Consider the following 576,716-nt stretch of genomic DNA (forward strand, 5'->3'; position numbering starts at 1 on the left):
ACTTTTGGGGTGTGATGTATAGCCTGTGTAACCAATTATATTGTATCATGCGTAACCTCGTGTTTATTGTATTTCTCATAGTTCCGGAGCATAGCTTTTCCCATGTTTCATTCTTTATCTTTATGTTTAGATCTTGTTCCCATTTTTGTTTAGGTTTACGGTTTGTTTCCTCGTTCTCCTTTTCTTGCAGTTTGATGTACATTTTTGTTATAAATTTTTAAATTATCATTGTGTCTATAATTACATATTTAAAATTGCTTCCTTCTGGTAACCTCAGACTGTTTCCCAATTTGTCCTTCAGTTGGTGGTATCGTGAGTTATATCATATTTGTCCTTCATTTGTTCAAAAGATAATAATTTAGTTCCTGAAAAACAATTTTCTATTCTTTTGATCCCTTTGCTCTCCCATTCTCTGAAGGAAAGGTTATTTATTGTGAAAGGGATTAGTTGATTTTGTGTCAATATTAATTTTAGTAGTTGATAATTTATTTTATTCCTTTCTACGTGCATCTTCTTCCAAATGTTGAGCAGAGGGTGCAAAACTGGTGAATTCCTACGTTGCACCAATATTTCATCCCACTTATATAGTATATGTTCAGGTATCTTCTCTCCTATTTTATCTAGCTCTAATCTGGTCCAATCTGGTTTTTCCCTTGTTTTATAAAAATCTGATAGGTATCTTAAAGGTGCTGCTCTATAAAAATTCTTAAAGTTTGGTAGTTGTAAGCCTCCTTGTTTGTACCATTCTGTTAATTTATCTAGTGCTATCCTCGGTTTCCCCACTTTCCATAAGAATTTCCTTATTACTTTCTTTAGCTCCTTGAAGAATTTCTCTGTTAGGTGAATTGGTAATGATTGAAAGAGGTATTGTATCCTTGGGAAGATTTTCATTTCAATACAGTTTCTCTTTCCTATCAGTGTTAGTGTTAAGTCTTTCCAGTGCTCTAAGTCGTCTTGTAATTTTTTCATTAATGGCTGATAATTTAGTTTATATAGATGGCCGAGATTATTATTTAGTTATTATTTAGGTATCGAATTGCTTGTGTTTGCCATCTAAATGGTGATTCTTTCTTAAACTTTGTGAAATCCACATTATTCATTGACATTGCTTCACTTTTGTTTGTGTTGATCATGTACCCCGATACTTCTCCATATTCCTTCAATTTCTTATGTAATTCTTTTATTGATATTTCTGGTTCTGTTAAGTATATTATAACGTCATCTGCAAATAGACTGATTTTATATTCCTTCTCTTTTATTTTTATCCCTCTTATTTTATTTTCTGTTCTTATCAGTTCTGCTAGTGGTTCTATAGCTAACGCGAACAGTGAGGGAGATAGTGGACATCCCTGCCTTGTTGATCTGCTTAATTTAAATTGGTTTGATATATATCCATTTACTGTCACTTTCGCCAATGGTCCTTTATATTATGCTTTAATCCAATTAATATATTTCTCTGGTAGGTTGAATTTTTGTAGTACTTTGAATAAATAATTCCATTCTACTCTGTCAAATGCTTTCTCTGCGTCTAAAGCAACCGCTACTGTTGGAGTTTTGTTTCCTTGTACTGCATAGATTAAGTTAATGAATTTACAGATATTGTCCGTTGTTCGTCTTTTTTTAATAAATCCAGTTTGGTCTAGTTTTACTATTTTTGGAACACAGTCGGCCAATCTGTTTGCTAATAGTTTAGCTATTATCTTATAATCTGTGTTAAGTAGAGATATTGGTCTATACGATGCTGGTGTTAGTGGATCTTTCCACGTCTTCGGTATTACTGTAATTATTGCTGTTTTGCATGAATCTGGTATGTTTTGTGTTTTTTCAATCTGGTTCATTACTTCCAGGAGAGGAGGAATTAATAAGTCTTTAAATGTTTTATAGAGTTCTATTGGGAGTCCATCCTCTCCCGGTGTTTTATTTTTCTGCAGTTTTTTTTAATATCTCCTGTATTTCTTCTATTTCAAATGGTTGTATTAATTTATTTTGCTCCTCTGTTTGTAATTTCGGTAGTTCAATTTTAGTTAGAAATTCATCTATTTTGTCTTCTTTCCCTTCATTTTCAGTTTGATATAGTTGTTCATAGAATTCCCTGAAGTTTTCGTTGATCTCCATTGGATTATATGTAATTTGTTTGTCCTTTTTCCTTGATGCCAATACCAATCTTTTAGTTTGTTCTGTCTGAAGCTGCCTCGCTAGTATTTTGTGTGTTTTTCTCCTAGCTCATAATACTTCTGTTTTGTCTTCATTATGTTCTTCTCCACCTTATATGTTTGTAATGTTTCATATTTCATTTTCTTGTCTGTCAATTCTCTTCTTTTAATTGTATCTTCCTTTATTGCTAATTCTTTTTCTGTATGTGTTATTTCCCTTTCCAACTGTTCTATTTCTCAATTGTAGTTCTTCTTCATCTTAGTTACATAATTTATTATCTGTCCTCTGATGAATGCTTTCATTGCGTCCCATAGTATAAACTTATCTTTCACTGATTCCGTATTTATTTCAAAGTACATTTTAATTTGTCGCTCAATTAATTTTCTAAAATCCTGTCTTTTAAGTAGCATGGAGTTTAATCTTCATCTATACATTCTTGGTGGGATGTCCTCTAGCTCTATTGCCAATAACAGGGATGAGTGATCCGATAACAATCTAGCTTTATATTCCGTTTTCTTAACTCTTCCTTGAATGTGGGCTGATAACAGGAATAGGTCTATCCTTGAGTATGTTTTATGTCTACCCAAATAATATGAATATTCCTTTTCCTTTAGGTGTTGTTTCCTCCATGTATCCAAAAGTTGTATTTCCTGCACCGATTTAATTATAAATTTGGTTACTTTGTTCTTTCTGTTAGTCTTTTTTTCTGGTTTTATCCATGTTTGAGTCCAAATTAAGGTTAAAATCCCCTCCTATTAGTATATTCCCTTGCGTATCTGCGATCTTCAAAAAGATATCTTGCATAAATTTTTGATCTTCTTCATTAGGTGCGCATACATGGAGTAAATTCCAAAATTCTGAATATATCTGACATTTTATCATTACATACCTCCCTGCTGGATCTATTATTTCTTCTTCTATTTTGATTGGTACATTTTTATTGATTAATATAGCTACTCCTCTGGCTTTTGAATGATATGATGCTGCTGTTACATGTCCTATTCAATCTCTCTTTAATTTCTGTGTTCCACTTCAGTTAGATGTGTTTCTTGCATGAATGCTATATCAATTTTTTCTTTCTTCAGTAAATTTAACAGCTTCTTCCTTTTGATTTGGTTATGTATTCTGTTAATATTTAAAGTCATATAGTTCAACATGGCCATTTCATACTTTGTTTATCTTTCCTTTCCATTTCCTCATCACCACCTTCCCTTCTTATCGATTTCTGTTTTCTTTTTTTGAACACATTATAAGACAACATTTCTAAAACATAAAATATTTCCACTATTCCCAAATCTAAAATTCCTTTAACCTCAATAGTCCTTCCCCTTTCTGAGTTGTCCTTTGTCCCTTGTCGGGCAACCACATCTCCCCTCTCCATTTGGATTTGCGAACCCGCTCGCAAGCGTCAACTGATTTCGCAGTGACTGTTATTCTTCCCCACCCAGCCCCCCAGAAAAGATTTTAAATTTCATATATAACAAAGCTCACTCTCTTAATTCCCTCATTTCCTTTCTTCCCTTTCTTTTCCTTCTTAGTTCTTACTTATACTTTATTCTTCTTCTTTATATATAGTTTGTTGTCATTTTTGTTCTTGTTACATCTCTTCATCTCTCTGTCTGTTTTGTAGTTGTTCTGCAAATTTTCGTGCTTTTTCCGGATCCGAGAAAAGTTTGCTTTGCTGCCCCAGGATAATTATTTTAAGCACCGCTGGATATTTTAACATAAATTTATAAACTTTTTTCCATAGGGTCGATTTTGCTGCATTAAACTCCTTCCTCTTCTTCAGGGTAGAAATAAAAATTTTGACCTTTGTATTCCAGTGGTTTTTTGTCTTTTATTTTTTTCATTGCCTTCTCCAATATATTTTCTCTTGCTGTATATCTTAGGAATTTTACTAGAATGGATCTTAGTTTTTGTTGTGGTTGTGGATTAGGGGCTAATGTTCTTTGTGCCCTTTCTATTTCCATTCCTTCCTGTAATTCTGGCATTCCTAGGACCCTGGGGATCCATTCTTTTATAAATTCTTTCATATCTTTGCCTTCTTCATCTTCCTTAAGGCCCACTATCTTTATATTGTTTCTCCTATTATAATTTTCCATTATATCTATCTTCTGAGCTAACAGCTCCTGTGTTTCTTTAACTTTTTTATCAGATTCTTCTAATTTCTTTTTTAAGTCATCTACCTCCATTTCTATGGCTGTTTCTCGTTCTTCCACCTTGTCTACTCTTTTCCCTATTTCTGTCATGACCATCTCTAATCTATTCACTTTTTCTTCTGTACCTTTTATTCTTCTTTTTATTTCACTGAATTCTTGTGTCAGCCTTTCTTTTAATGTTTCCATATATTCTTGAAATATTTTTTAATCCATGTACTGTCCCTTCCCTTCATCTTCCATTTCTCTGTGTAGAGTTTGATGTTCTCCCTCCTCTTCTTTTGAGTCCACTCCAGGATCTGTGTCTTTTACCTCTGTCTCTTCTGATTTTCTTGTTGGGTTGCTTATTTTATTTTGTTGGGTATTTTTGTTTTTATTATTTTTATTAAAGGTGTCTTGGTGTTGGTCGTCTTCCTCTGGGTTGGTCATCTGTTGTTTCTCTGATTTCCTATTTTTATTCTCTTCCTTCTTGTTCCCATTATTTTCTATGTTTTCCTGTTGGGAGTCTTGCTGTTGTGTTATTCTTGTCTGTTTCAGCTGTGGAGATTTACTCCTCAGCTGGTCCCCCCTCCTGTCGGTGTGGTTTTTGTCTTGTGCATCACGCATGCGCGGTTGCGCACTTTTATTTAGCTCTGTGAGCCATCTTTGTAGTCCTGAGTTCGGGGTTTTTACTGACCTCAGGGAGCGGGCTTCTCTCTCCACGGCGGGCCTCCTCGTACAGGTAAGGCCTTCACCTTTCTCTTCTGACATCTTTCCTTCTTTTCTTTCCGTTGTTTTTGGTTTTTCTTTCTTTGCTGCCATTTTCTCCACACTTTTATTTTTAATTTGTTATGGTTTCTGTGTTTGTGGCTTTGCTTTTTCTTTACTTTTTTAAACTTTTCTGGAGAGGGCTGGTATTTTCTTACCGGTCACTACTCCATCTCGTGACCCCCCCCCCCCTCCCCCACCCCGTGTAAGAAGCTTGATAGCGATTTGAGGTCCTGACTCAACAATTTTTCCTGAGTTTTTCTTTCAGGCCTCATTGACAAGCGGATTTAGGGAAACCATCCATGACACACATACAACAAAATAAATAATGAAGAACCCTGCAGTTCAGGAGTGGAAGAGATATGGATAAGCAATCCAATGCTTCTGATTAACAAGGTTATTGCTATTGATGATTGGATTCACAACTAGTGCAAGGTCCATGGCTCTGTATATATTTTTGGATTTTGCCAATTAATTTTGCTATCATCCATCAGGGTCACTGGAACCATTTGCCTTTTGTCAGAGGTTTTCTTCTTTTCTCCTTCTCTGCTTTTATTTTATCACCATGTCTTGTGAACATCTATTCTTTCTGTTTATTCATTTAAAAGATGTGGGTTTCACAGGCTGAGCCAACAACTAATTGTCTGTCCCCTGGGAAGGTGGTGGTGAGCTGCCTTCTTGAACCACTGTAGTCCTTGAGGTAACAGCATGCCCACAATACTGTAAAGGAGGACGTTCCAGGATTTAGACTCAAAGATGGTGAAGAGACATGATATATTTCCAAGACAGGGCAGTGTGGCCTGGAGACAACTTGCAGGTGCTGGTATTCCCATGATTTTGCTGTCCTTGTCATTCTGGCTGGTAGAGATTGTGGATTTGGAAGGTTCCATCTCAGGAATTTTGGTGAGTTGCTGTAGTGCATTCTGTAGATAGTAGAAACTGATGCAATTGTGCACTAGTGATACAGTGAGTGAATGATTGTGGATGGGGTGCTTATGAAGTGGACTGCTATGTCCTGTATGATGTTAAGCTTCATTAGTATTGTTGAAGCTGTGGGAATCCAGGCAAGTGGAGAGTGTTCCATCCAAAACACTTAATCAGGACTCTCCCTCCCATTGATGCTGTTTGGCCCACTGAGTTTCTACAGCAGATTGTGTTTGGCTATGGAAACCATCAGCAAGGCCATGGCTTAAATAGGTGTGGAGTTCTGGAAAGGAAGGATGTGATGGCTGGAAGGGGAGCAGAGAAGATTCACAGGATGAGGATAACTGAAGAAGCTAGGTCTTTTTTCACTGGAAGAGAGCAAGTGGTGGGGTGAACTGATTAAGATCTACAAAATGATGAGGGGCATAGATAGGATAGATTGTGAGAAACTTCAGCCCAACATAGATACCCATAACCAGAGCTCATATTTTTAAGGTAAGAAATTTGAAAGAGGCAATGAAGAATTGTTTAAGCCAGAGTATAGCTGAAATCTGTAATGCACTGGTAGAGAGGCCAAAGGCTGTGGACAAAATGCTGGGAAATGGGATTGGAATAGATAGGATGAACACAGGAGTAAGGTGTGGGAATGTTCAGGAATTAGAGGTGGTTAGAACTTGACTGTTGTTAGTCACATGGTATATGAATTTTGGCCATTGGCAAAAGGGGCTGAAGTAGGTTGGCAAGACATGTCCAATGAGGCAGTGGAGGGGTTGTTAGGGCTTGCATTTGATGATTTAAAGGGGTGCTGAGCTGAGGGGCTGATAGCTTGTGAGGATGTAGTATCACGAGTCAATACAGAGGGTAATGAGGAATCTTTCATGAAGTCAAGTTGGGTGTTGGTTTCAAGGTGAGCTTCAGAAAACTGAACAAGAGGAGACATGCATCAGAACTAGGCTAAGCCAGATTCTCCCTCTGTCCATATTTGGGGAGCCCAAATACAGGCCCACATCAGAATCACATGCACTCGTTTCTCCCAGCAACACTTTAAAGAAGCTTCTTGAGGAATCAATAGCATTTTGTGGGGTTTTTTTTGTCATCGCCTGCACCTGATTGAGTGTCTGTCATGCTGTGATTTGACATGCCCATCATCATAATCTCATTCCAGTCAGGAAAATGATCAATCTTCATTCATCAAACATTGACAATGACCCTGCTACTTGACTGCATTTCTAGGCTTCCTGTGAGTGAATATTTGTAAACTGATTGAGCTTCAGGTTGGTGAATGTGAGTTGTAGATGCAAGTATTTCAAAGACTAACAAGGAAATAATGCTGTTGATTAACACAAGAGCCACATAAAGGTTTTACATATAACACATTCAACAGTGAGCAAACATGAGTAAAATATCTATTGCATCACATTATATTACCAACAGTAATTAAATGAAGTACCTGTAGCATAACAACATTTCAAACAATATTTTGTCCTTACTGTTGCTTCTCATGAGACAAACCAAAGGCCACACTTGATTTTCTATGCAAGGAAGAGAACCAGCTGGTGAAACAGACTATGTGCTCCTCTGACCACATAAAGTAGAAATACTTAAACAATAATAAGCATGTTGGAAGAGTGGATGGGGAAATAAAAGCAGAACAGAGCAGATAAACGCCAAGGTTGGAAGCAAAAGCCTCTTAACTTGAGATTTTAAGAATTTATATGATGAGCTCACATACTTAACACAGACTTTACTGCTTCTGTGTATGCCATACCGACTGGAATAAGGAATTTTTGTTTTGCTGCATCAAACCAAAGAACTAAAACAGATATGTTTTCCAACTTAATCTAATTACCATGACTAGTGCCTGTGCTTTAATTTCACTGTGCACTCAACATATCTCTCAGGGATTGCTTACCACGCAGTAGTGGCATAATGTTACTTTGACTTTATAAGACTGTTTATTTTTCAGCAAATTATAACTCTCAAGAGGCAGAGGACATGTACACCCAATGCTCTCTCCAAAATGGAAACTTATTGTAAGCCTTCATTAGAAAATATGATTGGAGTTTTGCCTGGCAGTGATGCTCTTCGCTGTATCAATACTTTTGGAATTCAAACAATACTTTCATGGGAATCCAGGAGAGCTTAATTTAAAATAAGTACCAGCCATGCTAAACCGATTTAATGAACTCTGGATAGTGGGAAGGGAGTGCTGTTTGATGATCGATTTAAACATGTCTTACTTCTTTACAATCATAACTTCTGCAGATTATTATTGGATGTGCTGGGAAATGCTGCCAAGGCTTGGGAAATGTAAAATGATACTATTACAGGTATGTTCTGATTGGCCAGCCTACTTTCATTAATATTAATAAACCTGTTTACCACAAATCCTAATGCTAGAAAATCAACCACTATCACTTTGACATGGGAAATTCACACAAGGCACATCAAAAGGCAATTTGTTTAAAAAAAGGTTTTGACTCCATTTAACACCAAGCCTTGTAAGGAGATATCAGGGCATAAAAACAATGCTTGATCAACAAGGTGTTTAAAAGTTGAAAGAAAGTCAGAGAGAAAGAGATATATGGATGAAAATTCAGAACTTAGCTCAAGAGAACAAAAAAGACCAGTACTTAGAGGACTTTTGAGCCAGAAGGGTTTGACAGAGAAAGGGGGTGAGGTGGTTAAGAGCAAAGAAGAATTTTAAGATAAAGGTGTTGTTTATCTGGGAGCCAACACAAGTTAGTGGACCTAAGTATAATGGCAGATCACTGAGCAATTGTCTTTGGGGACAAGCAAGGAACAAAACTTGTGGGTGAAGGATGGGTGATGTGGGTGCATTTGGCTAATATTGCAAATATAGGAATAACAACATTGTATTTGGGAAAATGTTGGGGCTCAGTAAGAGTGGGGTTTCCATTGGTTGAGAGGTTGGTGCTCTTGATGGACATCTGTGGGGTTCATCTGCAGCCTCAGGGCTCCCATTGGGGCCTGCTCTATAGCTTAGAAACTGGACATAGACTGGAAGATCATTTCATTGAGCACCTTTGTTCAGTCTGTTGAAATAGTGGGGACCTCCCAGTGGCTAACCATTTCAATTCTGCATCCCACTCTTACACCAACATCTGTCTATGGGCTCAAGCACTGGCAAACCGAGGCCACCTGCAAATTGGAGGCACAACACCTCATATTCCATCTGGGCACCTCTAACCAGATGGCATTAATATCAACGTCTCTAGTTTCTATTGGGTCCTTCTTCCCTCTCTCTCTCTCTCTCTCTCTCTCTCTCTCTCTCACTCTCTCTCTTTCGTTATTCCTCTTGTCTCCCTTTCTCCAGCTCCCCACCTCCTTGCTGCTCCATTTGAGTGCTACCCCTCCCCATATTACTTCCCAGTTTTTTTTCTTCTGCTCTCCAACTCATATCCACCTATGAACTCTTGCCTGTTCTCCTTCACCTGACCCTCCCCCACAATTTTATTTAGGCTTCTGCCCGAAACATTAGTTGCATATCTTTGCTACATAAAGAATGCTGGGTGACTAGCTGAGTTTCTCCAGCACTTTTGTGTATTGAAAGCCCACTTCACTGTTGCTTCAACATGGCTGGCTCCAGGTGAAGTCCCCTGTTGATGTTTTAAATTTTTTTTAAATGGAGGAAAAAATCATGGAAAACATGTTCATGTTAGTTTGAAGGACAAGGCTGGGTATTCTGGAAAACCAGAGATCTAATCCAGAAAAAAATATCAGTCAAGGACTGTTGAAATCCTTTGAGTGGTAGAGACATAGTAATTCACTAAGAATGAAATAAGGAGGTCAAGCACATGATGGGTCTGGCAGATAAGGTTTAAATTTATGATTTATTGTGAGCACATACACAACAACAAATACAACCCTGAGATTTTTTTTCTAGCGGGCCAGGCAGAATTAACACTTATTGGTAGTGAAAAAAAAACTGTACTCAATGTACACATGAAAACAATAGTTGCAGTCTTTTTCCCAGGCTAGGGAATCTAAAACTAAAGAGCAGAGATTTAAAATGAGAGGGGAAACATAAGTGAACTGGGTATATGGAACAAGCTGCCAGAGGAGGTGGTAGAAGAAGAGACAATTGTAATGTTCAAAAGACATTTAGACAAGACATTGATAGGAAAGGTTTAGAAAAATATGGGACAAATGCAGTCAAATGGGAGAATCTTGGTCAGCATTGACAAGTTATGCTGAACAGGATGTTTCCATGCTATGACTCAATGGCTGAATGGTCCTCCCATCAAATACCAAGGTTGATCAACATTGAGAATGGTGTTAAGAAACTAGGTAGTTCGTATGAGATTCTTTTCTGAAATAACATTAAAGCATGACAAATGTAAAATATGCTCCCAATGGACCCAAATGATGCTTTTTAAGTTCTATTTATTAATGTTCATTCTGGAAAGTTTTGCGTTTTTTAAGAAAAGCTATATAGTAACTTGCTCATGGAATGGGGATGGCATATTACCCCACTGGATTTGACAATAGAAACACATTGACATGTACACACATATATAGTAAAAGTCCAAAAATCTGGATGCCTGAAATCTGGACAACCTGCGATTCCAAATTTCTTGAAATCTCTCACCTGAGCCACTGGAGAATCTGGACCTCTTGAAAACTCTTGGGCTTTTCCGTGTGTGCATGCGCAAGTGCCATAGATGCACAGCGCCAACCAGTGACCACACACAAGTTGCAGAAATGTAATAAATAATAATAATATTTAACGGTATTTGTCTTTTGTACTTTGTATTTTATATGAAAATATGTTTTGTTAATAAACTATCAAAATTTACCTGTTTATTCTCCATAAATCAGAACATGTATTTTCTAGTTGCTTAAGGTTGCACGTGGTGTGATTGGTGAACCTATCAGTGTGCCGCTGCATTGATTTTAAATTTACTATTTTTTGCCTATTTATTTTCCTCAATTTTTTTGCCAATTGATTTTTAAAATTTTTAAAAAATATTTTATTTTGATTTTTTTCAAAAATATACATAGTAAAATCTCCAATATCACAATATATTAAATTTTTTCTTAGAAGCAGCAACAAACAACAGTCCCTCCCTCCTGCCCCCTTTCCATACATACAGATCCACACACCTTCAGAGCTTACAAATCGTGGTCCTCACCCTGCTTCCTTCATCACCAAATTTCTTTCTTTCCATAGCTCTCCGTGTATATTTACAATGATTTTTCTTTTAGCAGCATAAACAAGATGGCTCAATACGACAAAATAGAAAAAAAGATACATTCCAAAATGGTCACTTCGATCTTATTATATAGAAGCTCAAATCTCTTCACAACTTTCATAAAAACTCTTCCATTTCTTCTTTATTCTTAAAAAATTGTCAATTACCTTCTAGGACATCAACCCTCAGCATCATTGGGTAAATTATTGAACATTTTAAGTTTTTGGATCACAATTGTCTCTTTACCTCATTAAATTCTTTTCTTTGTTTGACCAAAGCAGGGCTAAATTCCTGAAAAAAATTACTTTTTCGTTGTCTTCACTAATGGGCCATTGTTATTTTTTGTATTTTTGTGTGTTGCTCTGAAGATTGCATCCACTCACAGTAACTCAAAAGTCCTACCAAGACTGATTGTGATAATTGATCACCATTTATTCAGGATCTGAGGGTCTGGTGAGCCCTTTCAATTTGCAGGTTTGTGTTCAACCTGTTTTAACCCAGTATTTGTGGGATCCATGTTTCGAAAAAGTCCACTGGGTCTTTTCCCTCGATTTCTTCTCAATGATTCTTGCATTGTTGTATCTGCTGAAATTTTCCATATGGTCGATCTTGTCCACCAGTCCTTTTCTGTGTCCTATGTTCTCGGTTTTTCTTCTACAGCCTTTAGCCTGTCTTCTGTTTTGTCCAGCTCAGCTCCACTTGAGTCATTTCTGATATCAGTTCCAACATGTTTCTTATCGCTGATTCAATGCTCATAAAACGAGTGGACAAAGTTTCCATCTTGCTCAGGATGTTGGCTATATCTTAGGCCGACCCTCCCCCCCCACCCCAGTTCTGCTGGGCTCAGCCGGTTCATCATTGCTGATCATCATTGTGCTTTCACTCGATGTTCTTGACTGAGGTGTTGCTTCTTCAGTTTTTGTTTTTCGTTGCCTTGGTCATTTAGTATTAGTTTTATCCATTTTTGATGATGAAATTCTGATTTTGGAGCTTTCAAACCGTCTTTTAATACTATTTATGGAGAGTTCTTTAAAAACACATCTGCTCAGACCCTCTGCACGGCCATGCCCCTTTTTGGAAGTTGCTTGAGGCTGCCTGTTGCTTGAATTCCAGATAACAGGGGTTTTACTATCTATGAATTATTTTTAGAAGTGCATAACATTGAATTACTGTTAATATTTCTTTTTGGAAAAGTGATACACTTTTTCCTCACATTTTTTCTGGAATTGGATGCGAGAATATCCGAAGCTTTGCATTAAACTGTAATAGAACCCCATTTTAAATTAATGCAATGATCCATTTTCTTTCAAACTCATCTCTTTGGCCTTGATGCTCAAATCACCTTCTTCACAGCTGAATACATTTGTGATCATTTTTTTTGGTGTTATTAAGACATTCAACTAAAAATTCTGCACAGAACCTACTTAACTCCACACAGGCTGTTCAAAATGGGACATTTTCCAAATGATAATTGTGGGAGATGCGAAGGGGGAGGAGGGACATTAATACATTTCTTGGCAGTGGACTGAATCATCTTACTCCGGAGAGAAGTTTTAGAATCTCTAATTGAAGTGGCCAATATTTTCATGATGCCCAGCACTGACATTTATGTTGAAGAATGAATGACACATCTTGTAGTTTCTGGTACGATGAGACAAACGATGCTCTACACAGTACTGATGTCACTCATCCCATGATGAAAATTGAATGCTTCCCCCCACAAAACAGAATGGCACAGTGCCATTTTGATAATATTTAGTTGGAGTGTTTGGTCTACAGGTCAAGAAAGAAATTGGATCGACTCCAATAAACGGGAGAATGTTTGAACGCTGCACAGAAGTGATAGAGAGCACAAGCATAGATTCAGATTGGCAGACCTCATAATCCACATGCATACAGTTTGGTTTAGCATCACAGGGAATTACTGCATTGTAATGATCGCATAAATATTGAATTACATGGATTGGAAACCTTTTTTTCAGTAGATAACAGGTCCTGCCAATCCAACGGGCCATACCCTGGAGAGATTCATTCAATTGCAAATCCCCAGAGAGTCTTACACTGAGTTATTTTACCACTTTCAATATGTTTGCTATCACAATGCTAGCCAGCTAAGTAGAGTAAGCATACTGCATGTGGAGGTCAGAAAGAAAGAAGAGGTCTAAGTTTCATACCCATTAAAGACATATCTGGAATAAATTTGACTAAATTGACTTTAAAATCGACATGCAGGATTCAGTAAAAACATTTACATTGAACAGAATATATCCTCAGGGTTATAGTGATGGCAAGTGCAAAAATACAAATGTAAAACTAATTTTTGTTTGCAACTTTAAAAGTGTGCTTTGAGCTAAAGTACCATATTGCAGGTGATATTTTTACTTGTAAATTAATGTCTTTCTTTAACTAAAACAGTGACCACTTGCCAGAAAACAAAATACACAAGGGAAGAGCAGGGACATTATATCTCAATGCTTGAAAACAGGATGAATGACCTTTGTTTAAAGTATAATTTACGAACCGTCTTACAAAACATTGGGTGCAGATGGTCAATTTTGAGAAATGTGCAATAATGATGGTTAAGCCATTTGTGAATCTCTGAATAGACATAACTGTTAGAAAGCTCATAAATCCAGCAATAGGGTCCAAAACATCTCAGTAACTTGCGTGACCAGTGAAATTAAGATTCAGTCGCATGGCTGCATTCCTACATGCTGGTTGTACAGCTGAATTTGGAGTAATGTAAGAGACAATTGCAGGATATGTATGGAGAGCATACGAAGCAGAGAGTGAAGCTTAAGTTGGCTGAATAATCTGGCAAGGCTGGGGATGTAGAGGTCCTACTGATCCTAATGGCAGGACATCTTTAACACCATCATAAGGCCATTTGGCGCATGGTGCCTGTGCCAGCTCCTTGATCGAGCTGTCCAATTTTCCTCATTTCTCTGTTCTTTGCACTACACTGTGTAATTTTCTTCCATTTAATTCTCTTTTGAACATTACTGTTGAATCTGCTTCTGTCATCTCTTCAGGCAGCACATTTTAGATCATTTCAACTCTCTCAACAGGGGTTTTATGAGCACAACTTCCCTGCTTTGTGCTCTCTATCTCTGGTAATAAAAACAAGGATCCCATATGCTTTTTTAACAGCCTTTTCAACTTGTCCTTGATTGGTACGCAATGACTGGTATATGTACACTTCCAAGGTCTGAATATTTTTGCACCTACTTTAAAATTGCATCCATTAGTTTATGTTTGCTTCTCTCCTAATTTCTAATAAGATATGTCATTTCACATTCCTGAGTTAAATCTGCCATGTGAATGCCCATTCCTCCAATTTGTTTATGTCTTAATGAAGTGTATTAGTATCTTATATCCATGTGGCAGCACTTACCATAGCTGTTAGCACCACGCTATTGCTGTCTGGGTTTGAATCTGGTATTGTCACGAGAAGTTTATACATTCTTCCTGTGACCTGCGTGGGGTTTCCCTGGGTGTTCCGGTTTCCTCTCACTCTCTAAAAACATATGGTGCTTGTAAATTAATTGGGCAGCATGGATTACAATGGCTAAAATCGGTTTATAGTGTGCTGCAAATAAATTGAAAATTTAAATTAAAAATACTTCATTATTCCTTGTGGCTTGTGCCAGGGACCTCATAAATCACAGTCACCTCTCATCTTGCAGATTTGGGCTTGGAAAACCCTTGCTAGTTATGGATTTCTGCTGAGGGCCCTTCCTCCCTTACCTTCCTCTCTGTTCCACCACATTATCTTTCTCTTTGTGCCCACTGTTCAATCTCCTTGTCACATTTCTCATGCTCCCTGTCTAAGAGTAATATCTTCCAAAGCACCCATGTCCATGAACAAGTGGCAGTACGACCAAGGTGAGCATGGCAACTGGTCAAGTGGGTACCAGAACCAGGCCAGTTACTGCAGCTAAAGAGGTTGTTCTTATTGGAACTATTATTGATGGCTGGGGGTGGGGTGGGGGGTGGGGTTGTTGTGAGGGGAATATCCAATGTGGGAGCTGGGAAGTGATCAAAACAGTGGGAGCCCATGACAATATTTATTGATAATAAATATTAGGGTTAAGAGGTTTCAAGATAAGGATCATGGAGATTGTAGTCAACAGACTACAGTGGGGAGGGGGGTGGGTAGGTGGATGCAGTGACATGGAGATCAAGGGAGGTGAATGTTTTGGCATGTTGTAGGGAGAATGAAGAATGAAAGGGACAGAATGACTCATCTGGTTCATTTCCCAGTCTGGTGGTATTCAAAGAAGAGCATATTGTGCCAGGGATGTCCTCAGTGTGACATTTAGCAGTGAAAAGGTGACCAACAGCCTGGGGTTGTCTTCTGCGCATGTCATTTATTTACTAATCAGCACCAGCCTTTTCTACCCCACCATCTTCACCTCTCTCATCCAACAAGTTGGGGAGAGGTGTGGGGCATTTTGTGGAGGGAGAGGTGGTGTGGGCGTATTATTGACAGCAGCAATAATATACTTCTCTCTGCCAATTATATTTTCCAAAATTCTACATTGGAAAAAAATGTCAAATAAGAAACAAATTGGTGACGGATGATTTTATTTTTTAAACATAGTAAACATATTGTTGGCTCTCCACTCGGCTCTGGATCCTTCGAAAAGAGCAATTTATACAATGGCTGATCTTCATCGACTACGGCTCAGCCATCAGTACCATTATTCTCTCAGTGCTGGTCAAGAAACTACAAACTCTAGGCCTCTGTACCCACCTCTGCAACTAGATCTTTGACTTACTCATTGGAAGACCACAGTCAGTATGAATTGGAAGCAATGTCACCTCCCCACTGATTACAAACACAGGTGGACCCTAAGGATGCGTGCTTAGCCCTCTGCTCTACTCATTATACACCTACAACTGTGTGACCAGGTGCAATTCCAATGCTATAAATAAGTTTGTCGATGACACCGTAGTTGTCAGCAGAATAACTAACAGCAATGAAGAAGCGTCCAGGAGTGAGATAGATCAGCTTGTTGAATGGTGCAACGACAATAACCTTGTGCTCAACGTCAGCAAATCCAAGGAGATGATTGTGCACTTCAGGAGGAAGTCAGGGGAACATGACCCAGTCCTCATCGAGGGCTCAGTAGTGGAGAGGGTCAAGAACTTCAAATTCCTGGGTGTTAATATCTCTACACTTTTTTTCTTGGAGCTGTCTGAGGGCAAAGACCATGTCAGTGGTTCCTCTGTTTGCGCGAAAGCCGCACTGTGATTCTGGGAGAATATTCTCAGCGACACTAGGTATTATTCTATTTAGTAGAATCCTAGCGAAGATTTTGCCTGCAATGGAGAGCAACGTGATTCCCCTGTAGTTTCTAAGAATCTGTCATGGAGCCTCCATGTTGATGCAATCACAAAGAAGGCTTGCCAGCAGCTATACTTTGTGAGGGGTCTGAAAAGATTTGGTATGGCACCGAAAACTCTTGTAAACTTCTACAGGTGTACTGTACAGAGCATTCTGGCTGGTTGCCTCACTGCTTGGTATGGAGGCACCAATTCTCAGGACAAGAATAAACTCCAGAGGGTTGTTAACTTGGCCTGTGACATCACAGGCACCCGACTTCACTCCATCGAGGACATTGACATGAGATGGTGTCTTAAAAAAACAACCTCTATCTTCAGTCTTCTACCATTGTGAAAAAGGTACAGAAACCTAAAGACAAGGATTCAACGGCACAAGGACAACTTCTTCCCCGCTGCCATCATAAATGAACCAAAGACACTGCCTTACTTTTCAAGCACTATTTTTTTTATATAGTTATATTGTAAGATGGCTATAATATGAATGTTTGCACCATGATGGGATCATAAAACACCGAATTTCATGACTTGTTCATGACAATAAGTTCTGATTCCTGATGTTCATTAAGGCTTCCACCCTTTCATTCTCCTTGACCCTGCCATTCTCCAAAAATGCATTTACATTGGTATCCATTGTATGAATCCAAAGTGAAACATATAACCACTGAGTAAGATTATGAATTTCTTTTAATTACTGCTTAATAAGCTATAAAATATTAGCATCAATCCAGTGTTGTAACATACAATTCCTCTCAGGAACACTTTTGGAAATGTGGGTAAAGGTTAGTGCCCACTCGATTAATACTAACAAAATTACTACACCTTAACATACAATTAGTGTATGCAATAGCTTTAACACTCACAATAAAGAGACGTCCTATGAGTGAAATAAGATCCCTTAATAGTCAAATGAAATTAAGATTCATTATAATAAACTTGTTATTTGACAGATCAATCTTAATCTCCTTTGCTTTTGGTTACCCTATTTCATGCACATACCATAGAGCAAGTTTATTTCGACACCACAAGTCAGATTTTCATGTTAGAAAAATAATCAGATATGAAAATAATAAAGCAAGATTTACATATCTTTTTCTTTCCACTCACATACCACCTTAAGCAATCCCTTACTCATCACAGAGCATCTATGGTATAGGGAATACTTAAAGTGGTATGTGAGTGGAAAGAAAAAGGTTGACAAGCACTGATTCAGATGAAGTTTGTTCTGTAAATGCCACGTGATTCATTAATTGACAGGGGGATATGGAAGAGGATAAATGTTGATGTTCCTTATGTTAAATTGATTGTTTGTTATCCTGCTTGTGACTTAAGTATTTAGTTTCTGTTCACCATGAAAAATGTTAGCCCTGGAATTATGCCTTATCATGGGTTGAATTAGAACATAAAACGTGCAGCACAGTACAGGCCCTTTAGTCCACAATTTCTACACTTCAATCTGAGATTGATATCCTTTTGTTAAACAAATATAGTATAGAAAAATCTCTTTGTGAGGCGACAATAGTATCAGAAAAAATGGAATGGAGAAGCATGGTTAGGGTAATCACAGTTAGACAGCATGGTAACAGACCATTTAGCCTAGCATAACCATACAAACCAAGATATCTTCCTGAGCCAGCTTCATTTGCCTCCAGTGGCCCATATCACTCTAATCATTTCTTATCTAAGTACCTGTCCAAATGGCTTTTGAACATTGTAATTATACACTCCTCTCAATTTTTCTGCAGCTCATTGCACATACTCACCACTCTCTGTGTGTCAAACATACCTCTCAGGTGCCCTTTTAATCCCTCCTCTCTTACCTTAAAGCTATGACCACTAGTTTTAGAACCATCTATGTGAGGAAAAAGACTGTGACAATTTCATTTTTCATGATTTTATGAGCCTTGATTAGGTCACCCTCAGCCATCTTCATTCCAGGGTAAACAGTCCTAGTCTATCCACACTCTTCTTGTAACTCATCCCTCCAGTCCCATTGGGAATCTTCTTTTGTATAATCACCTCCTTCCTGTAGCATTACAACAAAAATGCACATAATATTCCACCTCTGGCCTCACTCAAGGCTTGTACAGCTGTAACGTGATGTCCCAAATTTTGTACTAATTGCCTCATCCATTGAAGGAAAATATGCCACATAAGTTGCCATTTAAAAAAAAACTAATTATGTATATCTCTTGGTTTCTCTGCTCTGCAACCCCAGGGCCCGGTCATAAATTTTGTTCGTCCTATTCTAGTTAACTTCCCAAAATGCATTACTTTGCACTTGTTCTAGTTAAATTCTATCTGCCATTCCATGGCCCATTTTCCAATTTATTAGTTCCTAATGTTGCCTTTTTCACTGTCCACTATACCACCAATTTTGGTGTCATCTGGAAACTTACTGATCATGTTACCTATATTCTCATTCAACTTGCAAATAATAGTGGACCCAGCATCAATCCCTCGGGCACACCATTGGTCACAGGCCTCCAATCTGAAAAGTAGCCCTTCCTTCCTCCAAACCAACTTTATATCCAATCAGTGAGGTCTCTCTGGATCCCATGTTTGATCTCATCTTCCAGACCAACCTAACATGTTGAAATCCTCTTGGTCACCTCTTCAAAGAACTTAATCGAATCTGTGTGATGCAATATTCAGACCTCACCTTTCCAGTTGTTGATAGAACCTGACTCTTGGAGTCCTTACCAGTAACTTTCCTATGATTGTTTGGATTGTCCTGGAAGCATTTCTGAAAGTAAAGCAGAATATTAGCCACCCTCCAGTTTTTCAGTACCTCAAAGAAGATACAAAAATTTCTGCCAATGCCTTCCCATGGTCTTTCTTTCTTTTGCAATGCTAATATTGTTCAGGAAGTCAGCATTCTCTTTCCCAAATTCCCCAGTGCCCATGACATTCTCCACAATAAAACAAATGAGGTATTAATTTGGACCTTGTCTCTCCCTATTTACCCTTTTGCTTGCGATATGCTTTTCAAATCTCTTAGGATTCTCCTTTATCTGACATACCAAGGTCATTTTATGTCTCCTAGTTGCCTATTTTTGTGAATGATGGAGTGGGTGGGATGTGGGCATAGTGGGAAATGGGACTATCTCACTTCCTGAGTGTGGCTGTATATTGGAGCAGAATTGAGTCTACAGTGCATCATGGGTAGAATTTTAAATGGTGGCTCAGCCTTGTGCCACTTTTCTTCAGTTCTTCAATTCAGTGCAATGTATCATGTTCAGCCTATAACCAATCCAAGATTAAACACAAAAATATTTGGATGTATACATCACTGAAAGATGTTAAATGCCTTGAGAAGTTATTAGGAACTCTTTAATTGGCCCCCTCTCCCAATCTTCCCCAATCACTTTGGCTCCTCGTTTCTGTTATGCTGTTTCAGAGTCTATTGTATGTATTTCTCATGATTATGTGGGATGTCTAACTTATAATTGGCTGCATCATTTTATGCTTTTCCAGCAGGCTATAAGAGTGCCGATCATCACAACTCATCAGTTAGTGACCCCACCCCTGGCCAATGTGTGTACTTAGGGAGCTGACCACTCATTTTAAGAAGGAAGTGGTGGAACATATTTTCAGACCAGAAGCATTGCCTGCTCAGTCTGCAATGGTTGGATTAATAAACAACACCTCTTTTCCTGTAACTATGTTCCCCTTCCTCCAGTTGTTCATTATGACATTTTATTTTCCTTCCTCTTTCTTTCTTCATATAATTGCCTCAAAAGCTTCTCACAGTGATGAATTCTATACTTGAAATGAATGTTCCCATGTAAAACATGACATCGCTCCTTGTACAATTGACATATTTAAAATTAGCCACAGCATCAAGTGCCTCATTTTTATCTATGATTTGTACAGTGGAAATTTTGCATCAGGCTTTATAATATGATATTTTTCACACAAATTTACTGTTTGGTTGTTCAACCTTGCTGGGCAGAAATGTTTTCGGTGGGGTGATTTTGAGAGATAACTCCTATGATAACATTTGAAATTCCTTTCCTCTTATCCAGTGCAGCTCATGACAGCTCCTTAAATTCAAAGGATACCACTGGAGAAAAGAATCCTCTAATACTGTAATTTAAATATGCCTTCATTTGTAATTAAGAGACAAAAATCATGTGGGTTTTCTAGAAATTCCCAAGTGAATGAATACTGATAATTTAATTGTTCTATCAGAACTAAGCTGTTACAACTGCCAGCTTGACTTTCTTGTGTATTTGGCCAGAATGATTTATTCTTCAACAATTTATTTTCCATTTAAAATTAAAAAGACGTCAGTATATCTGGAAGAAAATGTTATTTGCGATTATAGTCATCACCCCAATTCCACAATGATTACAAAAACTTGAATGCTGTTTTTTTTTTATTTTCCATGGACCTAGTTTCCATTTTGATTTCATACTTAATTTGGAACATTATGCAGCTCTGTCCCAGAAAGTTTCACCATTCTCCAAACCATGAATGAACTATGTCGAAATAGCAATAATCTTCCCATGTTACTCATAGCTTTCATGGTAATTTTAATTGAAGTGGCCATGTGAAAAAAATACAATGAGATTTTACCCTTTTTTGGTCTGCTAAATCATCATGTTAACTGGACTTATGTTTATCTTACTCCCCCCACCCCCACCCCCACCCAAATCACTCACCCCAATTAAAAGCAATGAAACTGGCCAAAGAAATGTTTTCATGATTGACAAAGAAAAACGTGCATTAAAAAAGGATGCATGTGGTTCCCTGTGGGCCACACTCAGTTGAGCTGCAGAAGCTTTTCTGCATTCCAGTGATAGGAGGTCTTAAAGGCACACTCCCCATGGGCAAAAGGATTCTCAGGCTTTTCTCTAAGCTCCTCTTCTGATATATTAATGGATACATTAGTCTTTCTTCTGCATTCACACAGAACTCTTTTGCAGTCCATTCAGCTGCGAAATCTCCCCTTCCCTCTTTGTCACCCTCTCAGGAAACAGGCTGGCAACAAACATCCATTGCATTCAATTATGTCAACTACAGGCAATCCCCGTGTTATGAATGTCTGATTTACGAACGACTCGGACTTACAAATGGACTACACGTGGTTTCCAGTGCATTGGCTTGAGTAAGGAGAACGCCGTCCACAATTTGAGTGTGCCGATTTCAAGAAATTGACTCAAGTAGTATAATATGAATAGAAAGGTAAAATATATACTATATACTTACCGATACTAAATAAGAACCATATGTACCTGTTTCAACTTACCTACAAATTCGACAAAGACAAACAAAGGAACGGATCTCATTCGTAACCTGGGGACTGCCTGTATACTTCATCCTACGTGACTTAAGCACCATCCCATTTTCTATCTCCATCCAATCTGCTCTGATGTTAAGACCTTCCTTGATGGTATCCCTCAGATATCTTTCTTTCTCTTTGTGGTTTCTTGCTGCACAGTTAGTGTATCAATCAGCACAATTAGAGCAATTAATGTATCAATTAGAGCATCAGCGACACAGATTCAAATCTGGCCCTGTCTTCAAGGAGTTTATATGTTCTCCCTGTGTCTGCATGAGTTTATTTTGGGTGCTTTGGTTTCCTCCCATGTTCCAAAAACAAATTGGGGAGGTAGGTTAATTAGTCACGTGGGTGGATTTGCACCACCTACGGCTCCTAGAACGCTTCCACCAGCGTTGTCTCCGCTCCATCCTCAACATCCATTGGAGCGCTTACACCCCTAACGTCGAAGTACTCGAGATGGCAGAGGTCGACAGCATCGAGTCCACGCTGCTGAAGATCCAGCTGCGCTGGATGGGTCACGTCTCCAGAATGGAGGACCATCGCCTTCCCAAGATCGTGTTATATGGTGAGCTCTCCACTGGCCACCGTGACAGAGGTGCACCAAAGAAAAGGTACAAGGACTGCCTAAAGAAATCTCTTGGTGCCTGCCACATTGACCACCGCCAGTGGGCTGATAACGCCTCAAACCGTGCATCTTGGCGCCTCACAGTTTGGCAGGCAGCAACCTCCTTTGAAGAAGACCGCAGAGCCCACCTCACTGACAAAAGGCAAAGGAGGAAAAACCCAACACCCAACCCCAACCAACCAATTTTCCCCTGCAACCGCTGCAACCGTGTCTGCCTGTCCCGCATCGGACTTGTCAGCCACAAACGAGCCTGCAGCTGACGTGGACTTTTTACCCCCTCCATAAATCTTCATCCGCGAAGCCAAGCCAAAGAAAAGAAGAAAAAGGGTGGATTTGGGCAGCACAGACATGTGGGGCGGTGGTTACCATGCTGTATCTCGAAATTTTTAAAAAACTTAACCATAGTTGAGTATTTCATCTCAGTGACCTGCTCTCACCCCATCACTCCCAGTTAGAGCAAGGTTCTGCTGGTCTTCATTTTTACCTCCACCATTCTGCATTTAGTTGATCGAGCTTCATACTTCCAAGCATCTTCAAAGAGATTCCACCAGTCAACCCATTCTCTCCACCTCTCCCCTTTCGGAATTTCAATCAGAACATTTCCTTCTTAAATTCTGGCCCTGCTCTTCTATTTTTCCATTTCTACCAAACACTTGTCTTCCAACATTATTTTTGCAATAGACTACAAGACATAATGGATAAAATGGATAGATGATTGACTAGCTGGCAGGAGGAAGATGGGGATAAAAGGAGCCTTTTCTGTTTGGCTACCAGTGACCAATTAGTGTTCCACAGGGCTTGAATTTGAGACTGTTTCTCTTCACATTATAATATCAATGATTTGGATGATGGAATTGACGGCTTTGTGGCCAAGTTTGTGGATGATACAAACCTAGAAGGGGCAGATAGTGTTAAGAAAGCACTGAGTCTACAAAAGTACTGAGACAGTTTGAAAACCTGTTTTAATCGTACCTAATGGACTCGTTATGTGCACGGTTTCATAACTCCAAAGGAAATGCGCCAATGACAATTTTCATCAAGCAAAATATTTCAGTAATAATTGGGTCTAGAGCAGTGATTCTCAACCTTCCCTTCCCATCTACATACCACCTTAAGCAATGCCTTATGAATCACAGAGCACTGATAGCATAGGGATTACTTAAAGTGGTATGTGATTGGAAAGAAAAAGGTTGAGAACCACTGCTGTAGACTATTTTCTAAATGGTGATGAGTTCATAAATCAGAGGTGCCAAAGAATTTGGGAGTCTTCTTGCAAGATTCCCTGAGGTTAACTTGTATGTAGAGCCGGTGGTAAGGAAGGCAAATGAAATTATAGCATCCCTTCCATTAGCATAGAACCATCGAACCATAGAACATTACAGCACAGAAACAGCTGTTCGGCCTTTCTAGTCTGTGCTGAGCTATTATTCTGCCTATTATTAGTCCCACTGTCTTACCCCCAGTCTATAGCCCTCCATGCCCATCCCATCTATGTACCTGTCCAAATTCTTCTTAAATATTAAAATAGAGCCCATATTTTCCACTTCAGCTGGCAGCTCGATCCACACTCCCACCACTCCCTGTGTGAAGAAGTTCTTCCTAATGTTTCCCCCAAACTTTTACCTTTCACTATTAGCCCATGTCCTCTGGTTTGTATCTCACCTAACCTTAGTGGTAAAAGGCTACTTACATTTACTCTGTCTCTATCCCTCATAATTTTAAATACTTTTCTATCAAATCTCCCCTCATTCTCCTATGGTCCAGGAATAAAGTTCTAACCTTTTTAACCTTTCCCTGTAACTCATTTCATGAAGTCTGGGCAACATCCTAGTAAATCTTCTCTGCACCTCTTTTACGCCAAAAACTCTCTTTACAACCCTGTCTACCTGTGACGCCACTTTCAGCGAATTATGTATTGGTATTCCCACATCCCTCTGTTCTTTCACAATCCTCAGTGCCCTACCATTTACTGTGAATGTCCTTTCTTGGTTTGTCCTTCCAAAATGCAACACCACATACTTATCTGCATTAAATTCCATTTGCCATTTTTCAGACCATTTTTTCCAGCAGGTCCAAAACATTTTGCAAGCTTTAAAACTGTTCCTCACTGTCCATAACACCTCCACTCTTTGTGTCATCTGAAAACTTGCTTATCCAATTTACCACCACTAGTCACAGGTTTCCAGTCTGAGAAGCAATCATCCACCACTACTCTCTGGCTTCTACCATATGGCTAATGTCGAATCCAGCTAACAACCTCACCATGAATACCAAGCCTCTGAACTTTCTTAATTAACTTCCCATGTGGAACCTTGTCAAAGGCTTTATTAAAGTCCATATACTCAACATCCACAGTCTTTCCTTTATAAACTTTCCAGCTAACCTCCTTGTAAAACTCTGGTTAAGCTCGACTTACCACGCACAAAACCATGCTGACTAACCCTAATCAGTCCCTGGCTATCCAAATACTTGTATATCCGATCTCTTGGAACACTTTCTAATAATTTACCTACTAATGACGTCAAGCTCACTGGCCTATAATTTCCAGGGAGACTTTTTTTAAACAATGGAATAACATGAGCTACCCTCCAAACCTCTGGCACCAACCTATGGCTAAGGACATTTTAAATATGTCTTCCAGAGCCCCTGCAAGTTAACATAAAATTGCAAGGATGTAATATTGATGCATTATAAGGCATTGGTCTACCCACACATAGAATACTGTGAGCAGTTTTGGGCTCCTTATCTATGAATGTGCTGGCATTGGAGAGGGTCGAGAGGAAATTCAGAAGAATGATCCCAGAATGAAAGGGGTAACATATGAGGTGTTTGAAGGCTTTGGGATTGTACTTGCTGGTGTTTAGAAGAATAAGGGAGAGAGAGTCCTCATTTAAGTAAAAACACACCAAAATGCTGTAGGAACTCAGCTGGCCTTTTCAGTGTCCATAAAAAGCAAAGATATATTCCCAATATTTCAGGCTTGTACCTTACTTCAAGGAATAAACAGAATGAGCCAGAAGCAGGAAATCACAGAAAATTTCAGTATTCAGACAATGGTGGTTGTGGGGGGAATCCAGACCAGCAAAAGGTGTCAATTGGATATGATAAAGGACAAGGAGAGAATTTATCATGTTAGTGCAAAAGGAGACAGGGAAAAGGGAGAGAGACAGAGCTGGAGGAGGGCGGAGGAAGAATTGGGGCGGAGAGGGTGAGTTTTAACGAACGTGAGAGAAGTTGATATTAATGCCATCCAGTTGGAGGGTGCCCAGTCAGAAGATGAGGTGTTGTTCCTCTGATTTGTAGGTGGTCTCAGTCTGGTAGTGCATGAGACCATGGACAGACATGTCAGCAAGGGAATGGAATGGGCAATTGAAATGGGTGGCCACTGGGAGATCCATGCTATTGTGGCAGACAGAGCCAAGGTGCTCAACAAAGTGATCTCCCAGTCTGTGTCTGGTCTCTCCAATGTAAAGGAGACCACAATGGGAGCACCAGATGCAGATTCACAGTGAAATGTTGTTTCACTTTGAAGGACCATCAACTCAGCGTTCACCCGCATATCCTCCATTACCTACACATCTGCCCTGTCCTCTCTCCCCTTATACATAACAAGGACAGGATTCCTCTTGACCCTACTTACCACCCCACCAGCCTCTGCATCCAACACATTCTTCTCAGCCATCACTAGACACATATACCCCTCTCCACCTTCCACAAGGACAGTTCCTTCCATGACTCACTTGTCCACTCTTCCTCCCCCTTGGGTCCTATCCCTGTGACTGCAGGAGATGCTCCACTTGTGCTCATACCTCCTTCCTCACCACCATTCAAGGACCCACACATTCCTTCCAACTGAAGCAACATTTCACTTTTGAATCTACAGGGGTTATCTCCCAGTGGCCACGCACTTCAATTCCCCATCCCAATCCCTTGCTGACATGTTTCTCCATGGTCCCATGCACTGCCAGACTAAGACCACCGACAAATTGGAGGAACAACATCCCTCCAAATGGATGGATTAATATTAAAACCCTATCCTGCCTCACTTCTTCACTTGTTACCCTCTCCCAGCTCTATCTCTATCCCTTTTCCCTGTCTCCTTTTGCACAAACATGCTCAATTCTGACCTCACCTCTTATCATAGCCAATTAACACCATTTGTTTGTCTAGATTCCTTCCTCATCAGTATCATCTGAATTCTGAGACTTTCTGAGATTTCTTGCTTCTGGCTCATTCTGCTTATTCCTTGAAGAAGGGCTCAGGCCTGAAACGTCAGCGATATATCTTTGCTTTTTATGGATGCTGAAAAGACTGGCTGAGTTCCTCCAGGATTTTAGTGTGTTTTTTACTGCAATTACAGCATCTGCAGGCCTTTATGCTTCACCCAGATCTCATTTAAATCTATTGAATACTGAAAGGCCTGGATAAAGTTGATGTGGAGAGGATGTTTCCTATGTGGGTTAGGAGGGGGGTGGTGGAGGAGGGGGACAGGGACTAAGTGCACAGCCTACTAACACAAAAATCTCTCTTTAAAATAGAGAGGAGGAGGGATTTCTTTATCCAGAGGATGGTAAATCTATGGAATGTGTTGCTGCAGAATGCTGCTAGGTTAATTCAATGGTCATATTTAAAGGAGAGGTAGATAAGTTCTTGATTTGGAAGGAAATTGAGATTTATGGGGAAAAGGCAGGAGAATAGGATTGAAAAGGATAATAAAATCAGCCTTGCTGGAAGGAGCTGATGGGCCAAGTGGCCTAATTCTGCTCCTATGTCTTATGGTCTTATGTATCATCTGCTCTTTTGCTTCACCCTCACTTTATCTCATGCTCCAAACAAGGCGAAGCAGTAATTCATAAACTTCTTCCAATCTGATGATGTGCATTCAATGTTTACAATGTGGTTTCCTCTACATTGGAGAAACCACATGCAGATGGGGTGACTGCTTTCGGACTTTACTGTGTATGGGTGACCCTGAGTTATCTTTCTCTTCCCACTTTCCACCCCACTCATACTCTAATCTATCCGACAGTAGCTTCAGCGATGAAGTCCAGCATAAGCTTAAGGAACAGTCTCCTGGACTCTGAATTCAACAATTCAGGGAACTCATGACTTTGCAATAGAACCAACCAATAAGGCTATCCATCTGCAATAATAACAAAGGTTTCATCCTTTCACAGAGACTGCTTGATCGGCTGAGCAGTCCTCAAGTCAGGACCAAGCCGCCTCTCTAACCTTGACAGCGCAGTTTTAAATGCCATTTTGTTTGTTTTCTCTCTATCATCCTTCCAGAATCTATCAACCAGTAGTGTTTGTGAGAAGAAATCCAATCAGTGTTGCTCCCTTTGTCTCATCCATTGCATCCCTCCATCCCGGCACCTCACAAAAATGTCTTCAATGGCCAGGAAGTCAGAACCCATGATGACCTGGCAAATGAATGTGGATAAAAGAATGTAGGAGTTGTAAAATGTATATTGGGAAGACATGCCGAGCAGATCAGGTTGGGTCTTGTATTCATTTCCAGAGGGAAAACTGTAAAGAAAAAGAGAGGGGAAAAAAAGCAAGCATACTAAGCCAGAATCACATAATGATGACTGATAGAGACAGAGAAATGGAGTCACCCAAAGTTGTAGAATTTAAGATTGAATCCAAAGGCTGCACACATTCTGACAAAAGATGTGATTGTTTAACATTGCATTGGACCTTATAGTGACAGTACAGGAGGCCACATATCACAGACTAGGAGTGGAATGGAGATTCAAAGTACAGGTAAGCTTTGGAACTTCTTCAGTTCTACTGCAGGGCTTTCAACCTGTTCCTCTTTCCACAGATGCTGCCTGACTTACTGAGTGTTTTCAGAAATTTTAGTTTATAAGACGTAAGAACAGTTTATTTTGAATGCAGTCTTATGATGATCCAGCTGGAGGTCTGGTTTCCAACACATGGGAGTAGCTTGAAGTGAGCCCCTCTCATCCCCTGGTGTGGCTTTTTCTCAAGCCCCACCCGATTGGGTGCTGCTAGCCAGCTCATCGGAGTGGGGCGCTGCAGCCGCATGCTGCTGAAGTGGGTGCTGACTTCGAAGCGTGTAGCCTGTCTCGGCCGACTGTGTAGGCTGTGGGCTCCTGGTGTCGGATTGCCGCTTCAGGCATGGCATGTTCGGCGGCCTGCTACATGCTAATGTCTGGGATTTAGGTCTGTTGGCTGGGTCACCTCTGGGTCTGGAGAGTGCAAATGTGATTAAGGTGGTTTGTGTACTAGTGGAATCAGGTCAGAAGGGAGGGGGTGGGGGGAGGCGTTGGTGGGCCAATTGGCATGGGCCTATGATTTTGAGGGGGGTCTACTCCCCCTGGTAGAGGAAAAGGGGGTACCCTTTTCCTTAGTAAAGAATATTGATATTGTAAAGAGAGTCAAGGATCCTTTAGCACAAATATTAATATTTTAAAGAAAATTCATAAAAGAGTAATACAGATAAAATATAGGTAAATAAATGCAGATAACTGAAACTAACTTATGTTCCAAATTTATTATATGCATCATGTCATGGTGGTGACCATACATACAAATAAAAATATATCTATTCCTACTTTTCTCACCACTGCCACAATGCTCGTCATGCAATCATATGTTAGAGTCTGCCTTACCATCAGTTTCTTTGTGCTCATATATTGTTATGTTGTGTAATTAGTTTATCAATATATATCTGCATTGAGCCTTCACAGTACCCACACATACACACTCATGACAGACACAACATATGTCTTCATTAAATTTCTGGAAATTTGGATTTGATAGCAGATAAATGCTATCACTTTGAGTCATCAGGCCTGTGAGTAGATTTAATGCTGGTTGATAAAAGATGTATTATTATGTTTTAAATTAATTGTGTCATTTATTCACTTTGTTGTTTTGTGCTGTCTTTTGCATTTTATACCCTCTTGTTTTTATTTTTTGTTAATGCAAAATAATATAAAATAGATTGGCATAAAAATCATATTAAATACAATAGAGCTGCAAAGTTTGTGAAAATAATGACCAATAGATTTTACAATATTGGTCATAATATTTTATTTTTCGCCAATGTTAAACCAGTAAAGCAACAAAAAAAATACATAGTTACATTGATTATTGTTTTATTGGTTAATATCAAAATATTACGCCCAATATTATATAATCTATTGGTCAGTGGGTGGAAGCAAAATTACTGACCTAGAAGATTTTCGCAATGAAAAAATATGAAAATGGTGCAGCAAAGAGGAAGCGGGCCAAATTGCAAGAAGAAGCTGTCAAATCAATTACTGACTTCCTTGCTAGACATATCACCAGCAATGTGAATCGGAGAATGACCACGCCGATCTTGATAACCAGCCTCTTAGACCAGGACACAGGTACAGAAGGGAATACTCCCAAATAAACGGATGATGAACTGATAGAACAAACAGTGGAACCACAATTGCCAACGTAAACTGATGCTGATAATAATGACAAAAGATCTGCAGCTGGAAAAGCCTCCACCTCACAAATTGACAATGGGCTCATTGATAATAAAAGGGATAGAAATGATGCTGAATCATTTCTTCAAATTTCAAGACTTTGAAATACCAACTGATGTTCCGAAGGATAATCACTCATTTCCAACTCACCTTTTTAGAGTAACGCTGACAAATGGAGAGAAATATAAACAAGTCTGGCTGTGTTGGATCAAGTGAAGCCATCACTTTGCTTTTTGTTTACCAAGGAGTGAGTGTATTAACCAGTCATCCAGGATGGAGTATTGAGAAAGGGCGGAGAAAATTTAAGCATCACATTCCAAGGCGTGAAAATTCTGACCTACAAAAGGAAAACTATATTGCATGGAAAGATACAAGTAAGGCAGCAAGGAGCAGTGCTTCAACTTCAATTGATAATTATATTGTTGACCAGCTCAAGGCTAAAAGTAATAAGTGGAAGAAAATTTTGCATCCATCGCATTCTTGATATCATCCTATTTTTGTCAGAGAGGGGGCTTGCTTTCCATGGTTTTTCTGAACAAATTGGCAATAGCCATAATGGAAACTTTTTGGGGGGCATTGTTAAGCTTCTGAGCGAATGTGATTCGGTATTAGCAAAACATGTTTCACATATACGAAATGCACCGGAGAATGAAACATGGCTCCAAGTACTCTACCTATCAAATAACATATAAAATTAGTTCATTGAAATCTGTAGATCATCTGTGCAAAAGAGCATTATTGAAGAAATAAAAGGAGCAAAGTATTTTGAAATTACTGTAGATGGAACGCCTGATTGTTCTCAACAAGAACAGCTATCATTCATCATCAGATATGTGAAGAGGGAAGATGCTTGTTTTTCCAATTGAAGAACACTTTCTTGCATTTCATGAATTTTCCAAAAAAGATGGGTGAAGAAATTGGAGAGAAAATCTTAAGACTTCTTAGTAAGTCTCAATCTGAACTTTGAAGGCTGTGTGGGTCAAGCTTATGACAATGACTTCAATATAGCACAGAAGTATAGTTTGAGCAGACTATCTTAAAGGAGATGAATTAGTCCTGCATTTTCTTAATTGTGCAATACTCTGAATCTCGTTGGTACGTATTGTGCTGAAGCTTGCAGTAAAGCAATAACAATCTTTGGAATCAGTTCAAGTCCCCAGTGGTGGGAAATACTGAAAGAACATCTTCCTGTCTCACTACATAAAATGTCAAAGACAAGGTGGTCTGGGAGAATTGACTATGTAAGGCCAGTGTGCACGGCATTTGGATGGTGTTATAAATGCAGTGGCAGAGCTGAGTGAAGTTACTAATTTGACAGCAGAGTGTAAGTTTGATCTTCAGGGTATCAAAAGGTATTTGGATACCTTTGAATGTGTCATGATGTCAGCCATTTGGGTTAAAATTCCTCACAATGATCCATGAGGTCAACTTGGTAATAGAATCTCGTGATGCCACATTAGATGTGGAAAGGGACAACATTGATCATCTACGGGCTGATATCCTGAAACTGAGTGAGAAGTGGAATGATATACTTGAAGAAACATGGCATGTGTCAATCAAAACGGGTGTGCCAGATAGTCTTGCTACTCGCAGGGGGTAGCCAACTCAAAAGGAGGCTGAAAATTACTTCAGGGTGAATGTGTTCTTCAACATAAATGACTTTGTTATCATTTATAAACCTTTCACGTTGCTTTTCTGCAGTCAGGGACATTTCTGGACCTTTTGATTTTTTTTGTGGTACTTTAAGCAGTTAGATGAGAATGAGTAGTTACAAAAAGCTAATCAGTTTCAGCTGCGATGCCCAAGTCGTATTTCAAGTGACATTCAGAGAGTAAATGCTTCTTCTTAAAAGAATTTTTGATGTGAATTTCAAACTCGATGCTCTGTTACCAAAGAAAATTTATGGTCAAATATTGAACTTGAGATTGGGAAATATTTTCCCAAATGTCCTCATCACGTTGTGCGTTTTTCTGCCATTGCGAGCACAGTGCCCTCTAATCAGAGGAGCTTCAGTATCCTAAAATGAATTAAATCATACTTTCAGTCCACAACGGTGCAAGAATGTTTGAATGGATTAGCAATTTTGAACATCAATAATGACAAGGCAAAGTTGCTTGATTTTTCTGGTTTCATTGATGAATTTCCTCAAAGAAAAGCACTTAAAAGCATTTCTGAATGTGAAGAAGTGATGACCATTTCTGATCAGAAACTTCAATACAGAATAAACGTGAATGTATTATTGTATTTATTGCTTCTTTTTAACAGTACTGTACTCTATTGTCTTATACACATTTTGATTAAAATTGCTTGCCATTACTAGCGTTTAAAAATTGTCCTCGTTCTTTTATTCTGTTCTGTTACTTGTACGTAGATCATGTACACTATGTATACATGAATATCCCCAAACACTGATTACAGAAATACTCAATGAGCAGTTTGAAATGGGGCCTACATTCCCCACCTGGCCTGGGCCTGTTACCAGCTTTGCATGGGCCTGAGTGGAATGCTTTATTACTGTCCACCCGTTGTGATTGCTTGATATACCCCGTCAAAGGGGCACCAAATCACCTTTGCCTGCAATTGCTCAAGCAGGACATTCACAAACTTCTGAAAGGTAAAGACTATATAAACATGCTCAAATCCTCAGGTTTCTACAGGTTAATGATTACAACAAATCCTGCAACTTCTCATTTGATCAATTTAAACCAGCAGTCTGTTGCATATCATTCAATCCTTTAAAATTCTTCTAGCTTCATTGTTGCTAGGGATATACTGTATTTACTTGCTGAATGCTAGCATTACAAAATAAACTTGAAGGATGGAATTCGCTGGATTTCACTGTAGGTTCCTACTTCCTAATTTATTTATTTAAAATGACCAATAATTCAAATGATTTTAAAATGAATCCTTGTTGCTGTGTTCAAAAATAACACTACCATCAATAGCAAACTTGCATTGTGCAGCCATTTCTCACTGGCTCTGTTGCTCCATTGATAATAGTGTTAGGAAAGAAACAAAGCCGATTATTTAGCGTTAGCCATTAGTAAGAAGATTTTCTTCTCCCCAAATGAACAGAAGGAGGCTTTAAAACCTCTTTTTTTCCCCACTCACATACCACTATGCCATCGGTGCTCTGTGATTAGTAAGGGAATGCTTAAGGTGGAATGTGAGTGAGAAGGGAAGGTTGAGAATCTCTGCTCAAGACCTAATTGTTACTGGAATATTTTGCTTGAGAAAAATTGTCATTGTCCCATTTCCTTTGGAGTTATGAAACCGTGCACATAATGAGTCAATTAGGCACAATTAAAAGAGTGGTTTTCAAACTTTTTCTTTCCACCCATATCTTCTTTCTTTGGCTTGGCTTCGCGGACGAAGATTTATGGAGGGGTAATGTCCACGTCAGCTGCAGGCTCGTTTGTGGCTGACAAGTCTGATGCGGGACAGGCAGACACGGTTGCAGCGGTTGCAAGGGAAAATTGGTTGGTTAGGGTTGGGTGTTGGGTTTTTCCTCCTTTGTCTTTTGACAGTGGGGTGGGCTCTGCGGTCTTCTTCAAAGGAGGTTGCTGCCCACCGAACTGTGAGGCGCCAAGATGCACGGTTTGAGGCGATATCAGCCCACTGGCGGTGGTCAATGTGGCAGTCACCAAGAGATTTCTTTAGGCAGTCCTTGTACCTCTTCTTTGGTGCACCGCTGTCACGGTGGCCAATGGAGAGCTCGCCATATAACACGATCTTGGGAAGGCGATGGTCCTCCATTCTGGAGACGTGACCTACCCAGCGCAGTTTGATCTTCAGTAGCGTGGATTCGATGCTGTCGGCCTCTGCCATCTCGACTACTTCGATGTTGGAGATGAAGTCGCTCCAATGAATGTTGAGGATGGAGCGGAGACAACGCTGGTGGAAGCATTCTAGGAGCCGTAGGTGATGCCGGTAGAGGACCCATGATTCGGAGCCGAACAGGAGTGTGGGTATGACAACGGCTCTGTATACGCTAATCTTTGAGAGGTTTTTCAGTTGGTTGTTTTTCCAGACTCTTTTGTGTAGTCTTCCAAAGGCGTTATTTGCCTTGGCGAGTCTGTTGACTATCTCGTTGTCGATCCTTGCATCCGATGAAATGGTGCAGCCGAGATAGGTAAACTGGTTGACCGTTTTGAGTTTTGTGTGCCCGATGGAGATGTGGGGGGGCTGGTAGTCATGGTGGGGAGCTGGCTGATGGAGGACCTCAGTTTTCTTCAGGTTGAATTCCAGGCCAAACATATACCACCTTAAGTAATCCCTTTACTAATCACAGAGCACCTATGGCATAGGGAATACTTAAAGTAGTATTTGAGTGATGTGACTGTATATAGATATGTTTTTGGGAGATAAATTGGGGCAGGTTTTTTTTGTGTAGGTCACATACAAACACTTTAAAACAGATTTTATTCAAAATACTGAAGCTCTGCTAATGCTAGACATTCCTGCCCCACAACCTTTGCAAAAGCTTTGGAGAGTGTCCAAGAGATGTCACTAATGATTGTTGCTTACAAAAAGGCAACAGATGAAAGAACTTGTCAGAGCCGCAGACTGTTTGGAGTGGAACTTGTCATTTGGTTTTGCAAGTAAAACAGGTTTTTCTCTGAGAGAGAGGGGGAGATCAGTTCTACAGTTTTACAGTCAGCAGCAGTAGCTGGGACTGGAACAGGACAAGCTGGCAAGCTTGTGGAAAACCCCATTTGGAAGACAGGTTGTGAGTGCTTAGTTCAGCCTGGTCAAAGCCCTTGTGATTCATGCAAGGGGAGAGAACTGGCTGTCTAATGTTTCATTTGAAATAAGAGAAACAAAAACAAATTCTGTGGTGACCTGAAATAAAGAGATTATCATCTGGAAAACCCTGATGGGCAAGTTTCTTCAGCAAGACACTGAAGTGGCTGATTGAAAAGGAATCAGTTGTGGGTGTCCAGCATACAACAAATCTCTCTCTGAATACCGACAAGAACCTTTCTGAGTGGTAATCATTTACCAAACACCAAAGCCTGGTGAACTTTATAAATGTTAAATTCTGTGCACAGTATAAGAATTGTCTGCAACCAGTGAACTTGGAGGAATGAGAAGTGAGATTGGACTGTGAACCAAAGAACTTTTCTGAACTTACACACACATTACATACATGTGTGCTTAGAATTAGACTAAGTTAAGTTAGTTAAGTTAATAGTGATAAGTTAAAGTGTGATTCTGTTTTCATGTTTAAAGATAATTAAAAGCAACTTTTGTTGAAGTAACCATTTGTCTTGGTGAATATCTATTGCTGCTGGGTTTTGGGGTCCTCTGGGCTGGTAACAGTGGAAAGAAAAAGATTGAGAACCACTGCTTTAAATTGAAACTAAATCTAAACTTAGTATTTAGGATCAGTGGAAGCAGTAGAGTTTTAGCTTGATTTGGACATCATATTCATCACAGCCACATGGTCAAATACAACGATAAATGATAGAAAACATGCCTGGATGAACAATTCTATCAATCAGCTCTGTAATTATTCTGTTCATTCACACTAAAACTTATCTATTAGATTGTTAGTAGGTGGTGATTTTGAAACAATTTATCAAGCAGACTAAGGCTTTGCCCCTCAAGATTTAAGATATTCAAAAATGTAGCATTACTGAAGTCAATAGAAACAGAGAGTAGGGTTAATATAAACAATTTGTTTAATTCTAAGCAAAACAAGAAAGTCTGCAGTCGCTGTGATTGTAGTAAATACACAGAAGTGCTGGAGAAACCCAGCAGGTCCCACAGTGTCCATAGGATGTAAAGATATACAACAACCATAGAACATTACAGTACAGAGGCAGGCCTTTTGGCCCTTCTAGTCTATGCCAAACTATTTTTCTGCCTAGTCCCATTGACCTGCACCTAGTCCATTGCCCTCCATACCCCACCCATTCATGTACCTGTCCAAATTTTTTTTTAGATGTTAAAATTGAGCCCCACATTCACTACTTCAGCTAGCAACTCATTCCAAACTCCTATCATTTTCTGTGTGGAGAATTTCCCCCTCATGTTCCCCCTAAACTTTTCCCCTTTCACTCTTAACCCATGTCCTCTGGTTGGTATCTCACCTTTCATCAGTGGAAAATGTCTACCTACATTTACTCTGTCTATCCCCCTCATAATTTAAAATACCTCTGTCAAATCTCCCCTCATTCTTCTGCACTCCTGGTAATAAAGTCCAAACCTGCTTAATCTTTCCCGTAACTCAGTTCCAGGCAACATCTTAGTAAATCTTTGTTGCAGTCTTTCAATCTTACTGATATCTTTCCTGTAGTTAGGTGAAAAATAAAAGTGCACACAATAATCCAAATTTGGCCTCACATATGATTCATACGACTTTTCCATAACTCCTATACTCAATACTTTGATTTATGAAGGCCAATATGACAAAAGCTCTCTTTACCATCCTGTCTACCACGGGTTCTGGACCCAAGATGGTGGTGCCTATGATTGGCAGCAGCCACGAGGGGTTCCAGACTCTTCTGAAAGGTAGAACCTGAGGAAATGACCCATGGGATGGTGACCATGTTGATCCACCACTAAGGTGTTCTGCACTGAAGGAACCACACGGGTGGTGGGCTGGTGGTGACTCGTGAGGAACCCATGGAGGCTGTGGGCTGCTGGAGACTGCATTTAAGAGACTTGTATCTGGCTGCGGACTGCTAGAGACTGGGTTGAAATTGGCTGAAAGGGTACCAGGTATCGGAACCAGAGGGTGCCAAGAGCACTGAAGGGCTTCTAATTGTATCGGAGGTTTGGATCTGGAGTTCGGGTTGCCAATGGTTTGGATTGTGCGTGGCTGCAGGAACACCGGGGAAAATCCATGGACACTTAATGACTCTGGTGTGGGGGGGGGCTCTGTTTTTCTTCTCTTTCTCAGCCTTAAGAGGCACTTTAGGCAATTTCTGCCGATGGCGAATCCGTCTGCCTTACAGCAGTCAAAAGAAATCTTGTCTCACATGACACTTTTTATTACATGACAATGACATATGATGTACATATGCACCACTATTTTCTTACTCTATAATAATTAATATTTATTATCTATCTTCTTTGTATTGTCTCTCGTCAATTCAATTCAAGCATACAATTCCAATTGTTCTTTTTTATGAAATATCTGTACAGCAGAAACAAGTGGTGCATATGTACGTGCATTACTTACTACTATCTCATTATTATATGTACTTTTTGAAAGGTAGGGGCTGATCAGTGATGGTCAGCATGGTTCTGAATGGGGGAATTCCTACTTCAAGAACTTGATTGAGGTGGTTAAAAAATTATTGATAGAGGCAGTTGGTTGATGTTGATTATACGGACAAGGTTTTGCATGTTCGGCTGGTACAGAAGGTTGATACACATGGTATCCAATAAGAGCTAGCTAAATGGATCCAAAATTGGCTGGTGATAGGAGGCTGATGCTCATGGTGGAATGATTTTATTATAAATTGGAAGTATGAGTCGAGTGGTGTACCAGAGGATCAGTGATGGGACTTTTGCTGTTTATGATATTCAGTATATTAACGACTTGAATGTGAATGCAGGGGATATGATTGGTAAATCTGCGGATGACATGAAAATTGGTCGTGCAGTGGATAGCAAGGAAGATTGAATTCACTACAGCAGGATCTAGATCTGAATGAAAGCTGAGCAGATGGAATATAATCCTGACAAGTGCAAATCATGGGAATTCAAATAAAGGCAGTACATACACCGTAAGGCACTAAGAAAAGTTGATGAACAGAGGGAACTAAGTCTATAATTCCCTAAAATTGGCAACAAAGTTGATAGAGTGGTGAAGAAGGCTTGCTTACCTTTACAGATCATGGCATTAAATAAGAGTTGGGGTGTTATGTCATAATTTTAAAACACTGATTAGGCCACACTTGACTACTGTGCGCAGGAATGTAAGAAGGATGTGGTTGTGTGGCACAGAGGAGTTCATGACATAGAGGGTGGCACTGTTGTGGTCTGGCACACTGACCTCTATCTGGCTAAAGCCAGATAACAACTCTCCAACAGGACCCCAACAAAACTCATCTAACCACTGTATCACGCACCATCTCTGAACTAATCACTTCCGGTCAGCTCCCTGGCATGATCTCCAACCTTATTGTTTCCCAACCCCACAATGCCCCTTTCTACCTCCTACTCAAGATCCACAAACCTCATTGTCCCGGTTAACCCATTATGTCCATGTGCTCCTGCCCCACTAAATGGGTCTCCATTTACTTCGATTCTGTTTTGTCACCCCCCAGTCCAGTCCCTCCTCACCTACATCTGGGACACTTCACATGCCCTCCATCACTTCAATTTCCAGTTCCTTGAACTCGATCACTTCATGTTTACAATGGATATTCAATACCTGAAGGCCTCAAAGCCCTTAGTTTCTTTCTGGTCAATAGACCCAAACAGATCCCCTCCACCACAACCCTCCTCCAGTTGGCAGAACTTGTCCTCACCCTCAATAATTTCTCCTTTGACTCATCCCACTTTGTCCAGGACAAAGGGGTAGCCATGGTTAACTGCATGGGCTCCAGTTATGCCTGCCTTTTTGTTGGGTATGTGAGGCACTCCATCGATTGACTATTTTACTGCTGCCTCATGTACCCATGATGAACTCATTGATTTCATCCATTTTGCTGCCAACTTCAACCCTGCCCTCAAATTCATTTGGTCCATCTCTAGAAGCACTCTCCCTTTCCTTGATCTCTCTGTCTCCATCTTGGGAGACAAACTCTTGAAACGTCTTCTACAAACCAACCATTTCCCACAGTTACCTCGACTACCCCTCTTCCCACCCTGTCCCCTACAAGGATTTCATTCCATTTGCTCAATTACTCCAGCTTCATTGCATCTGGACCCAGCATGAGGATTTCCATGCCAGACCAACAGAAGATGTCCTTCTTCTTTACACAACATGGCTTTTCCTCTACCACCATCAACTCGGCCCTCACCTGCATATCCTCCATTACCCGCACATCTGCCCACCCTTCCCAACCATCGTCCCCTTGCGACGTACCCCTTGCACCTACACCTCCTCCCTCAGCACCATTTGAGGTCCTGAACAGTCCTACCAAGTGAAGCCACATTTCACTTGTGAATTTTCAGGGATGACCTACTACATCTGGTGCTCCTGTTGTGGTCTCCTCTATATCGAAGAGACTGGGAGCAGTCTGGGATTGCTTTGATGAGCACCTTGGCTCTGTTAATCGCAATAGCATGGATCACCTAGTGGCTACCCATTTTGATTTGCCATCCTATTCCCTTGCTGACATGTCTGTCCAATGTCTCGTACTGCCAGGCTGAGACCATCCGCTAATGGTGGAACAGCAACTCATCTTATGACTAACACCCTCGAACCAGATGGTATTAATATAATCTTCTCCGTTTTTCATTAAATTCTGCATCCTCCTTCCCCCCACTTCACTTCTTCCCCTATCACCTTCCCCCAGCTCTGTCTCTCCCTTTTCCCTGATTCCTTTTGCACAGACATAATAAATTCTCACCTCACCTCTTATCATATCCAATTAACACCTTTTGTTGGTCTGGATTTCTCCCCCAGCCAGCATTGTCTTAATTTTGATATGTCCTGCTTTTGATTTATTTCTTGAATAAATCAGGCCCGAAACGTCACCAATATACCTTTTGTCAAATCCTATGGACAATGCAAGACCAGCTGAGTTCCTCCATCATTTTGGTGTGTTCTTCCTTCATGACCATGTTGCCTGGACTAAAGGACTTCAGTTCTGGGGAGAGAATGGATTGAATGAGTTTTTTTTTGCCCTAGAGAAAAGACTGAGAGGTAAACTGACAGAACTATACAAGATTATCAGAAGCATAGATCAGGAGATAGTCAAGATCTTTTTCCCATGGTAAGTGTATCAAAAGCAAGAGGGCACAAATCTAAAGTGAAGAGGTAGTTTTAAAAGGAATCTGAGGGCTGTGCTATTTTACACGGGAATCATTAATTTGTGAACCATGCTAACAAAGGAAGTGGTGGAATTTGAAACAATCACCGTTTAATAGGAATTCAGTCAAACATTTAAAGAGGCAAGGCAAGATTCTAATCAAATGGGATCAGTGTAGTGAGGTAAAAAGGATATGGTGTTTGGTTCAGTCATTCATTCAACCATTCGCATCTTTAGCTGATTCTAAATAACATTCTTTTTTTATATTTAACACAAAGTCATAGCTATGAATACTCAGCTTGAAAGTTTAAATTTCAATGGGAATGTACAATTTGTCCAATGAAAGGTGTTTATTTAATATAGTTTAAATTTAGACATAACAGCACGGTAACAGGCCATTTCGGCCTACAAGTCTGTGCCGCCCAATTTACACTCCATTAACCTATACCCCAGTACGTTTTGAATGGTGGGAGGAAACTGGAGTACCCGGGGAAAACCCACGCAGAACCGGAGAGAATGTACAAACTCCTTACAGACAGTGCGGGATTCGAACCCCGGTCACGATTGCTGACGCTGTAAAGGTATTCGCTAACCACTATGCCAATCCTGTTGCCCAACCATGTGCATGCATCTGCCTTCATTTGCAGTTAAAAATGATTACACTCACAGTAAAATTGGTTATGCTCAACTGGTGCCCATGGGGATGAGCCCACAATCTATATTTCCTCTTATCTTGGACTGATCATTACAGGTGCTCCCCAACTTACAATTTTTCGAAGTTACGATGTTTTGGATCCGTACTTTCAATTTCGAATTCCGATCTATTCCTGTGCTTGTGATACGTGGTACGCTACTCCCTCGCAATGCTTCAAACATTCTTCATGCCCAGTGTGCTTTCAGCTGTATACGTTAATGGGTTTTTTCAGTGTGGAATAAAGGTTTTCAAAATGTAATCATATAAAATAATAGGTGAGGTATTCTCTTTCGACTTACATTTGCTGTATGACATTATTTTAAGGTGAGATTATTCTTTCATTTTGGTAGTTGGTAGTTTAAAAACAATGAAAACACACAGATTAAATGCAGAACAAATGTAAACAAACAATTATACTTAAAACATAAACAATAACAAAGAAAGAAGTAACAAATGTTTTATTATACAAAGATAGTTTAATTGTGCGATTAACAATTAATAACCATCCCCATCTGAACATTTTTGCATAAAGAAAAAACGTGATATGCTTTAAAAAAAAATGACCAGATTTAACAAAATAATTTGTGATCTTATAGTTCCACATAGCAAGATAATTCAGAGAAACAGATACACATCATCTTCTTGCAGAAATTTATACATAAAAGCTTCAATCCATTGTAAACTGAAGGAAGACACATTGCAAAACATCTATTTTTGTGTTAATTTTATAAGTTATCCAAGGTAATTATTTTTTTATTGACCTATGTTCATTTGCATGATGGTTTAACATTAATATAGAAAATTGCATACACCATTAAGAGTGAAGCCCATGGTATGAATTGCTTTGATAACATACAGCAGTTTTAGGCAAATTTTAAAGCACAATTTTTCAATTGAAACTTTTAAGACACTTTGTATCAACTGCCCATCAAAATACATTTATAAATAGAAAAAGTCAGTATGAAAAAGCACAATGTTACTTGAAACATAAACTTCAAAAAGTAATTACATCATGAGGCTAAGTTTTCTGAAAATAAATAGTCTAAGTTACACAATTTTTTTAAAAAAAGTTGTGTTTCACATTTTAAAATCAGGTAATGACAAGACTCAAAGTTACAGTGATTGCTCTCTTGCAGAATAATTGAATGATGGCAGTGCCATATTACACAAGGCAATTGTTGGCATATTTTCCATAACACTGCATTTTGCAGTGAACATTTTTTTTCCTTTTTGCAACTTTTATAATATATAGCTAAGCACAAAGTATCTTCATTCACAAATTTGTTAATTACCAAAGGTCAAATATTTCTTTTAAGTTGCAAGACAGGCTGATTTAATGGAGAACTGAAACTGGAGTGGTTTGTCCATTCAGAACCAGGTCATCTGTGGTTATTGGTGGAAAGCTCCTGAATCAGCAATTTATGTCTGACAGCCAAATACAGTTACAGACAAACATGACAGTACCAATTTCCCTTGTTGGTACTTTGTACAGAAACTGCCATTAATCAGTAAACAGCAGTTACAAAAATGTTCAAGGCAATTCCAAGTGCTTCATATGTAGCTACTTTGCTTGAACAAAATGAAAACTTCTAGTGCAGTCTGCATTATCCCCAGGAGAATTGTTCCGTCTTTCACTGAAATTCTTTATCAGGTTTTTGTGCAAGTTTGTAAAGACAAATTGGTCTTTCTGCTGAATAATGCAGGAAACAAGATGCTTTTTTTTCTCCAAATAATTATACATTGGTGGCACAGTTTCAAAACGAAGGTTTTGTGATATCAGTCTTTTGGTTCTGATCGGAATTTAAGTTGTTTGTAGTTCCCTCTCCTGGTAAGGTCTCTTCTAATTTAACAGAATATATTTCTTTTGAACTTTTGCCTCCCTCACTTTCTTCTGAGTCCTCAGAGTCCTCCAGCAACTCTTCTTTTTCATACTCTGCCACATCTACCTCCAAGCCTGCATGGTCTTTCAGTTTGCCATGATGCTTTAGGTGGTAACGTTGGTTTTGAAAGAACTTTATAATTGTGTACTTGGGCAAATCAAGTTGTGCTGACAATGTCTGAATTGCTTCTTCATCTGGATACAAACCCACATCCTGTATAAAGCTCTGTAGGATGCCCAGGGCTTCTACAGAAATCTTAGTACGAGGTCTGGGCTTATGGCGACTCTCGTCTTCTGCCTCCGCTGGTGTTGATGTTGTCTGTTTCGGTGCAAGTCGGGGTGGTGCTGGTTGTGGCTGTAAGTATAAAATAACCAATAATCCAACTCTCATGGCATGTTACTGCATTGTTATAGTTTAAATAATAACTCACCAAGTTTGCTATGGATAAAATTAATACTCCTGAATACGGCAATGATAGTTTTTAAAGATTTGTACAGTAAATAGCAATTCAGCAAAATGTCATCAATTTCGATGCAAAGACATCTGGCCCAAATAAAAGATCCTCAGAAAAATACATGTGGCCTTCATGAAAAAAAAATCCTCTCCTAAGCGAGCCCAGCCAGCTAATCTAACTTGATGATGCAGTTTGACAAGGTAATACCAACCTGAATTGGGTCAGCAGAAACATGCAAGATGTGAGATGGTCGGTCTCCATGATGATGGATCACATTGCTTTCTTGTTCATAAATGGTATCTCTCTCAGCCTGAGGAAGACTCAAGAACCTCCTAATCATAGATAAGTTTTCCCAAAGAGTCCGATTGTCAGGCGAAGGGTCTTCCTTCCAACGCAAAAGTTCACATAACCATCCCTTGTGAATGAAGTGCAAATACATTAGTTTCCAGCTTCATTCAGAAATATCAATTAAAATACACTACAGAATAAGTAATCACATCAGCGTTGCGGATAAGTAAGGGACTTGTGTTTATACGGAACCTTTCAGTTTCTCAGAATTTTCTGAACATTTAGAAAATGGCGTAGTTTTTTTCTGAGGTGTAGCCATGATTGTTAGGTAAAAAAAATGTGCTGGGTGATATGCTAAAATCTGGTTCCTACAAATGTCAAATACTATCATATAAAAACATAAAATGCTGGAAGCCAGGAAGCATCTCATTTATTTATCATCCAACTGTACAAGTACAACCTGATGAAACAACATTCTCTGGTCCTCAGTGCAACATGAAGCAAACATACAGACATAACACATATACAGATGGTCTCTGATTCACGACGGTCCAACTTAAGAATTTTCAAAGTTACGATGGTTTGAATCCGTACTTTTGATTTCAAATTCTGATGTGACCCCGTGCTTACAATATGTGGCACTCTATACTGGACAAAGGCAGCATCGCATGAGTGTAGTGTACAGAATACTCTCTCACAATTCTGACTCAACATGCTGCAGTCTCTGTATTCAACATTCAGCATTTAATTATAAAAATGGTAGGTGTGGTATTCTTTAACTTTCGACATGATGGGTGTGGCAGAAGACAACCCTATTGCAGGTTGAGGAGCATCTGTACAGACAAATGATACTCTTGCACAGAATGTATATACAAATAATAAAATAAATAAATATTGTTGTTATATAAATAAAGATATGGAAGGTTTGTTTGAGCTCTTCATTATTTGTTCAGCCATCTCACTGCCCATGGATACTCCTGCATCTCTTTTCTGACAGGAGAACTTGGAAGATGGTGTGTGTGATGTGGCAGCGGGTCCTCACTGATATTGCGAGCCCTCTTTATGATCCCGATACATCCCATCAATGGGCAGTAGAGAGACCCCAGTGATCTTCTCTCCTGCTTTTTGGTCCTGTGGATTGATGTCTGATCTGATGATTGACAACAACCATATCAACTGTGATTCAGCCAGCCAGGATGCTCTTGACAGAGCTTCTGAAGAAAGTTGAAAGGATGGAGGCTGGTAGCCTTGCCCTCCTCAGCCTTCTCAGGATGTGCAGTCGCTGTTGTGCCTTCCTGACAAGTGAGGAGATATTTTGTGTTCTGGATAGATCACTTCTTAAGTGGATTCTGAAGAGCTTGTAAAAACACAAAGCTGGGTAAACTCAGCAGGTCAAACAGTATCCTTTTTATACAGAAGGTAAAAATACATAACTGATATTTCGGGCTTGAGCCCTTCATCAAGGTATGGAAAAATATTTTTGGGATAACAGATGGGGAGCATGAGAGGGAATCCCACAGAATTCCCTTGGGAGAACAAAACAGAACTACTTCAGGGTAGGCATCCCTCAAAAAGATTTCACGGAGTTGTGCAGTAGTCGGAAGTAAAACATGACAATTTGCAGATACCTTTGCTATATAAAGGTCACTGTTTGACTTGCTGAATTTCTCCAGCTTTGTGTTTTTACTTCAACCACGGTGCCTGCAGATTTTCGTGTTTTACTTCTGAGGAACTTGGTGCTCTCTACTCTCTCCACCACTGAGCATCATCAGTGGAATGGTTCCATCTGCTAGAGAATTAAAATAGGTCCAGTGTCTTCGGGATGCACTCTTTGATGCATCACCAGAAGCTTGAAGCATTTCATTATTGTGGAGGTTAGTGCCAGTAGAAAGTAGTTATTGTGGTCTGTTACTGCCGCTCCCTTTGGTAGTGGGATGATGGTAGCTGTCTTGAAATCCACGGGGAGAATGGACTCCTGCAGTGACATGTTGTTTATAAGGATCTCCATCAGTTGGTCTGTGCAGTCCTTCAGTAACTAACCAGGGGTATGTTGCCTGGTCCCGCTGCCTTATGTGGGTTCACCCTGGATAGAATTCTTATCACCACGACCGTGGTTGAGCAGGGGAGACAGAGCTTTATTTGGTGTGACCTGTTCTTCTCATTGAACCATGTGTGGAAGGTGTTCAGTCTGTCCAGAAGGGAGGCATTGTTGTCTTTGACTTGCTAGATTGCCTTGTGGTCTGTTATGGTTTTGATCCTTTGGCACATGCACCTTGTTTGTCCAGTATCGGACAGCTGATTATGGATCCTCTCAGTGTACTCTCACTTTATCTTTCACAAGGCATGGGAGAGTACAGCCCTGGCTGATCTTAGTGCCAACTTGTCTCCTGTCTTGAAGACAGCATCACAAACTCTGAGAAGTGCACTAACTTCTGTATCGAACCATGGGTTCTGGTTAGCCCAGGTTGTGAAGCATTTAATCTCCATGATATCCCCAATGCACAGGGTAATATAGGCAGTCACTGAGCTCATATACTCCTTGATGTTTACATGGCTGTTGTAAGTGGCCACCTTCCTGAAACCGCTGCAGTCTGTAGTCTCAAAGAAATTCTGTAGCACTGCTGTGCCTCCCACGCACCCTTCTCTGGAACATCCTGATCTCTCTGCAAACTGGCTTTGTTCCTTTTGCTAGTGGTTAGCAGGATGGATATGTGTTTCAAGTAACCAAGGTGGGGTCGAGGTGCAGCTTTGAACACATCAAGGTTGTTGGTGTACACCCAATCTAGGGTGTCCTCTCCTCTGGGGGTGAAGTGGAGATAGAAACCAAGTTATCATTTGAGCTCTGACATCCTTTTTCAGACCTACTCTTTTAATCTCAAACTTTTAGCACCCTTAGTTAGCCCCAAGAAGCAATTCGGGCTCACAATGTTGCTTCATGTTCCACGTTTATTTGCAAGATTTTTGTCTGCAGCCATAATTGGCTATGGAATTCAATGGTTACATACTTCAGGAGCATGACAAAGTTGTGATTAAATAGTACTAGTTAAAGTTAGCTTGCATTAAGTCAGATTGCAGCTTTTAAAATGAAGTATATTGTTGGACACAGCTTTCCTAGATCTCACAAAATTTAAGAACATTTATGACAGGATGATAGATATGTTTGGGTCCTCTTTAGCTGAAGGTGAGATACCAGATGACTGGAGCAGAGCAATGTTGTTCCACTGTTTGGGAATGGCAATACGGATAATCCACCAATTTATGAATCTTGCATTAATGGAAGGGAGAAGATACTTGATGAGAGTAGAGCAGTGGATGTTGTCTACATGGTCTTTAGTGAAGTATTGAACTAGATCTATCAAGCTAGGCTGATCTAGAAGGTTTAGAAATCCTGATGTGGTTGATGGAATTCAAAATTGGCTTGAGCATAGATGGAAGAGGGTAGTGTTGAAAGGGTATTTATCTGACTGGAGGCCTGTGATATCTGGTGTTCTGCAGGGATTAGTACAATTTGGAGACAAATGTTGGTGGGCAAGTTTGCAGATCACATAAAAATTGGAAGAGTTGTGGAGAGTGAGGGAGAGTGTCAAAGGACACTGCTTGGAGATATGGGGAGAGAAATGGAAGATAGGGTTTGATCCAGACAAGTATGTGGTGTTGCAATTGAAAGATCAAATGTAAGGGGAGAGAATAGGGCAGGACCCTAATGAGTTCTGCTGTACAGAGGGATCTTGGGGCACAAGTTCAGAGCTCCATGAGAATTGGGTGGCAAAGAAGGCTAATGGCATGCTTGCCTTCTTTAGTTGGGGCATTGAGTATAAAAAATCAGAAAGTCATGTTGTAAATGTATAAATCTTTCGTAATGCCACATTTGGAGAATTGTGTACAGTTTTGATTGTCACATTACAGGAAGGATGTGGAAGCTCTGGAGAGGGTGCAGAAGAGATTCATTGGAATGTTGCCTGGATTAGAGAGTATTTGCTAGGTGGAGCAGTTGGACAAACTTAGATGGTTTTCTCTGAGTATTAGAGGTTGAAGAGAAACACGATTGAAGTTTATAAAGTAATGAGTCAAAAATAGGATAAATATGCAGAGTGGTTTCCTCAGAGTTGAAATGTGGAGACAGATAGGATTAACTTTAATTTAGTATAAGCATCATGGGCTGAAGGGCCCATTCTAGTGTTGTCTTGTTCAATGTTCCATGTTCCTAAATGGATGTCAACTCCCAGCACCACCTCAATAGTCACACTGTTCATCACCATGCAGTTTTGAAGTTATTGCCTCCACCATTCTTTCAGGCAGTGAGTTCTTGGCCCCCACCAATCTAGGTGTAAACACTTTAACTCATTTCCCCTCCAATTCTGCCGCCAATTAGTTGAAATTCTTGTCTCCTAGATTCGACTCTGCTGAGAGACATTGGCCCTTTCTATTTCCTTCACTTAAGCTCTCACCATGATTCACAATTAAGTCACCCCTCAGCCACCTTTATTCAAAATAGCCACAGCTTATCCAATCTTCCCTCATCATTAAGATCGCCAAGTCCTTATAAATCTGTACTGCACCATCTCCAGTGCAATCACACGATTTCACTGGGAGATCCTGAGGAATGACTACACTGGCGAGAACAGGCTCCACAAATTTCTGAATAACTTCTGATCAAAGAAATAATGTAGCACATGTTGGAAATTTGAAACAATACAGCAAGTGCTTTAATTACTCAATTGATCAATGGTTTTATCTGTTGTGAAATGGGATTAGCATTTAAGTTAAAAACATGGAACATTGCAGCACAGTACAGGCCCTAGAATCAAAAGGATCATGTTTTCCAGCACATGTACCTTTTGCCTGATGGAAAGGGGAGAAGTGGGTGCTTGGGGTGGGATCGGTCTTTTAATATGTTGACATTGGGACGTACAGACAGAATCAATAGCGAGTTTTAAGGGAGTGATAATATATAGAAAAAGGTGGTAAAAGGATTAGGAAATATCAAATGATAGTTCTGAAAGAGGTGTAAATTGGCGAAGCCAAATAATTATCTAAAATCATTATGAACACTGGAAATGTAAAATGCAATTGCTGATTATCCTCAATGAGAATCAGTGTTGAGCTGGAAAGGCTGTTATGTGCCCAATTTAAAGAGGAGATGTTTGAGCTATATTCTGTTATTTGTCGAGTGGTAAATAAACTCCTTTTGTACTACACTGCAGAATCAACCCAGACTTTTTGATGGTTTCACATTTAAACACTGTGGTTCTTTTTTATATCACCTATTTTACTGCATATTGAAATTATTGGTGACTTTTACAGTAAGTGGAGCAAATCGGAAAACTTAAATATTCCATTCAATGTTACAGTTTGTTGTGATTAGAATTTTGAAAAAAGTTCCTAATAAAGGTCTATATTTTCATATAGTATTTCATTATTTAATTTCAAGATGTAATAAATAAAATGAAATACAGCAAGGAATTAACATTCAGCTCAATAAACATTGAACGAAAAACGAGACTATTTTAGGGCAATACACCAAAGTGCTGGAGAAATTCAGCAGGTCACACAGTATCTGTAGCAAGTAAAGAGTTTCAGGCCTGAAAAGAGATGATCCTATTGATGCTTCATGACCTGCTGAGTTTCTCCAGCATCTGCAGTTCTTCCTGTTTCTCTAGATTAGTTCAGAATCTGTCTGGACAACCTAATTTCCTCAGGAATGACCTTGATGAGATTAAACGTATCCCAAAGTGAAATTTTAGAATGTAGATTCTTAGGCCATTTGTACTCTGTTTCCATTACAGAAAAACTTGAGGAACCAACCAACTCTGCATCACATTTGACCTTCACTATCAACAGATTCTCTTCCCAATCCCTGCAATATTTCCTCCAAAGTCCTTTTTGCGTGATTTTTGGACGTGAACGGAATCTGTGGTTGAATTGGTTTCAAATAAAACCAGGCAAGTTGGGGAAATCCCTTCATGTTGAGGGCTTCAGCTGGAAGACTACACCCAGTTCCAATCATAGGTTGTCAAGATCTTATAAAATATGATATTCTAGTAAAACTTTTCTATACTCTCTTCAGTTTTACAATCTAGCCTCAGACATCACAGAGCAGAAATATAACCCGTATTTAAATGTCAGATGTACCAAAGTTAAGCTTGAATATAGAGAAGTAAAAAAAAAACAAGCATAGAAGTGTAAAGGTGACACATTCTCAATTTATGTTCCCACACAATTACATTCCCTTGACATGCATACTTGTTTTTAAGGTTCTCATTACCTGAACTTGACACAATTAAATTTGTCATTTGATATCTGGTAACACAGGTGGAAAAGGATGTTCATTTCTGGACACTAGATTGAGAAGGACAGCAAGGTAGTGGAGAGAGCACCAAAAAGATTTAGATGAATGGGATTTACTGTATGATCTTGATCACCTTCTGGTGTGCACTGCCCAGAACTGTGCAATCTTCCAGATGAAGCCAGCTGCACAATGTAATTTCAAGCAATGATATTTAAACAAAAGCATTCCAAAATCAGAAAAAAAAAACATTTAAAAATAGTGTGTAATAAACAACATTATAAAATGTGAAGTGGAAGAATAAACTTAATATGCAAGGTCAAAGAGAAGTGGATGTTTTCAAATTAGCATTCCTGTTTTAAATGTTTATAAAATGGATGACATTCTGAGAATTATTCAGGAGGGATCAATGCCCCCAGTTTGAATTACTCTCTCAGATGCATATAGTCCAGCTGAGTTTTCTCTCTCTCCCAATACTTTGTTAAGTTGCATCATACAGTTCTACTAAATAATTGTCTTTCAGGGTCACGAGGAGAACAAATAGCACATTGTAGGAAAAATAAACTTTAATGTAGCAGAACAACCCAGTGCTTCTCTGATGAAAAAGGAACAATTCTGCAATGATCAAAAGGAATAACTTTGCAGAGGATGGTTTCAAGGGTGCCAAAAGAGGGGAAGAAGAATGGGCAAGAGCAATATTTATGAAATGAATTCTAGAGAGGGGAGCATAAAAAAGCTGTAGGTGTAGATGTGGTGATGGAGGCTTGAAGGAGGAGAAGCCAGAGAGTGGTAGTGGATGATTACCTTTTTGACTGGAAGCCTGTGACTAATAGTGTGCCTCTAGGATCAGTGCTGGGTTCATTGTTGTGTGTCATTTTTATCAATGATCTGGATGATAATGTGGTAAATTAGATCAGCAAGATGTGGCGATGGAGGGTTGAAGGGGGGTATATATATCAGGAGAGTGTATGCAGTCAGATGTTTGGGGTGGGATTACTGATGGGGACAGAGCTGATGCCAGATTGTTGTAAATCTTAAAAGATTACAAAGTTGGGATAGAATAGTTCAAAGATCAGATCTATTGTCAGAGCACAGATATGACATCACATACAACCCTGAGATTCTTTATCCTGTGGAACAGGTAGAATTTCTTCTTATCGCTGCTGCAAAAAAACATTCTCAAGAAAAAAAGAGAGAAATGTAAACAAAGAATGAAATGTAAACAAATTGACTGTTCAATACAGAAGAAAAAAATATTTAATAATAAATAATATGCCAAGTAAAAGTCCTTAAAAAAATCTCTGATGGAGTTGGTTGTTTTGGAGTCTGATGGCAGAGGAGTAGCGACTGTTCCTGTACCTGGTGGTATGAGTTTTGTGGCTCCTATTCCTCTTTCAAGATGGTAGAACAAAGCAGTGAGTGATGAGTAGAGTGGTGGACCATAAATGTTCATGTTACATTGGCTATATTAACAATTTGGAAGATAGGACTGAGGGTAGTGTATCTAAATGTTCATCAAAATTGATGAAAACATAATTGTATAGAGGACGTGGAGAGTTTGAAGAGAGAAAACACTAAGGGAGAAGTCAGGTGGGCTAAAAGTAGACATGAGCTCCTTTGCTAGACAATGTGAAGGAAAATCCTAAGGATTTCTACAGGCATATTCAGAGCAAAAGTAAGGAACAAAATTGGTCTTCTTGAAGATCAGAGTGGTCAACTATGTATGGAGCTAGAAGAGATGGGGAAGAACTTAAATAGTTTTTTTTTCATCGACATTACTCAGGAAATTGGCACAGAGTCTAGGGAAGTGAGGCACAGAAGCAGGAAGGTCATGGGACCTATACAGATGATCGAGGAGGAGGTGTTTGCTGTCTTTGAGTGAATAAAGGTGAATAAATCCCAGGGATCTGACAGATATTCCCTTGGACCATCAGAGAGGATAGAGTAGGAATTGCAGGAGCTCTGGCAGATATTTTTAAAATGTTCTCAGCCACAGGTGAGATGCTGGAGGATTGGAGGGTAGTTCATACTGTTCAGTTGTTTATAAAAGGCTCCAAAAATAACCCAGTAAATTATAGGCCAGTGAGCTTGACATCAGTAATAGGTAAATTATTGGAATTTGTTCTAAGAGATCTAATATAGAAATATTTGAAGAGTCAGGGATTGATTAGGGATAATCAATGTGTGGTAGTTCGTGTTTAACAAACCTTATAGTTTTTCAAGGAGATTACCAGCAACGTTGCTGAAGGAAAGGCAGTGGTTGTTGTCCACATAGACTTTAGTAAGGGCTTTGACAAGGACCTACATGAGAGGTTAGTCAGGAAGGCTCAATCACTTTGTATTCCTGGAGAGGAAGTAAACTGGATTTAACATTGGCTTTATGGGAGAAGCCAGAGAGTGGTAGTGGATGATTACCTCTTTGACTGGAAGCCTGTGACTAATGGTGTGCCTCTAGGATCAGTGCTGGGTTCATTGTTGTGTGTCATTTTTATCAGTGATCTGGATGATAATGCGATAAATTAGATCAGCAAGTTTGCAGATGACACTAAGAGTGGAGGCGTTGTGGACAGTGAGGAAGGCTTTCAAAGCTTGCAGAGGGATCTGGACCAGCTGGAAGAATGGGCTGAAAAATGGCAGGTGGAATTTAATGCAGACAAGTGTAAGGTGTTGGATTTTGGAAGGACAAACCAATAAAGGACATATGGTAGGGCACTGAGGAGTGCAATAGAGCAGAGGGATCTGGGAATACAGATGCACAATTCCCTAAAGGTGGCTTCACAGGTAGATAGGAACATAAGAGAGCTTTTGGCATATTGGCCTTCATAAATTAAATTATTGAGTATAAGAGTTGGGATGTTATGGTAAAGTTGTATATTTCTGAAGCCAAATTTGGAGTATTGTGTGTAGATTTGATCACCAACCTACAGGAAAGATATCAATAAAATTGAAAGAGTGCAGAGAAGATTGAAAAGTATATGGCTGAGACTTGAGAATCTGAGTTAACAGGAAAGGTTAAACAGTTTAGGACTTTATTCCCTGGTGTATGGAAGAATGAAGATTTGATAGATGTATACAAAATTGTGATAGGTATAGATGGAGTGAGTGGAAGTGGGCTTTTTCCATTGAGAGAAGGTGAGATACAAACCAGAGAACTGGGTTAATGGTGAAAGGGAAGGTCTAGGAGGAACATTAGGGGGAACTTGTTCACACAGAGAGTGGTGTGAGCCTGAAACAAGCTGCCAGTCGAAGTGGAGAATGCGGGGTCAACTTTAACATTTAAGAAAAATTTGGACATAGATTGGAGCTGAATGGAGGGATATGGAATAGTTGTAGGTCAGTGGGACTAGCAGAATAATAGTTCAATACAGACTAGAAGGGCTGAAGAGTCTGTTTTCTATTCTGGAATGTTCTGTGGTTCGAAAGTTAAGTGAATAGGCAAGATTTCAACCGATTGTATACTGTGGTGGTAAAGGCGAGGTTGGAAGGAAAATAGTAGATTAGTTTATTGTAAAATGTTGAAAGATTGCAGTATGCTGTTGTGCAGAGTGCTTGTGCAGGCATCATAAGTGGTTGGTTTGCAGGTGCAACAGATAATCAAGAGAGCAAATGGCATGTTGGTCTTAATTGCTGGAGGGATTGAAGTTAAGGTAGAGACGTTCTACTGCAACTAGCAGGATTCTGGTGAGGCTGCACCTGGAGTACTCTGTGCAGTTCTGGTCTCTTTAAATGGAAAGGATAATACTGGCTCTAGAGATGGTGCAGAGGAGGTTCACCAGATTGATTCCAGAGATGAGAAATTTAGCCTATTAGAAGACTTGGGACTAGACACACTGGAGTTCAGAAGAATGAGAGTGGATCTTAAAGAAACATAAGAAAATGAAAGGGATAAATGGGGCAGGAAAATTGGTTCCACTGGTAAGTGAGACTAAAACTAAGGTACATAGCCTCATGATTTGTGGAACAAATTGAAGATAGAGTTGAGGAGGAAATGCTGTGGTATTCTCTGCCCAAGCAAGCAGTAGGTTCTGCCTCATGTGTATTTAAGGCACAGTTAGATAGATTATTGCAATGTAGGGGTTTTGTGGAAAAGGCAGATACTGTGTATTACTGTATCTTGTTAAAGTCAAACCCATGTAAAAATGTCGACCCTCCCCCCCCCCACCTTTTATGGCCCAAAAATTGCATATTTTCTGGATATTTTGTGTAAAAGTCAACCCCTCTATTTTTGGACCCTATTGCCTGCCCATCTGAGCTCCCAATGCCTGACCACGAACCCTCGCCTCAGCCTCCTGCTCATTTAGCTCCTGACACCCCAATTGCAGATGCTTGTCCCCGCTGCCTGTGTAACTGAGTTCCTGACGGTGAACCCTCGCCTCGGGCACCCATCCTTCCAAGCTTCCTACGCCTCGACCATGGATCCTTGCCTCGGTCACTTGCCTATCAAGCTCCTGATGCCCTGACCACAGATGCTTGCCCCAGCCATCCGCCCAACCGACCCCTGACTGCGAACCCTCACCTCATTTACCTGTCCATCCAAGTTTCCCACGCCTCGACCACTGATCATTGACCCAGCCGCCACCCTTCTGAGCTTGCAACAGCCCTCGCAAACCCTCGCTTCAGCCATCCGCCATCTGAGCTCTCTTCGCCTTGACCATGGATCCTCATCTCAGCTACCCACCCACCAGAGCTGCTGATGCCTGACTGCGGATTTACTACCTGGACCCGGCCATTCAATCTTCTGGCATCTTGAACGGTGCAAAGACTTACAATGGTCAAAAGTTGATCCCGCCCCCCCCCCCCCCCAAATTTGACCTGAAAAATCGGTCTCCAAAACTCGAATATTATAAACATACATATGGAAGTGGAGCTGAGTCCTCAACCATTTCAGCCACGATCTTAGTAAATGGCAGAGCAGTTCAACAGACCAGATGGCCTGCTCCAAGTTGCATTTCTTAGGTTCTTAATTGTAGAAAGCCTGAGACAATGGCTGAGAAAGGTGGTGCTACAGAGTTAAAAGTAAGGCTCCTTTCAGAAAAGGGAGGCAATGAAGACAAAGCATCATCCTCGGTTTGAAGAGAATTTCAAGTTTTCAATGAGACTTTTCCAGCTGAAGCAAGGGCTGGGGGTAGGATAGAAAGAGTGAAGGTTTGACATCAGGGCTGAAGATGATGGTTCAGTTTTCCCAATGTTCAGCATAAAATTTATTATTATCATCCAAATTGTATAAATACAACTGCATGAAACAGCTTTCTTCGGTCCTCAAGCAACCGACAAAAAAATCCCAGAAAATAAATCGGTAAAAAGTACGAAAGTTTAAAATTGGCATGCCTAGCCTTTAGTTCACCAATCATGCGGCACACAATCTAAATCAACCGGATAATTCACTGATCCACCATCTACAAATCCCCATGGGTAATGGCTACCAGGGGTTTATATATATTGCATGCAAATTATATGCAATTACATATATAAAAATAAATAAATATTGTTAAATAAATAAGAGTCTCAGAGGGTTTGTATGAGCAGCTCATCAGTCATTCAGCATTCACTGCCCATGGGAAGAAGCAGTTTCTCAGCCTGGCCGTTCTGGCTTTGATACTCTTTCCCAATGGGAGTAGCTGGAAGATGCAGCAAGCGGGTTGGTAGGGATCCTTAAGGATTTTGTGAGTCCTCTTCAGAAAATTATCCCAGTAGATCATGGAGGGGGGGAGGGGGCGAGGGGAGAGACCCCAATTTTCCTCTCTGCCATTTATGCTTCTGTGGATTGATTTCCAAATCATTTCTCTACAGCAACCATACCATTCTGTGATGCGATGGAGCTCCTGTAGAAAATTGACAGGATAGTGACTGTTAGCCTTGCCCATTTCATTCTTGTCAGGAAGTGCAGTTGCTGTCACACCTTCCAGACAAGTGACGAGGTATTGCGTGTCCAAGATAGGACACTACTAAAGTGGACTCTGAGGAACTTTGTGTTCTCTACTCTCTCCACTACCGATCTAGTAATGTTTAGTTGAGGTTGGTCGTCCCTAGTGCATAATTATATCCTTTGCCTCGTCCACTTCTCTGTAGTGTGACACTGCTGTTGTATCATCTGGCAACTTGGTGACTCTGTTGGTGCTGGATCGGGCATTGCACTTGTGGATCAGTAGCATGAACAGGAAGGAGCGAGTGAGCATACAGCCCTGAGTGTGTCAGTGCTCAGCGTAACAATGCTCGATATTTTGCTATCAACTAAGACACACGGTGGCCTTTCTGATAGGAAGTCCAGAATCCAGATACAGAGATGGGTGTTGAGTCCCAGTCAGGACAGCATCTCCACCAGCCTCTGGGGAATGATCATATTAAACAATGAGTTGAAGTCAATGAACAGCAGTGCAGAGGATGAGGTGTAATTTTCCAGGTGTGTCAGGACAGAGTGGAGAAACAAGGCTATGGCATCATCAGTGGAATGGTTTCTTCTATAGGTGAATTGAAATGGATCTAGTATCTCTGGGAGGTGTATGCTTGAATCATTTCATATTGATGGAAGTGAGTGCCACGGGGCGGTCTTGAAATCGACGGGGACAATGGACTGTTGCAATGACGTGTTGAAGATGTCTGGAAGGACCGCCGTCAGTTGGTCTGTGTAGTCTTTCAGTACCCAACCAGGTATGCTGTCTGCTCCCAATCCCTGTGTGGGTTAACCTTGGATAGGGTTCTCCTCACCTCGGCCATGGCGATGCAATGGACTCGTTCATCAGGGGGACACAGATGTCAGCATGTTCTTCTTGTCGAACTGTGCATAGAAAATGTTCAGTCTGTCCAGAAGGGAGGCATCGTTTTTTTTTAACTCACAAGGTTGTTTTGTGGTCTGTTATAGTTTTGATCCCTTGACACATGTGCCTTGTGTTGCCAGTGTTGCACAACCGTCGATGTATCTTCTGTATCTACCAACGCTTTGCTTTCTGGATTGTACAGGAGGGTTCAGCCCTGGCTAATCTTGTCCCCAGTCCTGAAGGAAGCATCAAGAGCTTTGAGAAGTGCCCGGACCTCTGCGACCAACCATGGTTTCTGGTTAGCCCAGGTTGTGAAGCATTTGATCTCAGTGACATCCTCAATGCACTTGCTGATGTAGCCAGTCACTGAGCTTGTGTACACCTCTATGTTTAACATGACTGTTGTAGATAGCCACCTCTCTAAAACAGATCCAGTCCGTGATCTCAAAGCTGTCCTGTAGCGCACTGGCCACATCCTGATCTCCGAGAATTGGCTTCATTCATTTAGCCAGTGGACAGTATACTAGAGTTAGCAAGATTGATGTATGTTCTGAGTATCCAAGGTGGAAGCGAGGGGCAGCCTTGTACGCACCACAGACATTGGTGAACACCTAATCCAGAGTGTTCTCTGGTGGTGAAACTAACAGTAGTAGAACTTCTTTCAGGTTATCGTGGTGAAAGTTGCCAACAACAATAATGGCACCATTAGGATGGGATTTTTGGGCTTCACAGATGGCACCATAAAGCTCCTTCATTGCAATAGCCTCATTAGCCAAAAGCAGAACATAGGCTGCATTAATCAGCGTGGCTGTGAATTCCCTGAGCAGGTAGAAGGGTCTACATTTCACCATCAGGTACTCTATCTCTGCTGAGCAGAAAGTCTTTATAATAGAGACTTGTGCACCAGTTCTCATTGATGTTAATGCAAAACCCCCTCCTCGAGTCTTGCCAGAAGCAGCAGGTGTCTCTGACTGTCCTGAGGGAAATAAGGCTGGATTCCAGACTCAGAATGAAGTCCTGGTAATCATCAAAGCACAGCAACCCTGGGTTCATGTGCAGTCTCAGACAAATTTCTCTGGCAATCTTACATTTGGAAATAAGATGGTTGGAAGTGTAGGTCTGAAGGGGTTCATTCTTTGTCTAAATCTGATGCTGGCCCTCCTGCCACACTTCTGCCTTCTTTAACAACGCTTCCGATGACCTCCCTCACATCTCCATCGGCCTTTTTTGCGTCTCTAATGGTCTGCTCCACAGTTTACTACAGACCGGCTCTCTTGCTTCAGCAAGTTAAACTGCTTAGCATCATAGTCCGATCCTCTACTTTAAAATTCCATGACGTGTTACTAATTTCCTTGAGTTTTTGACAATCATAAACAAAACTTGTTGAGTTGGGGATTTTGCCGTGAACTAGAACTGAGGTGATTTAACTAGAACTGAAGTGTCCGCTGCAGCCTCATACACCACCATTTTCAAAAAAATGGGGGGAAAACGGGGAAGGTGGTGATGGTGGTGGTGGGGGGGGGGGAATGGTGTCTCTGTGAATGGAGAAGGAAAGGGTGAAGCTCTAACCGATCCCCCTGTTTTCTGTTATACCCTCCCTCCCTCCCTCATCCACCTATTACCTCCTGTCTGTGGGACTGTGCTTCTCCCCCTACTCCTCTCTCCCACTATTTTATTCAGGCACTTGCCTACATTTTGCTTACACCTTGATGAATGGCTCAAGTCTGAAATGTTGTTTATGTATCATTTGCCTTTGCTATATAAAGTACGCTCTTTAACCTGCTGAGTTTTTCTAGCATTGCCTTTTTACTTCAATAACTACATCTGCAGGCTTCCATGTTTTACTATATTCTGGATGTCAGTTTTGCAGCTTGACAGCACAAAGATGGTGGCAAAGTTAATGCAGTTCTGATGGGATGAAGCTCAACAAAACCAGCATCCAGTATTTAAAGGTCCGCTAATAATATTGTAGAGTTATTGAACACAGCAACAGGTCCTTCAGTCCACCATTTTCAAGGAAAACATCAAGCACCTATTTATACTAATCCTTCTTTACCATCATTGGTCCATAGCTTATTATACTTTGGTGATTCAAATACTTCATAAATGCCTTCAGTACCTTCCTGGGCAGTATGTTCTAGATTGTACCCACAATGTATATGAAAATACTCTTCCTCTGATCAGCTTTGGAGATTAATCTAGACAAGTGTGAGGCCTGGCACTTTAGGAACATTGATGTACAGAGAAATCTTGGGATGCAAGTCCAAAGCCCCTGGAAAATGGCCACATAAGTTGATGGGATTATCTAGTCTTTATCAGTCAGGTTGCTGAGTCTAAAAATCAGGAAGTTGTTGCCATTGTATAACACTTTGGTTAGGTCTCGTTTGCAGCACTGTGTGTAGTTATGATTTCTGAAGGATGCCGGGGTAATGAGTGCAGAAAATGTTCAACAAATTGATGCCTGAATTAGACAGTATTTACTGGGAATAAAAGTTGAACAAACTTGGATTGTTTTCTCTAGGATATCGGAGGACTGAGGGGACACCTGATAGAAGTTCATGAAAGTGTGAAAGGCATAGATACAGTAGATAGAATGTTTTTCCCAGGGTTGAAATGTTTAATACTAGAAGCATAACTTATTTTGCATTGAAAGTTGTAAGTGCCTTAAAGCTTGGAGCCAGGTCATGTGGTTGAAGTAAATATGTTTGCATTGTTTAAGAGACATATAGACAGGTGCATAAATAGGTAGGAACAGAGAGATATACACCGTGTGAGTTTATTTGACATCATGGGCCAAAGGTTGTTCCTGTGTTCTACCTTATTCTTCACCTTAAACTGTAGTTTAAAACTCACTTCATTAAAAGAAAAGTGGGACGCAGCGTCAATGCCAGAACGAATGTTAGTGGGAGCCATTAGCGTGTTGGGGCGGGCACAGTGCAAAGCTCAAAAACTCATTCGGGGGTGGGGGGGGAGCTTTTATCATCTTCCGTCCCTCCGATGTAGGTGCTTTTATGGTGTAAAGCGTCACTTGCCGCTAGTGACGCATGACGCATGCTAGTCACACGGGGGGTGGGTGGGTCTGACGACAAGCGATGGCTGCAACCGTATGGAGGGAATAGCACCTCACTGGGGGGGGGGCAATGCTTGCGGATGCCCCTCCCCTCCCCCTTGGTGCCGACCCTGGACGTGACTGAAGGTTTAAAGAAGAGAATCGGTGAAAATCAATGGCAAACTGAAGTTCATGAAATGTCTCAGAAAAGTAATTGAAACTTTTCTTTAGAAAGATAAAACATCTGGAAAAGAGGTAAAAATTTGCTGATAACATCAGGTCCATGTTAAACTGTTGGAGCTAATGTAAGATATTGTGGAAGAATTCTGATAATTTTGCCAAGAAACAGACATTAGTTAATAATAAAGGAATATATCATTCAGCCTTTCAAGCCATTTTAATAGGTCACAACTAATCTATACCTCAGTCTATTCTTTGTTCCTTATACTGGATTCATCGTGGCCAAGATATGGATGAGGACACTTTGACTGAGGATAAAAATTAATGGCCAATTTCTCAGAGATAGAAAAGAATCAAACAGATCCAAAAATAATTAAAAACTGTGACATTTTAACAGAAAAATAGGCCAGTGAATAGATAATGAAGAAACTGGTCAGACCTGTTTATGACTGGTGTTCTGAGCACTTCTACACAGAAAAATTACATGCAATGTGTGGAAAGTGTCAAGTAACTTTGTTGATACAGTGTTATGGATGAGCAAATATGATTACAATAACATTCCTGAAATGCTAAGAAGAGTTTGGAGTAAAATAAGAAAATATTTAAGATAAAAGACCAATGTATTGAAAGGGATTGAACAGTGAATGGTAACAGTAGGTGAATTAACAAGTATCAAAGGGATTGCGTGATTAAGTACATTGTTATTACCATAGATGAGGAGAAGGTAGTATTTTATGAGAAGGGTTAAATAGTAAATATTCAGAATAATCACTTTACAGAGAAAACAATCAATTACAGTTGAAAGCATTGAAATAGCAAAGTGATGTAATTTATACTAAAATATCAATGATTCTATAAATATCAAATGCTACTTCCTGCTGAATTATTTGCATTTTAAAAAAATCTACCAACTTTTCAACGTTAACAATAGATCATATTACTTAATTCAATAATTAATTCTATAACCATTTAATTTCAAATCCTTGTTCCACTGCAAGATACATTTGACAGAGGCACAGAGCTACAAATGAAAACATCACACAAAGCTTATACGTCTTAATGAAAGGAGTTCACAGGACAATTGTGAGACCATTAATAACGATAATTATTTATATAATGAGGGTTCAATAATTCCTTTCAGGAAACCTGACAACAGAAGAGCACAGTTCAACGGATTATATAATTACTACATCTCCTCAAAGGAGAATTATCATCCTCTTTGGAAAATATCTTGTGTGCACAATGTACAATCTGCCCTTAACAACAGTTAGTGGAATAGAGTAATCAAAGTCAAAATGGCAGATGTAATGGTTTACAATTCATTTTTTTCTTTTTTTGTGTGCACGGGGGGGGGGGGGGGGGGCATTAACATCATGACATTTGAAATGTGCAATATAAATATTAAGCCTACCAAGTTTAACGTAGTTTGAAAGGTGTCAGTCCAAATATGAAGCTGATTGACCCCCAGAAAAATTAACATGATTGCTGGCTGGCCAGGCATTCAAAGGTATCTAATCTTTCAGCTAAGTCTTAGGCAGGGACTTAACACCTCCCTTTAAGTGAAGTTGACTTAAGTGCACACTCTGATCCATAAGCAGAAGAGGTATCACCCTCCAACCCTACAACTTCAACTCTCAAGTCTATTTTGACAATCATTCAGAAAATAGGTAACTTAGTTCTGTTCCCTTGCATCTACTACAGGAGCATTGACACAGATATGTGGACAAATCAAAAGATACGAGTTCAGAACCCAGAAAAGCAGCAGGAAATGTTTTAATTAATTAATTATATGCTGAATTTAAGAGAGATTTAACAACATTAATGATGAATATGAGTCATTCAGATTCCAGTAAAAATCTAACCACACTAAAACTTCATTAATTGGACCCACTCAGAACTTTGTTGATTATAGACAGATGTCTTTGCCAGTCACTGGATGTAATTCCAGTTAATCCTCCAACATACTTTAAATTTTCTTTTTTTATATATTCCTTACGTAAGGGTATGGCACATTTTCTATCAATCACAGCAAGTTTAAAGGGAGTACGGGGTCTATGGAGAATGGATCCAGTGTCTCAGCATGCCATATGGAGCATGGGAACTAGGACCACAGTATTGTTTAAAGCAGTGCAGAAACCAGAGCTCAAGGTGTTACAGGTAAACTAGGAATAAGCACCTGGCAAGCCACATGCTGAATTCTTGTGACTTCCAATTAATTGGTTCACGATTATTGGAGTATTACTTTATCTCACTATTGTCTTTTTGGGAATAAAAATTGTCTTACTCTCAAAACCTGGCTTGCATTTGACTTAAAATCTGGAGCCATATGTTGATGCTCTACTGCCTTCTGAAATTGCCCACCAAACAACATTTGTACCAATATGAACAAGTGTGTGGTAATTGGGTCTGGATTCATTGACGATTAAATTCCACAAAATAAAACCAGGCTTAGAAACATATCAACCCTTAGATAAATACTTAGGCCAGTTCATAAATATCAGCAAGTCCCAGACTCCTCTTACCCCCATCATTGGTTCTTCATACTCTATTGACTTGACATCTGTCAGCAGAGCTGATACTGTCATTGGATTTGCAGGAAAAAAATAGGTCTTGCGAGTCCTCAACAAATGATTCAGGACCACATGAAGTCTCATGCCAATGAGTCAAATACAAGTAAAAAAATGTTCTTCCCATGATTACCGTTGCTCAGCAGATAACTAAATCTTCAACGCTGCACAAACTTGAGCACAGAGGATGTACTGGTGGAAAACGCTCAGCAAGTGCAACCTTTCAACATCTCTCCTGACTGTCACTATCTCCAACACCATCTTCAACCTCATCACCTCTGGTTACCTCCCTCCCATGGCTGCCAACCTCATCATCTTCCATCACTGCACTACCCATTTCTACCTTTTACCCAAGCTACACTAACCTAACCAACTGGGTAGACCCATTACTTCCATTTGCTTTTGCTTCACCGAATTAGTTTAATCTTAGCTTGACTCTATCTTTTCTCCCCGGACCAATCCCTCCTCACCTACATACCTCTCATGCCCTCCATCTCTTCAATAACTTCAGATTCCCCGAACTGGACCACCTCATTTTCACGAAGGATGTCTAATCCCTTTATACCTCCATTCCCTTTACAGAAAGTCTTAAAGGTCTTCACTTCTTTCTTTGTGCTTTCTTTGTGGCCTTCTCTACATCGGACAGACTGGGTGCAGATTGGGAGATTGCTTCACTGAACACCTTTGCTCTGTCCACACCAGTGACAGGGACCTCCCAGTGGCCAACCATTTCAGTTCTGCACACCACTCCTGTGCTCCCATGTCTATCCATAGCCTCAAGTACTATCCCACCAAGACCATCTGTAAGTTGTAGGAACAACAGTTAATTTTCCATCTGGGCACTCTCCAGCCAGATGGCATTAACATTGACTTTTCCAGTTTCTGCTAACCTGTTCTCTATTCTCCCCCCCCCCACCCCTTCCCTTCCCCCTGTCTTGTTTCCATCAGCTCTGCACCCTTTCCCTCTCTATTCACTTAGCCATACCTCCTCCGTCTATTATCTCCTGCCTCTTTGACCATGTTCCTCCCCTAGGCCTCCCCCTTACCTTTTTATTTGGATCCCTGCTGACATTATTCCATACCTTGATGAAGGGTTCAAGTCCAAAATGTCGGTTATGTATCTTTATCTTTGCTTATATAAAGGACGTTGTTTGACCTGCTGCTCTTCTCCAGCATTCAACCGTGGTGTCCGCAGACTTCAAAGTTTAGTTCTTCCCCTGACTGAGTCAAACAATTCCTGAAGGTCACTGCTGTCAGATTTCACTGCGAGAAGCCAATATGGGAGAAACCTAACTTGGCCTTTCACTAATCAATCTACTGACTCAGATGCATCTGAACATAAAATTTCTGGCAAATTAAAGTAAAACATTTGCATTTACCTTCACAAAGAAGTGAATCAAGAAACAGCTCAACACACTGGGTGCAGCAAAGGCTCTGGGCCTCAGAACATCCCATGTGTAGCCCTAGAACTGAAACTTTAGCCAATCAGTTATAGCACTGACACCTATTCAACGATGCTGAAAACTATCTAATTGGTCAAGGCCTTGCTCCTTCTTAGAGTGGAGCCAGGGAATATTTTTTTACATCTAAATTGGAAAGGGTCTTGATTTAACCTTTTTAATTCTTATTTTTAAATGTAGACATACAGCATGGTAAGAGGTGCTTTCAACTCACGTGCCCATGACACCCAATTACACCCAATTTACCTACAACCCTGGTGGGAGGAAACCAGAGCACCCAGAGGAAACCCAGTCAGACACAGGGAGAACGTACAAACTTCTTACTAGAATGATGATTGTTGGCCCTGTAACAATGTTGTGCTAACCACTACACTAACCGTACCACCCATGTTTCATTATATATGAGAGAGAATAGCTCCTTAGTGTTGCAGAGTCAGCCTGGGAATTTGTACCTAAATTGCTGCAATGGCAAAGCAGGAATCATACTCAGGGGTGAGAATATTACCAGCTGAATCATTGCTGATTCATCATCGAAGTAAAGACATGGCTCACCAAATTAATACATGGCTCAGCAAATTAATGTCATTAGTCTCCCCTCAGTGATCAGCAAAGAGCTGAGAAGTGGTAAGATACCCAAAGGTGAAAATGACAGCAAGCAGCACTTAGTCAACTATAATTTGCTCTGTTTAGATATGACCCATCAAGTCATGTCACATACAACTAACTAAAGGCATTTAGTGATGATTGCACGTTGTTCAGTTGTTTTCATATTTCCACAGACAACGTGCCCACATCCAGCAAAAGCTGAAGAAAATCCATGACTGCACTAAGACATGACATAAACGTTGTTTACTGATGAAGTGCCACCAAATGACTGCCTCCACCAATGCCACTCAACATTCAATGCCAATTCCAAGTTATCATCAATTCCAAGTTATCAACAGACCAGAAACAATTGGAAAACCCATGAATAAAAAAGCAAGCCAATGGCCAATTAAAAACTCACCTCTAATATCTACAAACTCAAGTTTAAGAGTATGATAGAATGCTTCCAAACACCTAGCTAAATGTATTTCTAAAACATTTTCTATGTTTAATATCTTCGGCGACACATACTTCACAGATAAGGGGATGCAATTTCAAATTCCATCATAGCATTAAATGCAGTAATAAAATAAATAATGGATTGAAAATCCTAGTATCAACAATGTTGGGATGGAATTATGGAGTTTTGATAAAGCACCATCAGGTTCATGTGATTATGAGGAAAGAATATTTGCCCAGGAGATCTACATCTGACTTGAGTCCCATTATTGTGATTCATTGTTCAGTCATTTCCAGTTTTAGCCTTACTTGGATAGCCCAAGTGCCCATTCAATTTGCATGCAATAAAGGGTGGACAATAAATGGAAGTCCAGCCACACTGTGAATAAATTGGCACAGAATAATACCTTCACTTGATTGGCATCCCAAAAATATACTTTCACCACTAATGCTCAAGTATCTGCTATTTCCCCAGCCTCTGAGAAAGACAAGGATCAATCATATGGGTAAATAGTCTGCTAAATGTTCTGCTCTAATTCTATTTATCAGCAACTCTTTAACAAGACTGGGTCAACAACCTGGAACCCCAGATCTAAATCTGGGGAATGTGCTCATTACATGGATTATAGAAGTTCAAGAATACATCTTGTCCTACTATCCTCTCAAGTCAACGAGGGATGGCTAATAAATGCTGGCCTTGCCCACAAAGCTCATATTACAGTAAATAAATCAAAGACCCAGAATATCTATCCCCAATAGAAAGTGAAAAATCTCAAGCTTGAAATGCTTTAGTCTTTGAAGACAAGTTTTAAATCTCTATCATCTTTTATGTGAAGAACATATGTCTCAAATTCATTCTTGAATGGGCGAGCACTAAATATGCTCTCTTGCATTGGATCCCTGCACCAGACAAAATAGTTCCACCATGTCACTGATATTGCTCATTAGAACTTTTAAATAGTTTGTTTAAATCACTCCTTAACTACCTAAGTTTAAGTGAATATAATGGAGTTTAGGCAACCTGGCCCTTATTGATGTATCCTTTTCCTTAAATATCCTACCAGTTCAGCCTTCACAATAGAAAACAATTCAAATAATTATGATTCTTCAAAATTCCCTGGAGTCAGGTAACTAAGAACACAAAAAGTCCTGAGGAACTCAGCAGGTCTTGCAGCATCTATAGGAGGTAAAGATGCATAACCAATGTTATAGACTGAGCACTTCTTCAAGGTATGAGCAAAAACTAGACAGACATCTGAATAAAAAGGCTGGAGAGAAGTGCAGAAAGGGCAGGGGGAGGAACACAGGCCATGGACATGGATAGGAGGACAGGACAAAGGTGAGAATTGATGGGGTAGGGGGTGGATCTGTGATGTCAGAGCTGGAGGAAAGGAGATGGGGAAAGGGAAAGAGAGAGAGATAGAGGAAAGGAGAAATAGGGAGAAGAGATGGAGGGGGATTACAGAAAGTCAATGTTAATGCCATCCAGTTGGAAGGTGTCCAGATGAAATATGAGGTGTCGTTCCTCCAATTTGCAGGTGATCTCAGTCTGAGAGTGAGTGAGACCAAGAACAAATGTGTCGGCATAGGAATGTGGTGGGAAATTGAAATGGGTTGCCACTGGGAGATCCCCGCTATAGCGGCAGAAAGACCTAATGTGTTGAAAGAAGCAATCTCCCAGTCTGCATTGAGTCTCTCCAATGTAGGAGACCACAACAGAAGCACCAAATGCTGTAGATTCATAAGTGAAATGTTGCTTCACTTGGAAGGACTGTTGGTGCGTCAAATGGTGGTGAGAGAGGATGTGTGAGCACGTGTAGCACATCCTGTGGTCACAGTAGTAGGTGCCAAGGGGGTGATTGTTTGGAAGAGAGGAATGGATGAGGGAGTCACAGAGGGAGCAGTCCCTGCCAAAGGCAGAGAGGGGAGGAGAGCAGAAGATGTGTCTAGTGGTGGGATCACGCAGTAAGTGGTGGAAATGGTGGAGGATAATGTGTTTTAATGTGGAGGCTGGTGGGAGAAAGGACCTTAATAAAACATTTAACAACTGGATGCACATGGAGACAATGTTCCTTTGTTGGATAAACTAGAATGAGGAGCCAGTCTTTTAAAATAAACAGTCACCTGTTTCAGTCTGAGATGAAGTGAACTTGTTTTCTCTCAGAGGTTTATGAATTATCAGAATTCTTTTTCTCAGAGGGGAAGTAAAAAAGGCATCTTTCAATACTTATAAGGTAGACATGAAGTTAACTTGATAAGCCAGATGTTGAAAGGTGATTATGGGTACAGAAATAATGTTGATGTTAGAATCAGATTGGCCTAGATCTTATTATATGGCAGAGTTTGCTTAAGGAGCCAATTCCTGTTCATAATTCAAGTATTCACTTGTATATTTGCAACTGAATGTCCCCTTAAATATTGAAAAACCAATCTAGGCAGGATTGGTGCAATAATTTTGCCTTAAACAGCATTAGGATTTTAATATCTCACAAGCACCTACTTGAACACGTTCATATTGTAACCAGTTTCTGAATGTCAAACATTATTGTGAAAAATAATTTGCATTCTCAATTAATCACCTGTCTACCACATTCTCATTGGGCAGGCAGAGCTAAAAATCACAATTTTAAGTAAAACATTTGGGTTAATACTGTTGTTGAAAATGGCAAAATAATTGCAAAATTCTGTTATGCCATGAAATGTTAAGGGCTATAAATTTCTTGATTGTAGTTGGTCAAGATTAATTTGATAATATTATAGAGTTTGCATCACTCCAGCTAATGATAATTTCTTAATATTGTTAACTAAACCATCTGACAATGTGAAATTCAGAATTAAACCAATGCAGAAATAACATGTATAGAAGAAAAACCCTGCACAGACTACCAAGCAAATTCCAAAGCTTATGGATGATGATGACATAAAATGAGGAGAGCATTTGGGAGTATTGACTTGCAAAATGTCAGATTCAGCCAACAAAACAATTTCAGAAGAAAGATTTGTTTTAGAGTATAATTATCATTATTTATGAATGCAGTATGATGGAAAAGCAACATCTGGAACTTCCTAGTCGATAGCACTAAACACATTGTATGGTGTTATCAGCACACTGTGCTATATTTCCAAAAATCAGCTCATTCGAGTGAAAGGAATTAAATTTTCATCAACTTGCAGCCATTTTTACATTGCACTTTTAGTTCTATTGGTTGATAATGAATTTCACAAGTGGGGGAGTTCTGAATACATTAATATGTGAAGTACATGGCGACAAGACAAAAATCACAAACTTTGTTCAACATGCTTGCCATTTTTGTTTATCTTTCAGCTAAATAGTACTGGACAATAAACAAAATATTACATTATATGATTCAATTGATGCATGTCATGGCTGATTGAAAGCAGGAAAGCTGCTTCTGGAAGAGAAGTGCAGCTGGCTTAAGGGTCCGGATGCCTGAAGATATTCTAAAATTTCATGATATTTTTCAGTGCACTTATAAATGAGGCTGATTGAATTTCTTGCACTTGAAATGGGAGAGCACATTAAATGTCTCATTGTAACAGATCCAGTTATTCAAAATATTTCTAAAGGTGGTGCCCATCCTAAAGGTCATTGCTAGACAGATTCTAACACATATATTGGAAATGGAAGCATATCGACAAATGGGCCGAGATCTGTAAGAATAACTGAAAAGTTGGAGCAAGTTGACTACTCTTCTTGCTTTGTTTGAAGAATATGTAAATTACCAGCTAAATAAGGAAATCTGTTACTCATAATTAACACAGTGTGAAATGAAAAAATACAATTTTGAAATCAAACAAATTTTATGTTGCTGGATGAACATCTTTTTTTAAATATCCTAATCCACAAGAATTCCCAGGTGAACTATGCCTCAATAAAATTAATACCCGAGTTACCTTGCCCTGGTACTGATAGAGTACTACCACCAGGAGTAGTCGGAGATGGTGTGTGTGACATCTGGGGAATGTTGGATCTTGGGCAGATTCAAGATGGATGCCTCCACATGAGGACGTGCCTGTGTGTATCCTGTTCTTGGTGCTGTTTGCTTAGTTAAATCAAGTTTTTTAAAAAGAACCCAAGCTTCTTTATTGTAATGAAAGAAGCATCACGTGGTACTAGGAGTGGAAGAAACACCGCAGTGTGCATCATGAGTAACAGTCGATAAAAGCAGAGAATATATGGAGAGTTTAAAAACTCCTGACACTGTAAAATGGATGCATCCCAGGGCTTCTGGTAAATTAAACTACATGATGATAGCACAAAATACTCAGTGGTTTTCAATGTTTTTCTTTCCACTCACATACCTCTTTAAGTATTCCCTATGCCATTGGTACTCTGTAATTAGTAAGGTATGTGAAAGGGAAGGGAAGGTTGTGAATCACTGCTCTAGACCCAATTGTTACTGAAATATTTTGCTTGAGAAAAATTATCAATGGCCCATTTCCTTTGGAGTTATGAAACCATGCCCATAATGAGTCAATTAGGTACGATTAAAAGATTGGTTTTCAAACTTATAATGGTATGTGAGTGGAAAGAAAAGGGTTGAGAACTACTGCTCTACATTTAATACACTTTGACTGATACTCATGTCTGAGGTTCCCTTTTGGAATATCTTCAGCTCCAGAAGCACATCATAGAAGGCATAAATGGAGTATGTGGCTACATGGGTGACATGCTTCTATGGGGATCCACAGAAAAATAACACGAGAGGCTCATAAAACTACTACAACGCATCCAGAAGTATGGATTAAAGTTATACAGAGAAATATATTAGTTTGGTGTGAAGGAAATCACCTTTCTGGGAGATGAACTGTCAGAGGCAAGTGTGGAGCTGGCAAGAGCAAGGTGGAAGCAGTTTTAGAGATGCCCAGACTCACTGACAAAAAGTCATATTGAGAGTGCTGGGAATGATCAATTTCATTGATAAATTCATACCAAACCTGTCTTCCAAAACAATGTACCTAATGAAGTTGTTACAGGACAAATGTGAATTCAAGTGGGAAGACAACTACAAGGAAGAATGGGGATGACTGAAGATCATTCTAACTACAGAACCAGTACTTTTGACATTTTTTTGACCCATCCAGAAGGACGAAAATATCTACAGATGATTCAAAAGATAGAATAAATGCCGTAAACAAAGACGATGGCAACATCTGAATGTCAATATGTGCAGATTGAGAAAGAGTGCCTAGGTCTGGTCTATGGACTCGAGAAATTCCACAGTTATGTATTGGGCCTACCAACATTCATGGCGGATACAGACCACAAGCCATTAATAGCGATAATCAAGAAAAATCTCAGTGAAATTTCATTGAGAATCCAAATACTGATGATGAAGCTACAACGATATGACTTTGAATTGGTGTAAACACCAGGGAAACTTATTGTTTTATCTGAAGCATTATCCAGGGCAACAACACAGAGTGAAGCACACAATGAGAGTTACACAGGGACAGATGTGAATCTCCATGTGAATCTGATCTCTGAATCACTTCCTATATCTCACATCAAATCCAAGCAGATCACAACTAAAACAGAAACAGACACAATTCTATAGAAGGTCATCAAGAATCTGAATGAAGGATGGCCGAAAGGCGAATGTCAGCCATACTACAACATCAGAGCTGAGCTGAGTGTTGTCAACGGGCTTTAACTCAGACAGAGCAGAATTGTCCTTCCTCAATCACTGCGACAAGAGTGATAAAAAGGGTGAATGAGGGGCACCTTGGAATGTAAAAATGCAAGAGGAGGGCCAGAACTCTTGTTTATTGGCCAGGGATAAATGCTGACATTGAGAGGATGGTTTCTAGCTATGAGACCTGTTTGAAAAATTATGCACAGCAGGAAAAGGAACCCATGATAATAACTCATGTGCTAGCATTACCATGGCAGAAAGTTAGGAATGATCTGTTCCATATGCATGGAAAGAATTACTTGCTGATTATTGATTAAACATCTCAAGGAAAGGGGATGTTGTGATAGAGTGCAAGTGTGTAGCATCTGGGGAATGTTGCATCTTGGAAATGTTGTTAAATCTTGGGCAGATTCAAGATGGATGCCTCCACACGAGGACAGGCCTGTGTGTGTTTTGTTCTTTGTGCTGTTTGCTTGGTTAATAAATCTAGTTGTTTTAAAAGAATCCATTTTTTTATTGTAATAAAATAAACAACACAGCCCTCTACCAACATTTATCATGGTTCAGCTTTTGGGTCATACTGCTTTTGTTCCTTGTTAATGTTATTGTGTTTAGCACAATGCAACACAGGATCAAAGACAGAACAGACACAAATGTCATGAAATTGAAAGTAAATAACCAATTGGGTGAATTGATGTTAATTTTTAGTTTATTTGGCCTTTCTATCACATTGGTTTACCATTTACCTTAGGATCCAATGAATTTCAGTGTTTTTACATATTTTTATTCATAAAATTAACACTGAAGTTGGAAATTTTCGAATAACCCTACATGGAAGGATATACTGGCTTTGGTCCAGAGGAGGTTTATTTGAGGAAGGATATACTGGCTTTGGAGACGGTCCAGAGGAGGGTTACTAGGTTGATCCCTGGGATGAAGGGGTTGACTTATGATGAAAGATTAAATTGTCTAGGATTGTATTCACTCGAGTTCAGAAGAATGAGAGGAGATCTTATAGAAACATATAGGATTATGAAGGGTATGGATAGGATAGATGTAGGAAGGTTTTTTGAGCTGGCTGGGGAAACTAAAACGAGAGGACACAGTCTCAAGATTCGGGGGGGTAGATTTAGGACAGAGATGAGGAAAAATAGTTTTTCCCAGAGAGTAGTGAATGTTTGGAATTCTCTAACCAGGGAAGTGGTTGAGGCTGCCTCATTAAACATATTTAAAATTCGGTTAGATAAATTTTTACATGATAGAGGAATTAGGGGATATGGGGAGAAGGCAGGTAGGAGGAGTTAGGTCATAAATTAGATCAGCCATGATCGTATTGAATGGCGGAGCAGGCTCGATGGGCCATTTTTGGCCTACCCCTGTTCCTACTTCCTATGTTCCTATGTAAATCATATGGTCTATGATCATTTTAATCATATACGTAATGCGTCTACAATTCTCACCATTAAAATATACAAAAGCACAATTTTAGCATCAATATTTGCTCAAAAATGCTCAGTAAATAAAGTCAATCAGGTAGACCTTAATCTTTTTTTTTCTACTTGTAGACTGGCTCATCAGGATATCTCACTGATCATGCAAATCAAGTTATGAAGGCTTTAAACTGGAATCTGATGGAGAAGAAATGCACTTTTCTTGGTAGTGTGGCCAAAAATCAATACCAAGATTATGTACTCCTGTCATTTACTGTCCTGTTGTTAGTAGGGTTTTGCTGTGGTAGAAATAACTGCTGTGCTTCAGGCTTTACAATAATGACTACACTTTGAAAATGCTTCATAAATGATTTTGGAACTCCTGAAGACATGATAAATGCTATATGAATGCAAATTATTACTTTTTCTTTCTTACACAAAGATAAAAAAGACACAATGATTCTCATTAGATATATATGAGCTTTCACGTCTTGAGATGCATTTTCTTTAAACTATTTTTTTTGTGAGTTTCAAGATTTTTTTTAGCATGTCATTACTATTATATAAGAACATTTATTAGCATTCTATTAGATCATAATAAATAGGAGCAGGAATTGGTCACCTCCCCTTGAACCAGCTCTGCCTTGGATGAGGTAATGGCTGATTTAATCATTCGTCTTATCCCCAAATCTTGATCTCCATATTGTCAAAAAACCTATTCCAGCCTTGAAAATATTTAATGACCCACATCTTTCTGTGGTATAGAACCCAAATATTCACAACATTTTTAAGAAAATAATTTTGGTCTGGTTGACCTTATCCCTATTGTGACCCTATGTTCCTTACTCTAGTCACCAATGCCAGGGTGTGTATTTACCTATCATGTCCTTGGAAGATTGAAAGATTCAATCAGACTGCTTCTTCTGAACTTCAAAATGCATAACCCATCTCTTTTCAATGATTCCTCATGAAAAAAAAATCTTCCATACTCTAGAAATCAACCTACACCACCTCCAAGGTAAATATGTCCTTTTTTTAGCTAAGAGAGAACTGAATCTAAGCAGATATGTTGACATTGAAGAGGATCCAAAGAAAGTTTATGAGATGATCCAGGGTTTGAGAGGATAATCTATGAGGAGGATTTGATAGCTCTGGGCCTGAAGTGGGCAAGGCTACCAACCACAGTTAGGTCAACCTTCAACAGGAGCTCTATCGAGAACATCCTGGCCCGCTGTATCACAGTGTGGTACATTTGCTGCAGAGAAATAGATTGGAGGACAATTCACAGGTTCACTAGAAGATCACTGGAGTCTCTCTCTTCCCCCACAAAGTGATCTACCAGGATTGCTGTCTGAAGAGGGCAGCAAAATCATTAAGGACACTTTCTACCATCCACATAGCATCTTTTAGCTGATCTCATTTTAAAAGAAATACAGGAGCATCAAAGCCAGCACTCCAGGCTGAGGAACAGTTCCTTCCCATGGGCAGTGAGAATGCTGAATAAGCTGCTCTCACTAACCATCGGAGATTATCAAATTCATGAAACAAAATCTATTTATTTATTTGTATCTACGAATACTTGTCCTGCATATGTATTGTCTGTCCGTGTGTGTGTTATCCTGTGTGTATTATGTCGGGTTGTGTGTCTGCATTTTGCACTGAGGACTGGAGAACACTAATTCGTCAGGTTGTACTTGTGTAATCAAATGACAATAAACTGGACTAGACTACTCGCTGGATTTTGGAAGGATGGGGTGGGGGAAGGGAACACAATGAAACCTACCAAATATGAAAGCCCTGGATAGAATAGACAAGGAAAAAATGTTTCTAGTAGGAGGACACTGCCTCAGGCTTGAAGGACATCCCTTTAGAATAGAGTTGAGGAAAAATCTATTCAGCCAGAGGGAGATGAATCAATTGAATTAATTCCCACAGATGGCTATGGAGGCTAGCTCATTGGATATATTTAAAACAGGTTCTTGATTAATAATGATGTCAAAGGTTAAAAAGAGTACGAGTTTGAGAGGGGAAAAGTAAAGTAGCAATGATCAACTGGCTCAGCAGACTCGATAGAAGCATAAATAAACCATTCGGCCTATGTCTTATGGTCTAATTAAATGCCATCCACCAAGTGTTGTTTTGCAAAGTCCCGTAACTTCATTTTGCTTTGCTATCTGGTAAATCTGAATGGTATCTCAGTTTTACTTGCCAAATTAAAACTCACTGAAATTAGCATTTATGCGACAAACTACAAGTAGATTATTTAGTCTATAATCACTTTAATTTGATAAATGATACAAATTCACTGTCTGCTCCATATCCTTGTGATAAAGGTCAATATTACATTTGCCCTCTCAATTACCTGATGTTCCTGGATGCTAACTTTGTTATATTATTAACGGTCTGAAACCCAACATTTAATAATATTAAAACAATAAGCTGTTTTTGCTTTCACAATGCTCTCATATATCATTTACACCAGTACCTGGATTCCTCTTATGCATTAGCATATAATACCTACAGTATTTTAAATTGGAAGTGAAGATACCAAACTAGTTTTTTTTGTGTAGTAGACATAATACAAGACAATTCTGTAAAGGCCGTCTTTGCAATTCCTTCAGTACAGCACCTTAATGAATTACCTGACTGAGAATGTGAATAAAATATTTTAGCATTTTAATGGAAGCTAAAGGCTAACTTTAGTGATCAGCTTTTTGGATTATCAACCTTTATCTGCATCGATTTTTGAATGTTCAGTGTAAGTGTGTATGCATGCATCAGGATTCACACTGAATGATAGCAGAGTTTTGGGAACTGGTAGAAAAGCACTGCTCTGTTCTATGACTGCATTTCAGTCTTCGTTCTGTTTTACAAAATGACCACAATCTATGCAATTATGTTGTTGCTTTCAATCAGCACTCTATTTAATTTAATTTTGAGATGCAAATGCAGCATGGTAACAGGCCCTTCTGGCCTACAGGTCCACATCATTGTGACCAATTAATCTACAAACTCCATATGTCTTTGGAATGTGGGAGGAACCGTATTTAAACCAAGTTAAAAACATTTTAATGTCTCCAATATCCCACTCAGACTCCTGCTTATATTTTGGTCACACCTTGATGAAATGCTCAAGCCCAAATTAATGGTCATGTATCTTTATTGCTGCTATATAAAGGACATTGTTTGACCTGTTGAGTTTCTCCAGCATTGTATTTTTAAAAACTATTTCAATTTCGCTGAAGCTTATGCTACAAATGATCAGATTCTAATTTCCAGATACAGTAATATATAAAGAAAAGCCAAGGAGCAACAGATTGCCACCATTTTTCAATAGTTACATGATTTCTTACTGAGTAAACATTTGTGGTTTGATGGTGGGATAACTTTGTTCCACCTTTTCTACATGGACACAAGAAATGGCTTGTAGGCTTGACAGAGTGAAGACTAAAAACATTATCCCAGAAATATATCGGTGTCAGAATGCCATGTGACAGTTTTTGCTACTTTAATGCTTAGAAGATGTATTTCGCTAAGATGGAAGGACTCTAATCCTCCCAGTTATGCTCAATGGATGACCCAAACCTGATCATGTTTGAGATTAGATATAATGTTTTGAAAACTGAAGTTTGATAAAATGTGGCACACCTATATGGAATATTTTAATGTTTAATGAATAATACAGTGGTTTACTATTTTGTATGGAACATACGAAACGTTTGTCGTCTCTTCCTGAACTTATTTACATATAAGGCAATTCACCAACGTACTGTTACCGTTACCCTTTTATTGGTTTAAGGCGTCCCAGTGGCTTTTTCTTTATAGCTTAGGGAGTATAGATTTAGGATAAGTTTATTTTTCTTTTGTTTTTTTTTTCTGCAGGAACTAGAGATATAATTAATTGAATTCTGTCTCTCAGTTTATCATTAGTTGCGAAGTTCAATTTTACTCTAGGATACACTGTTATTACTTTGTACCTGTACAGTATATTTTTCGTGTTTTTACACCTCTTATTTTATTATATATAATATAAAAACTTCAATAACAATTAAAAAAATATACATGAACCTCCAACCAAGCTGCTCCACTTGTCTGGGAAACTGCAGAGCAAAAACAATCTGGACATTACAGTCTGATTAATCTGCATTCAATGTAAGTAAAGAAAGGTGGAATGAAAAGAGCTATTGTGCAGCAATTACACACAAATAACCTGCTTGGTAATGTTTGGTTTGGGTCTGCCACGACTACTTGTCTCCAGTCCTCATTAGAACTTTAATACAAACATAGACCAAATGAGATTTCTTGAGATCATGATTACATTTGACTTGAGTATGACATCAAGGAGTCCCATAAATTTAGAAATTAATGGGAAACAGGCAAATGTCCAATCCCTGATAGCATAATTAGAAGAAAAGAAGGTGTACATCTTTGGAATGAAGCACAGAAGTCTCCAGATGCTGCGACTGTAGTTAAAAACACAGAAGTGTTGGAGGAACTCAGCAGGACTCGAAGCATCCGGAGGAAGTAAAGATATATTACTGAGGTTTTCAGACCTGAGGCCCTTCTTCAAGGTAGGTCTTTGGAAGCCAATCACCTCAGTTTTAAGACATTTCTACAACAATTTTTCAGAGTCGTGACCTCAGTCCAGTCAATTTATGTTGCTTTATTACTGTATTCATTCCATCAGAAAGTCAGATGTGGGGACAGTTGTTGTAATTGGATTCTGGACTCTCTATCAGAAAGACCAAATCTATCTGGGCTGTTAGCAAATTGTCGAGCAATGTCCTGCTGATCATTGTCACACCTTAGGGCTGTATGCTCAGCTCACTCCTGTTCATGCTACTGATCCATGTCTGCATTGCCATATCCAGCTCCAACAGTGTCATCAAGTTTGCAGATGACACAGCAATAGTTGTCCTCATCAGCATCAACAATGAGTCGCACTACAGAGAAGAGGTGGAAAAGCTCATTCTGTGTTGCGAGAGTAACAACCTGAGTCTCAATGTGGACTTCAGGAAGACCAGAGACGACCACCCTCCTCTACACATCAATAAATCTGTAGTGGAGTGAGTGGAGAGCACCATGTTCCTTGGAGTTCACTTAACTAGTGACCATCTCCTCACTTGTCAAGAAGGCACAACAGCAACTGCACCTCCTGAGAAGACGGAAATGTGCAAGGTTAACCTTCCAAAGGAACTCCATTGAGAGCTTTATGGTTGCTGCAGAGAAATAGATCCGAGGTCAATCCACAGGACACTAGGAGTGGCAGAGAGGATCACTGGAGTCTCCCTCTCTCCCACTGATGTGATCAACCGGCATCATTGGCTGAAGAGGGCACACAAAATCATTGTGGACCCCTTCCACTCTATACCTGGCATCTTTTAGTTACTTCCATCAGGAAAGAGTTACAGGAGGATCAGAGCCAGCAGTATATCAAGCTAAGGAATAGCTTGTTCCCACAGCCAGAGAGAATGCTGAATGATCAAAGGAACTGCTCTCATTAACCATACAAGACCTTCATATTCATGAAAGAATATTTATTTATTTGTTTGTATATACGAATGCTTGTCCTGCACATGTATTGTTTGTCTGTGTGTGTGTGTGTGTGTGTGTGTGTGTCTGCATGTTTTGCACAGAGGACCGAAGAAGGCTGTTTCATTGTGTTGTACTTGTACAATCAGATGACAATACACTTGACTTTTCTTGAGTTGCTGAATATTATAAATTTGCAAAGTTGCAGGCAAAAAAGCAGTCTGTACTGGTTTGCAACAAGATATGAAAGTCATTCAGGCTTGGGTAGGTGAATGGCACATAACATTTAAGTCACACAAGTGTTAGGCAATGATTAAAGCTGCAAGGAGAATTGTACCAACTCCCCTTGATAGGCAATAACATCATAAAATTGTCCACTATTGCCATGCTGAAGATCATCATTAACAAACACAGTGGGTACAGGATCAGTTCAGAGGCTTGGTATTCTTCGTGTTGCAGTGGGGACGCTGCAGCCTTAGCTCGAGGTATAATGTGGGTATAGCTTAAGGTTAAAAAAAGAAGATTCTCACACGAAGAGAGTGTAATCGACATTGACTTTATTGGGCTGCAGCTCTGCCTTTTATAGCCAGCTGGCCTCATCACCACTGGGGCGTGGCTTGAGCGGGGCTGGCTGCCAATTGGTTGTCCCAGATCCGTGGGCCTCGATTGGACCCCCCTGCGATCCGCTGGCAGTGATTGGTCGACTCACACGCTATTACCGTGGCCTACAGGATGTGTCTCATTCTGTGTGCTGTTTGTTCGATCGCCATGTTCGACAGCTGTTTCCTGTGTCGGCCCATGGAGCAGGCCGTGGGCCGCAACAGTGTGACTGATTACTTGCATCTTTGTTCATCAAGATATTTCCAGTAGCATGGCACAAGTCAGGAAATGTGATGGAATACTGACAAGCTGCTGGATAAATGTATGTCTAATGATAATCAAGAAGTTTGACACCATCAAAGCAAAGCAACCTAATTTCCCTTGATCCCTTAATTGTGCTCATTTTCCAACACTGGAGAACTGCAGATAAAGTCTCATACATAATTTACACAATGTGCTATAGTGGCCTGCCAAATCTTCTTCAAATCTGTAATATCTTAGAAGGATAAAGACTGCAAGTACATAGGAATATTTGAATCTATATAGCACCATGGCTTGGAAATTTATCAGCAATCCTTCAATGTTGCTGTGTCAAAATCATGGAGAAAGAATGGTGGTATCCACAATGTCACTTTGGAACTGCCTTCATCATTTTAAGGTAGGTAAGATGCAAAGTGTTTGTAAATGGACAATTTAAAATCCGCCTATGACCTATAATTCAGTTTTAATTTCTTATCGACATACAAATGTGGATGAAATACACCCCGCATCACTTTTAGAATCACTAATATGGAAGATTTCTTTCCAGGTTTTTGATCCTCTGGGATATCCTCATGGATAGAAACCCCGAATGTGTGTATATCTATATATTATTGTTTCTGCCAGACTCCGAACCACCAAGCTCAGAAAAGCAACTACAAGGTATAAGAGACTCTGCAATTTCAATCTCTGATATGAAGGACTTTCTGGAATTTAGCAGAACACCTACACCAGATTATGGAACATTAGGCTACACATTTCAATTTAATTTTCAAACTTCCATCTCCAGTCTGTTGGATCATCTCAAGTTCCTCATCTTTTTCCTTTCCTTTTTGAACCCTCAAGGATGTCTATATGGGTTGTTTATAGGGAGCATTAGACTTGGTTAGTAGGTGATTCTGAAGAAGGTTCTTTTCAAAAAAAAAATCAAAAATGACCTTATTAATTCAAAGAAAGTAATTTAAAATTATGTTGGTGCAGCTGCAGACCCTTGCAATAAACACATTCTACTTCATCTCCTTAGTAATCTATCCAGCCCTGTAGCCCGCTCTCTCATAACCTATCCCAATGGCAGCTTGATCATTCAGAGGATTCAAGAGCTGCTACCCACCCATCTGCGGTTACTTATGCGGCATTCTGCTCATTTATCAGATTTTGATTGTTGTACAATTTCTTCAGATTTTAAAAAAATTAGGAAAAATGGAAGTAGAATTAACAATAATAATTCATTTTATCAATATATATATAAAAAAAACCAAAGTTTGCAAAACTCCATTTTTTTGAGGAACACTAAAGGTTTTTAAAAGCATAAAACTTAAAGCACAATGCAGTGTGTTTTTGCCAGCTCTTTGGAAAAGGCATCTGATTAATATCATTGCTCCAGTCTTTCACCCACATCCTTTTACATTTTTCTTTTTAAAATATTTATTCGCTTCCCTTTTAAAATCTATTATGAGTGCTGCTACCATCACTATTTTTGGCAGAACATTTCATGTCTTCACAACTCAGTGTGTAAAAAAAGATTTCTCTTTTGTTCTATTGGTAATAGTTTATGCTCTCATGTTCAAAGGAGTTCATTAAAAATCTGCATAATTTTATATAACTTTCTCAGATCATCTTTTTTTCCTTTTCTAATGAAGTAAACTCTTGTGTATTTTGTCTGTTCTCAGAACCATAACTCCACAACTGTGTTATAAACCTACTTCGTTACCTGATTATTGTACTTGCTAAGTACACTAATCAATAAGATACAATAATCTAACTGTAGCTAAACTAGTAAGTCATAAGGGTTTAGCAGCATCTCTTCCTTTTTGCATTTAATAATCTAATTTTTACAAACCTAGCCAACAAAATTAGGATATCTGCAGTTGCCGAGGAGTCCTGAAAATTGAAGATAATTGTGAGTGGGCAACTTCCACCAAAACAAAAGGCCAGCAAAATGTGGGCCAGTCATTTCTGAAAATGTACGTCATGACTGTAACATGCTCAGTGAGATTGTGAGGTAATTTTTTCCCCCCAAAATTTATATGTTCTTGGGATGTGGAACTCTGACAAGGTCAGCATTCAATGCCCATCAGGTTGGCCTGATTTCTCAGCAGCTCAATGGGCCTGGAGCTAGTTGAGTACTAGTGGAGCAGCTATTTGAAGTTTACTGTCTGACTTGATGCAAATGATGGTCTCCCTTCAACAGAGATTAGGTTCATTGTTTGAAAGGCTAACTTGTTGACCCAGTTGCTCCAATACTTAACTACTAAAATTAAAATACAGTAAAATCCCTGTTATCTGGAATTCAAGCAATTGGCAACTGCAATCAACCTGCAAAAAAAATGTCGAGGAAAATAATTAAATAAATAAAATTAACTAAGAATTAATTTTAAATTAAAAAAAAGAAATAAGAACTATAATGAATATATAAACAATATACACAGTGTAACTCTGTTTATCCAATATAGTCGGGACCAGCTTATGTTGGATAAACGATTTTTTCCGATAACTGGTCATATTTTAAAAACAGCTCAGTAGCAACAGCAAATCACTATAACGGTGTTTAAACAACAACAAACAACAAGGGAAGGCTTTTCTAAGCATGAAATAATGCTTAATTCTCATCAAAAAACTGCTGGCGGCCGCTAGTAACCGAGAGTTCCCAACCACTGCTACTGATCACCGACACAAACCCAACCCCCACCATGGATCCCCCACGACATGTTTCCACCACTGCCACTGATCCCCAGGGAGGCTTGACGGGCAGGTGGAACACTCACTGATGAGTCAGTGGGCTCCTGTCTCCCTGGTCACCAGAGCTCCTGACTTTGAATCCTTCCCTAGGACTACCGCACACACACACTGGGGAGGGTTTGGAGTTGGCATCGGTGTCCAGTGTGCCGAGGAGGGAGTGAGGGAAGGGGAGAGGAGGGAAGAGTAGGGAAGGGAAGGGGAGGGAATGCCACTGAGCCCGAGGTCCTTTTCTTGCCCAGGAGTCCACTCTCCTTGATAAGACGCTGGGTCAAGGGATTCTTCCGACCGCTTACGGTTGGGAGATAGCAACATGCAGTTTGAGAGAGAAAGTTGGAGAGAAAAGCCAATAGGTGAAGGTAAAGAAAAAATGGAAAGAAAGAAACAAGGACAATCATTCTAACTTCGTGTCAAGTGAATTTTTATTTCAACCTGTGAGGTTAGTTCGGCTCCAAAAAAATTTTAGATAAATGAAGATTTCTGATTTGTTTTATATATCTTCATTTATCTGAATTTTAAAAAAATTCAGATAAATGAGGATTTAGGAGAATCTGATTTCGGATAATTGGACTTGTACTGTACATGTAATATTTCTCTCTATCAAATTAATAAAAATGGATTAAATAAATAAATTAGAACAAATAAAAATGTAAATAAAAGTTAAAAATTGTAAAAGTTAATGTTCTCCAAAGCAACATACAAACCCTTGGTGAAGATGGGAGCAAACATTCAGCCAGTAGAGCGCCAGTCCTGCCCTGGCCGCAGCAGCTGTCTGAATAAGGTTTGAATGAAATTGTGTTTGAATAACATGGTGTAACCCAGGATGAAGATCTGATCAATGCTGCTCACCGCTGGGGCGACTCTCCCAAAGTGTCTCCATATCCCTGCCTTGTAAGACTCTTTATTAGTATATTATTAAGTATATTAGCAATGCTTTATCTGTAAACTTAGGGGAAGGGAGGTTAGCATAATGGTTAGCACAGTGCTGTTACAGCACCAGCGACTTGGGCTCGAATTTAAATATAATTTTGTAAGTTGCCTGATTAAAGTGAACTTTACATAATTAAGGACAAAAATACTGATACATTTTCAAATGACTACATTTTCTACTGTCTTTTAAACTGTTTATTCTTAATGCTGGTGTATTAATTAGACATTGTAAGAATGAGTCTCAAGCAACTGGAAAATTTCCATATCTGGCATCTACCAATCCCCATAGGAAGCAGATATTGGGGGTTGTACTTAACTGGGATTTGGGTTCTCATAATTTCTTGTAATATATAGCCCCTTTTCCACTGGCATTCCAGTTAATTGGCTGTGCAGTGTCCTGGTTTAGGAAGCCATTTGTGCCGTTTCCACTGGGCCACCCTTAATTGCTTTTCCACTGAACACAATTCATCCCCGGGGATCGGAATGTTCTACTTTAATTGGAAATGGGTGACTTTCTGCCATCTCTTTTCCACTGGATTTTATCAACACTCTGGTGTCAATAAATACTGGGGATATGAGTAGGGGTCGAGGTAGTTAATCCCCGGCATGAAGTTACATCATTTGATGTTAGCATTGAGACAGGGTTCTTTTTCCACTGGACCCAGCCCAATAAATTCCCAGTTAATTCCTGGGACAGGGTGCTAGTGGAAAAGGGGGTTTTGTTTCTCCTTACGCGTAGTAAGAGGATATGCTGATAATATTTTATCTCTAGTAATATAGCAGAACGATTTACAGAGCTCTTCCAGGTGCTGCTAATTAGACTAATGATCATGCAACTTTTATGCTTGATAAGATGAGCATCACACCATTTGCTTCTGGAAAATTAGAAACAGCTTAAATACCAGAAACTGTTGGCAATTATAGAACTTTAACTGTTACAGTACTTAAGTAGTTAAATATAGATTTGGCTAGTTAACTGATAAAACTGGTGAACAAAATATTTTTTAGTGGGAGAAAGATGAATAATATGTTATCCAGCGAATGGTGTTAGGTATTTAAAATCGATATTAATGATGAAGATTTAGGGTCAAATCACAAATTCTATATTTGTGAATGATGCAAAAGCTGGGAGTATTGAGTGATGAGGGTAGTGCGAGATTACAGTGGAATGTAAACAGGGACAAGGACAGCCACATAGCAATGAGGTTTGATGTTCGAATGAAGAAAGGCGGTACAAAATGAAAATCATTCTTGGACCTTTTTTTTTGGCCTACACAATGAGTAGAGCTGCTGCATCAAAAGTTCAATTCTCACCCCAGTGTTTTCTGTGTGGAGTTAGCCCAGTTCACCTGTGACTGACTGGGTCTGCTCCAGTTTTGTTGCACATCCCAAAGACTTGTGGGTTGGAAGGTTAATTGGTCAATGTGTATTTCGCCTAATGAGGTGGGTGAGCAGTCTTTATTGGGTATGCTCAAGAGCATCTGAAGAGAAGAAAGTGGAATCAATGTAGGATTGGAATAAGAGGCAACTAATGGTCAATGCAGACGCAATGGGTCAAAGGGCTTCTTTCCGTGCTGCGACACTTTGACTGAGAGAGGGTTGTGGGAATATTTGATAAATTGTATAAAATGATCAGGGAGTTGGATGGAAAATATAGAGAGAAACTGTATCCTTTGGTGAAGGGATTGAAGCTTTGAGCTTATAGGTATAAAATGTAGGGAAAAAAGGACTGAGAGAGACCGAGGAATAAACATTTTTATGAAGTGTAGTTTGAATCTGATATACATTGTTTGCAGATGTAGTGAAAGGAGATTATTTTGTGGCATTGAAGAAATTAATAAACATATGAAAGAGAAATTTATAAGGCTGCAAAGAAAGGGCCGGTGGGTGGAAATAGAGAGTTGATCTGGTAGAAGCAAGTGCATGTGAATAATTTCCTGTGTAGTAACCATTTATGGCTCTATAGTTATATGAATTGCATGAGGCTGAATATCTAGTCTTTTACCTACAATCCAGGTATAATAGGGTGGGAATTCATTGGTAGGACCCTAAAATTAGGATTGGTCCTTTTAAGAAAACAGTAGCTTATATGTATTTCATTGCCTGGATAAGCTAAATTTCAATTTTTTTAAAACTTTCAGTACATAAATATTTTAATAATGCTTCCTATTTATAGACTATCTCTCCCTATTTTATGTCACCGCCAAAGCCATTCCTCCTCCTTCGACTGGGAGACCTTTTCTATTTTCTATCAAAGTTAATTCACAAACAGGTAACTAAGTCATAAAATAGAAAAATATCCTTTATCTTTGGAGATCATTCTCCATAACTACAGGGTCTGGTATATATATTTTTTTTAAATGGCACAGAACTACTGAAATCAATTTGAAGTTTTCAAATGTGTAAGAACAATTGTCACTGATTCTTAAGCACCATTATTCCTTTGGTGTTCCGCAATCAATTGTTTATCATGGATAAACAAAGAGGTGGATCATCATTTGAATGCCTTATCTGAAAATTTGAAAGATACAAAACATGTCTGACATTTTGATGTTAATGCTTCAGAGCATTCCAGCAAAACATTATTTTTTTTTTATTGATTCATTATTCATGATTAGGACATCTCTAATTGCTCTTGAAAAGGTGGTGGTGAACCACTGCAGCTATTAAATCATAGAGCTACCCACCACAGAAGCAGGCCCTTTGAACCAATACATCCATGTCTACCATCTGAACTAATCCTGTTTGTGTTTGGCCCATATATCTCCAAATCTTTCTAATCCAAGTAACTGACTAAAGCATTTTAAACATTTCAATTGTACCCGCATCTACAAATTTTCCTCTGGCAGCTCATTCCATATACCCATCAGCCTCTGTGTGAAAATGTTGACTCTTAGCTCGCTTTTAAAACTTTCTGCTCTCACTTTAAACCTACCTCCCCTAATTTAAGACTCCCCTACTTGGAGGAAAAGACCATCACCTTATCTATGATCTTAGGATTTTATAAGCTTGTTACCAGGTCACCCCTCAGCTTCTTATATTCAAGGGGGAAATCTCCCAACCTATCCAGTTCTAGTCCCAGTAACATTGTTATGAATCCTTTATGCACCCTTTCCACATTCTGGCAAAAGTAACACCACTTCTTCTGGAAAAGGGTATTTCCATAGAGTTATTGCACAAGGAGTTTCAGGACTTAAACCCAGCAATTATAAAGGACCTGCAATACATTTCTCAGTCATGATGGTGGATATCTTGGAGAGGGTTTCCAATTGAAAGACAGGCTTAGTTCAGGTAGAGAGACACAGTAATGAGGGAGTTACCTGATGCCTCAGACTATGCTTGATTAAATATGTAGTCCATATCTAAAACCTATTAGAAAATTTTTATTTGTGTTTCAAAGATTGGGTAAAGTTGTTTGGCTAATAAAAAATGGTGTTGTATTTATATTTCTGACAAACAAATCTTGCACATTTAATAAAAATCATTTGGATCATCTACTAAGTGTACTTGTGTCAATATAAGTTTGGATAAAACCAAGATAATGTTTTTTTTCTCATCTACAATTTATTTACATTTACCTTGCATTTTATAATGTCAGTAACAGATTTTGATATAATTCATTTGATCGACTTTTCCTGAATGCCCTAACTATAATTGTACAGATAAAAAGACAACCTTTATTGTAACAGTAGCATGGGTGTGTAAGCAAGGGACAGATCCTACAAAAACAATACTTCCAAATGAAGTCACTTCAGGGAAAAATCTTGTTAAAAAATATTAAAGGTTCTTTGCCTAAAAGTACACAATATTTATTGCTCGAAGATGAATGATGACAGGAGAGACAAGCCAAAATATATGGGGCCATTGATAATTTGGAAGGACATTAACAAAAAGAAGTGATTATTACTTTAATAAAAGTTGAGATTAGTACAGTCACAAAACATTATCTTGGTTTGCAGATCAAGAGGTAGAATTGCCTTGTGGAGAGAAAAGAGGTAGAGAGGCTGTTTGAACGAATATTCCATAGGCTCCCTAACACTAGCTTTACTGTGGAACAAAATGTAAATCATGAAATACTGCGAACTTGTGAGAAAGGTACTGCAATAACCATAAGCAATGTTGAATACATCTGAAGTCACTCAAACACCTCCAGTCTTTTTATACAATGTGGAAATCGCATTCATGAGTGTTTATTCAAAGAGTATGTTTGGGACAGGTAAATGTGTTGTGGAACCAATGAAGAAACAGTCTAATTCAAATCCAGATGTACATAATGAGACAGAATTGATCAATTGACATACAATGTTAAAAAACGAGGGTTTTGGCTCATCAGGTCCATGCCAGCTCCCAACAAAGCAATCCTATCAGTCATATTCTTACCATCCTTACTTCTCTTGAGCCCTGCCACTTATCCACTCTTATATGCCAAACAACTCCTTTGGGTTCCTTTGTTACTTGCTCACACCAATGACTAATGTACATCAGCCAGTAAACCCAACCAGCACATTTTTGGATGTGGGAAGAAACCATGTGGTGAACCTTCGCAGTGTGCGAACTCCACTAAGACAATGTTCAAAATCAGGACTGACCATCGATCCCTGGAGCAATGCAGGATCGTATGGTAAAAATCTTGGGGAGGTGAAAGAAATCAACATTGAATTTGAAGCTGCTATCTTAAACACCAGGAAAAACAATTACAATAAGAAGATGGAGCTGTGGCTGGGAAACAAATTTAAAGGTACGATTGTAGAATAGGCAGTGGCAAAAAATAAAATCGAAATAAATATTTAGTAATTCCCAAGGAGGAGAAATTACAGAGAAATAAAGGCCATGGGAAGGAATGAAAAGGTATACAAGGCTTTGAAAATTAACAATATACCAGAAAATTGAGAAAGAACTAGAATCAGCAAAAGAGGTCGATAAAAATGGAAAGAGAAAATAAAATATGACAGTAAACTCATGAGAAATATATGAAGAGTGTTTGCTGACTAATTTAAAAGAGGAAGAGAATAGCTAAAGTAAGTGTTAATCCTTTGAGAAAGATATTAAATAATTAATTAATAGGAAAGAGGTAACAACAGAGATGATCATTAAAAATTAGGGAGAAAGGGGAAGGAAAAGCTTAAAATAATCAACAAGCAAATAAATAATATCAGTGAATTAATGGGATAAGCATCCCAAACAAGTGGCTGATGGATTTATTGATTGTGATCTTTCAGAATTCCCCAAATCTTGAAAAGTCCTGGCAAATTGAAGTACAATATTCAAGAAAGCCTTATTAAAGCAATTGGATGCTGGAAATATCTTTTTTTTTTCCTTTCCTGACACTAGCTAAAACAAGGAAGTATTGCTTCAGAATTAGTGGCTACCTGTTCAAGAACTGAGGATGAGGAACCTTTTGTCTCAAAGGTCAATCATTTTTGACCCCAGAAAGCCAGGGAAGCCCAGTACAGAGAAATTGTTGATTGAATTGAGGAGTGAAAGCCAACTTCATTGAAACATTTCAGATCCTGAAGGGTGAGAAGAGAATGTTTCTTCCAGTGAGAGTTGAGTTTACCATTTAAAAATAAGGGGTTTCTATTTAAGACAGAAATTAGGCAGTTTTTTTCTCTCTTTCTCTTTCTCAAGAGCTGTGAGTTGCTGGAATTATTCTGCAAAGGGTGGTGGAAGCAGAACCTTTGACTATATTAAAGACAGGAGCAGATGGGGAAGTAAGAGGATCAAATATTACCAGTGTTAGGCAAGAATGTGGAATTGAGGTTACAGGTGGATCAGCCAAAATTAAAGTGAATGGCCTCCTTCTGCCTAACACATCATGGGAAACTATCAGGAAATCGCAAGCGACAGCAAGGTCACATTGGTGACATACTGACTAGTAAAGCAAACTTGGAAGGTCCCATGACCTATTTTATTATATTATAATACAGACTAAATGGGCAGCTTCAAAAAATCTGCTTCGAACATCTACCCACCCATCATATCTGGGCTGCTGCTCCCTGACATTCCCATTCCTTGTTATTGATTCATGTGAAATTTGCTCATGCCTTCCGTACTGTGAGTGTCAAGAAACGAGTCATTTACCATGAGATGCGCTGCTCTGTCCTGATCTTGTGCCAGGCAAAGCTAATTTTCAACAAGGAGTCATCCAATGATCTTCCCTTTACATTTAACGACGGTACTATCACTGAGTCCTTCAATATCAATAACCTGGAGGGTAGGAGGTTACCACTGACAAGAAGACAAGCCAGAGCTGGGTCAGGCTCTAACAAACGGTGCTACAAGATCCAATGCAGTTACTGACTCATTCTACTCCTGTGGCATCTCCCATACCTACAATTTCTGTCGTGAAGGAAGATGAGGGGATCTAGTTTGTGGGAATTCCATAAGCTGCAGGTTTCTCTTTATTGCACAACACCTCATATTAGAAATATATCACCAGTACCTATTCGTAAAGTTTAAAGTCCAGAACTTCCCAATTAAAGCACTGCAAAAGTAACATAACCAGAAATAGACTATCAAACAATACCATTGGCGTATTGCCCGAGAACAGGTCCTTATTTCCACCATGTCTGTGCTGACCATGAAGCCAATTTAGTTAATCCCATCTGCCTGGTTTACATCCCCTAAGTTCCAACCTGTTCATGTGTCTGTCTAAATGCCTCTTATCAGGCCACCCCTCAGCCTCTGACACCTCATGTCTGTCCAACTTCTTCTTACAGTTAATACTCTCTGGACCCAGGCGACATCTGGATGAACAACTCCCCACAGCTTCCATATCCTTCCTTTCACGTGGCAACAAACAATAATGCAAATGAGGCTAATAAAAATTTTATACAGTTGTCAATTATGCCTGACCAATAAAGGCAAATATGCATTTATCTTTACCATCCTCTCAACTTTTATTGCCACTTTCAAAGAGTTATGGACTTGCACTCCAACAACCCTCTGTACATCAATGCTCCTGAGGGTTCTTCCATTTACTATGTATTTTTCTCTTACATTATACTCCAAAAGAACAAAGCCTCACATTTGTATGAATTAAACTCCATTTTTCACTTCTTCTTCTAAATTTCCCTGATGTATCCTTTTACATCCTTCCTTGTTATTTACATGCATCCACTAATTCTGTGTCATCTCCAAATTTACTAATTATACCACCTACATTCTCATCCAAATCATTGAAGCAGATCACAAACAGAAGTTCCAGCACTGATCCTTTCAGAACATCATAGACCTCCAGTCAAAACAATACCATTCTATTAATATCCTCTGTTTTACATGACCAAGCCAATTTTGTATCCAACTTACCAAATCACCATGGATTCCACGCAACTTCACCTTCTTGACCAGCTCACGTTTTCAATTGCTTTACTAAAGTACTGACTACTAAATTGCGGCAGCATTTCAAGAAGGCTCTACCTTATTGAGATTAATTTGAAGTGTAAAATAAATGTTGGGCATTCCAGTGACATATCCTAGAAAATTAATTACTAAAATGAAATCCCTTAATTTTCTACTCAATTCTCAGTTTCAATGAAAACCTCAAGTCAAATATCAATTTCTTTGGTATCCTTGATACATTTTTTGTCATAAGGGAGAAGGGGAACATTTAGTAACATTGAACAGAGAGATAGTTTAATAACTCTGCTTAATTAGAAAAATGAATTGATGGCATGGGGGGGGGGGGTGTTGAGGAGGTTCCTGGAGATTGGGAGACATTTTATAATAGCCATAGATAAAGAATTCCATCATTGCTGAGTAGAATAGGAGGACACTTTGTCATTGATGACATGGTGAAGGTAATGAGCATTCTTGATTGAGTAAGAAAAGAAGGTATAAACCATAATACGTAATGAATATATTTTCATTGTGGCTGAAAGATAATGGCTGTTGTCGGCAGCAGCAAGCCACTTATTTGTCACTGGTCACCGAATGACCTTTCCTTTGGCCTAAATTCCCAGTCCTGGCTGATATCCGAGAAGGAAAAGAATAAAAACTGGGTTCTACTGTTTTAATGGGTGTATTACAAGGCTGAAGTGGAGTGGAATAGATGGCCTCACACTTAGGTGATCATTCAATAAGCAGTAGAGACAAGATTGAGAGGAAGACCTGAGGTCAGAGGAAGTTTGGTGCAGTCCAAGGTGAGAGTGGTCTAAAGTACGAAAGAATTCCAGCCTGACCCTGCATTAGTAAGTGCCTGTGGAACTGATCAAGAATTATTGGCTCCGAGATAGGCAGTTTTGGGGTAGTGTAATCTATACTTCGATATGATACTCAAAAAGGAATACAGCATGTGGAATGACATCATCCCATTAGTTTGACAAGTGTAGAAATGGCGTTGAGGTACAAGGGACACCAATGCCTGGAGGTAGTCTAGGCCAACTCAGGTTGGCCAATCTTTTAATTTTAAATTTAGACATACAGCAGGTAACAGGCCATTTCAGCCCAGGAGTATGTACTGGGGATGTAGGTTAATTGGGTGGCATGGACTCGTGGACCAAAATGTACCATGCTGTATGTCTAAAAATTAAAAGGTCGGCTACTCCTGGTCTAACTTGGAGTGACACCATGTCCCAGAAATGGTCAATCTTGCATTTCATTCCAGGACTAAGAATAGATTTTCAGTTGTATATGGAGCTGATAAAGCAGAATAAATTCATTGAACAGAGACAAGAGCCTTCAGTTTTACTTTTGATTGAGGAGGCTGCCATGGGTTACTGCTATGCGGCATAAAGAATGATATGCTCCAAACTTTTTCATATGAATGGTATGAATATCATAAGTAAAATGGGACAGCTGTATTTTCTTGGTGGATGAGAATTTAATCATAATTTGCATCCAATTCAACTATGCCCTTCTTTATCAAATAGGCTACAGGGTAGAACAAGGGCTAAGATTTATATAGGAAAGAGAATGTGATTCAAATAAAGGTGATCCTAAACTATGGATGCAGGGATCATCAATGGAAAGAATTAAATCATATGAGGGAAAATAAACTAAAATATCAACAATTACATTGACCACAAATGAAAAAGGGCTTGAACAAGAATTTCAAACAAAGAGCATATGGCATTTTTTGCACAATTATAATTTTCAAGAAATAGTTTATAAATCACGAAAGAGTGGAATATGAATGAAAACATGATCCTGCCATCCTAACCATCATTCATTGTGCCCAATGTCAAATAACTTTCAAGAGATGGCAGAGAATGTCAGTAATAGGTCATTATTCCAGGAATGATTAAAGTAATGAAATTTATGCTTCCAATTTCATTTAATTTTGGCTTGAAGATTGTACTTTTTTAATTTGTTTATTAGATTTTGTATTTATATGTTAAACTCAATAAAAGTATTTTAAAAAGAAAAGATTGTATTTTATATAACTTCTTGCAATATTGAAATGTTAACATTTCAAAGTTGATTAAAAACTTATTTTGATCTAATATTAACATTTTAACTCATGTTGGATAAATATTTTTATGGAAACATTTATGTCAAGATATAGATTCTTGATTGGCATGTTTGTATACGATTATAGACTTCTCCGTGGAATCTTGCAACTAGACTAGATGTTCTTCCACATATATCACAGAATGATTGAGTTAATAACCTTTAGCCATGAGCAGAAATTATTAGTTAGACTTTTTTGTGATATATGCAGAGTGGATAGATGTTGTCTTTAGGCAAACTGCCAAGATATGGCCTCCTTAATGGATGAATTTAAATTTTATATACTGAAATAAAACTCAAATGGCATGGTGACAACTAATATTATGTTCAGACATTCTCTCATGCACAAAAAAGGGATATAAATAGGTCTCTTTGGAGGAGTCACTAAAATGTACACTGTGCAAGATGGAAAATAACTGCAAATTGAAATCCAAAAATGCATAGCTAAATCTATCCTTCTTTAGAGCCTAAAGTAAATGTAAAAGTGTTTCTATCACAATTCTTGCAAAGCAACGAATGTGATTACCCTAAACATCAACAGACAAATCCACACATTGGGGGTCAGTTGTTTATCCTGTTGTAGAGGATTTTACATGTGGCATGATTCATTAGACTTCTATAAGAATTCCTCAGATGCACATTGTTAAAGCAACTAGCTTTAGAAGGCTCACATTTAGTGACAACCTGACAAAATATTTTTTTTTTTGCAAAGTACATTAATATTTATGAATGTATAAAATGACACATACTTGCCAATGTGAATATGTCACAGAGTCAAATGTCAAATTTCTTAAACTGCTTTATGCCAAATAATGTAATCATCTAACTTATTTTGAATCTTTCACTTCATTGCTATTTTATACTTTAAATTTTAAATGTTCAAAGGCATCTAACTCCACTCTGAGGGCTGAGACTTGTTATTAACTATTAGAAGCTTAAGACCAGTTCAGTACGTTGCAGGAACCAGTGTGGGACTGTTGCTTTTTGTTACCCAGATGAGATTGTAGGAAACAGGATTTGTTGAGTTTGCAGGTGGCACAAAGAAAGATAATCATAATAATCTACAGAGCAATATTGATCAGTTGGTATAATGAGCAAGAAATGCAGATGGAATTTAACTCTAGGAAAATGTGAGATGTTGAATTCAGAGATATTCTCTAGCAAGGCTTAGATATACAAAATGAATAGTAAAGTAAATAGTGGTTAAGAAGATGTGGGATACTTCCCTTCATAGGCCATGGCATTGAATGAGCAGGGAATTAAATGTTCAACTCTATAAATATTTGTTAGGCTGCAGAAATATTGTTTAAATTTCTGGCCACCTCATGATTTCATTGGTGAGGGTATGGAGTGATTCACCAGGATGTTGCCTGAAAAGGACATCTGTACAAGGTGAGGGGATGAAATTTTAGGGGAGACATCAGGGGAAGTTTTTTTTTACACACAGAGAGTGGTGGGTGCCTGGAATGCATTGTTGGTGTTGGTGGTAGAAGCTGGTACAATAATGGCATTTAAAAATACTCTTAAAAAGGCACATGGATGCAAGAAAAATAAAGGGTTATGGATGTGAGATAGAGAAGGTTTAGATGGTTGAGTAGGTTTACTACATCATGGGCCAAAGGACCTGTACTGTGCTGTAATGTTCTATGGTCTATGTTCTAGTATCTTGTAATGCTTACAACCTGGCTTTAGCACAAAAAATAATTGTTTAAGCAATAAGACCAATGCCACATTCAAGTACCCACACAAGTACATTTAAGCATGGAAACCCACAAATTCTCATCAGATTTGGACCGATTTCCCAAAGGATGTGCTTAAACCTCCTTGCCTATAGATGTGCCTTTGATATTCATGTAAATTTAAATTTAAACATACAGCATGGTAACTGGCCATTTTGGCCCTCGAGTCCATGCCACTAACTTACACCCACCCATTAACCTACACCAACATTTTAAATAGTGGAGGCAACTGGAATCCCCAGAGACAGGATAGGACCAGGGTTCAAATCCCATGCTGTCTTTAAGGAGTTTGTCCGCTCTCCCTGTGTCTGTGTGGGGGAGAGCGGACAAACTCCTTAAAGACAGCATGGGATTTGAACCCTGGTCCGATCCCGATCGCTGGCACTGTAAGGGGGTTGCACTAACTGCTACGCCAACTGTGCCAATGTCAACTTCTTTGCCCCTTAATTGCCCTTTATGGCACCAGAAAATGTGTATGGTGAATTTATAATATCATGATAATTATCACTATCATGTATAGTTCTGCAAATTTATCTTGCCTTTCAACTCAAAAGGCTACAAAGAGTTGTGAACTTGGCCAGCACCATCATGGGCATCAGTCTTCATTCCATTAAGAATTTCGACATGAAGCAAAGTTGGAAGAAACCATCCTCTATCCTCAAGGAGTCTCACCACTGAGGCCATGCCCTCTTTTCATTGCTACCATCAGGAAGGAGATATAGGAGCCTGAAAACGAACACCCAATGGTACAATAACAGCTTCTTCCCTTCTGCCGTCAAATTTCTGAATGGACAATCAATCACAGACACTACCTCATTTACTCTTCTTTTACATTAATTTCTTGATTTTTTAAAAATGTAATTTATATGAAATTTGCACCTGCAATGTCACCACAAAACACAAACTTCATGTCACATGTTCATAGCAATAAATTCTGATTCTGATTCTAATTCAGTAGCAAAGTAACATCAAAGACTTTAAAAATCTACAATGTTTGTTCTATTTCAAAATGCATCTATAGGAGTCACACAGAAATATAACACCGAAACAGGCTCCTCAACCTGTGACAAAATATAGATATGTTTTTGGAAGATAAATTGGAGCAGGTATTGTTAGTGTAGGTCACATACAAACACTTTAAAACAGATCTTATTTAAAATACTGGAGCTCTGCTAATGCTAGATATGTCGGGGCCTCAGAGCCTTTGCAAAAGCTTTGGAGAGTGCCCAAGAGACTTCACTAATGGATTATTGTTTACACAAAGGCAACAGATGAAAGAGCTTGTCGGAGCCACATTCTGTCTGCAGTGGAACTTGCTGTTCTAAGAGGGTCATATGGTTTTGCAAGCAGAGAGAGTCAAACAGGCTTTCTCTCAGAGTAAGAGAGAGAAGAGAGAGAGAGAGAGAGAGAGAGAGAGAGAGAGAGAGAGAGAGAGAAAGAGAGAGAGAGAGAGAGAGAGACAGTGATCACTTCTACAGTGCTACAGTCAGCAACAGCAGCTGGAACTGGAACAGGACAAGCTGGCAAGCTTATGGAAAACCCCATTTGGAAGATGGGTTTTAAGTGCTTTATTCAGCCTGGTTACCAGCCTTTGTGGTCCATACAAGAGCAGAGGACTAGCTGACTAATGTTTCATTTGGAATAAGAGAAACAAAAAGGCACTCTGTGGTGACCTGAAAGAAAGAGGTTATCATCTGGAGAACCCTGAGAGGGCATGTTTCTTCAGCAAGACACTGAAGTGGCTGATGGAAGTAAATGTACAACAAATCACTCTCTGAAAACCGACAAGAACCTTCCTGAGCGGTAACCATTTACCTTTCAAGCACCAAAGCCTGGTGCACTTTATACTGTTTAATTCTGTGCACAGTATAAGACCAGTGAACTTGGAGGAATGAGAAGTGAGATTGGACTGTGAACCAAACAACCTTTCTGAACTTACACATACATTACATACACGTGCACTTAGAATTAGAAGGGGGTTAAATTAGGTTAGTTAAGTTAGTTAAGTCAATAATGATAAGTTAAAATGTGATTCTGTTTTCATGTTTAAAGATAATTAAAAGCAACTTTTGTTTAAGTAACCATTTGTCTTGGTGAATATCTACTGCTGTTGGGTTTTGGGCTAGTAAAAAACCCAATAAGAAAGTCCCCATTTGCCACTGATCATCCATTTTACACTAATTCTAAATTAAAGCCATGTTTAAAAAAAATTTTCTCCCCACAGTCTTTTCAACTCTCCCCAGATTCTGCCATTTAACTACACACTAGAGGCAAGTGGTCAATTAACCTAATAACCCATATCTTTTGGATGTGAGAGGAAATCAGAGCACCCAAAGGAAACCCACATGGTGATGAGAATGTGCAAAGTTCCACATACAGCATCCAAGGTTAGAACTGTGCCTAGATCTTTGGAGCTGTGAGGAACAGACTCTACTAGCTGCACCATGATGCCACCCTATCATATTCTTAAGATCTTTATAAGATTAGATTTAATTTATAATTTTATTATTTAAACGTAGCAGTCTCAGAATTGCAATAGAAGGTGACTGTTACTTGGGTGCAACTGGTGCCTTTTAAACATAAGACGCAGGAGCAGAATTCGGTTGATGTTTCCTGTCAACTCCATCCTGCTGCCTTCACTCCATAATCTTTATTAATCAAGGACTTATCCACCTTCACTTTAAATATACCCAATGACCTGGACTCCACAATTGTTTGTGGCCACAAATTCCACAGAGTCACCTTCTTGGGGACCAAAATTGAATCTCGCATCCATGTTCATTTTTGCTATGTTGTCAGAAGCCAACTTGGTCAAGATGATATTGTGTATGAAGCTCTTTGGCTTGGCTTCGCGGACGAAGATTTATGGAGGGGTATGTCTACATCTGCTGCAGGCTCATTGGTGACTGACAAGTCCGATGCGGGACAGGCAGGCACGGTTGCAGCGGTTACAAGGGAAAATTGGTTGGTTGGGGTTGGGTGTTGGGTTTTTCCTCCTTTGTCTTTTGTCAGTGAGGTGGGCTCTGCAGTCTTCTTCAAAGGAGGTTGCTGCCCGCGAACTGTGAGGCGCCAAGATGCACGGTTGGAGGCGATATCAGCCCACTGGCGGTGGTCAATATGGCAGACACCAAGAGATTTCTTTAAGCAGTCCTTGTACCTCTTCTTTGGTGCACCTCTGTCTCGGTGGCCAGTGGAGAACTCGCCATATAACACGATCTTGGGAAGGCGACAGTCCTCCATTCTAGAGACGTGACCCACCCAGCGCAGTTGGGTCTTCAGCAGCATGGATTCGATGCTTGCTGACTCCGCCAGCTCAAGTACTTCGATGTTGGTAATGAAGTCATTTCAATGAATGATGAGGATGGAGTGGAGACAGCGCTGATGGAAGCATTCTAGGAGCCGTTGGTGATGCCGGTAGAGGACCCGTGATTCGGAGCCGAACAGGAGCGAGGGTATGACAACGGCTCTGTACACGCTGATCTTTGTGTGTTTCTTGAGGTGGTTGTTCTTCCAGACTCTTTTGTGTAGTCTTCCAAAGGTGCTATTTGCCTTGGCGAGTCTGTTGTCTATCTCTTTGTCGATCCTTGCATCAGATGAAAGGTTGACCGTTTTGAGTTCTGTGTGCCAGATGGAGATGTGGGGGGGGGGGGGGGGCTGGTAGTCATGGTAGTCATGGTGGGGAGCTGGCTGATGGAGGACCTCAGTTTTCTTCAAGCTGACTTCTAGGCCAAACATTTTGGCAGTTTCTGCAAAGAAGGACGTCATGCACTGGAGAGCTGGCTCTGAATGGGCAACTAAAGCGGCATTGTCTGCTAAGAGTAGTTCACGGACAAGTTGCTCTTGTGTCTTGGTGTGAGCTTGCAGGCGCCTCAGATTGAAGAGACTGCCATCCGTGCGGTACCGGATGTAAACAGTGTCTTCATTGTTGAGGTCTTTCATGGCTTGTTTCAGCATCATGCTGAAGAAGATAGTAAAGAGGGTTGGTGCGAGGATGCAGCCTTGCTTCACGCCGTTGTCAATGGAGAAGGGTTTGGAGAGCTCATTGCTGTATCTGACCCGACCTTGTTGGTTTTCGTGCAGTTGGATAACCACGTTGAGGAACTTGGGGGGGGCATCCGAGGTGCTCTAGTATTTGCCAAAGCCCTTTCCTGCTCACGGTGTCAAAGGCTTTGGTGAGGTCAACAAAGGTGATGTAGAGTCCTTTGTTTTGTTCTCTGCACTTTTCTTGGAGCTGTCTGAGGGCAAAGACCATGTCAGTAGTTCCTCTGTTTGCACGAAAGCCGCACTGTGATACTGGGAGGACATTTTTGGCGACACTAGGTATTAGTCTATTAAGGAGAATCTTAGCGAAGATTTTGCCTGCAATGGAGAGCAGTGTTTCATCTTCCCCAAAACTGACTTCTACAACTACCTTACATCCAAATAAACTGTGAGTGAAGGACATAACAGTTCATCCAAATCTATGATATAAGTAAGTTTGGATTCATCTTCCCATTATTTCTTTCTGCTGAAGAACTTAAAAAGTGGAAAGGAAAATGATTTGACATATGTGTAACTAAAACAAAAATTGGAAATAAAAGTAGAAAAAACAGAAAAGATTAATGTTTTCTTCATCAGAACATGCACATTTCTACTGTCTACTGTTTTTATTTCAGATTTTCAACTTCTGAAGATTTTTCACCTTTAAAAATATGCTGCCATGTATACATCATAAATAATAACATCAGTGAAAATAAAGATGAGCAAAATTATAAATGGATAACAGTGAGGAAAATGTACAGTTCTTGGTAAATTCTGAAATGGAAACAGATCTCTATTGCTCCACATCCTTCCAGTAAAGAGGCAACCAGAAATTAACATAATATTCCAAGTGTGGTCTAACCAGAGTTTTATAGAGCTGCAGCATTACCACGTGACTCTTGAACTCAATCCTCTAATGAAGTCATAAGCCTTCCTAACTATCCTATTAACGCGTAACAACCTTGAGAGATCTTGATTCCAATAATTCATCAATGTTTTCTTACTTTGTGCTTAAGAAACTGGAGTGCATCTATAAAGATTCCAAGTTAAATATATTCTATTTTAATGAAGAATAATGGCCAATTATAGTGCATGATTTGCCACCCCCTCCTCCCTTTGGAAACCCCTGGTCTGTGGACCTTCCAGGAACTGATAACTTGCCCTAGCCAGCAAATCCAGAGGCCCTGCTCCCATGTATTGTCCTGATATCATTTGACGACTTTCTGTTTGAAAAGACATCTTGGTCAGATTTTTAAAAAAATTATTTAAAAAATTTAAAACTTTAAAAATATTTCAAATGGGTTAAAAATTAAACATCAAAGTTAGCTAAGATAGCATTATGTAACATTTATACAAAAATAAAGTGATTTTTTTTTTAGAAATCGAGATCTACTTTTTTTCCATGCAAATCAATGATTCCATTGACACCAGACATGACTGGCTTCATGCTTAGGGGCTAGATGCAAGTGAACTCAGCCCTTAGCTCAGTCCAATCCATTACAGAACTATCAAAGGGCAATGCTTTTTTTTAAAGCAAATACTTTAATTGCACCAGAAAATGAATGGACCTCCAAAGAGCATGTTAATTAGCTGACAGTGATTCTATCATTTTAAAGATATAAACAAAATAGAGAGAGTGCAGAGAAGGTTCACGAGAATGTTGACAGGATTTCAAGGTTTGAGTTACAGGGAAAGGTTGTGGAGACTAGGGCTTTTTTCTCTGGAGCGTAGAAAATTGAGGGGGGGACTTGATAGAGGTGTTTAAGATTTTAAAAGGGACAGACAGAGTAAATGTGGATAGGCTTTTTCAATTAAGAGTGGGGGAGATTCAAACTAGAGGGCATGGTTTAAGATTGAAGGGGGAAAATTATAAGGGGAACATGAGGGGAAATTTCTTTACGCAAAGGGTGGTAGGGATGTGGAATGAGCTTCTGGCAGACGTGGTCGAGGCGGGATCATTGGTTACATTTAACTGGATAGTTACATGGAGAGGAGAGGACTGGAAGGGTATGGACCGGATGCTGGTCAGTGGGACTAGGAGGGTGGGGATTTGTTACGGCATGGACTAGTAGGGCCGAACTGGTCTGTTCTGTGCTGTAAGTGGTCATATGGTTATATGGTTAAACCAATATCATCGAAGTAATGCTACAACAGATTCAAAAATCACACATCTAAAGTTAAAATAATAGTTCAGTTATTTTCATTGTGGGGGGTGGTGGTGTGAAATGTTCAAATCTAATAACTCAAACAGCTGCATGTTGAAATAAAACTGTAACCCTAAAAAAAACAATATTCCAGATGACTGCAGTTACTATTTTCCAAGCTCACTGTCTTTGAATTTCCGTGATAATTATCCACCTGCTTAAATTAATGTGATGCTGTTACAACAAGTCATTTATTACAATGGAGCTACAGACACAGTTAACATGTCCCCTAAGATATCCTTTTCAAAAAAAAAAGCATGTTTTTAAGGTCTTTCAGCTTTGAAATCTCATCAGAACATGAATTCCAAAATTCACATGCCTTTCAATACTGAGCATAATATTCTTTTGCTGGTTCTGAGCACCTCCACAGAAATTTTAAAATAGAATGGAAAAATAATATAAACCACCTATAAATGTTTGATTGAGTCAATATATAATCTCCACTGGGTCTCAGTTCTTTCTTATAATCTTAAAGCTAGCACTTAGATGAAATCATATTTTTTTCAAGGATTATTTTAACATGCACCTACAGGCATAAAAGACCAGAAGAGGCCACTCATGCCCCTGAATAAGTGGTTCTTTTGCTTTGTGCTTAGTGGGTGTAGAGCAGTATAAAATGTCCAGCTTAATGTTATGCCATGAACAAATGAATGCACCTGATGGTCACTGGCACAGTGAAGGGCCCAGTGCCTCTGTTTGCTCCCACTCACACATGCCATTTGGCACTTTAGTAGCAAAACAATGGATTGCATCATTTTGGACCCAGCCCATTGTCCAACTAGATGGCCAGTCACATACAGCTGATGCTCTCCATTAGAGAGGCCTCCAGTGAGGCAGAAGGGACTCAACTCTGAGTTGGCTTCAGGTACCATATCCTGAGGTTCAGCCCTTGGAATCTCCTGACAACATTAGTAATTTGTTAGTTGAGAAATATTTGTAAAGCAGACTTTCATTGTCCTTGATAGAAAAATTTAAGAAATATTCTAGTTGATTAATTTTAAAAATTATAGTTTATTGAAAAATGTTTATCATAAAGAACAACAAGGTGCATTAGAATTCTAAAAAATATTGCTAAATGAAAATGAAGGAAAATAGAGCTGCCTACATCATTCCAGCCTAGAAAAGTGCTTGGAAACTCAGGAGGTCATGCAGCATCCATAGGAAGTGACATTTTGGGCTGGGCTCTTTGCCATGATGAAGGGCTCAGCTCTGAAACATTGACTGCCTTTTGCTTCTTATGGATAGTGCATAACCTGCTGAGTTTCTCCAGCAATTTTGTGTACTGTGCTAAATCCCAGCATCAGCATATTTATTTTTGTTTACCTGCCTATATCAATTTTCCCAGGTTTGTGACTACATCCAAATGAAAGATGACAATGTCCCAAGCCAGTTATTCATTCCTGATGTAAAGCAATTTGACCCCTCTTCAGTATTTCTCTGCTCTGCCACTGGACTCTCCATGGATTTGTGGCTAAAGAGCATCTATCATCTGGGTCGCCTTGCACCACAATCTTGCTGAGGGGCAGATAATTAAACTTTACTTCAGATCTGTTGGCATAACCCAGCTGATCAAACATTTTAACATTTTATATTTTTAATCAGTAAAATGTATTTAAATTTCAGGAAATTAATTTTTAAAATTTGAAATATAAAAACTGAAATAACTTTTGCCTTTAGGTAGTCACAATATATTTGTAAAGCAAATTCCAAAATTGGATTCAATTCATTCTGATTCATTAAACTTGATCAGAATGTGCATATAATCTGAAGATATGGCATTATCAAGAATTGAAAAAATCTGACCCTGAGTTGGCACTTAGAAGCACCCCTCATCTTTTCAAATGCAATCCAAATCTATATTAGGATTTAATTAATTTAGTTCACAATATCTAATTTACAACAGGACCATTGAATACAATGAAGGCAAGCGAGACTGATTAACTAATGAGACCGTATGCTCAAATGACTTTATCCTGTTTTACCTGCAAAAAATAGTTCTGGATTCTCTGTGGATATAATGAAAACTCCTATTGTTATTGAGACCATTGAAAGGAAAATCCCAACTGAATTTGAAGATCCCAAATTCAATGGCCAAAAGCTGTTTAAGATTAGAAGCAGTTGATTTTATGCTATTAGTGCACTCACTCAGCACACTGGACGATTCCCAGCAACAAGAATGAGAATGGAATCAGTGTGAAAAAGCGTCATTATACACTTTACATGCAGAGGTGCTTTATTGACAACACTACTGTGTCGGGAATCTGGCAAGAACTGCTGCTCTCCTGTTGCTGTGGGCTGTATGCCAGGAAGCTGGTTGCCAGGAACCCAGTGTTCATCTCACACTGAATTGCCCATGGATTCAGGTGGAGAGGCTAGCTGTGTGTAATGGTGCTGGTGGGACAGGGGATGCCGCACTGCCTCTTGGCACTGAGAGGAGGCTAAGGGGTAGCATGCTAGCCAGCCCACTGAGTTTCTTTGCCTGCATCACTCTCACCAGGCCAGAGATTGAGATTTTTCTCTGGTAACAACCGAATGGTCAGCGACCATCATTGAGTTTGTTATCATTGAGAAACTGAGCAGCAGAGAGCAGCTGCAACAAGAACACTCTAAAACATTCAGAATCACAGATGGCAATGAGGAAGCATACAAGAGGGAGGCAGATCAGCTCATTAAGTAGTGTCACAACAACAGTCTTGCACTCAACATTAGCAAAACTAAGGAGATGATTATGGACAAGGAGGGATTCAGAGGAGCATGACCATCACTGGAGAGGGCAAGAACTTCAAATTCCTGGGTGTCTACTTCTCAGTGGATCTGCCCTGGAGTCTCCATGTCGATGTAATCATGAAGAAGACTCACCAGCGGCTATACTTTGTGAGGTCGTTTGAGAAGATTTGATATGTCACCAAAGACTCTTGAAAACTTCTACAGGTGTATTGTGGAGAGCATTCTGGCTGGTTGCATCACTGTCTGGTATGGAGGTGCCAACGCTCAGGACCAGAAAAAAAATTCCAGAGGGTTGTTAACTCTGTCTGCGCTATCACATGCACCAGACTTCACTCCATCCAGGATATCTACAAGAGGACATGTCTTAAGAAAGCAGCCTCTATCCTCAAGAACCCCTACCACCCAGGCCATGCCCCCTTCATTCTGCTATCATCAGGAAAAAGGTAAAGTAGCCTGAAGATAAGCACTTAGCAGCACAAGAACAGCTTTTTCCCCACTACCATTGGGTTCCTGAATGATCAAGACACTGCCTTACTTTTACCCTTCATGCACTATTTTATTTATTTTTTGTAAGGAGGTCTATATGAATGTTTGCACAGTGATACTGCTGCAAAACAACAAATTTTGCGACTTGTTCACAAGAATAAATTCTGATTATGATTCGGATTCTGAAGGTCCAACAGGCGGTGTTCGGGGAGATTCTAGGATCCATGTTGTCTGCCAACATATAGAGGAACTGTCAGCTGCAGCAATGACTCATGCTCACTTTGCCAGGCCAGGACGCACCCATTAACCCCATGCCTCACCACGGTCAGGCAGCTGCACAGCCTATTCTAGCCATCACCAGCCCTCATCAGCAGTAACTCCACAAGCCAAACGGTGGACCACAGCACTGAATGTCAGCAGACATAAGGCTTTCCTCCACATTCTCAGCCATAGTAGGTGTGCAGCAGCAGGGAGGGCAGGATTCCTACGAGGTTCACGTCACTGCATCACACAGATCGTGTGCATCTTTTTAAAGCAGGGGAAGTACATACCTATGAGATCAAGAGCACTATAGAAAAACAGCAATCTGTGGTGTAATGCTAAATTGGGGTAAGCATATGCTGAGAAATAGAAATTTCTTAAATTTTGTGCTACTAAATCAGACATAATAAAAAGAGGTACACATAAAGGGCATCTTTTCTTCATGCTCTCCCTAAAAAGGTACAGGTACAACTTACAACCGTAATTGGGACTGAAGGATCGGTAATATTTTGAAATGGACACAAGTCAGAATTTTGCCCATGCACGTGGAGTACTGGTCTTAAAGCAAACTTTTTAAATCAAATCTTATTTGACGATAACAACTTAAAGCTTCCTGAACTTGTTAATAAACCTTGACAAATCTTTCCACATTCTGGTCCATGCTTACCTTGTTAGATGATGTCACAGGATCCATAGGCTGGGCACGGCCATCTTGATTTCGCATGCACATAGGAATAAAGATGGCTGTGCCCAGCCTAAGAACCCCAGGATGCTGATTAACGAGGTGATTATGCACATTTTGGCTCTTGCATGCCCTGTATCCTTGTAATACAACATAATCTGTGTAAATTGTATACTTTTTCCTTGTATTTTAAAAAAAATTTAGTCGTATAGTACCTGTACTTAGGCCATAAGGTTATTAAAATCAAATGGGTGTTTTGTGTGCACTTTGTTTACATAGTGTAACTAACACTTTGAAAAGGTACTTAAAATCTCACAATATTCACCTCAATATTTTGCCTTACATCAATTTTGTTTTAGATTGATAATTTACAGAACTTGCCAAGAAATTTTCAACAACTTTTGTTCTTGGCTTTGGTTCATTGACCACAAACAGATTTTCCCACCTTAAATTCTGAGAATTCCAGTAAGTTTGTATTCCATCACTGAAGTCACTACATTGTCAACTGGTGGAACACAGAAACATTTGTTGGCAGGGATCTATCAACAAGTTTGGGACTTCAAAATTCACATATGCATATGACTGTTTTGAATATAAAAGGTAGCTTACACTTTGCCATGGAGCTGGGCCTTTGTGCTTGATCTTGATTATGAGGAGGGAAAAAAGTGGAAAATGTTTCACTTCTCTATGCACACCTAATTATCTGATTAAATATTGGCATACAATTTAGTTAATTTATCACTGTAACCAAAAACACGAATGCAACAATATTTTTAAATTCAAGACATTTTAGAATTTTGAAATGCTTCCTAATTTTTGTTCAATAATCTCTTTGCATTTGATAACTAGTCTGGGAAATTAAAGGAACATTTTGAGAAGCAATCTTAATCCAATGTTCATGATGGTTGGTCCAATACTCTGTTCCAATCAATTTCTATCAACTTAATATTGTATGACATTAAGTAATTACCATCTATTTGGAAATGTTTCAAGCTCACAATCAAATAGAGCCATACGAGTTAAATATTACTCAAAACACCACAGTTTCCTCCACAACCTTTGTATGTAAGTTACGATGAATAGTTTTATCATTTTTACTTAGGTTGGTACAGGATGAAAGGACTTGTTTTTAAAATGATACACCAGGAAATGGAATATAAAGAGCAACACATGAAGAGGATTTTGTGCAAGTGCAATGATACTCTGAAAGGAAAAGTGATTTTGTTCAGTTAGAGCAGTGGTTCTCAACCTTTTCTTTTCACTCTCATGCCATTTTAAGTAATCCCTTATTAACTACAGAGCACCTATGGCACACATGTCAAACTCTGGCCCGCGGGCCAAATTTGGCCCGCGATATAATTATATTTGGCCCGCAAGATCATATTAAATATATATTAGAGTTGGCCCGCTGGCCGCCGTGCAAGTATAGCACATGCACAGCAGCAGGCACTACCATCGTAGTTTTTAGTACTTCCACAGCAGGCACAGCAGTACACCGATATAGTTAACGGGAAAGTTAATTAGATTTTAACAGCGGTGCCGATACAACGGACCCGCCGCCTAGCTCCAACGGACCCGCCGCCTAGCTGCAACGGACCCGCCACCTAGCTGCAACGGACCCGCCGCCTAGCTGCAACGGACCCGCCGCCTAGCTGCAACGGACCCGCCGCCTAGCTCCAACGGACCCGCCGCCTAGCTCCAACGGACCCGCCGCCTAGCTCCAACGGACCCGCCGCCTAGCTCCAACGGACCCGCCGCCTAGCTCCAACGGACCCGCCGCCTAGCTCCAACGGACCCGCCGCCTAGCTCCAACGGACCCGCCGCCTAGCTCCAACGGACCCGCCGCCTAGCTCCAACGGACCCGCCGCCTAGCTCCAACGGACCCGCCGCCTAGCTCCAACGGACCCGCCGCCTAGCTGCAACGGACCCGCCGCCTAGCTCCAACGGACCCGCCGCCTAGCTCCAACGGACCCGCCGCCTAGCTCCAACGGACCCGCCGCCTAGCTCCAACGGACCCGCCGCCTAGCTGCAACGGACCCGCCGCCTAGCTGCAACGGACCCGCCGCCTAGCTCCAACGGACCCGCCGCCTAGCTGCAACGGACCCGCCGCCTAGCTGCAACAGACCCGCCGCCTAGCTCCAACGGACCCGCCGCCTAGCTCCAACGGACCCGCCGCCTAGCTCCAACGGACCCGCCGCCTAGCTCCAACGGACCCGCCGACTAGCTCCAACGGACCCGCCGCCTAGCTCCAACGGACCCGCCGCCTAGCTCCAACGGACCCGCCGCCTAGCTCCAACGGACCCGCCGCCTAGCTCCAACGGACCCGCCGCCTAGCTGCAACGGACCCGCCGCCTAGCTCCAACGGACCCGCCGCCTAGCTCCAACGGACCCGCCGCCTAGCTCCAACGGACCCGCCGCCTAGCTCCAACGGACCCGCCGCCTAGCTCCAACGGACCCGCCGCCTAGCTGCAACGGACCCGCCGCCTAGCTCCAACGGACCCGCCGCCTAGCTCCAACGGACCCGCCGCCTAGCTCCAACGGACCCGCCGCCTAGCTCCAACGGACCCGCCGCCTAGCTCCAACGGACCCGCCGCCTAGCTCCAACGGACCCGCCGCCTAGCTCCAACGGACCCGCCGCCTAGCTCCAACGGACCCGCCGCCTAGCTCCAACGGACCCGCCGCCTAGCTCCAACGGACCCGCCGCCTAGCTCCAACGGACCCGCCGCCTAGCTCCAACGGACCCGCCGCCTAGCTCCAACGGACCCGCCGCCTAGCTCCAACGGACCCGCCGCCTAGCTCCAACGGACCCGCCGCCTAGCTCCAACGGACCCGCCGCCTAGCTCTAACGTCTCCTTGAGCTTCATCTGTGGGTGGGTGCCGCGGACGAGTTCCACTGCTCTCACGGTATTCCCGGTGAGATGGCGAGACCAGCGGGGACTCCTTGGGTTGTTGGCGGCGGTTGCGGCAGGCGGAGGCGGAGGAGGGAGAGGGGGCGGGGGGGGGGGGATGCCGCTCGGGTTTGCTGGCTGGGCTGGGGAGGGCTCCCTGCAGACCTCCGCTCCCTGGCATGCTTCTCGGCTACGTGCGATCCTTGGCTTAAAGGCTAGAGATAAATATTATTTATTGAATATTTTATTTCTTATTTATTAATGCTTCTTATGGAAAGAGTTTAACCAAAACTATTATTAAACATTTATTTTAATAAGAAAAAGTTTAACATTACATATGTTGAGAGAAAACATGCAGATGTTGTTGAAAATTTTCAATAAATATTTAGTTCGGCCCTCGACTTAGTCCAAGTTTTTAATTTTGGCCCTCAGTGAATTTGAGTTTGACACCCCTGACCTATGGCATAAGTTGCCATAGGTGCTCTGTGGTTAGTAAGGGATTACTTGAGGTGGTATGTGAGTGGAAAAAAAAGGCTGAGAACCACTGTTAGAATGAAAATCTAATGTAACTTAATGTAAAAATCTAATTTTGCATGCAAAGATATAGAACATTTCTTTAAAATATATATCAATGTTTTCTTTAGTGAATGCAATCAAATATTCACATTTCAATGTGAATAATATCTAAATGTAAAATTTCCAAACATTTGGACAAATTGAAAGCAGCTAATCAACAAGCCTGATTTTCTTTAAAATGTTTAAGATGTCAAGGCATTCAATATCAAATTTGATCCTATCCTCAAGAAAATTGTTCATTTATGCATATTTGAACTTTATTTTGACTTGAGTACTTCAATTTGACTTTCTCTCTCAATGTAAGTAAGGTGAAGATCACAGACTTCAGAATAGGGGACAGAGTCCACCCTCCTGCCCGCATTAATGGTGTTAAAGTTAAAAGAAAAGATAGCTTTAAATTCTTAGCAATAAATATCCACCTGGGACAAGCATATTGATGTGACGATCAAGAATGTACACATGGTCCTCTACTTTCTTCACAGACTAAGGAAATTCAGCATACCTGCTTGTCCCTACAGATGCACCATCAAAAGCAATACTTGCTGAATGCATCACAGCATGGTGTGGGAGCTTCTCTGATCAAGATTAGAAGCTACAGAATGTGTTGAGTGCAGCTCAGAACTTAACACTTTCCTTCTACGGCCTCCATCCAGCCCCTACAGCCTCGGAAAAAAGGAGAACTTACTTAAGGGCCTATTACATCTCAGACACACTCTCTTATCCTTACTCAAATCAGGAAGAAGGCAAAAGAGTGTGAAAGCACACACCCACAGCCTTAAAGCAGCCATCTGATGAACCCTATAAAACTGCTATTAGACTGCCCTTGCTTGGTGCTTGTTGAACTTCCTTTTCATTGTGATCCATCATCATTCAGGTACCCCGCCGTTCGGCGTGGGTGATCATGTCTCTCCGTCCATCACAATCTCTGACCTGCTGAATTGTAGTTGTTACCTCCCCTGTTCTCCTTTGGTGAAAGCTCCTTTTTGAGCTAAGACCATCGTCGATGTTGAGTTTAATGTAATCCTCTACTCAATGTAAATTGTGCTCATGTTAGAGGTCACCTGTCTAAAACTAGTCTATTCAGATAAGAACCCTTCTCACTGTACTAGGTATTTCGTAACAAATAAATTCAACTAAACTAATGCCTGTCTTTTGTACATAAACAAGTAAAGAAAATTCCTACTCTGATTAAGTTCCACAGATCCACAATTTTAATGCTCTGCAGATTTTTTTGGTCATCACTGACATTAATTTGTTAAAAATGAAAACTAGTCTGCTGTTTAAATTTGGTTTTCCAATATTCAGGATTATTAAGATTTCTGTCATATTGTTATTGGTCTTTACTAATCATCTCCAAAATACACATTAATTTGAAATTGTTCATTGAATTTAATTTCAAAATTATTTTTCAGTTTTTCTCACTTTGGTTCTCAGACTCTTTAGGCAAGAGAAGATTGCTGGTAGATGCCTGCATACCCTGGAATGTCAGCTTCAAGTGCTGGAGTTGGGCATCATGGGATATTCTTCAGTGATAGGACTAATTCATGCATGTTTAGGCTAAAAAGACCCCCCACAAAATTATAAAATGAGGGTAACATGCACCTGATGTTTGGAGAATAAGAAGACAATGTTTTATCTTTTAGGATTTTAGGATTGAGAAATAAACAGAGACATGAGGGGGTGGAGGAGGCAAGTAACATGTCAGAAGTATTTATAAAAAGAGAAGTATTAAAATATTTAGAAAGATTAACATTTGATATTTTTTAAATCTTCTAAATCAATTCACTCCCCTTTCACTTTCTGGGTAAGATCATTGGGCAAAAGACAATAGAACACAAGAACTAGGAACTAGAGTTAGCCATTAAGCCCCTCAAGCTTGTTCCAGCATTCAAAATAAAAATCACAGAACTCTCCCTCTGTATCAAAATATATTCTCTCAGATATGGAGATCAAAATCATATCCTAAATTCTGTCTTTGGCCTCATCAAAACCATATATTATTGAAGTAGGATATCTTTAGTTTTGTACTCAACATTGTAATGAAGGTGAACATACCACATTATACCTTAATTGGCTGCTGTAGCTGAGTGTTTGTTTTCAGTAATTTGTGTTCAAGGACACCCAGGTCCCTTTGATTATCAATACTTCCCAATCTCTCATCATTAAAAAAATACTCAACGTTTCTTTTTTTTCCCTGTTGAAATAGATAAGCCCACATTATTTTATATTGTACCCATCTGCTCTATTGTTGGCCACTCACAGAGCTTGTCTAAATCCTCTTGATGTCTCTTTGCATTCTCATCACGATTCACATTCCCACTTAGTTTTACAGCATCTACAAATTTAGGAATATTACAATCAGTTCCCTCAGTCAAACTGCTGATAATTGTGGCCAATGTCTGTGGTGGGAAATTCTACTACATCTTTTCTATCCATTTATGCAATGTATGTTTTTTTATTGCTGCGATAATTAATTATGCACATCTGCTGATGGCCTCAAATGCAGGAGCAAGACATAATTAAATGGAAGAATCCTATTTGAGTGTAAGAGTCCATTCTTATCTGACCCATTGGGGAGTCATGAGGGTACCATTTTTATATGGTTTGTACGGCTGGAGATTCTGTTGGCTGAGATCCTTATTGCGGCTACCCAATGCAGACAGCACAATGAGAGAGCAATCAGTGCCCCCTCTCATCTCTGATCTTCCTCTCACAACTAAAGCTGCCTCAAATCACTCCAAATATTTCTACTAAGTGTTTCTATTGAGAAGTGTCACTTAAAGAGATCCAGCCAATACAGAATAACATGCTGATAATGTTGTAAACTGTGCAAACTTGTGTAGGATGTCTTACTTGTTATATGCATGGGGAAAAATGTGGATTCAATAACATAAGGATTTCTAACCCATGGTGCTGTTAAAAGAGAGTTCTTATATTTTTGTTAATTAATAGGAAATTAACATGCAAATCCATCAAATTAATGAAAATCATGGGGTGAGAAAGTGAACAGTAGAGAACCAAATGTTGATCAGATACATTTTCTCAGGAATGCCTTGTTCTGGCCACTGTGGACAACAGCTTGCATTTCTGAAGTGCATTTAATGTAGAAATTGTTCCATGGGACTTTTCAAAGGAGGGGACAGAAGATAAAGGAGCAAACTTGATATAAAAGATGGGATTTGGTAAGGTTACTGAAAAAATGGTGAGGTTTAGAAAGGAAGACCAGAAAATAGAAACAAAATACCCAACAGCTGTGTTGCCAATTATAGAATAATGAGATGCAGTAATAGCCAGAACCAGGGGACAAATAACTGCAAAAGAGAGACTGGAGGTGATGGAATAGGCTGCAAATTCCCTCCTCTTTGAAGGGATCCAAATATCTGGATACAAGCATCCTTTGACAGGGAATCTGTGTAGCAGCTGAGGAGTGCTCAGATCCCCCAGTGGTTGCCTGCTTTTGCATAGATATTCTTGTAGGTAGGTATCCTGGTAGCAAATGCAGGTCTGTGATCTCCAGGGTGGAGAAACTTGAATTCTGATCCCAGAAAGGATAAAATCATCTGGCATAGATTGGAAAATTTTAGTTGTTTCTCTGCTATGGTACTAATGAAGGGATTCAGATTAGTATTACGCTACCTCAAGTCTATCTTTGGCTTGGCTTCGTGGACGAAGATTTATGGAGGGGGTAAATGTCCACGTCAGCTGCAGGCTCGTTTGTGGCTGACAAGTCTGATGCGGGACAGGCAGACACGGTTGCAGGGGAAAATTGGTGGGTTGGGGTTGGGTGTTGGGTTTTTCCTCCTTTGCCTTACGTCAGTGAGGTGGGCTCTGCGGTCTTCTTCAAAGGAAGTTGCTGCCCGCCGAACTGTGAGGCGCCAAGATGCACGGTTGGAGGCGAAATCAGCCCACTGGCGGTGGTCAATGGGGCAGGCACCAAGAGATTTCTTTAGGCAGTCCTTGTACCTATTCTTTGGTGCACCTCTGTCATGGTGAAGAAGAAATTGGCATGGCAGTCTCCCATGATGTAAGTGCATCTCCTTGTCCCTAAGCAAGACTTAGTGCAAGAAAACATTTGAATAGCTAACTGTAGATGCTTCTCTGGGGCTCCTGCCACAATTCAACCAAGAGGCTGAGTGGCTGTAAGTATTTAGTTTGATTGCACAGTCATTAGAGAATCCAAACCAAAAGATGGAATTATTTGTGTGAAATGTATGTAAATTTTCACCTCTAGAATGATTACATAAAAATCATCAAGTTAAGACCACAAAGGCAATTCCCCACCAGATATTTTCTCAGTCTAAACAAACAAAAGGAAAAAATAGGAAATAATGTGTGTCAGGTATTCAAAGGGTTAATTGAGATCATTAGCTTTTGCTCTCACTCTCTCTTCGAGAATTTTGTGAGATTAATTTGCCAAAAAAATTCAGGGGCAAAGAAAACAGTGGCATCGAAAGTAAAAGTAAGAAAAATTATAAAAGTTCAGGAAACACATAATTATTTAAAACATGTGGTTTGCATTTCTGAAAAATGTACAAGCTGTTTGTGGTTAAACTGTCTAATCGGCTGTTATCAACCCTACTCTGCTTTCTAGATCATAATTTACTGGATATTTTAGCTTCTGTGGCACATTAACTGCAGAGAAAAGGGAAAGCTTATCTTTAGGAATAATATTTCCAGTACTGCTGTACTGACAGTACATCTGGTTCTTCTGTTAGCGGCAGTTAAATTGAAATATTTCACAGCATGTGTCAAAAACATGCATAATGGTAATAATGACAGATCTGATTAAACCCGAGTGCCACCAGCTCCCTGGTTGACTTGGGTTGTGCAGGTGTGACCTTCTGAGTCTGTGTGTGTAAATAAAATTAATTACAAGAAGGGGCAATGACTCTGTGACATCACAAAGCAGAGGAACTCCCAAGAGGAAAACCTAATGGAATATTTTCCCTCAGACTAATAATATAGTTCATATTGACTTGTGGTAATTAGTGGATCATTAAAGCAGTTTTCCCGAAGTATCTGGCTGACTGATCAGATTAGAGAAAATGTTCTTCAGAACAAGCCCCTGTGTGGTCTGCTCGAGGAAAAAATATGCAACACAGCTTTTGCAAAGATGAAGATAAGCCACTGATTCATCACACTCTAGTGAGCATGCTCAAGCCCATAATTTTAACATGCCAGGCCTGCACAGGACTTGTCACAGATGGCAGGCTTGACAGTTCCTGTCTGTGGCGTTGATACACAACAGTTCAGCATAGGATCAGTGATATTCTGTCTCATTAGACCCATGCTAATTATCACAGCTAGTTTCAGGGGAAACCATGTGTTGAAATGGTCAATTTAAAGGAGTTTTTGCATCAACAAACCGATAATAAGGATTAGACACCTTATTATACAGCAACATGTTGCCTAAAAACTAATTTATTTTTTCGGAGGCATAGTTGTTACATTAGATCATATTCAATGCAATAAATATTTTGGGGGGAAAAAACACATAATACAAAACTACTTTCAGCTAACATTTAACCAACTGTTCAGGCTTCTCACTACTTCAATCCAGTTCTTCATATGGAAGATGTGGTTCAGTTCAATCTGTACATTTCCCCATGAGTGCAATGCAGGATATCTTTGCTAGTGACATAGGGAGATGCACTTACATCATGGGAGACTGCCTTGCCAATTTCTTCCTCTTTACTTGATGTAGCGTAATGCTAATCTGAATCCCTTCATTAGTACCATAGCAGAGAAACAACTAAAATTTTCCAATCTATGCCAGATGATTTTTAGTGAAAATCCTTTCTGGGATCAGAATTCAAGTTTCTCCTCCCTGGAGATCACAGACCTGCATTTGCTACCAGGATACCTACCTACAAGAATATCTATGCAAAAGCAGACAACCACTGGGGGACCTCACAATTTTTTTTAAAATGTGGATATGTGAATGCATTTGCTTCTCACATCCAAAAGGATGCGATCAGTTATCAGTTCTTGATCCTGGAATAAAAACTGTGGGCGTCAGCGGGATTTGGCTTATAAAAAGCAAAACTGTCTCACCCATACCATCAGAAATTTATTTAATTTTTTAAAATTTAGTAACAGGCTATATTTTGGCCCATGAGTCCATGCTGCCCAATTTATACCCAATTAACCTACATGCCCAGTACGTTTCGAATGGTGGGAGGAAACTGGAGCACCCAGGGAAAACCCATGTAGACACGGGGAGAACGTACAAACTCCTTACAGACAGCGTGGGATTTGAACCCCGGTCCCGATTGCTGGTGTTGTGCTAACTGCTCCACCAACCATGCTGCCCAATTATGAAAAGCTGGAAGTTTGCAACATGAAGGAAAATAGAGAACATTGGTTTTTCTGGATCCATTGTTAATATTGGATGAATAATTTTTGTATTGTTACAACACCGCATTTGTGAAACCATTATGAATATTTTCTTCTAAGTTAATCAACACATTGGCCGAAAAATACTTTAGGTCCCTATTAGGAACGTTAAAGTATCATTGCGCAGTTCACCCATGTGGATACATGCTGCTGCACTCAAACTGTATTTTACAAAGATGATACTGGTAACAGCACAAATGCATAATCACAAAGCATTATTCCCTAATAAAGGAACCAGTGTTCATTATCATTGCTACCAGCTCACTTTCATACTGTTGCTGGCACTTGGGTAACACCAGAGGTACAACTCTTACAGCAGCAGTAAAGAGAAGAAACCAAGATTATCTAATAACATAGTAGTGTACTCATGATGCCTACGTTAGCACACGCTCTACAGGTGAGTTCCAAGTCATTGTCCACTCATTAATTGAAGCCCATGAAAATGAGCCTTACACTCAATAAAAGCAAGACAAGTGTGCTTCACTAACCTGCCTTGTTCATGGTGAAATCCTTGAAAAACATGGACCATCCCCATTATCAGAAGCTACTCCTCAGCAAAATTAGTCAATGATGAGATTCACCTCAGCCAGCAATAAAGCAGCATTGGTGTTCTCTTGCATTTATCACACAAGACACTCCAGGCAGAAACCCCTCATTCTCTCAATGCCAACACATAAATTCATGATAAAGAAAAACAGACAAGGGAAGACAAAAGATGGTTGGGACTAGGTTTACTTTAGAAAAAAAATATTGTATTTACCTGTTGATGTTTAAACATTCAAGTGGATGAATCTGATAAGTTCCCAATGTAATGAGTGCACAGACTTATGAGAGACAGAATTTTATATATTTTAAAACATTGAAATTGTAGTGTCAGTTCATCCACTCAATCAATATTAATACAATGGAGGGAACAGGCACTTCCTCTGAATTGGGCAGGACAGTTTGCACCTGAACTGGAGAGGGAGTAATTTCCATGCAGGAAGGTATGCTAGTGCTGTTCCAGGGAGTTTAAACTAGATTTGCAGGGGAATGGGAACCAGAGTGCCAGAGCAGATAGGGTGGAAAAAGGTTATGTCAAAATAGACAGGAATCAAAGGGTTGTGTGAGGTGGGAAAAATCATCATTGCTAGGAGTATTATAGGAAAGGCAGACGAGTGTGGATGGCATGTGGAATTATGACATTGTGGCCATTAATGAAATAGTTTCAGGAAGGGCAGGACTGGCAGCTCAATGTTCTGGGGTTCTGTTGTTTCAGAGGCGATAGAGCCGAAGGGATGTAAGTGAGAGGGGTGGCATTGCTCGGCAGGGAAAATGTCACAGCAGTGCTCAGATAGGATAGACTAGAGGGCTCATTAACTGAGGCTATATGGATGGGGCTGAAAACAGATTAATGGGGTTGTATTATAGACCACCCAATAGTCAGCAAAATTGGAGAAGAAAATTTGCAGAGATAACAAATAGTTGCAGGAAATATAAAGTTGTGAGAGTTGGTAATTTTAACTTTCCACATATTGACTGGGACTCCCATTGCGTAAAAGGGCCTGATGGGTTGGTGATTGTCACATGTTCAGGAAGGTTATCTATATCAATATATAGAGGTAACAGGGAGAGAGAATGCTATTGGGAACAAGACAGGACTGGAGACAGAAGGGTGTGCAAGGGAACATTTTGCGTCCAGTGATCATAATCCCAATAATTTCAAGATAATTATGGATAAGGATAGGTGTGATCTGCAGGTGGTGATTCAAAATTAGAGATAGGAAATTAGAAATGATTGAGCCATGATTTTCCCTGGTAATGACATGCTTGGTAAATAGGAGATCTTGAAAGGTGAATTTTGAGAGAAGAGGGTTTGTATGTTCCTGTCTGGATTAAAGGCAAAGTTAACAGGCATGGGGAATCTTGGTTTACAAAGGAGATTGGGGATTTCTTTAAGAAGAAAAGAGAGGTTTATTGCAGGTATAGACAACAAGGAATAAATAAAGTACTTGAGTAGTATAAAACATGGAAGAAAAACTCAAGGAAGAAATCAGGAAGGCAAAAGAAGACATCAGTTTGCTCTAGCAGACGAGATGAGGGAACATCCTAAGGAACCCTTTACAGATTAAAGAGGAGGAGGTGCTTGTTATCTGTAGGCAAATAAGGGTGAATAAATCCACAGGGCCTGAAAGGTATTTCCACAGGGCCTGAAAGGTATTTCCACAGGGCCTGAAAGGTATTTCCACAGGGCCTGAAAGGTATTTCCACAGGGCCTGAAAGGTATTTCCACAGGGCCTGAAAGGTAATTCCTCAGGGCCTGAAAGGTATTTCCACAGGGCCTGAAAGGTATTTCCACAGGGCCTGAAAGGTATTTCCACAGGGCCTGAAAGGTATTTCCACAGGGCCTGAAAGGTATTTCCACAGGGCCTGAAAGGTATTTCCACAGGGCCTGAAAGGTATTTCCTCAGGGCCTGAAAGGTATTTCCACAGGGCCTGAAAGGTATTTCCACAGGGCCTGAAAGGTATTTCCACAGGGCCTGAAAGGTATTTCCACAGGGCCTGAAAGGTATTTCCACAGGGCCTGAAAGGTATTTCCTCAGGGCCTGAAAGGTATTTCCTCAGGGCCTGAAAGGTATTTCCTCAGGGCCTGAAAGGTATTTCCACAGGGCCTGAAAGGTATTTCCACAGGGCCTGAAAGGTATTTCCACAGGGCCTGAAAGGTATTTCCACAGGGCCTGAAAGGTATTTCCACAGGGCCTGAAAGGTATTTCCACAGGGCCTGAAAGGTATTTCCAGAGGGCCTGAAAGGTATTTCCACAGGGCCTGAAAGGTATTTCCACAGGGCCTGAAAGGTATTTCCACAGGGCCTGAAAGGTATTTCCACAGGGCCTGAAAGGTATTTCCTCAGAACTTGAGGGAGGGTAGAGTAGAAATTACAGGGGCCCTGGAAAATACAGTATATGAGGCACCAGAGGATTGCAGGGTAGCTCTGTGGTTTATAACAAGCTCTAAAAATAAACCACAAAATGATAGGCCGGTGAGCCTGACATCAGATGCTTTTGGAAAGTATTCTAAAAGATTCCATATACAAGTATTTGGATGGTCAGGACCAGATTAGGGATAGTCAACAAGACTTTGTGTGTGGTATGTTATGCTTAACCAATCTTATAGTTTTTTATATTTACGTGGTTACCAGAAAAGTTCATTTTTTAAATTTATTTACAGCATTATAGAAGCAGATTCTGGCCATTTAAGCCCATGCTGCCCAATTACACCCCAATTAATGGACAAACCCATATGCTTGATGAACACACAGGAGGAATCTAGTGAACAACCTTCTCAAAGCAAAATGCATCTTTAATTCTTCTGATGCATTGAGTCATAAACATGACGTGACGTCTCCTTTTCTGCTCAGTTTTCATGGTCTGGAAATCTGTACAATTTGTGCTATTTTTTAGTCCCATGCAGATGATCAACAGTTATTTCTAAGGTAGATCACAAATTTCTGAGTCATATCTAGGCTATACTATTATTATATTTCTTATTTATTTATGAGTGAAGGCTTCAGTAGAAAAAAAATGCATTCAAATGGAACTTTGGGATTTTACAACCCCATCAGATGCTTTTATGCACCTTCTCTGAAGTAATCTAGTAAAAAGAATATCAGCTGCCAATTTGAAAGATCCAAGAAACATCAAATGAAATAACTGCCAATCTAAACCATTTTTGGTGACCATGGGTGAAGGAGGAATATTGGTCAGAACACTTTAGAATTTTGCAAAGGAGCGCCAAAAATCGGTAAGAAAGGGAAAAAGGAATATAAGATTAATCCAGTGAGCATTATGAAGCCAGACACAAAAAGCCAAAAGCCTCTTTAGATATGGAACAAAGCAAAAGATTAGCGAAAGTTAATGTGAACCGCTTACAGGATAAACTTGGGAGAATAAGAAAATGGCAGAGAAATCTTACAGCAATTTTATGTCTGACTTCCCAGAAAAGATCTGGGAAATACTGGAAAGCTACAGGCCAAAGTGAATAAAGAATGACTGAGAAACAGATACCCCAACTACAACAGAATAAATTAAATTAGCACAATATGCAAAGTCAGAAAAAGAGATAATAAATATGAAAGGATAGATAATAAATATTCAGTTGCAATTAGTGCAAGAAAAAATATTTCAGTAGTGTAGAGAGATCTTTTTGTTAAATGCAAGAGTGATGAACCTGTGGAATTTTACGTCTGATAAGTTTGATGCTTTTAAGAAGGTAAACAATATGTCTCCAAAAAGGACATCAAAACACATGGCACAAAAGGAGGATAAGCCATGACTGCACTGAATAATGGAACAGGCTCAAAGACTGAATGGCCCATTCTTACTACCATTGCCTATGTTTAAATGGAAAAACAATTATTAGAAAATAATACAGCAAAAACCCTTGATATCCAGCACCTTAGGGGATTGATATATGCGGGATAAGCAAACTTTCTGGATAGTTGTGATTGTGTGTTGCAGATTGGTGAACTAATGGCAAGTGTGTCAATTTAAACCTGTATTTTTTTACCTATTTATTCTCTGCAATTTTTTTTGCCAGTTGCTTGAAGTTGCCAGTTGTTTGAATTCTGGATAATAGGAGTTTTACTGTAATAGGTCTATGCAGAGCCAATATGGAATTGAAAAAGAGAAATCTGTTGGAGATCTTCAGAGTCTTAGCAGAATAGATAATCGAGAATCAGTGAACTTTTGGACTAATATTTGGACTCTCAGAACACTTTCAATCAGTCGATACATGACATATTTAAATATAATTAACAAATATCAGATGGGGTTAAATATTGGTTTAAAGGAGGATTGTTGCAGACAGAAAACAGAGAGTGGGAATAAACAATTCATTTTTTTGGTTAGAAGCTAAGCAAAGTGAGATGCCATGGAATGGGGATCAACTCTGGAGAATGCCTGTCCATAATTTATAGCAATGATTTGGATAAAGGGGCCACCTCTAAAATATCCAAATTTGTTGATAGGCAGCCATGTAAGTTGTGAGGAGAACAGAGAGGCATCAGGGGAATACCGACAGGTTACATGAATGAGGGTCACTGCAGAATAAATATAATGTGGAAAAAAAAACAGATCATCCATTTTGTTTTTTCAAATGACAAGATTGAAAGATGTTGGTGTTCAGTGGGATCTAGATTTTCTTGTTCAGGAATTACTGGCGCTAAAGGTGTAGAAACAACACCTGTATTGCAAGAGAATTTGCGAACAAGATGTCTGACTGAAATTATATTGATGAGAATATATTGTATATTCAGACAAGTTTTCTTCATAACAGGATAAACTTGCCATTTTAGCAATGCTCATATGTCAATGAGGATGATTCCTGAGGAAGGAAAGATTAAACAGACTAGGCCTGTGCTATCTTGAGTTCATAAAAATAAGATTCTTATAAGGTATATATAATAAGAATATTATTATGATCTTATTCTTAAATGTATATATTTCTTATTGAAATATATGCATTTTTTTTCCAATGGGACTTGACAGGTTGGATCCAGCAATGAGTTTTCTCTTGGTTGAGGTATGTGGTACCAGGGATTCCAAAGTTCAGGCCTGAAATGGGAGGGTCGTGAACCTTTGCAATACTAACCCAAAAGGGCTGAGGAAGCTCAGTCACTGAGTATATTAAATTCATAGATTGACAGATTTTTTTTTAGATAGTAAGGCAACCAAAGGATATGGGGTTGGAACAATAAAAAAGGAGATGGGTCAGCCATTATCTCTTTAAACGACAGAGCAAATGTGAGGAGTTGAATGGCATACCCATGGCTCTTATGTTCAGGGCAACTTCCAACTCCGTCAACCTTTACATCCAATCAAATAAGCAAGAAGTTCCAGGAATAAAAATCATCCAGAAGATAGGAGGTCAGCAGTGCAGCAAAATTGAGCTGAAGGGTGACTTTAATTTCAAATCCAAGTCCTGGATGAGAATATCAAGTGTTGCAGATGCTTTTCACAAACTACACAGCCTACATGTAACAAAAGAAAATACAAAGAAGCAAGAGTTGCATCAGTTGTTCTTTAGTGTTTAAAATTCTATTAAAATCTCACAACTCTGAATCCATTGGTGAGTGAGGGTCACTCAAAGACATGATCAGTGAGGTCCTGATACCTATCTAAATGAATAGTTAGGTAGATGTATTCTAACTAAAGTGAAACACTGACAAAACTGAACTGGATTTAATGGTCAACAGTTAACAAAACCATGGAATAAAAACCATTCATTCTTTTCAGAGGGAAGTGTGAATGCAAGTTCACTTCCATTACAACAAGAATAAAACAAACTGACATGCTAAGCAATTAAACATCTGTACTCCAGCATCATAAATTATAATTTCTATGTTCAAAGTTGTAAAAGATTTACTGGTAACAATATAAAAGCAGAAAAATGAAACTAAAGCTGACTTTGATGAACTACTGCAATCCATAAATGGGACACAACTACCAGGCATAACTAATTTTCAAATCCTTTACAGCCAGTATTTTCTGCCGTGAAATGATTGCAAACAAAATAGCCACATATTGCAAGTTAGATATGTTGGTCAATTAGCCCGAACATATCAAAAATGTTCTGCACAATGCATACATTCGCCATAATTTTCCCTTACCTGGCTCTTTGTTGCTGCAACCTTGGCAAATAGTGCTTGAGACACTTTGGCCCTCTTCATTTCCTGCTGAATCTCATCGTAAATGGAAGCATTAATATTAAGTGCACAGCCTTCCGATTTACCATTCCATTCAGTTGTAATGGAGGATGTTTTGACCTAGATAAAGTTTTAATCTGAGTTAATAAAGTACAATGGGAAACAAGTCTAAATGCAAAGACAAATATCTCCTTGTGTTACTGGAATTCTTTCACCAAGATATACTACTGATGTCTTCACAGATTTCCAACCTGGAATTCAGCAAGTAATTAGATTTCTGGATCTCACTGAATCTTTAAAGAAAAAATCAGAACATAGTATCAACCACAAACATAAAACATAGATATGGAATCAAATCTGACAAGCATTGAATAAGTTCATTGAAGAGTTGGCACTGTTTGCCAACAGCTAACATTGTCATGGAAAAAGAACACTGACACATTTAACTGAACATTCAAGAACCTCAGGGCTCATAATACTTTCAATCAGCCTCATTTATCAACCTTTAGTTTGCGGCTTCTTTTATTTTCATATAGAGGGTTGCTTTAATATAAATAAAATTGTTGAACATCAAAACTTTAGAACTGCCTTCATAGTTATATATAGCATGTATAAACTTTCAAATGAATGCAGACATTATAAAGAATATGGAAGTGCAGTGTGACTTTTTCCTATTTCACCATGAATGAATCTATTCCATTGTGAATACAACTGAGCCAATCATACAAACAAACTTCTCTGTCAACTCTGTTTATGCTTCCCACTACCTCAGAAAGCAGCCAATATATTTAAAAGGCCCACCCACCCCAGTCACAGTCTCTCCATTGGGCAGAAGAAGCTCGAGTTTGAAAATACAGGCTATGAGATTGAATGACAGTTTCTTCTCCACTGTTATCAAACTCTTGAATGGGCCTTTCATTAGTAAAATAATACCAATGGAACTGAACTTTTTTGTCTGTAACAGTAACCTTTGTACTTTTGTTTTATTTTGCATGAACTGTTGTGCTCAAGGATAATTTGACTTGACTGGATAGCAAGCAAAACCAACTTTTTTCACTGTATCTCGTTACATGTGACAATAAACAATTCAATTTGATGAATTTGCATCTTTAAGATGGAAAGTTTAATTTTTATTATACAGTTACCTAATTTAATCACACTGGCACATTACAATTGCAACTGTTGATGTTGTTTGGATCAAACAGTGGGTGGCTTGCTGCAGTGGATCAATAATATCCGAGCTGAGATTATGCAAACTTTGATTAGGTCAATTGGCTTTATGGATATTTGGTTCAGAGTTGGAATAACATGGGGTAAATAATTGTCCCACATTTGCTAAACATTACATTTGCATTGTTCTTTATTTCCAAACTTTAGTTTCCATTGACTTTCAATTTCAGTGCATGGACACATTTCTTTCTCGAGATGATGCAATTCTTTTGTGTCCTAATAAAATATAATAGAGCAAATTTATTAAAATTCTGCCTACAAAGTATATACACTTTGAGGACATAGATCAGAGTATCAAGCATGAGATTAGCAACACCATTTTTCTGCCATTCCTGGTTAAATGGCTATTCAAAGGAATAATTGAAAAATATAAAATACAGAATTCTGCAAATAAATAAAATTTACTTCAATGTCTGATTTACAAATCCTTTCTCTGATTGACTATAATTCCACCTTGCAAGTGGAGGATCAAAAAATTCCATATGGTTCCCAGGGCAGCAATGGCCAATACCAGAGGACATCTGGATAAGGTTTACGGAGGAAAGTTTAGGGGAGATGTCAGAGGTAAGTTTTCTTTTTACACAGAGAGTGGTGGGTGCCTCGAATGCATTGCCAGGGTTAGTGGTGGAGATGTTACAATAGGGACATTTTAAAAACTCTTACAAAGGCACATGGCTATGTAAAAAAAAAAGAGGGTTCCGTGCTGTGAGATTGGGGTTAGATTGATGGTGGAGTAGATTTATATAGGTCGGCACAACATCATGGGCTGAAGGGCCCTGTACTTCTGTGTTCTATATACTAATGTTACGATGGTCTTCCTTTAATAAATTTAAATGGAGCAGGATATGACATTCATTTCACTGAGCTGAATGAAAGCTGTAACTATCTAAGATCTGAGCTGAATGAAAGCTATAACTATCTAAGATCTGAGCCACACACTGAATCAAAAAATAAATTCACCATGATTCAAAGAAAAAGCATTTGAAACAAATCACATTAGTAGAATCCACAACCAGCTTCAGAAAAAAAAACATGCAATTGGATAGGTTTATTTAGTGATTACCTGTTGGGTACGGTTAGGAGAACTTATCAAAGGTGCAGTTCCAATCCCTGAGGCTGCATTGAGGCTTCTCTCCCTCTCATCTTGGTAAATACGGTCCCTTTCTGCTTCAGGCAAGTTTAAAAAATTCTGCATTGCTCTCAGATTGACCAACAATGACTGTGAGGCAGTCTTTGGGTCCTCTTCTTTTCTGAGTATTTCGGATAGTAGACCCTGATAAAAGAAGAAGCAGAAACATCACTGTGGTAACTTTGTGAAATGAACTGGACCAGAGGCCTTGAATTATTCACTTGGTACTTTGCCGGCGTCAACCTTCAATGACAGTGAATACATTAATGCTTAATGATACTTTGGAAGAAATACTCAATTGTAATTCTAATTTGATAAATGCTGTACATTTCCATTCATGACATTATCCAGAATGTAGGAGATTACTGCACAAAGTTAAATAAAGCATGCTGTGGTAAATCCACAACTGCACAATTGTGGCGAGCTAAAAATGAAAGATATTGTGGCAATAGTAAATGAAAGATTTTGCAATCAAATTGTCACCATGCGATTTATGAATACAATACCGCCAAAATGTTTGGCCTGGAAGTCAGCCTGAAGAAAACTGAGGTCCTCCATCAGCCAGCTCCCCACCATGACTACCAGCTCCCCCCACATCTCCATCGGGCACACAAAACTCAAAACGGTCAACCAGTTTACCTATCTCGGCTGCACCATTTCATCGGATGCAAGGATTGACAACGAGATAGACAACAGACTCGCCAAGGCAAATAGCGCCTTTGGAAGACTACACAAAAGAGTCTGGAAAAACAACCAACTGAAAAACCTCACAAAGATTAGCGTATACAGAGCCGTTGTCATACCCACACTCCTGTTCGGCTCTGAATCATGGGTCCTTTACTGGCATCACCTACGGCTCCTAGAACGCTTCCACCAGCGTTGTCTCCACTCCATCCTCAACATTCATTGGAGCGACTTCATCTCCAACATCGAAGTATTCGAGATGGCAGAGGCCGACAGCATCGAATCCACGCTGCTGAAGATCCAACTGCGCTGGGTAGGTCATGTCTCCAGAATGGAGGACCATCGCCTTCCCAAGATCGTGTAATATGGCGAGCTCTCCACTGGCCACCAAGACAGAGGTGCACCAAAGAAGAGGTACAAGGACTGCCTAAAGAAAGCTCTTGGTGCCTGCCACATTGACCACCGCCAATGGGCTGATATCGCCTCAAACCGTGCATCTTGGCGCCTCACAGTTCGGCGGGCAGCAACCTCCTTTGAAGAAGACCGCAGAGCCCACCCCACTGTCAAAAGACAAAGGAGGAAAAACCCAACACCCAACCCCAACCAACCAATTTTCCCCTGCAACCGTGTCTGCCTGTCCCGCATCGGACTTGTCAGCCACAAACGAGCCTGCAGCTGACGTGGACTTTACCCCTCCATAAATCTTCGTCCGCGAAGCCAAGCCAAAGAAAAAAAACAGATCATCCTTTACCCAAACAGAACTCTCAATTAATTTTTAATTAGCAGTGATTTTAAATTTTCAAGCAGTTAAGGTATTAACTACATATGCAACATTTCAATATGAAAATAACTGTTTATCAATATTCCAGAACTATCTGTATTAGACAAAACTTCACAGGCTTGATGGGTATGGAACACTCACAATGGAAATGTTAATGTGCATTTCATTACCATCTGTTAACAGATGCCATGCTAGCTGCAAGAATATCCATGCAAAAAGGAAGAAACAACATCTACTGGATTAATAGATGCAAATATTTGTAAACACCAGTTATTGATGCTGCACAATCTTGCTTTTTTTGAGTGGGTATGATCAAGAGAAAAATTCTAAAGCTTTTACTTAACAACATACCATTTGCTTTGTCTCCTTTGATATTGGTATTAACTTTTCTTATAGCCTAGGTATCATATTATATTGCAAAGATAATGCTAGACTACTGTTAGAATACACTTCAGTAATTCCTTAGCAGATGCCAAATAGACCATAGAATACTGAATCTGCAAAAAAAAAGATTTGTTCCCAACAGGCCTGACGATGCATAAAATGGCTGACTACCTTTAATGTTCATTTTGGAACAGTCACTGTGCTTTCAACCACTTTATGAATGTTTTCAGCTGTATATATAACTATTATCAGATTTATAATAAAGGAGGAAAAAGGCAACACACAGAATTTGACTAATACCTCCAAGTTTATTGAAGTACAATCATTCCCATTTGTTCTCTTTGACAATTGCATAAAATTGGAAAGTGATTTCTTTGTGTTCTCAAATTGATTTACAAATCAGACTTCCAGTATAGAAACTTCTGCTATCAAATTTTAATGAAAGAAAAATTACCATGATGAAACCAACTACACAAATTCAAACATTGGATAGTAGTTTTATTCTACTGTGGATTAAAAAATTTAGTCAAAGTGATCCTCACACTTCACTCATGCTTGATAATCTTTCAAACAGTGGTGTGCCAATCGATATTTTGACAAGTTTTTACCAATTAATGTATTTGCCATCAGGCGAAATGTTATGAGCATATCATAATGTGGTACAGGTGCCTAACCTTTTATCCAGAATTCCGAAAACCAGCAACCTCCAAAAACCTGCATTTTTTTTTGGTAGATGGGTTCTGCTCATCTAGCACCAAATCTGATACGAAGCGATCCTCGCTCAAATCCCATGTATCCCGTCACATTCCACTACTTTATAAGCACCTCTGAATTGCCTGTCCAGAGTCGCGGTGTTTTCAGTCTGCACAGCAGCAGCTCAATGGCCATCATTGCTACCCAGAATCCCCCACGCAACTGAAACCACTGTACCAGTGCCAGTGCAGGGGAACTGAGAAGGGGAGGGGAGGGGGTGTTCTCCTGGTGCTGGGACAGAGGGGGGTGGGGGAGAGAAAGAGAGAGAGAGACAGAGACAGAGAGAGAGAGAGAGAGAGAGAGAGAGAGAGAGAGAGAGAGAGAGAGAGAGATATGATGGCATGACTCGGGTGGGCGAGGGAGGAGAGAGATAGCAGCACGACTTGGGAGGGCGAGGAGGAGAGAGATAGCAGCACGACTTGGGAGGGCGAGGAGGAGAGAGACGGCAGCACGACTCAGGCAGGCGAGGGGGGAGAAAGATGGCAGCATGTCTCGGGTGGGCTTAACGAGACAGAAATCAAAAATGATTCCAAACTCCGGAAGATTCTGAATAACGGAAGGTGTCCGGTCCTGTCAATCCCGGATAAAAGGTTAGGCACCTGTACTATAAATCTTCCATTAAGTTGTTCAAACTCATTTTTACAGATCATTTATAAGACTGTAGCCAGACCAAGTCATTCTCAAAAATGTTTTTCAACCTATGAATTATTAATTTTAAAACTAAAAATGGAATAATTGGACAATTATTAGTCTTCAGTTCAACTCAATAATCAATAAATTGTTGTGCAAAATATTCATTGTATATTTAATTACCAGTAGTTATTATTCAACTAATCTACTGCAAGACTTAATTAGCAAAATTATCAATTGGTACAACCCTTAATTTACATATAGGCCAACCATTTTCTTTCACATCCTGAAAATCTGTAGATGCTTAGGCCAAGTACAATACACAACAGCACTGGAGACACACAGCAAGCATGCAACCTCCATTGGACATAAAAGGTAACCAACATTTTGGGCCTAAGACTTTTGTCAGGAATTACTTCCTCTGGATGTTGTATGACCATAAATTTGCAAAAGACTGAACTTAAAACTGTTGTGATTTACTGGTAATTTGCTTTAGAGCTGGATGGTTGTCTGAATATTTTTGATTTATTTTTAAGTTATAATTATTAAAAGTATATTTCAATGGAATTGTTACACCTGCTAAGTTCACACTATAAATAAAACAGGTTTTAGCCTATATGCCAACTCCAGGCATCATTACAGAATGGAACTCAACCAGTTTGTTCAGATTGCTTTACAGAAAGCTCTTCCTCACAGGTTCACTAAAAACAAAATCACAGTTGTCATGTGAAAAACAATCACTGATTTTCACAACATGGTTACAATTACACACATATTTTTTCCAAAGAAATTAATTTGTAGTGTTAAAATATTTACCCTGATCAGTGATTTCCCATATTGGTTTTGGTTTTACTTTACAAAGGAAATTATTAATATACATGAATATCAAAAACTGCAAATGATGAAAATCCAAAATAAAATCAGAACCCTGCTCCATATTTCCCTTATTTTTTAATCTTTGAATTATTGGCATGTTCTCAGTTAATAACTAAGAACATGACATTACATTATTACAAAGGTATGAAGGAACATTTTGAAGGCATTCGCCATCATTGTTCCAAAGGTTTTCTGTGAACAAATTAATACTAAGAAAAAAGTCCAATTTACTTACTTCACATATAAAAATTAAAATAAATGTTAGGATTTTAAAAAAAAATCTTTTAATCAGAAGCGAAGTAGAATATGAAATCATATCCTCAATTTGGGTCACTCTGAATTGGCTACCATTAAAAAAAAATGAGAGAAATAAGAGTGGTGGGTTCATTTGTCTTAAATGAAAGCAAATGAAATTGGAGAATGATTCGTCCTCGCATTGCATACCTCCAGCCTCTGAGAAGAAGTAAAGAAGAAATGAGATATGATTATCAGAATGTCCAAGTAATGGCATACATGTAGAATGTTTATGTTTGTTTTCCATCCACTGAACATTAGACTACTTAATTGTGATTAGATTATATGCACCTATTTTGGGGAACACAACAAAGCCTAGCTTTACTTTGAATGTATAAGCAAGCGTCAACTGTGAAGTGTGCATGTGTTGAAGGATAAACACAAAAAAGGAGATACTCCCTTAGCATTTAGTTCTTTGAGGAAAGTCCAGAAATACTAAAATATGAAAAGAGTTTTGTGCATTGCACCCAAAGGAGAAATTGGTCTATGCTTTCTCAATCAGTTCTGCATGCCTGAGCTTTGGTCTCAATTAAGCAGTGAACGTGAATAAACCCAACTGTCGTTCAAGATTTATTTTAGTCTAAAATACAGAGAAAAATTGATTAAAACAAAATTCATTGTAGATTAATGTAAATTTATGTTAAGATCTGAAAAAGGGGAAGTAAAAAAATGTAGTGAATCAAATAACCAGTAAACTTACTTGTAGTTGCCTTATGAAAGGCAGCACGTTTACAGTAGCTGACCTTTGATGCATGGTGAGCAGATTTACTTAAAAATGTGAAAATCAATAGCATGAAAAAAATGGGAGTTGTTTGTAGCCTAAATTTACTAGGCATGTACAGTATGCCCTTTCTAAAATGCACTTTTGGAAACTACCCAAACAGATTGTTATGGGAAGGTACATGTTCCAACAAGAATCAGTTGAGTACAGTTGGACAGGGATGTCGTATAACAGAGTAGTACTGTTGGTGCATTTTAAAAATTAAATACTGTTCTTATCAATTATTTAACATTTTTTAAAACTTGTGCTAGTTATTTTTTTTTAAAGACTTTTAACTTTGATAAATTATCTCTTTATGCAGCAGGCCATAATACAGTGTTTTATGTAACAAGTTCCTTGAAAAGGCTATTCCTTTAAAAATTTCTGAGGCACAAAAACTTTCCCTTTTTTTAAAAACTGCACTCTAAAGAACATTTTTATAAATACGGAAAATTCAGGAAGCAGTCAGCAAATCGGCAGCCTCTCTGAAACGAGAGAGAGGCAAGTGTTACTGTTTCAGGTTGAAGACCCTTCAGCAGAACTGGGAAATTGAGGGAACAAATCAGCTTTAAGTTGCAGAAATGATGGAAGACAAACGGATAGGACTGGTAGAATCTCCCTGATATGGTGACCCAGGGTAAAACAGATAGGGGGGGGGGAGTGAGGAGGGAGTGGAGAGAGAGGAGAGAGGAGAGAGGAGAGAGGAGAGAGGAGAGAGGAGAGAGGAGAGAGGAGAGAGGAGAGAGGAGAGAGAGAGAGAGTTAGGAGTTAATATTGCAGAGAGAGAGTCCTACAGCAGAACTGGTCAGATGCCTGCCACTTTAATTCTCCATCACATTCCCACTCTGATTTATCTCTCCATGATATCTCACATTGTCCCAACAAAGGACAATACAGATGTGAGGAATAACAAACCATCTTCCATATGAACACAGCAACCTTCTGAGCTCAATAATGAACTTAACAATTTCAGAAAAATTACTTTGTTCTGTTTGAATCAAAAGGGATGAGTTCTACTGTAAGATTATCTATATCTATTATTAATTCAATTGATCTCTTTCCATAAATTATGATCTGTGCATTTTCAACATTTTTCTGTAACTTTCAATTCTGACCAGGTTTAGCATGTTCTTTTGTTTTCTCCCAAATGCTCCTTGCTTATCTATTATCTAGTTGGCTCCATTAATAGCAGTCTCATCCTATCAGAGATATTCTCTTGATGCTATCTAGCACATACTCATCTTCTTCATAATTTAAAATAACATGTTTTCTCACTTTTATGGTCTTCAACGTGAAACATTAACTTCATCCTGCTTTCAAAAATGCTTCTTGTCCCACTCAGCGTTTCGAGCACTTGTTGCTTTTTTACAGATTTTCAACATCTGCAGTTTTTATTTATATTTTAAGCTGCAAGGCTATCTTCAATTGCATCCATGGAAGTGGGAGGAATATCAATCCCCAGATCTTCAGACAGAAATTACTTGGACTGAAATCGCATGCTGAAAGAAATCAATAGAAGATGTTGAACCCAGTAAGAAGCCAATGTTGTTAAACAAGGAAGTCAGCAGAATGCTGGAGCCAAGTGCAATACACAAAGATGCAGCGTAAACTCAGCAGGTCACGCAGCATCCATAGGACATTCAAGATTTAGTATTCTTTTATTGTCATGTAATAAAACAGAAAATGCGATATGACACAAAATTTCCTTTAGTCTATTGGGAGGCAAAAATTTGCTGAAAGCAAAAATTGCCCAGCGCCTTTTACACCCAAAGAAAGAGAAACAAAACAGAGTCCCCCAGGGACTCTGAATATCCATGGCTTCACCTCCAGCACTCCCACAGCCACACAGCCTTCAGTTCAAACCATAAGCAAACCGAGCTCCAGATGCACACCTCTGTCACAATCAGAAAGCCTTCAGTGCTCTCTTGCTTCTGGATTCTGATAGTTGATACCCCTTCAGCTAGTCTTCAGCCAGTCTCCAGCGGTTCGCAGCCTGGTAGGAATCCTTTTACCATAGTCGCCAGCAGCCCACATCCTCAGTGGTTACCTTGCCTGGACCTAAAGGGTAAAGGCCTGAGCCCTTTGTCAGGAATTACTTCCAATAGATGCTGCACAGCCATCTGAGTTTCTCCAGCCTTTTTGTGTGTTCCACTTGATTGTTGGTGAGGAGAAATGGAAATGAGTGCTTCAGGTTCATAGCCATCTGAAGGTGTCACGGCAATTACATTGGTTACTCAAAACCCTTAAAATAATGAATAAATTTTAAACACAATTTTGGCCCTTAACCTGGTCATCATCGACTAGAATACTTGACAAATAGTAAATGCTGTTATAATATATATAATGAATGGCGGCAATGTATGATCTCCTTTGACTCAAACTTTTACCCAGTGGAAAAAGATTCTGATGAATACATTCATACTTTATGCCAAAGATAACAGTTTTACTCAGTGGGGTCACACTGAGAATCGATTGTGGTGAGAGATGGATGGACTCAGGACTACCATATACACCTGTACCAACAAAACAGACATTTGCCACAAATTTTATACTTGATCCAGACTACAATTTTGTTTTCCACCAGGCAACATTTTTACTGTATTCAAAATGGATGATTTGTTTCTTTACACATGATCATGCCTGGAATGTTTAAAACTGTTTTTTTGAATATCCTGAGGTATGAAAGGCACAGTGGAAAACCTGAATATGCACATTAGCTCATTGCAGTGATGTTTTATGGAAGATTTTTCTGTACTTATTTTCTATCAACTTGGTTGCAACCCCAAATCTGTAATGTTCTTCATATGTCCATGCTACTGGGCAATTAACTTGCAAAAAAGGGAAAAAAAAGTGTAATGCTACAACTTACAACATTTAATTTTGAAAAATAGTAAATGGATCTATTATTACTTAAGCTAGCCAGAGTCGCTTTGAGACTAACATTTTAGTTCAATGCTGCTGACCAATCAGGCTGAGTGAGCATGATGGAAACGCACCAAACTTGGTTCCATCTCCAGTTTAATAGCACTTTTAGGTGGACTGATGCACCATCAATGACTCAAAAGACTACAGTTAGGCTTTCATTGGCAACAGAATAAAGGCACATCCCTGCTCGCCAACTGTCCCGAACTGGAGCTGGGCTGGGGGACAGTCACCTTTAATCAGGAGCCTGTAGGAGGGGCCACAGGTACAGTCAGCCAATGGGTGTGCCCAGACAGATAAATATATACACAAAGTGGCTTACCACATTCACCCCTTATTTTTAAAAAAGTGTCCTTTGGGGTCAAGCGTTGATGGTACAATCGCAAATTAAGTATTTTGGATCATCTGTTTTTCTTCTGTGACTGTCAATGTACCATCTGTGCCTGTGGTGCAGCAATGGAGTCCTGGACAGTCTGGGGCGCCTGTATACGATTGTCAGCGTTGAGCTGGTGGGTGCACGGCAACGAGTCTGATGTGACATTTGTTAGGGCTAAAGGAATGTGCGAAGGATGAGAGGGGTGTGGAGCTATCAGTGATGGCTTCAAGAGTCCCTGAGGGTCCTAATCCTAACGGAGACAGGGTATTCATGCCCATCAGGGTACACCACATAGACATAATGGGGGGTTGGTGTGGAGGAGGTGAACCCTTTAGACCGGTTTTGACTCCTCACATGTGTCTGAGAATGACCTGCCCTGGGAACATCAGCAGTGTGGTCCCTGTTGCCATATCCTGGGAAAGGAAAGCATACGTTCATGCAGTGTGGCAGAGAAGGAACCTAATGGAATGGAGCATCTCTGAAAGGACCTCCTGCCAGCGGGAGACTGAAGGCCCCTAGACCACAGTGCTAGGAGAGCAGCCTTCCAGACTGTAGCATTCTCCATTTCTACCTGCCCATTTCCCTGGGGGTTGTAGCTGGTAGTCCTGCTTGTAGCAAAGCCTCTGGCCAGCAGGACCTGGTCAGCTCATCACTCATAAATGAGGGCACGAATGCAGAACAATACACAGGAACAGGCCATTCATCCTACAATGTCTGTGTTGAACATGATGCCAATATAAACTAATACCATCTGTCTGTACATGGTATGTATCCATCCATTCCTGACTTGTTCATGTTTAAAAGGTATCTTAAAAATTGTTATATCTATTTCCCCTGGCACCCACTCTGTGCAAAATAAAATTTGACTCATGAATCTGGTTTAAATTTGTCCCTTCTCATCTTAACATTATGCCCTCTAATATTTGATATTTCCCCTCTGTTCAAACATTCAGATATTTTATATTTCCACCATGGTACAAAGGTACAATGACCAAATATCTATGCCACTCGTGATTTTATCTAGTTGTGTCAGGTCGCCATCTCTATCCCTGCAAGAACCATCCAAATTTCTCCAACCTTTCCTCATGGTTAATGCTCTCTAATCCAGTCAGCATCCTGGCAAAACTATTCTCTACTCTCTCCAAAGCTTTCTCATCTTTTCTGTAATGCATCTACTGAAGATGAATATATTAGTCCAAATATGGTCTAACTAAAGATTTCCATGGCTGCAACATGACTTCCAAACTTTTATGCTCTATGACTTGACTGATAAATCCAAGTACGTCTTGCACTTCCTTGACTGCCTTGTTTATTTGTATTGCTACTTTCAGGGAGTTTGTGCCCCAAGATCCCTCTGCACAGTAATATTCCTGAGGATTCTGCCACTTACTGAATACTTTCTTCTTACATTTGACACTTCCTAAAGTGCAGCAAACCTTGCATTTGGCTGAATTAAACTCCATCTACTATTTAGCTGCCCACATCTCTAACTAATCTATATCCTGTTGAATTCCTTGACTACGTTCCTCACTATCCACAACTCCTTCAATTTTTACGTTGTCTGTAAACTTACCAATCAGTACATCTTCATTTTTTACAATTTTGTTAATACTTCTCACATGCAACTTTGGTTCTGGCATTGATTATTGTGGAATACCTCTTGTCACAAACCTCCAGTCAAAATAACATTCCTCAATACTGCCTTCTTATATCGACAAGCCAATTTTGAATCCATTCTATCAGGCAATCAAGGATCAATGGTGCCTTAAATCTTTCAGATCAGCCTACCACGAGGGACCAAGTTAAAAGCTTTACTGAAATCCATGTAGACAACATCCACTACGTTCAATCACCTCCTCAAAAAACTCTATCAGACATGACATCCTCCACGCAAAGCCTATCATTATACAGATATGAGTCGACTCTATCCCTAAGAATCTTCTTCAATAACTTTCCTACCACTGATTAAGGTTCACTGGCTTACAACTTCCTGGTTTGCTCTTCTTAAACAGAGGAACAACATTTGCCATTCTCTAATCCCCGAGGACCTCATCTGTGTCTAACTAGGATACAATGATCTCTCCCATGGCTGCCACAATCATCTTTCTCGCTTCTCTCAGGATAGATTCTACTGGGTCCTGGGTATTTATCCACCATACTGACCCTACACCTCCTTGACTAGAAACAAAAACCCTCACTGATCTCAATCCTCCAGGTCTTCTAATTTATGAATAATGAGGCAAAGTACTCACTTAGTACCTCACTCACTTGCTCTGGCTCCAGGCATACATTCCCTCCTTTGTTCTTGAATGGTCTTAACCTCTCCCGAGTTTCTTTCTTAATTTTAATGTACAAGAGGAGTTCCCTCTGCTTATAACTTCCATAATGGAATGCATGGCCACAGGAGATTGGAATATAGGAAGTTCAACCGCATCTGGTGACTATAATTTAACTTAACCACGAGCACTGCATACAAGGTATGGCTTTGAAAATGAAATCTAACTTTCTACCCTCTGTGCACTAGTTCAGATTGCCATACTTCTGTTAGGGCACCAGAAATGGGGAAAATACCGCCCATTGAGAAGGAGAAGCAAAGGAGACAATCAAAGAGGACGGAGACCATTTTAGCAGACCAGCAAGGGGCTCAGCAGCTGAAGGACTCACACAGGCTATGGGCATTTGGCGATGCAGTCAAAAGACCTACATATGCAGTGGGCTGCTGGAGAAGGCTAGTGGGAACCAGGTATTGGAACTAGGATTCAAAAGGGTGCTGAGGGCAAGAAGGGCTCCTGTAGGGTTTCAGGCACTGAAGGCCTCCTGAACATATTGGAGGTTTGGATCTGGAACTCAGGTTGCTGATGGTTTAAACTGGAATCTGTTTGTGAAAGCAGTGGAGGCGAATTCACGACATTCATGGTCTCTGAAGGGATAATCTTTTGCTTTTCTTTCTCCTATTGTTAGGGGCGCTGTGCAATGCACATAGCACTCTTTGTTTGCCTCTGGCATCCAAAAGTTGAAGTATATAATAAATATTACATTTTTTATGTATTACTATGTGACAGTAAAAAGAAACCTTGAAAAACAGAGATTGGCATGGAAAGTCCAAGTTAGAGTACCCAAGCTTTCCAAGCTCATCCAAGTTTGATATCGATGGACCTCTTGGCTTGCCTGTGAACTACTCTTGTAGCAGTATCCAAGAATGTGCATTGCTGGCAGGCACCCCAGATGCACAGTGCATCATGCATGGAATACACACAAATCCATCTTCAGCCTAAATGGATAAAGTTGCAATCCTTGTCTTATTTAAGAAGTGTGAGCTATACGGAGTACAAACATGGCCATCAGACAACTACATGTTGTCCTTGTTGAGAGACTGCCAGCATGAATAGAATACATGACACCCTACTTTTGGTTATACACAGTGAAGGATTCACCAGCTCATTGTCGGGGAAGTACAGAAGGGAGGAAAGAATAATAAGTGGTGGCTCTGATCAAATCATTTGCTTCTTCCACCCTCTGGAGCCCTTTGAAGGTTTTCATGTGTTCCTTATGTCTTCATGTCCCTGCTTGCCTTTACCCAGGTGGAGGGTTGCACCCTTTAGTGGAACACAGGAGGACATCAGCATGGCTATTTCAGCCATCACAGCACATACTCTATGTGAACATCCTTCCTCCATCATTCCATGAAGATTCCAGGAAGTGTGCAAGTCAGGACTTGCAGTTGTGCAGAAGTATAGTTGTGGGGTTTTTCACATTGTGCTAAATTTAAATCATTTGTCAGCTCCACTTCCTGGGCTTGTACATTAAAAAAAATTGAATAGCTTGTAAAAAAAGTCTTCTGGAGAATGGCAAGATATAATTTGTTGGCTGGTAGAGGGGAGAGCAGGGGGAAGGTCATGCATGGCATCTGCAGTGTGGGCATGTTCATACAGAAGGTCTTGAGAGAGAGACTGGATGCAGACTGGGAGATCGCTTCGCTGAGCACCATCGCACTGTCCACATCCATGACAGGAATCTCCCAGTGGCCAAACATATCAATGTGTGCCTCACTCCCATGCTGTCATGTTGGTTCGTGGCCTTATGTACTGTCAAACCAAGACTACCTGTAAATTGGAAGAGCAACACCTAATTTTCCATCTGGGCATACTCCAGCAACTTCTCCAGCTTTTACTAGCCTACTCTTTCTCCCTCTCTTCCCCCTGCCTTTTTCTTCTTTCCTCCAGCTCTCTACCCACTTTCATCTCCATTCACAGAGCCGTCTCCCCTTTGCTGATGTGCCCTCCCTCTCTTATCCACTTATTACCTCTTGCCTATGGGACTGCGCTCCTCCCCCACCCCACCATTTTGTTCAGGCTCCTGTCTATATTTTGTTTATACCTTGATGAAGGGCTCAAGCCTAAAACATTGGTTATGTGTGTCTTTATCTTTGTTATATAAAGTATAAAAGGTACAAGGACTGCCTAAAGAAATCTCTTGGTGCCTGCCACATTGACCACCGCCAGTGGGCTGATAACGCCTCAAACCGTGCATCTTGGCGCCTCACAGTTTGGCGGGCAGCAGCCTCCTTTGAAGAAGACCGCAGAGCCCACCTCACTGACAAAAGGCAAAGGAGGAAAAACCCAACACCCAACCCCAACCAACCAATTTTCCCTTGCAACCGCTGCAATCGTGTCTGCCTGTCCCGCATCGGACTGGTCAGCCACAAACGAGCCTGCAGCTGACGTGGACTTTTTACCCCCTCCATAAATCTTCGTCCGCGAAGCCAAGCCAAAGAAAAGAAAGAAAGATAAAGTACACAGTTTAACCTGCTGAATTGCTCCAGTGTTGTGTTATAAATATTATCAACCATATTTTAAGGGTCATCTCTTGACTTGGAGCAGTCTGCTTACAGATGTGAAGTTCATTGTGGTTCAATAACACAGGAGAAAGGCATTCCAACAGCTGCTCCAACTCTACATATTTGCCCTTCTGTTTAGGATTGACACTCCTTGTGATCCAGGATTGCTTTTACATGTCATGTGAAATTCTCAGCAAGATAGACATTCATTATCTCATCCTGACTTCCCTTAGCCAATGAATACATGATATAAGTTCCCATCTTACCTCCAAAGTTATCAACTTTATTCATCTGCAGTTGATTAAAATATCCTTCCTATATCTCCAATAAAACTCTGAAAGGGATTTCAGGGACAGGTACTTGAGGGCAATGGTTATTTTGACAGTTGATGGCAATGTATGGCCAGCAGGTCCAGCAAATTATTCATCTTGTTCCAGCAATGCCACAAGTATCTCCCATCATCTGATGCATGTTCCAAGCACTTCAAGTGCTGGGATTTGGACATTGCCAACAAACTTGTCTGCTGTCATAGCCGTATGACTCACTTTGAGTTAGAAAATTCAGCTAATCCAGCTGCTGGTATTCCTGAGGCTCTTATTGTCACTAACAGTGGTCCTTCTTGGAGTTCTGTAGAATTACAACACCAACAGCCCAGATGGTGCTCCCAGTGTAGAAGGTTATTATGGTTTTTTTTTTTAAACATAGAATTTAGTTTTTTTCCATTCAAATAATTTTTTCCTACCTTCTGGAGTGGCCATTCACACACGAACAATCAAAACTCAAAAATCTGTTTCCTTACGCGAGTTTACACTGAATACCAGAAGTGCGGTAAATGAAGAGTCGGAACTTGCAAATCTGTGCTATTCATTAGTCCATTGTTGCGGACCACCTCCAGTTCAGTTTAGACTGCAGGCAGTCTGCAATAATGTCTCCGGGTGCCGCAGGTAATATTTTGGAATGGGAATGAGTCACTCATTTCTGTTCCGATCTTTTTTTTTTATATACACAGACTGCATTCTGGGAACAATGTAAAAAAAAACATAAAAGACTGATATCTTCAAAATTAGGAAATTAAGCAGTTAAATTCACACAGATAGTTCAAATTATACCAAAGCTTAATCCAAACATTCCTACATTATGCGCTAAAATTATGTGGTAAAGCTGTAGAGTTTAGTTGCCAAATTTCTGTTCACCTGGTCTTCAGACTCCATCCATGTCCTCTTGTTGTAGTTTTATTTCCAAGTTACAAGGGAAGTTGAGAAAGCACATGTGCCCAATTCTTTTTTTTACAATAAGCAAAAATTATAGGATTAGTCTAACCTGACATCCCATGTGTAAACTGACACAATGGGATGTATGCCAGTGTTGGTGGATTTAACTTGACACCCCATCTTGAATCCACCCATTTATGCAAGTTAAAGATCCCCTTCAATCTCTGTCATTGTCAAATTTGTCGAATACAGTTAACAATTTGGAGACAGACACTATCCTTTTACATAACTTAATTACTTGACAAATCTACAATAATTCTTGCACAACTACACAGTTATTAACAGGATATTACTTCCACAATACTAGCAGATTGTCGTATTGGCAAAACAAGATACAAAAAAACCCTCCCTTCAAATAATACAGCATACATCATTCAAAACAATGGATACATGAAAGCCATTTTTAAGGAAACTAATTCATCAACACAGATGACTGCTAGAAAATAAAGTTTTCATTGCATAGCTTATATTGCGATTTTGTCATCAATACTGAGGAGATTATTTTTTTTAGAATCACATGCAAACATTTTGCATGCTACATAATCTTAAATGCAGATAAATATTGATTCCTTTTGAAATGTTTTGAAATAATTAACCATGATAATACATTCTTCATCAAGTTGTTCAAAAACAGGAATGTCCATTTCATGAAAAATGATTAGAAGGTACTTTTCTAAGTGAAAAATCCATACTGTTATTCTAATATATAATATAGAGAACATTCAACATCTAAAGATGAGCTTTAAATGATGCTTCCTCAAAAAATCAGTTAAAATTAATACTGTTCCCTTGAATTTAGTGCGGTTAACAAATATTTTGCACTAAAACTTCTCTGGATATTTATGATATAATAGCTATAATTTAGCCTTTTATCCACTGTCAGCTCTGTGTCATTGGGATTTTGAGAATACATGTGAGGGCACCTCTTCAGTATGTGACAAGTTATTACATACAGCATATGAGGTGTGTGAATACCTTCAAGTTGCTTTATTGACTCCACTTGGCATGGTGAACTTGCTTAGGAAAGTCGCAACCAATTTTTATTTGACAAAAGGAACTGATTGTGGTTTGAAGTTAAACAGGAAAGTTTGCAGATACTGTGATTGTAGTGCAACACACAAAAGTGCTGGAGAAACTCAGCAGGTCATGAAGCATCTGTAGGAAGTAAAGGGTAATCAACATTTCTGGCCTGAAGCCTTGGTCAAGGTATGAGAAAAATATAGGCAGGCATTCTTTGATTTGTTCTTTTTAGGGGGAATAAAGTTACTTGGAAACCAGTGGTGGAGACCCACATAACTCACCTCACTAAGCCTACCAGAAAAACAATGGTATTACTGGTATTTGTCTATCCTCAAGTGAAGAAACCAATTTCTGGGGAATTCCCTAAACTTATATCACAGGAAAAAAATGGGGTTTCATCTCAATGGTGCAATTATTAACTTCATTGAGTCTTGCAACTTACTTGTGGAGAGGAGGAGCAGGTGGAGGAACTGCAAAACCCATAACAGATTTTAGGAACTGATGTTCAAACATTTTATATTACAGCCTGTCACTTCCATCTAAAATATTTAATTTAAAGACAATGTAATGTTGCAGTTTGGCTATCCTCTGGATTTTTAGATGTTATTTTAAAAATAGTTTTGCAAGAAAAGGCACTGCTGAATTCCTGTTACCTTCAATCCATCAAATACCTGGTTTTCTCCTATAATGGAGCTAATATAATTTTCTGTTTTTCATTTAACATTGGAAGTAAAACTTACTCATCAGCTACAATGCATTAAAAAGACTTATTTAAGTATCTTTTTGGCCATACAACCAAAACATTTTACCATGGATCAAACTACTTCCATTGCAATGGTTGTGTAATGGTGTGGCTTAGTAAAGGTACTGCTTTAGAGCTCCAGCAACCCATGTTTGATCCTGAACTCCAATGCTATGTCTGTGAAGTTTGCACATTTTCTGTGCAGCTTTCCTCCAGATGCTCTCATTTTGTCCAACATACATGTGGGTTGGTAGATTAATTGACCACTGCAAATTGCCTTTTGCATGTGGGTGAATGGTAGAATCTGGGACATTGGTGGGAATGTGAGTAGAAGAGAATGGGATTGTGATAGGATTAGTCTAAATGTGCGCTTGATAGTTACTATTGCGATCCATAAACACAATTGTCCCTGCAGACTCATTGTGTCCGCATGCTCCTGTCCCACCGAATTGATATTCACTTACCTCAACTCTGTTTTGTCCCACCTGGTCTAGTCCTTCCCCACCTTCTGTGAGGAGTGCTGGACAAAGTGGCGACTCTGTCTGCCTTATGGTAGACAAAGTTAAAGAGTTTCATGTATGTTACATTCTAAATGTAGTAATGCATGACAATAATGGAACCTTTACATCTAGGACACTTTACATGCCCTCCATCACTTTACTAACTCTAGTTCCCTGAACTCAATTGCCTCACATTTACCATGGATATCCAATCATTATATATCTCCATTCCCCCATACCAAAGGGTTCAAAGCCCTTTAGACAATAGACTCAACCAGTCCCTCTCCACCAGCACCTTCCTCCAGCTGGCAAAAATTATCCTCACCCACAATAATTTCTCCTTTGACTCATCCCACTTTCTCCAGATTCAAGGGGTAGCAATGGGTACCCACATGGACCTGCCTTTTTGTTGACTACATGGAGAAATCCATGCTACAAGCCTACACAGGCAAGGTCCCTCAACTCTTCCTCTGCCTCATTGACAACTACTTTGGTGCTGCCTGAAGCACTCATGAGGTCAGGTCATTGACTTCATATACTTTGCTGCCAACTTCCACCCTGACCTAAAATTCACTTGGTCCATGTCTAGCAACACTCTCCTTTTCTTCGATATCTGACTCCATCTTGGGAGACAGGCTCACGACAGACATTTACAAACCCACCAACTCCTACAGCTACATTGACTACACCTCTTCATATCTTGACTCCTGTAAGGATTCCATTCCCTTCTTTTAATACCTGTCTCTGTTGCATCTGCACCCAGGATGAGGACTTCCATGCCAGATCATCAGAGAGGCTTTCCCTCTACCACCATCAACTTGGCCCTCACTTGCATATCCTCCATTACCCACACATCTGCCCTGGCCCCCTCCTCCCCCATGCACAACAAGGACACAACACCACCCCACCCCAAGCCTTTGCATTCAACATATCCTCTCCGCCATTTCTGCCACCTGCTACGTGATCTCACTACTAGACACATACACCCCTCCCCTCTCCACCTTCTGCAGGGACTGCTCCCTCCTTGACCCACTTTTCCACTCCTCTCTCCCCACCAATTGTCACTTTGATATCTACCCCTGTGACCACAGGAGATGCTCCACTTGCACCTCTTCCCTCACCACCACCACCATTCTGAGATTCAAACAGTCCTTCCAAGTGAAGCAACATTTCACTCGTGAATCTGCAGGGGTCATCTACTGCATCCAGTGCTCCTGTTGAGGTCTCCTTTACATCGGAGAAACTGGGCGCAGACTGAGAGATCACTTTGTTCAGCAACTTGGCTCTGTTTGCTGCAATACCATGGATCTTCCAGTTGCCACCCATTTCAATTCCCCACCCCATTCCCTTGCTGACATGTCTATCCATGATCTCATGTACTGGCAGACTGAGACTCTTGCAAATTGGAGGAGCAACACATCTTCTTATCTGTACACCCTTCAATCTGATAGTATAAACATTGACTTCTTCGGCTTCTATTAACCTCTCCCACCACCTTTTCTTCCCCTCTTTTCCCCCAGCTCTCTCTCTCTCCCCTTTTGCCTCTATCTTCTTTCATACAGCCAAAATCAATTCTTACCTCCCCTCTCATCAAATCCTATTAACATCTTTTGTTGGCCTGGACTCCTCCCCAGCCAGTCTTGTCTTTATTCTGCCAACTTCCTGTTCTTTGCTTATTCCTTGAAGAAGGCCTTAGGCCTGAAATGTCACTAATATATCGTTACCTCCTATGGATGCTGCAAGACTGGGTGAGTTCTTCCATAATTTCTGTGGGCTTTTAAATACATATGGATGCAAATTGCTCAGCAACTCTCCGACGGGCTCAGATAGATCAGTGGTTAGAGCACTGGTCTTGTAAACCATGGGTCACAAGTTTGTTCCACGCTGGGGCCTCATTTCTGTGAGGGGCATTTGACAAAGTGCCGTAGAGAAAGCTAAAGAATTTCATGTATGTCACATTCTAAATGTTGTATTACATGACAATAATGGAACTTTTGACTTTCAATAATTCTGGATTGTGGATAAGGCTAAGAACATTTTAAATCAAAACATTTTACTCCACATGGAGAATTAATACCTCTGGCTGCTTTACTTTTAAGTTCTACAAATTTAAGGCATAGCCAGATCTAAATCACGTTGAAGAGATATCGACAGGTTATAGCACACCATTTAACTCAGCATGCCTGCAGTGACCATCTACCTGAACTATTTTATTCTCTCCACATTCCTATCAATTCCCTCCAAATTCTACAACTCATTTATATACAAGTAGCAATTACAGTGACCAATCATTCCAACAATCTACATCCCTTTGGGTTTTGGAAGGAAGCGCACACTAAAAACAGCACTTCACAAAGATACTGCATTAGTTTCCATTTTAAGTTCAAAATCAAATAAAACAAAAAAAATTCTCCTGAAGAACACATGCACTGTTTGAAGTTTCCCATCTTGATTACAAACATTTCACCAACACAAACTGAAGTATTTTGATCTAAAATAGCCACATTAGGAAGAAACGTACTTTATACAACAATCAAAGGTCATACTATCAGCACATGCGAGACCAGAAAGCCAGGGTCAGTGCCAAGGGGGGAGGGGGATCCGCGGCCATTGCTACCCCCAAGCGAGGTCCTGTGCCTCCCCATACAGTCATGGCCATCACTTGCCATCAGAATTGCTCCCACCCCCCTCCCGCGTTGCTAGCGTCTAGCTTGACACATGCTAGCGACTCTACACCCGCCCCCCTCCCCAGCCGCATCAGTAGCGTGCATCAAGAGTCAGTCATGCCTAATGACGCTTGACACAATAAAAACAGTGCCCTCGTCTCCCAGCAGATAGGGCCCAGCATTTGATAGTCAGCAATAATACCCCACTAAGCGAGTTTATGAGCATTCCACTGTGCCCCCCCCCAACATCCTAATGCCCCCTTCTAACATTCGTTCTGGTAACGACCCTGCAGAAAGCACTTTTAGCTGATTATGAGGTAATCTCATATATATAGTTTTAGAATTCTGTGCAGCATTGCTCTAATGTAGCTGAAAAACATTCGTAAATCCTTTCATTTATTGGACAAGTGGATACAGTTGGGTTATATTAAATTTCAGAAAATGTGAAATAAATGTTCACTCTCCAAGAAGGAATATTCTTACAGACAATATATCAGTGATGTCTTCCAATGTTCACAAGAGCATCGATTCCTAATCTCATAAGTTTAGAGATGAATATACCAATTTCTATATTGTAATCAACAAAATATCACTGACTTTGCAAAGGACACAGAAAACCTGTGTAAAACAAAGGGCTTCTTGACATCATCCCACCTTGCATCACAACAAAATTAAACTTTCAAATGATGCAGTATCATGACATGGTCTCAACCAATGTTTTGGAGTTTTGGCAAGTGCACAAAAGAAAAAGATGTGTTTTGTTTTACCTGAGTTCGGTTGAAAGCCACACGAGCGAACACTGCTTGAGAGATGCCAGCTCGCTTCAACTCATCGCGAACCCATTGGTAGATTTCGGAAGACACTTCAGCATTTGATGAAGTCTGTTGTTCCAGTGGTTTAGTCATTGATCGATTGACAGGAGGGTGATTTAAGTATTGCTGATTTAGGGATTGCTGTGCCAGGAGTCTATTGACGGCAAATTGTTGATTTAATATCTGGGCCATAACCAGCTGTTGGTTAACCAGCTGTGGACTAAGAGGTGCAGAGACAAGTCCAGGATGCAAATTAGAAAGTTGTGACCTGGTGGTTGGCTGACCACTGTGAGGAAGTTGAGCAGGTGATGGTGGCTGGGGCATATCCGTACCATTTCCAGGAACAGTTTGTGCTCCAAAGTTTACATGGTTTGTTCCTGGCTGAGAAATAGACAGCTCAGACATGGTCTCCATTTCAGCTAGAGCAACGAGACAAAAAGTAAGAAATTAAAGGAAAACGCCCCCAGCAACAATAATCAGTCCTTGAAAAAGGAATGCATTTTGTTAGTTTATTTGTTACATTTTTAATATATATTTGCCATTAATGATTGTTTGGGAAAAAAAAACACAAAATACTTTGATATTGATGGTGGACTTTTATCAAAGGTCTGTACATGTTTTTGAGGTTGTCAGCAATAATAAAATATAACAAAAGTCTTTTGAAAATGTAGCACATCCATAAATAGTGCATTACATTTCTATTCCACAATCACACAGAGCTCCTTTTCACAATTGAGATACATGCAATTTACTATAGTTAGAATATTATAAAACACAAAGTACCCAACATGTAGTCCGCCTATCACAACCCACAATCTAGGTCAGACTTCAAAGCTATATTTGCATGAACATAAAAAAAGATAGAATGTCTTGGTTCATAATTCATACTTGTTCAATAATAGCAAAACACTATTAAACAAACAGGAGTCTGATGTACCAAACAAGAGGAATAAGGATAAATCTGCTTTAATTCAGACACTTCAAAGCACAAAGGGCAAGTAAACTTGCATGAATGGTTAGGACACTGAAAGTCAAATGATAAGAAATAAGAGCAGGAATCGGGCCTTTTGGCTCATCGAGCTTGTTGCACCATTTAATAAGATCAGGTCCGATCTGGCTGTGAACCCAGCTCCACCTACATGCCCTTTCTCCATTATCCATAATTTCTCTACTTTTGCAAAAAAAACTTTTCAGTGTTTTAAATATATTCAATGAGATAGCCTTTACTGCTTCCCTAGGCAGAGAATTCCACGGATTCACCAAAATCCAGCAGTAAGACAAAGCTTGCATGTATGCAATTCCTATCAATGAATTTTGACTTTACACTGTCACAGTAGAGTTTGATTAATCAAAGCATTTGCTTTGTCCCGCTTACTGCATTATTGCTTACACACCAAATTTTTGCTGAAACTCAATTGCTTAATCGTGAAAAAACTCTTATACATCCTCAAATTTGCAGAGAGAATTAAAGAGGGTGGTCAGCTGTGTAATGGGTATGATTTAATCCGGAGGTAACAAAGACATGGATAATCTGCAACTGCAGATTGGATAAGGCAGGTGTTTTAAGGGGCAATATCATGAAAGTAGAAAAGGATGCTTTAATGATAGAATGAAATTTATTTTGCAATGAAATAAGACATGGTTAGCACAATGTCTTTACAGTGCCAGCAATCAAGACCAGACCAGGGTTCAAGTCCCACAGTGTCTGTAAGGAGTTTGTACGTTCTACCTTTGTCTGCGTGGGTTTTCTCTGGGGGCTCCGGTTTCCTCCCACCACTCAAAACATAGTAGGGGTGTTGGTTAATGGGGTGCAAATTGGGTAGCAGAGACTTGTGGGCTGAGATGGCTCTATTATTGTGCTGTATGTCTAAATTTAAATTTAACATTTAAATTTATAAAAATATAAAGACACCTAGCTCTTTGGCCTGAAAAGTTAACAATTTCTCTTCCCACACATGCACCCTGACTTGCTGAGCTTTTCCTGTTCTTATTTAAGACAACATGATTGCAAGGCGTTAGATTCCGTATAGACAACTGCCAGGGAGAGCAATCTGTGACTAACGAGCAGATTTTGTGCTCAAGATCAAAATGACATGTTTAGCTTCTGAAATTTAGTTGGGAGGAAAATTCTGCTATTACAGTCTTGACAATTTGTGGAGGGATAAAAAGTGATGATACAGTATCATCTGATATAGTGTCATCTTTTCAGATGAAACTACGACACGAGAACTGAGGGGAGGATGAGGAAAATGACCTGAGAGACACCAAGGAATATTAGTGTGAGAACAGAAAGCGAAACTGTTACTGATTAAACTGTGGCTATGAATGGATTGGAAAGAATGGAGCCTCAAGCAAGAACAGTTGTATTTAGCAAGATAGTCATGAGGAGGAATTACAGAAAGATGGTTTGGTCAACCATATGAAAGGTTGGAGACAGACTGGAAAAGATTCAAGAGTGACCTTGAGAATAGATGGTATCTGCTTAAAGAGTTTTGCATAATAACAATACATTCAAGTATCTGGACAAGAGGAATGTTGGAGGTGGCCAAATCTTTAAATAGATGGAGGTTTCAAGGCTATTTTTTTAGGAAAAGATAATAATCATTAACTTGAATTTTACACATGGTCTCAATTCCCCGAATAACAGGGAATTCTGTGCACACTTTCTGATGTTACAAATTCCCATCTTCATGTTAACAGATTAAAATATGCTCATTATTATGCTCGGCCTAATGCCTTCACATTCATACCTCCCCCCAACGTTGTCTCACTGTCATGTTCGTGTACTTGGTGTTTGTTTTACTATTGGTGTTCCGTCAGGTGTGTAGGCGAAACACAGTAAGGACAGAATAGTAACTGTCACTAATTAAAATAAATCAATGAACAGGAAACTTACATCGCAAATTTGGAAGTAAAAAAATTAATGGAGGTAAATCAAATACAGGATTTAAAACTAGGGTTCATACCCTAATTCATTATTCCTACCCTCTCGTACCTTCGTGGAAAGGTTTGAACTTATGCAATGTCATTATCATTGGGCAAGTTTTGAACAACCCATGTTGCTCATTAATAATAACAACCTCACACTCAGTGAGCTGGTTGTGGACTTTAGGAAGAGGAAACTAGTGATGAACGATCCAGTGATCATTAGGGGATCAGAGGTGGAAATGGTGAAAAATTTAAATTCCTTTCTGGACATTGTGAAGAAAACACTTTAGCGCTTCTACTTCCTGAAGGGTTTGTGAAGGTTCGGTATGACATCGGAAACCTTGGCAAAATTCTATAGATGTGAAGTGAAAAGTGTGCTGATCAGCTGCATCATGGCCTGGTACGGGGGCACCATTACCTACCTCTGAGCAGAAAGCCCTGCAAAAGATAGTAGACACAGCCCGGCAAATCTCTCTCCACGGTCAAGAAAGTCTACGTGGAACGCTGCCATTGAAGAGCAGCAGTAATCATCAAGGATCCACACCACCCAGGACATGCTCTGTTCTTGCTGCTGCCACCAGGAAAGAGATACCAAAAGACTCATACCACCAAGTTCAGGAATAGTTACTACCCCTCCATCATCAGACTAATTTAAGGACTCCTATTTTGCACATTATTTATTATTGAACATTATTTCTTGTGTATTTGGACAGTCAGTTTATTTACATTTCTCCCTTTTGTATACAGCATCTTCTCCTGGAGTACAATTGCACTACCAATAAGAAGTAATTCTTATTTCAGACCCACAGGGAAAAGAATCTCAGTTTGCACGTGATGTGTACGTTCTCAGACAATAAATTTTGATCTTAGAACTTTAAAAATTCGCTTGCTGGTTATATCAAGTACTTGGTAAATAAAAATAACAAACAATTGAATAGGTTAGATCATTATCATCTGAATCATGAAACAATTTTTTTTAAGAAACCAGAAACCAAACAGCTTACTCCTGGTTTAAATAGAATAACTGATAGAAGTAAACAGCTGAAATGCAAGTATTAAGTATGGCAGAATCCCCTAAATAAGTAAAGTCTGAGGGTAAAATGAAGAACAACTTTATGGGGAAACAGTGGATATCAGAATCCGAATCAATTGCCATGAACAAGTCATGAAATCCAGTGTTTTGTGGCAGCATCATGGGGAAAACACTGATGTTTCAACTAACTTGCATGTTACGAGAAAAAAAAATAGGAGGGCATGAAAAGTAAAGCAGTGTCTTTGGTTCACTGATTATTCAGGAATCTGACGGCAGCAGGGAAGAAGCTGTCCTTGTGCTGTTGAGTGGTCGTCTTTAGGCTCATGTATCTTTTTCCCGATTGTAGCAGAATGAAGGGAGCATGCCCTGGGTGGGGATTTTTGAGGATAGAGGCTGTTTTTTTTAAAGACATTTCCTCATGTAGATATCCTGGATCGAGTGAAGTCTGGTGCTGCGATGTCACACGCCAAGTTAACAACCCTCTGGAGTTTATTCTTGTCCTGAGAGTTGGCGCCTCCATACTAGGCAGTGATGGAACCAGCCAAAATGCTCTCCATGGTACACCTGTAGAGGTTTATGAGAGTTTTTGGTGACGTACCGAACCGCCTTAAACACCTCACAAAGTATAGCCACTGGCGAGCCTTCTTTGTGATTGCATCAACATGGAGGCTCCAGGACAGATCCCCGGAGATGTTGACACCCAGCAATTTGAAATTCTTGACTTTCTCCACTACTGAGCTCTCAATGAGGACTGGGTTATATTCCCCGATCTTCTCCTGAAGTCCAAAATCCTCTCCTTGGTTTTGCTGACTTTTAGCTCAAGATTGTTGTTACACCATTCAACGAGCTGAACTTGAGGAGTGGCCTTGAGGAGTATCCTGATAGACATGTATAAGATTATGAGAGGCAAAGAAAGGATAAATAATCCTTTACCAAGGGGTCGATTTGAGGTAAGAGGAAAACATTTTACAGAGGATATGGGGTAATTTTCCCCCCATACAGAAAGGGCATGATATCCAGCACCACGCCAAGTGGAAGTGGTGGAATCAGATACAATCATTACCTTTAAGAGGCATTTAGTCAGATAATTAAAAGGGCAAAGGATGCAATGATATAGTTCTAATGCAGGCAAATGAGATCACTGAAGATGGCCAAAAAGCTTGGTGATTGTGACCTTTAATTATTGTACTGCCACGCAGCATAAATTGCGAAGAACAGGTCGGACATGGCTTCATGGAGCCAATCACATCAATAAACATCAGTTAAATGATGTTAACAGCTTCAACTGCCTTTTGGGTCTTTAGTTTATTAATTTATATGAGTGGATCCAACTTGAAACATTGCTCTTTCAAATACTGATCAAATTGCTGTTCATTTCCAGCATTTTCTGTCCTCAGTCAGACCTCAAATTGTATGAACAGATTAATGTGGAATATAATCCAATCCCTATGTGTCTCTGAGAAAAAGGCAACCTGAATAGCATTAACTGAAGTGAGGAGGATCCTATCCAGGGTGAACCCACATAAAGCAGGACCAGATATCATACCTGGTCAGATGCTGAGCGACTGTGTGAACTAGCTGACTGAGTCCTAATGGATAATTTCAATATCTCACTCCAGCAGTCAATTGTCCCCGCAGGATTCAAGGCAGCCACCATCATCCCAGAGCCCAAGAGAGTGACGGTAGCTGGTCTAAATCACTATCGTCCAGTGGCATGGACCTCCACGATCATGAAGTGCTTTGAGCGACTGGAAATCGAGTGCATCAAAGTGCACCTACCAATGACAGTGGAATGGCAACATTCCAGTTTGCCTATCAGCTAAATGATTCAACAAATGATGCCATAGCCCTGACTCTCCACTTATTCCTGACCCACCTAGAGAATGATGCCCCATTGGCCAGGATGTTGTTCATCGACCTCAACTCGGCATTCAACACAATCATATCTCAGAGGTGAATACACTATCCTCACTGTAACTCAACAGCCCTCTCTGCAACTGAAAAAAAAAATACAGTCTATCCAGGCTGGCAGCAAAACCACTAGCCCCATCACACTGAGCAAACCTCATAGCTGCGTGCTCAGCACTCTACTGTTCACATTGCTAATTCACAACTGTATTGCCACATTCAGCTCCAGCAGAATCATCGTTTGTGGATGACACAATGGTAGTTTGCCTCATTGGCAACAATGATGAGTCAGCTTACAGAGAGGAGGTTCAACAGCTTGTACAGTGATGCAAGAGCAACAACTCGACTCCCAATGTGGACAGGGCAAAGGTTCAAGGGTCTTTTTGTTGTTGCGCAATAATACATTAAAAATGTAACATACATGATACACTTTAACTTTTGCCTGCTGTAAGGCAGACAAAAAATGGCTATTTAGTATTGCCCAGCACCCCTTACAAGAGGAAAAAAAAGCAAAAGAGAACCCCTTCAGAGTCACTGACTGTCCATGGATTCGCCTTCAGCCCCTGTAGCTGCATCAACTCCAATTCAATCCATCAGCAACCTGAGCTCCAGATCGAAATCCCCGTATGAAGAAGCATTCAGTGCCCAAGGACCTTCAGGAGCCATTCCTGCCCTCAGCACCCTCTCGAATCCCAGCTCTGATACTTGGTTCCATGAGCCAGTCTCCAGCAGCCTGCAGCCGTTCAAGTCCCCCAACTACAAACGTTAACAGTACGTGACCTATGTGGGTCTTTCTGACTCTGAGCCTTTCATTGGTCTGCTGTTGTGGTCACCGTCCTTCTCGACATGGGGGTGCTATCCCTGATTCTGGTGCCCTGCGCAGTCCACTGCTCCCCTGGAGTTCTCAATGCCTCGTGGCTGCTGTCTAGCACAGACGTCGGCATCTTGGGCAGAGACCTCGCGGTTGCAGCTGTCAGCATTAGGACCAGGTGGGTCCGGACCAGCGGCAGCACTGCCGTTGCAGCAGCTCTGGCTGGAGGATGAAGGAACACCCCCACTACATATCAATGGCTCTAACGTAGAGAGAGTGGGGGGGGGCACAAATTTTCTTGGCATCCATTTAAATGATGACCTATTCTGGACTCACAACACCTTCTCATTAGTCAAGAAGGTGCAGCAGTGCCTGCTCTTCCTACATATTGTATAAAACACTAAAAGTTCTTCTTCGACCCAGAAATGAATCCTATTTTCATGAAAAATTAGGATTATATTAATATTCAAGTATATACAAAACCAATTACAACATAAATACCTTTTTATAGACAGTATTATTTGGAATTGTTAGATTTACTTCTCTTTTTGTTTGAAACAATCATTTCTCAAGTACATCTACAGGAACGCTGCAGCAAACATCAAAGACCCTCAACCGCCAGCACACATTCTGTTCACACTGCTGCCATCAGGAAAGAGGTATAGGTGCCACAAGACTCGCACCACCAGGTTCAGGAACTGCTGACACCCCTCCACCATCAGACTCCTCAACGATAAACACAATCACAGACTAATTTATTGTGCACTTTTTTTGCTTTTCTTTTTGTTCTCTCTGTATTGTACAGTCGCTATCTGTTTACAGTTCTTTGTTTGTTTACATTTTACTATACGTACAATTTACTTTTTTGCATCACCAATTAGTGGCAATTCTACCGCGGCCACAGGGAAAAGGAATCTCATTCGTGATGTCGTGTATGTACTCTGACAACAAATCTGAAATATTTTGAAGTGAACTTTTTCTCTGGAAATTAATGCAGTAAATGACTGGTTCAGGGTTAAAACAAAAAAGCTTATTATTGTTCAAGCAGCATAGAAATTCGGTTCTTATGGCCATCTTTACATCTTTAATATGTGGCCTAATCGAGGACTACAAATAGACTCGACTGATAAAACACAGAATCTTTACGTTTGCAATGTTACATTTTTTTCTAGTGGTCTTCCATGAACATCTGTGTATTAGTGATGAGCTTGTTTTGAGTTTTCAATAGCCCTTAAAGGAGTTTTCTCTGTAAGACTATTTCCTCAATTTTCCTGAGTGCTTAAAGCATAGACAAAAACTATTCCAAAATTACAACAGTGCTAGTTCACAGACTAACAAAATTTGCCACTGCTTCATTTCACATTGAAAATGTCTATGTAATTTATTTATTGTATGTTATGTAATACTCCTGGGGTTTGATTCTGAAAACGCATCTACAATCATTTTTTCATCATAATTGCTGATTCCAGTCATTTACAATGATCATTTTGGCTGGGAATTATTCTGAAAAGTGTTGCTTCACCTCTTGGTCCTAATACAGTAATTTTCCTCTTGTAGTTCAGCAGTCTGATGAATAATATTGAGGCTATGAAAAATAATTACTATAAAAATATTTCAGATTTCAGATGCTCAGAATAAAACCAAAAAAAGGTTGAATTTACTATAGAGAAAATGACATAATTTCTAGAGGGTTTTTCATTATCTCACTATAGTGTCCAAACCAGTGTTATCCAGACCATGATGCACTTGAACTCATGCCCCTTACAATTCAACATTCTGTTATTCCCCTCTTTTGGTCTCAAGGGTGAAGGATTGACAATAGCGGATAACAGAACTTACACAATCACATTTATGCAGGTGCTGAATATTGCTATCACTAGAAGGTCAAGTATAGTGCCACTAGCATCAAAGGCAGACAATGATCCAGTCATGACAGTGGTACTGTAACACAACCTCAGCCAAGTGCTTTCACTTTTAGTGCCTGTGATCTCCATTGTCCAAGCACGATACCTCTCAACTCAAAATCGTACTGAGTATTTTTCATGCTGAAATGTTCATGTTGGACAATTAAAGCAATTATTCTCTAACTTGTTGTAATAATTCAAGAATACATCATCTTTATCAATGATCATTGAGAAATAAGAGTAGACATTCTTCTAAAAGTTAAAATATTAAAGGTTTTAACCAATCATAGCTTTCAATAGCTCAAATGAAATAATCAAATAGGTTCATAGTTTAGCTAATAGCCTTGTATAACCATAGATCTACAAACAGTAATGTAGAATTTTCTCAATTAGGATCCAAATGCTTTTCATTTTTAAATGATTAAAAATTCCCAGCTTTTCATATTTAGCAAACAATTATAAATAATTCAGTTCTGCACACCTCAATACAGGAAGGATGTGCAAGCTCTGGAGAGGATGCAGAGATTTACCAGGATGTTGCCTGGATTGGAAAATAAGTCACATATGAGGCAAGGTTAGCAGAGCTGGGACTTTTCTCTTTGGAGCACAGAAGGTTGAGAGGTGACTTAATAGAGGTCTACAACATTCTGAGAGGCATAGATAGGGTTGTCAGCTTGCACCTCTTTCCCAGGGTGGGAGTAGCAAATACAAAAGGGCATCTGTACAAAGAAAGGGGAGAAAAGTTTAGGGGAGAGATCAGGGCCAGTTTTTATTTGTAAACAGAGTTTTGAATTCATAGAATACTATGGCAGTGGTGGTGGAGGCTGAAACATTATGGGTATTCAACAGACTCTTAGGCTGGCACACGGACGAAAGAAAAATAGAGGGTTACGAGGTAGGAAGGATTTCTTTTTTTATAGGAATATATAGGTCGGCACAACACTGAGAGCCGAAGGGCCTGCGCATTGCTGTAATGTTCTATATTTCTAACGTAGTAAGTGTAATATTAGGGCCACAATGAAAATGGATGTGACCACAAGAACCAAAATGAACTGATCAGTTATTTTTCTTGCTTACCAATCATATCTTTTGTCTTCTTAAAATGTTTATACCATCTTCCAAATTCTTGACATTTTGCTGCTGACACATTTGCATAGTAAGTGCTGTTTACAATGGAGGAAATCATACTCTGCATAAAAAAAATATAAACTTTAGTCAGTAACCAATCAATTTAAAACAGAGTTCAGCCATAGGTATACATACCTACATACTAGGTCAGGTGCCCAAAGCAGTGAAAAACATTTAGAGCAGATGCATTGCAAACCTCAGCTCTGACTCATTTGGCTCTGAATCAGAAAATTGTGTGATCAAGTTCTGCTCTAAAAATTTGTATATAAAAATCTTGGCTGACATGCCGGTGCGTACAAAAGGATCACAGAACAGTCAGATGCACTGACTTTGGGGTAACGTGAAATTGAGGATCAATTTGTTCCCTCAGGTGAACGTGGCATTATGCGGAAGATGAGAGGAAATATCTTAGATATCCTGGCCGATATTTTTCTCTCAATCAGTGTGGCTAGGAAACAAACAGCTGGACTTTATCAAACGGCATTTGCCAATTGCTGCTCCCTTTCCTCCATTACAATTGTGGCTACTTTAAATTTGTAAAGCACTTTGAGACAACTCGAGCATTGAGTCGGTACATAAATCCAAATCTCTTTTAATTAATGGACAAAAATGCTGGAGAACCTCAGTAGGTCACATAGCATCCATAGGAAACAAAGATATATAACCAACCTTTTAGGCCTGAGCCCATCAAGGTGCTGAAGTGCTCTGCCTGAAATATTGGTAATACATCTCTAATAAAGTGAAGAAGGCCTCAGGCCCAATATATTGGCTATATATCTTTGCTTCCTATGGGTACTGCGAGACCTGTTGAATTTCTCCAGCACTTTTTTCAATCACAGTGTCTGCAGACTTTAAATGTTTTGGCTCTTTTTAACTACATTTACTTTGAAACTATTGTTAGAATTATCAACTATTTTACATTTATATGTTCCTTTCTTCTCAATTTTATAAGTTCAATAATATGCTTCAAGTTAAGTTGCTGATGAAGGGCGTACAGATTTCGTAAAAATAGAAAACTATTCCTTATGTCTTAGGTGCTCTGTGATTAGTAAGGGACTGCTTAAGGTGGTATGTGAGTGGAAAGAAAAAGGTCTGAAAGCCACTGTTATAATGATTTGTAATGCATAGTGATATGTGACTGAGAGTGCAAATATGATTCAGAAGTTGAAGGTTTCACAAAGCAATTCCTGTTAATTTGGAGCTTATCCAATTAAAATTTGCTAGAAATTTCAATAATCTTTCAGGCTATATATAGATTTAGCTTTTTTTTTTACACAACTGGAATATTATAAATAAATGTGGTCATTATACATTCCCATAAGATATTTATTGAAGTTATAGTTAAACAAATTTGCTACATGTCAAGTTATGTGCAGTTCAATGAACGTATCACAAATCTGCAGTTGCAAAATCCTGTGCGTGAGCCCCAATGAGGCGGTGCACTTAACGCACTGAACAGCCTTTCCTTCAAAAGATCTGACATTACAGAGTTCATTAAGAGAAAACAAGTTGATAGGAACTAGCTCCAGAATACATTATGGCAAAGATATGGCTTACCTGACTATCATAGAACATTATAGCAGAGAAGCAGGCCTATTGGCCCTTCTAGTCTGTGCTGAACTATAGCCCCACTGATGCGCACCCAGTCCATATCTCTTCATACCCATTACATCCACTACCTGTCCAAATTTTGCTTAAAATGTTAAAGTAGAGCCTGTAATCACTAATTCCACTTGTTCCACATTCCCACTACTCAATGTGTGCAGAAGTTCCCCTTAATGTTCCCCCTAAACTCTTCCTCTTTCCTCTGGTTTGTATCTCACCTACCCTCAGTGGAAAAAGCCTACCTATATTTACTCTGTCTATCCCCCTAATAATTTTGTGTACTTCTAACAAATTTTCCCTCAATTCTTCTACATTCCAGGGAATAAAACCCTAATCTGTTTAACCTTTCGCTGTAACTCAGTTCCTCCAGCCCCGGCAACATCCCAGTAAATCTTTTCTGCACTTTTTAATTTTATTGATATTTTTCCTGAAGTTAGGTGACCAGACTGCATACAATTCTCCAAATTTGACCTCAACAATATCATGACAACCCAACTCCTATACTCGAAATATGAAGGCCTACATGCCAAAGGCTCTCTTTATGATCCTATTTGGCAGTGATACCGCCTTCAGGGAATTATGTATCTGTATTCTCAGATCCTTCAGTTCTACTGCACTCTTCAGTGCCCTATCATTTTTTTCCTATCTTGGTTTGTCCTTCCAGAACGTAATACCTCATGTGCCTGCATTAAATTCCATCTGCCACTTTTCAGCCCATTTTTTCAGCTGGTCCAGATCCAACTTCAAGCTTTGAAACCCTTCCTTACTACCCAGTACACTTCCAATCTTTGTGTCATTTGCAAACTTGGTGATCTAATTTACCACTTTGTTATTCAGATCATTGATATAAATGAGAAACAACAATAAGCCCAGCATTGATCCCTGTGGCATACTATTAGTGAAAGACCTCCATTCTGGGAGGCAATCATCCACTACTATTCTCTGGCTTCTCCCATAAAGCCAATGCCAGTTTAGTACCTCACCATGAATACCAAGCAACTGAACCTTCCTGATAAACCTGCCATGTGCGACCTTGTCAAAGATCTTACTAAAGTCCATGCAGACAATATCCATAGTCTCTCCATCAACTTTTCTGATAAGATTGGTTAAACATGACCTACCATCCTTGTTGACTATTCCTAATCAGTATCTGACATTCCAAATAATTGTATAGCCAATATCTTAAACACCTTTGAATAGCTTGCCTACTACTAATGTCAGGCTCTCTGTCCTATAATTTCCTGGGTAATATTTGGAACCTTTTTTAAACAATGGAACATCCTGAGCTACCCTCCATTTCTCTAGCACCTCACTCATGGTTAAGGATATTTTAAATACATCAGACAGGCCCCTGCAATTTCTACAGTGGCCTCCTTCAAGATCCAAGGCAATATGTTGTCAGGCCCTGGGGATTTATCCACTCTTGTATGCTTTAAGATAGCAAGGTCCTCCTCTTCTTTAATCTGTATCAGTTCCACAACATCACTGCATATTTCCCACACTTCTGTGCCAGTAAATACAAATGCAAAAAAAAAACACTTTAGATCTCATAACCCTCTATCAAACAGTGACTCCGTCCATCATGAAATGCTATTAGAAGCTGGTCATGGTTGAAATCAACTCTAGCCTCTCAGCCAGCCCTGATCTACTTCAATTTGCCTAGTATTCAAAATGGTCCATGGAAGATGCCATCCTCCTGACCCTGTATTCAGTCCTGGAACACAATGACATCTATGTCAGTCTACTGTTTACTCTACCTTTAATACCACAGTTCCCAGCAAACTCATGTCAAAACGTTGACATCTTGGCTCAGCATCCCTCTCTGCAACAGGATCTTTCATTTCCTGTCTACCAAACCGCAATTAGTGAAAATAGGTATCAACATCTCCTCAATGATCAACACTCTACTTTCTCTCTATGACCATCAGCATTCAGTCAAATACCAACTGCATCCTTAAGTTGTTGACTAAATCATAGCCATAGGCCAAATATCAAATAATGATGAGATGGAATTCAGGAAAGAAACTGAGAGTCTAGTGGCCTAATGCCAAGATAACAATTACTCTCTAAGTGTCAGAAAGACAATGGAGTTGATCATAGACTTTATGTGCTAGGGGTTTCAAGTCTTTGAGAGAAAATATTTCCAGTGGCCGAACCTGGATCAACCACATCGATGTAATGCACATCAAGAAAGCACATCTGTGCCTCTACTTCCTTTAAAGTCTCAGAAGTTCAGCATATTCCCCATGTCACTTAACAACTTCACCAGATATACCATCAAAATATGCATCACAACATGGTATGGGAACTGTTCTGCTCAAGATCAAAAGAGATACAGAAGACAGGTGGCACAGTTAGTGTAGGGCATCATGGTTGGTGTAGTGGTTAGCGCAACACCTTTACAGCGCCAGCAATCAGGACCAGACCTGGGTTTGAATCCTGCATTGTCTGTAAGCAGTTTTTATGTTCTCCCAGTGTCTGTGTGGGTTTTCTACAGGGGCTCCAGTTTCCTCCCACCCTTCAAAACATACTGGAGGTATAGGCTAATGGGTATAAATTGTGCTGCATGTCTAAATTTTAAAAAGGTGGTGATTACAGCTCAAATCATTACTCAAACCACACCCCCCCCCCCCCCCCCATCAACTCCATTTACACCTCCCACTGCCCAAAAAAGGCTACCAACCTACTGAAGGGCCATCCTACACTCTCCCCTCCCTCCTGCCATCAGGGAGAAGCGTTCAAGAGTATGAAATTGCAAGCTGATAGGATTAAAGCCACTTTTCACCCCACAGGCATTCAGGCTCTGGAATGAACCTCACAACAATGCTCATATGTTGCCCTTCTTATACACTAAATTGACCTTTTCACTGTAACTCAGTACTCTGAAATTGAGTTCTTACTCATCTTAAATGGCTACATACATGTCAAAGTTGACTTGCTAGATGGTTTGCAAAAGAACATGCCTCACTGTCCAAGGTGTAATGTGACAATCAATATGGACTTGAAAAGTCATAGAGATATTAGAATAAGATGCTGATGTCATCTGCTACAGAGCAGAAGGAGAGAAAAGGATATATGAACTTGAACTTCATGATCCAAGTGATAAGTTTACAATTTATTTCACAATAATTTCATAAATTGTTTCTTTGTGCACATAAACATGTTGATATATGATTAATATATCAGATAGGAATTTTGAATTGCTGTTTTAAATGGACAACAACAAATTAATGCAAATGTAAACACATCTCCCTTATTCAGATTAGTTGAGCTAAACAAGAAAGCTATTTAAAAAAAATTAAGAGGAATAGATTAAAGAATAATTTTAAGAAGTTTCAGAATAAGCTTTTCTTATTTCCAACCTATGTCATAGGCACAAATGCAATTTGGAAGCTTGTCTGTTTTCATATGGTATGAAGAAGTGAATAAAAATATAATTAAAAAAAGAGGTCAAATAAATAATGCTCAATACTGTGAGCTCTCAGTTATTAGTCCTGTCCCCAGGAGGATGCATTTTCATAACACAGCTTTCTTTACTATAATCATGTTGTTTGAGGTAGGAGATTATTTAAAACATGACCACGAAGAGAAAAATAAAGCATAAAGAGAACAATACAAGCAACATTTTAAAATAATTTGAACAAAAATAGAACTAATTACCATTTTCAATAGAAAAATAACTTCTTATAGAATGGAAAATTATTTTGGGAAAAATGAAATTCAATTAATTGAATAAAACCTCTCTTTATGGAAATGGCTATCATTGAGGTATTTTAACTGATCTATAATTTCTGAGCCAAGTTTACAAACAAGTGAAAATTATTAAAAGCTTCAGCCTCTTTTGGCTGGATTCTTGCAGCAGTTATTTAAATAACAGCATATTTGCAACACATTTAAATTGAAATTTGAGATAACATTATATTGATATTTTGTCTACCATATGCATCAAATCTCAAACTGTGTTTGTTAGCATATTGAGCAGCTTCGCTTTTCAAAATATTCTCTGTGCACTGAAAATTGTACTAGATTTTTTTTAAACTTTATTTATTCGTTCAAAAAACAAATAGTATATGACATATACAACAATTAACCATAAACATGAACGTTATTTTTTACATATATATAAAAAAAAAAGAACCTCCTTCAGCCAACTCTCCTAAGGAGAGCCATAAAGAAAGAAAAAAGAAAAAAATTTAAAGAAAAAATAAATATACATACTAAGATCTAATCAATGTAAATTGAAATGTAAATATTCTGAATATAACAACCACTTATTAATAAAAAAAATATTAATATCACATGAAACATATGTAATTTTTTCCATTATTAAACAATATCTCATCTCATTATGCCATCTATTAATATAATCATATTTGTATCTTTCCATGTACTAGCAATACATTTTTTCACTACAGATAAAGCTAAATATACAAAAGCAAGCTGAAACTTATCTAATCCCAAACCTTTCAGAGGTTGCAAACTACCCAATAAAAATACTGTCGGATATAAAAGTATTTTAATCTTATACAGGTATTCTAAAAACAATTCAATTTTCTTCCAAAAAGATTGTATATGTATACATGACCAAACAGCATGAAAAAAAGTTCCAATTTTATTACCACATCTAAAACACATCTGATTCATGAAAACCATACTTTTAAAATTTTTCAGGTGTTAAGTATAATTGATGTAAAAAATTATAGTTAATCATTGCATAACGTGCATTTATCAATCTAGTTACACTATCATAACAAATATCTAACCAATCATCCTCGGAAAAAATAAAACCAATATCCGCTTCCCATTTACTTTTAGATCTATCCCAACCCTTTTTATCCATACCATCCTGTAATATTTGATACATAGATGAAATATAACCCTTCTCTGGTACCTTCATAAGAAAAGTCTCAAATTTAGTCATTTCAGGTAAAATCATATCTCTACCAAACATACGTTTTACCAAAGATCGAATTTGATAATAGAGAAACCCAGCTCAGTCACTTTTGCATTTGAAGGAGTGTTTAATACAATATGGATGTCTTTCTGGATATAAAGTTAATTGGAAAAAAGTGAAATATTACCAGTAAGTGAAGGAGATTATTCAGTTTATAAGAATATTATTAATTTGAAATGGATTGATCGAATTAAATATTTGGGTATAATTTTGAATGTTAATTAATAATTATCAATCTTTATATAAATTAAATTATGTTCCATTAATTAAAAAAATTAAAACTGATTTGATTAAATGGAAAGATTTACCTATTAATTTATTGGGTAGAATCAATATAATTAAGATGAATATTTTCCGCGTATACAATATTTGTTTCAATCTATTCCGTATTTACTTGATAATATTTTTTTTCGAGACTTGAATAAAATGGTTAGGGAGCTTTTATGGAGATGTAAATTTTCGAGAGTAGTTTTGAATAAACTAACTTGGAAATATGAGTTGGGGGGGGGGAATTACGTTTACCACATTTTCAAAATTATTATGAAGCAGCCCAACAAATTTATTAGTTCATTGATGGATTTGATACGGACCCCTAGTTGGGCCAAAATTGAGGTGGCAAACATTTCTGAATTTGAAATACATCAATTTTTGTTTAGATGGAATATAAATTTGTTACAACAATATAATGTGTCTATACTAAAGCATTTAATGAAGTTATGGATAAAGAAAAATAAAATGATAGGTTTTTGGGGTAAATTATCGGCTTTGACTCCATTGTATAATAATCAACTTATTTCTTTTTCAATACATAATCGAAGTTTATTGCATTGGAGATTTAAAGGTGTGAAAAATTTGGGAGATTGTTTTAAAGGGGGTAAATTTTTATCTTTTAATCAGATGAGGGACAGTTTTGGTATTGATAAATTTCTACCAGACGAGTAAAAAAACACAACAAACATTATTAGTGAAAACAACATTAAAAACCAAAAGTCCATAACCACTTAACCTCAGTGCAAATAAAATAAATGATCAATACCAGAGTTTAATGCATTACCAGAAACAGGGTGTTGAAGGCAAAATTTATTGTGTAATATCTAAAGTTAATTTTTATAGAATAGTACAGACATCCATGCCACAATGGGTTATCAAGCACTACATTTCTTTCCATTTCAGTATTTCAGTCCCAAGGAAAACAATTGTCATGTTCCTGCTGCCAGCTGTTCACCGTCACAACTGAATGAAGTTAGCAGCTTGATCTATTCCCTGGAACAGGTGATCCATATTCAGCTCTGTAGTCATGTTTGGTCTCAGGGAAGAGAAGGATGTGAGTATAATTCTTTTTGTTGATAACATGAATTAGAGAAGGGTTAAGGATGTTTTTATTTTGTATTCTGACCATGGTACTTTACTAAATCTACTGACAGGCCAAGTTTCATGCTCGTGTGGTGGTCTCCAGTCTGAGAATCATTTATCTATAACCAAATGTTTAAAGCCTGCAGTCAGTATTTGACTTTACAAGGCAAATATTGCAAGTCTGTGACATGTCACATGATATGGTTATCTAAGTAGACTCACAGCATCCTAAGCTACTTAAATGATGAGAATAGGATCACTTACTGCCCACCTTACGTTGGAATTTAATGGATATGTGGGAACAAGTGAATGTAGTGTGGTTGGAGTTTCAATAAATCCAACAAAGAAAGTTGATCAACACATGAAATCTGGGAAGTACCAGAATCTGAATTGAGATATGGCTAAAACCCAGAAATAAAGAGTTGGCATAAATGGTCTTCTTTTTCAAGGTGACAGGCATATTTGGAGTGGGATAAAATGCAATATTTCCTAGTTTGCTGTTGTCACCAAACTAAGTGGGAATATGACTAGCTATAAAGAGGCTTCAAAAAGCCTGGCTATTGCCTGACGAAGTATGTAGACACCAATAATGTGGATAGAGTGTAATGTGGAAAAAAGGTAATATTATACAATTTGGTTAAAAATATGAGCAGAAATGCTGAATATTTTTAAATGGTGATGTCCTCGGGACCTGGGAATAGTTGAACACAAGTTACTGAAAAATAATATGCAGATACAGCAGGCAAGTAGGAAAGGTTATGTGGGCCTTTGAGTACAAGAGTTATAATTCTGTGGGTCTTGGTGAGACCACACCTGAAGTGTGTGCAATTTTGGTCTGCTTACTGATTAAAAAGGGTTACATTTGCTGGAGAGGGATGAATATGGTAATAGGGCAGCAAATATTCACCAGAATATTTCCTGCACTATCCAATATTTCCTGGTTAGTCAGTCTTAGAAGGACTGAGTAAAGCAAATAGAGAAATGCAAACAAACTGTACAATATGGAGAGAAAAAAATCTCACTGCAACATATAACATTTTAATAGGGCCAATGGTACAGATATGGAAGAATATTTCTCTTATCTAAGGTATCTAAGGAGTCAAGAACTAGGATTGGTCATTTAGGAACTGAAATGAGGAGAAATTTCTTCACTCAGTGTGGTGAATCAGTGAAACTTTCTACTCCAGAGGGCTATAAAGCAATAAGCCTTGATGACAGTCACAATTGTTGATAAATTACAGGATGTCAAAGGAAATGGGTGGGAGGGATGGACTTGGGATAATGTAGATAGTGTAGGAAATTTGTGATTAAAAGATCAGCCAGGCTCTTGCTGAATGGTGGAGCAAATCTGAGTGACGGAATGGCTATGATTGCTTTTTTTTTAAATGTTCTGGTAAAAGAGAGTGAAAAGTCTTCCTAAAAATAGATGCAATTCTGATTTGAAGATTCAGCTAAAAGTTATGTTTAAAAAAAAAAAAAAAATTCTCAAGGTATTGTGTGTCAAAGTGGAAGAGTAAGATAATTGGTTCATCTTTGCTGCCTTTCAGAAAAACACTTGTGAAACTCATCATTGACGTACAATTAGATTTTATTGATTTCACTGTCAAAATCCTGCATCAGGTCAGCTGTGATAGGTTTACCAATATACTTGTCAGTGCACCTGACCTGTTATAACTAGGCAGCTGGCCCTTCAAATGTTGGCTATTGTAAAAGAAAAATGAACTTTAAAGGTAGGTCAATTGATTGTGAATACATAAATAATACTTCTTTTGAGGTTGGTGAAGTAGGTAAATATTATTCAATTATTCTAGAGAAGTCCTAATTGATTTCAATGGCAACAATATAATTTTGCACATTAAATGTTTAAGTATTGTTACCTCCAAAAAATGTGTCAGCTATATTGCAAAGCATTCCACAATTTGTTTGGATTGACTTCAAACTCACATAAGCTTTAATCTGGAAATCTATCCCAAAATAGCCTTCATGCTGGGACAAAAAAAAATGTCCTTTCAATTACTGAGGAAGATTACAGTGAAATTTTGCTGTGTTTGTTTATTATTAAAGTGGTCAGTCAGTCAGAAATGTGGGCAAGACTGGAACCATAAGTTTCTGGAAGACTGGAGCCTGTGATCTTAGTCACACCCACATAGCTGACTCACTGCTCTAAAGGAAATGCAGGGAACTTTATATGTGTGGGTAATTAAAAAAGAACTGGAGCCAGACTTAGGAGAAAATTATAATGGGAAGTATGTTAGAATTCACAAAATATCAGCATTGTGCAGTCTTAAAAAGCCTGCTGAGTTTATAGCTATTGAATACTTAGTTCAGAAGCTTATCAAGTGATGTTTTACCATGTGATCAATCATGGAACTTTTGAAAGCCTTGATGATTATGACCTAAGAATTCCCAGCACTTCTCAGCAAAGAGTAGATATCTACTGGTCCTTGAATTAAATCTTCTGTTCACTTGACAGTGATCTTGGGTATATCTGTTTATGCATAGATATTCCATGTCATCATACAAGCACATAGTGAAAGTCTTGAGGAAATATATAATCTCCTGCTGCTTGACATGTCTTGCTTTGATTTAACTAATGAATCAGTATTCCTCCATGTTGCACATTACTGAAAAGAAGCAAACACATGGAGTGCACTCTGACTAGGGGAGTTCAATATCAATCACCAAGAATAACCTGGTAGCACCGGTCCTCAAACAGCTGGACCAGTCCTGAAGGACAAAGCTGTAAGATCAGGCTGGTAATGAACAGTGAGAGAACCACCACAGGGACAACCCACCAGTCGTTGCTCTCTCTAATGTGGCATGCTGTAATTTAATTTGCCTGAGACAGTTTTGGCAGTAGAGACTTGTGCAGTTTTTGATGCAAGAAACTCCTGTCTTCACATTGAGCTAACCCTTTGTCATGCAGCACTGGATTATCACAATGTTAAAAAGCTACCTTGAGAAAACAGCCAGAAGCTCTAAACTAGTTATCTAAGAGACACTGTGAGCTAGAACTGTCCTCCAGCACAATCCCAATACCTGGCTTTTCCTTAAATCAGATGAACAAATCCCATTCAATCAGGAGTATATCAGAGCAATACATGTGCAATAAAAACATATTCACTTCAAAAATATGGCTACATAAATGCCATGAAGCAAAACAATTTACCATGGACAGAATCAAGTCATCCATGGCTAATGATGTGATTAAAGCTCACTAGTTCTGTCCCATCCATTTCTGAACGGTGGTGAACAGTTAAACAGCTCATTGACACTAAAAGTAGGTCAACAAACAATAGCTGAATCCAGAGGATGTGAATGTAAACAATCATCTTGAATGCAAGATATCCCATGATGTCCCATTGTAGTCCTGATGACGTGCTCCAAACTAGCCATCTCTCTAGCTAAGTTGTTCTAGTATAATTATGACACTGGCATCTATCTTAGAAAAATGAAAAATTCCCCAGGCATACTCTGTTCTCAGTCCATAATCTAGCCAACCCTTGCCCAATCAGTCTACTGTCAATTATCAGGAAAATGTTGGAAGGTGTCATCAATTGCCATTTAGTCACCAATAATAGGCTTCATTTGTATTCTACTGCAAATACTTGGGACCAGATTGCATATGCAGTCTGGATGGAAATGAATAACTCTGTTGAATTAGATAGACAAGACCAGCATGTCAACTCTTAATATCATAACAGCATTTTCACGATGTAATGTGAAGGAGCATAGTACCATTCAAAGTCTGCACTAATTAGTAACCTGCCCTGTAAATCTATGATAGTGGAAGCTAATTGTCTGACAATTCTTCCATTCATGAAGCCTTAGAGAATGAAGCAGTCCATGCCTCAATTCAAGAAGACCTAAACAACATGCATGCATGGACTGACAAGTTCCAAGTGATATTTATTCCACTCAAGTGTCCAGCTCTAACAGGGGAGATTCCAACTACAAAATATGGCATTCAAAGGCTTACCATCACTAAGTTTCCATAAACATCCTGTGAACTTGCATTGACCAGAAATATAAATGTGCCAGTCACATAATTACTCTGGCAACAATGGCAGCTCAAACATTGGTGCCCTGTACCAGGTAACTTGGCGATAGGAGAGCCAAATTTTTTTTAAGATATTTAGTTCAATGAATTTTTGCTAGTTCCTGATAAGGCAAGCTCGTCAGTCCAATTTCCCTGCTATTTCCCCATAGCTCTAAAGATTGTTTTCTCTTGAATGCCTATCCAGCTTCTCTTCAAAGGCACTGATTTTATTTTAAATTTTAAATTTAAATTTAGATGTACATACAGCACGGTAACAGGTCATTTCGGCACACGAGTCCTTACCACCCAATTTACAGCCCCGGTACGTTTTGAACGGTGGGAAGAAACTGGAGCCCGCGGGGAAAACCTACGCAATCACGGGGAGAATGTACAAACTCTTTACAGTCAGCGCAGAATTCGAAACCAAGTCTCGATCGCTGGTGCTGTAAAGGCGTTGTGCTAACCGCTACACCAACTGTGTTTTCCCACTTTTATGGGTATAAATTTTTTTTTAGGAGGTATAGCTCAATGCAAGCTGGCTTTTTGCACTGAGGTTAGATGAGACAAGAACTAGAAAACATGGGTTAAGGATGAAAGATGAAATGTTTAAAGGGAACATTAGGGGGAAATTCTTCATGCAGTGATTGGTGAGAGTGTCGAATGAGATGCCAGCTCAAGTGGTGAATGTGGGCTTAATTTTGACATTTAAGAAAAAAATGGATAGGTAAATGAATGGAAGGAAAAAGGTTAGAAGGTGACATCAATTGCTATTTACTGTAGTCACCAAAAATCTCCCTCATTTGTATTCCACAGCAATCACTTGGGACGAGAATGCATCTGCAGTCTGGATTGAAATGAATAAACTTGTTGAATTAGATAGACAAGATCAGCATGAGGAGGGCTATGGTCAGGGTGCAGGTCAATGGGATTAGACAGAATAATAGTTTAGCACAGACTAAGTCGGCCAAGGGGCCTGCTTCTTTGCAGGAATATTCTATGGTAGGGAATTCCAGATTCTAATTATTAACTTTTTCTTCATATATTCTTTTTTCTCAAATTTTCAATCTTTGAATGTAATCTACATGATTCACTGCAGTTACTCAACCAAGGTTTCTACTATACCACTTTGTAAATTCCCATTTTCACAAATTAGAAGGGCAAAGGCAGCAGGTTTATGTCAACATTATGATCTTCAAGTTTTCTTCCAAGTTACATATCAACCTGACTTGGAAATAATCATTGTTTTTATCATTTCTGGGTTAAGAGCTAGGAACTCCGCATCTAACGATATTGGTAGTTTCTTCACCATAAAGTTCAAAAAGATGTCTTACTGCCTCATTCTTTGCCCCGACAGTGATACTTAAACTCTGTGAATGAATTAATTAAATCAAAAATATTAAAATCTTTTGAAAATATTTGTGAAAAAGTTTGTCAAATATCAAACTCACATTGATGAATTCAGAACATCTGTCGTGTAATCTTATTAATTTCAACAAATGAGACTAAGATGAATTTCAGTTATGAGACTACCTGATTAAAGCTGAATATAATATTATTTATTTTTGAGCACCACAGAAGTACAATAGGACATCCATTTCTGCACTGAATCCAAGGTTACATAATTGGTCAATTTTTGCTCCCAAAATAATGTCCACAATCTGTAATGCATTTTCTAAATTATTTTCAAAAATTTCAGTGACATTAGGATGTCTATCCTATTATTATATTTGAAATCTGGTAATCTGTAATGAACTTTCCTTCATAAAAAATTAAGTCAGTTTTAGTGAATATTTTTCCTGCATTTCATGTTTTTGTTCTATGCTCTAATAACACTGGCTTGGCACACAGTGTCTCAAGATTCTACTAGACTAAACAGTATCAAGAGCCAAATTTATTAGAATCCAAAGAGGGCACTGACCTAATAGCAGTATGTTTCAACACTTCAAATTAACAAAATTTACCACTGGAGATTAAATGAGTATTAGTGAGCTAAATTTTATTATATGTTGCTTCAATTAATCATTAAAAGAAAATTGTACATACAATGAACATTTCACTGCTTCTTTGGATTCTGTGTGAAGAGGTTAATTATTGATAGGCAGTAATTGAGTGACTCAGAACATTTTTAATGAACCACTGCAAGATTCTTTTTTGCATCACCCTTCTGAAATGGTAGATATTAAAATACAGATAATAATGTTCTGATGAATGTGAAATATTCATGGCAAAAAACAGCTAGTTGGTTTCTTGTGTATTTCATAACATTGAAATTTACTTATTCCAATTCAGAAGGAAGCCATTCAGGATCATGTCGGTTCCCAAAGGAGGAATTTCATCTGTCTCATTTCCACTGCCATACTTCCCTCTACCCTTAACGAATGACAAATTTTATTCCCTCAAACACCCACAATTTTAATTATTTTGCTCCTTATCTACACCAATGAATACAGTACAGTAACCAATTCATGTACCAGCGTGTTTTTTTTTGAATTTGGAGGGAAACTGAAGCGCCATCCATACTCTTCACAGACAGCAACCCTGGTCAGGATCAACTTGAGAAACATAAGAACTACAGATACTGGAATCTTGAGAAGCCAGAAGGACTCAACAGTTCAGATAGTAATCAAAGAGAGAAATTGACAGTCAATGTTTTGGTTATGGACCCTTCTTTGAAGCTTGAAAGTATCCTGATACAATGACTCTTCATTTCTCTGCAATGGGTGCTGTCTGAACTGTTGAATCTCTCCGTTATCTCGTTGGCCTCTGAGAATGGACCTGGATTGGAACTGGGAGAAAGTAGCTGTGCCATTATGCCACTTTAACAGACATAATGTGATCATAGATTCATTTTCTTCACATTCTGATGCCAATAAAAGAGATCAATTCTTCACGTGGCTATTGCTGAAGAAAATGTAGTGTATCAACATTTGAGAATAGAAATAAAAGCAAAAATTGCTGGAAACCCTTTGCAGTTTCCATGGAAAAAGTAATGAGTAAAATGTCCTAAAAAAGATCTGGGATAAAAGAGACAGTAAGTTGATTTGGGTTGCAGAGAAGGTGGAAAAGGTCATTACTCGAGGTAGCTCCAGGAATCTGTAGTTTGTAATCAATTATTGTCGCTAAGATGGAAGACAAAGATCCAGAAAAGGGAAAGTTGGAGATGGACCATGAGAAGGTGAGAATAGGGTGAAAATTAGAAATAAATAATGGCATTTTTGAGTTTTGTAGGCGTGCAGTAAGCAGCATCAATGCATTAATTAATGGATCGTGGGGTGGGTGGGGGGGGGGGGGGGGAATTGCGAGACAGAGCCCGAGGATGTTTGAAGCAAAGATTGTTTCATGTGATCCATAAAAAGACAGGGCTGTCATTGAGCCCATGCAAATTGAGATAGCTGAAGAGATCTGGAGGTTTATAAAGTCAGAGAAGTATTACAAGCTTGAGTAGTACAAGAAAGCAGATTTTTAAAAAAATATATTTTGGAGGAAATCTATTGGTAAATACCCAGGGTACCTTCCAAGATTAACACAATGAAAAGAATACCCTGATATTCATCTGAGATTAATGAGATAGATGCAGATTTATTTATTCTATAGTTCTCACGAAATTTTGTTTTAAATAAAGATACAGAATTAAGATGTTGATAAGAAATCCATCAACATTCAGATGAAATGTGAATGCTTTTTTAAAAATGTATGAAACAAAATTAAAATAATATTCATGTTCTGTTGCATTGCTACCAAATATTCAGATTTGCAGTCAGCAGTGTTTCTCAAGTACAAAAGCTATTTGTGAATTCCATCTGGACGTCTTTTATTCAAGAAAAGCTTGTTCTGAGAGAAAAAAAGCAATATTAAGTTTGGTTTGACTGTTACATTTGTGTGTGTTTTTTTAACTCAAGTCCTGTAAATTTTTTCTCAAAATGTAAACATTATTTTTGTTTTGCTGATAGATTTCAGAATGTACAACTAAGAAAGAAAAAGAGACAAATATTGGATGGCCTTGCAATGAACGCTTGTAATACGTTAGTGTAAAACTGCAGCCACACTATCCTCAGATAAGTGGATGTTCAAAAACATGGCTCTATGGTCAGTACAGGCATCTAATTGGAATTTGCGCAATCTCAGAGCAGGTTCGAACTAGGCAGAACCGTGTTTATGTTGTGTGGCTCCTGACTGGCTGAGCTCTAAATGTGCCTGCATTCTTGCTAGTGAAGGCAGTTTCCTAAAAGTTATAAAATTAAATTATTTAATGAGAGGAAGAGGAGATTTCAGCTTCCTAAACATTTAAACTTATGACAGATAAGTTTTCAATTTGCTGAGCTCATTTCTGAACATTACATGCTCCATATTTGAGCCTAGATTGGATTTCTTGTATGTGATTACTGCATATGTGCATACAGATAAAGAGCAGAAGTAGACCACCTGGCCCCTCAAATCTGTGCTCCATTCATTAAGATCATGGTGACCGGATTCTAACTTCATTCTGAAAACCCCTTTTCCCAGTAACCTTTCACCCCTTGCTTACCAAAAATTTATCTACCTCTGTCTCCATTGTCCTTTGAGTTGCAAAGACCGACAACCTTCCAATAAGTATTTGGGAGGCATGGGCTCCTGGGCCAGAAGGGTTGAATGTCTAAATTTCAATTAAAAATAAAAATCACCTCCCATCTGAGTTGAACACTAATTTTAAACACTAGTCTCTAGTTCCAGATTCTCCCAAAGAGGAAGGACCTTTCCATCTCCACCCTTGACCAGACACCTTAGGTTTCAATGGAATTGCCTCCCATTCTTCAGATCTTCAAAAGATACAAGTCTACCTTGTCCAAAAGGCAATCTGCCCATTCCAGGTATTAATTTAGAAAACCCTCTCTTAATTGCTTCCAATGCATCAACCTCTTTCCTTCAGAAAGGTGGCCAATATTGTGCACAATATTCCTGATGTGTTCTCATCAATGCCTTATACAAAAGAAGCAAAACCTCCTTGCAAACAGAATTGTATTGTTTTAAATTTTAAATTTAGAAACACAGAACAATAACAGGCACCTCCGACCCACGAGATACATTGCCAATGAACCTAGAACGCCTGTACATTTTGAAGTGTCAGAGGAAACCAAAGCACCCGAAGGAAACCCACGCAGACATGGGGAGAACGTACAAACTCCTTACAGACAGCACCAGATTCAAACCCAGGTCTCTGGCACTGTAGTAGCATTGTGCTAATTGCTACACTAACCATGCCACCCTTACCTTGCAATTCTTCTTGCATTAAACAATAAAATTCTGTTTGCATTCCTAATAATATATAAATAACTAAATCAAAGCTCCCCAACCTCTCACCATTTAGTCAACCTGAAGCTCCAACTATTTTCTCATACAATTCCTCCAGAAATAGTTATTTTCTTGAGTTTCTTCATCCTCAGGATTTCATATTTACATGTATTCATGTTTATGAATACAGGGTTGTACAGCACAGAATCAGGCACTGAGGCACATGTCCATAATCTACCTGTACTAATCTCACTTGAATGCAATATTGTTGTCCTTCTATGCCTTGACAATTCAACAACTAGATCAGGGGTGTCAAACTCAAATTCACAGAGGGCCAAAATTAAAAACTTGGACTAAGTCGTGGGCCAAACTAAATATTTATTGAAAATTTTCAACAACATCTGCATGTTTTCTCTTCTTTCAACATATGCAATGTTAAACTTTTTCTTATTAAAATAAATGTTTAATAATAGTTTTGGTTAAACTCTTTCCAGAAGAAGCATTAACAAATGAGAAATAAAATATTCAATAAATAATATTTCTCTATAGCCTTTAAGCTCCTTTTAAATGTTTTTTTTTTCACAAGCCAACAAGTGAAAAAAATAACAACTTGCTTCAATGACAAACAGGTTTGTCTTTAAAATGATGAACATATAGTCTCCCTCCCACCTGTCTTGAAAGGTCCTGTTTTCTGTCTTTCGTTTGGCCATTTTCCGTAAGGGGTTTATTACATGTGAGTTGGGCGACAGGTCGCAGATGCTAATGAGAGTAAAGAGAGGAGGTGGGGGCGATTAGCAAAGCATTCTGGGATTTGTAGTATTAGCTGTGCATGCGCTATACTGGCGTTGCGGCCAGCGGGCCAGCTCTAATACATATTTGATATGATCTTGCGGGCCAAATATAATTATATCGCGGGCCAAATTTGGCCCGCGGGCCTGAGTTTGACATGTGTGAACTAGATGTTCTATCCTCCTCAATTAATTTGGACTCTTTTGTAGAGTCGATGGTCAAATCAATGTCGACGCAATTGTGAAATCCTATTACATTGACAATAAACTTGCAGTAGAAAGATCTGAAGACCTGCTTATTAGAAGCAAATTAAAAAGACAATTAACAATTCTCAAGGATCTACAAATGAACCACCTTCACAAATAATGCTTTAACCAATGACTCCAATTAACTGGACAAACAACCATCTACAGCATAGGCCTCTTTAATCAATTCTCCTTTCTGAATCCAGGGTACACTAATAACAATAATAAAGGTTATAGAGAGAGTGGCATTACCGATAGTTTACCCCTGAAAGGATGTTTGTTAAACAACCTTCCTAATTGCACGTCAATTACATAATACACATGTCAAGGTATATACAAAATTTAAAAGCTTACCTGCTGGGCCAATTAAAAAAAGTTAACCATATTTTGAATTGCAAACATTGCTGACAATATTAATATTTATTGTTCATTCCTAACTGTCGTTGAAAAGTAGTATTAAGTAGTGTTAGTGTTGCGGTTATCACCCAGGTTTTGTAAGGAGCTTTATACATTGTCTCTGTGATATGCATGGGTTTTTTCCAGATGCTCTTGTTTCCTCTCACCCTCCAAATGTGTAAAGTTGGTAAGTAGGTTGGTAACTGGACAGCATGGATCTCTTGGGCCAGAAGGGCCATGCAACCATGCAAAATCATTTTAAAAACAGGCATCTTGTCATTTCAGTCCATCTGGTGAAGGTGCTGCTTTGTGAGTGTTTCATGATTTAGATTCAATGACAATTCAGGATTGGTAATATATTTCCATATCAGAATTATCAGTGACTTGGAGAGGAACCTGCAGCTGGTGGTTTTCCTATGCACCTTGGTGGTAGAAATGGAGAGTTGAAGATGTGGGAGATGATGCCAGAGTTGCTTAGACAAATAACTGCAATACATTTTGGAGAGGTCCACAGTGCAGACAATGGTGGTGAAGGGAGTGAATGTTTAGGGTAGCTGATGAGATGTCAACAAGTAGATGGCTTTGACTGGATGGTGATGACACTCTATCGTGTTGTTGAAGGTGCAAGCATCGGGGCAATTGGAGATTATTACATGCTTCTCCAAATTTTACAATGCGGATGTTGGGAAGGTTTTGAGGTGTCAATGGTCACTCCCTGGATAGTTGCTGGAAATTGTGATGCAGTTGAATGTTAAGTATAACTGAAAGGCAAAAAAGAAACTGCGATCTAGAAATCCAGAACACAACATAAAGTTCTGGAAATATTCAGCATCCATGGAAAGGGAAAATGAGTTAACATTTTGGGTCTGATGAAGGATCATTTCTTAAGAAAGAAATTAGAAAGGGTAAAAGGAGACATGAGGCTGCTTTGGCAGGCAAGGTAAAAATAATTGCAAAGAGTTTCTACAGGTACATTAAACATAAAAGAATAGGGAAGGATAAAATTGGGGCCCTTGAGGATCAGTGGGGTAGACTATGTGAGAAATCAGAAAAGATGGGGGGAAATTTTTAAATGATTTTTTTCTTCAGTATTTACGAAGGAAAGAAATATTGAGCCAGATGAAGTAAGGAAATCTGGTAGTGAGGTCATGGATAATATATAGATTAATGAGGAGGTAGTATTGGCTATTTTAAAGAGAATAAAGGTGGATATATCTTCGGGTCCTGACAAGATATCCCCTAGGATCCTGAGCGAGGTTAATTTACAAATAGTGGTGGCTCTGACAGAAATATTTAAAATGTCACTGGCCATGGGGGAGGTGCTGGAGGGTGGCTCATGTTGTTCCACTATTTAAAAAAAAATTCAAAAAGTAAACCTGGTAATTATAGGTCTTTGAATCTGACATCAATGGTGGGTAAATTAATGGGGGGGTGTTCTTAGAGATGTTATATACAATTATTTGCAAAGTCAGGGTTTGATTAGGACTAGTCAATACAGTTTTGTACGTGGTAGATTATGTTTAACAAATCGACAAGGGTCCACATAAGAAGTTAGTTAGGAAGGCTCAAGCATCAGGTATTAATGTTGAAGTAGTGAAATGGATTCACCAATGGTTGGTTGGGAGATGCCAGAGAGTAGTGGTGGAAAATTGTTCATCAAATTGGAGGCCGGTGATTAGTGGAGTGCCTCAGGGATCGGTACTGGGTCCATTGTTGTTTTGTCATTAATATTAATGATCTAGATTATAGGGTGGTAAATTAGATTAGTAAGTATGCAGATGATACGAAGATTGGAGGTGTTGTGGACAGTAAAGAAGGTTATCAAAGGTTGCAGTGGGTTATAGAACAGTTAAAGAGTGAGCTGAAAGATGGCAGATGGAGTTTAATACTGATAAATGGAAGGTGCTACATTTTGATAGAACTAATCAGCAATGTTCATACACCGTTAAATGGTAGACAATTGAGGAGTGTAGTAGAATAAAGGGATTTAGGAATTCTGGTACATAATTCCCTGAAAGTTGAGTCACATGTAGAACATGAGTCACATTAAGAAAGCATTTGGTATGTTGGCCTTCATAAATCAAAATATTGAATACGGGATTTGGGATGTCATGTTGAAGTTGTATAAGGCATTGGTGAGGCCAAATTTGGAATATTGTGGGTAGTTTTGATCACTGAATTATAGGAAGGATATAAACACAATAGAGAGAGTGCAGAGGAGATTTACAAGAATGTTGCCTGAGTTTCAGGGTCTTAGTTACAAGGAAAGGTTGAGCAGGCTGGGACTTTATTCCCTGGAGCATAGAAGATTGAGGCGTGATTTGATAGAGGTCTTTAAAATTATGAGGGGGTCAGAGAGAGTAAATGTGGACTGGCTTTTTCCATTGAGAATGGGGGAGATTCAAACAAGGGGACATGGATTGAGATTGAGGGGGTTAAGTATAGGGGTAGTTTCTTCACTCAGAGGGTGGTAGGAATGTGGAATGAGCTTCCAGGCAAAGTGGTCATCCCAAGGGGGGGCGATTGGTGGGAAGGGAGGAGTGGACAAGGGAGTCACGGAGGGAACAGTTCCTGCAGAAGGAGGAAATAGGAAGAGAGGTATCTGGTGGTGGGATCACATAGTAGGTAATGGTAGAGATGATGTGTTGGATGTGGGGGCTAGTGGGGTGGCAGGTGAGGACAAGGTAATCCTGTCCTTGCTACGCGTGGGGATGGAGAGGGTCAGGGCAGATGTGCAGGTAATAGAGGATATGCAGGTGATGGCAAAGTTGATGGTAGTAGAGGTAAAGCCACACTGATTAAAGAAGAAGGATATCTGAGATTATCTGGCTCGTCCTGGAAGTAGATGCAATGGAGATGGAGGAATTGAGAGAAAGGAATGCATCAGTGGCCAGATCTCTTCACTCTGTCAGTTGCATGCTATTTCTACTGTTGATCACACAGCTTCACCTGAATTCCAGGAATGTCTGACACACTCTTCATTGAATCAGGCTGCTCCCTTAGCTTGATTGTAGTGATAGAGAAGGAATATTTTTACAGATTGTGACATACACTTCAACTACAGCTGATTGTTTGTTGTGCCTCAGGGATACCTAGTCTTGAGCTGCCAGATCTATTCTAAACCTGTCATATGTAACACTGTTTTTACTGCAATACCTCACAATGAAGTGTGCCCTCTGTGTGAACAGTCTTTGCTCCACAAGGACTGCGGTATATGGTAGTTACTTCTGTCCTGGATTGATGCATTGGTGATTCAGGGGGACATAGTAAAATAAGCTTATCCTTCATGTTGTTTCACTCACTATCTGCTATAGACACAGTCTGGCAGCAATGTCCTTCAACATTCAGCCTGCTTGGCCATTGGAAGTACTTGTGATGATGGATATTGAAGTCCCTGCTCAGTCTTTGTAACGTTCAGTGCTAATCCACATCAGTTCAGGGAAGACTGGAGGTGGTAATCAGAAGGCTTACGTTTGACATTATTTGGTGACATTTCATGGGGCCTGTTGAAGATTGAGTTTTCCCTCCTGCCACCATATCACTGTCACACTATCTCTGATGTGTCCATCCTGCTAAAGGGTTAAGACCTGCCCAGGAACTGTGATGGAGCAGTCTGGGAGACCATCTGTAAGGACAGCTATGTCAGCCTAATGCTTGATTTGTCTGGGCAATAACTCTTCACAGCAGTGTTTGTGAGCAGGGGTTTTTAAGGATTACTGGATTAGGTCCGACTTTGCCATGTCCAAATTTGGTACCTACAGTAACCCTGACAGGTCTGCATGGTTTTTAAAGAGGTAGCTATGGTATAATTAAATGACTTGGCATTCTATCTAACAGTGTAGAATGATTTAGAGTTACATAGAGGTCAGACAAGGCAAGGATGAGATATTCTCTCCTGCAAACATTAGTGAACCATAGGAGTAGGGTTTTTTTTTTTTAATAATCCGGGTGTTTTATGGCCATCACACTCATTACTAATTTTGATCTTTTATTCCAGATTATTGATCTGGAATTAAATTTTACAGCTCCCAATTCAGGTTAAATTCGGGTCTCTGAATAACTCATCTGGTAACTTATCTGCGACACCATAACTATACCACCTACATTAAGAATTTGCAAGGGGGAAGCAATACAGGATAACCAAATGCAAGGAGTTTTAGAATAGTGAGGACACAAATGATAGGAGTAAATAGAAACTAATATTCACACAAAGCTTTATCATACCAAAAATTCCCAATGTGCTTCACACATCAATTGCTTTTATTTTTCTGGGTTCATTAGCTGCAGTTTCGTACCCACACACAACACCCATTCCACAAATAGCAACGGGCTGAGTGACTAGCAAGTCCGTTTTGATTTATTTGCTCCTTCTTGCCAGGGTACATGGAAAATATCTTCAATGAATAGTTCTGAACATTTCTATGGGGATCATCAACACTCTCCTGAATAGATTGGATGGAAACTTTGATGTAAATTACCCATTTAATACTCAGCTGAAGTTGTCACATTCAAGTCTTGTGCAGGACTCAAATCCAGAATGTGTTTATTCTGAAGCAAGCAACTTAAACTGTGTCTTCATTTATATTTTGATGCCTGTGCTCCAAGCTCCTGAAGCAGAGATCCAAGGGATTTGTAGCAATTTCAATGCAACCCTGACCTTTCACCAGAGTTTTTAACCAAACTCTGATTGAAAGTCAACCTGAAATATTAATCATCTTCCCCCTCCACTCCTGCTGACTGACTTGCTGGGCATTTCCAACATATTCCAGATTAATTTTAATATTTCCAGCATCTGCTATTTCTTGCCTTTTTTTGATTTGCTTTTTATCTTTGGTTGTTATGCTCAGTGTCTGAGGTACCTATATAATTCAGGCTGGCCTCTGGAAATGTGAGATCTGCACTTCAGGAGCTGGTGCTCCAAGCTCACCCATCTACAAAGATATAAAAGCTGCTGAACATAATTGATAAATTAATTCAAATGATAAAAAGAAGTTCTCTTAATATATGTTAATATTGTGACTGCAATATGAAAGTTTCATCATTTTAAATTGAAATAAAGTGGTTTTGAAATAATTGCTATTCCATACTGTATCTTTCAGATTTTATTAATGTAAATTGCAAATTTAAATCTACGTGGCAAAACACAAGGGCAAGAGTGTGGATGGACATCAGCGTAAACTGTGTAAGTAGATGCCATCTGAATTGCTAACGATGGCTGTATTTTCAAAGGCAACTCCCTGCAAGAGGAAAATTGTGTGGATCGAACATCGATTACTTCTTCACCAAACTGGTATACTTTACGTTTGCCTGCATTTTGTCCTTAAATATAGCATGCATTCCATATGTTGCAGATAGTTTGTGCATGGAGCTTTTTTTCCCCTTGGACATTAAATTTTTTTCTTTTGACTTAATGATCGGTTTGCAGATTCTGTACGCAAGACTGTATTGTAGAAATGATAGTTATACATTTTGTATATAAATAAAAATCTAAGTTATAAAACAAATGTGCTAAACTCTTCTTTGAATGGCAGATATTTCTCTAGCATAATGACTTGTCTGAAAAGGATTCTAAGCTCCATATATAATGAGCATGGAAGTGAATCCAAAACTATTGAAATCATTTAAACTGCACAAAAACCTTGACTTTATCTGTCAATCGTTATTGAGAAAAGCACATCGCTGCTGAGAATTTTGTTACTGTATCAGCAAAGGGATATCTTTCCGTAGAACATGTCATTCCATTGCAGTGAGAAACAATGTATCCAACATTAACTAATCAAGAAATGGAAGACTTCTAACAACGTCCAGTTTTAAAATAATTTCATTTAAAAAAAAGAATAAAATAATGATAACCTTACGTGAAGTGTTAAGCATATTCAAATTAAAAGTACCAGGATTCCTTGACAGTTTAGTGTCCACTATTAGATACAAAACATACATTGCATGGAATCTTTCAAATAACAACAAACATTTCTAGGTTTCTAGTTATTTTCAATAGCAATCCAATGCCCAATGTGCAATGAATGTTACACTAATTTAGGATTTCATTACCATTGGTTTAGCCAAAATTACTCTGCAGTAGATGATAGCAAAACTGTTGCAATGTACAACAGGAAAGAGGACATAAATTCCCCGTCATAAATATCACAGATGGCTTTCTGGAAAAAAAACCTGCAATGCTGACTGTTATAAACAAGAACCAGAGAAATGTAAAACTGTGACCACTTGTAAGAGTTTTGAGAAAATTAATATATACACACATTTGATATCGGCGTTAAAGTAGTTGCAGTCTTCAACAGATTTAATTTTTTTTTAATGTTCTGAACTTGTATTACTCTTTCTAAACTATTTTAGTAAAGCCCTATAAATACCTGGGAGAGGGGGCATTCTTTTGCCAATGTGCTCTGGTTCATTTCCTTCAGTAGTTCCTTCAAAGCATTTCTGACAGTTGTGTGTGTCCACTGTTCAGGTGGCAAGTCTTCCAGTTTTGGGCAACTGCAAGATAGAATATATTGCATAAAAGTGGGGAAAATATAACATTTCAGGACTCGTTCCTGATGCAACATTCCTTCAAGATAGACAGATTTCATTTGGCACATCAAGCAGATGCATCTAGAGATTGCTCTCAGTCTCCTGATTGTTCTGATTAGTTAATTACTTTATACAACACATCTGCTGTATTGATGCATGAATTATACATCAGCTGCATGTGGCGACTATTATTTCTTGTTACTTCTACCTTCTTGCTCCAATGCGTTTGGTAAAATAATTCAGGCATTTAGCGATGTGGAAGTTAAAGACAGACATGAAATAATAATGATGCCATGCAATCATCAAGGCCAAGGGACTTGCATGTTGTCACTAACCTGTGCAACTGAATTTTCAGTGTGACCACATGATACACATCCTGCAGCATGTCTGCTACTGTGGCATCCGGTGCATCTGTCACATATGAGAGAGGGACTGGATTCCATTTCCCAACCTGGATCAGGCCTGTGATAGGCAACATTAGATAGTGAGAAACCTCAACTGTTAAATTTCTTGTTGGTGCTTAGACTTAAAAAAAGCCAATGAATGACATTTCTTAAATTATTTTGATTTGATTTAACATTTATTTGAGATTTCATCCATCATTATTACATTTAAGAAAATTTCAAAAAAAGCTCAGATTTACCACACTGATTGATATAAATGAGCTATTACTCTCCCTCTGCTCTCCCATTAACTGGCTCAAATATATTTAACAACTGTCATTACTGAAAGCTCTTTTCGTGTACTAGATATAAATACATATGAGTGTCAAAGGAAAATTAAATTAATATGGGATTAAAACAAAATATATCAAAATATTTTATTTTATATTTTAAGATCAAAACTGTTAGTATAAGAAAAGGCTCGTATTAAATATAAATGATTGAGAAACTGTTCTAAATTATTTACCTGTTTTTTTCTTGATTGGATAATCAAAAGGTATATGAAATACAAAGTCATTTTCCTCCCAGAAAAAAACCCCAATGTGCATTCTTCTTAAAACTACGTCCTACTCAAACTAACATTTTGAATATGTATTTTACTAATATTTTTTGAAAGACTTGATTGATATGTAGCACACAAAATAAACCAAAATAACCAATCATTGCTCTCTCTTCATGACAAAATTAAAAAGGATATTTATCTTTATCTTATGTAATTCCACCAAAATCTGAATGTCTGTGTTACGGATTACATTCATTTTCTGCTGCAGTTTCAGATTTTTAAAGAAAGCAATCTTTTACTTAGGCTAACATTATGATTTAGAGATCTGTACTGCATATGTATATTTTGTAGTTTTCCTTTTTTCATGGCTTGCAATGAATCACAATTATTATTGGACTATTTAATATTTGCCATGGAAATTTGTATTAATGCACTTTCCTCTTTTGACATGAATGTGAACAGGTTTGTCATTTCACATGAAAATAAAAATATTATTTTTGAATTGTGTCAAACAAAATATATACAATTGAGAAAAAAATTATTTCATTTTTCTAGATCAGGACGCAAGTGCAAATGAATGTACCTTTTGCTTGTGCTGCAGAACTATGGGAATATCCAAGAGAAAGCAGAGCCATCTCCACTAGTTGGTTAAACAGCATGTCCTTCCGAACCAGAACAAATTCTGCATGCTCTTCCTTGCTTTCATACTCAATGGGACTTTCAAAATGTTCCACCACACAGAAAACAGGGAGCATATTTCCTACAAACAATAAGACATGGCTTACATATTTTAATATTACATGCAAGGTGCAACTATGATTTAAGCATTATTTGTAAGTATTAGTTTTACTTTATGGATCAAAATAAATCGGTCCTTCTAAAAACTCTATATCAAACTGAACACATGTGAATCAAAACAGAAGATGCTGGAAATACTCAGACAGCATTTGTGGAAAAAGATGACACAAGAGCAGCTACCTCAGATGTGGCTTTACATTCTGAATATTTTCAACATTTTCTGATTTTTTTTTAATACAAATGGATTGCATCGATTGGGATCTAAGAAAACTAGATAGCCCAACTTTTCAAAAGTCACATGTTAAGAAATAAAATTTGAAAATAGGATTAGTTACCTCTAACTTTACACAATGGTTGGTAACTGCAATTTTTATTAAGGTCTTAATTTAAATATGCTCCACATCATCCAATTCATGAAATGATATCATGTTCATAAAATTTTATTGATCATTATTATCGCTGAAAAAGCTATATAAGGCAGTTCATTTATTTTCTCATTTATTAAGTGTCTGAAAAATCTAAAGTTTGTGTGAACTATTTTGGACATTGACAGTATATATTCTTAATTCACTACCATTTTCTCCCAAACTGTCACCATCTTCCTTTTAAAAAAAGGATAGTCTTTCATGATCTTTTATTTTACTGGCTGCACTGTATGATTAACGCTGGCTGAATTTCCAGGACTAGCAAACTTCATAAACGTCTAATATTAAAGTAGTCAGTGATGGCCACTGATTGGTTCTAAAACTATTCAATGATGTACATGTGAAAAGCAGCATGAAACTTTCACAGTTGCTTTATGAGTCTATGTAAACAACACATCTGCTGGAAGAAATAATCAAAGTGCTTGTCCAGAGCTGTGCTGGCATTTCAGTCTGCTAAGAGCTCAAAGCCAGAGATAGGTGAATTTTTCTATTCAAGATTTAATGGCACTTATAACTTTGCAGGGATCATAACAATGTTTGATTATGCTCCAGTTCTTGATGGCAAATGTTAATACAATCTTTTTGAAAACTGTAATAAATTATAATTTTTGTGCTTTTAACCTGGCTTCCTTTATACCTATATGCACTTGGCTAACAATCAATAAATAGGGTAATGATAAGCAAAGGCCAAGGAATTTGCTGAAGTGCCTTTTCCCAGTTCTAATAGATAAAGATCTCACAATACAGACTTCTGTGTCCATTCATTTCATAAATAATACATTCCTTGTTGTCTGCAAATAGAGGAAAACTAAATGATTGAACCATAAATGTTATGGCAGCTCGAACAATAAATTCTCCAGTCTTCAAACTATTTTATTTTCATAAATATCCTGGCATGTGGAAAGACTGCATGCATTTCTACTGTGCTTTGAAGGAAATTTGCAGTGCAGTCAATGTTGCTTTACCATGGGCATGTTTAACCAGCTATATTTCTATTTTTACTCTCGACTAGTGAAAGCAGGTTGCACACACTGGTACCTTTTTTATTACCGATTTTCACCAGCTGGCCTGTGTGTTTGAGTGAGCCTCCAGTCACTTTGGCACCCATGCTACCCAGTCTGCTGCGGGTGGAGAGACTTCCATTCTGCTCCAAGCGGGGAATCTTAGCCGGGGGACCTTTAGGATCAATGAGATTGTTGTTTTTTTCTGAATTCTCCTTCACTTGCACTGTTTCACTGGGTTTTTCCATGCTCACCATCAACTCTCAGAGATAACCTACCAAGTTTAAAGAAAACCACTTCAAGATATTACTGAGGTCAGACTCGACAACAAATATAGAGGTTCTCATGTGGAGTGTCCAGATTTTCTAATACCAGCTCTTTTATTTAAAAATTAAGATCTTTGTAACTTTACAGCACATTAGCTCCATGTAGATTTTCAGAAAGACTATTCAAAATGCCAGTCCTTCAGAAAAGGCTTCATGGGGGTCAAAATGCAAGAACGACTGTGATTGATGCTGCTAAAGGAAGAATGTTGACATTTTAAGGCAAACGCATCCTCAAATTACAGAACATTCACTTCCCAAATAGTGGTGCCAATGCACAGACTTCAGGCCAGTGTCCAACACAAAAGGACCTCCGAGTGGTCCAACTTTGACATGATGACAGCCAAAATATTAAAAGATCATCCTGAGGGAATCCTCCGCCTTTCACGAACTCCAGCAAATTCCACGTTTCCCCCGACTGCCGCGGCAGCCGGGGTGATTCCCAGCCTCGCGCGGCGGACCTGCCGCGCGAGTGATTTTCGGGCCAGCCCCGCCGGCTCTCCTCCTCAAGCCGACTTGACAACTTTCTCCCTGCGCTCCCCAATTCCGCGCGCTTTACCAATTCCACTCCAGGATTTCACGTTTACATTGATTTCGGGGGGGAAAAAAAAGACAAAGAAACAAACTAACCAAAGCTGTCTGGGTGCGCACACACACACACATCAGGGTGGGTTTTTTTCCCGTCCCCCCCCCCCAAAAAAAAACTACAAGAAATAGAATTTCGATCGCAAGCAACTTACCCCCTTCTCTGCGCAGAGCTAAAACTTCCAAGGCATAAGAGAAAGAGCAACTCTTCGCTTCGGACTCTTCCTGAAAACTAACAGCCGGACGGGTTGGTTTCTGGACAGTATTGAACTCCCAATTACTCTCTCTCTCTCTCTTCCAATAAGATGGGTTTTTTTAATATCTTCTTCCCTCTGAGGGTTTTTGAAGGGGAGGGGAAAGTGTCTGGGGTGACCAAAAAAAAGGGAGGGGGACAACTTGGGAGGCGGACGTGATGTTTATGGTTTTCAACCCCAAAAAGTCGGTGACTTTTTGTTGTGACTGGTGTTGAAAAGTCCGGTCCAGGCTGTAGCTTGGAGACGGTGGCTGGCGGCTCTCTCTCTCTCCTCCTCAGTCAGGACGGAGCCAAGCAGCTTCACATTAAATTATTAGTTGCTTTGAGACTCATCACTCCTCTCCTCTCCCCCTTTCGCTTTCACCTCTCGGTGGTGAGAAAATAACCCTTGTTCCCCTTCCGAAACATCCCGCTCTCAGGCACCGACCTCCGGACTGCTTTTCGATTGCATCACTTCTTGTTACTGTCAGAGTAATTTGTTGAAGAAAATAATAATAAAAACAAGGGAGTGGGTGGGTGGGGGGAGAGAGAGAGAGAGAGCACAATTTCCGGCAGGCGCGCAAGAATTTTTAATCAGCTTGATTACTGTAAGACGGCTCTGCATTTATTACAGATAATAATACCACATGATCAAATAATTATAGCACTGGCTCAGCCTCAGGGCTGGAAAAGAGAAGGGAGGAGGAGGAGGAGAGGAGGAGGGGGGGGGGTGGGGGTCGAGTCAACAACAAACAGGAGGAGCTTTTAACTCGTCACCGCATGCTCCTCTCGGCACTGTCGGTGCGAGTCCGTGTGGGAAGAGGCGGCTGGTGGGAGATCAGGAGACAGTGTTGGCCGGAATTGGGGCACCATCAAAGCCGACAGGACTGCAAATTATTTCATGCATCAAGACATGCTCGGGGTTGTTCCGGGAGAGGCGGCCAGATGGATGCTTGACACACACACACACACACACACACTCCCTCTCTCACCTGCACACGGACATAGATCGAAACATACGCGCAATGAGGAGGCTAGATTCGCAGACAGAGAAAGGTATACACGTGTTTATCTTTGCTGTCACTGTGTGTACATTTTTTTTAAAGTCACGTTTGCAATTTTATTTCCCGGTTACTTTAATGATTGACGTCTCCAATTCCCCCGCTCCTTTCCCCCTTTGCTCTCAGTGAACGCGAGGTTGTAGTTCGGACCGGAGATTTCGCTCCAGGGCTGTTATCTTTGATCCAGTGACCCATGTTATTCTTGCCCCTTCCCCATTCCTCCCACCCCGAAAGGGAACCTTTCACGCTCCCTTTCAGTAATGCATGACAAAATTCACCTCGCCAGGCAGACGCTGGTATTTAAACTTGCAACCATTTACACTTTAAATCCTGTCATTCCATTCTAAGCTCTTTTTGAACTGCATGGATTGACCCAAGTCGGGCAAATGCCCGATAAATGGGACCAACTTTACTGCATCAGGTATGGACCAAAGGGAAAAGGTTCACTGTAGTTAATGTAATTATGAGTCACGGCCTCCACTTTGATCCAGGATCTACCAAGATTGTAGCAACAGTCACATATGTTAATAATCCACATTGAATTATGGGGGTTAATTTGTTTTCTGAATTCTTTTGATCATCTACAAGTACACAACAAGACTCCAATTTACTGGCTTCACACTGGTAAACAGATGAACAAATACACACACACACAGTGTGGGTCTAGTACAGAGTGATCTTGAATGAATCTTCAGGTATTTGTGGTTCTGAATCTCCTCATATACCCTATGATGTAAATAAAAACAGATAGTGCTACCAATGCAAAAGAGGACAGGGCTCACCACAGTTGGAGTCTAGCTGTATGAATACTTCCTAGTTTTCCTATCTGCTGATAATACCACAGAGAAACTGTCCATTAATTAAAAAATAAATAACTCAGTTTTGATGAAAGTTGAAATTTTAATTTTGTTTCTATTTTCGCAGATGTCACCTTACATTTCCAGTTGTATTCCTGATTTCTAGAATTGTAATATTTTGTTCTTTTAGGCTCCATAACCTTGAGAGTTTCAGAAAGTACTGTATATGTATAAATGAGTCTATGTAATGCATGAATAGATGCCACCATGTAGTAGCATTCCAGATTAGAATATACTGGAATTATTCATCAGATCCGTCTTCAACTGCAGCGAGGGCTTAACAATTAACATTTTAAGTGTAGACTTCATCCAATATATTTGCTTCCTGACAGATGGTGATTGGTCAGTTGAGGAAATTGTGTAATTAAAGGTTTCCAGTCTGACAGAGTTTTGTTTTAAATGAATTGGAATTCCTTGGAAATTATTTATCTAAAATTAATTGAAACAAATTTTCTGATCTTTCTTGAAGTGCCATTATTAAAAGACCAAAACAGAGCTGCTTAAACCATGGGAAGTAAAAAAAATGATAATAGCTACTCTACCCCAAAGGGAGCTTTAACAAAATACACCACCGTCTGTTGATATGTGGATGGCTGATGTCAGTTTCAAAAACAGAGTGTATCAAGTGCAACTTTCTCTGTTCCTCTCACCTGTTAAGTTTCTTTGTTTTAATATCTGTTTGTAAAGGTATTTAACTTGTTTTCAGCTTTAAAAAACCATGCCAGGTTGCAGAATTACATGTGTGCCATTCACATTCAAAGAAGATATTCCAGAAGTGGAACCCTTCAACAACAGTCATGAATAAAGTATGAAAGTGAGAGCCATATAAGAAATAAGTTGACACTTGTTCACTATTCAACTTGAAACTTATTAAAATCAATAATCTGCACTATTTGCTAACATTTTTGAAAATATCAATAATTTATTTCAGTTTTCTTAAAAGATATTTGCACATCTAGCAATTCAAACAAAAGTGAATAAAATGTCGAAGGATACACTCAGCTTTCCTGAGTGGGAAGTAACCCTTGTGTGTGTGTAATTGATGATCTTTAATCCCTTGAGGTTGCTGGACATTAGGATACATTTAATCACAAACCAAAAGTTACATGTGTGAAAAGTTGGCAGTCTGACCAACTTAATCTATATAAGTAAGAAATAGATAAGGAGTCATTACACCTGACAGACAGAAAACTAGGTATTTACAAAGAGACAAAACACCATTTAGTGGAGACAGGAAATAATTACACTAAACATGACATGCCTCAGGCCTGATATAACATAGCATCCAGCTTGCAGAATGGCTTCAACTAAATGGAAATCTTAACCCTTAATAGTCTGGAAAATCTCATTACAATTCAATTGCAGGCAATATATTCTGAAAACCTTTAAATGTATGTATTCCATTCCAAAAATCACAAACAATTCTCATCCATTCACCGTGGTGTGTAAATTAATTTAAATATTTTTGATCAAAGATCACAACTTCCTTTGTAAATATATTTAGTAAAATCAAAGGAGAACAACTAATTGCAAGTAAATTTATTGTATATAAAAGAGATAAAAGCAAATGATCTAATTAGTGATATTCTTGTTGACTGAATTCATTCTGGTATGTTACGGGAATGGAATTATTTCCTATTTTGTTGTAACAAGTAAGTTGTTTCTTGTTAGAAAAAGTGGGGGGTGGGGGTGGAGTTCAAAGGAAATTTACCAGGCAAGTTTTTTTTCCACACACAGAGCATAATAGGTGCCTGGAATATGCTCCCAGAGGTGCTGCTAACATGATCACACTATCTTTGAGGCATTTAGAAAAGCTTATAAACAAGTAGGGAATGGAGGGAAATAGATGATATACAGGCAGATGGAATTAGTTTAATTTGACATCATGGTTAGCATAGACATCATGGGCTGAAGGATCTCTTCCTATGCTGTTCTAGTTTCTTAAAGTAAAATAAAGACAATGTTTATGCCTTGAAACAAGAAAATCTGCAGATGTTGATGTTTAGTATAGTGCACCATAATGCTGGTGAAACTCAGCAAGTCATGTAACATCCACAGGAAATAAAAGGCAGTCAATGTTTTGGGCCTGAGCTGTCCCTCAGGAATGTGGAAAAGCAGGTAGACGTCTGAATAAAAATAATAATTATTTTTATTCAGGTGTCGACCTGTATTTCCACATTCTCAAGAAAGGGCTCAGGCCCAAAACATTAAATGCTTTTTACTTCCAATGGATGCTGCAGGAACTGCTGAGTTTCTCCAGCACTTTTGTGTACTGCTTTGTTTAGGCTTGTGTTTATCTATAATGAACTCTCAGACCATAGATCCTGAGTAGCCACCTATTTTATAATTAACACTTTTTGTAGAAATGCAAAAACAATGAAAAGTAATCATTCCGCTTCTAGTTGGTTTCAAATGAGTCAAAATGAGAATAATGGGATTGAGTTAAGAGTATCAAAGTATCCAAGGCACAAGCATGTGTGAGTGAATTAGTCACTGTCATTGGTTGGAATGTTGAGGGGATATTTTTGGTGTTAAAGAGCAGAGGTTCCAGAGCTACCAGGTTGGAATAACTGAAATCAGTGGAGCCAGGAGGCTCCAAGGAGAAAAGTGCAAAAGATCACAAAGATGTCAAAATAATTAAAATCTCTTCGTAGTTAGCTAAAATTCTAGGAAAGTTGAGGCTGGTGTGCTGTCAGTTGAGTGATGAAAAATGTAGCTTTGAGGTGATGAAAGTATAGACCACGATGTCAGACACACAATTTTCTCAGAATTAAGTGGGTTTAAAAAAAACTAATCACGCATGAGATGTAAGTATTAAAATATACCAGTATCAAATTTAATCAGGCAAGCTCAAACATTATTGGCCATGCCCAATTACCATCATGGTGGCAGCAGTGTTTTTCAGTATTGCAAACAGCGTTTTCCCGGAAAGATAGGAATGTTCAGCAAGTAAGGCAGTATGTGTTGAGAAACAGAGCTTTGATCAATTCATCTCTCTTCACAGATAATGCCCGACTTGCTGAGAGTGGCAGCATTTTTGTTTGTTTTCACTCCTGGAAAGAGTGGTGCTTTGAAAACAACATGCAGTGGTATTCACATGACCCTCCTGGTAGTGGGTCAAAGGTTTGAAAGATGCTATTAAAGATAACTTGGCCTGTTGTCGTTTCCTGTATGGTGCTGAGGTTCTTGACCATTGTTGGACATGGCAGGCAAGTGGAGACTATTTCATTACACTCTCTACTTATTTCTTATGAATGTCAGTTCAATCTTTTATATTCAGATTGAATAGTTAAAAGCTTAATTTTCCCTCCTTGATTTTGCTTTGTTTGTCACTTCAATCCATACATTTTTGGAGAAGGAGTTTTTGTTGTACTCTTCACTCAATGGATAGTGCAGTGGTGAGTACCCTGACATGTTTTACCCCAGAGGTGCCAGTCACTTATAGTTGTCTGTCTACCATTCCTGTTGAAATGATCCAACTCAAGATTGAGACCTGATTAAATCCAGACAATTTCATGGATACCTGAATCATCTACATGGAGCAGTCTCAGTAGGAAAACTATTAACACTTGTAAGCATATAACACAATAATTCAACAAAAAAAAGTTTCTTTTGTAAACAAATTCTGAAACTTCAAGAGAACAAACAATTGTTTTTCCCTAATTTGTCGTTCATTTTTCTGTCAGGTGAGATTCAGTGATACAATTAATCTCTTATTAGCCCACACAATTAATCTCTTATCAGCCCATACACTGAATTATGCCAAGGGATACTTCAAATAACTTATTGCCAATCATTTTACTGAAGACAATATTAAAGTAAAAAAGTAATTGATGATGGAGATATGACAATTCATTTGTTTAGTAATTCAAATAAACTGGAAAATACATACATTCCATACACATACTGCGTATCTCAACAGCAATGCAAGTTTCAAAGCCAATCCTAATGCAGTTAATATACTACAAAATTAGTAATCCAAGGTGAAGTGTTCCACTTTGTAAAACACCCTTTTGATTGCTTGTGCAAGGATTTCTATTCCTGTTGCATTTGTCATAAATTATATGCAGTGTTTAAACAGCAAATCCCAAATCCAATTGAACATTGAGTCATACTCCTAGGATTTATCATTGACTCCTTAAAATTAATTGACAGAAAATATGGATAAGCAAGGCCATTCAGCCCTCCTTAATATGTCCATGCAGAAGCAGTCACAGGGCCAAGTTTATTCAACTTGTTATTCCAGATTTTTATTTTCATAAACTCATTACAGAAGTCCTTTCAGCTAGCTAGAAGACTATTCTTTTTATCCTGCTATTTCATGCTGAAGTACTTTATGTGGAGTACATTAAAGAAACCAATTAAAAGTAGGGTGTTTGGATGACCAAAAGGGGCCATGAGAGGCCGGCAAACAGGTTTTAAGAAAACCTTATACTTGCATTAAAAAGGAAAGATTACAATGAAGAGGATAGGACTACTCATTGATAAAGGATAAAATTTATGCTCGAGGTCAAAAGAAGTGGGGAAGGTAGTGAGTACTTTTCATTGGTATTTATCGAGGAAGATATGAACAGGGAGAATAATATGGAGAATGTACATGTGTTAGGGAATTTTAAGATTAAAAAAAAGAGGTGGTGTTTGGTCTTTTGAGGAGCTTTAAGGTGGACAAATTGCCTGATCCTGACAGATATATCCCAGGTGTTGTGTATGCACTCACACAATTAAGACTTGGAGATGGGATGCTTTCTCATCCTTTACTTCTAATAGACTGACATAGCTACTGACACATGGGTTATACATATGGAAGGGTGACATCATGACATGAGCGTCATGATGTCAAGCAGAGGGTGGGCTTATACTCAACACCAGGTTATTGAAAGAGGCCAAGGAAGCAACTGCTGGGGGCTTGACAAAGATCTTTGCATCCTCACTTGTGACAGAAGAGGTTCCAGAGGACTGGAGAGTGGCTATCGTTGTATCTTTGTTCAAGAAGGGAAACTAGAATATCTAGGAAATTGAAGGACGCTAAGTCTCAGGTCCGTGGTAGGGAAACTATTAGAATGGATACTTTGGGGTAGGATTTATGCATATTTGCAAAGTTGTGGTCAGATAGGGAGACTGAGCATAGCTTTGAGAGGGGCAGATTATATCTTACGAATATGCATTTTTTAAAGAGATGGTAAAGATGGGTGATGGAGGCAGATTAAGTGATGTATATATGGACTTTAGTAAGGTATTCGACCTCATGATAGGCTGATACAGAAGGTACGGATTCATGATGAATTGATAGTTTGTATATGAATTTGACCGGCCCATAGAAGACAGAAGTTAGTGGTTGAAGGTTGCTACTTGGACCTGAGCCCTGTGACTAATGGTGTACACAGATATCAGTGTTGAAATCCCTGTTATTTGTGATGCATATAAATGACTTGGATCGAAAAATAGGTGGGTGGGTTAGCAAGTTTGCAGATGATACAAAGTTTGATGGAGTGGTGGACAGTGTAGATAATTATCAAAAATACAGCAGAATATAGACCAATTATAGATATTGTCAGAGAAATGGCAGATGGAGTTCAATCCAAGTTAGTGTGAGGTATTGAACTTTTGAGAGGTCAAATGTAAAAGGAACAAATACAGTTAATGGTAGAACTTTTAAAAGCATTAATGTGCAGAGATATCTAAGGTTCCATGTCTATACCTCGTTGGAAGTGGCCACATAGGTAGATAGAGTGATAAAGAGCGTGTATGTGCTTGACTTCATTGCGTATAGAGGCCATGTGGTTGGACTTGGAATACTGTGTGCAGTTCTGAATATCCCATTACAAGAAGGATGTCAAGGCTTTGGAAAGTGTACAGAAGAGGTTTACCAGAATGTTGCCAGGTTTAATGGTAATGAATTATGGGGACAGATTGGACAAATTTGGGTTATTTTTTCTTGAATGTTAGAGATGCATTAAATTATGAGAGGCATTGATAGAGTGGACAGTCAGAGGACCAAAGTGTCACACATGAGAGGACATTTAAAGGAGATATGTAGGGTAAATATTTTCAACTGAGAATGGCAAATTACTGGAATGAGCTGCCAGGAGTAGTGGTGAAAACAGATATAGTGGCTTGAAGAGTTTTCCAGATAGACACATGAATATGAAGGGAATGGATCTATTGTTCAATCATCCGATTTTTTGTTTGGCATAAACCTGGTTCAAAGGACCTATTCCTGTGCTGAGAGAGTGAGTTAGCTTCAGTACGTACAAATTAGCAGTCAATTTTTTAAAAAGCCAATTTGATTTGAAGGGATTTTGCTTTCAATTTTGTCACTGGTTTCTTTGGAAAGATTAAAATATATTCCAATTTGAAAGTCTGGTCAATTATTGGAACTTTAATCCCAAGATTGTTATAAAACAGTTTGATGATAATATAAATACTATTTATCAGAGAAGAAGAAAGTTTCAGATTACAAAATAAATAAATAATATATACTATATATAGATATATATTCTTCATTTGTTCACTTGGGCAGAAAAGTGAGAAGTGGAATTCCATCCAGGTAATTGAGATAGTGTATTTGGGAAGGTGTAGTTTGTCAGGGGAATATATGGATGGATCTTGAGAAACACTGAGAAACAGAAACTTGCAGTGTATCTCATAGAACTTTCACCATGATTTCTTAAAAGATTGAAAGGATAGGCAAAAGCCCTGATCCTCACACATTTTTAAAAGTGCCTGATGTATACTTGAAGATCCACATTCAGCAGTGCTATGAATCAAGTGCTAGAAGAGGAGATTAGTTCGATGTTTTTCAACAAGCATAGACGCATTGAGTCTCTTGTGTGGTATAAATTCTGTGAATCAACTACAGAAGTGGTAAGTGAATCTGGAGATTAGGCAGCTTTAATGTTTGCATTACATGGAGACAGAGGGAAGGATAATGTGGCGTTGGCTGAGGAATATTAGTTTTGGAGAACTGAATACTCTCACAAACAAGCATTAATATGAATCACTCAAGATCAGTGATATATTGACCAGGAGAAAATTAACACATTGTCTACACTATCCAACAATACACTTTATTCACAGGTAGAGAAACTGCTCTTCATTGAAAATGTTCAAATCTGAAATTAAACAGAAGATGCATGAAATATTCAGCGGATCAGACAGCATCTATCGTGAAAAAATAGGGAATGAATTTTTATCACCTATTCTGATTAAACAATTTCATTTTTTAAATTTCCTATTAAACAAAAGTATGATTTTTCTGATTTCCATACCCTTGAGAGAATATGCACTTATCTTTACCATTTACCATTGCTTAGTACCACAACATCAGTATTCTGTGGTTCATCTTGATCAAAACTGAACTGAAACAGCATCTATAAGGCAGAAGTCAGAATATGAAGGCACACGCTCCTCTTGCCAAGAAGTATGTAGCACCAAAAACTCAATACTGTCCAAAGCAGTTTCTACAGTTGGCATTCCATCAGCCACCCTCAACAGTCATTCCCTCCATTGGTGGTGTCTACAAAACTCAACATTCACTAAGAGCATCTTGTAAACCAGTGACCTTTACCACAATAAAGAGAATGGTCAACAGGTGCATGGAAATTCCATTGCTTGCAGGTTCCCCTCCCAGTTACACAATATCATGAGTTGGAAAGATATTGCCTGTCCTTTATCACTGCTATGACTACATCCTAGAACTCACTGATCAACAGCATTACAGGAAAACATTGATCAGAAGAACTGCAGTGGTTCATGAAGGCTGCTCAGCTCAACTTCTCAAGAGCAGTATCCAGCTCTGGAAAATTAATAAAAAATTCACTTTTACATCTTTACAACTCTGAATGATGCTGAACATATTCTGTCTAAGTTTATTGTTGGAACATGTCCATTTGAATTGGCCAAACATTTACATTGAAAATTTAATTACAGAATAAGGGAAAATAATGAAACTGGAATAATTCATTTGTCTCACTTTGTTCTGAATGAAAAGAGTTAATGAGACTTTCTAATTCTCATTACATAACCTTGGAGACATCATATCAGTTGTTCATTCTGGTAGAATTTAAATCACCCAAAATCATGGAAGTGAGCTTTATGACAGCCCTCCTCTGCTATTCAGGGGTTTATTTCAATCCTCTGATTCTTCAGCCTAGTTAAAGGAATATTATTTTCTTATTCGCACTATCTAGTCTTCTTATAAATTTATGGACCTGTCCATTTTGTCCTGTCTATTCCTTGTTTATTTTAAAGACAAAATATGTGCCCAGCACTATACTGAAATTTCTTTGGAATATCTATAAGATAGAGCTTGAGAGACATCTACCTTAGATGGACATTGACTGACTTGAAACATTATCCATTGATTGGTGGAAAAGTCCTACTATTCATTTCTCTCACTTTGTTACGTTTATACTGCTTGTCAAATGGCTATTTTTTTCATTTACCTAGTTTGGTTTACTTTCCATGATTAGTATTTTGCACTTTCTATCTCTATTTGTCTCTAAGTTTTCATTTTAATCTCTACATTCATGTATTTATGGACTGTTCATTGCAAACTAGGTTTTAAGGCAGTGGTTTTCAAACTTTTTCTTTCCACTCACATAACACTTTAAGTAACCCCTATGCCTTCGGTGCTCTGTGATAAGTAAGGGATTGCTTAAGGTGGTATGTAAGTGGGGGAAAAAGAAGGTTGAAAACCACTGCTCTGGAACCAATTATTACAGAAATATTTTGATTGAGAAAAATTGTCATTGGCCCATATCCTTTGGAGTTATGAAACCGTGCACATAACAAGTCAATTAGATACAAACAAAACAGTGATTTTCAAACTTTTTCTTTCCACTCACCTACCACCTTAAGCAATCCCTTACTAATCACAGAATACCTATGGCATAGGGAATACTTAAAGTGGTAGGTGAGTGGAAAGAAAAACTTTGAAAACTACTTCTTTATGGCAACTCTACACCTCAGTCAACTATTACCTCGGAAGAGTTTCTGCATCTGCAACTGGAACAGAGGCACTTTACTGCCACTTCAGCTGACATTTCAAATTAATGAAAAGAAACTGAAACAGCATTAAATTATTTGTTGCCAGAGGAGCTGCTACAGGATTTACAAGACATTTGATCAGGAACACAAATAGGAAAGGTTTGGATAGGTATATGGGCCAAACGTGGGTGAGGGACTAACTCAGGTAGATAACTTGGTCAGCATGGATAAGTTGAACCAAAGGCCCTATTTCCATGCCGAGCAGCTCTGTGACTCCACCACAAAATTCTTGTTTAAGTTTATCTACAGGTAAACATAGATTCAGATTCAGCATGGTCGAGTTGAGTTTCCTTAAAAGTTGTCCAAAAATGTTAACATGTTTACTTACATTTCATAAAACTGCCCTTCCAGTAATACAGCAGTAAACTTGGACTGTATGCTGTTGAGTTTATAGAGGAATGAGAGGAGATCACAATAAAATATACAAAATTCTTGCAAAACTTGATTTATCGTATGCCTGGACATTGTTTCCCCATGCTGAGGAGTCTAGAACCAGGGGTTGCAGAAAAAAGGAGAGGCATCTATGAAATGTGAATTTTCTCCACTCAAGACAGTGAAGATTTTCTGGAATTCTGAGGCACATGATCAGCCATGATCTTAATGAATGTCAGAGTAGGTTTAAAGGGTTAAATGGCCAATATATTTTTTTTCTGTTAGCTTACAAGTAAGTTAGACAGACCCACTCATTAACAGAATAACTTCTATATGAAACAATAGTAATATTGAATTTGCTGGTATGTTAAAATCTCTGAGTTGTCCTGTAATTATAAAAAATACAAACAATTATTATCTTGGCAAAAACAAAAGTACAGACATTAAATTTATATGTCAGAATGTGGGTAAATTTTGCCCAAATCCTAGATCTTGCATCAACTCTGATAAATACACTAATTATTATTTCATTTCATCATTTTACAAAGGGAATAAAATTAGGCAAGTTATAAAATCCTGTCAGTTGCCCAAGCAGATACAGGCATCAAAACATCCAAACATGGATGATGATTACAAATAGACAATTTTGCTCCTTGGGAAATGTGTCACCTTGAACAATAACTCACCAAGCAAGAACAATGTCAACCATGGACAATTCTTCACCAGTCAATCTCTCTTTATGAATAACATTTTATCATTGCAAATGTTTCATTGACAAATGTTACATTATCCCTTGATGTAGACACTTGTTCACCATAGACAATTGCACACCATGGACATTATTTTACTAAGGATAATCACTCACCACAAGTAGTCTTCCACAATTGAGAATGCATCAACATGGACGAGTTCTCATCATAGACAATGCATTACCATAGGCAATCTCACTCAATGGACAAGCTGACCATGAGCAATCTTTTCCCATTGACCAGGGCTTCACTATCTTGCATCATAGCCAATCCCTTACCATGGACAATGCCTGGTCATGAGTACTCATTGTGTGTAATCTCCCACCAAAGACTTTCATCTTGGACCATCTCACACTTTGGACAACATTTCACCATGATTAATATCCCTCCATGGAGAATATCCAGCTGTTGACAAAATCATGGACACTGCCTTAATTCCTTGAACATTCACCATGGACAACACATTAACAGCGACAAAACCTTACAATTGGTGGCTGTGAGAAATCTCATTGTGGATCATTCTTCACCCTGGACAATCCTTCACTACAGCCAATCTCTCACTACTGGCAGTGTCTCACTCGGTACATTGTTTCACGTGATCTGGGTCTCACGTGGCAATCTGGCAACATGAAAACGGCACTTGAAGGAATAAAGATTAATAGGCCTGCAAATGATTAATAAGCATTAATCTCTGCAACCTCTAAAGTATATTCCTGTTTTTCATTAGATTCAAATTGCTTGTTCTAAGGATTTGGTGGGGGGGGGGGGGGACGGGACGAGACTGCAGCGTCTGGGAACAAAGATTATGACAAACCAGTCCGTGCAAGTGTTAGGTGGCCTCGGGGGAGATTTTACAGTAACCTATGAGCAAGTAAGGTAAGGTAAGGATTAAGCAAATCAAAGTAGAGGAGAGCCAGCCAACAGACCTCCCCGACTAATCCCAGCGCCGAATACATGGGACCAACAGTTGTCTAAACGGGAACTAAAAAATACTGGAAAATAAGAGGAAATGTAGATCTATTAATCAGGGAGAATAGTTGTTTGCCCATGTATTTGTTGGAAGACCAATGATGCAGATTAGCGAGGCCTGTTTTGTTTCAGTTGGCGCGAATTTAACGTGAAATGTTTAATAAAAATTGAACCCCACTGTGACCGAATTAGCGCAGTGCTATGTGGATGATGGGTTAAGTAGTACCCATGTTTTACTTCAATGAGCCAGGTTAAGAAAAACGTTGGGTCAATATTTGATGGTTTCATTTCGAAAACAAAATAACAATATGTCGCAAAAATAATTTGGCGCTCAGATCTTAGTAGAGAGCCATCTGCCAGACAACATTTTAAGTGAAGCGTCCACACTGACCCCATCAATATAAGCATAATCGATGGCACGTCCGAGTTGAAGTCCTCAATAAACAAGGTAATTTACCTGTGAGACGTTTCAGTTTCATCTGCTGGAATTCATAGGTTATGCCCTTGCAATATTGCACATGGCTCTACTTTGCCCATCTACACGACGCACAGTTCACGATCTCGTTGGCTTCAAGCTGGTCGTTCACATCGACTAATGTGATAGACAGGGACGCGGAATTACGATTCCCTCTTATTCAGGCTTATTTCATGCACATATGAAGATGACATAGCAACAGTAAAACAATGAGGGATTTAGGGCCAGGTTTTAAAGTTTATAATTATGTCCCCTCACATCAAGGTTCAAAACTAAAAGTGCTCCCAGCACGCGTCAACTCGCTAGAGCTGAGTACACAATCGCACACGCACAGAATTGTTACAGCTGTACAATTCAGTTACATTGAAAACGATTTCTCACAGATTAAAGTGGTAATTGTCGTTACAAAATCACTCTCACCACAGCTCCACGTATTGACAGCCACAAATCACAAGGCGTCCTCCAACAAAGGTAAGTCACAAGCTCTGCCGTGTGGACAGAATTGTCGCCGCATTTAAAGTTCCTGCTTTCTCCCTCTGCAAAACACAAAATTGTGCAGTAACAAACCGGAGCGAATGCTCTGCTTTCGTCTCGATTGCTACGAAAGCGTGTCAGAAGTCCTGATACTTCAGGAACTGGTCTGCGAAAACTTCTCCCGGATGAGCGTCTTGTGCGGTAGAGTTCACAAGAGATTTTAAAAAAAAACCCGATAGTATCAGTTCAGAGTAAAGTATGGGACGTGTCTGGTACAGTTCATTCAAAGGAAATCAGCCTGGCAAAATATGCAAACACTTCCAGTTGTCGTTATTTGTTGAATGGAGGTGAACCGCAACAGGAAAAGGGGCGGTGTTGCTGATCTTTCGCTCGAGTTATCCCGACGCTTGGTTGGCGAGGGCTATTCTCAACCCTCCGGACGAGCCCCCGCAATTCTCCGACCTCGCACTGTTAAATGATTCAAGTACAGTATTATCCGCACCGAGCAGAAACTGAAACCAGCCAAGGTTGGCTAATATTTTAGGTGGGGCCGAAGAGCATCGCATGCTGTGCAAGGGAAATTCGGCCCTCAATGGGAACAAATTACGCCGGCTGGAAAAGCATCAAAACAAATAGAAAACACAGGGTCGCATTGTTCGCGCCGTGCTTTAATTTGGAAGTGATCGGTTGCGAAGTGAGCGTATTTCTGATCTGAGCTAACACCAGGTTCCCGAACCTCATAAAACGAGTTATCAGTTCCTTGTTCAAGACTCAAAACTTCAAATTGTTAGTTAAGGACTGCGTAAGTTGAACACAACCCGAGATGTGATGCAGCAAACCCCACACAATATTCAACGATATTTTCTCCGCTCTGTTTTTTTTTACTTAATATGTTTTCTCCATTGATTATAATCCTTGATTTTATTTTCATTGCGTGAAAACAAGCAAAAGGTGGTGCAGAAACCAAGTTTAATCTCTTTAAACTCTACTTTGAAGTTTTTGAAATCCTGATACTGAACACTGACCTCATTGAGGACTTGTCTGATACGATCAAGTTGTCTTATCAGCGTATTTGCTACTTGAACTTCATGTCTCCGTCAATTTCTCGGGCGCTGAATTCCTCTCGAGTTCCTGCTTGTAAAGGGTTTGCATATGTCTGTATCTGCGCGTTTCAATGCACTACAATAATTTCACATTGGCACTGGGCTCTTTTTTACCCGCAGTCCTATTGTTTGAACACACGAACGATTCATGAACCTGGTTTATTTCTGTTTACTAGGAATACTACATAAAATTGGCTCATGTACAAGAGTGGCACAAAGGCTCAACAGATAGGCTGATATATCTTATTTGTTATATTTACAGTAGACTGTTGATGTCATCTGTTAATAACTGGAACATTAACTCCAGACTTACTAAAAGAAGCACATTTATCCTGAGAAAAATGTGTACTTTGTCAATAAAGAATGAGGGCGTCGTAAAATATCACAAGAACTTAGACTGTCGTTGAAATTTCTGTGTGGTTTCGACCAAGATAGTTTAGTATTTCACAAACATGGACAACTTTAACTCATGTATAGAGTGCAACTGAGCTCCTTTGTGTTTTTTTTTAAATAATTTTTCAACCCGAAATTATTCGTGTTGATTCAGGATTAGAACTGAATCACGTTAACGATGACTCCAGAATTTTTTTCTCTCTCTGTATTAATGAACAGATACGGTATCATGAAATAGTTCGACTTTAATCTGTAATATTCAACCATGGTACTGTGAGAATTAGAGCGACATACTAACTGAAAACACTCTGTAGTTCATAATATGTCCAGATTTCTGAAAAGATATTAAATTGGGAAAGTATTTTTAATCTTTTTTTTCTTGAAGTTGTATTATCTTGTTAATCATTGGTGCCTACGTAGTTTTGACAACCTTTCTCTTAAAGTATAATTTACCTTATGTGTCAAAAACAAGAAATAATTACTGATACATTCAATAAGGCGCCAGTCCATACGAAGCTTTTGTTTTAATATCTAGGTGTATCCCAACAAGCAAGCTGGAGCTTAAATATTATTTTAGAGTTGAAAATTATATTTTCCAATATTTGATTCCACTCAAAGCAGTCATATTCTTTCCATGTGGCACTAAGTGCATTCTTCACAGTGAATGAACCGAACGGTAATAAAATAACTATTAGTTTTTGAAAGAATGGCTATTTCAATGCAACACAGATCCGTCGGTATAATGTTGTTGCTCATTCCACTTAATATTTGCTCTAAAATGATATAGCCATTTCTGTGTTAAAGATTGATAGCACACACCTGTTAGGAATGCATCTTTTTTTAAACACCGATTCAAGTGCCACGAATAGAAATCAGACGAAGTGCTCCTGTTCAGATGAATTGTGGCCAACCTCAGCCAGCCTGTCCACTTGGTGGCGCACTGCGGAACTACCTGGCCCTAAATTCCCAAGCGACAAGTAACAAATGGATGTTTTCATTGATTGCCCTATTTTGCAACACTTATTTTATTGGCCATGTAATCAATGCATTTCGGATTCCTTGTTTTAATAATTTAACTGTAGATCTTCACTTAAACAAAATGTATACTAACTGGTCACAATCCCTGCAAATAGACTGCAATCATCTCAAAGCTTTCTTGTATTGGAAAAAAAAAGTAACCTTTTATATTGTTCTTGTCCCCACCTGTGCAGGATCTAAACTGAGAAACCGAACCAGTTTCAGATTAAGTTTCCGGTTTATGACAAAATGTGATGAGTAAAATTCAAACGCAGTTAGTTCCGCCTGACTTAGGCTCGGTCAAGAATTGAACTCAATGCAAAATGCGACTGACTGAGAATCATCTGCCCCGCTGTCTGAGAACGGGCGCTTCGGCCAAACCCCCCCAAATTTTTCAAGAGTGTGAGGCTTTATTTTAAAGATCACGTAAATATTCTTTAACTACTAATGAGTCTGGGATTCATTTCGAGGGCGTTTTAATAATAATTTTTAAAAATCATATGTTCCCAAAGTATTTTGAAATATTACTGAATGAATAAAGTGGGGATTTATGCATTCATTAAGCATTCATTGCTTTTGGATGTAAAAAGAATGGCTCAAAACACATCACTTTAAGCTTGATTAAAATAAGTGAACAGCACAAACTAATGTGCATTAAAATAGAAATTTCATGAGCTCAGGGTGTCCAAATCCTACTTTTAGTCAAATAATTCTCTGTTAAAATGAAGTCAGGGTGGTAAGACAAGTAAACACGGCAGACAGTTTGCAATCAACATCCTACAGACAACAATTAAGTAAATGTTTCAGTGTAAACACTGACCAGATTGCTGGATGATGCCCTCTGCTTTTCATTCCTCTGCGTTTCTACCATATAATAATGAAACTAAAATGCCAAAATCATATTTAATCTTGGACAGAAGCAATCAGTTTTAAACTCTAAAATAAAATGACAGTTCAGGACTTTTAACTATTTGTCTTCTTTTTTTCCTAATTTACTTTCAATTGAATAAAAAAACAATCAGATCGACTCAGTGAATTCAAAACCTTAATATTCACTGATTATTTTGAATTTATATTTGTCATAGCCATATTCTAAAATAATTTGTATTTAATTGCTGTATTCAGTGAAAATCTAATTTTGTTAACTTTAAAGTAATCCTTGTTTAAATTAATTTCTATGCCATCATTTATTTGATTCAACAAAATACCATATTTCTTTAGGTAGGTACAATGAAAGTAAAATCAAACAAATAATTGATAACAGGTGACACAAGTGATTTTTCCATAATTATCTGCTTGTGGTTTTCCCTTTCCGCTTTGACCACCCCTCTTTATCCTCGCACCACATGGATTTTCAGCATATCTTTCCTTCTTGTATTCCATGATTTCCTCTTCCCTGTGAGTTTGACATTAACTTGAACTTTTACTTATTTGAATAGATGAAATAAAAACTAAATATCATGTAATCAAAGAAAGTAATAAATGATGTGTTTTAATTGTATTCATTTATATAGAAAAATATTCAGTAATCTACTGGTGATATTTAATTCTTCTGTATATGATATAGTCACAGATATAGTCATTATTTTGGCAATAATGAATTTTTGTAAAATGGCAGAAATTTACTAATGTGTTACATGAGTGTTAGCATTAATTATTTGAATTTTACTGTGTAATACTATGCTTTTCAAAAATGTTCTATTTTTGAGAAAAAAATAAGGCATTTGTTATAATCACATGGTCACTGAGAAGTTAAACAGATGGCAGGCACATAAATGATTTCTGAGCACAAAGCATCAAAGGTGCACTAATGACAGTTGGCAAAATACTTAAGTCTGTTAAGTTGAACTTCTGGGGGAAAGTAGGAGAAACAATGTAGGAAACATGACAGAGAAATATAAAGGGAAAGCTGGCCAGAAGAGAAAGGTAGTTCTATGGCTGAGTCAACAAAGAATTGCTGGAGAAACTCAGTAGGTCAGGCAGCATCCTTAGGCAGAAATGGTCAGACATTTTGGGTTGGAACCCTTTATCAAAGGAGATATCAAGAATATAAAAAGAGGGGGAAGAACTGGGGTTAAGGGATGATATAGTATTGGTCAAAAGAACATGAAAGGGGTAGAAATGCAGATAATCTGAAACTGGTTCAGTTTCTCAGTTTAGATCCTGCACAGAGGAAGGGACCACTGTGAAGAGATGTGAACAAGTTAGAGAGAAAAGTAAAAATGTGAGCAGGTGAAGAAGACATGACAACAGTAGAAGACGCTAGTTCAGGTTTATTTGTCATCTGATCGTACCAGTACAACCCAATGAAACAGCGTTCTCTGGTCGACGATGCGGAACAGTGCAAAACACTTGTACAGACAACACCCATACAGACAAACAATGCATATACACACATTAGATATGTATATATATTAAATAAATATTCTTAGTAAATAGTAGAGTCACAGAGAGTTGTTTTAGCAGTGATTCAGCAGTCTCTCTGCTGGTGGGAAGAAGCTGTTCCTCAGGCTGGTGGTTCTGGCTCTGATACTTCAGTTTCTTTTTCCTGACAGAAATAGCTGGAAGATGCTGCATGCAGGGTGGTGGGGATTCTCCTTGATTTTGCAAGTCTTCTTTGAACAATGATCCTGGTTAATCCCATTGACGGGATGGAGGACAACCCTAGTGATCCTCTCTGTCACTTTTATGGTCCTGGATTGATGTTCGATCCAATGCTCTTGCTGAACCATACCACATTATGATGCAGCCGACCAGGACCCTTTCAATAGAGCTCCTGTAGAAAGTTGACCAAATGCTGGCTGGTGGCATTGCCCATCTCAGTCTTCAAAGCAAGTGCAGTCACTGTTGCGTAGATGTTATGCGTCCAAGATAGGTGGGGATTACCTAAAGCTGGAAAATTCAATGTTTGTGCCATTGGGTCTAGAACTATCCAAGAGGACTGAGGTAGATGATTTAGGAATGAAGAGATTAAGAGCCAATATATATTAGCTTAATGCATTTCCTGACTTGCTATATTTATTTCTTTGTGCATGAATTTCATGGAGTAACTTAGAATTCATGTTGAAATTACCTTAAAGCTTGAGTGTGTTCCATTTTTCCTCTCTTAATTGTAGGTAATTTCTCCAAAGGTTTAGTAGAAATATTTTATTATTATTTCACCCAAGAAAGAAATTTTATCTCCTCCCCCACCATCCCCCCAACCTTTTTATTTAGGCATCTGCTTGAAGAAGGGCTCAGACCCAAATGCTGATTGTCTTTTGCTTTCTGTGGATGTTGTGTGACCTGCTGAGTTTCTCTAGCCCCTTCATGTACTTCACTGCAGATTTATTATTTACCTCCTGAGAATTTGTCCATGTTTCAGTGATTGTGTGTGGGTCTGTGAGCAGGATTGGAATTACTGTAACTCAGTATTTGATTTATCTTCAGAACTTTGTGAAAAGAACCAAGCAGATTGTCTAATATATTAGAAAAAGAGAGCTGCCAATATGGTGCCATTGGATGTGTCATTTTTCAAGTGAGATATTAAAGTGAGGGTCCATCTGCTCCCTCACATGGGTATACATTTTCTTCCCACTATTTTGAAGAAGACCAGAAAGATTGATCAAACCTATTATATTTAACTTTATCAAAAACAATAAAATAGATATTTAGCCTTTATTTTGTTGATATTTTGGGAGATTAGTGTTTGCAAAATGGCAGTTACATTTCCATGGCCAGTATATCCTTCCTCAAGTATGGAGACCAGAACTGCACACAATAATCCAGATGCGGCCTCACCAGTACCTTACAGCATGACCTCCCTGCTCTTGAATTCAATGACCACGTTCCTAATTGCACTTGACTGGCTGAGAAGTACATTGGGATATCTTTTATTCCTGTATTGCAATAGTAGATTTAAAAAGGTAGAAGTAATTGCTTTTGGAAGTCTTGAGATCATTAAAGACATTAAATAAATCCAATTATTTCTTGGTTTCTGGAAAAGAACATAACATATGAAATAGGAGCAGAAGTAGGCCATCTGGCTCATTGAGCCTGCTCCGCCATTCAATAAGATCATGGCTGATATAATCATAGTCTCAACTACACCTACCTGCCTTTTCCCCATATTGCTTAATTCCTTTTATTATGTAAAAATCTATCTAACTGAACCTTAAATATGTTTAATGAAGTAGCCTCAATTGGGTAGAGAATTCCATAGATTTACTACTCTCTTGGAAAAACAGTTTTTCCTCATCTCCATCTTAAATCCACTCCCCTGAATCTTGAGGCTATGACCCCAAGTTCTGGTCTCATCTACCAGTGAAAACAATTTTTCTGCCTCTATCTTATCTATCCCTTTCATAATTTTATGTTTCTATAAGATCTCTCATTCTTCTAAATTTAGATGATTTAATCTCTTCTCGTAGGTCAACTCCCTCATCTCTGGGATCAACCTTATGAACCTCCTCTGGACTGTTTCCATGGCCAGTATATCCTTCCTCAAGTATGGAGACCAGAACTGCACACAATAATCCAGATGCGGCCTCACCAGTACCTTACAGCATGACCTCCCTGCTCTTGAATTCAATTTCTCTAGTGATGAAGGCCAACATTCCATTTACCTTCTTAATAACCTATTTTACCTGCATCCCAACTTTTTGCGATTCATGCACAAGCACTCCCAGGTCCTTCTGCACTACAGCATGCTGCAGTTTTTCACCATTTAAATAATAATCTGCTTTTCTACTTTTCTTACCAAAGTGGATGACCTCACATTTACTAATATTGTATTCCATCTGTCAGACCTTTGCCCACTCACCTAACTTAACTAAATCCTTCTGCAGCCTCTCCACATCCTCTGTACAATTTGCTTTTCAATTCAATTTAGTATCATCTGCAAAGTTGGCTTCACTACACTCCGTCCCCTCTTCCAAGTCATCAATGTAAATGGTGAACAGCACCGACCCCTGTGGTACCCCACTTACCACTGCCTGCCAATCAGAAAAATATCCATTTATTCCAATATATATTATCCTCAATCCATGCTACTATACTTCCCCCGAGTCCATTCATCTGTATCGTATTGATAAGTCTCTTGTATGCACCTTATCAAATGCCTTCTGGAAATACAAATATATAACATCAATCTGTTCCCCTTAACTACCGCACGGATTATATCCTCAAAGAACTCCAGCAAGTTTATCAAACAAGACCTGCCCTTTCTGAATCTATGCTGCGTCTGCCTGATGGAACCCCTTCATTCTAAATGTTGCACTATTTCATCTTTAAGACAGCTTCAAGCATTTTCCTAACTACAGACTGTGAGCTGACTGGCTGATAGTTAACGGTCTTCTGCCTTCATCCCTTTTTAAAACGTGGCATGACATTTGCTGTCTTCCAATTTGCCAAGACCTGCCCAGAATCTAGAGAATTTTGGTAAATGACTACCAACGCATCAACTATAACTCCTGTCATTCCTTCAGTACCCTGGGATACATCCCATTACAACTGGGGATTTGTCCATTTTCAGTCCCATTAGTTTGCATCATTATCTCTTTTGTAACAATTATTTTATCAAGGACCTCATCTCTGTTAGCATCTCTATTACCACTCTTTGTCATGCTGGATGTGTCTTGCACCATGAAGACTGACACAAAATATTTGTTCAATGCCTCAGCCATTTCCTCATTTCTCAATATCAACCTCCCTTTTTCATCTTCCAAGGGACTTATGTTGACTCTAGCCACCCTCTTCCATTTTTTATATATTTATAAAAAAATTTGCTATTTTTATATTTTGCGCTGATTTACTTTCATAATCCTTCTTCCCTTCCCTTATTTCCCATTTACTTGTCCTTTATTGCCTTTTAAAGTTTTCCCAATCCTTCAGTTTCCCACTACTTTTGGCTACTTTGCACACATGAGCTTTAAGACTCTTAATGGTTTCAACTGATCAGCCAGCTTTCAGTTAATCTCTGCTATACTAAAACATAGTGAAAGAGTTGTCCTGATTTTAATTCATGATCATCTTTAATAAAGGAAAGTTTCAACTGTATCCTTCAAGAGTTGCAAAGTGGTTCCCATTCATCAAGTGGTAAAATAAATGTGATCTTCATTACATTGATAAATCCAAGAAAATTAGATTCAGGTGTACCAATCATTGCATTTGAACTTTTTCAACCATTCATATTTCTTTGACCTCACCACATATGATGGATTATGTTGAATCATTTTTAATACAGTTTGTTCTCAGAAATGTGTGGTATTTCTATATATGGAGGCATCTATACTAACCATTGGACTGAAGACAAAACTCATCCTCGTGTATTCTGAGTTATCATGCTTTAGAAGCAATGGTTGAATTCCAGGTCAGCATTGACTGCTGAGGACAGACATTACACTAAATATCCGGAGGACAAAGGTCCTATATCGACAGCGACTTACAGCATTACTCCATGACCAGAAGATCCATAATGCGCCTATGGAAAATATGTATCACTTTCGATGTTCCCAGCTCTCACCAAAGCAAAATGCAGATGATGAAATTCACCCTTGCTTCCAGTGGATCATTACAGTCTTTAACTAACTGAGTAAATTAGTGTTCAAAGCTGAAGACCTCAAATCCAGCACAAAGCTCATTGCTAGCTGAATAGCAGAGATTATTCGAGATGAAAAAAGTAGAACACCACACATCTCTACAATTAAAGCATCAGAGGACCATGCACAAATAAGGCCAGCAGGACACAACATGTATGGCAACCCCACTTGTAGTAGGGTGTGCATTATCCTGCATAGGACTCATCAGCCACTTGCAAACCCATAGAAATAGTCACAAAGGTCACTCAAGGAAAAATAAGTAGTTGTCTTAACTGTTTTGCAATCGTGTTTTTAAGATTATGTTTTAATATCAATTTGTTCTACTTTTCCACAGCTTCTTCCTCGACACAACAACATTTACATTCTTGCCAAATAACTGCATTACAAAGTTGTTACTCTTCCTTGGTTCCCACATCATTCCCCTGATCACCACACAATGTGCTATTATTATATCCTACTTTCAGAGATCTCATTGAGGATTCAGCTTGAATAATAACGACATTACCACTCCACTTACACATATTTTGCAACACCAGAAAATAATGGAAATACTCAGTTTCCAAAGAGTGGTAAATAAACTAGAAAATTTTCAGTTTTTTGGTATAAATATCACCAACAATCTGTTCTGGTCCAATTAACAATAGCCTGGTATGTCCAGATATATAATAGTCTGGTATGTCCAGATATATAATAGCTTGGTATGTCCAGATATATAATAGCCTGGTATGTCCAGATATATAATAGCCTGGTATGTCCAGATATATAATAGCCTGGTATGTCCAGATATATAATAGCCTGGAATGTCCAGATATATAATAGCCTGGAATGTCCAGATATATAATAGCCTGGTATGTCCAGATATATAATAGCCTGGAATGTCCAGATATATAATAGCCTGGAATGTCCAGATATATAATAGCCTGGAATGTCCAGATATATAATAGCCTGGTATGTCCAGATATATAATAGCCTGGAATGTCCAGATATATAATAGCCTGGTATGTCCAGATATGTAATAGCCTGGTATGTCCAGATATGTAATAGCCTGGTATGTCCAGATATGTAATAGCCTGGTATGTCCAGATATGTAATAGCCTGGTATGTCCAGATATGTAATAGCCTGGTATGTCCAGATATGTAATAGCCTGGTATGTCCAGATATATAATAGCCTGGTATGTCCAGATATATAATAGCCTGGTATGTCCAGATATATAATAGCCTGGTATGTCCAGATATATAATAGCCTGGTATGTCCAGATATATAATAGCCTGGTATGTCCAGATATATAATAGCCTGGTATGTCCAGATATATAATAGCCTGGTATGTCCAGATATATAATAGCCTGGTATGTCCAGATATATAATAGCCTGGTATGTCCAGATATATAATAGCCTGGTATGTCCAGATATATAATAGCCTGGTATGTCCAGATATATAATAGCCTGGTATGTCCAGATATTAATAGCCTGGTATGTCCAGATATATAATAGCCTGGTATGTCCAGATATATAATAGCCTGGTATGTCCAGATATATAATAGCCTGGTATGTCCAGATATATAATAGCCTGGTATGTCCAGATATATAATAGCCTGGTATGTCCAGATATGTAATAGCCTGGTATGTCCAGATATGTAATAGCCTGGTATGTCCAGATATGTAATAGCCTGGTATGTCCAGATATGTAATAGCCTGGTATGTCCAGATATGTAATAGCCTGGTATGTCCAGGTATATAATAGCCTGGTATGTCCAGGTATATAATAGCCTGGTATGTCCAGATAAATAATAGCCTGGTATGTCCTGATAAATAATAGCCTGGTATGTCCAGATATATAATAGCCTGGTATGTCCAGATATATAATAGCCTGGTATGTCCAGATATATAATAGCCTGGTATGTCCAGATATATAATAGCCTGGTATGTCCAGATATATAATAGCCTGGTATGTCCAGATATATAATAGCCTGGTATGTCCAGATATATAATAGCCTGGTATGTCCAGATATATAATAGCCTGGTATGTCCAGATATATAATAGCCTGGTATGTCCAGATATATAATAGCCTGGTATGTCCAGATATATAATAGCCTGGTATGTCCAGATATATAATAGCCTGGTATGTCCAGATATGTAATAGCCTGGTATGTCCAGATATGTAATAGCCTGGTATGTCCAGATATGTAATAGCCTGGTATGTCCAGATATGTAATAGCCTGGTATGTCCAGATATGTAATAGCCTGGTATGTCCAGATATGTAATAGCCTGGTATGTCCAGATATGTAATAGCCTGGTATGTCCAGATATGTAATAGCCTGGTATGTCCAGATATGTAATAGCCTGGTATTTCCAGATATATAATAGCCTGGTATGTCCAGATAAATAATAGCCTGGTATGTCCTGATAAATAATAGCCTGGTATGTCCAGATATATAATAGCCTGGTATGTCCAGATATATAATAGCCTGGTATGTCCAGATATATAATAGCCTGGTATGTCCAGATATATAATAGCCTGGTATGTCCAGATATATAATAGCCTGGTATGTCCAGATATATAATAGCCTGGTATGTCCAGATATATAATAGCCTGGTATGTCCAGATATATAATAGCCTGGTATGTCCAGATATATAATAGCCTGGTATGTCCAGATATATAATAGCCTGGTATGTCCAGATATATAATAGCCTGGTATGTCCAGATATATAATAGCCTGGAATGTCCAGATATATAATAGCCTGGTATGTCCAGATATGTAATAGCCTGGTATGTCCAGATATATAATAGCCTGGTATGTCCAGATATGTAATAGCCTGGTATGTCCAGATATGTAATAGCCTGGTATGTCCAGATATGTAATAGCCTGGTATGTCCAGATATGTAATAGCCTGGTATGTCCAGATATGTAATAGCCTGGTATGTCCAGATATATAATAGCCTGGTATGTCCAGATATATAATAGCCTGGTATGTCCAGATATATAATAGCCTGGTATGTCCAGATATATAATAGCCTGGTATGTCCAGATATATAATAGCCTGGTATGTCCAGATATATAATAGCCTGGTATGTCCAGATATATAATAGCCTGGTATGTCCAGATATATAATAGCCTGGTATGTCCAGATATATAATAGCCTGGTATGTCCAGATATATAATAGCCTGGTATGTCCAGATATATAATAGCCTGGTATGTCCAGATATATAATAGCCTGGTATGTCCAGATATTAATAGCCTGGTATGTCCAGATATATAATAGCCTGGTATGTCCAGATATATAATAGCCTGGTATGTCCAGATATATAATAGCCTGGTATGTCCAGATATATAATAGCCTGGTATGTCCAGATATATAATAGCCTGGTATGTCCAGATATATAATAGCCTGGTATGTCCAGATATGTAATAGCCTGGTATGTCCAGATATGTAATAGCCTGGTATGTCCAGATATGTAATAGCCTGGTATGTCCAGATATGTAATAGCCTGGTATGTCCAGGTATATAATAGCCTGGTATGTCCAGGTATATAATAGCCTGGTATGTCCAGATAAATAATAGCCTGGTATGTCCTGATAAATAATAGCCTGGTATGTCCAGATATATAATAGCCTGGTATGTCCAGATATATAATAGCCTGGTATGTCCAGATATATAATAGCCTGGTATGTCCAGATATATAATAGCCTGGTATGTCCAGATATATAATAGCCTGGTATGTCCAGATATATAATAGCCTGGTATGTCCAGATATATAATAGCCTGGTATGTCCAGATATATAATAGCCTGGTATGTCCAGATATATAATAGCCTGGTATGTCCAGATATATAATAGCCTGGTATGTCCAGATATATAATAGCCTGGTATGTCCAGATATATAATAGCCTGGTATGTCCAGATATATAATAGCCTGGTATGTCCAGATATATAATAGCCTGGTATGTCCAGATATATAATAGCCTGGTATGTCCAGATATGTAATAGCCTGGTATGTCCAGATATGTAATAGCCTGGTATGTCCAGATATGTAATAGCCTGGTATGTCCAGATATGTAATAGCCTGGTATGTCCAGATATGTAATAGCCTGGTATGTCCAGATATGTAATAGCCTGGTATGTCCAGATATGTAATAGCCTGGTATGTCCAGATATGTAATAGCCTGGTATTTCCAGATATATAATAGCCTGGTATGTCCAGATAAATAATAGCCTGGTATGTCCTGATAAATAATAGCCTGGTATGTCCAGATATATAATAGCCTGGTATGTCCAGATATATAATAGCCTGGTATGTCCAGATATATAATAGCCTGGTATGTCCAGATATATAATAGCCTGGTATGTCCAGATATATAATAGCCTGGTATGTCCAGATATATAATAGCCTGGTATGTCCAGATATATAATAGCCTGGTATGTCCAGATATATAATAGCCTGGTATGTCCAGATATATAATAGCCTGGTATGTCCAGATATATAATAGCCTGGTATGTCCAGATATATAATAGCCTGGTATGTCCAGATATATAATAGCCTGGTATGTCCAGATATATAATAGCCTGGTATGTCCAGATATATAATAGCCTGGTATGTCCAGATATATAATAGCCTGCCATGGGAATTGTTGTGCTCAAGTCAGCAAGAAAATACAGAGAACTGTGAGCAGTGCTCTGACCATCTCCTCTCCACCGACTCTGTCTGCACTTTTTGCTGCCTCAGACAAGCAGCCAGCATATTACAAGACCCAGCTCACCTTGGTCACATTCTTTTCTCCCTTGTCCCATTGGACAGAAGATACAGGAGTTTGACAACACACACCACCAGATTCAAGAACATTTTCTTCCCTGCTATTGAATACACCTCTCATTAGTAAAGTGATGCTACTCTTGCAATTTTTTAACAGAACTTTTTCTGAGCACATTTATTTTGCGTGACCTGCTTTACTCTAGGATAGGCTGACTTGCCTGGATTTGAAAAATGATTTTCCTCTCTATCTCAGCGCATGAAACAATGAACAATTCAAATTGAAGAATATTGCAAGCTGATGATGTTTCATCAGGACTGGGAAAATTTTCCTTAGTTCTTATGAAAATTGAGCAAGTTGAAGCATAACCCATTTCTTTCTCTAGATATTGCCTGGCTGATTGAATATTTGTAATATTTTCTCATTTTATTTGAAACCCAACATTTGCAGTTTTATTTTTTTGGATTGTTAATTTTAATTACTAGAAGGTTATCCTACACTTTTAGTAAAGAGAGATTGCATCTCGGGATGCATTGTTTCCTGAAGGAAATAGCTTGGTGAGGTCACTTCTTACACTTCTATCTGGTACTATTCGTTACTGTCTCAATGTTACTATCTTGTACAAAGTGAGATAAAGTATGTCTGTGATCAGCACTTCTCAAAGTGGAAAACTAAAAGTTTTATTTCACAGCAATACATCCTGGAGAGTTTATCTGATGGAACTATAGAAGTAGAACTGAAGGATCACTTTCCTGGGATTATACTATAGGCCTCTCAATAGTCAGTGAGGGACAGATATATAAACAAATTGCCTAAAGGCATATGAGCAACAGTATTTCAGTAGACAATGAGTTCTCTATTATATAGAGACTTGGGGTCCTCAGGTGGTAGCATGGGCTCGTAGATGACCCCTTGGCCGTCTGAAAATCACAAAATCAGAACATGTGTAAGAGTTGGGCATAGTCTGCAGATCTGACAACTGCTGGGCTTCACCATTACATATGGTTCCAAAACAATCTCGTGGGGATTGGTGGCCTTGTGGTGCCCTGAACAATTCTACCATGCCTGACCAATACAACATCCCCAATTTACAAGACTTTTAAGCAAACTTCTATGGCAAATGTATTTGCAAAAATAGATCTAGAACATGCTTACTATCAGATTCCAGTTGGTCCTTCTGATGTCGCAAAGACGGCAGTAATTACCCCTTTTGGCACATTTGAGTGTTTGCGAAAGGCAATCAGTCTACGGAATGCAGCTCAGACATTCCAACGGTTTATGGACCACATACTCACCAGCCTCGATTTTGTGTTTGTTTACATCGATGATTTTCTAGTCGCAAGTGTGGATAAAGCAGAGCTCAAGCGCCACCTTATCACATTGTTTCAGAGGCTTGATGACTTGGTAATCCCTGAGTTACAAACAACTTGTACTTAGGAATGGGCTGTTCCCCAATTTGCACATGTGAATAATTGTGCCCCAATTTGCATATGTGCATAAATGCACATAATGTTACCTCATGGATGCTAAATAAGAATCATAAATACTTGTTCCACTTACGTAGATATTCGGCTTATGGACAGACCTAGGTAATGAACTCGTTCGTAACTTGGGGTCTGCCTGTAAATCCTTTCTTGGTGCTGCTGATCTTATATTTTTGGGACATAGAGTCATTCCGCATGGCATTTTACCTAGTGAATCAAAAGTGCGAAAGATTCGAGAATTTCCTACACTCATTGCATTTGGCCAGTTGAGATTTTTTTTAGGCATGATGAATTTTAAATCATCAAATTCCTGCCAAATGCTACAGCCTCTCTATTACTCCTTACTGAACTACCTAAAGGATCTGATAAATCCGTGTCCAAAAGACCATGAACTTTGGGAGATTATACTGTGCGTGCTTTCAACGATGTGAAGACTGCACTTGCGAATATCACTATTCTTGTACCTCGAAAGTCCATCGCCTTGTTCTCTCTTACCTCAGATGTATTTGTCAGTGCAGTGGGATCAGTGATAGAACAATGAGCCTGTGTGCAATTAGAACCTCTGGCATTTTTTTCAGTAAAGCTGTCACAGGCTCAGGCAAAGTATAGTACGTTTGGTCAAGAACTCTTGGCTATTTTTCTCACAGTAAAATATTTCTGCTTTTCATTGGAAGGTCGATCTTTCACCATTTATACAGACACCAGCCTCTTATATATACTGTGAGTACAAGCACACATCTCTACTCTCTCAGAGGGATTCAGCACTTGAACTTCATCCTACAATTTTCATTGGACATACGGCACATCCGAGGTAAAGCAAATGTCATGGACGAAGTCCTGTCCAAACCTCACATACAACTACTGCCATTGATTCAATACCATGATTCGTGCACAGCACACCAATCCCAATCTCAACCGGTATTGGTGGATCAATTGTGGTCTCCATCTTGAAGATGTGACCCTAGATGAATTGAGTGAAAAGTTAGTCTGCGATTTTTCCACAGGAAGGCCTAGGCTTTATTTGTCGTCAGCTATGAGGCGGGAGATTTCTCTTCACAATCTCTCGCATCCTGGTTGAAGAGCATCAATCACACTTGTTACGGAATGTTTTACCTGGCCTCATGTTAAATAGGATGTTGGATTATGGACAAGGAACTGCTTACCGTGTCAATGCTCCGTGATGCAGCTACTTATGTTGATTTTCTTCGGGAAAACATGAGATTACTCCAATCTACTCCTATGTGGTAGGTGTCACCTGCAGTGAATGTGCCAAATGATTTACCACGCTGTACTTATGTGCTCCTCCAGTGTGACGCTGTTCGCAAACAACTTCAGCCTATTTACGATGATCTTTCTCAGGTCTTACAACCTCACCCTAAGTCTTTTGTATGATTGACAGGAATAGAAAACCTGGGACAGTTTCCGTCGACAGGTTGAAGCCAGTATATATCAATGTTTTGCATCAGTGCCAGAGTCAGATGACAAGTTACACCCTTGTCAGCCAGACCGTGCATATCCTGTCTTGCACTATTGGAAGAGTTCAGGCAGAATTGTCAGCCCTCTGGACCATTATTGTAGTGGGACAGTTCCAATCGTCACATCCTTGTATGGCTTGGAGGCAGGGGCAGGGAGGGGGAGGGGGGGCTATTGTGGATACGTCAGTGTATAGGTGATGAATCTCAGATGCAGGAGGAGGAGAGTGAGAGGGTCAGGATCACCTGTGTGGCAGTGAACCAATGAGAAGGTCAGAGGAGTTTAACTGGGTGGTGTTTGGGGAGTTGAAGAATGTCATGTTAGTGAATATTAAAAGAAAGTCGACTTCGCGGTGTGCTGAAAGAAAGAAGTGAGTGCATTCTTTATTTGTAAGCTGTGGCAAATCAATGCTGTTACATATCATTTGGGAAACTGGGTGCAGCATCGACAGATGGAATTTACTTTCAATACGTGTGAGCTAATGCATTTTGTAAAGCTAAATATGGGTAAATATATGCAATAACTGGTAGGACGTGAAGGAATGTTAATAAGGGAAACCTTGGAGTTTATTTTCATAGTTCCCGGAAAGTAGTAATACAGGTTGATAGGGTACTCTTGGTTCACAATTTATATATCTTATGTAGTTGTTTTGGTTTATGCCATGTATTAGATTATTGGTTTTTAAAAAATGTTTAAAAAAAGATACATGTGGGAGGTTTGCTTTTATAAGTTGGCACAGAGAATATAGAAGTTGGGATGTTATGTTGCAACTATACAAAACTGAGGTTCGATCTTACTTGCAATATAATGTGCTGTTTGGTCACCACACAAGAGGTAGGATGAGGTTGTGATGAAGAGAATGCAGAGGAGATGCACCAGGATGTTTGCTGCTTGGATTGGAGGACAAGTTATTGGGAGAGACTGAAGTAAACAGAGCTTGTTTTCCCGGAATCAAAGGACGCTGAATGAGGTATCTAAGAAGATGAGGCATATAGAGGAGCCTGAGAGAGTTAGATGGAATCACTACATTCAAAAAAAGGCACTAAAATATGCAAGGTATTAATGTAGATGGGCAAAATGTTGACTTCGATGTAATGGACTGAAGGGTCCACTTCTGTGCTGTATGACTTGATGACTTCAAGACTCATTTGTCACTCATTTTATATTATTCATCTCGGATATGGTCATTTCATTTCCTTGGGCTTCTCACGACAGGTAAATTTCATGTATCTCTATTCTATCATGTTGCATCCCCATAAGCTTGGCTAAACACTGAGATGTTGTGTAGAGTTTCTTTCTTGGATGCCACAAATAATCTCCTGTTGAAGTTTTATACTCTGAGCTCTGCTGAAGTGCATTTTTATGTCACTTAATGTAAATTTTGCCACAATCTCGTGCAACTAAGCCATAATTTTAAAATGTTTTGTTTTATTTTTTTAAGCTGTAACTTGACATTATATAATTCATGGAGGTGATATTGGGTTTTTAACCAAAAAAAACTTCAAATTATGTCAATATTATTTCAAATGATCAAAAATAATGTTTAAATAACACCATTATTAACATTCACCATAATAATCATTTCCTTTAAATTTTATCCAAATTCAAAATATTGCCTGAACTGTCCATTTTAATATTTTGTGTTTCCAGGGAACATCACGTGATGCACCGGGGTTAGGACGTGGATCCTAACTCTCCTGGGAAATCTTTTAAAAATGTTTAGTTAGGAAATGTTTTAATTGTCTAAAAGCTGTTTAAAGTACATTTAAACGCTTATACAACACTTTTCACCATGGTTCCTAAAAAAGATAAAGTTGCAACTGCTGCTATGGGAGCCTGTCACGAAGGGAAATCAAAAGAAAGGCCGAGTAGACCTAAAAAGCAACAAGATAGTGTCTGTGCTGTTACCCGGGTGAGTGATCCTCCCGAGGGCACTTCTTTCGCTGTCGCTCTCCCTCAAAAATGGAGAGATGGCGTCGAGGAAGTGACATAGTGCAGATGCGCGAACAACGCAGGCTTCAATGACACCCATCAGAACAAGACTCAGGCTCCCAGACATCAGGCACTGAAGAGGAGGAAGACTCAGAAGAAGAGAAAGAGGAGGAGGTAAAGAGAAAACAACTAGAACTGCTATAGGTAAAGCTAAAAAAAGAAAAAGAGATGACTATTAGTGAGCTGTGGTTTAATGCCAAAGGGGAAATAAGTAAAGTGTTGAAGGCTGTCAACAAGATGAAGAAAAAATTTAAATAAATTAGAAAATTCAATGAAGAGAGTACAAGAGAATCAGTAGCACGGTGAATTCAGAGTTATCACTGTAGAAGATACTACCACTGCTTTGACAATGGAGAATAAGGAGCTGCAACAAAAAGCGGATGTATTAGAACATTTTAGTTGGAGAAATAATATTAAGATTGTGGGTCTTAAAGAAGGTGTAGAAGAACAAGATATGCCTGCTTTTCTTTTGGAATGGCTCTCTGAAATGATGGGAGCTGAAAATCTTGATTGTCCTATAGACATTGAAAGAACACATAGAGCTCTTAGACCTAAGCTAACTCTGACCCAAAACCCGCATTCTATGGTTACATTTCTTTGTTTTCAAGATAAAGAGAAGATTTTGTCATTGATAGCAGCAAAGATGAGATCGGCAGTGCCTCTGCTTGAGTACAAAGGTGCAAGAATCTTATTTTATCCTGATATAAATGCTGATCAACTTAAAAAGAAGAAGAGAATTCAACCTGGTTAAGGATGTTTTATGGGAGAAAGGATACAGAGTTGTTCTGAGCCATCCAGCGATGTTGAAGATTTTTATACCGAATGAAGGAAACAAGTTCTTTATGAATGTGATGGAAGCAGAAGAGAACTCTCAGAGTCTACCAATTGTTCAGAGGGAGTGAAGAATATGAGGACTTCTTATTGTCCTATTTTTTTTGATGATCTGATCTCTTTGTTTTGCTCGCATTAGCAATGAGTGATTTAAAATGCTTTATACTGATTTTTTTTTCTTTTCTGTCCTTAATATTAAGGTAGTATTAATGAAACGTGTTTTTTCTTTCTTTTCTTTAATTAAAAATTGAAGTAAGATTTGAAGGTCTAATGTAACAGTACCAGAAGGGTTGGTGAGAGTAGGGGGTTCTGACCCCCAGTGTGTCATGTGGGTAGTTGTGACTCTGGTCATGGTCTGTAAAATAGAGGGTAAAGTTGTTGGATTATATTTTTCTCAACACCTGTTTGGAGGTATATTTTTTCTACTTTTTTTATAGATACATGCATTTTATATATATATATCTTTTGACTTTACTTTTTTTTCTTTTCTCTTTTGTATCTGGATTCCCAGAGGAGAGATGTTTGAGTATGCTGGGTTTTTTTCTACAATGGCATTAAGGGGGAAATATTGCAGGCAAAGGCAGAAGAAATATTGAAACAGTAAGATGAGTAATATTCTCAAACTCATAAATTATAATGTTAATGGTTTAAATGAACCCATGAAGAGGAAAAGGGTCTTGACGTATTTTTTTAAAAGTTAGGTGTAGATATAGCTTTATTTTCAAGAAACCCATCTAACAAAGAAAGAACATTTGACGTTAAAAAGAGACTGGTTTGCATATGTAGTAGCTTCTTCTTTAATTCTACTGCAAGAGGAGTGGCTATTTTGTTTCAAAGGAATATACCAATTAAAATTCAAAATGTATTTGTAGATCAAGAGGGAAGATATGTAATAGCTCAATGTCAAATATTTTCATAATTATGGATGCTTCTTAATCTCTATACACCAAATGTGGATGATGAGAGATTTATCCAAGAGACCTTTTTGAATTTAGCAGAAGCACATGACAATATTTTGATTGGAGATTTCTGTTTTTGTTTATATTCAATCTAAGATAGAATGGCAAGGAGAACAACAGGAACAAAAGGAGCAAAAGCAACCTGGGTTTTGATGAAAGATCTGAATTGGTAGATACTTGGAGAAGAATTCATCCTAATGAAAGAGACGATTCTAGAACAGATTTGTTTTTAATATCTGCTCAATTACAAGGTAGGATATTGGATGTGAAATATAAAATTAAAATATTGTTGGATCATTCACCTTTATTAATGACACCTACAATGTCAAATAAAGAAAAATCAGCATATAAATGGAGATTAACTCAACATTATTAAATGGAAAGATTTTTGTGACATTGTTGTAAGTCAAATTCAATTGTTTTGTGATATGAATTTAAACTGAGTCGAGAATAAATTTGTAATTTGGGATGTATTAAAAGCGTATTTCAGATGTCATACTAAGATTAATATGGACAATATGAAAGAAGTAGAAGAGTTGGAACATGAGATATTAGTATTAGAAAAAGACCTGCAGAAGTGTTCTTCTACAGATAAGCATAGTCAATTAATTAACAAAAAACTCCAATATAATACATTGCAAACCTACAGAACTGAAAAAAAAAATGATTACAAGAACTAAACAGGGATATTATGAATTAGCGGGAACGTGCACATAAAGTACTTGCATGGCAATAGAAATCTGAGTAGACTTTAAGAATGATTAATGCAATTAAAAACAACTCCAAGCCTCAAGAAATAGTTCAGAATCTTTAAAAGATAATGATAAAATAGATAGATATTTATTGAAAATAAATTTACCCACATTAAAAGACCACACAATTAAAGGTAAAGCAAGCAATAGGTTCATTACCAAGTAACAAATCACCAGGATAAGATGGATTTTCACCTGTGTTTTATAAAGAATTTTAAGAGGAATTAATTCCTATTTTCATGGAAATGTTCCATCAAGCTTCAAGAACTCATAGTTTACCAGATTCATTTTCAACAGCAATAATTATAGTGATACCAAAAAAGGATAGAGATCCTTTAAAACCTTCTTCTTATACACCAATTTCATTATGAATGACAACTATAAAATAGTGGCCAAACTTTTGACAAATAGAATTACTAAATTACTGCCTAAATTCATAAATATGGACCAGACAGGATTTGTTAAACAAAGACTTTCTGCAGATAATGTAGCTAGACTAATTAGTATTATACATGCAACACACAAAAAAAGAAAGATCTGAGTGTAGCAGTGGCCTTAGATGCAAAAAAAAATTGATAGGTTAGAATAGGATATTTTGTTTAAAGTTCTGGACAAATTTGGGTTTGCCCAAATTTTTATAAATTGTATTACGGTACTATATAATAATCCTAAAGCGAAAGTGGAAACTGATAGACAAATGTCCACTCTGTTCTCTTTGGTGAGATCTAGTAGACAAGACTGTCACTTATTTCCAGCTTTATTTATTTTAGCCATAGAACCACTGGCTGAGATCATTAGGAGTATTGTGGAAATAAAAGGGTTTAAGTTTGGTCAAGAAGGGTGTAAAATAAATTTATTTGCAGACAATGTTTTGATTTATTTGACTGCACCAGAGACATTGTTACATAAATTGCATTTAAAATTGGAGGAATATGACAAGATCTCAGGTTATAAGGTTAATTGGGTTAAAAGTCAAGTTTTGTCTCTTATTCAAGGTGATTATACTCTCTGTCAAAAGAATACTCAATTTAAATGGCCAAAAGAAGCAATTAAATATTTGAGAATCTGGATAGATAATAATTTAAATAGTTTATACAAGTTGAATATTTACCTTTGCTTAAAAAAGTTGAAGTATTTTGAAAAAATGGGCCAATTAATGGGCAGAGTAAATTATATTAAGATGAATATTTTTCTGCAGATACAATATAATTTTCAAACTTAGCCAATATTGTTTCTCTGGAAAGAGAAGATGCTGAGGATATCCATAGAGAATTAACATGGAAATATGAACTGGGAGGTTTACAACTCCCCAATTTCAAGAATTATTACTAGGTGACTCAATTGAGATTTTTTATTTCTCTATTTGTGGGACTGAGAAAACTATATGGGTTAAAATAGAATTGGATAAAATTGGAGAGAATTTAGCAGAAGAATTTATTTATAAATGGGATTCAAAATTAATAACTGATGTGAGGGAAGTTCCCTTGCTTAAATATTTGATTAATATATGGAATAAATTGAATATTGAACTTGATCAAAAGGTAAAATTTCACCCAAAATGCCTTTGTTTCAAAATAATCTTATACCTTTTACTAAAGACAATCAATTTATGAATATCTGGTTTCACAATGGAATTAAAACTGTAGAGGATGTTTTGAACAAGGTCAACTGATGTCACTTCAACAGTTAAGAAACAAGTATAGAATTTCACAAATGTACTTTTCCGCTATTTACAGTTGAGAGGATACTTGCAGGAAAAGTTAGGTTCGATTATGCTTTTATTGGCTTGTAGTAAGCTGGAGGGTTATAGTAAGAAATTTATTTCTGTAATGTACCTCTTACTACAAGCAGGTACCATTAAAAAGGGAGTTGATAAATCAAGAGAAAAATGGAAGGCAGATTTGAATATTGTGATAGCTGAGAAAAGATAGGCAGAACTTTGCCATGATCGTATGACCAATATTATAAATGTTAGATATAGCTTAGTTCAATACAATTATTTACATCAATTATATTTAACCCCTCAAAAATTGTATAAAATGAAATTGGATCTATCAGATAAATGTTTTAGATGTGGTGATGGAATAGGTACATTTTTACACTTTACTTGGCCCTGTTCTAAGGTTAGAATTTTTTGGGAGGATCTGGGAAATTTTTTGGGGACAAATTACTGGTATTGGTGTTCCACAAAATCCAGATCTATTTTTGTTGGGGAACATTGAAGGAACAAGACCTCAACTAAATTTACTAATTCATCAAGTTTAATTTGTTAAAATTGTTCTAGCAGTGCCAAGAAATCAGTGACCTGGAAATCAAATGCAAATTTAGGTTTGCAAAGATGGCATTTGGAGATACAAAGTTGTCTTCCCTTAGACAAAATTTAAGAAATAAATATTCACTCTTTGTGCACATTTGGAGCCCGTATATGCAAAGGTTAGGAATAAATATGTAAAAAATGTACATCCTGCTTCATAAGTCTGGTATTAATCTTCTTCCCTAACAGTCATAAACATATAAACACTGTAAGATTCCAGCGTGCGAGCAAACCCTCTGTGCAATCTAGAACAACACTTTATTTTTCTATTTCAGTTTTCCTTTTGTATTTATATAATAGTTACTATATTATTTATTCTATATAGTGGGAGGGAGGTAGGGGGAGGGGTTTAAATGCTGATAATCATTGTATCTTGTTTGTTAAGTATTGTTTATATCCATTGTATAATTACATGGTTGAAAACTTTAAATAAAATATTCAAAAAATGTGTGTTTCCCTGATGGCCTGAAAAGAAGCACAATTAGTGAAATGAATAGTTGTCACTTTACTCTGGCCAGGATTGTGGGTGGGACAAAAAAACAAACTGCTGGAGGAACTCAAGACCCGCTGGTTTCTCCAGCAGTTTGTTTTTGCTTAAAATTCCAGCATCTACAGTCTCTTGTATTTGTATTGTGGGGCGACCCTCTTTCTCTCATAAATGCTTTCAAATGAGCACAAAATAAAGTTGCAACTTGTATGGAACTGAACCAAATTGTGGTTAAATTCTATGAACGTCTGTCCCAGTATTACTGATTTTAAAACTGTATTGAACCTCCCCCCTCCCCCAGATGTACAACTGAATGTACAGTAAATGCTAAGCTGTTATTCATTTATCTTACAGCAAATTGCTCTGTGATAATGTTGCTATTCAAGTGCAACACCAATTTACATTTAATTGTGGATTTGTCCTTGACATCTTTAGTCCTCTTTCTCTGAAGTTCCCAATTCATAATTACTTTATACTTTCTAAAAACTGGATTTGTGATCAGTACTTCATAGTAATGGCCCTTGTTTTAAATTAATTGTGTTGGATGTGAACATATATTTCCTCTGATGTTCACATATGTCAAAGGAAAATTTCCAATGGCCTCACAATATTGTTATCAAAATTAAATATGTAGGTCTGGTATAACCGAAAGCTTAGGGAGGTAAATAATAAGAAGCATCTAGAAGAAGAGAAATAGTGAAAAGCTAGAGGGGGACTTTTCAAATCTTAATGGAAACAAAAAGTTGCAGATGTTGGAATCCTGAGTTACAGGAAGAACTCAAATAGGTCAGACAGCATCCATGGGTGGAAATGGTCAGTCAATATTTTGGGTCTGAACCATTTGTCAAGTTGATAAAGGGTCCAATCCAAAAAAATTGACTGACCAATTCCACCATTGGATGCTGTCTGACCTGCTGAGTTCCTCTAGCAATTCTTTGTCTACTCCAAACCCCTATGTTTTTGGTATCTGAAATGGCACCAGTGTGCCGTTTGCATAGAACTCATGCCAACTGATTTTGGCAGCTTATGCTTGGCTTCAATTAAGTCTTAAAATTAATTAATCCAATAAAATCATTGTAATCATTATTACAGCTTCTCCTTTGTTTGTTGCACATGAATTAAGGAAATCTTTACTGATAGCATGGTGAGAGAAGACCAAGAGAATGCGATACAGGATAAATATATCTATACTAATTTTAAAATTGGCTGAAATTTGCAGAAAAAATATGATGTACATTAATTAATGCACAAATTATCCTGCATCATACATTTAAGCTATATCATTAGCTTCAAGAAAATATTATCTCACACTTTATCTACCCATGAGTTTTATGAAATTGTTTGAATTACACATTCATTGTCAATTATTTAACTTGCTATGGAGAGATTAGTCTGGCAATTAAGATTATTTTAAAATGGCAAGGTAGTTGATAATAACTTGCAAACAATCCACCAGCCTTTCTATATCTTCTTAACATCTGCCAATCAATTATTTATTTTTCTGTTTTTAGTTCATAATGTACCAAGTTTGACATAGAACTCTATTTAATCTAGGCTCTTCCACTGACTGGTTTTATATCCTTAAACCTGACTGATTAAGAAAGTAGACCACACTATTCATCATCAAGGTGCAGGTGCCTTGATTTTCCTCATGCATTTTTATCAACTTTTACTTACAACGAACTGTTGGGCAAAACATTTTGGTCTAGGTGGAGAAAGTTTAACTCTGAGCACACTCAGCAATGACTCGTTCCAACAAATTCTAAGATTATTAATGTTCGATATAGGTTAGTTCATTATAATTTTTTTGCCTCAATTATACTCAACTCTTCAGAAATTAAAGCAATATAATTTAAGTTCTTCAGATTTATGTTTTAGATGTTTTAAAGAAGTAGGCTCTTTTTTACATTTGACTTGGTTATGTGCTAAGGTTAAACGTTTTTCGTGACAGCATAAGTTCTAAAAATTCAATTACCAATGGACACAACATTGATTTTATTAGGTAATGTTAAAAGGTTGAGTTTGATTTTGAGGTTGACTAAGTATAAAATTGCGCTTTTAAGAGTGGCAATGGTGGTAGCAAGGAAATATATAGCTATTACTTGGAAAAATGAGATTGAATTGGGTTTGCAGAGGCGGCATATGGAATTGAGGTCATGTATTCCTTTGGAAAAAAGAATGAATAATTTATCTGGAGCCCCTATTTGGACTATATGGGTTTAAATTTTTGATATCCCTGAAGCTCATCATGGTTTGCTTTGATCCATGATGGTTTACTGTATTTTTAATGTGAAATCTCCGTTTTCTTTCTTTGGGGATTTTGGGGGTGGGATGTGGGTGGTATGGGGATTGGGGGAGAGGGAGTTATACATTGTACATTTAACATTTTAAATAAAATATTCAAAAACATATTCTAGGCCATCATTTCAATTGTCTAGACTCTGGCCCCATGGAGGGATCAAAGGAATAGGCTAATAAACCTAATCAATCAGAGAATTGATCAATTGATCATTTTTTAAATTTAATGATACATCGTGGTAAAAGGCTTTCTGACCCATGAAACCTGTACTGTAGCACCCAATTACCCTATGAACCCCGTACATTTTTGGAGGGTGGGATGAAATTAAAGCACATTCTGCAAATTCTGAGGTCAAGTTTCTGAGAGAAACTCAGCAGGTGATGCAGCATCCATCAGAAGCAAAAGACAACCAACATTTCGGGGAATGTTTGGAATGTGGATAAACAGATAAACACCTGAATAAAAAGGTGGGGGGAGGAGGGGGAAAGGGCAAAGGAGAGGAAGGAGGAGGAAAGAAGAGGAAGGGGAGGAGCACAGGGTATCCAGTAAGAAATCAGGTGGGAGGGTAGAAGAGAAAGAAGTTGAGAAATGATTAGGGTAGGAGGCAGAGCGCCAGGAAGGGGAGCAAAATGAAAAGGAAGGGATGGGGAGGTAAGATGAGAAAGAGAGGCAGAAAGGTAGAAAAAGAGAGAGATTGGGGAGTTCCACTGTTTCCTTTCCACAAATAATATTTTCCTTCTAAAAGCCACCCCTTTCCTCCTGATATATTGTCAAGAATTGACTGGATTTGCATGCTAATTTAATTAAAATCACTATGGAAAGGTATTTCTAATAATTCACACTCCTTTCTTTGTTTATTTTATTAACTTTAGATAAGAGGATACACAGGAAAAAAAAATAGAAAAAAGCCTTGCAGTTACTTACCACCCTTCATCTCTTGTTCAGGTTGTTCCAAATTGAATGACTGTACTGTAGCACCAGAGAAATGCTGCAACATAAGAAACATAGCAGCCAATTTGTGATTAGAAAACTCCCTTAACAGAAACAGAGTGAGAATAACCAAAGGATCTGTTGTTCTTTATGATGTTCAGTGAATATTAGGTGGTGACAATGAACTTTCTCTTCTTAAAAGATGTAATATAGGATCTTTTTCATCCAACTGAGGTATTGGATGATGCCTATGTTTAGTCCCTCACCCCAAAGATGGCAGCATTATTGACATTACATTTCTTCAGTATTGCATTGGAGTTCCAGCCTAAAAATACATCTGTCTTGAGGCAGAGGTTTTCCCCTTTCAAGTTTGGGAGTTGTTTTGTAGCATTTTTGATGCATATATTGTGCAGTTCTAACAATATATTCAGGTATCCATGTATGCTCCTGGGTGAGAAGTCTGTTCACGGTGTGTCTCTTGAATCTTGGTTCAGCACTTTGCATAGGAAAGGATGAGTAGGTTAGGATTTTATTCTCTGGAGCATCACAGAATGAGGAGATTTGACTGAGGGGTACAAAATGATGTGGATAGGGCAAATGCATGCAGGCTTTTTCCACTGAGGTTGATTGAGACAAGAACTAGAGGATATTAAGGGAATATTCAAGGGAAACACCAAAGGGTGGTTAGAGTAGAATGAGCTGCCAGTAGAGATGGTGGAAGTGGGTTTTATTTGAACTTTTAAAAGAAGTTTGGTTGGCTAAAGGAACCATCCTATTCAAATGGAAAGACTTTAGACCTCCAACAGTGTTTCAATGGTTTTCTCATACTATGTCTTGTTAAAGGTTGGAAAAAAAAGATATTATGTATTTGATTCATCAGTGAAATTTTAAGATACATGGTGACCTTCCATGTCTTCATTTCATATGATGTAAATGTTTCAAATGTGATTAGATGTATTTACTCTTCCAGATGAGATATAGTTTTACCTTTGTTTTTTGATTTACGGTAGGAATCAAAAACTACAAAATATATGTAACCCTCAGAAAAACAGCTGTTCAGCTGTTTTTTGTTAGTTTTTTCTTTACAGTATGAGAGTAAGTTATGTGTTTTTTTATATAATACTTCTGATGTTTTTCTTTTTATTTTCACCCATTGCAGTGGAAGGGGGACTGAGTTTATTCTGTTTGAAGTTTTATCTTAATATATACATATATATATATATATATATATATATATATATTCACACATACACATACATATTGCATTTTCAGTTTTGTTTTTTTTCTTTGTATTGTAAACATAAAAACCAATAAAAAAAAGATTAAAAAGAAAGAGAAGTTTGGATAGGTACAGGGATGGGAGGGATATGGAGGGCTGTGGTCCAGGTGGAGGTTCATAGGACTAGGAATAAAAATTAGTTCAGCATGGACTAGTTGGGCTGAAGAGCCTGTGCTGCAGTGTATGGTTCCATGGTAAGTCACAGTTCCACTTTCATTCCTCCATTTAGTCAATGACTGTCTCAGCAGTATAAGCATTACCTTTATAGGATATTCTGGCACAGAAATTACACAAATAAATGTGAATTTGAAGGGTGCTAGGGAAACTCTGCAGTGAACATTGTGAGCAAGATCTCGTGTTGCAATGTTAGGAGTACTAAAGAGAAAATGGCCTCCCATGCCACAAAATGAATAATCCTTGTCTTGATTGCATTAAATAATATTTGAAAAAGTGAAATATTAAAATTCTGGGTCACTTCATGGCATGATCTGAAATTAGAAGTACACTCAGTGTGTTGATGTTTCACACTGATGCACAACTGGTGCACCTGTTGCCTGAACAAGCGAGGCACCTGTAAGCGATATTCACTGATATTTACCAGAGTTATAATTACATGTAGTAGTTTCAGCACAACTTGCCTCTGCAGGTTTACAGTCTGCAATGTCTAGATCCAAGTTTCAAGGGACACTCTGTATACGCTCATGTGCTAAAACCTGAATCCATCAATCTAACTAAATATAATGTGCATCAGAAAAGCTCGACAGGACAACTCCCAAATCCCATAACTCTGGTGAACTTTCTCAGCACTCTCATGCTGGTCTAACAGATCAGGAATTGGTGCTATCGCTTTTCCAAACCTGCCTAGATGCAAGAAACTACAACAAGACTAAAAGAGAAATCAATAGCATCCTGGATAGAATATTCCATTTGATTGGTTCGACATTTACTACTCTAAATAGTCACAAACTCCACTACCATCGCAGCTTGTCTACCATTTATAAAATGTACTGTGGCTCTGCATTCACATTACTTGGGTAGTTGCTTGACTTTAACCCAGATAAAGCAGATAATTTGATTGACCTTCCCCAGCATTTAAACCCTTCATGCCTGCCACTGTCCTCATGATATGGCTGCAGAACATAGTCCTACAAATGGATGCCCCATTCGCCAAGAAATCTTTGAAAGGTCTTCCAATGATTTTGGTTGCCTGGGACAGATGAAGCAGATAGAAGGGAAGAAAATACACTATTACTGCAAAGTTCTTCTCCAGGTGATGCCTTGTCCTGAAAAGAAAGTAAATTGCTGGTCCTTGAAGGTCACAGTCAACCTTCTGGAGCTATCCACAGAGCTAACATCACATTAAGTTCCAATATTATCAACTAAAATGATCTGCAGAGAAAATGAGAGCAGGAACCTTGGCCATCTCTCTTCTCTCCCTGTGCACTGCACAAGGGAAATTAATTCTGTTCTTGTCTCTTTAGGAATCATGGACAACATGAGCAAGATATTTGTCATGCCATATTTTTCGCATGCCTTATATCAGACTCTCGAAACATTATTCCAATCTCTGCAAATGCCAAGCCAACAGAAGGATTAAAAATGTTTTAAAATCTTAAACTTTAAGGTGAAAGGAGTGGTAATTCTGGTGTATATTATTTTGCTATTTTAGTTATAGAACGAAGGGAATAATGGTGAAAGTTATAAATTGAATTGTACAATTCTTAATGAGGCTTGAATTTTGTTTGTGGTTTATGCTCCATTTGTTGAAGATATAGATTTCATTGTAGATGTGTTTTTATTATTTGGATATCTGAATTTTAATGTAATGATTGGGGATATTTAAATGTGGTATTGGAGCTTTTATTGGATAACTATTCAAGAGTAAAAGGGAAAAATGGTGGAAGAGTACTAAAATTGAATTGTACAATGCTTAATGAGGTTTGAATTTTGTTTTAAGATGGTGGTTTATGTGATTAATGTAATGATAGATGTGAAGTTAGTTGATATTTGGTGAAGGTTTATCTCTATAGAGAAAGTTTTTTTCATCTTTTTTTTCCATGCTACAATTTTTTTTTTAAGAATTGATTATTGTTTAAGAATTTTTGATAGATAATGTTACTAACTTTACTAATTTTTTATATTAAGTTTGAATTAAATATATGTTTCCTCTTAACTCCGTTTGTTAAATATATGCAATTAAGTTTGATTTAAATATGTTTTTTAAGTCTGATATCTTAGTATTAATTACTTTTCTTTTTGTTAATATTTTAATCGGTTATGTTTTTGTTTTTTTTTGTAAGTGAGTTTTTTTTCTCTCATATATTATTAACTTTATTAATTCTTCACTCTTTATTTTGGGGGGAAAGGGGGGGGTTGGACTAATTTGAGTTGGGTTATTAATGTGTAATAATTATTGGGGAGGGTATAGTTTATTTAGATTACTGATACTGTATTGTAATTTTATTATTTTATTCTTAATTTTTTTAAATGTAATCCTATATGTTATTCATGTTATAAAATCTTAAATAAAGTTTAAAAAAAATGTTTTAAAATCTTTCCATCAAACATCCCCACTGCTTCTCAGAAACCTTTTGTCCATAAGTTCTCAAAATGGAGAAGGAATATTGTAGGTGATATTTAGAGCTTCAAGCCACAGAGCACACAGAGCACACAGAGACCCTGTGCAAGTGGCAGAAGGAGCGGACCATCTCACTGACAACCCACCTGTACACAGCCCTGTCCACCTTTCCGATTCATTTCTTGCATTGGCCTCACTAGTTGCCCTGGGATCACAAAACTACAATGAAAATACTTTACTGTGATTCCTGGGTATTCTCAGGATCCTAATGTGCAAGTACTCAGATACACACAAACCCCCTGCATGAGTAACTGAATGCATATACGCACATACCCTCACATTCACACACATATAAGCATTCAAAACTTCCCATATAAATGACCAAACACACAGGTGCACACACATACATAAACACACACTCACACATTCATATATATACACACACACTCACACACACACACACACACACACACACACACACACACACACACACACACACACACACACACACACACATTCCTTTGTCTGCACATTTATGTATTTCATATAAATCTCTGCTGGCACCCCCATTCCTTGCTACTTGATTATTTGCCCATTATGACTGAAAATATCCTCTTCCATAATACAAGCAAGCCCTTTTTAAAAAAAAATTGAAGAGCATATTCGTCTAATATTATTCCAAGCCACAATGGCTGTTGAATAATTTTCCATTAACTTCTCTTTTTGTCTCTATATTTTATATGCAAAACCCCAGCTGGCACAACTTTCTCTGTTTGATATTAACTATCAAATTCTTATAATCTATATTTCTAAAAGCTTTAAACCTATTATCCCCAAGTCTACAGTTTCTCTCGTGGAAATATCTCCAGCTCCTCCAATCTTCATTGATAAATAAGGGCATGATCTGGTTGGTTTGGTATCTTGCCATATGGTGTATTTATGCATAGAGCAACCAGAGATAATTGTGCCCAATTTGTGTCAATATTTATGTAAAATTTGTGACACATTTATGGTATAACAAGAACATCAGTTTTCACAGTCTATTCTTCCAACTTGCCACCAGAAATGAGGCAGGGTGGAAAATAAGGAATTTATAAAACATTCTTTCCATGAAATATGATGCCAATGCAACCTAGCAATTTATTTTTACCTCTTTCTCCCTTCTCAGTACATTGTGCCCATCCACAAGCATGTGCATATTTCTGCATAACCTTGACAACAGATGTTTCAGTGACATTCTAAACATGATGGCATGACATTTTGCTGCATTCATTTCTAAATAAGGCAGAAAATGTGTTTTTTCTTTCAGGTTGTACTCTTATTTCTCATTCTCTCCCATTTCTGATTTTGGCAGGGTTTACTCAATTAATGAAAGAAAAGTCAGGCAAATGGATGAAGGGTGTTCCCAGATTAAAACTGCAGGCACCTCTGGAAAAAATGGATCCAATGCAAATGAGCTTTGTGATTAACTGACTTGTAGATCTGTGGGAATTAAGGGACATAGGGTTAATGCAGGAAAGTGGTGCTGACATCAAAGATCAAACAGAAGGGCCTGAATGATCTATTCCTGCTTCTAGTATTTATATTCTTAAAATTAGAGGATTTTTTTTCAAGTCAGCAATCTTCTCCATTGGTTTCCTGACTAATTTTACGTGCAGGTTTTTAGGTTAATTTGGTCACTGTAAGCCTCTCGGAGGTGAGCAATATAGAGTCTGGGGGGAGTTGATAGGAATGCAGTAAGAATAAAATAGGATTAGTGCAGGATTAGTGTAAAATGGGTGATTGATGGACAGAGTGGATTGAGTCGTATGAAAGGTCTGCTTCTAAATTGTTTGTCTATGAAATCTGAGCAGCCTTATGAAGTGTAATTTTTTTTTGTGTGATATTGTAAAAGAAGTGAAAGCAACTGGCTGAACAAAGAGAAGCTGGTGAGACAGACCAGGTCAGGCAGCAACCATAGATTGAAATGGTCAGTCAGTTTCAGGCCTGGATCTTCTTTTTTGTGTTTACAAAAGAATTGGCCACCTTCTATTCATCCTTTCCCACTTTTTTTCCCGCGCTGACTTTAACAACATCCAATTCCTCTTCATGTGAACCAATTGATGCATTGGGAATACATCCAATCACTGATGATGTAAAAGGGGCAGAATAAATGATGTCACAAAAAGAAACGGTAAAACTGAGAATAGATTAACTAAAGCTCCTCAGTCACTTCAATTTAATTTTGTGAGATAGAATCAACATGATAGCCACAGATGCCAGAGATTTATAATTGTGGATTACACCAAAACATATCTTCTGATATGATCTTCTGAACAGTTATTGTCAATTATACTCTTACCTTAAAATATGGCTTATAATTTGCTAATGTGAAAATCCAGCCTTGAGGCATCCAATATTTTAATGTTTTCTTTTGATAAAAATAAATATTACTTGCGATATTTGCAGAGATGTACTACAGTGCATAACAAAGGATTTTTAACTTCATAAAGTTGCTTAGATTTCATAGACAAACAATTTAGAAGCAGACCTTTCAGACTACCCAATCCACTCTGTCCATCAATCACCCATTTTACATTAATCCTGCACTAATCCTATTTTATTCTTACTGCATTCCTATCAACTCCCCCCAGACTCTATATTGCTCACCTCCGAGAGGCTTACAGTGACCAAATTAACCTAAAAACCTGCACGTAAAATTGGCCAGGGAACCAATGGAGAAGATAGCTGACTTGAAAAAAAATCCTCTAATTTTAAGAATATAAATAATAGAAGCAGGAATAGATCATTCAGGCCCTTCTGTTTGATCGTTGATGTCAGCACCACTTTCCTGCATTAACCCTATGTCCCTTAATTCCCATAGATCTACAAGTCAGTTAATCCCTGACTTGAATATGTCCAGCCTCAAGAGCCCTCTGGACAGACAATTCCAAAGTGTTATGCACTCTTGGACATAAACCTTGTCGTACCTGATGATAATTTTGTCTGCCTCAATGAGATTGAATCTCACTCTAAAATCTAGAGATCACAAGCTCTCTACACAAGATAAACCTGTTATCCCAGGAATAAATTTGGAAAGCTTTTACTGCACTCCCTCTGTTGCAAGTTTATCCTTCTTTAGTTGGGGAGTACCGACCTGTGCACAATATTCCTGGTGTGTCTTCATTGTGTAATTGCAATAAGAAATCTCCACTCTTGTAACCTTCTTGGAAATAAAACACCATTTTCTTTCCTAATTGGACACTATATGTGCACATTATCTTTAAATGATTAATGTGCAAAGAAACTCGGGTCCTCTGAATATCCACATTTTTCAATCTCAGATCATTTCAAAAATTCTGTTTGCAAGTGATACTCTCTTTGCTTTATCTATACCAAATTCATTTAATGTTGCTGCATGCTTATGACGTCCCTCCACAGCCTCCTCACAGTGACACCGGCTTTTAGCAAACTGCAAATTCCAGAGGAAGCTCAAGATAGAGACAGATACACGCCAGCTATGGGAGGGAGTGCAGGCCATTACAGCCCACAAAGCAAGGGCGAACACCATAGATAGCTGTGATGCTTCATTACCCGATGACCTGAACTCCTTCTATGCCTGCTTTGAGAAGGAAAACCCTACAAGAATCCCTGAAAAGGCTAAGGACAATGTGATACCTGTCTCTGAGGATGACATTAGAATATCATTCAAGAGAGTGAACCCTTGCAACTTGTCCTGACAGTGTATCTGGCAGGGTACTGAAGATCTTCACCAACCAACTAGCCAGAGTGCTCACAGACATTTTCAACTTCTCATTGTTGCAGACAGTGGCTCCCACCTGCTTCAAAAAAGTATCAATCATCCCAGTTCTCAAGAAGAGTGGTGTGAGCTGCCTCAATGACTATCGCCCAGTAGCACTAACTTCTACTGTGATGAAATGCCTTGAGAGGCTGGTCATGGTCAGAATTAAAAATACCGATGGAAAGTAAGAAAAGGTCTGGACCCACTGCAATTCGACTGTCATCAAAATCACTCCATTGCAGACGCAATATTCCTGACTCTCCACTCAGTTCTGGATCACCTCGAAAAGAGCAATTCATACATACAGCTGCTCTTCATTAACTGCAGCTCAGCCTTCAACACCATTATTCCTTCAGTGCTGGTCAAGAAGGTACAAACTCTGGGCCTCTGCATCCCCTCTGCAACATGAATCCTTGACTTTCTCATTGGAAGAGCAAAGTCAGAACAAATTGGAAGCAACATCTCCTCCTCACTGATTAACAACACAGGTGAACCTCGGTGGGCATGCTTATCCCACTGCACTACTCATTATACACCCATGACTGTGTGGCCAGACACAATTGCAATGCCATCAACAAATTTGCCAATGACACTATAGTTGCCGGCAGAATCACAAATGGGAATGAGGAAGCTTGTAGTAGGGAGATAAATCAGCTGTTTGAATGGTGTCAGACCAACAACCTTGCGCTTAACGTCAGCAAAACCAAGGAGATGATTGTGGACTTAAGGAGGAAGCCAGGGGAACACGACCCAGTCCTCATCGAGGGCTCAGTAGTGGAGAGGGTCAAGAACTTCAAATTCCTGGGAGTCAATGTCTCCGAGGAACTGCCTTGGAGCCTCCATGTTGATGGAAGTATGAAGAAAGCTCACCAAAGGCTATGCTTTGTGAGGTGTTTGAGGAGATTCGGTATGTCACTGAAGACTCTCAGAAATTTATATGTATACCATGCAGAGCATTCTGGCTGGTTGCATCACAGTCTGGTATGGAGGCCCCAACTCTCACGACAAGAAAAAAAACACCAGAGGGTGGTTAACTCGACCTGCAACATCACGGGCACCAAATGTCACTCCATCGAGGACATCTACAAGAGGTGGTGTCTTAAAAAAGGAGGCTCTATCCTTAAAGATCCCAACCACCCAAGGCCATGCCCTCTTCACTCTGCTATCATCAGGGAAAAGGTATAGGAGCCTAAAGACGAGTACTCAGTGGCACAAGGACAACTTCTCCCTGCTGTCATTAGATTCCTAAATATTCAATGAACCAAAGATACAGCCTTACTTTTTGTGCACTATTTTAAAACATTTATTGTTTTAAGGTGGTTTATATAAATATTTGCACTGTGAATGCTGCCACAAAACATCGACTTGTTCATGACAAGAAATTCTGATTCTGATCCCTGTGATATGTTATCGCTCCAAATTCAATATCAGTTGGTTGTAAAAATCAGGTGATTATGGCGGTGGGATGTTAGTTCTGTTGGTTCATGTGGCGGAATTAATAAATAGTCTCGATGGTTTTGAGGAAGAAAACAAGAAAAAAAAGGAAGTATTTATGGAACAATTGAAACTGGGGGATAGGTGTCTGATGCCAAAAGTGAGGAGTTTCCTGGCCTTATAACAAATACACACACATATATAGATAGATATAGATATATATATAGATAGATTTATATATATGTGTGTGTGTGTATATATATATAAATCTATCTATATATATATATATATATATATATATATAATGTTCAGAGAAAGGAGCTGAACAGGACCATGATTGCTCAACGAAGGATCTGTGAATGGAATTAGACATGTTGCTCGGATATTATGGGTGTGTGAGCCTGTGAATGTATCTATAAATACTTTCCATCGGTATTCTTACAGGTAAGCAATTGCTTCTTGTTTCTTCTGTTGGAGCTAATGTCCAGATAAGTGAATTAACAAGAAGCCTGCAGTGATTGCCTATTTGTTATTAAATGTCATGCTGAAGAACTAACAGATGAGCTTATCAGTTCATTTTGGTCGCTTTGAGTTTAAAAACCCTTCACAACTAACCTGTGAAGCATGACTACTTAAAAAGATACCAAGGAAAGCTAGGACGCAAAATACCCATTTTAACAAAACAGCAGAAAATTGATAAGGCATTAATCATCAATTTAATATTTGGCACCAGGTTTTCAGCCATACCATTTGACTAATGTTAAAACTGAGAACAAAATCTCTTCTACTCTTGTATATTAGTTTGCTCTAATCAAAACTAAGATTGGTATTACATTTCTGCCTGAAGTTATGAGCTGACTCATTGAAACTCCCAGTTCTGCCCCCTTGCGCTGCTGAAATATGCATGTTGCAAAATTGCGAAACCCAGGTTTCATCTTACATTCACAGTAGAATGCCTTGAAATTCTGAAACAAATATAAAAGGAGAAATAAAGGACGCCATGCTTCAGATGATCCCCTTCACCCAGGGAATGTGATGTGAGGCACAGATTCGTATAGAGTACGTCCTGATTATGTTGGGTGTTACAGCACTGCATTTGTGATGTGTTGTGTGATATGTAGTACGGCTGTTGGCAGAAAAGATGAGCAGCATAAACTCAGAATCGAAAAGATGTGTGAGATGGAGCTCATTTGTAAGAGTGAGATTTAAACAGTGCCAGAAACAGTTGAACTGAAAGGTCACAAGGCAGATGCATTCTGATGCCATGAAACCAGTGAGAAAATGAGATCTGGCTACTGATCAGAAAAGGGGAGAAACCAAACAAATCAAATGCATCAAACAGCTCACTCGTGCCATGATGGTGGTCCTGCTAGCAATGACCATGAAAGAAAAAATTATCTGGAGTGTAAAGGAGATTGGCCTCGGTAGTTCAGTCTGTTTATTGAGCCATCTGTTTATGACTGGAATGACTAGTTCACTGAAATAGAATGCAACCTGCCTATTCCTCGTAATGGAACGCTGATTGATGCGGAAGCACAGCATGTTAGTGCCTTTACCAGCAATATTAGTGTTTCTCAACTCTTTCACAGCACACCAGGAACCTGGAAATGTGGTGAATATTCAAGAAAGACAACATGCTTATTAAAATACTTTCACGCTTGAATTTCAATAAAAGGAAAATATATGTCACAGTCCAATACAACGACCTGTGAACAGAAACATCACTCTGACCACTACCATTTGCTGTAGCAATGGGCATAATGTTTCCCAGCAATCAAGTGCAAATCATTCCTCAATAAACTTGTGGGAATGATAGTTAATTCTCCTGTGAATTGTGAATTCACGTGTCAAGCACTTAGAATATGGTTCAGCAGTTGAACTATGATGTAAAACGCCATACTTGGCACAAAATTCAAATATTGCAGCAAAGTTTGATTTTTATCCCAGTAATCACATTGGTAGGTTTAGTGATAGCTTTACTCTCATTGTTCATGTTTAACAATCCCTTCAATTCGATGGATGCTTTAGAAAAAAATTGAGGCAACTATCATTTTAAAGTATGCCCCTATTTTAAGAGCTGTGATTAATTTATAATGGTAAATATATTACTTAAAGGTGCTTCCATATATAACACATAGGTTACCACAAGGATTCAAAAACCTAAAACAATCTATTGATGTGGGAATTATCTAGCTTATTCTATACCACAGAAATGAATATTAATGCCATTCTGTTTATTGTACCTAAAAATTTACCATGTGCATATACAGTATGTCTAATGCACGTATAACACGATCTTGGGAAGGCGATGGTCCTCCATTCTGGAGACGTGACCCACTCAGCGCAGTTGGGTCTTCAGCACCATCGCCTTCCCAAGATCGTGTTCTATGGCGAGCTCGCCACTGGCCATCATGTCAGAGGTGCACCAAAGAAGAGGTACAAGGATTGCTTAAAGAAATCTCTTGGTGCCTGCCACATTGACCACTGCCAGTGGGCTGATATCGCCTCCAACCGTGTATCTTGGCACCTCACAGTTCGGTGGGCAGCAACCTCCTTTGAAGAAGACCGCAGAGCCCACCTCACTGACAAAAGACAAAGGAGGAAAAACCCAACACCCAACCCCAACCAACCAATTTTCCCTTGTAACCGCTGCAACCGTGCCTGCCTGTCCCGCATCGGACTTGTCAGTCACCAATGAGCCTGCAGCAGACGTGGACATACCCCTCCATAAATCTTCATCCGCGAAGCCAAGCCAAAGAAAGAAAAGAAAGAAAATGGATGTATAGTATCAACTTAGCTGAAAGGTAATGATATTCTTTGACTAGAATGGGAATGGCTTCAGGCAAATGACTATGTAATACAGGCTGACACATCAGCATGGTCCTCAGGAAGTTTTTAATCATTGGATTTATAAGATATTTGGATGGATGGGATAAAGGTGATATAACTCCCATGTAAGGATGGATTGAGAATAGACCATAGAACATACATAAAACAGCATGCCACTGGAACAAGCCCTTCAGCCCACATGTCCATGTTGACCATGATGCCCAAGTTAAAATGAAACTCTGCTGCTTGCATATGGTCCAAATTCCTCTATTTATTGTATTTTCATGTCCCTGTCTTGAAGCCTCTTAAATGATAGTCTTTTATCTGCTTCCACCACTATTCCTTGCAGCCTGTTCCAAGCACCCACCACAGTCTAAAAACCAATCCCCACACATTTCCTTTAAACTCTAACACCCTCTCACATTAAACTTGTGTTATCGAGCAAGTGACATATTTACCCCAGGAGAAGGATTCTGAATATCTGCCCTATCAGTGCCTCTCATAATTTTATAAAAGATCAGGTTCTGATGATCCAGAGAAAATAATCTAAATTTGTCCAACCTCTCCTTACAGCTCACACCGGCTAATCCATGGTTAGTGAATATAAGACTGGAGACTCACCATAACAGAGCATGACAGATTGTGTGTAGGCAACCGTTTTTGGAAAGGCAATATCATTATGCTAATTGTTCATGAAGAACTATATTAATTTGGGATTATAACACAGAATGAACTGGGTTCCATATCTTCCTGGAAAGTATTTGTAAGTTATAGCACAGAAGCATTCAACTATGGGCTAAGGGTTCAACAGCAAATATGCAAAACATTCAGAAGGTCCAAGTTCCTTCCTTGATTGACTGAGAATGATATAATTCATAAAAGTTTATTTGGCACTTAGTTGAGAAAGGATCAATATATCGTAACTTGATCCAACTCTTTAAAAGTTATTTCCATTTTCTAAACTTTAGAGACACCAAGTTCTGTCTGTACTTTGCAGGTCTCCTCATCCCATTTCTATGGGTATGGTTTGGATCTAGATCAGGAGCATGGTGGGTCAGTGCAAGAAGATAAATGAGCTGTGGAATAGTCTTCATACTACGGTAACACACAAAAGATTGAGTAATTATGGGGTGAAAAGGGGGAATCCAGTTCACAAGGGATCATAGACAAAGGCTAAAATCCTTTATTTAACATTTGTAAATGAGGATGTGGTCACACTTATTTGCATATTCTTGTAGTTAGATCTTTTGAGGGCCAAAGCTGATGGTCATACTTTACCAATAGCCAGTGAAAAGACCTCTACCCTGTACTCTTTGACCTGAAATCTTTGTAGGGCTCTGCAGAAAGAACAAGGAATCACACATCTGCACTGAGGCAGGTGCTGTTTTTTCCAGGGTGGCTGATGACATCAACTTTGCTACCAGTTAAGACAGTCAGAACAAGTGGGGTGCCTGTGGCTCTGGCTGACTGCTCAAGGTGCCTGCGGCTATCCGCTCCCCATCGATCACTCAGCAGCGTTTGGGCACCAGATGGTCTACCCTACTATCAATAAGCAGCTAGTCTGTAACCACAAAGAGGTCTTCCAGGTGCACGCAAGATTCTTGGGCAGCTGCCATGAAGCACTGGCCCTGCAGCAAACCATTCTCCCTGATCTCTTTGCACCTCAAAGCATATTTACCAGTTTATTGCTCAAAAATAAGGTATATCACATTAAAGTAAAAGCTAATAACACCCATGAGGAATCCAAGTAATGAGTTACAAGAGCTGTCTAACTAAAGGCACTTGTCAACAAGGACTGTCACTGAGAAGATGACTGGAATGCTGAAAAAGTTTTAAACTTAATGCTGAAGATTCTTTAAATAGGTTTTTATCTTTTAGTAAGTACTCTCTAGCACCTCCAGTATGGGTGGTCGTCTGCTCTGCTCAACACAATATACCATCAGGATAGACAACACAAGCTGTAGATGACAGAGACTTATTAAATGAGGAATAGCAGGAGGAAAAGGAAACAGGGAATGAAAGAGAGTCAGCTGACCTTTACTGTTCAAGAGACCCTCATCAAACTGCTCTTCAGAACTGTGGATTGCAAACCTATCTTCTCCTCTGGTCTCTTTCCATGAGTACAAAATTTTCCTGGAAATGGTCATGGATGCCTCCCTTCTGCACCTCACACCCCACACTTTTCTAGGCCCATCATTCCAAATGGCCATTAACCAAATGATTCCAAGTTCATGTAAAGTACTAATACATTTGTGTAACTTCAAATCTTGATGCTTGTCATTATCACTCCTGAGTTCTGCAACTCAGTTGATGATGCATGGGTCCCTCTTTTGATGCCTGAGAGCTCCTTGCACAATGTCTCTGCATTTTACAACCCAATGTAGATGATTTAACCTGCAGTTACATAGGGATAGACCCAGCCTGTTGACTTCAGGTAGGATTCAGGGTTCTGACTGAAGTCAACAGGAAAATAGTGGTAACATTTTAAACAGCTCCAGTGTGCATGTCCTGACTACCATCATGTCTTTCATAGCCATCCCAAACTTACTTGCTAGTGGTGAGTTTTTGTTGTTTGTTATTATTTTCACATGTACTGCAATACAAGAAAAAAAAGGTTTTGTGTGCTATCCAGGCAAGTCATGGCAAAAAAATAAAAGAATATAATTTTGCAGTGTTACTGAGCAAATTGCAGTGCAAGGTCTGCATTAAGGAAGTCTTTTCAGAAGAGGAGATCATCTTGCATATATTGAAAGTTCATTCAAAAGGCTGATGACAGCTGGAAAGAAGCTACCCATGTATCCTGTGATTAAGTTGCTGAGCAATTTACTGCAAGCCATCTGGGGACTGAATGTTGAATGTGGTGTTGATCGTTTGCCTGCTCTCACTGAAGGTAGACAGGTGCCCATTCTTTCCATGAAGGAAGGTATTACTGTAAAAGACTACTATATCATGCCAGTCCTTCTACTTCTCTGCAAGTTCACATAGCATTGTGGAAGTACTTTCGATTCATAACACATCCACTGCTGTTGCTACAGATGCCACTTGCTGGCCCTCACATCTAGCCAAGCAGGCCTTGTAATTCCTGTCTACCTCTTGCTTCCCCATTTGTGAATCACCAGGCGAAAACCTGATTATTTTTCATTCTAGTCTCAAGACAGGAGCTAGACTGAGTTGAATGATTGAAAGCAAAAAATGCTGGTAATACTCAGCATTTCAGGCAAAATTTATGGAGAGAGAAGCAGAGTTAATGTTTCCATTTGATGATCTTAAACCAGTTACTGCACTTGTTAGATCCATCAAAGTGTGGAGAGGAGCTGCTCTTCTCAAGATCAGAAGAAGCCACAGCAAGTAGTGAATTAATCTCAGAACACAACACAAACTTCCCTCCCTTGCGTGGACTCCATCTAAATTGCTCACTGCCATAGAAAGGCAGGACTGAAAGGCCCATCACATCCTGGACATGCCCTCTGTTCACTCCTTCTATCAGGAAGAAGGCTCAAAAATGGGAAAGTGCCAATCAACAGGCTTAAAGGCAGTTTCAATCCTGCAGCATTGAGGGTTCTGAATGAGCCTCATAACAGTGCCATTATGCTGCCCTTACTTGATGCTAATCAATCTTATTTTTCATTGCAATCCAATTCTCTGTAAATGTGCTTTTTACATATGAGATTAAAGATAACCTATTGTTCCCAGATGAATTCTTTTCACTGAACTGGGTATTTTGTGATAAGTAAATAAATTTGAACAGTTCTAATGCTTCTCTTCCAGCATTTTTTTGCTTTGATTTCAGATTTCCAGCATCTGGAGTTCTTTAGGTTCTTCTTTCTGTGATGGTGTATCTATAGACTGAGTGACCTCTCAGAGCTGGAAGAGTTGTCCTGCATACATACATAGCTGGGGCATTGGCTATGATCTTTGAGTACTCCTTGGCCACAGGGAAGGTGCCGGAGGATTGGAGAAAGGCAAATGAGGTCCTCTTGTTTAAAAAAGGTAATAGGGAGAATCCTGGGAATTATAGACCCATGAGTCTTACGTCAGTGGTAGGAAAACTATTGGAGAGGATGCAAAAGGTTAGGATCCACAAGCATTTGGATGGTCAGCTTGGCTTTGTGACGGGAAGATTGGGCCTCATTGAGATTTTTGAGGAGGTAACAAAACAAAATCATCGAATCCATGCTGCTGAAGACCCAACTGCGCTGGGTGGGTCACGTCTCCAGAATGCAGGTCCATCGCCTTCCCAAGATCGTGTTCTATGGCGAGCTCTCCAAGACAGAGGTGCACCAAAGAAGAGGTACAAGGACTGCTTAAAGAAATCTTTTGGTGCCTGCCACATTGACCACCGCCAGTGGGCTGATATCGCCTCCAACCGTGCATCCTGGCACCTCACAGTTCAGCGGGCAGCAACCTCCTTTGAAGAAGACCGCAGAGCCCACCTCACTGACAAAAGACAAAGGAGGAAAAACCCAACACCCAACCCCAACCAACCAATTTTCCCTTGCAACCGCTGCAACCGTGCCTGCCTGTCCCGCATCGGACTTATCAGTCACTAACGAGCCTGCAGCAGACGTGAACATACCCCTCCATAAATCTTCGTCCATGAAGCCAAGCCAAAGAAAGACTAAGATATAGACAGTATGCAGAGTTGGGCAGAAAAGTGGCAGATGGAGTTCGATCCAGATAAGTGTGAGGTGGAAGGTCAAACCAGAAGGCTGAGTACTGGGTTAATGGTCAGATACTTAACAGTGTGGAGCAAATCCATACATTTCTCAAGGTTCCCGCGCAGGTTGATAGGATAGTTAAGAAGGCCTAAAAGATGTGGGATTCATTAATAGGGAAATTGAGTTCAAGATGTGAGAGGTCATGTTACAACTCTACAAATTTCTGGTGAGATCACTCTTTTGTGTATTGTGTTCAGTTCTTGTCACCTCATTATGTGAAGGATGTGGAAGCTATGGAGACAGTGGAGAGGAAATTTACCAGGATGTTTCCTGGATTGGAAAATAAGTCTTATGAAGCAAGGTTAGCAGAGCTGGGACTTTTCTCTGTGGAGCAAAGAAGGATGAGAAGATACTTGATAGAGGTCTACAAGATTATGAGAGGCATAGATATGGTGGACACCCAGCTCCTTTTTCCAAGGGTAGGATCAGCAAATAACAGTGGACATCTCTTAAAAGTAGGGGAGACATCAGGATTATGGTTTTTTTTTTGGTTTTTTTTTAAATATATAAACGCAGAGAATTGTGAGCACCTGGAAAGCCTTGCCAGGGATGATGGTGGAGCCTGAAACATTGGGGGCACTTAAGAAACTCCTTGGCAGGTACATGGATGAAAGAAAAATAGAGGGTTATGGGGTAGGGAGGGTTTGGTACTTTCTTTTGGAAGAAATACATAGGTAGGCAAAACATCAAGGGCTGACGGACCTGTACTGTGATGTAATGTTCTATGTTCCATTCTTATGCAGTAGGGTAGCTGATTATTAAGGAGATTACTTAAAACTCAGAGAAAATAAAAAGGTTCATAAATAAGACATTTCTTAACCATGAGTGCAGGCTTTATAAGTGTTGCATTCAATCCTCCTAGATGAAGGTAATTCTTCTATTAATTTGTTTTGATGGGAGACATTTAACTTAAAGCTTGTCCCCCACTGGATCTCAGTTATGAAATGACAGGATATTATAATAATGGTAATGACTTTATTGTCATATACATATGTACTGAAATTCAGGCTCATCCCCTCCTACCACCATTCTTCACACCACTCCCTATTGAAAACCCATCTTTCCCTTTGAGCTTCCCTTTATTCCCAATCCCTTCAACTCTCAGACTCTCTCAACTCTATCTCTCTCCAGTGACTTCCCTACATTCCATCTCCCCTCTGACCCTAATATGCATTTCCCCCCTCTGACCTCCTCTACCTCCACCCCCCCACTGATTCCTTCCACCCTCCTCCCCCTAACAGCCTCTTCCATACTGATTCCCATTCTGACCTTTAGAACATAGAACACTCCAGCACAGTACAGGCCCTTCAGTCCTTGATGTTGTGCTGACCCATATATTCCTTTAAAAAAAGTAATAAACCTTCCCCACTCTGTAACCCTCTATTTTTATTTCATCCATGTGTCTGTCTAAGAGGCTCTTAAATGCCCCTTATGCTTCAGCCTCCACCACCATCCCTGGCAAGGCATTCCAGGCACCCACAACTCTCTGCATAATAAACCTAGCCCTGATGTCTCCCCTAAACTTCCCTCCCTTCATTTTGCACATGTATCCTCTGGTGTTTGCTATTCCTGCCCTGGGAAACAGTTGCTGGCTGTCCACCCTATCTATGCTTCTCATAATCTTGTAGACCTCTATCAAGTCTCATCTCATCCTTCTACACTCCAAAGACAAGGTTAGCTCTGCTAACCTTTCATCATAAGATTGGTTTCCCAATCCAGGCAATATCCTTGTAAATCTCCTCTGCACCCTCTCCATAGCTTCCACATTGTTCCTATAATGAGGTGACCAGTACTGAACAGAATTCCAGAGATTTGTAGAGTTACAACATGACCTCTTTCCTCTTGAACTCAGTACCCCTATTAATGACCCCAGCATCCCATAGACCTTCTTAACTATCCTATCAACCTGTGCAGTGACCTTGAGAGATCTATGGATTTGGACTTCAAGGTCCCTTGTTCATCTACACCAGTGGTTCTCAACCTTTTTCTTTCCACTCACATACCACTTTAAGTATTCCCAATGCATAGGTGCTCTATGATTAGTAAGGAATTGCTTAAGATGGTACGTGGGTGGAAAGAAAAAGTCTGAAAACCACTGTTTTAATCATACTTAATTGTCTAGTTATATGCATGGTTTCATAATGCCAAAGGAAATGGGCCAATGGCAATTTTTCACAAACAAAATTTTTCATTAACAATTGGGTCTAGAGCAGTGATTCTCAACCTTCCCTTCCCACTCACATATCATCTTAAGCAATCCCTTACTAATCATAGAGCACCGATGGCATGGGGATTACTTAAAGTGGTATGTGAGTGATAAGAAAAAGGTTGATAACCACTGATCTACACTCTTAAGTAACCAACCATTAACCCTGTACTCAGCCTTCTGGTTTGTCCTTCCAAAATGCATCACCTCACACTTGTCTAGATTGAACCCTATCTGCCACTTTTTTGCTCAACTCTGCATCCTGTCGATATCCTCTTGTAACCTTCTATAAACTTCAGCACCATCCACAATTCCTCTAAACTTCATATCATCTGCAAATTTATTGGCCCATCCTCTGCCTCTTCATCCAGGTCATTTATAAAAATCATAAAGAGCAGAGGTCCCAGAAAAGATCCTTGCAGCGCTTCACTAGTCACTGCCCTCCAGGAAAATACTTTCTTTCCACTCCTACTCTCTGCTTTCTACCTGCAAGCCAATTTTTTTTTACCCACACAGCCAAGGTTCCATGGATCCAATACCTCATGACTTTCTTAATGAGTCTCTCATGGTGATATCTACCACCCTCCCATCATCAATTTCTTTTGTTACCTTCTCAAAATACTCAGTTAGGCTCGTGAGGCACGACCTTCCTTTTATAAAGCCATACTTACTACTCTTGAGTAAACTATACTTCTCCAAATACTCATAAATCCCATCCTTCTGAATCCTCTCTAATAGTTTGCACATCACTGATGTAAGACTCATGGGTCAATAATTCCCAGGATTTGCCCTATTACCTTTTTTAATAAGGGGTCTACATTTGCCATTCTTGGACACATCTCCTGTGGCCAAAGAGGACTCAGAGATCATAGCTACTGCCTAGCTATCTCTTCCACCACTTTCGACAGCCCCGGGGACTTATCAATCTTAATGGTTTTAAGAAGATCCAACACTTCCTCTTCCATAATTTTCATATTGTCCAGCTACAAGGCTCTGACCTCTTGTGACATTTTCTCTTGTGACTGCCCCAACCTCCTCTGCCTCCAGGCACATGTTGCCTCCTTTATCCTTTAGCAGCCCTGCCTTCATTCTCATCAGCCTTCTGTTCTTCACGTACAGATAGAACACCTTGGGGTTCTTCTTAATTCTACATGCCAAGACCTTCTCATGCCCCTTTTGTACTCTCTTAAATCATTTCTTAGGCTCCCTTATACCATATACTATATATTTCTCACAAGTCCTTTCTGTTTCCTGCTTCCTATTTCTAATATATGCTTCCTTCTTCCTCTTGACGAGTTGACTCACCTGTTTTGACAAGCATAGTCCCTTTTCCTACCAGCTTTAACTTGTCCCATTGGTAAAAACCTATCCTGGACTTAAACTGGACAAGTGGTCCTAAACGTATATTAGTTTAGTTCTTAGTTACATTAGTTCTGTGCTTTCTCCCTTGAACATCTGTTTCCAATTCATTATTGCTAGTTCCTGCCTCACCCCATTGTAATAACTCCTTCCCCAATTAAGCACCTTCCCATTTTGTCTGCTTTTATCCTTATCCATAGCAATGCTAAAGCTCAAGGAGTTGTAGTTACTCTTACCACTCTTACCAGTTCATTACCCAGAATTAGATCCAGTATGGCCTCTCCCCTCATTGGCCAGTCCACATACCATGCCAGGAATCTTTCTTGGACACAACTGACAAATTCAGCCCCATCTATTCCTCTTGCAGTAAGAAGGTGCCAGTCAATATTGGGGAAATTGAAATTACCCATAACTATAACCCTGTATTTCCTTGCACCATTCCAAAATTTGCCTGTTTATCTGCTCCTTCAGGTTCTGAGAACTATATGAGGGGCCTATAGACTACTCCCAGCTCAGTGATAGCTCCCTTCCTATTTCTGTCTTCCACCCACGCTGACTCAGTGAACACTGTCTCTACAGCCTCCACCCTTTCTATAGCCATCTTTCCTTGGTCTTTACCATCCCCTCCGACCTTCCCCTCTCAGAGATAGAATGCTCTGTCCTCAGTAGAACCCTTATCTTTGTCCCCCTTCGCTCACACTTAATGAGTTGTGCGCAAATCACGATGCCAAACTCTTCTTCCATCGTCTCCGCAACCAGGTTTCTTCACTCCCAACTGAAGATGTCTTCTCCTGCTTTAAGCCTTCTTTCTACATTTGGACACCTCTTCCTGGCCACCTGGCCATTTGGGATATTTTTATTTCTAATTGTTGCCAAGACATTGTGATAGTACAGATCTATCACCAATGTACATAGTGTATATAGTTACTGTATCTAGACTGTGCTTACAGCGATTGGCTGAGAGCTAAGCCACGCCTATTGTCTGGGCCTTAAAGGGTTGTGTCCCTAGCCAGGTCGGATCATTCTGGACTGGTCGGCCACCTGTGAAGAGCTCCTGTCTTTTACTAATAAAAGCCTTGGTTTGGATCAACAAGTCTTTGATTCTTTCGACGAGCTCTACAGACATCAACTGTCTCAACTTCACCACTCCCCTCTTTTATTCCAGTCTCACCTCCTCTGAACATTCTGCCCTCCACTCTCTCTGCAACAATCCCTACCTCACTATCAAACTTGCAGACAAGTGTGGTGGTGTTGTAATCTGGTCCACTGACCTCTACCTTGTAGAGGCCAGACAACAACTCTCAGACACTTACTTAGTCTTACTTACCCCTTCCACAGAACCCCACCTCGGCACATCAAGTCATTGTCTCAAACACCATCTCCAACCTCATCACCTCTGGTCACTTCACTTCCATGACCTCCAACCTCTTCTTCCTAGCCCAGCACTGCCTGCTTCTAACTCCTACCCAAGATGCACAAACTCAATTATCCGGTAGACCCATTGATTCCACATGCTCCTGCCCCACTAAACTAGTATCATCTTACTTCAATGCCATTTTTTCTCCCCCGTCCAATCTCTCCCCACCTACATCCATGAAACCTCACATGCCTCATTGTTCCAATGACTTCTAATTCTCTGAACAACTGCCTCATTTTCACTCTGGACATCCAATCTCTTTACACCTCCATTTCCCCCATACAGAAGGTCTCAACACCCTTTGTTCCTTTCCTGGCAAAAGACCTAACCAGTCCCCCTCCACCTAGTAGAACTTGTTCTCACTCTTAATAACCTTCTTTAACTCATCCCACTTTTTCCAAATCAAAGGAGTAGTCATGGGTACCCACATGGGTCCCAGCTATGTCTGTCTTTTTGTTGGCTTTGTGGAAAAATCCTTGTTGCTAGCCTACACAGACGAGGTCCTCAACTCTTCCTCTGATACACTGACGACTATATTGATGCTGCCTCATACACCCATGTTGAGGTTGTCTACTTTATTCACTTTGCTACTAACTTTCTCCCAACTTCAAATTCACTTGCCCTATCTCCAGCAACACTCTCCCCTTTCTTGATCTCTCTGTCTTCATCTCAGAACACAAGCTTTCTTGACATATTTTACAAACCTATTAACTCCCACAACTGCATATCTTCATACCCAGTCCCCTCCAAAGATTCTATTCTTTTCTGTCAATTTCTATGTCTCCATTTTATCTGCTCTCTAGATGAGGTCTTCTAGACCAGATCATCAAGATGTCCTCCTTCTTCTAAAAACATGGCTTCCCCTCCACCATCATCAACTCAGCCCTTACCCGCATCCCCTCTATTTCCCACTCATATGCCCTGGCCCCCTCTGCCCCCAGATGTAAAAAAAAACAAGATTCCCCTGTCCTCATCTACCACCCCACCAGCCTCTTCATCCAGCACTTGAATAATTATAGTTATAATAAATATATTATAATAAATTAAAATACACATGAGATAATTATAATAATAAACATAATTTCCGTCACCTACAATATGATCCCAAGACCAGACACATTTTTCCCTCTCCTCTCCATTGCACGTTCTGTAGGGATTGTTCCCTCCATGACTCCCTCGTCCACTCATCCCTTTCTCATTAATCGCCCTCTTGGCACCTTCCCCTTTGACCACAGGAGGTGCCAGACATGCTCACACCTCCTCCCTCATCACCATTCGGGGCCCCAAACAGTCTTTTGAAATGAAGCAACACTTCACTTGTGAATCTGCGGGAGTCATCTACTGCATCCAATGCTCCTGTTATGACCTTCCCTACATCAGAGAGACTGGATGCAGACTGAGAGTTTGTTTCAGTGAGCACCCCTACTCTGTCTACATCAATGACAAGGATCTCCCAATGGCTAACCATTTCAAATCTGCCCAACTTGCATGCTGTCATGTCTGACCATGGCCACGTACTGTCAAACTAAGGTCACCCGTAAATTGGAGGAGCAACACCTAATATTCAATCTAAGCATTCTCAAACCGGATAGCATTGACATAATCTTCTCTGGTTTCTCCTAGCTTACTACTGGTTCTCCCTTTTTTCCTTATCTCTCTGTCTGCTTTACTCCAGCTCTCCAACCTCTTCCTGCTCCTTTCACAGAGACATCCCCCCTCCCCCTGTTTGCTGGTGGGCCCTCCCGCCCTTATCCATGTGTTACCTCCTGCCTGTGGAATTGTGCTCCTCCCCCTGACCCTACCATTTTGTTCTGGCACATTTTGCTTATACTTTGATCCAGGGGTGCAGTGTTAATTTTTTATGTCCCAGAGCTCACCAAAAATGGTGACAAGGATATCTTGCGAGACCTTGGTGGTCACTGTGTTGTATTTGGCATTGTATAATTGAGAGTGAATGATAGGATGAGAGATACCTTGTAAGTCCAGAATAGCGTTCAGCGGCGGAAGGGGTGGTGGGGGACTGTTGCCCCCACCTCCAGGCCCCCCACCCCTGGAGCAATGAGGTGCTGGAGCGGCCCCATAGCAGCCCCTTGAGGTGCCGGAGCGATGCTCTAGTGAGCTCTTGCAACACTGCACCCCTGCTTTGATCAAGGGCTCAAGCCAAAACATTAGTTATGTATCTTTATATTTGCTATATAAAATACACTGTTTGACATGGTGAATTTCTCCAGCACTATGTTTTTACTGAAAGTCTTATTTTCTGAAGTAAAGAAAAAAATCATAACAGTAACTTAATTGAATTAAATTAAAAGAGACAATAAATACATAAGATACACAATAAATATTCACAGTGATCCCAGGGCAGAAAAACAAGTGACTTGCAATAGTTTTTTGTGTTATCAAACAGGCTATGATTAGAGTACCAAGGGAAAGTTCATGACTCTGTGACCATTACAAAGGAACTAGAGGTACTGGTTTTCAAGCGTCTGTATCTTTTTCCCGAAAGTAGCAGTGAGAAGTTGTTGTGAGGTCCACCTTCAGTTCCTGGTGTTTGGTAATCTCTTCTGATAGGACGGGAGAGATGAATAAAAGCAGATTAATGCATGAACAGATGGAGAGAAAACTTAAATTAAAAAAAAATTAATGATGACACAGAAGAATGCATTGCACAAAGATAATGTTGAACAGGACCAATAGGGATGCAAGAAGGTCCATGAACACAAAGGAATAATTGCACCTGAAAGATGAGTTGGAAGCAGAACAAAACATGACTGAGAATATGGGGGACAGCTTCCAAACAATGAACCGAGAGTTTTGATTGCAACACTGAATCCATGATGATGCTCACTTCTAGCTATAGCTCCTAGTATCGGTTGAAGATTTGTTGCTGTCATTACCAGGCATTGGGTGCTAAAAACCAGCACTGTGACATGAAGGAAACTTTCAAAGGATGTTGGAGAAGCCTTGGAATATCTGCAGTCCATTTACAGGGCTCTTTGTACTGCCTTTGCACGGCCAATTCTAGTATCCCTCCAATGTGTTTGCAATGCGCTTTAAGTGGTGTCATTGAAGTTAATTAGGATCTCTCACTATCATGTTGGTTCAGCTTAATGATGCTTATGTGGATTCTGACACAACATATTAGAGAAATTTTCAGGTCTGCTAGCCACAGTTGACACACCATCCCTCTCCAAGCATACTGGGAAATTAAAATAGAGCTATGGCATTGACCTGTTTTAATGAATGTCAAATCGTCCATGGAACATTTTCCCCAATCAAGGATTTGTTTTCAAATTCTACATCACACACACTATATATATAGATAGATAGATAGATAGATATAAATCATCATCAATTTTACAGTGCTATTTTCCAGCTTGGCTGTCCTGATTTTGATGCACCCGTACCTCCTTCCTAATTGTAGTGGGTCAAAGATGCTGTTTCTTGGATGGGAATTCTTTGAGCCTTATTTAAGCAATGTCCTAGTGAATAGAGGAAAGGAAGATGCCAGTGATCTTCTAGTCCATGTTGACTTCTGGTCCAATGCTTTGCAGCTACAATAAAGATGCAGCCAGACAAGAGATTCTCAATTGTGCTTCTGTAAAATGTTGTCAAAATGGTGTAGGTAGCTGTTCCGTCCTCAACTTCCTGAGGAAGTGCAGACACTGCTGCGCCTTCCTGACTAATGAGGAGGTGTTGTGGGTCCAGGATAGGTTGTCTGTTTAGTGCACACCAACAAACTTTGTGCTCTCCACTTAATGGCGTCCTGGCATTAGGTATTAATCATGGGTTTTTGTATCATGCTAATTAATATTTATATGTAGAAACAAACTATCTACAAAGATATCTGATTTATTGTCAATGAACCACTTTAAAAATATGTAAGGCATTGTAGAATTACAGACTATTTCTATTTCATTGATTATAATTTTAACTGGTATTTATTTGAAAGTTTATGTGATATATACACATGCTACCAAAGAATGCATTTAGATTTATTAGATAGAGTTGTCAATAGCTTTACTGATGTACCACTACAATTCGTTTGAAGGTTTCACGTTTAGTTTCAGCACTGCATCTGGAGGATGCTAAAATATTTTAATGTTAGATATCCTTTGCTTTTGGCTTTGGCTGACATTTTGCAAAAAAATTTGTGACTCTTTCTTATTATTACTTGTCTTTTACTTTCCAATTCATGTAAGCATTGATTTACTGTGGATAGTTTTATTTAATGCCAAATATTATTTTTATGTTTAACAAACATTAGCACTGCTTTGCCAAATCATTCTGTTGTGTCATTTTCCAAGCTATGTGTTAATGATTTGTTTTGGGGTCAAATTTTAGTAAATTTGGTTTAGTGGTTTAGTGCAGACTTTACTAGAATATCCATGAACATCCCACAATTGTTGCATAATATCAAACCCAAATCAAACCAATATCTTGATAAGGTTTGTGCCCTAGGACGTTGAATGACTATTTCTATCCATGGAAGGTACCCGTCCATCTGAGTTGCTCCAAATGTTCCATTTGCTTAAACCCAAATAATTTGAATGTACAAGGTACAAAATGCAAATACATGGCTCAGGCCCAAAATAGTGACATAGATGCCTTATGACTTGCTGAGCTCGTCCAGCACTTTTGTGATTGCATTTTCCCTCATCTGGTATCAAGGATACGACTGCTGGAACAATATCAACCCATCACTTACTCCATATCTCACGCAAGAATTTGGGAACTGAATAATAGTCCTGAGGAAATACAGTAACAAAAAAGTTATAAAAACTATTTTTTCATTATATGATCTTTTCTCAGGACTGTTAGAATCAATTGGTGAAATTAACTATTATTTTCAAGTAACAGAGGTCACTTAACAAATTTGCCAAAATTCCTTTTGTCAAATAACAATACAACATTCACTAAGATATCGCTCCCTCAAATACCAGGAAAACAAAATTAGCACCATTGTTGAAAGTTGCAGCTTGTGGCTTATTTCTATTATGCAGTGCATCAAATCAGTTTGGTATTTTCCTTTCAATAAAACCTGTTATTATCTGATCATATTATTGCATATCATTAGGTGTGGTCTTTTATTTGTCATTTGCCCTATTGTGTCAACATCCCTACACTTCACAATCTGTTCTCTGCATTGCTGTAAGGGTGTGACAGGGATCAATGACGTGCCTCAGCAAGTTCTTTCTGCAAGGAGAATGACATTATCTAGGCATTATTAAATGATCAGCTTCACCTGATAGTAAAAGGAGGGAACACTTACCTGACAAAATTGGTTATTTGTGCTAATCTTCATATTTACATATGAACATCCTCTACTCAAAGCATATCTCATACATCTGGGATGGAAGTTGCCCCAGCAGCCTTACACAATACTGAATAGTAAGACCTTTGCTCAGTCATAGAACACATTGTTTGTACATCACTTGATCACTGTTAAGTTGACCCATAATGCAATTGATGAAGCCATTCAGGTTGCTGACAATCTCATCTCCATGTTCATCATTGGGCAAATTATTAAAGTTTTGTTGGCAGCTGCTTGTATAAATCAAAATATGCTGAAGGCTGTACTGTCCTCTAACCATGGCAATCTGTGATTCAAATAGATCTTATTGGGTCTTGAACAGTTGCTGACCCTTTCTGCAGGTGTTGTGATTGTAGGAAAAACAGAAATACTGGAGGAACTCAGCAGGTCTAACAGTGTCCATAGGACATAAAGATAGCTGACATTGGCCCTTATTCAAGGTATGGGTAAAAAGCAGGCTGGTGACTGAAATAAAAAGGCTGGGGAGAAGGAAAGAAAGGGCAGGAGAGATGCACAGACAAAAGGTGATAATTAGACATGGATAGGAGAGGAAAGGTGAGAATTGATGAAGGGAGGGTGTGGCTCTGCGAATGTAGAACTGGAGGAAATGTAGCAGGAGAGAGAGACAAAATGAGGAAAGAAGAAATAGTGATGGGAAAGGGGAGAGATTGGGGGGGGTGGTCACTAACGGAAAATGGAGGTTGATGTTAATGTCATCTGGTAGGAGGGTGCCCAGAGGTGTTGTTCCTCCAATTTGTGGGTGGTCTCAGCCTGTCAGTACACACACACACACACACACACACACACACACACACAGTGTGGCAGGTTAAGTTCACTCCTCTATTAGAGCTGGAAAGGCTGCTTTTATACTGTTCAAGTTCCCACCGTTTTTGCTGATTGACTGAGTCAGCCTTATGAATTACAATAGCAGGTGGGAACATCCATGCATATGAATGCCCTTCTTCCCCAGTCTGCTTCTGCTGAGTTAGCTGGGCAGCTTGACCAATGCCATTTTTGTGCTGTTGGTCTGATGCTGCCCCAGCTTCTACCCCCACTGGTTCATTGTCCTGGGAGTCGCTTTAGCGAGCTCTGTCTGCATCTGCTGCCGTGTGATGTGCCAGCCCAATTTTCACAATTGCAGGCTGCCACATGACCCACCCCAACCCCAGAACCAGCGTTACAGTCTATAGTGTCTGTAGGTATAATCCCCAAAGTTTTTTGTGGTCTGCCTCTGCGTCGAGGTGTTGGTGTCTCCATGGGTTCTGTTGGATCTGTATGGGAAGGCTTGAGTCTATCTGTAGTGAAGACCTTTGGTTTACCTCCGATGTCCTGCTCAAAGGTGGCTCCATTGTTCTGCATGACTTGAAAGGGACCTTCGTATGGGTTCTGCAGTGGTGAATGGTGGGGTCCTCTGCGTACAAACACATACTCACAGACCTTGAGTTCTTTGGGGATGTTGGAATTGGCTTGTCCATGTCTGGAGGGTGGGATCGGAGCCAGGTTACTGACCTTTCCGCGCAGCCTGTCCAGGAAGGTGGTTGTCTCTTCCTGCTGTCCTCTGGCCTGTGGAATGAAATCCCCGAGAACTGTGAGTGGGGCTCTGTAGATGAGTTCAGCAGAGGATGCGCGGAGGTCTTCTTTTGGCGTTGTTCGGATGCCCAGTAGTGCCCTTGGTAGCTTGTCCACCCAGTTGGGGCCCTTGAGTCTGGTTATGAGGATGGTCTTGAGGTGCCTTTGGAAACGCTCCACCATGCCGTTGACTTGCAGGTGGTATGCCGTCATATGGTGTAGCTGAGCGCCCCACTGGTTGGCAATGTCGGTCCACAAACTGAAGATGAACTGTGCACCTTGGTCAGAAGTGATGTGCTGTGGCAATCCGAATCTTGCAATCCAGGATAAGAGGAGTGCTTTGGCACAGGGCCTGGTAGATGTGTCGGCCAGGGGGATTGCTTCTGGCCACTGGGTGAAGTGATTGACCACTGTGAACAGGTAGCAGAAACCCTGAGAGACTGGCAAGGGTCCCACTATGTCCACGTGAATGTGGTCAAATCTGTGTTCCATTGGCTTGAAATGATGTGGGGGGACCTTGGTGTGTCCCTGCACTTTGGCTATTTGGTACTGCATACACTCCTTGGCCCACTCCCAGACTTGTCTCTGCAATCCATGCCACACATACTTGCTGGCCACCAGCTGGACAGTAGTTCTGATGGACGGGTGTGCCAGGCCGTGGATGGAATCAAAAACTCGTCGCCTCTATGCCGTTGGGACAATAGGTCGAACCTGCCTGGTGGCCACATCGCACAGGAGGGTGGTAGTACCTGTGCCGACTGGAATGTCCTGAAGCTGAAGGCCTGCGACAGAGGTCTTGTACAATGGGATCTCTTCGTCCTGCTGCTGGGCCTCTGCTAGTGCTGCGAAGTCCAGACCGTTGACCAGAGAGTGGATGCTGTGTCTTGACAAGGTGTCCGCGACAACATTGTCTTTGCCCAACATGTGCTTGACGTCCGTGGTGTACTCCAAGATGTAAGACAAATGTCTCTGTTGGCGGGCTGACCAGGGATCAGAGATTTTAGCCAGGGCGAAAGTCAGTGGTTTGTGGTTCGTGAAAGCCCTTCCCTCAAGAAAGTACCGGAAGTGGAGGATGGCTAAGTACAGCGCCAGCAACTCTCTATAGAAAGCACTGTACTTTAGTTCAGGGGGCTGCAGATGTTTGCTGAAGAAAGCTTGTGGGTACCAATTTCCTTCTATCTGCTGCTTCAGGACTCCACCAATTGCTGTTCCTGAGGCAACGACTGTGAGTGCATCTGGTCTGGGGTGGGTCAGGAGTGCAGCTTTGGCTAGTGCTTCTTCGGTTTCCACAAACACATAGGTGGATTCCTCGTCCCAGGTCAAGTCCTTCTTCTTGCCAAACATCAGTATAAACAGAGGGCGCATCACTCAAGCAACTGCTGGGATAAACCTGCGATAAAAGTTTATCATCCCCATGAACTCCTGCAGACCTTTGGTTGTACTGGGCTTTGGGAAGCTGCGGATAGCCTCTACCTTTTCGGGTAGTGCTGTGGCCCTGTCCTTTGTAATATTGTGGCCCAGGAAGTCAATGGTGTTCAGGCCAAACTAGCATTTGGCCAGGTTGATGTTGAGGCCGAACTCCTGCAAATGACTACAGAGATTTCGGAGGTGCTGAAGGTGTTTCTGTCGGGTTCTACTTGCCACGAGGATATCGTCGAGGTAGACGAAAGTGCCACCCAGGTCTCTGCCCACTGCGTCCATCAGTCATTGGAATGTCTGTGCCGCAGTTGTGAGCTTGAATGAGATCCTCAAAAACTCGGACAGTCCAAATGGAGTGATGATGGCCATCTTAGGGATGTCATTAGGATTCACTGTGATCTGGTGGTATCCTCGCACGAGGTCTACTTTTGAGAATATAGTTGCCCCGTGCAGGTTTGCCGGAAAATCCTGGTTGTGTGGCACGTGGTAACAGTGTGGGATGGTGGCCTCGTTGAGCCAGCAAGTCGCCACATGGTCTCCAGCCCCCAGCTGTCTGACTGTCAAGCAACACCCAACTCTTTGAGTTTGCGGAACTCCTCCTTGGCCAGTCAGAGCTGGGTCGAACTGTCCCGAAGGTTGGGAGTTTCAGACCGACTGCGCTGATTGCTGCTTCATTCTCCATCGCTAGGTTTAGATTCCTTCTTAACCGTCAGGGTCACCAATTGTAGCCGACCACTACAAAGAAACACACGCACGCACGCACACACACACACACACACACACACACACACACACACACACACACACACACACACACACACACACACACACACACACACACACACACACACAGTGTGACAGGTTAAGCTCTCTCACTTCATAAGGCCTGGAAAGGCGGCTTTTATGCTGTTCAAGTTCCTGCCGTTTTTTTGCTGATTGACTGAGTCAACCATAAGAATAACAATAGTGGGCAGGAACGTCCATGCATATGAATGCCCTTCTTCCCTAACCTGTTTCTGCTGAGTTAGCTGGGTAGCTTGACCAATGGCATTTTAGAGCTGTTGGTCTGCTGCTGCCCCAGTTTCTACTCCCACCGGTTCGTTGTCCTGGGAGTTGCTTTAGTGATCTCTGTCCGCGTCTGCTGCTGCGCGATGTCCCGGCTCGATCTCCGCAATTGCGGGCCACCATACATCTGTATCATTTCCCCAAAACAATAACAAAATTGAAGCCGTGGTGTTAAATCATTAAATTCAAGCTCAAGATTTTATGTACCTCATGTACTTCCCTGCTACTTTGTGGTGGATTAGTAGCACAGAATGCAGTTCAACATATCAACTGAATGGCCTGCATTCACAGATGTGACTTCAACATGTTTTGCAGTAGGAGCATCATGGCTGGGCTGATTTCAATCTCAGCCAGACAGACCTACAGCACCCATCACTGAATAAACATCAGGAATGTGAATGCATAAATAATTCGCTGAACAGCTTTTTGTTCTTTATTCCTTTATAATTAATTTTACTTTTTAAAAGGTTTAATCCTTTCTGCTATTTTCTTCCTATAACTTCCCTTTACCATTGCTTTTATTTTCACTGTATAAACCTTCTGAATGAACAATAAATACAGACATTTTACACACACGATATACATGTGTGAGAGTATGGAGTGAGAGAGAGAATTATAAACACCTCTGTACATGATGTCATAATTTCTTAAAGCAGTTAAAAGCCCATGAAATACATCGGAGGTACAGTCACTGTGAAATGTAGAGAAAATAAAGTAACAAACTAATGTTCTTGCAGTGAGTTACCTTGTCTGTTTCAGGTATGATGACTGAGGGAGTAGCATTGTTGAAGATGTTGGGACAAATTCACTATCCTTCAGGATCATAAAGCAGTGAGATCTCGACCTTCCTTCTGACTTATAAAAGACGGCATCTCTTAACGACACTGACTTCCTTCAATCCTGAATCAACATGTTAGCCTTGAATTTACACTTGCTTGTGAAGCAGGACTTGCACTTCCCACCTGATCACTCAGATGTTACCACACAGCTGACGAGCTTCACACTGCCATAAGTACAAGTTTATATCAAAACAGTAGTAATGCAATTTAGATAACCAACCGATAGATAATTTCCATCTTTGGTGAAACAAAAAATCTTGTGTTGATGAAAAGGTTTACTCAGATAAGATTATACCACAGATTCACAGTGTTTGCAACTGTCCAGGTCAAGCTACAAAAATGGAGATTATGCCTTAAATTTTATTATTTGAGAAGGACATGAAAAGGAGTGAAGAGAGAATGACTGTTCAGGGACAGATGGGAACATCAAATTTAAAAAAATCCCAAAAATAACTTCAGTAAATATTTGCAGCTAAGCAGTGCATTAAAATAGATAATAGGATATAAAATGAGGCAGCCTGAACAATGCAGAAATAATGAATCATTAATAAACTATTATCACAACTGTCAAATAGATTTTAATCTAGAGAATTGATTGGCTATTTCGAAACACTATATTGGAGAGAGATAATATACTGTGGGGGAAAAAATAATGGCATTTCCCAGAAATGAGAATTTCTCTCCACTTTTCTGTTTGCCAGGTTTCTGACAGTGAACTTTCAAGGTAGTTTCTGAGGATGTTAATGCCAAAGTGTGAACATGTTTTTAATGTTGAAATTGGAGGTAAACTTGTAGATGTGTGGCAACTTTGAAGGCTATTTTAGTTTAAAAAAAAATCATATGAAGCCTGACTTCAAAATGTCAAGTCTAGTCGATTCGGTTGTCTATTTGAGTAGGTAGAATTCTCTGAAATCCTGCAGTTATTTTAGCTTAAACATGCAACAAACTGATAAAGAATACAAGATATTTCATTAGATTAGAAATAAGTGGAAAGAAATAGTTCAGTGGGAGTTGTGTTTATTGAGGACCTCAGCTAATTTAGGAGTGTTCCGTTTCCAATATAGATGTTATAGACCAATGAATTTAGGCAGCAGTATAGACCTCCTCTCCAGAGGGAGGTGTATATTGAATGAATGGAACTATGTCACTAGGCCGGTGCTAGTTTACATTTCTCATATGCTCAATTAAACCCCAAGACTTTCATCTCCTTTTCTTCCCCAGTTTTAATCAATTATGTTGTGTGATCCAGGGAACCACATAATACCTTTCACTGGGTTGACGATTGAATGGCAGCACTTTTTCACCAAGAATTCCTTGTTCTGTTGAAAATTCTGAAAACTGGTTTGAAGATATTTATCAGTTAGATTTGAATTATAGAACTCCAAGGCAGAGAGGAAATTAGGAAAGTTTCAGAATGGAAGTTATTTTGACCAATTTTTCTGTGCCAGTTGAAAAAGAACAAAAAAAAACCAACTGAGTTTCAAGAACTAGGTCTGTAGCTATGGAGGTCAGTGCTCTCCAAGTATTTATTCCAATTATAAATGGTGTTTTTACCTCCTCTATCCCTCTGGTTAGAGAATTTCTCCACTTCCCCTCTAATCCTTCCACCAATTGCTTTTTATCTGTGCCACTTAATTTTCAACCCCTTTACTCTTGGCCAGTCAGAATTTTATACAGATGGGTAAGTCCCCTATAACCACCTCTGTTCAAAAGATCCAAAGAAAATAATCTTTATTTATCTAATCTTTCCCTGTAACTATAGTTTACCAGTCCTGGCAAGATCATATAAATGGACTCTTCTCACCTTTCAGTGCATTGCATCTTGTAATCTGAACTATATGTCACACTCAAGCTGTGACATGACTTGTGTACAGTTGTAGCATAAGCTCCTTGCTCTTCTATTTTATGTTTTATCTTGTACTACAATGTAGCTGCATTCCTTATTAATCACCTGATTATACTATCCTATTATCTTTCAGAATCTGTTCACATCTATCTTTTCTCCCTTCACGTCAATCTATATCCTTCCATTCAATGCATAATGTCTTGATCCACTTAACTAAATGCATTTCTTCATGAAATGCTTTATTTCTCTGACTTAAATTGCATTTTCCACCTTTACCCAAATGTCCAAACCTTCTAATATTATCTTTCCTCTTCCCCATTAATCAGGTGGCTATTTTTATTGTAATCACCTACATTCTTCTTCCCCATAATTAAAAATTTTACTCATACTTCACAGAAATCTAAGAGCAGAATACTGAGTTCAATTGGTAACAGCCTTTCAGTCATAAAAACAACAGTCAACTACAGTTCTAAAATCCACACTGCTCGGGGACTGGGTCAATCTGGATTTTCAGATTTTTCTGTATTCTTGGGCAGTACTTTTAAAATTCAAATATATAGAGGAATAAAGAAGAAATAAACAGGTGAATTTTGATTGTATTTTAAATGAAAAATGTTTTCTTAATACACTAAGTACCAAAAAATAATATTTATTTATTTTATCCTTTTTTTTTTAAAAGGCCAGATGTGCAATTTTGATTAAATGGAAAGACAATATTTCACCAAGACATGCCAAATGGCTAAGGAATATTATGTCTTGTTTAAACTTGGAAAAATTAGATATCCTGTTATTGATTCAAATATCAAATTCCAAATGATATGGGGATCATTTATTGAATATTATCATAACCTTGAGTTAGTGTTGATTTGGAATTTTGGCATGGTGCTGCCTCTCTCTCCAAGATTATGCCACTTGAATTTTTTAAATGTCAACCTTGCTTCGAGGAAGGGGTTTAAATTTTTTTTTTGTTTTTTTTCTTTTTTGTAAGGTTCTATTGTATCATAATGTTAGTGCTATTGTACTTTGAATTTCTATGTATGAATATTATTGTAACTTTTTATTAGTTCTGTAGTACATATCGTAATTGTATTGTTAATTTTTTATTGAATAAAAATAAAATATTTATTCATTCATTTCCACATATGTGGCATGCACGCACACAAAAGTTTGAGTTTTTGAAAAGTCTGGATTCTCGGGTGGTCTGGATTTTTGGCATCCAAATTTTTGAACTTTCACTATACACTTTGTTTTCTGTCACTGAATCAATTTGAATCTCACTTAGGTCACATAAGTTTTAATTTGACTTTTTAATCACATGGATATTCTGAGGAGCCTTGCTAAAGCTACAACAAATGAACTGTTCCCATTGATTCTCCTCTTTACCTCTTCAAAAAATTTAATTTAATTTGTCAGACCTGACTTTTATTAACAAATCATTGCTGACAACCCCTGATTAATTTGTAATTTCCAAATGGAGATCCCTGAGATTTTGATTCCAATAATTATTTCCACCAGCAAAATTCATTTTTTTGCTACAGCAAAGCTCCAAGGGATGATTGAAAACTGATGGCTTGGGACTTCAATCTTTCCTCCCTTGCTTCCTTTAAAAGCCTTGGATATATCTAATCCAAGACAAGTGATTTAACTATTTTTTTTGAATATCCTTAACACTTTAGTACTTCTTTTCTTGCTGATCATTTCACAATATTCAACACTTGTTCTTACTAACTACCACCTGGATCATCTCCCACCTTTATGAAGATACCTGCAAAGATTTCTCATCCACTCCTCCTCCTCCGGGCATAGATTGCCTTCCTTTCCTCCCATTACCCAATGTTGAATACATTGCTTTGGATGGTCTTGTACTTTTTCTAACTCCAAATACTGTATTTCGTGTTGATAATGTAAAATAAAATCCTTTATATATTGGGGAGAGCAAACATGCTCAAATATAAACAGATTTCCAATTATCTATAACTTCTCTGTTACTCCCCCATTCTGACTGCTCTATTTCAGGTCTAAATAATTTTCATTTTGACTTGTAAATAACATCTCGCCTTCCAATCAGGCAATCTCCCATTCTCATCATGTATTCAACAGTTTTACATATTCAGCATTCCAAACTTTTGATCCAGATTTTCAGCATTCTTTTTAATTTGCTTTGGTCCAGTTAGAGCCTGGTACAATAGTGTAGTAGGTCAAGCCATTGCCTCCCACCTCAGTGAACTGGATTTGATCCTGACCTCTGCTGTTGTTTGTGTGGAACTTGCATGTTCTTCCTGTGACAGCATGGGTTCTCTGGTTTCTTCCTGCTTACTGGACACATACAGGTTTGGAGGTTAATTGCTTCTATAAATTGCCCAAAGTGGAGGTAAGTGCAGAGTGTTGGGAGAAGTTGACGGGCAAGTTGATGAGAATGAAAGATTCGTATAATGGGTGCTTGAAGGTTAGCACAGACATGGTGGACTAAAAAGCCCTATGACTGTAACATTCTGCATTTTCCCCCTTCTGGGTTCTTGTTACATTGGACTCCTTCTGTAACTTAATTTCTTCCACCCCCTATCATGACAAAGTCGATCTAATATTTTTAAAATTTTCTTTCTCTACCTTTGCATTACAATACTTGTTTATGTCCACTAATCAAACTTTTTTTAAATTTTTTTTATTTTTCACACTATAAACCATACTGATCAAAATACATACAAACATTTTTCTAATGAATATATACAGTGTCATTTTAATAGACAATAGACAATAGGAGCTGGAGTAGGCCATTTGGCCCGTCGGGCCAGCACCGCCATTTTAGATCATGGCTGAACATTACCATCAGTACCCCTTTCCAGCCTTATCCCCATAACCCTTAACTCCGTTACCCACAAGAGTCTTATCTAACTCTCTTTTGAACATAGTCAGCGAATCCGCCTCTACCACCCTCTGTGGCAGAGCATTCCACAGATTCACGCTTCTCTGGGTAAAAAAATGCTTTCTCATCTCCGTCCTAAAGGGCCTACCCTGTATTCTTAAACTATGCCCTCTAGTCCTCGTCTCCCCCATCATTGGGAACAAGTAATCAGACTTCACCTTGTCTATCCCCCTGATGATTTTGTATACCTCAATCATGTCCCCCCTCATCCTTCTAAACTCCAATGGATACAGGTCCAGTTTTTCTAGCCTTGCTGCATATGACAACCCTGCCATCCCTGGAACTAACCTTGTAAATCTGCGCTGCACACCCTCTATAGCTAGTATGTCCTTCCTCAAGTTTGGAGACCAGAACTGGACGCAATACTCCAGGTGGGGTCTCACCAGGACCCTGTATAACTGCAGAAGGGCGTCTCTGTTCCTATACTCCAATCCCCTCTTTATGAAAGCCAACATTCCATTTGCCTTCTTCACAGCTTTCTGAACCTGCATGCTAGCCTTCAGTGACTGGTGAACACCCAGATCCATTTGCACTTCCCCACTCCCTAGCTTGTCTCCATTTAAATAATACTCAGCTTTCCTATTACTTCCCCCAAAATGAATAACCTCACATTTGTTCACATTGAAATTCATCTTCCATTTAGCCGCCCACTCCTCCAGCCTGTCCAAGTCCCTCTGCATTTTCCTTACATCCTCCTCACACCCCACACCGCCACCCAGTTTAGTGTCATCTGCAAATTTGCTCATGTTATTTATAATCCCCTCATCCAAATCATTAATATAAATTACAAACAACTGAGGACCCAACACCGATCCCTGAGGCACTCCACTCGTCACATCCTGCCATTCTGAAAAAGACCCATTTACTCCAACCCTTTGTTTCCTATCTCTTAACCAATTTCCTATCCTTGTCAGCACCTTACCTCCAATACCATGCTCCCTGATCTTGCCCACTAGACTCCCGTGCGGTACCTTATCAAAGGCCTTCTGGAAGTCCAAATACACCACATCCACTGGCTCTCCCGAGTCCACCCTCTTTGTCACATCCTCAAAAAATTCCAGAAGGTTAGTCAAGCATGACTTACCCTTAAGGAATCCATGCTGACTAGCCCTTATACTATTATTACTGACTAAGTGTTCTGCTATTTCTCCTTTTATGATGGACTCCAATATCTTCCCCACCACTGATGTCAGGCTAACCGGTCTATAATTTCCCGTTTTCTCCCTCCCTCCTTTCTTAAAAAGCGGCACCACATCAGCCACTCTCCAATCCTCAGGGACCTCCCCGGAATCTATGGAACTTTGGAAAATGTCGACCAGTGCCTCCACAATTTCCATAGCCACCTCTTTAAGCACCCTAGGATGCAGCCCATCAGGCCCTGGGGATTTATCAGCCCTCAGTCCCAACAATTTACTCATAACCTCCTGCTTCTGGATCCGGATATCCATTAGATCCCCTACCTCCCCAGTAAAGTTCCCCAAGTCTCTTGGTACCGCATGACCACTACCCCCTAACTGACTATAACCTATATCCTCCTTGGTGAAGACAGTTGCAAAGTATTTGTTAAATTCCTCTGCCATCTCCTTGTTTCCGGTAATAATTTCACCCTTGCCCATTGTCAAAGGGCCAACTTTAGTCCGAACCAATTTCTTCCTCTTCACATACTTAAAAAAGCTTTTGCTATCCTCCGCAATATTATCTGCTAATTTCCTCTCGTACTTCATTTTCCTGTCTCTTATGGCTTTCTTAGTTACCCTCTGATGTTCTTTGAAGGTTTCCCAATCCTCTAATTTCCCACTCCGCTTCGCTATCTTATAATTACTCCCTTTGGACTTGATAATGCACTTGATTTCCTTAGTTAGCCAGGGCTGCCATTTGCATCTCCTAGAGGCTTTCCTCCACTTTGGAATAAATTTGTCCTGAATCCTGTGAAAAATGTCCATAAAAACCTGCCATTTTTCCCCAGTTGTCCTCCCAGCTAGTGTATCTTCCCATTTTATTTTGGATAGCTCCTCCCTCATAGCTGCAAAATTCCCTTTATTTAACTGAAGTACAGATGCTTCCGACTTCCTTTCCATTTCCCTTTCTAATTGCAGCTCCCCTTTTCCCCCCTCCCTCCCTCACCCCCCTCCCCATTTATTCAAATTCAATCTATATGATACATTAAACCCGTTAAACAATGTCGTCACTTAATAAAAATAAACAAGAAATTTTAGTCTTTTTCTTTTATATACTGAGTCGGTTCATTTCATTGTCTTCTCCTTCTGTCATTTTAGGTGGTGGAGGTCCATGGTAGGATTTCTCTATTGTATTTCATGTATGGTTCCCATATTTGTTCGAATATTGTGATGTTATTTCTTAAATTATATGTTATTTTTTTCTAATGGAATACATTTATTTATTTCTATGTACCATTGCTGTATTCTCAGGCTACCTTCTAATTTCCAGGTTGACATAATACATTTTTTTGCTACAGCTAGGGCTATCATAATAAATCTTTTTTGTGCTCCATCCAAATCGAGTCCAAGTTCTTTATTTCTTATATTACTTAGAAGGAAGATCTCTGGGTTTTTTGGTATGTTGCTTTTTGTGATTTTATTTAATATCTGGTTTAGATCTTCCCAAAAATTTTTAATTTTCTCACATGTCCAAATTGCATGTATTGTTGTTCCCGTTTCCTTTTTTACAGCGAAAACATCTGTCTGATACTGTTGGGTCCCATTTATTTAACTTTTGGGGTGTGATGTATAGCCTGTGTAACCAATTATATTGTATCATGAGTAACCTCATGTTTATTGTATTTCTCATAGTTCCGGAGCATAGCTTTTCCCATGTTTCATTCTTTATCTTTATGTTTAGATCTTGTTCCCATTTTTGTTTAGGTTTACAGCTTGTTTCCTCGTTCTCCTTTTCTTGCAGTTTGATGTACATGTTTGTTATAATTTTTAAAATTATCATTGTGTCTGTAATCACATATAACCTCAGACTGTTTCCCAATTTGTCCTTCAAGTAGGTTTTCAGTTGGTGGTATGCAAACATTGTATCGTTAGTTATATTATATTTGTCCTTCATTTGTTCGAAAGATAATAATTTATTTCCCAAAAAACAATTTTCTATTCTTTTGATCCCTTTTCTCCCCCATTCTCTAAAGGAAAGGTTATCTATTGCGAAAGGGATTAGTTGATTTTGTGTCAATATTAATTTTGGTAGTTGATAATTTATTTTATTCCTTTCTACGTGCATCTTCTTCCAAATGTTGAGCAGGTGATGCAATACTGGTGAATTCCTATGTTGCACCAACTTTTCATCCCACTTATATAGTATATGTTCAGGTATCTTCTCCCCTATTTTATCTAGCTCTAATCTGGTCCAATCTGGTTTTTCCCTTGTTTGATAAAAATCTGATAGCTATCTTAATTGTGCTGCTCTATAACAATTCTTAAAGTTTGGTAGCTGTAAGCCTCCTGTTTGTACCATTCTGTTAATTTATCTAGTGCTATCCTTGGTTTCCCCCCTTTCCATAAGAATTTCCTTATTATTTTCTTTAGCTCCTTGAAGAATTTCTCTATTAGGTGAATTGGTAATGATTGAAATAGGTATTGTATCCTTGGGAAGATGTTCATTTTAATACAGTTTATCCTTCTTATCGATGTTAGTGGTAAGTCTTTCCAGTGCTCTAAGTCGTCTTGTAATGTTTTCATTAATGGCTGATAATTTAGTTTGTATAGATGGCCGAGATTATTATCTAGTTGTATACCTCGGTATCGAATTGCTTGTGTTTGCCATCTAAATGGTGATTCTTTCTTAAACTTTGTGAAATCCGCATTATTCATTGACATTGCTTCACTTTTATTTGTGTTGATCTTGTACCCCGATACTTCTCCATATTCCTTCAATTTCTTATGTAATTTTTTTATTGATATTTCTGGTTCTGTTAAGTATATAATGACATCATCTGCAAATAGACTGATTTTATATTCCTTCTCTTTTATTTTTATCCCTCTTTTTATCAAACTTTTGAAGAAAGTCATTGATCCAAATCATTAATTCTGATCTTTTCATCACAGAGGTTGCCTGACCTGCTGAGCATTTGTGGAATTATCAGTATTTATGCTCACATGGCCCAGGTCCAATCCTTCTCCTCCCTTTCTAAATATGTTGTTCTTAAATTTGTAGGGTAGGTTGGTACCAGTAATAACAATAAGCTACATTCTTTCACAGCTACTTTGGATGATACTTCCTCCCACCTTGATTTGTTTCCATTCTGCCATTTTTAACATCTCTTAAAGTATATGCTTTGTAGTTTAATTCTTAAATCTGAGACATAATGCAAATCCTAACCTTTACTCAGACTCTATTCTTGGTCTCCACAATTCTACTGAAGTTCCACAGAGGCTCAAATAAAATCCTCAATTTTAACCAGACATCTTTTTAGTTCCCTTGAGTTGAGACCACATTTGACAATTTCATATAGTTATTCTGCTATTCCCATTTTTGCTTCCTCCAACTCTACTCCTTTGTTTCTTTAATGAACTATTCCAGTCCATTTTTGCCATGCACTATCATGCATTCAGTCATTTAAATACGCCTGCCTTTGACCTTATTACAAATACTCCCTTTTGCAATTTTCTTCTTTCCATATTTTTTCCTGCACATAAAACTTGTCCTTTTTTCTCTTTTTCATTTCAAATGATAGGCCTTTAATTATTTCCACTTCCACATGAGTTGTCTGACATGTTGAGTATTTCTAACATTTCCTGCTTTTACAAATAACACCTATGTCCTATGAGAATGACATTAAAAACCTCTACTTTTAAAATAATGGTGTGGATGATGGCTTTAATTTCTCTTTTAAAGGATAGAGCTCATGATAAATCAACATTTCCTCCACATCATTAACAGTTTGATTCAATGTCAGTTCTCTGTTGAATTCCTGACATAGGCCTTGGATGCAAAGCTAAAGTAGCAATGGGGAAATATAGACAAATTGCTGCAGACACTCAGAAGGTCAGGCAGCATCTCCGGAAATATAAGCAAAGCCAATATTTCAAGTTGATGTTAACCTGAAATATTAACTCGGTTTCATTTTCCAGAACCATTGAGTATTCAAAGCATTTTTGTTTTAATGTCAGATTTCAAGCAACTGGAAATGTTTCAGTGATCAGTCAGTCAAACACAGCAGGTGGCCCTGATGGTTTAAAACTGCATGGTAGATTGAGAGTGGCTAATGTAGTGCCACTTTTTAAGAAGGGAGGGAGAGAGAAAGTAGGAAATTATAGACCGGTCAGCCTGACGTCAGTGGTGGGGAAGATATTGGAATCTATCATAAAAGGAGAAATAGCAGGGCACTTGGGCAGAAATAATAGTATCAGAGCTACTCAGCATGAATTCCTTAAGGGAAAATCATGCTTGACTAACCTTCTGGAATTTTTCGAAGATGTGACGAAGAGGGTGGACTCAGAAGAGCCAATGGATGTGGTGTGCCTGGACTTCCAGAAAGCCTTTGATAAGGTCCTGCACAGGAGGCTAGAAGGTAAAATCAAAGAGCATGGTATTGGGGGCTAGGGTTCTGACACGGATAAAACATTGATTAAGAAATAGGAAACAAAGGGATAACGGGGTCATTTTCAGGATGGCAGGATGTGATGAGTGGGGTACCACAGGGTTTGGTGTTGGGTCCTCAGTTGTTTATCATTTATGTAAATGATGTGGATGAAGGCATTATTAACAACATGAGCAAATTTGCAGATGATATTAAACTGGGTGGCAGTGTGAGGAGGATGTCAGGAAAATGCAGAGGGGCTTGGACAGGTAGGTGGAGTGGGTGGAGGAATGGAAGATGAAGTTCAATGTGAGCAAATGTAAGGTTATCCATTTTGGAGGCAGTAATAAGAGAGCAGAGTATTATTTAAATGGAGTCAAGCTAGGAAGTGGGTTAATGCAAAGGGATCTGCATGTACTCATACACGAGTCACGAAAAGCTAACACGCAGGTTCAGCAAGCTGTGAAGAGGGCAAGTGGCATGTTGGCTTTCATAAAGAGGAGATTGGAATATAGGAGCAGGGATGCCCTCCTGCAGTTGTATAGGGCCCTGGTGAGACCTCACCTGGAGAATTGCATCCAGTTCTGGTCCCCAAATTTGAGGAAGGACATACTCGCTATAGAGGGAGTGCAGTGCAAATTTACAAGCTTGGTTCCCAGGATGGCAGGATTGACATACTCTGAAAGGTTGGAAAGACTGGGCTTATATGCAATGGAGTTTAGAAGGATGGGGGAGACATGATTGAGGTATATAATATTATCAAGGGGCTAGACAGGGTGAATTTGGATTACATGTTCCCAATGTTGGGAGAGACTAGGACTAGAGGGAATAGTTTAAAAATACAGGGAAGGCCCTTTAGGATGGAGATGAGGAGACTTTTTTTTTACCCAGAGAAGTGTGGATCTCTTTGTGAAATGCTTTGCCACAGAGGGTGGTGGGGGCAGATTCACTGGATATGTTCAAAAGGGAGGTAGATAAGGCTCTTGTGGGCAGAGGAGTTGAGGGTTATGGGGATAAGGCAGGGAATGGTTACTGAAGGAGAATGATCAGCCATGATCTGAAAATGGCGGTGCTGGCTCGACGTGCCAATTGGTTAACTCCAGCACCTATTGTCTATTAACTGCGCCTGGTACTTGTTTCAATTAAAAACACTTCAGTTTTAGGCTTTGTTTTTCCCAAATGTGTCAACTCCAACTGAATTCCTCTTATTGCAATGGTATTTCTGCAAATGTGCTGTGACCTGTGTATGACCCCATACCAACCCACAACTTCCTAAGAATATTTTAAATCTATAAGATTAACACAAAACTGTAACATCTACTTCCCACAAAAATCATTTTGAACTTCTAAAATGTCAAAATTTTAAATTACAATCTACAATGTGTTTAATAGATTTCACATTCTTAGACAACATAATATAAATAAAAATTGCAGAAATAACATGTAAATTCAACATCTAGACAGACAATCAGCAATAACATTGCTCTTGCCTCTCAGTTATCGCCAAGTCATATTCTTGCAAAATTAAACTCCAGTTCAATAATCATCTATTATTATTTTTAAATGTACTCAAAAATACCAATGATTTATTATCAGCGTAAACAATGATTTGTCCCATAGCAATGCAAACATATATTTCAAAATGTTGCAGACCTAATACAAGGGACAATAATTCTTAAAACAAATCCATTTCAGATGTTACCAGTACTGTAATGCCAATTTGAATTGCAGCTGGACAAAACAAGTTTGGTTTCGTGTAGTGTTTGGGTGATGGGTTGATGGAATGCATTGACTGGCCATCCACTATTTTTTTGAGCGACAGACCTCGATAACATTAGGCGGACAGACTGCAAAGTTGAAAGCAAGATTTGCAAGGCATCCTAATGGCCCAATTGTGCAGCATTGTTTGGTCCATCCTGCCTCAAAGTCAGTGGAGAGATGCTGTGAGGGTCACTTCTCAGAAGGGGCAACTTGATATGGTGGTCATCCTGATAACCTCTATGGAGGTGGAGCAACACTACCTCCTTCTCTTTGGCTGGACTATAAACTGATGAAATGAGTCCCCCATTGATACTAACAGGCAACCTGCATGTTATTGACATGGAAAATAACTTTATTTTGTATATTCCCCAAAACAGCTCTTTGATAATATGATGTGTGTCTCTGACATCAGTTTAGCCATTTAGACCTACATACAGCATGGTAACAAGCATTTTCAGCCCATGAGTCCGTGCCACCCAACTTACACCCAATTAATCTACCTCTGGTACGTTTTGAATGGTGGGAGGAAACCAGAACCCCCAGAGAAATCTATGGAGACACAGGGAGAACATACAAACTCCTTACAGACAATGTGGGATTCGAAACCTGATCCTGATTGCTGGTGCTTTAAAGGTGCTGCACGACAGCTATGCCAACCATGCAGCCCTTCTGAAGCTTATTTTAACTTGCTGGAAACTTTGAATTACATGAAGCCATATCTTAATGGAAACTATAGGTTGCAATACACAAAAGTGCTGGAGAAACTCAATGGGTCATACTGCATCTATAGAAAGTAAAAATTAACCAATGCTTTGGGCTTTGGCCCTTCAACAGGCATATGAAAGAACAGAAAGTTGCTTGAATGAATAGGTGGGGGCAGGAGGAGAGGAGTAGGGTGAAGGGAAAGGGGGAGGGACACAGCTAACAGGCAAGAGTGGGAGAGTAGAAGAGAAAAAAAGCTGAGGTGATGGGGAGGGTAGCTCTCTGACAGGAGAGGGAAGGGGATGGGGTGCTGGAGGAAAGGAGGCAGAGAGATAAGGATAGAGAGAGACTCAGGGGAGAGGGTTAATGGAAATGGGAGAGTGCCAAGATGGAATATATTATGTTGTTCCTCCAATGGGCAGACATGTTGGTGTTGTAATTGTGTGTGGAATTAAAATGGAAATATAGGCTGTTGTGAGTGATGGAAGCAGGATTAAATGTTCTTTCCTTTACTGAAATTTAAAATATTGCATTGTCTTCTGCAAGGAAGTAGTTTCAGTTATTCTCTTTTTATTTTAATGTTCAGTGGACACATGCTTATTCAGTCTAATGAAGGGTCTTTGACCTGAAACGTTAACTGGCCTCTCTTTCCATAAATGCTGCTTGACTGGCTGAGCTCTTTCAACATTTCTGTTTTATTTCAAATTCCAGTATCTTCAGTTTTATTTGCTTCCCTGTATTTACCATGGATTGAGTCATGATGCTGGATGAGATTGTTTTTGCATAGTATTTTATTCCTGTATGCAACCATGTTTATATAACTCAACATCAAAACTAACATTCTCTATGAGTCACTCCAGCTCAGACAACCTTGCTAAGTCTTTCCCTTCACGTTACCATAACAATGCTTCTTCGCTCTGATTTGAACAATGGATAACCAGCTCATCCAAGCATCACAACAGTTCCTTTGCTTTAAACTGTTCAGTAATCTAAATCACAGGCATATCTTCCACTAAAAATAAGAATAAAAACAATGACCATAAATCAAAGAATGGACTGTATAAAAAGTCAGTCTTTCTCACATACTGTTCCCAACGCATCTGGCTCCTTGTTTTCCCTTCAAATGCGTGCCAGTCCCAGCATCAGCTCTCACCTTACCTCTTTATACTGGCAATCTCCCCTTTCCATTCTCCATCAATGTTGCTCAAGCCACTGATTTTTTTCCACCAGTTTGTTTCTTTGCTCCCAATTAGAGAATCTCCTTTCTCTTGTATCCCCCTTAAATATATATTTGTCACCATTGAGTGGACTGGGCAATGGACCCATTCAACCAGAATTTTAGACAACTGCCACTCAGCCTTTTCCTGCCATTTCCTTTTAGAATTGCCTACTCTCTGTCTACCAAACTCCATATTATCCAAGCTCATTATTATCCTCCATTTGACTAATTCCCTCCTTTCTTCTCTCCCCTTTTCCATTGAGAAAGATCTGTTTGCAATTTTATAGGAGGATGAAGCCGATTCCTGAAGACAGTGCTCCCAGTGTGGGTTAACCAATTGCCTATTTTACACTGAAAAGCAGCGTTATTTCCATATACATGACCCGTCTCTGGAAGCTGGCTTGCTTGTTCACACAGAACAGAAGAAAAATCAGATTGGTGAGTCCTTTTACACAGCAAGCCGGCTTCCAGAAGCGAAAGAGGTGGGATAATGTCGTACAGCCCCTCTTTGCCTCTGACACTATCTACCTTGGCAGATAAAAACTGAGTAAGTAAGGTACAAGGACTGCCTAAAGAAAGCTCTTGGTGCCTGCCACATTGCGCTGCTGAAGATCCAACTGCGCTGGGTAGGTCACGTCTCCAGAATGGAGGACCATCGCCTTCCCAAGATCGTGTTATATGGCGAGCTCTCCACTGGTCACTGAGACAGAGGTGCATCAAAGAAGAGGTACAAGGACTGCTTAAAGAAATCTCTTGGTGCCTGCCACATTGACCACCGCCAGTGGGCTGATATCGCCTCAAACCGTGCATCTTGGCGCCTCACAGTTCGGCGGGCAGCAACCTCCTTTGAAGAAGACTGCAGAGCCCAGCTCACTGTCAAAAGACAAAGGAGGAAAAACCCAACACCCAACCCCAACCAACCAATTTTCCCTTGCAACCGCTGCAACTGTGTCTGCCTCTCCCACATTGTACTTGTCAGCCACAAACGAGCCTGCAGCTGACATGGACATTACCCCTCCATAAATCTTCACCCGCGAAGCCAAGCCAAAGATAATTCTAGCCATTTTTTTTTTACCTGTGGGTATGGTCCGGAGCTATGATTTATACTATTCGACAGATGCTCAAGATAGGCCACTCAGTTTTAGTTGGTTTTTTAAAATATATATTATAATTATTTCTTTATCCCCGTTTTCTTTGATAGGAAATTTATTTCTAATAAGTCACATTTTCACTCTTTGGAATTTATATATGATACTTATACTATGTCGACTTAAACATAGCATTTTAATTGTGTTATTTCTATTCTCTTTATGGTGAATATTATGAAATGCTAATAAAAAGATTGAAAAAGAAAAAGATTTGGAGTTAATAGCACATCATCTTCTCAGAATGTTTCAAAAGGATTAGGTTCCAATTTTAAATTGAATATCACCGATCATGTATGAAAAACTTATTTCCAAAATTTTTCTAAGAAGCATCACCTGTTTTATATTTATCTCATCGGGGATTTGTCTGAATAAAAACATGACAATTTAACTTTAGACACATGGGCTCTGTGTACCACTTTGAATTGCAACAGACAATGTTGTGTACAAAGTAATGTAATGTTAATCAGTTTGAAAGTAGAGTCCCAAACCTCACTGGACAGCGAAAGGTTTAAATCCTGGTCCATAATATTCTTGACTTTAATTAACAGGGCTCGTCTTAGACCAGCCAATTTGTTATAAATAAGAGATATTAAGTCCTTAAAGGGAGGTTGCAGACCAAAAAATATCAAGGATATTTGTCTCATGAGTCCCAGGAAAATCAGGAATCTGATATTGATCAAGGTGTCTAATTTATAAATATCTAAAAAAATAAGCTTTAGTTAAGATTTACAACAAATTATTCAAAAGATGCAAAATTATTGTCAATAAAAGGTCTTTAAAACCCCATCTGTGCCAGTAATTGATAGCAGAGTCTTGCAAAGAAGTTTGAAAAAGGTGATTGGATATAATAGGGTAGCAAGAGAAAAACTCCAAAATCCAAAAAATCTAAATTGTACGCATATTCTCAAACTGTGTTTAATGACCAGGTTGTCTGTTAATTTGTAAAAAATGAGGATAGCGAAGACCCAAAAAGTGCCAAAATGAAAATATTAGAAATTTCAATCTTGGGATTGTATCAAAGTACAATATATCTGAGAGCCAAATATCTCACACAACTATATCATTCTAACTTATCACAGCCAAGGTTTCAGAAGGAGGTGACACTCTTCTGCCCTATATTAATATATTAAACTAATGAAGGACACCCAGGACCACTGGCTGTTATTACTTCAGGGAACATTTCTTCAGCTGTTTCTTTCGAAGTGCACTCTGAATGGTCAAACACACTTTGACTATCCTCATTTTCCATCAGCCTGCCTGAACCATTTGGGAAAATCAAAGGTTCTCATTTGGACAGGAATATCATTAAACTTCAATTCTGTTTATACAGTTATTCTATTATAATTGATTGATGCCTACATCTCTTTAATTTGTTATATAATTGTTCCAGGTGGTTTTATGCAAATTTATTTATGCTGTTACAAGATCAAATCAGCAACCACAAAGAAGGCATATCACACAGGGGTAAAGATAAATAATTACTTTATTAACAAAAAGTTCACCTTCAAACTTTAATTCAAAACCCCCCTTTTATAACAATGCCCACTGGTTACTATGCAAATCTCTATAACAGTGTAAAACTAATAAATTCCCCAGTCTAAATATAACATACATAATTAAAGTCTAAGTTTTATTTCCAATCAGCCCACAGAAAAACTTTGACACAAAACAAACACAAAACACACAGGACTCACAAAACTTCGATTTCAACTGATGCAAAGATCATAAACAAAATTCAGTTTGTTTGATTAAACTGAACCCAAAAGATCTTTGAGAGAGAGAGAGAGAGAGAGAGAGAGAGAGAGAGAGAGAGAGAGAGAGCACAAAATTCAAAGTTGTCTTGTGTTGCTTGCAGAGAGAGGAACAACTGGCTTGGTCCGAATCCTTCTTGCTGCCTTCGGAATGTTCATCCTTTTTGAAATCCCAACATTCTAAACTGTCTTCCAGACCAGGACTCATGCTCTGGGCCTTCTTCCATTCCACAGAACCACCCAGTGGTGGTTTATCATCCAAGTCCAGAAATTTTAGATAATATTCTTCACATGCCCAGTCTGTCTCCCACTCTCTCAGCTGTCCACCTTTCACCTTGGCTCTCTAAGGCAAACTGTCAATTTTTAACATAAAACCACACAACACAATACCCAACACAGAACTCTGTAACAATGCATCCTTCTTCAAATTTTATTTTTAAAGTCAGTTTTACAATTAATCCTTACGTTAAATGTTACACTGGTTATTAAGGGCAGTACTCCAGATTCATTAGAAAACCAAAGCGTGTTTTACCCTTCAGGATTTAAAATCTCTGTCATTGTGCAATTGAATAAAGAGAAATAATGTTAGCTTTTAACTGTGCTTTATTTTTTAAAAAAGTACTAGTTATCTGTTGAATGAATGGGTTTTAGATAGATTTGTCTGTGAATAGTAACTGTAAATTTAATGTTATATAAAATCTAATAATCCATGTTTTATGTAATTGGGAGATATTACTTAAGGATATATATTGGATTTTTTTTTAAATGTAGTGACTATAATGACACTACAAGGGCAGCTTCATTTTGAAAATGGATGAAATCCAGTCTTCATTGCCACTTACAATAGACAAATTACATTAAATTGAAATTGTCGCAAGTCAGGAATTTTTTTGGAGTCCCAAAAGACTGCAAATGCTGGAATCAGGAGCAAACAAATAACTCAGGGAAGGAACTCAGCAGGTGAAGTAGCACCTGTACAGGACATGGGACTGTCAATATTTTAGGTTAAGGCAGTGTGGATTAACCATTAAGCCAAGTAGGCTTACGCCTAGGGGCCTGGAAGGGAGGGAGGCCCAGCAGGAGTGGGATATTTGGCTCCCGGCGGGAGCGGGAACCTCGGCCTCTACAATTCTTTTGACACAAAGTTTAATCGACCCCCCCACCCCGGCATTTATCAACCCCCTTGGATGGGCCCATTTACCCCCAAGGGTTGATATCGACCACTTTGGAGACCCCTAATGTAACTTAAGGTCACCTTATTTATTCAACAAAGGGTGGGTTGGGGGGGGGGGCAAGGTCAGCCTTAAGCGGATAATAGTCAATCCGCCATTGGGTTGAGCCCCTGCTTTAGGACAGAGAGTGTTGAGGGAAGATTGCCATTATAAAGATGCCAGAGGGAGGGATGAGATAGGGTTTGCTAGGTGATAGAAGGAAAGAATATTAGGGATAGGGAAAAGAATATTAAGCAGATGAAATGGGAGGTGGAGGAGGACGGTAGTCTTTAGATAGACTGGGGTTGGGGAGTTAGGAAGATGCAACCATGTTGGGGTAGGGATCGAAAAGTTGAACCAAATTAGAAGAAATCTGTGGATATCTGGTGCTGAACAGGTGTAACGCCATGGGAGAGGGTAGGCAGGGGAGGGATGAAAAAAGTTAAAAGAGAGAGAACATGGGTGCATGGCCAGAGTGGGGAAGGAACAGAGGTGGGACACCAAATAGGGATAGGTTTTATGTTGATTGAATATAATATAATAATAATCAGTATAATAAGGCAAGTGATTCTCAATAGATGCTACTATTTGTTCTCATCCTGATGGACACACTCCATCTGTAGCCACACTTCCAATCAACTTTAATCCATACCACATTTTCCCAAACTGTTTGTTGAAATTGCTTCTATTGCAATTTGTCTTGCATGAAATGTAGGACAATAAAACTTTTGGCTCCTGTGCTGGTCTCAGCCAAACCAATGGGAGATACTCTAAAAGCTAAATATGGTGGAAGCTGGAGACCAAAATAGAAAATGATGGAAATACTCATCTGTGGAGAGGGAAATGGATGACATTTCAGGTCAAGGTATGATGCAGCGAAGTGATGTTTAGTCTGGATCCTACATGATTCTTCTGAAAACTGACTGCTGTAAGGTAAAAACATCATGAGATGGGACCGGAGAAGGAGTCACCCAGTACTAAGGAGTAACAGAATGCAGATGTGACCTTGCACACTCAAGATAAGCTTGGCACTAACAAGAATGATGTGCAGCAGACTAACAGAGAAGGATAGCAACAGTTTATTCATTGGACAATGTAATGGTATGATAAGTACGTATCCTGAGGTATAAAAAAAACACCACTTGCTGATAACGGCAGAATGCGCCTTCTCCAACTAACACTGTTAGTTGCAAGTGTTACAATCCGGTAATAAAGAACAAAGAACCTTGATTTCAACTCAGTCTGGTGTCTGACTCACTCATTCATGAACAAAGCAGACCTAACACTGCTCAAACCAAATTTTTTGTTTATTTGGCAATCAACTGTCTCTGGCAGACCCTGACTTTCCAAGTACACATTGAGAATGGTCACATGGGCCAGATTTCACAACTATCCATAGTGAAGCTGTATCTGAAACAAAACCATTCTCTTCAAAAGAACAAAGATGAAGAGGATTGTGTGAGTTCATATAACCATATACAGCACAGAACAGGCCAGTTTGGCCCTACTAGTCCATGCCGGAACAAATCCCCACCCTCCTAGTCCCACTGACCAGCACCTGGTCCATACCCCTCCAATCCTCTCCCCTCCATGTACTTATCCAGTCTTTCCTTAAATGTAAATAACGTCCCTGCTTCAACCACCTCCACCGGAAGCTTATTCAACATCCCAACCACCCTTTGTGTGAAGAAATTTCCCCTCATGTTCCCCTTATAATTTTCCCGCTTCAATCTCAAACCATGGCCTCTGGTTTGAATATCTCCCACTCTTAATTGAAAAAGCCTATCCACGTTGACTCTCTCTGTCCCTTTTAAAATCTTGAACACCTCCATCAAATCCCCCCTCAATCTTCTACGCTCCAGAGAAAAAAGCCCCAGGCTGCTCAACCTTTCTCTGTAACTGAAACCCTGACATCCTGTCAGCATTCTCGTGAACCTTCTCTGCACTCTCTCTATAATTTGGTGACCAAAACTGCACACAGTATTCCAAATTTGGCCTCACCAATGCTTTGTACAATTTCATCATAACATCCCAACTCTTGAATTCAATACTTTGATTTATGAAGGCCAACATTCCAAATGCCTTCTTCACCATTCTATCTACCTGAGTATCAACTTTGAGGTACTATTTACCTTAACTCCTAAATCCCTTTGTTGCTCTACACTCCTTAATTGTCTACCATTCAATGTATATGACCTATTTAGATTTGCCTTTCCAAAATGCAAACTTCACACTTATCCGTATTAAATTCCATCAGCCATTTCTCAGCTGAATAATTACCCATTCTATACAACAGGAATTTTTCAATTTGCACAAAAAAATTGAGCATTATGTTAGATTTATGTCCGATTTAAAATAATTTATGAATCTATGAAACCTCACATAAAGATTTATACAGATTGATCATCAGCCTGAAGGAGTCTCTCAATGTGTTGTAATACAATGGTTGTTTTCTTGATTTACTGGTCTCCAAATCTCCCTTCTCTTTGCCTCTTTTATAGTCACTTCATCCTCTTGCTGTACTGCGAGAGACACTATTGATCACATTATGCAGGGTTATGTTCATTTAAAAATTCTTCCTTTCCATTAATCTTAGTTTTCACATTCCAAATTTGTATCCTGCTTCTTGCCTCTATTTTTAAAAAAATCACCTTTCACATGGGTTAAGACATTTTCAAAAATTTTCACTGATTTATTTTGGAAGAGCATCTACCTTCAGACTCGTCTTATCCATTTAGTTATTCATTGCTCTCCATACTGGCTTTAGAATGTGATTCGCTGTGTAGTTAGACATCTTCACTCTGAATGTTCCATTTCAATTTCCTCAATCTAACAATTTCCCAAAAGATAATTAAGTCTGGAACTTAAGCACAGCTCTGAACATCCCCTGTCTTTATTCAATTATTTTTCCCCAGCAAATGCTGTTTATTCAACTAGTTTTCTTCTTTTGATGTTGTGAGCCAAAGGTCTTATTTCTATGCCATTCAAATCTGTGGTTCTTTCACTTGTCCATGATGCAAATAAAAGTAGAAGAGAATGCAGAATCATTGTTAACAGCTGGGAAAGCTTTGTCAGAACCTATACAAGCTTACAACCCTCATAGGTTGGGTGCAAGGTACTGAAGTTTTCATTTCAGAAGATTATTCTATGTAGAATAATTTTTTTACGTGTGATATGATCTTTAGGAAGTTCTTCGCAGAACTAATTTTGGTGAGAAAGGTAGTTTTAGTGGCAAGTAATTGTGAAATATCATAATTAAGATGGGGAGAAATTTACTTTCTTGATGAATGGTAATCTTTGGAATTCTGTACCCAAGAGAGCTGTGGTAGAAAAGTCTCAAAGGTTGTGGTTGATAAGATTTTAGATAAGAGAGAAAAGGATTACGAGTATCAGGCAGGATTATAGAGGATAGAATATTACAGCAGAGTACAAGCCCTTCAGCTCACAATATTGTGCTGAGTTAAGTGAGAAAAATCAAGATTAGTGCAGCCAGTATATTTTTAAATGGCAGATAATGCTGCAGGGGTCATTCGGTCAACTCCAACTCTTAATATCTATGCCATAAAATCTGCTATCTTCATGGAAGTTTGGATTCTTTTTGGAATTTTCAAACCTTCTTTGAATAGGAAATGACAAATGATGATGAGGGATGTGTTTGACTACAGGAGGAAAGTAAAATCTGTCAAATGGACAGGTTAGGAATGTTGGTTAGAAAAGGCAAAATTATATGTTGGAGCTAAGAAGAAGAAAAGAAAATGCACTGCATTGGCAACATTTGAAATTGAATAAAGGAACAGATGGGCCGTAATGGTGGCAGTGTGAGAAGACAAGGCCAATATAATATTGAAGCGAATCATTAATTTTATGCTGAGAAGCATGAAATACAAATGGAATTAAAAGAGAAGTTAGAGAAAAAAAATCAATACACAAGGGTATTTAGAATGTGGAATTCTCTGCCACAGACTGGCATTGAAACTCAGGTCATAAATTCTTTTCATATGAAATTAGATACTTATTTGAGAAAGACTTTTAAATGATATTAAGTATGAACAAGAGAATGAGATTGGCTAGGATGCCTCATGTGGTATGAAATAGTAACTGGAATGAAATAGTAACATTCTTAAGGCCATAACTGTCTAAAGAGCTCATATTTGCTCTGTGACATTCTATGCTACCATGACTCTATAAACTCCAGTTCATTCCATTTATAAAGGAAGAGCTTCATGCAGTTTGCTTGAGCATCTGTTGCAATGATAGCTATATTTAAGCATTTAATTTTCTAGACTGGATTATGAACTACCTTGATAGTTAGTTTATTTTATGAGAATAATCTTTTCTTTGTTATTCCTCAGTATTTGTCAGTTAGTGTGCAGCTCATTATTCATCAGCCAGTGAGATGAGGGGTGAGAGAACTGATCTGAAGGTTCTCTGCTACACTGCAGTGGAATGCCATGCATGTTGGCATGGTAAATGGATAATTATTAAATGTGATTGGAGTTATTTAGTGGTGAAGCAGGCACAAAGTACGAGTCTAGTTTTTATTTTTCATGCTTTCTTTATCCTATCTACCACTAATATTACCTCTTAACCTTGGGAATATAATCTTGCTTTGTATCTCAAGGTATAATTAATTAATTTCTCTTGGTGAATTTTTTCTCAAAATATAAGGTTCACTGACTCACTAAATAGATAATTATTAATTAGTTGAAGAACAGAATAGATAGATACTTGAGATTAGCTGCAAATCTTCTGGGTTACAAAAGAAGGTAAGAAAATAGGAATATAAGAAAAGAGGTCACAGCCCATCAAATCTACCCTGTCATTCAATATGGTCATGGCTGATCTGCCCCAGTCCTCATTTCTTCCCCCACCCCCCCCCCCTGCCCAATTCACAATAGTCCTCATTTCCCTGACCTTTCAAAAATGTTTTGATATCTTCTTTTAAATATCTTTAATGTCCAGGGATGCATCTGTACAAGAAGTGCACATGCTTCAGTTTTAAATGATTCCTTTAATGAGTTTAAATGATTAATTGAGACCTCCCCTACTGTCCATGCTCCTGGCAAGTTTCCAGTCATTAGAAACTAAAATTGATGACCTCAGGGCAATGCTACTTCATCAGAAAGAGCTGAGATAAATCTCAGTTGTTCATCGCACCAAGACCTGGCTAACGGAGAACACACCAGACACCATGATCTGACCAGAGAGCTTCACCATTCACTGAATGGATCAGAACTTAGATTCTGGTAAATTGAGAGGGGGCAATATGTGCTTTATATTTAATACCGGCTGGTGCACAGATGTTTGGATCATGTCAACCTCCTACTCCACTGCCTCAGAGCAAATACCAATCAAATGCAGACCCTTCGATCCACCCTGAGAGTTTTCTCATCAGCAATTCTCACTGGAATTTATATCCCTTCTGATGCCAATTACAAACAGGCACTTGTGGACCTGCATGATGTGCTCATTAAACAAGAGACACCCCATCCTGACGCATTACAAATCATTGTTGATGAATTAAACCAAGCCCATTTCAAGGAAACCTTGCCCATTTGGGACCAGCATGTAACCTGCTGTACCAGAGGTCCTAGCACACATGATCACTGCTACACCAAACCTACTGTTCTTTCCTGAGACTGCATTTTGGCAAGTTGGATCACCTGGCTGTGCTCCTGCTGCCTTTATACAGACAGCCTAAAAAGTGAGGCTCTTTAGATTAGTACAGATAGAAGGTATCATAGGACACTGAATAATGGTAACAGGATTGCCTGAAGTCAGCAGATTGGCGGTGTTGAAAAGTTCAGGGGAGGATCTGAATGATTAGACCAGAATCTTTACAGACTTTATCAAAATAGCTGTACCACCTAACCTGGTGCTCTGGATGAATAATGAAATCTGGAACCTGCTGAGAGCAAGATCACTACACAAGAAGCAGGTACGACATACAAAAAGCCATCTCTCAGGTGCAGTAGAGATTCCAGATGATAATGGAAACAACAAAGGATATCCAACAGCTGTGGCAGGGGCTAAATGACATAACCTGCTAGAGAACCAAATCTGGTGCAGGAGGAGATAGCAAAGCTTCACTCCCATATAAACTCAGTGTCTTCTAAGCCCATTTTGACCAGCAGAACAAAGAATAACCATTGTGTACCCCATGTGGCCTGGTGGTCCTCTGTTGTCAGTATCTAAGGATAATGTCTGGAGTGTGAATCCAAAGAAAGCATGCTTTTCAGATGGAGTACCCAGCTGAGAACTGAAAACCTGTGTTGACTAAATTGCCAATGTATTCACGGATGTCTTCAACATCTCACTGCAGAGGGGCATGGTGCTGATCTGTTTCAAACAGGGATCAATTGTACCTGCACCTGTTAAGAGTTCGGTAAGCTGCCTAAATAACTACTAACCTGTGGTGCTCACATCCACAGTGATGAAGTGTTTTGAGAGGCTGGTATTGAAGCATATCAGCTTCTGTCTGAGCAGCGACATGGATCAGTTCCAATTTGCCTACTGCAGCAACAGGTCTTTGCCAGATGCCATCTCATTGGCTCTACAGACAACCCTGGAACATTTGGACAGCAAAAATGCATACATCAGAATGCTCTTAATCCACTACAGTTCAGCATTCAACAGCATTATCCCCTCAGAATTGATCAACAAACTCCAAGACCTGGGAATCAACACCCCAATGTGTAATTAGAGCCAGGATTTCCTCACTTCCAGACCACAATTGGTAAGAACATCTCCTCCAGAATCTCCATAAGTACTAGAGCAACATCGGACTGCCCTCTTAGCCCATTCTACTTGTTTTACACCAATGTCCGTGTGGCTCAGTATGACAATAAAGCCATCTACAAACTTGCTGATGATGCCACAGTGTTGTGTTGTATAAAAGGTGGTGATAAATCAGCATATAGGAGGGAGATTCAAAACTTGGCTGGATAGTGCACTTACAACAACCTCACACTCAATGTCATCAAAGCTAAGTAAATGATTGTGGACTTTAGGAAGGGAAAACAAGAGGTATACATTCCAGTGATCATTGGGGGAAAATCAGAAGTTGAGAGGGTGAGCAAATTTAAATTCATGTGAGTCATCATCTCGGATGACCTTTCCTGGATCAAACACATGAATGACATTGCAAATAAAGCACATCACCGCCTCTACTTCCTCAGCAGTTTGTGGAGATTTGGTGTAACATCTGAAAACTTGGCAACTTCTACAGATGTGGAGTGGAAAGTATGCTGACCTTTTGCAACACAGCCGGGTATAGGGCACCAATAACTCTGAAAGGAAATTCCTACAAAAAAAGTAGTGGACACAGCCCAGTACATCATAGGCAAATGTCTCCCTACAATCAAGAAAATCTACAGAGAATGCTGCCATTGGAGAACAGCACCAATCATAGAGGATCTGTACACAACAGGACATGCTCTGTTGTTGCTGCTGCCATCAGGATAGAGGTGTTGGTGCCAAAGACTTGTACTACCAGGTTTCAGGAACATTTGATACATCTCTATCATCTGATTTCTAAACAACAAACTCAATCGGAGACTCATTTAAGGACAGTTACTTTGCACATTACTTATTATAGAATATTTATTTTCTGTGTTTCACAGTCAGTTTGTTTCCACTTCTTTTTTAAAATCTTTTTCTCTTTTTTTACATTTTTCTCTTTTGTCTAGGTATCTTTTTTTTTGAATACAGTTTTTGTTTGCACAACTGATCAGTAGAAATGCTGCCTGGTCCACAGGAAAAGAATCTCAGGGCTGTATGTGATGTCATGTATGTATTCTGACAATAAATCTGAACTTGGATCAGCACCCATGACAAATATCACAATAAGTTCAAAATTCCTTTTCCAAATTCCAACTCTCTTCCTAACAACCAATTGTTGAACGTGCTGCACGTGATATTTCTCCATTTAGCTTATTCCTCTTATTGGAATGCATGACATCACACTTTGCTGCCTTAAAATTGATTTGCCAAATTTTTGCCCAATTACTCATTCATTCTTATCTTTTTGCAGAGTCCAAATCACCTTATCCCATCATGTTCTCCCACCTATTTTCAAGTCATCAGTAAAAGAATATCTGGCGCTCTCCTCGAAGCCATTGAGATGCAAGAACTGATCCTTGGACACTACCACTAGTTACATATATCTGGCCTGAAATTGCTTTTTTCTGACTGTCTTTTTGGGAGGACGAATCTCCAATCCATGCTAAAATCACTTCTAATGCCATATGGTCTCAAGATTTTATGTGCACTTCATCAAATGCCTTCTGAAAATCTCAATGCACTATATTTTATGTTCCCTCTATTGACTCTCAATTTGTCTTTTACTTTACATAAAAACTCTTTAGAATAGATTTGGTTACATTATCTATTACTTATTTGATTATAAATTCCAATGCAGTAAAACCCCTATTATCCAGAATTCAAGCAACTGGCAACCTCAAGCAACTAGGACCAAAAAAAAGAAAGGGGAAAATAAGTAAATGAAACTTTAAAAATAAATGAAAATTTAAATAGAGAACATTTACTTCTAAAAATACAAACCTTTGGTGAAGATGGGAGCAGATATTCAACCAGCAGAGTACCTTGGTCATGTTTGCTCATAGCAGCTGTTTGAATAAAGTTTGAATAAAAATTTTCTTGAATAAAATGGTGTCACCCAGGATGAAGAGCTGGTTGATGCCGCTCGCCATTGGGATGACTCTCTTAAAATGTCTTCTTATCTTAGTAAGAGCCTTTATCTTTATTTTAATATTATCAAATATATTAGTAAGGCTTTATCTGTAAACTTGGGGGCAGGGGGATTTTATCTATAATGTTGTTCATCTTTCAGACGGCTCCATGTAGGGGGAGCCTGCAGATGCAGCAACAGTTTAAGGTTTTCAAAGAATACCACTGGAAATAAAGTAAAATGCTTTAAGGTTTACACATTCATGCAAGTAAGGTTTGTTCAGTGTAAGTACAGTATAGTATTTTTGTCTTTTAAACTGTTTATTCTTAATGTAGGTGTACAATTTCCATAGGTGATGGATTCCAGAGTTTTACTTTCAATCATTGAACATACAGAAACATGCCCTTCAACCCATAATGTCTGCACTGAACATGATGCCAAAATTATACTGTACTAACACACTGCAGCTTGCACACGACATATATCCCTCAATTTCCTGCAAATTCAGGTGTCTATCTGGAGACCTGTTTCAGGCTACTTTGTATCTATTTCCACTACTAACCCTGGCATCCCTTCCATGCATCTATTACCCTCTGGGTAAAATAAATTGCCAGCACATCTCCTTTAAACCTCCCCAAATATCACTCACTTTAAGATCATGTTCTCCAGTATGTAACACTTTTACTCTGGGGTAAAAGGATTTTGACTGACTACCCTATCTATCTATTCCTCTCATAATTTTATAAACATCTATCAGCCTCCAACATTCCAGAGAAACTAACCCAAGTTTGTCCAACCTCTCCCATAACTCATACCTTCTAATCCAGACAGCATCCTGGTAAATCTTTTCTGTACCATTCAAAAGCCTCCATATTCTTCTGAAAGCGTCCACATCTTTCCAGCTATTCCTCCTGTAATGGACATGAAGATCACAGACTAATATGTATCCACTTTTTGTCTTCTTCCTTTTTAGATTCACACTTGTTGTTTTCCAATCTTCTCGTACCTTCCCAGAATTCAATTTGAAAGATTTTGGCCATTAGCACACTACCTCTGCAGCCACATCCTACAAAATCCTCAGGGGTAGGTAATTGGGTTCTGATGTTGTTTCTGCCTTCAGATGAGTTAGCTTTTCCATTACTTTGTTTCTTTTGTTAACAATTGCTATGTTCTTCCACATTGTCAGAAATTAGCACATCAGATATCTTTGTTATTTACCGTGCCCTCTACCATAAAGAAATGACATAAAATATTGATTTAAATTATCTGCTATTTCCTTGTTTTCTGTTATTAATTTCCCTGTTTCACACTTAACCTAGCTAACCTTTGTCTTTTAATGTAACACTACAAGTTCTTGGTGTTTGTTTTGATATTATTTGCCAACTTTCTCACATAATCAAATCACTGGCTCCTTTTCTTTAGTTTCTTGCTGCTAATTCTTGTAAAATTCCCAGTCCTCTGATCTACCACTAGCAATTGCCACTCATATGCTTTAGTCTTTAATTGGATATTTTCCTTGACCTCTCTTGTTTACTACAAATGGTTTATTTTCTTCTGAGTCACCTTTTCTTTTTGGGATTGATTTCTGCCAGGTGACATCCACTGTTTAAATATCTGCTACAGCTTATCTACCAATCCATCCTTTAGCCTATTTACCAAGTTCACTGCATTTATACCATTATAATTACTCTTATTTAAGTTGGAAACGTTACTTCTGAACCATGGGTGTTAACTCCCAAACTGTTCAAATATTTCCATATTGTTATTCCTATTCCCCATGGGAATCCAATCTCATTACACATGACCATATCAGTGGTTGATGTTCCCAGTGATAAATTATAATGATTTGCAGACACGATTACTCTAATATTTCTATAAACGGAAACATTTCCCTTTGTGTGTGCTTTTATTGTTGACCTATTGGGCAGCAAATATTGTGTATCTGTTTTTCAGTGTCTGGAATATTCAGATTGCAGCAAGTATGAGAAATCTTGGTGTGTCTTGTAAATAAACCTTCATATTCTGCAGATTACAGTTATGTTCTGAATACAGGCAGCCCCAGCATTACGTAGTTTGGGTAACAGAAATTATCCTTATAGAATTCACAAATAATTACCCAAAAATTTGAGATATGGAATAAAATTTGTTCTCATAGAATTTAAGTGAAAATAAAAGAAAATTAATACAAAATTTACATTTTTATAGTCACATTTCATGATATGATATGAGAGTACATTGTCATATACAAAGAACCATAGAACATTGCAGCACAGAAACAGGCCTCTTCGGCCCTTCTCGCTTGTGCTGAACCATTTTTGTTTGCCTAGTCCCATTGACCTGCACCCAGTCCATAGCCCTCCATACTTTTCTTGTCCATGTAACTGTTCAAATTTTAAATGTTAAAATTGAGTCCACATTCACCACTTCATCTGGAAGCTCATTCCAAACTCCCACCACTCTCTGTATGAAGTTCCCTCTAACTTTTTCCCCTTTCACTCTTAACCCATGTCTTCTGGTTTGTATCTCACCTACCCTCAGTGGAAAGAGCCTATCTACATTTACTCTGTCTATCCTCCTCATAATTTTAAATACCTCAGTTAAATCTCCCCTCATTCTTCTACAATCCACGGAATAAAGTCCTAACCTATTTAACTTTTCCCTGTAACTTAGTTCCTGAAGTCTGGGAAACATCTGAGTAAATCTTCTTTGCATTCTTTCCATCTTATTGATATCTTTCCTGTAGGTAGATGACCAAAACTGCACACAATACTTCAAATTTGGCCTCATCAATGTCTTATACAACTTTACTATAACATCCCAACTCCTATTCTCAATTCTTTGAGTTAAGAAGGTCAAAATGCCAAAAGCTCTCTTTACAACCCTATCCATCTTTAACGCCACTTTCAGGTTATTGTGTATCTGTATTCCCAGATCCCTCTGTTCTACTGCACTCTTCAGTGCCCTACCATTTACTGTGTATGTCCTTTCTTGGTTTGTCCTTCCAAAATGCAACACCTCACTCTTGTCTGCATTAAATTCCATCTGCCATTTTTCAGTCCATTTTTCTAGCAGGTCCAGATCCCTCTGCAAGCTTTGAAAACCTTCTTCACTGTCCACAATGTCTCCAATCTTAGTGTTATCTACAAACTTGCTGATCCAATTTACCTCATTATCATCTAGATAATTGATATAGATGACAAACAACAATGGATCCAACACTGATCCCTGAAGCACATCACTAGACATGGGCCTCCAATCTGAGAAGCAATCATCTACCACTATTCTCTGGCTTCTCCCATTCAGCCATTGTCGAATCCAGTTCATTACTTCACAATGAATACCTAGCATTTGAACCTTCCTGACTAACCTCCCATGTGAGACTTATCAAAGCCATTACTAAAGTGCACGTAGACAGCATCCACAGCCTTTTCTTCATCAACATTCCTGGAAACCTCCTTGAAATACTCTATAAGATTGCTTAAACACGACCTACCATGCACAAAGCCATGTTGACTATCCCTAATCATTTTTTGGCTATCCAAATATTTGTATATCCGATCTCTTGGAAAACCTTCCAATAATTTACTGATGTCAGGCTCACTAGCTTATAATTTCCAGGGTTGCTTTTTGAGTCTTTTTTAAACAACAAAACTATGTGAGCTATACTCCAATGTACAGATGCATTGAAATCCTAACTTGCTGTAGCCTAGCAAGTATGCCAGATATACCAACAAAAATAGTATAAATTAAATTACTACTGTGCAGCAAGATCCAAGAAAGATCATAAAAATAAATATTCACAGTTGCAGTTAGTGCAAAAAATGTGATGTTTTAACAATGCAGACAGATTTTATAGTGGTCCCAATGGTAGTACGGGAAGGAAATGAGCCTGATTGCTCTCAGAAAAAAAACTGTTGATGAAAGCAGATGTGGTCAACTTCAGTCTTCTGTACCTTCTGCCTGAAGGAAGTAGTGACATCGTGATCAGGGTTAATGGGGGTCCTTTATGATGTTGCTTGCCTTCTTGACATGGCCCTTCACATAGATGTGTCCATGGATGGGAGGTTTCTGGCTGTGAAGGATCTGGTTATGTTTGCCACTCTCTGCAGCCTTTTCAGTTCCTAAGCATTCAAATTTACAACCAGGCCAAGATGCAACCAATCAATATGTTTTCCACAGTAGACCAGGAAAAGTTAGTGTGTTTAAACCTCCTCAGATTTCTTAGATGTAAAGATGTTGTTATGTGTTCTTCACGGTTGCATCCATGTTTGGCTCTAGATGAGGTCATCCTATGTGTGGATACCAAGGAACTTGAATGTACTAACCCTTTAAACCTCATCCCATCAATGAAGATATGTTTGTGGTCCTGACCTCCTCTTTTCAAAGTCCATAATAAGCTCCTTGGCAATGCTGACATTAAGAACAAGATTATTCTTCTGGCAGGATGCTGATCTTGTATTCTGATTTATCGTTTCCCATGGAGCTAAACTTGGCTGCATGATCATGAGTATAGAAGGACTAGAACAGGGGACTAAGCACACTGCCTCGAGTTGCTCCTGTGTTGATGGTCAACAAGGAGGAGGTGATGTTGACCATTTCTACTGACAGGAGTCTGCCAAGGAAGAGAGTTCCAGATACCAGAGTTTGATTATTAGTTTTGCCAGTATGACGGTCTTAAAAGTTGAGCTGTAGTCAATAAACAACAACCTGGCATAGGTTTTCTTGTGGTTCAGGTAAATGAAAGCAGAGGGAGGCCCAGCAAGATGGCATCTGCTGTTGTGATGATAAGTGAATTGAAATAGGTGCAGGTCCTTCTTGATGCAAGTGCAGATGACCCGGCTTTGCACCATGGAAAATTGCAAAATGTGAATCATTTAAGCACAACACTGATTGCTGTTTGAAGTACATGTTGCTTGAAAACTGACCCATTCTATAGTCCAAAAAAAATGCAAGACCACACCTCTGGATTCCAAATATATTATTGGCTGGCTGCTTCACTGGAATTCTTGCCCCCATGATTGTAAACCCGTTGATGCTGGAATCTTTGCCTTGTGGCAGCTTTCCCTTTTGTCATATCTGGTGAGCTACTTCAAGATAACTTCCCAACACTTTACCATTTCACCAAAGGATATAAATTATATTTCAAATCACAGGGACCAATCTGTGCCAGAATGAGCACCCCACCAGTTTTCTCTTCCAGCCAACCTCTCAGAAGTCACAATAGACCTTTTTATCTTTAACATTTCTGTGCTGTGGGAAGTTTGCTTTGCTTCTAAGGTCAGCATCCCACACTTCCTGCTTTAGCAATGTCTCACATTAACGTGATACTTTTCTAATAAGCCTTGATGACAGCTGAGCCTTTCCTGTGCACAGCTTGTAACAGGTTTGGTGTTGTTCACTTCCTGTTCTACAGAGATGATAACACATTTCCAGGATGGTTCCAAAAACACTGTAAATGTAAGGGCAGAAAATAAGTAGAATATATAGAAAATGAAAGAAAAAAAATAGAGCAACATGTTTGATAATGAATTCAATGGAATAGAATTCTAATTTAGATACTTGACTGAAACATAGAACAGATATCACGGTCACAATAATTATTTATTTTATTTACACTTTATTTTTATTTTTGTCTTCTTTTGGATTTGTTCTTAGTTGATGATTAAATCTAATAATCAATGCTAATATTGTTCTCCCTTGACCTGACAGCTCATTAAAGGATTTGATTATGTAATAACCAGTAATTAAAGGATTATGAACTCTTTGATTTAAATACAGTACAACTAAAATCTATTACGACCAAGGCGATCCAACTGCACATGCTATTGACTAAATACAATAGAATTATTGATGGGTTTATAATCAGGAGGAGATTGTTCAGCCATTGTGTTCTTTTTTTTTTATTATAAACACAGCAACCTGAAACTACACGTGAAATTTTAAAAAAAAAATCAGAGTTTTGATCTCTGATATCTGGCAAGGTGTTCACTCCAGAAGGAGTGAAGGGGTGACCTGTATTTCACCTCACACCAATGCATCTATTTGGTCCTCTTGGTTGAGAATTGTGATTCAAGGGAATGACCATGCCATGTACAAAGCTTTTAGGGAAATGACTCCAGTGGAAAAAGTGAATTGATTCATGTGCTGCTTTCCAAGGAAGTGAAAGAAGACAAAGATAAATCATCTCCTAATGGGTTTCTTTTGTTGTGTCAAATAGCGTACCATATTTTCCTTTTAAAAATGCCCATGGGTGCTGCCTAGAAATTGATTCTACAGCAAGACATTCCACTTACCCAAATCAGTTGTAAAGGTGTTTCTCCTAACTCATCCCTTACTCTTTTTGTGACAATTATACAATTATGGATTTTGTACAACACTGAACTGAGAAAATTCACCCTGTCAACATTCAAAATTCTGGAAAGTTTTTCAAACATTTCCCCTGTTTCTTCTGTTTTAGTAAAATGTATAGTTTTGGATTTTAAACAATCTAAAGTTTACAAACAGATCCAAGTGAACATATTTTTCAAAGCAGACAAATAATTGCTGGAGAAACTGAACAGATCAGACAGTATCCACAGGAAGAAGTAGTCAGTCAGTGTTTCGAGTCAAAATCCATTATCTAAGTTATGGGAGATCACATGAAATAATGTTCCCAGCTTCTCTTCCCTTTAGATTTGTTTTTAATCACCTGGTCAACCTTAAACCTAATAGGATGAACATTGATATTTCTAATTTAATGTAACACCTACCTCCATTTGATTCCACTGTTTCAACCTTTACTTATTCCCGTACTTAACTCCCTCACTCCAACTTTTCTTTACCCCACTTCCTAATGGTTTCTTCCTCTACCTGTCTTTTCAAATCTTTATGCCTTCTGTCCTATTGTCTTTGGGCTCCTCCCCTAGCTTATTTTCCTCTTTATATTTGTTATAAAGGGTTTTGGCTTGAAACATTGACCTGTTGAGTTCCTCCAGCAATTCTTTGTCAATTCAAGATTTCAGCATCTGCAGCTTTTGTTTTTTTCAAATATCTTTTAAAGCTGTTTGAACCCATGGTTACATAACAAACCCAATATTCTATCTTCCTCTACAAAGGACAGATATTATCAGACTGAATGGGGAAAACATTCTGCTTCCCTGCATTGGTTCCCAAACTAAATGTAAATTTGTTCAACAGTAGTATTAAACAGAAACAAATGTTTGTGAGCAAGGAGTATTCATAAATATTTGTAGACTGTCAATCTTAGATTTATTGAAATATCTATTAGTTAACATCCTTTGCATAATATATAAAGGTTAAAGATGTTTGAAGTAAATTACTTCATCAATTGGTCAATCAACTTTTTGGTATCTCAGTGTCCATGGTAACCAAAAGAATGTGTGATAAATTCCCAAATTCCCAATTGTCTCAACCTTCAGATTTCCTGTCAGAGTACATACATGACATCACATACAACCCTGAGATTCCTTTTCCTGTGGGTGTGGCAGAATTACCACTTATTAGTAGTGCAAAAAAATGTACATAGAGTATATATGTAAACAAATAAAAAAACTGTAAACTAATTATGAATGTAAACAAACCTTGTGCAATAGAGAGAATTTTTTTAAAAATCAATAAAGTCCATAAGTAAGAGTCCTTAAATGAGTTCCCAATTGAGTTTTTTGTTGAGAAGTCTGATGGTGGAGGGATAGCAAGTGTTCCTGAACCTGATGGTGCAAGTCTTATGGCTCCTATATCTCTTTCTTGATGGCAGCAGCGAGAACAGAACGTGTACTGGGTGGTGTGGATCATGGATCCTTGATGATTGCTACTACTCTTTGTCAACAACATTCCCCGTAGATGTTCTTGATCATGGGGAGAGTTTTGCCAGTCAGCACACTTTACACCACACATCTATACAAATTTACCAGGGTTTCTGACATAGTACCAAACCTCTGCAAACTCCTGAGGAAGATGACCTGCTTTCTTCATGATGCCATTAGTGTGTTGGATCCAGCAAAGATCCTCTAAGACTCCCAAGAACTTGAATTTGCTCACCTTCTCCATTTCTGATCCCCAATAATCACTGGATTGTATACCTCTGGTTTACCCTTCCTGAAGTTAACAATCAGCTCCTCATTTTGGTGACATTGAGTGCAAGGTTGGGGCACCATTCACCCAAGTTTTCAATCTCCTGATTGAAACTTTCTGATTGATCTATAAGAATATGACCTGTTCTCTTACACCAAGATAAATTCCCTGTTTGCATTCGATAGATGTTTCGATTGACTCTCATATTGGATGGAATTGTAGCTCATCAAAACTAATTTTTATGAGAATTAGATGCTGTGGTACCTAACTCTTTCCAAACCATAACCCCAGCCACAGCTTTTATAATATCACCTCTCATTTCCAGACCTCTTGTTCCTTTGAGCCACTTTCCAGGCTTCCCTTTTCTTCATCCTCCATCTAAGCATCCCTTTAGAATCTGCTGCCTCAGAGGGATGGAGGTGCTGTGTGACTTCCGTTTTATGAGTGTATAGTCTGGACAGATAATCTGATTTACACTTCTGCTCTTTTATAATTATTTGTTCAGTTATATCTGAACCAGAAAGAAATAGGTCAGCCTTTCTTAGTACTGGGTGCCCCTGTGAGTGATCTTAAAACTGCTACTTCTGCATCACTCAGGGAAATAATTATTAGTGATTGTGTAACTGGACAACTGGAAATTTACATTCAACTTAAATAAATCTGGAGAAAAAGACAATGTGTCAGTTGTGGAGACCAAGGAATTCTCATGCAATGTGACTTCATATCCAAATCAGTGGTTGATATGTTGACCAAATTTCCCAATGAAATTACTCGTTTATCACCAGCACTTTCCCAAGAATGAGGAATAAGTAATCTGTTTTGTTAGATCAGAGACATTTCCTCTGTTCTCTTCGACGCTCTCCTAGAAAAGGGTGGCAATGTTAGCGTAGTGGGTAGCACCAAACTATTACAGAGCCCAGCAACCTGAGTTTGGGTTCACCACTGGATGTAAAGAGTTTCTACATTCTCCCCAGGCCCATGTGGGTTTCCTTTTGCTGCTCCAGTTTCCTCAGAAAGTTAACGAGTCACTTGAGTTTATTTGGGTAGCATAGGCTGGAAGTTATTGGGTTGTATCTCTAAAATTAAATCTTTGCAGCATTTCATATTTTAGAAACAAAATTAAAATATCAGATTAATTACCTTTCTACAGTAACTTAGAATCAAATTTGTTGCAGTAGTCTGAGGACGTTACAGTACTGGTCAGACTAGGGAAGGAGAAAGCACAGACAAGTGAAAGTGAAATATCAAGAACATATATCTGTATCTGAGCATCATTGCTCTTCTTGCACTTGTTAGTTGGACAGCCCAAAACCAATTCTCTCTGCTCAATCCTTAATTCTTCTTGTAGGATTAGAATGGTTAGGATCTGGACTCTGTGTGGCTGCAGGACCACTGGAGGCAAATCCATGGACTCTTGGTGACTCGGAAGGTCTCTCTTTTGCTTTTTTTTCTCTGACCGTGAGAGGTGCTTCCAGCAGTTTCTGCTGATGGCAAATCTGTCTGCCTTATGGCAGACTAAAGCAAATTTGGTGTAATTGTGCAGTTTTTAATTACATGACAATAAATGAATCTTGAAACGTGGAGATAGAATGGTTAACATGGTAGCAGATGTGAAAGGCGTTATTCTATTATCCAGCTGAAATTGGGCTCCCCTTGCCCTCTGTGCATTCTACCACTACTACAATTGAAATCGAATCAAAATCAATTCTATTCAAAGACGATAATCTATTGCTTTTTTAAAAAATAATGAATTTTGAGCATTTAGTTTTACCTTTTAACTTTACTATTTTGATCTTTATCAATATCATATGAAATATTTCAGAAAATTCAGTCAGTAAATAAATTGTGGCACAATTCTACATAATTTTCACATGAAATGCATCAAATGTTTCACTTTGAATTGTGAAATAAATGGGTTTGATGCAATAACTGGAACGCAGGTAAAGCCCCTGCCTTGCAGTGCCAGCGACCTGCATTCTATCCTGAACTGGGGTCCCATCTGTGTGGACTTGTACATTTTCCCCATGACCGCAGGGGTTTCCCCCAGCTCCTTGCCTCATCGTGTGTGATTTGGTAGGCAATTGGACATTGTAAAGTGTAGTAGAATCCAGATGAAATTAAAGAGAATAAATAAACAGAATTAGTGTGGGATTAGTGTTAAGGGTGGACGATGGCTGACATATACCTGGAGGTCTGAAGAGCTTGATTCCTTGTTGCATCTTCTTTTGTCTCTGAAGGAAAATTGATTTATTAATCCTACAGAAGGAATGATTGGAATGTATGGCTTTCTGCTGTCTATGGTCTATGACAAGAGTCTAAACTTTTGCAGGAAGATTATCTGATCAAGGCACTCAATTACTGTCTCATTACTTTCTCACGAACTGTCAATTGAACTCATGAGTGTCAAATCAGAAACTGGCCCAATCAATAATATCCACTGCTCAAAGTAGACTTCAGCCACTATTATTAGAAATATCCAAATCCCAATGATTTAGTGTTGATTAGGTAATTTCTAAGGTGTGCCTCATGATACTATGGAGGATTGACTCCAGCTGTTCAGGTCATATGTGTAAGTGTGAGGTGGGAAATGGGGGAGAGTGTTCCAATTGTAAGAAAATTGAAGTATTAAGGGCAAGGAGAAGCTTAAAGATCTATAATTATTATCCTTTTCTGATGACTCCAGACACTGGAACCTAGAGCAATTAACAAACTGCTAGACCATATCTTTCTTTCTGTTAATAGATTTCAGAGTGAAACTCACATATAAAATTAAGTTGCCTTTTCTTTGTTCCAATTGATTTCTTTGTAACTATGCAAGTCTGCACTCTGTACTGTGTTTGTAAATGTTGTACAGCAGAACTTAGAACACTACAACACAATAAAGGACATTCGCCCCTCAATATTGTTATGAACTATCTATTCCTTCTGCAAAAAATGCTAAACCTTTCCTACCTCAAAAGCCTCTATTTTTCTTTCATTCATGTGCCTGTCTAAGAGTATCTTGAATGCCCTTCATGTTTCAGACTCCACCACCACACCTGGTAAGGCATTCCAGTTAACCACAACTCTCTGCATAAGAAACTTGCCTTTAATGTCTCCCCTAAACTTTCCTCCCTTCATTTTGTAGAGATGTCCCTGGTGTTTGCTATTCCAGCCCTAGGTAAAAAGTGCTTGCTGTTCACCTTATCTATCCTCTAGGAACCTTGTAGACCTCTATTAAGTCTCTTCTTATCCTTTTTGGCTCCAAAGTCCTAGCTCTGCTAACCTTGGCTCATAACATTTATTTTCCAATCTAGGCAACATCCTGGTACATCTCCTTTGCACCATCTCTATATCTTCCACATTGTTCCTACTACGAGGAGACTAGAACTGAACACAATATTTTCACCTGAGATCTGTAGAGTTGTAACATGACCTCTCTGCTCTTGAACTAAATCCCCCTATTAATGAAGCCCAGCATCCTATAGGCCTTCTTAAGTATCCTATTGACCTATATGGCAACCATTTGGATCCCAAGGTCCCTCTGTTCCTCCACACTGTTAAGTATCAGCCTTCTAGTTTGACTTTTTATTATTTTTAATTTAGACATACAGCACAATAACAGGCTATTTTGGCCCATAAGCTCATGTCATCCAATTACACCCAATTGACCTCCAACCCCCAGTACATTTTGAACAGTGGGAGGAAACCCAAATCCCCAGGAAAAACCCATGCAGATGTGGTGAAAATGGACAAACTCCTTATAGACAGCACAGGATTCGAAACATAGTCCCGATTGCTGGCACTATAAAGGCATTGTGCTAACCGCTCTGGCAACCATGCTGACCTTCCAAAATGCATCACCTCACATTTATCCAGATAGAACTCCATCTGCCACTTTCTAACCCACTCTTCATCTGTCTATATTTTTTGTTACCCATGACAAGCTTCAGCATGATACACAACTCCTCCAAACTTTGTGTCCATCCATAAACCTACTGACCCATCCTTCTGCTTTTTAATTTAGGTCAGCTAAATCCCAGAACAGATCTCTGCGAAAGTCCAATAGTCACTGACCTCCAGGCAGAATACTTTCCATCCACTACTACTTTCTGCTTTCTACCTGCAAGCCAATATTTTATCCACGCAGCCAAGCCTCCATGGATCCCATACCTCATGACTTTTTGAACTTTTATGGGGACATTGTTAAATGCCTTACTGAAATCCATATAGGCCACACCTTCATAAATGCCTTTGTTCCTTCCTCAAAAAAACTAATGATCTTCCCTTCACAGAGCTATTCTGACTATCCTTGAATAGATTGTACTTCTCTAAATGCTCATAAATCCTATCCTTAAGAATCCTCTCTAATAGTTTGCACACCATTGTCACAAGACTCACTGGTCAATAATTCCCAGGATTTTCCCTATTACCTTTTTTAAAAAAGGGGACCACATTTGCCACTGCCCCAGCTATCTCTTCCCTCACTTCTCACAGCAACCTGGGGTATATCATGTCTGGCCTAGGAGACATCAACTTTCAATTTTTTAAGAAGATCCAACACTTCCTCTTCCTTAATCCCAACATCATCCAGCACACAAGCCTGTTCTATTCCAACCTCTCCTTGATTAAGTCCCTTTTCTCTGGTGAATACTGGAACAAAGTATTCATTTAGAACATCTCCAACCTTCTCTGCCTCTAGGCACATATTGCCTCCTTTATCCTTAAGCAGCCCCATTTTTATTCTCATGATCCTTCTGGTCTTCAAGAATGCATAGAACACCTTGGGGTTTTCCTTAATCCTACTTGCAAAGGACTTCTCATGCCCCCTTCAAGGTCTTCCAAGTCCTTTTTTAAGTTCCTTCTTGGCTATGATATAATTCTCATGAGCCCTTCCCGTTTCCTAAATCTAATGTAGGCTTCCTTCTTCCTCTTAACGAGCTGCCTCATTCATTTTGGGTTGACTAGGTGAGTGGTACACAAAATGAACTTTCTCACTGTACTTTGGTACATGTGACAAAAGACTTGAAAATGAACTTAGTGAGTGCAGCAGCATCTGTGGGGAGAAAATAATTGTCGATGTTTTGCATGATCCAGACTTCTCCATTCCATGCATATTGATGTCTATTGAAAAGTCTTTTAAGGACTACTGTTCGATCTGCTTCCACCACTATCCTATTCCAGGTACCCAGAACTATCTCTGTACAAAACTTACCCACATACCTCCTATAAACTTTACCCCCTCTCACCGTAATGCATGTTCTCTAGTACTTGACTAATTAGGAAAACAAGTGAAAAGCAACCCAGAATAATAAATAAGACCTCCCTCCAACCTGATTCTACAGTCAAATCAACGCTGTTCCGCTTTTTAACGATAATTGTTGTTTTGACACTCCACACATTTACATTTCCTGGAATAGTTCAGTTTAGAGCAGCTGTTAGCCCTTAACTCTGTTTCTCAAATCATACGCTCTGCTCTCCAACACATTGTGGATCCCCAGATAATGATAACTTCTCAGCTATTTCCATTGGCTAATAAAATAGATTGAATATTAATTTGACAGATGTTGCTTCAGATCAAGTTTTTTTTGCCTTGTGGGTTGCAGCTTTTCACCTAGACGTAGCTTGACCTTCAATTATGTGAATAATAATAAAACATCTGGATTGTTTTATATCAGGTAGCCTATGAAATGAGGTATCAGAATCCATTGTTCTCTTCTTTTATACACTTGCAACAGAAATATTCCTTTTAATTTCTCCTTTATTATTCAAACTTGATCTGTCTCCTAGTAATAATGATTACCTACAAGTCTCATTAGAAAAAGTCCACATTTTTCAGACTGCTTTGTTTTATGATCAATAATCTTCAATCAACACGTGAAAATCATTAAAGTGGGTGGTTTCCAACTATTATCAGAAGGGTTGAGAGCTATGAAGAATCTCTAGTCATATTTTTCAGTTAAGAATGTCTGACTTACGAACAACAGACTACGCTTGGCTTCAGCGGTTCATCAGCCTGAGGAAGGAGGACACTGTCGGATCATGTTGCTGTTAATACTGTTTGAGCATGTAACTTTGTATTTGGCTTAAAGTTTTCTTTTATTTATCTTTTTAACCACGGCTCCAAAGGGTAAATCTGACGCAAGTGCTGGTGATGCATCAAAGAAAAGGAAAACGATCACAACTGAAATAAAGTGGAAATAACAATGAAATCAAAAAGAGGTGAAACTCCATCGGTCATTGGAAACGTGTTAGGCTACAGTCAGTCAACAATCGGAACAATTTTAAAGGATAAAGTGACAATAATGGAGCACATGAAAAGCCCTGCCTGGATGAAAACTACAATTATTATTAAGCAACACAGTGCTTTAATTATTGAAATGGAAAGATTTGGTTAGACGATCAAAATCACATAATACGCCTGTCAGCCTTTAGTGCAAGAAAAAGCTCAAAGTTTTTTCAACAAGTTAAAAGATGCAGGTGCTACAAGTGAAAGTGATTGTAATGAAGAATTTGTTGTGAGTTTGGGTTGGTTCAATCATTTCAAAGTAAGGAAAAATTTACATAATATTAAAATGCAAGGTGAAGCAACGAATGCCATCATAAGTACTGTGAGTGATTTTTCCTGAAATGTTGAAAAAAGTTATTGAGGAGGAAGGTTACTTGCCAGACCAAGTATTTAACGTAGATGAGACTGGCATATTTTGTAAAAAAAAAATGCCTGTAAGGATCTACATTTCAAAAGAGGAAAAATGTGCACCAGGGTAACACATCCGGGGATTACAAGCTCAAGCTTTTGCTTGTGTATCGCCCCCTAAATCCAAGGGCACTTTGCTGTATCATTAAGGCATTTCTTCCCATTATTTGGAAGGCAAATGCAAAGGCTTGGGTTACAATTGGCATCTTTGAAGATTGGTTCTTGAACAATTTTGTCCCTGCTGTTGAACGCTATTGCTTGGGTAACAAAATTCCTTTCAAGATTCTCTTTATGCTTGACAATGCACCCAGAGATGCAAGCACTTTAGATGACCTTCACCACAATGTAGAAGTTGTATTTTTACTGCCCACCAACACCACATTGCTACTTCAGCCAATGGATCAGCAAGTCATAGCCTCCTTTAAGGACTAATATTTGTGGCAGACCTTTTCACAAGCAGTTAGTGCTACCCAAGATGATGTAATGAGTTTAAGGAAGGAATTATAGCATCTATGATGCCATCAAAAATATTGTTGATTCTTCAGATGAAGTGAAGTGAAGCATCTCAAGAAGCAAATATGAAAGGAGTAAGGAACATACAGAGCTCCAATTCACACATGCTTTTCAGGGGTTTACAGTTGACGACATCACCAAAGCCAGGCAAGCAATATTGGTAATCAACTGCAGTTAGAAATCAGTGAAAATGATGTTGTGGAGTTAATCAACTCCTATGCTGAAGAACTGACCAATGAAGACCTTATGTAACAAGAGCAGCAGATGAAAGGATTTGAGGAATAAGACTAGGACCTAAAAACTCCAGAATCAAAAAGGTTTTTGATGAAAGGTTCACCAGAGTTTACCTTACAATTACCAAGGGCCTCAGTTCCATTTATGATGAGGAAAAAAAGATCTGTACAAACCTCCCTTGATGCCTACTTCAAGAAATTGACTCCAGTGATTTTATATGCATACAAAGGTAAAATATGTACTAAGACAAAAATTAGACTAACTGATGCTAAATAAGAACCATATGTACCTGTTCTGACTTACCTAAAAATTAGCCTTAACGACAGACTTAGGAACAGATCTTGTTCAAAACTTGAGGACTGCCTGTATATTGTCCATTACTTCAGTTTGTAATACATGGTGATTTTCACTGATCAGACCTTGAAATCTCAAAAAACTAAAGGTGGATATTTCCCATTATAAAATGTTCTTCCAAAGGGAGAGATTCAAGTATATCTGGGAAAATTATGTTTGAAGATAGGAAAATAATTGAATTTTCATCCAGTGAAGATGAGGACAAAAAGTTGCCTCATTCAATGTTATTATTGTGAGGCCGGTTGGTGTGTGCAAGCCGAGATTCCTATTTCAGAGAGCTTCCCCGGACATTTTAATCCAAAAGGCATATGGGGTTAGTAGATAAATAGGTTACATGGATATATTTAGGCTGCGTGTACTCATGGGCTGGATGGGCCTGTAACTGCGCTATCTCGAAATTAAATACTGTTCTTCACAGAAGAAAGACCTATTAAAATCATTCTACTCCCTAGCAGAGGCTTCTGTTATTTCAAGTGGCATTTTCAAAATTTCACACCACCCACCCCTTCCTCCACTCCACACCCCAACTCTGATGACCTCAGTGTAATGTTTCATCCAAAAGAAAACATCTCCCATAGTGCACTTCCTCAGTTCTGCAATGGAGGGTCAGCCTCAATTATGTGCTCAAGACTCTGGAGGAGGTCTCACAATCTTCTGACACAGAGGAGATAATATTCCAACTGAGCCACAGATAACACTCAATTGAGCCACAGCTGATAAAGACTCTTAAAATAAGGCAGAAATTGCTTCTTGGCAATTGCTATGTTAAATTGTGGTAATGTAGTGATTGTGAAAAATGTGACAGAAGGAAGCTTCAATCCAAAACAAGAGCTTCCACAGCAATTTTGTTAGTTCAAACTAATAGTTCTCACTGTTCCAATAGTTACTGAGAGGAACCTTTAATACTTTACTCCTCTGGGCTTCCATTACATATAGGCACTTCCTCACAATAATGAGAATGATAGTTAACCTCTTAAACATAGCACCAAGGTCACATGTCACTCTTCTTACAGTAAGTGGCAACAAATCTGCTTCCTTAAGGCATGTTTCAATGCCCTCACGTGAGGGAGTTTCAGACATGGCCCCAACAATTCTTGAGCTGAAAATAAAAAAGGCTGCAGGATGGTCAGTTTCTGCGAAAGCCCTATTATGTGGGGTTCAGATTTCAAAAACTCCAGTGATCTCATCAACTACTTACCCATATCTCATTCAGGGAAATTTCATGAAAGATGCAGACTAAGAGGTAGAATGATGTGAGAAATAACTGCTGAAAGACAGGTCCTTTGTCTGGATACCTTTTACTACATGGCTTGACCACGATTGCTTTCAAATTCCTCTTTACATATGCTTGAAATTCACAGGACTTAGTTACTGGTGGAACTGCAGACAAAATGAACTCACCAACATGTTTATCATCTTCATAGGTATACATTTTGCCTTGCATAGGCTTGCTTCATTGTATATCTTGTCTCCTCTGATTCAGTGGTGAGGTATTTCACTGATCTGTTTAAAAAAAATGCTGCCTAAAAGGAACAAAAGTTAAAGGGAATCAGCTATTATTAAGTTTGACTATTCCAGACATCTATTTTATTTGTGGAAGTAAGGCCAACCAGAGCTTGACCCATTCCTTTAAATGCTTCTTGGAGATTTTTTAAGACAATGATTCACAAATAAATCCACATGAAGATATTTGTGCCCAAAGATTCTACTGTTATTGGCATTGTTTGGCTTCAGTAGAAAGATTTGGTAATGTTTAAAGCAATTGACAACAGTTGAATTTAAAGGTAATGGTCTGTAAGCTTTGGATCTCAGGAATAAATACTTTTTACTGCCTCATTACTAGAAGCTCAATCACACCTCCCTTGCACATTGATCCTCCTTCTCTAATTCATAGATGTCTACAGGAAAATCCATACCATAGTCCAACATTACTGATTTTTCAGTGCCAGCAGAACATTTGGAAAATGTAAAATCAAATGCAAAAAAAAAAAATGGCATTAATATTTTGCTGCAGCAGACGAAATGGCTTTCCACTTCCTACCAAATCCAGTTGCTTCACAGCTGTCCCACTATGCTGCTCATTCCTGCTGTTAGGTATTAATTGGAATCATGATAGAAAATTAAGTAAGAGAAATGGTTGCACCTGCCTACTTTGTTTAACTATGGAGAGGCAGATTCCAGGTGGCTGTTAAAAGACAATTTTAGAGGCTAATTTAGTTGCAACCGATTTCCTGAGTAAATCATTTTAGTTAGTTCAGTACACAAACTGCAAAATGACTAGAGAACACCAAAGAAAACACATTCTTAGGAATAGTTTGTTGCTGACATTCAGATATGTACTGCTGGACATAAAACCATAGAACACTACAGCACATAAGCAGGACTCTTTTAGTTTGTGCCAAACCATTTTCTTTGCCTCATCCCACTGACCTACATCCAGCCCATAGCCCACCCATCCGTGTGCCAGTCTACATTCTTCTTTAATGTTAAAATTGAGCCTGCCTTTAACAGAGTTATAATTTAACAATGAAGACGCTGTTTACATCTGGTACCGCACGGATGGCAGTCTCTTCAATTTGAGGCGCCTGCAAGCTCACACCAAGACACAAGAGCAACTTGTCCATGAACTACTCTTAGCAGATGGTGCCGCTTTAGTTGCCCATTCAGAGCCAGCCAGCACCCCCCCACATCTCCATCGGGCACACAAAACTCAAAATGGTCAACCAGTTTACCTATCTCGGCTGCACCATTTCATCGGATGCAAGGATCGAAAACGAGATAGACAACAGACTCGCCAAGGCAAATAGCGCCTTTGGAAGACTACACAAAAGAGTCTGGAAAAACAACCAACTGAAAAACCTCACAAAGATTAGCGTATACAGAGCCGTTGTCATACCTACACTCCTGTTCGGCTCCGAATCATGGGTCCTCTACCGGCATCACTGACGGCTCCTAGAACGCTTCCACCAGTGTTGTCTCCGCTTCATCCTCAACATTCATTGGAGCGACTTCATCTCCAACATTGAAGTACTCGAGATGGCAGAGGCCGACAGCATCGAATCCACGCTGCTGAAGATCCAACTGCGCTGGGTAGGTCACGTCTCCAGAATGGAGGACCTTCGCCTTCCCAAGATTGTGTTACATGGCGAGCTCTCCACTGGCCACCGAGACAGAGGTGCACCAAAGAAAAGGTACAAGGACTGCCTAAAGAAATCTCTTGGTGCCTGCCACATTGACCACCGCCAGTGGGCTGATATTGCCTCAAACCGTGCATCTAGTTCGGCGGGCAGCAACCTCCTTTGAAGAAGACCGCAGAGCCCACCTCACTGACAAAAGACAAAGGAGGAAAAACCCAACCAACCAATTTTCCCTTGCAACCGCTGCAACTGTGTCTGCTTGTCCCGCATCGGACTTGTCAGCCACAAACAAGCCTGCAGCTGACGTGGACATTACCCCTCCATTAATCTTCATCCGCGAAGCCAAGCCAAAGAAAGAAGAAATTTGACATGGAGCTCGGTCATATTTCTGAATGGTGAGAATTCCACCATCAGTTCAGCTAAATATTTTGCTGGTTGTCCCTGACTCAAAAACCAGAATGAATTATATGTGCCTGTATCTATTTCTGATAAAAAGGGTCAGGTTTTTCTTCTTAGAACCAAAGAACATTACAGCACAGAAACAGGCCCTTCTAGTCCATGCCAGACTATTATTCTTTCTTGTCCCACTGACCTGCATCCCAACTGTAACCCTCTATACTTCTCCCATCCATGTACCTGTCCAAATTCTTCTTAAATGTTAAAATTGAGTCTGTATTCACCACTTCAGCTGGCAACTCATTCAAAACTCCCACCACTCTCTGTGTGGTTCCCCTTCACATTCACCCTAAACATTTCCCTTTTCACTCTTAACCCAAGTCCTCTGACTTGTATCTCACCTACCCTCAGTGGATGTAAATCAAAAAAATCTGTAGACATTGTGGTTGAAATAAAACTGCAAAATGCTGGAGAAGCTCAGCAGGTCAAACAGTGTCCTTCTTGTAGCAAAGGCAAAGATACAGAACTGCCGTTTCAGGCTTGAGCCCTTCATCAAAGTATGAGAAAATACTGGCAGATGTCTAAACAAAAGAGTAGGAGGGGGAAGGGGGATGGCAAGGCAGGAGATGATAGGTGGAGAAAGGAGGGAGCAATGAGGGGTGGAGGGATGGCTGCGTGGGTAGGAGAAGTGGAAAGACAGGAAAAGGGGAGGGGAAAGAAAAGGCAGAAAAGTCAATATTAATGCCATCTGGCTGGAAGGTGTTTCTCCAATCTGCAGGTGGTCAGAGTGGGGCAGTGCACAAGATCATGAACAGATATGTGAGTGTGGGAGTGTGACGCTGAATTGAAATAGTTGGCCACTGGGAGGTCACTGTTGCTATGAATAGAGAATTGGTGCTGAGTGAAGCGATCTCCTAATCTGTAAACGGTCTCCGATGTAGAGAAAGTCACCAAGGGAGCTCTGAATGCAGTAAATAAGTCCTCTTGATGTACAAGTGAAGTGTTGCTTCACATGAAAGGCCTGTTTGGAGACCTGGACTGTGGTGAGGGAGAAGGTGTGGATGCAAGTGTTGCACCTCCTGTGGTCACAGAGGAAGGTGCCGGGTGTGCAATGGGTGGGGAGGGATGAGTGCCCAAGGGAATTGCTGAAGGGGCAGTCCCTGCGGAAGGTTGAGAGGGAAGGAGAAGGAAAAATACATCTGGTGGTGGGATCCTATAGTAAGTGCCAGAAATTCTGGCGGATAATATGTGGGCTGGTTTACCCTCAGTGGATAGTTACTCTAGATTCACGGATGGACGTCAGCCATTTATTTCCCAATGTGTTAAATTAAACATAGGCCTCACACATTTATTCACACATCTCAGAATATTGAACTGCTCTGCACTCATCAGCGACTGTCAATCACAACTGAGAAAACTGGCTCTGATTCTTCATTAGTTGAATTCCCATTAGAGTCTAAATCTTGACTCTTTCACGGTATAGATTGAGACAGGACTTTAAAACATTAAAAATAGTTGTTCTTGATCTTGTGATCCACAGGTGAAACAATTATTTGTGAAACTATGAAACAAAAACAAGCAGGAAATACAACAAACCACAGTCCTTAGCTTGGCCAGGAAGTATCAACAATCATAAAAAGCAGATCCTGCCCATTTTGATACAACTAAGCTGCATTTAACTCATCAGTTTTTGCATGTTTTACAATTATTTTGCTTCATGTCCCCTATTAACATCCCCCTGATAGCATGAAGCTAACTTTTCTAGGCAGAGAAAACTGCAGAGTGATTGCAATGCATGATTAACAGTGTAGGATATATGCCAATTTACTGCCTATCCATTAAAATGATTTCACCATCTACTGCTGATATCAGTAATGGTAGGAGGTATTTTTGTTGGAGGGGTGAACAATTTCTACATCAGAGACCAGTTACAAATTAGGAGATCGCTTCACTCGGCACCTCCTCCCTCCCTCATCATATTGTTTCCCATTGTTTTCCAGATAAGATGCTCCTGCAGAGCGACTGCCAGAACCTGCTCCACCCAGTAATTTTGGGTGTTACGGAAGAAGTATCAATGGGAAAGGTGGATACACATCTGTATTCACAGGGATACAGGAGTTACTCCAGATGCACATGCAGAAGGCAGTGAAAGAAGATATTTGTGGATGAGCAAGCCATGCATCAAACTCAAACCTGGCCATTAGAAGTTCAATGAGTGGTCAATTAGGCTATAAATAACTCAATGCAACACAAAGACTACTTCCCTTTCTTATCTATATACTACAACACACTCTCACCATTCACATCCTCCTCAGGCCCCTCATGCCTTCAGTAAACCTGAAACCATGTAAACACCCAACAGATTGCAGAATACTCCAATGCACACTCCCTCACACACTTCCCTTTCTCTTGCACAGCAGGATCAATCAGATGCGACAGAACTTAATCGGGGAGGTGGCTATTATTGAGTTGGCTATTGTTGAAGCCATTAACAGCCAAATTGAAACATCTAAAGATGACAATATCCAATCTCCCTCTCCTTTCCTGTTTTCCATTTAACTTGGACTTACAAGTTGCAGAATGTAAAGGTTCCAATTTGTCACGTAATACTATATTTAGAATGTGAATACATAAAATTCTTTAATTTTGTCGACTGTAGGTAAGAGAGAGAGTTACCGTTTTGACCAGCGCCCCTCACAGAAATGAGACCCTAGTGAGGGATAAACTCGTGGCCCCTGGTTTACAAGGCCAGTGTTCTAACCACTGAGCTATCAGAGCATCTAGTCGTAAGCACAAACTTCTTACTTTGTCCGATGCACACTTCCTCACAACCCATCTCACAGAACAATCATGATGTGCTCCCTTTCTCTTGATAGATGACACCTAGGAATTGGCCAGACAATCAAAGAACATTAAGAAAATCCACATACAAGTCTAAGAATAGCATAGGATATGCATCTGGTGAGAAAATGGACATGAGACAGGGATACCACAATGGCCAGTTCACAAAGTCTATAGACATCTGTGTTTGGTGCAATGAGCTCAGATGATGATTTATAATGAGAAATGACTGCATTAAAACTGATGAAACTTTTAGAAGGCTCTAAAGGCTATATTGATGGAGAATATTCTCCTTGGGTAAAGAGTTTAGAACTAAAAGGCATAGTCCCAATGGAAGGCCAATTCAGACTGAAATGAAGAATAATTTCTTTATTCCAAGAGTTGTCTAGTTTTTAAAGTTCATCCTGGATAGTTGTAGAGGGTTTGTTATTGATTTCTTTTGGAATTGGGATTGTCAAAGTTCAATATATTGAAAAAATCAAGGAACATTGTTACAGGGCAGGAATATGGTGCTTGAGGATGAAGATCTACCGTGATCTTGTTTAATGGTAAAGTATACTGTTGGGTCAAATGATCTAATCCCAATGCCATTTCTTGTGTAGACTAAGTGGCAAGAGCCCCATCATCTCATGATGGTCATTTTCTGCAACATATGGTATTTCACATAAATCGGGACACGCCCTTGTGAATTTTCCAAGATTCATCTGAACCAATCCCACGTAGCAGAAATATTGTTTCAGCATGGTAATGTTCTGCTTTCAGATATTAAGGAGCGACATGGAAATCACTGTGCTCATGTGCATGGATAATTAGTGGAGACATTAACCATATTATTGGCAGATTGGGCTTGATGCCCAGAAGCTATTCTTTGGTTTGTCACCATGGCTCAAATGCAGATGGGACAGTGAACTGCTATGGAATAAAGGCATCATAATTTTTGCCTGGGAATCATGCATTGACCTTCATAATTCATAACTAATTGTTTACACCAGCTGGAGGCCAAGGAATAAAATCCTTCCTGGTCTCCATGTGGAGAGTAGTTGACACACATAGCAATTCTTGTTGCCCAGAGACACTTGGAATATGCATCAATATGCAAACCAACCAAAATGTAGTGGTCTCATTGCTCACTAGTTTCTTACAAGGGAAATCAAAATCAAGTAATTTCTATCTGAATGTAGAGCCCAGGCAATATCCTATTCACAATAGTTGATGGCAACTGAAATTATCTTCAAGGTCACATTGGAAAGAGAACATTTATTTGCTCTTGTGCGTACTATTGGAAAATTCAGTGGTGAATGAAGCCCATGATAATATGACTAACTGAACAGGCCTTGCACATATTACCAGTATGCAACACATAAAGATAATCAAGAAATTTCACCAGGTTCAGGTCAGAAGGTTTGTTGGGAAAATAAATTAAAAGTTGAGGGAAAGGTGATGGAGGAGAATCAGTAACTATTGAAAGGAATGATCAGGGACATTTGACAGCTAGGATGTCAGGTTAAGGTTTAGGTGGTGGATTTACATGGAGTAAACATGGTTGTAGATGGGTATATGTGAGATTAACTTGGATGTTATCACAGTAATGGTGGTTGAGCGTACACTGGCGATCAAGGAAGTTTGTGCAGTCACGGGTCAGTCCAGTTGAGCTGATGGATTGATTGCTGGGATCAGGTTAGGTGATTACTGGCTGCTTGGGGTGTTAGGATGGAGCATGCTCTGTGTTAAAAATTATCCCCTTTAAAAATATAATGGAAGCTGGAGAAAATGAAGATGCTGGAAAACTGCAGCTACACTCAAAGTGCTGGAGGAACTCAGTAGGTCAGGCTGCATCCATGGAATGAAATAAATAGTCAACATTTCAGGCCAAAACCCTCCATCAGAATTCCTGATTGTGGGGTTTTAACTCAAAGCGTTAACTGTCTATTGCTTTCCATGGATGCTGCATGACCTACAGAGTTCCTTCAGCACTCTATGTGTTACTGGAAGCTATTTCGACTCACCTGTGGTCTGCACAGGAGAACAGGGACTATGCCAATAAATTGTAGAGTTGCTCCTGGTGAAGGAATGCAGAAAGAATTTACAACATGAAGTTCTGATATAAAACAAATGTAATTATATTGGAAGTACACCACTTCAGAAAATACCTCTTTATATTGCTTTATGTGGAAGTTTTGAGCCATCTCCTAAGTTAACAGCTGCTTTGGATTATTCTACAACTGTTCAAGTTCCACCAAATAACTTCTGCTTCCATTTAACTGCTCTCTTTTCCTTTGCTGTTACAAAGAGTCAATGAGCAGCCAACAAGCATCAGCCTTGGTTTATTTATGATGTCAGCTGTCAAGGTAAGGAAATGTTTGGCCCTGTTGTTTGGTGTTGGGTGTACCCTATCAGTCGACAAACAGAACTTGTGGTCGCCCGTATCCTTGCGGAGGCAGAGTGCCTTGGTTTGATCACTTGTGGCACAGAGACCAACAGGCATTCTAACTTGACACAAATTGTCCTGAGGACAGGGTCAAGACAGGTTTTCATCAACCACATGATCAATTGTTATGTCACTTTGGAAATTTTTCTAACGCTATATAATTAATGAGGCTCAAAAAGGAAGCAAGCTCTTTCTTATTATACAAGGAAGTCCAGCTAAATAACACAGGGCAGATCTAATGCAAGGGGTATTTTGGGGACGTGCTCATTTGTCATGCGTCAAATTAAAATGCATAGGAACCACACCAGTTCCAATGAACAGAGCAGCCAATATTCAACCTTCTATCCAACTCAAATCTAAAAGTATGTTTTCAAATGTCTGCATGCAACACATTGATATTACACCCAACTTGTAATCAAGGATGTCTGTAAATGGGCCTTGTGTTTTTGACCCAGTTACAATTGTTTTCCTGTTATATCGTTGCATAATTGTTAGACTTTTTTTCAGATTCTGCCTTTCATATCAGTCCATAGGGAAACATTTACTCACAAGAATACAAATTGTACCTGTTCAATTTGAAATTTACAAGTAGTTTTGATCATTTGGATCATATCCAGTGATTGAACAACAGACTTCCATTGGTTCTTTGCACCCAGAGCTGTCTTGAGATAATTGTGGGAGATGTTGAACAATTACTTTTATGCTAGTCATTAATAATCAACTGTCTTGTGTGAGACTGGAATGAGATCATGTTCTTTTCCCTGAAGAACATCAGTAAACCTGTGCAGTTTTATAATGATTTCACAATATTCAACTGGTATATTGAAGGACCCAGAGGATGCCATGTCAGACGAAACTTTCTGGGATAGAGGTCGGGTAAAGGTGGCAAACAAAGGTTGCTATTGGATTAAGTAGCAAAAAGCACACCAAACATCATGATAAAGGTATATTGGGGTTAGATGTTTACATTTAATTACTTCATTGCTATTCCCTTGAATTGGATAAATTAAAAGATCTCAATCTATAAGTATTAGAGACAGAGAGATGATCACTAGATGCTTGTTGTCATAAAACAGTGGAATCCCATGACAATCCAGGGGTGAAACCACCAACTGGTCTTGGAATCTCAGGTTTTATTTATGGCAAAACTAACTTTTCTCATCAGATACTTGGAGGCACACTGAGAGAACTTTGTACTCCCCTGTTGCTCTCCTTCTGTTTGTCTCTAGAAGATCAGTTTTCTGTGTGCAAAGCCATCTCTGGGCAGTAACTCTGGTGTAGTTATAAAACTTTTGTATGGAATAAGGTGTGGCTAGACTTAGCAGGTAAGGGGTCTGGAGCAGAAGTTATAATCAGGAGAGAGAGCAGAGCTTGGTTGGGATAAGAAGGTGGGCGGTAGTGCAATCCCGGGATCAGGGCAGATGTGCCCAGAGTAAAAGGGAAGTAAGAACTAAAGAGAGGGTGGGTGGGAGGGTAGGGCTCAGGGGAATGGTGCAGCAGAAGATAGTCAGAAGGAGGTTGAATGATAGGGAACATTATGGATAAGAAGTGTGAAGAGGAGAGTGGATAAGTTGGAGGAAGTGAGGATGAAGAAGCAGTGTGCAAGGGCACATGAGAGGGAAAGATTAATAGATAGAGACAAGTAGACAGAAGTAGATGGAGATAGATAGGGAGATCCCCATCACTGCAGTGAACAGAGTCAAGGTGCTCAATGAAGTGATCTCCCAGTCTGAGTCCTATCCCTCCAATATGGAGCACCGGATGAAGTAGATTACCCCTGAAGATTCATAAATGAAGCCTCGCCCCACCCATAAGCTTTGCCTGGGATGCTCAATGTTGGTGAGGGAGGAGGTGCGGTTGCAAGTGGAGCACATCCTGCGGTCACAGGGGTAAGCCTCAAGGGGGTGACAGGTGGTAAGGGAGAAGTAGACGAGGAAACAACAGAGGAATGCTCTGTGCAGAAGGCCAAGAGGGGAGGAGCAGGGAAGATGTGTCTGGTCATGGGATCACGCAGTAGATGGCGGGAATGGCAGACAATGATATGTTGGATGAGAAGGCTGGTGGGGTGGTAGGTGAGGTGGATATGAGGGCAGAGGAGGTCAGGGCAGATGCACGGCAATGGGGTGAGCGCTGAGTTAATGGCATTAGAGGGGAAACAACATTATTTGAAGGAGGATATATCTGATGATTTTGCATGAAAGACCATGTCCTGTGACAAAGACAGAAGAACTGAGGGAAAAGAATGGAACCTTACAGGGGATAGAACACAAAGAACATAGAACTCAGAACAAAAAGTGTAGGCCCTTTGCCCTTCAATGTTGCGCTGGCCAATATATTCCTACCAAAATAAAAAAAACACTAAACCCTTCCTACCTCATAACCCTCCATTTTTTCTTTCATCCATCTGCCTGTCTCTTAAAAGTCCCTCATATTTCAGCCTCCACCACCACCCTGGCAAGACATTTCAGGCACTCACAACTCACGGTGTCTTTAAAAACTAAAGAAAAAATATCCTGATCTTTCCTCCCTTCATTTTTTTCAGATGACCTCTAGTGTTTGCTACTCCCACCCTGGGGAAAAAGGTGTGGGCTGTCTAACTTACCTATGTCTCTCAGTATCTTGTAGACCCCTATTAATTAACCACTCATCCTTCTTTGCTCCACAGAGAAAAGTCCCAGCTCTGCTAACCTTCATTCATAAGACTTATTTTTCAATCCAGAGAACATCCTGGTAAATCTCCTCTCCACCCTCTCCATAGCTTCTGCATCCTTCGCGTAATGAGATGAACTCAATACTCTAAGAGTGGTCTCACAAGAAATTAGTAGATTTGCAACATGACCTCTCGACTCTTGAACTCAATTCCCCTCATCTCAAAGCCCAGCACCTAATAGGCCTCTTTAACTATCCTATCCACCTGTGCAGCGACCTTGAGAGATGTATGGATTTGGACCCCAAGGTCCCTCTGTTCTTTCACACTGTTAAGTATCCATCCATTAACCTTGTACTCAGCCTTTAGGTTTGACTTTCCAAAATGCATTACCTCACATTTATCCAGATTGAACTCCACTTTTCCACCCAACTCAGCATCCTGTCTATACCCTTGAACACACTACGTCAACCTGCAACTCTACCCACAATTCCTCCAAACTTCGTATTATCCACATTTTCTGACCCATCCTTCGGCCTCTTGATCCAGCTCAAGCCTGAAACTTTGCTTTTGTATCTTTACCTTTGCTATATAAAGGACATTGACCTGTTTCTTCAGCTTTGTGTTTTTACTTCAATCATGGTGTCTTTTGACTTTTGTGTTTTACTTCTGTTTCTTCATTTGGGCCATTTATAAAAATGACAAAGAGTAGTGCTCCCAGAATTAATCCCTTTGGAATTCCACTGGTAACTGACCTCCAGACAGAATATTTTCTGTCCACAACTACTCTCTGCCCTCAACAGCCAAGCCATACCTTATGAATTTCTGAATGAATCCCTCATGGGGGACCTTGTCAATGCCTTGCTAAAATCTATATACACCATTCTACCACCCAACCTTCATCAATTTCTTTTGTTACATCCTCAAAAAACTCATTAATTTTTAAAAAATGTAAATGATTTAAAAAATAATTTAGACATACAGCACAGTAACAGGCTACTTCAGCCCATGATTTCATGCTGCCCAATTTACACCCCATTAACCTACATCCCCAATACATTTTGAATAGCGGGAGGAAACCGGAGCCCCTGGAGAAAATCCACGCAGGCATAGATTAGGCTCATGAAGTATGATGTTCCCCTCACGAAGTCATTCTGACTATCACTGAGATTATACTTCTCCAAATGCTCAGAAATCCTGTCCTTAAGAATCAACGGCCATAGTTTGCACTCCACTGATGTAAGACTCACTGGCGTATAATTACCAGGATTCTCCCTATTACCTTTTTTAAAACAAGGGGTATGCCGTAAACCACTGTTACACCGTGATTGGCTGCTATCGACTGGACACAACTCCCGAGACCGATCCTACCCATAGCCCCTCACAGGCTACCCTTTCCTATTGCTTTGATCAATCAAGGAGGTGGATGGTTGTTTGATAGTGATCCAGACTTTAGCTACAAAAAACCTGATTGTTTCTCTACTCAGCCTTTAGTGAATTATTGATTGAACATCAGGGATCACATTTGCCATTCTCCAATCTCCAGCACCTCCTGGACAAGGAGGATGCAAAGATAATTGCCAACACCCAGCAACCTCTTCCCCCCCCCACCTTCCCACAGCAACCTGGGGTATATCACATCCAGCCCTGTGGACTTATCAATCTTAATGTTTTTAAGAAGATATATCACTTCTTCTTTTCTAATCTCAACATGGTCGAGCACACATACTTGTTCTACTCTGAACTCACCTTGACCAAAGCCTTTTCTCTCTCTGGTGAATTCTGAAGCAAAGTATTCATTTAGGACCCCCCCCCCCCACCCCAACCCCAACCTCCTCCACCTCCAAGCACATTCTGCTTCCTTTATCCTAAAGCAGCCCTACCTTCATTCTCATCATCCTTCTGTTCTTCATGTACACACAGAATGCCAAGGGTGTTTCTTTCATCCTGCTTCCTATGGTCTTCTCATGCTCCCTTACATCCTTTCTTAAGTTCCTTCTTGGCTATGATACAATTCTCATCAGTCCTTCCTGCTTCCAAAATCTAATGTATGCTTCCTTCTTTCTTTTAACTTGCTGCCTCACCTGTTTTGTCAACCAGGTTTCCCTTTTCCGATCATCTTTTCCCTGTCTCAATAGGACAAACTTATCCAGAATCAAGTGCAAATGGCCCCTAAACATCCTCCATATTACTTCAGTGATTTCTTCTTTGAACATCTGTTCCCAATTCACTTTCCCTCATTCCTGCCTTATCCCATCATAATGAGCCTTTACCCAATTAAACTGTTTCCCATTCTTGTCTGCTTTTATCTTTGTCTATAACCACGCTAAAGCTCAGGGACTTGTGGTTACTTTCACTGAAATGCTCCCCCACCGAGAGGACTGTCATCTGGCCACATTCATTCCGCAGTACAAGATCCAGTATGGCCTGTCCTCTTGTGGGCTGGTCCATATACTGTGTCAGGAATCCTTCTTCGACACACCTGACAAATTCTGCCCCATCTATTCTTGCAGTCATGAGGTGCCAGTCAATATTTGGGAAGTTGAATTCTCCCGTAACAACAACCCTGTAATTTCTGCACCATTCCAAAATTTGCCTATTTATCTCTTCCTCACTATCCTGAGGCTATTTGGGGTCCAAAAGACTACTCCCAGTACAGTGATTGCTCCCTTCCTATTTCTGATTTCCACCCACATTTATGTCAGTAGACACTCCCTCTGCAGCTTGCTCCCTTTCTAGAGCCATGATACTATCCTTGACCAGTAATGCTACTAACTCTGCTCTTTTACCTCCCATCCAGTGTTTGATCAAGGTATTGCAGGGCCTGTGGCATTTATTTAAAAAAGGCCCTAAATTGTGCTGGCTGGGGCATGCGCAATCCTAAATAGTGTCGGCTGTTGCATGCGCGGTGAGGGGGCAGTGTGACTGCGGCACACCACCCCCCCCCCCCCACCCCGAGTGAGTTTCTGATACTCACCCTGCATCTCAATTTTGGTAAGTTTTAAATAGTCTGAATTATTCTTAAAATGATCTTTCTCAGATCACTATATGTTCAGTGATTACCAATGGCATATCTAGGGAACATAGTACCTATGGCAAGAACTGAAATTGCACCACACCCCCTGTTAAAACTTATTTAGATAGTTTGCACTTACATTCAAATTATACTTACACTGAAATTGCTCCCCTTTCCTCTCCTGTTTAAAACTTACTTACAAGTTTTGTTAAAGCAAAACTTACAACGGAGGTGGCAGCTGGTTCAATGCGGGATCAATGGCCATCTTTGTTTCCCATAATCCCCCACGCAGCTGGAACCACTCTGCGTTTCCCATTGCTATCTGCAGCATGCAGCTTCCCCAACATGTAAATGAATGAATCCAGCCAGCTGAGTAACAGGCTGAGGGTATGATTATTTTTGGTTCCGCTAAGGCGTATTTCCATTTACATTTTTGTTTTTATCTTTGTGCAGTGGCTATGAGATACTGATTAAATCACCTTTAATCAGGGTTATAACACAGACTACCAATGCAGTATGAATGCGGTCACCCACCTGGCCATCTGTCGCCCTCCTTGCCCCCAGCTGTCTGTTGCCTCCCCCTGCCTGTCCATCGCTTGACCCCGGCTGTTCATTGCTCCCAACTCTGCCATCCATTGTACTTCCCCCATCTAAATCCCAATGCAGCACCAGGGGTGCAATGCTGCTGAGCCCAGAGATCCCCAGAGTGCCACACCAGCTCGTGGCATTGGCTCAGTGCAGGAGCAATGGCCTTCTTCATTACCCATAGTCCCCAATACAGCTAGAACTGTTCTGCCAGCACCAGGGATATGCAGAGTGGTTCCAGCTGTGTGGGGGATTATGGGTAAGGAAGATGGTCATTGATCCTGCATTGAGCCAGCTGCCACCTGCCACCTGCATCTCTCCCACCAGGTGCTTGGGGCCGAGAGTCCCCTATCACCAAAGGTAAGAGAGGGCGCCTACGAGAACAGGGACGGCGGGGATGGCAGGGACAATGGGGACGGGGAACTTGGTGGAGGGGTCTCTCTCTGCAATGGGAAATATTTGCTAACATTTTAAAAACTCAGTTATATTTGGAGGCAACTTTTATGGCAAAGAGAGCTGTAGAGTCCCCTATGGGACCCTATAGAAGTCTTTAAAAAGATTTCATTCTGTCGTAATGTTTGAGCTGTAATGTGCATTTATTGCTTTTGCACTATTTGAGATGTCAACAATGTTTGAGCCAGTTTTATTTGGAAGTTTTACCTTAAAATAAAAAAATGCTCATGATATTATTGTCTTTTATGGTCTTTAATTATTTAAATTCATTTAACACCCGCGACCACTGTTTTGTGCGATTTAGCGTGATTTTGAAATATCATATTTGATTAAAGGGATTGACTTTGTAAAATGATTACAAAATCCAGAATATTCTGAACAACGGTGGGTGTCCTGTCCCAATGATCCCATATAAAAAGTTAGGCACCTCTACGTTAATCTAGCCCTGCTCCCATCCTATCCCTTTTAAAACACCCAAACCTCAGTGTCTGCATCAGCCAACCATAGAACCATAGAACACTACAGCACAGAAAAATGCCATTTGGCCCTTATACTCTGTACCAACCACCACTCAGGTAGTTCCATTGACCTGCTTCCATTCCATAACCCTCCAGATCTATAGAACCATAGAACCTGTCCTTATATCAGCCAAATTTCTATATTAGCCAGAATATCACAATTCCATATCCTAATACATGCACTAAGTTCATCTCCTTTATTCCTAACCTCACAAACCTTCAAGACATTGCATCATCCTTTCCACCTTCTGCCCTATTCTTTGCTTTGATTCCCACCCCCCCTGCCAAATTTGTTTAAACTCTCCCCAACAGCTCGTGTAACCAACCTGCCAGGATATTGGACTCTCTTCAGTTCAGGTGCAGTCCATCCTTTTCATACAGGTCAGACCTTCCCCAGAAGAGATCCCCATGATCCACAAATCTGAACTACTGCTCCCTGCACCAACTCTTCAACTAGAGGTGTAGTCGAGTTGGTGGTTTGTAAAAGATGTCTATTGACAATTTGTCTCGAGATAGAGACAGAGAAATCTAGAATTCGGACAGTATTTCTAGTGCAATACATCACGGGTGCATGGGGTTGCAGCAAAATACTCGTCGATGTAGTGGAGGAAAAATTGAGGGGCCTTGACTGTGTAGGCTTGTAGCATGGACTGCTCTTTATAGCCAACAAAAGTGCAGAAGTAACTGGGAACCATGCAAGTAGAAATAGCTACCCCTTTGTCTAGGAGAAAGTGGGATGAATCAAAAGCAAAGTTGAGGGCTTGGACAAGTTTTTCCAGAGAGAAAAGGGTTGTAGTGAAGGGGTACTAGTTAGCTCTATTGTAGAGAAAGAAACAAAAGCGTTTGAGGCCTTCAGTATGGGGGTGGAACAGTGTACAGTGATTGGATGTGCATGGTAAAAGCGAGGTGGTCACGTTCAGGGAACTGGAAGTTGTTGAAGTGATGGGGGGGCATGTGAAATATCACAGATGTAGATGGGGAGGGACTGGACTGGGGGAAGAAAATGGAGAAAGGGTAAGTGGATACAAGTTCAGTGGGGCAGGAGCATGTGGAAACAATAGGTATACCAGCACAATTGGGTTTGTGGATTTTGGGTAGGAGGTAGAATCGGGCAGTGCAGCTTTGGAAGCAATGAGGCTAGAGACTGTCTTGAAATGAGAGGAAGTGATGAATTTCAAGTCAAGTAGTCACCTTTATTTATCGTTCTTACCATGCTCACATGGTAAAGACAAGATAGCGTTTCTCCAGGACCACAGAGCATATTTACATAAATATAAGTTAGAATAGAAGTTAAACACATTAAAATATTCAGACATATACAATAAAAGTCCATGGCACACTATCCAAAAATGTTCTGGGTATACAGGAGCCTGATGGCTGGGGGAAAAATAGCTGTTGCCCAAACTGGACGTATGGGGCCCTAGCGCTGCAGTACCTCCTACCAGATGGCAGAAGGGAGAACAGTTTACATGAGGGGTGTGTGGAGCCGTTCACAATGTTTATTGCCTTTTGCCTGCAATGAGTTTTGTAGATGTCCTTCTTAATAAGAAGAGAGCCTCCAATTATCTCAGACCTCACTATCCTTTGGAGGGTCTTGCGGTCTGAGATGGTGCAGCTTCCAAACCAGTCGGTGATGCAGTTGTACACGATTATCTCAATACATCCTCTGTAGAATGTAGTGAGGATGGAGGGTGGGAGATGAACTTTCCTCAGCCTTCGCAGGAAGTAGAGGCATTGGCTCTTTCTTGGCTGTGGAGTTGGTGTTAAGGGACCAAATGAGATTCTCCCCCAAGGAACATGATACTCTTGATGACTTCAACAGTCGATCCATCAATGATCAGCAGAGTGTGGGTCCCACCCCCCCCCCCCACCCCTGTCCCTCCTGAAGTCGACAACCATCTCCTTTGTTTTATTACCATTCAGATACAGGTTGTTGGCTTTTCACAGTCTGTTAGCAACTACCTCTTATCTCTGTACGCTGATTCCTCATTCTTACTGATAAAGGCCACCACGGTCATGTCGTCAGTGAACTTGATGATGTGGTTCAAACCGTGTTTAGTCGCACAGTATTGGGTCAGCAAAGTGAACAGCAGTAGACTAAGCATGCAGCCCTGCGGGGCCCCTGTGTTCAATGTATTGGCCGTGGAAGTGCTATTATTGATCCGGACTACCTGAGGTCTCTCCGACAGGAAGTCGAGAATCCAATTGCAGAGGGAGGTGTTTAGAGCCAGCAGGGTCAACTTCCTTATCAGGCACTGTGTAGTGTGACTGAGAGCACTCAAGACCAGAGAGAGTGCAACACGCTTTTATTCCATAAGAATGGCACTCATGGTCTGAGGACTGAACTGGGGTTTTGGCAGGGGTCCAGGGTTTATATCGGGAAATGTGGGGGTGGAGTCCTTCGAGCATCGCCCTTGTAGTGAATTCGCAGTTCACTACATACTAAGATATGATTGTGTTGAATGCTGAACTGAAGTCAATAAACAGCATTTGAACATACGAGTCCTTATTTTCCAGATAGGTGAGGGCTAGATGAAGGGCGGTGGTGATAGCATTGTCCATCTGTATGGAAACTGCAGGGGGAGCAGTGATGGGGGCAGCAGGAGCTTGATGTGCCCTATGACTGACCTCTTGAAGCACTTCATGATGATGGATGTGAGTGCGACAGGGTGGTGTCATTGAGGCAGGACACACACGACTTCTTCAACATGTGGATAATGGTGATGGCTTTGAAGCAAGTTGGGACCACGGTGCTTCTCAGGGAGATGTTAAAGATGTCAGTGAGAATATCTGCTAAATGAGCTGCACATCCCCTGAGCAATCTGCTGGGAATGTTAGCCCATCCAGCAGCTTTCTATGGGTTGACCTTGCCTAACTCTCTCTTCACATTGGACACTGCAAGACACAGCCCCTGATTATTTGGAGGAGAGGTGGTCTTCTTCGCCCCCACATTATTTTTCACCTCAAAAAGCTCTTAGAAGTTGTTCAGTGCATCTGGAAGGGAGGTATCACCAGCACAGGCAGATGGTGTAGTTTTGTGGTTGATGATGTATTGGATACACTTCCACATGCGTCGTGTGTCCTTGCTGACCAGGAAATGACTATGAATGCACTGGGCATGCTCACGTTTTGCTTCCCTGATGGCCTTAAACAAATTAGCTCTTGCAATAGCTAGGACTACCTTGTCGTCTGCTCTGAAGGCCATGTTTTGGTTTCTGAACAGCATATGCACCTCTGCAGTCATCCATGGCTTCTGATTAAAGTGAATAATAATGGTTTTGGGCACAGTGATGTCATCAGAACACTTACTAATGTAGCTGGTCACTGAAGCTGTATACTCCTCCAGATTGATGCACTCACCATCAGTTGCTGCTTCCTTGAATGTGCCAGTCAGTGTGCTCAAAGCAGTCTTGAAGTGCATGAATGGCCCCCACTGGCCAGGTTTTAACTTGTTTCAGAACTGGTCTGGAGCATCAGATGAGCGGTCTGTATGCTGGGATTAGCATTACATAAATGTGGTCTGAGTATCTGAGGTGGGGGAAGGGCTCTACCTGGTACAACATGTTCACCCCTTAAGGTCTGACATGTTCACTCCTCTCAGAGCAAAGTCCACATACTGATAGAATTTGAGGTTCGCCTGGTTGAAATCCACAGCGATAATAATCAGTCCGTCAGGGTCTGCTGTTGCTTATAGCCCATAGAGTTCCCAAATCACCTCCTTAGTGTTAGCGCTGGGGGTGTATACTCTAACTACGACAGTGGTGAATACCCACAGTAGATAAAAATGGTCTACATCTGACAATCACAAATTCCACCAGCGTTGAGCAGTGACCAGAGACTCGTGCAGAGTCCTTACACCATTCCGCGTTGATGTAAACACACAGGCCACTGCCATGGGCTTTACCACGCAGAGCAGCATCTCTGTCAGTCTAAATTAAAGTGAGCCCATCCACTTGAATGGTGGTGACCGGGACCCTATCGCTGAGCCACATTTCAGGGAAGACCAAAGCACATTAATCCCTGTACTCATCCTGAGTAGACCTCCAGAGTCAGATGTAGTCCATTTTGTTCACCAGGGAACAGATGTTGGCAAGAAGGGAGAGCCAGGTGGCAGGGGTTTGCTTCAGTCTAGCACAAACCCCTGCTCATTTCTGAAGTAATTTAGAGATAATGCTTGACACAGTGGTTTAATGAGTTTTCATTGGGTCCTGTTGTAAGTAAGAGGAGGTGTCTGAGAGTTGTCTGGTTTCAACCAGATAGAGGTCAGTGCGCCAAACCACAATAACGCAGTCCGTAACATTGGTAATATATCCTTATAGATGCAGCAAGATCTACTGACATTCTTCTAACATTTTTGTGTCTTTAATATAAATCATGGGAACTACGATTGAACAAAAAGAACGTTAAAAACACTTCAATGTGTGAGTGTCCTTATCAAGAACAGATCATGGAACATGAAAGAGCTCAATGCCCAATCCATAATAAACATGAAGGAGATGTCACTACTGAGACACTTGATGCCGTCTGGTTTGCTCATTGTGTCTAGACTGCATCAAGCATACCAATGAAGATCAGTTGCTGAATTTCTGCTATAAAAGATAAAGACTCAAGATGGTAATTTTCTTTACATGATCACACTGCAGGGCGTCATAGAGATAGCATCACAAATCCATATTTATTTTAATCCTGACATTTCTCATTTTGATTCAATGCTTTTTTATATAAATTTGTCTTTATTCCACTTTGCCAAGATTGTAAGACAACTTTGTAACTATCTTTTAGTCGGTTGTGCAGTAAGTGACTAAGACCTCAAACCATGCCCCATGCTCGTGGTTTGAGGTATGCAAAAATATGGGCAATTTACACCAGGCACTTCAAAGCACTGCAGAAATACCAACCTAATGCTGCAAATTCACTAGCCTGAAAGGTGAACCAACATCAGCATCCTTTCCCAATAAGACTCTGATCACACTCACACTTTGTTGGGCAGACCACAACATTTAAATAGAAAAGCTAAAAGTTGTAGTGGCTAAAAATGTGAAGTAAAAAGCAGAGAATGCTTGAAATACTCAGTAGCTTTTGATTAAATGTTATTGACTGAAACATTGTTTCTGTTTCCACAGACATTCCATGAAACAGAGATGAAAAGTTTCAAGCAAGTTTTCAAAACCTGTAAGATCCTCACTGACTCACTGGCCAAGTATTTAATTAGTGGATAAGACTTTGAGACTTTAAGTCCTTCTGAAGGGAGCATCTAGAGGCAAAGGACAAAGAGTGGAAAGGAACCTGAAATGGTCCAACTAATCCATCCAAATGCACTGTTAAACTTCACATGTAGCACTGTCTGCAGACCTGCAGAGAATTCATTAGTCCGCAATTCCAGTGAACGCGTCAACCTCATGAAATCGAGGATACCAGTAGGCAGTTGTACTTGTTGAGAATTCAACAAATCAAATAGTCGTTGCATGAATTTATCTTGCAGAACTTAACAATTTATAATAGCTAACTTACTGAAAAAATAGCAACTGACCAAACAAAAATTGAATGAACTGACTAAGAGTTTTCTTAAAAAAAAATCCGTTATCAAATAAACAACATAACATGCTACAATACAATAAAAACAGAAAGTGCTGGAAATACTTAGCACCACAGGGCACATTTGTGGGAGGATAAATAAAATTAATGATTCAAGTTGAAGGGTCTTCACCAGAAAAAAAAATAGCATTTTCAGTTTATATTTTATTTTAGATTTCTAACAGCTGCATTTTTAAATTTTCCTCATTTAGCACACTTTCTGATCGAGAGTTGAACAGCTTAGTTTATTATTACCATGTGAATACTGGAACATGAATTTTATGTAATTCCCAGGTTTGATATAAACAGAGTGGAGAGAGTGCAGAGAAGGTTTACCAGAATGTTACCTGGGTTTAAGCATCTAGAGTATAGGGAGAGATTGGACAGATTAGGTCTTTATTCTTTGGAGCGTAGAAGGTTGAGAGGGGATTTGATAGAAGTATTTAAGATTATGAAAGGGATAGACAGAGTGGATGTGGATAGACTATTTCCGTTAAGAGGAGGAAAGATTAAAACAAGAGGACATGAGTTAAGAATTAAAGGGCAGAGGTTTAGAGGTAACATGAGGGGGAACTTCTTTACTCAGAGAGTGGTAGACGTCTGGAATGAGCTTCCGGGAGAAATAGTGGCGACGGAGTCAATTGTATTATTTAAGAAAAGGTTGGACAGGTATATGGATGAGAAGAAGATGGAGGGTTATGGTCATTGTGCAGGGAGGTGGGACTAGAGAGGGGTGTTTGGTTCGGTGCGGACTAGAAGGGCCTAATGGCCTGTTTCCGTGCTGTAAATTGTTATGTTATGTTATTATTGATGCAGAATTGGTCTGATACTTATATCTTGATATTTCATCTTTCTCATTCTAACGCTCACTTTGATCTTTTTTTGTTGTTGTTAATAATTCCCAAATAACATTCTACACACTGCCAACAGTGAATAGAGAGAGACATTTTTTCAATGCTTCTCAGTTGGTAAGATGCCTTGCTAGCAAGGAATTGATCAGGAATTTGGCATAGATTGTGCATGATTTTGAAGTCTTTTTCTTGTAACATCCTTTCCTTCTTGACAAAAGTTACCATTGAACAAGTCCCCATGCCAGAAAACAAAATGTAAGCATAAGGTGATCTCAAACTCTCAATGTATATTTACAATTCATGAAGTACTCTCCAGGAGTGAAAAGGATCAGAATTTATCCCAATCTATAATCAAGCATAAGTAAATGTATTGAGCACACATGTCAAACTCAGGCCCGTGGGCCAAATTTGGCCCATGATATAATTATATTTGGCCCGCAAGATCATATCAAATATGTATTAGAGCTGGCCCGCTGGCCGCCGCGCCAGTATAGCGCACGCACAGCTAATACTACAAATCCCAGAATGCTTTGCAAATGCATTGGCGCCGGCCTGTCAGCCCGCTAATCGCCCTCACCTCCTCTGTTTACTCTCATTAGCATCTGCCACCTGTCGCCTAACTCACATGTAATAAACCCCTTACGAAAAATGGCCAAACAAAAGAGAGAAAACAGGACCTTTCAAGACAGGTGGGAGGCAAACTAGATGTTCATCATTTTAAAAGACAAACCTGTTTGTCATTGAAGCAAGTTGTTATTTTTTTGACTTGTTGGCTTGTGAAAACAATACATTTAAAAGGAGCTTAAAGGCTATAGAGAAATATTATTTATTGAATATTTTATTTCTCATTTGTTAATGCTTCTTCTGGAAAGAGTTTAACCAAAATTATTATTAAACATTTATTTTAATAAGAAAAAGTTTAACATTACATATGTTGAAAGAAGAGAAAACATGCAGATGTTGTTGAAAAATTTCAAGAAATATTTAGTTTGGCCCACGACTTAGTCCAAGTTTTTAATTTTGGCCCTCAATTTGAGTTTGACATGCCTGGTATTGAGTATATTTATAAATAAAGTATATATAGCTCTAAAGGCTGGAATTAAAGAAAATGTAGAGAAAGCAGGAACTAGGAATTGAATTGGGATGACCGAACCCTCAAAGAACCATGTACTGCCAAATCTAGGCCAAGAGCAAATTGGAGGAACAGCACCATATATTTTGTCTTGAGAATCTTCAACCAGATGGCATATATATTGACTTCTCCAATCTCATTCTTTTCCTCATACCTGTCTCCTTTCCTCCAGCTCTCCACCCCTTTCCCTTCCTCACCTATCAGAAATCTACCTATCGCCTTCTGCCTTCTCCCCAGATCACTCTCAGCTTCTACCCTCCCACTTGTGTCAACCTATTACTTCTTACCTGTTAGCCAGTGCTCCTCCCTCTTTCCCTTTCTCCTTCTTCCTCCCCCCTCCTTTTTAATTCTGGTGCTTTATTCATTTGTTTTTCCATATTTCAGAGGAAGGCCAAAGGCCTGAAATATTGTTGCCTTTTTTTTCTTATGGATGCTGCATGATGTGTTGAGTTTCTCCAGCATTCTTCTGTGGATTTTCTTGTTTAACCCATCAAATAACTTCTGCTCCTATTTGCTATGATTCTGCATTAAAACTGTAAAATGCATATAAACTGAGGGTCAAATTCAAAGTTTTCATGAACAAAAGGTACTGTATTGAATTGTCATCAATCACTCACACAGTTAATTCTCAATGCTACTAGATGTGGAAGGAAAGACAGTTTTCAAATTGTGGTACTTGCACCAAAAGTTAAAGTTAAGACCAAATTTCTTGAAGTATGCAGAGTTCCTTTGCATTCTCAAAGAATGATTCACGTGTTAATGGGATTTCCAGGATATGGGTCCAGTGATGATTAAAAAAAAAAAAATCCAATATATTTCTGTCTAGGGGACCTGAAGGAGAAGCTATGATGGTGATATTCCCATCCTTATGGAGAGGAAGAATGTTTAGGGTGGTGGACGGGGTGATAATCAAACAGTCTGCTCTCTCCTGGATGGTGTTTATCATCTTGGATGTGATGAAGGTCATTCAGACAAATTGAAACTCTTCCACAACACTCCTGAGTTATCCATTGTGGAATGTTGTTTTAGGAGCCAGGAGATGAGTTGCTCACCACAGAATACGCAGCTTGTAACTTGCCCTTGGAGTGACTGAATTTATTTGGCTGGGTCAGTTAAGATATTGGTTAATGGTGGATCCTAGGATGCTGATGGTGAGAATCTTAGTAATTGAGATTCCATCAAATGTCCAGAATAGATGATTGGCCTATCTCTTGTTGGAGATGGTCTTTGCATGGCTCTTGTGTGGTGCCACGTATCAGCCCATGTCTGAATATGATCCATGTCTTGCTGCATGCATCCATAGTTTTCTTTACTCTCTGGGTGGATGTGACTGGAACTAAGCATTGTGCTATCATCAGTGGATAAACCTGCTCCCTTCATGGACCTAATGAGGCAAGCAAAATTCTTGATAAAACAATTGAAGATGGTTGGACCTGTGACACTGACGTGAAGAACACATAGAGTGTTGACATCGATGAGATGATTAAGTGAAGAAGTCATGATTTGACTCTGAGAAATTTTCTTTTAAATGTTTCCATGTGAATGTTTCTAATTGTTCATTTTAACTGAGTGGAACCAGAGGGAATTATAAACATGAAGAGAGAGAGAGAAAGCGCGCACAGAAATAGACCCTTCTGCCCATCAAGTTTCTGCAGACCATCAACCACCCATTTACCTTAATTTTTGTTTTTATTCTCCACACATTCAATTCAATTCTCCCCAGATTCTACAACTTATCTACATACAAGGGGCAATTCACAGGAGCCAATTAATTGACAGCCTGCATGTCTTTGGCTAAAGGAGAAAACTGGAGCACCTCATGTACACAGGGTGAACATGCAAGCCACCACACCGATGTCAGGATATAATCTGGGTCTCTGGTACTGTGAGGCAATGAATCGACTAGCATCGCCACAGTGCTACTGTGTTTAGAATTTCATGAAGTTACGGGTGTTGTCTCACCCATGCCTGCTCTCTCACAATCACAACAGGGTTCCCAAAGGAGATGCAAGTTACTGTATGTGCTGGATCTGAAGCCACAAGTAAACTACTGAAAGAATCAATAGGTTGAGCAGCATCTATGGAGACAAAAGGTGGTCAGTCTGATGAGCCCTGATCCAGAGTCAACCCAAAGCATCATCCCTTTGCCTCAATGCATGCTCCTCAACTTACTGAGTTCTTCCAGCAGTTTTATTTTTGTTTCCAGTCTCCTCACGTTTTTCCCCAATCACCGTCACATTCAACAGACTATCAATTTGGTAACTGTATCTCAGCAGAGGTGAAGTACAACCGCCAAACACTTCCTCATGCATTTTAACAATATGAAGGGAAAGCTTCCTTCTTAGCTAAACTCCTTTCTCTTCCCCACACCAAGCACTTCCTTATGTAAGCACAGAATATGTAAAATCTGCCTTTACCTCCTCATTTCCACTCTCAAGTCCTCAGTCTTTCCTTCCAGGTTAAACTACGATTCATTTGTACTCCTTTTATTTTCATATACTGCATTCCCTGTTCACAGTGCAGCACTTCGAACTTTGAGAAAAGCTAGAGCCGAACAGGTAAGTGTTATGTCGCACATTTTCCTGAAATGAGACACCAAGCTTCCAGTGTTAATTTAATCCTCCATCCCACCTGTGCTCTAACCTCTCTCTCCTTACTCCCCAACACTGCTCCAGTGTTAATTTAATCCTCCATCCCACCTGTGCTCTAACCTCTCTCTCCTTACTCCCCAACACTGCTCCAGTGACACTCAAAGTAAATTCAAGGAACAGCTCCTCATGGTTCAATTTGGGTCTTTCCACTTATTCCATCACATTCATTCCTCAGTCCTTTTTTTTCCCCCAGACTGGAGCTATCAGTAATGATTTTGCTGCTTCAACCAGCACCTCCTCTAAGACCAACTTTTGGTTCTTTATGGAGTTAAAGAGTCATACAGCAAAGTAACAGATCCTTTGGCTCATTCAAGTTCTCAATGAAAAGTTTTAGTGTGAAACATCGATTGTCCATTGCTTCTGTGGATGCTGCATGACCAGCTGAATTCCCCCATCACGTTTGTGTATTGAATTAGGTACCCAACCATACTGATCCCATTTACCAGTGCACTGTTGGCTGTTGAATGGCCCAACCACTATTAATTTGTGCATGGAACAAGCATCAGTTTTATCACTTAATGATATCACAGATGTCTCCCTTTGCTATTCACTGTCGTCCTTCTTATACTCCCTCTAATATTGTTTAAAACTTAAATAATTTGCTTCAGTGATTGAATGGCACCTGCATAGCGACAATACAAGCATGGCATGGTGCCTAATGTTCTGACAAAAGTTTTGTTTGAGAAGGCTGCTGATCCAAACTTCAGTATTGCCGGAGAATCAAAGTGATGGGTTTTGCTAAACACACCTTAAGTAATCAAAGGCCAATTCTTCACACTCTCAGACAATGCAAAGCTTACAAAGTCAAATATTGCATGGAATTGAATTGAATTGTTTAGTTTCACATGTGTGTACCAAGAATCAGTTTTGTGCTTTATTCAGCTAAGTCATCCCATATTTAACAACAATAGATCGTGCAATAATAAAACACTAGTGCAGGGTGCATTGATTGCAAGTCAGAGAGTGTAGGGTAACAAATACAAAATGCAGGAGAGTAATGTACAAGAGCTTCAATTTCTTTAATCAATGAGAGGTCCATTAAATAGTCTAATTACAACAGGAAAAAAAGTTTTCCCTTGAATCTGGAAGTTTGTGCTTTCAAAGTTGTTGGATGGGAATGGGGATAGAAAGACCTGTGCTGAACAGCCAAAGATTGGCTGCCGAAACTGATGGAGAATCAGAATAAGGAGAAGCTTTGGACCAGTAGGCAGTCGTTTCACCTGCAGATTGATTCGAGTGAGGCTCAGGCCGAGCGTTCAGAATGATATTGGTGTATATTGGCTCTTAAGTTAGTGGTGGATGTCCATTGTATTAACTAATCGCTGGTCAGGAACTTTGAGTGTTGAACACAGCAAATGGAGGGGTGACGTGAAGGTTAATGAGACAGTAGACAGCTCTTGGGGCTTGGAGTGATATGTCAAGTGGTTTGGGCTGCGGTAATAGTTGTAAGAGAGACTGTGATGAGTGTGGGCGGTGTCATAGATGGGAAATTAAAAGGGACCTCTTTGACATGTGGAGCCTACAGTGTGCACAGTCCAGGTACTCTTTCTACACTCAGACCTGCTTCTACATGAGTGATCCATGGCACTTTAGTCCATACAGAATGAAACATCCTGGGTAGCAGTCCACGCATGTGAACATGCCTTTAGGAATGTCACTGTGCACATGTAAACACCTCCCTGCAATAGTTTGTTGTCTGGCAAACCTGGAATGGATGTTTGTGCAAATGCTGAACAAATCATCTGTTAATGTGTCATAAATATTACATATATTACAGATACAGGGCCCTCCATAATGTTTAGGACAAAGGTATTTTTTCATTTATTTGCCCCTGTGCTCCAAAGTTTTAAATTTGTAATCAAACAATTCACATGTGATTAAAGGGCACATTCCAGATTTTATTTAAGGTTATTTGTATACTGATGTACCATCAATCACTCAGGAGACTATTGTGGAGAAACCAGTAGGCTTTAATTCGCTTGAGAATATAATATATCCTTTCTGTTCGGTTGTCCTGCATTGAGTTGCAGGGGGCTGTGGAACAGCCACTTTTATACTTTTAGCCTGTGTGTACAACCACCCCACCTCACTGACAAAAGGCAAAGGAGGAAAAACCCAACCCCAACCAATCAATTTTCCCCTGCAGCCGCTGCAACCGTGTCTGCCTGTCCCGCATCGGACTTGTCAGCCACAAACGAGCCTGCAGCTGACGTGGACTTTTACCCCCCTCCATAAATCTTCGTCCGCGAAGCCAAGCCAAAGAAGAGAAGAAACAACCAGCCTATAGGCATGCTTGACCAGATAATTATACATTACAGTGGTTTACCACATATACATTTTGGTTTGACCGTGAAGAAATTAAAGCAATCTTTATATATAGTTCCCCCCTTTCAGGGCACCATAATGTTTGGGCCATTTGGCCTCACAGGTATTTGTGATTACTTAGATATGTTTAGTTGCTTCATTGATGCAGGTATAAGAGAGCTGGGCTTGTTTCTAAGCTTTTGATCACCTTGGAGTCTGTAGTTGCCATTTTTCAACATAAGGACCAGAGCTGTGCCAATGAAAGTCAAAGAAGCCATTATGAGACTGAACAACAAGAATAAACAGTAAGAGACATCACCCAAATATTAGGATTACCAAAATCAACTGTTTGGAAGATTATTAAGAGAAAAGAGCATATTGGTGAGCTCAGTTATCGCAAAGGAACTGGTAAGACAAGGAAGATCTCCACTGCTGATAACAAAAGAATTGTCATAATAATGAAAAAAAATCCACAAATGCCTGTTTGACAAATCAGAAACACTCTTCAAGAGGCAGGTGTGGATGTGTCAATAACTTCTCTCCACAGAAAGCAACAAACAGAAATAAAGAGGCTACATGGCAAGATGCAAACCACTAGTTACCCACAGAAACAGATGGCCAGATTGCAATTTGCCAATAAGTATTTAAAAGAGACTGCAGAATTCTAGAAAAAGGTTTTGTGGACAGATGAGACCAAGATTAACTTGTATCAGAGTGATGACAAGACCAAAGTACGGTAGCTAAAAGGAACTGCCTTCCACCTCATCTATGAAACATGGTGGTGAGGGTGTTATGGCCTGGGCATGTATGGCTGCCACAGGTACAGGTGCACTTATCTCCATTGATGATGTAACGGTTGATGGCAGCAGCAAAATAAATTCTGAGGTGTACAGAAACATCTTCTCTGTGGAAGGGTGAGCAAATGGCTCCAAACTCAACAGATGGCACTTAACCCTACAGCAAGACAATGATCCCAAGCTTACTGCTAAAGGAACAAAGTTTTTCAAAGCTAAAAACTGGAAAATTCTTGAATGGTCTAGTGAGTCACTTGATCTAAATCCAATTGAGCATGCCTTCCACAAGCCCCGAAACATGCAGGAACTGAGGATGGCTGCAGTAGAGGCCTGGCAGAGCATCAACAGAGAAGATACTCAGCAGCTTGTGATGTCTAGGAATCACAGACTTCAAACAGTTATTTCATGCAAGGGATTTGCAACAAAGTACTAAACATGACAACTTTATTATACACACCATTGCTATAGCCCAAATATTGTGGTGCCCTGAAATGAGGAGACTCTGAGTGAAAAGTGCTGTAATTTCTACATGGTAAAACCAAAATGTATATAAATAACCTTGGATAAAATCTGGAATGTGCACTTTAATCACAAGCATATCGTTTGATTACAAATTTAAAACTGTGGAGTACTGGGGGCAAATAAAGGGAAAAAGTGTCTGTTCCATACATTAAGGAGGGTATTGTACAAAAGCAACACGATGCATTACCTGGACAACTAAACTTGAAATGATAATACTGTTCTCCCTCGACAGATTCTGGCCTTTTATATTAAGTGGGCAAAACATCTTGATTTTATTTTGTATTTCCAACATTTGCAATGTAGTTCATTTCTAAACTCCTTAGTAATTCAAAGGCCGTTTAAAATGCGCAATTAATGCTGGCATACGATGATTCCAAAAATTGAATAAGTAAAACAAAATTATTTTACTTTTATATTCTGGTATTTGTCAGATATTAACCTGAACATTTTATTATTTTTCAGTCCCACTTTTCAAAACAGCAGGTTTCCTGCAAACTGCATTAGTGGATCAGCAATCAGAATGAAAGAAGGGGATTCTTTATTTTTTTTAAATTTGGAGGAATATTGAGTTCACTGACATGAATTAATCTGCAGCCCACCATTTCCTCAGAAGGACATGGATTTGGTCTGGCTCAGTTTAAACACATCCAAGTAAAGCTCAGATTTATTGTCAGAGTACGTACATGACATCACGTACAACCACTGACGTTCTTTTTTTTCTGTGGGTCAGGCAGAATTTTTATTTACTGGTAATGCAAAAAACTGTACTCAACAAAAGATGCTTATACAAAAGAGAGCAATGTAAGCAAAGAAAGGTAAACAAGCTCTGCTCTACAGAAAAAAATATTTATTAACAAATAATGTGAAAATGAAAGTCCTTAAATGAGTCCCTGATTGAGTTTGCCTTTGAGAAGTCTGATGGTGGAGGGGTAGCAGCTGTTCCTGAACCTGGTGGCATGATGCTTGTGGCACCGATACCTTTTTACAAATGGCTGCAGAGAGAACAGAGCATATCCTGGGTGCTGTGAATCCTTGATAATTGCTGCTTCTCTCTGATGGCAGAGTTCCATGTAGATTTTCTTGATGGTGGGGAGAGGTTTTCCTGTGATGACTTGGGCTGTGTCCACAAGTTTTTTCAGGGTTTTCCACGCAGAGGTATTGGTTCCCCCATGCTAGCCCATGATGCAGCTGGTCAGCACACTTTCCACTACACCTCTGTAAAGGTTTGCTGGGTTTTTGATGCACTACACACCTTTGTAGACTCCCGAGGAAGTAAATGCATTGACATGCTTTCTTCATGATGTCATTTCTGTGTTAGGTCCATAAATGCTGCCAGAAAACAATAAAATTCGTGACAATATATTCTGATTCAGATTCAACCTCAAATTCAGAAAGGTCCTCAGATACTGCTTCCCAAAAAATTACTTTTTGTTCACTCTCTCCACATCTGATCCCCCAATGATCACAGCTCTGCTTTTTCCCTTCCTGAAGTCCACAATCAGTTCCTTGGTTTTGGTGACATTGAATGCCAGGTTTGTTGTTAGTGCAACATTCAGCCAAGTTTTCACTTTCTTTCCTGTCTGCTGACTCATCACCCCTTTTAATACAACCCATTTCCATGGTATCATCAGGAAAGGTTGAGATGGTGTGGTGGTACTGAGCCCATACAGTCATAGGTGTAAAGGGAGTAGAGCAGGGGGATAAGTATGCAGCCCTATGGTGCTCCAATACTGATGCAAATTGTGGAGGAAATGTTCTTACAGACCCTCACTGATTGGGATCTGGAGGTAAGGAAATCCAGTTGGGTTATTAGACCTATGTCTTAGAGGGGATTATGGTTTTGAATGATGAACAATAGTCAATGAAGAGCATCAGTGCAGGTGTTCCTGGGCTTTGTGTAGACCTATGAGATGGCATCCATCATAGACCTGTTGCTGCAGTAGGCAGATTGGAATAAATCCATGTTGCCGCTCTCACAGAAGCTTCAACACCAGCCTCTCAAAACACTTCATCACTGTAGATAGGAAGGCCACTGGTCTGCAGTCATTTGGGGAGGTCACCATAATCTTTTTGGGCGCAGGTACTATTTAAAAACCACCCCAAAATGCTGGAGGAACTCTGCTGGTCTTTTCAGTGTCCATAAAAAGCAAAGGTAGTAGGTGGTGGAAATGGAGGAGGAGGGTGCGTTGCATGTGGAGGCTGATGGAGTGGTAGATAAGGACAAGAGGAATCCTGTCCTCTTGATCCCACCACTAGACACATCTTCCGCCACCATTTCGGCCACCTACTACGTGATCTCACCACTAGACTCATGCTCAACAGGGACAGGATTCCTCTTGTCCTTACCTACCACCCCACCAGTATCTGCATCCAACACATCTTCATCCACCATTTCCGGAACCTACTACGTGATCCAACAACTGTGACTCCCTTGTCCACTCCTTCCTCCCCACCAATTGTCCCCTTGGGACCTACCCCTGTGACTGCAGGAGAAGCTCCACTTGTGCCTACATCTCCTCCCTCATTACCATTCAGGGCCAAAAAACGGTCCTTCCAAGTAAAGAAACATTTCACTATGAATCTGCAGGAGTCATCTACTGCATCTGGTGCTCATGTTGTGGTTGCCTCTACATTGGAGAGACTCGATGCAGACTGGGAGATCACTTTGTTGAGTACTTCGGCTCTGTTCACCACAATAGCCTGGATCTCTCAGTGGCCAACCATTTCAATTCCCCATCCCATTCCTTTGCTGACATGTCTCTCCATGGTCTCATGCACTGTCAGACTGAGACTACTCGCAAATTGGAGGAACAACATCTCATCTTCTGACTGGACACCCTCCAACTGGGTGGCATTAATATCGACTTATCTGGCTTTTATTAAACCCCCACATCTTCTCCATCACTTTCTCCCAGCTCTGTCTCTCTCTTCCCTTTCTCTTTCACACAAACATGACAAGTTCTTACCGCATCCTTTATCTCATCCAATTAACACATTTTGTTGGTCTGGATTCCTCCCCCAGCCAGCATTGTATGAATTCTGAGACTTTCTGACATTTCCTGATTCTGGCTCATTCTACTTATTCCTTGATGAAGGGCTCAGGCCTGAAATGTCAGCAATATATCTTTGCTTTTTATGGTTGCTGATAAGACTGGCTGAGTTCCTCCAGCATCTTGGTGTGTTTTTCTTACAATCACAGCATCTGCAGAATTTTGTGATTAAGACCCATTTAAAGCATGAGGGGACCACGACACACCAGAGTGAGATGTTGAAGATATATGTGAATACATCGGCAAGTTGGTCAACTTGTGTTTTTGAAGTTTACTTGAGAATCAAAATCATGATAAAAGCTATTAGTCTCTGAACAACATTAAGGGAAAAAAACTAATGTGAAAATGATAAAAGAATGATGAAATTAGGGATTTAATTTCAACAAATGCTATTTTTACTAAAATAAATGAAAAAGGAATATTTAATTGAAAAAAAAACTTATGGAAATACTGAAGATTTAAAATGAACAGATCTATGCCAGTAGCATAATTGTTGTGGTTAGTGAATCATTCATATGATCATTAGTTCAAATTAATAATTTTTCATCTATCCCCTTTTACTTTGCACCTTGTAATCTTGTTCCTAATTTAATATGTTTCCACTCTAGTGCAGAAACACCATTGGTGAATCTTATTAGCTTTAATTAGCTAATTCAGCGAGCAAGATGTGACTTCCAGACAAACTTTCCCAGAAATGCCTACAAATCTATGTCCATGGCTGAGGCTTTACTTGGCTTCCATCAAGACTGGCTTGTCTACTCCAGATGTGTTTGACTGGAGCAGAAGCAGCTAGGACTTGTCCAACAGTACATCAACTCTTGCGTCATCCACACCTACTGTGGCTGGTGTGTAATCTACCGAAGAATGGACAGTTGACATCATCATAGTTTTAGGATTAGGCAAAAGAGTAACTGCATACAAGGATAAAAATAGCAACTACAGGTATATCCCGCTTTATGAAGACACGCTTTACACAAATTCACTTTTACAAAGAAACCTGTGTTCGCTATCCGAAAGAAATTTGAATGGGTTTTTGCCTTTATGAAAATAGCCTTCAATAATACTGAAAGGGTCTTCATTTTTGCACCATTTCATCTTACGCAAAGTTTCATAGGAACGCTCTACTTTCATAAAGTGGGGTATACCTGTACTGGCATTTTGGAATAATCTGTGAGCGAAGCTACAGTATATTTTGGCGTATAAATCGACTGGCAGATAAGTCAATCCCCCTTTTTTAAGCCTCATTTTAATGGTTTTATGTTATATCCGGCTTTTAAGTCGACCCCCATTTTTGGGCTGTCTGGAGCTCCCAGAAATGGCCAAAGATTTAAAAAAAAACCCCAATTGCAAGTAACAAAGCTGTAAATTAAGTAAGTTAAAAAAAAACCTCAGCCTACTGGGCAGGAGCAGCAATGGCTCCATGGAGCTGGAGTGACGACATTGTGCACCCGGCGGGAGCAGGAATCTCGGCCTACCAGGCAGGAGTGGCGATAGCGATCTCAGTGTCCCAGGTAGGAGCAGTTATGGCAGCACCCAGTGTTCGGGAGGTGTTGGGGAGTGGCAGCACCGGCAGTGGGGAGGTACTTCCAGCATCGACTTATATGCTGAATCGACGTCCATCTGTTTTTTTGGTGAAGTTATGGTCTCAAAAGTTTATCTGGCGTATGTCGATTTCCCCCCCCAAGAGTTTTTTTTAGAGTTTCACGAAGCGACTTATATGCCAAAACATATGGTAACTTGGTCATTCTATATCACATATCTAATTGGTTAGAACTGTCAATTTTAAATCTTCATGTCTTGGCAAGTATTATTTAATTTAAACATTCCTTATCCATTTCTTTCAGTCATTGTTGAATTTTTTTGAAATTAAACCTCTAATTTCATCTATATTTCTCATCTTTACATTTAAAAGATCAGAGTGATTGGCTTTGTATGGAGCCAAAAGAGATGGGGGAGATCTTAAATGTTTTTTTCCATCAGTATTAACCCAGGAAACAGGCACAGAGTCGTTGGAAGTAAGGAAAACAAAAAGTGAGGTCATGGAATGTACACAGATTAAAGAGTAGGAAGTGCTTGCTGCCTTAAAGCAAATAAGGGTGGATAAATCCCCAGGGTCTGACAAGATATTCCCTCGAACCTTGAGGGAGGCTAGTGTAGAAATTGCAGAGGTTCTGGCTGAAATATTTAAAACATCCTAAGCCACGGGTGTGGTGCCAGAGGATTGGAGAGCAGCTCATGTTGTTTCATTGTTTCAAAAATGTTCCAAAAGTAACCCTCAAAATTATACACCGGTAAGCCTAACATCAGTAATAGATAACTTACTAGAAGGTGTTATAAGAGCTTAGATATACAATTATTTGTATAGCCAGAAACTGATTAAGGATAGTCACCATGGCTTTGTGCATGGTTTGTCATGTTTAAATAATCTTGTAGAGTTTTTCAAGGAGGTTACCAGGAAATTGACAAAGGAAAGGCTGTAGATGTTGTCTTCATGGACTTTAGTAAGGCTGTTGACAAGGTCCCATGTGGGAGGCTATTCAGGAAGGTTCAGACCCTAGGTATTCATGGTGAAGTAGTGAACTGGATTCAACAATGGCTGGAAGGGAGAAGCCAGAGAGTAATGGTTCTCAGTTTGGAAACCTGTGACTAGGGGTGTGTCTCATGGATTGGTGCTAGGACAATTGTTGTTTGTAATCTATATCAATGATTTGGATGATAATGTGGTAAATTGTATCAGCAAGTTTGCAGATGACACTAAGATTGGAGGCAGGTTGGACAGTGAAAGATATTTTCAAAGCTTGCAGAGGGATCTGGACCAGCAGGAAAAATGGTAGGTGGAATTTAATGCAAATAAGTGTGAGGTGTTTCATTTGGAAGCACAAACCATGGGCCACTGAGGAGTGTGGTATACTGATACATAATTCCCTGAAAGTGGTGTCATGGATGGATAAAGTTGTAGAGAGCTTTTGGCATATTGGGCCTTCATAAATCAAAGTATTGAGTATAGGTGTTGGAAATGTTAAGTTAAAGCTGTATAAGACATTGGTGAAGCCAAAATTGTGTGCAGTTTTGTTCACCTAACTACAGGAAAGATGTCAATAAGATAGAAAGAGTGCTGAGAAGATTTACTGGGATGTTACCCGGACGTCAGGAACTGAGTTACAGGGAAAGGTTAAACAGTATTCCCTGCAGCGTAGAAGAATGAGGGGAGATTTGATAGAGATATTTAAAATTATGAGAGGATAGACAAAGTAAATGTAGATAGACTTTTTCCACTGAGGGTAGGTGAGATACAAACCAGAGAACATGAGTTAAGAGTGAAAGGGGAAAAATTTAGGGGGAACATGAGGGGGAACTTCTTCACACAGAGAGTGCAGGGAGTGTGGAATGAGATACCAGCTGAAGTGGTGAATGCGGGCTCAATTTTAACATTGAAGAAGAATTTGGACTGGTACATGAATGGGAGAGATATGGAGGGCTATGGACTGGGTGCAGGTGAGCGAGACTAGGCACAAAAATGGTTTGGCATAAATCAGAAGTGCTGAAGGGGCCTGTTTTCTGTACTGAAATGTTCCATGGTTCTATGGTTCTAGATCTCACACACAGAGTACTCTTCAGCTGTTTGGTCCTGATGGCCATGCATCTTGATGTGGATACCAAGCTACGTACAACCATGCACATGCGGAATGGGTTGGGAACAAAACTAACAGTCGTAAGGTTGTCACCCTTCCAGGATTTTGTAATGCAATATTAATAGAATGCTGCAAAGGAAATATGAGAATGCCAATTGGTCCAGGAGGTCAGAGGAGGAGAAGTGATCTCTTGCCTTGGACCAGTTCAGCTTGAGCCATTCTGTATGAATGCTGGTGTGGAGGGTAGGAGGCCGAATTGGCAGAGTGAAAGTAACTGGATAATGTGTGCTTCCCCTTGATGTGGTGGAAGTAGATCTATATGATACATTTAGACAGGAATATGAGTATGCAGGGAATGGAAAGGTAGAAACCATGTGCAGTCTGATGAGATTAGTTTGCTAGATTCATGGTTATCAAGGATATCGTGGGCTGAGGGCCTCTTCCTGTGCTATTCTGTTCTATGTTGAATATTCTATGAATGAAGAAGTGTTTCCTCATCATGATCTTTTCCTGTGTTCTGAGACTGTAACTTCTATTTCCAAGCTTTCCCAACCATGGGAACCATCCTCTTTACTTCCAACCTGCTGAGCAAATTTTGTACATTGCAATGGGATTTTCACAACTTCAGCCAATTCATGCCAAATGTGCCTATTCTCTCATCATAATCCTGCTTTTCCAGTGCCGAATGTATCCATTCACAGATTAGGAGATCAAAACTAGTCACAATACTCCAAGTTTCATCTCATGAAAGTCCTCTGTAATTGAATAAAGTTTCAAATCTTTTGATAAGGAATAAGAACTCAATAAGAATAGGAATATTAAAAACTGCATCAGGACCTCTCCATTTGACTTCTCTCTCATGACTCCCCGACATTCCTAAATACGGCCCCACACATATTATTAGCATTTGCAAGATTATTAAAAATGATCCATTCTGCACTTGATTTACCACAAGGAAGTGACTGGTTCAGTCCATCTACTACTTCCCTGCCATCACTATCCATTGATTGGGTCAGCCAAGCTGATTGACAAGTACCTCTTGATATCCTTTGTAGACTGAGCAAGGGTCAGTGGAAATGAATATGAAATGTCATAAATTGCTCCAGTAGGTCTGAGTTATGATGGTTAGGTAGCTGGGAAGATTTAGAAAAGGTCAAGAAATATATTTCAGTCAATCTTCAACATTAGGGATCTTGGCCTTTTTTTAATGACCGCAATAAAATGTGACAACTTTGCATAATTATGAAAACAAGGTAAGTACAGTCTAACTTTAAGTGAATTCGATTATTGGCTCAATGGGAAGGCATTCACAAAGAAATAGAGTAGGAAAAAGGTCCCATGTCTAGCTCCTGTTTGTATCCTACACATGTAAAGCAATGGTGATAGGTTCTTCTGAAGCCACTGTCTGACCTGAGCAGGGTTTCCACCATTTTCTGTTTTTAGTTCAGATTTCCATCTGATATTTTGCAGATTTCTAAGGCTAAAATGACTGATTATTGGAAATTATTAGATTCTGTATAAGATTGGAAGGAAATGTGGTATCTGGTTGGAAGATGAAGTGTTGTTCCTTGAGCTTGAATTAAATAAAGGTAAGCTTGCAAAAGGAAGATAGGACAGAAATATGAATATTATAGAAAATTGAAGTAACATCTCAGGTTCAAGAGAAGCTTCTGAAAAGCAATCACCCCATCACCATTTGGGTTCCGTGATGTAGGAAAGCCCAGATGAAAAGCAGTGAACACAATTCTGAACAGCACTGAATGAAATTTATCAATGTGGAGCAGAAGAGAATGCGAAAAGAATAAAAAACTGGATTCATGCTGGATTAGGATCAAATGGGAAGCTGGTTGTCAGTGTAGATGATGAATTGAAGGGCCTGTCTTGGTGTTTTCTCTCACTCTCGCTCTTGCTCTCTCTCTCTCTCTCTCTCTCTCTCTCTCTCTCGCTCTCTCTCTGTCTCTATGAAATTGGACTATATTAGAAAAAAAAATGTCTCCTTCACCTTGGTAATGTGGTCTGGAGAGCAAAGAAGCAACAACTAAAACATAAATTACAGCTAAAGTCAGGCACACCCTCCCCAACAATGTTATTTAGCAACAAAATCAGAAAACACTGGAAATACTCAGCAGGCCAGGCTGCATCTATAGGAAAAGAGTTAATGTTTTAGGTTGAAACCCATTCTGACAAAAGGACTCTAATCTGAAATGGCAACTCTCTTGCTCCTCTCACAGCTGTGGCCTGACTTGCTGAGTATTCCCACCATCTGCGATTTTGTTTCAGATTTCCAGCATTTGCAGTTCTTTTGATTTTCAATATCATTCAGGAAATCAGGGAAGCAAGTCACCACGATATTCTCATGAACAATTTGAGGTCAGCAATAAATGGTGACCTGGAATGCAAGTAAGGTGGTATTCCTTTGAACTGTTGAGATCTGTTCAAGAATTGTACCATTTTTGAAAAACTTATCATCTGTGGTTACAAAAGATAATTGGAGTTTACTGTAGTGTGCCCACTTTCTGTCTGCTCTAAACCACTGCAAACCTGTAATACAAGAAGCGATCTCCAACTGTCTCCATTCTATATACCTTTCTTGTGGAACAGACTTCTGAATGACTCATTCAGCCCTCTGTACAAGGACAAAAAATGGGGATTAACCACATTTGTTTGGGCATCCAGTTGGACACCTGAGACTATGTTTTTGTAAAGCACCTATAATACCAAGTAAGCACTCATTAACTTTGTGGTGGAGTAATTGTTGAGCAGAAATTACACAAATCAGGTTTTACCAGTTGTAGCCAAAAATGAACAAACATTTCACTATCTAGAAATAATAGTTGATGATAATATGAAAGTGGAAATGAGGCTTCTGTTTGTGTGAAAATATTTTCCTGTTTAATTTTATCAGAAGAAAATCTACGGCATGAAACACACTATTGAAGTAAAGATGAAAGAAATTAAAATCTTTCCAGTAAATGTTCATTTATATTTGTGTAGTGACATGTAAATAAAGCAAATAATTTATAATTGTAAGTTACCAGACAAATTGGCATCACTGTGAAAAAATCCAATCTCCCGTTTCACATCCTCCATATCATTTTGGCATCATTTACTGATCACAGCTAATAAGTATGATAAACACTTTTTTTGTGTTTATCTTATAAAGGCTGCTTAATCTTCCTTTCAACAAGTTTCCTTTACTTCTGCAATGTTAAACAAGTGATGACACAGCTCAGAACATTTTTGAGAGGTAAAAGATTAAAAATAATACAGTACAGTCAGCAAGGCATCAATAAAATGGAGACAAAAAGGCAAACAAAAATTGAAGAGGTTAATAGCTGCAGAAGGCAGAAGCAATTTTAGTCTGGACCAGGCTAGCACAGAGTACTGTAGGTTTAAGCTAGGTTACCAGTGGATATATGTAAATACAATAAGGGCTTTAAGTAAGGATGGTGAGCTGCAAGTGTAATTAGCCATGTGAGATAGGAACTTAGTGCCAAATAATGAACACCTAGCTGAGAAAGAAAGACAAGAATGGTTTTTAAATTTCATTCTTAAAAGATTTTAAGGTTAAGATAGAGAAGGGAGGCAAGGAGAGATGGGAAAGAAATGTAGAATACTACAGTACTGGAGAGGGACTCTCCTGGGATGATCTAAGGCAGAGCTCACCTTTTCAGAAATAAGGAACAATAGCAGTGCAATTACACAACTGGGGTTGTTCTGCAAGTGGCCTAAATTGTAAGGGTAGCTGTGGCAAATTAAACGTGTAAATCAGAGGAGCAAAGATTTGCAAAAGACCTTCAAGACAACTTGAATGATACATGATTTGACTGAGGAAGCCAGCGTCATGGAGGTGGTTTTGGGAAATAAGCCAGGCCAAATCCAGGAGAATTCCGTGATCTTATCAAAAGAATTAAAATAGTCATGAGAAAGGAGATTAAGCTACTAGAATATGAAAACAATTGACTAAAAAAAAAGATCAAATGATGAAAACTGGTATTAACACTTGGCAGGGAAAACTATATTTAGAACACAAAATATGGAACATTACAGTACAGTCTAGGCCCTCCCACCCATGATGTTGTGCTGACTTATACAAACAAACTCAACAATAGTCTAATCCTTCCCTACTTCACACCCACAACCCTCTATTATTTTACATCTATGTGGATATCTAAAAGTTTAAAAAATATCCATATTGCACCAGATGCCACCACCATTCCCGGCAATGCATTCTAGGCCCTCAGCACTGTCTGTTTAAATAAAAACCATACCTCTCCCATCACTCCTAAACTTTCCTCCACTCATCTTGACAGATGTCCTTTGGTATTTGCTATTGGCACCCCAGGAAAAAGGTGTTGATGGTCCACCCTATCAGGTCCCCACAATCTGTAATACCTCTATTAAGTCACATCTCATCCAAGGAGAAAAGCCTTCACTTTGTTAACTTTGCTCCAATCCAGGCAACTTCTTGGTAAATCTCTTCTACACTCTCTCCAAAGCATTTACACACTTTCAATAATGAGGTGACCAGAACTGAAGGCAATACTCAAAGTGAAGTCTAACCAGAGTTTTATAGAGCTGCATGAAGGCCAACATTCCATACACTTTCTTAACCTCCTTATCAACCTGCGTGGCAATATTGAGGGATTAATGCACCCTTTCAAATAGACACACAGAGTATAAGAAAACAATGAACTTTTCTAAAAGGTGTTAATTGGATATTTTAAGGGGAGAGGTGAGAACTGATTATGTCTGTGTGAAAGGAGACAGGGAAAAGGGAGAAAGACAGAGCTGGAGGAAGATGATGGGAGAAAAAGTGAAGGGTTAACAAAGCCAGAGAAGTCTATATTAATATCATCCAGTTGGAGGGTGCCAGTTGGAAGATGAGATGTTGCTCCTCCAATTTGTGGCTGGTCTCATTGTGGCAGTGCATGAGACCATGGACAGACATGTCAGCAAAGGAAAGGGATGGGGTACTGAAATGAGTGGCCACTGGGAGATCCATGCTATTGCAGTGGACAGAGCTAAATGTTCAACAAAGCAATTTCCCAGTCTGTGCTCAGTATCCTGATGTAAAGGAAACCACAATGGGTGCACCAGATGCAACAGATGACCCCTACAGATCTATAAGTGAAATGTTGTTTCACTTGTAAAGACTGTATGTGGCCTCGAATGGTCATGAGGAAGGAGGTGTGGGTGTAGGTGAAGCATCTCCTACGGTCACAGGGCAGGTACCATTGGGACAATTGGTAGAGAGGGAGGATTGGACAAGGGAGTTACGGAGGGAGTCGTCCCTGCAGAAGGTGGAGAGGGTAGGATCACATTGTAGGTGGCAGAAATGGTGGAGGTGAATATGTTGGATGCAGAGGCTGGTGGGATGGTAGATGAGAATAAGAGGAATCCTGTCCTTGCTGTGTGAGGGGGTGGGGGGGTGTAGGGCAGGGTCGAGTTGATGGCGATAAAGGGAAAGCCACATTGTTTGGGATGGAAGTCATTATCCATAAATAAATAATAACATTCTATTGATAGAAGGGTCAAGGATCAAGGGGCATGTAAAGAAGGTGATGGATAAAAGAACCACAAGTGCTCTGAGGATATTTTTTTTCTAAACTGTGAGTGGTTAGGCTCTGGTCTGCAATGACAGAGTGAATGTCAAAAAGAATGTGGGGCTGTGGAGACAAAGAGGGAATGATATTAGTTGCATTGTGTGGTGGTACACCACCGGCCTGCTGCAGGGGCCAACACCTGTACCTGCAGGAGTGTAAGGGGTCAGGACAACACTTGGCTGGCTGTCAATCAGTCGGCCTGAAGGGATCAAGCCCTACCCGGTCGGGTGTTGATCACCCTCCGGGATATAAGCCTGCCCTGGCCTCTCAAAGCTCACTCAGAGTTACAGCAGCTACAGCCAGCCTGGCTCTGTGGAAGTCTTTGTGGATTAAAGCCTGTTGTACAGTCTTTACCTTGTGTGTGTCTGATTCTGGCTAACAGCGCACCACAATTTAATCCACAAAGTTTTCCCACAGATGCCATGGAAAAACTTCTGAATGCAGAGAGCCTTGAAGTCGACCCACGCCACCCAGATGCCCAGACACACTTTGAGATCTGGCAGGTCGCGGTCAAGGCAATCATCGAGGCACATGATGGCGGCATCCTGGACTCAGATCAGAAGAGGTTGACCCTACTCCGGTCAAAGCTGGGTCCCTGCACCTTCCAGGCAACCAAAAGCTGCTCCACATATAAAAGCACAATGGACGCTCTCAAGAACTTGTACAAGCCCCCCATGAATATGGTCTGTGCAAGGTACCTCCTCAGCACCTGAGCCCAGCAACCCGGGGAGATGGCTGAGTTTTACCTGGGACATGTGCGAGAGTTGGCCCAACCGTGTCTGGCTGAACCTGGGGTAGGTGCAGAGGAGGTCGAGAGGCTGATCTGGAACGCCTTCGTCCGAGGGACAATATCTACGCCCTAACCAAGACAGTGGAAGTGGTCCAAACCCTGGAAGCGGCAGCCCTGCACATTGGAGCCTTCGATTCCAGGTTCCCACAGGCTCCCTCATGGCCCTCTCAGACTGCAGCTGCAGCCCCAGACCAAGCTGGGGAGGAAAATGTCGCTACGGCAGGCGCCCGGAGCCCCTGTAAGTATTGTGGGTCCTGGTGTGGGTCAGACCGACAATCGTATCAAAATTGCCCAGCTAGGAACCAGTATTGTTCCCGATGCAGCAAGAAAGGCCACTTCGGTAAAATCAGTCAGCAGCTCAACAGCCCTCAATGACCTCCCCCCGCGGAACTCTCCACGTGCGCATGCCAGGCAGCGCCATTATTCCCGCTACGACTTCCACCTACCCCGACCTTGATGATGCAACATTCGGCCCTGCCAGCGACTGTTGCAGCATGTGCCCCGAGCACCTGGACCAGCCAGCGCCGCTCGCCGAGAACTACAGCGGCGTCACATCTGACTCACGATGTGATGTCACTTCCGGCTGATGTAATGATGTCACTTCCCCCAGTGCACCAAACACGGCTGGGGAAGGAGGCCAGCCATGCAGCAGACCCCGCCGTCATCTTGGGCCAGGCAGCAGTTGACACGGAGGGACCCCGATGACATTAAGAATTACATGGTCAACACGGGCGGTGACCAGGCCGCACTACCGACACTCCCCACGCCTCCGAGTGCCAACAGCAGCCGCCTGCTGCACCCCACGACTGATGTCGATATGGTCAACACGGGTGATGACCAGGCTGCCCTACTGATGCTCCTCACACCTCCGGATGCCATCGGCTACCATATGCCACATCCCATGACCGTTGTCAATGTGGTCAACACGGGCGATGACCAGGCCGCCCTACCCACACTCCCCACACCTCTGGATGCCATAAATTGCTGCACACAACCAGAGAGCGATGACTCCAACTCCAAGATGGTCCTGGCCTCCACCATGCTGACCAGGGATATCCATCACAACCTCAGGCGCTCAATGATGGATGTGCAGGTCAATGGGCAGGTAACAAAGTGCCTGTTCGACAGTGGCAGCACCGAGAGCTTCAGTCACCCGAGCGTGGCTCACTCCCTGAGATTAAAAGTCCACCCCACCACCTGCTCGACCGCCCTTGCCGCCATGGATAAGATTGTTGGTACCCTCGGGTGCTCCTCAGCTGATATAACAATGGGAGGGGTGACTTACACAGGGTTCAGGCTCCTGGTCACGTCCAAACTCTGCGCCCCAGTCCTCCTGGGGCTAGATTTCCAGTGCCACCTGCAGAGTGTAACCCTTGCCTTCGGGGGGCCCCAACCTCTATTCACGTTACACAGCATGCCAATGTATCAGCCCCGGCCAACCTGCGGCCCCTCCACATTGCACATCACTCCACTGGTGCTATTCCCACATCTTGCGCTAGGCTGCAGGCCGATTGCTGCCAGAAGTAGACGCTATTGAACCGCAGACTGAGACTTCATCAAGGCGGAGGTGTGGCGTCTCCTGGTGGTAGGTTTCATAGAGCCAAGTAACAGCCCTTGGAGAGCCCAGGTCCTGGTGGTCAAAGGGGGAAGTAAGCCGAGGATGGTTGTGGATTCCAGCTACACCATTAACTGGTACACCCAGGTGGACGCTTACTCACTGCCGAGGATCCTCGACATAGTCAACGAGATAGCCCACTACCAGGTTTTCTCCACAATTGACCTGAAGTTGGCATATCACCAAATCCCCATCCATCCGAAGGACAAGCCTTACACCGCCTTTGAGGTGGACAGGCGTCTGTACCAGTTCCGCCGAGTTCCCTTTGGGGTCACGAATGGGGTCTCCATTTTCCAGCAGAGAGAGATCGCATGGTAGACCAGCACAAGCTGAAGGTGACATTCCCTATAGATAACGTCACTATCTGCGGCCATGATCAGCAGGACCACGATGCTAACCTGGAGAAATTTCTCCAGATGGCCAGGAGCTGACCTCACTTACAACAAGGAGAAGTATGTGTTTAGCACCACCTGCCTCGCCATCCTGGGGTACATTGTGGCCCATGGAGTCATCGGCCCAGATCCAGAAAGGATACGCCCATTCATGGAGTTACCTCTCCCCTCCAAGCTTAAGGTCCTCCACAGGTACCTTGGCCTTTTCTCTTATAACTTGCAGTGAATTCCTCGCTTCTCGGACAAGGTCCGCACACTGGCCCAAGCTACATCTTTTCCCCTCCCACCCGAGGCGCAGGCAGACTTCATCCACATCAGGCAAGACATCATGGATGGCACGATGCAGGCTGTGGATGAGGACCTTCCAGGTGGAGAGCGATGCCACCGAGGTAGCCCTCGCCACTAACCTCAACCAAGAAGGGCATCCTGTCGCTTTCTTCTCCAGGATCCTCCACAGCTCTGAGCTAGGGCATTCCGCCATTGAAAAGGAGGCCCAGGCAAATGTTGAAGCAACCCACCACTAGCGCCACTACCTGGCTGACAGGAGATTCACCCTCCTCACGGACCAGCGGGCCATGACGTTTATGTTTAACACTACCCACAAGAGCAAGATCAAGAATGACAAGATCCTGCGCTGGAGAGTCGAGCTGGCAACCTAAAGCTACGACATCCAGTACTGCCCCAGGAAATTTAACGACTCCCCCGATGCCCTCTCTCGCACCTGCGCGTCTATGCACAACGACAGACTGTAGGCATTGCATTAATCCCTCTGCCATCCAGGTGTCACCAGGTTGTATCACTTCATTAATTCCCGGAACCTGCCGTACACCATCAGGGATGTCAGGGACATGTCTGAGGCCTGACAGGTCTGCACGGAGTGTAACCCCCGTTTCTTCCACCTGCTCCACGCCCATGTTGTAAAGGCTACTCGGCCTTTCGAGTGTCTCGGCATGGACTTCAAAGGTTCCCTGCCTTCCACGAACTGAAATGTCTACTTCCTCACAATAGTGGGCGAGTACTCACGCTTCCCTTTTGCTATCCCTTGCCCAGACACCCCCACTCTCAATGTCATCAGGGCCCTGGGGCAGATCTTCACCATGTTTGGCTACCCCACCTTCATCCACAGTGACTGGGGTCTAGTTTCATGAGTGATGAGCTGCGTCAGTACCTGACAGTGAGGGGAATTGTGACCAGTCACATGATGAGCTTTAACCCCAGAGGCAATGGGCAAGTGGATCGCAAAAACAGGGTGGTATGGAAGGCAGTCCTCCTGGCTCTAAGGTCAAAAGGATGGGCTGTGGAGTACTGGCAGGATGCCTTGCCCAAGGCACTCCATGCCATTCGGTCACTGCTGTGCACGGCTACCAACGAGACCCCTCACGAACGACTGTTCTCATTCCCCAAGAAGTCGATGACTGGAATGTCCCTTCCAGCAAGGCTCACGTCCCCGGGACTGGTGCTCCTCCATAAGCACGTACGGACACACAAGGACAAAGCCCTGGTCGAGCAGATCTTCCTCCTAAATGCAAACCACAACGCTGCCTACGTTATGTTCGGCAGTGGCAGGGAGGACATTGTCTCAACCAGGGAGCTGGCACCAGCAGGAGCACCCACCACACCACACCATCCTCCAGCCCAGGACGACGATTACCGGGCATATATCCCTGTCCCCAGGCAGCTAATGGGCATGCAGGACCTCCTTGACCACCAGGGGCCCACTTCAGCCCTGGGAAATGAACCTGCCCACCCACCCATCCAATACGACCCTCATACGTCGACCCCTGCCCCCCCGGCCACCCCTCCGCATGCCACCACACCAGTCACACAGACCCCTGCCGTCAGCCCCCCCCCCCACTTCCCCTCCGACCAGTGACCAGGAGCCAGTCCTATGATGGTCACAGAGACCCCGGGACAATTTTAAACAAGGGGTGAATGTGGTGGTACACCACTGGCCTACTGCAGGGGGCAACACCTGTACCTGCAGGATGTAAGGGGACAGGACTACACCTGGCCGGCTGTCAATCAGTCGGCCTGAATAGATCAAGCCCCACCCGGTCGGGTGTCAATCACCTTCCGGGATATAAGCCTGCGCCGGCCTCCTGAAGCTCACTCAGAGTTACTACAGCTACAGTCAGCCTGGCTCTGTGGAAGTCTTTGTGGATTAAAGCCTGTTGTACAGTCTTTACCTTGTGTGTGTGTCTGATTCTGGCTAACAGCGCACAACACATTGCTCTTACATCAAGCCTCTATGGAATGAATAGACAATTTCCTTGCTGTGATCATTGTTATGAGCCCAGAAGACCCCAAATACTGTCACACCATTAGAAAAAAAGATAAAATTAATTTTTTGCTTCCACGGCATAACTAAAATGGAAATATATTACATTATAAAACAAAAAAGAACCACTAAATAAATAATTTGTTAACAAAGATTGTGTCATGACAGGAATGTGTCAAGTCGAATGTTTCACAATGCAATTAACTTTTACTGATTAGAGGTTATAATAATCAAGTAAGATTATTTCCTATGCTTCCTGTAGAATGTGAATAAAATTTATCTTCATGTACACCTGTTGATTAACTCTCAATGTTTGTTAAAAATTGTGATCAGTTGTGCTTATTAAATTTGCAGAGGACATGAAAATTGGTGGAGTCATGGGCTATTGAAGCTTCAGTGGGACATAGATCATGTTTAAATTTGGGAGAGCAGTGGCAGATGGGATGTAATCCAGACAAGTGTATGGTAAAGCATTTTAGAAAGTAAAATCCTGATAAGACATATACAGTAACTGTCAAAAATTTTAGGATCTTGGGATGGAAATGGTCACACAGGTGGATAGGGTAATGAAGAAGCCATTTACTATGCTTACCTTAATAGATAATTCATCGAGTGTAAGAGTGGGACATCATGTTGCAATTGTATAAAACAGTGATCAGACAGCATTTGAAGTATTGTGTACAATTCTGGTTATCACACTACATGGAGGTTGTGGTAGCAACAGAGAGAGTATAGACAAGATGCATGAAGATGTTGCCTCAATGGTTGGCAAGTAGCTAGAAGTAGAGATTTGATTCTCTGTGTTTAACTTCACTGGACAGATGAGGCAGAGATGGCAAATATGATTTACTCCGGATTAAATCAATTTTCAATGTATTGTTTTGGAAACAGTCGATGTGGTGCAATACAATTTCTAAACACCTTTTTTGGTGTAAAACAAAAAAATTGAGAAGATGGAAATGACTGGCTCATCCATGATGTGAGAAATATAATTGTGCTTTCTCAAATTATAAGGCTGGTTTTTGTAAAGCAAAGGCTTTATATAGAAGACAAATGCTTTGAATCTCAACCAAATTTGAGGGAGACGTCTGTAAGAAAGAAAATAACACAAATTAGACATGAAAAAGTGCATGGAGAAAACACTTGTGCATTAAAGGAAAAATGTTGAGATGAATGAGACAAATACACTTAAATGTTTGAATCATTCAAAATTTAACCGAATCCAAAAAAGGTAGAATTGAACTCTGCTGTGGTAGGGAAAGACAGAACATGATGAATATCAGAAATTGATCACATTTATAGACCAGAAATTACTGTAACATTCAGATGTTATGCTTTCAAAAGAAGGATTGTTGTCAAAACAAAAAGGTTTTTTTTAAACCTTCTCCTCACTAACACTTGGGTTCCCAACACCCTTTCCATGTGAGGCAAAGATTCACATTCATCTCCTCTTGCCTCATTGATTGTACTCTCAATGTCGCCTCCTCTACATTAGTAAGTCAAAACACAGCTTTGGTGATTATTTTTGGCCATCCTGAGGTCCTGATTACATCAGAGAAATTGGACGTGGACTGGCAGACTGTTTCGTGGAGCACCTTCATTCTGTTCGATGCAATAACAGCTTCCAATAGTCAACTATTTCACTTCCGCACACCATTCCCATACAAATATGTCTATCTATGGTCTCATATACTGCCAAATGAGGCTACCCGCAAATTGGAGGGACAACACCTGATATTCCATCTGGGCAATTTTCAACCAATGGCATTAACATTAATGTTCCCAGCTTCCGTTAAATCTTTCCCCGTGTCTCTCTTTCCTGATCCCTCTGCCTCCTTTCCCCCTGCTCCCCACCCTTTTCCCTTTACTCTCGATTCAGAGAGCTATTCCCTCCCCATCACCTCAGCTCTTTTCTCTTATCCTCCCATTTCAATCCACCTACCTGCCCCTGCTTTCCCTTCCCCTTTCCTCTCCTATCCTCCTCTGCTTGCCTGTCTACTTTTTGCTTATACTTTGAAGAAGGGGACAGGCCCAAAACATTGGTTCCTTTTACTTCCTACAGATGCTAATGTTACCTGCTGAGTGTGTCCAGTACTTTTGTGTATTCCACAACAATCCCAATGTTTGCATACTTTCCCATCATCCATCCTCTTCACTGCTGAACTGAGGCCCAACATAGGGAAACAACATCTTATTTTCCACATGGACTGTCTACAGCCCAATGGTATTAACAATGAATTTTCCAATTGCAGGCAATGTATTCCCTCTCTCTGCTTCTGGGCTACCATCCCTCCCTCTTCCCATCCCCCCATTTTTGTCCCCTCTCCCATCCTCCCCCACCCAGACTTTCATTCTTCTCATACCATACCCCTTCCTCTTCCACCCTATTTCCCCTTTTTGATTCTTCCCCTTTCCCTCTCTTCTCACCTTCTGTTCCAGCTGGTCTCTCATCGTACCACTATTGTCACCTTCTCTTTGTCAGATTCCAGCACTGGCAACCTTTGTCCTTATTTATTACCCACCCTATCTTGCATGATTCATGCTTCTGTCTCCTTCTGTTTGGCATTGGCCGGTCAATGGCTTCTGCCCATCATCCTTCACCTCTCCCTGGTCCTACCCCTCCCAGCATCTCATCACACCAGCTCTCTCTCCTCTGTTCTCTCAGTCTTGATGGAGTGCTCTGGCCCACAATGTGAACCTTTTTCCTCTCTCCTATTGATGCTGCTTAATCCACTGAGTTCAGAAACAAATAAAGTTATTTGGTGTTGCATGTCAGGGATATACAGAGGGGAAAGCTGCAAAAAGACTTCCATTGTTAAGAAATCACTAATTTGAAAAAAAAGTCCCTGTTAATTCCAATCAAAATGTTATTATATGGAGGTTGTCAGTTAATGGGAACAAAATAGTTATCCATAACATATCAAGCAACATAAGAGTTGTTCATAATTATGTTGCACAATTTTGATACAACCCACAACATTAAGCTATGAGACCTTTTCCCATTGTGTATTGAGAATGTCTTATATTTAGTTTTGAATATACTGTTTCTCATTTAAAATCCCCCCAACAGTGCAATTCGTACTTTACATTCATAATTTTAAATGTCATGTTATAATCTGTGTTGTTCTGATTAAGTAATTAGTTAATGGCCTACCTCACTTGTTATTATTCTGAAGTTGTGAGTTAAGTAAATATTCCTCAATAATATTTCACCATTAACAGGTAATGTAATAGCTGTTTAACATTATCATCAATTTTTACAGTTATCACACATACATTTTTAATTAATCACAATAGTGTTTGATAGCATATTGAAGAACATCTTGATATAGCTAACCTTTCCTTCTAAAATGCAGAAACAATACTGAGATTTCTGTGGTGATTCAAAACAAAATCCTCATTTTGATTTCACATACCTCCAGAAACATTGAGATCCAGTAAAATACCGCCATGAGCATGAGCATATTTACAAAACCTTTGTCATTCATATGTAATAAAAACTGAGAGGCCAAAAGCATCAAGAAGAGAACAAAATAGAAATTCAGTCTTAGATTTAATATAAACATGGGTGATTGGGCAAATTAAAAATACATCAGGACTAAAGGAAATAGAATTTCCTTTGGAGACTGCTTCAGACTTGAAATACACATGATTGAAGAAGAGAATCTTGGTTGGGTCAGAATTGAACCTTTTTTCCATTTAGGCATGTAACATAAGTGAGACATGACCTCGGCATGTAAGAAAGTAGGGTGGTGAGGTCAGGTTGCTGCTATCAAGGATTGATCATTCAATACGGGGAATCATTTGAGGTATTAAACATTGTAATTTCCTAGTAATTCTAAGAAACCACCTATCAACTTTGAAAACTCATTCTACCTGTGGTCAGAGAATTATTGTTTTTTTTCATGATTTGTGTGAAATGGTGGACAGATTAGTGCTATGAGTATTGTGAAACCAAACTACTTAATTTATAAAGTTGCTCTTTCCTTTTATGGTAGTCACCATGATGCGTGTAGGCTGTGCTAAATGCAACATATTGCTGTGGTCACATTAGAGTATATCTACTTGTGTCAGATTTCACATTTACTCAGCAAATTTAAATAGAAGTAAATGGTGATTTACTAATTACTATTCTGGAATAAAATTGTTGTCACTGCAAAACAAGTTATGTTTAAAACAGATATTAGTAATATCACTAATGTCTTCACATACCATATTCATATCAAGAGGAAAATAACAGAACCACATTCTGACAGGCATTCCTGAGCTGATTTAACTAGGCCATGAATTGTTGCTGCAGGATTAGACACTCAATTAATAAGCCATAATCAAGACTTGATGCCCAGAAGATACAGTAAATATTTAATTTGCAATGGGGTTTGTTTATAGGAACAAGTAGGACCATTTGGTAATCTGCAAAGTTGCAATCAAGTATACAGTTTTTGGAAAGCAGACGGCTAAGCTGAAGCATCGGAGATGAGGTTGATAGCACAACTGATAGCACAAAATGGATAAAAGTAATTTGATATTCTGTTTGCAGTTAATGTTCAGACTAAACATTTTTGTTGAGAGATTCATGGGTGAATTGAAAACAGTTTGTGGAAGGAAAGAAGCTGTTTGTTTCTTGAATATACTGAATATACCAGTGGTTTGAGGTCCTTCCTTTCCTCCTATATTCTCTTCCTTTCATTTTCAGAAAACAGTTATGTAAGTTAGAACAAGTTAATTGTGTGTCATGTAGCAAATTCAGCAGATCTTCCATGAACTTTAGGGACATCCTCTACCTGACTGTCTGTCTATTTGTTCTGTTTTACAATTTATAAAGAAAATGAATATATAAAAGTAGTCAGAAATTCTTACACTTGGTGCTGTCTTTAAAATTAGAGCCAAGCACATCATTCAGGTGTGAATTCAGGTGCAAATTATTGACTTTAAATTTGAAGTTTAGAGAATATGGAGGAAAGATAGCTACATGGAGTAGTTCACAGGTTAACCACCCCAGAACAAGTTTAAAGATTTATGTTGGCTTACCCCTCTTTCTACATTCCTAAATATAAGGTGGTATGGTCACATAGCTGATAGCCTAACACTATTACCACATCAGCAGCCCAGATTCTAATCTGCTGCTCTCCTCGTAACTGCTTGGGTTTTCTCTGGGCTCTCGGTTTCCTCCCACTTTCCAAGGATGTAAGGGTTAGTAGATCAATTGGCCATATGGGCTTGTGTGCTGGAAGGGCTTTTAAATTTAAAATTTAAATAAAAAAAGATTCAATATAGGACATAATTTAGTTGGAAAGTCAGGTATTCTGAATATGGGGGCCATTAATGTGTGCTTAATTATGAGAAATAAGAAATGGTGCAAGATTTTGGTCAGAGATTAAGGCTGCACACATTACTGGATTATGCATTTGTCACAGAAATTCTGAGTAGAACATTAAAATGTGTTCCATTTTCACTAAAATATTTTCTCAATAAGTTTGTTGATTTTTAAAGGAGTCACCAGTGCATGTATCTCCATTACCAGAAAAAAAAAGCTGTGAAGCAATTCAATGAAAGATAGAGAGAAATTGAAATGAGCAGAGGATAAGCAGGAACACATTCTCACCTTGAACACTTAGTGCCATTCATGTACATAGGTTTATCAATTGATAATTTATAACCTTTATAGAGAGATGACTACTAACGTTTAAATTGATTACTGTTATGGGCCTTCCCCTTCAAATTTCCGTGCTTGGGTGCTCCTGTTGGGTATTGTGCACACATTCCTCTATGTACTGTGGAGCTTCATGGACCATGTCCAGGTGTGGAGGAGGGTTGAGTGTCAGTGGCCTGATCAGAGCTTTGGATGATTACCAGAGTTCGGATCCTGGGGATGATACTGGTTCTGTAAGATTTGAAGGCACAGATATCAGAGTGTGTAGTATAAGACTAACAGGAGAGGGAAAAATTAATTACAAAAAATTATAGTAGCCCTGCTTGAGTTGGAATCCTGGTATGGGTCTGTAGTCTGCTTGGAGAGACCTCTTTGAATAGAGTTGCTTTTGGTCAGCAGGTTGTGAAAAGGTAATTAACAAAGGAGTGTGCAACAGCTCCTTGGAACAATATGCTCTAATTTGTCAAAAAAAACCACAATGAATATATGACTGATGTTCACAGACTGAATTGTAACCTGAAGTGATTTCTTGAATATCTGATGTAATTTGACCTAAAAACATTTGCGCTTCCTTTTCGCTCAGGGAAAAAGCAATTTTCAAATATGTACATTCAAAGATATCAGCACAATGCACTCACATTTCTGGTGGTTTGAGGTCTTTCAAACTATAAATTTCATGAATTAATATGTTCCAGTGAAAGAGCTTGAACCTGAAACATTGTCCTGTTTTACTCTTTGGAGATCCTATCTTATGGAGCATTTCCAGCATTTTCTGTTTTTATTTTAGATTTCCAGCATCTGTGATATTTTATTTTGTTGCCAGAAAACTTCAGTAAAGAGATCAATGGAAAATGTTGCATTCTTGAGCTTCATTATGAGAAAAGATCTGACAAAAGATTTCCATTTATGTACAGTTAATAGATTGACATTTAAGACAAAGGCTTACTTTCCAGCAATTAGTTTTCTTCCCGAGTTCCTGAGCTCCTTCTGCTGAGTTATGTTAGATGAATGGAAAACCCTTTCAGAACTGAATGAAGCAATATGTCACCATGGACTCAAAGAGAAGGTGGTGATATTTTCTTTTCCAACAAGGCAGTTGAGAAAGTGTAGCTTAGGAGCATGAGGCCCAGCTCCTAAATTGTGATTGGTTCAGGATTTCTTTGGGGAGAGCACAAATGGACCCCAAATGTGCTGATCCTGCAGTATTAGATTCAGTTATGGTCTCTCCAACATAGGTCAAATATTGCATTAGGATATTTTGTCCTTAATTTTATTTCAGGCTGTCAAAGTAATTCGGCTTAGTTTAATGTGTACTGATAACAGGCTATTAATCCTCTGCATTTCACTAAGTGTCACCATACAGTTCACTGAAGGCAATTGTAAGTGGGTTGTTGGATATCATCCAGTGTAACGAAGGCTGATGTTTCTTTGTATTCTGAAGGTGACCCAGTAATGATGCCTTCATTGAATATTCCTTCCAAACTTTCTCATATCAGTGTTGTCCATAGTCTGTACGCTAACCAAATGGAGAAGGTGCTATCTTACATTCACAATGTTAAGCCAAACAAAAGAAGTTTCAAACGGCACTATATCAGTTCACTTTAATAAAAGATGACAGGTTTCATAACCCTTTACTAGCTCTTTGTCTTTAGAGAAGTACATTTGCTGGCATCAGTGCCTCAAATTTATAGTAATTTTGTAGTGTTGACTTTTTTTCATTTCTGTGCTATGTCTACATTTAAAAAACTTTAATGTAAGATTATATTTTAAAATTTGGCCTGATGACTTTGGCTACAATTTTCTATTGATCAGTGATATATGAGGAATTTCAGGAACTATCCACTTCACACATTCATTTAAATTTTTCAAGATTTGCTTTGCTAAATGTTAACATTTGAGATATATAGCAGTATCGTTTGTTTGCATCTGACTTAATAATTGAAGTGATTGAAACTTTTACAATTTATTGTATGAGAAATACTGAAAGAGCTATGTAAAGCTATGAAAAGTGACTGAAGCTTGGTTCAGTGGTGGGTGCGTGTGTTCGTATCCCGTATCTGAACATTAAAAACAAAAGAGATGGTTGAAGACTTCAGGAGGGCCCAGGAGGACTATACTCTGCTGACCATTGAGGTTGTCAAGAGTATCAGGTTCTTTGGAGTGCACTTGTGGAGAATCTCACCTGGTCCCTTAACCAGCTCCATAGCCAAGAAAATCCAGCAGCGCCTCTACTTCCTGCAAAGGCTGAGGAAAGTTCATCTCCCACCCTCCATCCTGACTACATTCCACAGAGTATGTATTGAGATCATACTGTGCAACTCCATCACAGGGTGGTTTGGAACTGTACCACCTCAGATTGTAGAACCTTGCAGAGGATAGTGAAGTCAGCGGAAAAGATCATTGGGGGCTCTCTTCCTACTATGCAAGACATCTATAACTCTTGATGCAGACAGAAGGCAATAAACATTGTGAAGGACACCACACACTCCTCATTAAACTGTTCTCCCTTCTGCCATCTGGCAGGAAGTACCATAGCACTCAGCCCCTAATATCCAGATTGGACAATAGTTTTTTTCCCCCAAGCCATCAGGCTCATGAATTTTTAGAACATTTGTGGATAGTGTACCATGGACTTTTACTGTATACATCTTAATATTTTAATATTTCAATGTGTTTAACTTCTGTTCTAACTTGTATTTATGTAAATATGCTCTGTGGTCCAAGTGAAATGCTATCCTGCCTTTACCATGTGAGCATGGTATGAACAATAAATAAAAGTGACTTGACTTGGTTTAGATGGGAGATTAATGAATCCCAATCCAGATCAACAGATGTACCAACAATAATGAGCACCAAAAGGCTTTCTGTCCATCAAGCTTTTGCAAGATGTCATGATGGCTTGTTTATTACAGTTTATGTAGTTACACACCTGCCTAAAATATTGTGATCTCTGGTGAGAAGCAAATAAAGAATACACAAAAAGATGATGGAAATCTGAAAAGAAAATAGAAAATGCAGGAATCATTCAGTAGCTCTGTGGAGAGAGAAGACCTAAACATTATTTATCTCCCCATCCAAAAATGCTGACCTCAGCATTTAAGGTTTTTCAAAAAAACTTTAATTTGTAAAAAGGAAGTCGAAGTAATTCCCAGATAAACCAGAAAATATGCAGATGCTGGGATCACATGCAGTACACAGAAGTGCTGGAGAAATTCAGCAGGTCTGACTGCATCCATGGAAAGCAAAAGGCAGTGGGCGTTTTGGGCATGAGCCCTATTCAAGGAATGCCAAGAATCAGGTAGACACCTGAATAAAAAGGTGGGGGTGGGGGATGGGAAAGGTTGGTGGGAAGGGAAGGAGGATGAGAAGGTGAGGAAAATAGACCAACAAAAAGAGGTAATAGGTGGATATTCCTACTTGACCCCTTAGGTTACTGATACAACCTCTACTAATAAATTGTTAGAGTGCGAGACAGCATTAAAACAGGCCCTGCAGCCCATTGGGTCTATGCTGACCACCAAGCATCCATTTACAGTAATCTTGTATTAATTCTATTTGCTCATATTCTTATCAATTCCACACAATAATTTCCCTGCTTTTCACCTTCCCCACTGATTATTCTTCCATCCTATAGCATTAGGGGGTATTTACTGTCGCTAATTGTCCAGTATATCTTTGGCACGTGGGAGCAATCTGGTGAACCCACTGGAAATCCAGACAATTACAAGGAGAATGTACTAGTGCCACACATTTTGTGCACAAGTTCAGGATCAAACACAGGTGTCCAGAGTTGTGAGGCTGTAGCATTAACCACTGCCCTACTGCATTTTGCAAATTGTTGGTCCTCTCACTAGGATGTTACAGCACTGACAGTTAACTAAAAATGTGGAAAATATGTCTTGTTAACAAAAAGAAAACCAGGATCTGTTGAATCCAGTTAATTACTGCCACATCAGTCTCCTCTCAATTACTAGCAGTGATGGAAGTTGTCATTTGACTTATTATCAGGCAATACTTACTCAGCAGTAATCTGCTCACTGATGCTCAGTTTGCATTATTTACCTCCACAAATAAATTTAACTATAGTTCAAAGATGGACGAAAGAGTTGAACTCCAGAAGTGGCAAGATATGAGAGGGACTGCATTTGACATCCAGATAGAATTTGATTTTGGTGCAGTTCCAATAAAACTGAAAGCAATGCGAATGAAAATGAAAATGTTACCATTGGCTGGAGTCACATTTTGGTGATTATAGTTGGAGATGAATCTTCTTCTGAAACCTTGGAGATTGCAGCAGAGGTTCCTCATCACAGTGTCCAAGATTCAAATCACTTCAGCTCCTTTGTCAACTGCTCCTTCTATTTTAAGTTCAGAAATTGAGACTGTGGGAGGATTGCAGAACTCCCCAATTAGTGAATCACTATAATTCTTCATGCAGCGTGATCCGAATATATGCGCCCAAGGAACTGAACCAAGAGTAGGCCAGTTGCCCATGTGTCTGTTCTGCTGTTCAATAAGATCATGGCAATTTCATCCTGGCTTCAGCACCACTTTCTCACTTGGCCTCTATACTTTTGGCTCCTTTGTAGTTTAAACATCTGTCAATTTCTGCCTTGCATATATTGAATGATATTATCTCTATGCTTCTGAGGTTGTAGATTCAAAAGATTTACAATCCTCAGAGAAAAATAATCTTTTTCTCCATCTGAACAAGATGACCTCTTATTTTGAAACCATGCCTTCTAGATTTTGATGCCTCCACAATGGAAACATCCTTTCAGTATCCACCCTGTCAATTCTAATGTGTTTCAATAAAGAGTCTCCATAAAGGGTTGAGACCCAAAATGCTGAATTACCATGGATGCTGCCTCAAGATTCCAGCATTTACAGTATTTGTGTTTCTCCTATGTTTCCATGGAGCTGTACTTGAAAAGAGTGATCTTGATAACAAGGCAGTATTTGACCAAATTGGCATCAAGGGACCTCGGTGTAACTCTGGTACTTGGGAAGGAACCTGCAGTAATGATCTTGTCGAGTGCCTACTGTTCATATCCTTCGTGGTAGTCATTGCAATTTGGTTGGTGCTGTTGGAGTCACCCGGTTGAGTATCTACAGTGCATCGTTTTATAGATTGTGGAATGAATACTTTGGGATAGTTGTTGAGTCGCCAGTTAATCAGTGTGCTTTTTTCTAGATGGTGATTAATTTCTTGATAGTTGTTGCCATGGCACACACCCAGGCAAAATAGAGGTTTTTGTACAATATTTTTAGTTTGTGCCTATTAGATAGTGAAATGCTTTGGGTGCCAGGAGGAGCCAAGTAGGGCAGTATGCCCAGCCTCTGGCCTGGTTTTGGGGACATATATTTATGTGGCTTGTACGAATTTCTGGTTAATCGTGACCCCCAGGTATTTATGATGAAGGAGTTGGCAATGGCAATGTAATTGCATGTCAGTGCTAGATGGAAGGGATCTCTTTTGTTGGAGATGGCCATTGTTTGGCACATTTCTCCTTGCATTGGAAGCAGTACATTGAAGCAGTACGAGGTGGCTATTAGTTGATACTTATCATCCCATGCCTCAAAGTTCTCTAGGTCTTGCATTTTGCAAGCATGAGGAGTTGGAATTGAATATTATGTAAGCATCAAGTAATGTTCCCATTTATGATGAAAAGGAAATCACTAATGAAATAGCAGAACTTGTTTAGAATTAGGATACTGCACTGAGGAACTCCCACAGTGATATCCCAGGGGTGGCAAAATTATCTCTGCTGAACACGGTCATTATCCTTTATTCAAGTTATTTTCCAGGTTTTCATATCTTTGACCCTTTACCCCATGAATCAACGCAACAAGTCTTCTATGCACTGCTTCCAAGGCAAGCACCTCCTTCCTTAAATATGAAAACTGCACTCCAGCAAAACTGCATCAAGTCTGCCTGATGTTTATGCTCCAAGTAGTTTGTAATAAAGGATGTAGGAATAAAATAAGCTATAATTCTTACCCCTACAACAAAGGGTAACATTCCACACGCCTTCTGAAAAATATTATTCAAGATTCAAGATTCCTTTGTTGTTATGTTATAGTACAGAATGTAATATTAGACAAAATTGTCTTCTGCCAGCCATTGGGCAGATAAAGAGTTGCCATTAGTTGTCCAAGTCCCTTCAGTATGAGAGAAAAAGAAGCAAAAGAGAGTCCCTTCAGAGACACTTAACATCCATGGATTTGCCTCTAACGGCTCCCACAGTCTCTGCAGCCGCAGTCTCCTGTTCGATTCATTGACAACTCGAGTTCCACATGCAAACCTCTAACATGAATAGGAAGTCTTCAGTATCTGAGGACCTTTTTTTGCCGACAACACCAGTGGTGTCACTAGGGTTGTTGTCACTCAGTGTGTTAACTCATGGTGTCACCCTCCCCTTGCCCCCTCCACCATGGACCTCCTTCTGTACCAGACCATACAGAATCCTTAGTAAAGTTTTTTGTATTAATGTTAGTCGCAAATTCTATATCACTGAATGTAATGCAATAATAGTGAGATAATCAACTAGAAAAATTAAAATTACACCTTTAAATTACAATATCATACACACAGCCTAAATGTAAAATAGACAAATTAGCAATATTTGAAATATATATATATATATATATATATATATATATATATAGTCATAAAAATATAGAATATTTTGTAACGTGCTGGATGCGAATGGGTGAATAGACTGGAGACACAGACTGTGAGCTCTGAGGTCGCAGCAGGAATGTTTATTTAAACTTCACGTGCTTGCTTTTCAGCTGGGCAGTCGGACTATGCGGATGCCATGCCGCTTGCGTCAGCGTGACGCAAGTGTGCACGGCAACTTCTGTCGTGCAGTGAAAGAGATAGGGATGCGACACCATCTCTGCTGTGACTGCCCCACTGACCACACGTAACAAGCAGGGCTGGTTCGTCATGGCAGATTTGTGCGTCACTACATAATCCCACCCGCCCCACCCCCCGCCAAGAACCGGCACCAGTGGTGACTTGGCGTGTTGGAGGCCTGCCTCTGCAACAGGTCCAGATGTGCTGGCTTCAGGCGATCCACTGTGAAAATCTCCTCCCTGCTGCCGAACTGCAAAGTAAAAGTCGAGGTGGTACAGAGGAGCACTTTGTAGGGTCCCTTATAGGGACATTGGAGTGGTGCTCTGTGGCTGCTCCTGCACACAAACACAATATCACAAGACATTAAATCTGTGGGTACATGAGTTGGAGGGCTGCCATGTCTGGACGGTGCTTGAGGGTCCAGGTTACCTAGTTTCTGACGGAAGTGCTGCAAGTTCACACAGGGGTCCTGGGGCTGTTGTGAGGACAGGGGTAAGAACCGATCTGACACTGTGAGGGTCTCACCATATAGCAGTTCAGTAGTGGAGGCCCATAGATCAACTTTGGGGGCTATGTGGATGCCCAGGAGGACTCAAGGCAGCTCGTCTACCCAGTTGGAACCGTCGAGGTATGCCATCAGGGAACTTTTTAGGTGGCGATGGAACAGCTTGACCAGACCATTGGATTGGGGGTGGTATGTTTGGTGTGGTGTAGGTCAGTGCTCAGGAGTTTGGCCAGGTTGGATCAAAGGGACGATGTGAGTTGAGCTCCATGGTCCATGGTGATGTGCCATGGAACGCTGAAATGGGCAATCCAGGAGGCGCAGGTGTCTGCGGCTATGTCAGGAAGGGGAACTGCCTCTGGCCACCTGGTGTGCCTGTCTACCATTGTGAGTAGGTATTGCTGCCCACTAGAGACAGGGAGTGGCCCGACGATGTCCATGTGGACATGCTGGAAACAACGTGTAGTGGGTTTGAAATCCAGAACTGGTGTGCGGGTGTTTGTCTGGACCTTTGCCAGTTGGCAGTCGGGGCATGCACATGCCCACTATGTGACACAATTGCGTAGACCATGCCAGACGAACCTGGTGGAGATCATGTGAAATGTGGTGCAGATGGATGGGTGAGACAAACCATGTATTATGTGGAACACATCCTTTCGCAATTTCGTTGGGATCACTGGCTGAGGGATCTCAGTGGAGACGTCACAGAGGATAATGGTCTTACCATCATCAAGAGGCAGCTGAAGGCCAGTCAATACTGTGCAGAAACATGCTGTGTCCAGGTCCGTCTTTTGTGCGTGGGCTAATTCATAGCAGTTTACACCCTGTGACAAGGGGCAGATGGCCAGCCTGGAGTGGGCGTCCACGTCAAAGTTGTCTTTGCCTGAAAGATGCTGTATGTCGATGGTGAATTCGGAGATATATGATAGCTGTCGCTGCTGATAGGCTGACCAGTGGGCGGAGACTTTGGTAAAGGCGAAGGTCAGCGGTTTGTAGTCAGTGAAGACCATGAATTTTCTGCCCTCGAGGAAATAGTGGAAATGGCGAATGGCCAGGTACAGAGTCAGCAGTTCCCGTCGAAGGCGGGTGCAAATGGCAATTAAAAAAGGCAAATGGCTTTCATGTTTGGTCTATGAACTGCTGGTGGACTGCTCCTATTGCAGTTGCGGACACATTGACCATAAGGGTGATTGGGGCCTCTATGTGTGGGTGTACGAGCATGGTCGAGCTGGCGAGGGCGTCCTTTGTCTTCTCGATAGCTGCCGTAGCCTCGGTGGTCCAATGAAGTTCTTTCATGGAGGCAGAGATGATGTCGGAGGGGTTGCATAATAGCAGCCACCTGGGGAATAAACCTTTTGTAGAAATTGACCATTCCTACAAATTCCTGCACACCTTTAAGTGTGGTAGGCTGTGGAAACTTCAAATGGCCTCTACTTTGTCCAGATGTGACACTGCACCATCCTTGGTTATACAGTGGCCCAGGAAATCTATTTGTTGACAGCCAAATTCACATTTGGCCGGGTTAATGGTGAGGCCGAACTGGCGTAGGTGGGAAAATAGTTGGCAGAGGTGTATAGCACTTGCCTTCAGGATGTTGTCCAGGTAAATAAGGAGGTAGGGCATGTCACAACCTACGGCTCTATTAACTGCTGGAATGTTTGGGCCGAAAGGGGTAATAATGGCTGTTTTTTTTGTATGTCGTCTGGGTGGACTGGTATTTGGTGGTAGCCCCTGATAAGGTCAACCTTGGAGAAAATACAGGTCCCATTGAGGTTGGCTGTGAAGTCCTGTATGTGTGAGACTGGATACCATTCAGGAATGGTGGTGTCGTTTAATCTCCTGTAGTCGCTGCAGGGTCTCCAACTGCTGTTGGCCTTCGGTACCATGTGTAGTAGCAAGGACCATGGGCTGTCTGACCCGTGGACAATGCCCAGCTCTTCCATGCAAGTGAACTCCTGCTTGGTGAGCTTGAGCTTGTCGGACGCCAGCTGGCAGGCCTGAGACTGAAAGGGCGGACCCTTGGTCGAAATGTGGTTGAAAACTGTGTGTGCAGTATGGCTGAAAACTCAGCGAGCAGGTGTGAGTAGTGATTTGTAGCCGTCTCCACTGTGGTGAGGTGAGCGGCTTTCTCATTTAAAGTTCCCAGGGGACAGTTTGAAATGTTTCCACTTGGACTAGATGTCTGCCCTGTAGGCCGATGAGGAGACAGTGCACCCGGAGGAAGTCTACTCCCAGCAGAGACTTGTTGACTGTGGCCAAGGTGAAATGCCAGTGAAAATCCGCATCTCTCAAACGCAGGGGAATGAGTTTGCGCCCGAAAGTGGAGATGGCAGAGTTGTTGGCTGCTCGAAGAGTGGGGCAGCACAGTCTCATCCGGAATGATGTTGATCTCGGCTCCTGTGTCGACGAGGAACATGTGGTCCAAGATGCTGTCCCACACATGGGTAGGCTGTTCTTTTGGCCAGCTGCCACGGTTATTAATGGCAGCTGGCCCGCTTGTTTCCCTGAAATGAGCAGGGTTGACGACATTTACAAGCCTCTGCTCCCCAGCGCTGGTGATAGAAGTACAGATGCTGCTCTGTGGGGTTCTGAGTCTGGCTGGAAGGGCACTTATCTGCTGGCGAGCTTGGTTTGTGGGGCAGTTGTTGTGGTGGTTTGGTTAGTCGGTGAAGGGGCTCTAGATTTTCATTTTTCATGCGGTAGAGGACGTCAGCCCCAGCAGTCAACTACCTAGGTCACTGAAATCGGCGTCAGTGAGCAGGAAGCGAAAGTCCTTGGGCATTTGCTCCAGGAAGGCCTGTTCAAACATAAGCTAGTGTGAGGATCAAGGCGGAAGGCATGCAGTCTCCTAACCCATCGAGATGTGAGACCCTGGCTGCTCTATCATGAGGTGAGAGACTGAAGGTGATAATGATGAGGTTTTTTAAGGCTAGGTATTTACCCTAGTCCAGCAGCGCTTGGATGGAATTGTCTACGTGGGCAACGGTCTCTTAGTGAAGGGAACTGATGACATAGACATACCTGGGGGAGTCTAAAGAGAACCAAGTGCGGGGCCAATGGTTCAAAATGTGGGTAGCTTGAGTGCTACAGTACCGACTGCTCCGGGATCCATGAGGTAAGAGTCTTCAGAACGAAGAGACTTATTGGGGTCACCAAATGTAGCGTGCTGGATGTGAATGAGTGAACAGACTGGAGGTACAGACTGTGAGCTCTAAGGTTGCAGCAGGAAAGTTTATTTAAACTTTGCACACTTGCTTTCCATTTGTGCAGTCAGACCATGCTGATGTCATGCTGTCGTAAGCGCACATACCAACCTCTGTCATGGAGCAGAAGAGATGGGGATGGGCTGCCATCTTTGCTGCGACTGCCCCACCGACCGGGCATTACAAGCGGGGCTGGTTCATCGTGGCAGAATTATTCGTCGCCACAATATGATAAATATAGTTGAAAATTTATTAAATGTAATATTAGATTACTTGAATATTAACAACAAAATTATTTTGTAAATTCTTTCTACATTGAATTACAACATTCTTAGTTACATTATTAGTAACTGAGCAGAAGCCTGTTTTGATTTTTCTCCTTCTTTTCCATTAATTACTATTTCATTCTCAAAAAAGTTATTGATACAGGATAACAAATACTAATTACCACAATATTGTAGCTAAAACACCAGAAAATTTGACAAAAGCAGTGACTATAAAAACAGCAGGACCACAGCAATGAAAACAACAGTGCGTGCTTGTAGTACGTGCAGATGAAACCACATGATTCGAAGTGTCATTGTATTTGGGTGATAATGACAGCTCTGATCAGAGTGCATTAGAAAGTTCAAAAAGAAAATTAGCATAGTGTTTTAGCCTTATTGAAACATGTAAGCTGGGAGTATGAAAAATGTTTTTGTTATTATAACTAACTACAAGAATATTTTTATTAAAAAATTAATTTCTGCTGAAATATTGCACAAAGAAATTAAAGACAGTCATTTGGTGATACCACTTCTGAAGGTGACACCAGGCACAGTCGGCACCCCACCACAGTTCCCCACCCCATCCCCCCCGACACTGACGCCAGTGGACATCACCCTCTTGAATTCAGGCTCTTTTACCTGGTTCTCATGAGATTGCATTCAGCTGCTTGCAGTCTGTGTGGGTCCCCCAACTGCAAGTCACCCACAGTCTGTGTGTGTCCCTCAGCCACTGAGTCTCTCTCAGGTCTGCCACAGTGGTCAACATCCTGTAGGATCATCTCCTCTGCTTCTCCTTGTCAATGGTGGGGGGCAGTGGGGGAGGTGTTATCCCAGTTTATGGTGCTCTCTGGAGTCTGCAACTCCTCGTGTCCACTGCTGAGCACAGGCACCAGCATCCTTGGCACAGACCTGTGGTTTCAGGATTTTAGATTAAAAACACTGTTGGCTCCTTGAACAGATCATTTAAGATTTGTACAGAGCCACCAGCATTAGTATCGGGTGGTTGAACCCTTCAGAGCAGCACTGAGTCTCTGCTCTCCACTCTCATGAGTCCACACCAGTGGCATTTTTGAGATAAATACATTTTATCAATGCATCCCAACCTTTTGTGTATCATGCATTAGGACCCAAATCTCTTGTACTGCAAAGTCTTTTTGTCCCACTCTGCTTAAATAATAATATGCTATTTCATGCTTTTCACCAAACAGGATAACCTCATATTTCCTGACTTTACATTCCATCTGCCAATATCTTGCCCACTAAATCAAACTATCGACTTTTCTTTGTTGCCTTTGTGACCTCACAATTTGCTAACCCACCTTGATTGGTATCATGCATTGTTTGGAATAGGGTTGATCAATAACACATAACATTTGTAAAATATATGCCATTACCATTAAGGGAATCAATAACACCCCTTGACATGCATTGACATTGCTATTGTGAAATTCCTCACCATCAATACCTTGGTAATTACCATTGACCACATAGGACTTGTTATTTCAAGAGCAAGTCAGAGGTTGGCCATCCGTTGATGAGTAATTTAAGTTTCTGGCTGCCATTCCTTCATCATAGTTGAATACAGCTCCAGTAAATGGAAAGAAACTCGAAACAATTGAATGTACTGCCTGAGAGAGTGGTTGAAGTTGGATTGCTGATGGCATTTAAGAAGTGTCTGGATGAACACTTGAATTACTTCAGCATAGTAGACTGGAGACAAGTGCTAGGAAATGGGGTTAATACATTAGGGTATTCATGCATTGTCATGGATGAGTTGGGCCCAGTTTCTATGATGATAATGTGGCAAAAAGCATCCAACTTACTTTTACATTAAACAAGAATCTGCAGTTCCTGAGGTTGAACGCATTACACAAATGTACTGGAGAAACTCAGTAGGTTGTGTCATGTTGAGTTTTTCCAGCTCATTTGTGTATTACACCTAATTTTGACTTCATTTTCCAACATGGAAATTAGGAAGAGGAGTAGAAACACTCTTCCCTTCAAACCAAAGGTCATGACTGAGCCGAATGTAACCTTAATTCTACAGTCCTGTCTACTCATGGTAATCTTTCATCACCTTGCTTTTCAAACATCTCCAGCATTGGTCATTGAGGTTGAAGCATGCACAATCTTTGTCTCTGTTCCTGGAATTTGGATATGTTCCCAAGTTTCTCTGATAATATCTTCCAGAGCAACTTCTGCAACTTACAGGGACAAATGTGGGAGATATGCCTCCACCTGCAAATTTCTAGCCAAGTCACATACCATTGTCTCGTCTCAGAAATACAATGCTCTTTATTCCTCGTTGCTGGAATTTAACAGCAGCTCAAGAAGGCAGTTGATCATTAGTTTCTCAATAGCAGAGGCAATAATTGGTCTTTCCAGCATCATCCACATCTAAAGTAGGAATTTAAACAAAAATTAGGCTGCTGGTTCAGTCAAGTACTGAGCGAGTAATGCATTTAATTTGTTTGTATAGCACTTTTGTCCCAAGTACTTCATAAGAGTATAATCCAGCAAGCAAAATGTTTACACTGAAATGAAAAGTGGACATCAGAGATAGGGCAGTGAAAAAGGGAAGGTTAAAAGAGAGATCAAGGTAGAAATCTGAAGATGTTTAAAGAGATTTCTAAAGCACAGAGTGTGGACAATTGAAGGGACAGCAGGAATCTAAGTGATTCACACACAAGAAATGAAGAATTTCAAAATTCTTCGAAGGTGATTAGGATGGTGAGGTTATGCAGATATGGAGGCATGAGATCATGGAGGGTTCAAATCCAATGATGCAAATTTGAAATGCAAAGCATTGGTAGATTGGTAGCTATGGTTGGGTGTCAATGTCAAGGAGAGATGCTTGAATGGGGTTTGGTGTGAGTAAATGATAATAGAACATAGAACATTACAGTATAGTATAAGCCTTTCAACACACAATGTGGTGCCAACCTATAAATATGTATCCAAATAAAAATAATCTTCCTTACCTCATAACCCTTTATTTTTCATGTGAAGGTCTAAAAGTCTCTTAAATGCCCTTTTTCCAGTCTCTACCACACCCCTGGCAATGTATTCCAGGTACCCACAAATCTCTGTGTAAAAGAAAAACTTACCCATGATATCTCCCCTAATCTTTCCTCCTTTCACTTTGTACAGATGTCCTATGGCGTTTGTTACTCCCACCCTGGAAAAAGGTGCTGGCTGTTTACCTTATCCATGCCTCTTGTCATCTTGTAGACCTCTAGTCTCCTCTCATCCTTCTTCACTCCAAAGAGAAACGTCCCAGCTCTGCTAACCTTAATTCATAATATTTTCCAATCCAGGCATCATCCTGGTAAGTCTCCTCTGCACCCTCTCCATAGCTTCCACATCCTTTCTATAGTGACAATGAGTTTATTGTCATGTACAATGTACATGTGCACCAAAATTCTTACTTATTGCAGCCAAGCCAGTACTGCATTAAGAAAAAAAACACCCAACTACTATTGTTGACATTGAATTAAATTGGAGATGATCAATACAACAGAAAGATAGATAATAAATATTCATAGTTTCCATTTCCCAAGAAAGAATAGTGCATTATAATAATGCAGATAGTCTTCATGTGGTATTGGAGCAAGTGACGATCTGTGTAACATGAACTTTATAGCTGTTGCAAAGAAAATATTCTTGTGATGGGGTCCTATATGCCTTCATGAGGCAGCACCGCACATTGATGCCTTCATTAGATGGGAGGTTAGAGTCAGTGATGGACCTGGCTATGTTTGATACCTTCTGAGCCTTCAATGACCAAACCAGCCTGTGATCCAAACAGTCAGTATACTTTCCTCATTACACCAGTCGAATCTTTGTAGGGTATTCAAAGACATGGCAAATCTCTCAGACTTCTTAGAAAAGTAGAAATGTTGTTATGCCTTCTTCATAGTTGCTTCAATGTGTTGTCTCCAGCAGAAGTCCTCCAATGTGGAGACTCCCAGGAACTTGAAGGGACTAACCCTCTCCATTCTGCCCCATCAACATGGAAAGGTGTATGATCCCTTGGCTTTCTCTTCCTAAAATTATCAATTATCTTCTTGGTCTTTGTGACACTGAAAGCAAGATCTTTGTTTTGGCACAACCCAATCAGATTCTCAAACTCCATTCTATATTTTGACTCTCTGTTTCCAGTTTTTTGGCCAACAGGAGTGGCGTCATCAGTGAATGTATAGACTGCATCGGAGCCAAACCTGGCTACTAAGTCATGAGTGGGAAGGGAATAGAGCAGGGATTGATCACACTGCTTTGGGCTGCCCCTGTGTTGATGGTCAGTGAGGCAGAGGTGATGTTGCTGATGTGAACTGACTGGGGTCTTGAGTATGGTATATCCTGAGTACAATACATAGTTAGAAGCGCATAATAGCATTATTATCAAGTAATTGGACTAAATCACTGGAACAATTGGAAAGCTCAAATCAGGAATTTTTGTTTTTTTAACTTTTTGGAGTAAACATGTACAAATGGAATTCATATGCAGGTTAGTCATAAAAAGAAACAGAAAATGTAGATGAGGGTCTTTGACCTGAAGCATTAAATTTGTTTTTATTTCTGCAGATCTTAGCTGACATGCTGAATGCTTCGAGCATTTCCATATATTTTTTTATTTCAGATAGATAGCATGTGTAGTATTTTATTTTCATAAATTAGTCATGATCTAAATAAAGAGCAAAATAAATCTGAACAGCTAACCCTGTAGTGGTGATTAAGTCTGAAAATAATATTGGAAATGACGTGCAAATCCTGGAAAATTAGCCTACATTCATGGAAACTCTGCATCTGAGAGTAAGACGAAAATACACATAAAGACCTACTCCCAATATAATTGTTTTTGCATTTAGAAATTGAATTGTTCAGGCCATCTTACATGTTGCTGAAGATGATATAACATTCATCTGATATCGAAGAACAAGAGGCTGAAATGATTTCTCCACCTTACTATGTAGAGATCAGAAGTTCAATGAAACCACAGAGGACAATGAGTCCACCGTACAAATGAACAAGACAGACATCACAACTATCATTCACTTAACCTGAAACTCTTAAGTATAAATGGGATTGTCATTATGCTACTGGAGCCCATTATACATTCTGGTTATAACTATAGGGAAACATTTAGAAACAAATGAATTACCTTAAGATGTTACCTAAAATTATGTGGAAATATAAACAGATAATACCAGATTTCTTTATAGTGTTATGAATGAATGAACAAAATCATTTCAAAATTCAAAGTTCAGATTTATTGTCAGAGTACATATATGGCATCACATACGATCCAGAGATTCTTTTTCCTGAAGGCCAGACAGAATTTCTACTTATCGCCAGTGCAAAAAAAATGTACTCAAGCAAAGGTATGTATACAAAAGGGAGAAATGAAAACAAAAAAATGTAAACAAACTGCAATACAGAAAAAGTAATCAGTAATAAATAATGTACAAAGTAAGAGTCCTTAAATGAGTCTCTAATTGAGTTTGTTGTTGAGGAGTTTGGTAAAGTAGGGGTAGCAATTGTTCCTTAATCTTGTGGCATGAGTTTTGTGACACCTATACATCTTTCCTGATGGCAGCAGCGATAATAGAGCATGCCCTGTGTGGTGTGGATCCTTGATGATTGCTGCTGCTCTCTGATGGTAGATTTTCTCAATGATGGTAGATTTGTTTTATGATAGATAATAAAACTCTTGTGTCTTGGTGTGAGCTTGCAGGCGCCTCAGATTGAAGAGACTGCCATCCGTGCGGTACCGGATGTAAACAGCATCTTCATTGTTCAGGTCTTTCATGGCTTGTTTCAGCATCATGCTGAAGAAGATTGAAAAGAGGGTTGGTGTGAGAACGCAGCCTTACTTCACGCCATTGTTAATGGAGAAGGGTTCAGAGAGCTCATTGCTGTATCTGACCCGACCTTGTTCCTCAGTGCTTGACGTCCTGTTTTGCAGAAACTGCCAAAATGTTTGGCGTGGAAGTCAGCCTGAAGAAAACCCGAGGTCCTCCATCAGCCAACTCCCCACTATGACTACCAGCCCCACCCACATCTCAATTGGGCACACAAAACTCAAAACAGTCAACCAGTTTACCTATCTCGGCTGCACCATTTCATCGGATGCAAGGATCGACAACGAGATAGACAACAGACTCGCCAAGGAAAATAGTGCCTTTGGAAGACTACACAAAAGAGTCTGGAAAAACAGCCAACTGAAAAACCTCACAAAGTTTAGCGTATACAGAGCCGCTGTCATACCCACACTCCTGTTCGGCTCCGAATCATGGGTCCTCTACCGGCATCACCTACGGCTCCTAGAACCATTCCACCAGCGTTGTCTCCACTCCATCCTCAACATTCATTGGAGCGACTTCATCCCTAACATCGAAGTACTCGAGATGGCAGAGGCCGACAGCATCGAATCCACGCTGCTGAAGATCCAACTGCGCTGGGTAGATCACGTCTCCAGAATGGAGGACCATCGCCTTCCCAAGATCGTGTTATATGGCGAGCTCTCCACTGGCCACCGTGACAGAGGTGCACCAAAGAAGAGGTACAATGACTGCCTAAAGAAATCTCTCGGTGCCTGCCACATTGACCACTGCCAGTGGGCTGATATCGCCTCAAACCGTGCATCTTGTCGCCTCACCGTTCGGCGGGCAGCAAACTCCTTTGAAGAAGACCGCAGAGCCCACCTCACTGACAAAAGACAAAGGAGGAAAAACCCAACACCCAGCCCCAACCAACCAATTTTCCCTTGCAACTGCTGCAACCGTGTCTGCCTGTCCCGCATCGGACTTGTCAGCCACAAATGAGCCTGCAGCTGACGTGGACATTACCCCTCCATAAATCTTCATCTGCGAAGCCAAGCCAAAGAAAAGATTATAAAACCACAGAACATTTCCCCAGCATAAAAAAAGGTCCTTTGGCCTTTGTGAGAAGAAGTTGCATCCAATTTGTCCCCTAAACTTTTCTCCTTTCTCTTAACCCATGTCCTCTGGGTTGCACTTCACCTACCATCAGTGGAAAAATCCTATTTACATATATATGATTATATGGTTATATGGTTACATTTACTCTATCCCCCTCATAACTCAATCAAATCTCCCCTCATTTTGCTACATTCCAGAACTGCACACAGTACTCCAGGTGTAGCCTCACCAGAACCTTGTTAGTTGCAGCAGAACCTCTCTGCCTTAACTTCAATCCCTCCAGCAATTAAGACCAACATGCCATTTGATCTCTTGATTATCTGTTGCACCTGCAAACCAACCACTTATGATTCCTGCACAAGCACTCTGCACAACAGCATGCTGCAATCTTTCACTATTTAAACAATAAACTGATCAACTATTTTCCTTCTAACCTCGCATTTACCGCCACTGTATTCCATCGGTCGAAATCTTGCCAATTCACTTAACCTATCCAGAATAGAAAACAGGCTCTTCAGCCCTTTTAGTCTGTACCAAACTATCATTTTGCCTAGTCCCACTGACCTACAACTATTACATATCTCTCCTTTCAGCTTTCATCCATGTACCTGTCCAAATATTCCTTAAACGTTAATATTGAGCTCACATTCCACACTTCAGCTGCTAGCTCGTTTCAAGCTCACACCACTGTCTATGTGAAGAATTTCCCCCCTAATGCTCCTCCTAAATCTTCCCTTTCACCATTAATCCATGTCCTCTGGTTTGTATCTCACCTACTCTCAGCGTTAAAAAGCCTACTTGCATTTACTCTCTAAACCTATCATAATTTTGTATACATCTATCAAATCTCCCTCACTCTTCTTCACTCCAGGGAATAAAATCCTAACCTATTTAATCTTTTTTCATGAACTTGGATTCTCAAGTCTTGGCAACATCATTGTCAATCTTCTCTGTCATTTTTATTGATATCGTTCCTGTAGGTAGGTGACCAAAATTGCACACAATACCAAATCTGACTTCACTGTCTTATATAACTTTGCCACAAGATCCCATCTCTTTTCTCAATATTTGATTTATGAAGGCCAATGTGCCAAAAGCTCTCTGTAACTCCCAATCTACCTATGAAGCCACTTTAAGAGATTTATGTATCTGCATTCCCAGATCCTTCTGTTCGACTGTATTTCTCAGTGCCCTACCATTTTCTGTGTATGTCTTTTCTTGGTTTTTCCCTTCCAAAATGCAACACCCCATACTTATTTGCATTAAGTTCCATCTGCCATTTTCAGCTCATTTTTCCAGCTGGTCCAGATCCCTCTGCAAGCTTTGAAAGCTTTACTTGCTGTCCACAAATCTTCTTATCTTTGTGTGTCATCTGCAAAGTTGCTGATTCAATTGACCACATTATCACCCATATCATTGAAATAAATGACAAAGACCAATGATTCCAGCACTGATCACTGAAGCACACCACTAGACACAGGCCTCCAGTCTAAGAAGTAATCATCCACCACCACTCTCTGGCTTCTCCCATATACCCAATGTCAATTTCAATTGACTACCTTACCATGAATATGAAGTTTCTGAACCTTCCTGATTAGCCTCTCATGCGGGACCTTGTAAAACGCCTGACTAAAGATCATGTAGACAACATCCACAGCCTTTTTTTCATCAACAATCCTGGTACCCTCCTCAAAAAACTCAGTCCCAGGCTATCCAAATACCCAAATATCCAATCTTTAGAACATTTCCAATAATTGACCTATTACTGATGACAGACTCACCAGCCTATAATTTTCTGGGTTACCTTTGGAGACTTTTTCAAACAACAGAACAACATGAGCTACCCTCCAATCCTCTGGCACCAAACCTGTGGGTAAGGACATATTAATTATTTCTACCAGAGCCTCTGAAATTTCTACACTAACCTCCCTCAAGGTCTGAGGGAATATTTTGTCAGGCTCTGAGGATTTAGTCATCCTTATTTGCTTTAAGACAGCAAGCACTTCCTTCTATTTATTGTATTGGTTCCATTACCCCATTGCTTGTTTTCTTTAGTTCCTTAGACTTTGTGGCATTTTCCTGATTGAATGCTAATTCAAAAAAAAATCTCCCCTATCTCTTCTGGCTCTATACACAGCTGACCACTCTGATACTTAAGGGGATCAATTTTGTCCCTTATGATCCTTTTGCTCTTAATGTATCTGTAGAAATCCTGAGGATTTTCCTTCTCATTGTTTGCCAAAATAATCTCAACGTCTTCTCTTCACTTTCCTGATTTTTTTCTTGAATTTTCCTTGCAGTTTTTATACTCCTCAAGAACCTCATTTGCTGCGTGTTGCCTATACCTGGCCATACAACTCTCTCTACTTCTGAGTCAGATCTCCAACATCCCTCGAAAACCAAGGTTGCCTATGCCTGTTAACTTTGTCTTTAATCCTGACAGGAACATACAAACTCTGTAAAAACACAATGGTGGAGAAACTCATCTGGTCAAACAACATACTTTATATAGCAAAGATAAAGATGGATAACCAACATTTTGGGCTTGAGCCCTTCATCAAGGTATGAAAAAATGTTGGGGTGAGGGGTAAGGGGAAGAACATAGTCCCAAAGGCAGAAGATAATAGATGGATAAGGGAGGGAGGGCACACCATCAAGCAGGGGGAGGAGGGATGATTCTGTGAGGGGGTGGAGAGGTAGAGGAAAGGGATGAGAGGGAGAATGGAGAGCAGTCTAGCAGAAACTGGAGAAGTTGATGTTAATCCCATCTGGTTGGAGAGTGCCCAGATAGAAAATCAAGTGTTCCTCCTCCAATTTATGGGTGGTCAAAGTGGGAAGTTCATCAGTCCATGGATGGGCATGTGAACATGAGAGTGGGGTCCCAGCTATGCCTGCCTGTTTGTGGGCTTTGTGGAGCAAGCCAACAGAGGCAAGACCCCTCAACTATTCCTCCTCTACATTGATGACTATGTTGGGTGATACATCCATGATGAGATTGTTAACTTTATTCACTTTGCTGCCAACTTCCACCCTGATCTCAAATTCATATGGTCCAGCTCTGGAAACACTCTCCCCTTTCATGATCTCTCTGTCTCCATCTCAGCAGATAAGCTTTCCAAAGACATATTTTACAAACCCACTCATTCTCATAACTACTTTGAGTACACTTCCTCACACCCAGTCTGCTACAAGGATTCTATTCCCTCTCTGCAATTTCTCCATCTCCGCTACATCTGTTCCCAAGATGAGGTCTTCCTGTCCAGATCATTGAAATGTCTTCCTTCTTCCACAAAAGTGTCTTCCCTTCCACCACTATCAACCCAGGTCTTAAGTGCACCTCCTCCATTTCCACCTCATCTGCACTGACCCCCTCTGCCCCCTGACATAACAAACACATGATTCCCCTTGTCTTCACCTTCCACCCCACTATTCTCAGCATCTAACACATTATTCTCTGTAATTTCTGCCTTCAACAACTAGGCAGATCATCCTCCTCCACTTTCGGTAGGGACCACTTCCTCCGAGACTCTCTTGTTCACTCTAGCCTCTCCACCAATTCCCCCCCCTCCCACCGGCACCTTCCCCTGTGGCTGCAGAAAAGGTAACACATGCCCTCAGCTCCTCCCTCACCACAATTTTTGACCCCAAACAGTCCTTTCAAGTGACTATTTGATTGTTTCACTGAGGTCCTTTGCTCTCTACTCAGTAATGAGAGGGATTTCCCAGTTGGTAACCTCTTCAATTCTGTGCCCCACTCCCATGCTCAATATCTGTCCATGGCATGCTATACTATCCCACTAAGCCCACCCGTAAATTTGAGGAACAATGCTTGATATTCCATTTGGGCACTCTCCAACCAAATGGCATTAACATTGACTTCTCTGGTTTCTTTAGCCTACTCTCTGTTTTCCTTCCCATCCCTGTCTTCTTTCCTCCACACCTCCATCCTCTTCCTTCTCCATTTACAGAGGCATCCCTCCTCCCCGTCCTTGCTGGTGTGCCCTCGCTCCCTTATTCACCTATTACCTCCTGCTTTAGGGACTATGCTCCTTCCCCTGCTCTTCACTCCCCACCATTCTGTTTGGTTGCCTACCTACATTTTTTTGTATGTTGATAAAGGGCTCAAGCCCAAAACATGGGTTATATATCTTTATCTTTGCTATAAAAAGTATACAGATTGTCCAATTGAGTTTTACCAGCATTGTGTTTTTACTTCAGCCATGGTGTCTGTAAACTTTCATGTTTTACTTTCCTTTTTATATACAAACTCTGCACTCTCAAAATTTCACCCTTGCCGGAAAACAACTTATCCCAAATTCACACCTTATCAATCCTTTCTCAATTCCTCAATATTGGCCTTTTGCCAATTGAGAATCTCAGCCCACAATCCTTCTCCAAAATTAACTTAAAACTAATGGCATTATGATCACTAGTCCCAAACATTCCCCCACACATACTTCTGTCACCTGTCCTGTCTCATTTCCTAATAAGAGATCTAGTATTGCAAACTCTCTAGTTGTTACCTCTATATATTGATTTAGAAAACTTTCCTGAACCCATTTGACTAACTGCAAACCATCCAGCTCTTTTACAGTTTGGGAGTCCCAGTCAATATGTGAAAAGTTAAAATCTCCTATGGTCACAACTTTATATTTCTTGCAGCTGTCTGCTATATATCTACTGATTTGCACCTCCAATATTTGCTGACTATTGGGCAATCTATAATACAACTCCATGAGTATTGACATACCTTTCCTGTTCCTCAGCTCTATCCATATAGGCTCAGTAGACAAGCCCACTGGCATGCCTTGTCTGTGCACAGCTGTGATATTTTTCCTGATGAGCAATGCCACTCCTCCCCCCTTCATTCCCCTTTTCTACCATATCTGAAGCAAAAGAAGCTTGCAACACTGAGATGCCAGTCCTGCTCCTCTTGCAACCAAGTTTCACTGATGACGACAAGGTCATAATTCCATGTGCCAATCAAAGTTCTAAGCTCATCTGCCTTTCCTACAATATGCCTTCTATTGAAATAGATCCACCTGACAACATTTCCACCACATAAATCCATTGACTTCTAATGTTACATACAATCTTCACTTCACTATCTGCTCTGGCACTCTGGTTTCCCTCCCCCTGCAAATCTAGTTTAAACCCACTGGTGCAGAACTAGCAAACTTTCCCACAAGGATATTATTCCCCCTCCGGTTCAGATGCAAACCATCCCATCGGAACAGGTCCAACCTTCCCTGGAAGAGAGGTCAATGATCCAGAAACCTGAACCCCTCCATCCTGCACCAATGTCTTTACCCACTAACAACTCCTTCAGTTTAGCACTGAGCTCCCTGAACTCTATTTGCAGGACTTTCCTATGGACATCGACCATGACATCTGGTTGCTCACCCTCACTCCTGATAATGTATAAAATCTGACCACGGCAACCTGCCATCCAGGATACTCAATCTCTTCCACAATGAAGCAGTGTCCTGCTAACCATAGAATTTCCAATCGCTACAGCTCACCTCTTCTCCCCTCTTCCCTTGTTAGCCACAGGACCAAACTCTGTGCCAGAAACCTGATCGTAGGTTTCTGGTAGGTCGTTTCCCCCAGCAGTATCCAAAATGTTATACTTGTTATTGAGGGGAATGGCCACAGGGGTGCCCTTCATTGCCTGCCTATTCCCTTCCCTTCTTTTGACTGTCACCTAGCTATTCTCCTCCTCCTGTGATAGCATCTCTGTAACTCCTGTCTACCATCCCCGACCCCTGAATTTTTTTAGACATACAATACAGTAACAGACCATTTTGGCCCATGGGTCCATGCTGCTCAATTTACACCCAATTAACCTACATCCCTGGTGCATTTTGAATGGTAGTTGGAAATTGGAGTCACTGGGGACAACCCATTCAGACACGAATAGAACATACAAACTCCTTACAGAAAGCACGGGATTCGAACCCTGGTCCCAATTGCTGGTGCTATAAAGGCATTACGCTAACTTCATCCAACTCCAGCTCCAATTCCTTAACTTGGTTTGTCAGAAGCTGCATTTGGATGCATTTCTCGCAGATGAAGCCGTTAGAGATACTGTTGGCTTCCCTGACTACTCACATTCTGCAAGAAGAAGCATTCCTCTACCCTGGCTGCCATGCCCACTGTCAATGACTAGATTAAGAAAAAATAAGAATAAATAAAACCTGCCCTTCATGTTCATTCAAGTTTATTTATCATTCAAATGTACCAGTATACCCCAATGAAGCAGTGTTCTCCAGTCAATAGTACAAAAACAGTGCAAACACACATACAGACAAAATGCGCATATACACAGAACCTATTTACATGTCACATAAATATATAAAAATAAATATAATTAATAAATATCATATTAATTTATTCAAAGGAAATTTCAAGGTGAGTAATGATACCAAAAGATACAGTAACTAACTAGCTGTATCAACTATTCTACTTGCTATTTTTGTCTCAAACTTCAGAGAAGAAGCATGAAAATGACAGAGAGAGAGAAAAAAAAACATATACAGGCTGGAAGGTGGAAAAAATTGAGAGAACATTTGCACTATGGAATTGTCTTCAGAAATATTCAAAACACCAGAAATGTCACAACAGCTGTGATATATTCTGTAACATTTGTTGCAAGTTTGAATTTAATGCTAAATTCAATAAATGTTAATTTAACATTTCTCAAATGTCTTACATGATACAGCAAATCTAAAATTACCTTTGTGTTCAGCTTGAAGTTGTCTATCATTATCCCCAATTTTGTTTCAGGAAGCAAACCTTTTGAAAAAAATTGTAGTCCAATGTTATTGTACTTATATTAATGGCAATAAGCTCTCGTCATCATGGACATGTATTTATATCTTTTTGGTAGATGGCTGGGAAGACATTCCGTGATTCCTGAAGTGCCTTTATCCCTCCACCCATGCTAACCAACCTGCTATGTACTTCCAATATTTTCTCAATTTATTGTCTATTATCCATGTTTTGCTATTTTTCCTTTCTAGAATTTCTCAGTCACTAAGTCTCCTTCTGATCTTCACTAATAGACCTTTCCTCCATTTTGAATTTGGGAGACTATTTTGCTGTAGAAGACATCACTGTTAATACCAGGCCCACCAACTCTCCTCAGTACTCAGATAAGTGCAGTTTATTGTCCTTTGCTAGTGGTTTATTTATCTCTTTTAATCATTTGTCCACCCCATTCTTTTCTCACTATGCTAACAAACCAGAGCAGATGTGACTAACCCCTTTATACATGTCAACATCAAAGAAGCTTATATTTTTCATCCATTTATGATTTATTTGACAGCGATAACTAATATTGGAACAATTAGGATAACTAATGGTGGTTTTTGTGCTAAATCATATCAGAAAGGTGCATTGGAGTGGTGTAATGATAATGAAAATGTTATGATTAACTTAAAAAAACAACTCCATGATGAAATAGGACTGTTTAGAATTTATTGTAGAATGAGTTAAAATGGACTGAAAGCCTTTTTCTCATCCATATTTTTCACATCAGGTACATGGATAGGAAAGGGTTAGAACAGGGGTGTCAAACTCAAATTCACGGAGGGCCAAAATTAAAAAACTTGGACTAAATCGAGGGCCGAACTAAATATTTATTGAAAATTTTCAACAACATATGTATGTTTTCTCTTCGTTCAACATATGTAATGTTAAACTTTTTCTTATTAAAATAAATGTTTAATAATAGTTTAGGATAAACTCTTTCCAGAAGCATTAACAAATGAGAAATAAAATATTCAATAAATAATATTTCTCTATAGAGGATTTGTCAAATGTTGCTAGTGTGCTGTTGAATAGTAAAATCTGAGGGCTATTGAGAATGTGGGAGAATAACATGATTCCTGAAACAATCAAATGGGTGACTGATTGTGGGCATGAACTCTAGCAGGGTTATTTGCCATGCCCTTTTTCCATTGGTACAGATATCCTTTGATTTACACAGTTTTCAAGTTTTATGCCTAATGAGCTTGTATCCAGGTGCAGGACCATTTTTAACCAGGAATATATTTATCACTGTGACATGAAACTATTGGAAGATCATTTTATCCTGAGATTAAAGTTCATAATACTTTCTCAGGCCTGTATGCGGGAGGGCGGGGTTTGCGGGCAATCGGGTTGGACAACAACAGTGCGGGGGCATCGGCTCTCGCTGCAGGGCGGCATCTCGGCGGATTAGCGGCCCCGTCACCGTGAGTCGCGGGTCGGCCTGCGGCAGGGAGAGGGAGTGGGCAACGGTCCTGGTGAGGTCAGGCCCCCCCCGAGTTTCTGCTGGACCCCCCTTGACCTGCTGAGTTTCTCCCGGATCCCCCTTTGACCTGCTGAGTTTCTCCTGGACCCCCCTTGACCTGCTGAGTTTCTCCCGGACCTCCCTTGACCTGCTGAGTTTCTCCCGGACCCCCCTTGACCTGCTGAGTTTCTCCCAGACCCCCTCCCCTTGACATTCTGAGTTTCCCCCGGACTCCTCCCCCTTGACCTGCTGAGTTTCTCCCGGACCCCCACTGACCTGCTGAGTTTCTCCCGGACCCCCTTTTTTTTTCCGCGCCGGTGTCCCAGGACCTTTCCAGGGCAGTCTCCGCACTCAGGACCGCGCTGGGATCCCGGTCAGCGGTGGAGGAGCAGGTGAGCGCGGCTAATCCCAATCCAGCCCATGCCACTCCCGAGATTGGCGGGGGGTTCCACCCTACCTGCCCGACCAGCCTCGCTCTCCACGTCTACTCCAGGCACCCGCCGCTGGTCCGGTGGGAAGGCGCAGGGCGGCCGGCGGCCCCATCGCCTGACGGGGAGCCCCAATCTTCCCTCCGGCGTCTCGACTCCATCTGCAGCTCCAAGAAACGCTGTGCCACTGGGGTTCTGGGCGCTGGGAAGCGGCCTTGGCTTCCCCTGACACCGGTCAGGCCGCGCTGCGGTGGGGGGGTGGGTGGGGAGACACGACAGCGTGTTTATAAAACCACCCACCACTACTTTTCAAGGACCAGGATTTTTCTCTCTCTCTCTCACCCTGGGACACAGCGATTACTGTGCATGTGCTATACTGGCGCGGCGGCCAGCGGGCCACCTCTAATACATTTTTGATATGATCTTGCGGGCCAAATATAATTATATTACGGGCCAAATTTGGCCCGCGGGCCAGATTTTGACATGTGTGGGTTAGAAGGATATGGCTAAACACAGGAAAATGGGACTAGCCAGAATAGATAAGATGGGCCAAAAGGCCTATTTCCCAGCAGCGAAGTTCTATGATTAAGAATATTTTGACTTTACAAATAAGAGGGTAAGATTTGTATATGTAGGGGAATAATAGTGCAATGGGCTAAAACTGAAGTTCAGAGCACCCAAGTGTAGTTTTAAGCGATTGGTGAACATTTGGTGAGCAAGTTATTCTGGTGGTTTTGCCCACAAGTTCCAGTTAAGAATTATTAATCCTGACTTTGTTGTACCATGAGCATCAGCCACTTATGAGTTTTGTAACATCAAGAAGTTAAATGATATTTGTATCATTTTTCATAGGTGTGTCATTAGCTGATAACGATTAGATTGTTTCTTAGATAAATCACAGTATAAATCTCTTTCATAAACACTATGGCCTGATATTAATCAAAACTATTAAAGCAACACAGTCAGTATAAATTAAAAAAATTTGCATGTTCAAATTCAAAATTACTGCAATACATCATAAATAAAACTTTTAACCCTTCACATCATCTAGCAGATCATTATACCAAATCCTTTCTTTTTAATTAAGGAAATTTTTCTTGCTTTTGTCATTCATTCCAGAATGGAACAAGTAAATTTCCAGCCCAAAACCTGTTTGACTGACAATTATACAATGCAACATGAGCTTTGAAGCAAAGTTTGCTCTTCAACCCAATTTGAATTCCTTGCAGGTGTGGATTGAACAGGTCTAAACACTTATATGAAAGAATCTATTTTACAGAACAATTGAATTCACTTAATATTTGTCTGGTGAAGACTTGTTGCTTGTTCAGTAACAAATTTTCCCATTCCTTCTTTATAAAAATCTTTGGAAAAACAAAAGAATTCATCACAAATTATGTGGATTAGATAACAAGCAAAACTGATATGTGGAAGTTGCTTGATTGGGGGACTTTAGATATGGGGAGATGCTGCACTTATTTCCCCTGCAGCACAGGTGGCTGAGGACTGACCTGACAGAGGTACATAAAATTACAAGAGGTTTGGATAATGAGAAAACTTTTCCCATTGCAAAGGTATCAAAAACAAGATGGCATAGCTGAGAGGATGAAATTTTAAAGTGGATTTGATGGTTTTTTTGTACAAGGATTGCCAAAGGAGGTGATGGAGTCAGATTCCATCATGATATTTAAAGGATATTTGACCACATGTAGAAAGAAGCAGACCTAATATGAGCAGATGAGAATAGTGGAGATGGGCAAAAAGGTCAGCATGGATGTGATGCGCTAAAAGGCTTGTTTCCAAGCAGTTCGAATGTATCGATATCACTTGCACATTAAGTGTTCATTTCCCACAGTCATACATTTCTGTGTCATCCCAATTTGATTCTTTCTTATTTGTTTTCATATCTACCTGAGCCTATTGAAAATTGCCCTATAGGTTATTTCCAAATGGAGGATAATTCCAATGTGGCTTATTAATTAGTAATTCTCAGTCATGAGCAAGGTAATACAAGTTATTGTAGGCAGTAATGCCAAGGTTCACTTAGTTACTGATAACTTCACCGGGACCAATTGGCTCCAGATCTCAGCAAGAACATAGATGAAAGAGCTGAGTTCCAGAGGAGATGAGAGAGTGATCGCCCTTGGTAGGAAGCAGCATTTGACAGCAAACAATTCTTGTAAAACCAAAGTTGGGGGACATTGTGAGGAAAACACTTTAATAGATGGAGTCAATCTCACAAATGCAAAGAGGATCGTGGTTGATGTAAGCAATTTATCCAGCCCCAGAACATGACTGCAATCTCCTGGCCATAATTTTCTGTAGCTGTTTCATCACTAACCTTTGTTCTTTCATAATGTCAGAATAGGAATATTTGCTGATAATTGCATAACATTCATTTTCATTTGCAACTCCTGAGTAAGCAAGGAAGAGGATGTCTCCAGGCAGTAAATTCGAGGCAACGCTCTGGTCAAGGTGGATAAGTGGCAAGCAACAATTATGCCACAAAAATAACAGGGAATGTTGAATTTTAATAAGAGAAAGCCTAAAATGAAACTTGACATTCAAAGAATTATTATGACCAAGCACCCCACCCCACCCATCAACATTACATTAAGATCACCATTGTCTCAAAATACAACTTGACTTGCCATGTAAATTCCATTTTTAGAAAAGCAGCTCAAACTTGGATGTCCTGCCACAGATTAATCAATTGTTGAGACCTCAAAGCCTGTTATACATCTGCCATGCAGAAGTAAGGAGCATGAAGGAGTATTCATCACTTGCCTAAGTGAGTGAAGCTCCAACAACTCTCAAGAATATTGATACAAGTAGGATAAAAGTTTCAGTCTAATGTTGACTCATCATTTCTTGTGTGGCACATTGAAAATGCCTTCTAGAACCCCAAATGGACAAAATTAGCTGGTTTGCTCTCATTGTTCTCATCTAATTGCAACTTCAAAATGATCCAACAATTTATTCCTCTCATAATCTTATACACCCTCCATCATCTAGCCTCTTCCTTCAAAATTTTTGAATGTACACCATCATTGCCTCTATGCCTGTTCACTTTGAATTTCTCTACAATTTCCAGGTTTACCGTGACTTCTGCAAAGACAGATGCAAAATATTTGTACATTTCTGTCATTTACTTATTCTCCATTATATATTCTCCTGTCTCAGTCTTTAGGGGCCCAATTCGTAATTTTAGCTAATCTCTTCTTTTTTATATATCATTAGATGTTTCACACTCTGCTTTTTAGCTTTTTGGCTAAACTATTCCCATATTCTACTTTTCCTTTCCTTTATAATGCCTTCATCCCCCCCCCCACCCCCCCCCCCCCCTCAGCTGAATTCTAAAATGTTCTCTATCCTCAGGTTTACTGGTTTTTGGGCAACATAATAGACCTTAATCTTTGATCTGATATTATTATTTTTCTATTCACAATAACTGTACTAATTTCCTTTTGATTGCAATCAGACATTTTATTCTATCAATGAAATAAATTTCATTATTCACAGCTCCGGGATGAATTCCAATTTTCAGAATTCAACAATAGGCTTGAATTAAATTTTATTTACAATATGGTAGAAGCCAATTCCAGCCATTTAAATCCAAGCTGCCAAATTACATAGAATTAACTTGCAAACCTGTATGTTTTGGAGAGTGGAAGAAAACCAGAGCACATGGGGAAAACCCACACAGACATGGGGAGAATGTACAAACTCCTTACAGATAGCACCAGATTCAAATCTGGTTCAATGAGTTCTAGATAATTTCACTTTACATCAATCATAAAACTCCTACACACCTGTCATTAAATATGCTTTAATAATGCTCTATCCACAAAATTATAAGTAAAATTAATTTAATAACAGAAGGTGACATCAGAACATCATTCAAGAGGGTGAGGTGTCAAGACCTGATGGCATACCTGGAAGGGTACTGAAAATATGTGCCGACCAACTGTTCACGGACATTTTTAATGTCTCATTGTGGCAGTCAGAGGTTCCCACCAGCTTCAAAAGGGCATCAATCATCTCGGCACCCAAGAAGAGTAGCGTGGTCTGGCTCAAAGACTACCGCCTAGCAGCACTAACTTCTACTGTGATGAAATGCTTTGAGAGGCTGGTCATTGGCAGAACTAACATGTACCTAAGTAAAGATCTGGACCCGCTGCAATTCACATATCGTCACAATCACTCCACGGCAGATGCAATATCACTGGCTCTCCACTCAACTCTAGATCACCTTGAAAATAGCCATTCATATATATGGCTGATCTTCATTAACTATAGCTCGACCTTCAATACCATTATTCCCTCAGTGCTGATCAAGAAGCTACAAACTCTAGGCCTCTGTACCCCCTCTGCATGAGGAGGTATCTTAAAAAAGCAGCCACTATCCTCAAAGACTCCCACCATCCAGACTATGCCCTCTTCACTCTGCTACCATTGGGGAAAAGGTACAGGAGCCTAAAAATCAGCACTCAGCGGCACAAGGACAGCTTCTTCCCCACTGCCATCAGATTCCTGAATAATCAGTGAACCAAAGACACTGCCTTACTTTTCGTGCCCTATTATTATTATTATTTTTATTTTTTACACAGTAATATAATATGTATGTTTGCTCTATAATGCTGCTGCAAACACCAAATTTCACAACTTGAACACGACAATAAATCCTGACTCGATTCTGATTCTGAAAATTGAAGGGATTTAGGAGTCGGAATTAAGTACAGGTGATGTATCATAAGACTAGAGGGTGACAAATGTGCCTCTATTCATGAAAGGCTGCAGGGAAAATCTTGTTAGGCCAGTAAGCCTAACATCTGGGCTTGGCAAGTTACAAAAGTAGTATACTAAGAAAGAAGAATGGACAAGGGCTGATTAGGGATAATCAGCATGGTTTGGAATCTGGGACTGCATGTCTCACAAATCTGATGAAATATTTTGAAGATAAGATGAAGAGGGTTGGTGAGGGCAGAGTTGCTTAGCCAGAATGAGTTTAGAGGGATATGTGCCAAACACAGGGAGTGGGACTAATGTGGGTAGGAGATTTTGGTCATAGTGGGCAGGTTGGGCCAAAAGCCTCTTTTCCACACTGTATAACTTTATGGCTCTTTATTTTGTTTCAACTGACTGCCATATTTAGTCTATTCTGGCTACTTCCTCAGTGAAGGTCGAAACTCCTTCACCTTACAATTATTTCTTCATTGGATAGGTTTGATGAACGTGATAATTTAGTTGGTAATCAACAAAACATAAGGGTGATTTGCCTATGAATCATTATGTTCTGTTGACTTAGTCAATGATATTTGTACATTCCACATCTGTGTGTTCTGAACAGGACATCTGTCAGGACTTGCAAATGTCCAGAGGACAGCCACAAGCACTTACAAACAAAAATGAGTTACGGATCAGGCTGTAAGATTTGTATGTTAAATCACGATTAGGCAATGTCACTTCATTATAAAGGCTAATAATATATTGTTACATGCCAATAAAGATGCCTATCTAATTCTATTTGCTTGCATTTGGCCTTTACCCTCTAAACGAATGGTTTTCAGCCTTTTCATTTCCACAAATACCACCTTAAGAAAACCCTGTGTCATAGGTGCTCTGTGATTAGTAAAGGATTGTTTAAGGTGGTATATGAGTGAGGGAAAAAAAAGATTGAGAACCACTGCTCTAGACACGATTGTTACTGAAATATTTTGCTTGAGAAAAATTGTCATTGGCCCATTTCCTTTGGAGATATGAAATGGTGTACATAACGAGTCAATTAGGTATGATTAAAACAGTTGTTTTCAAACCCTCTTCTTTCCACTCATATAGTACCTTAAATTATGATTTTCTAAAGCTTGGTATGATCACCCTCACCTCCTTTGCCAAGGGGTAAGCGGTCCCAGTTTATCCAATCTCCTTATAACTCAAGACTTTCAATCCTGGCAAGATCTTTGTGTATTTTTTTTTCATGCACCCTCTCTACCTCCTTTTAAATTCATTGTAACTCCCTCCATAGGAGAATACATTGAAGAAATATGAAGTATATTTGCTTGTGGACTGAGAATTATAACCTAGGCCAAAATTCTGTTTTCTCGTGTACATATTGCTTTGAACAAAGGCAGGTCTCTCACAATACTGCCAATGTTATATCTCACAATCAACATGATCAAAAAAATGATCTCATCACTTATCTCATTCCCACCCATAGATTTTTTTTTGTGTGTGCAATCTGGCTGCTACATTTTCTGATCATTCAACACTTACAATACTCCAAAATAATTTTGTTTGTGAAGCAATTTTGAATACAAAGTAACAATGGAAAATATTTATGACAAGTACTCTTTCTAAATATATAATTCTGTTGCATTATTTGAAAATACATTAGGTACATTGTGCTTGCACTTTAACTTTTGTTTAGGTGACGATACTTGCAAACTGATAATAGATTATTCCACTGCTGGCTAAGAATTGTGCTGACAGAACAACACTGTCAGTCTAAACTGCTACAACAAACCTGTAAATTTGCCATTATAATTTATGAGGAATTGGTTCCTGAGTAAATGTTCCATTTCAATGGAATGCCCAATTACAGCTTTTTACTAACTGGCAGATTCTGAATAGCTTTTGTTCAATTAGCATAACTTAAATTTTAAAAAAAATACAAGCACAGAGATGAAGTGTACCCATATATAAATTTAAAAGCTGTAGCATGACGTCAAGCATTTTTAAAATTCCTAATGCAGTGTAACAAAGCCTATCTTACACTTGGTTGCTGAGTATTTAGTTAACATGTTTTTATGGAAGTTGTTACACTAGCTAATTGCATTCATAAGATGTATGATTATAATTTTTTTTAAGGTTCAAGGTAATAGATGACTCTAGGAATGGAGGGTACAGGTTTAAATTGAGAGGTTACAAGTTTAAGGCATATCTGAGGGGCAACTTTTTTGATTAGAGGGTGGTCTGTATTTGAAATGAGCTCCAAGAGGATATTGTCAAAGCAGGTACAATTGTAACATTCACAAGACATCTATACAGATTTATGGATAGGAATAGTTTAGAAAGACATGGATCAAATGCAGCAAACGGGACTTGCCCAGAATGCCAACTTGGTCAGCAGTTGGCTGAAAGGTCTGTTCTGCGCTGTTTGAACATAACTATACTGATAAATAAATTAATATTGGTTGATTCTGAAGGATGAAGAAATTTAAATGGTGTGAACAAACACAAAGTATGGCAAAAAATGGTATGGAATCAGCAGGTTAATCGGTAGGAACAAAATTATAGCATAGAAATTGGATTCTTAGCATCTACTTTGTAAGAATTAATTGCGAATAAATTGGATTCAACCAAACTTAATTGCACAAGTGGTCATCTAACATGTCCTCCATCTTTAATAATTGTAGATTCTCCCAAATATCATTGATAATTGGGGACATTGCATGATGGTGTAGGAGAGAGCCGTATTTGAACATCTCTCCAGGCAGATTTGAATAAAAGCCCATTTTGTAGCACCCTTTAAATATATAAAGTTCTCAAACTTTGTTTTTACAAGTAATTAAATACAAGCATGAAGAAAATTAGAGCACAAATGATGAATAAATTGATTTCAAAGGAATTGGTAAGTTTAGGAGTTCGGCCTACCTTGGAATTAGAACCAGTGACGTCAAGTATTCCTTCTTCTCGAGCACAGTGTCAACAGTTGGCATCCGTGACAGTGATGCCGGTGCCTGGATCGTGAAGCCCTGGGAAAGATGGCACCCATCGCTCTCCTCCAGAACCCGAAGAAGATGTGCGCATGAGCACTACCTCAAGTATTTTTAAACCTGAGAGGGAGGCCGCTGCTCATCGATCCAGCGAGTTGGATTGGCAGAGAGTAGGGCTCAGACCCGAGGGGAGGGGAGAGGAGAGTTAAAGGGACAGAAGAAGATCTTAAAGGGACCAGAGAAGGGAGAGAGGAGCAGCAGCAAAAAACTAGCTCTGAAGAAGAGCTGATCAGCGATCAAGAAGAGGAAATGTATGGAAAATCTGAGACTGGTTGGGGTAGGCACTTTACTAAATATAAAGACTATTTTGACAGCCAATTTCAAATAATGTCACAGCAAATTTCAATGGTCTTTACCTGTGTCAATAGTAAACTAGTTAATGTTATGGATGATATTTCTACTGTTAAAGCTGAAATGGTGAAACATGCAAAAGTAGTGGACAAAGTTCAAGAAAAAGTTAAGAAGATAGATGACAAGTTAGAGGATTGTGTTAAAACTATTGGACATTATCAAGAAAAATTCAATATATACGATGACTCTTTCACGGGATGGAGAATTGAGAAAGCGGATTTATTGAAGAAAATTGATGCACTCTAGAATCAGAGTTGTAGGAATAATGTGAATATTGTGGGATTACCTGAAGATTTTGAAGGGTTGGAGCCAGTTAAATTTTTCCGCAAATGGATACCGGATGTGTTAGGGGTTGAAATGTTTCTGGAAGGGGTGGAATTGGACAGAGCACATAGAGCTTTGAGAAAAAAACCAATGCCTGGTCAACAACCTTGATCAGTTTTGATCAGGGTGCCTGAGGTATCAAGATAGAGAGTTAATTTTGAGATTGGCAGTTCAGAATGCAAGGCAACATGGAGGTCCTCTAATGGTTCAAAACAGAAGAGTATTCTTTTATGCGGATCTTAGTCAAAATATTATTAAAACACATAAAGAATTAAATTCAGCGAAAGCAGTTCTTTGGCAGAAAGGTTACAAATTTGCATTTCGATTTCCTGCGGTACTTGAAGTTTTTTATGGTGCATATGACTCTCGTTTTTTCGATGATGATAGAGAAGCTTTGGATTTTGCAAAATGTTTGCCGGATCTTAAGAAAGGTCAGTCTTCACGATCTCAAATGAAAAAGAATGGTAGTGGGGATGAATCTCAGAAGGGAAAAAAAAAAGAAGGGGAAGAAAGATCAACTGGAAATGTCGCAGCAGAAGGAATCGAGTCTGAAGAAGTCTTGATGGATGACGACCAAATGAACAAAGAATTGGAAGAAACTTATCCTCCTTGAATAGTGAACTTTTATATTGTGGTTAATCTGTCTGGGGGAAATGTAATCACATTGTAGCTCAGCCAAAATCGTCACTCGCTTAGTGGCTTGGGTTGCTACCCGTGTTTTTGGGAAGTAGTACTTGGTACTTAAGAGAGGGGGAGGGAGGGTTGGGGTGAAAAGAAGAACAAAATAAAAACTATCACCTTAATTATCATTGTCACATTTTTTCCACTAAAACTGTGAATATTATTTATTTTTGTATTTGCTTTTTTTTAGTTCAATTAAGTGTAAATTATAGTTGTTCATATGGTTTTTTTAAATAACGTACAAGTTCAACTTCAGCATCTCATATTACAGAACAGGACAGGACAGGTGATAGAAGTATGTGTCAGGGAACATTTTGTGTTCAGAGATCATAATGCCATTAGATTCAAGTTAATTATGGAGAAGGATAGTTCTGGGCATCAGGTTGAGATTATAAATTAGAGGAAGGCCAGTTCTGAGGAAATTAAAATAGATCTGGAATGCATCGGGATAGGTTGTTTTCCAGCAAGGATGTGCAAGGTAAATGGAAGACTTTACAAGGTGAAATTTTGAGAATATAGAGTTCGTATGTTTCTGTCAGGATTAGAAGGTATAGGGAAGCTTGGTTTTCGAGGGATATTGGGGATTTGATTCGGAAGGTGTTTAACAGGTATAAGACAACATGGAGCAAATGAGGTACTTGAGGTGTATATAAAATGCAAGAAAAACCTCAAGAAAGAAATCAGAAAGGCTAAAAGAAGATAGGAGGTTGCTTTGGCATACAATGTGAAGGAAAATCCTAAAGGTTTCTACAGGTATATTAAGAGTAAGGGTCAAAATTGGTCTCCTTGAAGATCAGAGTGGTTGGCTTTGTATGAATCCAAAAGAGAAAGGGTGATTTTAAATAGTTATTTCATCAGTATTCACTCAGGAAATGGGCACAGAGTTAAGGGAACTAAGCAAACAAAGCAGTAAGGACATGGAACCTATACAGATTAAAGAGGAGAAAGTCTTGCTGTCTTAAAGTAAATAAGGGTGGATAAATCCCCAGGGACTGACATAATATTTCCTCAAACCTTGAGGGAGGCTAGTGTAGAAATTGCAGAGGCTCTGGCAGAAATATTTAAAATGTCCTTAGCCATGGGTGTAGTGCCAGAAGATCATGTTGTTCCATTGTTTACAAAAGACTCCAAAAGTAATGTGGAAATTATAGGCTGGTGAGCCAGATGTCAGTGGTAGGAAATTATTGGAAGGTGTTCTAAGAGTTCAGATATACAATTATTTGGATGGCCATGGACTGATTAGGGATAGTCAACTTGGCTTTGTGAGTGGTAGGTTGTGTTCAAGCAATTCTATGGAGTTTTTCTTTTGATGATTATAATTTTTTTATTTTTCACACTTTGAACCATATCAACCAAAATATGTACAAACATATCTCACTAAATGTACACAGTGGTCTTTATTCCCTTTCCCCCCCTTTCCCTCCCTCCCCTCTACCCACCCCCCTCCAAAACCCATAAATATTCAACATATACAATACAATAAAACCATAAAACAATATCTTTACACAAAGGAAAATAAACAAGAAAAATGCGTCATCTATTTATTGCACACTGAATCCAGTCATTTTGTCTTCTTATCATTTTCATTCTCATTTTAGGGGATGGAGGTCATAGGCAAGCTCCCTCTGATATGTTCCATGTCTGATCCCAAATTTGTTCAAACATTGTGACTTTATTTTTTAAATTATATGTTATTTTTTCGAATGGAATACATTTATTCATTTCCATGTTCCATTGCTGTATACTCATTCTCTCCTCCATTTTCTATGTTGACATTATATATTTTTTTCTATCACTAAGGGTATCATAATGAATTTTTTTTGCACTTTATCCAATTTGATGCCTAATTCTCTATTTCTTAAGTTACTTAAAAGAAATATGTCTGTTTTTTTTGGTATGTTATTTTTTGTAATTTTATTTAGAATCTGATTTAATTCTTCCCAAAACGTATTCACATTCGTAGATGCCCAAGTTGCATGTAGTGTTGTTCCCATTTCCTTCTGACAGCGAAAACATCTATCCGAAAATGTTGAATCAAATTTTTTTAATTTTTGAGGAGTAATATATACCCTGTGTAACCAATTATACTGTATCATGCGTAACCTTGTGCTTATTGTATTCTTCATAGTTCCAGAACATCACTTTTCCCATACTTCATTTTTTATCTTTATGTTTAGATCCTTTTCCCACTTCTGCTTAGGTTTATAGTTTATTTCATTTTCCTTATCTTGCAGCTTAATATACATGTTGATTATAAATCTTTTAATTATCATTGTGTCTGTAATCACATATTCAAAGCTGCTTCCTTCTGGTAATCTCAATCTGTTTCCCAATTTAACTTTTAATAAGCTTTCAATTGATGATATGCAAACATTGTACCATGAGTTATTCCATATTTGTACTTCAACTGTTCAAATCTTAATAAATTATTTCCCAAAAAACAATTTTCTATCCTTTTGATTCCTTTTCTCTCCCATTCTCTAAAGGAAAGGTTGTCTATTGTAAAAGGGATTAGCAGATATTGTGTCAATAATAATTTTGATATTTGGTAATTCATTTTTTTCCTTTCGAAGTAGATCTTCTTCCATGTATTAAGTAAATGATGCAGTCCTGGTGAATTTTTATATTGCACCAGCTTTTCATCCCACTTATAAAGGATATGTTCTGGTACCTTCTCCCCTATTTTATCTAGTTCTATCTTAGTCCAATCTGGTTTTTCCCTTGTTTGGTAAAAATCTGATAAATACCTTAATTGTGCAGTTCTATAATAATTTCTAAAATTTGGTAACTGCAAACCACCTTGATTATACCTCTCTGCTAATTTATCTAACGCTACGCTTGGTTTCCTCCCTTTCCACAAGAATTTCCTTATTATTCTCTTTAATTCATTAAAGAATTTTTCTGTTAAAGGAACTGGTAACGTTTGAAATAAGTATTGTATCCTTGGGAACACTTTCATTTTAATGCAGTTTACCTTCCCTATCAATGTTAGTGGTAATTCTTTTCAATGTACTAAGTCTTCCTGCAATTTCTTTATTAGTGGCTGATAATTTAGTTTGTACAAATGGCTTAAGTTATTATCTAACCTCATCCTTAGGTATCGGATTGCTTGTGCTTGCCATTTAAATGGTGATTCTTTTTAAAATTCTGTATAGTCTGCGTTACTCATTGGCATCACTTCACTTTTATTTGCATTGATCTTATAACCTGATATTTCTCCATATTCCTTCAATTTCTTATGTAATTCTTTTATTGATATCTCTGGTTCTGTTAGGTATACTATGATGTCATCTGCAAATAAGCTGATTTTATACTCCTTTATTTTTATCCCTCTCCTCTTATTTTATTTTCTATTCTTATCAGTTCTGCCAAAGGTTCTACTACTGACAATCAGGTGGATAGTGGACATCCCTGTCAAGTTGACCTACTTAATTTAAGGTGACTCGATACATATCCATTTACTGCCACCTTCACCAATGGTCCATTATGGAAAGCTTTAATCCAATTTATATATTTTTCTGGTAGATTGAACTTCTGTAATACTTTAAATAAGTAGTTCCACTCTACTCTATCAAAGGCTTTTTCTACTTCTAGAGCAACAGCCACTGTTGGTTTCTTATTTCCTTGAACTGTGTGGATTAGAATAATAAGTTTACAGACATTGTCCACTGTTCGTCTTTTCTTAATAAATCCAGTTTGATCTTGTTTTACTATATTAGGTATACAAGCAGCCAATCTGTTTGCTAATAATTTTGCTATTATCTTATAATCTGAGTTAAGTAGAGATATTGGTCTATATGATGCTGGTGTGAATGGATCCTTCCCCGTATTTGGTATTACTGTAATTATTGCTGTCTTACATGAATCTGGCAACTTTTGTGTTTCTTCTATCTGGTTTATTACTTCCAGGAGAGGAGGAATTAATAACTCTTTAAATGTTTTATAAAGTTCTATTGGAAATCAATCCTCTCCTGGTGTTTTATTGTTCGGCAGCTTTTTTAATATATCCTGTACTTCCTCTATTTAAAATGGTTTTATTAGTTTGTTTCGTTCCTCTTCTTGCAATTTTGGCAGTTCAATTTTAGCTAAAAATTCCTCTATTTTATCATCTTTCCCCTCATTCTCAGTTTGATACAATGGTTCATAAAATTCCTTAAAATTTTAGTGTATCTCTGTTGGGTTATATGTAATTTGTTTGTCCTTTTTCCTTGATGCCACTATTGTTCTTTTAGCTTGTTCTAAGTTGCCAGGCTAATATTTATGTGTTTTTTTTCTCCCAGTTCATAATACTTTTGCTTTGTTTTCATTATGTTCTTCTCCACCTTGTACGTTTGTAATGTTTCGTATTTAATTTTTTTGTTCGCCATTTCTCTCCTTTTCGTTATATCATCCCTTTTTACTAATTCCTTTTCTGTACTTACTATCTCCCTTTCTAACTGCTCTATTTCCCGATTGTAATCCTTTTTCATCTTAGTCACATAACTTATTATCTGCCCTCTAATGAAGGCTTTCATTGCATCCCATAATATAAATTTGTCTTTCACTGATCCTGTGTTTATTTCAAAATATGTTTTAATTTGGCATTCAATAAATTCCCTAAATTCCTGTCTTTTAAGTAGCATGGAGTTTAACCTCCATCTATATGTTCTTGGTGGGATGTCCTCCAGTTCTATTGCTAATAGTAGGGGTAGTAGTCTGATAGTAGTCTAGCTTTATACTCCGTTTTCCTAACTCTCCCTCAATATGGGCTGACAACTAAAACATATCAATCCTTGAGTAAGTTTTGTGCCTACTCGAATAATATGAAAATTCCTTCTCTCTTGGATGTTGCCTCCTCCATATATCCATAAGTTTCATTTCCTGCATTGATTTAACCGTAAATTTGGCTATTTTATTCTTCTTACTTGTATTTTGTCCAGTTTTATCCAACATTGGGTCCAAATTAAGGTTAAAATCCCCTCCTATCAATATATATTCCTTGTGTGTCTGCAATCTTCAAAAAAATCCTGCATAAACTTTTGATCCTCCTTGTTAGGCACATATACATTGAGCAAATTTCAAAATTCTGAGTATATCTGACACTTTATCATTACATACCTCCCTGCCGGATCTATTATTTCTTCCTCTATTTTGATTGGTACATTTTTGTTAACTAGTATGGCTACACCCCTAGCTTTTGAATTATAGGATGCTGCTGTTATGTGTCCTACCCAGTCTCTTTTTAATTTGTTATGTTCCACTTCAGTTAGATGCGTTTCCTGCACAAATGCTATATCCATTTTTTCCTTCTTCAATAAATTTAGTAGCCTCTTCCTTTTAATTTGGTTATGTATTCCATTAATGTTTATAGTCATATAGTTCAACATGGCCATCTTATATCTTGCTTACACCTCTTTTCCACCTCCATCCCCCTTTTCCCCATTTTCATCTCTTAGTTTTCTTTTATTACACTTAATGTACAACAATGCATTTAAGACATAAATTACCCCCGCAGTTCCCACATCCACTAATACCTCAACCCCAAAAGTTCCCCCCCTCTCTGAGTTGCACCGTATCCCTAGCCAGGCAATCACAACTCCCCTTTTCATTTGGATTGCGATCTTGTTTGCAGCGTCAACTGATTTTGCAGTGACAGTTATTCCACCTCTACCCAGCCCTCTCCAGAAAATACTTTTTTTACACACATATAACAAAGCTCTCTCTTTTTTCCCCATTACTTCCTTCCTTCCCTTCTCTTTTGCCTCTTTAGTTCTTTACATATACATTGTTTTTACATCTTTATATATACTTTATCACCATTCTTCATTCTTGTTACATCTCTTCTTCTGTCCTGCAAATTCTTGTGCTTCCTCCGGATCCAAGAACAGTTTGTTTTGCTCCCTGGGTATAAATATTTTAAGCACGGCTGGATGTCTTAACATGAATTTATAACCTTTTTTCCATAAAATCGTTTTCGCTGCATTAAACTCCTTCCTCCTCTTTAAGAGTTCAAAACTTATGTCTGGGTAAAAAAATATTTTTTGACCCTTGTATTCCAATGGTTTATTATCTTCTCTAACTCTATTCCTTGCCCGTTCCAGCATATTTTCTCTTGTCGTGTATCTCAAAAATTTTACTAAGATGGATCTTGGTTTTTGATGTGCCTGTGGTTTTGGAGCTAATGCTCTTGTGTGGACTTACTATTTCCATTTCTTCCTGCATTTCTGTCGTTCCCAGGACATTCGGGTTCCATCCTTTTATAAATTCCTTCATGTCTATGCCTTCTTCACCCTCCTTCAGGTCCACTATTTTTATGTTGTTTCGCCTGTTATAATTTTCCAACATATTAATTTTCTGAGATAACAACTCTTGTGTCTCTTTAATTTTTTTTGTCACCTTCTTCCAATTTTTCTCTTAAGTCATTTACTTCCATTTCTACAGCCATTTCCCACTCTTCCACATTCTCTACTCTCTTCCCTATTTTTGTCATTACCAGTTCTAACCTTTGCATTTTATCTTCTGTTCTTTTCATTTTCCTTTTAAAAGCATTAAATTCTAATAATAACAATTCTTTTAGTGATCTCATTTGTTCTTCAAAAAAAACTTTATCTATATTCTGTTCATCAGTTTTACCTTTTATTTCTCTTTGTCCATCAGTTTTTCTCTGTGAAGATCTTGGTCTTCTTCTTCCTCTTCTTCTGTGTCTGTACCTGTGTTTGTGCCTTCTTCTCTTCTTTGTGTCTGTCTTTCTTCTGTTTTTCCTGATGAGCTGTTTGTATCTCTTTGTCAGGCCTCTTCTTGCTGGGCCTCTTTTTGCTGGTCCTCCCCTCCTGGGCTGCTCATCTGTTGTGCTTCCTGATGTTGATCTTCTTCTATCTCCCACGTCTATTTCAACGCTCCCTCTTCTGCTGTCTTCCTCGTCCTCCAGTTGAGCGCCCTGGTGTCGGGCGTCCCTCAGCTGTTCACTCTGTGACAGCCCGCTCCTCTGCCGAGCCCCTCTCCCGCCAGTGTCCTCTTTCTCCTTTGATTGCGCATGCACAGTTGCGTGCTTTTGTTTGGCTCCAAGAGCCATTTTTGCAGTGCACCGGCTGGTGAGTCACAACATCGCAGGGCAGGCACTGACCTCGAGGGTCGGGCGCTCCTTGCCACCATAGCGCCCTGTTCCTTCTTGCAGGTAAGGCCTTCTTCTTTCTTCTCTTGTGACTTTTCTATTTCTTTTTTCCAGTTGTTTTTACTTTCTCCTTCTTGGAAACCATCTTCTTTCTCTTCTCTGTATCTTTACCTTCCATTTCTTATATTTTATTTTTGGTATGCTTTGCTTTTTCCTAACTTTTTTCCTATTTTCCTGGAGAGGCCTGGCTTTCCCGACCGGCCACTACTCCATCACGTGACTCCTCCAGAGTTTTTCTTTTGATGAAGGGAAAGCTGTGGATGTTGTCTACATAGACTTTAATAAGGCCTTTGACAAGGTCCTGCATGGGATGTTAGTCAGGAAGGTTCAGACACTAGGTATTCATGGTGAAGTAGTGAATTGGATTCAACAATAGCTAGATGAGAGAAGCCAGAGAATAGAGGTAAATGATTGCTTCTCAGCCTGTGACTTGTGGTGTGCCTCAAGGATCGATACTGGGACCATTGTTGTTTGTCATCTATATCAATGATCCGGATGATAATTTGATCAGTAAGTTTGCAGATGACACTAAAATTAGTGTTGTGGACAATGAAGAAGGTTTCAAAGCTTGCAGAGGGTTCAGGACCAGCTAGAAAAATGGGCTGAAAAATGGCAGACGGAATTTAATGCAGACAAGTGTGGGGATTTACATTTTGGAAGGACAACCAAGAAAGGATATGCATGGTGAATAGTAGAGCACTGATGAGTGCAATAGAACAGAGGGATCTGGAAATACAAATCAAATTTCCCTGAAAGTGGTGTCACATGTGGATGGGGCTGTGAAGAGAACTTTTGGCATATTGGCTTTAATAAATCAAGGCATTGATTACAGGAGTTGTGTAACACATTGGCGATGCTAAATTTGGAGTGTTGTTTGCAGTTTTGATCATCTAACTACAGGAAAGATATCAATAAGAGAAGAAGAATGCAGAGAAGATTTACTAGGATGTGGCCCAGACTTCAGGAACTGAATTACAGGGAAAGGTTAAACAGGTTAGGACTTTATTCCATGGAGTGTAGAAGAATGAGGGGAGATTCGACTGAAGTATTTAAAATTATGAGAGGGATAGACAGAGTAAATGTAGATAGGCTTATTTTTCCAATGAGGGTAGGTGAGACACAAACTAGAGGATATGGGCTAAGAATGAAAAGGGAAAAGTTTATGGGGAATGTGAGGGAGAACTTCACACAAAGAGTGGTGGGAGTGTGAATTGGGCTTCCAGGTGATGTGGTATATGTAGGCTCATTAAGATTTAAGAAGAATTTGTACAGGTACATAGATAGGAGAGGTATGGAAGGCTATGGTCTGGGTGCAGGTCAGTGGGACTAGGCAAAAAATTGGTTTGGCACAGACTAGAGGGGCCGAGGTGGCCTGTTTTTGTGCTGTGATGTTCTTTGGTTCTAGTTAGAACATTGGTGCATATGTAGAAATATAAAATATATATGTGAATAAACATGTTATCAATATCATTAAAGCCCATACCAGTATCTCCCTCTACCTGTCCATCCACCAACATCCCATCACCTCTCAGCCTCCCCAAGCCTCTTTCCCATCCTCTTTTCTTTGCCTTTCTTCCCTCCTTGATATGCTTGATATCACCCCTTCTCACTTTAGACTCAATAGGACACAGGTGGCCAAACTGTGGTTCTTTGACATATAATGTGCAGCTCATGGAAATACCATACATTCATTTACGCAGGACGATGCTGAAACAAAATTTTCACGTTAAAATCAGGTTGTCCTATATAAAGGGCCAAAACATTTTACCTCGTCGATGAAGTTACAACACTTCAGCCATCTTCCTGCGGGCTGTGAAACAATCTTGCGCATACCCTGTTAGTTATTTCCAAAATCTCAGTGCTCCTCTGCGGGTCATCCACCTGGTCCAATTGCTGTCAGCTCTGTACAGGAGCCAACAGTGATTTATTTTAAAGTTAAATACAAATAAAATTTAAACATTTAAATGATATTTTGTTATTAAAATATTGCAATTTGCTTTTAAAAGCATCCACTGGTCGGGGTAAGTGCCAGATTTGCGGGTCATCTAATACAAAGGATATCACTTAAAACCAATATTTTAGATGGAAATTCTAGGGTTGTCCTATGCAGAGTCATCCTATATGACAGCACATACAGTATGTTGGCTGGGACAGGAATCATATGAGCCGCTGCTCACAAATATCATTTTAATGGGCGTGGCCTGCGATCAGGATTTTGAGAATATGTGTACATTTTTTATTATTGAAACTAATACAAATTAGGTGTTTAAAAACTACATACATGGATAAATATTATTACATTCATGTATTTGTAATATTTCTATAATATTTTTGTAACAAAATATGCATGTAAGAGTCAAAAATCTCAAATGTCAAAAGTATGAACATCAAGTCTTATATGAACTATTACAGGGGTGGCAACACTTGCTTAATGTAAGAGCCACATACGATAAAGTTCAGATGCTTGAGAGCCGCAGGACATGAACAAAATTCACAGATATGTTTTTATTGTTACGTACAGATTTTGTAACAAACATTTTATATAAATTTTAAGAAATGCATATTAAATGCAATAATATTTATTCATGCATGCAGTTTTTAAACTGCTAATTTGTATTAGTTTCAATAATCCCAAAGACACAAATATGTAAAAAGAGGTAACCAAAAAAAATTAGAGATATTTTAATCAGATTTCCACCCTCAAAATTAGCCTTATTATAATTATATTTTTATGACAAAAATGCAATGCTACAAATATCAGGCTATTAAAGACCTGAGTCGGGCGGGAGAGACCGGCAGTGCGAGTCGGTCGGGCGAGGAGGGGGGGGGGGTCGAAATTTATAGAATATTCAAATTTTTCACGAGCCGCATATTAAAGGTCAAAGAGCCACATGTGGCTCGCGAGCCACAGTTTGGCCACCCCTGAACTATTAGTTAGTGTCTGAAGTTTTTCTACACTGAAGCTTTTTGTTTTGTTTTTATTGGGTGAAGTTTGGCTGTTTTCTTTTTTGTTCATGGATGAAATAATGGTCTCGTTTGGTTTAGTAAACCTGTATTTTCTTTATTCATTCTATTTTAGTTTTTTTGCATGAAAGATTTGTGGAATATATTAATTTTACTTTATTAAAAGTGATTTTAATTTTCTACTTTTGTTATTTATTCATCAATAGTGCAAGTAGTGTTTTGCACTTAGTTTATTATATGACCATGGGAAAATAGGGTCAACACTAAAATAATCCACACGCGTGTAGCCCTTAAAGTTAATCATATATAGGCTTTGCATACTTGCTCTCCCGAGCATGCAAAGTTAAATGAGGAATATCTTTTGCTCTCTATATTCTTTGTTTTTTTTTAACTATTAATGATTTCGCATTATTTTGAAAGCTTGTTGTCTAGAAGTGTTTGTTGTGAAATTAATGTGCTAGCGTATATTTTTTTCTTTAATGTTGATCATGGGAAAAGGAGACATGAATTTAACCCACATGCATTGTTATTCTTGTCTGCAAATTCTTTCTTTCACTTTGGTTACATTCTTTTGTACAGTTTTTCACTGTCTTGGAAAAAATTATTAATAATTATTCTATTAAAATAAGGAGCTACATTTAGAATCTTCAGCATGAGCTTAAGTGGTTTAAAATGTATTTTTTGAGCCTGTTACTGTCTTATTGAGCAATTTTTGGAGTTGGGCTTCCAGGTGATGTGGTATATGTAGGCTCATTAACATATGTTAACATATGTAGGCTCATTAACATTTAAGAAGAATTTGTCCCATGTTTGGGACACAGAGTGGATACTTGGGTCTAAAGAGTTGGGCCTACAAAGTTGCTGTTTTCAAGTTTGCATAAGCCATATTTACCACAATGATTCAAAGTGGCCACTTGGAAGTTGGTGATGGACTGTGCCCGATTGTTTTCATAATACTAATTTTTAAAAATGATCATTAATCTTATCAAAGTTATCTCTTGGACTGTCAAAAGTGTAAACAGCCCAATTACATACAGGAGAGAGCATATGTCAAACATCTAAAAGTTGAGATTGTTTTTTAAAGAACCTTGTATCCAAAACTGTGATAGTTCCCTACTTCTGTCAAAGTGAAAAGGGCCATGTTTCCATTCCTCTTCTAATGCTAAAGTTAGGGGAGTTCCAGAATATTCTTTTTGTGCATCATTTTGTTATATTAGATAAATATGACTGATACATTTTTGTTACAGGCAAACTACATAATAAAATGGTGGTTTTTGCTCATGTAGATGCCCCTAACATTAACGATGCAGGATGTTTTGATTTTTTTTCCCCTCAGCCCTACTGAATTGAAATCTTTACTTGCTGGTGTTGGGTGGAGATTTTCATTCCTGGTTAGATCCTGTCCTAGATCGTTCATCCCCTAAATCTGCTGCTTTGAGTAAATTTGCTTCTGTAATTCATTCTTTTTTAACAAATTTCGGTATTTCAGATGTTTGGCATTTTTTTTTCACTCCAATAGAAGAGAATATTCCTTTTTTCTAATGTTCTTCATACTTACTCTTGGATTGATTATTCTTTAATAGATAATTAATTGATTTCATTGACCAAATCATGAGAGTATCAATGTATAATGATATCTGTCCATGCTCCTATCACTCTGTCTATAAATTTTCTTAATCTTTCTTCTACAAAGAGGCATTAGCCTTTTAATTCTACTTTACTTTTCAATAATGATTTTTTTGAAATTTATGGAGGAATAAATTAATTTCTTCTTTAATACAAATTCTTCTTTAAAAATTTCTAGCTTCATATTATGGGTCACTATGAAAGGATATCATAGAGGGAAAATTATTTCTTATGCAGCTAGTATAAAGAAGGAGACTAATAAAGAATGATTAGATTTATTAATCAGATTAAATAAATTGATTTACAATATACACAAGTTAAAAACTCTGAATGATTTATAAAATAAATTTGAGGTTAAGACTAAATTTGATCTTCTTTTCACTTATCCCATTGAACCACATTTTTTGATGAATAAAAAGTCAATTTTACATTCATGGTGAAAAATCTGGTAAGCTTTTGGCCAATCAATTGAAAGGAATTGCTGCTAAGAGACAAATTACTAAGATTTGGATGGATGATGGTAATGTATCAAAATAAATGATACATTTAGAGAATTTTATTCTAGACAGTATACTCCTGAATCTAATAATGATAATGGCCTAATGATGGATTTGTTGGACTGCTTAGATATTCCTATGCTTTCTCAGAATATTTGTATGAGTCTGGAGGAGCTTATTTCTCAAGAGGGAATACTTATTGCTTTTTCTTCACTTCATTCCAGACCTGATGGGTATCCTGTGGAGTTTAAAAAAATATTTTTCTAAATTGCTTGTTCCCCAGTTAAGTTCTGTGTTTAATAACTCATTTAATCATGGCAATCTTTTAATGAAGCTTGCATTTCTCTTATGGCGATAAAGGGGAAAGATCCACTTGAGTACTCTTCTTGTAGCCCAATTTCTTTACTGAATATTGATATGAAGATCTTGGCTAAAGTGCTGGCCCACAGATTGGAGAATATATTACCATTAATTATTTTTGAAAATCAGACTGACCATTAAAAATCATTAATCTTCTTTCAATATACATTGTTTATTGAACATTTTATGTTTACCCCCCCCCCCCCCACTCCTGCCCCTGAATGTGTCCTTTTGTTAGATGCAAAGAAAGCTTTTGATCAGGTGATTTATTTGTTATTCTGGAATCATTCAATTTTGGGCCATGTTTTATTAAATGAATTGTTATTATATTTATGTCCTATTGCTTCAATTCTTACTATGCAGACAACAGTCAAAACCTTTTAATCTGCAATAGGGTACTCTTCAAGGCTATCTTGAAGTTAATTACTTTTTGATTTGATTTAAAACCATTAGCAATTGTCTTTCGTGAGTGCAGAGATTTTTCAGGGATTTACAGGCAGGGTATTGAACATAAAGTTTCCCTATACACAGATGATCTTTTGCTTTTTATATCTAATCCAGATACTTATTTACAATTCATGCTATCTTTCCTATCTTAATTTAGGCAGTTTTCAGGGTATAAGTTGAATCTGCATATTACCATTACAAAGAGTTATAAACATTTTTTTAAGGAAAATGTTTCTACTTTACTTAAGCATGGTAAATTATCCTTAACGTGATGGTCGCCTTTATCTATTTATATGATTGGATTGTATTAACCTTATTAAAATGAACATTTTACCTAAATGTTTGTATCTTTTTCAATCTATACCAATTTTTATTTCTAAATTTTTTTTAATTCACTTGACTTGCTTATATCTTTTTACATATGTTTGAATTAAGTTCATCTTCAAAAATCTAAAAGGAATGATGGTTTGGCATTTACTAATTTCATATTTTACTGCATTGGGTAGGTCACGTCTCCAGAATGGAGGACCATCGCCTTCCCAAGATCGTGTTATATGGCGAGCTCTCCACTGGCCACTGAGCCAGAGGTGCACCAAAGAAGAGGTACAAGGACTGCCTAAAGAAATCTCTTGGTGCCTGCCACATTGACCACCGCCAGTGGGCTGATATCGCCTCAAACCGTGCATCTTGGCGCCTCACAGTTCAGTGGGCAGCAACCTCCTTTGAGGAAGACCACAGAGCCCACCTCACTGACAAAAGACAAAGGAGGAAAAACCCAACACCCAACCCCAACCAACCAATTTTCCCTTGCAACTGCTGCAACCGTGCCTTCCTGTCCCACATCGGACTTGTCAGCCACAAACGAGCCTGCAGCTGACGTGGACATTACCCCTCCATAAATCTTCATCCACGAAGCAAAGCCAAAGAAAAGAAGAAAAGAAAGATTTTATTACTGGGTGGTCAGAATACATAACTTGATTCTTTTGTTACAATTTTATATTCGAGTTGACTGCCCTGCATGGGTAAAAATGGAACTAAATTTTACTAAGAATATTTATATTTGGGAATTCTTGGGTCTTCTTTATACAAATTAACTGACAATCTGGGCATTAAACACAGTTTGAGAATATGGGACAATTTAGAAGGTTTTTTGGATTTCAGAGTTTTTCTCTTGCTAGCCCTATAATATCCAATCACCTATTTTAACCTTCTTTGCAAGCCTCTACCTTCGATAATTGGGACAGATGGGGTATTAAATGTTTTAAAGACCATTTTATTGACAATTTTGCATATTTTTAACAATTAGTTGTAAAATGTAATTTATCTAAAGCTCTTTTTTTTAGATATTACAAATTATACACTTTGTTCAATCTCAGATTCCTGATTTTCCTGGGACATCTGAGGTGAATATTCTTGATACATTTTTCGAATTGCAACTTCCCAATAAAGGCTTAATATCTCTTATTTTTGAAAAATTGGCTTTTTGACATCTTTTGACAAGTTCTGTTAATTAAAATTAAGAACACCTGGGAGCAACATTTGAACCTTTCACTGTCCAGTGAGGTTTGGAACTCTACTTTCAAACTGATTAACACTACATTCCTTTGTGCACAATATTGCCTGCTGCAATTCAAAGTGGTACACAGAGCACATATGTCTAAAATTAAATTGTCTCATTTTTATTCGGACATAAATCCCTAAAGTGATAAATGTAAAACAGATGATACTTGTTTAGTTCATATGTTCTGGACGTGCCCTTGCTGAGAAAAAAATTTAGAATGAAGTTTTTCAAATATTATCAGCGATTCTCAGTTTAAAATTGGAACTTTGACTTTAATTGCTCTTTTTAGATCTTCCTGAGAAGATAAAGTGTAACTAACTTCAATTCAATGCCATATTTTATCTTTTACTTTCTTGATGGCCAGACATCCTATCTTGATTAAATGGAAAGATAATACTCCACCTACACATGCACAGTGGCTAAGGGATATTATGTCTTGTTAAAATTTGGAAAAAAAATTAGATATGCAGTTAATGATTCAAATATTAAATTCCACCATTATATGGGGTTTGTTCATGGACTACTACCATAACCTTAAGATTTTGTGTTAATTTGGAATCTTGGCATTGTCTTATTCCCTCTCTAAGATTGTGCCACTTGGATTTATGAATGCTAATCTTCAACCTTGCTTAGGGGAAGGCCTTTTGAATTATATATTTTTTTTCCTTTTGTTATGTTCTATTTTATTATCATGATTGAACTTTGGAACTTGCACTTATCTTTTTATAATGTTTTGTTCTGTTCTTGTAGCACAATTCATAATTATATTGTTCAACATTTTTATTGTAAAAATTCAATAAAATATTTTAAAAAGAAAAAAAAGAAAATACATATGTAATTTTTTTCATGTATTGTACCTCTAAAACATCTTTTATAACTTCTATGGCTCTTGCGTTAAACAGGTTTGGGTGTCCCTACATTAGTGGGTCCTGTGACAGAGTATATAGATTTGTTTTGGGAGATAAATTGGGAAAGGTTTGTTAGGGTAGGTCACATACAAACACTGTAAAACAGATCTTATTTGAAATACTGGAGCTCTACTAATGCTAGACATGTCAGCTCACAGCTTTTGCAAAAGCTTTGGAGAGTGCCCAAGTGACTTCAGTAATGGACTGTTGTTTACAAAAGGCAACAGATGAAATATCTTGTTGGAGCTGCTTTCTGTCCAGAAGGTAGCTTGCAGTTCTAAGAGAGTCATGTGGTTTTGCAAGCAGAGAGAGTCAAACAGGCTTTTTCTCTCAGAGAGAGAGACACACACAGAGAGATCAATTCTGCAGTGTTACAGTCAGCACCAGCAGCTGGGACTGGAACAGGACAAATTGGCAAGATTGAGGAAAGCCCCCATTTGGAAGATGGCCTAGTCAAAGCCCTTGTGGTTCATGCAAGAGGAGAGGACTGGCTGTCTAATGTTTCACTTGGAATAAGAGAAAGGGGGAGATTCAAACTAGAGGACATGATTTAAGACGGAAGGGGGAAAATTATAAGGGGAACATGAGGGGAAATTTCTTTATGGAGAGGGTGGTGGGGATGTGGAATGAGCTTCCGGCAGATGTGCTCGAGGCGGGATCATTGGTTACATTTAAGGAAAGACTGGATTGTTACATGGATTGGAGGGGACTAGAGGGGTATGGACCGGGTGCTGGTCAGTGGGACTAGGAGGGTGGGGATTTGCTACGGCATGGACTAGTAGGGCTGAACTGGCCTGTTCTGTGCTGTAAGTGGTTATATGGTTATATATGGTTATATGGTTAAAAAGGAACTCAGTGGTGACATGAAAGAAAGAGGTTATCATCTGAAGAACCTTGAAGGGGCAAGTTTTGTCAGCAAGACACTGGAGTGGCTGATGAAAGTACATCAGTTGTGGATGTCCTGGAACAACAAATCTCTCTCTGAAAATCAACAAGAACCTTCCTGAGTGGTAACCATTTATCTTTCAAGCACCAAAGCCTGGTGAACTTTATAAATGTTTAATCTTGTGCACAGTATAAGAATTGTCTGCAATCAGTGAACTGGGAGGAATGAAAAGTGAGATTGGACTGGGATCCAAAGAACTTTTCAGATTTACACACATAGAAACATAGAAACATAGAAGATAGGAGCAGGAGTAGGTCATTCGACCCTTCGAGCCTGCTCCACCATTCAACGAGATCATGGCTGATCTTAAAGTTCAGTACCCCGTCCCTGCCTTCTCTCCGTAACCTTTAATACCCTTATACTGAAGAAATATATATAATTCCCTCTTAAATATATTTAATGAACCTGCCTCCACTGCCCTCTATGGCAATGAATTCCACAGATTCACCACCTTCTGGGTATAGAAATTCCTCCTCATCTCGGTCCTAAATGGTTTGCCTATTATCCTCAAACCATGGCCCCAGGTTCTGGATTTTCCCATCATTGGAAACATCCCATCTGCATCCATTTTGTCCAATCCTGCCAGAATTTTATATGTCTCTATGAGATCCCCTCTCAATCTTCTAGGGATTGAGAGGGGATTGTACTCCAGGGAGTACAATCCCAATTTGCACAATCTTTCCTCATAAGTCATTCCTGCCATTCCAGGTATCAGCCTGGTGAATCGCCTCTGCACTCCTTCCATTGCAAGAACATCCTTCCTTAGATAAGGTGACCAAAACTGCACACAATACTCCAGGTGTGGTCTCACCAAGGTGCAGCTGCAGTAAGGTATCCTTGTTCCTATACTCAAACCCTCTTGATATGAAGGCCAACATACCATTTGCCTTTTTAACCACCTGCTGTACCTGCATGCTCGCCTTCAGAGACTGATGTACAAGTACCCCTAGGTCTCTCTGCACTTCCCCATCTCTTAATCTATTGCCATTCAAATAGTAATCTGCCCTCCGGTTTGTATTACCAAAGTGGATAACCTCACATTTATCCACATTGTAGTGCATTTGCCATGTATCTGCCCAGTCCCTCAATTTATCCAAATCACACTGGAGCTTCCTGACCCCCTCTTCCGTGCACACAACCCCTCCTAGCTTAGTGTCATCTGCAAATTTGGAGATATTACATCCAATCCCCTCATCCAGATCATTAAGGTAAATTGTGAACAGCTGGGGTCCCAGTACAGATCCCTGTGGTACCCCACTGGTCACCGCCTGCCACTCAGAAAACGAGCCATTTATCCCAACTCTCTGTCTTCTACCTGCCAGCTAGTTCTCAATCCACATCAATACTTTGCACCCAATCACATGAGCCTCGATTTTGGAAGCCAGTCGTTTATGCGAGACCTTATCGAAGGCCTTTTGGAAGTCCAGGTACACCACATCCACTGGCTCTCCCCCATCTATTTTACCTGTCACCATCTCAAAGAATTCCAATAGATTTGTCAAGCACGATTTACCTTTTCTAAATCCATGTTGACTCCGTCCGATCCCTTCTCTGCTACATACCAATGAACTTAGAATCAGAAGGGAGTTAATTTAGGTTAAGTAAGTTAATAGTGATAAGTTAAAGTTTGATTCTGTTTTCATGTTTAAAGATAATTAAAAACAACTTTTGTTTAAGTAATCATTTGTCCTGGTGAATATCTATTGCTGCTGGGTTTATGGGTCCTCTGGGCTCGTAACAGCCCAGACTCGTAATATTGACTGACTACCCATGGATGCTGCCTAACCCATTGTGTTCTTCCAGCTTCTTATTGTTTGTTCAAGAGTCATGCAATGGACATCATTAAATTTCTGGACAATTTCAAAATTCATTGCATGCACCAAAAGCATCTTCCAAAATTCACAGATTCTGCTCAAATTTAAATTCTTGATAATTTTGCTGCATTGTTACTCCTGCCATGTTGACACTACTAGCAACACTTCATTTCTGGGGACACAAGCACAGTCAAGACCAGTTATTTAGGGAAGAACTGGGACCTCAAGATAGGAAGCAAAGACATGTTTAAGTGCCATGAGCCTGAGTGTTTCCAGAGGTATCGCATCCAACCTGGACTTCCCTGACTCATGGTGCATTCAAATGTGTTCCAAAGTGGTCATCTCAGAGTTGCATAAATTGCAATGAGAACATATCTTCAGCTGGGCTTTCATGTCTGGACTGCTTTTCAGGCAAGAGTTGATGACATTAACTTGCAAGGTGGCATGTGGCAAAGCAGGTCACTGAGTTGGTCTCCAGATGTCCGGTCCACAGATCAGAATCCCAGGTTACAGGGTAAGACATTTATAACTTGGATAAGGAGAACCTTCTTCAATCAAAAGGTGAGATTCCCTAGTACAGAAGGATGTGGAAGCCAATCTTGTAGATATATTTAAGACAGAGATAGATTAATATCTTGAAAACAAAAGTAATGATCATTTGAAGGAGATAGCAGGAATATGGTATTGAGACAGCACATCAGCTGTGACCAGAATGAATGCTGGATCTGGCTGAATGGTCTATTCTTTCTCTTATTTTTCTATGTATCACAGCAGCAATAGAAGATCACCCAGGTATTTTATTCATGACAAAATTATTCTATTTGCTTTGAGTTCAGTGAAGAGAAAATAGGGCACTGGATTTGCCAGCATATTTGATTGCCCAAGAGTCCACTGGCTGAACTCCTGTGCCCACGTGAGTTCTCTAGTGCTTTTCATCAGTGGGAGATATTTCCACTCTCTCAATGTCCACGAGGCTTTGGATCATCAGTAGTATCTCCTCATGGTTAATGTTTTAGGAAACATGGATGACCTCTTCATCCTCAGAGAGATTACATAGCTCAGAGGGAAGGACCCTAGGAGACAAGTGCTACCTTCAACTCTCTCAAGGTAAACAATAAGATGTTGGAAATCTGGAGCTACATATCAAACGATGGAGGAATTCAGTGGGTCATTACTTTCTGATGAAGGGACTTTGTTCTGAAACATCAAAGCTGTCTGACCTGCTGAGTTCCTCCAGCTCTTTGTGTGTTGCTTCCACTCACAGCTGCTCACATCAACCTCCACACCTATGATAAGCGCTGAACACCTTTGCAGCAAAAGTCACACAAGTTCTGGAATTGTGAATTAATTTTGTTGCCTGTATCAGTCTCGTACACACATCAGTGCAGAGACTTCACTATAATGTGCTGGATGCTGCGCACTGGTCATCCATAAATTGCACCCAGGGACAGAAGACAACCCAGAACCTGAGGGACACAAGCCCAACATGAAAAGAAAAAAGAAGGCTACCATGACATTTCTCAGTCCCAGCACAATGGAGGAGGGAAATATTGTCTAAATGGGCCAGGAAGTACTTCCTCATTGATAGACAAATTTTAATAAGGAGCCTACAAATGACAGTCCTCAATTCTGCCCAAGTTATCCTCTACAGATCACAATCCTTTTTAATTTTTTAAAAATTTTTCACTCTGTGAACCATATCAATTGAAATACAAACAAACATTTCCCTCTTCAATATACACAGTGGCATTTTCTCCCCCTTTTTTACAGATCACAATCCTTAGTACCAGTACAGATTGACAATAATCAGCCTGGAAAACCACATAGTATTTGATAATCACCTGATATCCTCCTTTACTGGGCCACCCAAATTCCTTGCAATACAACCACAAATGAGTCTTTGCTCCTGTAACTCCCTAGAATCTCAATTTCATGATGTTTAAGGGATTCCAATGGAATGCACTCTGCACATATAAAACATATTCAGTATCTTAACCCTTTAAACTGCAACACAACATCAAAGGAAGCTAATTAGCATTGTTAGTGTAGCTGAAATTAATTCCTTTAACATAATAATCATATTGACAATCATTGGGTAAGCAGGTGACATGGAGGGGAGATCAATTCAAAATGTAAATCATGAGACTTCATTAAGCTACATTTTAGAGCATTCTGCCATTTGAACAAATACAACTGGACATAATTGGTGAAATGTAGAAAGACAACATTGCAAACAATTGTCAACAGTTGGATATGATCTTAAGCATACTCTCTGTGATTAGTAAGGGATTGCTTAAGGTGGTATGCGAGTCGTTGAGAATCACTGCTCTACAAGTTAAACAGCATCATTAGGAAAAAAAGAATGGTCAATATTTTGAGCAGTCCTTTTAAGTCTCATTATTTTTTTCTTCTCACTGATGCTGCTTGACCAGTTGAGTTCCTCCAGTGGATTGTGTTTAACATAGAACACAATGTTTGCTGACTTATATATTCCTAGCTAAAAATACAAAACCTTTCCTACCTAGTAAACCTCTATTTTTCTTTCATCCTTCAGATTCCAGCATCTGCAGTCTCCTGTGTTTTCTAACTGAATCTGATCATTGTACTCTCATGTTTTCTGGCACATGCTATTACTTTTCACTAACACTTATTCCTTTTGCTTATAAATCTCTTATCATAAGAGGGAATCCTAGAGAACAGCAGAGAAGATGTTTAATCTCACCATGAACTCTCTCATATTACTTTGCCCTGCAGAGTAGTCAATGCCTCAGAGGTGGATATGATGAGAAAAGAAAGGATGAAAGAAATAGTGAATAAGATTGGTGAGTTGGTATCAGCTTATCATCTGAGAGCATATGAAATGATAAGAGTCAACAAAGGCATAGAATTTGAAAGCACAGGAATGCCTTTCAGCCCAACTTGTCCATGCCAACCAAGCTACCCCTATTTGCCTGCATTCAACTCATGTTCTTCTTAATATTTTGTATTCCTGTACCTGCCAAAATGTCTTTTAAACATTATAGTGGACATGTGGAATGGATTGTCACCTTGTCTGGCAGCTCATTCCACATACCCACCACTGCGTGTGAAGAACATGTGCCTCAAATCCCTTTTAAATCTTCACCTTTCTCCTTAAATCAATGCCCTCTAGTTTTAGATTCCACACCCTCAGAAAAAGGCTGTGATTATTTATCTTATCTATATCCCCTCATGAATTTATAAACGTCTAAAAGATACCCCGTCAACCTCTGATGTTCTTGGGAAAAAAGTCTCAGCTTTACCAGCTGCTTCTTGTAATTAAAGTCTACCAATCATTCTTGCAAATCTTTTCTGCATTTTCCAGCTTAATTAGATCTTTCCTATGGCTGGGTGACCAGAACTGCGCACAATATTCTAAACCTGGTCACTATAGATTTAGATTTATTTATGGGTCATGATGTAGGGTTTTTTTTTTCTTGTCGTTCAACTGCCAGCAAAGAGTCACCAGGTACAGGTGCTGTTTTCCAAATAAAAAGGAACAGAGGACAATAAATGAACAAATATTGAGAAAAAATTGTCCCCTCAGAGTTGTCAAGGATCATTCTGCCACCTCCTCCTCTATTAAATTGGGAGAACTACAGAAAGACAGTTTGTGATGACTGTCCTCTCTGTCAATCAGGCCTGTTTACAGTTCAACTGAATAATTACTGGTAGAATTGGAAATCAAATAAAAGCATTCATATATTACACTACATCAGACAGAATTATACAGTTATTCTTTAGCGGAGTTGTTTTCCAACACAAAATGTACAATTTCCATGCATTATTTTGTGAAAAAATATAATGCCATGGAGAGTGTACCATATCTAAGGCAGTGGGAATGTCAGTACTCACCCTGATAGAGATATCAGGGTTTGCAGCAAACAAAATTCAACAGCACTTCACAAATCAGGCTAGGGAAGTAAAGTCATGAGGAGACAAGAAAATCCACCAAAATATTTATGCACTACCAAACCGAGGCCACCTGTAAATTAAAGGAACAACACCTAATATTCCGTCTGAGCACTTTCCAACCAGATGGCATTCGCATTGACTTCTCCAGTTTTTGATTAGATGCTCCATGGTCTCTCTCTTTCCCTATCCCTTTGTCTCTTTTTCTGCAGCTTCCCATGCCCTTACCTCACCATTCAGAGGGCTACCTTCACCCCTTATCACCTCAGGATTTTTTCTCTTCTACCCTCCCACCCACACCTACCTCTTGCCTCTTGGCATGGGCTCCTTCCCCTGTATCTTCTTCCTTATCCCCCTACCTTTTTATTCAAATGCCTGTCTGCTTTTTGCTCATACCTTGACAAAGGGCTCAGGCCTGAAATGTTTGATTATATACCTTTTCTTCCAATGACGCTGTATGATATGCTGAGTTTCTTCAGCACTACTGTGTTTTTATGAGCAGTATGCTGTGTTTGAGTAGCTATCTCTTTTCATTGGTTCTAAGAGTTATACAGGATAGGAATAGGCTCTATGGCCTGATTTGTCATTGCCAATCAAGATGTTTACTCATACTAATCCTATCTGCCTGCATTTGGTTCACATCTCTCTACATTTTTCCTATCTAAGCACCTATACAAATTTACTTCAAGAATGCAGTTAAAATGCATCCTTGTTTCAGGAAAATCACAGCCTTCATTTGACGGACAAGTAACTCTGGTGCGGCAGCTGATGCCATTGCTGTCGACTGTATGTTCCACCAAAAGCAGTTTACTAATAGTAAGTATATCTGATTTACATTATGGAATATGGCCCCGATTAGAACTAGATATTGAATGATGATCTCTCATTAAAAATTACACCAACAGTATAAAGTCATGACCGCTTTGAGACAACCGCATTAAAAAAAAATGAATGTGACAACATTTTTCATCTGTGAGAAAACAAAATAATACTTTCAGTCATATATCCTGATATTTTGTAATTACAAAGTAATCACAATTAACCTTTAACCTGACAATGCATAACTACAGACTAAGGCTCATTTGAGGCATTTGTTCTCCAAATTTTATTATTTTTACTCCTTTTCTTCAAACTAAATTTTCTTAATACATAAAAACCTTACTACATCTGAAAGCATTTAGAAATACAATTTTGCATCGGATTTAAAGGAACAACTGAAATGAAAAGGAAGAGAGAAGGAAAACTCATAAACTCATCAAACAATTTATAGGAAGCATCTTAGGTTTCCACAGTGACTAGAACTTCAAACAAAACTGTTAAGAATGCAGTGAGCAGATGGCACAGATTCTGCCATTCTAACATATATTTTTGATAACCTCCCTTATAAAATTACAGTAATACACTGTTTCATTGCCAAATAACAGGAATAAAAATGGCAGGTTATCTTCTAAGTAATGTTAAAATGCAAAGAAATTATGTAAAAATAATCGCTTTGCATTATTTTAAGCATTTAAGCCTAGAACTTATTTTTCAGACAGTTGAGGTGACCAAACCATCGTTGCCTTTAACTCTATTACATGTTTAGGCGTCAGATAAAATATTCTAAAATTGGTCAAAAGTAAATTGAAACAGAGTTAGAAAGCTTTGGAGATCAAGAACATGTACTAAGCTCGAACCAGCATGATACCTTGCACAGCCCCATTCAAATGAATGCAGCTGTTGATTTGTTCTGCAGCAATATGCACAGGGTATCAGCCTTTTAAGGCACATTCCTTATATTAGCCAGGAGGCACACCAGATATTATGCTGCCTATTGAGAGAGGGAAAAGGGAAGATCTGCATGGGAGTGGTGGAGTGACTGCAGTGAAGAAGAACATCCAAAAATTACAGAGAGTGACTTAGAAATACTGGACATTGAGATTTTGTGTGATTCAGTGTGGGTTTGCCAGCCACAGTTAGTAGATCTTGACTGGAGTTTTCTCTTAGAGAACACAAGAAACTGCAAGAAATAAGGTATGCCACATATTTAAAAAATTGATTTCTTCCACAGTTATACCTACCCACACAAAAACGAGTGGTATTTGGCTGTTTTCCGCAAAACCCAGTTAAAATGCATCTTTAGATCTCTCATTGTGGAGAGGTAAGTGATTCTGTTGTGACTATCATTGATATGGCTGCAGACTCTAATGCTTCACTGAGCAAGATTACTGACATGAATCATGTCTGATTTACATGCTGGAGCATGACCCTGATCACTGTTAGGCACTGAATAATGTTTTCCCATAAATATTTTTGCATCACTGCAGTAGATCCCAAGAGTAAGAAACAATTAGCAGAGCTGATAATTATTGCCACATGGAAGACATGGGGTCCAGGGTGAACTGGATAGAAAGTTGGCTTGATTCTCTGAGACAGAGGGTGGTAGTGGAGGGTTGTTATCAGATCATAGGCTTGTGATCTGTAATGTATTGCAGAATTGGAGCTGGTTCCATTGTTGTTTGCCATATAAATGAATAATTTTGATACCATGTTGTTAGCATGGTTAGTAAGTTTGATGACACCAAAATTGGTGGTGTAGTGGACACTAAAGTTTATTTAATGTTAATAGACCTGGTACAGTGACCAACATTTTGGGCCTGAGCCCTTTGTCAAGGTACCTTGTTGAAGGGTTCAGGCCTGAAAGGATGGTTACCCTTCCTATAGATGCTGCATTACCTACTGAGTTTCGCCAGTACTTTTGTGTATTGCATTATAATCACAGTGTAGTGAAAAGAACAATTTGTACTTACCAAAGGCAGTATGATATCACCATTGTGAGGTTTATCCAGGAATCTGATGGCTTTAGGAAAGAAACTGCCTTTAAACCTTTTGATGCACAATTTTACATACCTGAATATTCCCCTGAATGGCAATGGGAGATGTGAATGGAGCTGATGCAAGGGAGGGAAGTTTATATCATGTCCTGAGTTGCATCTGCCACCCTTTGCCACTTCTGATCTTGGGCAGAGTAGCTCCCATACCTCGCTGTGATGCATCAATTCTGCACCTTTTGGAAGTTGTTAAGGGATATGGGGACACGCTGAATTCTGTGCATCTTCTAAGGATGTAGAATCATTAACCATCGTGTCAATGTGATGGGTCAGGGAAGAAAGTTATTAAGAGAGATAAGGGAAAGTGGGAAGGTGGGAAGAGTGGGGTGATTGGGGGTGGGGGATCTGCAGGAAATTGGAGGTTGATATTGATGCTGATGGCTGGAGACTGCCAAGAAGTCCTGTTCCTCCAAGTTATATGTCCACAATCTGGCAGTGTATGAGGCTATGCATGGCCATATCAGTGTAGAATGGGAAGTGGAATTGAAATGGCTGGTGACTGTGAGGCCCGTTGCAGTGGATGAAGCTCAAGAAAGTAATTGCTAAGTCTGCATCCAGTCTCTGTGATGCAGAGGTGGCCGTGTTGGGAAACTGAGGCATGCTGACTTTTGTACCTAATAATTGAATCTACCATATTAATGATTGAAGCCCAGGACTTTATGAAACCCCCCCTAGTCTCTGAATGTCATGCTGCTTCTTTTGCCATTTGATCATTCAGTTGTTTTAATTGTTTCACTGTTTAAGTATTTTTCTTATATCGCCTTCCCAAGATCGTGTTATTTGGCGAGCTCTCCACTGGCCTCCGAGACACAGGTGCACCGAAGAAGAGGTACAAGGACTGCCTAAAGAAATCTCTTGGTGCCTACCACATTGACCACTGCCAGTGTGCTGATATCGCCTCAAACCGTGCATCTTGATGCCTCACAGTTCAGTGGGCAGCAACCTCCTTTGAAGAAGACTGCAGAGCCCACCTCACTGACAAAAGACAAAGGAGGAAAAACCCAACACCCAACCCCAACCAACCAATTTTCCCTTGCAACCGCTGCAACCGTGTCTGCCTGTCCCGCATCGGACTTGTCAGCCACAAACGAGCCTGCAGCTGACGTGGACATTACCCCATCATAAATCTTCATCCGCGAAGCCAAGCCAAAGATTGTACTAACAGGCAATTGAATGTACAATTATGCATTCCAGCTGTCCAGCATGGAAACATGGACCATCTCCTGGTGGCAATAGTATGGATCAGACAGTAGAGTGCGCACAGATTTTCAAGTGTGAAAATCGAGGTGCAGTCTTTAGCGGTCTGATCAGAAATCTACCAAATTGTTAAGAAGACAGAGCATTCCAAGGCCTCTGACAGTGACCTCCTTGTACTGCTCTTCTGCATCTTAAGAATTAACATATCTAATGTATTACCATGACAAAGGGATATATAAGCTTATGATGGGATTAAATAGGGTAGAGAGACAGCACCTTTTTTCCTGGGGTGACAATAGCGAATACCAGAGGACATTGGTTTAAGTTTAGGAGAGATATCAGAGGCAGGAGTGGTTGGTGGCTGAAATACCCTTGCAAGACAGACATTCAATTTGTTTCTTAGAGATAGAATGAAATAGAACAAATCCATTTTTAATTACTGAGGAGAAACATGAAATGAGAAGGGTTTGCTGCCAATCTCTGAATTGCTTCTAAGAAGAGGTGGGAACATATTTACTTATTCGGAGAAATTGTAAGGACTGGAGTGATCATGTGGATTCAGACTAATCTGACAGATTGATCTTGTGATCTCGATGAATTGACTGAAGCATTGAAGATGACACATAGGAATAAAAGATTGATTAAGTTGATGCAACGATAAATGGGAACATGCAACCACAACTGAGAAGCATCCCAAATTACAGTCTTCCAAAATTTCCCTTTCATGATCAGCTGTCTTCTGCTGAGGCCACCTTCTCAGAAGTCTTCCTCTCTGAGCCTATTTAAACTGCACGGATGTCCTGCGATCAGAAAGTAGGATGCAATCTATAATTGGGAACATACTTTGTGTGGCTCTACAAATCCGAAATGGCACATCCCTTTCATTTGTTTTATCGTATATTAACCGGTCATTATGGTGTACAACTTTCGAACAAAGAAATGTCTCTCAGGAATCAGGGAAGTTAAAGTAAGTGTCCATGGTAAAAAAAAAAGGATACACATTGTTTAGCGCAAACCCTCCTATAACTTATGTTTTCTTTTTGAAAAGGCAATGAATGAGAATTCTCCATGGACTGAAAGGATCACGACAAGTTCTAACGAATCTGAAGTACTGAATTCTTTGATTTAGTCAGCCATATGTTCAGTGTCATAGAAAGTTGAGAGTTCAATACTATCTATTGCTCTCCAAATATTGGCAATTCCAGGAGCCAGGTGGCTTTCATAATTTGAATGAAATAACCAGTCCTTGTAAAATGCAGTAAGCTAACTGTTGAATACATGCTACTTGCTTCCTGCAAGATGTTATAACACCTCCCCCCCAACCCCACCCCATCTCCCCCTCTGCACTCCTTGAAATGGCTTGGGGCATCAAGGCTGAAAGCTACAGTTATTTTCCTTTGCTGCAGATACTAGACTCCAGTCAAGTAATTTTTAATGGCATATTTTTGATCCAGGGAACCTACTTTAGTTGTTGGTGTTGGAGCAGGTCAGCTGCACATTGCATCTCTTAGATACTTGCTTCTGACCTCTCTATTGCTTTTTGTTATCACTGCTACTTGAAGTTTATTTTTTTTTCTCTTTACTGAAGCATTTTTTGCTCATGATATATTCTTTGGAATTTTCTGAGCTGTAAATTCATGTGGAAGAACAAACAACTTCTCGGGCACATCTTCCTGAAATGCTGCCTTCTACTTCCCATCCTTTATCCTGCACGACGGTAGTCAGATTTCAGATTTATTGTCAGAGTAATGCATGATATCACATACCACCCTGAGATTCTATTTCTACAGACAAGACAAAATTACCACTTATTGGTACTGCAAAAAAAACTGTACACAGCATATACATGCAAACAAATTAAAAACTGTAAGCAGATCATGAATCTAAACAAACTGACTGTGCAATACAGAGATAATTAAAAAAAATCAATAATGTGCACAAGTAAGAGTCTTTAAATGAGTCCCAGATTGAATTTATTGTCAAGGAGTCTGCTGGTGGAGGGGGAGAAGCTGTTCCTGAACCTGGTCGTGAGAATCTTGTGGCACCTATACCTCTTTCTGATGGCAGCAGCGATAACAGAGTGTGTGCTGGGTAGTGTGGATCCTTGATCATTGCTGCTGCTCTTTTACAGCAGTGGCTGTAAAAATAAAAGTGGCACCAGTGATCCATGATGACTTTCTGTGGGCTGCAGAACCTCTGTTAAAAAAAAACTACTCCTCATCATCCTCCAAAAAAGTGCCAAACAAAGAAACCATTCCAAGGAATATCATGACAGTTAATCATTAACTTTTTCTTCAATTTAAAAAGATTAATTCCTCATGATGTTACAAGTCCCAGGTTGCTGGAGTCCAGGACAGATCTTTCCAGCTCTTCGACAAATTGACTCTTCATAGTACCCTCAGGTCGATTGCTTAAAAGTAAAGAACCAGAAAAATATGCTAACACCATTCATCTCTTCTATTTCGTCATTAATTACTGCTCTATCACTGAGGATGCAAGACACGAGTTTGGACACTCCAATTCTGCTCAGTCTCATTATTTTATATGCTAATCAGCTCCCAGCCACATTGGCGAGCAGACACTTGAAAAGTCAACAGATTGCAATGGAAATGCCACAGCAGCTATTGTGTAGTGAAGCCCAATAGAAACAGCTCCCATTCCAGAATCCTCTTGAAAAATATTCTGGTACACTTGAATTATATTTATAATTTGATGCAAAATGAATGTACATTTGGGCCACTGGGTCTGGTTTGGTGCAAGAGGAGGGGTCATAGCTTTCAATTCAAACCAAGCATCTTTGTATATTTTGTTTGAGTGTATGATTGGCAGCTCATTTTGCATTGAAGTGTATTTCTCAGCTGGTCTTGTTAAAATTGAATAGTCTGTCTGAAGCTGTCAGAAAGGGATCTAAGCCAGAATAATTTTTATCTTTATGTGAATGGTAAATTATAAACCACCAAATAAACATTAATATTCATTGCTTTCAGGGATACATTTTGTCTTCTCCATTTAGTTAGTTGACTTATGGAGTGGATTATCCATCATTTACCCAAGCAAGCATTAAAGCTAAAACTAACTTTTTTTAAAATGAAGTTTATATTCTAGTTCAATATAGCAAGCAGAGCTTCAAAGATGGATAATTCAGGCTAGAAGTGGAGTGAATCTCTATTTATTAATTCGATAAATTTGTCTGGTAATACCTGCCCATGTTATAGATTAATGAGGCAAATGTTCTGTTGTCTTCCATAGAAGTGAAAACTTTAACCTAAAGGTAATTCAAGATTTTTTTAAATGTCATGTAATAAAACAGATGTTATATTACACAAAATTGCATTTAGTTTGTAGTAAGGTAGACAAAGATCCACCATCAGCCAAGATTGCCCAGTGCCCCTTACAGTTAAAGAAAGAGAAGTAAAAGAAGATCCCTTCAGAGACATTAATTGTCTGTGGCTTCGCCTCCAGGGCTCCCATAGCCTCTGCCACCACACAGACCAGTCCAAACCATTGGCAACCTGAGCTCCAGATTCAAACCTCCATCATGATTAGGAAGCCTACAGCGCCCTCGGGAGCCCCTCCTGTCCTCAGCACCCTCGTGCTTCCCGGTTCCGATACCTGGTACCTTTTCAGCCAATCTCAAGCCAGTCCCCCACAGTCCACAACTTGGTGTAAGTCCTTCGACCGCAGGTCAGCAACAGGCTGCAGCCTATGAGGGTTGCTCACCTCCAGTCGCCTACAGCTCACCGCCTATGTGTTCTTCAACTGGTCACCATCCCCTAGGGTTGTCTCTGTTTCTCCTTCTCAAATGAGGGAGGGAGTGGTGTTCTCAAAGCTAAATCTCAATTTCTGCAGATAAACGAGACAGCTATGTGTTCATTCCTTTACTCAGGACCAGGAAACAACAACGCAGGTTGATAATTTACTGAAGAACTGCGTGAGCCCTGCATTATCAAAGGTCCTGTTTTTCAGATGAAATGTTAAACTGAAGTTGTGCCTGTCACTTCAAGTAAGTGTTGAGGGTTCAATGTGAAATATGCTTAAATGTAAATGAGCTGCTAATTAGAGTCTCAGACAAAAGGCATGAATAATCTTTATGTTTTACACTAAATCAGAGCCATCAGGCCTGAATGTACACAAAGATCAAGAGGCATATGTGAGATTGATATTTTGGGCTAGAACCCTAAATTAAATCTTACTGTTGCTGCTCAACCTGTTGTATCCCTCCAACAGACTGTGTTTAGCATCTAGGTTCAGTATTTTAATTTTTTTTTCATTTTTAAATTTAGACGTACAGCATGGTAACGGGCCATTTTGGCCCATGAGCCTGTACTGCACAATTACACCTGATTAACCTACAATCCCGGTACCTTTCAAATGGTGGGAGGCCCTGGGGAAAACCCGCGCAGACATAGGGAGAATGTACCAACTCCTTACAGACAGCACAGCATTCAAACCCTGGTGCCAGTCGCTGGCATTGTAATGGCGTTGTGATAACTGCTATGCCAATTGTGCTGCAGTATCCTGTGTGTCTCCTGTTTATCAAAGAGTTCCCTCTTTAATTCTCAGATTAATTATTTAATTAATATAATGTGATAGCAGGGATGTGATGTTGAGGTTTTATATGTCACTAGTGAGACCTCATGGAATATTGTGTGCAGCTGAGGTCGGAGAGGATCCAAAGGAGGTTCACTAGGATGATTCTGGGAATGGAAGAGTTATCATATGAGGAGCATTTGACAGCTCTTGGCCTATTCATTAGAATTTAGGAGAATGAGGAGGAATTTCATTGAAATATTTTGAATGTTGAAAGGCATGGACAGAGTAGATATAGAAAGGCTTAAGGACAAGAGGGCACAACTTCAGGATTGAAGGGTGTCCTGTTATGGGTTATGGATAAATATCTCCTTAAAAGAGATAGACTGTGGGGGTTTAGTGTAGTCACTTCACAAACAGAATAACACTAGACAAAAGACATCTCATTTAAAATGCAAGAGCTTTGCTGAAGCTTTGTTGAGGCTCTGAGTGATTTTGCAGAGACAATGGAACTGCTTTGGAAAGAACAGTATTATTCCCTCAGAGAGAGAGAGAGAGAGAGAGAGAGAGAGAGAGAGAGAGAGAGAGAGAGAGAGATATCAGTTTTACAGTAGCAGTTGAGGCTCAAAAATATCAAGCTGGTAGGCTTGTTGAAAGAACCCATTCTGAAGATGGGTTGTGAGTTCTGAGTTGAGCCTGTTCAAAACCCTTGTAGTCCTTACAAGAGGAAATGGCTGGCTAGAGTGTTTCTGCTGAAATAAGGGAAATAAGAAGAACTCTGTGGTGTCCTGGGAGAAGAGGTTATCATTTGGAAAACCCATGATGGGGCAAGTTTCTTTGGCAAGACACTGAAGTGACTGATTGGAGGAAATCAATTTGTTTGTGTCCAACGAGCAACAAATATCCCTCTGAAACCAACTAGAACCGTCCTGAGCGGTAACCATTTAACTTTAAACACCAGAGCCAGGTGAAGATTCATAAATGTTAAATTCCATGCAAAGTATAAGAATTGCCTCAACTGAGAGAAGTGAGAAGTGAATGATTGGATTGTGAAACAAAGAACTTTCCTGAACACATACACATTTCATACATGTGAGCTTAGAATTAGAAGGGGGCTAAGTCAGGTTAAATTAAGTTAATAGTAGTAAGCTAAAATTTGATCCTGTTTTTATGTTTCAAGAAAATTAAAAGCAACTTTTGCTTAAGTAATCATGGTCTTGGTGAATTTCTATTGCTGCTGGGTTTTGGAACCCTCTGGGCTTGTAACAGCCTTCTTAAGACAGAGTGATGTAGGAATTTCTTCAGTCATAGGGTAGTAAATCATGAAATTTGTTGCCTCTTGCAGTTGTGGAGCCCTGATCATTGGGTGTATTTAAGGCCGAAATTGATAGGACTAGATTAATCAGGGCATCAATGGTTATGGGAAGAAGGCCGGGCAATATGGCTGAATGGGAAAGTGGATCAGCTCAAGATTAAATGGTGGGGCAGTCTCAATGAGCTAAATAGCTTATTTCTGCTCCTATATCTGATGGTCTTTTGGTATAATTTACTGGCCAATAAAACTGCATTTTTGTCAAAGGTATAGGCAAGAGGAACAAGTTAAAGAGGAAAGTCTGCAGATGCTGTAATTGCAGTGCAATACACAAAAGTGCTGGTAAAACTCAGCAGGTAACACAGTGTCTATGGGAAGTGAAGGGTAATGAACATTTCAAGTAAGAGCTCATCAACATGGTATGAGCAAAAAGCAGAGAGGTGTCTGAATAAAAAAGATGAGGAGAGAAGAGGAGGGTGGAAGGAGCAGGGGAGGAGAACAGACTAACTGGGAAGAGCTCATAACAGGATATGGTTGGGAGGGTAGAAGAGAAAAAGCTGAGGTTTTAAGAGAAGGGGTAGCTCTATAAATGTAGAGGTAAGTGGGTAGGAAGCTGGAGGAAAGGAGACAGAAGGATAGGAATAAAGAAAGACTCAAGCAAGGGGTTTAATGGAAATTGATGGTTGATATTAATGACATCTGGAGAGTGCTCAGATGGAATATCAGGGATTGTTCCTCCAATTTGTGGGTATCCTCAGTTTGGCAGTGCATGAGGCCATGAATACACAGGTCAGTGTGGGAAATGTGTGTGGAATTAAAATAGTTGGTCACTGTGAGGCCTCTGTTATTGCAGTGGACAGAGTGAAGGTGCTCAATGAAATACTTCAGTCTACGTACAGTCTCTCTGATGTAGCAGAGGCCACACTGCAAGTACCTGTTGTCGACTAATTCTTTCTCTTTCCTTATCCCTCCATCTCTTTTCCTCCAGCTCCCCACACCTTCCCTTCCCTCTTCATTCAGAGAGTTACCCCTTTCTTCATCTCTTCTCAGTTTTTTCTCCTACTTTCCCACCCATACCCATCTGTAACTCTTACCTGTTAGCCTGTATTACTTTCCCTTCCCCTTCATCCCCCACCTTTTTATTCAGACACTTGCCTACCTTTTGCTTGTACCTTGAGGAATGGCTCAAGCCCACGGTAGAAGAAATAACATAGAACAATACAGCATAGTACAGGCCCTTGTTGTGCCGGCCAATATTACCCTCCCTACCCCATAACCTTCTATTTTTCATTCATCCATGTGTCTGTCTAAGATTCTCTTAAATGCCCCCAATGTTTCAGCCTCCACCACCATCCTGGCAAGGCATTCCAGGCACCCACAACTCTCTGTGTAAAAAAAACATACCCTGATGACTCCTCTAGACTTCTCTCTCTTAACTATGTACATATATCCTCTGGTGTTTGGTATTCCTGCCCTAGGAAACAGGTGCTGGCTGTCCACCCTATCTATGCCTCTCATAATCTTGTAGAGATTAAGTCAAGTCTCCTCTCATCCTTCGACCCTCCAAAGTGAAAAGTCCGGCTCTACTAACCTTGCCTCATAAGACTCGTTTCCCAGTCCAGACAACATCCTGATAAATCTTCTTTGCACCCTCTCCATAGTTTACACATCTTTTCTATAATGAAGTGAACAGAAGTGAACATAATACTCTAAGTGTGATCTTACCAAAGATTTGTGGATTGTAACATGACCTCTCTACTCCTGAATTCAATTGTGTGGCGACGCACATAATTGCAGCAGTGAACTGGCCCCGCTTATCACACGCAGTCAGCGGGCCAGCTGTGGCAAAGATGGTGTTGTGGGTCCTTCTCTTCCAGTGTAGACCTGTATGGTGACCTTGAAGGATGTATGGATTTGGACCCCAAAGTCACTCTGTTCATCCACATTCTTAAGCAACTGACCATTAACCTTGTACTCAGCCTTCTGGTTTCTCCTTCCAAAATGCATCACCTCACTGTTCTCCAGATTGAAATCCATCTTTCAACTCTGCATCTGTCTATATCATCTTGTAATCTTCAACAACCTTCAGCTCCATCCACAACTCTTCCATAAGACTGATGATCTAGTACTGCAGCTGGATGTTAGCAAGTATGACATTCTGGCCATCACTGAGTCATGGCTGAAAGAAGACCACAGCTGGGAACTAAATATCCATAGATGCACAGTGTATCGGAAGGACAGGAAGGTAGGCAGAGGGGGTAGGGTGGATCTGCTTGTTAAATTAGAATTAAGTCTTTGGAGAGAGGAGACACTAGATCAGAAGACATAGAATCCCCATGGGTAAACTTTTAAAATTTTAGACTTATAGCACAGTAACAGGCCATTCCGGCCCTTGAGTCAATGCCGCCCAATTACACACAATTAACTTACGAACCCTGGTATGTTTTGAATGGTGTGAGGAAATTTGAGCCCCAGAGAAAACCCACGCAGGCACAGGGAGATTGTACAAACTCCTTACAGACAGCACAGAATTGGACCCACGGTCCTGATCACTGGCGCTGTAATGGGATTGCGCTAGCTGCAATGCCAACTGTGCTGCCCAATTTAGAAACTGTATGGGTAAAAAGATCCTGATGGGACTTGTATACGTGCTTCCAAATAGTTGGCATGCAAAATATGGAGGGAGACAGAGAAGGCATGCAAAAAGGGCATTATTATAATAGTCATGGGGGATTTCAATCCACGGGTTAATTAGAAAAACTAGGTTAATACTGGATCCCAAGAGAATGAATTTATTGAATGCCTTCAGCATGGCTTATTAGAACATCTTGTGGATGAGTTGACCAGGGAAACAAAATGAGAATTCTGGATTGGGTATTGTGTAATGAACCAGAGCTGAAGGTAACAGAAACCTTAGGAGGCAGGGATCATCATATGATAGAATTTTCCCCGCAGTTTGAGAGGGAGAAACTAAAATCAGAGGTGTCAGTGTATCAATGGAATAAAGGGGACTATAAAGGTATGAGAGAGGAACTAGAAAAAGTTAATTGGAAAGGCACACTTGCAGTCCTCCAGAACCACGCCAGATCTATTGATTCTTGGAAGATCATTACCAATGCACCACAATCTCTGTAGCTACATTTTTCATAACCCAAAGGTGTATTCCATCTGGTCAAGGACATGTATCTACTCTAAGACCATTAGCTTCTCAAGAACCTTCTCTGGTGATCGTGATTGTACTCATGGTGATCTCTTTCCTGACACTCTTGAATGGCTGAAGTTTCTGCGAGAAATAGGAGGTACAAGACTGGTATATTAAAAGAAAGAAATATTTGAATGGAAAAATGACACAACTGTGGCTGACAATTGAAGTCGAAGGCAAAATAAAAGCAAAATTAAGGACATACAAGGAAGAGGACTGGAAAGTTTCGAAAAATACAATGAAGGCACACAAAAAGGTCATTAGGAAGGAATTTAGTAAATAATATCAAAAAAGGATGCTGAAAGCTTTTAAGGTTTATTAAGAGAGGTTAGAAAATGATGTTTGATAAATTGTAATGGGATACAAGGAGATGGCAGAGGAACTGCTCAATGAAAGATATTAGTAGTACAGCTGACTTTCAAGGGTGTCAGGAAAGAAAGGTGAGTGCATTCATGATTACCAGAGGTAGCTGTAATAGTAGATAAAAATGGGGAATGGGCGGGGGGAGAGGAGAGGAAGGGGCAGAGGAAGGAGTACAGGTTATCAGGTCATAGGTGGGTATGGGTGGGAGGGTGGAAAAGAAAAAAAGCTGAAAAGAAATGAAGGAATGAGTACTTCTTTGAATGGAAAGGGAAGTGGGGGGGGCATAGAGACTTGAGGTACATCTGGTGCTCACATGGGGCCTCTGCTACATCAGAGAGACTGGACACAGACTAGACTATTTCGTTGAGTATCTTCAATCTGTCCACTGCAATAACAGTAACTTCCCAGTGGCCTACTATTTTAAATCTGCACACATTTCCCACACTGACCTGTCTTTTCATGGCCTCATGCACTGCCAAACTGAGTCTACCTACAAACTGGTGGAACAACATCTGATATTCCTTCTGGGCACTCTTCAACTGGATGACATTAATTTCAACCCCTACTTTCCATTAAACCCCTCCCTCGAGTCTTTCTCTTTCCCTTTTCCTTCTGTCTCCTTTCCTCCAGCTTCCCACCCATTTCCCTTGCCTCTTCATTCAGAGAGCTACCCCCTTCATTCTAAAACCTCAGCTTTTTTCTTGTCTACCCATACCAAATGGAATGCACCCTTGGGCTCTGAAAGAAGTATCTAAAGAGGTTGTGGAGGCATTGGTAATGATTGTCCAAGAATTGATAGATTTTGGCATGGTTCCGGAGGATTGAAAAATTGCAAAGGTCATTCTGCTATTTATAAATGGAGGGTGGAAGCAGAAAGGAAATTATAGACCTGTTAATCCAACATCGGTGGTAGGGAAATTGTTGGAGTCGATTGTCAAGGATAAGATTACAGAGTACCTGGAGGTGCATGACAAGATAGGCCAAAGTCAGCATAGTTTCCTTGAGGGAAAATCTTGCCTGACAATACCTGCATCAATATTGTGAGGAAACCACAACATGCAGGACATGCAGTGGATGTCATATAGTTGGAATTTCTAAAGGCCTTTGACAAGGAGCTGCACATGAGAGCCCATGGAATTACTGGAAAGATACTAGCATGGGTAAAGCATTGGCTGCTTGGCATAAAACAGAGCTTTGGAATAAAAGGTTGGTTCCTGGTTACCAGTGGTGTTCAGCAGGCGTTGGTGTTGGGACCACAACTTTTTAAATTGCATGTCAATGATTTTAATTGTAGAATAAATTGTTTTTTGTTTATGTTTGCAGATGATACAAAGGTAGGTTGATACCCTCCTCTAATATTCATTCTGGACTAGATACAGGATGGAGATGAGGAGAAACTGGTTATCCCTAATAGTGATGAATTGATGGAATTCTCTGCTCAGGGAAGCAGTGGAAACTGCCACATTAAATATATTTAAGAATGAGTTGGATATTTTTTTTGCATCGTTAGGTAATCAAGGGTTATGGAGAAAAGACAGGTAGGTGGAGTTAAGTCAATGGCCTGATCAACCACAATCTTATTAAATGGTGGGTCAGGCTTGAAGGGCCATATGGGTCTACTCCTGCTCCTGTGTTCTTTAATATGTTGGCTGCTTTCCTGGAGCATTAGGAGGTGAAGGTAGACTTTTGAGGGCTTGAGCTGCATTCACAATTCTGGGGCTATGTCAACTTTCCTTTGGCATATGAGGAAGAAGTCTTATCTTGCAGAAATTGATGATATGTATAGAGTTTAAAAAATACTTCTACTTTTCTATACCTTTTCTAGAGAAGGTCCCAATGAAATTTGATAATGGCTGCCAATTTTACCTTTCTTGCTCTGAAGAAATCAAAGCTTTTCTGCATCTTCCCCTGTTTGAAAATATGGTGAAAACTGCAAGGATCTATTTCCAAAGAATAAGTGTAACATTTTAGAACTATGCTAAAGCATAAATTTTCATGTCCATAATTTTCCTCAAATTATCCATAATTGTGGCACAAGTATATTATGTTCAGGAGTACTGCTACAATTACAAGGGGGGTAAACAAATCTGATTAACACAGTTTTATTATTTCTATACCATTTTCCTGTCTACTTTGTGTTGCTAAGTTATACTTAAACTTTTTGGATAGCTGTTAAAAAGATTGTCTGTTTCTTTGATCTGATCACTTATAATACATAAATAAATATTACATTAAAGGGCCGCTGTCAGTCTGTTTTTGTCAAGAGCTGTATACACGTCCTAATGCATCATGGTTTAACCAGAAGTCATTGAAAAACAACACCTTCTGAAGTCAGTTCCGAGCAGTCTGTGATTTTGGTGGCTGATCTTGTGATAATATGTTTCCTTTTACGTGCTGTGTATGTGTTTGCAATGGAAATGCTTTGAGTGAGTAACTGCAGGTAGGTGGATCTTGTTGAACTAGCTCTCAACCAACTCAAAACTGAATATTACTGAGAATAGGAATGAAAAGTCATTCCTCTGATGAGAATCTAGTAGATGCCCTGTTCACACAGTGATGGACACTAATACTTAATAAAGGAGGTCTTACCAGCCCACTTCAAACCAAGACCTTACGAATATGAAACTGCAATTGAAACCCCCAAAGTATTTAAATTAGTGCATCAGTAGTGTGGTGGTCATGTTGCTTTTAATTTAAAATGTTAAGATTTCTTCTTGCTTAATAATTAATGACAATGACAAGAAATGAAATACATTTCCTCTCTCATTCAGTCATCAAATGAACTCCTTCCAGACAACCTATAGATGCAATTGAACACTAACATTGATGTTCTGCCAGTTCAGAGCAGTCATTCTTTCCTTGTTCTTTTCACTCCTTAAATCATCTTGCAGAACTAAATAGTCAATTCCAGAATTTACATGCCCTCTGCCCTTGCAGTTTCACTAAGGAATGTTTTTAAAGCAAATATCAGATACAGTAGTGGACAGTCGGAGGCATAGATATGTCCCGTAGGAACTATTGGTGATTATCGTTTTGCCAAGCTGGATTTACAGTAAGACCCTGCTCATAGGGCATCAGGGAGCCATTCTCACCATCGTTTTATTGTACTTTGCAGTGTTGTAATAGCCTTTACTTTCATTTTCCTTTTGATATTTATTTTGGTAAGTCTTCACTGAAAATCATTAACTGTGGTGGTCGGAACCCCAGAGTAAGTTCATTATAAGCATCCCTCTTCCTTGCTTATAGTTACGTGCTGAGATCAGTTATCAAAATGTACTATTACAGCGAGCAAGAATAAAGACTTGAAAGATAACATGGAAATTTAAACATACGGTGGGATCAGGCAGAGCTCCAATTTGTGTGTAGATTTCAGTTCATTTTACATCTCTCAGGATGAAATTCAATTATGCACCAACTCAATTTCCTTTTCCAAATGGAAATCTATCATCCTGACCAGGTCATTTTCATTTATGTAGATTAAGAAAATGAATATTGTGTAAAATGCATTGCCAATTTGGCCTAATTGCAAAGGTCAACTTTCACCACTTTAGAGACTGCAATACTTTGCATATTTTTGACATTCAGCAGAGAAAAGCCATCACATGAATGGCCTTTTAGGTTGGCCTGCAAAATTGGCAGAAGGAGCAACAGTGGAAGCAGGTGAAATAGCTCAGTCAAAATGATTGGTTCCCAATTATTGATTGTGAACACTCTAACTCAAGATGTACACTAAAGACTAAATATTAATGGATTTATAACCTTTTCCTCAAATTTTTGTTTGTACACCAATATTTTTATTACTACACACCTCCTGAAAATTACTCTGCACATTCCAAAGAAAATGAAACAGGTTATGCATCTACTACTTTAACAAGACTTAACATTGGTAATCAAGGTGTACACCAGTTATCTCCAAATCTAAGCTTGATGATGGAGAGAAACAAACTGATGAAACTCAAAAACTGCAGATGCTATTATCTTAAGCAAACAAAGAGGGATGCTTAGCCAATTTCTGATGTATACATTCCAACTTAATTCATCTTCAGTCCCTGAAGAAGGAGGTAAAAAATTCAGGATAAACCAGATGGGTCATTATCCTGAATATTGAGAACATTTTCCAGCTCCTCTTTGTGCAGGTCGTTGTATAAGTTGATCAATTCTGAGTTGGAATAAATAATGGGATACTGCTTATCAATGTGGTTTACCAGTACTCTCCGCAGAATTTCACTTGCTTGAAGCCATAAGTGAAACCTTTCTTCAAATTGGAGCCCAGTATTTCACAACAACAGGAACAATAGAGGCTTCCCTTTTGAAGAAACAGTGAGTCATTTTGTCCAGGTATACAATTATCCTCTTTGGCACTTTCTGCCAAACCATCACCAATCACCTGTGACACAGCAGGTTTCTCTGTCTACAATCTCCATGAGTTCCGGAGCACTACAGGACTGCGTTCTCAGCCCCCTGCTCAACACGCCATACACTCGGTATGACAACAGCACCAACTACAAATTCACTGAGACTATCACAGTAGTGGGTGTTTAAAAAGGAGTGATGAGTCAGCATGCAGGTGGGAGATTGAAAACTTGGCTGAATGGTGCACCAACAACAACCTTGCACTCAATGTCACCAGAACTAAGCAGCTGAATGTTGCTTCAGGAAAGGGAAAATCATAGGTGCATGATCCAGTGATCATTGGTGGAGAGGGTGAGCAAATTTAAGATCTTGGGAGCCACTATCTCAGAGGATCTTTCATGGACCTTTATTGTGAAGAAAGCACATTAGTGCCTCTACTTCCTCAGGAGTTTGCAAAGGTTTGGTATGACATTGGAAACCCTGGCAAATTTCTTCAGATTTGTGGTGGAAAGTGTGCTGAATGGCTGCACCATGGTCTAGTATGGGGACACCAATACCCCTGAGCGTAAAGCCCTGCAAAATGTAGTGGACACAGCCCAGGACATCACAGGCAAAACCCTCTCCATCATCAAGAACATCTATAGGGAATGCTGCCATTGGAGAGCAGCAGCATTCATCAGGTATCCAAACCACCCAGCACATGCTCTGTTCTTGCTGCTGCCATCAGGAAAGAGGTATAGGTGCCACAAGACTCGTATCACCAGGTTTAGGAACAGCTGCTACTCCTCCACCATCAGACTCCTCAACAAACTCAATCAGGGACTCATTTAAGGACTCTTACTTTTGCATTTTATTGATTTTTTTTTCAGCTCTGTATTGCACAATCAGTTTGTTGACATTTCCTTATTTGTTTACCTGTATGTATTGCCTTGCCCGCAGAAAAAAGAATCTCAGGGTTGTATGTGATGTCATGTATCTGAAATCTGCATGCTGCCAAATCATCATTTACAAAGATCGGATGGACTGTGTTCCTTCCTGCTCACCAGCATTAATAACATTACTAACACATCACTGAGAACAGAGCACCCAGTCCAAACTCCTATCAATTTAACTGGTTATGCATGTCCTGTTAGGATTAACTCAATCACTAACTTCAGTTACTTTTATTATACAATCAATTAATCGTACAGTTAGAGTTTTATCTTCAAATCCACAAGCTTTCCTCACAGTCTGGTGTAAGGACCTTGTCAAATGCTTTCTGAAAGTCAGGTTTTACAATTTCTACCACCTTATGTTCACGAACTAACTCTTGTTACATGCTGGAAGAGTTCCAATAAATTTGTTAGGCATGACCTGCCTTTCTCTGGTAACTGTGATTATTACACATTCACACCCAATCCAAATGTGTTGCACAAGTAGAAACAAGATTTGACATCAATGTTTCTCACTCCTTCTTTGTTCAGTGAAAGAAAATTTACATTTCACCATTCCCAGTGAGAAACTTAATATGGCAGATTCACATTTTAAGAATGTTATTTATACATTAATTTTATCGATAAAATTTTTCAATAATTATCCACAATGTGCTGATTGAGGACAATGTAAAGATTCTTCTGTATTCCTTGGAAAAGGTTAATTTGGGTTTATGAACTGATTTATTATAAGATTGCCAAACAGAATTACAATGCTTTATTTTCCATTTGCATCTGGTGGAGATAGAGAAGTCAATCAGTCAGTGTCTACAACAGCGTATCAAGATGACAGATAGGTAGGGAAGATATGGGAGATTCATTCTAATGTTTAACTTAGCCCCGATGTGATATAGACTAATGCACAAAAATATCCCATGATTCTTCCCATGAATGGACTGAGATTTATTCTCATCAGTAATCATTGCAAAAAAACAATTCTGTGACTCCTGATCTTTGTGACTTTTATAAATGATTGAGCTGCAGAGGAAGTGTGGATCAGTAAGTTTGCAGATGACATAAAGGTTAGAAATGTGGTGATAGTGTTGAAAGTTGTCATAGCTCACAGCAGAATATAAACAGGGTGCAGAATTGGATGGAGAAGTAGCAGATGGATTTCAATCTGGATAAGTGTAAAGAGATGCACTTTTTAAGGTCAAATCTGAAGGTGGAGTATGTGGTGGTAGGATTCTTAACAGAAAGATTTTGGGGAACAGGTCCATAGATCCTCAAGTTGATAGGGTGGTTAAGAAAGCATATGGTGTGTATTAGTCAGGAGATCGAGTTCAAAAGCCATGGGATAATAGAACATAGAAAATAGAACACTATGGGACAGTACAGTCCCTTCAGCCCTCGATGTTGTGCCAAGCCAAATATACCTTAATAATAAAATGAAGCCCTCCCTACCCTGTAACCCTGAATTTTTCTTCCCATCCATTGTGCCTGTCTAAGAGTCTCTTAAATGCTCTAATGTTTCAGCCTCCACCACCATCCTTGGCAAGGCATTTCAGGTACCACAACTCTTTATGTGAAAAAAATCTTATCCCTGATGTCTCCCCTAAACTTCCCTCCTTTCACTTTTTGCACATGTCCTCTGGTTTTTGCTATTCCTGCCCTGGGAAACAGGGGTGTCCACCCTGTTTGTGCATCTCATAATCTTGTAGGCCTCTCATCCTTCTACACTCCAAGGAGAAAAGTCCCAGCTCTGCTAACCTTTCTTCATAAGACTTATTTTCCAATCCAGGCAAAATCCTGGTAAATCTATTCTGTACCCTCTTCATAGCTTCCACATCCTTCCTGTAATGAGGTGACCAGAACAGATCACAATACTCCAAGTATGGTCTTACTAGAGATTTGAAGAATTTCAACATGACCTCTCTACTCTTGAACTCAATCCCTCTATTAATGAAGCCCAAAATCATATAGGCCTTCTTAACTATCCTATCAACTTGCATGGCGACCTTGAGGGATGTATGGATTTTGACCCCAAGGTCTCTCTATTCATCCACACTCCTAAGTAACTGACTATTAACCCTATACTAACCCTTCTGGTTAGTCCTTCCAAAATGCATCTCCTCACACTTGAACTACAAATTGAACTCCATCTGCCACTTCTCCACCCAACTCTGCATCCTATCTAAATCCTTTTGGAACCTATGTAAACCTTCCACACCATTTTCACAACTTCTCCAACCTTTATATCATCCACAAATTTACTGACCCATCCTTCTGCCTCTTCATCTAGGTCATTTATAAAGATCACAAAGGTCAGGGATTCCAGAACATATCCTTGCGGACCTCCACTGGTTACTGATTTCCAGGCAGAATACTTTCCTTCCACCACTACCCTCTGCTTTCTACATACAAGCTAATTAAAAAAAAATCTACACAGCCAAGATTCCATGGTTCGCATGCCTCATGACTTTCTGAACAGGTTTTTCATGGGGGACATCCCAAAATGCCTTATTAAAATCCATATAGACCACATCTTCCGCCCTACCATCATCAATTTCCTTTAGTGCCTCATCAAAAATTTCAGTTAGGCTCATGTTACACAACCTTCCCTTCACAAAGCTGTGTTGACTCTCTTTGAATAGACTGCACTTCTCCAAATGCTCATAGATCCTATCCTTAAGAATTCTCTTCAATAGTTTGCACTCCACTGACGTAAGACTCAGGTTTATAATTCCCAGGATTCTTCCTAATACCTTTTTTAAACAAGGGACCACATTTGCCATTCTCCAGTCATCCAGTACCTCCCCCGTGGCCAAAGAAGATGCAAAGATCATGGCGACTGCCTCATCTGTCTCTTCTTCCCTCACTTCCCACAGCAGCCTGGGGTATATTGCATCTGGCCCCAGGGACTCATCAATCTTCCTCTTCCTCATTCTCCACATTTTCCAGCACACAAGCCTGTTCTATTCTGACCTCATCCTGTTCAAGGTCTTTTTCTCTTGTGAATACTGAAGCAAAGTAATCACTTGGGACCTCTCTCCCTCTTTTGCCTCCAGGCATATGTTGCCTCCTTTATCTTTAGTGGCCCCACCTTCATTCTTGTCATCCTTTTGCTCTTTGCATTGAAAGACGGGGTTCTCTTTAATCCTAAATGCCAAAGCCTCCTCATGTCCCCTTCAAGCTCTCCTATGTCCTTTCTCAGGCTCCTTCCTGGAAACCATATACTTCTCATGAGACCTTCTTGTTTCCTGCTTCCTACATCTAATGTATGCTTCCATCTTCTTCTTGACTAGCTACCTCACCTGTTTCATCAGCTTTTCCTACCATCTTTTCATTGTTCCATTGGGACAAACCTATCCTGAACCCAGCACGGGGTCCCTAAACTTCCTCCACATTACTTCTATTTTTTTCACCTTTGAACATCTGTTTCCAATTTATTCTCCCCAGTTCCTATCAAATCCCATTTTAATTAGCCATTCCCCAATTAAACATTTTCCCATTTTGTCTGCTTTTATCTTTATCCATAGCTCTGCTAAAGCTCAGGGAGTTGTGGTCACTCTCACCAAAATGCTCCCCCATCTAGAGATCCACCACTTGACCAGGTTCATTATCAGAATTAGATCTAGTATGACCTCTCCTCTTATTGGCTGGTCCACAAACTGTGTGAGAAAACCTTTTTGAACACACCTGACAAATTCAGTCCTATCTATCCCTCTTCCAGTCAGGAAATGTCAGTCAGTATTAGCAAAGTTGAAGTTTCCTATAACTACAACCCTATAGTTCCTGCACCTTTCCAAATTCTGCCTGCTTATCTGCTCTTTGGTGTCCCGATGGGTATTTGGGGGCCTGCCTGTAGTCTACTCCTAGTACAGTGATTGCTACCTTCCTATTTCTGACCCACCCACACCAACTCAGTGGACACTCCCTCAGCAGCATCCTCCCTTTCTATAGCCATGTTACGATCCCTGACCAGTAATGCTCCTCCCAACCCCCTCCCACCTCTCATCCTATTCCACGGAAGAGGGGGTCAGGAAGCTCCAGTATGATTTGGATAAATTGAGGGACTGGGCAGATATATGGCAAATGCACTACAATGTGGATAAATGTGAGGTTATCCACTTTGGTAATACAAACCGGAGGGCAGATTACTATTTGAATGGCAATAGATTAAGAGATGGGGAAGTGCAGAGAGACCTAGGGGTACTTCGGCATCAGTCTCTGAAGGCGAGCATGCAGGTACAGCAGGCGGTTAAAAAGGCAAATGGCATGCTGGCCTTCATATCAAGAGGGTTTGAGTATAGGAACAAGGATACCTTACTGCAGCTGTACAGGGCCTTGGTGAGACCACACCTGGAGTATTGTGTGCAGTTTTGGTCACCTTATCTAAGGAAGGATGTTCTTGCAATGGAGGGAGTGCAGAGGCGATTCACCAGGCTGATACCTGGAATGGCAGGAATGACTTATGAGGAAAGATTGCGCAAATTGGGATTGTACTCCCTGGAGTTTAGAAGATTGAGAGGGGATCTCATAGAGACATATAAAATTCTGGCAGGACTGGACAGAATGGATGCAGATGGGATGTTTCCAATGATGGGAAAATCCAGAACCCAGGGCCATGGTTTGAGGATAATAGGCAAACCATTTAGGACCGAGATGAGGAGGAATTTCTATACCCAGAGGGTGGTGAATCTGTGGAATTCATTGCCACAGAGGGCAGTAGAGGCAGGTTCATTAAATATATTTAAGAGGGAATTAGATATATTTCTTCAGTATAAGGGTATTAAAGGTTACGGAGAGAAGGCAGGGACGGGGTACTGAACTTTAAGATCAGCCATGATCTCGTTGAATGGTGGAGCAGGCTCGAAGGGTCGAATGACCTACTCCTGCTCCTATCTTCTATGTTTCTAAAACATCTAAAACCCAGTACCTGTATCAGCCAATCTTACCCTTCCTCCAGTCAAGTCTCTGTAGCGGTCACAACATTGTACATCCACATACTGATCCATGCTCTAAGTTCATCCCCTTTATTCCTAATATTCTTAGCATTGAAATAGACATATTTCAACCTTCTACTGGCTACATTTATGTTTTGACCCTTGCCTGTCCTTCCTCACAAACTCAGAACACATAGCATCATACTTTTGACCTTCTGCCCTATTCTCTGCACTCACATTCTGGTTCCCACCCCCCTGCCAAACTAGTTTAAACCCTTCCCAACAGCTCTAGCAAACCTGCGCACCAGGATATTTGTCACTCTCCTTTTCAGGTCACTCTCCTTTTTTCAGTACTGTCCATTTTGTACGGCTCAGACCTTCCCCAGAAGAGATCCCAATGATCCAGAAATCTGTACCCTAGACCCCTGCACCAACTCTTCAGCTATGCATTCATCTCCCACAACTTCCTATTTTTACCCTCTTTGGTGTGTGGCACATGCAGCGATCCCGAGATTACCACCGTGAGGTCCTGCTTTTTAACTTCTTTCTTAACTCCTTATATTTCTTCTTCAGGACTTTATCACTATTCCTGTCTATGTCATTAGTCCCCACATGCACCACAAGATCTGGCTGCTCACCCTCCCCTTCCAGAATGCTGTGAACTCCATCAGATATGTCCCTAATCCTGGCACCTGGGAGGCAACATACCATCTAGGAGCCTCAATCTTGTTCACAGAACCTCCTATCTGTTCACCCAAAGTCCCACTCTACACTGGCCACTCTGATTGAGCTTCCCCTCTTTTTATTTGTCACTGCCCCCTATCAGCCGTACTCATTCCCATTAATAACTCTTCTGTTTAACCCTTAACTTGCCCTCCTCTCCCTTTTTAAATCCACTCACAAAAGCTGATTCCTTACATTCACATCTCTCTCAAGTCCCTCACTACTCCTCTTCCAGCAACCGGCCCAAAATTATAATGTTACAACTCTATAAAATTCTGGTTAGACCAAACTGAGTATTGTGCTCAGTTCTGGTCACCTCTTTACAGGAAGGATGTTGATGCTTTAGATAGGGTGCAAAGGATATTTACCAGGATGTTGCCTGGATTGGAGAACATGGCTTATGAAACAAGACTGACAGAAGAAGGGCTTTTCTCTTTGGAGTGACAAAGGATGAGAGTGACCTAATGTAGGGTGGATAGCCAGCATCTCTATCCTAGGGTGATATTAGAAAATACCAGAGGATATTGGTTTAAAGTGAGTGGAAGAAGTTTAGGTGAGATGTCAGAGGCAAGTTTTTGACACAGAGAGTGGGTTCTACGGTTGCTGATGAGGCTAATGTGGGAACCACAACATTCTCCTTCACAGATGGGGCCAAAGGTGTTAGAGAGATGGAGGGTACTCTGTGAGGTGACTTTTATACCTTCTTTCTTTTATGTAGGGCCTCTGTGTATTTGCAATACCATCTCGAATGCTCCTCCATTTTGAGATGACATGGGTCACAGACTCCCTGGAATAATTGGAGATGTTTCATTTCTTTAAGGAAACTTTTAGAACATCCTTGATGCTTTTACTTTGTACACATCTGCTAACCTCTTTCCGTGAAGGAGCCCAGAATAGACTGCCTCTTTTGGTAGCCTGGTGTTAGGCATGCATACAATATGGCTTGTCCAATGTAACTGACTGATGGGGCTGAGGTTGCAATGCAGGTGTCGATGACCTGGGTAAACCACCCACTGATATTGGTTCACTAATCCTTCCAGATTTTGCAGAGATAATGTTGGTATTTTTCCAATGCCTTGAGATTCCTGTTATTGATAATCTGAGTCTCAGAAGCATATAGACGAACAAGAGATTTTCAAATACACATTTCTCAATAATTAACATGGATGAGATGGTGAATTTAATTTTCAATGACTGTCTTCGCTGAGAGATGGGAAGTCACTCATGTTTTCCAGGCTCTCACAGTCAAGCTGTATTGTTGGAGAGTTGCCAGGTGCACAGAGGCCATGTTCATGCACCTTTGCTTGCAGGTTTCAAGTGTGGGGCCTGTTCTCTCATATGTTTCAGTGGAAATGTCAGTGATAACTTGGTCTGGTTTCTGTATATATGGAAAAATGAGCCTTGTCTTCAATCCACAACCCAAGTAGGAAAGACTGCAGAGTCTGTGTCAATCATTCAGGTTTATCTTTGAGAGGGCTGCACTTATATGCCCTAGATTACACCACCGACTACATTTCAAAATATACGTTATTGATTCTGAAGGAATTTGAAATATTCGAAGAGTGAGAAAGTGTAAATGCAGTTTTCTCTGTTTCAACATGGGAACATGATGCTATTACAGTGCCAGTGACCCAGGTTAGAATCTGGTACTGCCTGTAAGGAGTTTGTACACAGGGTTTTCCCCACATGCTCCAGTATCATCCCACCCTCCAAAATGTATGAGGTTGTAGGTTAATTTGAGTGTAATTGGGCGACACAGATTTAAATGGCCAGAATTGGCTTCTACCGTGCTGTAAATAAAATTTGGAAAAAAAATTAAATACAAGGAAGAGTGCGCCATTTATCAAGACCATGGTTGACCTTCCAATTCTAATATTTCCCCCACATCCATTAATTCTATTAATGTCTAGAAACCCATTGATCTTAGTTTTGAATTAACTTATTGGCTGAGCTTCCATACTTGCGGTAGTGAATTCTGAAATTTCAAACATTTTGAGTGAAGATATTTTTCTCATATCAATCTAGATCAGGGCTTCCCAACCTTTTTGTTCCTTTGTACCCCTTGGGCATTTTTATAGGTTTCCGTGTACCCCTAAAAATTAAGGATAAAAAAACACGACATTGTGCAATCTGGCTGCAGATTACAACACCATGTATTGTACAGTAGTGGTTATTCTCTCAGACCCAATGTACCCTCTGAAAAGTGCAAATGTACCACTGGGGGTACATGTACCCCAGGTTGGGAACCCCTGATGTAGATTCTAATGAAGAAATTTATCAGGGGAAACAACTTTTAACGATTTTGGAAGTTTCAATGGGATCTCCTCTTGTGTTCTTAACACTTAAAGGGACAGAGTTGGCCTACTCATTCACTGCTAGAGTTAACCCACCAAGCCTGGAAACAGTCTTGTGAACCTCTATAATTTAATACATCTGAAAAAACTCTCTTTGAAGTACTTATCACCCAAGAAGCACAGTCAGAGATGAGCAACCTTTAGAACTGTGATATACTGATCAGCTCCAAGATTTCAATCCGTGGTCTTTTATTGGGGAAGAATGCAACTACGCAATTCAATTTCTACTATGGTCCATTGCCTTCTCTTGCTCTGAGTACTTCTTTATCAGTCAGATATTAAGTGACCTTTGCTCTATTTTCACAGAAGTATAGAGTTTCTTGAGGTGTTGAGAATCTCTGGGTTTTGATATTGTTTTCAGTAGCACAACTATACAAAGAGAGGTGTGCTAAAGCTTAATCTGATGTATATATAACACTTTGCAAACATTAGTTGCATGATTACAGATTTAAGTTAGATCAGGCCTGAGTGAATGTCTTTATGGCAGTGAGTAAAAGAATGAGTGGGAAGCATGATTGTAGGCAACCAGAACTAGGGAAAGCCCACAAATTCACCCTCCTCTCTCCTTCTACCATCATGACAACGATCTGGAATGCTGTGCCTATGGGTCATCCTGCTTAGAGGATGTTCACTGTTTTGTTATGATGCAAACCCTTTGCCTGGAAACTGAGCTGAGTAGTTTGAAGTTCCAGATGAACAATTTGAGAGGTATATATATCCATCCTACAGATAAGCATTATACTTGCTTTCATTTTGGAGGAAGAATTAGAAGAACAACATTTTGGCATGAGAAGTGCACAGGCAGATGACAAATTGAACTTGCACTGGCGGGAAGGAAGCAAGGAGAACATCAAGAGTTTCAACATCCCCAAAAGCATTGAGAAAGATGGACGGAGTCAGATGGAATTGCACCAACAGTAGATGGATTCATAGCAACTTTCCTTTCTGCAGCCTTGCTCTTCATTTTGGAATATTATCATCCAAGATAATATTCTCATCAGATTCCACTCTGTTGAACAGGATGAGACATGCTTATGGTTCTTTCATAAGTTCACAGGAATGAAATTTTGTGATCTATAGCCCTAAGGATGAGGATATCTCAGTAATATCTTGTTAGACAGCCATATTGAGGATCTGCAAATTGTTCAACACTGGCATGCATGACAGAAAGGCCACAGACAGCAGTCTCCCTGAAGTTCCTTTCCTCTAACACAGAAGCCTCAGATGACAGCAAATGAGACAGTATGTACTAGCTACCAACACTGCAGAGGCTGACAGGATCCATCATTCTTTTGGATGCTTACTGACTAAGTTGTATCCAGCTTTGTTGGACTGGATGTTTAAATTACAAAAAAAAAATGTGGAGATACAGCCCATGAGCCTAAGCTACCCAATTACATCCATGTGACCAATCAACTGACCACCACATACATCTTTGAAATGTAGGAGGAAATGGAGCACCCAAAGGAAGCACATATGGTCACAGGGAGAATGTTCAATCTTCTTATAGACAGCACCAGATTCAATAGATCTGTAATAGCATCACACTAGCCACTACGTAGCTATGCTGCCCTCCACCTGCGAAAAGCGTAGAATGCTATGCAAGTGGCTGAAAGCATATCAGAAACTGTGAGGAAAAGCATCATCACCCTCCTCTACAAACAGAAGGGAATGATGGAAGACACCAGGAATTGAAGATCTCTGTTGAATGTGTATTACAGGACCTTGGCAGCTTGGTCAAATCTGCTCTGGGACAGGTGATCTGCCCAGACTGAACCTGTGCTATATTTGGCAGGAAAATCTCTGACAGCAGAAATACTATTTCCTACCTGTGGGATAGAGGGGTGGACACCTGCCTGGCCATCTCGGTCTAGGAGAAGAACTTCAAAGGGAAATTATTCATGTACCTGATGGACATGCTGTCCAAAATGAATTTTGGGGAGGAAACCAGGAATTAGATCAAACTATTCTGCACAGTCACCAGTAGTAGTACAGTTCAAATCAATGGGTGGGAAACAGATAGGTACCCATTCTATCCTGTCTTGTTTTTGTGCTGCATTAAGCCCTTGGTTGAATTCATTAGAAAAGATGCAGGCATAAAAAGATGATGTTTCCAGGAAATGGAGCTACCCACGTCAAAGTCCCCTGTACTGGAGCAACATCACTGTCTTCTGCTCGGATCCACAGTCAGTCTATAGACTGAGTGGCATCTTTGACCAGTATGAATTGGGATCAAGGGCCAGAGTCATATGCAGGAAAAGCAAGGCTATGTTCTTCAGCAAATGGCCTAACCAGTCCTAAAACTAGCTGCAGCAGTCATGCAGGATTAAACACAAATTGAGACTACATGACTCCTGCTCCCTCTCAATAGTCAATAAGGACCTGGTAATCAGATATAAAGTGCTCTCAATGCTTCTGTACTTGGCCCAGTTGTGGCCTATGACATGTTTCCCCACCTTGGCAGTGAGCCATGCCATTTTTCAGTTTATCTGGATCCAAGATGGAATAGGTCTAATGAAGTTACTGGACAATGGGCGCAAAAGCATAACAACATTGCCCTCAGACTGATGGCCACCTTTGTGTATGGTTGTTGTCAGGCTATGCTGCCAGATGCTGTCATTCTACTTGTCATTGGTGTTGCAATGGATAGCTCAGACATCATCGCTTGATATGCCCCAGTCAGCTGGATATTACTGCACTATCTCAACTTTGTGAGAAAGCTCTTTCAGAAAAATACCTTGAACCACGTTCATCAGGCAGTGGTCTGATGGTGAAAGAATGTCCTGTAGACAATGTGGGACAATTGTGGAATGAATTCTGTGTGTAGGCCTCATTACAAAAACTCACCAGGGCTTGGAAAGCATTGCCAGGGTTGGTAGAGGAGGTTGGTACAATGACCTTTTGAAAGGCATATAGATGTAAGAATATAGAGGGATATGGGCTGAAGGTGGGAAGAGTAAGATTAATGCTGGAAAAGATTTATATGGATCAGCAAACATTGTAGGCCAAAGGGTTTGCACTGAGCTGATATACTGTTCTATGTTACCAGCAAGCAAGAGGACCTTGCCTGACTGGAGGGTAAAGGGGCCTTCCCTGCCCAATCTTTCCTGTATGGTTGAATCTCACACTACCCTCAAGACAGCTGTGATGAGGAGGAGACTTTTGCCAGTTTTGTTTTGCATTTGCAAAGAGGGCTTGGAGAAAGATGCAAGATATTTAATTAAGTTTCATCCTGAGCAGTTACGTGACAGAGGACTCTCATCTACAGTTGATCCCACGAACGCATATTGAGACAACATCAGGTGCTGCTGGATGATCATCAAATCGATGAAGAATGCTCTGAAACTTGTTGATCTCATAGACAAGATGTTCATAAGGGAATGACACTGAGAGGCGGATTCCAGGCTTCAGGAGTATATGCTAAGGAACATATTAAAGCTTGATGCAGCCAATGGCAATGCTTTGTGGGGAACAACAATCATCTAGGGTCCTTCTGCATGGAAGGGCTATGCCTGGTATAGAAGCTTGAAATATGTATCATCCCAGCAGGAACACAAGTGTTTGAAACCTAATAAAATGTGCAAATACTACCAATGTTCTGAATTGATAACACACAAATGTACTGTGTCTTTTTTATATATTTTAAAGAATAAAATTTATATTCAAAATTTAAAAAAAAACTTTTGCAGCTTATTTCCTTGATGGATCTTGTTAATCTAAGAGGTCTCAGTCTAAGTGCATCCTAATCAATATAGATGTGGCCTTGGTACACCTCAATAACATTCTAGAAGTTCTTCAATACACCACTTTAAATTACAGATCTGTGAACAGTTCTCACTAAGTGTTCTGAGTTGAACTCTGTCTAACTGCACAGGTCTCTGGGTGCAGTCATCCATAAATTTTGGCCCTTGTGAACAATAATGTATATAGTGCATTTGATCCATCACCTCACATCTATGTTTGGTGTTTACAATGTGCTCTACATTGGAGTCATCAAAAGCAAATTGGATGACTGATTTGCAAAACATCTCCATGAAAAGATTGCCACTTTACAGCAGTGACTCTTTGCATGAAGCTCTGACAGGAATGATTAAATATTCCCATTCAGAACTATTAAAACTCAACCCCAGAACCAGAAACATACAATCAAACTCACCCGTGAATAAGGATGTCCTAAGATTGCTAGAAGACCTCACCATTGGCAGAAACGGCAGACACCATCAGAATGCAGGACCTTAAAACATCTGGCGCTCAGGCAAGTTAACACCACGGGAGTTTCAGACAGTCAGCGAACAGGCCGTTTAAGTTTCACGGAAATCGCAAACAGCAGATGCTCAGTTCATTTAGACATTGCGGGAGATTTAAAGACACATCTCACAGGCTATTTAAACAGCGCAGGAGATACCAGCAGCAGTCCCATGGGCCATTTAAAGAAGACTCGACCAAATGGACGCAGAGGGGGGCTACAGGTTAAGCTAAGATGCCAGGCCCAGAGGCTTCCACTCCCTACAAACCTCCTAGCGAATGTACAATCCTTGGGGAACAAACATGATGAACTCCAAGCCAGATTACAACATCAGAGAGACATCAGGGAGAACTGTGTGTTGTGCCTCACAGAAACATGGTTAAACAGGGACATCTGGACATGGCGCTGCAGCCCAAAGGCTACACCCTCCATCGCGCTGATTGAGCACTGGTGTCTATAAAAACCAGGAGAGGCAGCATTTGGGTCATCATCAATTCATCGAGGTGCACAAACGTGACAGTTATGTCCCAGGCCTGCTCCCCACCTGGGAATCAAGTGCCGCCCATTCTACCTGCTGAGGGAGTTCACTACCATTAACCTGATTGTTGTGTACATTCCGCCCCAGGCTAACATCAACTGGCACCAGAGGGACAGAGCACTGTGATTAACAGCCATGAGACAGCACATCCTGATCTTTCCTGATCATTGTGGGGGATATCAAACAGGCCCACCTGAAGAAGACTTTAATGAACTGTCACCAACATGTCACATGTGAGACTAGAGGAGCCAACACACTCGACCACTGCTACATTACAATGAAGAATGCCTACTGAGCCATACCATGACTGCACTTCGGCAAGTCTAATCACCTGCCTGTACTTCTATTCCCAGCGTACAAGCAGAGACTGAGGACCACAGCACCAGTGGTCAAGACAGCGGAACTATGGTTGAGGGAGTCAGAGAAGCACCTGCAGGACTGCTTTGAATCAGTGGACTGAACCATATTCAAGAACTCATCCACGGACTTGAAAGAATATGAAACATGTGTCACAGACTTCATCAAGACCAACGTGGACAAGTGTATGCCCATATGCACATAACAGGTGTTCTTAACCAGAAGCCTTAGATGAATCAGAGAATTCTCAATCTGCTGAGGGTGAGATCAAAGGCATTTAAGGTCAGGGACTCAGATCTTCAAGTCCAGGAATGACCTGTGGAAGGCTATCTCTGAAGCAATGTGGCAATTCCTGAGGAAGCTAGAGATAGAGACAAATTCATGTCAGCTAAAGCAGGGAAATCATAGCCTTCAAAGTGATGGCAAACACTATAGATGGCTGCGATGCTTCATTACCTGATGAGCTGAACACTTTCTATGCCCGCTTTGAGAAGGAGAACCCAACTGTGCCGACTAGAAACCCTGAAAAGGCTGAGGTCACTGTGATATCTGTCTCTGAGGCTGACATCAGAACATCATTCAAGTGGGTGAACTTTTGCAAGATGACAGGACCTGACAGTAAACTTGGCAGGGTACTAAAAATCTGTGCCAACTAATGAACTGGATATTTTCAACCTCTCTTTGATGCAGTCAGAGGTTCCCACCAGCTTCAAAATTAGAGTGAGCTGCTTCAACAACTATCACCCAGTAGCACTAACATCTACTGTGATGTGTGACAGGCCCAGAGGACCATAAAACCCAGCAGCAATAGAAATTCACCAAGACAAAGTTCTTTCATTCACAGTCCAATTTCACCTCACTCTTCCAAGTTCACCGGTATCAGGCAATTCTTATATTGTGCACAGAATTTAACATTGATGAATCTTCACCAGGTTTTGGTGCTTGAAAGGTAAATGGTTCTGATTGGTTTTCAGAGAGAGAGTTGTTGTTCGTTGGACACACAGAAACTTATTCCTTCTGATCAGCCACATCAGTGTCTTGCTGAAAAAATGTCCTCATCAGGGTTTTCCAGATGATAACCTCTTTCTTTTAGGTCACCACAGAATTCCTTTTCTGTTTCCCTTATCTCCGGCAATACATTAAGCAGCCAGCCATCTCCTCTTGCATGGGCCACAAGGACTTTGAACAAGCTGAACTAAGAACTCACAACCCATATTCAAAATGGAGTTTTCAAACCAGCTTCCAAAAGCCACTGCAGAAAACTAGCAGTCTCTCTCTCTCTCTCTCTCTGTCACACTCTCTGCTTGCAAAACCACATGATCTTATTAGAATAGCAAACTTCATTCAGACAGACTGAGGCACCGGACCCAATCTTCTGAGTCCGTTCATCTGTTGCTTTCCGAAACAATAATCCATTACTCCACAGCATGTCCAATTAACACCTACTTGTGAAGTCCTTCAGCAAAGCAGTTTCCATTGTCTTTTCATAGGCACTGGGAGCCTGGACTGTCTGGCTTGAGCAGAGCTCTGGCATTTTAAATGAGATCTGTGTTGTGAAGTGTTTGTCTTTGATTATGACCTATACTAAAAAAACCCCCACAATTTATCTCATTTAAAGCATATCTATTTATTATATAAAATATCACATATATAGCATTATACGTCACAGATGAAATGCTTTGAGAGGTTGGTCATGGCCAAAATTAACACATACCTAAGCAAAGGTCTAGATCCACTTCAATTTGCTTATCATCACAATTGCTCTACAGCAGATGCAATATCACTGGGTCTCCACTCAGCTCTGGATCATCTTGAAAACAGCAACTCATACATACGGCAGTGCTTCATAGATTACAGCTCAGCCTTCAACACCATTATTCCATTAATCCCTCAGTGCTGGTCAAGGACCACCAAACCCTGAGCCTCTGCAGCCCCCTCTGAAATTGGATCCTTGACTTCTTTATCAGAAGACCACAGTCAGTACGAAACTGAAAAATCGTCTTTTCCTCACTGATCATCAACACAGGCGCACCTCAAGGATATGTGCTTAGCCCACTGCTCTATTCACTGACTGTGTGGCCAGGCACAATTCCAACGCTACTACAAATTTGCTGATGACACCACAGTTGTCAGCAGAATCACAAACAGCAATGAGGAAGATAGAAGGCAAATAGATCAGCTCATTGAGTGGTGTTATGCCAACAACTTTGTGCTCAATGTTAGCAAAACCAAGCAGGTGCTTGTGGACTTCAGGAGGAAGTCAGGACAATATGATCCAGTTCTCATCGAGAGCTCAGTCGTGGAGAGGGTCAAGAACTTCAAATTCTTGGTGTCAGCATCTCTGAGGATTCATCCTGGAGCCTCCATGTTGATGCAATCACGAAGAGGGCTTTCCAACGGCTAAACTTTGTAAGGTGTTTGAGGAGATTCAGTATGTCACAGCAGACTCTTGAAAACTTCTACAGGTGTACTGTGAAGAGCATTCTGGTTGGTTGCATCACTGTCTGGTATGGAGGTGTCAAAACTCAGGACAAGAAAAAACTCCAGACTGTTATTAACTTAGCCTGCGACATCAAGGGCACTAGTCTTCACTCCATCAAGGATATCTACAAGAGTTGGTGTCTTAAGAAATCAGCCTCTATCCTATTCACCCTGCTACCATCAGAAAAATGGTACAGGAGCCTAAAGACGAGCACTCAGCAGCACAAGGTCAGCTTCTTCCCCACTGACATCAGATTCCTAAATGATCAATGAACCAAAGACATCTGCCTTGACACTGACTTTTTGTGGACTACTTTTATTGTTGTAAGGTGACTTTATCTGAATGTTTACACAATAACGCTGCTGCAAATCAATGAATTTCATGACTTGTTCATGATTCAAATTTGGATTCTAATTCTGATTCAGAGTCTAAGTCTTCAAGGTAACTCTGAGCTTCCAGCTACTCATCTATTTTCACAACCTTTCGGATATTTTTGCTTCTATTGATGCGAGGCTCTTTGGTCTATTATTCACTGTTCATCTCTCTCTCTCTCTCTCTCTCTCTCTTGCTCCTTTTTAAAAAATAATTGGGTCACAGTTGTCATTCTCTGATCTGCAGGAACCATTGAATGGTGTGCAGAATTTTGGAAGATGACAACCAATGTAATCACAGTCATCAGGCTAACTGTTAGTAATATGGCATTTCTTTCTTTACTCTCTCAATCCTGATGTAGGATTGTGACCTGAAATGATGACCTTTATCTCTACAGATGCCACATGACCTAAGTTCTTCTGGTCTTCAGCTTTTTGCTCAAGATGCCAGAATTTGCAATCTCTTTGGTCTTCATACTACTCGTGTACTCTGCATCTTTGCATTTTATCTGGAACATTCTAGATTTTTCACCACAGGAATCCTCAAAAATTATTTAGTTCAATGTCTTATCTACTTCCTTTTCTACTTGACAAGCTAGACTCTGGAACTCTTGATCCAACATGCTTAGATAGCTCATCCCAATGGAACAGCAGACTCCTTCCTCAGTCTATCAATGGTGCCTAAATTGAACCCCACTTCTCTCTGTCAAGTTGCTCATTGCTCAGACAATAATCCATACATTATCACTTAAGTGATTACAATTCTTAATTCAATTACTAGGTGCTCAAACTCCCTCAGCATGGCTTTATCTTAGTCAATACACAAAGTACTGGACAAATTGGGTTAATGGAATGAAAATGCCTTATACCGTACTGATCAAGACAAGCAGCATTCATAGGAAGTAAAAGGCAGTCAATGTTTCAGGCCTTGTAGTGATAGAATGTTAGTGGTACTTCTAGAGGGAGTCAGAAACTATTTTGTGGCAGCTAGTTAGATTCAAGATAGATGCCCCCACATGGTCATGTTCTATAACTAATAAAGTATAGTTGTTTTAAAACATCCCAAGTTTCTTTATTACAATATAAGAAACATTACATGGCACCCTCCAGGAGTGGGAAAAAAACACCAGGAGTGTGCAGAGTATGTATCAGTCATTATCAGCAGAGATATGGAGAGTATAAAGATGCTGATGCTGTGAGGTAGAGTGGAAATGTTGTATCTGCAAGCTATTGAACTCAATAGCAAACATGATGCATAGAAGATTGCACTGGTACTTACCATGGTGAGACCTCAAGCACAAGAGGTTTTCAACACACTTGTTTTTGTCAAGACAGAAGACCAGGGCAAGTTAGATAAGGATATCGAGATGTTTGAGGGTCACTGCTTACCGAAGAAGAAATATTTGAGAGGTATGTGTTTCACTTAGACACTTTTTTAACAGACTTGAAATTAAAAGCAAGAGCATGCAATTTTGGATCACTGCAAGATTCAATGACCCGTGAACAAATTGTGTTCAGAATTATGGATAAGGAAATGAGAGAGAGGTTGCTGTGAAAGACAGAGTTTATCTTAGCTGGAGCTGTGAAGATATGCCACACCAGTGAATTAGCACTGCAGCATGCAAAAAGTTCGATGAGAGTGGAAAAACCTAGTGAAAATGAAGGCATAGCCATATCTAAAGTTTTTGAATACCCACATAAACAACAAATGGAGAGACATTCAATTGTAAACAATGTGTCACACAACATGCGCCGAAATATTAAGTGCAAAGGCCAGAATCACTGTGCAAAGCAATGTTTTTCCAAAGGAAAACAAAAGAGAAATGAAAGCATTCACACTGTACACATTATATTTAAAAAATGCCCTCAGTGATATACTTTTTATTGGCATGGTAATACAGGAAGATTATAAACCAACAGACACTGAACAGCCAAGCATGAACAGAGTTGACCAGGACAAATGGATTGTGTGTGTCATTGCATGCAAATGGAACAAATGTTCCTTTTGTAGCCAACTGCTATAAAGAAACACACGCACACAGTGTGGCAGGTTAAGTTCACTCGTTAATTAGGGCTGAAAAGGCTACTTTTATACTGTCCAAGTTCCTGCCGTTTTTGCTGATTGACTCAATAGCGGGTGGAAACATCCATGCATATGAATTCCCTTCTTCCACAGCCTGTATCTGCTGAGTTAGCTGGGCAGCTTGACCAACGCCATTTTAGGGCTGTTGGTCTGATGCTGGCCCACCTTCTACCCCGGCCGGTTCATTGTCCTGGGAGTTGCTTTAGCGATCTCTGTCCACATCTGCTACCGTGTGGTGTGCCGGCCCAATCTTCGCAATTGCATGCTGCCACATGAGCCCCCCTCCCAACCCCAGAACCGGCATTACAGTCTATAGTGTCCGTAGGTACACTATATAGTCAACTTTGGGTATAGTCCCCGAGGTGTTGGTGTCTCCACGGGTTCTTCTAGGTCTGTGTGGGCAGGCTTGAGTCTATCTGTAGTGAAGACCTTTGGTTTACTACCGATGTCCAGTTCGAATGTGGCTCCGTTGTTCTGGATTACTTAAAAGGGACTTTAGAATGGCTTCTGCAGTGGTGAACAGTGGGGTCCTCTGCGTACAAATACGTACTCACAGTCCTTGAGTTCTTTGGGGATGTTGGACTTGGCTTGTCCATGTCTGGAGGGTGGGATTGGAGCCAGGTTACCGACCTTTTCGCGCAGCCTGTCCAGGAAGGTGGTTGTCTCCTCCTGCTGTCCTGTGGCCTGTGGAACAAAATACCTGGGAACCGTGAGTGGGGCTCCGTAGATGAAGTCAGTGGAGGATGCTTCTTTTGGCGCTATTCAGATGCTCAATAGTCATCCACCCAGTTGGGGCCCTTGAGTTTGGTCATGAGGGTGGTCTTGAGGTGCCTGTGGAAACGCTCCACCATGCCGTTGGCTTGCGGGTGATATGCCATGATCTGGTATAGCTGAGCACCTCATAGGTTGGAAATGTCGGTCCACAAACTGGAGGTGAACTATGCACCTCAGTCAAAAGTGATGTACTGTGCCAGTCTGAATCTTGCAATCCAGGACAAGAGGGGTGCTTTAGCACAGGACCTGGTGGATATGTAGGACAGGGGGATTGCTTCTGGCCACTGGGTGAAGCGGTCGACCACTGTGAACAGCTAGCGGAAATCATGAGAGACTGGCAAGGGTCCCATTATGTCCATGTAAATGTGGTCAAACCTGTGTTCCATTGGCTTGAAAGGGTGTGGGGGGACCTTGGTGTGTCACTGCACTTTGGTTGTTTGGCCCTGCATACACTCCTTGGCCCACTCCCAGACTTGTTTCTGCAATCTATGCCATATGTACTTGCTGGCCACTAGCTGGACCATAGATCTGATGGATGGCTGTGCCAGCCCGTGGATGGAGTCAAAAACTCGTCGCCTTCATGCTGTTGAGACAATAGGATGAACCTGCCCGGTGACCATGTCACACAAGCGGGTGGCAGTACCTGTGCTGACTGGAACGTCCTGAAGCTGAAGGCCTGTGACAGTGGTCCTGTACTGCGGGATCTCGCCATCCTGCTGCTGGGCCTCTGCCAGTGCTGCGAAGTCCAGACCGTTGACCAGCAAGTGAATTCTGTGTCTTGACAAGGTGTCTGCGACCATGTTGTCTTTGCCCGAGATGAGCTGGACGTCATTGGTGTACTCCGAGATGTAAGACAAGTGTCTGTTGGCGGGCTGACCAGGGATCGGAGATTTTAGCCAGGGTGAAAGTCAATGGTTTGTGGTCCGTGAAAGCCCTTCCTTCAAGAAAGTACTGAAAGTGCCGAATAGCTAAGTACAGCATCAGCAGCTCTCTATTGAAAGCACTGTACTTTAGTTCAGGGGGCCGCAGATGTTTGCTGAAGAAAGCTAGTGGGTACCAACTTCCTTCTATCTGCTGCACCAGTACTCCACCAATCGCTGTTCCTGAGGCATTGACTGTGAGGTCCGTGGGTGCATCTGGTCTGGGGTGGGTCAGGAGTGTAGCTTTGGCCAGGGCTTCTTTGGTTTCCACAAAAGCATGTGCGGATTCTTCATCCTAGGTCAGGTCCTTCTCCTTGCCGGACATCAGATTGAACAGAGGGCGCATCACTCGGGCAGCTGCTGGGATAAATCTGTGATAAAAGTTTATCATCCCCATGAACCTCTGCAGACCTTTGGTTGTACTGGGCTTTGGGAAGCTGCGGATGGCCTCTACCTTGTCGGGCAATGGTGTGGCCCCGTCCTTTTTAATCCTGTGGCCCAGGAAGTTGATGGTGTTCAGGCCAAACTGGCATATGGCCAGGTTGATCGTGAGGCCAAACTCCTGCAGATGACTACAGAGATTTTGGAGATGCTGAAGGTGCTCCTGTTGTTTTCTACTTGCCACTAGGATATCGGTGAGGTAGACGAATGTGCCGACCTGGTCTTGACACACTGCATCCACCAGTTGCTGGAATGTCTGTGCCACATTTTTGAGCCTGAATGGCAGCCTCAGGAACTTGAACAGCCTAAATGGATTGATGATGGCCATCTTAGGGATGTCATCAGGATGCACTGCGATCTGGTGATATCCTTGCATGAGGTCCACTTTTGAGAATATTGTTGCCCTGTGCAGGTTTGCTGCAAAATCCTGGATGTGTGGCACGGGGTAACGGTCCGGGGTAGTGGCTTCGTTGAGCCGGCGATAGTAGCCACATGGTCTCTAGCCCCCAGTTGCTTTAGGCATCATGTGCAGGGGCGAGGCCCATGGGCTGTCTGACCATCGAACAGCACCCAATACCTCAATCTTGTGGAACTCCTCCTTGGCCAGTTAGAGCTTCTCCGGGGAATGTCATCTCGCCCTTGCATGGAGATGTGGGCCCAGGAAGTGATATCTGATGCTGTGTTGCGGCATCTCTGCTGTGAACTGAGGGGAAAGGATTGCCGGGAATCCCGCTAGCACCTTGGAGAACTCATCCTCCAAGCTGCGGATGGAGTCCAGGTGCATTGCTGGAAACCTAGCACCCCTCAGTGCGATGGTTTGGTAGGCCTTGGTGTGGACGAGTCGCTTACCCTTAAGGTTCACTAGGAGGTTGTAGGCTTACAGGAAATCCGCTCAGAGAAGTGGTTGTTCCACTGAGCCCAGCATGAACTCCCACGAGAAATGACTGGCCCCGAACTGCAGCTCGGCACTACGAGTGCCATAGGTCCGTATACTGTTGTTGTTGGCAGTCCTCAACGTGGGTCCCGCTAGCCTGCACCTTGTGTCCAACCCTGTCTGGGGTATCACACTGACCTCTGCTCCTATATCCACCAGGAAGCATTTGCTGGACAGGCGGTCCCAGACTACAGGAGACTCTCTTGGTGGCCAGCCGTCAGGGCCATCAGCAATGGCTGGCCTTGTCGTTTCCCTGGAACATGCAGGGGGACTGGCATTGGCAGGCCTTGGTGCCCCACCTCCGGTGGTAGATGCACCATCTGTCGCTGGACTCACTCCTGCCTCTCATTTGCTGTTCCTTGCTTGGGACTGCTCTGGTCTGATTGTGGGACTTCTTTACAAGCCCCCAGGGTAGCCGAGCACTTCTGTTTCTGTTCCACGGTATGTCTGCCTGTGCTGTGACTTTCCAGGGGTTGGTGAATTCCACATCACCCAGGAATAGTTAGATGTCTTCAGGCATCTGTTCCAGGAACGCCTACTCGAATATGATGCCGGGCTGCTCATCTCCCAGGAGGGCCAGCATCTTGGTGATGAGTGCCGTTGGGGATCTGTCCCAGCTTCTACCCCTGCTGTTTCATTGTCCTGGGAGTCACTTTAGCGATCTCTGTCCGCGACTGCTGCTGCGCGATGTGCCAGCCCAATTTCCGCAATTGCGGGCCGCCACACTTTCAAGCTAGACACAGGGGCAAAGGTCAATTTGATCTGTGAGTGCAACATCAGGGCAATGAACATAAAGCCATACATCCATGCAAATCCTTTACTATTCAAAGCATACAATGAACGGAGGATCAACATGAAAGGAACTCCTAAACTTTAGGTGAAATTTTAAAATAAAGAACACCAACTCAAGTTCGCAGTAGTCCCAGATGGACATGACTCACTGTTTGGTGACAAAGCATGTGAAAACCTAAGCGTAGTCAAGAGGGTGTACAACCTTGATGCCAATGCACAGAACAGCATAGAGGAAATACTGGATCAATTTCCAGACATTTTCAAAGGATTTAGAGATCTACCATTCACATAAGATACAGTTAAAGGTGAATCCACAGCCAGTAATGCATGCCCTGAGGTGGGTTACGGTGTCACTAAAAGAAAAGCTCAAGCAGGAACTCAACCGGATGGCATCACTTGGAGGTCATAAAGAAAGAGGAGGAGCCCACAGAATAGGTGAATTCAATAGTGTGTGTCAAAAAGAAGGGTGGTGACTTACATGTGTGCATGGACCCAAAAGACTTGAATGCCAATATAAAGAGGGAACATTATCAGATTCTGACCAGGGATGGAGCACATTTTAGAAGGCATAAATGGGGTACGTGTGTATATGGATGACATGATCCTATAGGGATTCACACAAGAACAGAGATGTTGAAGATGTCAAATGGAAACAAAAGCATCTGCAATGGAGACAAAAAGCAAACTATGATAAGTCAGTGAGGATTAGGGCCACTGGTGCAAATGACACAGTGAGACTCAGAGACTCCAACACTTGGGACAAGAAGGTCACTGTTCTGGAGGAAATAAATCCAAGGTCCTACACTGTCAGAACAGAGGATGGTCAAATACTGAGGAGGAATCGAAAGAGCCTGCTGAAAATGAAAGAAACACTGCAGGAACAGACAAATGCAGAAGATTTAGCCTGTACAGCAACAGAGGAAACACCACCAGGGCTAGACAGTAGTGGACCAGCAGAGCCGACACAAGCACCTGTGTTAAGAATATCTGCATGCATTATCAAAGCACCTGACAGGCTGAATTTCCAAAATAAAAAGAATTGCACACTTAAAAAGTTTGTGCTCCTGATGTTCTGTTTACATTTGTCTTGAACTTTAAATTGAAATGAATACCTTATTAGTGTGTCATGTTGTTAGATTAAACATCCCAATAAAAGAAATATCACAATCCTGAGTCATTGTTGGGTTCAGGTCTGAAGGGTTGATTGCCTCTTATTTCCTATGAATACTGCATGGCCTGCTGAGTTTCTCCACCACAGTTGTGTAGTAGACTCCAGCATCTGCAGACTTCCTTGTTTTAACTTTATCTTAGACATATCTTATCATCTTGGTGAATTCAGTTTCAATTTGAGCAGGGCATGAGTAGAACAGATTGTACAGCAGGATACTTACCGAACTTACTGCATTGCAGCATTTGATAGTTGACCACACATTTTTTGTTTTAATGTGATTTTAAAAAGAATCTTGGCCTGCTAACTTGCACTGTTGGCATCATAGCTCTGGATACCACTGGTGAGTTTTCTGAGGTGTCATAACATTTCAGCAATCTGATCTCCTAAACATCGCAGGAAAGTAAAAGCAGTGACCTTGAGCATTGGGAGTGGCCATAAGAAATGCAAATTCATTGTCTTCTTGAACAGCTTCAGTATAGTCTGGGAAGATATCATCAGAAGTTTACCATCTTGGCCTAGATATACTGAAGGATGGCCCTTTGACCCACTTGTATGACCTCCGATTGACCTTTTCCTGGACAGACAGCAGCCACTAACATCAGGAGGCTGGGGCCTAATGCTCAACGGATTTTAGTTCTGTTTGTGTTGTTTAATGTGTATTTACACAAACATATGCGTATTCAGATGGATCTCATTTCTATCTTGTCACCAAAATGGTCTATAATTGACGAAAGGGATAGGTAGTGGGTCAAAAGTAAAAGATTGCAAATGTGGGGCATCTGAAATAAAAATAGAAAAGAATGTAAGTGCACATATGGTCAGTAACATCAGGTCCATTGTTCTTGACTTAAGAATGATAATTAAAATTATTTGAATTGTTTATGAATAATCTGATCTGTTTCCACAGAACTTGGTTGGAATTTGGTTATCCATGCTGTAGTCTTCCATTCTTGTTCTATTCAGCTCCTTTTCATGTCGTCCTGCTCTTTCTTCTCCATCCTGCGCTATTCAGCTTGTCCGACAGTGCTGCAAAGCTGCTCTCTCATAATGCCCAGGTTTAACAGTTTGCTGGATGTGATAACCTCTCATCTAATACATATTTAGAGGTGTACTGCTGGATTAATGGGAAGGATTTGAACTTGAACTTGAAGCAATGATCAAGCACCTCACTGATGTTCTCCATAATGTCCCTTATGGCAGCATGGCTCTTTTCATAGGATTACTAATGCTTCATATGTATGGGTGTCTCACTGCACTCATAGGGCCACATCATGAAACCCTTGTTACTCAGTGATTTACCTCCACAGTGCCACATTGGTTCAAACACAGGTGCAGAGAGGCCAAGCATAAAATGAAAGAATTGTGAGGGCAAGTAGGCTCACAGGCATTCACCTGCATGATGAACTCGTTGCCTGTGGTCATACAACAGCTGCACATTGAAGTATAGGAATCCTATTCTGTTGATAAATGTAGTTGAGTTCAATGGAGAAAATGTGCAATCAAGGGTCTCTGCACCAAAAAGGAACATGAAGTGCCAGCAAAACCATATGCTTTTTCCTCCTCCTGTTTTCTGGGTGCATCTTGTGCATCTCATGATATAAGAACGCCCCAGTGACAGATGCAATTACACTTCAGTCTGATAAAGATTTTAAGATTCAATTTATCGTCATGTAATAAAAAGTGTCATATTACATGGAATTGTTTTTTTTCTGTATATGGCAGATAGATTCACCATCAGTAGAAATTGCTTGAAGTGCCTCTTAGAGTCAGAGAAAGACAAGCAAAAGGGAGTCTCCTTAGAGACACCGAGTGTCTGTGGATTCACCTCCAGCACTTCCGCAGCCTCAACAGCCACAACAGAGTCCAGTCCAAACCTTCGGCAACCCGAGATCCAGATCCAAACCTCTGATGAGATTAGGGACCCTTCAGTGCCCTTGGCACTCTCTTGCATCCCAGTTCCGATACCTGGCACCCCTTCAGCCAGTTTCGAGCCAGTCTCCTGCAATCTACAGCCTGGTATGTGTCCTTTGACCGCCCTCACCAACAGCCCACAGCCTGCATGGGTTCCTCGCCTTGAGTCACCAACAGCCCGCCACCTGTGTGGTTCCTTCAGCTGCAGAACCCCTCACTGGAAGCTGGCTATATTCTTAGTGGATCAAGCAGCATAGTGGGAGAAAAGGAATAGTTAATGCTTCAGGCTGGTTTCAATCCTCTCTGCATTGGGTCTGTAAAGGCTTGTCAAATTGTGAAGATGTTTATAATTTGTTATAATCCATGTTAAACTTTTGCACAATTAAACAGACATCCAGAAATTTGAATCAGATGAACAGCCAACGTGTAAAACTTCCATGATCAATCGAAAAGCAGTCTTCATTCTGTATTCCATTATATTCACCTGAGTGAAATTAAGACAGGGTATTAGCTAGATTGACAAATTGACAGTGGTAGAACCAAATAAATATTGCACTTATGATCAATTTCATCTCATTGTTCTGGAAACTGCCAGAAGCTGTTTGGCATGCCCTTCCAAGCATATTGCTAGAGCTGTGGGACAATATGTGCCAAGGTTCTGATGAACCTCATCCCTGTGTCTAAGAATGATTGGCAAGATAGTTGATATCTTGGTTATCGTTAACCAAAATTCCATAACTTCAGAAAAAGTAATGTCAGATTCAACAATGGTGAATAAAATGACTTTACTTTGCAGACAGCCAGGCATCAAAAGGGACAATATTTGAAGCTATTACTGAAGACAGTATAATAGTGTACTTATTTTAAAAAAGGTAATCAGACAATGTGAACATGGTTATATGAAAGAAAAATTATGTTTGATCAATTTATTGGAGTTCTTGGAAAAAGTAATGTGCTGGGCCATAGGTGATCCAATGACATAGAATTTCAGAAGGCATTTGATAAGGTGCTGCATCGAAGCTTATTGTGAATAATTAAAGTACATGGTGTCAGAGGTAACACATCAGCATAGATAGAAAACTGGTTGGCTCTTGATGAACAGAGTTGGCACAAGACTGATATGTGACAGGAATTGGAATCACAGCTTTTTAAATTAAAGTTCACTTATCACATTATATCTAGAACAGTGAGAAGGGTTCTTCTGCAAGCTGTCTAAAAGGTTGTGTCTAACATTCATCTTTCTCTCTTTGGCTTGGCTTCGCGGACGAAGATTTATGGAGGGGTAATGTCCACGTCAGCTGCAGGCTCGTTTGTGGCTGACAAGTCCGATGCGGGACAGGCAGACACGGTTGCAGCGGTTGCAAGGGAAAATTGGTTGGTTGGGGTTGGGTGTTGGGTTTTTCCTCCTTTGTCTTTTGACAGTGAGGTGGGCTCACTGGTCATTCTTAAGTCTTTTTCAAAGGAGGTTGCTGCCTGCCGAAATGTGAGGCGCCAAGATGCACGGTTTGAGGCGGTATCAGCCCACTGGCGGTGGTCAATGTGGCAGGCATCAAGAGCTTTCTTTAGGCAGTTCTTGTAACATTCATACAGCTATATAAAGAGCATAATTGTGTATGGAGTTACTCAAGCTTTAATCCCTGACGAACTCAATGCTTCACTCCCTGACAAAATCAATGCCTTCTACATCTGATTCAACAACAAGAACAAGAAAGAACCACTGCTGTGCACTCCCATCTCCCTAATGATCCTCTTCCATCTGTATCTAAGGAAAGGATCTGGTCCAGATGGAGTACCTGGCCGAGCATTAAAAATTTGTGCTGACCAACTTACCAATGTGTTCATGGATATCTTCAACATCTTACTCTGCCATGGTATGGTACCCACATGTTTCAAATAGGCATCAATTGAACTAGTGCTCAAAAAAGAGTGTGGTAACCTGCCTAAATGACTATCCACCAGCACCACTCACACTAACAGTAATGAAATGATTTGAAAGGCTAATGTTGAAGCATATCAGCTCCTGTCTATGCAGCAACATGGATCCATTCAAATTCGCTTAACATAGTAACAGGTCTATGCAGATGCCATCTCATTGGCAATTTCAAAACCTGGGACTTAACACATGGTGTGTAATTTTATCCTTGATTTCCTGACCTATAGACCACTGTCAGTTAGGATGGGTAAGAACATCTACACAATCTCCATCAGTACTGGAGCATCACAGGGTTGATATCTTAGCCTCCCCCCACCTCCACTCATTTTTCACCAATGTCAAGAACAACACCATCTACAAATTTGCTGATGATACCACAGTAGTAGCTTGTATAAAAAGTCAGCTTACAGGAGGAATATTGAAAATTTGGCTGAATGATGTACTTTGCACTCAATGTCACCAAAACCAAGGAGCTGATTGTTGACTTCAGGAAGAGAAAAACAGTTGTGTATGATCCAGTGATCATTGGGGAAATCAGAGGTGGACAGGGTGAGCAAATCTAAGTTCTCAGGGCTAATTTTTGGATTTGTTATTCTGACAAATTGGATCATCCATTTTGGACAGATTTAGAATTGAAATCTATGCAGCTGGCCTCTTTATTGGGTAACACTAGATTTTCCAAGGTTAATAAGGATATATCTAATCCAATACTCAAATATATATTAAGAATCTGGTTACAATTTAGGTATTTTTTTAATTAAAAAAAAACTTTGTTTATCTAGTGCTATCTCTCATATAATTATTTTTTTCAACCATCAATAATAGATCGATGTTTGTCTATGTGGAAAATCAAAGGTGTTATTTATTTTGTAAATTTATTTAAGACAGGTTGTTTAATGTGTTTTGAAGAGCTGACAATTAAATATTACTTATGAAATATTATTTTTTTAGATATTGAGAGATTATAAATGTCTTGAAGTCCATATTAGCAGACTTTCATTTTTATGTCCACCTCATCGAGTTTGATAATACTTTTCAATTGAATCCTTCTCAGAAAGAATTAATTGGAATGATATATTATTGAAATTACTGGAAAAGGTGGGCAGGAAAGTAAGCTTTGAAGACAAAATAGATGGCTGCAAAGAGATACACGTGGGTTAATAAATGGCCAAGAATCTGGCAAATGGTGTACAAAAGGAAAAATTATCAATTTAGCTCAGATAAATAAAAGTATATTATTTAAATGATGAGAGACTGTAAAACTTTGAGATGCAAAATTCTGCTGAAGCTTCATTATTTGCACATTTCACTACAGGCTAAAGTGCAGATATGACAATTGATTAGGAGAGCGACCAGAATGTTATTGTTTATTGTGGGTGGAATTGAATACAGAAGTTGGTCAGAGAATGTCAAAAGTACTGTCTATGTTCTTGGTTTCTTTCATTAAGGAAGGAGGGACATGGCTTTGAAGCAGTTCAGAGAACATTTACTAGACTAATACTTGGAATGAGCAGCTTGCCTTATGAGGAAAGGTTGGAGAGGATAGCTTCCCATCTACTCCAGTGAAATTTCATTTGCTTTAAATATATGATTTGGAGATATCTTGTCAGGGGGAAATGGAGAATATATTTAATCTTCTGGGGAAAGTCTGGACTAGCCATTCTCAACAGGTGACATGGTACATTGGGGGCAGGGGGAGAACATGCACTGAAGTCATTAAATATTCTTTATGTTCTTTATGTAGTCAGGAGAAGTATAGTAGAAACCAACTAAACTTGACTGCTTCACTGGGAAGGGGGCTCATAAACGTCCTAAGAAGGCAAAAGGTCGAGAATAGACTGTCAACTATGTACAGGTATAACTCAAGTTTATTTTCTCAGATAGGGGTGAGACTTGGAAACTCTTCAAAGCTAGAGGAAACAGTTTGGGAATATTTTAAAGGTAGTGTTGGGTATATTCTTGATTAGTAAAGATGTGAAAAGTTACTGAGGTAGGTGGAATTGCAAAGTTGAGATTGCAATGAATTATGTTCTTATTGAATGTGGAAACAAACTCAAGGGATTGACTGAGATTCTCCTGCTCTTAATTTGTTCCCATGTTTGTAGGTAAGTTTTTAAAAAATGTGGTGTCTTGTGCAGTTCCTGATAGAAGTGTATGAATTTCAGGCTCAATTTTCATGTCCCATGTAGTTTAGCTCTCAGTGGAGCATTTAAAAGTGACAGGCACTGGATGTCAGTCTTATTTTTGGTCGTTGTATATAATTTAACCACTGGCTCCAAGTCTAAAAATTGGTGATAATGTAATGGATGTATAATTTTTAAGATGTAGTTTACAGTGGAACTTCAGTCAACAATAACCATCTGGACAAAATTTTTAATAACATTTTGAAAAGCATTATTCTTAATTTGGAAGCATGTTCAAACTGATATTGGAGAAGTTAGAAGGTGAGGAGAGGCCAAATAACTATATTCTTGGCAGATATTGGTTGGAGCTGAATGGCCCTTTTGAATGCTGTGCAAAGAAAGAACTTAAGAACTTAATCTGCTTAAATATAACTTAGCTTTTGGAAGTGTACATTAATGCTTTTTAAATTTATGATTATCAGCCAATTTTCTATATTTATTAAAGTCAACTGGAGTACATAATTAAATAATGGATCTTAAGTCAACAGAAAATCACATGTACTATGTGCACTTTCAGGCATGATTATTACATATTTTCCGCTCTACACCATGCAGAAAATGCCACGAAAATGTGCAGTACAGTTTGCAGGTTTATTGCATTTGAAGTGCCCACAGGGGTCCATATAGAGCTGTTCCCATGGAGAACTTTGTTACTGTAATATGTAGTGTTGATAGCGGCAGAGACATTTAAAGGTGGCTTTGTATTTGTTGGAAGATTTGGATGAATAAAAATTGACATGAAACCTCCCAAATCAACTTTTGAGTGACCGTTTATTTACCAGACAGTTTGTCCAGTTGTAACAATTCAAGGCCAAATCAATTTATTTAAAACCCATCTGCCCCTGGATCTTGCATTCAAATAAGTCAAATATCTTTAACATATTATGATACAAATTGGATGCTGTCTTTTTTTGATTCTTGAATTTTATTTATTCACTGACTCGAAGTCTTGAAAGGATAATAATGCCAGTGTGAGATTCCTGATGTTTTTAAGCTGTATTTTTCAGTAAAACTGTCAGATCCATTATAATCATTGCAAACAAACCATTCTCATAATTTAAAGACTTCTGATGCAACTGCACTTGTAAGTCGGGCTGGAGATATTGCCATGAGAAGGGATATTGATGTGGTTTGTCACTCAGTAATTTTCTACCTCAAGGGATCAGAAGGGGGAAGATGCTTATTTTACACGATGTGCAGCTTTAGTATTGTTGTTAGAAATTGAACCGGATGTTTGGGTGCTACAAGCATCATGCCAAAATTGAGCCCACAGTCATATGATAGGAAGTGCCTTTGTTGCCTGAAAACAACATGCATTAGGCAAAAACAATGTTCTTGATCTTTATTTGTTTTTAAGGCAGTACACATAACTCCATCTTTAGCTCTGCAGACATAATAGCAGAGGTGTAGATATTGTAATATTAGTCTGACTTGAATCCCAAACTTTAATTGCAATATTTTGGCATCAAATTCTTAATTTGCAAAATGATTGTACTTTGGACTTTGAAAAAAGGGTTTAGCACTTATAAACTGATTCATCAATTTGTATTGAATTGCTTTTGTAGTCCCCCATGTAAACAAACCCAATTTGTTTGGATATAGTTCAAATTAGATTTTTAGCAACATGATACTTCTAGAACAATATAGAGGGGGTCATAGTCAAAATTGTATGGAGAATAAATTTTACTTCTTGGAATAATAACATAAATATATTTTATAATCTGAAGGGAGCTATTAAACACATAAAGATTCTACTCTGGGAAAGAACAAATGTTTTGGCCAGGAAAACAGCAATGTTTTAAGGAATGCTTTATGAATGTGACTGTATTGAAGAGTCTCTATAGATCCTAATTTAATAGTTTTGGGCATGTTGACAAAAATATTTTAAAATTAATATTCCAAATCCAGCTTACTTGAAATGATATGAGTGTAGAGTACTCCGTAGATACATTTCAGGGTCCTTTTCATCAAAGTACAGAGTTTATTGCTCTTTCATTCCTGACACAATTCTTCTCTTGACTAAAGCCCTGCTCAGGAACTGAATCCCTTAGCATGTCTTTTCATAACATTTAGTTGGCAGATGTGTGATATTCACAAACTGTTGGTTTTGCCGAAAATATACTGGCTGATTCTTCACTAAATGTTGAAATGAATATCCATTCTGAGGCAACCTTGAGCAAATTAATTTCCTCATGCCCTTCATCAAACTTTGTGATCTTCAAATTGCTACTTAGCAGGAAATCCAATTAATGGAAGGTCCAATTCTGCATTAACATTGATTACATTCAGATGATATGATTGGCTTCTTATACCAAAAAGAGAAGAAAATGAGAGATGACATTAAGAGGGAATTCTCATAAATTGTTTATACAATCCTTTCATTTTGTGAGAAATTGATATTCATTACTCCTGATTTTGAGGTCAGCACAGAAGCATGCTCCTAATCCATGCACCCTACACCTAAATTCACAGGCCCATTTTAAAAGCTATCCTGCATAACTAATAATGTAATCTAATAATTTGTTTAAGATTTTGTCATTGAGGTAGGCGGAATCAAAGCTAATATTAACCTTAGTAAGTCATGGCTAATTTTTGTTTTGTTTCTGATTCTTATCCCTTCACATTAGTTGTGAAGACTGCATGAGTGAAATCTGTAAGTGTGGACATCATAATAGAATTAGACTTGACCATGAACCTGTGGCCAAATGGCTCAGTGACAAATGCTGTCTGTGATTGTTCTAGAACTGCTTCCCCACAGATAAACTTCTCTTGAAGACAAAGAGAGAAAATTGGATAAAAACAACTTCTTTGTTCAACTGCAAATGTATCCATAAAAAAGAGAAATGGAATGACAGCAATTTCCTGAAAATGTTCTAATTGATTTGGTACTGATTAATACAATATGGAAGTGGGAAGTTGGTTTGTGGATGCGCACAGAAATATCTTGAACCACATATAATATTTCTGCTAGTGTTGAACATTTGCTCTACTAGTTTAAAGTGAGACAATTGGATGTTAAACATGAGATCCTGGAGATTCTGGGGTTGTGTGCAATACACAAATGTGCTGGAGAAACTCGGCAGGTCAGTGCAGCATCCATAAGATACAAAGGGTTTCTGACCTGGGCCCTTTCCGAAACCCTTTACTTCCTAAATGTCACAAGACATTTGGATGGTTAGGTTTATAGGTTAAACAAACATAAAACTATTTACTCCAATTAAAATAAAACTTGCATCATAAAATAAGATGCTAGTCAAACAGCATCTGTGGAAAGATGAGCAGAATTAGTGTTTTAATTTAATGGCGTATCTGAAGCAGGAAAAGCTAGAAATAAAACAAGTAGCAGAATAAGGAGCAGGGAAGGGAGGAAAGGTTAAAAGGGGAGGTCTGTATTTTTTTCTGCCTTTTTCTAACTCTGAAAATATTTCTTCCTCTAACTCACACATGTCAAACTCTGGCCCGCGGATATAATTATATTTGGACCGCAAGATCATTTCAAAAATGTATTAGAGGTGGCCCACCCTGCAGCGAGAGCTGATGCTGTTTTTTGGTAATGTCACCCCTACCATCCTCCCCCTTCATTGCACATCCTTCCCTATTGTAACACGAGAAATTGTAATACGAGAAGTCTGTCGATGTCATCAGCTGGCAAGCCGGTTGGAAGGCTCCCCACACAACGAGTCACTTCTCCCACCTGTCGAGCGGTGCGGCGGATTGGCGAGCGCCTGTGATTTCCTGTCGGTGCGATGGGCATGGCAGGCTGCGCACGGCCCCCGGGCAGCGCGAGCCCCACGCGACTGGCACCGGACGGCCCTTCCACAGCGTGAGCGCACTTCTCCCGGTCACCACGGCCTTCAGCGCTTGCACCCGCGCGGACGGCTGGTTCGGCCCTGCACATGAAGAGAGAGATGGTGGCTGTCCGCAAAGGCTGATCGGCAGCACGCTGGGCCTGAGTGGGTGAGTAAGCAGGGGTGGGCAGAGGGTCTAGGTGAGGAGTAATGGGCAGGGGGTTATGGTGGTGCGAGGGGCAGTTAGAGGGAGGGATGAGTAGAAGGAGGGGTGGATAGGGAAGAGGTAAAAGGGGAGGGGCAGGGCGAGTAGGGGAGGGGTGATTAGAGGGTGAGAGACGGGTAGAGGGAGGAACAGGTTGAGGAGAGAGGCAGTAGAGGGGCATGTATAGGATGGGGTGGGTAGAGGAAGAGCGAGTGGAGTGAGGGGTGAGTAGAGGTTGGGTAAAGGACTGGTCAGGTAGAGGGATGGTGGGTCGAGGGTGAATAGAGGCCTAGAGCCTGAGGAGTGAGCAGGAAATGCTGAGTCCTGATGCAGGCCAAAATGGACACAGCCCGTGAATGCTGACTACATCTCCACAGGGACCAAATATGTTCCCCTCAGGTCAAGCAAAGGGTGAACTTGAGCTACCTACTCCTGACCTGTAACATTATCCTCCTAAAGTTTAACATTACATATGTTGAAAGAAGAGAAAACATGCAGATGTTGTTGAAAATTTTCAATAAATATTTAGTTCGGCCCTCGACTTAGTCCAAGTTTTTAATTTTGGCCCTCCGTGAATTTGAGTTTGACACCCCTGCTCTAACTTTTCACAGTTCTAATGGAAGGTCATCCACAGATGTGACATAGCCTGCTGGGTATTTCCAATATGTTTCTGATTTATTTCATATCCACTGCATCTGTAATATTTTCTTTTTGCAATGTTTGTCATTCTTTTCAAGACTTAAGGAGCTTAAAATATTTGACTGCCAGTGAAGTATTTTTACGGAGTGGTCACTGTTGCAATGCAAGACTAATAAACTCCATGCTTATTTAAAATGAACAAAATAATGAGCAGCAATGTTACTGGTCCGACTTATTATACACTCACTGTTTATAAAGACTGGAGCAAATAAATGATGCGTATTAAATGGAAAGCAGGGGAGGTGTCAAACGGCCTATTGGCCCAGTTATAATATTATGCTAGAACCAATTCAGGGCATTAACTAGGAGATGTAGCTTCATTGCAGTGTATGCATTTATTTAATATGTATAAATACAGCTGAATGCTTGTTACTTATTAACCCTCTTGGATGAAAGGATCCCACCCGAAACGTTGACCAATCTTTTCCTCCCATTGATAGTTCTCAACCTGTTAAGAATTTCCAGTGGATTTTTTTTTTGTTGCTTTGGATATAAATAGAGATGGGTAAGTTAGAATTTTTGTAAAGGATATAAAGATTGCAGATGTGGAAAGTGTAGAGGGCTATCAAAGAGTACAGCAAAATATATTTATAGATATGGGAGAAGAAACGAGAGATGGGAATTTAATCTGGACAAGGGTGAGATGTTCACTGCGGTTTGGGAAACCAAATTTAAGGAAAAAATATACAATATTGGCAGGAATCTTAACTACAGTGATGTGCAGAGTTCATACAAGATCCTAGCTCCCTGAAAGTGACCAGGCAAGCAGTTAAGATGGTAAAAGGCATATAGGATGCTTGACTTCAATGGTCAGGTCACTGAGTTTAAGAGCAAGGATGTCAAGTTGTACCTATATAAAACTCTAGTTAGGTCACATTTGGAATATTGTGTGTACTTCTGGTGACCTCGTTATCAGAATATGAGAAAGCTTTGGTTATGAATGTGCAGAAAATGGTCAGATATGGATCATGAGGGGTGGGGATTTAATTTTAATTTTTTTTTCTCTCTTTTTAAATTTGTTTTCTTTAAATTTTTTTCTTTCATATGTATAAAAATCTTGTTATGGTCTTATATTTTGTATGATTACTAATAATTTTTCAAATAAATAAAGTTTAAAAAAAATATGGATCATGAGCAGGCAGAAGAGATTTAGTTTAATATGTTTCTTGTTTCTCTCTTAATTTTTAAAATCGTGACATTTTATTTTATTTCCACGTCTCCTCATGTTGGAAATGAGCAGATATTGGGAGTTGCGTCTGGATGTAGAGGTCAGCAGACAGAGACCAGATCCTCTCCCTGATTTCCTTCTTTCCTTGCCTTAAACCTCTTCCATTGACTTGCCTATTTGCTGATGTATCTTCCTTCACTGACATCAAAACTACTGTCCTGTGCACTGATGGGCTGTTGTTTTTTTTTTACTGGTTTTCATTAAATACATAGATTTCATTGTTCTTAGCATGGGTTAAATACAGCATTTTATTTCTACTTTCATAGAGCAAAGAATTACGAAATCTAATTGTTTCATTAAGTTGAAACATCTTTGGAATTTGGTTATTACATTTATAATATATTAATTATGCTATCAAATCCTTTAGCTACTTCACCAAGGTACAGAAGTTATTTCAGTTTACTTATGCGCACATTTTCTCCATTCATTTAGCTGAAGTGCCAATTTAATGTGCTCTCTCTTGCACTTTACAAGGTCCTGTTATAAACACTTTCTGCCTTGTCACTTTTCCTTTGAAATATGACTGATTGGATTCTGTGATAGATTAATCAAGTGAGGATTTAACATTTTCTTGATGAATTGCTTTTGTAACATCTTATATGTAGACAGATGAGAAGTCATTTTAGATTTTAACAGATGAAACCTCTAGCCTTGCTACTCTTCAGGATTAGCTGAAAAACATATGAAGAGAGACTCGAAGGACTATCAAAGAAATTCAAAAAGAGCTCTCTTTTACATCAATAATATATATCTATTTGTCTGTGTTTCTGATGGTTCCTTTTGAAGGTTAAATATTTTATTACTACACCAATTGTCTTTTCAACATGATTACCTTCAACAGTTCACTGGTGCACAATGTATATGTTCAGCTTTAATGTGAATTCATCTTTGGGTTCAGGGATAAAACTTCTGTACATTTTGGGTCTTGAATACAAATGCTGTTTATTTATATGTATCATTATCCAGACGACAATTTTTATATAGCCTTTTGTCTAGAATCATTTGGTTGTGTTCTTCCCTCATCTTCAAAACTATCCAAAGGGCTGAACGGTTAGTGGAGTGGTTTCTGCGACCCTATTAGTGTACCAGTGACCCAGGTTCTACTCCAGCACTGTCTGTAAGGAGTTTGTACATTTTTCCCATGTCTGTGTGGGTTTTCCCCAGGGGCTCTAATTTCCTTTCACTCTCTAAAATGTACAGGGTTGTAGGTTAATTCGATGGCAAGGGTTTAAATGGACAGAATCAGCTTCAACTGTGCTGTAAATAAAATTTTAAAAGTGTAAATATTTGCAACAAAGTAAACTTGCTGAGGTGAGGCTTGATACAAACCATTATAACCCTTCTTTCTGTAACAGAACATGCAGAACAACAGCATAGGTATTGCGAGACTGGCTGAGTTCCTCCAGCATTTCTGTGTTTTTATTACATTCTTAGCATCTCCAGACTTCCATGTTTCGCTTCATCCAGAACAACAGTCATCACTAAGCTGAATCAGTAGAAAGTAGTGACAAGGACCCGCATGGCAGACTGGTCCAAAGGTGAGATTACATGGTATTCGGTGTGAGAGAGCCAATTAGATACAAAATTGGCTTGGTGGAAGGGTGGTAGTGGATGGTGGTTTTTCAGATTGGAGGCCTGTGATCAGTGGTGTTCACAAGGCATTGGTGCTGGGTCCACTGCTGTTTATCACTTATATTAACTAAAAAGTAAGAATATTAAGTTTGACACCAAAATTAGTGAAGAAGGGATCTGATTCAACTGGGAAAATGCGCAAAGGAATGATGATGGAATTTAACTCAGACAAATGTGAAGTGATGCATTTTGGGAAGTTAAACAAGGGCAGGTCATACACAGTAAACAACAATGCCCTGAGGAACAGAGAGACCCAGGTGTACAAGAACATATTGATGTACGGTTAATTGCACAAAGACTGAAGGTATCGGAAATGAAGGCTTTTATTTGCAAGAGATGGACAACATCCCTTGTGTTGGTTGCTCATGTTGACCCGGACTCAAACTGGGGGCAGGCTTGTGGCATGACAGCCTTTATGGGGAGAAAGGGGAGGAGTCACGAACTGGCCAGTGAGATCAGGGTCAAACAGAACAGGTCATGTCATTTACATATACACAAGTATAATAGTGGTTTCACCACACTCACCCCCTCTTTTTAAAAAGAAGTCCCGGAGGGTGGGGATGGGGTGCAGTCAGCCAACCTAGAGTTCAGTCTATCTGGTGGTCTCCTTTGGCGTTGTGACCGGCGCATCCCTGTCCGGGGGTACGTGGCAGTCTTCGTCGACTCTAGCTGATCCATATTGGTTGGCCTGGCTGGGGTACTCGGTTGAGCCGGGAAGAAAGGTGTGTGTGTGTGTGTGTGTGTGTGTGTGTGTGTATGTGTGTGTGTGTTGTCAAGTTGTTAGGGATGTGGGGGTAGGGAAATGAGACCCTGGAGAGCTAGAGGGGAGCATACCTGTCAGCTAGTGGGGGTGGGGGGGGCAGTCCATATGCTATCCTGTGTGCCAGGTCCTAGATAGAGAGTGTTCTCGCGCCCATCTGGGAATGCCATTTAGGCATACCGTTGGCTTGTGTGGAGCAGCTGGACCCTGTTGACCAGAGGGTCAGACTTATGGGTCCTCACATGCCTGCAGAGTAGGGCTGGCCCGGGGAACGTCAGCCAGGTAGGTAAGGTGATTCCCAACTCCAATCTCCTGAGAAATGTAGAGTCTTTCATGAAGTATCTCGTTGGAGGGACTGGGTAGCATGGGAGAACCTCTTGCCTGTGGGGGACAGGGAGGCCCTTGGACTTTAAGGCCAGTAGTACTGCCTTCCAGACAATGCTGTTCTCGCACTCCACCTGGCCATTCCCTTTGTGGTTATAGCTGCTGGTCTGGCTAGAGGTGATGCCCTTGGACAGTAAATATTGATGCAGCTTGTTGCTCATGAAGGACGAACCCCTATCTCTGTGGACATAGCAGGGGTATCCAAAAATGGTAAGCAGATTTTTCAGCACCTTTATGACAGTAGCTGCAGTCATGTCTGGGCAGGGGATGGGAAAGGGGAACTGTGAGTACTCATCGATGATGTTGATGAAATTCACATTGTGGTTTGTGGAGGGCAAGGGTCCTTTGAAGTCAATGCTTAAGCGTTCAAAGGGGTGAGTGGCCTTGATCAGGTATGACCAGTCAGGCGGGTAAAAACGTGGTTTGCACTCCACGCAGAACTAGCAATTTTTGGTCAGCAATCTGTTTTCCTCGATTGAGTAGGAGAGATTACAGGCCTTGATGAGATGAAAAAAAAACAGGTGATCCCTGGGTGGCAGAGGCCATCGTGCAGTTCCTGCAACCAGTCCATCTTCACACTGGCACAAGTCCCCCGAGACAGGGTATCCAAGGGCTCATTGAGCTTTCCGGACCGGTACAGTATGTCATAATTGTAGGTGGAAAGCTAGATTCTCCACATCAGACTTTTATCATTTTTGATTTTATCCTGCTGCTGGTTGTTAAACATGAAAGTGACTGCCCATTGTTCAATCAGCAGGTTAAAATGCTTACTGGTGAGATAATGTCTCCAGTGCTGTACTGCTTCAATGATAGACTGGGCCTCTTTCTTAATGGAGGAGTGCCGGATCTTTGGGCCCTGGAGGGTACACGAGAAAAACGCCATGGGTCTGCTCACCTGGTTAAAATGGCAACCAGGGCAAAGTCTGATGCATCACTCCATGGGATGGACTTGTCCACTGCGTGCATCGTGGCCTTTGTAATGTTGGCTTTGATATGGTTGAATGCCTTACGGGTTTCTGCCGACAGGGAAAATTGTGGCCCTGATGAGGGGTCGGGCCTCCTCCGCATAGCTGGGGACCATTGGAGCGTAATAAGAGAAAAACCCCTGGCACCTTTTCACGGCCTTGAGGCAGTGGGGAAATGAAAGTTCTAAGAGTTGGCGCATGTGGTCGGTGTCGGGATTGATGACTCCATTCTCCACAATGCAGCCTAGTGTAGCCAGATGGCGTGTGCTGAAGACACATTTCCCTGTGTTATATGCCAGGTTGAGGCGTTTCACTGTGTGGAGGAATTTTTGAAGGTTCCTATCATGGTCATACTGATCATGGCCGCAGATGGTGACATTGTCAAGATATGAGAAAGTGTTCGTCCACCATTCGATCCATCTCTCTTTGAAAGACAGACACCCAATTCGTGACCCCAAAAGGGACTCTCAGGAAATGGTACAGTTAACCATCTGCCTCGAAGGTGGTGTACTGGCAGTCTTTGGGGCAGATAGGAAGCTGGTGGTATGCAGACTTAAGTTCTATGGTCAAGAACACCATGCATTGTGCGATCTGGTTCACCATGGCCCCTTAATGAGTAGGCGTCTCACCCTCGACTTAATAAATGCCCTGACCCTGGCACTATATCGTTGACTTTTAGTGGCAACAGGCTTACATTCAGGGGCGAGATTAGCAAACCGGGATCGGAGGGGGAGATCCTGAGTATGGAGAGGAACGCATGTTGGACGCGGTGATTTGGTTTGAGGCTGCTGGTCGGCCACTGGTGGAGAGGGGAGAGCAGGTGGTTTAAAAACTGCTCATTACAGAAAATGAGGAGAGGGTGGGGCCCATTGCACTCCATGGTGACACTCTTCAAGTTGCACTGGAAGTCTAATCTTAGTAGGATGGGTGCACAGAGCTGTGGCAGTACTAGGAACCTAAAGTTACAGTGTACTGTGCCCTAGACAGTCAGTGTTACTGTACAACAGCCATGAACGTTTGCTGAGTGGGATTGGGATGCTAAAGAGACACTGTGTTTTGGGGGCTTCACCGCAAGTAAGTATTGCTGCACAGTGTTTGGGTGAATGAAGCTCTCAGTGCTTCCACTGTCAAATAGGCAAGCGGTGGGATGGCCATTTACCTGGACGTTCATCATGGCCCTGGAGACCTGATGTAGTCTGCGTTGATTCAGGGTTACCAATGCCACTGTCAGCTCGTTGTCTGAGGAGTTCTGTTGGCTCTTGGTGGTCTGCTAAGATGGCGGTCGAGATGGCGGCCGTCATTCAGCAGAAGAAGGTGGAAGTGATGTCATTGCAGTCGGTCATCTCCGAGATGCATGTAGGCAGGCATCCCAGGTCTCAAGAAGTTACTGCATCAAAGTTGGTGGTCCCCACTTGCACGTGATGGTGCTGGACTTCAGGGTTTGTTTAGATTTCTAGACCTTTGCAAAGTGTCCTTTCTTCCAGCAGGTGGAGCAGTCGGCATCCCTGGCAGGGCAACATTTCCTCAGATGCTTGTCCTGCCCACAGAAATAGCATGTTAGATGGTCACTAATGGCAGTGGATGGCAGCTCAGGATGGGAAGGGGCTTGTGATCCTGCCTTCTAAGGCAGTACCCATGTTCCCCATGAGGTGGCCGCGTGCTCACTGGAGAATGATTCAGCATTGTGGATAACTACTTCCAGAGTGTTTGCCAGTTTGATGGTTTGAGGTAAGCTCAGTTGCCTCACGTAATTGGAGTGGACACTGTGTGTGCTGTTCTGCACTCACAGCCTGGCAGTTGCAGTCCCTTGCAAGCTCCTGCAGGGCCCTGACAAAGTTGTTGAAAGTTTCCCTTGGCCGCTGCCTGCTTGAGTGGACTACATGCCGTGCATAGACTTCATTCACCTGTACCTTGTAGTGGTCTTTCAGAATGTCTATGCCCTCTCCATATGTCTGGCAGTCCCGGACCATCTGGTAGACTCAGTGCCCGATGTATGAAAATAGCAGAGGGAGCTTTTCTTCATCATCCTGGATAGCAGTTGCAGAGGCTGTGAAGAACTTTTCGAAGCAGCGGCGCCAGAGTGTGAATTTGTCAACTGTTTTGGGTTCTCTCAGGTCGATTTCTAGGCAATCCAACTTCAAGTATTTGTCCATTGTGATAGTACAGATTCTATCACCAATATGTATATGTACATATGTACAGATGGTAGTGTAGGATGACTGTGATTGGCTGAGAGCGTAGCCACACCTACTGGCAGGTCTTAAAGGATTGCTCCTAGCCAGACCAGGTCATTATGGACTGGTCGACCTACTTGTGATATGCTCCAGTCTTAATAAAAGCCTTGGTTTGGATCAACAAGTCTTTGGTTCTTTCGACGCGCACTACATCCATGTTCTGAGGAAAACAAAATCTTGCTAATAAAAATGATGCACAATCAATTGCATAAAAACTGAAGTTATTGAAACTGAAGGCTTTTATTAGCAAGAGATGGACAGCATCCCTTGTGTTGTTTGCTCACACTGACTCAGACTCAAACTGGGGGCAGACTTGTGGCATGACAGCCTTCATGGGGGAGAAAGAGGAGGAGTTATGAGCCGGCCAGCAAGAGCAGGGTCAAACAGAAAATGACATGTCATTTACATATACACATAAGTACAATAGTAGTTTAGCCACACATATTAGCCCTGAAAGTGGTGAAAAAGTGTATGGTTTGTATGGGTTTACTAGATGACTGACAAAAGGCAAAGGAGGAAAAACCCAACACCCAACCCCAACCAACCATTTTTCCCCTGCAGCCGCTGCAACCGTGTCTGCCTGTCCCGCATCGGACTTGTCAGCCACAAACGAGCCTGCAGCTGACGTGGACTTTTACCCCCTCCATAAATCTTCATCCGCGAAGCCAAGCCAAAGAAAGAAGAAAAGAAAGATGGGGTACTATGTAGAGGAATTGAAATATAATGTTACAGCTGTACACGGTGTTGTTAAGACTGCACTTACATTGTGTCAAGTTCTGGTTGCCATACTATATGAAGGATGTAATTAGGCAAAAGAGGTTGCAGGGAAAAAAAAAAATCACAAGGATGTTGCCAGACTTGTTGGCTTGAATAATGAGGAGAGACTGGATAGTCTGAGTTTGGAGTGAAGGAGGTGGAGGAGCGACCTTAGAGAGGTTTCTCTCTTTTTTTCTTTTCTTAATTTTATTTATCCTTTTTCTTTCTCTTTAAATTCCCTTATGAAAACTTCATCTTATATTCTAATTCATTGTTGGTTATCTAATTGGACTAACCTCTTTTATTTGTAAAGGAAAATAGAAAAAAAAATAAAAAGGACTTCCCCCTCCACCCATTTTAATCTTACTCCTCCCACTAAACATGGCCACCAGTGAATAAAATCTAAAGAATCGAGTCTTGGCTCCTGGATATCAGACAGGAAACCCCCCAGAACACCCCTACCTATGTATTCAAATTATGACAGAAGTCCATAAATGGGCCCTATATCTTGTCAAATTCAATCTTGATCTCCTTAATGTTATATCTAATTTTCTCCAAGCTCAAGCAAGACATAATATTACGTACCTAATGCATATGAGTTGGTGCTATCTTTCCCTTTCATCAAAATTGCTCATCTGGTCATCAATTAAGTAAAAGCTACTATTCTTTTTTTTTTAATCAAGTTCAAGGAAATATTCTATTCTTGAGAATAACCAAAAAAAAGCAATAAAGGAGGTTTATAAAATCATGAGGGATATTGATAAGGTCATAGTCACTTCCACAGGGTAGGCGAGTCCAAAACTAGAGGGTATAGGTTGAAGATTCCTCCACAGACGGTGATATATGAAATGAGCTGGCAGAGGAAGTGGAAGAGGAGGTACAACTATAACATATAAAAGACATTTAGGCAGGATCATGGACAAGAAAAGTTTGGATGGGGTATGGTTAAATGCAACAAGTAGGACTAGCTCAGGTAGTCACCCTGTTTAGAGTGGATGGGTTGGACCGAAGAAACTGTTTCTATGTTGTATAATTCCATGATTCAGGGCTCATCTCATTAATTTTAAACTATTAAATAATGATGAGTTGGAGTACAGGAAAGGGACAAAATCTAGTGGCTTTTGCCAAGGTAACAATCTCTCTCTAAACATAAAGAAGATAATGACAATTTCCATCGACTTCAGGATAGGAGACAGAGTCTACACCCTTGTAATGAGGATAGGAGAAGAAAGGTGAGAATTGATGGGGGTAGTTTTTGGGTTTGTGAAGGGACAAAGAGGGAAAAGGGAAGAGAGAGCCAGACAGAATGGGCCAAGAAAATGATGGGGTGGGTGAAGTAGCTAATGGATACAGGAGAAGTTGATGTTAATGCCATCTGATTGGAGATGGCCAGACAGAATACAAGGTGCTGTTCCTCCAATTTGCAAGTGGTCTTAGTTTGGCAGTCTGGATACCATAGACAGACATGCTAGCAAGGAAATGGGGTGGGAAGTTGAAATTAATTGCCACTGGGAGTTCAACAATATTGCAGTAGTCAGCGCCAAGGTGCTCAATGAAGCGATCTTCCAGTCTGCATCCAGTCTCTCCGATATAGAGGAGACCATAACAGTAGCACTAGATACAGTCGATGACTGCTGCAGATTCACAAGTGAAGAGTTGCTTCACCGTGGAGAACTGTTTGGAACTCCGAATGGTGGTGAGGGAGGAAGTGTGGGCCCAAGTGGAGCACCTCCTGTGGTCACAGGATATGTTCCAAGGGGATGATTGGGGAGGAGGAAGGAGTGAATGAAGGAATCAAGGAGGGAGTGGTCTTTGTTGAAGGTGGAGAGAGGAGGAGAAGGGAAGATGTGTTTGGTGGTGGGATCAGGTAGTCAATGGTGAAAATAGCAGAGGACGAATTTTGGGTGAACAAACACATGGGGTGGTAGGTGAGGACAAGGAGAATCCTGTATTGTTGTGCATCGGAGCAGAGGAGCCCAGGGTGAAATGTGAGGGTGGAGTTGATGCTGGTGCTGGGGAAGCCACATTTTTTTGAAAGAGGAGGACATCTCTGATCTGGCATGGAAGGCGTCATCCTGATGGAGAAGGAGAAAATGAGAGAAAGGAATAGATCATTACAGGGGATAGGGTGTGAAGAGGTTTTGTCGAGCTATGCGATTTGGTGGGTTTGTAGAAGACGTCTATCAAGAGTTTGTCTCCTGAGATAGAGGCTGAGAGATTGAGAAAAAGATGCAAGAGATGGCCAAAATGAATTTGAGGTCAGGTTGGAAGATGACAGCAATTCTGTTGAGCACTAGCTTTTTAATATAGGTCTCTTGCCTGCTTTTTGCTCATGTCTTGAGGAAGGACTCACGTCCAAAACATCAGTACTATATCTTTACCTCCTATGGATGCTGCATGTCCTGCTCAGTTCATCCAGGATCTGTGTGTGTTTTATTGTCAAGATCAGGAAAAAAAATTACAGAACCAAATGAATGCGACTCAGAACATAATGCAAACTACCCTCCCTCCATGTACTCGCATCGCCCCTGATAGGAAAGGCAGCCAACTAATGAAAGACAATTTACACAGTGGACACACTCTCTTCTGCCTCCTCCAATTGGAAAGAAGGCTTAAGAGTGTGAAAACATGCTTAAAGACAGTTGCTTCCCTGCATCTATCAAGCTCCCAAATGAACCCCATCACAGTGTGTAGTGCGCATCGAAAGAACCAAACACTTGTTGATCCAAACCAAGGCTTTTATTAACTAAAAGACTGGAGCATATCACAAGTAGGTTGACCAGTCCAGAATGACCTGGTCTGGCTAGGAGCAATCCTTTAAGATCTGCTATTAGGTGTGGCTACACTCTCAGCCAATCACAGTCATCCTACACTACCATCTGTACATATACACATTGGTGATAGAAATTGTACTATCACACAGTGCAACCATGCTGTCCTTAATTTTAGAAGTTTTAGAATTTAGACATACAGCATGGTAATAGGACATTTCGGCCCACGAGTCCATGCCACCCAATTTTCCTACACCCCCAATACATTTCAAACTTGCTTGTTGATAATTGATCCTCCTTTTTCATTGAAATCCTATACTCTAAATTGTATGTAATGTTAGAGATAACCTGTACATCTGTTTGCAGGAGAACATTCTCACTGTACTAGGTACTTTGTCAAGTCAAGTTTATTATCATCTGATGGTACAAGCACAACCTGACGAAAGTGTTCTCCAGTTCTAGGTGCAAAACATACAGACAAACAACCAGACATACTCTCATACAGACAAATAATACATATACAGGACAAGTATTTTATTTAAATTTTTTAAAAAAATAAATATTGTTTTGTACAAACGAGAGTCTCGGCTGGTTAGTGTGAGCAGTTCCTTTGTGACAAATAAACAAACTTCTGATATTACTTCTGGGATTGAGATCATTTGTACATAGGCAGTGCAGGCACAGGTCTGCAAGAAATAATCTCAACAGAAGTATTTATTAAAGATCCATTACAATAGTAGTATTTGGAAGAGGTGAGAGATTAAAGATTCATAACCATTTTAGAGTATAGAGAAGGCAGGAGTTGGAACAAGAAAGAGAAGTTTTCTTGAGAATTCAGGGCCATCAAGGACTCTGCTTTTCAAAACCTCACATGATACATTGCTATGATTTCCCAGCCAAGTGCTGCAGGAAATAAATTACTGCTGGCCGTTGGAGATGAAGACCCTCTAATGGAACAATTAAGTATCAATGATCCACAAATGAGTAATGAGTAAAATATGATCATGTACCAAATGCTAATTTAAATAATATTTCGGACAGTGTAGTATCAGTACTCATTGTGATAGTATGGGATCCTATCATCGCTGTATATATTTGTATATATTTACATATAGCAATCGTGATTGGCTGACCTTCTGGCAGGTCATAAAGGGCTGCTCCTAACGAGACCCAGGTCAGTCTGGACTGGTCAACCTTGATGTAATACACTCCAGTCTTTTGTTAATAAAAGCCTTGGTTTGAGTCAACAAGTCTTTGAGTCATTTGACGTGCTATACTCATACAGCTGCAGAGAAGTTCCTGGATGATGATTCCCCAGTGGGCCTGACTCCATCTCAGGAAGCAATATCTCCCCAGCCATTAGTGAAGGCCCTGCACTTTAGTATCAGAAAGAACAAAGGAGAGAAACCAATTTAACTTTGAGGGCCATTGCTGGTATTTGATGAGATCACAGCTGATCATGATCACAAATATCAAGCTTTACCATACACCCCTTAATCCCTTCAGTCAATAAAAACCTATAAAGCTTGTTTGTTTTAAATGAGCAGTTAACCTTGCATCAGTTGTTGGTGGGAAAGAATGCCAAACTTAAAACATTTGTTCATAGAAGTGTGATTCCTAAATTTTGTCTTGAAAAGCTTGGCTCTGTGTGCTTCCGCTGGCAACCTGATGCTGTGAAGAGGTGTGGCTGTGAGCTCCAACTAATTTTTTTTATATTTCCCAACTTTGCACTCACTTTTAATTAATCAAACTGGTTAAAGTTTATTTCCAAGACCGTCAACTATTACAGAAGACCTTTCATGCTGAAGAGAGTAGCCAAAGTACCTAAATTTAAAACCATGAAAGAAAGAGAAGACAAGGAAGAAATGGAGGAAGAAACTGAGATTGAACTGGATATTCCTTTGACATTTGGAATGACTATCAAAATGATTGAAAAGCAGTTGATGGATATTAACAAAGATTTTCAATGTAGGCCAAAGAAATTGAAAAGAAACTAGACACAGTTTTGGATTCATTACCACAAATAGAAGAATGTCTGATGGCATTGGAAGCACATGGGCTTATGGTGAAGAATTGGCTGGACAAACTTGAGCAACAAAATTAATCTTTGGTTGCTGACAATAAAAAGTTAAAAGCGCAAGTAATGAATTTAGAGGACTGAGTCATTGAAGCAATGTTTGCATTCTACGTCTGAAGGAGGACATTGAAAGGGTAAACCATCGATAAATTTTTTAACGGAATTACTTGCCAAATTGTTCAGTGTTGAAGTGGTTTGAAAGGATTTAGTGCTGGAAAGAGCACATGCTTTTTATCTTTAAAGAACACTTCAGAATATCCGAGATCAGTTATACTATGTTTCCATCACTTTAAAAAAGTTCATTTTGAGAACGGCTCAAAGTTCAAAGAAAGAACTAACTTTTCAAGGATGACATATCTGACTCGTGGAGGATTACTGCCCAGAAGTAGTTGCTCTTTATAGAGTCTAAAACCAGGTAATGGTGGAATTGTATAAAAACAGTTTCAAACCTACCTTACTTTACCCAGCAAGATTAAGGATCACCAACAGAGATCAAAAGATATTTTTACATTCATCCAACGAGGCTTGTAAGTTTGTGAAAAAAAGACTACTGTGGTACCGTCAACCTCAACTTCAAGACGAGTGAACTTTTGCTACTCAAAGCTATATGATTTCAATTTAAAAGAGGGGGAATATTTTTTTCTTCTCTTTCTTTGGTCTTCTAAAGTGATAAATATTTGTATAATGGAAATCACTACATGGAGGAAATATTTTCAATTTATTTATTTAATCAATTATACACTAATAGCAGGAGACGATACCTTTTGGTGGTCTGAATGTTATTATTTCTATTGGTTTTAGTAATCACCAATTTCTCAGAGCGCATGCACCAATTACTTCTTTGTTTATCTTATCTTCAGATGATATACTTGTTTATATTTAAAAGTAAAGGGAACTATTTGATATGAAGTTATTTACTAGCAATGGACTGTAAGGTTGTTTATTTTTTTTCTTAAATGATTTATATATTTTAGCATTAAATGTTAAATGTTAAAAGTGATATTTTGCTGAATAACTGTTGCTAAGTGAGTGGACAAAGGAGGCTTTGAAACATTTTTCAACACGAGCAGGGTGTTGTCAGCATCTTGATGATTTTATTTGGTCTTGATGATTTTATTTGGTCTTGATGATTTTATTTGGTCTTGATGATTTTATTTGGTCTTGATGATTTTATTTGGTCTTGATGATTTTATTTGGTCTTGATGATTTTATTTGATCTTGATGATTTTATTTGATCTTGATGATTTTATTTGGTCTTATAACAGGGAAGAAATAAAATATACTACATATTCAATTAGGAACAGTAACAACAACAGTAGAGGCAAACAGTGTTGTAACAGATTTTTTTGAGCTGGTCACATTTTCTTTTAGTTACCTTCCAGTAAGGGAGCGTAGGAAGAGAGGGATTTGTGTTGGCTATCAAGTTACAAGGTTGTTATTAACAATTTACCTCTTCATAATTTGTTATGCAGCAATGATCCAAAGCTGCAGCCTCTGGATTAAAAATGAAACATTTCCCAATATATCCATTTACTTTTGCTCGACTAGAAATTATTTGAATGATGGCGCCTATTAAAATTATATTGTGGAATGTGAAGGGGCTTAACGGTCCTATAAAATGAAGAAGGATACTTGCTCACATCAAACATTTAAAGGCTGATGTTACTTTCTTTCTAAAAAGGCAGTTAAATGTAGACCAATGTTCAAATAGGGAGGACAATGCTATCATTCATCTTCAGAAGCTAAAATCAGGGGTGTCTTCATTTTAATCCAACAAAATGTCCCATTTGTACTCTATAATAGTAGCAAAGATAAAAATGGGGTGCTATATTATTCTCACTGGGTCACTGCATAATAAATTGGTTATATTAGCTAATATTTTGCTCCCAATGTGGATGAACCAGGATTTTTTGAAAATAATCTTTTGCTCTATTACCAGATTTATTTAAATATTCACTAATTTTATCCAGGGATTTTAACTGCTGTCTAAACATAGTGCGAGACCATTCTTCAAACAGAAAGGCTAATCCCTCTAAATCAGCTTTGGCAATACAGTCCTTTTTTTAAAAAAAATCTAACATGGGAGTGTCAGATTTATGGATATTTTTGAATTCCACTAGTAGAAATTACTCTTTTTTTTCTCATGTATCCATCATGATTATACCAGGATAGATTTATTAATTAATAATTAATTGATTAATATGACTAGAACATGTGAATTTTAAGGTATAATTATATCATATCATGCTCCAGTAATTTTAAATTTGGAATTTCCAAGTATTCCAAGTATTAAAAAACTGTGGAAATTTAATGCTGTATTAATTAAGAGCAAATAATTTTTTACATTTTTTAGAATATCAGATTCAATTTTTTTCTTGCTGTTAATTCAACCCCAGAGATTTCCAATTTGATAGTTTGGGACACAATGAAATCCTACTTCCGTGGTCAAATTATTTCATATACAGCTGATATAAACAAAAAGACCAGGATAGAAAGAATGGAGTTGATCAATCAGATTAAGCAGATTGCTCTACAATTTGCCCAAATAAAGACCTGAAATTATTTAAGAGAAGAACTGAACTCAAAATGAAATTTGATCTACTGCCAACTTGTCCAAATGAACAACTGATATTGAGAACTAAAAGTCAATGTAGTAAATTGCTAGTCAATCACTTGAAAGGTATTTCAGTTAAAAAACAAATTAATAGAATATGTCTCCCTGGCAGTATAACAACCATCAAACACTCAAAAATAAATGACATTTTTTTTTAGAGATTTCCTTTTTAAACTTTACTCTTCTGGATTTAACAATAAATATGATCTGATGAATGATTTCTTAGATCATTTGGATATACCAATGATATCTCAAGAAAAGCAACAAAGTTTGGAGGCTCCAACTCCACAAGAAGATCTGCAAAAAGCTATATCTTCTTTATAATCAGGCAAATCTTCAGGTCCAGATGAATTTCCAGTGGAGCTTTATAAACTATTTTCTAATCAACTTATTCTTCAGTTAAGCTTGGTACTGAATGATTCATTTTGAGAAAGGAAATTATCTCCTTTCAGTGAGGCTGGTATCTCTGTGATTTCTTTTTTTTTTAAATGGAAAGATTCAGATGATTTTGCATCCTATAGACTGATTTCTTTACTCAATGTGGACATGAAGATTTTATCAAAAATTTTAGCACATAGATTAAAGAACATTCAAAAATAGATATTCTTACCATAATAGTCATAGATTAATGAATATTATATATTCTCCTTCTATCTATCCCAATGAATGTATTCTTTCCTTGGACAATGGAAAGTGTTTGATAGAATAGAATGGGATTATTTATTTGCCACTTTAATAAAATTGAATTTTGGACCAGATTTTATCCAATGGATAAAACTTTTATATGCATATCCAATGGCATTAATTTGTACTAATTGTTAACAATCAAATTTTTAGAAATTACAAAGAGGCATGAGACAGGGTTGCCCCTTAAGTCTCCTGCTTGTTAATCTAATGGTTGAACTGCTAGCTGTTGCTTTATGAGCAAATGAAGGTTTTAAAGGATTATTTGGAGAACCTATTGAACATAGGTTATCTTTATATGCAGATGACCTTTTTGAGTCCACTCCAGAGGTATCTATACCAAAGATATTGTCATTACTTACTAGCTTTAGTAAGTTTGCAGATTATAAACTTAATGTACACAGGACTGAAATATTATTATTAAAGGGCTCACGTACTTTATACTCTAATTATCCATTCAAACTAGTGAAAGAACAATTTAAGTATCTAGGTATAATGTTAATTAAGAATTTAAAAAACCCATTTAAAGAAATCTTTGCAGTTTTATTTAATCAGACTAAAACAATACTCTCTGATGGTCACAACCTGCTTCAACTATGAGAGGCTGTATTAACTCAGTTAAAATTAATATTTTACCAACATTTTTATATTTATTTTAATAATTACCAATATTTATCTCTAAGTCTTTCTTTGACACATTAGAATCATTTATTATGTCATATATATGGCAAGGAAAGAAATCAAGATTAAATAAAAGTTATATTCAGAATACAGAAATAATGGAGAGCTGTCATTACCTAATTTTAGATTTTACTACTGTGCTATGAACATGAGGAATATGCTATTGTTGTTACAGTTTGATAATGGAGATGACTGTCCCAACTGAATTGAAATGGAATTGAAATCCCTTAAGAATACCTCCCCTTGGTGGTATTTGGTTCACCTTTACCTCTCTCTATTCCAAAATTAACAAAGAATTTAATAATGAGACATAGACTGAAGATTTGGAATCAATTCAGGAATTTATTTTGGAATTTTCAGGCATATATTTACTAGTCCTATTCTATTTAATCATTTATTTCAACCTGCTATTTTAGATGTAAGCTATGAAGAATGGAATCAACTAGGAATTAAAACTGAAGGATCTTTTTATCTAATAAAATTTTGCATCTTTACAATAATTGATGATGAAATTTAATCTGCCAAATAGACACATTTTTATGTACTATCAAATTAGACATTTTATTAATTCTAAACTTTCAGTATTTTGACAACTTGCAGATCCAAATTTCATAGACGAATATCTTGAATTACAATTTGTCCTTAAAAGTATGATATCTGTTTCATATTATGAAATATTGAATCAAAAACAGTCTCTTATATCTGGATAAAAACTGAATGGGAGAATGATCTTAACATATCTCTTTGAGAAGAGGACTGAATTTCAATTTTGGCTCTTATCCATGATTCATCTCTGTGCTAGGCACAGCTTGATTCAATTTAAAGTGATGCATAAAGAACACTTCTCTAAAGTTAAGCTTGCTCAAATTTACCGAGATGTCAACTCAATATATGTGACAAATGTAAAAGTTTTGTAGCTTCTTTGATACACATGTTTTGGTTTTGTCCCAATTTGGAAGAATATTGATATTTTCAGAACCTTTTCGGTCATCTTTAGGATGAATCTACAACCATGTCTGTTAATTTCAATGTTTGGCTTCTTCAGAGATGTAAATGTAAATCTGATGTCGATCCAAAGACAGGTCTTAACATTTTCTACATTACTGGTTAGAAGAGGAATATTGCTGAAATGGAAAGAGGACTTTCCACTCACCCATAGATAATTGATACTGGATATCATGTCCTTGGAAAAAATCAGACATAATGTTAAGAAGATTAAAATCTCTTTTGATAAGACTTGGGGCCCATTTATGGCTTACTTTCACAATTGGGATGATCAAGGTGCGGTGATGCGGTAAATGGGTGTTTGGTCAGATCTCCAGAGGCTGTCGCTCAATTTCAAGTCTGCTTAGAATCCCAATTTCTAATCCAAGAGTCACTAACCAGTGAAAAATTTCACCATATCCTCCTTTGCAGTAGCTCTTAGTTTCTTGAAAACATCATTAAATCACACTGAAATTATAGAGATCATTCGAACTTGTATAATCTTGCTTTGCAAATTACTTCTTGGAGATTGGATACTGTCCTGATAAATCCTGGCAGCATTCCTTCAAATCCTTCCCTAAAGCTTCAAATAATGTCTTCATTAATCTCGTAGCCTGCAGAAAGCCTGGCAGTCCTGATTTTGATGCTCCTTTACCTCCTTCCTGATGGTAGTAGGTTAAAGATTATGTGTGTTGGATGAAAGGATCATCAAGAATTCTTTAAGCCTGTTTAATCATAGTTCATATTCCAGATTGATAACCCTACATCAGTCCAGTTCTTTTTAAAACCTGTAATTTTTAAACCCTATAGGATTTAACCATTTCTCACTCTGTAGATAATACATGATCTGTCAGCAATTCTTGTGTTCTTTTGAGATTTGATTCACAACTGTATAATTTTTATTGTTAACATTTCCAGCCTTTGATTGGTGCAAAGGAACTTGCTCAAAAGGATGTGTTCTGAGGGTCAAACTTGCAAGCACTCAAAAAAATCTCCCTCCCTATTAGCAGTGTTTAAGATTTGCGGAAGAATAAGTTAATAACTTTAGATTTGAACTAACTGGTTTGAAGTGAGTTCTTACATGTGAATAAGTGGTCATCCAGAAGGTTTTTGTTTTGCTGAGACTGAGTGGGAGGAGTCAATGATGTTTTAGTGCAAAATCTATGTAAACAAATGTTGCAACATTTTGAACCAGAACTCGCCATGTAATTTAAATCATGAAGGATTTGTTATTAAATTTGCCCGAGGATATGTAGGATATATAAAGGACACTAAACAGCTGAGTGTTATGTTTAGATTTTGCATTATATTAGAATGCAATTTTATTACTAAATTGATTTTATTTTATTTTGGACAACTGTAAACACAGAAGGTACTTTAATAGCTTATAATCTCGCTCAGGAGATTTCAGCAGGTCAACTTGAAAATCCTGTTAGAGGGGATTACATTTAGAAATTCTCCCAGAGTGCAACGGGATTCACCATAAGTTTTAATTTATTTTAACAGAGGTGACTAGCATTTCTGTTCTTGTGATATTTTTAATGGTACGTACATACTCCAGAAATTAATTAAAATATTTCAGAACAAATATAGACATGATCTTACTTTATGATTTACCAGTCAGTAAGGGATTAAGGTTACAGTGGTGGTGAGTTAAAGAATCAGAGAGCAATTAAAAGATTCTATCAGTACACCACCTATAGTGCAACTCATGAAATGCAGGACACGTGTGGGGCGGCCGAAGTTGATGCAAGGCATGGAGACGTGGAGGAACCGTGCATGAGCTGCAACATGAACTTGAGAACCAGGAAGGTTAGGTGCAAAAAGAACCAGAGTGGAAATTGAGCTAAAATTCAATTTGAATTAACACATCTTTAAAAATTGTATATAAATATCAGCACCTGAAATTAGGAGGGGTGACTCTCTGCTAAAACTGGTAGTAGGGTTCCTGGAACTAAGCATAGATTCAGGGGCAATGTCATGGTTGTGGAAAAATAACTACTGGGCAAGTTGAGCAGACATGCTACTTGAAGTGAGAAAAGGAGAACTGTCCTCTGCAGGAGACCATATGTATGCTGAAATTCTGGAGGCACTTTCTTTCTTAAACCTGGTTAGCAAGGATGTCCAAACTGAGACCTGATACATACTCCAAACACAGAATTGTTTTTAAGCTTTTGGTGCAAGTAATTAGGTCAAACATTGAATATCCAAAATGCAACACCTCACAGTTGTCTGCATGCCAAGCCCATTCTCAGCTGAAGTTGGGAATAATTGCAATTTATTTGAGTTTGTAAATGTTTGCAAAAAGAAAAACATGGACGTTCTCTGTACTAAAATAACTGAAGTTATATCTTAATCCTTGCAGAAAAGGGCCCCTGGACTGTCGATGTCGATCTGATGATTGCATGCTTTCCATGTTGAAAGTTGTTATCAACTGCATTCATTACAGTTTACAAGAGTTACATACATACCTCACAATGTACTGAAACCAGAAGGGAGACTACTTCTTCAGTATTTAAATGATAGTGTCACACACCTCGGAAATGTGCCCTTTGTTCTTTTTGGCCATCTGTTGGCTCTATATAAATCTCATTTCATCGCATTTGTCCTCCAGACATCTAGTGGAATACTTCTCCAATGTTGTCAAAATGAATGCCGCTAGCTTGTTTGGGTTCACCGTGGATTGGGTGCTCCTCACCTCAGCTGCAGCTATGCAAGGGACTGTTCATCAGGGGGACACGGAGCTTTCTTTGGTGTCATCCTGTTTTTCTCATCAAACTGTGCATAGAAGCTATTCAGTCTGTCTGGAAGGGAGGGAGTTTTACCTTAGAGCACATCTACACAGAAATAGGTCCCTTCAGCCTTTCTAGTCTGTGCCAAACCATTTTTTTTTTGCATATTTCCATTAACTTGCACTCAGCCCATTCCCCTCCATACGTTTCCCATTATGTACCTGTCCAAATTCTACTTAAATGTTAAAAATGAGCCTGCATTCACCACCTCAGCTGGCACCTCATTCCACTCTCTGCGTGAAGAACTTCCCCCTCATGTTCCCCCTAAACCTTTCCCCTTTCACTCTTAACTGTATCCTCTGGTTTGTATCTCATTTATCCTCAGTGGAAAAAGCCTATCAATATTTTCTCGTCTATCCCCCTCATAATTTTAAATACCTCTAACAAATCTCCGTTCATCTTCTATGCTCCAGGAATAAAATCCTAACCTGTTTAACTCCCTGTAACTCCGTTCCTGAAGTCCAGGCAACATCCTAGCAAATCTTCTCTACACTCTCTTATTTATATCTTTCCTGTAGTTAAGTGATCAAAACTGTATACAATATTCTAAATATGGCCTCACCAATGTCTTATGGAACTTTACCATAACATCCCAATTCCTACACTCAGTACTTTTATTTATGAAAGCCACTGTGCCAAAAGCTCTCTTTACAACCCTATCCACCTTTGATGCCACTTTCAGGGAATTTTGTATTTGTATTCCCAGGTTCCTCTGTTCTACCACACTCATCAGTACCCTATAATTTACTGTGTATGCCCTTTTTTGGTTAGTCTTTCCAAAGTGCAACACCTCACACTCGTCTGCATTAAATTCCATTTGCCATTTTTCCAGATCCCTCTGCAAGCTTTGACAACCTTCTTCACTGTCCACAATGCCTTCAATCTTAGTGTCATCTGCCACAGAGTAGGCTTTGCAGTCTCAAAAGAACATTTCTTCCTAATGTAAGGAAAACCAATATGTTCAATGTGATGTATGAGAGGCCAAGGGAAGAGATGTTCAGTAATGAGGCAGAAGGGAGAATCAGGTGATCACTTGGGGAGAAGTTGAAAAAAAAGAATGCTTCAGCATTAAATAAAATAATTGGAAGTGTGGATAGGGTATCATCAGTTAGATTTAGTACCCAATAAATCACACCATACAATGTGTTTGCCTTCTAAATTAACTTATGATTAGTACAAACAAGTAAGAATTATGATGTGGTTTCGAACAAAAAAAAGTAATTAGGTCTTTTGTTTCGTGACTTTGAGTTATGTGGTTCTTTATTTGATTTTCAGAATTTTCAAAACTCACTATTTGTACTCGAATATTATCCATTTGAATATTGATACGTTGGCTGGTGTTCGACTTAATGAATCCTGCTCCAAATACCCAGACTCAGGATCTTCTTCCCAATGGTTATTCTCCAAAGATGTCACTCCTAAACCTCTGTGGGGCCAATCTCTTTGCCAATCTCCAAGATATTGCTCTGAGCTTACAGTAAACAGTATAGCTACAAGTCCATTATTTTCATAATATGTACTGGCACAGCAGTTTAATCCAACAAGCAAACATCATTCTTTGGACATTGATTCAGGCCCTCCACAGGTGTAGACCATCTGATTTGCACTGGGCCCACATTCACCAGAACCAGTTCAGTGTGTATGTTTGCACCACCACAAAAATTAGATTGTTGTAGAGAAAGTTTATATAGTTCATCATAACATCGTAGGCCAAAGCGCCTATATGATGTAGTTGTGGCGGCCCACAATTGCGGAGATAGGGTCGGCACATCGCACGGCAGCAGACATGGACAGAGATCGCTAAAGCGACTCCCAGGACAATGAACCAGCAGGGGTAGAAGCTGGGGCAGCATCTGACCAACAGCCATAAAATGGCATTGGTCAAGCTGCCCAGCTAACTCAACAGAAGCAGGTAAAGGGGAAGAAGGGAATTCATATGCATGGACGTTTCCACCCGCTATTGTTACTCATATAGTGACTCAGTCAATCAGCAAAAATGGAGGGAACTTGAACAGTATAAAAGCAGCCTTTCCAGCCCTCATAAAGGAGTGAGCTTAGCCTGCCACGCTGTGTGTGTGTGTTTCTTAGTAGCGCTCGGCTACAATTGGTGACCCCGATGGTTTAGACGAAATCTAAACCAGGCAATGGATAATGAAGCAGCAGTCAGCGCAGTTGGCCTGAAGCTCCCAACCTTCTGGACAGTTTGACCCAGCAAGTGGTTCGACCAGGCAGAGGATCAGTTCCAGATTCGGGATATCACAGCAGAGACCACCCGGTACTACCAAGTGGTAAGCGCCCTGGATCTGCAGACTGCAGACAGAGTGGCCAACTTTATCCATAGGCCACTATCAGAAGGCACTTACGGCGCCTTTAAAGAGCTATTAACTGAGACGTTCTAACTCTTGCAGCGAGAGTGAGGAGCACGTTTCCTCCACCTGGAAGGGGTTGGAGACAGATCCCCGTCGGCACGCATCAACAAGATGCTGGCCCTCCTGGGAGATGAGCAGCTCAGCATCGTGTTCGAGCAGGCGTTCCTGGAACAGATGCCTGAAGACATTCAACTGCTCCTGGTGGATGCGGCTTTCACTGTCTCTGGGAGAGTCGCAGCATAGGCAGACATTCTGTGAAAACAGAAACAGAAGTGCTCGGCTACTGTGGGGCTCTTAAAGAAGTCCCACAATCAAACTAGAGCAGTCCCAAACAAGGAACGGCAGACAAGAGGCAGGAGCGAGTCCAGCGACAGATGGCACTTCTACCACCGGAGATGGGGCACCGAGGCCCACCAATGCCAATCCCCCTGCATATTCTCTTCACAGTAATGTTCTATGTCAGCATAACTCAATCACAGCGTCTCAAATCGCATTTCAAACTTTTTTAATGCCTTTGTCTCTCTCTCCATCTCTCACACTCAGAGGATAAATAATCACCTCAAAGTGATTAGGTGGATGGGCAAATAGGTTGCCCAATTTGATACTGCCAAATGATACTGGTATGCAAAGTTAGGCATGAAGAAGGGGAGGTGAGATACATTTGTGATCAGAATTTAGAGGGAGATCAATCTTGTCTGGAACTCATTGCAGTGATAGAGGTGGAAGCCTTCACAATAGTGAAGAATGCTGGATGTGTACCTGATGAGAATCAATCAGTGAGACAATTAGACCACTGCTGGAAGTTGTGATGAGGTTGAGTTCCTCTTTTCTCCAACAGCACAGAAACAGTGGACTGAATGGCCTCTTTAACATAGATGGCCTATTGAAAGTTGCTTCCAATTTGTTAGCCAACTTGCCCTAGGTTCTACTCAAACTGATTTCATTTAATGGTGAAGTAAGGCTCGCAAGAATTGTGAGTGCATGGGTGCTCTGTGCGTGAATGGACCTTGCATGTGGTGTAACAAAAAAAATCAAAGAAAGATTACTGTCATTGTTTGTGTCCAGGCTCCACCACATACCAAGTGTGTCTGGTGCAGAAGAGGTCCAGAGGGAAACTTCAAACACTGTGGAATTCGCAGTTAGTTCACAATTGTATTTGATTATTGTACATTCCTTGAAATTAAACCATGCAGCAGACACACAGGCAGCTGCTAGTGCTCCATTTCTTAGATCATTGCATTTTACATCCCTTGTGAACATTTACTGCAGCTGAAAAGAACTCCTCTCACTCAATGGAAACCTGATGTACAAGCATAGATGATGTTCTAGCCATTTGAATGCCAGGTATCTGTTGATGCTCAGGATTCCTTCACCCTGCTGCTTTTTCCACATTGGACCCATTCAGCAATGCCAAGGGCTGGCTGCTAGGAGATGATTTGGATAGATTTTTTAATGTTGAGGGGATCAAGATATATGGAGTTAGTGGAAGAAATTGGGGTTGAGGTCAACCATGATGGTATTTGAATAGTGAAACAAGCACAAAGCTAAGTGGCCAATTCCTGTTTCAATTACTATGTCTGTTTCACTTACAACATTTCTAATCATCCCTGTCCAGAAATCATGAGAATGTTGCTGTTATATCACTGATGAGTGGTGCATTGCCACAATTAATGCCCCCCTAAAAATGTGCTCCCAGATCTGCACACTAGGAGATCTATAATACCCAACAAAATGTGGTGATCAACATGTTACACGACCACATCTTCAAGAAATTGAGACCAGGGACATCTGGAAGACGATGACGAGGAGGAGGTGATGGAAGCAGAGGATATAGGATGAGGAAATGCAATGGGTAGTGGAGGAAGCTGAAAGGAAGCTTCAGTATATTTTATAATTTACATTTGTTACGAGTAAAGTCAACCACAACCTCTCAATCACAGTTCTTCACTTTCACTCTCATGTTTACTTTATCGTGATTACATCACACCTTTCAGACAAGAATAAAAATCAACATTAAATACCTAAATTTGAATGTTTAATTATGTAGTGCGTAAACTAAACAAACTGATAATTTGTAATTGAAAAATTGACAAAAAAAACCCAAAATTTAAAAATATCACAGAGCAGATGATATCTATAGAAAGGGAAACAGTTAATGGTCTTTATTTTGGGTTGAACAACTTCATCTGTCAATTAAGAGTTCCAACCTGAAATAGCCATTCCTTTTCTCCTACTGATGCTATTTGACCCCATGGAGCTGCTCCAACAGATCATATTTTGTTTATATACTTTGTATTCATTGATAGCCCGCTACACTATCCTCACTTCACCAATTTTCATTTCATCTATAAACTTACTTACCCACCCATCCACCTACTTTTTCATTCACATCATTGAAATGTATCACGAATATCAGATGTCCCAATATTGGTCGCTCGAGAACATCACTAGTCATGGATCTCCAAGCAGAATGACACCCTTCCACCATTACTCTCTGTCCTCAAGTGTGTCTTCAGAGAACGCAAGTTCTCTAAAGCCACTGGATGTAATATTGAGCCGAGAAAGCAGCAACGTGTACAGGCAAAGATTTTCTGTCTGTGAAAGGACAGATGTAATTCCTGGTATTGTGTGGGATGTGCAGTAAAGGAGAGTGATTGGTGGAGACAGAAGAATGGACTTGTCCTTGTGAATTGAATAATTTCTTCACTACCGGCTAGACCATTGCTCATGTCAAGCGTGAACTGCAAGCACACAGAGTCCCACTGTTATCTTAACTACACTTCTTCACACCCTACCTCCTGTTAGGTGTGTCCATTCTCTGAATTTCTCTGTTTGATTTTGTTCCTGATTCAAAAAAAATTATCACAGGTGCCTCTAAAGTATCGTCCTTCTTCCTGAACACTGTCTTTCCCCGACCAGTTGACAGAGCCCGAGACCAAATTTAATTTATTCACTATAGATCACCGTTCACCTCATCTCCTCCTGGATAGCATTCTCCTAAATGTTCTCACCTTCTACCCGACCATACACCACATTTAATGATTAAATTGAACAACCAAGATTTTACTTTCTCAACACTTGTGGGTGTATTTTATGGATTTTCGCCTGCTGATCATGAAAATCTTTCTATCATGTACTGTTGTTCAGATATAACCTATTTTTGTGATTTCTTGTCATATTTTAAGTCTACTTCAAGCATAGAAAACAATGAAGTACAGCATGTCATTGTAAATTCATTTTCTGCATTTGCACTTGGACTTCTTCCCTGCTGATCTTGGTGCAGTCAGTAATGAATATGGTGAATGGTTTCACAAGGACATTGTGACAATGGGCAACTTGAATCCATCAACGTTGGCTGACTATTGTTGGATATTGACACGAGAGGCATCAGATGCCCAGTACAAACGCAAATCAGCAACAAAACATTTTTAGGTCAATTGAACTAACGCAATGTGTCAGTATCATCATGTGATTAAACCTGCTAAATTCAATAAACGTCAATTCAATTTTTCTCCAACTTCCACCGTGATACTGCACATCTGAAATTACCTTTGTGTTCACCTTGAAATTGTCAATCATAATCTTTTTTTTTCAGGAAGCAAACCTTTTGAGAAAAATTGTTGTCTAAGTCTTATCCTTTGCAATTTCTGCCACCATCAACAAGATTTCACCACTGAAAGTATCTGTCCCTCTCCTTTCCTTTCACCATTTCAATGGGACAAAAGAATCATCCTTTTAATTCCCTTGTTTACTCTCTGTCTCCACCACCCATGCCCCCTCCCCCCTTTCACATGGCACTTTCTTTACATGTCCAACACTTAATTGTTCATCTTTACCCTTCCATCATCTAAACACCCAAAAAGTCCTCTGGATGAAGAGGCAATGCACTTGCCCTTTTCAATCTGAATACAGTGATCATAATATGAGTTCACTACATTGGAGAAAACAATTTGCTTTGCAGAACATGTATGCAGTCTGTAAGGATGACTTTATGTCTCTTATTTCTGCCACGTTAATTCTCCAAAACAATCCCACTTTGACCTGTTTGTGGTCTCCACCAATTTTATAATGACACTCACTCAAGCCTGAGCAAAACCACCTCATTTTCTCTATCAGAATGGCCCATTCCCGCACAAAGTTATTTATCAGTAATACTGGCTCAGTTTTACTTTAGTACAGCATGACCTGCCAGGCATGTCTCCATAAGTTTGCAGTTTATACTTTGTATACCCTTTAGTTCATATTCTCTTTCTTACTCACCCCTTCTCTCTCACTCACTCACTCAACTCCCTCCATTGCTTCATACTAGATAATTTTGTTTACTGCTCATTTCTAAAGCTTGTCTGACCTCATCTTGTCCCACTTCCAGCTTCACTGTAACTTAAAACAAAATTATTTCCTCCATTTTTCCCAGTTCTGCTGAAGGAGCTTCAAACAGTTCTTTTTACACTGATGCCGCCTGACCTGCTGAGTGTTCTCAGCTTTTCCTGTTTTCACACAGTGTAATTCTCCAGCGACTGCCTTCCAGTCTTCTTTACTTTTCCTTTTGTTTCTGAGAGATGTTTACCCAATGGCTACAGCATGTAACTTGAAAGGTCAGGTGCAAAACTGATGGAGGAAATTGGCGTGACAATGTTGAGATTATAGCAAATTTGAGAAGTGGATGAAGTTGTGGATACATTTGACAAATTTTGCCAATTGAAGATGAACTCAATTCCCTTGATAATTTGTACAAAATTGTTAAACTATTTTGGCACTATATTCATGTTTGATCTCTGCTGCTGTTTCCTGCCTTTACGTTTGAACTATTTGTTTCTTTCCTGATGCAGGATTGCTTCCCAATCTCCACAACTTACAGTAAATATTTCCAGAGATCATAGCATTGCCGTTTCAAGCATTCAGTAACTGCTCACAACCTCAGTACATTTTTTTTGCAGAACTGTCCTTCCAGCTTAAATGTTTTATAATATATACCACCTTTAAAGATTGTAGGCTATCTTCAAGACACACTTGGCATTCAACTTCTGTGCGCTCCTGTCTAGTGTACAGCAAGTGAGCAGTGCAGATGAGGCCAACTGAATGCAGAGACAAGACTGCAGAAATTATTTAAATATTAGGAGGTGCATAATTAACCTGTGTCTATTCACCGAAGTGCCAGGATTAGCACAAGCCATACCTCGCACCCTTTTTAGGTAATTAGATAGAATAGACTTAACTACATCGATCTGGCTGGCCTGGGATTTGGAAACTAAACAGCAAGTGCTCAAAAAACCACATGTGGCTTCACCTTGGATATCTTGATATGTTGGATTCTGATTGGCTAAAATTCCAGCCAACCTTCACATCAAGTCAATTGACACAAGAGATTTGCAATCTGCTGCCTAGTTTTAACTGGCCTTCATTTGACACACAGTCTGCCCTATGTGTGGTTATAATGCCATATGGGTTTGAATACATTTAGCTGTTAGATTGGCTAATGGTAGAAATAATGCAGTCAGTGTCATATGAAGGTTTAACAGGCTTTCAGGTTGTTATCTATAATGGTTTCATCCAGTCAGATGAAGACTTACCTAATCTTATTAGTCCTGAGTAGTTTGATTGGAGCAAAGCAAGAGGTTTGTAGCTTTCTGCTGGTAATGCTGAAAGAAAACATGAAACAACTCAACATAATGTTAGAAATCATAAGTTGTTCTGCAAATAATTTATTGGAAAATTGACATCATCCCAATAAGGGAACAATCAACCTTTGTATGAGCCTTACTGAACATCAAAATCACTCTCCGAAAAGCATATGTCACAATTGGTGACAATGATCCAGACTTCATTAAATAAGTGCCAACAAATATTATTGCACGTGTTACATTAAAGTGGGCAAATCACTTTGCTGTCAAGAAAGGGAATATTTATTAGTTGATGGAAATCACAACAACTACAGACACTGGGATCTGAGATGGGAAAATGCTAAAAAAAATCCATCAGTTAGGCCACTTCAGTGGAAAATAAAAGAAAATACATATTTGGTTGAAAGCCCTTCATCAGAATTCGGAAAGAGAAGACAAGTTTATGTTATGAAGATGGTGGGCTTGGATAAAAGGAATATAGTAAAACCCTCTGTATCCAACACCTATGGGGATTAGTAGATGCTGGATAAGTGTTTTCTGGTTGGTTAAGACTTACGTTTACAGTGCCTAACTCATTTCTGTGAGGGGCGCTGAACAAAGTGGTGACTGTCTTCCTTATAGTAGACAAAGGTAAAGAATTTCATGTATGTTACATTCTAAATGTAGTATTACATGACAACAATCGAACCTTTACATCTCCTTAAGAATAAATAGTTTAAAAGACAAAATACAAAAATACTATATTGTATTTGCACTGAACAAACTTCACTTGCATGAATATATAAACCTTAAATGTATTTTTTCAATCAAATTATTTGCCACATCTATAGGTTCCTCCCCCTCCATGGCGCCGCCCGGAAGATAAATAACATTATAGAAAATTAACCCTTCCTCTCCCATGTTAACATGTTGACCGAGGCAACTCTTACTAAGCAGAGATAAGGAGACACTTTAAGAGAGTCACCTCAACAATGAACAGCATCAATCAACTCTTCATCCTGGGTTTTACCATTCAAACACCTTCTACAAGTAAAACATGACCAAGGCACTCCACTGGCTGAATATCTGCTCCCATCTTTACAAAAGGTTTGTGTTACTTCAAAGAACATTTACTTTTACAATTTTAAATGTATGTATTATTTTCTTCTTCTTTTTTTATTTCCTCAATGTTTTTTTGCCAGTTGCTTGAGGCTGCCGATTACTTGAATTCAAGATACCAGGGCTTTTAATGTATTAACCGTAAAGTGAGACCACAATTGTTGTGGGAACAACTTGTGACATTATTCAGTTGATGGGCCAATGGGAGAAATTTGTGAGAGGAAGTACACACGAAGGAACAAAACAGATGCAGGGTATAGAAAGTGCCCAGTAAAATGAGAGAAGCACTGAGCCAATACAAGAACCAGTCCTGATGTGTGGACCTGGGGTCATCTAATTTATAATTAATTGGTGAACTTTCACTGGTAATTAATGTGGGGTGAATTGGAGCTGGAAATATTGCTAAGGAAAGAGGTCACATGTTCACAAAGAGGTCACAGGTCACAAAGTGAGACAAACCAAAGACAAAGGGAGACATAAGTTGCTGAGAGGAGCAAAAGTGACCTGAAGTAGTCCCATAAGCGAGTGGAAGAGAACTTCAAAGATGATATTCGTAGAAGAGAAATGTCAGCGAATTTATTAATCATGAGCTTGGGTTTGCAGAAAACATGTCGTTTCCAGGAATGTAAGAAACCTGTGATGCAGGTCATGACTTAGACTAGAATGAACTTTCTTTGTTGACTGTTCATTTAGCACAACTTTACTGACCACCACCTCACTGACAAAAGACAAAGGAGGAAAAACCCAACACCCAACCCCAACCAACCAATTTTCCCCTGCAACCGCTGCAACCGTGTCTGCCTGTCCCGCATCGGACTTGTCAGCCACAAACGAGCCTGCAGCTGACGTGGACATTTACCCCCTCTATAAATCTTCGTTCGCGAAGCCAAGCCAAAGAAAGAAGAAGAAAGAAAGAAAAGAACACAGACTGGTGCTGATTTCTGATCACTTTGAAATGCAACACACGTTGTTAGATTAAATGCTGTATTCATTTTCATTCCAAAGGTTGTTTTTAATGTCTCAGATGGAAAAGAACATGAAAAATAAGAGCAGAGTAGCCCATCCGGGCCATCAATATGACTGTGGATCAGATTCACTTACCCACCTGTTCCCCATAACCCTCAGTGAGTGAAGGAGAGATTGTCACTTAAGTAAAATAATTGATGGCCATTTCAGCAAAGCTGAAGCAGGCTTCAACTCTAATTATGACATGGATCAGAGTTCAAGGTTTGCATCCTACGAGAATTGCAAACATGGGACAAAAATATTGTAAAGGGGATGCTAGTTATGGATCATAAGCGAGCAATAATAGGGCACATGCACCATGACTAACATACTCTTTTACTTCATGTGCACAGAAGACTGGGATTGAATATGTGGAAGCCTGATAAACATACAATAACCAGTTGAGTTTTTGTCGGATTCACCAGCGCAGTACAACAAACAATTGTACTACACAATGAAATTGCAATTCTATTGCAAAGTTTACATATGTCAGATGGACAAAAGGCAAACTCAGGAATGACATAGATCTCCTGTACTGCCTGGCCAACTCTAACTGCACTGAGAGCCAGCTGAGTCTAATTAGCCATCATCTGCAGAATCACATTTTCTTCTCTTGCATACAATTTACATATTTTTGCAGTAGAAGCTCTTTTACTTGTGTTGAATGAGGATCGTGGAATTGCAATCTACTGCTCCCATTTCAATCTTAGTTCAATACATTTCTCCAAACAATTGTTGATATTTTTAAAATGTGGAAGTACAATGCAGTGTAATCTTAGTGACTAAGGAAAAAGGTAGTAAAAACTATCTTTTTTCTTAGGCAGAGAGGTTTAAATTAGAAAGCTCCGGTTTAAGATAGGGGAAAATTTAAAGGAGTTGTGAGAGGGAAGTTGTTTACACTGAGGGTGGTGGGTATATGAAATGAGCTGGTAGAGCAATTGGAAGAGGTGGGTACAATACAACAGAGCAAAAGACATCTGGACAGGTACATGGAGAAGAAATGTTTAGAGGTATAAAGGCTAAATTGAGGGAGATGAGGATAACTGAGAAAGGCACTTTGGTGTGACCATGGTTAATTTGGGCCAAAAGGCCCATTTCTCAAGTTCAAGTTTACATAAGTACAACCCGACAAAACAGCATTCTCCAGTGCTCGGTGTGGTGTATAATTATCTGACTATTATCTGTGCATACGCACTTGTTGTTAAACTAATAGTTTCAGAAATGAATATCAAATATCATGTCCAAGCAGACAAATGAAAAAGAAAAGATCAGTTTCAGTGGTATGAAGTCGCTGAGAACTAAGCATATCTCCTGGTAAAATGTAATTGCAATTCCATTTAGCATCTGCATTTCCAAATATATCATACTTACTCTGTGAATCAGACAACTTCCTAATTGGGATAAAAAAAACAATAATAAAAATGAGTGAAACATTGAGAAATACATCCTCGATTCCTGAAAACGTAATCATCTGAAATCTCAGTCGTGATAACTGTTGTTTCATTTTGAATTTCCACTTAACTTATCCTTGTGGAATTTACTGTGCCATTGTTCAATGTAAAACACAGATTTTGGAAAAAAAATCTTTTTTTCTCAGTGTTGCTTAAAGTACCATGTATTCAACCTGTGAGATTAACTAATAGCTATCAAGTTCAATTCTGACATGCCTCGTCTACTTATGCACATCAAATGTAGGAGTTTCACTAAAAAGAATCATGTCCAATTAGCTCACTGTCTGCTTGATCTCTATTTGTAGAGAAAACTTACCTAGCTCATACTAATCTACAGAATCTTTGCTGCATTCTTTAAATGGCAAGTAAATCAGAATGTAAGCAAGCAGAAACTGCACACTAAACTCTAATCAAGGGTCTAATGAAGGCCCAATACAATTATAAGAAGATCCTCACACTTAAATCCTCCTGTACTATTATTTGCTCTCCTAATCAACAAGGGGCACCACAGTTCGCGAAGTGGTTAGTGCAGCACTGTTACAGCACCAGCGAACACGACCGGGGTTTGAATCCCACGCTATCTGTAAGGAGTTTGTATGTTCTCCCCATGTTTGCATGTGTTTCCTCCAGGTGCTCTGATTTCAACCCACCATTCAAAAATGTACTAAGGATGTAGGTCAGTTGGGTGTATTTTGGTGGCATGGGCTCATGGGCCGAAAGGGCCTGTTATTGGCTGAATGTCTAAATTTTAAAAAAATTAAATTTATATATTAAAAATCTGTTGCCTATTGGCCTCCATTCGACTAACATCCATTAAGTTGAGGAAATCCACTGAATTGCAAGAGCTCAGAAGAGCCTGAAGACACATACTCAACATTACAAAAACAGCTTCTTCCTCTCTGCCGTCAGATTTCTGAACGGACAATGAACCAATGGACAATACCTCACTTTTTCTCTTTTCTCCACTAATTAATTTTTCAAATCTTTGTATTTACTGAATTGTAATTTATAATAATTTTGCTCCTTGTGCTGAACAATACTGCTGCCACAAAACAAGAACTTTTGTGAAACATGTTCATGACCATAAACCTAATTTTGATTTAGATCAAGCTCACAAATTTCACTCACATCTAACAAGTATGTGACTGGCACCCATGAGACACATCAACCTCGGCACTTTCACAACAGGCATCAAACCCAACTGTTTCCCTATTCTGCATCAAGCTCAGAGGTATCACAGGCATGCATGAAGATTACCTAAGTTGATGGAAGGAGAAGGAAAGAAAAGAATGGACTCAGTAGAATTTCTGGTGTATTTTTGTTGAGTGACAACATTGTCTGACTGGTTTAATGCAACCTAGATTGTATACCTAAAATGGATGAGAGGGGGGGTGGCTTGGGAGGAGGGAGTGGGGGGGGGGAGAAAAAGGCACTGTATATGTGTGAAAAAGAAAAAGTGTATATCATGGCTAATGTGATTTATGGTGTGAAAAATAAAAAAAAAAAAAAATTAGGAGTTTCATTAAAATGCAACAAATCCAGGCATTGAATAACAAACATCAATCTACTAGTATACATCAAGACCAGTAGTTCACTAACATTTTTCAAACTCAGAATTATCACTAATATGCATCATTTCTAGACTTTGAGCAACACACATTAAGAACAAGAACTCCAATAACATGTACAAGGGTTTCACTACAGGCTTCAAACCCAGCAATCACACAAAAAGGCATCAGGCCTTGGAGTTCTCTTAATATGCATTGAACTGATGAATTTGCTTAATTTTCACTGTGCTCTGTGCTTCCAGTAAATATCATGGAGCCCAGGAATTTCAGTTATATGCATCAAAGCAGAAGTTCAACCAACAGGGGTTAAGTTTAATATTTTCATAAATACACATTAAACCCAGGCCTCAATCCCAGAGCTTTCACTGACATGCATCGAACCCTGGGGTCCTGCTAATATGCTGCAAGTGCAGGAGAGCCACTTATCTGTATCCATCACAAGAGTTTCACCAGGAATTTCCAGGCAGAATTATTTACCAAGCATGCATTAAGCTGAGGAGTTTCAATAGGAAACATCGAGCCCAGGAATTTCACCAACATACAGCAAGACTCAGGATTTTATTTACATGCCATCAGACTCAGAACTCATCAACATGCATCATTACCCAAGATGTTTGTTACATGCATCAAACTCAGAAGTTGCAACATGAATCAAGTTTGGGTTGTGTTAGCCTGCCTAAATCCAGGAGTAACACCATAACACATAGGAACAGATTTAGGCCATTCAGCTTATAAAATCCACCATGCTATTCCATCTTTGCTAATTTACTATTCTTTTCAACCCCATTCTCCAGTCTTCTCCCAATAACCCTTAACCCAGACCCATCAAATGCTAATCAAGAATGTATCTCTCTCTACTAAATAGCTTGGCCTCCACACCTCCCTGGGGCAACAATTCCATAGATTCACCATCTTCTGATTAAAGAAATTCCTCCTTATCTCTATTCCAAAGAGATTTTTAACAGGATGAGGCTGTACCCTTTAGTTTCAGACACCCCATTTGAGGAAACATACTCTCCACATTCATTCTATCCACACCTTCCAGTATTTGATAGGTTTCAATGAAATCACCCTTTCATCTTTGCATCTCCAGCAAGTACAGTCCCACACCCATCAAACGTTCCTCATATGATAACCTTTTTATTCCAGGGATCACTCTAGTGAAATTTCTCTGACCACTCTCCAATGCCAACACATCTTTCCTTAGACAAGGAGCCCAAAATTGCTCTCAATATTCCATGTGGTTTGACTAATGACTTATCATGTCTCAACATTACATCACTGAATTTAGATTCCATCTCCCTCAAAATGAATGCTCCTACAACTAACATGCATCAAGCAGAGGAATTTCATAATAAGTAGAGAGCCCAGGAGTTTTAAAAACATGCATCCAGTGTAAGAGATTCAGTTGAATGCATCAAATAGAAAAGTTTCACAAGCATCCATTAATCCATGAACAGGCACGAAGCACTGGATGTAACATACTCGAGTGAACAGATAATTGGCTTGCTGACCAGCAATATTAATAGTTGGCAAGATGTACTGAATGGGTGCTGTAGAGATCAGGTCTGGGCATCAACTTAGTACAATTTTTATAGATAACTAGGATGAAGTATTATGAGCTCTGGTTTTAGTAAAATGAGATTATCACTGTAAAGGATAGTATAGACAGGAGGAAATGAATGGTCACAGTTAACATTTAACATTTCACACCAGCATTGTCACAATCACAGCCCAGCGACAATTCAATACATTGAAAGAACTGAGGGAAGTCTTGTCACAGTCTGTTCCAGATTCAATACATTTGCAAAGACATTGTGATTTTACAGGGGAGAATCATGCTGATGGCTGAAGAGAAGACAGCTTTTTGAAGCAGCTCTTGTGGTCAGCCATTTTTGTCAAGCAAGCTCTGTTAATGATTGGTCTTTTTCAGTGGATTGACCTGTGCCAGGAGGGTCTTTTTGGAAGCAAAGTGCTTCATTTTGATTGTGACTAACAGTGAAAGTCACTTGGAGAGACCGTTGCCATAGTCTTGGAAGATTCATTGAGGCCGCCCATTTCGAGTCTTGCCTACAAAAGGCCCAGGAATGTTATGACCACAGCTCATGTCGATAGCATTTCTTCAAAGGCAACACAAGGAGAATTTGTGAGTCTGTAACACCCACAACTCCTGTCTTCCCATCAGTTCATCATTAATTCTGGGCATCAAATTTCAAAGGTGTACGCTTCAACACTGAGTTTAAAAGACTGAGCTTTGAATAAACTTTCTAGATTTTGGCCTGGACTGTAATGGTTGGGATATATTACATATACACACACATAAGCACACTCACTAGTACACCTGCGCATAGTTCGGGTTAGATTTAGTGTTAAATATAGTTTAAGAATTCAGACCATGGTTTAAGAGTTAGAAATAAAATTAATGTTTTAAAATTAAACACTGTCTGGTTGATTGTCTATTGATGTTCACTACGCGTGGTTCGTAACATAAGGCACTAAATATATTTGTTGCAAAATCTGTTTATGCCATAGAAATAGATTGAAAAAAATCAGTTGTGAAGCCGTAGCTAGTTCTGGTCTCTTGAATTAAGGAAAGATGATCTTATTTAAGACTAAATGGCTAATGAGGCTACAAAGAGGTTAATTGAGTGCCCAAAGGTATAGCATATGGAATATAATTTGACTAAAATGTAAGATTTTCCATATTGGCATGAAATAGAAAAAAATGACATAAACAATGGAAGATTTCAGAGATATATCAGGATATAGGTGGCACGGCATTTGATTCTTAAGGGTCTAATATGCAGGTACATCAGGTAATTAGGAAGCATAGAAAATTATTATTTATTGTGAAGAAAATCAAATATAAAGTTGAAGAGTTTATCTTTTATTATATAGGACATTATATAGGACATTGGTGGACATGTGAGACTTGTGTATAGTAGAGTTCAGAAGACAAATGGAGTGAATTGATTGAAACTGAGGAGGAGTGAAGGGAGTGTTTCCTCCTGTGAGAAAATCTAGTGGGATCATGGTTTATAAATAAGGTGCTTCTCATTAAAGACAGATGAAAGGGGATGCATATTCTCAGAGGATCACATGTTTTCAAAACTCTTCTTCAAGTGCAGGAGAAGCAGAGTCTTTTAACTTTTTTTTAAAAGGTAGAGGTAGATAGAGACTTGTAGGCAGCGAGGTGAAAGGTTTCTACAATAGGCAATTTGCAGAACTAAAATTGCAACCAGATTGTCCATGATCTAATCGAATAAGAGCAAACTTGAGGGGTTGAGTTGTCTCCTCCTGCATCTAATTTGCATATTTGTATGCACATTCTTAACACCATTTGTGTAAGCATATATCATGTGCTGAGAGCCAACTAGGAATCTATCAAAAGACAGTTGATGTAACCGAGTAACAATAAGCCACTGGCCACTTTTTATTCCTGCTAGACCATTTACTTTGGATACCCATGATGGTTGCATTGCAATATCACCTAAGAGTCCTTTCCAGCAACACCATTTGTCATAAAGTTGTTCAACCTAGTCAGAGTATATTTCAACCTCCAACCACGTCTGTTGTGCTTGTCTGCAAAACATAGGGGAATCTGATGGAGAGAGAGCGTTCAATTCTTCAAGGTCATGATCATGGCCATCAGTGCATGATGCCAAGTCTGCTGCTATACAGGTGGAACACTACTTATGACCAAAGCAACTTACAACTCAAAATAAATACTGTATACATTTTTTAAAAATAAAGAAAAAACATAGTGGTGGCCACAGGATGAGAGGGCGCCAAAACTCCGCTGCCGCTGAATGTGTTCGATTTTCGGGACACGATGGCAGTGGTGGAGCTGGTGGTTTGAGGTAGGGGAAGTGAGCGCAGGCCAGGTGCTGGTGGTGGTGGACAATGGGTCTTTCCAATGCTTCTCAGGCTGGGCCGTGACGAAGTGGCGCAGCTCCAGTTTAAGAATGCGTCCATTTTGAGATCCAACCGGCCGGTCAGACAGAACTCAGACATATGTCGAGGACCATCTGTTTAAGCCACTTCTCTACTGAGGGAATGATCACCATCAGCAATGTAGCTAGAACAGGTAGTGATCATAAGAATTATATGATGCTAGAATTCATTACTGAAAGTCTCTTGACATCAGTAGGATGGCGTTGATGATCAAGTACTGTTTTACCAGTGTTGGTTGATGGAAAAATATTGCCCAGTGAAAAAGCCCTTGCTATTTGAAATTATGCCACTACCTTTTCACTACCACATTAGAGATAGCATCTATACTTGTGTAGTAGTCCTTCAGTGCATGATCCTCCTGTATTTTTGTGCACTGGTCCTTCAAAGGAGGATGAGCCTACAATCTTCTAATGTAAAGGAAAGGGTGCGATCCTGTGAATCATGGGCATGGATACTTATCCTGACTTTATTCAACCTTGTTCACATTTTGTGTGCGAGGCTATTACATCTACTGAGTCACCAGCTTCATGGGCAGATGCAAGGAAATGGAATGTTTTCATGACTGATCACACAAGAGAGTCAGTGTACCATGGAGAGAAACATTATTATCAGTACAGCGTTCACCACACTGCTTCATAAGAAAATAAAGTGAAGGGGAGGGAGGATTTCCACCAGCTATTTTTCCACTTTTTTAAAGAAAACTCAAGGGAAATCTTGCAGACTGAACATAAAACTAAATATTCATCTTTGTTAAATGCTAAACATTCCTTCTAAAGTCCTAGTTGCTACTGTAAACACATCTTGCAGTCAAACTATTCAAAAATTGTCCAAGCTTTTAATATATTTGCATAACTTTCTATGTCCAGATTAAATTTTACTTCCAATTTTAGGAATAGTATTGAAGTATGTATATTGGTATTAAAGCAGAGTCTTCAGCAAATTAGATTCTTGGAGCCCTGAGAGAGACAAACTATAGTTTGGTTAACATTGATATACTTTCCAAAATCACCTTAGTGTCCAGACAACATCAATAAATGTTTTATTCTATCAGTTATTTGAAAAGGAAAAAATGTTTTAATAGGTTAAAAGATTAATCATTAACAGTTGTATTTCTACCATACAATGTTTGTTAATTCCCTATTGTCATTAAAGTTTTAAAAATGTTGAAGACAGATAGAATTGGTATTTACCAGATAACTGATTATAAATTTCTAAAACAGAAAAGAGGTAATTTGGACCAGCTTTTCCACTGTGAGCAAGTAGTCTACTTAAGCTAGTCCTATTTGCCTGCATTCCTCTAAACCTTTCCTGTTCATGCACCCAATTAAATGGGTTTTGAATGCTGCAATGGTCAAAATGTCACTAAAACCAAGGAGACAATTGTTACTGAAAAAGAAAACCAGAGGTATACAATCCAGTGATCATCGGGGGATCAGAGGTGGAGAGAGTTCTTCAGAGTCACTCTCTTCGAAGATCTTTCCTGGACCCAAAGCACCAATGACATCATGAACAAAGCACGTCAGCACCTCTACTTCTTCAGGAGTTTGCAGAGGTTTGGTATGACACCAGAAACCCTGGCAAATTTCTACAGATGTGTGGTGGAAAGTGTGCTGACTGACTGCATCACGGTCTGCTATGGGAACACCAATACCCTTGAGCACGAAGCCCTCCAATAGGTAATGGACACAGCCCAGGACATCACAGACAAAATCCTCCCCACTGTTGAGAACATCTATGGAGAACACTGCTGTCGGAGAGTAGCAGCAATCATCGAGGATCCACACCACCCAGCACATGTGCTGTTCTCACTACTGCCATCTGGAAAGGGGTATAGGTGCCACAAGACTCGCATCACCAGGTTCAGAACAGCTGCTACCCCTTCATCGTCAGACTCCTGAACAATAGCCTCAATCAGGGATTCACTGAAGGGTTTTCACTTGTGCACTTTATTGATTTTTAAAAAAATTATCTCTGTGTTGCAGTTTGTTTATTTATTTATCTGTTTTTTTGATTACATGTGTACATTGTGTACAATTTTTTTTGCATTACCAATAAGTGGTCATTCCTAAAGGAAAAAGAATCTCAAGGTTGTATGCGATGTTATGTATGAACTCTGACAATAAATATGGATTGTCCTTGCCTCTACCACCACACTTGACAGTACTTAACAGAGGTATACAATCCAGTTATCATCGGGGGATCAGAGGTGGAGAGAGTTCTTCAGAGTCACTCTCTTTGAAGATCTTTCCTGGACCCAAAACACCAATGACATCATGAACAGAGCACGTCAGCACTTCTACTTCTTCTATGGAGAACACTGCTGTCGGAGAGTAGCAGCAATCATCGAGAATCCACACCACCCAGCACATGCGCTGTTCTCACTACTGCCATGTACTTACAATCTACATACATAACTACATATATAGTGTGTGTGTGTGTGTGTGTGTGTGTGTGTGTGTGTGTGTGTGTGTGTGTGTGTGTGTGTGTGTGTGTGTGTGTGTGTGTATATAGAGAGACACATAGATCCATAGATCAAGACACAGATAGATAAATAATAACTTTACAAATACAAGAACACACCAAAGCCTCCTCCGGTCCAGGGAGAAATGCACTAGCCTCTCTTTCTAATCAAGTTGCCTAAACCTGGCAGCATCTTTGTGAAGTAAAACATTCTTATGAAGTAAAACATGAAAGTCTGCAGACACCATGGTTGAAGAAAAAAAACAATCCTGGAGAAACTCAGTAGGTCAAACAGTATACTTTATATATCAAAGATATATAACCAATGAGATTGGAAGTGTTCTGACCATCGGTTGAGGATGGAGATCTTGTCGCTGAGGAGGACTTTGCCGTCTGAGCTGCGCAGCGGGCTTTGGACTTGGGGTGAGGGGCCGTACACAGCCTTTAGAGCCTCGTAGAAACCCCTGAAGTCGCCAATGTCCGCGCTGAGCTGGGTTCGTTTGGCGAGGCTAGTCCACCACTCATTTTGGATCTCCCGGAGTTTGCGCCGAAGATGGCTGCATGCGCGACGGAAGGCTTGTTTCTTCTCTGGACAGGACGGCTTTGTAAGGTGAGCCTGGTGGGCAGCTCGCTTCTTTGCCAGCAGCTCCTGGATTTCCTGGATGTTTTCGTCAAACCAGTCCTTGTTTTTCCTGGAGGAGAAGCCCAGTACCTCTTCAGTGGATTGCAGGAAAGGGCTTTGGCAAATACTAGAGCGCATCGGATGTCCCCCAAAGTTCCTCAACATGATTATCCAACTGCACGAAAACCAACAAGGTCGGGTCAGATACAGCAATGAGCTCTCTGAACCCTTCTCCATTAACAATGGCGTGAAGCAAGGCTGTGTTCTCGCACCAACCCTCTTTTCAATCTTCTTCAGCATGATGCTGAACCAAGCCATGAAAGACCCCAACAATGAAGACGCTGTTTACATCCGGTACCGCACGGATGGCAGTCTCTTCAATCTGAGGCGCCTGCAAGCTCACACCAAGACACAAGAGAAACTTGTCCGTGAACTACTCTTTGCAGACGATGCCGCTTTAGTTGCCCATTCAGAGCCAGCTCTTCAGCGCTTGACGTCCTGCTTTGCGGAAACTGCCAAAATGTTTGGCCTGGAAGTCAGCCTGAAGAAAACTGAGGTCCTCCATCAGCCAGCTCCCCACCATGATTACCAGCCCCCCCACATCTCCATCGGGCACACAAAACTCAAAACGGTCAACCAGTTTACCTATCTCGGCTGCACCATTTCATCAGATGCAAGGATCGACAATGAGATAGACAACAGACTCGCCAAGGCAAATAGCACCTTTGGAAGACTACACAAAAGAGTCTGGAAAAACAACCAACTGAAAAACCTCACAAAGATAAGCGTATACAGAGCCGTTGTCATACCCACACTCCTGTTCGGCTCCGAATCATGGGTCCTCTACCGGCACCACCTACGGCTCCTAGAACGCTTCCACCAGCGTTGTCTCCGCTCCATCCTCAACATCCATTGGAGCGCTTACATCCCTAACGTCGAAGTACTCGAGATGGCAGAGGTCGACAGCATCGAGTCCACGCTGCTGAAGATCCAGCTGCGCTGGATGGGTCACGTCTCCAGAATGGAGGACCATCGCCTTCCCAAGATCATGTTATATGGCGAGCTCTCCACTGGCCACCGTGACAGAGGTGCACCAAAGAAAAGGTACAAGGACTGCCTAAAGAAATCTCTTGGTGCCTGCCACATTGACCACCGCCAGTGGGCTGATAACGCCTCAAACCGTGCATCTTGGCGCCTCACAGTTTGGCGGGCAGCAACCTCCTTTGAAGAAGACCGCAGAGCCCACCTCACTGACAAAAGGCAAAAAAGGAAAAACCCAACACCCAACCCCAACCAACCAATTTTCCCCTGCAACCGCTGCAATCATGTCTGCCTGTCCCGCATCGGACTTGTCAGCCACAAACGAGCCTGCAGCTGACGTGGACTTTTTTACCCCCTCCATAAATCTTCGTCCGCGAAGCCAAGCCAAAGATAACCAATGTTTTGGGATTGAGCTTCATCAAGGTATGAATTGAACATCTTTGTTAAATTTCTGCACTCTTTATGTTCAATGACTTCCATCATATAATCAGAGAACCAGAAGTGGACACAATAGTCCAAATGTGTGTACCGACTTTCTGTCCAGTCATGATATGCTATCTCCCATACTCAATGTGCTGACCGATAAGAGTGAGCATGCCAAACACCTTATCTATCTGGGGCAACACCTTTAGAGTCTTCTGTACATGTATCCCCAGATATCCATCCCACAACATTCTCCTGGGCATTACCATTTACTGTGCAAGTCCTGCTCTGGTTTGACTTATCAAAATGCATAATTTCACTCTTGTCAGAGTTAAATTTCATCTGCCATTCCTTGGCCTACTTCTCTAGTTGATCTACATCCTATTAGAAAAGCTTCCATCATATCATCAAGTTTGGTTTCACCTGCACACTTTGGTGTCATCTGCAAGGACAGGATCAAGCTGGGAGCAATTCAAGGGCTGCTATGATGGCACCATTGCCATTGTAGCAGACCCGGGAAGAGCAGAGAGCAGAGCCAAGAACTTAAGCCTTCCACCCCGAGGCTTCCACCTAATGCTCCCATTCCATGTCAAGTTGGCGATAGAATGGGGCTGGTGGTGGCTTTCACAGCAAAGGTTCCTGGAGGTCTGGATCAATGTTTGGCAGCCCACACCAAAGGTTTCAGGCTCGGAGGAAGCAGTAGATTGATGCAGAGCACCATTGATTAAACTTTCCCCAACAGCACTCGCAAACTTCCCCCCCCCCCCCCCAAACTCCCCCTTCACCAGCAAGGATGCAAGTCACATTTGGTTAAAATGCACTTTGTTCCACTTGCGCAGATCTCACCTTCTCCAGAAATTGTCCCAGAGATCCAAGAACCTAAAAGCCCGTCCTCTTGCACATTATCTTCAGCCACAAATTCAAATGACCTAACCCTCTGTAGCAGTGGTTCTCAACCTTTTTCTTTCCACTCACATACCACTTTAAGTAATCCCTATGCCATAAGTGCTCTTTAATTAGTAAGGGATTGCTTAAGGTGGTATGTGAGTGAGAAGGGAAGGTTGAGAATCATTGCTCTAAACCCAATTGTTCTGAAATATTTTGCTTGAGAATAATTGTCATTGGCCCATTTCCTTTGGAGTGATGAAACCATGCACATAACGAGTCAATTAAGTTTGATTAAAACAGAGGTTGTCAAACTTTTTTCTTTCCACCCACATACCACCTGAAGCAATCCCTTACTAATCACTGAATATCTATAGCATAGTGAATACTGGTGTCACTTCTCTTCCCTTTATCCAGGGCATCAACATGCACCATGATTTCTGGCTATTCACCCTCCTCCTTCAGTATATCTTGCAGTTGCTCCAAGTCATCCTTTAGCCTTGCACTAAGGAAGGAACTTACTAAACCAGTCACATTTGTGACCAAAGTAATACCTATATGTCTCCACCTCACCCCTCCTTACAACTGAATCACATACCACTCCCCTCTCTATTCTGTAGCAACACTTTCCTGCTGTTTTCTCCGGGGATGCCAACTCACTTAAGTTTTCAATGCTGTAAAACAGAGCTCAGGCCTTCACAAAAATTAACCTCCCCTCCATCAACTCGGTTTATACCTCCCACTGTCTGAGAAAACTGCCAACAAATAAAAGCACTCATCCCACCCCAGTCATTTGTTTGATAATCCTAAGGAAGTAGAAGTGTTTGATAATCCAGCTGTCAGCCATTTTTTTAGCAATGGTTGTCCACTTTATTAATCTTCTCTGGGATGATTTCTTAATGAGACTACTTGTTATTTTATTTAAAGTTCTTAACCCTATGCCATGGTGAAATATATGAAGTTGCTTCAGAGAAACACGATCAAACAAAATTTGATTTTAAGTCACACACAGCCACTGGCCATCCAAAAGTTGATCCAAATAACACATTTCATGGAGATTCTAATGGAAGACAAGCACCATGGTCAGGAGAATTGAAAACAGGCCACCAGTGGCAAAGCATAGAAATCAGGGAGACACAATAAGCCAAAATTAAGCTTGTTTGAATACAATAAAGAAATTCTTGTTGCACAAATGATGTCTCCACTTTTATGCAAAATATTAGAAAGCACCTTTCCCCTGTTGAAGTCACAGTTTAGTGATTTTGAGCAACATGCTCATTATAGTTGAAACAGTGGCTCACTGGAGCTCACAGTGGATTTTTAACCATCTCAACCTGGGTGGGAATCATATTCTGTTAACAACAGTGGTTTCAGGTCACAATGGATTTGTTTGAAAAGAGGCAGAAATTAAAATTTGCATGAAATATTTACCAGAATCTTTTACCTCTTGTTGTTTTGCCAAACAACTGCTGTTTCTTGAAGACAGTACTTAATGCTACACCTCCAAAGCCCCATTCAAATTCTCACACCTCTTTCCCCTACTCCCATAGAAATTGTATTCAGCACAGTTCTGGATTATCTAAATACTGTGCTTTCCTCTGCCTATAAGGGAGGTTCTCTGAATCAGAAGGCATGAAATGAAATGAAGCACCTGATGTATTCACAGTCTTCAGATTCACAGCTGAAATCACTTGGAGCCTCACATTAGCTATGTGTGCCAGTTTGATGTGAACCTCCTGCTTCACAGACTTAAAGATCTCCCAGGCAGGAGACAAGAGCCCTTACTTCTGATTCTGATTGGACTAAATGACTCCCCAGTTAGAGGAAAAGTGCCATCTTTGTTTTAAAGGGAAAATTATAAGGAATTTGCAAACACAAGGGATCGTCTCCATTATTGGTTTTATGGGCTTGGTATATTTTAATCTGCTACTTATGAATTTTGATTTAGTTTAATTTCCAAACGATTCAGCAGCTTTTTCTATTTTTTTTTGTATTGAACACCCTGCTATCAGGTCTAGCATATTTCAACCCAGCATTGTAGATTTCATTAGCTTTCTCTCTTTTGTAAATAATTTAGATTTTTTAAAAATTAAATACACAGCACTGGAGCAGGCTAATTCGGCCCTATGAGTTATGCCACCCAATTTACACCCCATTAACTTACATCCCGGGTCACTTTTGAAGGGTGGAAGGAAACTGGAGCCCCTGGAGAAAACCCACAGACATGGGGAGAATGTACAAATTCCTTACAGACAATGCGGGAATCAAACCCTGACCCAGTCCCAATTGCTGGAGCTGTAAAGGCGTTGCTCTAACCGCTATACCAACCATGCCACTCACCTTGGGTCTCTAATCCTATTTGGCTTATTGCATATGAATGCAGGAAAGGGCTTTGGCAAATACTAGAGCGCATCGGATGTCCCCCAAAGTTCCTCAACATGATTATCCAACTGCACGAAAACCAACAAGGTCGGGTCAGATACAGCAATGAGCTCTCTGAACCCTTCTCCATTAACAATGGCATGAAGCAAGGCTGTGTTCTCGCACCAACCCTCTTTTCAATCTTCTTCAGCATGATGCTGAACCAAGCCATGAAAGACCCCAACAATGAAGACGCTGTTTACATCCGGTACCGCACGGATGGCAGTCTCTTCAATCTGAGGTGCCTGCAAGCTCACACCAAGACACAAGAGAAACTTGTCCGTGAACTACTCTTTGCAGACGATGCCGCTTTAGTTGCCCATTCAGAGCCAGCTCTTCAGCGCTTGACGTCCTGCTTTGCGGAAACTGCCAAAATGTTTGGCCTGGAAGTCAGCCTGAAGAAAACTGAGGTCCTCCATCAGCCAGCTCCCCACCATGACTACCAGCCCCCCCACATCTCCATCGGGCACACAAAACTCAAAACGGTCAACCAGTTTACCTATCTCGGCTGCACCATTTCATCAGATGCAAGGATCGACAATGAGATAGACAACAGACTCGCCAAGGAAAATAGCACCTTTGGAAGACTACACAAAAGAGTCTGGAAAAACAACCAACTGAAAAACCTCACAAAGATAAGCGTATACAGAGCCGTTGTCATACCCACACTCCTGTTCGGCTCCGAATCATGGGTCCTCTACCAGCACCACCTACGGCTCCTAGAACGCTTCCACCAGCGTTGTCTCCGCTCCATCCTCAACATCCATTGGAGCGCTTACACCCCTAACGTCGAAGTACTCGAGATGGCAGAGGTCGACAGCATCGAGTCCACGCTGCTGAAGATCCAGCTGCGCTGGATGGGTCACGTCTCCAGAATGGAGGACCATCGCCTTACCAAGATCGTATTATATGGCGAGCTCTCCACTGGCCACCGTGACAGAGGTGCACCAAAGAAAAGGTACAAGGACTACCTAAAGAAATCTCTTGGTGCCTGCCACATTGACCACCGCCAGTGGGCTGATAACGCCTCAAACCGTGCATCTTGGCGCCTCACAGTTTGGCGGGCAGCAACCTCCTTTGAAGAAGACCGCAGAGCCCACCTCACTGACAAAAGGCAAAGGAGGAAAAACCCAACACCCAACCCCAACCAACCAAATTTCCCCTGCAACCGCTGCAATCGTGTCTGCCTGTCCCGCATCAGACTTGTCAGCCACAAACGAGCCTGCAGCTGACGTGGACTTTTTACCCCCTCCATAAATCTTCGTCCGCGAAGCCAAGCCAAAGAAGATATGAATGTAATATGAACATAATACATTGACCTCAGTGCATTATAAATGCTAAAGTAATATATGGTCAAAGTAGAAATTTTTCCCCAGGATATGGCTCTTAAAATAATCTATTTCTTTCACTGGGACCCCATTATTGACATGATGTATGTCAATCCTTGACTAGAAACACAACTAAGTTGGCCATACAAATGTTGTGGCTACAGAAACAAGTCTGAGAAGGGGATGTTGGCAAGGGTCAATCAAGGTCAAGATAAGTGGGATTTAGTTCGTCATTGGTAAATGTCTCTGGATGCTCCTCAATGTCCAGTACACAAGTTGAATGATTATTTCATAGCATTGAAGGGGCCCTCAAACAGCCTCAGTAAGGTTGGCCCGTGTGCATATTAGGGTTAGGGTTAAGGTTAGGCACAAACACACAGTTCCGGATTTCCTTTAGATGAAGGATATTATTTTTCCAATGCTTTGACTTGGGAATGGGGGCAAATTTTCCCAGCTTCTCCACAGTTGGTGGCACCTCCTGTAACCATGTGTTACAAGCATGAATTCCCTAGGTATAATGAGCATGGGTCCATAAACCAACTCAGCTGATGAGGAGTTGAAATCCTCCTTGGGTGCTGTTCTTATTCCCAGGAGGATCCAGGGTAGTTCGTCTGCACAATCAAGTCCCTGGAGGTGGGCCAACTGTGCAGCTTTCATGTGCCTATGGAACTGCTCTACCAGGCCATTCAACTGGTAGGCTGTCATGTGGTGGAGCTGCATTCCCAGCAGTCACGACAAAACATCCCAGAGTGCAGAGGTAAACTATGGGCCTCTGTAGGAGGTGATGAGTGGGGGTAGGCTGAACTGAGATCCCAATAAAAGCTCTGGCACATGAATTGGTCGATGAGTCCATCACAGGAATGGCCTCCAGCCACCTAGTGAATCTGTTGATGATCATTAACAATTACCTAGACTCTTGTGACACTGGAAGTGGGCCAACAAAATCGACATGCACGTGGTTGAATCTGTGGTGCGTTGGCTTGCAAGGCTGAAGTGACGCCTTCATGTGCATTTGCACTTTTGCAGAGTGACAGTCTGTGCACGTCTTTGCCCAGTACATAACCTGCTTTTTGAGTCCATGCCATACAAGCTTGTCAGCTATCAGGTGGACCGTCACTCAAATGGAGGGGTGGAACAGTCTGTGAATGGCATTGAAAATGGAACGTCTCCACACAGCAGGGATGATAGAGCCAGGCTGACCTGTGGAAACATCACACAGGAGAGTGGTACCTTGTGGCCCAAAGGCTACATCCTTGAGTTGCAGGCTCATGATAGTAGTTCTATAAGCTGGAGTTCGTCATCCTGGCACTGAGCTTTGGAAAGCGGCATGTAGTCTACACCTGGAGAGAGGGCACGTACTGCTTGAACGGAGTAGCAGGACAGGGCATCAGCCACTACATTACTCTTACCAGAGATATGTTTAATCATGGTTGAAAACTCAGATATGTAGGATAGGTGGCATTGCTGGTGGGCTGACCAGGGATCTGATGCCTTCGCAAGGTGGGCGCTAGCAGTTTGTGGTCAGTAAAAACCGTGGTCCCTGCCTCCCAAAAAATAGCAGAAGTGTCTGACCGCTAGGTACAGCGTCAGCAGTTCCCTATTGAATGTGCTGTATTTCGTTTACAGAGGGCAGAGGTGCCTACTAAAAAACACTAGAGGCTTCCATTGCCCATTGGTGTACTGTTCCAAGACCCCCTATTGCTGAGCCGGATGTGTCTATCATCAAGGCGGTTGGTGCATCCATTTGAAGATGGACCAGCAATGTTGCCTTCACTAGGGTGTCTTTGGCCTGCTGGAATGCTACTGTCATCTCTTTTGTCCACTCGAGTTCTCTGACATCACTGGACAAGAGGTTGAAGAGGGATTTCATAATATGATTTGCAGAGGTAGAAAGTGACGATAGAAATTGATCATCCCCACAAATTCCTGGATTTCTTTGATTGTATCGGGCCTCGCAAATTTGAGGATAGCTTCTACCTTGCTAGGCAATGGATCAACACCCCAGCTGCTGATCTGACGTCTCAAGAACTTGATAGAGGACTGTCCGAATTTGCACTTGACAGGGTTCGCAGTTAGCCTGAACTCCTGTAGTCAGCGGCAGAATAAACGCAGATGCTACAGGTGCTCTTCGTGGGAGGTGCTGGTGACAAGTATGTTGTCCAAATATACAATAAGGAAGTACATGCCACACCCCACTGTGTCCATTAGTCACGGGAATGTTTGTACAGCATTTTTGAGCCTAAAAGATCACAAACATTTAAAGAGGCTGAATGGTGTTATGATAGCGGTCTTGGACACATCATCCTGGTTTACAGGTGGTACCCATGCATCAAGTCAATTTTAGAAAATATCCTGGCCCCATGAAAATTAGCTGTAAAGTCCTGTATATGGGGAACAGGGTAGTGGTCTGCAGTGGTAGGATTGTTAAGATCTTAGTATTCCCCGCCGGTCTCCAGCCTCCTGTGGCTTTGGGCTCCACATGTAGCAGGGAAGCCCATGGGCTATCAGACCTGAGTATGATTCCGAGTTCTCCCATTTTGTGGTATTCTTGTTTTGCAAGCTGCAACTTGTCAGGTGGCAGGCATCGAGCTTGGGAGTGTAGAGGAGGTCCTTAGGTGAGGATGTGGTGTGTGATGCCAAGTTTGGATGTGGCAGTGGAGAACTGGGGAGTAACAATGTCTGGAAACTGCAAGAAGTTTGGTGAATTTTGTTGTTCGAATACTCCATGGCGTCTAGGTACATAGCAGGTAGTGTGGCTTAACCTAGGTGGAAAGTCTGGAATATTATGGTGTTCACCAACCAGTGCCCTTTTAAGTCCACCATCAGTGAGTGAGCTCTGAGGAAGTTGGCACCCAGCAACGGCTGGGACACAACAGCAAGAATGAACTTCCATGTGAATTTTTTGTCGCGAATTTCAGGGATATAGTCCATGTGCCATACGTACAAATCAAATTGTTGTTTATCTCAGTGAGTGCCAGACCCGTGCTCCTGGTATGGGTATCAAAGCTGGAAGGAGGAAGGACACTAACCTCCACACCTGTGTCGACTAGAAATTTGCGCTTGGAGATTTCATCCCAGACATAGTGTAGACTGTTACGGTGGCTAGTTACTGAAGCCATTAGCAACGACTGGCCATGATGTTTCCAGGAAAAGTACAAGGGGGTTGGCAGTGGCGAGCTCCAGAAACCCAGCGTTGATGGTAAAAATACCATGTGGTTGTCACGGAGTCATGCTTGTCTGGGGGAATGTGCGCCCTTGTCGCCAGTACTTACATATAGCACATGATGCTATATGTAAGCAGCCTGGGCCTTTGATTGTTACACAGCACTAATTTCCATGGGCCTTGTACCTTGCTGTTTCATGTGCCACAGAATGTCGGAATGGGTGGCCACTGTTCAAGGGTTATCAAAGTCCTTGTCAGCCAACATGAGGCAGACGTCTCCTGGCATATGCTGTAAAAACAATTGCTCAAAGAGCAAGCATGGCCTATGGCCATCTACCAGTGCCAACATGTTGTTCATAAACTCCAAAGGGATGCAGACCCCCAGGCTATTGATATGGAAGAGCTGTGCATCTCGCTCATGCCATGAGAGACCATAAATCCAGAGAAGGAGGGCTTTTAAGGCTTCATACTTGCCGAGAGCTGATGGGTCCTGAAGTGTCCTGGTCAATGGCACTTACCACATGATAGTACTTAGCGGCGTGCACTTCTATCTTATGAATGTAGATTTGTGCTTCAGCCTGCCTGAACCAAACGTCAGGTTGAGTGGTCCAAAAGACAGACAGTTTGAGCAAAACCGCTGCATTGTCAATCCGTTTGGGCCCATCGGGGTCACCAAAGTAGTAGCTATGTCGCAGTGTGAAATGAAGCATGAGGAAATGATCAGATGGAGTTGAGTTGAAGTTCAGTAAAAGTCATACTCAAATAGTCACCTGCAGTTTTAAAACCCCGCATGTTCCAAATGACATCATCGCATTGGGATGTCATAATGTCATTCAGAACCTCCTGAGCCGGTTCGATTGAGCCCCCTGTGAGCCACTACAACATCATTTAAAGCAAAGCACACAACTTGATATATATTATATACATGTCATTCATCCTCTCCATCACCAATGCAATATTCCTGCATCATGTGCTATATGTAAATGCACTACAGTTACTGGCCTGGATTAATCTGTCAGAAAGCTCCAAGCTGTAATCTCTAGAGCCAAGAAGAAAAGACATTTTGCACATGGGAATACCACTAGCTGCAAGTTTCCCTCCAAATCACCCTTCCAGGAACCCTATCACTGTTCTTTCATTATCACTGCCTTCCCAGCAGAAGTTTGAGAATTGCCTCACTAGAAGGACTGCATTGGTTCAAAAAGGCAGGTCAGTAATACCTTATTTAGGGCAATGAGGTTCGGTCTCTCCACCCTGCAAACCTAACAATGAATTTTAATAGAAACAATTTGTAATGTATGAAAATGATGAATCAATGGGACATGTACTTATGTGTGGTTGCAGAGACTGAAATAACTTTGTACTATATACTGTTGGAACAAAAAATCCTCACACGCTCTCATTCAGAGGAAAGCAGGAAAAGCAAAAGTTAATATCTAATTGGAAGACATTGCTCTTTATTTTCAAATGAATGTGTGGATGAAAAGTTGGTGCAGAGGGCAAGGATTCAGGTTTGTGGCTCACTGGGATCTCTTCTGGGGAAGGTCTGACTTGTACAAAAAGGACAGGCTGCACCTGATCTGGAGAGTGTTTGCTAGAGGTGTTGGGAATGGTTTAAATTAGTTTGGCAGGGGGATGGGACCAGAATGTGAGTCCAGAGAACAGGACAGAAGATCAAAAGCATGATGCTATGTGTTCTGAGTTTGTGAGGAATGAAAGGCAGGGACAAAACATAAAAATATTCAGTTAGAAGGTTTAAAATGTGTCTATTTCAATACTAGGAGTTTTAGGAATAAAGGGGATGAACTTAGAGCATGGATTAGTACATGGAACTATGATGTTGTGGCCATTACTGAAACTTGGCTGGAGGAAGAGCAGGATTGGCTGATGCAGGTACCTGGGTTTAGGTGTTTTAAAAAGAATAGGATGGGAGGTGGGGGGGATGGAGCATTACTGCTTCAGGGATAGTATCACGGCTATAGAAAGGGAGGACGCTGCTGAGAGACTGTCCACTGAGTTAGTGTGGGTGGAAGTTAGAAATAGGAAGGGAGCTATCACTGTACTGGGAGTAGTCTATAGGCCCCCAAATAGCTCTCATGACATTGAAAGACAGGTCAGCAGGCACATTTTGGAGTGATGCAGGAAATACAAAGTTTAGTTAAGGGTGATTTCATCTTCCCTAATTTTGACTGGCACTTCCTGACTGCAACAGGGATGGATGCGGCTGAATTTGTCAGGTGTATTTAAAAATGGCTCCTGACATAGTATGTGGACCAACCAACTAGAGGAGAGGCCATACTGGATCTATTTCTGGGTAACAAACCTGGTCAGGCAGCAGACCTCTTGAAGGGTGATCACTTTGGTGAGAATGAACACATGAAAACTCCCTGAGCTTTAGCATAGACATAGATAAGGATAAAAGCAGAAAAAATGGGGAAGTGTTTAATTGGGGAAGGGCAGGATTAGGCAGGAACTAGCAAGAGCAAATTGGAAACAGATGTTCACAGGAGAAAGCACAGAAGTAATGTGGAGGATGTTTAGAAGCCACCTGTGCTGGATTCAGGATAGGTTTGTCCCAATGGGCAAGGAATAAATGGTAGGAAAAGGGAACCATGATTGACAAAACAAGTGATGCTGCTAGTTAATAGAAAGAAGGAAACATACCTTAGATATGGGAAACAAGGTACAGGAAGGGCTCATGAGAAATATGGTGGCCAGGAAGGAATTTAAGAAAGGACTTAGGAGATCTTAAAGGGGGCTTGAGAAGGCCTTGGCATGTAGGATTAAAGAGAACTCCAAGGTGTTCTATGCATATGTGAAGAACAGAAGGATGATGAGAATGAAGGTGGGACCACTAGAGGATTAAGGAGGTGGAGGAGGTGGGGAGGTGAATACTTTGCTTCAGTATTCACAAGACAAAAGGACCTGGATCAGGATGCGATTGGAATAGAATAGGCATGTGTGCTGGATGATGTTGAGATTAAGGAATTGGAAGTGTCGGATCTTCTTAAAAACAACAAGATTGATAAGCCTCCAGGGCCAGGTCCGATACAACCCAGGTTGCTGTGGGAAGTGAGGGAAGACATTGCTGGGGTACAGGCTATGATCTTTGTGTCCTCTTTGGCTACAGGGGAGGTGCTAGAGAATTGGAGAATGGCAAATGGGGTCCCCTTGTTTAAAAAAAGGTTATGGGGAGAATCTTGGGAATTATAGACCAGTGCATCTTATGTCAATGGTGTGCAAACTATTGGAGAGGATTCTTAAGGACAGGATCTATGAGCATTTGGAGAAGTACTCAAGGATTATCAGCGTGGCTTTGTGAAGGAAAGGTTGTGCTTCATGAGTCTAATTGAGTTTTTTAAGGGTGGTAGATGCCAGTCAAAATGTGTAAGGCATTTTACAAGGTCCCCCATGACAGATTTGTTTAGAAGGTCATGTGGCATGGGATCCATGAACCTTGGCTGTGTGGATTAAAAAATTGGCTTGCATATTAAAAGCAAAGAGTAGTAGTAGAAGGGAAGTATTCTTGGAAGTCAGTGACAAGTGGAGTTCTCCAAGGATCTGACCTGGGACCCCTGCACTAGGTGAATAAGAGGAAGGATGGGTCAGTAAGCTGGGAGATGATACAATGGTTGCAGGAGTTGTAGATGGTGCTGAGGGTTGTCGTAGGTTACAAAAGTAAGGTGATGCATTTTCGAAGGACAAACCAGAAGGCTGAGTACAGGGTTAATGGTCAGTTATTTAGGAGTGTGGATGAACAAAGGAACCTTGGGGTCCAAATCCATACATCTCTCAAGGTCACCGCACAAGTTAATAGGATAGTTAAGAATGCCTTATGTTGGACTTCATTAATACAGCGATTGAATTCAAGAGTCAAGAGGTCATGCTGCAACTCGACAAATCTCTGGAGTATTGAGTTCAGTTCTGGTTACCTCATTATAGAAAGGAGGTGGAAGCAATGGAGAGAGTGCAGAGGAGATTTACTAGGATGATGCCTGGATTGGAAAATAAATAAGTCTTATGATGCAAGGTTACCAGAGCTGGGACTTTTCTCTCTGGAGCATAGAAAGATGAAAAGACACTTAATAGAGTACGATAAGAATATGAAAGGCATAGAGAGGGTGGACAGCTAGCATCTTTTCCCCAAGGCAGGAATAGCAAACCATAGATGAAAGTGAAGGGAGGCAAGTTTAAGGGAGACATCAGGGGTGTTTTTTTATTAAAACACGGAGTTTTTGGAACCTGGAATGATTTGCCAGGGATGGTGGCAGAGGCTGAAACATAAAGGGAATTTAAGAAGCTCTTAGACAGGTACATGGATTGAAGCAAAATAGAGGGCTACAGGGTAAGGGAGGGTTTAGTATCTTTTAAAGAAACTTATGGGTCAGCACAACATTGAGGGTCAAAGGCCAGAGCCTGTACTGAGAGTTCTACGTTCTAGGATCTGTGTTCTAAATGGTTCAGAGACTCGCCTGATTTTGATGAGCTCCTCATTAGTTTAAGAACATTAGTGTTTGTGGATTTCTATGGTACCTGCATCCATATTAACAGCCCATCAAGTGGATACTCCAATCAGTAAAACCTGATGGACAATATGAAATTTAAATGCACATTTTATCATTTGAACCTGAGTTAAAAAGAAAGAATAATTTGTTGATAAAACCTACATTATCCCTCTGTTCAAAATCTGACCTAAAATTTAGCATACAGGTATGTTGCAGTCCAGAAAGGGATCATAAATATGAGAATTCCTTTAATAACATTAAACATGAAAGGAAGTTGTTGAACTCACTGTCGTGACCAGAAGCAAGTAAACTATCTTAACTAAAAGGAAGATGAGTTGCTGTTCCTCAAAACTGCTTTATAAAATCTTAGGAGGCCAAGGGGAGTGAAGTATGAGTGGGAAAGAATATTAAAGTTACAAGTAAACAGGAGATGTAATTTCTGCATGGTTTTGTGAATATCGAGGGGCAGGAAATTTGCAATTAATGCTCACCTAACATGGAAACACCTGCTGAAATAAAATGGGTTTCACAGAACTACCATTTTGTGTCCACATTTTACTTTGATTCCTCTATGACCAATGGATGTTAAAAATGACTGCTCGTTTTGTCAATTTCCAGGATTTAAATTTAAAATTCTGACATATAGCACAGTAACAGGCCCTTTTAGTCCATGCCGTCAAGTTACACCCAATTGACCTACATTTTGGAGGGTGTGAAGAAACTGGAGAACTTGGAGGAAACCCACATAGACACATGGAGAACGTACAAACTCCTTACAGACTGCATGGGATTCGAACACCAGTCCTGGTCATTAGCCCTGTAATAGCATTGCATTAACCTCTATCCTAACCGTGCTGCCCATTAAAGCTACTTTTTTTCAAATGGAATTATTTCACAACCCATTGTTGTTGTTGCTTGTAAAAAGGCATTTTAAACTCTTAAAGACAATAGTATCTACAAAAGTGTTTGGATTTTGTTTAACATCAAGATGTGATTGATTGTCTTTGAATTTGGACAAACCAATTCTTGAATCAGTTGCCCACTTATTATCACCCTCCAAGAGAAGAAGCTTTCCATGTCTTCTGTTTCAGCTTCAGAGGGCTCCATTAAGAAATAGTTCATTATTCATCCACTTTAACTAAAACAATTGAAAACACCCTTGAGAAGACCATTTGGAATTGTTTCCTATTCATGTGCTCAATTTTTCAAAAAAAAGTTTCATTATGTTCTGATTCAAGGATTGTTTGTCAAAATTTCATTAACTTGTTTACAAGGAAAACATATGACAGGAAATTTACAGCTTAGAAAAACTTTTATAATTAGTAAAGCGATGCCTATCCACAAACACAAATAGCTGTGTCAAATTACTTTTCACACGATCAAAGTTTTGAACTTTAATTGAACTTAGGAACAAATATAATCCTTAGCAGTATTAAGGGCATCTGTACGAGGAGTTCACACTATCTTCATACTTGTAAAAGTTGTAAGTAGATAATGTGAAATAAGAAAGCATTTAAGAACATTATTTAGCAACATTTGCCCAATTGCAAATAGCTGTGACTAATAATCCATGATTTAACAACACCTACTCAGTTACAAACTTCTGCTTGGAGTTAACAGATTTATCACATCCCTGAAACTCTTGACATTTATTTAATCAAAAAAATCTATCCTTCTGAGATTTCTATTCTGATCAGTGTCTCATCATTTCACATTATAAAGTAGCAATTTTAAACACATCCACTATAACCTGGCTGCTCAGGCAGTCAAACAAAAAACACACACCAACCACCTGTGGAACTAGACATGAAAGTGGGTTGAGAATCTCTACTCCTTTCAAAGTTCATCTCAGTTTAACGGTTTTGGAAGTAATTTTGAGATAATTGTTGTTCTGGTGACATTTAATAATAAACTAACTGAATTTAATACAAGCAAAGTTTACATGCTTGCAATTATATATAAAGGTTGTGAGATTAACTCTGAATCCAACAGGAAACACATTCAAGAAAATATACAAATATATCTGAACACAAACCTAAAATAATCAAATGTGCAAGCAGTTCTTTTTCAAATTAGGGACAACTGGAATTTTATAACTTCTAGACTAACTTTTTAGCACAGTCAAGTGCACTTCCTTTTGTAGTCCTCAGGAATTAATCCCCAAATATAGCACATTAAAAAGTGGTGAGGCATTCTTCCCAAATTCATTTGTATGTAGTCACAAAAATGAATCATGTTCACCCCACCAATCAGGAATAACTCTCCAGCATTTACTTTTGCATCAAAATGACTGATTTTAACACTCTTGTAGTACAATTTTCCTTTACAAGATCATAAGACAGGTGCAGATTAGACAATTCAGCCCATTGAGACTATTTTGCTATTCAAATTATAGGTGATGTATTTTTCCTTTCAACCCTATTCTCCTGCCTTTATCCCATAAAATTTGACACCCTCACCAATCAAGAACTTAGCAAGCTCTGTTTTAACTGTACCCAAAAACTTGGCTCCACAGCCATCTGTGTCAATAAATTCCACAGATTCACCAGCCTCTGGCAAAGAAATTTCCCTTCATCTCTGTGTTAAAGAAGTATCCTTTTATACTGAGGTTGTGCTGTTTCTTGACTCTCCCTCAACCAGAAACTCTATTCAGCTTTTCAATGTTTGAAAATTTTAATGAGATCCCCATTCATCCTTCTAAACTCCTGCAAGTACAGGCCCAGAGTGATTAAATGTTCCTTGTATGTTAACCCTTTCATCTTTGGGATCATAATTGTAAACCTCCACCGAATCCTCTCCAACACCAGCATATCCCTCCTGAGAGATGGTGCCCAAAACTGCTTACATATTCCATATGTGAACTGACCAATTCCTTGTAAATCTTGAACATTACATCTTTGCCTTTATATTCTAGTCCTCTCAAAATGAACACCAACATTCCATTTGTCTTCCTTAATACTGATTCAACCTGCAAGTTTACCTTGAGGGAATCTTGCACTAGGACTTCAAAGGCACTTTGAACCTTCACTTTTTGAATTCTCTCCCCTACAATTTCCTATACTGTATTCCATCTGTCACATCCTTGCCCATTCTCCCAACTTATCCAAGACTTTGCAAACCCTCGCCTTCTTTAACATTAAGAGTCCCTCCTCCTGTCTTTGTATCATCTGCAAACCCGGCCACAAAACAATCAATTTTGTCATATAAATCATTTACATATAATGTGAAAAGTATCATTCCTAACAAGTAAAGTCAAAGTTTATTGTCATCTGATTGTACAACATGACAAAACAGGGTTCTCTGGTCCTTGGTGCAAAACATGCAGACACAACCAGATAAAACACACAGTCTGACAATCAATACATATGCAAGACAAGTATTCATCTATAAAAGTAAAAAGGTAAATATTGTTTCATGGATATGAGAGTCTCAGATAATTAATGTGAGCAGTTCCTTTGGTCATTGACCATTCTCACTGCCCATGGGAAGAAACAATTCTTCAGCCTGGTGATGATGGTTCTGATACACCTGTATCTCTTCACCGATGGGAAACCCAGAAAGGTGCTGTGTGCAGGGTGGAAGGGGTCCTCAATGGTCCTGTGCACCCTCTTCAGACAATGATCCTGGTAAATCACTTCGATGTGGGGAGGAGGGAATGGGTTGGAGGTACATTCTCTGCCACTCTTATCGTCCTGTGGATTGACCTCCGATTCTTTTGTCTTCAGCAACCATGATGCAGCCAGCCAGGATGTTCTCGATAGAGCTCCTATAGAAGACTGACATAATGGTAGTTGGTATCCTTGCCTGCTTCAGTCTTTTCAGGAAATGCAGTCGCTGTTGCACCTTCTGACAAGTGAGGAGATATTGGGTGTCCACGATAAGTTAGTATTGAAGTGACCTCCAAGGAACTTGGTGCTCTTCACTCTCTCCACCACAGATTTATTAATGTGTAGTGGAGGGTGGTTGTTCCTGGTTCTCCTGAAATTCACCATCATCTCCTTTGTTTTGTCCATGTTGAGACTCAGATTGCTACTTTGCTCCATTTCACAAGATTTTCCACACCTTCTTTGTAGCGCAACTCATTGTTGTTGCTGATGAGGACAACTACTGATGTGTCATTTGTATCTTCATCACACTATGGAGTTGGATCTGGTGATGCAGTCATTGGTCAGTAGTAAGAACAGGAGTGGGGTAATCACACAGCCCTAAGGTGTCCCAGTACTCAGAGTGACGGTGCTCTGCATTCTACTACTGACCTGGACAGACTGTGGTCTTTCCATTAGGAAGTCCAGAATCCAGTAACAGAGAGGGGTCTTGAGTTCCAGTAAGGACGGCTTCTCCACCAGCCTCTGGGTAATGATATTATTGAACGCCGAGCTGAAGACAATGAAGAGCAGCCTGGTGTATGAGATGTGGTTCTCCAGGGGCTTTGCCTTCCAGATTGCATAAGAGAGTTGGGCCCTAGCTGATCTGAATGGCATACTATCCTTGTCCTGAAGGCAGAATCAATGAGCTCTGAAAAGAGCCCAAACTTCTGAAACCAACCAAGGTTTCTGATTAGCCCTATTTGTGGAGCATTTGATCTCTGTGACATCCCCAATGGACTTGCTGATGCAGCCAGTCACTGAGCCCATGTGCTCCTCTGTGTTTACCTGACTGTTGTAGGTGGCCACCTCTCTGAAACAGATCCAGTCTGTGGTCTCAAAACATCTCAGGCATCAATATCTATAGACATCACCAGTCACCAGTAGCCAGGTAAAATAAACTAGAAAGGCTACATTTATTCTCACTCCTTGCTTTTTACCAGTTAGCTAATATTCTATTCATGCTAGTAACTTTCCTGTAACATCATGGATTCCTGATCTGTTTAGCAGCTTGTCAAAGACCTTCAAAAATCCCAAGTAAACAACATTCATTCAATCTCCTTCGTCGATCCTGCTTGTTACATTCTCAACGAACTCCAAATGATTTATCAGGCATGATATTCCCTAAAGAAAACCATGCTGACTTCAGCCTGTTTTATTTTGTGCTTTCAAGCACCCCAAAATCTCATTCTTAAAATTGGGCCCCAGAATCTCATCAACCAGCCTATGATATCCTGTCTTTTTCTTCTCTCCTGTCTTCAAGATTAGTGACATTTGCAATTTTCTAGTCCTCTAGAGCCATAAATGACTAGCAATTCCTGAAAGATCATTACTAATACATTTAAAATTTATTTAGCTATCTCTGGGGTGTAGGCCATCTGGTTTAGGTGATTTATTCACCTTCAGCTTTGCAAGCACCTTATGTAGTTCTATTGATGTACATGAATTGGTGAGCATATTGCATGTGTATTGCCCCCCCAACCCCCGAACCCCATCCCCCCACCCCTTATTGCTCTTGATTGATTTCATGGTTAATTAGGCAACTTTAAAATGCACTTAAGACTCACCCACATTACATTTGAGCAGGTAAATTGGTAGATTTCCTGTCCCAAAGGACATAATGAACTACATGTGTTTTTTTTATGACAATTAAGTAGTTTCTGGACAACATTACTGATGCTAGTTTTTAAAAAAATCAGCCTTATTGAATTAACTGAGTTTAAATTCCACAGAAATAAAACACAAAATCTGCAGACACTGTGAGTGAAGTAGAAACACGATGCAGGTTAAATAGTGTCCTTTATATAGCAAAGATAAAGAATCATAACTAATGTTGCAGGCACCTACCTACATTTTGCTCATATCTTGATTAAAGGGTCAAACTTGAAATGTTGGTTATGTGCAGTATATTTATATTTGCTATTAAATGTACACTGTTTGATCTGCTGAATTTCTCCAGGATTGTGTATAAATTCCCCAGTCACATTTGTGAGATTTGATCTTCAGGCTGGACATAACTCATAATTAAAATTGGGAATTACAAATACAATTTATTTGTGAAATATTTCAAATGTGTGGCATCATGTTGGTGATGAAAGGTTATAAAATTGCTGTTTAAACAAATTACTTAAAATGTAGTATTGCATCTTATTAACTTAAATCTGTAGAAATAGGATGATAGTATCCATTACAACTTTCACTTTCCAAACTGTTATGCAAATAATGAAAGTAATTATTCCCAGTCAGATGGCTCAAATTTGCCTTTTCAAACCAATTGTCTAAAATGTAAGAAAACACTAATATTTATTTTAAAAATTGGTTGTATAGATTAGCAATAGGGCCATTAAATGAGCAAGAATAATTGTCATTTAAGGTTTTTGAGGTCGTACTCTCTTTGAAACAATAAAAGAGGAAATTAAATTCTGTTAAGCCATTCCAAGTTTCCCTTTAATTAAACAATATTTTTAAATGGTACACTCAGTGACCAACTGTCCAGAAATAGTGAAATGAGGGGCCTCAACCAATCAGGATTAGAAATAAATCACGCCCATGGGAGTCGAGCTATGCCTGTTTACCTAAGTGACAGATTATTTTAAGTACAACTCCATTTCGGATAAACAGTTTTTTTTAGATCTGGTCATATTTTTAAAAAACAATCCAGTCGCAAATCACCTGTAACAGTGTTTATACAGCAACAAACAACAAGGTAAGGCTTTTAATGCAATAAAATAAAGTTTAATTCTCACCAAAAAGATGTTGGTGTATAATGCCCCGCTCTTTTCAGGATCCCGAGGGTCCCGCTCCTGGCCAGAAGCTTGAGGTCGCCGCCTCGGGGGCCCGAAATCCACAGCTACCGCCGCCGGGGACCCAAGGTCCGCCGCGCTGCTGCCGGGAGCCAGGCCCGAAGTCCGCAGCTGCCGCCACCACTGGGGCCCGAGGTCCCCAGTCAGTTCGACTCTGAAAAAAATTTCGGATAAAGAAAGATTTCAGAGAATCCGATTTCGGATAATCGGAGTTGTACTGTATATTTATTTTTTTCCCTCTTACCAGGGAAAGGTTGGGTTCAGTATCATCTGTATTTAAGATGTGATTAGAGTTTTTTTTGAGATGTAAAATGCTGTTCACACAAAATATGATAAAAATGAAGGTGGACATCATGCCAAATAGAAATTAAAAACAGAAAAAAAGAAATCCTGGAAATGGGGAGAGAAGATTTCTGGCTAAAGAAACTCAGTTGCCCTCTCAGATTGTTGACAGTTCTGAAGTAAGTTCTTCAATATAAAATGCTAACTATGTTTCTCTCTGCAGGGATATGTGCCTGGCCTTATGAACATTTTCAGCAATTTTTGTTTTTTATTTCAGATTTACAGCATCTGCAGAACTCTATTTTGGAATAGTATGGAGCATGCCCACTGAGAAAAAAAATTAAACATCTGAAGATGTTGGAAATCAGCAATAGAATCAGAAAATATAGGTGAGGCAGCAACTCTGGAAAGTGAAATAGAGTTCACATTCAAGTTTATTGTTGTTTTATACTGAGAGGGGTTCTTCCATATTACGTCTGGAAAGTCAATTCTTGTCTCATTAGTGTGCTTACTTTTGTCGGGAGGAGGAGAGTGCATGTCAGGGTCAGTGTGGCAGTGAGCCAATGAGAAGGTTGGAGGAGTTTACCTGGATGGTGTTTAGGTAGTTGAAGAATGCAATGCTGTGTCCAATAAATAATAAAAAGAAAGTCAACTTTATGATGTGGTGAAACAAATGAGTGAGTGTATTCTTTATTTGTTTGTAAGCTGTAAATGGTAACCCTGTGAGTTCAGAGTACCTTCTAACTTAAAGTGGATAGTGATGAGGATTAAACCCCTGCGAAGAGCAGTTGAGGAGGTCAAACTGAAGATCCCCCCTTTTTTATTAATAATACACCAGCATGGTTCATGATCCTCACTGTGATGAGAGTCTGGGATTGTATTCGCTCGAGTTCAGAAGAATGAGAGGAGATCTTATAGAAACATAAAGGATTATGAAGGGTATGGATAGGATAGATGTAGGAAGGTTTTTTGAGCTGGCCGGGGAAACTAAAATGAGAGGACACAGTCTCAAGATTCGGGTGGGTAGATTTAGGACAGAGATGAGGAAAAATAGTTCTTCCCAGAGAGTAGTGAATGTTTGGAATTCTCTAACCAGGGAAGTGGTTGAGGCTGCTTCATTAAACATATTTAAAATTCGGTTCGATAAATTTTTACATGATAGTGGAATTAGGGGATATGGGGAGAAGGCAGATAGGTGGAGTTAGGTCATTAATTAGATCAGCCATGATCATATTGAATGGCGGAACAAGCTCAATGGGCCATTTTTGGCCTACTCCTGTTCCTACTTCCTATGATCCTATGAGTCAGAAGATGAAGTGTGGTTTACTTGTGGAGCATCTTCCAGAGAAGATTGCCTGTGAAGTGGAGGTTGTCTTGGTGAATCCTGATGGTAATCTCCTAATCGACATGCTTATTCTTCAGAGAGGGTCGTTCGGGCTTTCGTGGATCAATGGATTCCATCTTTCCATGTTCTAGTCATTATTAGAATGGATCGGAGGTTTCAATTTGAGTCAGCGTTGTTCCAAGCTCTCATTGATCTTCTGGGAACTATGCGTATTCACACTATGGCTTACCATTCACAGACTAACGGCCTCATTGAGCGTTTCCATCGACAATTGAAGGCAGCAGGTGGTGATGCGTCTACGTGGAGCGAACATTTGCCCATGGTTCTTCTTGGAGTGCGTACTGCTGTTAGGGCAGATCTTGGATGTTCAGCAGCACAGCTATATGTTAATATTGCCAGGTGAGTTTGTGAATCTGAATGCAGGCACATTGCACCTACTATCTGGCTGGTTATATTGATCGCCTTCAGGAAAATGTGAGATTACTCCAACCTACTCCTAGGCGGTAGGTGTCACCTGCAGTGTATTTGCCAAATGATTTACAATGCTATATTAATATGTTCCTCCGGCATGATGCTGTATGCAAACCACTTCAGCCTAGTAATGATGGTCCTTTTCAGTTCTTATGATGCCACCTGAAGACCTTTTGTGATCAACAGGAATGGATGAAGCCAGCAAATATTGACAGTCCATGTTCTGCTCAGAGCTAAAGTCCGAGGACCAATCATACCCTTGATATGCATCACCTGTCTTATACTATCGTACAAGGTCAGACCGAACTGTCAACCATCCGGACTGTTACGTTACAGTACAGTTCCAATCAGTTGCCTTGCAATGGCTTGGAGGCTGAGTGGGCGGTGGAGGGTTGTCATGGTCACATACCTTGGTCACATAGCTTCATCAGGAGGAGCAGAGTAAATGTCAGGATTACCCGTGTGAAAGTGAACCAATGAGGAGTTCTGAGGAGTTCAGCTGAGTTGCGTGAGCAGTTCAAGAATGCAATGTTGTGTCTAGTGAATAATAAAAAGAAAGATGATTTCATGGTGTGGTGAAAGAAACTAGTGAATGTATTCTTAATTTCATTGTAAGCTGTGTTAAATCAGTGTCGTTACTCTTTAACATTCATACAGCTGTTCGGAGTAGCATGGCAACTGGTACATGGTCAAGGTAACATGAGATATTGTTATGGGGTTTATTCAGCCGCCTGATTGAAGGCTGCCGGGAAGAAACCGGGAAGAAACCTGTTGATCTGTAATTTCACATTCTGGAACCCCCAATGGGAATAGAGAGAAATCTGGGATGGGATAGGTTTTTCTGTAATGATGGAGTTGATGGAGGGAAGGGAAGTCTGCATGATGCTCTGAACTACATTCAATACCTTCTGCAGTTTCTTCTGAACATGGGTAGATCAGTTCCCTTACTACACTGTGATGCATCCAGCAAATAAACTTTTGAGTGTGCATTTGTAGAATTTGTTCACCGACTTGGAAGACTTGATAAACTTCCTAATCTTGTAAGAACATAATGCTCTGGTGTACTTTCTTGACCATTATGTCAGTGTAGTTGGTCCACATCAGTTCATTGGTATTATTTACTCCCACGAACCTGAAGCCATCTACAGTCTTCAGTTAGGTGTGGGCTCTAAACCCTCTTCTGAAGTCTATGATCAACTCCAGTTAATGTTTCATGTCTAGGAGGCTTGATCAGAACTGTAAAAATTTAGTTTTAAACTGCATAGGATAGGAGAGGAAGAAGCGAATATCTGTTCCCATACTCACCTGCAGAAAGATGTCCACTGAGTTGGTATGGGTGGAAGTCAGAAATAAGAAGGAAGCTATCACTGTGGTGGGAGAAGTCTATAGGCCCCTAAATTACGCTGGAGACGTGGAGGAGCAGGCAGGCAGATGCTGGAATGGTGCATGAAATACAGAGTGATGGTTATGGTTGATTTCAACTTTCCTAAATATTTTGACTGAACCTCCTGACTGCAAGAGGGAGAGATGGAGCTGAATTTGGCAGGTATGTTCAAGAAGGATTCCTGACGCAGCATGTGGACCAGCCAATGAGAGGAGAGGCCATAGTTCTGAGTAATGAACCTGGTCAGGTGACAGACCTCTCGGTGGAAGAACATTTTAGTGAGAGTGACCACAACTCCTTTAGTTTCAGCATAGCTATGGAAAAGATTTTAAAAAAGACAAAATCAGAAAATGTTTAACTGGAGAAGGGCTAATTATGAAGGGATGAGGCAGGAAGTAGCAAGAGTAAATTGAAAACAAATGCTCACAGGAGAAAGCACATAAGTAATGTGGACGACGTTTAGTGATCGCGTGCTGGATTCAGGATAGGTTTGTCCCACTGGGACAAGAAAAGAGAACCATGGCTGATGAAACAGGTGTGGCAATTAGTCAAGAGTAAGAGGAAAGCATATGTTAGATATAGGAAGCAGGAAACAGAACAGAAATGGCTAGAAGGAGTTTAAGAATGGACTTAGGGAAACTCAAAGGGGGCATGAGAAGACCTTGGCATGTAGGATTAAGAAAAACCCCAAGGCATTCTATATGCCTGTGTAGAACAGAAGGATGATGAGAATGAAGGTGGGACCACTAAGGATAAAGGAGATAACATGTACCTGGAGGTGGAGGAGTTTGGGGAGATCCTAAATGAATACTTTGCTTCAGTATTCACAAGAGAAAAAGACCTTGATCAGGGTGAGGTCAAATGAACAGGCTTGTGTGCTGGACAATGAGGAGATTAAGGAAGAGGAAGAGTTGGATTTAAAAAAAAAATCAAGATTGGTAAGTCCCTGGAGCCAGACGTGATATACCCGAGGTTGCTGTGGGAATTGAGAGAAGAGATAGCTATGATCTTTGAATCCTCATTGATTGCAGGAGAGGTGTGGAGAATTGGAGAATGGCAAATGTAATCCCCTTGTTTAAAATGGGTAATAGGGAGAATTCTGGGAATTATAGACCGGTGAGTCTTGTATCAGTGGTGTGCACACTAATGGAGAGTATTCTTAAGGATGGGATCTATGAGCATTTGGAGAAGAACAATCTACTTAAGGATAGTCATCGTGGCTTTGTTAAGAGAAGGTCATGCCTCACGTGCCTAATTGAGTTTTTTGAGGAAGGAACAAAGAAATTGATGAAGGTAGAGCAGTAGATGTGGTCTACAAGGCATTTGACAAGGTCCCCCAGGAGAGACTCATCCAGAAAGTCATGAGGCATTGGATCAGTGGAACCTTGGCTGTGTGGTTTTTTTAAAAATTGGCTTGCAGGTAGAAAGCAGAGAGTAGTAGTGGAAGTAAAGTATTCTGCCTGGAGGACAGTGACAAGTTGAATGCAACAAGGATCTGTTCTGTGACCCCTGCTCTTTTATTATTTTTATAAATGACCTGGATGAAGAGGCAGAAGAATGGGTAAGTTTGTGAATGTCACGAAGATTGGAGGAAATGTAAATGAAGCTGAAGTTTGTCAAAGGTTACCAAAGGATATAGACAGGATGCAGAGTTGGGCAGAGGAAGTGGTAGATGGAGTTCATTCAATCCAGCTAAGTATGAGGTGATGTATTTTGGAAGGACAAACCAGAAAGCTGAGTATAGGGTTAATGGTCATTTATTTAAGAGTGTGGATGAACAGAGGGACCTTGGGATTCAACTCCATACATTTCTCAAGGTCACTCCACAGATTGAGAGGATATTTAAGAAGGCCTATGGACTTTAGCATGGAACCAGACAAGGCTGGCCTTTAAGTCCATTGCTTTTTGACTTGGCTTTCGAACCTTTAGATATTGCTTTTTGAGAATCTAATAATATTTTAAGCATTTTAAGGAAGAGAACAGCCCACAAAGTTTCATTTTATTTTGATGACTTATTGCTTTTTATTTCTAATTTTTATTCCTCTTCGCCTTCTATGCTTTCTTTAATTTCTCATTTCAGTTAATTTTCAGGTTATAAGTTAAATCTTCATAAGAGTGAACTTTTGCCTTTGAATAATTTGGTGCTGATAAATACTAACCTTTCTTTTAAAATTGTAAGAAATCAGTTTACCTATTTAGGTTTACCAATTACTAAAAACCATAAAAAACTTACTCAGAGATAAATTTCTCACCTTAATCAAATACGTGAAAGGAGTTTTATCCAATTGGTCACTCCTTTCTTTATCACTGGTTGGCCGAATCAACTCTATTAAAATGAATATAATACCTAAATTTATATGCTTTGCCTGTTTTTATTCCTGTCTTTTTTTTTATTCCCTTGACTCAGTATTTTCTTGTATATGAAAAAATAAACATTCTCGCCAAAATAAAGTTCATTTACAAAAATAAAATGAATGGAGGTTTAGCCTGATCAAATTTTAGGTTTTATTATTGGACAGTCAATATATAAAACCTTATGTTCTGGTTATACTATAGCAACCTCGATGACTGTCCATTATGGGTCTCTTTGGAATCTAATTCTGTTACAAATTTTCTCTCATCTCTCCTTGGATCCTCACCTAGTTTATCTTTAAATTAACTAATAATCCGATAGTTAAACATACTTTGAGGATATATGGATACAATTTAGAAAACATTTTGGTTTAATGAGATTTTCTCTTTGCAGTCCTATTTTTTCTAATTTATTATTTAAATGCTACATCAATCAAAGAAGGTTTAAACAATGGTATAAATTGGGCATTAAATGTTTTAAAGATTTCTTTGTCAAAGGGAGTCTCACTTCCTTTGAACAACTTTCAGTTAAATACGATCTACCAAATACTCTTTTTTTGTTATATGTAGATTAGAGATTTTTTACAATCTCAATTACATACATTTCCTAAGAGGACTGATAAGAATTTAAATGATGTAATTTTTAATTTACAACCTTTCTATAATGGATCAATATCTAACATTTATGATATGTTGTTGGGAATGAGGGACTCGCAGATAAAATTTTAAAAAGCCTGGGAACAGGACTTGCAGCTCTTAATTTCTGAAGAAACTTGGAATTTAATTTTAAAATTAGTTAATTCCTCTTCTTTATGTGCCCGCCACTCTTTCCTAAAATTCAAAGTAGTCCATTGAGCTCACATATCCAAAGTCAAACTATCTTGTTTATATGTGGATGTATCTCATTGTTGTGCTAAATGCAACAATGGAGATGCTTCATTAATTCACGTTTTGGACATGTCAGAGTCGTGAGAAATATTGGAACACAGACAGTGGCTCTGACAAGCTCTTTCATCTGTTGCCTTTTTGGAAACAACAACCATTAGTGGAGTCTCTTGGGCCCTCTTCAAAGCTCTTGCAAAGGCTGTGGGGCCAGAATGTATAACATTAGCAGAGCTCCACTATTTTAAATAAGATCTGTTTTAAAATGTTTGTATCTGCCCCAATTTATCTCCCAATAAACACATCTGCGTACTCTGTCACAGCAACATGCTACCTGATTCCCTCATCATGAGGGAACAGTGCTCTCCTATGGAGGAGGATGAGATGAAGGAATATAGAAGGAAAACAAGTAATGGTGAAGAAGCAAACCAGGTAGTGTGGTCTGTGAAGGAGATCAACTTTATGGAATTTCAGTGACATACAATTCTAATGACCGGTTCATCAACAGTTCCACATCCTGTCATCATTACATCTCCATAAACACAATGTAAATGAAAAAAAAAATCAACATCCTAAGAAAACTATGTACCCTCTAGAAACAAAAGCGTTTCCTCACAAGGCAGGGAATATTTTCAATGGAGGTGATGAAACGTGCATTTTATTTTTCCTACTATCGTTTCTTTAATATTAAAATCCTGTTGTATAGCTTGAGCCAAAGGTTCTATTACCAAGGCAAATAAAGCAGGAGAAAGGGGACAACACTGTCTTGTTGAATGAGATAAATTTAAAGATTTTGAAATTTGACCATTCGTCATTACCCTTGCTGTAGGACCAGCATACAAAGCTTTAACCCAACCTGTGAAAAACGAACCAGAATTAAATTTTTCTAATACTTTAAACAAAAGATTCCACTCAACTTGGTGAAACATTTTTTCGGCATCCAATGCAACTACTATTGGTTGATTAAACTGTTGCCTTGCAACATTAATTAATGAAATCAATTTAACTATATTATCTGCTGAATATCTCCCTCTAACAAACCCTACTTGATCAATATGCACCAATTTTGGTTAAAAAATTTGCTAATCTATTAGCTAATACTTTTGCCACAATTTTATAATCCACATTTAACAATGATATTGGTCTATATGAAGCCATTTTAAAAGGATTCCTATCTTTCTTTGGTATAACAGTAATCGATGCTCTTGAAAAAGATTCTGGAAACAGTCCAGTTTCAGTTGCCTGCTTCAATACTTCTTTATATAACAGAAATAATAAATCATTAAACTCTTTCTAAAACTCTACTGTATATCCATCTTCTCCAGGAGATTTCCCACTAGGCATCAATTGTAAAGCTTCCTTCAACTCTAATTCAGTGAATGAAGCATCCAAATCTTTCACATCCACCTCATTTAATAATGGCAAATTCAAATTAGATAAAAAATAACCAATTTGATCAATTTCTTGATTACCCTTTGATGTACATAAATTTTGATAACATTTTTTAAAATCCTCATTAATATCCTCTCATTTGTAAGTAATCTCTCCATTCTTCCTAATAGCATTAACTGTTCTTGAAACTTACTCAGTTTTAAGTTGTCATAATAACATTGTTTAGATTGCAAAATCATTTTTTCATATTTATAAGTTTGCAAAGTATTATAATGTAACTTCAACTTAGATAATTGTATCTTATCATCATCAGTACACTTTCCCTGAAATTTTTTCTCCAAATTTCCAATTTCCTTTTCCAAATTTGAACTTCCTAACAAATATTGTTTTTTAATTTTTGCTGTATAACTAATAATCTGTATAACTAATAAAGTTGTTCAAAGGAAGTGAGACTCCCTTTGACAAAGAAATCTTTAAAACATTTAATGCCTTTCAAGGCATCCCATAAAATAAATTTATTCTGTACTGAACCCTCATTCATTTGTAAATAAAGAATAATTTGATCTCTTATAAATTTAACAAAATCTGATCTCTTTAATAACATTAAATCTCCAACGATAAGCTGTCTCAGTTACTTCAGTATCTAAACGTTCTAACAACAAAGAATGGTCAGACAGTAATCTACTTTTATATTCTGCATAATTTAATCGTCCTTGTAACTGTGCAGAAATCAGAAATAAATCTATTCGAGAGAAAGAATTATGCCAAGCTGAATAAAAAGATAAATCTTTTTCAGTTTGATTTAACTTCCTCCATATTTCCACTAAATTCAAATCTTTCATCACCTTAATCAATCTTTTTGCCATTTTAGTTCTCCTCACAGTTTTTGGAGATTAATCCAACAATGGATCCAAACAACAATTAAAGTCTCTCCCTAACAAAACATTTTCATTCAACTGATTCAAACTGAAAAAAACATCTGAAATAAATGCTTCATCATCCTCATTTGGTGCATATACATTTATTAATGTCCAACTCTCAGAAAATTTTTTACAATTAACTATCAACACTCTTCCCGCATTGGCAGTGAAAGATTCCAAACTGAAAGACACTTTTTTTATATACGAATATCACAACCCCACTAGCTTTTGAATTAAAAGAAGAAGCAATTACATGTCCTACCCAATCCCTTTTCAATTTCAAATGTTCTTTCTCTGTCAAATGTGATTCTTGCAAAAAATGCAATATAATCCAAAACACATTTCTGTTTTATCGGATGATTTAACCCCTTAACATTAAAAGTTGCAAAATTTAAACTACTCATTATATCTTACCAAATGGCACCCAAAACAATACCCTTACACTAAATTGGTTCCTTCTAAAACTACCTCAAACACAAAAAAAGGAAAAAAAACCCCTGATCACTAGCAGTACCTCCCCTCTATTAATCGGATGCAGTTAATACCAACAGTGCTGATGACTTCGGATTCAGCTGCGTCGTCATCTTCTCCCCAACTAGACCAAATACCATCAAGTACTAGATACTCCCGGAAGTTCCTCTTGTAAATCCACCAATTGTTCAGTTTCCAGCTTTTTTTTCACCTTTTCCATTCCCAACTTTATACAAAGTTACCAACTTTATACATAGAAAAGTCCTGAATCAACTTGGAATCTGGTAAAGAATTGGCAAAGATTAATGCATCCTGTGGATTTTCAAAAAATTGAGACTGATACTGCCCATAGAATACCTTTAAAATTGCTGGATATCTAAAAGTAGATCTGTACCCTTTCTTCAATAAAAACCACTTTAGCCACATTAAACTCCTTCTACCTCATAATAACCCCCTGACTCAAAAAACCTTACCATTCTGTACTATCATGGACCTTGATTCATACGAGCCTGTAAAACTGCTGCATGCAAAATCATTTCTTCTGATATCTTAAACATCTCACCAAAACTGCCTGAGGTGGTTGACCCGGTAATAGTTTTTCCTTAACGCACGAGGAGCTCTCTCCAACTCCAAACCCTCTGGAAAATACTCTGGACCAAAAACTTCAACAATCCAATCTTTAAAAAATGTTGTAAGATTTGCTCCTTCAAAACCCTCTAGTAATCCCGCTATCTTTATATTATTCTGCCGACTCTTGTTTTCAAATGAATCCATCTTCTGGAAAAAAACTTTTCTTCTCCATTTGCCATCCAGCAATCACTTCTTCAACTTGATCCACTCTGTCTTCTACATTCTTAATTTTATCTTCAACCATATCAACTGCTGTCAAACATTTATTAACATCCACTTTCATTGAAGCAATTTCACCAGTCATATCAGTAATTTTAAGTCTAATATCAGCAAGTTGTTGGTCAGCATTTTGAAAACTACTAGACATATAGTCCATCATACTTCCATTTTGTTTAGTTGTTGTTTCCAACATAACCATCACATCTGAACCAGTAATCTACTAGGGGACTTATATGGTGAAGGTAATTTTAAAGTTGTAGGTGTACATTCCATTTAGCTGCAGCCATTAAAAGTTCACTATCATCTTCTTCCAGGTATTCCAATTCTTCTTCCACCTCCTCTTGCATTAAATTGACCCCTCTGGTCTGACTGCGATGCTGCATCCCACTCCATGTTGAGCTGAATTCCTCAGCCTGATGTTGAGCAGCAGCCCCTGCAGCCCTCACTTGATTGAATGTTTCTCGCATGCGTGCTGTCGCGCGGGTCCCGGCAGCGATGCCAACGTGAGGGTAGATTGCCCTTGATGCATCTTCAGCACGTTGCATCAAAGACGCTGCTGCTAGTGCCACGTCATGTCCTCTGACCCCCCCCTGCGCTCAGCTATGTTACCCGATGCGCCCAATGCAGCACTCGCCCGGATCTCCTGGAGTGACACCAGGGTGTTCACAGCGGCACCATTTTGCGCTGATCCATGCATAAAGGACACCGCCACTATGTTCAATCTTGCTGAAGAAGTTTGGTGAGTCTTCGGATCCATCTGTACTTGATGCTGAGGCTTCAAATCTTCAGTAGGGCTAGAACTTTCAGATTTTTCCAACACTTTAAACTTCAATTTTTTTTATTGTTAAGCTTTTCCTCTTCTCACCACTTTCATTCTCATATCACAAGAATTTATCAATTTATTAAATTCGGGTTTTAAACTTTCCAGTTGAGGAGAGATGAGTTCCCACGTCTTCACCCTACGCAATCTTGCCATGCCTTTCCCCCCCCCCCACTCCCCCCACAACGTGCATTTTCTGGATTGATTCCAATGATGAGAATCAGACATGGCTTGATTTGGAGATTGGAATTCTAACACATTACTACTTTCTCTATAACACCGGTTCATGTTCAAACTCAGAGTTAACATTAATGCCCATCTTCCATATATAAATTCCCTTGCATGAGAAATATCCTTTTCTAAGATCATATTCTGTGATCATGCCTCTGTCACCTCTCCTAATTCTTCTGCATTGCATTTGCTGTTCTTCATAGGCTTTCCTCATTCTTTTGGGAACTTTAAATGATGTCACTCAGTTAAATAAGTGGCTTGCACAAATAGTGTTTTGATGAATTGTGCAATTAATGATGAATTGCAGAATAAAATCAAGAGAATGTATTCTTGCCTCAGTATATTCTGCCATTTTGTTTTTTAGAATTTAGTTTGAATGTAAATAAAATGAAGATTTCTCTTACCCATGTGAAATTGTATGAGACAATTGCAACATGCATTCTTTTTGACACAAACCTACAGCACAAAGTCACTTACAATTCAGCACTAAATTATAAAGTCACTCAGAAGCCATATGGATGGCTGATGTGAGAAGTGGAAATGGTAATTGTACATTTCGAAGTTTGGAGTCAAAGAACAAAAATGCGACAAGACAAAGACAATTAACCCATGAAACAAGCCATAGAGTAACTCGAATATTGGGGCAAGATGAATAAGATTTGAGGTCATTATGTCTGTCATCTAACCTCTATTTTTTATTACTTGTCAGGTTCACTTTTTCAAAATTAAAATGCACAATAATATATTGGAAAAGGTTCAGGGGAATCACCGCTGAGCAAAGATAGGGATTAATGATGAAACTTAAGACCACCTTACATGGAGAAAAGGTGCTGAAGATCCAGACCTCAAACAGCCCTCCTGCATGTTTTAGAGATGTAGACAAATTGCAGTCATTTAAATTTTTTAAATTTTATGATTTAGCACAGTCAAAGGCCTTGGTAGCCCATGAAACTCTTGTTTCTCAATTACACCCAATTAACCTACCAACTGTACATTTTGAAAGGTGATAGGAAACAGGAGTCACACAGGTCACCGGGAGAACATAAAAACTCCTACACAGAGTGCCAGATTTGAACCTCGGCCACTGGCGCTGTAAAAGGCCTACGATGGCTACTATCATAACCACTTCATTAACTATAGCTGGTATTCAAACAAAAATGTTACCATAAAATGAAACACAGCAGAGATCAAAATTATGTTTCAATATATGAAACCTGGAAGGAAAATTGAAGGAATATGGGGTGGTCAAACCATCCACCTTTCTTTCTTAACCTATTATACAATCATCTACTTTAGTTGCAACTGAGCTGCTTTACCATTTTTACCTCAATTACTAAAAAATATTTATATTGGCACTTTTGGTGCAAATGTCCTTTAAATCAATGAAAGACAATGATTAAATCTTGTATGCAGTGTTTACTTTTTCTTTAATGATGCCATCCATTTTAAATTAAACATTCTGTGACCAGCAGTTCATAAACTGTGAAATTAGAAGTTTCATGCTACTCGAATTAGAAATAAGACCTCACCACCATTCCTTCTCCCACTCCCCTACCACACCGAGGTTGTGGTTGTCTGAAAAAAGTGAAAACACAATGCTGGAGAAAAGCAGCAGGTCAAACAGAGCAAAGATAAAGATACATAACCAATGTTTTGGGCTTGAGCCCTTCGTCAAGGGGCAGGGGGAGAAGCACAGTCCCAAAGATAGGAGGTAATAGGTGGATAAGTTGGGAGTGGAGGGGGAGGGCACTCTCTCCTGCCTTTGGGACTGTGCTCCCTCTGCCCCTCCACCCCACAATTTTGTGCAAGTGCCTGTCTACATTTTGCCATACCTTGATGAAGGGCTCAAGCCAGAAACATCAGTTATCTATTTTTCTCTTTATTCTCTCTTTCTCTTTGGCTTGGCTTCGCGGACGAAGATTTATGGAGGGGGTAAATGTCCACGTCAGCTGCAGGCTCGATTGTGGCTGGCAAGTCCGATGCGGGACAGGCAGACATGGTTGCAGGGGAAAATTGGTGGGTTGGGGTTGGGTGTTGGGTTTTTCCTCCTTTGCCTTTTGTCAGTGAGGTGGGCTCTGCGGTCTTCTTCAAAGGAGGTTGCTGCCCGCCGAACTGTCTTTCTACTATCTTTATATTTGCTCTATAAAGTAAACCATGGTGTCTGCTGAATTTTGTGTTTTACTTGCATTGTACTAAATGGACCTGAGGAAAAACCCAACACCCAACCCCAACCCACCAATTTTCCCCTGCAACCGCTGCAACCGTGTCTGTCTGTCCCACATCGGACTTGTCAGCCACAAACGAGCCTGCAGCTGATGTGGACATTTACCCCCTCCATAAATATTCGTCCGCGAAGCCAAGCCAAAGAAAGAACTAAATGGACCTGAATGACAATTGATAAAATTATTTTAAAGAAAATCCTTTCTTTCATATTCCGGGGAATAATGAGGCTGTATAATATTTGGGGTTTAGGGCACCGAGAATGTTTATGGGCATTGTGTGAGTTCTTCTTGCCCAAATGATATTTTTTGTGACACTACCACAGATCAGGTTAGATTGGAAAAGGAAATCGCAAGTAGAGACACATCGTGGTCATGAAATTTAAAAATAAACAGCTGCTCCCTGCAAACAAAAACAGAAAAAGCTGGAAACACTCGGAAAACCAGCCCACATCTGTGGAAATAAAAATAGTAAATTTCTTCAGGTCTGGAGGCAATATTGATTTAATGCCAGTGCTGGAAATTTACATAAGTGAATGATTCTTCCAAAATATATACGGCCAAATACGAGTTCAAATATAGCACAATTAATGCCTTGCCAACCCCCCCCCTCCCCACCTGATTTATAATTCTGAAAGACCATTTTGCAATTTTAAACTTCTGAGCACATTGCTCTTGTACATGGTTTGATTTACATGAGAATATAAGAACACAAGATGACAGAAAATAGGAACAGCAGTAGGCCATCTGGTCCATCATGCCTGCTGCACCATTAAATAAGATTGGGGCTGATCTGCCTGTGGACTCAGCTTCATTTACCCACCTGTTCCCCACAAACCTCAACTCATCTAATGTTCAAAAACCTATCTGTTTAAGTCTGAACTTCATTTATTGAGGCTGCCTCTCCTGTTTCCCTGGGCAGGGAATTCCACAGAATCTCTACTCTCTGGGACAAACAACTCCTCATGATCTTAAATATATTTCCCAAATCTTGAGGTCATGTTCCCAAGTTCTGATATCATCTACCAGTGGAAACAACCTTCATGCTTCTGCGATTTGAAGGCATTTCCCTTGCCAGGTGACGTGGCTGGATTAAAGAGCAGAGGGCATACAGACCAAGACATATCCAGGAGATGGAAAAGCAGGAAAGACAAAGAGTTCTTAAGAGGATGCCATAGTCGAAACCTGACTGAACACAGAGAAATTATTTTACCTAATGTAGAACAATGTAGTAGACCACAGAGCTCCTCAAAAGAAATTGGACATCTGCTACAAAAACACAATTTCACTCAAGGAGGGAAAGAATCACAATGTTGTGGGCTTTGAAGATGGTTGTTGCAATTAACTTTTGAATGCAATTCCTTTGAATCAGCTTTCTGCAGATAAATGTGGATATATTTGCAGAACTTTGACATATACTGTTGAATGATGAAGACACTTATATTTCAGGAAAAAAAATTACACTTTATTCTTGTTGAAACCAGCAGGTGGCAAGAATATAAAGGCTGCAGCCAATGGTTCCACGGATCAGGGGCCATTGGCTGCATAGACATCATTTCATGGTCACTGGCTTGGCTCTACAATATAATTAAACCAAAAGGGGATTCTGCTCCTTCCATTCCCAGTTTGTATATGATCCTGAGTAGTGAATCATGAGGTTAACACCTGGATCCTGACTGCAAGGATGATGCCTTCATTCCTTGGCACTTATTGTTCAGATGCATTTGACATTCTGTAGGTTTTAGCAACCTGGATATCAAGAACTGAAATATGACTCCAATGAAATCCCCAAAAATATTATAGGCATGCACACAACGAATGCCTCACTGTCAAATGAAATGTAAAAAGAGTCTTGGTATGCAAGAAAATTGTTAAATTATTTCTGAAGGAACAGTGTTATCTTTGGCAAGTCCTCTGCTCTTTACTGCATAACCTCACCCATCACTCAAAGTAGGACAAGGAAGACAGAGAAGAAAGGTGAAACAAAAAAGTCTGCAATGCTATGATTATAGTTAATACGAAGAAGTCCTGAAGAAACTCAGCAGGCCCTATAGTCATCATAGAGGCAAATATACCACACATCACCATGAAGGGCCTGAGCCCTTCATCATGATATGAGCAAAATGCAGGCAAATTCCTGAATAAAAAGTTGGGAGGAATTGGAAGAAGGGGTAAGGAGAGGAGCACAGGACATCTGGCAGGAAGCCATAGGTGGACATGGATAGGAGGGCAGGACAAATAAAAAGATGAGAATTGATCTGGGGAGATTAGCTCTGTGAATGCAGAGCTGGAGGAAAGGGATAGGGAATGTGTGACAGAGAGAGAGAGAGAGAGAGAGATGGGGAACTGGAGCAAAGGAGACATAGGGCGAGAAAAAGAGAGACAGTGGGGAGTTGGCTAGCAAAAGCTGGAGAAGTCAACATTAATGGGATATAGATGGATGGTGTCCAGATGGAATATGAGGTATCGTTTCTCCAGTTTGTGGGTCGTCTCAGTTTGGCAGTGCATGAGAGAATGAACAGAAATGTCAGCATGAGAATGAGTTGGGGAATTGAAATAACTGAGAAGAAGAGGAGAAAGGTGGGAAAAGGCAAACTGCACAGCATCGAAGAAATCAGCCATAAAACTTAAATAGTATAAAAGCTTAGAATTTAAAATCAGGTAGGTTATATTGAACCTTTTTAGCATTTCTTGGTCTACCTTGGGAGTATTTCATTCATTTCTGGTAATATACCTTGAGAAAGATGTGAAAATACCAGAAGGAATGCAAAATGATTGGGCACTTGAGAGTAAGTAACATGCAAACCTATGAAGAAAGGGATTAAATGGATTACTCTACTTACTCTTATTGTTAGGGGTGTTGGGTGACACTAATCATGACCCTTTGCCTTACGGCAGGCAGAAGGCAATTACATTCTGTTCCATTACATAATTGCTCTTGGCCTTTTGGCTAAGATCAGCTGGATCTGTGGGAAGTGAAGAGCTGTAGCGCACCACAGAAGAAGAAGGAAGAGGAAGCCACCCGAGAGGATGTTTTGGAGCTGGCCTGCTGATGCAGGGGTGGATCCATGCTGATTGGGGGACAAATCTAACGCCCACCTCCACCAGTTCCATGAGGATGGCTGCAACAGGAAACTCTTCAGCAGCACTCAGAATCTGAAATACTGTCAGGGTGGCAGTAAAAGAACCAAGCGAGAGATCGCTGTTTTCTCAGAACTTCTTCATGTGCAAGGTCCTGATAGAATGCCTCTAATTTGAGGCAAAGGACATTTACCATCTCCAGAATGTTGTGGACAACAATCACTCCAGTGTAACAGTCAAGATCCCAGCAGGATGGCAGTGGTTGATTCAGGACTTGCAGGACAAAGGGTATGTGGCTCCACTCTCACTATTCAAGGTGCAGCCACTATTCACCCTTCCGATGCAAAAGGAACTAATGATAACTGTGCACATGTTCAATCCACATGCACCAGTTATGGATGTGGTCACCTTCCTTGGCCATTAGGTTGAGGGGACAGGGACCTGCATGAACATCAAAGACACTTTTTGAATCTGGACCAGCAAATGGCAAGTGAAGGTGAAGCTGAGAGAGGACAGCAAAGGGGCCATCATCCACCAACCCCCACCCCCCCACCCCGTCCTCATGATGGACATGAAGTATTGCGACACCCCCTTCTGGCTGATCAATGACTACACCTTTCCCTTATGAATGGAGCGAGAGGCTGGCCATCATCCAGCAGCTCCCACCATTGGTGGCAATGTCCAAGCTAGTTGTTCTGGCCAGTGACTTCAACTGTGTCATTGATGTGGCTGGACAATTTAGCAGGACCAACAGCAGTCTGGACATCTCCTTCAGACTTTTGATGGAGACAGTAAATAATGTACAGCTGAGCAATGTCTTCAGCAACCTTACAAGTGGAGCACAGCTGCAGTCCAGCTGGTCAAGATCTGATTGCTCAACTGGTCCCATATAGACTTCACCTTTGCATCGAAGGCTGTCACGGTCAGAAAAAAATGAAGTTACACTGGTGTTCTTCTCTGACCACTGCCTTCTTCATACCTGCTGTCACCTATAGGAGGACCAGAATGTGGGCAGGGGAATGTAGAAGCTGAATATGAAGTTTCTGACCCTAGTGAATGTAGAGGAACTAAAGAAGAAATACTCTGGTTGAAAACTGAGAAAACTTTCTTTGATTCCCAAGTGACCTGATGGGAAGAGACCAAGGAGAGCATCAAGAGGTTCTTTATCCTCAAAGGTGTTCCAAGGGCAAGACTGAAACAGCAGGAATGGAGCCAACTCCAGACTGACATGAAGCAATTCCTCCTTCTGCAGTCGAGAGGGGTAGATGTGAGGGAGGAACTCCAAGGGATGAAGAGCCAGCAAGCCTTGCTATTTACATCAGAGTCCTCCAAGATCATCCTATGATCCAAAATCCACACAGTGGAGCAGGATGAGATGCATTTCTTCTTCCAAGATATCAACAGAAGGAGCACTTTGATCCACAGCCTTAAGGAAGAGGAAGGCTCAGTAACATTCTCGCAGACAGGCATTCAAAGGATTGGCAGATCCTTATATGCCAAACCGAATAACATGAAGGCTACAGACAGAATGACCTCCCAAAACTTCCTGTTCTCTATCATGGAAGACTTAGAAAACAGCAAGCAGGGATATCTGGATAAGCCAGTTCTTTTGGATTGAGCAAGACTCCCAGCTGACCATCTGGGTTGTATACAGCTCTGTGGGACTGGTTGGGCCTGTGCTTGCTGGAAGTTATGATCAGGTTTCAGATTTATTGTGGGAGTACATACATGACACCACATACATCCATGAGATTCTATTTTTCTGCAGGCCAAAGAATTACAATTTATTGGTAGTGCAAAAACTGTACATAACATACACATATAAACAAATAAAGAAATGTAAACAAGTTGCGCAGTTCAGAGAGAAAATAAATCAATAAAGTGCTCATCTAAGAGTCCTAAATAAGTTTTGAGTTTATAGTTGAGGAGACTCATGGTGGAGCTGTTCCTGAATCTGATGGTGTGAGTCTTCTGGCACCTATACCTCTTTCCTGATGGCAGCAGCGAGAATAGAGTGGTGTGGATCTTTAATGATTGCTGGTGGTCTCCAACAGCAGGGTTCCCTGTAGATGTTCTCAATAGTGGGGAAGATTTTGCCTGTGATGTCCTGAGCTGTGTCCACTACCTTTTGCAGGGCTTTAAGCTTAGAGGTATTGGTGTTCCCATACCAGACCATGATGCAGCCAGTCAGCACACTTTCCTCTGCACCTCTGTAGAAATTTGCCAGGGTTTCTGGTGTCATACCAAACCACTACAAACTCCTGAGGAAGTAGAGATGCTGTCATGCCTTCTTCATGATGTCATTTGTGTGTTAGGTCCAGGAAAGATCCTCCAAGATAGTGATTCCCAAGAACTTAAATTTGCTCACCCTCTCCACCTCTGACCTCCCAATGACCACTGGCTTTCCCTTCCTGAAGTTAACAATCAGCTTCTTGGTTTTGGTGACAAGTGCATGGTGTTGTTGGTGCTTCAAGGTTTCAATCTCCCTCCTGTATGCTGACTCATTACCTTTCTTTATTCAACCCACTACCATGATATTGTCAGTAAATTTTTCAATGGTGTTATTGTTGTACTGAGCCATACAGTTGTAGGCGTAAAGTGAGCAAAGGAGGAGGCTAGGAACACAGCCCTCTGGTCCTCCAGTACTGGTGAAGATTGTGGAGGAGATGTTCTTGCCAATCCTCACTGATTGTGGTCTGTAGGTGAGAAATTTCATGATCCAATTACACAGTGGGGTGTTGAGTCTCAGATCGTGGAGTTTGCTGATCAGTTTTTAGAGGATGATGGTGTAAAATACAGAACTGCAGTCAATAAAGAACATAGTGATGAATGCATCTTACTGTCTAGGTGTGGTGGTACACCACCGGCCAACTGCAGGGGGCAACCTCTGTACCTGCAGGAGTGTAAGGGGACAGGTCAACACCTGGCTGGCTGTTAATCAGTTGGCCTGAATGGATCAAGCCCCACCCGGTCGGGTGTCAATCACCCTCCGGGATATAAGCCTGCGCCGGACTCCCGAGGCCTCACTCAGAGTTGCTGCAGCTACAGCCAGCCTAGCTCTGTGGAAGTCTTTGTGGATTAAAGCCTGGTGTACAGTTTTTACCTTGTGTGTGTCTGATTCTGGCTAACAGCGCACCACACTAGGTGTTCCAGGGCTTTTTGTAGAGCTAGTGAGATGACATCCACCATAGACCGGTCAGCATGGGCATTAATCTTCACTCCATTAAGGACATCTACAAGAGGCAGTGTTGAGAAAACACCACCTAGGCCATGCCCTCTTCTCACTGCTACCATCAGGAAGGAGGTACAGGAACCCGAACACAAATATCCAATAAATTGCACATAAACATGTTCTTCCACTCCACCATCAGATTACTGACTGGAAATGAACTACAGACACTGCCTCACTTTTTATTTTATTTCATATTAATTATTTTATTTAAATAGTGTATTTATGCAAATGCAAAACAACAGATTTTGCAACATGTTCAGGACAATAAATTCTGATTCTGATTTTGCTTAACAAGTTAAACAAGAAAATCTGCAGATGTTCGGGTTGAGTGCAATGCATATATGTGCTGTAAAAACTCAGCAGGCCATATACCATCCTTAGGAAGCAAAGTGTAACCAGCTTTTCAGGCCTGGACCCTTCGTCAAAGCAGGCAGGTGCCTGAATAAAAATGTGGGGGGAAGGGAGGAGAGGAGAGAAGGGAGCAAGGGGCGGGGGGGGGGGGGCGGGGAGAAGCAGAAGCTAACAAGTAAGAGGTGGATGCAGGTGAGAAAGTAGAAGAGAACAAAAGCTGAGAAGAGATGGGGAGAGGTCTGAGAGTAGCTCTCTGATAGGAGAAGGGGGGAGGGGTGGTGAAGAGCTGGAGGAAAGGAGACAGATGCTGAGTATAGCTGTTTTTCCGGCACATCTGTGCATCTCCCTATTCCCTCCCTTCTCCTATCAGAGAGCTACTCTTGGACCTCTCCCCATCACTTCATCTTCTTTCTCTTCTGCCCTTCCACCTCTCTGACCTCTAATCTGTTAGCCTATGCTCCTCCTTCTGCCCTTTCCTCTCCTTCTCCACCCTCCCTCCACCTTTTTGATCAGGTAAAGGCCTGTTTTTGCTTATACCTGATGAAGGGCCCAGATTGAAAGGCTTTTTACCTTTTACTGCTGTGTAACCTGCTGAGTTTCTCCAGCATGTTTGTATATTTTATTAAGCAAAATTGTCCCAATGTCTCAATCCATTGAATAGATGGGAATGATCAGGTATTGAGATTCTCACTTCAACTGGCAATAATATTGTATGCATTATTTCAAAATACAGACAATAAAGGGAGACCTGAGTCTCCCTGTGGTTAATTTTCTGGGGTTCAGGAAATACTTAATAAATTCAGAGTTGGGAAACATCGCACCATGACAGAAATATCCATCTTGGCTCTGTGACATTATAGCAGTTTGTAAAATATTTATTACGATCAACTAAACCAACTTTGATTTCCTTTTTAAAAATTACATTGCACTATCTAATGGAACAATCCAGTGAGCAATAAATTCAGTACTAGTTTGTGACCATTATCTTAAAACTTATCTCTGGTCAGTGATGTTCAGCACTGTATGTAGTCATGACACAATGTTACATCCAGACTCTGAAATTTTTCTCACCGATACCTGAAATCAAGCTAGTGAATCTTTGCATCACTACCTTCGATTCAAGCATATCCTTTAAATAAAGATCACATTTAGTGCCAAGACCTAGAAGTGAACTTCAAAGCAAAATTGTTCAAAGTAAACAGCAATTTTATGAACGAAAATTAGCATACATTAATGTATTTTACGTACCTGAATAATGTAACCACTTGAGGAATGACAAATGTTTTTGGACTATAAGATGTGAATATTTTACATTTCATGCATGTGTGGCCGTAAAGCAAGGAAGCTAGACCTATACATCATTGGTTAAAGCCTAGTGAGAATTTTGAACTGGGCACAATCCTTAGAAAGCTGTCAATGCCTTGGAAGAACAGATTTAACAGAAGGGTACTAGGATGAAGGACCTCTGCTATGTAGAGTAACTGTACAACTGGAATTGCTCTTTTTAGTTTAAGGGGAACTAGTCGAGCTGCTTGGAGATGAATGACAAGGGCACTATTTCACAGTGTTCAACAAAAATATATTCCAGTTAAAAGCAAGGACAGTACGGGTGGGGGCAGTCAGCTTTGGATAACTAAAGAGATCAAGGAAGGCATCAAACTAAAAGCTCGTGTGTTCAAAGTTGGCAAGAGCAGTGGAAAACCAGAAGATTGGGAAACCTTTAAAAAGCAACAAAGAACCACAAAGTGAGCAATAAGGAAGGGGAAAGTAGACTATGAGAAAATATCCACATAAAATACAAAAAGGGACAGTAAAAGTTATAATTATATAAAGCACAAAAGAGTGGTTAAAGTGAAGGTTGGACCCTTAGAAGATGAGAAGGGGGAATTGACATTGGACAATGAGGAAATAGCTGTTGCTTTGAATAACTATTTTGTGTCATTCTTCACGGTGGAGAAAACATCGAACATGCCAAAGACAGATGTTATGGATGTGATGGGAGATGAGGAACTGGATGTAATAGCTATCACTAAAGAGGTCGTACTCAGAAAACTTGATGGTCTAAAGATAGACAAATCCACTGTTCTGATGGAATTTATCTCAGGGTACGGAAATGGATGACAGAAGTTATAGTCAAGGCTTTGGTGATAATTTACCAAAATTCTCTGGATCTGGGAAGGTCCCAGCAGATTGGAAGATAATGAATGTCACATCACTATTCAAAAAAATATAGGTGAAAGGCAGGGAACTATAGGCCAGTTAGTTTAACATCTGTAATTGGGAAAATGCTTGAAACTGTCATTAAAGGAGAAATAGTGAGGCATCTGGAGCAAAATGGATCCATTAGGCAGATGCAGCATGGATTCAACAAAAGCAAGTCCTGTTTGACACATTTACTAGAGTTATTTAAGGCTAATAACAAGTGTGGTAGATAAAAGGTAACTGGTGGATATTGTTTACCTGGATTTCCAGAAGGAGTTCAATAAGGTGCCACATAAAAGACATACAAAAGATAAAGATGGATAGAGTTAGGGTGATGTATTAGAATGGAGAGAGGATTGGATGATCAATAGAAAGCAAAGAGTTGAGGTACAGGGGTGTTTTTCTGTTTGGTAATTGGTGGTGAGCAGTGTGCCTCAGGGGTTGCTGCTGGGCCTGCAAATTTTACGGTATATATAAAAGATCTGGGAGAAGATCTAAGTTTGCTGATGACACTAAATTGAATGAAAAGCAATTTGTGCAGAGAATATGGAGAGTCTGCAGAGAGATATAGATAGGTTAAGCAAGTGAGAAAGGGTCTGGCAGATGGAGTACAATGTTGGCAAATGTGAAGTTATCCACTTTAGAAGGAAAATTAGAAGATCAGAATATTATTTAAATGGCAAACAACTGCAGAAGTACTTAAGGGTGCTTGTGCACAAATTGCAAAAGGTTAGTTTGCAGGTGAAGCAGGCTATCAAGAAAGCAAATGGAATATTGGCCTTCATTGCCAGAGAGGTGGAATTTAAGAGCAGGGAAGTTATGCAAAGTACTGGTGAGACGGCATCTGGAGTACAGTGTGCAGTTCTAGTTTTCTTAGATGCGGTGCAGAGGAGATTTACCAGGTTGATTCCAGTGATGAAGGGGTTGGCCTATGAGGAGAGATGGAGTCATCTGGGACTCACTGGAATTTAGAAGAATGAGAGAGGATCTTATCAAAACATACAGTATAAAATTGTAAAAGGCATAGATAAGATTGAGGTAGATATGTTGTTTTCTTTGGTAGGGGAGACCAGAACTAGGGAACTGCCTCAAGATTCAGGGTAGTAGATTTAGGACAGAGATGAGGAGGAACTGCTTTTCCCATAAGGTGGTGAATCTGTGGAATTTGCTGCCCATTGAGATTTCTCACTAGAAATTTGCCACCACCTATCAAAAGAAATTTCTTTGTATTTCAACTCCTCCACAAGAAAGATACTATTTTTTTTTCTTAGCAGTTTATGTTAAGTGCTTCTTGGTAACATACACCATACTTCTATCACTTTATGTGATTTCCTTGCAAATCTTGACTTCACTTCTAATTTTTTAACTTGTTAGCTATTCAGTTGTATCTTATGATATTTGACAGTTTCATGGTGGAAAGATAATTTTAAAGATTCAAGATTCCTTTGTTGTCCTATAGTACAGGGCAACATTAAACAAAATTGGCTTCTCCCTGGTATAAGGCATTAGTGCTGTTGGCAGAAAGAGAAGCAAAAGAGAGTCCCTTAAGAGTCACTGAGTGTCCTTGGATTCACCTCTAGCACTCCTGCAGCATCCATCTCCTGTTCATTCCATCAGAAACCAGAGTTCCCGATCCAAACCTCTGATACAATCAGGAAGTCTTCAGCACCCAAATCCCAGCTCCGATACCTGGTCCCCATGAGCTAGTTTCCAGCATCACAAAGCCTTTGTGGGTCCCCCAAATGCAAGTCACCATCAGCCTGTGTGGGTCCTTAGGCCACTGAGCCCTTCGCTGGTCTGCTGCCATGGTCATGGTCCCGTAGGATCCTTCAGCCACTGATCCCTCTGTTGATTTGTTCCAATGGTCACCATCCTCTGCTTATTTTTCTCAATGGAAGGTGTTCTTATAACTTCTGCACCCTGTGCTTGTCCACTGTTCCCCCGGAGTCTGCAAACTGCCATCTTGGACATAGAGCCTGTGTTCACAGGTTTTTAATTTAAAAACACCATCAGCTCCTCTAACAAGCTGTTTAAAGCTTGTTCAGTGCTACTGGCATCATGACCAGCTGGTTAAATCCTTTGGAGCAGCTCTGAGAATTGCACCAGCAGCAGTGATGCTATTATAGCAGTTCCGGCACCATTGTTTGCCTAAATAATCTGCCTAACTTTTCCATTGATTATATAGTGTAAAATGTAAATACAAATTGTTCAATCATGATAAAAAGGAATAAAAATCAAATACAATACACAAAGGTCAAACAACATCCATAAGCAGCAAAGAATAATCAATGTTTTGGGTGTGAACCCATCATTGAGGTAGCCTTTATTCTAATCCTTCCCTACCTCACCCAAAATCTTTCCTTTTTCTCACATGCATATTGGCTATCTAAAAGTCATCTGCAAACTTACAAACCTATCTTCCACTTCTATATCCAAGTCATTTATAAAATTTGCAAAGAGCTGGTGCCCCAAAACAGATCGCATTAGTCACCAACCTCGAGGCAGAACATGTTCCATCTACCACTGTCCTCTACTTTCTGCAGGTAAACCAATTCTGAATCCAAGCAGCCAATGTCCCATGGATCCCATGCCTCATGACCTTCTGAGTTAGTCTGTCATTGGAGGCCTTGCCAAATGCATTACTAAAATCCATATACTCCACATCCACTCCCTTAGCTTCATTGATTTCTTTTGTAACCTCAAGATACGCAAGTTTAAGAACACACACCTATAGATACAAGTACAGTTTCCTTAACATAACATAACATAACATAACATAACAATTACAGCACTGAAACAGGCCATTAGGCCCTTCTAGTCCGCACCGAACCAAACACTCCTCTCTAGTCCCACCTACCTGCACAATGACCATAACCCTCCACCTTTTTCTCATCCATATACCTGTCCAGCTTTTTCTTAAATAATAAAATTGACTCTGCCGCCACTATTTCTCCCGGAAGCTCATTCCACACCACTACCACTCTCTGAGTAAAGAAGTTCCCCCTCATGTTACCTCTAAACCTCTGCCCCTTAACTCTTAACTCATGTCCTCTTGTTTCAATCTCTCCTACTCTTAACGGAAATAGTCTATCGACATCCACTCTGTCTATCCCTTTCATAATCTTAAATACCTCTATCAAATCCCCTCTCATCCTTCTACACTCCAAAGAATAAAGACCTAATCTGCCCAATCTCTCCCTGTACTCTAGATGCTTAAACCCAGGTAACATTCTGGTAAATCTTCTCTGCACTCTCTCCACTCTGTTTATATCCTTCCTATAATTAGGCGACCAGAACTGCACACAGAACTCTAAATTAGGCCGCACCAACGCCTTATACAATCTCAACATCACTTCCCAACTCCTATATTCCATGCAATGATTGATAAAGGCCAGCATACTAAAAGCCTTCTTCACCACCCTATTCACATGAGTTTCTACCTTCTGGGAATGATGTACCATTACTCCTAAATCCTTCTGCTCTTCTGTATTCATCAATGCTCTCCCATTTACTACGTATGTCCTGTTCTGATTCTTCTTACCAAAATGAAGCACCTCACACTTATCAGCATTAAATTCCATCTGCCATTTTTCAGCCCACTTTTCTAAGCAGCCCAAATCCCTCTGCAATCCTTGAAAACCTTCTTCATTATCCACTATTCCATCTATCTTAGTATCGTCTGCATATTTACTAATCCAATTCACCACCCCATCATCTAGATCATTAATGTATATAATGAACAACAATGGGCTCAATACAGATCCCTGAGGCACACCACTGGTCACAGGCCTCCAACTTGACAGACAATTTTGCACTACCACTCTCTGGCCTCTCCCTTTCAGCCAATGTTCAATCCATTTGACTATCTCAAAATTTATACCTAAAGACTGCACCTTCCTAACTAACCTTCCATGTGGTACCTTATCGAAGGCCTTACTGAAGTCCATATAGACAACATCCACCACGCTACCCTCATCCACATTCCTAGTCACCTCTTCAAAAAATTCAATCAGATTGGTCAAACAGGACCTTCCGCTCACAAATCCGTGTTGAGTGCTCCTGATCAGACCCTGTCTATCCAGATATTTATAAGTACTATCTCTAAGAACTTTCTCCATTAATTTACCTACCACAGACGTCAAACTTACAGGCCGATAATTGCCAGGCTTCCTCCTTGAACCATTTTTAAATAACGGAACCACATGCGCAATATGCCAATCCTCCGGCACTATCCCCATCTCTAATGACATTTGGAAAATTACCGTCAGAGCCTCTGCTATTTCCTCCTTTACTTCTCTCAATGTCCTGGGGAAGATCCCGTTTGGTCCCGGAGACTTATCCACCTTTATATTCCTCAAAAGCCCTAACACTACATCCTTCGTAATCACTATATTCTCCATATTTACCCAATTTGCTTTTTTTATCTCACATATCCCAATATACTTCTCCTTGGTGAATACCGAAGAAAAGAAACTGTTCAATATCTCCCCCATTTCTCTAGGCTCCACACACAGTTTTCTGCTCTGATTCTCTAAGGGACCAATTTTATCTCTCGCTTTCCTTTTACCATTAACATATTTGTAGAACCCTTTTGGATTAATTTTCACCCTGCTTGCTATAGTCTCCTCGTACCTTCTTTTAGCTTTCCTAATTCCTCTCTTAAGATTCCTCTTACATTCAATGTATTTTTCAAACATCTCCTTAATTCCATGCTTCTTATACCTAATGTACGCCTCCCTTTTTCTTCGAACCAAGTTTCCAATATTCCTTGAAAACCACGGCTCTCTCAAACCTTTTGCCCCTCCTTTTAACCTAACAGGAACATAAAGCTTTTGGTGTTGTTATCAGACTCCAGAATGGACCTCCGATTTGTAAAAGATTATGCTTTGCACTGTTAAACTTTACTTTGACACTAGACTCTTGAAAATAAACAATTCAACTTGACAATTCAATTAAAAAAAACCTTGTATTCAGCAGTAACCTCAACAAAGTACCTAGTTTCTTAACAATTCAATACAGCAGAAACTGACATAATTATCTGAAAAGATATTCAGTAACTATATTACCCAATCACTGAAAATGATGAAAAATCACCGATTTTGCTGCAGACAACCAATGAACATTTTGCATGAATTTTGGGAATGAAATATTCATATCAGTAAAGTAACATTTAGAAAGTTAAAGCATATCCTTTACTGTTGGCATTTCAATTCAAGAAATCTCCAAGTTTGACTACTTCCCACATTCAAAGTTTATTAGGTAAAGCATTCAGAGGCCTCGAAAATCCCCTTATGCTCCCTTTAAACAAAAGGGTCTGATGGGAGAATCATAGAAAATACACAGCACAGCATTGGGTCTGTCGTCCAGCAATTCGCTGCTTTTCTAAGATTTCTCCGAGTTTCACGCCCACCCTCCTCTTTCATTCTCCTGCCGCTTAATGTGAATAATTTTCCCTTCCATTTTTCCATCACTAAGCTTAAATCTACATCCCCTGGCTTTTGACCTCTCTGGTGAGAAAATCCTTCCTGTTTTCTCAGAGATATACAAGACTGTATGTGCTGGAAAATGGAAACATAAACAAATTGCTGGAGGAACTCAGGATGACAAACAGCATCAGTAGAGGCAAAGGGATGGCCAATGTTTCAGGGTCATGGTCCTGAATGCATGAGTGATCAACCCTTTCCATTCACAGATGTTACTCAAGCTGCTGAGTTCCTCCAGCAGTCTGTTATCTTCCTCCAATTTTCTCCATCTCGGCTCTACATAATGTTCTAAAATGGATTTCAGTCTCCCCTCAAATTCCTCTGTTAATATTTTAAGTTAAGTTAGACATACAGCACTGTAACAGGCCAATTCAGCCCTACGACTCTATGCCACCCAATTTACACCCCATTAATCTACACGTTTTTCCCAAGAAAACAACTGAACTTCAACCTTTTCTCAGGGCTATGATTTTCTAGTCCTGGCAACAACTTTGGAAAACTGCTTTACACCCTCTCTAGTACATTTGCATTGTTCCTGTAATGTGGTGACCAAAAATATATATGGTACTTAAGCTGCAGCATAAATAATTGTGTAAACAAATAATTGAGCCTAATACCCTGCTTTCTATTTTGCATCATGGTTAATGAAGAATCCTGCATGCCTTATTAACTATCATATTAACTTATGCTACTTACTTTGTGGAAGTGTGGACAAACACTCCAAAGTACCATTCTTCTTTCATACTATTAAATGTATAATAAATGCAGCATACCAAATGATCTTATTGATCTTCTCCAAAATGTCATCTCACACTTCTTTGAATTAAGTCCCATTTGCCACAGATTTGCCAAACTGCCCCCTCCCCATATCTTGTGCAGATTTTAGTTTTCTGCTTTCACTATCACCTTGCAACCAAGATTTATATTGAACTCCCTTATCCTGTCCTCCTACAATTAATACATAGCGCAAGTAGATAGGGTTGTCTCCAGCAACTCATCGTCAACACTTTCATTGTGAATGTATCTATGGATAGCACATTAGAAATCTTTCACTACTAATAAGCCCCACGGTACTGTGTCAATTCAGAGTCGGTTGTGCATACCGATATTTTATGGATCTGACCAGTTGACCCCAACAGCAATATGAACGCACAGGAAAGATGGAGATGAGAGAAATAAACAGTGGAAATGATAAAACACTATTTAACATCTCGCAAACACTCATCCTGTATATTTTGTTAAAATTACACAGCTTAAGTACTTCAATTCTCTAAATAATATAATCTATACCATATGTTGCAGTATTTTTATAAAAAGACAGCCATAGGTTAAACCCCTCTTGCCTAACATTATACCCAACTGATCCATGCAATAAAGATGTCAAATTGATTATGTTAAGCAAAAAACATTTCCATTACTGTGAGAAGCTCATGTGCTCCTTTACAGGGCACAATTAGAGAGTGCAGCAGAAGGTGCAGTCAGTTACATCATTCAGTAAAGGTCCTCCAGACTGCCGAGCTTCACGTGTTGGTACCAGATGATGAACTCATGCTGTGGCGATAAAACCTATGTTTTCACTATTCACTTCAGACAGAACTTTGACTTCTTGTTTTTCCTGTGCAATGCAGACACACAGACTTGATGCAAGTAAAGTAGCTAAATTTCCTTTATTTGGCAATGCTGGAAATGCATTACTACTATTTATAGAGCCTTATAACAAATCTTAATAAGTGAAGATCTATTTTGTGTTAATTTCATTTGACACTTTTTAAATTTGAGATGTCAGTTTTAAACGAAAGAAAAGTCTATGGACATGTACCAAACATTATCAAACTTCTTGCAACTTCACATGCTTTGCCTCCTGCTCTTCTCTTCAGTCTTCATGTCAAGAAGGTGGAGAGCAACAATCATTGTGATCCCAGAGATTCCTTTAACCACATGTCTCCCCTCTGGTATGAGCAATACATTCCATTCTCCCCATCCTCATCGTTACAGAACCATCATCCTTTTTGATTCTTCTTTCATTTAATTTTCCTTCACATTGACCATATCATTTCCCATGTTTCTTTTCCAACTCCCCATAATAGAATTCCCCTATCCTCAGCTTCCATTTATCCCTGACTCCACATTCATCCTCTGTCATTTTCTCCAACATGTGCATCTTCCCCTCCCTTTTTTAAAAAAAAATCTTTATTTAAAAGATTTTTAAACAGCATACAATCAAACAACAGAAAGAAATCAATTTTTATATATATATAAAAAAAAACCCTCCCCACCCTCCCACTTCTTCAGCCAGCTCCCTTAAGGGGAGCCAAATAGAAAAACAGAACAGAATATATACAATATTTTGAAGTATATTCCAAATAAGAAGACCAGATTTTAACAAAAAAAGGAATAATTATCATGTAAGTTGCATGTAATTTTTTCCATAGTAATACAAGCTCTCAATTCATTATGGCAACCTGCTATATTAATCTCCACATTATCTTTCCTAGAACTAGCTACACATTTTCGTGCTAAAGATTAAACATACAAATGCAATCTGAAATTTATCCAACCCAATCCCTTCAAAGAGACCATATAGCCCAACAAAAAAAAACAAATCGATGGGTCTAATGGTAATTTAATTTTGAGTAATTTTTCCAAGACCAACCTAATTCCTTCCCAAAATGGTTGTACTTTAACACAAGACCAAATGGCATGTAGAAAAGTTCCAGTACATAATCCACATCTAAAACAAGAGTCCGAATTACTAAACCCATATTTTTTCAGTTTCTCTGGAGTCAAATATAACTGATGTAAAAAATTGTAATTAACCATTCCATATCTTACATTAGTCAATTTAGTTACATTTTTTATGACACATAACTTCCCAATTCTCTTGAGGGATAATATAAGTTAAATCACTTTCCCAATTAGACCTAGATTTCTCCCATTCTGGTTTATCCATACTTTCTTGTAACAATTGATACATATCTGAAATATAACCTTTCTTTGGTAGAAAGGAAATCAAAGATTCAAATTTCATCACATAGGTAAATTCATCTCTTTACCATAATTATCTTTTATCAAAGCTCTGAGTTGATACACAAATAAAGAATTTACAGATATATCAAATTTTCCCCTCAACTGACCTTCTTCAAAACAGTCCGGAACTATCTTTATACCCTAAGAATTCCATCTCTTTAAATGATCATTGAACATTGAAAAAGAATTAAGCTGATTATGATATAATAGGGTTTGAATCGATAACTTACCCTTCGACCCTAAAACCATATTTATTTTAACCCATATCTTTAACAAATGTTTTAATACCAGCATATTACATTCCTGCAATAAGTTCATGTTCCACTTAAATATAAACCGGTATACCTCAACTTCAGAAATACAAGCCATTTCCACCTTCGCCCAACTCAGGGGTTGGTCCATAACCATCAATCTACTAACAAATTTCAACTGAACTGCCTCATAATAATTTTGAAAATGAGGTAACTGAAGTCCACCTAATGCATATTTCCATGTAAGTTTTTGCAAAGCTACTCGTGCTAATTTTCCCTTCCATAAAAATTCCCACACCGCTCTATTCAAATCCTGAAAAAAACCCTTTAAAAGTAAACATGGTATCGACTGAAATAGAAATTGGATTTGAGGAAAAATATTCATTTTAATACAATTTACTTGACCAATTAATGTTAATGGAAGATCTTTCCATTTAATAAAATCCATTTTAATCTTTTTTAATAAAGGAACATAATTTAATTTATTTAAAGATTGATAATCTGTATTTACTATTACTCCTAGATATTTAATTCTATCTGACCATTTTAATTTTATAATATTTTTATATTCTGAATAATCTCCTTCACCAACTGGCAATATTTCACTCTTATCCTGGTTTACCTTATATCCAGATAACTCCCCAAATTCCAACAAACAACCTTGCAAATATTTCAAAGATTGCTCCAGTTCTGTCAAATATACCAACACATCATCTGCAAATAAATTAATCTTATATTCATCATCCGCAATAGTTATCCCTTTAATCTTATCATTCTATCGTACTGTCTGAGCTAATGGTTCAATAGCCAATGCAAACAAGGCTGGTGATAATGGACAACTTTGCCGGGTCGATCGCGTTAATTTAAAAGGTAAAGTTTGACCATTTGTCACCACCCTAGCAATTAAATTTTTATATAAAGCCTTAAACCAACCAATAAAGTAAGGGCCAAAATTAAACTTCTCTAACACCTTAAATAGAAAATTCCATTCAACCCTATCAAAAGCTTTTTCCATATCCAGTGCAACCAATACTGGTTGCTGTCTAGATGCATTGACCAATGTCCATCCCCAAATGCGAATCTGATTTCCATGTCACTGCTATGCATTTTCTTGTCACTACTAATGCAATTTTCACAAATTCCTTTTGATACAAATACAATTTTGGACTTATCCCTGATATATTGCCTAATTTAAAAAAAAAGCATTGTATCTTGAGAAAATTTGACTCCTGTAACCTGTTCTAAAAATGCTCCTAGTTTCATCCAAAATTATCTTAATTGCACCTAAAACATTTATCTGATAAATCTAATTTCTATCTATTTAATTTTTGTCGGGACAGATATCATTGATGTAACAATTTACGTGGAACCTTGTAGCAGCCCACAGCTCACTCCACGAGCTGACACAGCAAACAGTTGTCAAAAACACAATGATCAGGCAGACAGCATGCAGAATGAGATGCCCACTCCCATAGGTCACAGGAATAGCTGTTGAATCGGCCAATCACAGGCAGCGGATCACATGGTGTCAAATCTGGGCCTGCGCATCCAGGACCAACCAATCAGCAGCCGATCTTGCTCAAGCCACACCCTGGTGTCGATTACACTCCCTTGGTGTGCGAGTTTTCTTTCTACCGCAAGCTGTAGTGACCCTGCTACAGTGGTGACCCCGACAGATCAAACGATGCTTTGGACCCAATGATGGAGGAACAGCCTACAATCAATGCCGTAGTGTTGAAGCTGGTGAACTTCTGAACGCCACATCTGTGGTTCCACCAGGCCAAGGTGCAGTTCGCCATTCGCCAGATCTCCGCAGATGACACACACTACTACCATGTGGTCAGTGCCCACAATCAAGACACTGCAGCCCACATCATCAACTTCCTCCAGCAGTCCCCAAAGCAAGGGTAGTATGTGGTCATTAAGGAGCTATTAACCCGCACTTTTGGCTCTCAAAGCGTGAGCGTGTGGCATGACTGCTGCACATCAACAGTTTGGGGGACATGGCCCCTTCTGCCCTCATGAGCGACACGCTCACTCTCATTGATGGCCACACCTCTTGCTCGCTGTTCCAGTGATCTTTCTGGGGTGGCTGCCTGAAGACATCCGGCTGCTCATTGTGGACGAAGACTTTGATGACCCCAGGAAGGTGGCTGCCCAAGAAGATGTGCTATTGGCAATGAAGAGGGATGTCTGCATTTCACTTGAACAGGTGACAACACCTTGTCAGCAACTCCTGGCCAGGAAGCCCATCGACCAACCAACCAATGTATCCCACCAGTGAGAAGTACTGTTTATATCATCAGTGGGGCACCGAGGCCCATCGATGTTGCTCCCCCTGTGTGTTCTAAGGAAATGCCAAGGTTGCCCTTCATTGATGGCTGCGACGATTGGCCAACTGCATAGATCCTCCACATCCAAAACTCCTTGTCAGGCTGACGTTACTTGATGGACACCGGGGCACAGTACAGCGTCCTTCCCCCATCCAGCCTAGAAACCCCGCAGCAGCAAGGTGGGCTGATAACAAACGGCTCCAACATTTGGACATTTCGCATCCGTATAATTCCCCTCCACTTTGGGGACAGACAATTCACCTGGAAGTTTACGGTGGTGGCCTACAACAACTGTTTCTGGGTGCCGATTTCCTGAGAACCAACTCGCTACTGGTGGACATTAAGGGGGATTGGCTGATACATGTCTGGACATTTCAGACCCTCGCTCAAGGGCACTGAACTTACTAACCCCCATCTACACTCGGTGAGTACAATCGACAGTAAATTTGCTCAAGTCTTTGTGGAATTCCCCTCTATCACTACACATCATTTCAACTTGGAGGAACCCAAACATGGGGCGAGACAGCAAATTATTATGGAGGGCCCTTCCCTCCACACCAGGGCATGGCACCTTCACCTTGAGAAACTCAACCTGGCTAGAGCAGAGTTTCAAAAGATGGAGGAACTCAGCATTGGGCAGCGCTCCAATAGCCCATGGGCCTCCCCCCTCCATATGGTACTTCAGGCAGCTGGAGGTTGGAAGTCATGCGGAGACTACTATTGCCTTAACAAGACCACCATGCCCAATAGATATCCTGTGCCTCATATCCAGGACTTCACTGCTAATCTGCAAGGGGCACAGATATTCTCTAAGGTGGACCTCACTGGGGGTTATCATCAGATTCCAGACCCTGATGACATTCCCAAAACTGCCATCATAACCCCCTTTGGATTGTTCAAATTTCTCTGCATGCCATTCGGGCTGAAAAATGCGGCTCAGACTTTCCAAAGGTTGATGAATACAGTGGGCCGGGATATGCACTTCACCTTCATCTTCCTCAATTACATTTTAATAGCTAGCCACACCCTCACCGATCACACCACTTACTTAACACTATTGTTTTCCAGACTAAGTGAGTTTGGATTAACCATCAATCCAGCCAAGTGCTGGTTTGGCTGAGAGACAATTGATTTCAGGGGCCATCACATTGACCAACATGGAGCCAAAGTGGATGCTATTCATTCCTTCCCCAGACCAATGACCGTGAAGGGACTGCAAGAGTTGGCAGGCATGGTCAATTTTATCATTGCTTCATACCTGCACCAGCCTGCATCTTGAGTCTGCTATTTCCCCTCATGGCAGGACCCAATAAAGACATTCAATGGACACATGAGGCGACCAAAGCTTTCCAAGCAACCAAAGATGCCTTGGCCATCCCAGGACAGATTCATCCTAGTACAGATGCCCCAACTGCCTTCACAGTAGATGCCTTCAGCTCAGCAGTCGGGGATGCACCTGAGCAATGGACAGTGGCAGCTGCTGGCCTTTTTCAGTAAACATCTCAGTAAACAAGTTCAGTACATTTGATAGGGAGCTGTTAGCGTTATACCTGGCAATTTGGCATTTCTGTTCTTTCCTGGGGGGCAGTAAGTTCAAAATTTACACAGACCACAAACCACTTACCTTTGCTTTCAGCAAGGTGTCAGGCCTGTGGTCAGCCAGGCAACAGCGGCACCTGTCCTACATATCTGAATTTTTGACAGACATTGAACATATCACTGGCAAGTCCAATGCGATAGCCGATGCCCTATCCAGGGTATCAACTATGCAGCCCTGGGAGATGTGCAGCAAGCCGACCCTGACATACCGGCATACCAGACAGCACTTACCAGCCTGCAACTGGAGGACGTCCAGGTCGCCCCAGGTCACCACATGCTGCTCTACAACACCTCAACTTGTGAACCGTCATTCCAGTCACATGGAGGAGGCGAGTTTTCGATTCGGTCCACAATTTGGCTCACCCTATCAGGTCTACGGTTAGGCAGGTATGTCTGGCACGGGCTCCATAAAGAGGTCACTCAGTGGGCCAAAACATGTACTCGGTGCCAGGGATCCAAGGTCCAAACCCACATTAAAGCCCTTCCGCAGCCTTTCGAACCAGCACGCTGCCATTTCAGCCTCATGCATATAGACATTGTGGGGCACTGCCTGTATCCAGAGGTGCACTTTATCTATTGACCATGGCTGACCAGATGACTAGATGGCCAGAGGTGGTGCTGCTACCTGAAATCTCCATGGAGATATGAGCACGGGCATTACTGAACACCTGGGTGGCATGTTTCGAGGTCTCCGAATACTTAACATCTGACAGATGTTTGCCTGACACAAAATTCACTTCCAGCCTGTGGATCACCTTAGAAAATGCCCTGGGGATTCAACTCCACCATACCACAGCATATCACCCACAGGCCAACGGGCTGGTGGAAAGATTCCACAGGTACCTGAAGACAGCTCTGATGGCTCAACTTACTGGACCAAACTGGGCAGATGAATTCCCTTAGGTCCTGCTAGGCATTCGCACTGCCCCGAAAGAGGATCTCGAAGCATCATCTGCAGAGTTGGTCTATGGCGTGCCCCTAGTCACCATGGGTGAATTCGTGGCAGCATCCAAGGACTTGGGGGAGTTTCCGGTGGCTACATTATCTCAACTGCGCAAGCACCTGGGCTCACTAGCCCCAGTTTAGCCCAGATCTCAAGGGCAAGTCAGCACCTTTGATTGAAAAAAATTTGCAGACTCTCACTATGCTTTTGTCCAGCACGGCCACCACTTCAACAGCTTTATACTGCGTTGTCAGACACAATTGCTCCACCTACGTGTTGGACATTGTGGTAGGGAGAAGGCCTTCATGCTTGACTGGCTGAAACCTGCCCATTTGTACATTAACCAGCCAGTTACTCACCTGACCCCACAGCACAGGGGTCGGCCGCCAAAAGACAGTTGTGGGGGGGGGGGGGGGGGTCATGTAGCAGCCTGCGGCCCAATTCATGGGCCAACACAGCACAAAGTCATCGAACATGATGATCGAGCAGATAACATGCAGAATGAGAGATCCACTCCCATAGGCTGCAGGAATAGCAGTCGAATCAGCCAGTCACAACTAGTGGATCGTAGGGGGTCCAATCCAGGCCCACACATCTGGGATAACCAATCAGCAGTCGGCCTTGCTCAAGTCATACCCCTGGTGGCCTATAAAAGGCAGAGCTGCAGCCCAATAAAGTCACTGTTGATTAAACTCCCTTGGTGAGTGAGTCTTCTTTCTAGCTTGAGCTATAACCCAAGCTATAACAGTAGCAACCCTAATCTAACATTTATTCAATTTGCCATACTATCATGACATAACTCCAATTTTTCTCCCATTTCTGTCTAGATCTATGAAGACTATATTGGGATTTGATCCTTAAAGGACTTCTTAAAATTTTGTTTATTCATTCAAGTGATATGGGCTTATCAAGCTGAATCAGCATTTAATTACCCATCCTTAATTGTCCATGACAAGGTGGTGGACAGCTACCTTCTTGAACTGCTCTAGCCTTTAAGGTGTGGGTATTACCCACAATGCTGTTAGGATGGGAGCTCCAAGATTATGATGCAGTAATGGTGAATGAACAGCGCCATTATTTCCAAGTCACGATGGTGTGTAAGTGCTCTGAGACAAGTTGGAGCAGGTTTTTGGTGTAATCTCTTGTCAAAATATTTTTCTCTCTTATTTTCAACATCCCTTTCTGAAATTCTGGTCACTTACTTTTGAGGAGAAACCTGCTGAAATTACTTTGGTGAGTGCTAACTGTGAATCTAGCTTGGATATGTCTAATCAAGATTTCTTTTTCAGTGAAGTTTAGAGTTCTCTGCCCATGAAGGCAGGAGAAAGGTGCCTGTCTCTTTAAACACATACAGTTTAAACATTCAGCATTATTAAAAGCAGCTTCCACTGGAAGTGATTCAAACAAACATTGTTGAAGATGTCAGCAGCAATAAATTCTGCATATCACATATCTATTTACATCGCTTTGATGAACTGGGAAACAGTGTTATGGTTAAAGAAATTCTTCCAGCACAATTTCATACCTTGCATGGAAAATTTTCCTGATTTCTGAAATACTTAATTTGATTTTTGTTTGCATGATACTTTTTTGTGGGAAATTATAAAGCTAAATGTCTCAACCAAGCTCCACACTGTTTCAAATCTTCATCTTTTTCATTGCATCTTTGTTCCAGTGATTCCAGATCCCATGAAAGGTCATCCATCTGAGAGTTTGACACCATTTCCCTCTCCTCAGTTGCCTCCTAACTTGCCGCTCATTTCCAGAGATTCCTGTTTACATTCCAGATTTACAGCTAGCAGATGATTTTCTGTTTATATTCTCCAGAATTTACTGTATCTACTTATCTGCCAAATCAAGTTCAGGCAGGGAAACGCATGTGAAATTAGGGAAACATCCATACTTTGCAGGTTCCTTCAGAAAATAATTAAAATAAAGACGGAGTCCAGATCAAATAAATGCTGAAAATCTGCAATAATATCATCGGAAAAGAGAAAAGTGATGCTTTGTCTTAAGTATAAATGGAGTGGTGAAAGAAATAAAAGGATATAGAACTTGGCTGGCAATGCTGTAGAGCTGCAACACTGCTGAAATATGAAAATGTTTCCACTCTGTAATAAAGTAAACAAAAAAAAGGCCTACTTTTTTTCTTAGTTGCCTCAAAGACTTTCAGTGAAAGCTCAGTGTGTATTTAATTTGGCAGTGGGGAGTGTGGAAGGATCTTTTTAGTTCAGATTAGCACATCAAATACATTAACACTAATTAATTAACCAAAATATTAATGCATAAATACTAATTTATTAATGATTATGCTAAGACAGGTGCAGATACTCAAGGAAAGTGGTGGGCGGGTGGGGGTGGGGTGGCAGGATGTGTGTTGTGTTACGAGGTATATTATATTTTATATTGTACATAAAAATGTCTTTAAAAGAGAGATTGTGGGGGGTTTAGTGTAGGTCACTTTACAAACAGATACACTTCACATCTCATTTAAAATGCAAGAGCTTTGATGAAGATAGACATTCAGGCATCAGTGGCTTTGCAAAATACAATGGAACTGCTTTGAAGGAACTTCAGAAGTAGGTTAAAATGGAACAAAGTCCGGGCTCAAGTGCTGATAATGATCTTTCAAGGATTGGATTTGAAGCCTTGGGAGGGGTTCTGATATTTACAAGCACAGAGAGAGAGAGAGAGAGAGAGAGAGAGAGAGAGAGAGAGAGGTCAGTTCTGCAGCAGCAATTGAAGCTGCACCATGGCAAGCTGCCAGGCTTGTTGAAAACCCCATTTTGAAGATGGGTTGTGAGCTCTGAGTTCAGCCTGTTCAAAACCCTTGTAGTCTTTACAAGAAGAAATAGCTGACTGGAGTGTTTATCCTGAAATAAGGGAAATAAGAGGAACTCTGTGGTGACCTGGAAGAAGAGGTTATCATTTGGAAAACCCATGACGCGGCAAGTTTCTTCGGCAAGACACTGAAGTGACTGATTGGAGGAAATAAGTTTGTGTGTGTGTGTCCAACGAGCAACAAGTATCTCTCTGAAATCAACAAGAACCTTCCTGAGTGGTAACCATTTATCTTTAAGCACCAGAGCCTGGTGAAAATTCATAAATGTTAAATTCCATGCACAGTATAAAAATTGCCTGATACTGGTGAACTTGGAGGAGTGAGAAGTGAGATTGGACTATCAAAACAAAGAACATTCCTGAACATATACACATTAAATACATGTGTGCTTAGAATAAGAAGGGGGTTAAGTTAATAATAATAAATTAAAGTTTGATGTTTTAGGTTAAAAAAAATTAAAGGCAACTCTTGTTTTAGTAGCCATTTGTCTTGGTGAATTTTTATTGCTGCTGGGTTTTGGAGTCCTCAGGGCTCATAACAGTTGGCCTAGCAATGACAGCCAAGCTGAAATTCCACTAGCTCTTACCAAAGACAGCAAAAAGGCTCCGGGATGTGAATTCCCTGAGTGATAAATTTCCAACAGTTCTATTTCTCTCTGGACCATGTGATATATAGAAATTAGGGGAACCTAACTGTAAAAATACTGGAAAGAAGGGGGACATGTCTGTGTGATTGGTCCACAATATGGTGTATCATTGCACAGGATAATGCTTGCTGTCTAGGAAGTGACTGTTTTGAGATTGGTAATGTTAAATAGCATTGGAGAATTTAAACTCATGCATTTGTTAATTTGGGGAGCTTCTTAGTTCGCTGCAGACCACCCACAAGTTTGTGATTCAAATAAAGGGAATTGGCTGAAGAAAGATCAAAGTGTTTCATTCCTCAGGAGGGTAAACTGGTGATTGGGACCTCACCCTAGAACCTGGATCGAGGACTGACACCGATCCTCCACAGGAGGGAGGCAGCTGTTAGAACAAACATGTGGCGCTTGGTAACATAAGCAAGAAAGAAACATTCTACATTTTCTATTGGCCCTTTGCCCAGACCTCTAAAACCCTTTCTTTCGATAAAAGTGAAGCTGTGTCTCTTCTCTCTCCACCTCTCTTGATCTTTCTGTGGAAGGAAAATGGAGAAGGACGTGGGTTTTGAAAAGAGAATGAGAACAAAGATGTACTGCCCAGATGCAGATCGTTAGTCCCTTTCTGTGAAATAGTGAACATTTTATGCTGGCTGCCTTTTTGATGCTTGTTGCTTACCACGATTAAATTAGTATGTGGATTCGCATTTTATTGTTACATAGTTTCCTGATGTGCAGAAATCCCAGTGCCACATGCTGAAAGAGTATTATTTGCCCCAACTGTAGAATACATAAATGGATATGAGACACAGTTAGTGTTGTGGTGAGCAAAAAACTACTACAGTGCCAGCGACATGGATTTTTATCTGGCACTGTCTGTATTGGTTTCCTCTAGATTTTCTGGTTTCTTCTCACATTCCAAAGACAAAGAGGGTTAGTAGATTAATTGGTTCATTTGGGTGGTACAGGCTGGAAGGACCTAACTTTTACCATTCTAACTTTTTTTAAATTACATAATTTATGATGTATTATTATCACTTGTATTAATGTGTGATAATTAGAACAGAATCTTACATTAATTAGATGCACCTTGCTTTAATTCTTTTTGTCTCATGTTCGCTTTTCATGGGTTTTCTTACAGGAACTCATTGAGTACACTTGTACATTCACTGACCAAAACTGGTCAGGAGGAGAGGCTAGTGAGAAATCACAGCCATCAAATGAGTTTTCAAGTCATGGAGCCATGCAGCAGAGAAATTGACTCTTCAGCCGAACTTGTCCATGTTGACCAGAGCTAGTCCCATTTGCCTGCCTTCAGCCCACATCACATTAAGCCTTCCCTATCCATGTTCCTGTCTAAATGTCTTTTAATAAATGTTGTAATTATACCTATCACTTCCACTCTCTGTGGCAGTTCATTGCACATACCAATCACCCTCTGTGTGAAAAAGTTGCCCCTCAGTCCCTTTAAAAGCTTTTTCCTTTCACCTTAAATCTATGCCTTCTAGTATTTGACTCTCTAGTCTGGGAAAAAAGATTAACACCATTCACCTTATCTATACCACTCATGATTTTGTATTCCTCTATAAGGCCTCCCTTCAACCTCCTATGCTCCAGGAAAAAATATTACCAAGCTATCTGGTCTCTCCTTATAACTCAAGCCCTCTAGTTCTGGTAACATCTTCAAAATTCTCTTCTGCTTTGTCGAGGCCATTAAGTGATTGCATGATGGTCGAGTGAATCTGAGAAGTTCACAATTAATCACGTCAAGTCTGAGGTGTCGACTCAAGCACAAAACACACTTATTGTTAATAAAAAGACAAGCCTGTTGTATTGGAAGACAGCTCAAAATAACAATGCAAAAGTACTTCTGTCAGCACCTCAAATGGAGAGAGATTTATCTTAGAGCAAATGGCATTATTGAAATTGAGAATGAAGGAGAAATGTTCAGAATGAGGACTTACACAAATGGAAGTTGATTTAGGGCAGTGGTTTTCAAACTGCCCCTTAAACTCACATTGTACCTTAAACATTCCTTATCCCATAAGTGCTCGGTGATTAGTAAGGGATTTCTTAAGGTGGTATGTGAATGGGAAGGGAAAGTTGAGAACCAGTGCTCTAGACCCAATTGGTACTGAAATATTTTGCTTGAGAAAAATTGTCATTGGCCCATTTCTTTTCAAGTTATGAAACCGTGCACATAACGAGTCAATTAGGTACAATTAAAACAGTGGTTTTCAAACCTTTTTCTTTCCACTCACATAGCACCTTAAGCAATCCCTTACTATTCACAGAGCACTTACGGCATTAGGGATTGCTTAAGGTGGAATGTGAGTTTCGGGAGGCAATTTGAAAACTACTGATCTAGGGTGATAAAGGGGCCACATACTTGCTCAATGTTGCTAAATTGACATTTAACAATGCAATAGAGAACCTTGCAACAACACTGATTTACCACAGCTTAGAAAAAAAATGAAGATTACACTCACTCGTTTCTTTCAGCACACCATGAAGGTGACTTTCTTTTTATTATTCACTAGACACAACGTTGCATTCTTCATCTCCCTAAACACCACCCAGCTGAACTCCTCTGACCTTCTCATTGGCTCACTGCCACACGGGTGATCCTGATGCTCTCACTCTCTTTTGCCTCCATCTGAGATGCATCACTCACCCACTGACACTTAACACACCCGTGCATGCGTGCTATTATCTCCGCTGTCGCAGCGCTTACATCATCAGCAGTGACAGGCACCGCTCCCAATGAAGATAAATACACAACTGCAACAACCTTTGAATTCTAACTTGGCTACCTCCAGATGGAAATCCCACTGTCTCTGATACTGAGCTTTACCTTACCTTACCTTGGTCATCTCTAGACAGAACTCCTACCACATTAGATCATTGTCTTGGCCCTGGCAAAATTTTCTCTTTTTTTCTACCCCTCCCCCCACCAATCGCATTTCCTCATCCCTCTGACTCCGTTCCTTTCTTTATATGACCTCTGTCACCAACACCACCTTTCCTCCAGTTCCCTCTCCCTTCCTTCATCCTATCAGAGAGTGCCCCCTGCCCCTATCACTTAATTCCTTTCTTTTCTTCCCTCTCCCACTGACATTCACCTGTCACATGTAAGTCTGTGCTCTTCCCCCTTCTCCTTCCCTCCTCGCCATCTTATTCAGGTGTTTGGCATTCCTCACGATGGGATCAAGCTGAAACATTGATTTCTATTGCTTTCCCTGGATGTTGCATGACCTGCTAAGTCCCTCCAGCATTTTTATCTTTTGTTAAAAACCTCCAAAAACCATTTCAACCTGGAACTGTCAGAGATGGTAGAGATGTGCAAGTTTAGAGCTGCAGTCTGCAGCTTGATGGTTGGAGAGATAACCAATTTTTTGCATAAAACTGTTATGATGTTGCACCATTTGCACCTCTTGGATCACTCTACAAATTAAGCTTGTGCAAAATCTAACGGATGAGTATTTCTAATGCAAGTTAGCAAACAAGTTAATGTCCAAAGGAACTTGCAAGGTAGCTGCATTTAATGTGTAAATGCAAGAAATGGATGAATGGCAAGTGTTCTGTTACTGAGTTTAGATCATGTGAGCATGGAGAAGGTTTGCTGGGAGATTTCACATTGATAGTAATGGGAACCATTTAGTACTAATCAAGTGAGAGTAAGAATATAATTTAACTATAGAAGGGCAGATAGCCCACATTCCACAGTTCAGGAGCCCTGTAGCTGTAAGGTTTGGGATATGCTTTTGCAGAAGCCTTTTACCCCTATGGGAAAAGGGAGAAGAGTGTTTGACTGGGGTTTGATGGGTTGCTCAGTAAGTTGGCTATCTTTCTTAGGCAACAGCAGATGTAGATAGAGTCCATGGAATGGAGAGGTTTTCAATATGTTTTGAGCTGCATTCACTTCCTTCTTATTCATGTAATAATACCTAGAGCCTTTCAAATTATTAATGTAAATATACGTTAATGATCTGAAAGAGGGGACCAAGTTGATGCTACTAAATTCAATAGAAAAGCAAGTTGCATGGAAGATGTAGAGTGTCTGCAGAGATAGAGATAAGTGAGTGGACAAGGGTCTGGCCTATGGAGTGCAATGTTGGTAAATGTAAAGTCATCCACTTAAGAAGGAAAAACAGAAGATCAGATTATTATTTAAAAAGTGAAAGATAATACCATGCTGTTGTGCAGAGGAACTTGGGAGTGTTTTTGAAATCACAAAAGATTGGTTTGCAGGTGCAACAAGTAATCAAGAAGGCAAATGGAAAGTGGTGCTTCATTGCTATTGGAGTTCACTGCAATAACAAATAGTACAGAACTGCAGATTGTGGATGAGCAGAGCAGCTGGGAATACAGATATATGATTTCTTGAAATTGGCATCACACGTTGAAAGGGCCACTTTTGGCTCGTGCATCTTCATAAATCAAATTATGAGTATAGGAGTTGGGATGTTCTGCTGAAGTTGTGCAATACATCAGATTAACGTGTGCAGTTTTGGTCACTTACCTACAGGAGAGACATCAGTAAAATTGAAAGAGGGCAGAGAAACTTAACAAGGATGTTGCCAGGACTTAAAAAGCAAAATATAGGGAAAGGATGAATAGGTTAGGACTTTATTTCCTGGAGCATCATGAGAGGAGATTTGATAGAGGTATACAAAATTATGAGGGGTAAGGAGAGAACATAGAAATCTATAGCATAGTACAGGCCCTTTGGCTCACATTGTTGTGCTGACTTAATAACCTTCTCTAACAACTGCCTAGAATTTTCCTACTGCATAACCCTCCACTTTCCTCAGATCCACGTACCTAATAGTTCCTTAAAAAAAATCCTATTGATGTGTACTTTCAGACTTGGGTTAGTACTTTCACACCATATCATGAGATATGGCTCTACTATCATTGCCAGAAGCACATTCTATTAACCCAGCACTCTGTGTGAAAAACTTACCTCTTGCATCCCCCCAAGCACTTTAAAACAAGGCCTCCTCATGATAGCCATTTCAACCCTAGTAAAAGGCCTTTACCCATCCATATGGTCAATGCCACTCATCATCTTGTGCACCTCTATCAGCCTTTGTCACTCCAAGGAGAAAAGACCATATTCACTCAATCTATCCACATAAGGTATGCTCTGCAATCCAGGCAGCACCCTTGTAAATCTCCTCTGCATACTCTCTATGGCATCCACATCTTTTCTTTAGTGAGGTGAGGATAAATGCAAACAGGCTTTTTTCCACTTACGTTGGGTGAGACAAGGACATTCGTTGAGGGTAAAAGGTGATTTTTTAATGAGATCATTAGGTGGTGACTTCACTCAAAGGGTGGAGAATGTGTGGAATGACATGGATTCTTCTCCATTTGAAACATTTGGATGCATAAGTTGGTGTTGTGACACTATTACTGTTTGCAATTTGAACATTCTGCTTTCAAATGAACATCAACTTAACTAAAAAGTTTAGAGATAATTGAGAGGAAGTGCAAGTACAGGTTTGTGTTGTAATGTAGACACAAATAGAAACTTAACTATCATCAAAGTCTGCAATCTGCAACTGTTATGGTGAGCACTGGTGCACCTCAGCCCGCTTCTATTCACGCTACTGCCCCATAACTCCATCACTAGATCCAGCTCCAACAGTGTCATTAAGTTTGCAAATGACACAACAGTAGTTGGCCTCATCAGCAACAATGATGAGTCGCACTTCAGAGAAGAGGTTGAAAATCTCATGATATGGCGTGAGAGTACTAACCCAAGTCTGAAAGTACACATCAACAACACTGTAGTAGAGAGTGGAGAGCACCAAGTTCCTTGGAGTTCACTTAACTACAGACCTATCATGGACACTCAACATCTCCTCACTTTTCAGGAAGTACAGTTGCTGTTGCGCCTTCCTGACAAGACTAAAGTGGGTAAGGCTACCGGCCACCATTATGTCAACCTATAGGAGCTCTATCGAGTGCGTCCTAGCTGTCTGCATCACTGTGCAGTACAGTTGTTGCAGAGGAATGCATCAGAGGTCAATCTGCAAGACCATAAGAGTGGCAGAGTTTTTCCCTCCACCCTCCTCTCCCCCCCCCCCCCCCAACCCACATCAATGTGATCTATTGTCTGAGGAGGGTTATTGTCTGGAGAGGGTGCGCGAAATCATTGAGGACTATTTCCACCCTGCTCACAGCATCTTTCAGCTGCTCCCATCGGGGAAGAGATGCAAGAGTATCAGTGCTAGCACCACCAGGCTGAGGAACAGCTTCTTCCCATGGGCAGTGAGAACGCTGAACGATCAAAGGAACTAACTGCTCACACTAACCATTTGAGACTTTCACATTCATGAAACAATATTTATTTATTTTTTGTATAGCTGAAATAATTGTCCTGCATATGTTTTGTTTGTATGTGCGTTATGTCTGGTTGTGTGTCTGTGCATTTTGCACCAAGGACAGGAGAATACCATTTCATCAGGTTGTATTTGTACAATCAGATGACAATAAACTTGACTTGACAATCTAATACAGATGGTGGTCTCCACAAGATTTTGAGAGGCGAGTTTTTCCTTGCTCTCCAAACCCATTTCTGAATCATAGTGCAACTGTATCTGACCTACTGCATGTTAATCTGGAACCACCAGCAGTTCTTAATTGGCGGTTCTAACCATTAAAGGAGGATATTTTGCTTTAAAGGTGAATGCACATTTTTTGGCTGAATAAAGGTTAATGAGCACAGTATTACAGACATACATGTTGCTAGGTAGTGAACACTTGCCTTTCTGTCATTCCCTTTAAAATTTGCAGGAAGTGTAGCAAAAGGAAACGGCCAAACCACAAAATGGTAAAACTGCAGCTAATTCTACTAGGATATGATTGCAGAAAGTTTGTAATCAGTCATCCAGATTGATTGGATGTGGTATCAGAGAGCAACAGGTTTTCCATTTTCGGGAGGAGCACCCAACACAATGAATGGACTTTATTTGGTGCAGCAAACAGGGTTACATCGAACATCATACCAGAGTACAGGCCCTTCAGCCTACGGTGTTGTGCTAACCTACATAAAACATCTCATCCCAATCTAATTATCCCTTCCTCACACTCAGATACTCCACAACCTCAACTCCATTAGTTGGTATCTGGGTTGAATGTAAATAAATCTGAAGTCATCCACATTGAACTGAAAAACAATAATATCAGAAAGATTTGTAAATGGTGGAGAAAATAAAAACAAAGATGTATTGGGATCTACATGTAGAATATAGATAATTAAAATGACATGGTATCAGTTAAAGTATAGAGACAACCTTTCCACATACTTTGTTATTGCAGGAAAGGTGCAGAAATCACAGCAGGAAATTCTAATAAAAAAGCTGTCAAAGATTTAATTCGTTACACTATAACTGCAAATGGAGCCATCAGGTACTGTGATAGGTGTCAAGTAATTAACACTGCAACACATAAATGTTGATAGGTACGTTCTCCCACTATTATTGTCGCCAAACTAGATAACTTGCTACGTTGGAACATATTGATAAAGAGAGATGTGGTCTACTCATAAGGGCAGTCGTCCATGGGCTATTTCACTTTGAAACACCTGGAGAACCAAAGATTGTTTGTTGACAGGTACCTGAGCAGACACAAGCAATGAGGGGTCCTCTCAATTAAAAAAAATCATCCAGGTCAGGGCGGGAGGGAGGAGGTGTGCGCTGTGGGGTAGGGAGCTCTTTTCTTATTGGTGGAATCTGCATCATTTTTCAGCATAGAGGTAACTTTGTTGTGCTCCTTTACACATTATACCTCTTCAGAGACACCTTTTGAAATATATCACTCTTCTTCTTCATTGTTTTATTCTGTGTGAATTTTTTTGCGAAAATCTTAGGAATTCCTATCTACATTCCTTCACAACAAGAAATGCAATGGTTCAATGTGAGGAGGCTTAAAATGGATCTGAGAGGTCAATTATTCACACAGGATATCTGGAATGTGCTACCAGAGGAGGTGGAGGAGGCAAGAAGAGGCATGGAGGGATGTAGAAGTAGTAAAATAATGTCCAGATAGTTATGATGGTCAGCAAAGGGCCTGTTTCTATGGATACAACTCTATAATTTTAAGCTGATTCCCTTCACCTTCTTAGGTCAGTTATGTTTTGGAAATAAATATAGGTTTTGCAACCACTGCTAAACTCCTGCTGTAATACTAAGGGCATATTTTGCATGGCAACAATATATCACATGTTGATGGATTCTATTACCTTTGGATCTGCACTTTCATGATAATTAATGCTTCAGGGTTGGCCCACTGCCATCCTCCAAGACCACTCCTGGCATCAGCTAGCTTTCTCATGAAAAGGTGACTCAAATGCGGCTCAATCCAAGAAATGTAGAAATAGCAGAACCAAAACCAAAAGTTCATCATTCTTGGTCATGCAGACTCAAGCTATGTGACTGGGAAGGGAAGGTTGGGAACCACTGCTCTAGATACAATTGATACTGAACTATTTTGCTTGAGAAAAATGGTAATTGGCCCATTTTCTTTGGAGTTATGAAACTGTGCACATATGAGTCAATTAGATTTGATTAAAATAGTGGTTTTGAATCTTTTTCTTTCCACTCATATACCACCTTAAGTAATGCCTTTCTAATCACAGAGCACTTATGGCAGGAATTGCTTAAGGTAGAATATGAGTTTATAGGAACTTAAAAGAAGAGGCTGGAACGGCTGGGACTTTTCTCCTTGGAATATAGAAGGCTGAACAAGCACTTTATAGACTAAAATAAAACCATGTGAATACGGTGTGGCAGACTTGATCTGCAGAATATCCATTTTCTGCTCTTATGTCTATGGATTTTGCAAAGGCATTAAAAATTTCCAACTTTTTCAATGTAAACAATTATTTCTTTAAAATTTCTTTATTTTTGCCGTTTTTCCTTTCCCATCATTAATGCTCCATACTATCTCCTCATTCATCCAGGCCTTTGGATATTAAACTGGAAAATGAAACTTCAAGCCTTCTTTTGCAGGAAGTAGAAAGTTGTACAGAATAACACCATAGAAAAACGAATCTACATCGTAGAGATCCATGATTGAATACTCACAATGATTCACAGTGTGTGGTACTCCAGAGCTCACAGTGAGCACCTTGGAGCATAAATTCAAAGTAGTGTTGAATTCTGCACACTTGTTTCTATTCAGTAAAATGATCTGAATGCAAATATTATGAGCAAGACAAAGTCACCTGTTAACAAGAAGCTCACTCTTCATTTAGGTACCTTCACTAATCACCAAAGACTCAGTTACAACCAACCTCCAGCTGGAAATTGAACTCTGCAGTCATTTACTTTTCCTCTGATATATTTGTATTTGAATGATCTTCCTGTGATCTTCAAATAGCTAAATACAATGATGTACGTTGATGATACTGTATTAATATGCAGTCATCAATCTGTGCATCCGATCAGGTTTGTTTCATTCTGTGATCTGAGGTACTTGCATAACGAGATAGAATAAAGTCAATTAACTATGAATTATGAGAAAATGTTGATAGATGCAATTAAAAAAAAGTCATTCCTATAAAGTTTAACATTTAAACTATAACATTTAAAGTCAGTGTTCAGATTAAATATTTGGCAGTTAGTAATCTTGGACTGAGGACATTATAACACATTGAACATGCCATCAGAAATATTTCTGTGAGGAACCATTCAAATAGGTCTTTTGACACATTTTCCTGGCCTCATATTGAGTTGCACATCAGGAACATACTGAATGAAACAGAATATAGGTTGAAGTGGGAGATCTATCAGCAAGCCTTGAAACCTCCAACTCATATTGGGCAAATGAAGGTGTGAAAGTATCGGGTCTTTGGAGCACTTGTTGAAGAATTGCAAATGAGATTCATATTTTTGAAGCTGACAACTTTTTTGACCACCCTGCACTTTATTTTCTGCTGGCAGATTATTTATAAAATTGAAATGTTAATGATGATATTGTGGTTGCAATCCATCATTTTGTCAGACAGGAGAGTTGATTGCAAAAGACAATTGAAGAATTGGAATAATAATTTGAGCCATTGAAAGATGTTTCATTTTTTTGCCAAGCTAAGACCTCCATTGAATATGGCAAATGTTGGCCTGGACACCAGTGATCACAAGGCCATAGGAAAATAAATCATGATTCATGGATGTAGAAGATCCTGCTAATTTAATTCATTCATTTAATCCTGCTCTTTTTGGATCTAATGTATTTTTTAACAACTTGGTCATTCTAGGCAGCCAATGGGAGATTGCAATTTGTTAAATGTTCCACCCCCCCCCCCCCCCACAAGGAAACAACTGTTTATCTATCATAATGTAAGTCAATGAGTTGGAGGCAGTATGGGATATTTGTCTGGACTGACAGCAAACAAGGTTAATATGATCTTTATAAAGAGTGGAAGAAGCACGTGACAGATGGTGAAACCTCGTTCACTAATAAGTAGCCAATTTCATCTGAAAATTTCAATGAAAGAAGGAAAGATACATGTAAAAAAATGTGCAGAAAACTAATTATAGTCACTGCCAGAATGCATTTAACTGGCCATTCTACCCTACCTGGGAATAGCTTGGTAACACAGGATGAATGCTGACCCTTCAGCCCATATCAACCATCAACTAATCCTACAATAAGCATGTTTTGTTTCATTCCCCACAAATTCTCATCAGCTTCCCTTCAGATTCCATCATTTGCCTTCACACCAAGGAAATTTGAAGTGGCCAATTATCCTCCCAACCTGCACATCCATGGGACGTAGAAGGAAAATGGAACACAGGGAATTCCATGTTGCCCCAGGGTGAGCATGCAGATTTTCTCTATTGAGCACTGAAGGTGCAGTGAGGAGGTGCTTCATTCTTCCTCTTAATGTATATTGCAATGTTTATAGGCAGACAGAACATTGAATACTTTTGATACTGAATATATAGTTAAATGTAATTTTTTACTCTATGTTTACTGGTATTTTAGAGATCATTTCTTTATTGACCTTTATATCCCCGTACAAAGCTGGATTAAAAACACAATGCTAGAGAAACTCAGCAGGCCAAACATGTTCTCCATCTCTCTTTGGCTTGGCTTCGCGGACGAAGATTTATGGAGGGGTAAATGTCCATGTCAGCTGCAGGCTTGTTTGTGGCTGACAAGTCCGATGCGGGACAGGCAGACACGGTTGCAGCAGAATGTTGGTTGGTTGGGGTTGGGTGTTGGGTTTTTCCTCCTTTGTCTTTTGTCAGTGAGGTGGGCTCTGCAGTCTTCTTCAAAGGAGGTTGCTGCCTGCCGAACTGTGAGGCGCCAAGATGCACGGTTTGAGGCGATATCTGCCCACTGGCGGTGGTCAATGTGGCAGGCACCAAGAGATTTCTTTAGGCAGTCCTTGTACCTCTTCTTTGGTGCACCTCTGACACAATGGCCAGTGGAGAGCTCGCCATATAACACGATCTTGGGAAGGCGATGGTCCTCCATTCTGGAGACGTGACCTACCCAGCGCAGTTGGATCTTCAACAGCGTGGATTCGATGCTGTCGGCCTCTGCCATCTCGAGTACTTCGATGTTAGGGATGAAGTCGCTCCAATGAATGTTGAGGATGGAGCGGAGACAACGCTGGTGGAAGCGTTCTAGGAGCCGTAGGTGATGCCGGTAGAGGACCCATGATTCGGAGCCGAACAGGAGTGTGGGTATGACAACGACTCTGTATACGCTTATCTTTGTGAGGTTTTTCAGTTGGTTGTTTTTCCAGACTCTTTTGTGTAGTCTTCCAAAGGCGCTATTTGCCTTGGCGAGTCTGTTGTCTATCTCGTTGTCGATCCTTGCATCCGATGAAATGGTGCAATCGAGATTGACCGTTTTGAGTTTTGTGTGCCCGATGGAGATGTGGGGGTGCTGGTAGTCATGGTGGAGAGCTGGCTGATGGAGGACCTCAGTTTTCTTCAGGCTGACTTCCAGGCCAAACATTTTGGCAGTTTCCGCAAAACAGGACATCAAGCGTTGAAGAGCTGGCTCTGAATGGGCAACTATATAGTAAAGATAAAGGTACATTACTGACATTTCAGTTTTGAGCCGTTCATCACCATTAAAGCAGTTACCCCAACCTTTATTTCCCATTCTCTCTAAGCCAGGAATAGCAAAGATGCATTTTTCTTCCCTATAGTTAACTTGGGTGAATGTAGATAACAATACAAAGCCCCTTGCTTTGATTTTTATCTTGAAGATATAACTACTGCTTGTCATATTCATCTACCCAGACTGGACGCTTAAGTAAATGAGCATTGGTATACAAACATCACTTTGCATTAATATTTCATTACTCATCCATATTTGGTCTCAAGGTAATCTGTTGGTTTCATATCAAACAATAATACCAAATATTCATATTGTATATTCAAATATTCTCAAGCTTCTTTAAACCTCTGGCAGGAGTCAACCTTTTTATTTTTACTTTTACTTTTACAGCCAAAACAAAATGTTCATTAAATTGGTTGATTTTAAGTAAATATCTTGTTGTTTCTTTCTTGCTCTGCTATTTTCTATATAATGTTTGAATACCTTTTTGAAGTTCAAGAATACTTTCTTGGCATGGCCATTAGATGATTAAAAGGAATTAATTAAAACCAATTTTCTCTTTCTAGCCTGAATCTTTATTTTAGCCAAGCTTTCAATTTAATTCAACCTCCTGGGGACTTGCAGTTCATATTAAGCAACTTTGATTGAAGGCTATTTCGTACAGCCCTCATATTCCTTTCTCCTTCCCTCAAACAAAATTGTGGACTCAGAATCTGTCAGTTTTTAGTAAACAGTTGAATCTAATTACTGCCATCCTGTTTATAGTTGTCTCCATTCCGACAGAGAATGAACTATTTTATTGTTCTATACAGCTCAAACATTTACTTCACAGCTTTTATAACATATCTAGTCTTCCAATGGATTTTTAAAGAAACAAACTGCTCTGCACCAAAGATTAATCTTGAATTTGAGAATACGAGAATATTGAATCTGACTTTTATTCCGAAAGAGTTCCAAACAACCCTCAAATCACGCAAAAGAGGCTGAATCCCAAGATTTGTTTCTGTTAGATTAATGTATAGGAAACATAATGAACTGAAACATTCAGTGGATATGACTGCACTGAAAATGAATGTCATTGACTGATAAGCCTGTTTATTTTGACTTGATAATGATAGGAGGAATATTAAAAAAATGGAAATTATTCTCAATTGTTGGCAAGATATGGAAAAATCAAAAGCAGGATGACATTTGTTTGTGATGCAATAAAACCACGTGGTATTAAATGGCTATGTTGTTCAACAATAATCTAAGCAATTTTGTCCAATCATAAGCTTGGAATGTGATTTAAAATAAAATTCCACAGTATAACTACAAATGTAAAAAAAAAGTAATTTTTAAAATGGCATTTAAACTGATGCCACAGAAAGTTTAAAAAACTGAAGGTGCATGGATAGAAGATGACTCAAAGATAGAAATAGGAAAAGTTGGTTATTTTCAGAATGCCGTGTTATGCCAAAAGGATCATTGCTGGGATCACCATTATTTACAGTCTTTGTGTATACCTTAGAAGAAGGAACTGAATGTAGTGTTTCAGTGTCCTGATAATGTACAATTTGGTAGAGAAACACAACATGAGAAAGATACAACGGGGGAAAAAAGATTGTCTTTAGATTGATGTTTCCTAGTAGGAATTGCCCATTGTACTCAGCTTTGAATATTCAGTTTCAATGACTTAGAATTGTGGAACCAAGAATGGAATTTTTGCTAAACCACTCTGGAAAACTGAGCAAGTGAAAGGGTAAAGATAGTGGATGAGTGGAGAATGTAAGTTGTTACATTTCAGAAGTATAAAGTAAAGAATATTTTTAAATAGCAACAAACTTCAGAGGGATCTGGATGTTCTTGTACACAAAGCATACAGTCAGCTAAATGATATGTTTCCTTTTAATGTAAGGGCTTAGAGTGCAAAAATAATATGCCTTGTAACTGTACAGGATTCAGCATTAAATTCAACCATTTCAGCTAATCACAGCCCATTTCCAATATTTATATTTTTCCCTCTCTTCATATGTGTCTCCTCTTGCTCAAACCCCCTCCAGATATACATAATTATATTAACAAGCTTCCAATACCCACTTATGCCACAGCACCACCACTTCTGTCATTCAGCCTCTCCTGGTCTTTATTTTCTTTCTCCAGTGCTTCTGATGCAGCCTCCTCTACATCAAGGAGATTGGATCCAGATTAGAAGATGGCTTCGTTGAGAACCTACGCTTTGTCTGCTCCACTTCAAATATAAACCTCTTTGTCCTACTATCGTGTCTGTCCGTTGCCTCATGCACTGCCAAGTGGAGTCCACTAGTAAATTATATTCCATCTCAGCAGTCTCTCCACCAAGACAGCATTATTATCAACTTCTCCAATTTCCTTTAAAACCCTCTCCCAGTTTCCTTCTTTCCCTCATCCCCCATCGCCCTATTCCTTATCCCCTCCTTTCAGAGAACTATCTTTCTTAGCCTTCTGTCCTCACCACCTATCACTTCACAGCTTCTTCCTCTTCTAACCTCCCACCTGTTTCCATTCATTCCTTTTTTACCTGCTTGCCTGTGCTCCTCCCCTGTCTTTTAGAATGCTTCATTAAAAAAAAGTCGAGAACATCAGGACCAACATTGCCCCCTCCACCCACAATCTAACTGTACCACAGCTCTGTTCATCCAACCTGGATTGTTTCAGCCCAATCACACTACCCACCCTTAGAAAGATTGTGTTCACTATGAAGCCGACAACCTGCCCCCTCAACATTATCCCCACTCCCCTCCTGAAGGATGTTTTCAATGCCGTGGTTCCTAGTATCTTCTCTATCATTAACAATTCCTTAGCCACCGGGACAGTTCCAATTTGTTTTAAGCATGCTGTGGTCCAGCCCCTCCTGAAAAAAAACAAACCTAGACCCCACCACACCCAAAAATTACAGACCTATTTCTAAACTGCCATTCCTTTTTTTTGAAAATTTTATTTAATAATTTCAAATTACAAAAAAAATCAAATACATATATAAAAAACTATAAACTACACCCCCACCCCCTTACAAAACACAAAAAAACAACAAAAAACCCAACCCCCCTCAACCCCAGAGCCTTAAAAAAAAGGTATTGAATATTCCCCAATTGGTGTGCCAACTTACAATGTTTACTTCATTTC

The 576,716-nt window shown here is 39.9% G+C and overlaps 1 protein-coding gene and 3 long non-coding RNA genes across 20 annotated transcripts; 3 read left to right on the forward strand and 1 right to left on the reverse strand.

Moving 5' to 3' along the window:
• Positions 1–41,061: 41,061 nt before the first annotated feature.
• On the reverse strand, positions 41,062–212,310 carry LOC138750977 (DNA-binding protein SATB1-like). Of its 12 annotated transcripts, none has more exons than XM_069913078.1 (13): positions 196,690–196,791; positions 195,611–195,726; positions 180,557–180,793; positions 178,879–179,055; positions 177,686–177,812; positions 177,191–177,314; positions 152,120–152,231; positions 142,414–142,877; positions 122,085–122,294; positions 119,756–119,911; positions 103,859–103,891; positions 43,120–43,323; positions 41,062–42,808 (listed from the first exon to the last, which is right to left on the reverse strand). In XM_069913078.1, the coding sequence occupies exons 3-13, from the start codon at positions 180,774–180,776 to the stop codon at positions 42,329–42,331; spliced, it is 2,307 nt and encodes a 768-aa protein (XP_069769179.1). In that variant the 5' UTR covers positions 180,777–180,793; positions 195,611–195,726; positions 196,690–196,791; the 3' UTR covers positions 41,062–42,328. The 12 variants fall into 12 exon arrangements, with proteins under 12 accessions (XP_069769179.1, XP_069769178.1, XP_069769199.1 ...); XM_069913077.1 differs by lacking the exon at positions 196,690–196,791 and adding an exon at positions 195,173–195,307 and having other exon boundaries at positions 195,611–196,148; XM_069913098.1 differs by lacking the exon at positions 196,690–196,791 and adding an exon at positions 195,173–195,307 and having other exon boundaries at positions 180,557–180,694; positions 195,611–196,146.
• Positions 181,565–186,792, forward strand: LOC138751038 (uncharacterized). 2 transcript variants are annotated; one of them, XR_011349676.1, is made up of 3 exons: positions 181,565–181,674; positions 184,284–184,391; positions 186,582–186,792. It is a non-coding gene; the product is annotated as an uncharacterized lncRNA (long non-coding RNA). The 2 variants fall into 2 exon arrangements; XR_011349677.1 differs by lacking the exon at positions 181,565–181,674 and adding an exon at positions 182,406–182,715.
• A 346-nt stretch (positions 212,311–212,656) lies between the features above and the next one.
• Positions 212,657–321,603, forward strand: LOC138751012 (uncharacterized). Of its 5 annotated transcripts, none has more exons than XR_011349668.1 (4): positions 212,657–212,835; positions 216,344–216,498; positions 282,602–282,711; positions 318,620–321,603. It is a non-coding gene; the product is annotated as an uncharacterized lncRNA (long non-coding RNA). The 5 variants fall into 5 exon arrangements; XR_011349671.1 differs by having other exon boundaries at positions 216,348–216,498; XR_011349673.1 differs by lacking the exon at positions 212,657–212,835 and adding an exon at positions 212,842–212,938 and having other exon boundaries at positions 216,348–216,498.
• Positions 321,604–511,589: 189,986 nt separating this feature from the next.
• Positions 511,590–562,807, forward strand: LOC138752754 (uncharacterized). Its single transcript, XR_011350900.1, has 4 exons — positions 511,590–511,920; positions 522,443–522,554; positions 523,749–523,909; positions 562,624–562,807. It is a non-coding gene; the product is annotated as an uncharacterized lncRNA (long non-coding RNA).
• Positions 562,808–576,716: the final 13,909 nt, after the last annotated feature.

This window comes from Narcine bancroftii, chromosome 1, assembly GCF_036971445.1.
Source record: "Narcine bancroftii isolate sNarBan1 chromosome 1, sNarBan1.hap1, whole genome shotgun sequence".
Classification (NCBI taxonomy): domain Eukaryota; kingdom Metazoa; phylum Chordata; class Chondrichthyes; order Torpediniformes; family Narcinidae; genus Narcine; species Narcine bancroftii.

Bases quoted from the DNA above. Each gene is read 5' to 3' on its own strand.
- LOC138750977 (XM_069913078.1), bottom strand. From the start codon at position 180,776: ATGGTGAGCATGGAAAAACCCAGTGAAACAGTGCAAGTGAAGGAGAAT. The intron at 152,232-177,190 runs GTATTTATAGGG...TTTTTTATGCAG, and splicing joins AAGAATGCCCCCTCTCCCAG to AGTATGATTTCCTCCATTGT. The intron at 103,892-119,755 runs GTAAGGGAAAAT...CTCATAATCAAG, and splicing joins TTGCAGCAACAAAGAGCCAG to ATCAAGCACAAAGGCCCAGC.